At 45.2% G+C, this 576,716-nt stretch overlaps 3 protein-coding genes and 2 long non-coding RNA genes across 16 annotated transcripts in view; 2 read left to right on the forward strand and 3 right to left on the reverse strand.

The window, feature by feature from the left end:
- Positions 1–23,142: 23,142 nt before the first annotated feature.
- Positions 23,143–35,613, reverse strand: LOC138735567 (uncharacterized). Its single transcript, XR_011339779.1, has 3 exons — positions 35,401–35,613; positions 25,181–25,289; positions 23,143–23,795 (listed from the first exon to the last, which is right to left on the reverse strand). It is a non-coding gene; the product is annotated as an uncharacterized lncRNA (long non-coding RNA).
- A 165,909-nt stretch (positions 35,614–201,522) lies between these two features.
- Positions 201,523–216,098, reverse strand: mrpl14 (mitochondrial ribosomal protein L14). Its single transcript, XM_069887817.1, has 3 exons — positions 215,996–216,098; positions 205,136–205,310; positions 201,523–201,976 (listed from the first exon to the last, which is right to left on the reverse strand). Exons 2-3 carry the CDS (start codon positions 205,201–205,203, stop codon positions 201,610–201,612), a joined length of 435 nt encoding a protein of 144 aa, XP_069743918.1. The 5' UTR covers positions 205,204–205,310; positions 215,996–216,098; the 3' UTR covers positions 201,523–201,609.
- Positions 216,099–216,143: 45 nt separating this feature from the next.
- Positions 216,144–459,476, forward strand: LOC138737182 (CSC1-like protein 2). 9 transcript variants are annotated; one of them, XM_069887811.1, is made up of 27 exons: positions 216,144–216,484; positions 242,013–242,078; positions 267,273–267,367; positions 326,846–327,029; positions 330,542–330,621; positions 342,228–342,266; positions 348,048–348,138; positions 371,869–371,906; positions 373,969–374,111; positions 381,179–381,230; positions 383,563–383,671; positions 386,501–386,571; positions 387,949–388,029; positions 388,956–389,067; positions 398,222–398,355; positions 402,034–402,171; positions 403,915–404,068; positions 405,752–405,858; positions 410,336–410,422; positions 412,996–413,061; positions 422,577–422,739; positions 433,430–433,535; positions 441,865–442,032; positions 443,678–443,793; positions 446,807–446,866; positions 453,365–453,442; positions 456,227–459,476. In XM_069887811.1, the coding sequence occupies exons 4-27, from the start codon at positions 326,868–326,870 to the stop codon at positions 456,377–456,379; spliced, it is 2,508 nt and encodes an 835-aa protein (XP_069743912.1). In that variant the 5' UTR covers positions 216,144–216,484; positions 242,013–242,078; positions 267,273–267,367; positions 326,846–326,867; the 3' UTR covers positions 456,380–459,476. The 9 variants fall into 9 exon arrangements, with proteins under 9 accessions (XP_069743912.1, XP_069743910.1, XP_069743913.1 ...); XM_069887809.1 differs by lacking the exon at positions 267,273–267,367 and adding an exon at positions 304,130–304,258; XM_069887812.1 differs by lacking the exon at positions 267,273–267,367 and adding an exon at positions 323,357–323,420.
- Positions 459,477–487,906: 28,430 nt separating this feature from the next.
- LOC138737184 (CSC1-like protein 2) overlaps positions 487,907–576,716 on the reverse strand; it is a 94,897-nt gene continuing 6,087 nt past the window's right edge. For 2 of the 4 annotated variants that reach the window (XM_069887818.1, XM_069887820.1), the window contains exons 2-23: positions 575,553–575,679; positions 567,016–567,095; positions 563,272–563,350; positions 561,356–561,393; positions 560,512–560,654; positions 557,962–558,013; positions 553,350–553,458; positions 550,234–550,304; positions 549,552–549,632; positions 539,451–539,574; positions 527,638–527,771; positions 526,848–526,985; positions 518,823–518,976; positions 516,454–516,560; positions 513,366–513,452; positions 512,502–512,567; positions 510,143–510,305; positions 508,432–508,537; positions 507,399–507,566; positions 495,936–496,048; positions 493,088–493,150; positions 487,907–488,698 (exon numbers count right to left, since the gene is read on the reverse strand). In XM_069887818.1, the coding sequence (XP_069743919.1) occupies positions 488,495–488,698; positions 493,088–493,150; positions 495,936–496,048; positions 507,399–507,566; positions 508,432–508,537; positions 510,143–510,305; positions 512,502–512,567; positions 513,366–513,452; positions 516,454–516,560; positions 518,823–518,976; positions 526,848–526,985; positions 527,638–527,771; positions 539,451–539,574; positions 549,552–549,632; positions 550,234–550,304; positions 553,350–553,458; positions 557,962–558,013; positions 560,512–560,654; positions 561,356–561,393; positions 563,272–563,350; positions 567,016–567,095; positions 575,553–575,669 (2,397 nt within the window). In that variant the 5' untranslated portion in view covers positions 575,670–575,679 and the 3' untranslated portion in view covers positions 487,907–488,494. Of the gene's footprint in view, positions 488,699–493,087; positions 493,151–495,935; positions 496,049–507,398; positions 507,567–508,431; positions 508,538–510,142; positions 510,306–512,501; positions 512,568–513,365; positions 513,453–516,453; positions 516,561–518,822; positions 518,977–526,847; positions 526,986–527,637; positions 527,772–539,450; positions 539,575–549,551; positions 549,633–550,233; positions 550,305–553,349; positions 553,459–557,961; positions 558,014–560,511; positions 560,655–561,355; positions 561,394–563,271; positions 563,351–567,015; positions 567,096–573,169; positions 573,311–575,552; positions 576,142–576,716 lie in introns of those variants that run through there. The other 2 variants (XM_069887821.1, XM_069887819.1) reach the window with 2 other exon arrangements.
- The window catches only part of LOC138737185 (uncharacterized), a 17,324-nt gene continuing 3,301 nt past the window's right edge, over positions 562,694–576,716 (forward strand). The window contains exons 1-2 of the long non-coding RNA XR_011340823.1: positions 562,694–562,880; positions 572,078–572,308. This is a non-coding gene — a long non-coding RNA (uncharacterized lncRNA). The remainder of the gene's footprint in view (positions 562,881–572,077; positions 572,309–576,716) is intronic.

The raw sequence follows: 576,716 nt of genomic DNA on the forward strand, positions 1-576,716 counted from the left end.
GATACCAACTGGAAAAATGCAATTTGAAATGTATCCAATTTCAATTCCAAACTCCATTTTTTAATATATCCCAATAAAAATAAGTAAAGGGTTGAATGAAAGCTTAAATTTAAACAACCCCTCCAAAAATTCCAAAAGGGTTTCACCTCCTCACACAACCATACTGAATATAAAAACGACCCTGTCGGTTCCCCACATCGAAAACACATATCTGAAGAAGTGAATCCATACCTCTTCAACTTCTCAGGAGTTAAGTGAAGTTGATGGATAAAATTATAATGAACTAATTTATACTGTGCATTTACTAACTTAGTCGTACTGTCCTCACATATTGTCATCCAATCATGCTGAGAGATTGAAATGGACAGATCCTTCTCCCATTTCCCTCTCACTTTATAAATATCCAACTTTGGCATCTTATATTGCAATAAAGCATACATTGTCCTTGAGCTCTTGACGCCCCCAGCCCCAGTGGACCAAACCTCATCTATAATCCCTCACCATTTTGTGCACCTCTATCAGACCTCTAAGGTTCCTTTTATTGTCACGTAGTCACGCATTTAAAAGTTTTGTCTGCCGTTACGCAAACAAAATGCCCGGCGGCCCTAACCAGAGGAGGAAGAGAAGTGAAAGAGAGTCCTTTCAGAGACACCGGGTGCATGGATTTTCCTCCAGCACACCCCGCGGCCTCTGCGGCTGCACGGGCTCCATTTCAGACCATCGACCGCCCGGGCTCCGGATCCAAACCTCTGGTGCGGTCAGGAAGCCTTCAGCGCCCGAGGGCCTCAGCATCTCCTTTCGGCAATCCAGGGAATAATTCCTCCCAGCCCATTCACATTTTAAAATGACTTGTTTCCTCAGGGATAAAACAAAATGTCTCCGGAGGAATTTTTTTCCCCTCCCAATGTCTGAGAATGGAGAAGGAAGGAGTGTGCAGATTAGAATAAGGGAGAAGAAGGTTCTCCCGGTGATTGGATGGTTCTCCCTCCCCCCTACCCACTCCCAGCTCACCAAAAAGTCATGGGTCAGTGGATTAACAGGCTGCTACCAATGGTCCCTCGGGTTCAGGTGAGGGGTGGAATGTGGAGAGAGTTGTGGGGGATGCGGGACATTCTCCCCTGTGTCTGCATGGGTTTTCTCCGGGTGCTCTGGGTTCCTCCCACCCTTCAAAACATACCAGGGGTGGTAGATTAATTGGTGTATTGGGGCAGCACAGGTTCATGAGCTGAAAGGGCCCGTAGTGAGGAGTGGGATGGGTCTGTGAGCTGGCAGGGAATCTGTGGGTTGAATGGTCTCTTTGTATGTCATAAAGAGACATGGATATGTGGGGGGACCACGGCATAGCTATTAGCACTGTCTGTATGAATGTGCTGTATGGGCTGGCCCATCCCCTGAACCTGTGACTCCTCCCGTCAGCATCCCCATAAAGGCTATCACACCCAAACCCCTCCCTCAGAACCTGCCTTGGAACTGGGCCAGCAACGTGTGAAACATGCTGATGTTTTATCGCAATTAAAGCCTATTAATCACAGCTCTCAGTCTAATGTGGCTAATCAGTAGCGCAACAGGATATTTACATTACAGCACCCTACAGGCTCTTCGGCCCATGATGTTGTGCTAGTCCACAACAATCTAACCCTTTCCCATAACCCTCTATTTTTCTATCTTTCCCAATCTAAGAGTCTTGTAAATATCCATATATTACCAACCTCCAACATCATCCCCGCCAGTGCATTTTCTTCCTTCCTCACCTTAAAATAACATCCTCTTTTATTTGCAACTGTCACCCGGGGACAAAGGTGCTGGCTGTCCACCTTATCTATTTGTATACCTCTTTTTAATGTGGATAGTAACAGGCCATTTCGGCCCATGAGTCCACGCTGCCCAAAACTCTATCAAGTCTCTTCTCATCCTTCTTCATTCCACCTTGCCTCATATAATGTGTTCCCCAACCCTGGCAACATCCTGGTAAACACTTTCTGCGCCCTCATCCTTCTTATAATGAGGCGACATAAACAAAACGCAAGACTCCAAGTGGAGTCTAACCAGAGTGTTATGTCTTTGTGTAACTTGGGAGGCTTCTTAAATAACTTAGAGATGCAAGATTCAAATAACAGAAGAGACTTTACTTACTGACACCTTCCACCATCTCAGGAAATTGTTCACATATGCCCCACAGTGGTGCACTACAGTTACTGCAGTGAGAAGGGTGTAACCTTATCCTGACTATATAACACGGAGTTTTATAGAGCTGCAACATTACTTCACAGATCGAATTCAATCCTCCAACTAATGAAGGGCCAGCATACCGTACACCTTTGTAACCACCTAATCAACTTGCACAGCAGCTTTGAAGGATCCGTGGGCCTGGACCCCAAGATTATCTGTTCCCTCTGCACTGTTAAGAATCCTGCCATCGCAGGAAGCACTTTCATTTTGCCAAGGGAAGCAACACAGTTACAGGGCCAGCGACGCAAGTTCGAATCCGGTGCCATCTGTGAAGAGTTTGTATGACCTCCCCATGGCCTGTGGCTGCACCGGTTCCCTCCCACCCTCCAGACATGCACGGGGGTGGGTTGGTAGGTTAATGGACTAGCACGGGCTTCAACGGCTACAATTGGCTTCCGCTGTGTAGTTAATAAAATTACATTTCAGGATTGTAATTGAAGCTTATCCAGTCACGTCCTTATCTCTCCCACCTCTTGCCTATTCATTCTGTCTCCTTATCTGTTTTAAAGAATCTTCGGGCACTGGATAGACGGCTCTGAAGATGCCTTATTATACAACATTGCAGAAATTCTTCATTGGCAATGCTGGTTGTGAGATAGATTTGACATTTCCTGGTGTGACTGTTTAACCGCCTTTCTGCGGTAAATATTATAAACTGTTCATGTTTGAGCTAGTCACACACTACTGACAGCACCTTTATTCCTGGCTGAAATCACCAGCTCTGAAATAAAAAGGCCTTACGAAAAGTGGAGGGGTGGGTCAGTAAGTTTGCAGATGACACAAAGGTAGGCCATGCATCGTGTATAAAGGTTGCCGTAGGTTACAACAGGATGCAGAGTTGGGCGGAGAAGTGAGAGCTGGAGTTCAATCCGGATCAGTGTGCGGTGATGCATTTTAGAAGGTCAAACTTGAAGACGGAGCACATAGTTAATGGTAGGTTTCTGAACAGTGTGGAGGAACAGAGGAATTTGGGGCAGCCCGGTTGACGCGACACCTTTACAGCGCCAGCGATTGAGAACGGGATTCGAACCCCGTGCTGCCTGTAAGAACATAGAAGTAAGAAATAGGAGCAGTAGTCGGCCATCCGGCCCGTCAAGCCTGTTCCGCCATTCAATGAGATCATGGCTGATCTGATTTTGACTCAACTCCACCCACCTGCCTTTTCCCCATATCCCCAAATTCCTTTTTTATGTAAAAATCTATCTAACTGAACCTTAAATATGTTTAACAAAGTCGCCTTAACTGCTTCCTTGGGCAGAGAATTGCACAGATTCACTCGTCTCTGGGAAAAACAGTTTCTCCTCATCTCCGTCTTAAATCTACTCCCCTGAATCTTGAAGCTGGGTCCCCTACTTCTGATCTCACCTACCAGTGAAAACAATTTTCCTGCCTCTATCTTATCTATCCCTTCATAATTTTATATGTTTCGATAACATCTCCTCTCATTCTTCTGAATTCGAGTGAGTATCATCTCAGACGATTTAGTCTCTCCTCCTAGGTCAATCCCCTCATCTCTGGGATCAACCTGGTGAACCCCTTCTGGCTGGCCTCCAAGGCCAGTATATCCTTCCTCAAGTATGGAGACCAGAACTGCACACAGTACTCCAGGTGTGGCCTCACCAGGACCTTGTACAGTTGCAGCATGACCTCTCTGCTCTTGACTTCAATTCCTCTAGCGATGAAGGCCAACATTCCATTTGCCTTCTTAATAACCTGTTGTACCTGCAACCCAACTTCTTGCGATTCATGCACAAGCCCTCCCAAGTCCTTCTGTACTACAGGATGCTGCAGTTTTTCACCATTTAAATAATAATCTGCTCTTCTATTTTTCCTGCCAAAGTGGATGTCCTCACATTTACTAACATTGTACTCCATCTGCCAGACCTTTGCCCACTCACCTAACTTAACTATATCCTTCTTCAGTCTCTCCACATCCTCTGTACAATTTGCTTTTTCAATTCAGTATCATCCGCAAACTTGTCTACACGACACTCAGTCACCTCTTCCAAATCATCTCTCTAAATGGTGAACAGCTGCGGGCCCAGCACCGACCCCTGTGGCCCCCCACTTACCACTGTCAGCCAATCAGAAAACACCCATTTATCCTGACTCTCTGCCTCTTCTTTTTAGTGTAATTACATTCTGATCTCTATGTCCTTTCTAGTCAGAAAACCATATAACCATATAACAATTTACAGTATGGAAACAGGCCATATCGGCCCTTCTAGTCCACACCAATTTACGTGGAACTCCACTAGTCCTACCTACCCACTCCCTTGCCCATAACCCTCCAACCCCCTCACATCCATTTACTCATCTAACCTCCTCTTAAATGACAGAATTGACCCGGCCGCAACGACCTCTTCCGGAAGGTCATTCCACTCAGCCATCACTCTCTGAGTGAAGAAGTTTCCCCTCATGTTACTTCTAAACTTTTGCCCCCAACCCTTAACATGACCCCTCATTCCAATCTCACCTTCCCTCAAAGGGAAGAACTTATTGGTGCCTTTCTTTTTCGGGTCTTTGGATGTAACATTTGTGTAAAGGGGGAGGGTGGAAAATTGGACTCGATGGTGAAGCTTGTATACAATTGGAGAATGTAGCGTGTTTTTATTTATTATGGATTGTTGACACTGTTTGAGATTGAAAAGTTATAAATAAAATAATCAAAAGGATTAGTTATACTGTTGAGTCTTCTGTTTTGGTGCTTCATGCAAAAGGAACTGTCAGCTCAATAATGAAGACAACCTGCTGAGAGCTGGTCTCAGTTTGGCGCTGCCAATTTCCGAGTGGAAAGATGAGTCACTGACCGAGGTCCACAAGCATCTTCCATCTCTTGCTGTGTTCGATTGGCCTACGTTTCGGAGTGAGGGGGCAATGGCTTATTCCCTCCCGAATGAAAGGAACTCAGCGGGTCGACCAGTGTCAGTGGGAGAAAAGGATGGTCGATGTTTCGGACTGAAACCCTTTATGATGAGAGGGGAGAGGGGACAGAGCCAGGATCACCTGGGCTTACACATTATGAGAGTGAGCTCCTGCTTGTAAAAGCAGCAAGGATGTCGAACCAGACTTCATCGCCCATCTCCCCACTGCACTCTCAGTCTTGACGAAAGGTAGCAGCCTGAAATATCGACCGTTCTTTCTTCCCCTGCGGATGCTGCCCGACCCCACTGAGTTCCTCCAGAAGACTGTGCGTTTTCACTCCAGATTCCAGAGTCTGCAATTCCCCACCACCCCCCACCTCCCACCGTGGGTCACCATTTTCCATACAGGTGACCTCGCCGGGGGCCGGTTCCAGGTTGAGATCAGGTTCAAGTTCGTGGCCATGCGCCACCAAGGCGCAGCGATGGAGGCTATTCTGTGAGCTGACCAGCTAAACCCCAGGACAATACAAAGGTGCAGAGTTACAGAGAGAAATCGGACCCGGGTTGGCAGTGGTCGATTTGGGGGAGAGGGGGTTTAACGAGGTCCTCCTCAACCCACTAACACAGGTTGGTGATGGTCGAAGTGGGGGAGGAATTGGGGGAGGAGGGTTTTATAAAGGTTGTCCTCCTCGACTCCATGACCCAAGTTGGTGATGGTCCAAGTGGGGATGTGGGGGGGAGGTTTGATAATGCCCTCCTCGACCCACTGACCTGGGTTGGCGGTTCAAAGCAGGGGAAGATTTGAAGGGGAGGGGAGAGTTCAATTGAGGTGCAACCCACTTAACCAGTGGTTGAGGTGGAGGAGGAGGGGGTGTCAACACTGGTCAGATGTGCATCGCCAGAGCTGCCTCCGGTGTTCAGGTATGCTGTACCCAAATTCAGTGGGGGATGGGGGTGGAGGGAGCAGCAAGGGAAGGGCTGGAGAAGAAAACTTCTCCACATCTCAGATTTTTCTGATGCAATCCCACTGCAATATCCAACTGGCAGAACCCTGTGGAATCTGACACGCAATGTGCTTGCAGGAGGTGGTTGAATTCGACGCCCTTCCCCTTCAGCGTGAAGGGAAGGTGTAGGATTTCCACTTCATTCATCAATGGCACGTCTTTTACCACGAGTAATTACACACACAACCCTCCTCAACACCATCTAACCTCACCAAATACCTTGAGGCAAACCTTCAAGATTAGAACAGCTTATTTCCTCATTGTAAACTCCGAGTAGTTTGGGAGATTAAACCATTCAAGGTCACGTGTACCGTGATTCAGTGACAACACAGCACGTTGAAAACTGGGGCCAGTGCGCCAATGCACAAATATGCTGGAGGAACTCAAGGCAAGTTCATTGTCATCTGGTTGTACATGTACATCCTGACGATCCTCGGTGCAAAACATGCAGACACACAATTCAGACCTAGCACACGTACAGGCAAACAATGCAGATGCAGGATAAATGTTTAATCGATACAAATAAATATTGTTTTGTTAGTAAGAGTCTCGGGTGGTTAGTGTGACAGTTCCTCTGGTCGTTCAGCATTCTCCCTGCCCGCAGGAAGAAGCTGTTCCTCAGCCTGGTGGTGCTGGCTCTGATCCTCCTCGATCTCTTCCCTGACAGGAGCAGCTGAAAGATGCTGCATACAGGAGGGTGCTCAATGAATCCAGTAATTGCTGGGGGATCTCAGCAGGTCGAGCAGCAACACTTCGGGACAAGACCCGACATTTGGACCAGAACTAGTCCGGATGTGGGCCTCTCAGCGCAGAGCAGCGACTGTCCATTTCCCTCAACAGACGTGCTGGAGAAATTCAGCAGGTCACACCGCATCCACGGGAGGTAAAAGGGTGGCAAGGGTTTCGGGCCTGGGGCCTTCATCAAGGTCTGAGCAGAAAGCAGGCAGGCGCCTGAATTAAATGGCGGAGGTGGGTGAGATTTGGGGAAGAGAAGGGGGAGGAAGGAGCAAGGAGAGGAGCACAGGCTAACAGGTCAGAGGTGGGAGGGTAGAGAGAGAGAAAAAAAAAGAGTAGCGAGAATAAGATTGTTCTCTGAATGTAGAGAGAAGGGGGTGGGGAGCTGGAGAAAAGGAGTCGGAGGGATCGGGAAAGAGAGAGAAGAGAGGCCTAATGAAAACAGAAGTCTGTGTTTAATGCCATCTAGCTGGAGGGTGCTCAAATGGAATATTCGAACTATAGAACATTACAGCACAGAAACAGGCCCTTCGGCCCTTCTAGTCTGTGCCAAATTATTTTTCTGCCTAGTCCCACTGATCTGCACCCAGTCAGTGGCCCTCCATACCCGTCCCATCCATGTACCTACAATGTTAAAATTGACTCCTTATCACCACCTCAGCTGGCAGTTTGGTTCCACACTCCCATCAATCTCTGTGTGAAGAAGTACCCTCTAAACTTTTCCCCTTTTACACTTCACCCAAGTCCGCTGGTTTGTACCTCACCTAGTAAACACACAAAAATGCTGGAGGAACTCAGCCGGTCTCTTCAGCATCAAAGATCTATTGCTGACCTTTCGGGCCTGAGCCCTTCTGCAAGGAAAAATCTATATCAGAAGGTCTCAGAATTCAAACAGTGGATCTCACCTTCCCTCAGTAGAAAAAGTCCACCCACATTTACACTGTCTAGAACCCTCATAATTTTAAATACCTCTATGAAACCTCCGCTCATTCATCTCCACTCCAGGGAATAAAGTCTGAATCTGTTTAACCTTTCCCTGTAGCTCAGTTCCTGAAGTCCAGGGTGTTTGGAATTATAATGGTTGGCCACTGGGACGTCCTTTGTTTCCTATAAATACTGCATGGTGTTTCTCCAGCACTAATGTGTACAGGTAATTCTCCACTTATGATGGGGTTACATTCTGACATTCTCTTCGAAAAATCGTGTTGAAAAAGGGCAGTGGGATCAGTGTGAGGACTGACATGGGGCTGTGGGGAGAGAGCAGGGCAGTGGGATCAGTGTGGAGACCAACACGGGGCTGTGGGGAGAAAGCAAGGCAGTGGGATCAGTGTGGGGACTGACACAGAGATGTGGGAGAGAGAGCAGGGCAGTGGGATAAGTGTGAGGACCAACACTGGGATGTGGGGAGAAAGCAGGGCAGTGGGATCAGTGTGGGGACTAACACGGGGCTGTGGGGAGAAAGCAGGGCAGTGGGATCAGTGTGGGGACTGACATGGGGCTGTGGGAGAGAGCGGGGCAGTGGGATCAGTGTGGGGACCAACATGGGGCTGTGGGAGAGAGCGGGGAAGTGGGATCAGTGTGAGGACCAACACAGGGATGTGGGGAGAAAGCAGGGCAGTGGGATCAGTGTGGGGACCAACACGGTGCTGTGGGAGAGAGAGCAGGGTAGTGGGATCAGTGTGGGGACTGACACAGGGCTGTGGGAGAGAGCGGAGCAGTGGGATCAGTGCGGGGACCAACACAGGACTCTATGGAGAGAGTGGGACATAGGGATCAGTGGACAGAACACTACAGCGCTGCCGGGAGACACTGAACATCATAGCCTAGCAAAAATTCTAAGAGTAGTATGGATACAAACCATCGTAACTTCAAAAAACTGTAAGCCGGACCTATTGTAAGTCAGGGATTCACTAACAATTAGCAAACTTTCCTGTTGAATAAGGTTACTGATGAACTTTGTTTTGCGAGCTACTTCTGGCTGTCCAAGGGTAGATTTTTTAGCCATTAACACAACACTGTTACAGCGCCAGTTACCCGGGTTCGAATCCTACACTGTCTGTAAGGAGCTTGTATGTTCTCTCCATGTCTGCGTGGGTTTCCTCCGTGAGCTCCAGTTTTCTCCCACAAACGTACAGGGGCTGAAGGTTAATTGAGTGTAATTCGGTGGCATGGTCTCGTGGGCCGGAAGGGCCTGTTACCCTGCTGCATGGCTAAGTTTAAAGATGTTTTATTTAAATTTTTTAAAAATAAATTAATTTAAAATTTCCCACAGAAGTGTAATTGAACAGAATTATTTTTTCCTACGTGGCATAGGAGCAAAATTAGGCCATTCAGCCCATCGAGTCTGCTCCACCATTCTAATCATGCCTGATGTATTTTTCCTCTCAACCCCATTCTCCCCCCGCCCCCACTTCTCCCCATATCCATTAGTGGCCTTACTAACCAAGAAACTATCAATCTCCCAAATGACTTGGCCTCCACAGCCGTCTGTGGCAACGGATCCCACGGGATCCCCACCAACCAGCTGGAGAAAGTTCACCTCATCTCTGTTCTGAAAGGGATGTCTTTTCATTCTGCCCTCTGGTCCCTGACTCTCCCATGACCGGAAACATATCGAGAGGGCGTGGAGGAGATTGACCAGGATGTTGCTTGGATTGGGAAACAAGTCTTATGATGCAAGGTTAGCAGAGCTGGGACTTTTCTCTTTGGAGCGTAGGAGGATGAGAGGAGACCGGATAGAGGTCTGTAAGATTATGAGAGGCCTAGATAGGGTGGAAAACCAGGGCAGAATCAGCAAACACCAGAGGACATGTGTACAAATTGAAGGTAGGGAAGACATCAGTGGTGGTGCCTGGAATGCCTTTCCAGGGATGGTGGTGGAGGCTGAAACATTGGGGGGGATTTAAAAGACTGTTTGACAGGCACATGGATGAAAGAAAAAATACAGGGTTCCGTGATAGGAAGGGTTTTGTTTTAGTTGGAGTATATAGGTCTGCACAACATCGAGGGCTGAAGTGCCTGGACTGTGTGGTAGTATTCTTAGTTCTATGTTCTATCCTCTCCACCCAGCACTTTCAATTTTCGCTCCAGCTACGTCACCCCTTGTGGTGTTTCTCCACTCCCTACCTGCTTATGCAGTTCGTCAAGACTTTGTGTGAGCTAAAGACTTCTCTTGCTCTCCGTAAGCCAGGTAGTCACAGATAGTATTTTTAGCCACATTGCTGTGTGATGTTCCAAAGTAGAGGAGAGTAAGCAGTGATATAACATAATTGTGTGCACTCAGTACAGCGGGACTGACACCAGATCCCACAACACTGAGTAATTCACACCAAATTAACTCTTGAAATAACTACACCTCCTGCACTTGTGTTAGTTCTTTCAGACTGCATGGCAACGTTGATCAAAGAAACCCCTCAGCGTCATCACACCCGCAGGAAACGAGCTTTTACAACTTCCTCAACTGCCACACATGCACGCATGCACATACACACACACACACACACACACACATGCACATACACACACATACACACACACACGCATATGCACACATACATACACACACATACACACACATACATGCACATGCACATACACACACATGCGCGCACACACACACACACACACACACACACACACACACACAGAGGCAAGTGGGACCAATGTGGATGGGACATTTTGGTCGGAGTTAGACCGAAAAGTCTGTTTTTTCTCTGCTTGACTACCCTTCAAAGACTCCTGTCCCTCCCATCAGACACATTTTCTTCATATCCCAGTCCCATGCTCCTATCCTTGCCTACGTGTGTTACCCCTCAGGATAAGGATGAGGAGTTTATTATCATACACATTGCACAATGTACAAATGCGTCAAAATTTGTTCTTGCTGCAGCTAATCGGGCACTTGTAAAAGAGAAGCTGTGACAGTCAACTAAGTGAGCTAAATTAAAAGAGGTATTAAAAATGTGATCGACAAGAAATATTCACAGTAGTCCTCACGCACAAAAATAACAACTTTGCAATGGTGCCAGCTGTCCTCTTGTGGTGTTGGAGCAGTTCAGCGGAGGTTCAAGACCCTGACGGCTATTGGGAAGAAGCTGTTCTTGAACTGAGAGGTGTTGGTCTTCAGGCTTCCGGACCTTCTGCAGCGTGGGAAAATACTGCTGTGCCGTGATTGGCTGCTGCTGATTGGACACGCCTCCCGAGTCCGATCCTACCCATAACCCCTTGCATGTTCCCCTTTCTCTTTGCTTCAATCAGCCAATGAGGTTGTGGTAGTTCCTGTCTTTAGATAATGAAAGCCTGATAGTTTCACGATATCAGCCGTTTGTGATTATTGATGGTGCATCAATTTTATTAACTAAACTTTTCAAAAAATAAAGCATGGAACAGTACCTGAAACCTGAGAAGCTCGACGTCGACCCTCAGTCACCGGACGCCCTGAAAACATTCGAACTTTGGCTACTCTACTTCGAAGGATGCCATCACCACTACGGATGCTAACTGACTGAGACTACTCCTCTCACATGTTGGGCCCCCAAGTGTTCCCGATGATCAGCGATGCCAGCTCGCACCATGCAGCTATGGAGGCCCTCAAGGCCCAGTATCACAGGAAGGTTAATGAGGGCTATGCCAGGCAGCTCCTGGCCACCAGAAAACAGCGACCTGGTGAACCGAGTGCCGAGTACCTGCGGGCCTGCCGGATCCTCTGTAGGGCATGTGAATGTAAAGCCGTGTCATCTGCCCAGAATGCAGAGGACCTCATCAGAGATGTGTACGTGGCCGGTGTCCGCTCCAGGTACATACGACAACAGCTATTGGAGCAAAAGGTTCACAATCTGCAAAGGGCGGTTGAACTTACCGAAACATTGGACGCGGCCCTCCAGAACTCAGATAATTACTCGACTGCTTGGTCACTGCAGTCGCCGTTATCCTGGGATGGGGCATTGTCCCACCCTGTGAGTGACTGGACCCCTACACCGTCCCACTACTCTAGTGATCTGACCTCAGCCACCATTGTGGGAGATCCCTCCAAGTGCTACTTTTGTGGGAAACCACTGTTGTGCCGTGATTGGCTGCTGCCAGCTGGACACATCTCCAGAGACCGATCCTACCCATAACCCCTTGCATGTTCCCATTTCTCTTTGCTTTGATCAGCCAATAAGGTTGATGGTAGATCCTGTCATCAGTTAATAAAAGCCCTGATAGTTTCACATCAGCCTTTTGTAATTATTGATGGTGCATCATGCAGTGAAAAGAAGTTGTGACCAGGGTGATGGGGGGGGGGGGGGGGTGGAATGGTCCTTGATGATGTTGCCTGCCTTCCTGCGGTAGTGCCTCACATAGATGCCTGCAGCAGGTGGGAGGTCAAAGCCCGTGATGGACCAGGCCAGCTTTGACACTCACTGCAGCCTTCTGTTTACCTCAGCACTCAACTTTCCAAACAAGGATTCCAACTCCACCTCTCACCCTCTCCCTCCCAACTCCATCTATCCATCTTTCTCCACCCCTCTGCAGTCCACCTGTCACCTCGTGACCCTGTTTCTCCTGTCCGCGCCCTCCATTTATCCACCCTTTCCTCTCTCATACCCGATCCAGGGTCTCAATCCCAAATATCTATAAGATCCAGGATTCCTTCATGGACACGTACATAAATACACCCTGTTGGTTGACTTTTGATTGCCTGGGAGAGGACCCTCCGGTACAGCAGCCCCTCATAGAAGTGATCTCAGAATTGCTTCCCATGCCACATGCTGGGGAGCTTGGAAATAGGGGTATAAGGGCAGCTTAATTCATGCCTGGGGTCATGATGTGGGAGGGAGGGCTTCAGGTTTCTAGATCATTGAACTCTGTTCCAGGAAAGGTGGGATCTGTACCGACAGGACGGATTGCCTCTGAACTGGAAAGGGATTAATATCCTTATGGGTATGTTTGTTAGTCTTGTCCTGGTGGGTGGATTTGCAGGGGAAGGGGAACCAGAGATGGAGGAAGATGAAGGTCATGTGAGGACTCTGTGAATAGACAGAAATCAAAGGTTTGTACATGATAGAAATTTTCTCAGGTGTATCTATTTTAATGCAAGGAATATTCTTAGAAAGGATGAGGAGCTAAGAGCATGGATTGACATGTGGGATTACGACATTCTTGCTATTAGAGAGACGGATGCAGGAGGGACAGGACTGGTAGCTCAATGTTCTGGGGTTTAGTTGTTTCAGATGAGATAGAGGGGGAGGGATGAAAGGGGGAGGAGTGGCGTTGCTAGTCAGGGAAAATATCACAGCTGTGTGAAGTCAGGACAGCCCAGAGGTTTCGTCTACATAGGGTTGGAGCTGAGGAATGGGGAAGGTTGTATTATAGACCACCCAATAGTCAGAGAGAGTTGGAGGAGCCAATCTGTAGAGAGATAGCAGACCAATGTAAGAAACACAAAGTTATCAAGGTAGGAGATTTTAACTTGCTAAATATTAACTGGGACTCCCATACTGTGAAAGCCTGGATGACTTGGAGTGTGTCAAATGTGTTCAGGAAAGTTTATAAATCAATATATAGAGGTATCAACTAGAGAGGATCAGTACTGGATCTCCTATACAGTCCGGCTTTTGAGCCTTCTGTCCTCTGTCTGGTGCCACCTTCACCCGGACATTAATTTGTCCTCTATTTGGGGGTGTAGGCCTTCCACCCCCAAATGGAGGACAAAGTAAGGGGCAGAAAAGGCCCTTACCTATTAAGTGTGGCATCCCAGTGTCCGCAGGCCATGTGCAGCCAGCTGGAGCATGCGCGATGAGGGGCAAGCGTGACGGTGGCGCACAAAGATCGTGGCAGGTAAGCCTCTTTCCAGCCCACCCCTCAAAGAGGAGGGGGTAGATAGGGGAGGGGTGGTGTCGATATTGATATCAACCACTTTGGAGACCCATTAGACATATGAAGGAAATGCTATGGATGTTGTCTACATGGACTTTATTAACCTTCCACATGGGAGGTTATTTCGGAAGGTTCAGACACTGGGTATTCATGGAGAGATTGTAAAATGGATTTGAAATTGGCAGAATGGGAGAAGTCAGACAGTGGTAGTGGATAATTGCTCCTCAGATTGGAGGCCTGTGATTAGTGATGTGCCTCAGGGATCAGTGATGGGGCCATTGTTCTTTGTGGTCTATTTCATGATCTGGATGATAATGTAAAAAATTGGATCAGTAAGTTTGCAGGTGACACTATGATTGGAGGCATCGTGGACAGCGAGGAAGGTTTTCAAAGCTTGCAAAGGGATCTGGACCAACTGGGAGAATGGGCCAGTAAATGGCAGATGGCATTTAATGCAGACAAGTGTGAGGTCATGCATTTTAGAAGGGCAAACCAAGAAAGGGCGTACACGGTAAATGGTAGGGCACTGAGGAGCAAAGAGTCCTGGGGATACAGGTATATTGTTCGCTGAAGGTGGTGTCACAGGTGGGCAGGGTTTTAAAGAAAGCTTTTGGCAGTTAATATTTAGCAAGTTAAAATCTCCTACCTTGATAACTTTGTGTTTCTTACATCAGTCTGCTATCTCTCTGCAGATTGGCTCCTCCAACTCTCTCTGACTATTATAAATCAAAGTATTGATTATAGGAATTGAGATGTTATGTTGAAGTTGGTTAAGATATTAGTCAGGCCCAATTCGGAATATTGTGTGCAGTTCTGGTCACCGAACGACAGGAAGGATATCAATAAGATTGAAGGAATGCAGAGATTTACTAGGATGTTACCGGGTCTTCAGGAGTTGAGGTACAGGGAAAGGTTAAACAGGTTAGGTCTTGGAGTGAAGAAGAATGAGGGGAAATTTGATAGAGATTTACAAGATTTTGAGAAGTATAGACAGAGTGAATGTGAATAGGCTTTTTCCACTTAAATTGGGGGAGATAAATTCAAGAGGTTATAGTTTTAACCTGAAGGGGGAGAGGATGAAGGGGAACATTAGGGGGAAGTTCTTCACTCAGTGGGTGGTGGGAGTGTGGGACAAGCTGCCATCTGATGTGGTGAACATGAGCTTGATATGGAGGATTATGGAGCGGGAGCAGGTCAGTGGGACTAGAGGAATAGTGGTCAGCACAGACTATAAGAGCTGAATGGCCTGTTTTCTGTGCTGCAGCTTTCTATGGTTCTAAAAGAGTGTCCACTCAGAAACACCAAGCATCTGGGTTCCCACCACCTCCTCCAAAATGGCCGCCTCCTGCCGTCCCCATAACCTCCACAGCCGCACGGGCTCCTGAACAGTTTGATGGTCTCCCTCCTCACCCACCCTGATCCAATCAGGAAGCCATCAGCGCCCAAGGCCCCTCGGGAGCCCTGCTCTCCATTGGCACCCTCACAGCTCCCGGCTCTGATTCCTGGTTCCCCACGACCCAGTCTTCAGCATCCCTCTGGTGGGAGTCCCTTGTCCTTTGAGCCCCTTGCTGGTCCGTTGCCAAGATCTCCTCCACAATGGCACAATAGGGATTGGGGTGGCATTTTACCCCTTCTGATGCCGGTCCACTGCTTCCCCCCAAGACTCCTCAACCCCTCGTGCTCTGGGGGTGGGGGGGGGATCCGAGCATGGGTGCCACCATCTTCAGATTTCAGATTTATTGTCAGAGTACATACACGACATCACATATCACTCTGAGATTCTTTTTCCCACAGGCCAGGCAGAATCACCACTTGGTCATGCAAATAAAAACTGACTCAACGTAGGCATGTAAACAGATAATAAATGTGAACAAACTGACTGTGCAATACAGAGAGAACAAAAATCAATAAAATGCAAAATGTAAGAGTCCTTAAATGAGTCCCTGACTGAGTTTGTCGTTGAGGAGTCTGATGGTGGAGGGGGAGCAACTGTTCCTGAAGCTGGTGGTACGAGTCTTGTGGCACCTACACCTCTTTCCTGATGCCAGCAGCGAGAACAGAGTGTGTGCTGGGTGGGGTGGATCCTTGATGATTGCTGCTGCCCTCCGACAGCAGCTTCCCCATAGATGTACTCGATAGTGGGGAGGGTTTTACGTGTGATGTTCTGGGCCGTGCCCACTACCCTCTGGAAGACTTCACACTCAGGGGTATTGGTGTCCCCGTACCAGACCGTGATGCAGTCGGTCAGCATAGTTTCCTCTGCAGAAATTTACCAGGGTTTCCGATGTAACACTGAACCCCCGCAAACCCCGAGAAAGTAGAGGCGCTGACGTGCTTTATTCATGAGGTCATTAGTGTGTTGGGTCCAGGAAAGATCCTCTGAGACAGTGACTCCCAGGAACTCGAATTTGCTCACCCTCTCCAGCTCTGATCCCCCAATGATCGTATGAATCTGCTTTTCACTTCCTAAAATCAACAATCATCTCCTTGGTTTTGTTGACAATGGGTGCGAGGTGGCTGTTGATGCACCACTCAACCAAGTCTCCAATCTCCTTCGATCTTGGGCACGGACCCCCCACCCAGCGCCCACCCCTCTCCCACACCAGCGAGTTTACAGACGTTAAGTTCTACTCCCCCCCCCCACCGCAACCACAGGTGCAGCCTGAGCCTTTCATTCACCTCCTCCAGTCTCGGCCTGCTGCTTGAATCACCTGCTCAGGTGACTTGGCTGAGTCACCAAGGCTTTCAGTGAGGCGAGGCACAACCTGAACCGGACAGGCAGAAACCAGCCTCAGGAGATCAGAAGGGATTAAGAAAGAAAAAAATGCCACAACAATACCATGAAATAAATTCAAAGGAAAATAAATCCCACGCCCTTAATGGGCACGAACCAAAGATAGCAAGAGGGAAATGATGCCAAATCACAAGACATTCTTATTGAAGATCCAGCACCCCTGGGAAAGATGTAAAAATAAAATGGAAAGCACATAATCAGACCTTCAAAGGTACTTCATTCTTGTTGATTCAGTCTTGGTCTCAATGCCAGATTCCTTGATTCACTTCATCCAAATGTTGACCAATCTTCACCTTGAATATGCAGTATGACCCCCCCCCCACCCCCCCACCCCGCCCGTTATCTGGAATTCAAGCAACCGGCAAAAAAGAAAATCAAGGAAAATAGGTTAAAAGAAAAACTAACCTTAGCGGTTAGTTCCCCAATCGCGCAACAGGCAATCTCAAGAAACCGGAAAGTGCACCTATCCGGCATCTACTAATTCCCACGGATCAGTGGTCCCCAACCAGGGGGGCATGGCCACAGCGGGTGACCATGTGGGCCACGGAGACTTCCCAACTTACTGAGGTCGGTGGCAGTGGAGGGTGGGGGGGTTGCCTGAGGTCATGTCTCGGACCTCCCGGGTGACCTTGGCTGGAGTGGCAAAAGTCAAAGGCACGAAGCCAGATTGAAGTGGAGGCAGATCCCAGGTGTGCATTACCTACAACAGAACCAAGGAACCTCAGGAACAGGGCTCTCATTAAAGTGGCTTGAGCATTGATTTCGATTGGGAGTTTTTATGTTCAGTGTGGGCTTGCAGTGTATTTTGTTCTTTAAGAATGTTAACTAAGTTAAATAAAGGTGTGTTTCTTACAGGGCTGCCTTTGACTTTAAAATATGGCTCAGTCATTGCTTCTGGTGGGCCATGGCATGTTAGGCCGGAAACCAGGTGGGCCTTGGACCAAATAAGGTTGAGAACCACTGGCGTAGGTGCTGGATACCATGTGTTTTCCAGTATTTAATAACTCTATGGCTCCTTGGCATTCAGAATGCCACAATTCATAGCATTGAAGGTGCTGTCATGTCCATGTTCTACCCTTGTCAGTACCGAGCAAGTTTGCCTACCCAAACTCACCCCAAATGCCTGCCATCTTGGAGACGTTTTGCGAGGTGGTTGCTTGGAGGGGGGGATTTAAGGAAAGACAATGTTCAGAGAAGTGTGGAGAAAGAAAAGGCATAGAGATCAAGAGGGATAGGTTTAAAATGGTTTATGGAGAGCAAGATGGACTTTAGGAAAAGAGAGAAAGGTTTCCAGACAGAGAGGGATGATTGGGAAGTGAAATGGATTTGGGGAGTGTAGGCATCCACTCCCATCGACTGTTCTGCACCTGCTGCGATCACGTTGTCGCCACCGTATACGCTACTGTGCATGCACGAGTCCTCGCGAGGCGCGGCAATTGAAATGGAGCTTGGCTGGTAGCAGACGCCATTACAAGAAGCTCCCGGTGTAGATAGTGTTGTCTGAGTTTAACAGTAAACCGTTCGACGAGGATTACCACTTGCGTTGTCCGGTTACTCGGTGCAGCAACAAACGTGGTGTCAGAAGCGGGATGGCGTGCATCCCAAGCCCTGAAGCCTTCAAGTGAAAAGTGAGTATCCAAAACCACTCGTGCAACACGTTTGTAACTGTGCCATAATGGCGGATGGATTCAGAAGGCCTGACCCGCTTATGTTTGAGGGTAATATGGCCAAGAATTGGCATATATTCAAATGAGAATATGGCATTTTCATCGCGGCAGTACATACTGACGAGTCTACCCGAGTCAGAACATACATTTTACTAAATTTGGTGGGCCCTGAGGCCATCGAAAGGGAATGGTCATTCATATGTGGAGAATAGATGCATGAATGGGGCATCGTTATCGGCCCGGCTGAGTCAAGAGAGGACCCCAAGTGTTTAAAAAGAAAATTTCGAGAAACGTCCAATCCACTAAAGAACTTAATGATGGAAAGGCACAGATTTAATGCCAGAAACCAGAGGCCTGGTGAGTTGATTCACTCATATGTCAGCGATCTAAAAATCAGGGCAAAGATTTCGGAGCGCTCTGTGAAGAGCTGATTAAAGACAGGATGGTCTGCAGCATCCGTGATGAAGGCATGAGAAAGGCGTTGCTATGCGACAGTGAACTAACGCTCGCAAAGGCTACCTCCATGTGTCTGGCTGACGAAGCCATGGAGGAGAACAGCAGAAAGCTAGCCTCTCCGCTGCAGCAAGGCACGAGCGTAGATACAGTCCAGGCACGACATGCGACAGGCAGTGGCTGGAAGCCCGAAGAAGACAAAGCCAACTAAGCCCTGCTGCACCCTCACCCAGGAGTGCGGTAACTGCAGCAGCAAATATGTGGTAAGACGAGAGATGTGCCTGTCCTTCGGCCAACAATGCAGAGCCTGCTGGAAGTGGAACCACTTCACCAGATGCCGCAGAGCCAGTCAGCCTCTCACCCTGAGACCCAGATACAGAAGGACGATTAACCAGCTGGAACCCGAGCAAGGACAAACCAACTCGGACGACGAGTATTACATTTAATCTGCAGACGGCAGGAGACCCAACAAGAATCAGAAGGAACAAAGAAGCACTTGTAACAATGAAGATTAATGGTGAAGCGACACGTGAAGGTTGACCCAGGGGCCAAGTGCAACGTCATGTCACAAAGAACGTTCAACTGACTAAGGAAGTCAGAACAGATCATTCCGTGCACCAAGTCCATAAGCCTAGTGGCATACGGGGGCAGCAGAATCAGAACTGATGGCACAGTGCAACTGCGGTGCTACATACAAAGACGACTGCACATACTAATTTTTTTCGTAGTCCAAGAAGACGTCCTGCCTCTGCTGGGCCTGAGTGCAAACATGGACAAGGGACTTGTTTCATTTAGCAGAGAGGTACACCAAATAAGTCCGGCTGAGGATGACTTGACACAGAAATTTTTTCTGAGTACAGTGACCTTTTTACAGAGGAACTGAGGCAACATGCTCCATGCAGAAGTGAGGCCCCTGATCCGTCTGGCACACTGTATTCCAATAGCAATGAAAAGCAGGGTTAAGGCCGAGCTGGACAGGATGCAGGACCTGGGTGTGATTACCGAGCCCACCGAGTGGGTGTCTTCCTAAAAAAAAGATGGACAGGAGATGCGGATCTGCATCGACCCAAGAGACCTCTGTACTGCTTTAAAACCACTGCAATGCGTACCGTGGAGGAAGTTGCCATGCAGATGGCCGGCGTGACCGTTTTTCGGTCTTGGACACAAAGAATTCCTTCTGGCAAATCAAACTTGACTACAAGTCATCACTGCCGACCACATTCAGCACGAGTTTTGGCCAATACAGATTCCTGTGAATGCCATTTGGAATCAATTCAGCCAACGAGGCATTTCAAAGGTCATTTGCGGGGTACCCCTGCGCCATCATTGTTGATGACATACCTCGTAAGTGGCAAGGACTTGGAAGAACATGATGCAAATTTTAAAAAGGTTCTCAACAGAACCCAGAAGATAAATCTTAAACTCAAGTCCAGATTTTGGCTGAACCAGGTCAGTTATGTGGGCCATTTTTTCACCGGAGAATGCCTGCAGGCGGACCTTTTAAAGACCAAAGCAATCAGAGAAATGCTGGTGCCGACAGACATGACAGCGCTACAACGTTTCTTGGGCTTGGTCAACTACATGGGCAAGTTCATCCCGAACTTTAGTGATCTTACCGCTCCACTGAGGCAGCTGATGCACAAAGATGTGGAGTGGTCCTGGCACAAGCAGCAACAAAATGCATTAAAAAGGCATTTGTCGTGCCCACCTGTTCTATCTTACTAAGATGTATGAAGGCCAGTCACACTAACCTGTGATGCATCACAGTACGGTCTGGGTGCAGCGTGCCTGTAAGACGGAAAACCTGTAGCCTACACATCCAGATCACTCACCGACATGGAGACCAGGTACACCAAAATAGAAGAGTTGTTGGGAGTAGTTTTTGCCTTCTCAAAATTCAACAACTACATCTATGGTAGACCAGTGGCCATAGAGACTGACCACTTACCTCTGGGCACAATTCTGAGGAAGCCAATCCACGCAGCCCTTGCACAATAATAGAGGATGATGTTCAGGCTTCAGAAACACAACCTGACTTTGGTTTACAAGTGCGGAAAAGAAATGAATTTAGCTGACGCACTATCCCGAGCTCCCAGTAAATGCACGATCCAGAAAGATGAGGAAGAGGACGCGTTTGATGTAATGACAGTAAATGCATATCTCCTCCTCCCGGTTGGAGGAGCTGAGTGCATGGCCGAAGGTGCAACTATGAGGACCCTTGGCGCTTCTATCGAGGGCAGCCGGCCCGACAAGCAGTGCAGCCAACCGCCTGTAGGGCAACCCCACTTCCCATTCCTGGATGAATTACTCATCGATGACGGGCCTGAGAGCAGACGTCCGGAGTTCACTGCAAAACATCTATGTCAGCAACCAAACGCAGGGCTGGAGATGGTTTTTTGGCCGGGGATAACCAAAGACATAGGTCAGGAGGTACAAGCTTACTCGGTGTGCAACAGCACCAGGCCACACCAGTTGAAAGACCCGCTGCAGCTCCGCCCAGTGCCAGACCTCCCCTGGTCAACCTTGGCAACAGACATCTTCGAATGGCACCATCAGCAGGTACTTAGTACTTATCAATTCATGGCTTGAGATGGGCCTTTTACTTGACGCCACCTCATTGGAGGTCATTACCAAGTTGAAGAGGCACCCCACACTCTGCTATCGGACAATGGCACACAGTTTCCCAGTGGGAAATTCAGACGCTTTGCAGCCACATGGGATTTTGCTAGCAGCCCGGAGCACCCGTAGTCAAACGGATTGGCTGAAAGAGCCGTGAGGAGCGCGTGGAGAAGTCTCTCATGGAGAAGACTGATGTGTTCCTCAACCGGCTGAACCTAAGGCTGAACAATCCCTCGCGATGTCACGTTGGCCTCTCCGTTGCGGACTCATGTCCAGGTAGACGCCGATGACCCTGCTGGTGGCAAGGAGGCTCTTGGAGCCTCAGTTAAAGAGCCCACGAGAAATCAAGGCCCAACTGCTGAACAGGAGACTGACACAGAAAAAGTGCTGCAACAGAAACAGCCGGCAGCTCGAGCCATTAGCAGAAGGGCAAGTCATAAGGGATGCAGACTCCACAGGGCTACGACCACATGGACATAGTCGAAAGGAGCTGCCAGGAGTGCAGGTCATACCTGGTAAAATCAGAAGGAAGGATGTATCGGAGAAACCGTCGACACACCTTACCCGTAAGGGAGTCACCCCCATCCCGAACCATTCCTGATGAGACTGTAAACCAACATCTGGAATGTGAACCCAGGGTAGGCGGAGCTCCCGCGGGAAGAACCCATGGAACCAATGGCCGCACCCCTGAGGCCACGGATGGCATGTCCTCTCAGGCTGAAGCACCCCCAGGATCCACTTCCACCAGTGGGTACTACGAAACCCACCCTGGGTGTATTTGTAAGCCCAACCCAAAATATCGGGACTAAACTGGACTGGCTGTTCATTGCTGAATTGTAACGATTGTGGTGTCCAGTACCAGCATAGATTGTGGAGTGTGGGGGGTTGCTTAAGAAAGGGGATATTGACAGCCACCGTGTTGCCACAGCGCTACTAAGCATGAAAGAGTCCCCGCAAAGCGCGGCAGTTAAAAACGGAGCTTGGCTGATACCAGATGCCATTTCAAGAAGCGCCCATTGTAAAAAGAGTTCAGCAGTAAAGCGTTTGACTAAGGTTACCACTTGTGTTGTCTGGTTATAACAAACAGGGAGGAAGATGGAGAGTTTAAAGAGGGGGAGACAGACACAGTGAGGGAGAGGAGAGTGTGTGTGTGTGTGTGTGTGTGTGTGTGTGTGTGTGTGTGTGTGTGTGTGTGTGTGTGTGTGTGTGTGTGTGTGTGTGTGTGTGTGTGTGTGTGTGTGTGTAAGAGAGAGAGAGTGAGAGATTGGGATGGAGGAAAGGGAGGGGGGGGGGGCGGTTTTCAGAGAGAGTGTGTTTAGTTTAACCCTCAAAGCACAGCCCCGTCCGTGATCACCAGAGAATTACTGAGCTGTTGTGGGTGTTGAGTGCAGCTCTGGTTACCCAAGGGAAAGGTAATGTTAGGCTGGAAAGTTTGCAGAATGATTCACGAGAACATTACCAGCGCTGGTAGACTTGGATGGTAAGAGGCCAGGTCTTTTCTCCTTGGACCATTCTTACAGAGGATTACAAAATCCTGGGGACCATATACATAATCACGGCCTTTTATCCCGGGGGCAGGGAATCTAAGGTTAGAGAGCACTGATTTAAGGAGGGTGGGGGAAGATTTAAAAGGGACCTGAGGCGGCACCTTCTTCACACAGAGAGTGTGGGTGTGTGGAACGAGCTGCCGGAGGAAGAGATGGAGGTGTGGACAACTGTAAGGTTTAAAAGACAGGCAGACAGGTACATGAATAGGAAAGGGATGAACGGAGACACCTAACCCTAGCAAAGATGCCAATAAAAATGAAAAAATACAGAGAAGATTTATAGGATGTTGACCAGCCAACTTCCAGGGAACAGTGAAACAGGTTAGGAATTTTTTCACTGGAGCGTCAGAGAATGAGTCAAGTCAAGTCCCGTTTATTGTCATCTGATTTTACAAGTACAACCTGACAAAACAGCGTTCTCCGATCCTCAGTGCAAAACACGTAGACACACAGCCAGACATCACACACATGGAGACAAACAGTACATATGCAGGACAAGTGTCTCATCTATACAAATAAATCAATGAATATTGTTTGGTACAAATGGGAGTCTTGGGTGGTCAGTGAGAGCAGTTCCTTTGGTCATTCAGCATTCTCACTGCCCGTGGGAAGAAGCTGTTCCTCAGCCTGGTGGCGCTGGCTCTGATCCTCCTGTATCTCTTCCCCGACAGGAGCAGCTGAAAGATGCTGTGTTCAGGGTGGAAGGGGGTCCTGAACGACTTTGCACGCCCTCTTCAGTCAACGATTGCAGTAGATCATGTCAATGTGGGTGGGGGGGGTGGAGGGAGACTCCAGTGATCCTCTCTGCCACTCTTAAGGTCCTGTGGATTGACCTTTGATCCATTTCTTTGCAGTGACCGGACCACACTGTAATACAGCTGGCCAGGACACTCTCGATTGAGCTCCTGTAGAAGGTTGACGTGATGGTGACCTGTAGCATTGCCGGCTTCAGTCTTCTCAGGAAGTGCAATCGCTGTTGGGTCTTCCTGTCAAGTGAGGAGATGTTGAGTGTCCATGATAGGTCACTAGGGGGGATTTGAAAGAAGTATACAAAATTATGAAGGGTACCTAGGAGTAAATGGAAGCAGGTTATTTTCCACTGAGGTTAGTTGAGACAAGAACAAGAGGACATGGATTAAGGGCATTTGGGGAATATTAGGGGGAACTTCTTCACACAAAGTGTGGTGAGAGCGTGGAATGAGCTGTCAGGTGAAGTTGTGAATGCAAGCTCAATTTTGACATTTAAGAAAATGTCGGGCATGTACATGGAATTGTTCCGGTGCAGGTCAATGGGACTAAGCAAAATAATCAATCAGCACAGACCAGATGGGCAGAAGGGCCTGTTCTTGTGCTGGAGAGTTCTATGGTTTGAAATGGGACTCACTTGGTCAGTCAGGACAAGTTGGGCTGGAGGCCTCAATGACTCCGCCTCACCTCGGCCTGGCTCTGTACTGGGGGGAGGGGTGGCGAAGGATGAAGCAGTGTGTGAGAGCAGAGTAAAAACCTATAAAGATTCACTCAGGTTTACATCACCAGGTACAAAATGTTTATTTGTCAGCACTATGCGCTCGAGGGGATACAGCAAGCAGTTATGCACCAACCTGCTCTCCCTTCCTCTCCCAGTCCCAGCCTTGAGGTTGCACTAATTTTCGGGCTGACACAATACCTTGGCCCTGTGTCCCTGCATGTACAATGTACTGACATTGCTTCAGGTCTCAACACAACATCAGCTCCTCTGAGCTGTGCAATGCAGATCAAAAATAAACTCTGGCCTTGTCAGTGGCCTGATGCAATCTCGCCCTCTCCTCCCTCCCTCTCACCCTTTCTCCCCTTCCTTCCTTCTCACGCGTCCTCTCTTCCACTTCTTCACTCCCTATCTTTCCTTCCCTCCCTCTCCCTCCCTATCATTCTCTCCCTATCCTTCTTTCTCTCTCACTCTTCTCTCCCTCTCCCTCCCTATCTTTCTCTATCCCTCCCCCTCTCATCCTCTCACTCCCCTCTCCCTCCCTCTCTGGCTTCCTCCCTGTCTCTCAGTCTCCGTATCCCTCTCTCCCCTCCCTTTATCTCCTTTCTCTTTTGCTCCCTCCCTCTCACCCTATTTCTCTCTCTCCCTCTTCCTCTCCTTCCCTCCCTATCTCTCTCCCTATCTCTCTCACTCTCTTTCATTTTCCGTCCCAAACTCTCGCCCTTGTCTCCCCTCTCCCTCTTCCCATCCCTTATCCCTCATTCGGCCGATGAGCTAAACTCATTTGTCTGCATTTAGCTCTTATCTCTGAACATTTCCAATCCATATACCTGTCTAAATGTGTTTTAGATAGGGGACAGCACAGTTAGCATATTGCAGCGTCTTTACAGCAAAAGCGATCAGGACGAGGGTTCGAATCCCGCAACGTCTGTCAGGAGTTTGTACCTTCTCCCTGTGTCTCTGAGGGCTCGAGTTTCTTCCCCCATTCGAAATGTACCGGGGGTGCAGGTTAATCAGATGTAAATTGGGCGGCGTGGACTCGTGGGCTGAATGTCTAAATATTAAAAATTTTAATTTAAAACATTGAAATAGAACAAACCTTAATTGATTCTTCAGGGAGTTAATTCCATATCAGTGTGAAAGATTTGCCTGTCAGGTCCACTTTAAGCCTTTCCCCCTCACAGCGTGGAAACAGGCCTTTTGACCTGACGTGCCCGGCCAAACTGTACCACCCACTCTAGTCCCAACTGCCAGCATTTGACTCATTTGATCCTATCCATGGATCCGTCCAAATGTTTCTTAAACATTGCAATGGTACCTGCCTCTGGCAGCCCGTTCCACACACCCCCCACCCTCAGTGTAAAAACGATTATCCCCCAGGTTCCTGTTAAATCTCTCCGCACCCCCCCCCCCCAAACCTGTGTTCTCTGGTGACTAGTTCTGAGCAAAAGACTCTGCGATCCATTTCTCTCATGACCTTGAGATCTCTACGAGATCACCACTCATTCTCCTGCGCTCCAAGGAATGAAGCCCCGGCCTGCTCAACCTCTCTCTGTAGCACCATCTTCGTAAATCTTCTCCGCGCCCTCTTCAGCTCGACGGCTTCCTCCCTTGCAGCTCGGTGACCAAAACTGAACACAATCCTCCAAACGAGGCCTCGATTTCAATCTGTGGCTTCTTGCTTTAGACTGACCTACCGTGGGGGAAATGACTATGACCACTGTCTCACTCTACACTCCAGGGAAAAACTCCCAGCTTGATCCAGCCTCTCCTTATATAACACAAGCCCTGCAGCCCCGGAAAGATCATCTTCAGGATTCACATTACAGCGTGTTTACACATTAAATTTATTTTCAAACTGACATCAATTGGTGAGGCCAAATTTGGAATATTGTGTGCCGTTTTGGTCACCGAACTACAGGAAGGATATAAACAATATAGAGAGAGGGCAGAGGAGGTTTACAAGAATGTTGCCAGGGTTTCAGGGTTTGGGTTACAGGGAACAGTTGAGCAGGCTGGGACTTTATTCCCTGAGCATAGAAGATTGAGGGGTGATTTGATAGAGGTATTTAAAATTATAATGGGGATGGATAGAGTCAATGTGGATAGGCTTCTTCCATTGAGAGTGGGAGAGATTCAAACAAGAGGGCATGGATTGAGAGTAAAAGGGGAAAAGTTTAGGGGAAACATGAGGGGGAATTTCTTCATGCAGAGGGTGGTGGGGGTATGGAATGAACTTCCTGCAGTGGTGGTAGAAGTGAGATCAACATTAATATTCAAGGAACGGTTGGATAGGTATATGGACGGGAGAGGTGTGGAGGGTTATCGGCCGAATGTGGGTCAGTCGGACTATGTGGGAGAAGATGTTTGGCACGGACGAGTAGGGCTGAACTGGCCTGTTTCTGTGCTGTAAATGGTTATAGGGTTAAATCAATTATATTTTGATATCTTACAACTTCATTGTTAGTGTTTTAGCCCTCGATTCTACAAGTTTTAAGGGTCACCCCCTTGAGGAGTGATCTACATTGCTTGGGATTGTACTCGCTGGAATTCAGAAAGCTAAGAGGATCTCATATAAAAATTAAAATTGTTACAGGGATAAGATCGATACAGGAAACTTGTTTCCACAGGTGGGTGAGACTAGAGCTAGGGGAGGGAAACAAGGAAGTCCACAGATGCTGGGGTTGCGTGGAGTACACCAAAGTGCTGAAGAAACTCAGCAGGTCACACAGCGTCCATAGGAAGTGAAAGGTGTGACCGATTATGTTGTGTTTTATATTGTATATAGATATGTTTTGGGGAGATAAATTGGGGCAGGTTTTTTTTAGTGGAGGTCACATACAATGTGGTGCCTGCCACATTGACCACCGCCAGTGGGCTAATATCGCCTCCAACCGTGCATCTTGGTGCCTCACAGTTCGGCGGGCAGCAACCTCCTTTGAAGAAGACCGCAGAGCCCACCTCACTGACAAAAGACAAAGGAGCAAAAACCCAACACCCAACCCCAACCCACCAATTTTCCCTTGCAACTGCTGCAACCATGCCTGCCTGTCCCGCATCGGACTTGTCAGTCACCAACGAGCCTGCAGCTGACGTGGACATACCCCTCCATAAATCTTCATCCGCGAAGCCAAGCCAAAGAAGAAAAGAACATACAAACACTTTAAAACAGATCTCATTTAAAATACTGGAGCTCTGCTCATGCTAGATAGGTCGGCCCCAGAGTCTTTGCAAAAGTTTTGGAGAGTGCCCAAGAGACTTCCCTAATGGATTGTTGTTTAGAAAAGGGCAACAGATGAAAGAACTCGTCAGAGACACAGATTGTCTGGAGGGGAACTTGCTGTTCAAGGAGGGTCATGTGGTCTTGCAAGCATTGAAAATCAAACAGGCTTTTCTCTCTGAGAGAGAGAGTCAGAGATCAGTTTTACAGTTCTACAGTTTTACCGTCAGCAACAGCTGCTGGGACTGGAACAGGACAAGCTGGAAAGCTTGTGGAAAACCCCATTTGGAAGACGGGTTGTGAGTGCTTCGTTCAGCCTGGTCAAAGCCCTTGTGGTCAATACAAGAAGAGAGGACTGGCTGTCTAATGTTTCACTTGGAATAAGGGAAACAAAAAGGAACTCTGTGGTGACCTGAAAAAAAAGAGGTTGCCATCTTCGGCAAGACACTGAAGTAGTTGATTAAAAAAGGAATCAGTTGTGGCAAATCTCTCTCTGAAAACTGACAAGAACCTTCCTGAGCAGTAACCATTTACCTTTCAAGCACCAAAGCCTGGTGAACTTTATGTTAAATACTGTGCACAGTATAAGAATGGCCTGCAACCAGTAAACGTGGAGGATTGAGAAGTGAAAATGGACTGTGAACGAACGAACTTATCTAAACTTACACACACATTACATACACATGTGCTTAGAATTAGAAGGAGGTTAAGTTAATAGTAATAAGTTAAAATTTGATCCTGTTTTCATGTTTAAAAATCATTAAAAGCAAACTTTGTTAAGTAACCATTTATCTTGGTGAATATCTATTGCTTTTGTGTTTTGGGGTCCTCTGGGCTTGTAACAAAGGCAGTCGACGTTTCGGGCCTGCGCCCTTCTTCTTGAGTATCGAGTAGGTGGGGAGGAAGGGGAAGGGGATAACAGATAAGAGGTGTTTGGTGGACACAAGACAGGGGAACGGAGAGAGACTCTGACTCAATCCAGGATCACTGCCTCACAATTCTGGGGAGTCCACAAAGGACGGAGATGTTTGTCCCGGAGAGTGGCGAATCTCTGTAACTTTCTGCTCAAGGACACAGCAGAGGCTGCCTCATTGAATGAACTAGGCTTTCTCCACGCAGACCTAGCAGTTCCTTGACGTAGTCCTGATCTCAATGGAGTAAGGCAGATTGTGGGTTTCGATAAAGTGGAAGAACCTGGTGACTCCAGGGTGGCAGAGATCATAGTGGAGGATTTGCAAGTGGTCTACTTCTGTGCTGGCACGCGTTCTGTGGGATAGAGCACCTGGGGGCTCATTGAGTTTCCTGGGCCAGTACAAGATATCATAATTGAGAGTGGAATGTTCAATTCTTGTTGTTTTTGATTTTACCTCGCTGCTGGTTGTTGAACATGAAAGTCACTGCCTGTTGGTCAGTCAGCAAGGTAAACAGTTTGCCAGCTAGGTAGTGTCTCCATTGCCTTTCTGCCTTAACAATGGCTTGGGCCTTCTCCTCAACAGAGGAGTGCCAAATTTCAGGGCCTTGGAAGCCGTGGGTAAAGAAGGTGGCAGGTCTGCCCGTCTGGTTAAGAGTGGCAGCCAGGGCGAAGTCGGATGTATCAGTCTCCACCCTGAACAGGATGGATTCATCCATGGCATGCATCGTAGCCTTGGCAACATTTGCCTTGATATGGCTGAAAGCTGCATGGGCCTCTGGTGCCGGGAGGGGGCGAGCCTTGTCCGCCTAAGTGGAGACCCTCTGGGCATAGTAGGAAAGGAAGCCCAGAGACCTTTTCAGGGATTGAGGCTGTGGGGGAGGGGAAGTTCCAAAAGTGGGCTCGTGCGACCGGGGCCGGGGCCAACAACTCCATTCTCCATGACACAACCAAGGATGGGAAGCCAGTTATGTGAAATATGCATTTAGCCTTATTATATGTGAGGTTCAGGAGCTCGGCGGCTGGAGAAAGTTTTGGAGGTTGGCGTCATGGTCTGCAGGTCATGGCCACAAATAATGACGTTGTCCAGATGCGGAAATGTTGCCTGCACATCATACTGGTCTACAATTTGGTCCATCTCCCACTGGAAGACTGAAACTCCACTGGTGGCACCAAAGGGAGCCTTCAGGAAATGGTAGAGGTGGCTATCCGCTTCAAAACCAGTATATTGGTGGGCTTCCGGGTGGGTGGGGAGCTGGTGGTACGCTGACTTTAGGTCGATGGAGGAGAAAACCCGATATTGAGTGATTTGCTTTACCATATCGGATATGAGGGGAAGAGGGTACGTGTCCAGCTGCGTGTATCTGTTAATGGTCTGACCATCCTGTTTTTCTCCCCCTTCCTCACCACCACCACTTGGGCTCTCCAGGGGCTGGTCCTGGCTTCAATGATCCCCTCATTCAATAGCCACTGCACCTCCGACCTAATAAGGGCCCTTTATCGCCTACTTTTGGTGGCGATGGGTTTGCAGTCAGGGATGAGGTTGGTGAACAGTGGTGGGGGGTGGATCTTGAGGGTTGAGAGGCCGCAGCTCATGCTCCATGGGGAATCTTCGGGTTGCTGGCTGGAAACGGTTGGAGGAGAGGCCGGGGGTTTTTGCCAATGGAGTGCAGTGAGTGATTTAAGAACTGTTGGTTACATACCAGGGTGGGGGAAGGGGGGAGTTAGGGCCCATCGTTCTCTATCATCACAGTTTTAAGGTGGCATTGGAAGTCCAGTCCCTGTAGCACGGCAGTGCATAGCTGTGACATCACCAGGAGGTTATCTGTAATCTGTGCCCCACGCGGTCACTATGCAGTAGCCATGAACATCAGCCATATGAAACTTCGAGGCCAAGGAGACTTTATGACTCACTGGCCAGTGAGGTTCAGTGTTCTTGATCTTCATGTCCAATGGGGGCAGCATTTCTGATCTTCATGTCCAATGGGGCTCAGGGTCCCTGATCTTCATATCCAATAGGCTTCAGTGTTCTTGATCTACATATCCAATGGGGTTCAGTGTTCTTGATCTTCATGTCCATTGAGGTTCAATGTTCTTGATCTTCATGTCCAATGGGCATCAGGGTTCCTCATCTTCATGTCCAACTGAGATGAGGATTATAGATCTGCAAGTCCAGCAGGGATCAGGGTCCCCTATCCCCCAATGGGGGTCAGGGATCGAAATTCCAAAATCAAACAGGGTTAACTGCTCCAGATCTCCAAGTCCAATGGGGTGTGTGTGTGTTCTTGATCCCTTGGTCTAGCTGGGATCAGAGTTCTGGATATGGAACAGCATCAGAGTTAGGGTTACAGATCGCATGGACCTGCAGGAGCCAGGCTGAGACACGCGGATTTCAATGTTCTAGATTTATAGGATCAGAGAGTGCCATGGTTCCAGAACTCTGAGACCATCAGGAGGCAGGATTCCAAATCTCCAACACCCACAGGAGTTAGAGTTCTAGATCACACGCACCAGCAGGCAAACGTTTTCTGGATCCTTTGATCAGTTTCCTGTCTCATTGTAGTGAAGATTCCAGGTTTGAATTGAATTGAATTGTTTGTCTATTGCCCCGTGTACCGAGATACAATGAGACACTCAGTTGTGCGTGCTATCCAGGCTAGTCAGCCCATACGTAAGTACAACAGGGAGTGCAAATTAAAAGTGCCAAGTAAAGCATTTTGGAGGAACATGCCTAGAACTTGGTGCGAGGACCTCGAATGTGAGAAGCTGGAAGACAGCCCCAAATTTGTGAACTTAGGAGATGCTCCCATTGTCGATGTGATGCCAACGCATATGTGTGGAGAGAGCTTTTCTGAATCTCCACCTCCAGGTCCCATGGCTGTCCATGATGACACCGACTGTGAATGTGGGTGTGATCAAAGCAGTTACGAAGGAAAAAGTTATTTCAAGAACCACCAAGGTCATTATTAGAGATTTAAAGAAATATTTATAAGGCACTGGCATTGTATTGTGAGCAGTTCTGGGCTCCTCATTTAAGAAAGGATGTGTTGATGTTGGAGAGAGTCCAGAGGAGGTTCGCTAGGACAATTCTGGGAATGAAAGGGTTATCATGTGAGGAGAGTTTGACAGCTTTAGGCCTGTACTCATGGAATTTGGCTGAATGAGTGGGGATCTCATTGAAACATTTTGAACATTGAAAGGCATGGACAGAGTAGATGGAGAAAGGTTGTTTCCCAGGGTGGGAGGGTCTAGGACACAAGGGCACAACTTCAGGATTGATGGGTGACCACTTAGAACGGAGATGTGGAGGGATTTCTTCAGTCAGAGGGGGCATAATTTGTGGATTTTGTTTGCCACAGGGTGGTTGTGGAGGCCGGGTCATTTAAGGCAGAGATTGCTAGGTTCTTGATTAGCCAGGGCATCGAAGGATATGGGGAGACGGCCGAGCAGTGGGGCTGAGTGGGGAAATGGACCAGCTCATAATCAAATGGTGGGTCAGTCTCAATGGGCTGAATGGCCTGTTTCCTCTCCTATGTCCAATGGTCTCCTGGTTGAAGTGAATGTACCACTGCCCACAAAGATGCAGCGAACCCCATGATTGATACCACCACAATGGGGCCAAAAGACCAATGAGGTCCAATTTTCGGCGGAAAGAAACTGTTCTTGAATCTGGGGATCCACGCTTTCAGCCTCGTGTACCTTCTGCCTGCTTTGAAGGCGGGAGAAATGAGTGTGGCGGATCGGGGAGCATTCCCGAGACAGCAAGAGGTACAGATGGTGCTGATAGAGGCTAGGAGGGTTTTTGTCATGTCCTGAGCTGCGATCATAGCCCTCTGCCCTTTCTCACAGTCTTGGCAAGAGCAGTTCGCGTGCTGGGTGGCGAGGCTTCTGGAGAGGATTATTTCTGTGGCCCGTCTGTAACAGTTGGTAAGGAGCAAGTCGAAAGGATTTGCAGAAATTAGATATGAGAGTTCTCTGGGATCAGAGATATTTCAATTCCAAAAAGGTAGCTCTGAGATGATCTTCCTGGGACTCCAGGAGGAATCACAATGGGTTTTTTTAAATTTAGACATCCAGCGTGGTAACAGACCACTTCAGCCCATGAGTCCGTGCTGTCCAATTTACACCCCATTACCCTACACCAGTGGGTCTCAGCCTTTTTCTTTCCACTCACATCCCACTTTAAGACATCCCTGTGCCATCGGTGCTCTGTGATTTGTAAGGGATTGCTTAAGGTGGGATGTGAGTGGGAAGGGAAGGTTGAGAATCACTGCTCTAGACCCAGTTGTTACTGAAATATTTTGCTTGAGAAAAATTGTCATTGGCCCATTTCCTTTGGAGATCTGAAACCATGCACATAACGAGTCAATGAGGGATGATTAAAACAGTGGTTTTTAAACTTTTTCTTTCCACCCACATCCCACCTTAAACAATCCCTTACTAATCACCGAGCACCGATGGCATAGGGATTACTTAAAGAGAGATGTGAGGGGAAAGGAAAAGGTTGAGAATTACTGACCTACACTTAACAGTGGAAGGAAAGCAGGGCCCCCGGAAAAACTCACGCAGACACGTTGAGAACGTACCAACTCCTTACAGACAGCGCAGGATTCGAGCCCAGGTCCCAATCACTGGCGCTGTAACGGCGTTGTGCTAACCGTGCCGCCCAGCTGTAACCCAGGAACCTAGTTAGAGCATGGAATCGGGGAAGCAGGAGTTCAACAGGAAACCCTGCCGAAGCTGGGGTCGAGTGCAACGTGCTGGAGGAGCTCAACAGGCCACGCAGCAGAAGCAGGCGGGCACCTGACTGAAAAGGTCAGGGGGGAGAAGGAGAAAAGGAGCAGGGGGGAGGAGCACAGGCCAACAACTAAGAGGTCGTCGGTAGATACAGACGGCTGGTGACGAGTTGAGATTCGCTTGGGGTTCGGAAGGAAACGAGTCCAGACACAGGGAATGGATTTATTAACACAGCAGCCTCTTTTAAACTGCAGCTCCTGGGTGGGCCCTCCTGGGACCCTGGTGTGATTACTGGGCCAGCACCTTTTAAATCGCAGGGGGATCGATTCATTTAAGGGGCGATTTAAGGGGGGAATCCCACAATTCCCCCCCCAACTGCAATGGCGCGTCACGCACTCACCGGACGTACTGCTGGACGTCCGAATGCCAGCTGCTGGATGAAGCGGGTCGCCCATTTTCCTGTTCAACTCGCCTGTGGACGACTGGGGCACTAACCAGGCAAATTGCCCAATTAACCCCATTTTGAACAAACAGGCTGGCTACATAGAAGCAGATCAGGATCAATTAACAGCACAAAGCAAAGTAATTAGCAATTTACAAGCAGTTGGAACCTAAACCCAGCAGCATGTAATCAGAGCAGTTCCAGGAGAGAGGAGAGTGGAACGCAACCGGCTTCCAACCCCAGAATAAGCCCATAGAAAAAAAGGATTCCGACTACAGAGGGTACCCTACACGTGGGCAACCTTTAGGGGTATTCATGATCCCGTACCCCCGATCATTGGGAGCATGGCTTCAATGCCAGTATCGTCTTACCTTGGTTAGCTTACGGGGTTGCTCGTCCCTTACCTGCGGCCACGTGGCAAAGAGGAAGTGAATCTGAGATGCTGCAGTTTTATAACCTGCCCTGAGCTGAGAGGTAGGGGGCTGGCCAATGGGAGGGCGTGCCCTGGCTGCTGGGCTCACACCTGATTGGCAGGCTGGAGAGGTCTTGCCTCAATGTCGATGGGGAGCTGGATTTGGCTTCAGACATTATAGGAGATGGTTCCTCCCTATGTGACAGGTGGATAGGAGCTGAGAAATGGCAGCGAGGAGGGGGGCCAAAGGGTAGCACTCTGATGGGAGAGGGAATGGAAGGGGGATTGAGAGCTGGAGGAAAGGGGACAGAGGGATGAAGAAAGCCAGAGATTCGGGGGAAGGTCCTAACAGAAACTGGAGAAGTCGAAGTCAACACCGTCTGGTTGGAGAGGGCCCAGACGCTCCTCCGATTTGCGGGGGGGGGGGGGAGCCTCGATTTGGCGGGGCACGAGACCATGGACGGAAATGCTGGCGTAGGAAATGGGTGTGGCATTAAAATGGTTGGCCCCTAGAAGGTCCTTCCTGTTTCAGTGGACAGAGCAAAGGTGCTCAACCCAAGTCGAGCCGAGTCAAGTTTATTGTCATCTGACTGTACAAGTACAAGGCGACGAAACAGCGTCCTTCGGTCCTTGGTGCAAAACACACAGACACACAACCAGACGTAACACACATACAGACAAACAATACATATGTGGGACAAGTATTTCATCTATATAAATGAATATTGTTTTGTACAGGTACACAATCTTTTATCCGGACATCTAAAATCCGGAAAGCTCCAAAGACCAGCAATTTTTTCTCGGTGTTGGTATAGCGGAGGGAGACATAGAGAGAGACGGCAGCGTGACTAGGATGGGTGGGGGGAGGGGGGAGAGACGGCAGCGCGACTAGGTTGGGCATGGTTGAGGGGGGAGAGAGACGGCAGCGCGACTTGGGCAGGCAAGGGGGAGAGAGACGCCAGCGTGACTATCAGGGGGTGGATATGGCAGCACAATTTGGGTGGGCTTAAATCTGGGGCAGTTGGCTCTTGTTCTGAAATCCGGGAAAATTTGAATTTCAGAACTCACTGGGTTCCGGATAAAGGATTGTGTTACCTGTACAAATGAGAGTTTCGGGTGGTTAGTGGGAGCCGTTCCTTTGGTCGTTCAGCATTCTCCCTGCCCGTGGGAAGAAGCTGTTCCTCAGCCTGGTGGAGCTGGCTCTGATCCTCCTGGATCTCTTCACCGACGGGAGCAGCTGAAAGATGCTGTGTGCGGGTTCAATGATTTTGCACACCCTCTTCAGAGAACAATCCCAGTAGATCACATCAATGAGGGGGAGGGAGACTCCAGTGATCATCTCTGCCACTCTCAATGAAACCATATAGTCTATAGACCCTTTCATGCAGTCAAAAAACCCAAGGGTAAAGGCGGAGATTCTCCGCCCACACGTCGGGACACTTACCTCCATCAATGCGCCTTGGCCGACCCCCAGGTGCCTCTCGGGGGTGGGGAGGGAAGGATGCTCAGCCACCTAAACTGAATGTAACGCCGCTGCAAGCGGCTGGCCGGGGGTGATGGGGCTGATGACGTGTCAGCCTGAGACGCAGGAGCGGGAGTTTGAAAACGCCGACAGTTCACGCGCATACAAACGGTGTCGACTCGGCGGGAGGTGCCTCCCCTCCTCCATCGTCTCCAGAGGTTGGCACCACATAGCTTTGCAACACATTCCTGCTGTGCACACGTTCTAACTGAAAGTGGTGGAACTGTAATGCCGTGATGTTTATTATTTTACTGTTATACCACTTCCTTTATAAGAGCATACTGTTCCTTCTTTAAGATTGGGCATAATTCAAAGCCTGCCCAGCACCTTGAGGAAGTAAAGCAACCATTTATTTCGTTGTGGTTAGACCTGGATCTTGATTCATAAGGACAGGAGCGGGAGTCGGCAGTCCGGCCCATCGGGCCTGTTTCGTTCCGCCACTCAAAGGTACTACGGGCTGCACTGCACTGCATTGCATGGCTGATTTAGCTGTGGGCTCACCTCCCCCTGCCCGCCAGTTCCCCCAAATCCCAGATCCCCCCCCCAACATGCATCTCCCCGCACCATGGGCACTGCATTCAGCGCAGCGCTATCGCAGCGCAGCGCTATCGCAGCGCCAGCGACCCATGCTCGAATTCAATACTGTCTGTAAGGAGTTTGCACGTGCGTGCACGGGTTTCCTCGACGCCCTCCGGTTTCCTCTAAGCCATCAAAATGTACGGGGATTGGTGGTTAATTGGGGGTATTTTGGCAGCACGGGCGCATGGGGCTGGAAGGGCCTGTTGCCGTACTGCACCAAAATTACAGCACCAAAACAAGCCATTCAGCCCTTCTAGTCTGTGCTGAACAATTAATCTCCCTAGTTGTATGCATATTTCATGCCCATTGGGCAACTGTACCTGTGGCCCCTCCCACAGGCTCCTGAATAAAGGTAACTGTCTCACCACATCCTCCCCAGCTCAGGACAGTCAACCAGCATGGATAAGCTTCCATCCTATTGCCGATCAGTTCTACATAACTTCCAGTCTTTTGGAGTTATCAATGGTTCATCAATTTTGTTCGCAATAAATTTTGACGATGGAGCAGATCCTGAAGCCGGAGAAGTTGGAAATCGAGCCTCAATCACCAACTTTGAACTCTGGCTGCGTGGCTTCGGAGCGTTCCTGGAGGCATCATCTACCATCATCCGATCAGAGAACGACAAGCTGCAGGTACTACACTTTGGGTAGTGCCCCTGGTATACGCAATGATCATACCCAGAGGCAATGGACATCCTGAGAGGCCCAGTACCTGAGGAAGGTAAACTAAATCCATAGCCTCTTTTCCACTGGCATCCACTGGCAATACCCCGGGATAAGAAGCCGTTGTGACGTTTCCACTGGGGCACCCTCGACTGGGACACTAATTGCTTTTCCACTAAACCCCCTCATTGCCGGGGATCGGAGTGTTCTACCTTCCACTGGAAACGGGCAACTTTCCACTGTCCCTCTTCCACTGGTTTTGTCAGCAAACGCCAGGGATATAAGGGGTAGAGGCGGTGAATCCCCGGTGGGAAATGACGTCATTTCCCAGTTAATTCCTGGGACAGGGTGCCAGTGGAAAAGAGGCTTATGAGAGACACCTCTCATCCTTCTCATCTTTCTATGCTTCAAAAAGAAAAGTTGCAGCTCTGCTAACCTTACCTCATAAGATTTGTTTCCCAATCCGGGCAACATCCTGGTAAATCTTCTCTCCACCCTCTCCATAGCTTCCACATCCTTCCTATAACGAAGTGACCAGAACTCAACACAATAGTCTAAGTGTGGTCTCATCAGAGATTTGTAGAGTTGCAATGTGACCTTTCTACTCCTGAACTCAATCTCCCCATTAATGAATCCCAGCATCTCATAGACCTTCTTAACTATCTTATCAACCTGTGCAGCGATCTTGAGGGATGTATGGATTTAGACCCCAAGGTCCCTCTGTTCATCCACACTCTTAAGTAACTGGCCATTAACCCTGTCCTCAGCCTTCTGGTTTGTCCTTCCAAAGTGTATAACCTCACACTGATCTGGATTGAACAGTGCAGCACAGAGAGGAGTTCATTTAAAAAGCAGTGTCATCTTGAACCAATGTGAGGACCAGTTATGAGTCTGATAACAGCAGGAGAGGAACTGCCCTTGAAATTTTTTTTTTTACAAACACGGTAGAAGCCGTTTCTGCTGAGAAGATGACTGTGGTCTCCCTTTCCTCTGCCAACGATATCAGCCGGGAGCGGTGCTTGAAGAGGGCTCAGAGAATGCTCGAGGTCTCTTGCAATGCAGCCTGTAGTACCTTTGAGAAGCTACCTTCAAGGAAGAGGGTGAAACGCGAAAGTCCGCAGACACTGTGATCGTAGGAAAAGCCCGCCAAAATGCTAGAGTACAGCCAGTCTTTCCAGTGTCCATAGGAGACAAAGATCTATTGCCGACGTTTCGGGCCTGGTCCCTTCTTTAGGGAATAAGCAGAATGAGCTAGAAGCAGGCAATCTCCGAAAGGCTCAGAATTCAGACCGTGCCGGGTGGGGGGAAGGGATCCAGACCGACAAACCTCATCCCTTATCATATCCAATTATGTCGGTCTGGATCCCTTCCCCGCAGCCAGCACGGCCTGAATTCTGAGCCTTTCAGAGATTGCCTGCTTCTAGCTCATTAACCGTAGAACCACAGGATGTTACAGCACAGAAACCGGCCCCCTTCAGGCCCTTGTAACCATTTTACTTTGGGCAGGTCTTCCATCCCTCTCCTATCCATGTACCTGTCCAAATTCTTCTTCAAATCATTATTCTGCTTTCTCCCTGAAGAAGGGCCCAGGCCCAAAATGTCGGGCATAGATCTTTGTCTCCTATGGATGCTGAAAAGACCTTCCCCTCCTGCAACTCAGTGGGTTTTTTAATCAGGGAAGAGATACAGGACCAGCAGCTTCTTCCCACAAGACGTTTGTGGGAAGACGTGAGACGTTTGAACAACCTTATAAACCCATAAATTATCTTTTTATCTATTTAATTTGGATTGCCGTTAGTTCATAGGGTGTCTGTGGTGTGTGCACTGTGGGCTGGAGAGAAGCTGTTTTGTCGGGTTGTGCATATATAAATGTACGATAGTAAACTTGAAACCTGCACCCAATTAACCATGTTGGTCACAGGGGGGACAGCGGCAGGTTTGAACCCAGGTCGCTGGCAGTTCTGCACTTTTCAGGCTCGTGGACCTTCCGCCCGGTGGGGGGAGGGCACCTGGTGGGAGACGGTTGCTTCAGCTGTCCCCGAGACAGCAGCAGGGCACGGGCAGAGTCAGCGAGGCTAATGTCGCCTCAGAGCGGGGCTGCGGGTTGGACCGGCATCTGTCCGTGGAACCTGGGCTTTGGCACCAGGAAGCGCACGGGAAGGGAAGCCTTGTAGCATCCCGCCAAGACAGCTGATCGTTTGCCAGAAAGATTAAGGGGAAATTTAATAGTTTAGGGAAGTGTGTTTAACTTTTCTTGGACAATGGCCCAAGGTTTGTAAATTGTGCGGAAGTCAAACTTCAGATGAGACAGCTTGAATGTGGTCGGTTTTGGACATGTTTAAACACAGCTGGGGAGGAACCAGCAATCACCTTTATCCTGGAGTTCGGGGCCATTGTCCTCCACCTGAACTTGTCCTTATGGCCATCAAATTATCGGAATGTAGAGCAAGTAAGGGGGGAGAGAGAGAGGGAGACAGAGAGGAGAGAAGGAAGGTGGGGGGGGTAAGAGGGTGAGGGAAGGTGGGGGTAGGTTGAGGGAGGGTGATGGAAGGTGGGGGAAGGTAGGGGAGAGTGATGGAGGGTGAGGGAAGGTGAGGGGGTGAGGTATGTTGAGGGAGGATGGGAAGGTGGGGGTAGGTTGAGGGAGGGTGATGGAAGGTAGGGGAGGGTGGGAGAGGCTCGCGGCATCCACCTCCCACCACCCAGAGGAACTTCATCGAAGATGCTGGTCTGGGACGTCCTGCCACCTGGTACAAGCCCCTTCTATCCTTCCTCCAGATTCCAGCCTGTCAGGACTGCATCATTCCTCAATTACAGGTGCTCCTCAACTTTCGATGGCGTCACGTTCCAGAAAACCCATTGTAAGTCAATAAAAAATACCACACCGACCAATTTTTATTAGTAAATTTTGAATACCTTTATTCCAAGCTGCAAACCCTTGAATGTAGACAGCTGGAAGCACACAGGGCAAGAAGAATGCTTGATGGTGGGGATGCGAAATCGAAAGGATCACTACAGAGACTGTGGGCCAGCATCGCAAGAGAGCAGCGTTCCGCATACCACGAGCGCAGGGACAGATCGGAAATCGAAATTGAAAGCACGAACCATCGTAACTTCAGAAAATCGTAAGTGCTGCCCAATGAACCCTGAACGAGGTGGGGAAACGGAGCGCCCGCAGGAAACCCTCGCAGGTTCACGGGGAGAGCATGCAAACTGGTTGGGTGCACCGGTGCTTTAGGGTGGTGCGAGCTCGCAGGCTGGAAGGGCCCCACGTTACCACACTGAGATAAGCCCAAGGAAGTGAGCGATGGATCCATGAGCAACCCGGGAGAGTCGCTGCATAGGGGAGTGGCGCGAGGGTGGCGTGGACCACACAGGGTCAAGGTGGAAAAGCTGGAGGTTGCTCAGGAGATTAGGGTGTGCTGATTTGAACTGATGAACCCCCCCTGCAGGGAATCGGGGGGGGAGGTGGGGGTTAGCAGGCAGTCCTCTTCCATCTCCTCTTTCTCAGGACGCTGTAAACTTGGCCAGGTTTCAATTTCACCTGTTTGCAGAAGGCCTGGCTCTTTTATTTTATTTAGACCTACAGCATCCGTGCCGCCCAATTTACACCCCATTAACCTACGTTAGCACCAGTGATCGGGACCGGGATTCGAATCCCGCAGTGTGTGCAAGGAGTTTGTAGGTTCTCCCCATGTCTGCGTGGGTTTTCCCCGAGAGGGAGGGTTCCTCCTACTGTTTGAAATGCACTGGGGGTGTAGGTTAATGGGGTGTAAATTGAAGGGGATGAGGCCTGGGGTGGATCAGCCTCGACCAAGTGGAAGGAGGCGGTAGGTTAGAAGGACCAAGTGGCGATCTCCAGTTCCGACTTTTGTGTGGATTGGCCGTTACCAGCCTTCTCTTCTACATCCAACCTCTGAACCCACTTGCCGTCTCCTCTCCCCCAGCCTTCTTGACACTGTCAAGCTCGTGCAGAATCCCAGGAGCTCTAGTGCTGGATCTGATAGTGGGCGTTCTGAGTAAACTGGCAGTTCAATGGTTAAATAATTCCAAGTCCTGTTAGTTGCACCTTCTACCTCTCCCTCTCTTTCTCTCTCTTTCTCTGTCTCACACACACAATGTGAATATGTGATTCTAATTACATGGGTGAGGAAGTGCATCTGAGTGGAACGACAGATGCATGTTTCTGAACAGATGCAACTCTATCAGGGCACATGTGGGCACTCGTGTGTGTAAGCATTGTGTATATAAGAGTATAGGTGTGGCTGTGTGTGCGTGCAATACATGACAGTTATGTATGTGTGTGTGTGTGTGTGTGTGTGTGTGTGTGTGTGTGTGTGTGTGTGTGTGAATGCATGTATATGGGAAAGAGGTATGAGGGCATAGGAGGTGTGTGCATGTGAGTGTGTGCGTGTATGTGTGTATGTGTATGCACGCATCTGTGTATGTTTGTATGGGTGTATGTGTATGAGTGTGTATGTATGAGTGTGTTTGTGTGTTACACACTGGTCCAAAAGAGGGGGAGTGTGTGTGTGTGTGTGTGTGTGTGTGTATTAGTTTGTGTGTGTGGGTGTAACACACTGGCCCGAGAGAGAGAGAGAGAGAGAGAGAGAGAGAGAGAGAGAGAGAGAGAGAGAGAGAGAGTGTGTGTATGAGTACATATGTGAGTGTATGTGTGTGTGAGGGAGTACGTGAGTGTGTGTGTGTAAGGGAGTACGTGTGTGAGAGTGTGAGGGAGTACGTGAGTGTGTGTGTGTAAGGGAGTACGTGTGTGAGAGTGTGAGGGAGTACGTGAGTGTGTGTGTGTAAGGGAGTACGTGTGTGAGAGTGTGAGGGAGTGCGTGAGTGTGTATGTGTGAGGGAGTACGTGAGTGTGTGTGTGTAAGGGAGTACGTGTGTGAGAGTGTGAGAGAGTACGTGAGTGTGTGTGTGTAAGGGAGTAAGTGTGTGAGAGTGTGAGGGAGTACGTGAGTGTGTGTGTGTAAGGGAGTATGTGTGTGAGAGTGTGAGGGAGTGCGTGAGTGTGTATGTGTGAGGGAGTACGTGAGTGTGTGTGTGTAAGGGAGTACGTGTGTGAGAGTGTGAGGGAGTGCGTGAGTGTGTATGTGTGAGGGAGTACGTGAGTGTGTGTGTGTAAGGGAGTACGTGTGTGAGAGTGTGAGAGAGTGTGTGAGTGTGTGTGTAAGGGAGTACGTGTGTGAGAGTGTGAGAGAGTACGTGAGTGTGTGTGTGTAAGGGAGTACGTGTGTGAGAGTGCGAGGGAGTGCGTAAGTGTGTGTGTGTGAGGGAGTACGTGTGTGTGAGTGTGAGGGAGTACGTGAGTGTGTGTGTGTGTGTGTTTGTGTGTTTGAGTACGTATGTGAGTGTATGTGTGTGTGAGGGAGTACGTGAGTGTGTGTGTGTAAGGGAGTACGTGTGTGAGAGTGTGAGGGAGTACGTGAGTGTGTGTGTGTAAGGGAGTACGTGTGTGAGAGTGTGAGGGAGTACGTGAGTGTGTGTGTGTAAGGGAGTACGTGTGTGAGAGTGTGAGGGAGTGCGTGAGTGTGTATGTGTGAGGGAGTACGTGAGTGTGTGTGTGTAAGGGAGTACGTGTGTGAGAGTGTGAGAGAGTACGTGAGTGTGTGTGTGTAAGGGAGTAAGTGTGTGAGAGTGTGAGGGAGTACGTGAGTGTGTGTGTGTAAGGGAGTACGTGTGTGAGAGTGTGAGGGAGTGCGTGAGTGTGTATGTGTGAGGGAGTACGTGAGTGTGTGTGTGTAAGGGAGTACGTGTGTGAGAGTGTGAGGGAGTGCGTGAGTGTGTATGTGTGAGGGAGTACGTGAGTGTGTGTGTGTAAGGGAGTACGTGTGTGAGAGTGTGAGAGAGTGCGTGAGTGTGTGTGTAAGGGAGTACGTGTGTGAGAGTGTGAGAGAGTATGTGAGTGTGTGTGTGTAAGGGAGTACGTGTGTGAGAGTGCGAGGGAGTGCGTAAGTGTGTGTGTGAGGGAGTACGTGTGTGTGAGTGTGAGGGAGTACGTGAGTGTGTGTGTGTGTGTTTGTGTGTTTGAGTACGTATGTGAGTGTATGTGTGTGTGAGGGAGTACGTGAGTGTGTGTGTGTAAGGGAGTACGTGTGTGAGAGTGTGAGGGAGTACGTGAGTGTGTGTGTGTAAGGGAGTACGTGTGTGAGAGTGTGAGGGAGTACGTGAGTGTGTGTGTGTAAGGGAGTACGTGTGTGCGAGTGTGAGGTAGTGCGTGAGTGTGTATGTGTGAGGGAGTACGTGAGTGTGTGTGTGTAAGGGAGTACGTGTGTGAGAGTGTGAGAGAGTACATGAGTGTGTGTGTGTAAGGGAATACGTGTGTGAGAGTGTGAGGGAGTGCGTGAGTGTGTGTGTGTAAGGGAGTACGTGTGTGAGAGTGTGAGGGAGTGCGTGAGTGTGTGTGTGTAAGGGAGTACGTGTGTGAAAGTGTGAGGGAGTGCGTGAGTGTGTGTGTGTAAGGGAGTACGTGTGTGAGAGTGTGAGAGAGTATGTGAGTGTGTGTGTGTAAGGGAGTACGTGTGTGAGAGTGTGAGGTAGTGCGTGAGTGTGTATGTGTGAGGGAGTACGTGAGTGTGTGTGTGTAAGGGAGTACGTGTGTGAGAGTGTGAGAGAGTACATGAGTGTGTGTGTGTAAGGGAATACGTGTGTGAGAGTGTGAGGGAGTGCGTGAGTGTGTGTGTGTAAGGGAGTACGTGTGTGAGAGTGTGAGGGAGTGCGTGAGTGTGTGTGTGTAAGGGAGTACGTGTGTGAGAGTGTGAGGGAGTGTGTGAGTGTGTGTGTGTAAGGGAGTACGTGTGTGAGAGTGTGAGAGAGTATGTGAGTGCGTGTGTGAGGGAGTGCGTGAGTGTGTGTGTGTGTGTGAGGGAGTACGTGAGTGTGTGTGTGTGAGGGAGTGCGTGTGTGAGAGTGTGAGAGAGTACGTGAGTGTGTGTGTGTGAGGGAGTGCGTGTGTGAGAGTGTGAGGGAGTACGTGAGTGTGTGTGTGTGAGGGAGTATGTGAGTGTGTGTGTGTGAGAGAGTACGTGAGTGTGTGTGTGTGAGGGAGTACGTGAGTGTGTGTGTGTGAGGGAGTGTGTGTGTGTGTGTGTGTGAGAGAGAGTACGTGAGTGTGTGAGTGTGAGGGAGTACGTGAGTGTGTGTGTGTGAGGGAGTGAGTGTGTGAGAGTGTGAGGGAGTACGTGAGTGTGTGTGTGTGAGGGAGTACGTGAGTGTGTGTGTGTGAGGGAGTACGTGAGTATGTGTGTGTGAGTGAGTATGTGAGTGTGTGAGTGTGAGAGAGTACGTGAGTGTGTGTGTGTGAGAGAGTACGTGAGTGTGTGTGTGTGAGGGAGTGCGTGTGTGAGAGTGTGAGAGAGTACGTGAGTGTGTGTGTGTGAGGGAGTACGTGAGTGTGTGTGTGTGTGTGAGGGAGTGCGTGTGTGAGAGTGTGAGAGAGTACGTGAGTGTGTGTGTGTGAGGGAGTACGTGAGTGTGTGTGTGTGAGGGAGTGCGTGTGTGAGAGTGTGAGAGAGTACGTGAGTGTGTGTGTGTGAGGGAGTGCGTGTGTGAGAGTGTGAGAGAGTACGTGAGTGTGTGTGTGTGAGGGAGTACGTGAGTGTGTGTGTGTGAGGGAGTGTGTGTGTGAGAGTGTGAGAGAGTACGTGAGTGTGTGTGTGTGAGGGAGTGCGTGTGTGAGAGTGTGAGAGAGTACGTGAGTGTGTGTGTGTGAGGGAGTACGTGAGTGTGTGTGTGTGAGGGAGTGCGTGTGTGAGAGTGTGAGAGAGTACGTGAGTGTGTGTGTGTGAGGGAGTGTGTGAGTTCATGGTTACTGGTGCTACCCAGTGTCTGATGTAATCCCTCTGACAGATTTCAATGCAGCAGCTCCTTGGCTGGGCTCCAGGGGGTGTGTGCAGGCGGCCACAGTGATTGGCCCAGAACGAACCAGCCAAGTCATTACTGCTGAGCCTGGTGAATGCTTCCCCCGAGGCTCTCTGGGGAGAGGCAGGGAGTGCCTGACTTGGCAGCCTGCGCTGCCCCCTGCTGGCCACGGCCCGTGTGATTAACCCCTTCCTGTCCACATGTCCACAACACCAGCGCCTCTCAAGGACACGTCCTCAGTCCCCCTAACACGCTCCCCTGCGCACCCATGGCTGCAGGGCCAAATACCGTTCCAACTCCGCCTTACAACTTGCCGACAGCACCACAGTACCAGGCCAGTAATCGACGAGAAGGAATGCAGGAAAGAGACTTGGAGCACCTCAACGTGACACCAAGGGAACAGCCTCTCTTGTCAACATGAATAAGATGAAGAACGTGTCCTCAGGAGAGGGGGCATAGATGTCCAGGGATCGAGAGGAGTTCAGCGGGGTGACTGCCGATGGGTGCTTGCAGGGTCCATGTAGATCAGTGGCTGAAGGGCCAGTTTCTGTACCTATGACACTCCATGACTCAATTCTCAGAAAGCAAAAGCAGAACTAAGACCAGCTAACCAAATCTCATCGAATTATAGATCAGTTCGGCACAGAAACAGGCCCTTCTAGTCTGTGCCAAACTATTTCTCTGCCTCGTCCCACTGACCTGCACCCAGTCCATATCCTTCCCATCCATGTACCAGTCTTAAATGTCAAAATTGAGCCCACATTCACCCCCTCAACTGGCAGCTCGTTCCACACTCCCACCTCTCTCTGTGTGAAATTCCCCTGTCTGTCAGGATGGAGGCCAGTGACGAGCGGGGTGCCTCAGGGATTGGTGTTGGGCCCCTTGTTGTTCGTCATTTACATTAATGATTTGGATGATGAGGTGGTAAATTGGGTGAGTAAATATGTGGACGATACAAAAATAGGGGGAGTTGTGGATAGTGGGGATGGTTTTCGGGGACTGCAGAAGGATTTGAACTGCTTAGAAAAATGGGCTGAAAGGTGGCAGATGAAGTTTAATGTAGATAAGTGTGAGATGCTTCATTTTGGGAAGAATAATCAAAACAGGACATATACGGTGAAGGGGAGGGCGTTGAGGAATGCAGAGGAACAGAGAGATCTTGGAATAATGGTTCATTGTTCTTTGAAGGTGGATTCTCATGTGGATAGGGTGGTGAAGAAGGCTTTTGGTATGTTGGCCTTTATAAATCAAAGAATAGAATATAGGAGCTGGGAGGTGATGTTGAGACTGTTCAAGGCCAAATTTGGAATATTGTGTGGAGTTCTAGTCCCCAAATTATAGGAAGGATATCAATAAGGTAGAGAGGGTGCAGAGAAGATTTACTAAAATGTTGCCTGAATTGCAGTATCTAGAATACAGAGAAAGATTGAGTAGATTGTGTCTTTATTCATTGGAGGGTAGAAGGTTGAGAGGGGATTTGATAGAGGTATATAAAATTTTGAGGGAGTTAGATAGATTGGATGTGAATAGGTCTTCCCCTTGAGGGTAGGTGAGATTGGAACGAGGGGTCATAAGTTAAGGTTTAAGGGGCAAAACTTTAGAGGTAACATAAGAAGAAACTTCTTCACTCAGAGAGTGGTGGCTGAGTGTAATGACCTTCCGGAAGAGGTGGTTGCCACAGTGTCATTTAAGAAAAGTTGGATAGGTGCATGGATGTGAGGGGATTGGAGGGATAAGGGGAGGGAACAGGTAGATGGGACTAGAGGAGATCACTTAAATTGATGCAGATTAGAGGGGCCAAGATGGCCTGTTTCCATACTGTTGTTCGCCCTAAACTTCTTCCCTTTTACCCTTAAACAGTGTCCTCTAGTTTTTATTTCACTTGCCCTCAGTAGGAAAAGCCTGTTTCCATTCGTTCTATCTCTGCCCATCATCTTGAAACGATTGAAAATATCTCACATTAATAACTCATTGCTGGCCCTCACACTGCTTGTCCCTGAAGCCCTTTTGTTTTATTCCTTGTTCTACCAACCACAGGTTGACTTTCCTGGACACCAAAGAAAGTTTTTAACAGGAACACAGCAGAAACAAATAGAGAACATTAGTGCACAGGTCCTTCAGACCACGATGTTGTGCCCTCTCTCAAACCCATAACCCTCTTTTTTTCTTACATCTGTGTGCCTGTCTTAAAGTGCTTCAAATGTCCCTTTTGTATCAGCCCCCACTACCACCCACGGCAATGCATCAAGGCACCCACCACTCTCTAGGTAAAAAACTTACCCCTGACGTCTCCCCTAAACTTCCATCCTTTCACTTTGTACTTACGTCCTCTGGTGTTTGCTGATCCAGCCCTGAGAAACAGGCACTGGTTGTCCACCCTATCAATGCCTCTCATAATCTTGTAGACCTCTATTAAATCTTCTCTCATCCTTCTACACTCCAAAGAGAAAAGTCCCAGCTCTGCTAACCTTACCTCATAAGACTTGTTTTCCAATCCAGGCAACATCCTGGTGAATCTTATCTGCACCCTCTCCATAGCTTCCACATCCTTCCTATAATGAGGTGATCAGAACTGAACACAATACTCCGTGTGGTCTTACCAGAGATTTATTGGGCTGCAACATGACCTCATGGCTTCTGAACTCAATATCCTGACTAATAGTCAACACACCATACACCTCCTTAGCCACCCTGTCAACTTGTGTGACAACCTTGAGGAATCGATTGGCCTGAACCACAAGATCTCTCTGTTCCTCCACTGTTAGGAATCCCATGTTTTTACATACATTATCTACCTTGTTGTTTCATGATATTTAATCAATTAGTTTTCTATCATCGTTTTTACTTACAAGAACCTGTTGAATTGCAGCATGTAAGAGGACCCTTCCCATTCATTACATGGTATCTTTGACCCACTACCAGCAGGAAGGAGGTAAAAGACCTTCAAAATCAGGACTGCCTGGCTGAGGAATAACTTCTTCCCGCAGGGTGAAATATATTTCTATGTCTGTGTTTGATTATTATGATTGTGTGAGAAATATAGTGTGTGTGTGTGTGTGTGTGTGTGTGTGTGTGTGTGTGTGTGTGTGTGTGTGTGTGTGTGTGTGTGACACACTGGTCCATGTTTGTGTGTATGAGTGTGTGTGTGTGTGTGTGTATGAGTGTGTGTTCCTGTGTGCGTGTATGCGAGCATGCATGCATGCACGTGTATGTATGTGTGCATGTGTGTGTACATGTGTGTGCTTGTATGTGTGTGTGTGTTTACATGTGTGTGTATGTGTGTGTGCGCGCGCGTGTGTGACACACTGGTCCATGTGTGTGTATGAGTGTGCATGTGTGTGTACATGTGTGTGCTTGTATGTGTGTGTGTGTTTACATGTGTGTGTATGTGTGTGTGTGTGCGCGCGTGTGTGACACACTGGTCCATGTGTGTGTATGAGTGTGCATGTGTGTGCACATGTGTGTATGTGTGTGTGTGTTCCTGTGTGCGTGTGTGCAAGCGTGAAGCAATATGTGTGTATGTGTGTACTTGTGTGCATGTGCACACATGTGTGTGTCTGTGTGTGCTTAGATGTGTGTATGAGTGTGTGTGTTCCTGTGTGTGTGTGTATGCGGGCATGCATGCATGTGTGTGTACATATGTGTGTATGTGTGTGTACATGTTTGTGCTTGTATGTGTGTGTGTGTGTTTGCATGTGTGTGTGTATGTGTGTGTGTGCATGTGTGTGTATGTGTGTGTTCCTGTGTGTGTATACGATCGTGAAACAATATGTGTGTACGTGTGTGCATGTGCACACGTGTGTGTGTCTGTGTGTGCTTGTATGTGTGTATGATTGTGTGTGTTCCTGTGTGTGTGTATGTGAGCATGTGCTTGTACATATGTGTGCATGTGTGTGTACATGTGGGTGCTTGTATGTGTGAGTGCGTGTGTGTGTTTGCATATGTGCGTGTATGTGTGTGCGTGTGTGTGTTTGCATATGTGTGTATGTGTGTGTGTGTGTGTGTGTGTGTGTGCGTGTGCATGCACGTGTGCATGTGTGTTACACACTGGTCCATGTGTGTGTGTATGAGTGTGGTCCGGAGAAACGCTAATTCATCAGGTTGTACACATGAAATAAGATGACAATAAACTTGAACTTCAGTGAAACAGGAAAGTCAGCATGCCAGAGAAACTCAGCAGGTCACGCAGCACCTGTAGGAAGTAAACGGTCACCAGCATTTGGGTCCTGACCCCTTCACCAGGAATCGGGAAACAGGCAGACGTTTGAATTAAATGGTGGGAAGAGGGGAGAGGAGGACTCCTTAGTCTCCTTTCCTCCAGCTCCCAGCCCACCTTCCCTTCTGTCTCCACTCTGCCCTAGGCCCCTCTCCCCCATCACCACAGCTTTCCTCTTCTTCAGCCCCCACCAGTATCCACCTCTGACATTCCCCTGCCTATTCCTCCCTTCTCTCCTCCCCCCATCATTTCATTCAGCCGCCTTTTGGTCACACCTTGCCGAAGGTCCCAGGCCCGGTACGTTGGTTATCCTTTACTTCACATAGATAATGTGTGACCTTCCAAGTTTCTCCAGCACTGGAATCACAGTGACAGGAGACGTTCCTGTCTGACCAAGGAGTTTTCCCCAATTCCCAACCCCATGAGACTTTATTCCAGTCGTCATTGTGTTTGATTTATTTCGTACGCTCTCGATTGGTTGTGGATCCTTATGGTGCATTAGTAAAGGACCCTCCGCAAACGGTTCATGATCAGAGACGGAGGAATGGAGCCCCGGCTTTGGTTTAGGGTACGGGGGTCCCAGAGGTCTATCAGGGTAGAGCCTGGACAGAACATGTCCCCACCACCTCATTCCTGGAGCCCGCCCGCTGTGTGCTACGGGCGAGGCAGGGAAGCTGGCAGGGCATCGAAGGCATGCATTGTAGCATGTGATGTCAGTCCGGGTAGCGGCTGGGTCAGGGGGAGGGGGGAGAGAGAGGCACAGCACTCTGGGTCATGGTCTGTGGCCTCTGATCAGTGTGGTCAGTGATTGGTGTGGTGACCAATTAGATGGATCACTGGTCAGTGTGGTGACTGTTTGGTGGGATCATTGATCAGTGTGGTGACTGGTTGGTGCAATCACTGGTCAGTGCAGTGACTGGTTTGTGCAATCACTGGTCAGTGCATTGACTGGTTGGTAGGATCACTGGTCAGTGCGGTGATTGGTTGTGGGATCACTGGTCAGTGCAGTGATTGGTTGGTGGGATCACTGGTCAGTGCAGTAATTGGTTGGTGGGATCACTGGTCAATGCAGTGATAGTTGGTGGGATCAGTGGTCAGTGTGGTGACAGGTTGGTTGGATCACTGGTCAATGTGGTGACTTTTTGGTGGGATTACTGGTCAGTGCATTGACTGGATGGTGGAGTCACTTGTCAGTGTGGTGACCGATTGGTGGGATCACTGGTCATTGCGGTGACCAGTTGGTGGGAGTACTGCCCATTGCGGTGACTGTTTGGTGGGATCACTGGTCAGGGTGGTAACTGGTTGGTGGGATCACTGTTCAGTGTGGTGACTGGTTAGTGTGGTAGCTGGTAGGTGTGGTGACTGGTTGGTGGGCTCAATAGTTAGTGTGGTGATTGGTTGGTGGGTTCACTGGTTAGTGTGGTAACTGGTTGGTGGGATCATTGGTTAGTGTGGTGACTGGTTGGTGGGATCACTGGTCAGTGCAATGACTGGTTGGTAGTATCAATGGTTAGTGCGGTGACTGGTTGGTGGGCTCAATAGTTATGTGGTGATTGGTTGGTGGGATCACTGGTTAATGTGGTAACTGGTTGGTGGGATCACTGGTCAGGGCGGTAACTTGTTGATGGATCACTGGTTGATGGGATCACTGGTCAGTGCGGTGATTGATTGGTGGGAACACTGGTTAGTGCGGTGATAGTTGGTGGGATCAGTGGTCAGTGTGGTGACAGGTTGGTTGGATAATTGGCAGTGTGATGACCTGTTCGAGGGATTACTGCTCAGTGCATTGACTGGTTGGTGGGATCACTAGTCAGTGAAGTGACTGGTTGGTGGGATCACTGGTCAAGGCGGTAAATGGTTGGTGGGATGACTGGTCAGTGTGGTGACTGGTTAGTGTGGTAACTGGTCATTGCAGTGACTGGTTAGTGGGATCACTGGTCAGTGTGGTGACTGGTTGGTGCGATCACTGGTCAGTGCGGTGACTGGTTGATGGGATCACTGGTCAGTGCAGTGACTGGTTGGTGGGATCATTGGTCAGTGCAGTGACTGGTTGGTAAGATCACTGGTCAGTGTGGTGACTGGTTGGTGGATCACTGGTCAGTGCATTGTCTGGTTGGTGGGGTCACTGGTCAGTGTGGTGACCAGTTGTTGGGATCACTGGTCATTGCGGTGACATTGGTGGGATCACTGGTCAGTGCGGTGATAGTTGGTGGGATCACTGGTCAGTGTGTTGACTGGTTGGTGGGATCACTGGTCAATGCGGTGATAGTTGGTGGGATCAGTGGTCAGTGTGGTGACAGGTTGGTGGGATCACTGGTCAGTGTTGTGACAGGTTGGTTGGATAACTGGTCAGTGTGGTGACTGGTTGGTGGGATCACTAGTCAGTGAAGTGACTGGTTGGTGGGATCACTGGTTAGGGCGGTAAATGGTTGGTGGGATGACTGGTCAGTGTGGTGACTGGTTAGTGTAGTAACTGGTCATTGCAGTGACTGGTTAGTGGGATCACTGGTCATTGCGGTGACCAGATGGTGGGATCACTGGTCAGTGCAGTGACTGGTTGGTAGGATCACTGGTCAGTGCGGTGACTGGTTGGTAGGATCACTGGTCAGTGCAGTGACTGGTTAATTTTTGTGATAAAGGAGAGCAAGAACGAGAGTCAGAATGTGGAAGAAAGAATGCAGGGAATAGAGAGAAAGTGAATGAGAGGAAGAGAAAAACAAGAAAGAGTGAAGGTGAGAAATCAATGGAGAGAGGGGAGAGGAGTGATAGACAGTTGGGGAGAGAGAGAGGTGATGTGAGTCCACAGTAAAAGAAGATCATCATCTAAGGGGCAGAGACAGGGTGAGGGCAGGTGTAGCATGAGAGGGAGAGAGAGAAAGGGAGAATGGAGGAAGGAAATTAGGTGTAAAATGATGGAACAATAGAGAGAAGAGCCGGGTTCCAGGCATGTTTTGCAGCCTCCCATCTTGCTGCCAGGAGCAGACATGCATGGTGACCACTTCAGAGATGTGCCATGGGCTGGGGCTGGGTGAGGTTGGCTCTCCCTACAGGCCCATCCCTATGGACATTGCTTTGGGATCAAGGAGAGGTGATGGAGGGAGTGGAGGGAGGGTGAGAGCAGGTGCCTGGGGCAGTGACGGGTCAGGCTGCACTGCAGAGTCCACAGTGTAACACATCACAAAGGGATACTCCTCTGACAACTTGTCAAGGACGCAGACTGGTGCACAGGCACGTAGTATTCCACAAACGTGGCCGTCTGCACGTACGAACACACACACACACACACACACACACACACACACACACACACACACACACACACACACAGGCCCACACACACCTACACACACACACCCACTCACACACACATACACGCATACTCACACACACACACACACACACACACACAGACACACACAGACACACGCACACATACACTCAGGCATACATACACTCACACACACATGCTCAGACACACGCACAGACACTCACACACTCAGACACAAACACAGACACAGACCCACGCACACCTACACACACACACATATACACACACTCACTCTCACACACACATACACTCACACACACACTCACACACACTCACACACACTCACACACACACAGACACACATACACTCACACACACATACACAGACACACACGCACAGACACTCACACACAGACACGCGCACACCTACACACACATACACCCGCTCACACACAGATACACCCATACTCACACACACACACACATACATACACACATTCTCAAACACTCACACGCACACACGCAGACATTCACACACACCCACTCACACACACAGACACACCCTCTTACACACATCCTCTCAGACACATTCACACATACACGCACACACACATGCACATACACACTCACACACACACTCTCACACATATACACATACACTCACACACACACGCACTCATACACACACCCTGACACATGCACATGTACATACACATGCACGCCCATACGCAAACACACTCTCTCAAATGCACATATGCATATGCCCACACATATGTGTGCGTGTTCTATAGTACACACCCAGAGATCAGACATACACACAGATAATCACGTGTGTACACCTCAGTGATACACCTTGGCTGTACTTTGAAGATGATCCAAGGATCAGTGGTTTCTGGAGATGGCATCATACAGCCGAGCCCACGAGCCCAGGTGACTAGAACTGCTTCAGTTACTGTACTGGCATCCAGTACTGGGATTCCACATTTTGTCGAACCTCTCTAGGATCCAGCACTTCGAGGCAGCCGTGAAGAAGGCGCACCAATGCCTCTCCTTTCTAAGGAGTTTGAGCAGATTTGGCATGTCATCAGATGTTCTTCCAAACTTCTACAGGGGCTCTGTGGAAAGTACGGTGGCTCGCTGCATCACAACCTGGTTTGGGAACTCAAGTGCCCTTGAACACAGAAGGGTCCGGAAAATAGCAAAGCTTGCCCAGTCCATCACGGGCTCCAAACTCCCTTCCACTGCACACATCTAGGTAGCCAACATCATAAAGGACCCTGGTTACAACCTCTTCTCACTGCGACCTTCGGCCTGAAGACCAGCTCCCCTTGGTTCATTTTCTTTCCATTAATTAACATCTCCACACGACCCTCACCACGAAATACTCTGAGACCACCAAACGATCTGCAGGCATCATTGTAACATCACATTTTTCGAACTGTGGGTATTTTTAAAACCGTAAGATATTTGTTAGTGTGTTGAACATACCTGCAGGAGTCAAGGATGTCAGTGCCTCAGTGAATTGAACTTAGGGTTATGGCAGTAAGTTCTTCTATCCTGCAGGAACCTCGACCAAGGGCCGTAGTGATGGCAAAATTAAGCTGGGAAGGTAACACTGGACAAAAATTTTCAAAAGGCTTTGCTTCCTGAAAAAAATTGAGGATTATGGTAGACAACTTCAAGCTGAACGCAATGATAATTTCAGATTTGCTGCATCACGTAGGAAATCAGGAGAACGTGAACCAGCCCTAAACGAGGGGCCAGCAGTGGAGAGGGTCAACAAATGCTTGAGAGTTGACATCTCTGAGGACCCGTCCTGGAGCCTCCATCATGAAGAAGGCCCGCCAGCGGCTGTACTTTGTGAGGAGATTGAGAAGATTCAGTCTGTCACCGAAGACTCTCGTAAACTTCTACAGGTGGAGAGCATTCTGGCTGGTTGTATTATGGAAGCGCCAACTCTCAGCACAAGAATAAACTCCAGAGGGCCTGCAACATCACAGGCACCGGACTCCACTCCGTCGAGGACATCTGCATGAGGCCGTGTCTTAAAAAAGCAGCCTCTATCCTCAAAGACCCCCACCTCCCAGGGCAGACCCTCTTCACTCTGCTTCCATTGGGGGGGGGGGGGGGGGGCGAAATGGTACAGGAGCCTAAAGACAAGGACTCAGCGGCACAAGGACAACTTCTTCCCCACGGCCGTCAGATTCCTGAATGATCAATGAACCAAAGACACTGCCTTATTTGACTTTTCGTGTACTATTTTTATTTATTGTTATATGAATGTTTGTCCTGTGATGCTGCCACGAAACAACAGAGTTCATTACACTGTAGCGTGTACGCTACGTCAAGTGTGGAGTAGGAACTGGGGGAGTTCTTGGCTGCGTCGTGGTCGAAGACTGATTTATTGCGTTGCCATCTCACTCCCTGCCTCTGACAACAGGAGTGACGACATTGAAGCGCCGGCCTCCGACTAGCTGGCATTTCTGCCACTCCCCACTGTTACCCGCCGTGCGGGAGGTCACGTAGGACGACGGCCGTTGGTCCCTGTGGGGCCATCGCAATTGCCATATTCGCCAGCCATTTCGTGAGCCAGGTCACAACTCGGTTCGCGGGCCGCTGCACGACCCCAGCCCCCAGAACCGGTGATTGGAGTGTCCACGGGCACTTCAGGCAGCCTACCTCTTCATCACGGGGGCGGAGTCTCGGCTGGCTGGCTAATGTCTACATGTGCTGGTTTCAGGCAGTCGAGGGTGTAGATCTCCTCTTTGCTGGCAATGTCCAATACACACCCATTGTGCCTGATGGTCCCTCATATGGCTGCTGGAGGGGTGCCCAGTGCACTCTCCTTCACACGAAAACATATTCACAGGGGTGCAAGTCTTTGGGGATGAAGGATTTGAGCTGGCCATGTGGCAGGGACTGTGAAGGGGCTAGAGTACCCAGTCTTTCCCTCAGCTGTTTCAGTGCAACCATGGGGGTTTCTGGATCTTTGCTGGTAGCCAAGAACTCCCCCAGGATTACTAAGGGTGTGCCGTAGACCATTTCCGCTGCAGAGGCATTAAAGTCCTCTTTCGGCACGGTGCCCAGAAGGTCCCAAGGCAGTTCGTCCGCCCAGTTGGGTACCTCGAGCTGGGCCATCAAGGCTGCTTTTAAATGTCTGTGAAGCCACTCCTCCAAGCCATTGGCATGCAGGTGATATGCTGTGGTATGGTGGAGTCGGGTTCCCAACAGTTTGGCCAGCACTGCACAGAGTCCCGAGATAAACTGCGTTCCCCTGCCGGAGGTGAGATGTACCTGTATTCTGAACCTGGACACCCAGGTGTTGATTCGTGCCCTGGCACAGGCCTCCGTGGTTGTGTCGGCCATTAGAACTGCCTCCGGCCACCTCGTGGAGCGGTCAACCATAGTGAGGAGGTATCTCACCCCACGGGAAACCGGCAGCAGCCCCTCGATGTCGACCTGGACATGGTTGAACCTGTGCCACGCTGGCTCAAAGGTCTGGGGAGGTGCTTTAGTATGTTTGTACCTTGGACGCCTGGCAGAGCATGCAGGCCTTGGCCCAGTGACTGACCTGCTTGTGGAGCCCGTGCCAGACAACCCTGCTGGCCACCATCTTTACCGTCGCTCTGATGGCCAGATGCACCAGTTTGTGCACCACATCGAAGACCCGCCGTTTCCACACTGCCGGCACGATGGGGCGGGGTTTTCCGGTGGAGACGCAGAGGAGCTTCTGGTTGCCGAGGGTGATGACAACATCCTCCAGCCGCAGCCGGGAAGTGCCGTCCTGTACGCCGGGATCTCAGGGTCGTTGTGTTATGCCCTGGCTAGGGCTAAATAGTCTATGCCCTGGGATAGGGTGTGGATGAACTCAATGTCGGGACAGGAGAGTGCGTTGGCCACCATATTGCTCTTGCCAGTGATGTGTTGGATGTCCGTGGTGAATTCGGACACGTAGGAAAGGTAACTCTGCTGCCTGGCCAACCACAGGTCAGACACTTTGTGGAAGGCAAAAGTCAGTGATTTGTGCTCTGTGAAGACCTTCAATTGTCTGCCTTCCAGAAAGTATTGGAAGTGCCTGACAGCCAGTTACAGCGCCAATAGCTCCCGGTTAAAGGCGCTGTATTTAAGTTCAGATGGCCAGAGGTGCCTGCTAAAAAAAGACCAGAGGCTGCCATTGCAGCTGTTCGAGTACCCCCTCCAACAATTGTGCAGGAGGCATCCACCGTGAAGGCGGTTGGCATCTCCTGCCTGGGTTGAACCACAAGGGCGGGGTTGGCAAGAGCATCCTTCTCCTTCTGGAATGCCTCCAAGGCCTCTCCGTCCAAGGCAACATTCTCAAATAACCGACCATTAACCCTGTACTTAGCTGTCTGGTTAGTCCTTCCAAAATGCATCACCTCACTTATCTGGATTGAAATCCATCTGCCACTTTTCTACCCAACTCTATATCCTGTCTATATCATCTTGTAACCTTCGACAACCTTCAGCTCCATCCACAACTCCTCTAACCTTTGCGTCATCCGCTAACTTACTGACCCATCCTTCCGCCTCTTCATCTGCAGGGGTCCCAGAGTAGATCCTTGTGGAACTCCACTAATTTCTCCTCATCTCAGTTCTAAAAGGCTGACCCTCCATAGTGAGTCACCACACTTCCTCCTCCAGCATGGTCTTCCAACCCTGAGACAATGTCTCAGAAGGTAATCCCCCCAGGAAGACAGTGCGCTCAGTGTCTTGAACCCAATCAGACCCCTCTCCCCTTTGTTCACCTTAATCCAGTTCCCAGTCAATGGTGACTACAGAACAATGGGTCTGGATCCAAGCATATTGGGCACCAGGGTGCAAGGCAGTCAAGAGTTGCCTATTAGCTGCGGTAAAGATGAACATCTGCAGACGCCGGGGTCGTGAGATTACGGAGAAAGATTAAGGAGACTGAGACTTTTATTCATTGGAACGTAGGTGGATGAGGGGATTTGATAGAAGTATTTAAAATTATAAAGGGAATAGATAGACTAGACATAAATAGACTCCCCTGAGTGCAGGGGAGGTTGGAACAAGAGAGCATACATTAAGGGTAAGGGGGGGAAACTTTAGAAGAAATATTAGAGGATGCTTTTTCACTCAGCGAGTGATGGCAGAGTGGAATGATCTTCCAAATGAGATAGTTGCAGCAGGGTCCCTTCTGTCATTTAAGAGGTTGGATCTGTACATGGATGTGAGGGGGTTGGAGGGTTATGGGTGGAGAGCGGGAGGGGGGAGTTAGTGGAGTTGTTCAAGTGAACCGGCACGGACTCGAAGGGCCAACATGGCCTGTCAGCAGGTCACACAGCATCCAGAGGAAGTAAAGGGTGACCAACCCCTTCTGTGGAGGGAGAGGGGAGGGGGGAGGGGAAGGGAGGGTGAGGACAGGGAAGGGGTGGGGAGGAGAGGAGAATGGGGATGTGGAGAAGAGGAAAAAGGAGGGGAGGGGAGGGGGACCAGGGAAGTGGGAGAGGAGGTGCAGATGAGGGGGAAGGGGAAGGGAGGGGAGGAGAGGTGGAGGGGAAGAGAGAAGGGAGAGCAGAGAGGGGTGAGGACAGGGAGGGCAGGGGAGGAGAGGGATGGAGAAGGGAGGGGAGAGGGAAGGAGAGGAGGGGTGGGGAAAAGGGAATAGAGAGGCAGGGAGGGGGAGGAAAAGAGAGGGGGAGAGCGGACGAGAGGGTTGAGGATGGGGAGGGAAAGGGAGGAGAAGAGGGAGGAGAAGGGATAGGATGGGGAAGGGAGAGAGAAGGAGGGAACAGGAGAGGAGTGGCAGGGAGAGGCAGAAAGGGATGGGGAGGGGACAAGGGAAGGGAAGAAAGGGAGAGAGTAAGAAAGAAAGAAAGGACATGATTTGAGGTCAATGAAGGGACGAAAGGGACATAGTCCTCACGGATCAGAGTGGTCAGCTATGTGTGGAGCCTCGCAAAATGGGGGAGATTTTTTGCATCGGTATTTATGCAGGAAACTGGCATAGTGAAATAAGGATGGAAGAGAATCAAATAGAAGTGTCATGGAATGTGGAGTTTAAGGAGAAAGGTGCTTGCTGCCTTGAAATGAATAAAGGTAGACAAAACCCCTGGACTGGATATTTTCCCCCGCACCTTGAGGGAGACAAGTACTGAAATTGCAGGGCCTCTGGCAGATATATTTAAAACGACCTTAGTCACAGGGGAGGTGCCGGAGAATCGGAGGGTGGCTCATGTTGGCCCGCTCTTTAAGAAAGCCTCCAAGAGTAAACCAGGCAATTATAGACCAGTGAGCCTGACATCAGCAGTCTGTAAATTATTTGAAGGATTTCTGAGAGATAAGGATATATAGATATTTGGACTAAGGACAGTCAGCGTGGATTTGTGTGTGGTAGGTCGTGTAGAGTTTTTTGAGGAAGATGTCAAGAAGATGTTGTTCATATGGACTTCATTAAGGCCTTTGACAAGGTTCCACATGAGAGGTTGGTTCAGAAGGTTAGGGCACAGGTTGCAAACTGGATTCGAAATTGGCTTGGTGGAAGAAAACAGAGTAGTGGTGGATGGTTGCTTCTCAGTGGTCTGTGTTGAGTGGCGCGCCTCATTATTGTTTGTTATCTATATAAATAACCTCGATGACCACTTGGTGAGTTGGATCAGCAAGCTTGCTGATGACACGCAGGTAGGAGATGTCGTGGACTGTGAGGAAGACTTTCAAAGCTTGCAGAGGGATCTGGACCAGCTGGGAAATTGGGCCAGTAAATGGCTGATGGAATTTAATGCAGATAAGTGTGAGGTGTTGCACCTTGGAAAAGCGAATCAGGGTAGGACGTACACAGTAAATGATAGGCCACTGAGGAATGTGGAAGAGCAGAGAGATCTAGGAATACATGTATCTGGGAATTCCCTGAAGATGGTGTTGCATGTGGACAGGGTTGTAAAGAAAGCATTTGGCATCTTAGCCTTTATAAATCTAAGTTTTGAGTATAGAAGTTGGGATGTTATGTTGAAGTTATTCAAGTGATTGGTGAGGTCACACTTAGAATATTGTGTGCAGTTCTGGTCGGCCAGCAGCAGGAAAGATATCAATAAGATTGAAAGAGCGCAGAGAAGATTGACTCAGATGTTGCCAGGTCTTCAGGAGTTGAGTTTGTAACGGAGTCCAGAGGACCCCAAAAACCAGCAGAAATAGATATGCACCACAACAAAGGGTTACTTAAACCAAAGTAGTTTTTATTTATATTTGAACAAGATAACAGAATTAAAGTTTAACTTATTACTTAACCTACCTAGCCCATTTAATTTCCACCCCCCCCCCCCCCCCCAATACTAAGCGCAGGTGTGTGTAAGGTATATTCAAGATTAGAAAAGTTCTTTGGATCACAGTTCAATCTCACTGGTTGCAGGCAATTCTTGCTCTGTGCTCAGAAGTGAGCATTAACAAAGTTCACCAGGCTTTGGTGTGTAACAGGCAAATAGTTACCACTCAGGAGGATTCTTGCTGGTTTTCAGAGAGAGATTCCCTTTCCAGGACATCCGCACCTGATTCCTTTCCAATCAGTCTTGCTGACGAAACTTGCCCCCTTCAGGGTTCTCCAGATGATCTTCTTTCTTTCAGGTCACCTTTCAGACAACTAGTCTTCTCCTTTGACCAGGCAGCCTTCCAAACGTTTGCCAGCTTTGTCCTTCTGGAATTGATTTCTGTGTCTCTCCTCTCTGTTTCACTCCCTCCTTCTCTGGGAGCAAAACTGTTCTGAGTCTGCCTGCAAAAATCACATGCTCTCCCTGGCAAGCTCTATTCTGCAACTTTGTTGCTCTCTTTGCAAAAAGCACTCTGCAAAAGTCCTGCAAATATTCTGTGTTTTGAAATGTATGTGTGCAACCTGCTCTAACAATTCCTCCCAAACCACCTCTAAATACTCTGTTACAAGTTAGTGGGAAAGATTAAACAGGTTAGGACTATACACCTTGGATCAAAGAAGAATGAGGGGAGCCTTGATAGAAGTTCATTAGATTATGAGGGTATAGATGTGAGGAGGATGTTTCCACTTAGATTGGGGAGATAAATACAAGAGGTTGTAGCTTTAGGCTGAAAGGGGAGAAGCATAAGGGGAAGGTTTTTCACTCAGAGAGACGTAGGGGTGTGGAATGTGCTGCCATCTGATGTAGTGAATGGAGATTCAACCTTGTGTTTTAGAAATAAATTGGATAAATACATGGATAGGAGAAGTCTGGAGGATTATGGAATGAGAGCAGGACAGTGGGACTAGCTAGTTTTATTGGTCAGCTCAGACTGGAAGGGTCGAATGGCCTTTTTTTCTGTTCTGTAATGTTCTATGCTTCATGGTTCCTTATGGAATTTCCTTCCCAGATTAATCTACTTCTCTTTTTTTCTCTTCCCACGCAGTTGACAGGCGCATGGTGTGCCGGCTTTCGTCAGTTGGCAGATCAAGTTCAGAGCCGTGAGGGAATGCTGCAGCTCTATAAAACTCTGGTTAGACCCCACTTGGAGTTCGGGGCATCTCATTACAGGAAGGATGTGGATGTGCAGAGGGGATTCACCAGGATGTTGTCTGGACCAGAGGATGTCTTATGGAGCAAGGATCACAGAGTTCGGGCTTTTCTCTTTGGCGTGACAAAAGATAAGAGGTGACTTAACTGCGGTCTACAAGATCATGATGCTGAACCAAGCCATGAAAGACCCCAACAATGAAGACGCTGTTTACATCCGGTACCGCACGGATGGCAGTCTCTTCAATCTGAGGCGCCTGCCTGCTCACACCAAGACACAAGAGAAACTTGTCCGTGAACTACTCTTTGCAGATGATGCCGCTTTAGTTGCCCATTCAGAGCCAGCTCTTCAGCGCTTGACGTCCTGCTTTGCGGAAACTGCCAAAATGTTTGGCCTGGAAGTCAGCCTGAAGAAAACTGAGGTCCTCCATCAGCCAGCTCCCCACCATGACTACCAGCCCCCCCACATCTCCATCGGGCACACAAAACTCAAAACGGTCAACCAGTTTACCTATCTCGGCTGCACCATTTCATCAGATGCAAGGATCGACAATGAGATAGACAACAGACTCGCCAAGGCAAATAGCGCCTTTGGAAGACTACACAAAAGAGTCTGGAAAAACAACCAACTGAAAAACCTCACAAAGATAAGCGTATACAGAGCCGTTGTCATACCCACACTCCTGTTCGGCTCCGAATCATGGGTCCTCTACCGGCACCACCTACGGCTCCTAGAACGCTTCCACCAGCGTTGTCTCCGCTCCATCCTCAACATCCATTGGAGCGCTCACACCCCTAACGTCGAGGTACTCGAGATGGCAGAGGTCGACAGCATCGAGTCCACGCTGCTGAAGATCCAGCTGCGTTGGATGGGTCACGTCTCCAGAATGGAGGACCATCGCCTTCCCAAGATCGTATTATATGGCGAGCTCTCCACTGGCCACCGTGACAGAAGTGCACCAAAGAAAAGGTACAAGGACTGCCTAAAGAAATCTCTTGGTGCCTGCCACATTGACCACCGCCAGTGGGCTGATAACGCCTCAAACCGTGCATCTTGGCGCCTCACAGTTTGGCGGGCAGCAGCCTCCTTTGAAGAAGACCGCAGAGCCCACCTCACTGACAAAAGGCAAAGGAGGAAAAACCCAACACCCAACCCCAACCAACCAATTTTCCCTTGCAACCGCTGCAATCGTGTCTGCCTGTCCCGCATCGGACTGGTCAGCCACAAACGAGCCTGCAGCTGACGTGGACTTTTTACCCCCTCCATAAATCTTCGTCCGCGAAGCCAAGCCAAAGAAAAACAAGATCATGAGAGGCATGCGTGGGTTTTCCCCAGGGGCTCCGGTTTCCTCCTGCCATTCAAAACATACTGGGGGGGGGGGGGTGGTAGGTTAATGGGACATAAATTGGGCGGCACGGACTCGTGGGCCGAAAAGCCCACACTTTTTTCCTGAGGCAACTGTAGCAAACATCAGATGACATCTGTTTAAGGTGAGGGGAGGAAAGCTTTCAAGAGATGTCGGGGTACTTTTTTTTTTACACAGAGAGTGGTGGGTCACTGGAATGCATTGCAGGGGATGGTGGGGTGGGGGTGCTGGTTCAACAGGGACATTCAAAAAGCTCTGAAATGGGAACGTGGATGTAAGAAAAATAGAGGGTTATGGGTGCGAGGCAGGGAAGGGTTAAATTGTGCTGCATAACCTGGTGGGTTGGGTACTGTTAGGTCTGCTTTGTTCATGAATGAGTGAGACAAACACCAGGCTGAGTCGAAATCAGGGTTCTTTGTTCTTTATTACCGGATTGTAACACTTGCGACCAACCAGGTTAGTCGGAGAATGCATTCTGCCGTTATCAGCAAAATGGTGATTTTTTATACCCTTGGATATGTGCTTAGAACATCATCATATCATTACTTGTCCAATGACTAAAACTGTTGCTATCCTTTCCCTGCTAGCTTCCTGCCTCTCAATCCATCAATGTCTCTCTTATCTTGTAAGTACAAGGATGCATTCACATCTTGTTACTGCCCCGTACATTCCCATCTCATGATGTTTTACCTAACAGGAGTACAAGGACACCTCCCCTTCTTGTTACTGCCCTGTACAGGGTAACTCCCTACACATTCCCATCTCATGATGTTTTACCTTACAGTACTGTGTGGAATGTTCTGTGTTGTGATGAAAAGAGACTAGTAAATGGATGGTTGATAGTCAACAGAGTGGTCACTTTCCATGTCCACCTGACTCTATTAAATTAGTTAACTAATTAACCAATTAGTTAGGACATGGGAAGAAAGGACCTCTTTCCATGCCAGACCTCTCCATGACTATTAATCAGGTGATTAATTTGTTAATTAGAACATGGAACATTACAGCACCATAGAGGCACTTCAGCCCACGATGTGGTGTTGACTACCAAAAAAACACTAAACCCTCCCTACCTCGTAACCCTCTGTCTCAGGACAAGAATGAACTTCAGAGGGACATTAACTCGGCCTGCGATGGGGACCAGACCATCGAGGACATGGGCGGAGTCTTCAAAAAGCAACCTCTATCCTCTAAGACCCCCAGCACCTAGACCAGACCTTCTTCACTCTGCTACCATCGGGGAAAAGGTACAGAAGCCTAAAGACGAGCACTCAGCGGCACAAGGAGAACTTCTTCCCTGCTGCCATTAGATTGCTGAATAATTGATGAACCAAAGACGCTGCCTGACTTTTCGTCCACGATTATTGTTATTCTTTTTCTAGTAACGGTTAGAATATGAATGTTTACTCTACGACGCTGCCTCAAAACCCTGAATTTCGTGACTTGTTCATGACGATAAATTCTGATTCTGATTTTACCATGTGCCTGTCTGAGACCCTATCGTTCCAGCCTTCACCTTCGCCCAAAGAAATGCATTCTAGACACCCACAACTCTCTGTTAAGCAAAACATGCCCCTGACATCTCCCCTGAACTTTCCTCCCTTCACTGTGTATGTATATCCTCTGGTGTTTGCAATTCCTGCTCTGGGAAACAGGCGCTGGCTGTCCATTTTGTAATCTTGTAGACCTCTATTAAATTGCCTCTCATCCTCCTTTGGTCCAAAGAGAAAAGTCCCAGCTCTGCTAACCTTGCCTCACAAGGCACGTTCTCCAATCCAGGCACATCCCGGTACATCTCCTCTGCCCCCTCGCCATAGCTTCCACATCCTTCCTGTAATGAGGAGACCAGAACTGAACACAATATTTATTTATTAATGAATTAATTAAGAGATGGAAACAATGGGCCTCTCCCAGGCTGAGACACTCCATGACACTATTAATGAGTTAGGTGATTAATTAGTTAAGGGAGACCACTCGAAAACCTGGCCTCTGCCTGGGTAATTTAGCAATGGTCAATGTTTATGGTGTTCTGAGGACAGCTTGAGTGGTGATCCCATTGATTTATGGTCGAGAACATCTGTGGCCCATAAATCAGCAGGGGAGTCGAATGGCAAGGGATTGAAATGCCTTATCCTAACCTCTTGCCTCTGTTCGCAGTGGGTCTCCCGGTGAAAAGCAGCACCCCCCCTGCTCCCACCCCCACCACCACCAATCTCTCTGGGACGTAAATCACAGGACGACCTCTGTGCCATCAGATTACCCACTCCCTCTGAGGTACCAGGGCGTGATCTAGCGTGGAGGTGGCGGGGTGGGGATGGGGGGGTGGCGGGGGTGTGGGAGATTTCCCAGTCAGCTGAAGGCAAACATCCGGGGACAGCCATCTCCTCTTGCTCTGGGGATCTTCTATCTCTGTGGATGTCCAACAGCTGTTCAGACGTCAATCCCCTCAGCCGCTGACCCTGTGAATATTGTTCAATCTCCCTTGTTCTTCCGCCCTTTATATTCCTCCCCCCCCCCACCCCTGCCTTCCTCCTTCACAACAGGCGGCTTTTGTCTGGTTGGGGCTGGTCATGTGATGAGGAGCAGGTGGTTGCTAAGTCCAAAAGCTGAGAAAGATTCACTGACAGGATCCGGATCGAATCAATCCCAAGCAAAGGGTTTGCTTAGAACATGGAGTAGCACAGCACAGGAACAGGCCCTTTGGCCCACGTGTCTGTGATGCACATATCCAAATCAGGCTAAAACCCTGCCACTTGCACCGGATAGATACCACCAACCCCTTCATGCCCCTGACGAAGGGCTCACGCCCAGAATGTCATCCGTCTTTTACTTCCTATGGGTTCCGGGCGACCTGCTAAGTTCCTCTGGCACTCTTGTGCATCGCAAAGCTTTGTTTTGTGTGCTATCCAGCTCACTGAGCAAGTAGTGGAATAATAAACAAAATACATGAAGACCCCCTTGATGAAGGGCTCAAGCCCGAAACATCATTTATGTATTTTTACCTTTGCTCTAGAAAGGGCACTGTTTGACCAGCTGAGATTCTCCAGTATTGTGTCTTTACATGGTAACCAGTACCTTTGGATAATGGTAAATACTGGATAAGTGAATTTTCAGGTTGCTTGAGATTGCATGTTGTGTAATTTGGCAAAGTGATCACTGGGGGCATTTTTTTTTAACCCATGCAATTTTTTTTGGTTACTTGAGGCTTCCAGTTGCTTGGATTCCGGATAACAGGGATGTGGCTGTAAATAAGTGCAGGGAGATAGTGTTAGAGAGTCAAAAAGAGCAGAGGATGGGGCAAGGTGCAGTTAGAGACAGTGCAAGTCCATCATCTTTTACCAGTGCCAGGTCCATTGAAGAATAAGACAGGCTAAACATGTTCTAGGCCCAGTGACGCCTGCCGAGCGGGCCCCTTGCACAACCACAGCCTCAGTGAACCCACACAAGGCGGCGGGACCAGACGACATACCTGGTTGGGTGCTGAAGGCCAGTGCAGCCGTCAGATTATCGAGGACCCTTTACCACCACCGCACAGGATCTTTGACCCCGCTACCGTCAGGAAGAAGGCACGGGAGCATCAAAATCAGGACTGCCAGGCTGGGAAAGAGCTTCTTCCCACAGGCTGTGAGACTGATGTATCCTGTAATCAAGTAAATCATCCCCAAGTATTTATTGCAAATTATATTTCTATGTATACAGTATATGTGGTTATTATCAGTTGTGCATTATGCATGTGCGGCACGCTGAGGTAGCAGCGAGCAAGCCCGAAACTCGAAAGACTGTACAACAGGCTTTATTCCAGTAAAAGTCTGAACACCAGTTCATGCCTTGGTGGCTCCCCGTGCGACTGGCTCAGGAGGGGCCGGCTCAGGTCTATATTCAGGTCGGCTGATTGTCAGCCGGCCAGGTGGAGTCAGCCCCTTAGGTGGTCTTCCAGCAGGTACAGAGATCGCCCCCTGCAGTAGGCTGGTAGTCATAGCACCACCGCGTGTATGTGTGTGCACTGCAATCCAGAGGAACACTGTGCAGTCAGGTAATAACAAACCTGAGCGTGAACATGTACATTAAATTTCAACCAAGTGACTGACCTCAGTGATAGAGACCACAAAATTGCTGGGCCGTTGTCAAAGGTTAAATAGGAAAGTCTGCCAATGCTGGGGTGGGTGTCAAATGTAAAAACTCAGCAGGTCCCGCAGCGTCTACAAAGGGTAACCAACATCGCGGGTCCGAGAATAACAGGCAGGTGCCTTAATAAAAAGATGGTGGGGGAGGAGGAGAGGAGGAAAGGGGAGGGGGAAGAGCACAGGTCGGAGGTCAGGGGTGGAAGAGCGTAGGATGCTGAGAAGGGATGGGGGAAGGGAGCTGGAGGAAAGAGGGATGTGGAAAGAGAGAGAGACTCGGGGGAAATGAAAATGGGAGGGTCAATGTTAAAGGTGCCTGGCCAGGTCACCTGACTGTAAGATGGTGCTCCTATTTGCAGGCAGCCTCAGTTTGACAGGATACGAGGCCATGGAAAGACATGCCGGTGTGGGAATGGGGTGAGGAATTGAAATGTTTAGCCACAGTTACTGCTGTCGGCAGAGGGAAGATGTTGAATGAGGCGATCTCCCAGCCTGCGTCCAGTCTCCCCGATGTAGACGAGGCCTCAGCGGGGGCACCGGATGCAGCAGACGACCCCCCCACCCCCAGCAGATTCACAAGTTTCTTCATTTGGAAGGTCTGTTTGGGGCCCCAAGCAATGGTGAGGGAGGAGGTGTGTAGCATTTGCCAAAAAACGAACCCAGTTCACTCGGCTGCTTTAGAGAAAAGATGTGGCTTATTGTTGTGCGACTCCAGCCTGACACCCTGCCCCCAGTCTGATTGACTCTGCACCTACTCCCACAACCCCACAGTCTCTTGCAAGGTTAATTGGCAGTGTGCCCCTGACTTGTGAATGAGTCCAAGACTTGCCAACCGGTCGGTGCAAGTACGTTCCCTCTGTCAGCTCCTACCTCTCTCAGCTTGTAATCTCACTTTTAACTTCAAGTGTCAGAGAACAAGTTTTAAAACTGCCCCGTGAATCTTCCGAGAGAGACAGAGAGAAAGGGAAGGAAAGAAAAAGAGGGGGACAGAGGGAGAGAGCAGAGAATGGGAGAAGAAAGAGAGAGAAGTGATTCCTCGACCACACTGGGTCAATGAATGGAGGGGTATATTTCTGCCAGGACGACAGAGCTACATTTGTTACATGAGCAAGATTCTCAAAACTTTTAATGAATCCTGATCTTTAGGTTCCAATGTTGTGGAGGCTGCAGATGAGTTGTTTTCACATTGTTCTGAGCACCTCCATGTGTGTGTGTGTGTGTGTGTGTGTGTGTGTGTGTGTGTGTGTGTGTGTGTGTGTGTGTGTGTGTGTGTGTGTGTGTGTGTGAGTGAGAGAGTGTGTGTATGTGGGTGTGTGTGTGTGGGTGTGTGTGGGTATGTGTGTTTGTCTGTGTGTGGGTGGGAGTATGTGTGTGTACGTGGGTGTGCGTGTGTGTGACAGTGTGTATGTGAGTGTGTGTGTACGTGTGTATGTGAGTGTGTGTGTGTGTGTGTGTGTGTGTGTGTGTGTGTGTGTGTGTGTGTGTGTGTGTGTGTGCATGTGCATGTGCGCATTAAGCTCCCTGAGGCTGGGGCATCTGAGGGCCCAGGGATGAGGGCAGAGTTTGGAGGGGAAGAGGGAAAGAGGGGGATCATCCTGAACATGGTACCCCCAAATCCCCCACCCTGTCAATAACCCGTTTGCACCTCACCCACGGATGGGACCGCCTGAAATTGGGACTGAATCCCCAGTGTTTGACTCCCAGTCAGAACAGTCTGGAGTCAGGGCTTGTTAACTCCACCATCCGGAGTGTGCAGGGCACAGTCTGGCTCGCAGATCTCCCCAGAACGGGATCCGAGTGTTAGAAGCTGCACTCTGAAATGGACAGTATGCAGCTGGAGGTTTGAGCACTGCAGGAACAGGACCGTCTACAGCAGGCGTTTCAAGTTGCACCGTCTGTATCAAAGAGGGGATGTTTCAATGAGAAGTTGTAACTGCACTGTCGGTCTCAGAGAGAGGCCGATCTAGAACAGGAGATTTGAAGTCTGTCTATTTCAGAGTCCGCATCCACGAGAACAGGATTTGAGACATACGTTCTCTGACTCCGAGACAGGGTGGTCTAGAGCAGGAGGTCGGAACTGCACCGTCTATCTGAGTTGGGACGGTCTGGATGGAAAGTTTGGACATTGCACTTTCCCTCTCAGGGAAAGGACCGTCCAGAGTGGGAGATCCATTCCATCTGTCAGATGGACTGGAAAGACACCCTTTGCTTTCCCACTCCCTCACCCTGGGTGTGAAGGGTGCAATTAGGTTAAGGAATTGACAGCAGTATTCCCTGTCCTGCTGAACACACTTTGCTGTGGATCTACACAGGATTGCCCAGGAGAATCATTCTTGGCTCCAAACCCCACTGCCACAGCGCCAAATCACAGGACAGCCACATAAAGTACTAACATCTGTGTGAGATGAGAATGCTCGACACTAGTTGTCAATTGGAACTAAATTGTGTGGTTCCGATTTAGCCGAGATTAGTTTCTTGAATCCAGCCGTCCACAGGCAACCAATGCAGTTTTAATTCCCAGGTCAATAGAACTCTGCAGAATTACATTGTTGGAGTATAAATGTGTCTCATTAGAAAGTCGTGGCAGGATATTGAATGTGGGAAGATTTAATGGTGATAAATTTGGTGAGGAATTGTGAACTTGGTTTGTAATTTTCCTGAATTTTACACGAGTTCAGTGGATGAAAATTAACCCACCAATTGCAGCGACTACTCCATTAGAGCTACTAAATGAATACACATACACAGGACTCAAATTTGCTTCCTCCTTTTATGTCCCTCCCAGTCTGGCCCCCACAAGACTGGGAGTGAGGTCACCACGTGTCTGCCACTAATCTGCGAGGCTCATGTGTTTAAAGTAAACACAATGGGAGCCCCGTGTCCTCCAGAAAGAGGCACAATAGTCCAGTTTGACGTGACTCGGCTCACGGCGTCGCGTGCCCGTAGTTCCTCATGCAGGTGAGGGAGAAGCAGTCTGGCTCGCAGCACTACGCGCTAGCTCGGCCCCCTACACGGCCGCTCGGCCCACTACACTATAATGATTAACAATTCCACCACCACAGCAGTCAAGTTCATTCAGTAATGCTAGTTAACCAGCCCATCACTGGAAATGACCAGATTAACCCAGTAATGCTAGTTAGCCACCCCATCACTGGAAATGACCAGATTAACCCAGTAATGCTAGTTAGCCACCCCATCACTGGAAATGACCAGATTAGCCCAGTAATGCTGGTTAACAATCCCATCACTGAGGCAGAGAGACCCCAATCCCAGCAGGGGACTTCCCACCACCTCACAAACCAGTGCTATGAATCGTTGACCTAACGAGATGAAACCCAAGCAACGGTCAACATTTCAGCCCATGACCCTTTACCGAAACTGTGTCTCTGTGCCACAATAAAGGTTCTGATTCATAAGAACATTTGAAACAGGAGCAGGAGTCAGCCATCCAGCCTGTCGGCCCTGCTCTGCCATTTAATGAAACTATGGCTGATCTGACAGTGGGCTCATCTCCACCGACCTGCTTTTTCCCCATATCCCTTCATTCCCTTACGATATAAAAATCTATCCAATCTTGTCTTATGTATATTTATTGAGGTGGCCTCCACTATTTCAATGGGCAGCGAATTCCACAGATTCACCACCCTCTTGGAAAAGCAGTTCCTCTTCATCTCCGTCCTCTGAATCTTGAGCTGCCCCCTAGTTCTTGCCTCCCCCACCCATGTAAACAACTTGCCTATCTCTATCTTATCTATGCCTCTCATAACTTTATATGTCTCTATAAGATCCCCTTTCATTCTTCTAAATTCCAGCGAGTACAGTCCCAGATGAATCAATCCCCCTCTTTCTCTGGAATCTACCTGGTGAACCCCCTCTGGACTGCCTCCAAACCCTGTACATCCTTTCTCAAGTAAGGAGACTAGAAATGCAGTACCCCCGATGGGGCCTCACCAGTTCCTTGTACAGTTGCAGCATAACCTCCCTGCTCGAAAATTCCATCCTCCTCTCAATGAAGGCCAACATTCCATTTGTCCTCTTGATAACCTGCTGCACGTGCAAACCAACCTTTTGCGATTCATGCACAAGCCCACCCAAGTCCTCCTGCACGGCAGCCCACTGCAACCGCCTGCCATTTAATTAATAATCTGATCTTCCATTTTCCTTTCCAAAGTGGACAACCTCACATTGTACTCCATCTGCTAGACTCTTGCCCACTCACTTAACCTACCAATATCTCCCTGCAGTCTCTCTGCACAATTTGCTTTGCCACTCATTTTGAGTGTGTGCGTGTAGGGTGGGGGGGTGTGCATGGGTGTGTCTGTGCATGGGTGTGTGGGAGATGGGTGTCTGTGTGTGTGTGTGTGTGTGTGTGTGTGTGTGTGTGTGTGTGTGTGTGTGTGTGTGGGTACACACACAGCATTGTTCAGAGAGATGCTGTGGATTTTTTTTTAAATGTAGACATACAGCACTGTGACCGACCATTTCGGCCCACGAGTCCATGCCACCCAATTTACACCCCACTAACCTACACCCCCTGGTAAGTTTCAAAGGGTGTGAGGAAACTGGACCCCCCCGGGAAAAAGCCACGCAGACATGAGAAGAATGTACAAACTCCTTACTGACAGGATGGGATTCGAACCCTTGTCCCGATCACCGGTGCTGTGACAGCGCCGCACTACGCTGACCGTGCAACCATTTCCTCCCATTTTTCAAAACGTATGAGGCTTATAGTTTCACTCGGTTATTTTGGGCACATAGGATGATGGGCCGGAAAGGCCCTGTTACTGTGGTGTATGTCTAAATTTACATTTATTTGCCAAGACAGAAGAGATTTAAATTTAAATATTATAGATTATCATCTTATGTTAAATAAATATAATACATAAACATTCATTGTCGCAGGTGATTTTACAATAGGGCTGACAGATCTTTTGGTCGCCCGCAAACAAACCACGGAACAGGAACAACTTCTTCCCCTCCACCTTCAAATTTCTGAATGGACAATGCCTCACTTCCCTATCTTTTCCACTAATTTATGGCATTACTTGGTCCTTTAACACTGCCACATTCTGCGACAAGCTCATGACAATACCTTCTGATTCTGCTTCCATCCAGTCCTTTCAGTATTGGATAGGTTTCAATTGGGATCCCCATACCCCCATTCACTTTCACCCATTGTACAGTCCCGGAGCTATCAAACACTCCTCACGATAACCCGGTCACTCCAGGGGTCATTCCTCACAGATAACATTTTCATCTGTGACAGATTTTATATTATGTATACACATGTTTTTGGAAGATAAATTGTAGGGTTTTTAGTGTAGGTCACATAAAGATACAAACACTTCAAAACAGATCTCATTTTAAATGCAGAGCTCAGCTCAAGCCAGACAGTCCAGGCACCGGTTGCCTTTGCAAAAACTTTGAAGAATGCATATAAGGACTCCACAAGTAGGTACGAATTGAACATACTGTGGAGTAATGGATTATTGGTTTGGAAAGCAACAGATGAACGGACTCAGAAGATTAGGTCCAGAGTGTGTGTGTGTGTGTGTGTGTGTGTGTGTGTGTGTGTGTGTGTGTGTGTGTGTGTGTGTGTGTGTGTGTGTGTGTGTGTGTGTGTGTGTGTGTGTGTGTGTGTGTGTGAGAGAGAGAGAGAGAGAGAGAGAGAGGGAGATAAGTTCTACAGTTTTACAGTCAGCAGCAACAACTGGAACTGGAAAAGGACAAGCTGGCAAGCATGTGGAAAAAACCCATTTTGAAGACGGGGTTTTTAGTTCAGTCTGGTCAAAGCCCTTGTGCTCCATACAAGAGGAGATGACTGGCTGCATAATGTTTCACTTGGAATAAGGGAAACAAAAAGGAACTCTGTGGTGATCTGAAAGAAAGAGGTTATCATCTGGAAATCCCTGATGGGGCAAGTATCTTCACCAAGACACTGAAGTGGCTGATCGAAAGGGATCAGTTTGTGTCCAATGAGCAACAAATCTCTCTCTCTGAAAACCAACAATTTACCTTTCAAGCACCAAAGGCTGGTGAAGATTCATAAATGTTAAATTCTGTGCACAACACAAGAATTGCCTGATACATGCCTGAACTTGGAGGAGTGATAAGTGAGATTGGACTGTGAATCAAAGAACTTTTCTGAACTTACACACACTTAGAATGAGAAGGGTGTTAAGTTAATAGTGATAAGTTAAAGTTTGATCCAGTTTTCATGTTTAAAGATCATTAAAAGCAACTTTTATTTAAGTCACTATTTGTCTTGGTCAACATCTATTGCTGCTGGGTTTTGGGGTCCTCTGGGCCCACCACACATCTCAGGGATCATTCCAGTGAACCTCCTCTGTATCCTCTCCAATCCCAACACATCCTTCCTTCGATAAAGAGTCCAGAACTGCTCATAATAGTTTCAAGTTCCCCGTAGACAACTTGAACAAAGTCATAATCGTCACTGAAGTCATAACCATCCTTGAATTGTACAATGCCTCTTATCTCGAAGTGTTTCACTAACAATGCAGCAGATTCCAATGGAGGTCACGACTGAAGCTGGGTCTTTGTGGATGTTGTGACGGCAGTTCCCTCCCACGTCACTGTGTCTGCGGCAGCCGTCGCCCCAGTCACAACCTCTTCTCACTGCTCCCTTTGGCAGAAGGTTACAGAAGCCTGAAGAAAAGCTCCTCTCGGATCAAGAATGTTTCCCACCCATTCCCAGCACCCTACAGCTTAAACCCTCTTAAACCTCCCATACAAATTCAAGTTTATTGTCATCTGACTGTACCTGTATGACACACACACACACACACACGTGGCATGTGATAATAAAGATATAACATAACATAAATATGCATAAATATTTTGGAATAATTTCCAAGGTCCATAGGATACGGTTCATCAGTCTCACAGCCTGCGGGAAGAAGCTATTTCCCAGCCCGGCCATCCTGATTTTGATGCTCCGGTACCTCCTTCCTGATGGTCGTAGGTCAAAGATGCTGTTTGATGGATGGAAAGGGTCCTCAATAATTCTTTGAGCTCTATTTAGGCCACACTCCCAGGGAATGTCTTTAATCAAGAAAAGAGGATGGCAGTGACCTTCTCGTAGAGGGGAGGGAGATCCCACTGGCATTCACATAGAGGGGAGGGAGACCCCAGTGATCTTCCTCACTGTAACCATAAACTACTCACTCCGGGACCACCTTCAGCCTTCAATATGGCACTATTTTTTAAACTTTCACTAACTGCAACTGTGAATATTTGTCCATCTCATTATCTCTGTTTCTGTGTTTTGTGGTAATTTAATTTATACAATGTCATTGGTGGATTTTATGTACCTGTGCGTCTGCAGCACAAAACAGTCTTGATACATCTCTGCATTGTGTACTCGTCTGTATGACAATATATTCTCATCTGGAATCCACAGGACTATAAAAGTGGCAGAGAGGATGACTGGAGTCTCCCGCCCCCCACCCCCCCAACCCCCCATCACGTGATCTACTGCAATCATTGCCTGAAGAGGGCGTGAAAAATCATCGAGGATCCCTTCCACCCTGCACATGGCGTCTTTCAGCTGCTCCCATTGGGGAAGAGATCCAGGAGGATCAGAGCCAGCACCACCAGGCTGAGGAGCAGCTTCTTCCCACGGGCAGTGAGAACGCTGAATGACCAAAGGAACCACCCAAGACCCTCATGTATTTATTTATTTGTATAGATGAAACACTTGCCCTGAATATGTACTGTTTGTCTTTATGAGTGTTATGTCTGGGTGTGTGTCTGCGTGTTTTGCACCGAGGACCTGAGAACGCTGTTTCACTAGTGCAATCAGAGGGCAATCAACTCAACTTGCCTCATTTAGATTTTATGACAACACACCCAAAATGAAGCTCTTGCTGTATGGAGATGATATACCACCATCGACTGGTCAAAAACCAGGAAACTGGAGAGTTGGAAATCCAATAGCTATCTTCTTCCAGCAGATGGGCATCAAATTAAAACATTGATCAATGGACTCAAGGACAAATTGTCTTGTAGCATACTGGGAGTTCGTACATTCTCCCCGTGTCTGTGTGGGTTTTCCCCGAGGGAGCTGGTTTCCTCCCACCGTTCAAAACGTACCGGGGGTTGTGGGTTAATTGGGTGTAAATTGGGTGGCACGGACTCGTGGGCCAAAATGCTGTACGTCTAAATTTAAGTGAAACAATTTCGACCCCACAGAGATCATGAAAAGATTACAGCAGGATGTTGATTGGTTGGGCAAGTGGGCAGAGAAATGTAATACTGGGCAGGGAAACATAAGGCATTGCATTTTGGGACATATAATGTAGGAGAGTGTTGTGGAGCAGAGGGATCTTGGAGTACGGGACCAGAATGCCTTGCAAGTGGTGTCAAAAGGTGGGTAGGGTGGTCAAAAAAGCTTTCAGCACATTGGCCTCCATCGGTCAGAGTACTGAACATAGACATTAGTGGGTTACATTGCAGCAGTACAAGACGTTGGTGAGGCCGAGTTTGGAATATCATGTTCAGTTTTGGTCTCCGTGCTGCAGGCAAGCTGGAGAGGGTATGGAGAAGATTTAGGAGGATGTTGCCAGGACTCAGGGGGGTGGGGGGGGGGATAAGTGAGAGGGATAGGTTGAGCTATCTGGGAGCGCAGGAGGATGAGGGGTGCGCCAACTCATGGGAGGAACAGATCGGGTGAACACATAGTCTTTTGCCCAGAGTAGGGAGTCACCAACCGGAGAAGATAGAACATTCCAGCACAATATAGGCCTTTCAGCCCGCAGTAATGCCAACCTATGTAAACCTACTCAATCATCTAACCAGTGGTTCTCAACCTTTTTCCTTCCGCTCACATTCCACCTTAAGTAATCCTTAAGAGCCATTGGTGCTCTGTGATTAGTAAGGGATTGCTTAAGGTGGGATGTGGGTGGGGAAGGGAAGGTTGAGAATCACTGCTCTAAACCCGATTGTTACTGAAATATTTTGTTTGAGAAAAATTGTCATTGGATCATTTCTTTTGGAGTTCAGAAATCATGCACATAACGAGTCAATGAGGGACGATTAAAATAGTGGTTTTCAAACCTTTTTCTTTCCACAGCATTCCACCTTAAGCAATCCCTTACTAATCCCAGAGTACCGATGGCATAGGTGGTACATGAGTGGAAAGAAAAAGTTTGAAAACCACTGGTTTCGAGGGGTATGGGCCAAAAGCAAATAGGTGGAACTGGTGTGGGTGGGACATTTTGGTTGGTGTGGGCAACTTGGACTAAAGAGCCTGTTTCCACGCTAAGTGACACTATGTGTCCCCACCCCTCTCCTATTCTCTCCCATGTTTTGGAAATCAATTCGATTTTGAAATTCAAAATTCCTTTATTGTCATGTGATAAAACAGAACATTTAATATTACACGAAATTTCCTTCTTGCTGCCTTAAGGCCGACAAAGAGTTGACAATAATATCGCCCGGCACCCCTTTCAGTACAAGAAAAAGAGAAGCAAAAGGGAGTCCCTTCAGAGTCACCAAGTACCCGTGGGTTCGCCTCCAGTGCCCCCACTGCAGCCATGTGGACTCCCTTTTGATATGTCAGCAACCTGAGCTCCGGATCCAAATCTCTGACACGAGTGACATCTGAGGCCCTTCGGGAGACCTTCTCGCCCTCAGCGCTCTCCCACGTGTCAGTTCCAATGCCTGGCTCCCGAGAGCCAGCCTTCAAAAGCCAGCAAGCCCGTGTGGGTCCTTTGACCGCAGGTCGCCAGCAGCCTGCAGCGGGTGTGGAACCTTCCACCACAAGTCGCCAGCATTTAAGAAGATGTTATTGTTCTTACATTGAACATGGTACGTTCCGTTCAGACAGCGTGTCCCTTTCTGTGGGTTCCCTGGATTGGGAGCATCAGTGGCAGGCACTTAGCAAACTGGGTTCATTCACAGCTGAGGTGTTTCCAATTACGACATTATATTTCCAAAGTGGGAAATTTTGTTCTCAGCTAATTCAAACATACAGTGGCTTCAACGGAGCCAAATATGTGTGTCAGGTTCTCCAAAGAGTAACGGTGGGTTTAATGGGTCACGTTGCAAACTTGCTGCCAGAAAATGTATTCCTATTCATTCGCCCATGTGGAACTCTTCCAAGAGAGGACAACCCATCTCTGACCACATGCCCCTGGCACACAGCACTTCTTGGTGAAAGACAGAGGAATCAAAGGAGCTTCTATCGAGAGAAAGTAAGGTTTATTAGAGATCCGGTCAGAGTGAAAATGTTTGAGGTTTTTGCATTCAGCAATAAAGAAAGTTACTCAAGAAAGTGATGGCAGATACGAATCGAATGATCTTCACCCCAGAGGGCGGCGAACCTGTGGGATTCGATGCCACAGGCAGCTGTGGAAACCGTTGGGTAGAAAGCGGAGGTTGGCAGGGTTTGGGTTAGTGAGGGTGTCAAATGTTACAGGGAAAAGGCAGGAGAATGGGGTTGAGGGGAAAAATACACCAAGCATGATTGGAATGGGAGGAGTCACGTGATGGAGTAGTGGCCGGACGGTGAACTCCAGCCCTCTCCAGAAAAGTCGGGAAAAACAAGAGAAAACACAAAGGCACAGAAATAAAAGTTACAGAAAAGTGAGTATAAAGGTGGAAAGAAGATGGCAACAAAAAAAGAAAAGTCGAAAGCAACGGTAAGAAGAGAGGAAGAGAAGACAAAGGAGGAAAAAGGTGAAGGCCTTACCTGTCCGAAGAGGCCCGCTGCGGAGAGAGAAACCCGCTCCCTCAGGTCGGTAAATAATGGACTACAAAAATGGCTCGCAGAGCCGAGTAAAAGTGCGCAACCGCGCATGCGCGAAGTTTCGCGCATGCGCGATGCGAATGAAAAAAAACACACCGACGGGAGGGGGGACCAGCTAGGAGGTCGATCTCCACAGCCGGCAACGACAGCTGCAGAACACCTGCAGCAAGAAGAGACCACAGAAGACAATAGAAACAAGATAGAAGAGAAGGAAAGGGCAACAAAGAAACAACAGATGGCCAACCCAGAGGAAGAAGAAGAGGAAGAGTATGGTGAAATAGAAGAAGAAAAGAAAGGCAAGGTAAAGGATATACTTGCTCTTATTAGAGGATACATGGAATCATTTAAAGAATGGCAAACACAGGAATTTAAGGATTTAAGAAAAAGAATAAACAACACAGAAGAGAAAATAAATAAAATGGAGATGACCTTAACAGAAATGGGAAAGAAAATGGACAAGATGGAAGAGCGGGCAGTAGCAGCAGAAATGGAGGTAGAAGACTTAAAAAAGAAATTGGAGAAATCTAATAAAAAAACTAAAGAGACACAAGAACTACTAGCTCAAAAAATAGATACAATGGAAAACCATAACAGAAGAAATAACATAAAGATAGTGGGCCTTAAGGAAGATGAAGAAGGCAAGAATATGAGGGAGTTTATAAAAGAGTGGATCCCTAAGACCCTAGGATGTCCAGAACTACAGCAAGAATTGGAAATAGAAAGGGCACATAGAGTATTGGCCTCTAAACCACAACCACAACAAAAACCAAGATCTATTGTAGTAAAATTCCTAAGATATACTACAAGAGAAAAGGTACTGGAGAAGACAATGGAAAAAGTAAGAGAGGGCAACAAACCACTGGAGTATAAAGGGCAAAAAATCTTCATTTATCCAGATATAAGTTTTGAACTCCTAAAGAAGAGAAAAGAGTTCAATACAGCAAAGGCGATTTTATGGAAGAAAGGGTATAAATTTATACTAAAGCATCCAGCGGTATTGAAAATATTTATTCCAGGACAACAAAACAGACTATTCTCGGATCCAGAAGAAGCACGAAAATTTGCAGAACAATTACAAAAATAGACTGAGGGAGGAAGACGGGTAATGAGAGTTAAAATGATCACAATTGATATGTATGTGGGTAAAGACAAAAATAGACTGAGGGATGAAGACGGGTAATGAGAGTAAAAATGATCACGATTGATATGTATGCGGGTAAAGAGGTATAAGAGTGAATAGAGACAAGGAGCATACGTGAATGTATCTGTACTTAGAGGAAAATATAGATAGTATAGACAAGAATTAATAAGGGAAGGTAATGGAATAGAGAGAATAAGGAGGGAATTAAAAGAGTGACCTTTGTGACATATGAAAAGTGAAATCTTTTCTGGGGGAGGCGGGGTGGGGGGAAATAGCGGTCACTGCAAAATCAGTTGACGCTTGCGAGTGGATTCGCAAATCCAAATGGAGAGGGGAGATGTGGTTGTCCGACAAGGGATAAAGGACAACTCAGGAGGTGAATGGGAGATTGGGGATAAATAAGATAGAAATAGGAGAATAAGGAAAATGTTGGATGTTGTAGGAATGTTGTCTTATAAAGAGTTGAAAATAAGAAAACAGAAATGGAAAAGGAGGAAAGGTAATGATGGAAAAACGGAAAGAGAAGATAAACAAAATATAAAAGGGCTACGCTGAACTATATGTCTTTAAATATTAATGGAATTAATAACCAAATTAAAAGGAATAAACTACCAAATTTAAATGAATAAATGTATTCCATTAGAAAAAATAACATATTGGTTAAGAAATAATATTGAAATATTCGAACAAGTATAGGAGCCTTACATTAAATACAATAGCGAAAACCTACCGGGGACAAACATTACCTAAGTTGATGGAAGGAGAAGGAAAGAAAAGAATGGACTCAGTAGAATTTCTGGTGTAATTTTGTTGAATGACAACATTGTCTGACTGGATTAATGCAACCTAGATTGTATACCTAAAATGGATGAGAGGGGGGGTGGGGGGGTGGTTTGGGAGGAAAGGGGGGGGGAGAAAAAGTCACTGTATATGTGTGAAAAAGAAATTGTGTATATCATGGCTAATGTGATTTATGGTGTGAAAAATAAAAAAATTAATATAAAAAAAAAAGAAAAAAAAAAAAAAAGCATGATTGGAATGGTGGAGCGGACTTGACCTGCTGAATGGCCTAATTCAGCTCCAGTAGTAATATGGAGGCAGCACTCGAAGGGACCGCATTCACTTAGATGGTTGAGGAATGATGGGAGAGGCATAAAGAAAGTGTGGCCAGGGTGGGATGGGTCTTTTAACGTGTTGGCTGCTTTTCTGAGGCACGTGTGATGGAGGGGAGGGGTGTGTGATAGAAGGGAGGGGGTGTATGATGGAGTCAATGGAGGGGAGGGGGTGTGTGATGGAGGGGAGAGGGTGTGCGATGGAGGGGAGAAGGTGAATGATGGAGTCGATGGAGGGGAGGGGGATGTGTGATGGAGGGGAGAGGATGTGTGATGGAGGAGAGGAGTGTGTGACGGAATCAATGGAAGGGAGGGGTGTGTGATGGAGTCAATGGAGGGGAGGGGGTGTGTGATGGAGTTGATGGAGGGGAGGGGTGTGTGATGGAGTCAATGGAAGGGAAGGGTGTGTGATGGAGTCGATAGAGGTGAGAGGGTGTGTGATGGATTCAATGGAGGGGAGGGTTGTATGATGGAGGGGAAGGGGTGTGTGATGGAGGGGAGAGGGTGTGTGATGGAGGGGAGCAGGTGTGTGATGGAGGAGAGGGGGTGTGTGATGGAGTCGATGGAGGGGAGGGGGCTTGTGATGGAGTCATTGGAGAGGAGGGGGTGTATGATGGAGGGGAAGGGGTGTGTGATGGAGGGGAGAGGGTGTGTGATGGAGTCGATGGAGGGGAGGGGGCTTGTGATGGAGTCATTGGAGAGGAGGGGGTGTATGTTGGAGGGGAAGGGGTGTGTGATGGAGGGGAGAGGGTGTGTGATGGAGGAGAAGGGTGTGTGATGGAGTCAATGGAAGGGAGGGGTGTGTGATGGAGTCAATGGAGGGGAGGGGGTATGTGATGGAGTTGATGGAGGGGAGGGGTGTGTGATGGAGTCAGTGGAAGGGAGGGGTGTGTGATGGAGTCAATGGAGTTGAGGGGGTGTGTGATGGAGAGGAGGGGTGTGTGTGATAGAGTTGATGGAGAGGAGGGGATGTGTGATGGAGGGGAGGGGGTGTGTGATGGAGTCGATGGAGTTGAGGGGGTGTAAGATAAACTTAGCCTAGTTCACAACCCTCTACAGTTTCTTGCGGCCTTGGGTGGAGTAGTTCCTGCCCCACACAGTGATGCACCCTGGCAGGATACTTTTACTGGGGCACCAGTTGAAGGTGTCGAGGGATGTTGGTGACAAATGTCCTTAAGTTTCCAAGGAAGCAAAGACACTGGTGAATCAATGTGAGTGGACCTGGACAAGAAAGGTCAAACAGTGGCCACAAAAGGTTGCTGGGTGGTGAGGTGTGGCGTGCGAGGTGCTGGAATTGATGGGGCAATCAGCCCAAAGCAAGTGATGCAAGGTAACATTCACCGAGATCTTCTTGCCACGCAATTTTGGGACTGGGGAACAAGGAGAGGCTGAAGAAGCTGGGACCTTTCTCCCTGCAGTGTAGGAGGCTGAGGGGCATCTTTGAGAGGGGCATCGGCAAGGTCAATAGTCACTGTCCACTGTCTTCCTTCCAGGGAAAGACAGTCTAAAATTGTCTGAAACTGAAGGGGGCTGGTTTCGGGTGGGGGGGGGAGATTAGAAAAGTCCTGAGGGGAACTTTCACACAGAGGGACAGTGGAGCTGCCAGAGGTGGGGAGAGCTTTTTAAAATAGTGCCCTGTGACAGAGTATAACATTCCTAAATGTTTCTATGTGCAGGTATTCATTTTCTATTAGGACCCTTATGTCTGCTGTGTATGTAATAACTATGTGCTCCTTATTGTGTGTGCAACATGGTTTGGAGAAACGCTGTTTTGTCAGGTCATATATGCAGTTAGATGGTAATAAACTTGAGATTCCAGCATGTGTATTTGGGAAGGGCAAGCCAGTTGACTTAAGAGTGTGGACGACGAACAGAGGGACCTTGGGGTCCAAATCCATACATCCCTCAAGGTCGCCGCACAGGTTGATAGGATAGTTAAGAAGGCCTGTGGGAAAATAACAGGAGTGACCTTCACGGGCAACCCGGAGATGTATCTATTAGGAAACTTTATGGAAATAAGTGACAAACTGACCAACTATCAAACCTCGTTTATAAAAATGAGCACTGGCTGTAGCAAAAAAATGTATTGCAATCACTGGGAAGTCAGACTCCCCTATACTTAGACCATGATGGGCTGTGGAAATGAACAGCTGGATACCTACAGAAAAAAATCCCCAACTAACTTTTTTTTTAAAGACACTTTCGTAAAGGTCTGGCAGCCAAACCTGGACTACATGGGGGCCCAGATACAGTTATAAAGAGGAAAAAAGGAGATAAAAGTAACTATTATATGTACAAAAATGTAGTTTCCCAACTGTACTCTATATACTTAAAATACATGTAAGCTCTGTCGGTGACCGGATCTATATGTATGGTGGGTGGGGGGTGGGGGGGGGGGTGGACGACTGTTTTTTTTTGTTGTGTTTGTGAGAAGTTTAATATATTGTATATTTAAAATGTTACTATGTTTTAAAAAAAACCAAAGAAATAAAATATTCAAAGCAAAATGCCTATCGGATGCTGGTCTTCATTAAAAGGGGAATTGAGATCAGGAGTCAAGAGGACATGTTGCAACTCTACAAATCTCCGGTGAGACCACACTTAGAGTATTGTGTTCAGTTCTGGTCACCTCATTATAGGAATGATGTGGAAGCTAGAGAGAGGGGGCAGAGGAGATTTACCAGGATGTGGCCTGGATTGGGAAACAAGGTTAGCGAAGCTGCGACTTTTCTCTTTGGACCGTAGAAAGATGAGAGGAGACTTGATAGAGGTGACAAGATTAGGAGATGCATAGATAGAGTGAACTGTCAGCACCTGTTTCCCAGGGCAGGATCAGCAAACACCAGAGGACGTGTATACAAAGTGAAGAGAGGGAAGTTCAGGGGAGACATGAGGAATAAGTTTTTTTTACCCAGAGAGTGGTATGGTAGTGGAGGCTGGAACATTACTGGCAGCTAAGAGACTCTTAGACCAGCACATGGATGGAAGAAAAATAGAGGGTTATAGGGTTGGGTGTGTTTAGTACTTTTTTTTAAGGAGTATACGGGTCAGCCCAACATCGAGGGCCAAAGTGCCTGTACTGTGTCGTAGTGTTCTTTGTCCTATGCATTTTCCTGTGTGTCTTCACTGAGTAGGTGAAAGTATATGTAAAGTCAGACAACCATAAACATGAACATTTGGACAGGTTCAAGCTTAGGAAAGGTTTGGAGGGAGGGTCTGGCTGGGTCAGCATGGACAAGTTGGGACGAAGAGCATGCCTTGGCACTCCATGCCTCCGTGGGATGCTAACTGTCCTGCAGTGCATTTCCAGCAATTTCTTTGGATTCAGATTTTCACCATCCAAGATGGTGCCTGGATTGGAGAACCGTGTTTCATGAGGCAAGGTTAAGCAGAGCTGGGGTTTTTCACTTTGGAGCGTAGAAGGCTGAGAGGAGACTTAATAGAGGTCCCAGGGCAACAATTGCAAACACCAAGGACATCTGTTTAAGATGAGGGGAGGAGAGTTTAGGCGAGATTTCAGGGGTAAGTTTTATATATGGAGAGTGGGTGCTTGGAATGCATTGCCAGGGGTACAATTGGGTCATTTAAAATACTCTAAGGTAGGCACATGGATGTTATGGGGTGAGGTGTGGATAGATTAGATTGTTATGGAGTAGGTTTACATTGGTTAGCACAACATCAAGGGTCGAATGGCCTGTGCTGTGTTTTATGTTTCATGCTTCTCACGGCTGGGTCCTTCCCTTTTATTTCTCTCTCGCTCTGTTTCCATACTGTTAGCTCCTCCTTCAGATGGATCACCTTCAATCAATAGTCTTCCCTATCGTGCTCGCCTCCCCACTAATAAGCCTTTGTCTAAATCCCTTCCTCTTCCCTGAAACTTGATTTCTAATCTCCCTGTTCCGATCTCCCTGCCCCTGTTCCCTCTCCCTGGATGCTGCCTGACTGGCTGTGAATTTTCTGCTCTTCCTTCAGTTTTCCGACGGGAAATGGGAGATTTACTGGGATCAGCTGCAGGAAGGATTGTAACTTGACATTACTAGAAGAGGTGCACACTACCATTCAGCCCCTTGGAACAATGCTAGCTCACAACCGAGCAAGTTCTCCACCCCTTCATTATTTCTCTATACTCCTGAAACCCCCGCCTCTTCTATCCCTTTGCCACTTACCTGACAGAAGGACGTGGCAGCTTCAGAAAAAAGCGCAGAAGAGGTTCGCTCGGATATTGCCTGGTTTCGAGAGTAGGAGCAGTGGGAAGGGATCGGACAAACCTGGGCTGCCTTTGCAGAGGCTGAGAGGAGACCCGAATGGTGAGTATAAAGTCATGACAGGCATTGATAGGGTGGGCAGCGACAATCTCATCCCCAGGGTAAAAATGTCACCCTCTCGAGGCCGTGCATTTATGGCGAGGGGAAGGAACTTCTGAAAGATGCGCGGGGCAAATGTTTCCCCACACAGAAAGTAGTGGGTGCCTGGAACGAGTGGCCAGGAGTAGTGGCGGAGCAGGTACTATAGCAGTTATTATGAGGCTTATTGATAGACGCATGAAAGGGATGGAGGGAAGGGGGAGAGTCTTAGTTTGATTTGGCACAGACATGCGAGCAGAAGGGCCTGTTCATGTGCTGTTTTGTTTTGATTTATTTACCTCACCGTGGAAGCTCATTCTGGCCCAATTAACCTACCAACCCTATACATCTTAGGAACATCGGAGGAAACCGGAGCGCCATGAGTCGCGGGGAGAACTTAAAGACAGCACCAGATTCGAACCTGGGTCGCTGGCGCTGGAATAGCCTCAAGCTAACCATCCCCCTCCTCTTCTAACTGGACTAAGGGGTAATTTACCTCCTCCACATCTTTAGAAGGAGGGAGGAAACCAGAACCCGCAGAGGGGAGCCACACAGGGAGAACGTGAAGATAGCTCCTGAGGTTGGGGATGGGGGAGGAATCAAACTGGGGTCCCTGAAGCAGCAGCTCCACCAGGATGCCCATCAAACTCCAAGCCCCTCCCGTAAGCAGTTACCCCCTCCCCAGACCTGCCGAGACTCTCTGGGCAACCTTGGGAGGGCTTCCATTGGTCACAATGATTCCTTTTCTTTCTGGGGCATGGCCTGAATGGGTGACCTTCGACCCCGCTCCCTCACCTCGGGGAAGTGGACAGCCTTTAACCTGCTTCTGGGCCCTTTTGGTCAGTGACACGGGCTGCCTTCAGGTCCGTCAGTGAAGTGAATGAAAGAACATGTGACCTGCAACCAGAACCCAAACACACATCACACAGAAAATGTATTCCTGTCAAGCTATGAATGTATTTAGCCTGGTGGTTAAACCACTCAGAGAACTGAAATCCCACATTGTGTAATTAAACATAATATTAATTCTGGTCACTTATAGTCTGGCAGAGGTGTCCTGCCAAAGAATACTGGCAGCTTGTCAGATTAATACGGAAAAAGACTCTTTGGTATCAACTGTTTAAAAAGCAGTCCAGTGAGTAACATTCTTTGCACACTTTCTCTGCAATATTCAAGATCATATTCAAGATTCCTTTACTCTCACATAAAAAAATACACAAAATTTGTTCATTTTTTCTTGCTGTAAAGGCACACAGTGAGGCACCGCTAGAACAATGACTGCGCCATAGGAGAACGGGAAGCCACAGTGTCCCTTCAGAGACATCGAGTGTCCCTCGATTCGCTTCCTGTGCCCTGTAGCCTCGCACAACCTCCTGGTCCATTCCCCCCGAGTTCCAGGGTTCCCCACGAGCTGGTCTCCAGCAGCCTGCAGCCCGGTAGGAGTTCATTATCCGCGGAACCCATCACCGGTTCACTGCCGTGGTCTCCTCCCCGTGGGGTCCTCTCCCAGGCTTCTCCTTCTTGGGGAGGGGGGGTGGTGTGTGGAGTGGGTGGGGGGGAATCGAGTGCAATATACAAATGTGCTGGAGAAACCCACCAGGTCATGCAGCATCCATAGGAAGTGAAGGGTAACTAACGTTTCAGGCCTGGGCCCTTCCTCAATGAGTGAGGAAAAACCAGGCTGGCGTGGGGGGGGGGGGGGGGGGGAGGGGTTTGGGGAGCAGAGGAGGGAGGAAGGGCTGGGGAAGGTGCGCAGGCTAGTAGGCAAGAAGTCGTATGGGTCAGAGGGCAGAAAAAGCTAAGGGGGTGGGGGTAGTGGGCAGCTCTCTGAATGGACGGGGATGGGGATGGGGAGCTGGCGAAAGGAAGACAAGGCTCGGGGCAGGGATTTAATGAAAACTGGAAAAGCTGATGTTAATGCAGTCTGGTGGGAGAGTATGCAGAAGGAACATGAGGTTTCTCTAATTTGTGGTGACCAGAACTGCACCCAGGACCCCAGCGGATTGGCCAACGTTTTACAATGTATAATCTGCCGACTCTCCGAGAAACATAGGTGAAGGCCATTCAGCCCCTTGAGCCTGCACCACCATTCTATGCCATTGTGGTTGATCGAAGCACCCTGTTCTTCCTCTCTCTCCGCATCCCTCGATCCCTTTAGCCAAAAGGACCAGATCCAACTCCCTGCTGAATGTTTCTAATGAACTGGTCTCAACAACTTCCTGTGGCAGCGAGTTCCAGACGTTTGCAACTCTCCAATGAAAGCAGTTTCTCCTCATTTCAGTCCTAAATGGCCTTCTCCCTTCTCCTTAGACAGTGACCCCTGGTTCTGGACTTCCCCACATTTGGGACCATTCTTCCTGGATCAAACCTGCCTGGTCCTGCCAGAATTTTATGTTTCAATGAGAAGTCTATACATCAGAAGATCTGCCCTTTAAGTGCTCTTTTCAGAACATCTCAAGATGATGACGTTTTATTGACTTCAACTCAAAACCAGATTTTACCTTTTACTTTATTGTTAGCCAGTTGTGCAATGTTGATGAAATGGAAGGGCAATACTCCACCTACCCATACACACTTTTCTGCGGATTATCACCTTGACGTGGTGGGGAACCTTGTGTGGTCCTGAGATCCTGAGAGCGATGCCGTCTGGACCTATGCTCCTGGTGGGGCCACCCATGGCGGTCGGGTCGAGGGGGCGGTCCAATCCAACCAAGTCCTCAACAGTGGAACAAGCGGATGAAGTTACTCTGAACTCAACGGCTGGGAAGGCGGGCGAAGGCCGTAACAAGTCCATCGGCTCCATTCGTCGTGGTTTCCACCCCACTGGAATGAGATGGTTGATTTGTGAAGTACCGTGCGCTTCAAGCGCATGTTCAACAAATCCACGCATAGGTGCCTTCGCTCGGTGGATCAACAGACGAGGACTACAAGGGGCAGCCACGACGACGACGACACGCAGACAATGGTTAAATGATATTAGGTCTTGGTTAAATATTAGATATGCCATTAAACTTTCAAGTACTAATTTCGTGGAGATATGGGGCCCTTTCATGGTCCGTCACCACTTTCTATAGTTTGAGGGTAGCTTTAAGTTTCAATGCTGCTATTTCCAGGTTGTCCTCACTTGATCCCCCTCATGTTAGGTTTTTTCTCCAACCTTGTATAATGGGGAGACGGGGAGGGGTTTTGAGTTAACGCGGGGGTGTGGAGGGGTGGTGTCTGTTCTTTTTGTTGTAATTTGTATTTCAATATATAATCGTATCATTTAATTATTGCAAACTTCAATAAAAAAGAACCTGAAAAAGCTCTCTCCTGGATCCAGCAGATTGAGACAACACCAGCGCCATCAAAACCTCGACACGTGCAATGTGGGAAGCACACTGACTGGGGATTCGAGTGCCCCAGACCGCAGAAGGCTGCAGGAGGTAGCGAGCGTAGTCAAGCCCATCGCAGGCTCCCATCTGCCGTCCACTGCGGACATCCAGGTGCGGAAGGCAGCCAGCCCCATCAAGGACCCCCCAACACCCCTGGCTGCAACCTCTACTCACTGCTCCTTTCGGGCAGAAGGTACAGGAGCCTGAAGGCCAGCTCCTCTCGGTTCAGGAACAGTTTCTGCCCAACAGCCATCGGGCTCCTGACCTTTCCTACACTAATAATAAACTACTCTGATCCCACAGAAAGGATTGTCTGCATGATTTCTCTGGCACTGTGGCAAATAAATATTTATTATCTATATTTTGTATTTATTATCTCTTTTTAATTTAAATTAATGGATATGATTTTTCTACCCCCCACAAAGTACCTCTTCATCTTCAGCAAGTAAGAATTTCATAGAACCCAAAACATTCCAACCCAGTACAGGCCCTTCAGCCCACAATGTCATGCCGACCTGTGTAAACCTGCTCCACAACAATCTAACCCTTCCCTCCTCGCACCCACAGCCCTCTATTCCTCTTACATCCATGTGCCTGTCTAAGAGGCTAGAGACTATCCTGGATGTATCAGCCTCCACCGCCATTCCCGGCAATGCGTTCCTGGCACCCACCACTCCCCGTGTATAGATCTTACCTCTGCCATCTCCCTCAAGCTTTCCTCCACTTGCCTTAAGCAGATGTTCTCGGCTATTTGCTACTGTCAGCCTGGGGATGGGGGGGGATGGATGTTAGCGATCCACCCTGTCGGAGCCCCTCTCGTATATTCAGTCACCTCTCATCCATTGTTGTCCCAAAGAGAAAAGCTCCTCGCTCTGTCAACCTTACTATGTTCTCCCATCCAGGCAACATCCTGGTAAACCTCCTCTACACCCTCTCTAAAGCATCAACATCTGTCCTGTAATGACGCGACCAGAACTAAACGCAAAACTGCAAGTGTGAAATTTTCGGACATGTACACCATGTATATGACAATAAGCTTCTTATTATTAAGACACTTCTGAATTCCACTAAGTATAACATGCTCTAACACTCTTGCATTCAATGTCCAAACTAACATCAGAGCGTCTTCTCCACTTCATACGAGATGGCTCACAGGTAAGCACCGGGAGATCCAACCTGTTCCTGAGCGGTATCTCAGTCAGAGAAGCTGGTCAGTGCATCCCATTATACAACATTTCAATAGTTCACGCTCATTGCTACTAAGAGCAACTTCTCACAAATCATTCACTTGCTTAAGTCTAATTGTTCCTTGAAGTTCCCATGCAGGACATTGGTGAACATTCAACATAGTTCAATGAGATGAATTGGGTAAAAGGATCGGTTGTTGTTGGCATGAAGGCATGTTAGGGCCAAATGGTCTGTTCCCCGTGCTTAATGTTCTTTGTTCTGTAACTGGGATGCCATCCCAGGAACGAGGCAGATTCAGTGGTGCTTGGTACACACACCACCTTCTCAGATTGTTCTGCTCTCAGGGCAAACTTTGCTCAACTTCAGTTCCCCCTCTCCTCCATCCTTGCCCTCATCCTCTCCCTCCCCCCCTCTCTCTCTCCCCCCTCTCTCCCTCTCCCTCTCTCTTCCCCCCCTCTCTCTCCTCCTCTCACTCTCCCACCTCTCTACCCCCTCTCTCTCTCCCCCCTCTCACACTCTCTCCTCTCCCCCCCTCTCTCCTCCTCTCTCCCCTGTGAGTCTCTCTCTCCCCCCTCTCCTTCCCCTCTCTCTCCCCCTCTCCCTCTCTCTCCCCCTCTTCCCTCTCTCTCCCCCCTCTTCCCTCTCCCCCCTCTCTCATCCCTGTGTTACTCTCTCTCCCTCCCCTCTCCCTTTCCCCATCTCTCTCTCCTCCCTCTCTATCCCCCTCTCTCTCTTGCGCTCTCTCTATCCCCCTCTCTCGCCGTGTTTCTCTCTCTCTGTCTTCCACTCCTCCCCAGAAATGTTATCATGCAATAACAAAGTAAACCGTGTCCCTGAAACAGTTGAATGCCCGCTCAGTTTTGAATGATGAGGGGGCCTCCCTTCTAATCCGATTCTCAAGGAGGGGATTAGACAGCTCCAATGTGCAACAACTTCTGAATCCAATTAAAATTCTCACTGAACCCAGGAAATGAAGGCAAGTATTAACGAAACTCAAAACCATTCAGAGTTCACACAAAGGATCTGTACACTAAGGCTGATCAACCAGGCCAGATAACTTTGATCCACTGCATATATCTGTGGGCGATTGAAAACTTGGCTTTAATGGGTGACGCAGCTGATAGAGTGACTGCCTCTGGATTAAAGACATGGGTTCGATCCTGGCCTGGGGCCCTCTCTTAGAGTCAGAGTCGCACAGGGGGGAAACAGGCCCCTAGGCCCAACTTGCCCACACCAACCAAACTGTCCCACCTGCACGAGTCCCACCTGCCAGCGTTTGGCCCATATCCTTCTAAACCCAACCTATCCCTGTATCCATCCTTATTATTCTTAAGTATAGTACCTACCTCCACCACCTCCTCCGGCCGCCCGTTCCACACACCCAACGCTCTCTGTGTGAAGAAATTCCCCCTATACTTTTCCCATTCACCATCTGGTTTGTATCTTGCCTACCCTCAGTGGAAAAAGCCTACCTACATTTACCCTGTCTGTCCCCCTCATAATTTTAAACACCTCTATCAAATCTCCCCTCATTCTTCTTCGTTCCAGGTCCCAACCTGTTTAACCTTTCCCTGTAACTCAGTTCCTGGACGTCCTAGTAAATCTTCTCTGCTCTCTTTCAATCTTATCGATATCCTTCCTGTAGATCGGTGACCAAAACGACATGCAATACCCCAAGTTTGGCCTCACAAGTATCTTAATGAGCTCCCAATTTCTGTCCTCATTACAATGAACGATGAAGGCTAATGTGCCAAAAGCCTTTGTGGCCACCCAAATCTACCTTGTGATACCACGTTCAAGGTGCAGTGAACCTGTACTCCAGGATCCCTCTACTCTGCACAACCACCCCCCCCCCCCAAATCCCTCATATTCTGCCCACGATAGACCTCTAGGCAGGCAGAACTCACATTTCTCGGGGCTATCATTCTGCCTTATGCAGACTTTGCACATTCTCCCAGCATGGGGTTTCCCTGGGATGCTGTGGCTTGCCTCCACACCCCCAAAGGTTAACTGGCTGTCGTAAATTGTCCCAAGTTTGTGGGGCAGGATGAAGTCAATTTTGTGAAATATTACACCTGTTTTTATTACCTGACAAAGGAATGTTGAATCTCTTGAATCTAGTGAGTGGTGGCATCTGGGGAGTGTTGATGAGAATATGGGAATGAAAATAATGGAATTAATGTAGGATTAAATCAAGTGGTGGTTGAGGGTGGCATGGGTTCGATGGGCTGAAGGGCCTGTTAGCCTGCTGTATTTCTCTATGATCATATGGTGACCTAAGATGGTACTCCTAAGCTTGCTCACCACACCACCATTGTCGGGCAGAAGCCTGGAGGGAGTCCAGCCCAGGTTATCTACAGGGGTACAATGGCTCGGTGCCAGCACAGTGGAGATCAAGAACCTGGTTGGGTGGCGACAGAGCAATGACCTTGTTCACAATGTCTCCACCACTAAATGGCTGATTGTGGGACGCCAGAGGTGCCAAATACCTGTCTTCATTGGTGGGGCGGAGGGTGGAAGTGGTTAGTAACTTTAAGTTCCTGCAAGCCAGCGTATCGGAGCCAACACATTGAGGCAACTGTGTAGAAGGCACATCGACGCCTCTACTTTCTGAGGAGATTCAGCCCATCGCTGAATACTGTACCATGGGGAGGGCACCAGCAGGTTGCATCATGGCTTGAAAACTCGAGTGTCCATGAAGGCAGAAGTTTCTAACCCCTTTCAAACCGATCCAAGTCGATCACAGGCCTCCCATCCACTGCAGGCATCCCTGTGAGGTGCTGCCAACGTCATAAATGACACCCCACCCCACCCCATCACCTTGGTCACAACCTCTTCTCACTGCTCCCTTTGGGCAGAAGCCTAAAGACCAGCACCTCCAGGCTCAAGAGTAGTTTCCTTCCAACAGTTTCCTTGAACCTCCCCATTCCATCTCAGTCAGAACAATACTCCAGGACCAAAGATCTGTCAGCATATCACACCAACGTCATGCCTTTTTTAAACAAACTGCAACTGTGAAGATTTATCTATCCTTTTATATTTATTATTTTTTAGGGTGGTCATTTAATTTATACTTATTGGTTACTGACACATTTTTATACCTGTGCAGCCGCAACAAGCAAAAGGAATGTCAGTACATTTTGCGCACTGCACTTACGTGTATGACAATAAAATTTTACCTTGGCACTTTGAGGAAGGGCTTAGGCCCGAAACATCAGTAATGTGGCTTTACTTCCTATGTGCGCTGATTTCACAGGATCACTAAGTAAAGGGACAGATGTAGGCCATTCAGTCCAATGAGTCTGGAGGAACCACATTTCAGTGAACCTGCCCTGAAGGGGATGTGGAAGGTGCTGTAGGCAGGCGTGTGAGGGAACAGATTCGATGGGTCTCAAAAGCAAAGCCTCTGAACACAGTCTGACAGTAAATGACTATTTACAGAAGACGCACAGGGGAAGATTGCGCGCGCGCGCGCGCGCACACACACACACACACACACACACACACACACACACACACACACATACACAGGCACACACAACTCGCACTCACACACAGACACAACATGGACTCACACGCACACATAGGCACACATAACACGCACTCACACACACACAGGCACACACAACACGCACTCACACACACTCACACTCAGCACTGATCTACAGTACACAGTGTTGTTACATACAGTCAAGGAAAAGAAACAATATGGTACCCGCCATTCCTTGACTCAGAACAGGCATGGCTCTATGCTACTCGGGACACTAACTAAGGTGCTCCCAACCCTTTACTAGTGCACACTATCAAACTATTTCTTCAGTGCTATTCAACAGTACTCGGACTGGAGAGAAGCAGGGCGGTCCCTCGGAGATGGAAAAAAGAGAGAGAGGCAAGCACACGTTGCATCATTTATAGTACTGGAGGGAGTCCAGCCCAGGTTATCTACAGGAGTACAATAGCTCGGTGCCAGCAAGGTCTAATTGATTTCAAAGGCCATTGGTCCAAGGCCAAGTACAAAGGGACCAGTGGTCAGGTGTGCACTGATGGGTGGGGTGGAGCCAAACCTTGATTAGCAGGTGGTGTGTCTTCTGACCAGGTAACGGGCAGTGCTGTCCCATGACAGCCACGACCCTCCACAATACAGTCCTTTCAGTACATTCTCACTTTCTGTGAAGGGTCTATGAAGATGGAGGCTTTCAGCGTTTTATACATTCTCAATGCCTCGGGAAGTATTCGGACTATGTGCTGCTAAAGGGCCTATCTCATTGGCCTGGAGGCAAGGTGGCGAACTGGTGGCAACCTGAGTCTCCGCTGGTTGCAGAGATGTCTCCGCAATGTTTCCTGGAGACTAGCCAGGTCTCCAGGGAGTCGGGGGAAATTCAAACATGCTCGATTTTTTTGGAGACTTTTTCCAGTCTCCAGCAGGTCTTGGAGACACCTTCGCGACGTCTCCGCGATGTCACCATCAGTTGCGGCGACATTACAGAGACTCATTTTGCCCGCGACGTCTCCGTGATGTCTTCAAGACCTGCTGGAAACCAAGGAGACTGAGACGACATTGCGGCGACGTTGTGACAACGTCGCGGAGATGTCTCCCCAGTCGCGGACAAAATTAGTCTCCCCGACATTTCCACAGTTGTGGACAAAATTAGTCTCCACGATGTTGCCGCGACTGCCAGAGATGTCACGGAGACGTTGCCTCAACTGCTGGGCGAATTGGTTATCACCTTGTCTGGAGACGTCGCGGAGATGTCTCAGAGACATCTCGGACGTCGCCTTGGCGTCGCCTTGGTGAGAGCGCAAGTCATTTTTTGGTCACCCGAGTTGCCGCGACTAATCAGTCGCAGCAGTTGCGGCGACATCTCCGCCAATGAGATACCAAGGTAAGGATTGTATCCTGCCCATTGCCTTAATTGACCTGGCAAATCTTTGCTATGTTACCAGCCACCATGAATGTTAAATGTTTTAAATTTTAAATGTAATATTAAAAAAATTAAATTTAGACAAACTGCATGGTTACAGGCCATTTCCCACCACCCAATTTACACCCCATTAACTACAGCCCCCCTCCGGTATGTTTCAAATGGTGGGAGGAAACCGGAGTCCCCACAGTGAAAACACACACAGACACGGGGAGAACATGCAAACTCCTTACAGGCAGCATGGGATTAAAAACCCCGGTCCAGAACGCTGGTGCCGTAAAGGCATTGCGCTGACCGCGACGCCAACTGCGCCAGCCCATGTCTCAACTCAGACAAGGAGTGCTGGCAGTATCGCTGTGGGATAGAGAAGAGAGTTGCATATTAAGGTATTGCATATTTTATCGAGACGGCTCTTGGTTTGTAAACCAAGGTTTATTTGCTAGAGGAAAATGCTGAACAGGATTTTGGCGTCTGCAAGTCCCACCAAAGATTAAACCATGACTTTGATTAAATAGGAAACATTCTGACATTAGATGCATAGACTCACTACCCAAGTCTCTTAAAGAGGAAATGTCATCTAACCACAACAGCCCAGAAGTGTATTGTATCACATTGATTCAACACAAATTAAACTTGTTAATATAACTGAGTAAGTCGGTTAGTGGCTATGTTTGTAGGAAACCGACTGGGAGTGGAAACCAGCACGTTCTAGGCCTGGCATGAGTTATCCTGAAGAGTTCTGCTTGACAGTCTGGGGGCCTGGCTGGGTAGGGCCCAATTCTGAAAGTAACTTAGGAGGAACTGCAGAGAAAGTAGCTTTACTTTGGCTGTTTGAAGTTTGCAGATGATAAGTTTGAGGAGGGGCAGGTGAGGTCGAGGAAGCACTGAGTCAGCAGAAGGACTTAGACGGGTTAGGGGACTGGACAAGGAAAGGGCAGATGGCATGCAGTGAAGAGAAATACATCAACATGCACTTCAGTGGAAGGAATAAATGTGCCTGCTATTTTGTGAATGGGCAACGGGTTCAGAAATCAGAGTTCTTGAGCAAGACTCTCTTGGGCGAACTTGCAGGTGGAGTCGGTGGTAAGGAAGGCGAAGGCAATGCCAGGCATTCATTTTGAGAGGGGGGGAATACAAAGCAGAGATGTAACATTGAGGCGCTGGTCAAACCACACTTGAAGTACTGTGAGCAGGTTTGGGCTCCATATCTAAGGAAGGATGAGTTGGCAGTGGAGATGGTTCATGAGAATGGCCCCTGGAATGAAAGGGTTATTGTTTGAGGAACAACTCAGGGTTGTACTTGTTGAAATTTAGAAAAATGATGGGGGTCTTATTGGAACTCATTGAATATTGAAAGGCCGGGATAATGTGGGTGTGGAGAGGACGTTTCCTGTGGTGGGGAAAGACTGGAACCAGAGGGCACAGCCTCAGAATACAAAACAAAAACCTTCCCCTTTGAACAGAGACGAGGAGGAATTTCCTTACCCAGAGAGTGGTGAATCTGGGGAATTCATTGGATGGCTGTGGGGATATTTAAGATGGAGGTAGATACATTCTTGATCAGGATTGTGTGGAGAAGGCAGGAGAATGGGGTTGAAAAGGATAGTGAATCAGCCATGATGGAACGGTGGATTACATCAATGGGCCGAATGGCCTAATTCCACTCCTATCTCATGGACGTACAGACTTCTCTAAGGAGGGGGAGGGTATACCCAGTAGATAGTGAGAACCTCCTCCTGGAAGGGGTGCCAGGCATGAGGGGAGAGGGAGGAGGTTATGTGGTGGGAGAGCTTGCTGAAAGTCACTTGTCTATGCTCAAGTGCGAAGTGGAACCTTGGTCTACCATTGTCTGGTTGGGTCTGTGGACTGTGACGTGATGACTCGACTGCAGTGGTCAATTAAAGAAGATAGTAGAAGCCTTCAACAGAACCCAGGCAAAAAACGTCATTGTAGGTTAAACAAGAAAGTTTGCAGGTGCTGGGATTGTGGTTAATTCACGAAAATGCTGGAGAAACTCAGCAGGTCCCATTGCATTCATAACAGGCAAAGATGCATAACCAACATTTCGGGCCTGAAAGAGCAGGAGGGAAGAAGGGGAAGGAGGAGAAGGAAGAACACACTAACAGGTAGATACAGGTGGAAGGGTAGCACAGAAAAATGCTGAAAAGTGGGGAAGGGGAGGGAAGGAAAGGGGGTGTGGAGCTGGACGAATGATGTCCCTTTATTAAAGACCAGTGGAAGCATTTCCAACGTCAACTCCTATTTCGAGGCCCATCCAAGTGAAGCAACACTTCACTTGTGAATCTGCTTGGGCCATTGTTTTATATGGTGGTCTCCTCTGCATCGGAGAGACTAGGCCTGAGTGTCAATGTAGAGTAGACGAAGGAGATGATCATGGACTTCAGGAGGGCCAGGAATGGCCACCCTCCACTTCACCAGTTTCCTTGGAATCCACTTAACTAGTGACCTATCATAGATACTCTACATCTCTTCAATTGTCAGGAAGTCGAAACAATGACTGCACTTCCTGAGAAGACTAAAGCGGGCAACGCTACCGACAACTGTTATGTCAACCTTTTACAGGAGGAATATGGAGAGTGTCCTAGCCGGCTACATCACAGTGTAGAACACTTGCTGCAGAGAAATGGATCAGAGATTAATCCACAGGGCCATAGGAGTGACAGAGAGGATCACTGGAGTCTTCACCCCGCCCCCCCATGATGTGATCTACTAGGATCATTGACTGAAGAGGGCAGACAAAATCATTGAGGACCCCTTCGACCCTGCACACAGCATCTTCCCGCTCCTCCCATTGGGGAAAAGATCCAGGAGGATTAGAGCCAGTACCACCAGGCTGAGGAACAGCTACTTTCCCCGTGGGCAGCGAGAACACTGAATGACCAATGGAACTGCTCCCACTCAGGGTCCGAGATTCAAATATTTACGGAACAATATTTTATGTATTTATTTGTATAGATTAGATACTTGTCCTGCATATGTATTGTTTGTCTGTATGTGTGTTACGTCTGGTTGTGTGTCTGCGTGTTTTGCTCTGAGGACTGGAGAACACTGTTTCATCAAGTTGTACTTGTACAATCAGATGATAATAAACTTGATTGACTGGATGCAGACTGGGAGATGGTTTTGTTGAACATCTTTCCTCCTCATCGCCGTCCTAAATCTACTCCCCTGAATCTTGAGGCTAAGTCCTCTAATTCTAGTCTCCCCCCACCAATGGAGACACATCCCTACCTCTACATGTTTTTCATAATTTTATATGCTTCTATAAGATCTCCTCTCATTCTTCTAAATTCCAGTGAGTACAGTCCCAGATGACTCGATCTCCCCTCATAGACTAACCCCCTGATCCCTGGAATCACCCTGGTGAACCTCCTCTGTACATCCTCCAAAGCCAGTACGTCCTTCCTCAAGAATGGAGACCAGAACTGCGCGCAGTGCTCCAGGTGAGGCCTCACCAGGATCTTGTACAGTCATAGCAGAACCTCCCTGCTCCTCAACTCATCCCGCTCACAATGAAGACCAACAATCGATTTTCCTTCTTGATAGCCTGCTGCACCTGCAAACCAACCTGTCCATGGCGTCGTGCACTGCCAGGGTGAATCAATGCATCAATTGGAAGGGCAACACCTTACATTCTGTCTTGGCAGTCTACAACCAGGCAGCACCAATTTTGACTTCTCCGATTTTCGGTAACTCTTCCCCCCTCCCCCCCCGCCCCGCCTTCCCCTTTCCCTTCCACAAAAAATTCTCCTCATCTCTGTTCTAAAGGGGCGTCCTTTTATTCTGAGGCTGTGCCCCTTGGCTCTAAATTCTCCCACAACTAGAAACATTCACATGTCCACACTATTCAGGGTTGTGGATGTGGCTCAGTCCATCACATACTGCCCCCACCCCTTGCATCGACTCCATCCCACTGGCTCAGTAAAGGAGCCAACACATTAAAAGATCTGTTCCACCCCTGCCACACTTTCTCCACACCCCCACCCCTCCTCCCCCCAGCAGGAAGAAAATTCACAAATGTCAGATTCAAGGACAGTTTTTTTCCTCGCCAATATCAGCCTAATGAATGAAACCCAAAACAGTGATCTTGCCTTTGCTCTCTCCAGCTAATTTTCTGTAACTCTTGACTTTTGTCATCTTGTTCTGTGCCTTGCTTGTACTATGTACGACGTGCATCACTGGAGAGCTCAAAAACAACTTCCATCATTGCATTTTTAAATAAGGAACAGGAGTAGAAGTCAGTGCTCCAGCCCGACGAGCCTGTTCAGCCAGTCAGTGAGATCAAGGTGGGTCGGGCTGTGGACTCAACTCCACCAACCCTCCTGTTCCCCATAACCCTTAACTTCCCCACCTCTGCAAAAATCCAACTGTGTCTTAGATCCATTTAATGAGGCAGGCTCTCCTGCTTCCTTGAATCACAGATGCCACAGATTTACTGCTCTCTGAGAAAAGCAGCTCCTCCTCATCTCTGCCATAAATCTAAACCTTCAGGCCTGTGTCCCCTAGTTCTTGTCTCACTTACCAGTGGAAACAACTTTCCCTCCTCCACCTTATCTATCCATTTTATAATTATATATTCAACAAGATCCCCTCTCTTTCTTCTGAATTCCAGCGAGTCCAGTCCCAGGTGACTCAATCTCTCCTCACAGGCTAACCCCCCTCATCTCTGGAATCAACCTGTTGAACCTCCTCTGCGCCGCCTCCAAAAGCAGGGTCTTCTTCTTCAAGTCAGGAGACCAGAACTGAACTCCAGGTGTCCCCACACCAGTTCCCTGGACAGTCACAGCAGAACCTCCCTGCCCTTACATTCAATCTCTCCAGTAATGAAGGCCCATGACATATTTGCCTTCTTGAAGACCTGTTGTGCCTGCAAATCAACCTTTCACAGTTCATGATCAAGCATGCTCATCTCTCTCTATACAGCGCCAGCGATCGGGACCAGATCAGGGTTTGAATCCTGCTCTGTCTGTGAGGAGTTTGTACTTTTTCCCTGTGTCTGAGTGGGTTTTCTCCGGGGGCTCCAGTTTCCCTCCTTCCGTTCAATACCTACCAAGTTAATTGGGAGTAAATTGGGCGGCACAGACTTGTGGGGTGAAATGGCCTGTTACTGTGGATGACTTCACCTTTCCCAACATTGTACACCATCTGCCCTCTTACTGAACCTATCCATATCTCTCTGCTGACTGCAAAAATTACTTTCCAGCTCGATTTTTGTGCCATCAACAAACCTGGATATGCAAGCTGAAGGTACATAAGTTGAATGGTCGGTCACAAATTGAATTGGATTTGCCCTGTGAACAGCACCCACCTGGTCAAGTCTGCCGTCTTGTAACTGTAGCTGGACACAAAAGAGACTGCAGATGTCCCAAACCTCTCTGAGCCCCTGATACTGCTAAGGTGGTTTTGGCTTCCTGGAACATGTCCAACAGCAGAGTATACCCAGACAGGAAAGGAAGAAAATATAGCAGGCAGCAATGGTTCTTGTTAGAGACAAAATATTCTTTTCAATTTCCCGTCCCATTCCCATGCCAACATGTCTGTCTATGGTCCCGTGCACTGCCTAGCTGTGACCCACCTCACATCCCATCTGGGCCCTCTCCAACCAGATGGTATTCACATTGGCTTCTCCAGTTTCCACCCCCATCCCTCTCGCTTCACATCCCTCCGACTGTTTCCCTCCAGCTCTGCATTCACAGAGCCACCACCCTCCAACGATCAACTCCCATCTTTTCTCTTCTGCCCACCTTGTTGGCCTGGGCTCCTCCCCTGCCCCTTCTTACCTCCTCCCCCTGCCTTCTTATTGCATTTTGCTCATACCTAGACAAAGGCCTCAGGCCTATTGGATGGTACGTGACCTGCTGGGTTCCCCCAGCACTTTTGTGCATTTGCAGATATAATTTAAAGTTGCAAATATTTTTTTCAAAACTTTCCACCTTGCCCCGAGCATTCAATGAAGAAGGTGTTTCACCCACTTGCCTTCATCAGTCAGGACACTGAGAACAGGAGCAGGGACATCAGTGTGGAACACAGGACCTTGGGGTCCAAATCCATAGATCTCTCATGGTTACCACGCAGGTTGATAGGATAGTTAGGAAAGCCTATGGGATGCTGGGCTTCATTAGTCGGGGGATTGAGTTTGGGAGCCGTGAGGTGATGTGGCACTTCTATAAATCTCTGGTAGGTCCACACTTCAAACATTGTGTTCAGTTCTGGTTGTCTCATTAAAGGAAAGATGTAGAAGCTATGGAGAGGGTGCAGAGGAGATTTATCGGGACGTTGCCTGGATTGTAAAATAAGTCTTATGGCGCAAGATTAATAGAACTAAGGTTTTTCTCATTGGAGTGAAGAAGGATGAGAGGTGACTTAATTGAGTTCGACAAGATTATAAGGTGGACAGGCAGCATCTGTTTCCCAAGGTGGGAGTAACAAACACCAGAGGATGCCTGTACAAAGTGAAGGGAGGAAAGTTTAGGGAAGACATCAGGTAAATGTTTTTTTTACACAGAGATGTGGGGGCCTGGAATGCCTTGTTGGGGATGGTGGTGGAGGCTGGAACATTAGAGGCATTTAAAAGACTTTTAGGAACATGGATGGAAGACAAATAGAGGGTTATGGGCAGTGTTCCCTCTAAGCTGTGCGCGTGTACACCCGCACACACACTTTGTAACCAGCGCACAAAGGAAATTAAACTTGCACTCAAAAGGTTAGTGACCTAAAATAATGTAGTTGTAGCGGCCCACACCTCAGGCTGACACTGGAAATGGCCGACGAGCGCAGCGACCAGCGAAGCATTGTGTGGGCTGAAATGCCCATTTCAATAGGCCGCTGGAAGAGTGGTGAAACTGGCCCATCGTCACCAATGGGCCAATAAGGGGCCCGGGCATCTGAGGTAACCAATTAGCAGCCTGCCCGCTCAAACCACACCCCGGTGGTGACAGAGCTGCCCCTGAATAAACTCTGTGTCGAACACACTCTGCTGGTGTACGTGTCTTTCTTCTCCTGCGGATTCAAGCTACAGCCTTAGGGCTATAACCAAGGGCTGTAACCTGGCTGTAGCCTTAGCGATCTTGCTACATAGTTGTTAATAATTATACTTATTGAAAATAATCTCTGAGCTAACTGTTTCTGTTAACTAGTGAATTGATGGATGTTATTGCTATTAATTTCTTTAAACATAAACAAGAAAAACTCATTCATGTTTTTGAACAAAGTGGTTCAAAGTATAGAACAAAATCTTAACTAAATATGTTACTTTGTAGAATGCAATCATATATTAAAACATGCCAATACAGTTTTATTCGCCATGAGAGATAGGCTGTGGCAAAATGATCTTGAGACAATTTCAAGATTACATTTGCACAAGCATTCAGTGCGCACATACTGTTGTCACAGGAAAAGAATTGGCATGACCTAAGATTTTTACGCCTACTGACAACTAAAAATTAGAGGGAACATTGGTTATGAGGTAGTGAGTGTTTCGTTCTTTTTGTATGTATATGAGATGGCACAACGTCGTGGGCCGAAGGGCTGTAATGTTCTATATTACAATGGTACAAAACCCTTAAAACATTGGGTGCAGTTCTGGTCTCCCAGCGATAGGAAGCTGCCAAGAGTGTAGAAAGGATTCACAAGACTGTTGGCAGGAGAGGGAGCGCTTAAAATAGAATAGAGGCTGAATTGGCTGGGACTTTTCTCCCCCAGCCTAAAAGGTTAAGAGGGGGCCTTAGAGAGGTTTACAAATTTACATGGGGCGTAGATAAGGTAAACAGTCAAAGTCCTTTTCCCAGGGTAGGGGAATCTAAAACCGGAGGGCACAGATTTAAGGTGAGAGGTGATTTAGATTCAAGGTTATTTTATTGTCAAGTCAAGTTTATTGTCATGTGATTGTACAAGTACAACCTGATGAAACAGCATTCTCTGGTCCTCAGTACAAAACACACAGACATACAGCCAGACGTAACACACATACTGACAAACAATGCATATGCAGGACAATTGTTTCATCTATACAAATAAATAAATATTGTTTTGTACATATGAGAGTCTTGGTTGGTCAGTGTGAGCAGTTCCTTTGGTTGTTCACCATTCTCCCTGCCCGTGGGAAGAAGCTGTTCCCCAGCCTGGTGGCTCTGATCCTCCTGGATCTCTTCCCCAAGGGAGCAGCTAAAAGATGCTGTGTGCAGAGTGGAAGGGGTCCTGAATAATTTTCCATGTTCTCGTCAGACCCATTCTCTGTAGTGCGACTCATCGATGAGGCCGACTGTTATGCCGTCTGCAAACGTGATGACACTGTTGGAGCTGGATCTGGCGATGTAGTCGTGGGTCAGTAGCGTGAACAGGAGCGGGCTGAGTACACAGCTCTGAGGTGTGGCAGTGCCCACCATGACGATGTTCGATATTCTGCTACCAACCCAGACAAACTGTGCTGTTACTGTTAGGAAGTCCAGGATCCAGTCACAGATAGGGGTGTTGAGTCCCAGGCTCTGGGGAATGATCTAAGCAAAGCTTTGGACCCACTGCAATTCATCCACAACAGATGTAATTTCACCGGGTCTCCATTCAGCTCTGGATCACCTCAAAAACAGCATCTCATACATACAGTTACTCTTCATCGACTACAGCACAGCCTTCAACACCATCATTCTCTCAGTGCTGGTCAAGAAGCTACACACCCTGGGCCTCTGTACCCCTATCTGCAACTACCTACAAATTTGCCAATGACATCTCAGGCAGCAGTGAGGAAACGTAAAGGAGGGAGGCAGATCAGCTCGTTGAATGGAGCCACGACAACAACCTTGCGTTTCACGTCAGCAAAACCAAGGAGTTGATTGTGGACTTCAGGAGGAAGTCGGGGGAAACATGACCCAGTCCTCATCGAGGGCTCAGTAGTGGAGAGGGTCAAGAACTTCAAATGCCTGGGTGTCACCATCTCTGAGGATCTGTCCTGGAGCCTCCACGTTGATGAAATCACGAAGAAGGCTGGCCAGCAACTGAACTTTGTGAGGTGTTTGAGGAGATTCGGGACGGTCACTGAAGACTCTCGTAAACTTCTCCAGGTGTACAGTGGAGAGCATTGTTGCATCACTGCCTGGGATGGAAGCGCCAACTCTCAGGACAAGGAAAAACTCCAGAGAGTTGTTAACTCAGCCTGTGACATCCACTCCATCGAGGACATCCACATGAGGCGATGTCTTAAAAAAGCAGCCTCTATCCTCAAAGACCCCCACAACCCAGGCCATGCCCTCTTCACTCTGCTACCATCGGGGAAAAGATGAAGACTCAGCGGCACAAGGACAGCTTCTTCCCCATTGCCATCAGATTCCTGAATAATCAATGAACCAAAGGCCCGGCCTTACGTTTTGTGCACGATTATTTTTACTTTTTTATAGTAATGTTGTAAGCAGGTTTATAATATGAATGTTTGCTCTATGATATTGCTGCAAAACCCCGAATTTCATGACTTTTTCATGATGAGAAATTCTGATTCTGATTCCAAATTAAACGCCGAGCTGAAGGCAATGAACAGCAGCCTGGCGTATGAGGGTCGTTCTCCAGGTGGGTCAGGTCGGAGTGAAGCGACCAGGCTATAGCATCGTCTGTGGAACGGTTCCTTCTGTAGGTGAATTGAAATGGATCTAGTGTCCCTAGGGGGTGTACTTTGATGCATTCCATCACCAGACGCTCGAAGCATTTCGTAATGGTGGAGGTCAGTGCCACAGGGCAGCAGCCATTGAGGTTTGTCATGTAATAAAACGGAAATTGAGGTAGTACACAAAATTTTCTTCAGACTAGCACAAGGCCCAACCAAGATTCGCTATCAAAAGAAATCGCCCAGCGCCCCTAAAAGGAATCTGAGGGGGCACCTTCTTCACAACATAGGGTGGTGGGTGTGTGGAATGAGCTGCCAGAGGAAGTGACAATTGTCACTTGCAAAAGACATTTAGACAGTGCACGGTTACTGAAATGGTTCCAGGGAGGACAGGATTAACGTATGAGCAGTGTTTGCTGGCTCTGGGCGTGTGCTCACTGGAGTTTGGAAGGATGGGGGGGGGGGGTATCTCATCCAAACCTCCTGAATATTGAAAGGCCTGGATAGAGTGGATGTGGTGAAGATGTTTCCAGTGGTAGGAGTCTGGGACAAGAGGGCGCAGCCTCAGAATAAAAGGACGTCCTTTTAGAACAGAGATGGGGAGGGATTTCTTTACCCAGGGGGTGGTGAATCTGTTGCCAAAAACGGCTGTGGTGGCCGAGTCATTGAGTAGATTTAAAGCAGAGGTCAAAGGTTATGGGGAGAGGCAGGAGAATGGGGTTGAGAGGAAAAATAAATCAGCCATGGTTGAAATGATGGAGCAGATTTGATGGGCCAAATGGTCTAATTCTGCTCCTACTTATGATCTTGGGAAAGGTTGAGAGGGATATGAGCCAAACCACAAGCAAATAAGACCAGCTTGGCTGGCATGGACATTGAAGGGCTGAAGGGCCTGTTTCCGTGCTGCAGACCTTTTTGACTCCATGTTGAAGCTCCACTGTCATTGGGGAATGGGTGGGGGAGTGGGCATTGTTGGAGCCCTCTCCTCCCTTTAGCCGTTCACTCGTCCATCCTCACTCCCAGCTCTGAGAGAGCCGCCCTGGTTCTCTCCAACTCTGCCTGGAGGCCGCCAGCTGCTCCAAGCCTGCACTGGAGGAACAGTGGGTCGACCAGCCCCAAAATCAGCACCTCTAGGTTCAACCTGCTCCAACACCCCGTCCACCACAGATGATCATGTGAGGCACTGCCTCGAGAAGGCAGCCAACAACATAAAGGACCCCCGTCACCTTCTTCTCACTGCTCCCTTCAGGCCTGAAGACCATCACCTCTCCGTTCAATAACAGTTTCTGCCCAACAGCCATCAGGCTCCTGAAGCCCCCATTTTTACACTAATCAGGGACCATTCCAACACCATGGGGAATATTATTATTTATACCCTGCATTAAAAGTCACTTTTAATTAACTTCTATTAATTCACACTCATGGTTTCTCTTTAGAAAGGCAGCACGGTTTGTGATGAGGTTAGCGCAACTCTACTTTGACCCGGGTTCAAAGCCTGCGCTATCTGTAAGGAGTTTGTACGTTCTCCCTATGTCTCTGGTTTACTCCCACCCTTTAAAGTGTACATGGGTTGAAGGTTAATTGGGGGGCATGATATTGTGGGGCCAGAATAGCCTGTAAATGCGCTGTAGGTCTAATTTTCTTTTTAAAGTACCTGTTTGGCTGCAGTGACCTGGCGTGTGTGCACATTCTACCCTGTGTATGACAATAAACTCCTTTACAGTGTCAGCGATCGGGACCGGGATTCAAATCCTGTGCTGAGTGTGAGGAGTTTGTACGTTCTCTCTGTGTCTGCGTGGGTTTTCCGCACGGGGGGGGCTCCGGTTTCTTCTCGCCATTCAAGACATGCTGGGGGGTGGGGGGGGTTTGTAGGTCACTGGGGTGTCAATTGGGCAGCATGGGTCCATGGAAGAACCTATTACCGCGCGGCACGTCTAAATTTAAAATGTAAAAGTTGAAGATGTTTTGGGCTGGAACCCTTCCCCACCCTGCACCGGACACTGCTCGACCCGCTGAGCTCCCCCATCCCACCCCTCTCCCAGGCAGACTGCTCGCCGCCCCAGTGACTACAACCTTCGGCAGGCCTCCGGGGGTTAACATCACTTCTCCTGAATCACGCCTTACATCGAAGGCCCCAGGGCTTTGGTCTCGCTCCAGTCCGAAGAGCCTGCTCAGGCCAAATTGAGGGGGAAGAAAAAGTGAGGAAGCACCTCACCTCACTGCCACCAACATCCGATATTGGTTGGGTACAAAATATAGTGGCAAGGTACAAAAATAAACAGCCAGGATAAACAAGAACTGGATCTTGAGCTTGCAAATAAATCCATCTTCTAATTCAGACCTGGAAGCAGACATATATGCAAATATGTAAATAAATAATCTAAGTTAGTCATTCCTCCGTGTATACAAATGCACACATATACAGTCAGTGATCAGTTGTTGTCAGTGTAATAAATAAACAAGTGGACACACAGAATATTCTGAAAAACATCGGCCGCTCGTCAAGTGTTAGGTTATGGGAGAATGGATGGTTCTGGCTTCAATCCATAGGGAGTTGGGTTAGTTCACCTTCGCTTGGTGGTATCTTCCCAGCTAAAGTTAGCGCAGAACTGTATCAGGGAGGTTACACTGCCCTTCGCACGGCATCTGAAGGACCCAAAGCACTTCGTACTCCCGGTAAGGTCCCCCAGTGCCCCCTTGAGCACAGTGAAACTTTACCGTACCTCTCGCCTGCACCAGGGTTTAATGCCAAGCCCCGCAAAGGGGAGTTAAACATGAGAGTCTGCGGGCTTGAGTGTAACTCGCAGACGTGCCGGAGAGACTCAGCAGGTCACGGAGTGTCAGAGGGTAGCCAACGATTCAGGCCTGCCTGAATAAGAGGGAGTGGGGGGGAAGGAGGAGGGAGGGGCGGTGAAAGGGGCAGGGGAGGAGCATGGGCTAACCAGGTCAGAGGTGGTATAGGCAGGAGGGTAGAAGAGAAAACAGCTGACAGGGGGAAGGGGGAACGATCTCTGATGGATGGAAGGGAAGGGGGTGTGGAGAGCTGGAGGAAAGGGGATGGAGGGAGGGGAAAAGTGAGTGTGGGGAAGGAGCCTCCAGAGGAAGTGCTAAAGGTGAGTGGACAAGCCCATTCATGCACACAAATGCGTCGGGGAAACTCAGCAGGTCATGCCACATCCACAGGAAGTAAAGGGTCACCAACGATTTGACCTGATGAAAGGCCCAGGCCCGAACCGTTGGTGATCCTTTACTTCCTGTGCACGCTGCATGGTCTGCTACATTTCTCCAACAAGCTTGCATATTGCAAAGGTCCAAGAGGGACGTGGGGGACTAAGGGGGTGTGATAGATTCTATCACCAATGTGTATATGGTACAGATGGTCATGTAGGATGACTGTGATTGGCTGAAAGTGTAGCCACACCTACTGGCAGGTCTTAAAGGATTGCTCCTAGCCAGACCAGGTCATTCTGGACTGGTCGACCTACTTGTGATATGCTCCAGTCTTTTAGTTAATAAAAGCCTTGGTTTGGATCAACAAGCCTTTGATTCTTACAACGTGCTCCACAGGGGGAATCCCTGGAGACTGGGGATTTGGCAGTGGTGGGAGCAGGGGGGTGAAATTAAAATGGAGGATTGGTGCAGCACAGAAACGTGTGGGAGGAACTCAGCAGGTCAGGCAGTTGTTCTTTCACGGCCTGAGCCAATGAGGTTGATTAAATCAAAAATGTCATGAATCTACAGGTTCCTTACCTGTCCAAATTTTTCTTAAATGTCAAAATTGAGCCCACATTCACTACTTCACCTGACAGCTCGTTCCTCACCCCCACCACTCTCTGTGTGAAGATGTTCGCCCTAATGTTCCCTTTAAATAATTTCTCATCTGTGTGAAAGGAGACAGGGAATGGAGAGTCTTGGGGAGGGGGGGTGGGGGGAAGGGGGGTGTTTAACGAAAGCCAAATAAATTAATATCAATGCCATCTGGTTGTAGGGAGCCCAGTCGGAAGATGAGGTGTTGTTCCTCCAATTTATGGGTGGTGTCAGTCCAGCAATGCATGAGACCATGGACAGACATGCAGTGCCAAGCCAAGGCCACCCACAACTTGGAGGAACAAGACCTAATATTCCATGTAGGCACTCTCCAACCAGATGGCACTGACCTCGAATTTCCATTAACCCTTCCCGAGTCTCTCTCTTTCCCTCATCCCTCTGTCTCCTGATAACCCCTCCCCGTCTCTCTCTTTTCCTCAACCCTCTGTCTCCCTTTCTCCATCTCCCCACCCCTTCCCTTCCTTCTCCTACCAGAGCCCTCTCCCCATCACTTTTTTCTCTTCTACTCTGCCACCTGTATCCCCCTCTTCCCCGTTAGCCTGTGATCAATGTCCTGCCCCTTTCCCCCTCCTCTCCCCCTCCATCTGTTTATTCAGGTGCCTGCCTGTTTTTGCTTATACCTGATGTAGGGCCCAGCCCCAAAATGGTTAGTGACCCTTTTACTCCCCGTGGAGGCTGCGTGACCAGCTGAGTTTCTCCACCACGTTGCGCCCAGAGACCAAGATGGCGTGACTCAGTGACCCCTCTCCAAGGCGCTTTGGCCTGTCTAACTGCTGTCTCTTGGCCCACAGAGACTTCAGTGTTCATCCCTGGGAGAAAGACAGTCTCCACCCCGATGTCAGGACAGCAGAGAGCTTCAAGCTCCTTTTCAAGATGCCACGAAGCTCGGGGACAGGCATCACAGGGAATTCAGTGTCTCCTAGAACTGCGCTGACCACAAGTTGCTGGCACCAAGCACCTTTTCCCAGCAGACAACAAGCACCAATAAACAGCGAGGAGAGTGGTTGACCAGGCTGCCGTGTGGTGAGACCTCAGGCATGGTGCTTCCCTACACGATGTACACTGAGTGATGTTTCAAAGTGGAGCCAGCAGGAATAAATTCAGGAGAAGCCCCCCCCCCCCCCTTCATCTGGGGAGCACTGAGGCTGGGGAGCTCACTGTTGTGGAGAGTATCGGACATAATTGTAGCCCTAACCTGAAGCCTAAGCAGTGGAACTGGCAGTAAAGCTGCACAATGAATGCTGATCTGCTAAATAACTCCCATGACTCTACTATTTATTGAATAAATAAATGTAGACATACAGCAGGGTAACAGGCCCTTTTGGCCCTCAAGCCTGTGCCACCCAATTGCCCAACGACCTATGTTTTAAATGGTGGGAGGATTTTGGAAGCACCTGGAGGAAACCCATGCAGACATGAGGAGAACGTGCAAATTTCTTACAGACAGCCCCAGATTTGAACACCGGTCACTGACGCCATAACACTGTTATGCAAACTGCTGAGCTAACCATGCTGCCCTAATAATATTTGTTTTAAGTATGGCTATATAGTTTCTATGTGTATGTACTGTTCATCTGTACGTGTGTATTGTCTGTACGTGTGTATTGTCTGTACATGTATTGTCTGTACGTATGTATTGTCTGTACGTGTGTATTGTCTGTGCGTGTGTATTGTCCGTGCGTGTGTATTGTCCGTGCGTGTGTATTGTCCGTGCGTGTGTATTGTCCGTGCGTGTGTATTGTCTGTACGTGTGTATTGTCTGTGGACCGGAAAATGCTGTTTCATCAAGTTGTACTGGTACAATCAGAAGATAAATAAATTTGAACTTCAACTGCAGCTCTTGATGCAAGTGCGGTTCAGGGGGTTTAACTGGGCCTGTTGCCAAGGGGGGCTGGTAAACGAGCCAGGGTGAGGTGGAGGGGATTTGGAGACTGAATCACCTGCTCCTCCGCTGGACGAGGTCGCAGGGGAACGCAGGTCCAACCGCACCACAGACAAGGAAGCAAGGAAGCATTGTCTCTCTTGCGGAGTTCCCGACTCTAATGCCCTCCCATCCTGGGCAGGGTTAACGTGTGAGAGGACGGCAGTTTGCAGCCTTAGTCTGGGAGGGAGAGTGAGGTAGGGAGGAAGGAAGGGGAAGGGGGGGTGGGGAAGAGAGAGAGAGAGAGAGAGAGAGAGAGAGAGAGAGAGAGAGAGAGAGAGAGAGAGAGAGAGAGAGAATGGGGAGAGATGGGGGGTGGGAAAGAAAGACACAAGAACCCCATTGGTCCTGGGTCTAGGCTTGTATTTCCTGTATAGGACCCTAAAGAGAGCAAATCTTCTTTGCCCTCTGCTTTGATCCGCCTTCCCATCTGCATCCACCTAGAAGCATAGGGCCATAGAACACTACAGCAAGGAAACAGGCCCTCTAGTCCATCAAGTCTGTGCCGAACTATTATTCTGCCTGGTCCCACTGACCGGCATCTGAACCATATCCCTCCATACTTAATACAAAGGTTGAAGGAGTTGTGGATGGACCTGAAGGTGGTCGAAGGTTATAAGAAGATACAGACAGGATGCAGAGTTGGGCGGAAAAGTGGCAGATGGAGTTTAATCCGAATAAGTGTGAGGTGATCCATTTTGGAAGGTCAAACCAGAAGGTTGAGTACAGGGTTAATGGTCAGTTACTTAACTACATTGATGACCTGGGGGTCCAGATCCATATATCTCTCAAGACTGATAGGATAGTAGAGGATAGTTAAGAAGGCCTATGGGATACTGGGCTTCATTAATAAGGGATTGAGTTCAAGAGTAGAGCCATCATGTTGCAGCTTTACAAATCTCTGGTGAGACCACACTTAAGCGTATTATGTTCAGTTCTGGTCACCTCATTGAAGGATGGATGTGGAAGCTATGGAGTGGGTGCAGAAGAGATTCACCAGGACATGCCTGGATTGGAAAGTGTGTCTTACGAGGCAAGGTTAGCAGAGCTGGGATTTTTCTCTTTGGAGCGTAGAAGGATGAGAATAGACTTGATAGAGGTCTGCAAGATTATGAGAGGCATCGATTGGGTGGGCAGCCAGCACCTGTTTCCCAGGGCAGGATCAGCAAACACCAGAGGACATGTGTCCAAAGTGAAGGGAGGGAGGTTGAGGGGTGACATCGTTGGTACGTTTTACACAGAGTTGTGGGTGAGTGGAATATCTTGCCGGGGTTGGTGGTGGAGGCTGAAACATTAGGAGTATTTAAGAGACTCTTAAACATGGGAAAAAATAGGGGTAGCAAGTGTTTAGTATTTTTTTTGGTAGGAATATATAGGCCAGCACAACATAGTGGGCCAAAGGGCTTGAATTGTGCTGTAATGCTCTATATTCTATATTCCTCACATATCCAGATTTTTACAAAATGTCAAAATTGAACACATTACAGCTGGCAGCTCGTTCCACACTCCCACCACTCTCGACATGAAGAAGTTCCCCCTTATGTTCCCTTTAAACTTTTCTTTCACCCTTCTCCCATGCCCTCTAGCTCTTGTTTGATCCAACCTCAGGGTAAATGCAAGCAGGCTTTTTCCACTGTCTACGCCCCTCATAATTTTAAATGCCTCTATCAAATCTCCCCTCATTCTCAGCCACTCCAGTGTATAAAGCCCTCACCTGTATAACCTTTCCCTGTAGCTCAGCTCCTCTAGTCCCGGCAAACTGCACCTAAGACCTCTCTCTTCTCCTTCCTTCCCCCACCCATTTATTCAGGCACCTGCCCGTCTTTATCCTTCTTCCTGACGAAGGCCACAGGCAGGAACATGGGTGACCCTTTGACTTCCCATGGATGCTGCGTGACCTGCTTAGTTTCCCCACATAAGGTCTCGACCACAGCGTGTTTCTTTCAAGGCTCAGTGTGGCAGAGCACAGTGTGTTGGCAACATCCCTTTCCAAGTCAAGACAGAGTGGAGGAGAGGATCAAGTCAACTCGTCAAGTTTGTCATCCGATTGTAGCAGTACAACCCGATGACACAGTGTTCTCCAGACCCCACTGCAAAACACATACAAACGATACAGTTACACAGAACATATGTATATATATATTAAAATAAATATTATTAATAAATAGAAGAGTCACAGAGAGTTGTTTTCAACAGGCAATAAGCAATCTCACTGCCCGTAACAAGAACTTGTCAGGAAGGCGCAACAGCGACTGTATTTCCTGAGAAGACCAGCCACCATCCTGTCAACCTTCTACAGGAGCTCTATTGAGAGCGTCCTGGCCGGCTGCAGCGCAGTGTGGGTACAGCTGCTGCAGAGAAATGGATCGCAGGTCAATCCATAGGACCACAAGATTGGCAGAGAGGATCACTAGGGTCGATGTGATCTACCGGGATTGTTATGTGAAGGGGGTGGGCAAAATCATTGAGGACCTCTTCCACCCTGCACAAAGCATCTTTCAGCTGCTCCCGTCAGGAAAGAGATCCAGGAGTAGCAGAGCCAGCACCACCAGGCTGAGGAACAGCTTCTTCCTACGGGCAGTGAGAACACTGAACAACCAAAGGAACTGCTCACACTGACCATACGAGACCCTACTATTTATTAAACAATATTTATTCATTTTAAATCTGTATATTTGTCTTACATATCGTCAAGTTTATTGTCATGTGATTGTACAAGTGCAGCTCAACAAAACAGCGTTCTCAGGTCCTCGGTGCAAAACATGCAGACACACAACCAGACATAACACACCGACAGACAAACAATACAGATGCAAGGCAAGTATTTTACCTAAACAAATAAATAAATAAATGTTGCTTTCTGAATACGAGAGTCTAACATATTATTGTTTGTCGGTATGTGTGTTATGTCTGGTTGTGTGTCTGCGTGGTTTGCACTGAGGACCAGAGAACGCTGTTTCGTCGGGTTGTACTTGTACAATCACATGACAATAAACTTGAACTTGAGCTTACAACAGTCAGAGTGCCCTTCAGGACAGCCACAATGGGCCGCAAGGACTCTGCTCCTGCTTCCACTCTTCCGGGGATCTTGGGTTGGGGGGGGTGTGTCCATAGCTCCAAGAAATTGACCGCACAATTAGTTGGGGTAGGGGGAAGGTTGCCGGCACACTGGCCTTCATTGGTCAGGGCGTTGAGTAGAAAAGACATGTTGCAGCTATATAAAACTTCGGTTCGGTCGTACTTGGGAGGATTGTGTGCAGTATCAGTCGCCCCGTAAAAGGAAGGGTGTGGAGCATTTGGAGGGGGTGCCGAAGAGATTCACAACACGTTGCCTGGGACAGAGTGTATTAGCTATAAAGAGAGAGAATGTGGAACATAGGACATCACGGCATAATACAGGCCCTTCGGCCCATGATTTTGTGCTGACCTACATAAATCTACTCCACAATAATCCAACCCTTCCTTACGCGGCACCCAAAACCCTCTATTTTTCTTCCATCCGTGTGTCTGCCTAAGTGTCCTTTGAACGTCCCTATTGTGCCAGATGTTGTGCTGACCTACATTTTCCTTACAAAAAACTCTAAACCCTTCCTACCTCATAACTCTGTTTTTCTTCCATCCATGTGCCTGTCTAAGAGTGTCTTAAATGCCCCCTGCTGTTCCAGCCTCTACCACCATCCCAGCCAATGCATTCCAGGCACCCACCACCCTCTGCGTGAAAAACGTACCCCTAACGTCTCCCATAAACCTTTTTTTCCCTTCCCTTCCGGGGTTTTGCTATTCAGGCACCAGCTCTCACAATATTGTCGATCTCGATCGAGTCTCCTCTCCAAAGAGGAAAGTCCCAGCTCTACTAACCCTGCCTCATTTTCCCAATCCAACCTGGGCTGTTTCCTCTGCAGTCTCAGAGGCTGATGGGAGAGCAGAGAGAAAGTTATAAAAATATAAGAGGGCTCGTTAGTCTTTATTCCAGGGTGGAAATGTTCTCCAGACCCCATTGTAAAACACATACAAACGATATAGTTACACAGTACATATGTATATATATTAAAATAAATATTATTAATAAATAGAAGAGTCACAGAGAGTTGTTTTCTATTTAAGGTAGCTTTTAAGGTAAGGTGGGGGGGGTGCACGAAGTTGACAGGAGATTTACAACGGAAGGTTGATTTTGGATGTGGAGATTTCCTGGAACAGGCTGCCAGGGAAGGTGATGGAAGAAAGTACGATGTTACAGAGGCATTGCACAGACACATGAACAGGCTGGGAGTGAAAGGTCAATGGGATGAGTTTAGATTGGCATCCTGGCCAGGGCATGTTCCTGGACTCTGCTATTTTCTCACTCCAAACCCTTGACACTTCATTGATTCACTTGGCTGCCGACTATAATTACACCTGCTTCTCCCTCCAAAAATTGCATTCCTTGACCTCATTCGACATTTATACTGTGATCATAAAAGCAGATGGCCTGGATTGTTATTGGATCAGATCCCACCACAATTGAGGTCGTTCAGGATGTAGGCCGACAATCTTCTACTGCTTTTCTCTGCCCCCATTTCCAAAGGAAGAACTGGACAATTTTGTTCCTTCTTCTGGAGCACTTGGCATGTAGATTAGAGTAACAGAATCATATCAAGGCCAGTGACAGGCCATTCGACCCATCACGCCCACACCAGCCATGTCACGTATCGTATATACCAACAACAACTCTGCACTCTATGTCACCAAAACTTAGGAGCTGATTGTTGACTCCAGGAAGGGAAAACCAGAGGTTTACAATCATTGAGGGATCAGTGCTGGAGAGGGTGAGCACATTTAAGTTCTTGGGAGTCACTATCTTGGAGGATCCTTCCTGGACCCAATACGCCAATGGCATTGTGAAGAAAGCCCGTCAGTGCCTCTACTTCCTCAGGAATTTGTGGAGGTTTGGTCTGACACCAGAAACCCTGGCAAATTTCTACAGAGGTATGGTGGAAGGTGTGCTGAACAACTGCATTCATGGTCTGTTATGGGGTCACCAATACCCCTGAGTATTATGCCCATCAATAGGTAGTGGACACAGCCCAGGACATCACAGGCAAAACCCTCCCCACTATCGAGAACATCTGCAGTCAGAGAGCGGCAGCAATCATCAAGGATCCACACCACACACCACACACACTCTGTTCTCATTGCACCGTCAGGAAAGAGGTGTAGGTGCCATAAAACTCACACCCCCAGGTTCAGGAACAGCTGCTCCCTCTCCACCATCAGACTCCTCAATGACAAACTCAATCAGGGACTTATTTAAGTACTCTTATTTGTACACTTTATTAATTTTCTTTTTGTTCTCTCTGTATTGCACAGTCGGTTTGTTTACATTCATTGTCTGTTTACAGTTCCTTGTTTGTTTACATGTTTACGCTGTGTATTTTTTGCACTATAAACTAGTGGTGATTCTGCCGTGACTTCAAGAAAAAGAATCTCAGGGTTGTATGTGATGTCACGTATGTACTCTGACAATAAACCTGAAATCTGAATCTGCATCTGATATACACGCGTGATAGTTGAATTTTGTGGACCAATTTTTAGGGTAAAATTTAGGGGTTCGACTATTACTTTTGACCACAGTAAGTACCTGCATCATTCGGGGCATCAGGAGCTCAGATGGGCCAGGCGGGCGGCCAAGGTGAGGGCCCATGGCCAGGAAACCGGTTGAAATGGTCAGGGTGGATGGTGGGGTCTGAGGCCTAAGGCGGAATCCGGAGTCAAGGTGTCAGGAGATTGGATGGGCAGGTGGCCGGGGCCAAAAGTAAGGGGTAGACTTTTAGACGGCACTGACTATTGCGCGCATGTACATAGTAATACTAACAAACAGGAGCGGAAAACTGGGCTGAAAAGTGGCAAATGGAGTTTAATGCAGACAAATGCGAGGAGTTGCATTTTGGAAGGCAAACCAAGAAAGGATGTACACAGTAAGTGGTTGGGCACCGAGGAATGCGGTAGAACAGAGGGAACTGGGAATACAGGTACAGAATTCCCTGAAAGAGACCTTCTGGCATGTGGGGTTCATAAATCAAAGAATTGAGTACAGGAGGTGGGATGTTATGGTAAAGTTGTAGAAGACATTGGTGAGACCAAATTTGGAGTATTGTGTGCAGTTTTGGTCACCGGATTACTGGATAGATATCAATAAGATAGAAAGAGTGCAGAGAACATTTACTAGGATGTTGCCCAGACTTCAGGAATTGAGTTACAGGGAAAAGTTAAACAGGTTAGGACTTTATTCCCTGGAGCGTATAAGAATGAGGGGAGATTTGATAAAGATGTTTAAAATTATGAGGGGAATAGACAGAGTAAATATAGGTAGGCATTTTCCACTGAGGGTGGGTGAGACACAAACCAGAGGACATGGGTTAAGAGTGAAAGGGGAAAAGTTTAGGGGGAACATTTGGGGGAACTTCTTCACAGAGATAGTGGAGGGAGAGTGGAATGAGCTGAAGTGGTGAATGTGGGCTCAATTTTATTACAAGAGGAATTTAGACAGGTACATGGATGAGAGAGGTATGAAAAGCTATGAAATGGCTGCAGTGATTGGCATAGACTAGAAGGGCTGAAGGGCCTGTTTCTGCGCTGTAAGGTTCTTTGGTTCTGTGGAAGTGAGCCCAGGAATTGGGGGTTACCGGAGTTCGTTTGCATCACATAGCCATTAGCCACTGCAATCGAACCCTGCACCATGAAAGTCTGGGCTGCGTTTCCCAGTCACCTTGCCCTGTGGCACTTTGGTTGATTGAGCCTGCTACCTCCCTGCTTATAGGTCCAATCAACGAGGCTTGGGTGTCACTCTGGGCCCTTGGACTGAACTTGAGCTCAGTTCTCTGGCTCAGGGGTGAGGCAGGGGAGAGTCCAACATAATCATCCTGCTCCCAACACAAGATTCAAGGTGATTATGATTATTTTTCTCTTTGGAGCAAAGAAGGATGAGGTGGACGGCCAGCTCCCGTTTCCCAGGGGAGGAACAGCAAAGAAGGACGAGGTGGACAGCCAGCTCCTGTTTCCCAGGGGAGGAACAGCAAAGAAGGATGAGGTGGACGGCCAGCTCCTGTTTCCCAGGGGAGGAACAGCAAAGAAGGACGAGGTGGATGGCCAGCTCCTGTTTCCCAGGGGAGGAACAACAAAGAAGGACGACGTGGACGGCCAGCTCCTGTTTCTCAGGGGAGGAACAGCAAACACCAGAGGACTATGAACAAAGTGAAGGGAGGGAAATTTAGAGGAGACGTCAGGGGTAATGTTTTTACACAGAGAGTTGTAGGTGCCTGGAATGCCCTGCCAGGGGTGATGATGGAAACTGGTACAATAGGGGCATTTCGGAGACTCTTAGACAGATTAAAACATAGAGGGTTATGGTGTAAGGAGGGTCTCATTTTTTTTAAAAATTAGACATGTAGCACAGTAACAGGCCCTTCGGCCCACGAGCTCGTGTTGCCCAACTACACCCAATTAATCTACAACCCCCTGTACTTTACGAATGGTGGGAGTAAACTGGAGCCCCCGGGAAATCTCTCACAGATACGGGAAGAACCTCTTAGACAGCATGGGATTCGAAGTCACGCCAACCGTGCCGCCCTTTCTAGGTAATGTAGATCAGCACCTACAAATTACAGCCGCTGGTGAGCTTTCTTTGTGATTGCATGAACATGGAGGCTCTACGACAGATCCTCAGGAATGTTTACACCAGAAATTTTAAATTCTTGACCCTCTCCACCACTGAACCCTCGATGAGGACTGTTCCCCTGCCTTCTTCCTGAAGTCCACTCACATACCACCTTATGTAATCCCTATGCCATAGGTGCTCGGTAATTAGTCAGGGATTGCTTAGGGTGCTATGTGGGTGGAAAGAAAAAGTTTGAAAGCCACTGTGTTAATCGTTCCTCATTGACTCATTATGTGCACGGTTTCAGAACTCCAAAGAAAATGGGCCAATGACAAATTTTCTTAAGCAAAATATTTCACTAACAATTGGGTCTAGAGCAGTGATTCTCAACCTTCCTTTCCCACCCACATACCACCTTAAGCAATCCTTGACTAATCACAGAGCACCCATGGCATAAGGGTTACTTAAGGTGCATATGAGTGGAAAGAAAAGGTTGAGAACCACTGGTTGAGACAGACATAAGCCAAACACAGGAAGATGATATTAGCTCAAGTGGACATCTTGGTCGATGAAGACAAGTAGCACCAAAGGGCCTGTTGCCCTGCTAGTACACTCTACGACCAGTGTCTGTCACCAGACACCAGGGTGACTGATTTTCCTCTTACACCTGCTTGTGCACAGACTGCCTGCCAGGTTGGCTGTAGGACCCCTTGGTGGGGTCCTGACACTGATTTCAATCCAATTTTGCATGACGTACATGCACAATTTTCCAGATATTCAGGGCAATGCTGGCTATGTCATTGCTACATGGAGCATGGAACATTATAGAAAAGTGCAGGCTCTTCGGCCCACAATCCTATGCTGACCTTTGCAAACCTACTCCACAACAATCAAACCTTTCCCCACCTCACACCCAGAACCGTCCATTTCTCTTCCAGCCATGTGCCTGTGTAAGAATCTTTCCAATGTCCCTATTGTACCAGTCTCTCCACCACCACCCCCGGCCATGCATTCCAGGCACCCACCCCTCTGCATAACATTTTTCCATTCTTAGATGAAGGGCTCAAGCCCGAAACATTGGTTCTGTATCTTTATCTGGGCTACATAAAGGACACTCTTTAACCTGCTGAGTTTCTCCAGCGTCGTGTTTTACTTCTGCCGCAGTTTCCTCAGACTTTTGTGCTTTATTTCATGCATCTCAGTAACAGGACCTTCCAGCCCCGAGTCCATGCCACCAAAATACAACCCCTGTTCGTTTTGAAGGACGGGAGGAATCCAGAGTCACCGGAGGAATCCCACGCAGACATGTACAAACTTGAACCCGGCAGCTGACGCTGTAATGACCACCACACTGGCCCTGCAACCCACTTTCAGGGGCAATAAACCTACCCCTGATGTCCCCCACTAAACTTTCCTCCCCTCACCTTATACAGGTGTCCTCTGCTACTGTCGCCCTGGGAAAAAGGTGCTGGCTGTCCACCTCATAATCTATGGCCACCTCTCGGATGGTGAGTCCCTGACGGTATACTGAAAATCTGCATCAAGCAACTAGCTGGACATTTTCATCCTCTCAATGCTGCAGTCGAAGGTTCCCACCTGCTTCAAAAGGGCCTCAATCATCCTGGTACCCAAGAAGAGCGAGTGAGCTGGCCCAAACGACTATCGCCCAGTGACACTCACATCTAGTATGCTGAAATGTCGTGGCCAGAATTAACACAGACCCTAGTAAAGGTCGGGACCCACTGCTATTTACCTACTGCAACAATTGCTCCACAGCAGATGCAATCTCACTGGCTTTCTACTCAGCTCTGGGTCACCTGGACAACAGCAAGACATACATCAGGGTGCTTTACCTCAGCTTTCACCACCATCATCCCCTCAGTACTGGACTACAAAGCCTGGGAATATGCACACCCACAGCACCTGGATCCTTGACTTCCTCATCGGAAGACCAGTCCATACAGATCAGTAATGTGACAGATTATGTTGTGTTTGTATTGTATATAGAAATGTTTTTGGGAGATAAATTGGGGCAGGGTTTTTAGTGTAGATCACATGCAAACACTTTAAAACAGATCTTATTTAAAATACTGGAGCTCTGCTCATGCTAGACAGGCTGGCGCCAAGAGCCTTTGCAAAAGCTTTGGAGAGTGCCCAAGAGACTTCACTAATGGATTGTTGTTTACAAAAAGACAACAGATGAAAGAACTCGTCAGAGCCTCAGGCTGACTGGAGTGGAACTTGCTGTTCTAAGAAGGTCATGTGGTTTTGCAAGCAGAGAGAGTCAAATAGGTTTTCTTTCTGAGAGAGAGAGAGAGAGAGAGAGAGAGAGAGAGAGAGAGAGAGAGAGAGAGAGAGAGAGAGAGAGAGGGGGGGGGAAATTTAGTTCTGCAGTTTTACCGTCAGCAGCAGCAGCTGGGACTGGAACAGGACAAGCTGGCAAGCTTGTGGAAAATCCCATTTGGAAAATGGGTTGTGAGTGCTTAGTTCAGCCTGGTCAAAGCTCTTGTGGTTCATGCAAGAGGAGAGGACTGGCTGCCTAATGTTTCACTTGAAATAAGGGAAACAAAAAGGAACTCTTTGGTGACCTGAAAGAAAGAGGTTATCATCTGGAGGACCCTGAGGGGGCAAGTTTCTTTGACAAGACACTGAAGTGTCTGGGTGCCCAGTGAACAACAAGTTTATCTCTGAAAACTGACAAGAGCTTTTCTGAACTGTAAACATTTACCTTTCTAGCACCAAAGCCTGGTGAACTTCATAAATGTTAAATTCTGTGCACAGTATAAGAATTGCCTGCAACCAGTGAACTTGGAGGAATGAGAAGTGAGTTTGGACTGTGAATCAAAGTACTTTTCTGAACTTACATACACATTACACACACATGTGCTTAGAATTAGAAGGGGGTTAAGTTAGATTCGTTAAGTTAATAGTGATAATTTAAAGTTTGATCCTATTTTAATGTTTAAAGATAATTAAAAGCAGCTTTTGTTTAAGTAACCATTTGTCTAGGTGAATACCTATTGCTTCTGGGTTTTGGGGTCCTCTGGGCTCATAACAGTAATAACATCTCCTCCTCACTGACAACCAACACAAACACATCTCAAGGATGTGTACTTAGCCCACTGCTCATCCCTCTCTACAACCATGACTGTGTAGCCAGGCACAATACAAATGTCATCTACAAGTTTGCTGATGACATCACGGTTGTCGGCAGAATCACAGACAGCAATAAGGAAGGGTACAGGAGGGAGATAGTTCAGCTCATTGAGTGGTGTCACGACAACAACCTTGCGCTCAACATTAGTAAAAAAAAGGAATTGATTGTGGACTTCAGGAAGAGGAATTCAGGAGAACACGAACCAGTCCTCATCAAGGGGTGAGCAGTGGAGATGGTAAGAAACTTCAGATTCCTGGGTGTCAGCGTCTCTGAAGGTCCATCCTGGGGCCATGATATTGAAGCAATTATGAAGAAGGCTTGCCAAAGGCTACATTTCATTTGGAGTTTGAGGAGATTTGATAGGTCACCAAAGACGTTTGTAGGTGTACCGTGGAGAGCCTTCTGACCGGTTGCATCACTGTCTGGTATGAAGGCGCCAATGCATGGGACAGGAACAGGCTACAGAGAGCTGTAAACTTAGCCAGTGCCACGATGGGCATCGGTCTCCACTCCATTGAGGACATCTACAAGAAGAAGTGCAACAAGAAAGAACCCTCTATCCTCAAGGACCTCTAACAGCCAGGCCATGTCCTTATCTCACTGGGAAGGAGGACCAGGAACCTGAAGACAAATGCCCAACAGTACAAAACCAGCTTTTTCCCCTCCGCCATCGGATTTCTGAATGGACAATGAACCTCTGGACACGAGCTCACATTTTCTCTATTTTGCACTACTTTTTTTTAAAATTGTATTTATGCAATTGTAGTTTTATAAAATGATTTGCACAATATTGCTCCAAAGAGAAAACCCTAATGCTGCCAACCTTGCCTCATGGGAGCAGACCAGCAAGGACTCAGCAGCTAAAAGGCCCACGCAGGCTGCGGGCTGCAGGCAACCTGCGGTCGAAGGACTCGCACCATTCTGTGGGCTCACAGGAACCAAGGGTCAGAACTGGGATTAGGGAGGGGGCCAAGGGTTCCCAAAGGCACCGAGGACACTGAAGGGTTCCTGACCACGTTGGAGGTCTGGATCTGGAGCTCATGGCGGCTGATGGTTCGCACTGGAGTCTGTGCAGCTGCAAGGGGCCACGGGAGCGCTGGAGGGTCTCTCCCTTGCCTCTCTTTCTCCTATTGTTAGGGGCTCCGAGCAATGCTCACGGCAACTCTCTGTTTGTCTTAAGGCAGGCAGAGGTTGAAGTATATCATGCATAGTACATGTAGAGTACATGTACGATAGAGGTGTACATAATTATGATGGGGTAAATGCAAGTAGACCTTTTTCCACTGAGAGTAGGTGGGCATGGGTCAAGGTGGAACATTAGAGAGATTCTCTTCACGCAGAGAGTAGTGGGGGTGTGGAAAGAACAAGCTGCCAGTTGAACTGGGGAATGCAGCTCAATTTTAACATTTAAGAAAAATTTGGATTGGGAGAGATCTGGATTGGGTGCAGGTCAGTGGGACAAGACAGGATAATGGCTTGGCACAAACTAGAAGGGCTGAAGGGCCTGCTTCCTGTGCTATCTATGGTTTCTATTTTAGAATATTAATATGTGGCAATAAAAGGAACCTTTGGCGCATTTGAATCATCAGACACGTTGTCCAATCCAGGCAACATTCTGTGCACAGTGTAGTCCAGCCAGAGTTTTATGGAGGAGCCACGCTACCTCATGGCTCTGGAGTGGCAGGGCAAGTTCAGGTGTGTTGCAGCCGGGGTCTTGGCTGTCCCTCTGGACCTCTGGCAAATTGGTAAGGACAGTGCATTTTCATACATACAATGCGCAGATTCACTGAGAGGCTTAAGTGCTGCATGCTGATATACCAACAACAGAAGTACACATTAAATGTCACAACATGCCAAGGCAGGTAAAGAGAAAGTAAATATAAAAAGATAGATGGAAAATCAGTCACGGCTGCAGTGAATGGTGTGGTGAACTGTTGCACTCTCTGTAATCTGGCACCGCCCCATCCAGTGGCTGAAACCATGGCTCCTCCCTCTTGACCCTGTATAAAGGCTCCCTCCCCAGAAAGCCTGGGTCACAGCACAAGACAACCTTCAAGTTGATAGTAAATAAAAGCCTACAGTTCCCGAAACTCCAGTCTTTTGAGTTATTGACAGCGCATCAGGTGCACGATCAAAAGTGATGGTCCCATGATGCAGACAGATCTTTCCATGGTCCCCAGAAGTAGTTGACAATTCGGTCGTGTCCAAATACCTCACAGTTAGCACGGTTAAAGTATTCGGATCCCGCACTGTCTCCCCGTGTCTGCGTGGGTTCCCTCTAGGGGCTCTGTTTCCTCCCACCCTTCAAATATGTACTGGGAGTTGTAAGTTAAATGGGCAACTCAGAGACACGGGCCGAAAGGGTCAATTACCGTGCTGTGTGTCTAAATCATAGATTTTCAAGGTGGGATGTACATCCCACTGGTGGGGCGTGCGAATATTTTGGTGGGGCGTGGGGCTTAAGAATATTTTAGTGGGGCGTAGGAATATTTTTGGAAATAATTAAATAGTTGGTTTGAGCATTTGAGAATGTTTGTTACCGGCCTCAATGATAGATTTTGTGATTTTAAGGCAATCGATTTTCCCTCTTGGTTAACTCAGCCATTGTTGATGAACTCATCTGAAATTCCAGGGCAATACCAAGAGGAATGATCTGAGTTGCAACATGATGAATCTGTGAAAACTCTGTTCAAGGTGAAAGGAACCAGGATGTGGCTGTCTAATGAGATCAAAAAGAGACCCAAATTCAACTACTTTAGCAAGGGAACTAGTGATACATTTTCCATCGTCTTATTGAGTGGAATGTGGCTTCAGTGCCGTTAGTGATTTGCTACAAGCCAAGAGAAACCGACTGGAAATTACAAAATGTCGAGATTTTAGGTTAAAACTAACAAAATTAGTCCCTCGAATCAAAAAACAATCTGCACCCAGCATCAGGAGCAAGGTTCCCACAGAACTGACGACAGTTGTTGAATATGAAATGTGTTCCAGTGTATTCCCGACCTTCATTGCATTGAGATACACTTGCAGTAAATTATTTAATTAAAACTCCTTTTGAATATATAACCTTTTTTTCTGTTTATGGTGGGGTGTACGCTTTTTTTGAAAAATTAAAGTGGGGCCTGACCATCGGTTGAGGATAGAGATCTTGTCGCTGAGGAGGACTTTGCCATCTGAGCTGCGCAGCGGGCTTTGGACTTGGGGTGAGGGGCCGTACACAGCCTTTAGAGCTTTGTAAAAACCCCTGAAGTCGCCAATGTCCGCGCTGAGCTGGGTTCGCTTGGCGAGGCTAGTCCACCACTCATTTTGGATCTCCCGGAGTTTGCGCTGAAGATGGCTGCATGCGCGACGGAAGGCTTGTTTCTTCTCTGGCCAGGACGGCTTTGTAAGGTGAGCCTGGTGGGCAGCTCGCTTCTTTGCCAGCAGCTCCTGGATTTCCTCGCTGTTTGTGTCGAACCAGTCCTTGTTTTTCCAGGAGGAGAAGCCCAGTACCTCTTCAGTGGATTGCAGTATGGTAGTCTTCAGCTGATCCCAGAGGGTTTCAGGGGATGAGTCCGTGAGGCGGATTGCATCCTCGAGCTTTGCTTTGAGGTTTGCCTGGAAGTTTCCTCTCACTTCGTCTGACTGCAGGTTTCCAACATTGAACCTCTTTCTGGGGGCTTTCTGTTCCTGGGCTTTGGCTTGAAGTGAAGGTTGAGCTTGCAGCGAACCAGCCGGTGGTCAGTGTGGCATTCCGCGCTGGGCATGACCCTGGTGTGGAGCACATCTCGTTTGTCTCTTTCTCGCACCAGGACGTAGTCCAGGAGGTGCCAGTGTTTGGATCAGGGACGCATCCAGGTAGTCTTCAGGCTGTCCCTCTGCTGAATAAGGGTGTTTGTAATGACAAGCCGCTGTTCTGCGCAGAGCTCCAACAGGAGGCGCCCATTGTCGTTGCACTTGCCGACGCCATGCTTGCCCAGGATTCCTGGCCAGGTTTCTGAGTCTTTGCCGACGCGAGCGTTGAAATCGCTAAGGATGACAACCTTGTCGGCTGTAGGGGTGCGTTGAATGAGGTTGCGCAGGTCAGTGTAGAACTTGTCCTTTTCTGCTTGTTCCGCCTGGAGGGTTGGAGCATAGACACTGATGAGGGTGATGCGATGCTTGTTTTGAAGGGGGAGTCGCATGGACATGATCCGGTCCAAGTGCCCTGTCGGGAGGTTTTTGAGTTTGGAGGCAATGAAGTTCTTGACCATGAAGCCTACACCAGATAGGCGTCGTTCATCCGAAGGCTTGCCAGACCAGTAGAGTGTGTAGCCCGCGCCGCATTCTTGGAGGCTGCCTACATCTGCAAGGCGGACTTCATTGAGAGCGGCTATGTCGATGTCAAGTCTGAGGAGTTCATGTGCGATGAGGGCAGACTGACGTTCAGGTCGGTCAGCCTTGTCTAGCATGGTTCTGATGTTCCAGCATGCTAGCTTGAGTTTGTGAGCATCTTTTGAGGGGGAGGACGTGGAGGGGGAGGACGTGGAGGGGGAGGACGTGGACCTGTCCTCGGGCCTGCGCAAAGGAGCTTTTAGGTGGAGTGCAGTATGCGCAGAACTGGCCCTTTTCAGTGCCAACCGCTCAGTCCAAGATTCCGCCCTGCTCCAACTCCCTCAACAGCCCCTAAGGCTAGAGCTGGATGAGGTCCTCACCCGGGAAGAGACATATAAGGCAATTGAACAACTGAAAAGTGGCAAAGCTGCAGGTATGGATGGAATCCCCCCAGAGGTCTGGAAGGCTGGCGGCAAAACTCTGCATGTCAAACTGCATGAGTTTTTCAAGCTTTGTTGGGACCAAGGAAAACTGCCTCAGGACCTTCGTGATGCCATCATCATCACCCTGTACAAAAACAAAGGCGAGAAATCAGACTGCTCAAACTACAGGGGAATCACGCTGCTCTCCATTGCAGGCAAAATCTTCGCTAGGATTCTCCTAAATAGAATAATACCTAGTGTCGCTGAGAATGTTCTCCCAGAATCTCAGTGCGGCTTTCGCGCAAACAGAGGAACTACTGACATGGTCTTTGCCCTCAGACAGATCCAAGAAAAGTGCAGAGAACAAAACAAAGGACTCTACATCACCTTTGTTGACCTCACAAAAGCCTTTGACACCATGAGCAGGAAAGGGCTTTGGCAAATACTAGAGCGCCTCGGATGCCCCCCAAAGTTCCTCAACATGGTTATCCAACTGCACGAAAAGCAACAAGGTCAGGTCAGATACACCAATGAGCTCTCTGAACCCTTCTCCATTAACAATGGCATGAAGCAAGGCTGCGTTCTCGCACCAACCCTCTTTTCAATCTTCTTCAGCATGATGCTGAACCAAGCCATGAAAGACCCCAACAATGAAGACGCTGTTTACATCCGGTACCGCACGGATGGCAGTCTCTTCAATCTGAGGCGCATGCAAGCTCACACCAAGACACAAGAGCAACTTGTCCGTGAACTACTCTTTGCAGACGATGCCACTTTAGCTGCCCATTCAGAGCCAGCTCTTTAGCGCTTGACGTCCTGTTTTGCAGAAACTGCCAAAATGTTTGGCCTGGAAGTCAGCCTGAAGAAAACGGAGGTCCTCCATCAGCCAGCTCCCCACCATGACTACCAGCCCCCCCACATCTCCATCGGGCACACAAAACTCAAAACGGTCAACCAGTTTACCTCTCTCGGCTGCACCATTTCATCAGATGCAAGGATCGACAACGAGATAGACAACAGACTCGCCAAGGCAAATAGCGCCTTTGGAAGACTACACAAAAGAGTCTGAAAAACCTCACAAAGATAAGCGTATACAGAGCCATTGTCATACCCACACTCCTGTTCGGCTCTGAATCATGGGTCTTCTACCGGCATCACCTACGGCTCCTAGAACGCTTCCACCAGCGTTGTCTCCGCTCCATCCTCAACATTCATTGGAGCGACTTCATCCCTAACATCGAAGTACTCGAGATGGCAGAGGCCGACAGCATCGAGTCCACGCTGCTGAAGATCCAACTGCGTTGGGTAGGTCACGTCTCCAGAATGGAGGACCATCGCCTTCCCAAGATCATGTTATATGGCATGCTCTCCACTGGCCACCGTGACAGAGATGCACCAAAGAAGAGGTACAAGGACTGCCTAAAGAAATCTCTTGGTGCCTGCCACATTGACCACCGCCAGTGGGCTGATATCGCCTCAAACCGTGCATCTTGGCGCCTCACAGTTCGGCGGGCAGCAACTGTCATGAGAATGAATATGTATGAGATGTACCGAAAGTCACATGGTATGAGAGAGATAAGAGCACAAGCAGGAGAACAAAGGGAAACTGGAAAATAAAGACAACAGAGAAGTTTACCTGATAAACTTGTCACATTTCGGGCCACAAATGTGACATTGGCGACGAGGATGAAAGAAGCTTGAAGAAAATTAAAGACTAAACAAGATTACAGAGGTTTACAGACAACTTCAAGGTGATAAGAATTTTCTCTTTGACTCAGTACTTTTGGGGCTGGAATATTTCCTCATGGCTGGTGCAGACAGTGACTTTCTAACACATAGTGGAATTGCTCATTTTGACCCGACTGGTGATGCAAGCACTGTAAGTGTGAAGTGGAAGGCATGGCTGGAAGAATTTGAACCCTACGCCGACAGTCGTGGCCTATTTCTACATACCGGTACAGTTGAACAAAAAGCACAGAGAAGGGCGTTACTTCTTTTCACTGCTGGAGCTGCAGTTCGGGAAACATTTAAGACACTTTTGAATACTGGAAGAAAGGATGAGTACCGGAAAGCGGTAGATGCATTAAATGCACACTATGTAGTGACACCGAATGCTACATTTCAACGCCATTTGTTTAGGAGAATGAGACAAGAAGATGGCCAGACAATTGCTCAGTACGTGACGAGACTACGCCAGCTAGCTGTTGGATGCAATTATATGGCAGCTGATTTGGACAACCAATTATTGGATCAAGTCGTACAGCACTGCAGATCAGATAAACTCAGAAGACGTCTACTGGAAAGAGGGAGTGAGTTGGAACTCACTGATGCTTTAACCATTGCTGCTGCATTAGAGGCTGTTGAAGGGCAATTTTATACCATGACACTGAAAGACAACTCAAGCCAGCAAATTAAGAGGCTCTCACATCGCCATAACCAGCCAAGATATACGTCGACACAGGACGTGGAGTGTTATCGATGTGGAAACCGAGGTCACTTTGGAAAAGACCCATATTGCCCGGCCAAAGGCAAAGTTTGCAGAAAGTGTGGAGGTAAGGACCACTTTGCAAAGAAGTGCAAAAGCAAGTCCAATGCAGACCAGAAGAGGAAAAGTACAACTTCCAAAGGCAAAGCCTCGGGGAAAGGAAAGTATCCTGGAAAGAAAGATACCATTCACCAGATGATGATGATGATACCCAGGAGGAACAGAGTTGTTACCAATTTACGTTGAATGAAGTACATCATGAGAAGGTCCCAGTGATCATTGGTGGAGTGACAGTGCAGGTCATTGTAGACTCAGGCAGTGACAGTAATGTGATTGATCGACATTATGGGAGAAGTTGAAAAGGAAAAAGATCATCTGTACCTCAAAGAAGTGTTCCAAGAAACTGTATCCATACACAGCAACCAAGCCATTGCAGACCATTGGATGTTTTACTGCAACTGTTAAAGCTGGAGATAAGTACACCGAAGCAGAGTTTATGGTCATAGAAGAGAGGGGAGAACCATTGCTGAGTAGAAGCACAGCGCAAGACCTGGCAATACTTCATATTGGAGCTTGTGTCAATTCAATTCAGTCATACGAGGATATGAAGCAAGAATTCCCCGCAGTCTTCCAAGGAGTAGGAAAGCTGAAAGGTCGACAATTGAAGCTAGCGGTAGATGAAACGGTCAAACCCAAGGCACAACCAATACGCCGAACTCCGTTTGGACTTCGTGGGAAAGTCGAAGCCAAAATTAAAGAATTGATCGAACAAGACATTATTGAACCGGTGGAACATTCGACACAATGGGTCAGTCCCGTAGTGATTGTGCCCAAACCAAAGGGTGACATAAGACTATGTGTTGACATGAGAATGGCCAATGAAGCTATAATTAGAGAACAACACCCTATACTAACAGTGGAGGAAATACTTCAAGAACTAACTACCAGTAAGATATTCTCAAAAATTGATCTGAAATGGGGTTATCATCAATTAGAGCTGGATCCAGGTTCCCGAGATATAACAACATTTGTGACTCACTGTGGATTGTATCGTTACAAGAGACTATCATTTGGAATTAATGCAGCTTTGGAGATCTACCAGTATGAAATCCATCGAGTGATTCAATGCATTCCTGGAGTTGCCAACATTTCTGACGACATCATAGTCCATGCACCAACGAAGGAAGAGCATGACAAACGGTTGAGGCGTGTACTATCTGGACTACAGGAGGCAAGCCTTACCGTGAATGGAAACAAGTGCCAGTTCGGTGTGTCAGAAATGGACTTCATGGGACACAGACTTAGATGGGAAGGACTAAACCCTGCAGAGGCCAAGGTGAAAGCTATTGCAGAGGCACGTGCACCTTAGAACGCAACAGAGGTGAGGAGTTTCCTAGGATTGATCAATTTTTGTGCAAAGTTCATTCCTAATCTCGCTACAGTGGCAGAACCACTAAGGAAACTAACCAGGAAAGGTGTACCATTTCATTTTGGATCTGAGCAGAAGAAAGCGTTCACAGCGCTGAAGCAAAGCCTGACAGATGCAAAAACTCTTGGATATTACAATCCGGCGGCATCAACCAAAGTCATAGCGGATGCCAGCCCGGTTGGTTTAGGAGCCGTGTTGGTCCAGATGCATGATGGAGGACCAAGAATTATTGCCTATGCCAGCAGATCATTATCAGATATGGAAAGAAGATACTCTCAGACAGAGAAAGAAGCACTCAGACTTGTATGGGCCTGTGAGAGGTTCCATGCATATTTATACGGCATTGAATTTGAACTCATCACAGTTCATAAGCCATTAGAGGTGATCTATGCACCTAGATCCAAGCCATGTGCCAGAATAGAGAAATGGGTACTCAGACTACAACCCTACAAATATAAAGTAATCCACATTGCAGGGAAAGCAAACATTGCTGATCCGCTGTCCAGATTGGTGAAGGATGGATGTCCACAATCCAAGTCAGAATTGGGAACAGAAACAGAGAGCTTTGTACGCTTCGTAGCTATTCAGTCGACACCGAAAGCTGTGACTACGAAGGAAGTCGAGAGAGAATCCGAACGTGATCCAGAACTCAGGGAAGTAAGAGAATGCATACAGAGTGGACAATGGGACAAGAGTACTCACAAGGCTTACATTCCCATTAGAGATGAACTTTGTTGCATCGGACAGTGTGTATTAAGAGGTTGCAGATTGGTGATTCCGCAAAGATTGAGACCGAAGATCGTATCCTTAGCGCATGAAGGACACCTAGGTATTGTTGGTACCAAGCAAAACCTCAGGACCAAGGTATGGTGGCCAGGTTGTGATAAAGACGCAGAGAGATTTGTTAAAACTTGTCACGGATGTCAAATCACAAGTAGGAGTAATCCGCCAGAACCGATCCGGAGTACGCAACTTCCGACAGGACCATGGATCGACGTAGCTGTTGATTTTCTTGGACCTTTACCGACGGGTGAATCAATTATGGTAGTGATAGATTACTACAGCAGATACTATGAGTACGTGGTGTTGAAGTCCACAACCACTGAAAAAACAATACAAGCATTAGCAGAGATATTCGCAAGATATGGATTACCTGTTACATTATACTCTGACAATGGTCCACAATTCATTTCAGAGACATTTGCGGAATACATGAGGACCACAGGTAGCCACCATCATAAAGTAACTCCGAAATGGCCGCAAGCCAACGGAGAAGTAGAGAGACAAAATCAGTCCATTGAAAAACAATTGAGGATTGCACACGCAGAAGGACAAAATTGGCGAGAAGCATTGCTATCTTATGTGGCTGTCTATCGAGCAACGCCTCATGCAACCACTGGAAAAAGTCCTGCAGAAGCATTTTTTGGGAGAAAAATCCGCACAAAAATACCAGAAATAAAGGAAATCCGAGATGACCAGGAGATGAGGGACCACGATGCTGAAAAGAAAGGTGCAGCAAAGCTGTACACAGATTCGAAACGTGGAGCCAAGTACTCAGACATCATGCCAGGAGATAATGTTCTAGTGAGGCATGAAACTGGTGGTAAGCTAGACACACCTTATTACCATCAACCCTATACTGTCGTATCCAGAACTGGCAGTATGGTGACAGTCAAGTCTCCGACTGGAGTCCTGTATAAGAGAAATGTATCAGGTGTAAAAAGGTACCAGTCCAGAGATACATCGAACGAAGAGGTTGAAAGGCCAATACGAGATGCTGAAACTGAGAGACCTGATGATGTTCCAGAGGCAGTTACCAGCACTCCTGATGAAGTGACTAGAGCGCCAGAAACACCCGAAGCCGTGGCGAGCAGTATTTCCGACGCTGAGAGTGAACAACCGAGAAGCGACGACAATATTGCAGGCAGGCCGAAACGAAACCGGAAAGTGCCCAAACGATACGAAGACTTTGTGCCATAGTTTTAATAAGAACTTTGGGTCAGTATTTTAATCTTATATCATAAAGTGCATATATGAGTGCTGTAGGAAGTAAATTTTATGTAGTTGAGTTATAGTATTACCATTAGTTACGATGTTTGTATGTTTCCGAGGGATATTGGTAAGTGAAGGTAAAGTTTATTTCTGATTAAAGGAGGGATGTCATGAGAATGAATATATATGAGATGTACCGGAAGTCACGTGGTATGAGAAAGATAAGAGCACAAGCAGGAGAACAAAGGGAAACTGGAAAATAAAGACAACGGAGAAGTTTACCTGATAAACTTGTGTTTAATGTTTTATTAACTTCACATTTCGGGCCACAAATGTGACAGCAATCTCCTTTGAAGAAGACCGCAGAGCCCACCTCACTGACAAAAGACAAAGGAGGAAAAACCCAACACCCAACCCCAACCAACCAATTTTCCCCTGCAACCGCTGCAACCGTGTCTGCCTGTCCCGCATCGGACTTGTCAGCCACAAACGAGCCTGCAGCTAATGTGGACATTTTACCCCCTCCATAAATCTTCGTCCGCGAAGCCAAGCCAAAGAAGAAAGTGGGGCCTAGGGCAAAAAAGGTTGAGACCACTGGCCTAAATATAATTTTTTAATAAAAATGCAGCCAATCCATTAAAAGACTCATCCCACCCCTGGCCACCCTCTCTTCACTCCCCCTTCCCCTCCCCTCCCAGGTCAGGAAGAAGATTCACAAGTGCGAGCTCATACACCGCCAGTTCCTTTCCCGTTATTATCAAACTCCTGAATGAACCTGACCTGGTAAAACTACGCTGCCTTTGCTCCGTACCAACTAATCTCCATTGCTCTGCACTCCTGGGTTACTCGATGTGCTATGCATGAGATGTTGGACTGAGATGCTCGCAAAACAACTTTGATCACTTCATCTTGGTACACAATACCAGGGGGGGTAGGTTAATGGGGGTGTAAATTGGGCAGCATGGACGCGTGGATCTGTTACCGTGCTGTACTAGATTTAAATTTAAATTTAAGCAAACTTGCGCCCCACTTCATGGATGATCAAGATGAGCTTGATAACAATGACGAGTTTATTGTCATACACATTGTACAGGGCACATGGTCACGGAAATTCTTATTTGCTGTGGTTGAACAGGTACATGCAAGGAAAAGAACTAGAATTAGAAACAATTAAATTTAAAAAGACAATAAATGCGTTGAAGAGGTTGATGATAAATATTCACAGTTATCCTTCTAGAAAAAAAATTGGAAGCAATAGTGCAGACTTTTGTGGTGTCAGACCAGTCCCTAATTAGTGTGACGAGGGGAGATTGAAGAGACTGATGGCTGTTGGAAAGAAACTGATCTTAAACCTGGAGGTGCTGGTCTTCAGTACCTTCTCCCCGACAGTAGCAGTGAGAAGAGGTTGTGACCAGGGCGATGGTGGTCCTTGATAATGTTGGCTGCCTTAACGAGGCAGCGCCTCACATAGATGTCCTCAATAGATGGGAGCCCGGAGTCCGTAATGGACTCCACGGAGGCCGTGATGAGCCTGTGCTCATGGGTGAGACTGATGACGATTATTCCCACACCATGGAGCAGTGTCCTGAGGGCCCAGAGGGAAAAAAAAACGGTTGGTTTGCAGGTGCAGCAGGCTATCCAGAAGGCAAATGGAATGTTGGCCTTCATTGCGAGAGGGACTGAATTCAGGAGCAGGGAGGTTCTGCTATGACTGTACTGGCTTCCAGTGAGGCCGTACCTGGAGCATAGAAACGTATAAAATTATGAAAGGCAAAAACGAGATAGAGATAGGGAAGTTGTTTCCATTGGAGGGGAGTCCAGAATTAGGGGACGTAGCCTCAAGATTCAGAAGAGATGAGGAGGAACTGCTTTTCCCAGAGGGCGGTGAATCTGTGGAATTCGCTGCCCATTGAAGCAGTGGAGGGGACCTCAGTAAATATATTTAAGACAAGATGGGATAGATTTCTACAGAGTAAAGGTATTTAGGGATAAGGGGAAAAGGCAGATAGGTGGAGATGAGCCCATCATCACCAGCCACAATCTCATTGAATGGTGGAGAAGGCTCGACGGATGGCCTAATTCTGCTCCTATTTCTAATGTTCTTATGTTGATGTAACAATGGGGTGTGGTTCATTTGGCTTTGGACAAGTTCGTCTGGGCACAGTCTTAAAAATACGATATTAGTGGCATATTAAGGCAGCAGTGCAGTCCTTCCCAGCAGTTACTTGGCATTTTGCTCATGTCCACATGGACATTGTTGGACCACTTCCTGTTTCTGGAGGATACCATCACCTGTTTACAGTAATAGACAGGTTTACGCAGTGGCCCGAGGCCGTGCCTATGGTCGATGCTACTACAGACACTTGTGCTCGGCCGTTCCTCAGTTCCTGGTTGTCTCGTTTTGGTTTACTGGTGCATGTTACTTCGGATAGAGGACTACAATTTACTTCCTCGTTGTGGACGGCCTTGTCTCGATTACTCGTACAACAATTCATCATACGAATGCCTATCATCCCCAGGCTAATGGAATGGTGGAAAGGTTTCATCAACATCTCAAGTCAGCCTTGATGGCTCGGTTAGATGGCCCGAACTGAGCTGATGAGCTGCCCTGGGTATTACTGGGCATTATAACAAGTCCAAAGGAGGACCTCCAAGCTTCATCTGCGGAGCTCGTGTACAGCACACCGTTGGTGTTTCCAGGTGAGTTCGTCCCCTATCATTCCAACTCCATCAGTGGTCCAAAGGAAGTGTTGAGCAGGCTAAGGGAAACCATAGAAAAATTAACCCCAATACCACCATCTTCGCATGAAGAACACTCTTCTTTTGTGCCTGAAGACCTCAAAATCTGTGGATATATCTTCTTCCAAAGGGGAAAACTTGGTCAATCTTTGCAGACACCCTATGAAGGACCTTAGAGGATAGTCAGACAAACTAGGTCAACCTGTATTTTGGACATTGGAGGGAAGCCACAGTCATTGGCTTAAACCAATTCATGTAGACAAGTCTTCCCCACTGCAATAGTCAACATTCTGTCGTAGAGGTCGACCACCTAAAAGACAGACACACCTTTCTGCCAGTTCTGTGGGGGATGGAAGGGGTGTGTGCGAGCGCGCGCGTGTGTGTGTGTGTGTGTGTGTGTGTGTGTGTGTGTGTGTGTGTGTGTGCGTGCGTGCGTGCGTGCGTGCGTGCGTGTGTGCGTGCGTGCATGCATGCGTGCGTGTGTGTGTGTGCGCGAGCGTGTGCACTGTTGCTCAGAGAAACATTCTTCCTTCGGGTCATATGCATAGAGTTAGTTGACGATAACTAGACCGTGAAACTGGAGCCACCTCAAGGAAACCCATGGGAAGAAAAGATAGTGGTGGATTCAAGTGAAACGCGATCGGCTGCAGATGCTGCGATTGCAGTAAACGTACTGAATTGCTGGAGGAACTCAGCCGGTCTCTTCAGCGTCTATAGGAAATGAAAATATTTTGTCGATGTTCCGGGCCTGAGCCCTTCTTCAAAGGAAAACCGGAAAAGGCAGAAGCAGGAAATATCAGAAAGTCTCAGAATTCAAACAATGGGGGAGGAATCCAGACCAACAAAAGGTGTTAATTGAATACAATAAGGGACTAGGTAGAGTTTATCATGTCTGAGCGAAAGGAGACAGGGAATGAAGAGACAATGGGGGGAGGGGAAAGAAGTGGGTTTTGGTGGGGGGAGGATTTTAACAATGCCACGCATTGGAGGGAGCCCAGTCGGAAAATGAGGTGTTGTTCCTCCAATTTATGGGTGGTCTCAGTCCGGCAGCACACGAGACCACAGATAGACATGTCAATAAGGGAATGGGACGGAGAATTGAAATGGGTGGCCATGGGAAGACGCTATCGTGGCAGACAGAACCGAGATGCTCAACAATGCGATCTCCCAGTCCGCGTTCAGTCTCTCTGATGTAGAGACTGAACCCGGGTCACTGGCACACTAATTGCCACGCTAACCATACCGCCCGTCTCTAACTGTGGCAGTCCAAGTGCAGGTATATGGGATTACCATAGATGGCCCCTGATGCACAGCATTAATGCAGTAGGCTGAATGGCCTGTTTCTGTGCTCCAGGTTGCTATGACCGAATCCATTTTATTCTCCCCGCATTTCCATCAACTCCTTCCAGATCCCACACTCTTTGACGAGGGTGTAGAGGAGGTTTACCAGGATGTTTGCTGGATTGGAGAATCGAGGCTTTTCTCTTTGGAACGATGAAGGATGAGGGGTGGCTAGATGTATATAAGATTATGAGGGGATCAGATGGGGGGGGACAGGTAGCACCTTTCTCGGGGACAACAGCAAATCCTAGCGGACACCAGTTTAAAGTGAGTTTAATGGAGACGTCAGGGATACGTTTTTCACTCAGAGGCTGGTGGGTGCCTGGAATTCGTTGCCAAGAGTGGCATAATCCGTTGGAGGTAATAGGCAGTCAATGTTTTGGACCAGACTCTGCTTCGGGATGGGATCATCGGCTGGGTACTGCCTTCCACAGATGCTGCCTGAGCCATCGAGCTCCTCCAGCACTTTGTCCACTGCCGCAGAACCAGGATCTGTGCCACGTGAGGCCATATTCGGGCCGTTGTAGGCAATCGGTATATTTCAAGGCAACATAAAGGAGAGCCGCTAACTGTGTGCCTGGAGGTAGTGATGGGAATCAAAAGATTTAGCTTTGTGCCTTTTGGGCGCTATCCGTAGCCCCAATAATGACATAGACAGAGACTGAGGGGTACGATAGGCTTTATTGTACTAGAGACTGCTGGCCCGGGTCCAAGGCTAGGAATGAGCGGGAAGGAGAGGGGACTCAACCTTTATGGCCTGGGGTCACATGGGCAGGACTAAGGGAGGAGCCAAGGCAGGAGGACACACAGAGGGTGGACCAGCCAGTACATATAATCATATCATTACATTCACCCCCTCTTTTTAAAAAATGGAACCCACCAGAAAACAGACAGCAAAACTGGGGAGCTAACAGCAATGGCTATAACCATACAGTAAGAACAACAGCAGCGGTATTAACACTTATTACAAAGGGGCAGGGGAAGCAGATTAGAGGTTGAGCCGCATGGTCAGCCTCTTCTGTCTGCCGGACAGCCGTGGAACCGGCGTGTCCGTACGGCGCTCCTGCAGAGAGGGGACCGACGGGGGATTGTCCGCTGCAGGGACTGTCTGGGATGGGGTGCTGGCGGTGGACTCCCGGAGTGCTGGGGGGTCCTCCGCTGCTGCATGGGGGTAGATGCCTGGATGTCTGGCTCCAGGGTCATGCTCTGATGCAGAACGATCGGGTCCGCGGTGTGGTCAGTAACCGACAAGGCAGTCTCAGGGTCTCCGGCCCTTGCCAGGTTTCGTATTGGCACAGTGTCTTCGTGGCCATCCGGGTACCTCACAAATGCGTATTGAGGGTTTGCATGTGTGAGGTGCACCACTTCGACCAGTGGGTCCGTCCTATGGCCCCTGACGTGCTTCCAAAGCAGAACTGGCCCTGGGGTTGTCAGCCAGGGAGGGATGGAGGAACCATTCGCCAATCTCCTAAGGAAAGCAAAGAGGCGTTCATGCGGGGTGGTGTTAGTAGCGGTGCACAGTAACAACCGGATGGTATAGAGAGCTTAGGGCAGGACTTCCTGCCAGCAGGACACTGGCAAATATTTGGACCTAAGGGCTAGGAGCATTGCCTTCCAGATGGTGCTGTTCTCCCTTTCCACTTGGCCATTACCTCTGGGGTTATAGCTGGTGGTCCTGCTGGTGGCTATGCCTCTGGTCAGGAAGTACTGTTGCAGCTCCTCACTCATGAACGAGGTCCCCCGGTCACTATGAATATAGTCGGGGTACCCGAACAGAGTGAAGATAATGCTCAGGGCCTTGATGACCATAGCCGAGGTCATATCCAGACAGGGAATTGCAAAGGGGAACCTGGAGAATTTGTCCACCATCGTCAGGAAGTAGACATTCCTATTTGTGGTCGGGATGGGGCCCTTGAAATCGACGCTGAGTCATTCAAAAGGGCGAGTGGCCTTGATGAGGTATGCCTTTTCTGACCGGTAGAACTACGGCTTACACTTGGCGTAGATTTGACAGCGTCTGGTCGTGGACCGGACATCCTCTATGGAGTACGGTAAGTTTCGTGTCTTGAAAAAATAGTACAACCTCCTGACTCCAGGATCACACAGATTGTAGTGCAAGATCTGAAGATGGTCGAGATGCGTGCTGGCGCACGTCCCTCGGGATAGGGCATCCGGGGGGGGTTGTTGAGCTTACCCAGCCAGTACAAGATATCATAATTGTAGGTAGATAGTTCAATCCTCCATCTCAGAATCTTGTCGTTCTTGATTTTACCCCGTTGTTTGGCACTGAACATGAAGGCCACTGCCCTCTGGTCTGTCAGCAGGGTAAATCTTTTACCGGCCACATAATGCTGTCAGTGGCGCACTGTTTCAACGATAGCTTGAACCTCCTTCTCGACGGAGGAGTGCTGGAGTTCAGGAATGTGTGAGCTGCGGGAAAAAATGCTACCGGCCTTCCTGCCTGGTTTAATTTGGCGGCCAGTGCAACATCGGAGGAATCCCCACCTGAAAGGGGATGGTTTCATCCACGGCATGCATCGTGGCCTTACCGATGTCTCCTCAAATTTGGTCAAAAGCAGCCTGGGCCTCCGCCAATAATGGGAAGGTGGTCGTACGAATTAGGGGGTGGGCCTTATCATTGTAGTTGGGCACCTATTGTGCATAACATGAAAACAACCACAGGCACCTCTTAAGCGCCTTCAGGGAGTTTGGGACAGGGAGCTCCAGAAGTGGTCGCATGCGGTCAGGGTCAGGGGCAATGACACCATGTGCGATGACGCATCCAAGAAGGATGAACATGCATTTGTCCTTGTTGTACATCAAGTTGAAGGACTTGGCCGTACACAAGAACTTTGCAAGATTTGCGTCGTGGTCCTGCTGGTCATGGCTGAAGTTGGTGACATTGTCAAGGTAGGGGAACGTTGCCGTCACCTCATGCTCCTCCACCATCTGGTCCATTACTCTCTGAAAAGTAGTAACCCTGAAGAGCACCCGCAGGAAGTGGAAAAGTTTCCCGTCTGCCTCAAAATCCATATAGATTCAATCGGCCGGACTGAGGGGGAATTGATGGTAAGCCAACTTGAGGTCAATGGTCGAGGCATAATTAACAGTACAAAATCGTTATAACACTCGCCCCCACCGTCAGCGATGCTACTCAATACCCCCGGATACTGGTCTGTTGGTCTCTTGCAGCCATTGAAACCATCCCAGTCATGGGTCTCTGGACCACGTCAGGGTGCACAAAACTTTCCATTCTGCCACTATCGAATAGACAGTTCGTTTTATGCCCATTCACCTCGATCCGCATCATGAAGTTCGAGATCGGGTGAGGGCTGGCTTGGTTCAGAGTCACTGATGCCAGGATAGGCATCCCTTCATTGTCGTCGTCGGTGGGGAGGCCTTCTCAAGATAGCGACCTCCATGTTGACTGCGCAGTGGTCGATGAGGAAGAAGGTGGAAGTGGAGTCGTGGTGGTTGGAAGTGACATCATCAGGGCGGTAGGCCGAGGTGCTGAGATTGGGAGTGGAGGCCGACAAGATGGCGCTCCCCTTACTGCACACGCGGTCAGCGCCGGAAGCTCCTCTGGAACGCATGCCGCGCTGCTCCCAGACTCCGGTCGGGACCTGCAGACCTTCTGGTAATGGCCCCTCTTCCTGCAGCCCAAACATGTAGCTCCCTCATGGGGCAGAGGCATCTCAAATGCTTGGACTGCCCGCAGAAGTTGCATCTCGATGATGCAGTCGGCGTAATTGCAACTGCAGTCGGGTCGGTAACGCCCGATGCTGAGTCCCAGGCTGAAGGCCCTCGTGGTGGAACATACGGAGATGGCCCGCTTCTGCCCGCGATCGACACCATGTGGCACTGGGCCGAGTCTAAAGTCCTGATCAAGTCAATAGCCTTTTTGAGTGGGAGTGGGTCCTCCTCGAGGAGTCATTGCTGGATGTAATCCGACCTCAGGCCTGACATGTAGGCGTCTCCAATCAGTTCTTCCACGCACTGGGTTAGTGATATAGTGGCTGTGGCTCCCCCAAAAAGTCTTTTCCCAGTGTGACCAGGGATCGGACGAACTCTTCAGTGGACTGTTGTTTTCTGGATGCCAGCAGGTAACGGGAGTTGACCACATTCACTTTAGGCTTGTACAGCGCCCGTAGCTCAGCCATCGCCTCGTTGTAGGTCGCACTGACTTGGATGGTCAGGAGGCACGCTGGCCAACTCGTTCCTGAAGGATTTTTAACTTCTTCTCGTCGGAGTCGACCACCTCAGCAGCAGCGTCGAGGAAGTTATTGAAGCAGTTCATCCACTGCTCGAAGTGTACCGAAGCACCTGGGACTTGGGGGTCAACTTCTAGCCATTTTGGGCGCAGCAATTGCTCCATTACCGGAGACCTCCAAAATCTAGTACAATAAATTGTTGGGTGCTATCAATAGCCCCAATAATGACACAGACAAAAACTGAGGGGAATGATAGGCTTTATTGTACGAGAGACTGCTGACCCGAGTCCAAGGCTAGGAATGAGCAGAAAGGAGAGAGGACTCAACCTTTATGGCCTGGGGTCACAAGGGCAGGACTAATGGAGGAGCCAAGGCAGGAGGACACACGGAGGGCGGGCCAGCCAGTACATATAATCATATCACTACAGTGCCAATGCCTTTTGCTCCCAGGAGAGTGCAAATGGCCCAAGCAAAACAGAAATGGCTGGATCAAGTGGATGTGGAGAGGACGTTTCCAGTGGGGGAAGAGTCTTGGAGCAGAATCAGAATTGGGTTCATTGTCACGAACATGCGTCACTGGGTTTGGAGGCAGAGCAGAGGAGGTTCACCAGGTTGATTCCAGAAATGAGGGGGTTAGCGTTTGAGGGGAGATCAAGTCACCTGGGACTGGACTCGCTGGAATTTAGAAGAATGGGAGCTTATAGAAACGTATAAAATTATGAAAGACATGGATAAGATAGAGGTAGGGATGTGTTTCCATGGGTGGGAGAGACCAGAATTAGGGGACGGAGCCTCAAGATTCAGGGGAGTAGATTTAGGACAGAGATGAGGAGAAACTGCTTTTCCCAGAGAGAGGTGAATCTGTGGAATTTGCTGCCCATTGAAGCAGTGGAGGGGACCTCAGTAAATATATTTGACAAGGTTGGATAGATTTTTACACAGTAGAGGAATGAAAGGATATGGGGAGAAGGCAGGAAGGTGGAGATGAGCCTATCATCAGATCAGCCACGGTCTCATTGAATGGCGGACCAGGATCGACGGGCCAGATGGCCTCCTCTTGTGAGCAGCAGATAATCTTGGTGCAGCAAACGATTCACTGGAGGAACTCAGCGGGTTGAGAAGAAGAAAGAACGGGCCGCCACCCTTCATCCAGACTGAGATGGCAGAGGGGAGATGGACGGTGCAATGAGGACAGGGTGGGAGGGGGTGAACAGGGGGCCAGCGGGGGGAATTTCCTCCCATTCATTCTGCTCGCCCCGCCAAGTTCCTCCAGCAGGCTGGGTTCGGCCTGAAGTGCTTTCTACCCTTTTCTTCCACAAAATTCCGACCCAAAATTATTGCACAGAATCTCTGCCATTTCCCGATTCTCCACTCTCCACATTGGACGGCATGGTTGGCGTAGGGGTTAGCGCAATGCCTTTACGTCGCCAGCGAGCGGGAGCGGGGTTCAAATCCCGCGCTGTCTGTAAGGAGTTTGTACATTCCACCCAAGTCTGCGTGGGTTTCCCCCAGGGTTTCTGGTTTCCTCCCACCGTTCGAAACGTACCGGGGGTGTAGGTTAATGGGGTGTAAATTGGGCGGCACAGACCCATGGGCCGAAAGGGCCGGTTACTGAGCTGTAATTGTTATAGGGTTATATCATGGACCCGTGGGCCGAAAGGGCCGGTTACTGAGCTGTAATTATTATAGGGTTATATCACGGACCCGTGGGCCGAAAGGGCCGGTTACTGAGCTGTAATTGTTATAGGGTTATTTGTTTCCAGGCCATGTTTGGCCTGGAAGTCAGCCTGAAGAAAACTGAGGTCCTCCATCAGCCAGCTCCCCACCATGACTACCAGCCCCCCCACATCTCCATCGGGCACACAAAACTCAAAACGGTCAACCAGTTTACCTATCTCGGCTGCACCATTTCATCAGATGCAAGGATCGACAATGAGATAGACAACAGACTCGCCAAGGCAAATAGCGCCTTTGGAAGACTACACAAAAGAGTCTGGAAAATCAACCAACTGAAAAACCTCACAAAGATAAGCGTATACAGAGCCGTTGTCATACCCACACTCCTGTTCGGCTCCGAATCATGGGTCCTCTACCGGCACCACCTACGGCTCCTAGAACGCTTCCACCAGCGTTGTCTCCGCTCCATCCTCAACATCCATTGGAGCGCTTACACCCCAAGCGTCGAAGTACTCGAGATGGCAGAGGTCGACAGCATCGAGTCCACGCTGCTGAAGATCCAGCTGCGCTGGATGGGTCACGTCTCCAGAATGGAGGACCATCGCCTTCCCAAGATCGTGTTATATGGCGAGCTCTCCACTGGCCACCGTGACAGAGGTGCACCAAAGAAAAGGTACAAGGACTGCCTAAAGAAATCTCTTGGTGCCTGCCACATTGACCACCGCCAGTGGGCTGATAACGCCTCAAACCGTGCATCTTGGCGCCTCACAGTTTGGCGGGCAGCAACCTCCTTTGAAGAAGACCGCAGAGCCCACCTCACTGACAAAAGGCAAAGGAGGAAAAACCCAACACCCAACCCCAACCAACCAATTTTCCCTTGCAACCGCTGCAATCGTGTCTGCCTGTCCCGCATCGGACTTGTCAGCCACAAACGAGCCTGCAGCTGACGTGGACTTTTTACCCCCTCCATAAATCTTCGTCCGCGAAGCCAAGCCAAAGAAGATTTCATTATGATTTAAAAATTTAACATTTCATTTTTTAAAATCTACATTTAAATTTCATCCAGAAAGGGACTAACTATTTTCACTTGGAGAAAGGCCCCATTAAACAGGGCAGGGCACGATCTCTTGCTGAATTAAAACACACACACGTCTCTCCCCTCCTGGTGACCAAACTAGGTGAGCAGAGCTTCCACAGAGGACCACAGGCACTTAACAGCTTCCTGAGGAGCTCAGGTACACCGCCGGACCAGACAAGAATCCATTCAGCTGTGGCGGGGGACCAGGGGTCCAGTGGCAACGGAGGAGATGGCAGGAACCACCAATGCTCAGGGGACCGCCTCCAGCTAATACACAAAAGGACTTGGAGTAAGTCAGCAGGTCACGCAGCGCTCCATATGCAGCAAAAATAACATGCCCCACGGTTCGGGCCTGAGCCCTTAGCCAAGGTACCAGCAAACAGCAGGCAGGCACCCATATAACACAGTGAGAGGAGGAAAGGAGAAGAGGGAGGAAGGATCAGGGAGAAGAGCAGAAGAGGTGGTGGGGGAGTGGGGTAGTTCTCTAAATGGGAAGGAGAGAGAGACGGGGGGGAGATTACCAACAGAAACCAGAGAAGTTGCTATTACTGCCGTCCAGTTGGAGGGTGCCCAGACAAAGCATTAGGTGGTGTTCCTCCAATTTGGGGGTGGTCTCAGTTTGGCAGCGCAGGAGGGCGTGGACAGACATATCAGTGTGGAAATGGGATGGAGAATTAAAATGGTTGGCTACTGGGCAGGCGCTGGTCTGCACCCGGCCTCCCCGATGTGGAGGAGGCCGCAGCAGGGGCCCCGGATGCAGTAGACGACCCCTTCAGATTCACGATTGAAATGTCTCTTCACTTGGGGCCCAACGGTGATGAGGGTGGCGGTGCGGGCACAAGTGGTTCTCTTCGGTGTCTCTTTCTTCCTCTCAAAGGGGGCGCAGGTCCGTGCCCACAGAGGCAAGGAAGAGGAAGCAGATTTTGTGCGCCTGGCGGCCAATCGCTGACTTCCCTTTCTCCACGACCAGCAGTGCCAAGGTACCCCCACCCGCCGGGCGTCACTGCCGATTATGGACTGATGCTGCCCTCTGCTGTGGATCCTGGAACACTGCCTCTCATCCGACGTTGTACAAAGCCACCTCACTTCATGCTACCTCCCCACGTCGCCAGCCTTGGCTGCTCGCCAAAGGAGTCATAAGATTCAACAGCTGACAAAAGGAATATTCAACAAAGGGTATTTTTGCCCGCAGTCAAGTGGATGCTGTCACTAAAATGGCATCTTAAACGCTGGGCCCAGGCTTGTGCTGATGAACTACCATTTTTGTCAACGACAGAGAGTGCCTATGCGGTTGTAAAGAGGGCTTGTATTTCTCCAAATAAGAAATATGCGTGTTGCCATGGCCACAGATTCTGATCCAGAAAGCAGCCTTGGTGCAGTGATTAGAGAGGCTTCAGCCCCACCACTCCCTGTCTCGCACACTGCACAATGGAGACGTTCTGTTTCTAATCCCGTTGACACACACAACAATTCAATATTCCAGCCGTGTCGGGGGAGGGGGAGTGGGGAGAAAGCCGGCTTCTCGGAGGTGGGGCTGCCGGACCCCACCACCTCCACTCTCTCCCCCCCGACTACCCTCCCCACACAACACCCACCAGCCTCCTGCACACCTCCTCTCCTCCCCATCTGGATCCGTTGGATTCCGAGGGAGGGTCGGAAGGAGGAGGGAGTTGAAGCAAGCGGGCGGCACAGGACCAGGAGGGGGTGGGGGTTGGACATGGTGGTGTGTGGGGGGGGGAGGGGCCGGCTCCAGTGGGGGGCGAGGGTGGGGAGCTCCGGAAGAAGATGGGCAAATGCAGCGGGGCTGGCAGGAGACCTTGGAGGGACTGAATGGCCTCCTCCCCTGCTTAAAATGGACGACAAGGCATTTGGAGGATGGAGAGGCGGGCCATTTGGCTTCCCGTGTCGATTCTAACCCACGCCGCAGGTGGAAGGACAGCTTCTCCCCTGCCTCTGGAATGTGCCTCTCATGAGTGGAATGTTTTTAACCAAACGTTTTCTCTGTGACGCTACAAATTTCAGGAGATTTTGCACAGCCTGACGGATTTGTCCCATTTTACCTGGGGTAGTGGGAAGGCTTCTTCTGCAGCCAGTCTAACAAGGTGATTGCATCTGTACTGATAGAATAGTAGAAGAGCCAGAGCGAAGCCACGGTTACAGTGAACAAAGGGCTCAGGCCCAAAACGGTGGCTATATAAGGTATTATTACCTCCTGCGGGCGCTGCCTGACTCATTGCATTCGCCTGGTGTTTCTGTGCTTCTACGATAGTGAAAGGGAGATCGGTGATCACCGAGCAGGGACAACATGAGAGCACTGATGTGAGGCTCATTCAGTAGCCTGACAGCTGCGGGGTTGAAGCCTGTTAGTGCGCGCTCTCACGCTCTTGCGCCTTCTCCCCAGCAGGAGGAGGGAGAACAGAGCTTGTCTGGGGTGTGACAGTTCCTTCCGTGGGTTGGCTGCCCCTCGTGGGCAACAGGAAGATGTAGTTGACTTGCCTTAATAGCGCATATAAAGAAGCAACGATAAATCAGGCTACCTGTTTGTTAACCTATTTTATTGCCTTGAACGTGGAACAAACTTAGACGGCCATGCGTTCCTTTCCGATGCCTGAGGTGCTCAGTTTGTGACGTGGGTGTCTACTCCTTCTGCAAGCACCCTGCCCCACCCCCACCCCCTCTCCGTCCCTCGGCTTCTGAGTGAAGCCAAGGACATTTACAATATCTGCTCGCTGTGCAGAAATGGAAAAACGAGGCACAGACAGAGGGGAGGATGGTTTAATCAATGCCTTTAACGAGGGCAGCAGGCATTCACAGGTTCAGGCGTGGGGAAGAGGCCCCTGGTTAACGCCACTCAGGCAGCACTGCCTGCAGACGTCAAAGTCATAATGCCAGCCTCCTGTCTGAGTGACCTTGACCTGGATATGTAGAGATCCAAGGAGCAGCTGACAGGAGGTGGCAGAGAGCCCAGGGGACTAAATGACGAACAGAGTCTACAGAAGCCAACGTGCAGCCTGACATGTAGCTCAGGGAGGCTGCAGTTCCTGCAATGCTTGCAGGGGGGGAGAGAGAGGGAAGGAGGGAGAGGGAGGGGGGAGAGAGGGGAGAGGGAGAGAGAGGAGGGAGAGAGAGAGGGAGGGAAAGAGGGAGGGAGAGAGAGGGCATGAGAGGGAGAGTGGGAGAGAGGGTAGTCAGAGAGAGAGTGTGTGAGAGAGAGGGAAAGAGGGAGGGAGAGGGGGAGAGAGAGAGAGAGAGTGAGGGGGATAGAGAGGAGGGGAGAAAGAGAGAGAGAGAGGATAGCCTGCCTCTAATATGGTGTTGCCTGCTGAGCACCATTCATTATTCATGGTGGTCTCACTAATTATTCATCACCATCCCATTCATCTCTTTGCCAGCTGGACTGCGCTGCCAGAATTGTGTCTCGAAGCTCTGCGGCTGCCCTGTATTGCAGGGCCCAGGCGCACTGGAGGAGCTCAGTGGGTTGAGCAGCATTTGGAGGGACGTGACCGGAGGTCAGGGCGCCGGGCCCGAGTCTCTGGGGTCGGACGCAGCAGAAACGGGCCGTTCAGCTCATCACCACTCTGCTAGCCAGCTTTGATGCCATTTGGCTGCACTGCTTCTCCAAGCATCTGCCTGAGCACCCCTTAAACACAGAACATCATATAGTCCAGCTCAGTACAGCCCCTTCAGCCAACAATGTTGTGCCAGCCCATGTAAACCTACTCCTCCACCATCTAACCCTTCCCTCTCTCACACCCATCACCCTATCTTATTCTCACATCCATCTGCCTGCCTAAGTCTTTTGAATGCCCCTACTGTACCAACCTCCACCCCCACCCCCAGCAATGCGTTCCAGGGTCCCACCATTGTTGGCAGAGGAGGTTCTCCAGGTTCTCCAGCCTCTGATCGGAGTGTCGCAGGGACTATACTCACTGGAATTCAAATGAAATAGAAGGCTCGCCAGCGGCTATACTTTGTGAGGTGTCTGAGGAGATTTGGTATGTTATCATAAACTTCTCCAGGTGTACCGTGGAGAGTATTCTGGATGGCTGCCTGTTATGGAGATGCCAACTCTCAGGACAAGAATAATCTCCAGAGGGTCGTTAACTCAGCCTGCAATATCACAGGGACCAGACTTCACTCCATCGAGGACATCTACACGTCTTTACAAAACCAGCCTCTATCCTCAAAGACCCCCCCACCACCCAGGCCAGGTCCTCTTCACTCTGCTACCATCGGGGAAAAAGTAAAGACGAGCATTCAGCGGCACAAGGACAGCTTCTTCCCTGCTGCCATCAGATTCCTGAATGATCAATAAACCAAAGACACGGCCTTACTTTTTGCGCACGATTATTTTATATAGTAATGTTGAAAGATGGTTATAATATGAACATTTGTACTATGAAGCTGTGGTGCTATGACTACCAGCCTACTGCAGGGGGCGATCTCTGTACCTGCAGGAAGACTACCTAAGGGGCTGACTCCATCTGGCTGGCTGTCAATCAGCTGACCTGAATATAGACCTGAACCGGCCCCTCATGAGCCAGTCGCACGGGGAGCCACCAAGGCATGAAATGATGTTCAACCTTTTACTGAAATAAAGCCTGTTGTACAGACTTTCTGCTTGCTCGCTGTTACCTCAGCGCAACACAGAAGCTGCCGCAAAACACCGAATTTCATGACTTGTTCATGACAATAAATCCTGATTCCGATTATATAGTAAATCATTCCAAAATATTTCTATATACTTATATTTTTTTTAATTTAGAGTGACAGCAAATTTTGGTTCATCTATACTTTAAAATATAAATGTATTTTTTTAATTTTATGTTTAGACATACAGCACGGTAACGGGCCCTTAGAGCCCACAAGCCCGTGCCGCCCAATTACACCCAATTGACCTACAACCCCTGCACATTTTGAACAGAGGGAGCAAACTGGAGCCCCCGAGGGGAAACCCACGCAGGTGAGGGGTAGAACATTCAAGCTCCTTATAGACAGGGGCAGATTTGGACCTGGGTCGCTGGCTAGCGCTGTGAAAGAGTTGCGCCAATGGCTAGGCTAACCCATTTAAAATTGGATCTTTTTGTGGTTACCATGTGCTGGGTAGTGTGTGTGTGTGTGTGTGTGTGTGTGTGTGTGTGTGTGTGTGTGTGTGTGTGTGTGTGTGTGTGTGTGTGTGTGTGTGTGTGTGCGCGTGTTACAAACCTTGAATGGAAATGTCAAATTCTGAAAGGGATGGACAAGATCGAGGCAGGGAAGTGGTTTCCACTGGGTGGTGAGACTAGGACAAAGCATCACGATTTTGGGGGGATGGGGGGAGAGTAGATTTAGGACGGAGATGAGGAGGAAGGTCTTTTCCCAGAGAGCAGTGAATCTGTGGAATTCGCTGCCCAAGGAGCCGTCCTCATTAAATATATTTAAAATGCGGGAAGAAAGCTTTTTGCAGAATAGGTTATGGGGGAAAGGAGCTGAGTCCACAGCCGGATCAGCCAAGATCTCATCGAAGGACTCCTGCTCTGTGACAACATCACATTCTCCCACGTGGCTGGTGCTACGGCACTGGCTTGGCGTGAAACGCGAAAGTCTGCAGCTGCTGTGATTGTAGTAAAAGCGCACAGCAAAGGCTGGAGGAACTCGGCCGGTTTCGCAACGTCCACAGGAGGTAAGATGCATTCCCAAGGTTTCGGGCCTGAGCCCTTCCTCAAGGTGTAAGCAAAAGGCACAAGGAGGGAGAGAAAGGGGGAAGAATGGGAGGGGAAACCCACAGACAAAAGGTGTTAATTGGACATGATAGGAGGAAAGGTGAGAATTGATTTTGGCTCTGTGAATGAGGCAGAGGGAAAAGAGAAGAGAGAGATGTGCCTGGCAAGTGGAAGGCATTCAAAGGCGAGATTTTGATAGGTGTGGAGTTTGCTTGTTCCAACCAGGATTAAAGGCAAAATTAACAGGCAAAGGGGACCTTAGTTTTCAAGGGATTTTGCTGATATGATTGAGAAGAGAGAGGTGCATAACACATATAAGCAACAGGGAGCAAATCAGGTACTTAAATAGTATAGAAGATGTAAGAGTATACTAAAGAAGGAAATCAGGAAGCCAAAAAGAGGCGCGAGGGTCCTTTGGCAGATCATGTGAAGGTAAATCCAAAGGGTTTCTACAAGTATATTAAGATTAAAAGGATAACAAGGGACAAAATTGGTCCCCTAGACTTGATCAGAGTGATCGACTATGTGCGGAGCCTCACAAAATGGGGAAGATCTTAAACAGTTTTTTTTCATCAGTATTTACTCAGGAAACTGGTATAGTGAATACAGATGGAAGGGAAACAAACAGAAGGGTCATGAAAGATGTGGAGTTTAAGGAGGAGGAGGCGATTGCTGCTTTACAGTAAATAAAGGTAGACAAATTCCTTGGGCTGGATATGCTATTCCCTTGGACCTTAAGGAGGACAAGTGTTGAAATTGCAGAGGCCCTGATGGATATATTCAAAATAACTTTAGACACAGGAAAGGTTCCAGAGAATCAGAGAGTAGCTCATGTTGTCCGGCTGTTCTAAGAAAGGCTCCAAAAGTAAACCAAATTATAGGCCAGTGGTGAAGGTGATGTCACAGGTGGACAGGTTTTTAAAGAAAGCTTTTGGAACCTTGGCCTTTATAAATCAAAATATTGAGTTTAAGAGTTGGGATGTTGTCTTGAAGTTATTTAAGATATTGGTGAAGCCAAATTTGGAATATAGTGTGCAGTTCTGGTCGCTGAGCTACAGGTAGGATATCACTAAGATTGAAAGAGTGCAGAGAAGATTTACTAGGGCATTACTGGGTCTTCAGGAGTTGAGTTACAGTGAAAGATTAAATAGGTTAGGACTTTATTCCTTGGAACAAGAAAGAATATGGAGAGATTTGATAGAGGTTTACAAAATTATAGACAGAATAAATGTGAGTAAGCTCTTTTCACAGGACCATAAGAGCGGCAGAGAGGATCACTGGAGTCTCTTCCCCGCCCCCCGCCCACCCCCCAATATTGTCATGACCTACCAGGATCGTTGTCTGAAGAGGGCATGCAAAATTGTTGAGGACCCCCTTCCACCCCGCACGCACCATCTTTCAGCTGTTCCCATCGGGGAAGAAATACAGGAGTTTCAGAGCCAGTACCACCAGGCTGAGGAACAGCTTCTTCCCACGGGCAGTGAGAACACTGAGCGACCAAAGGAACTGCTCGCACTAACCGTCCGAGACTCACCTATTCACGAAATGTATTTATTTGTAGATGAAACACTTGTCCTGCATCTGTATTGTTTGTCTGAACGTGTGTTATGTCTGGTTGTGTGTCTGAGTGTTTGCCCTGAGGACCGAAGAATGCTGTTTAATCGGGCTGAACTTGTACAATCAGATGACAATAAACTTGACTCGAATCCTTTGGCTGCTGCAAGACCAACCGAGTTCCTCTGTGAATTTTATTCATGGCTTGGGAAGAGATTTTGAGAGAGCCATTATTTTTGCCCCTCCCCTCATGATCACTTTCACCCTGGGTTCAAAGAACTCCCCTCAAAGCTGACAGATACTGGCAACTGTCCAGCTCCGCCCCTGCTATCTTTGATTAGAGAGTAATTAATCATGGTGTGCTTTCTCTCGATTCACGCTGATCTTTGGAACACTTTGAGCCGAATGAATTCACTGGCTCTCAGCGCCACCTAAAGGGAGGAGAAAGAACAATGAGTCAGAATTCCAAACATTGGGAATAAGGCATCACAGAGACCTCGGGAATCCGGGGCAATGTATAAACGTGCTGGAGAAACTCAGCAGGTCACGCAGCGTCCACAGGCAGGGGAAAAAAACGATTAACCAACGTTTCGGGCCGGAGCCCCTTTATCAAGGTGCATGCGCCTTAATGAAAAAGTGGGGGGAGAGGGGGGGATTGTGGGAGAAAGAGGAGGGAGGAAGGGGCAAGGAGAGGAACACAGGGGATAACAGGTGGATCCAGGTGGGAGGGTGATGGGAGAGAGGATAGCTCTCTGATAGAGGTGTGGGGAGCTCGCAAGGAGGTAGAGGGATAGGAAAAGAGAGAGACTTGAGGGAGGCATTTAACAGAAATTGGAGGAGTCGATGTTCATGCCGTCAGGTTGGAGGGTGCCCAGACGGCATTTAGGATGTTCCTCCAATTGGCAGGTGATCTCCATTTGGCACGGAGAGCAGAGGGGGAGCTGGGAGTGGGATGCTCACAGTACTCACTGCAAAGACAGAAGATCATCTTCAGGGTGGGCACTCCTCGCAGAGATGACACTGTGGAGTGGCTCAGTGGAGTTCAACGGGGAAGTCGGCAGACACACAAGCATGCTGGAGAAACTCAGCAGGTCACACAGCCACAGGAAGTAAAAGGTCACCGACGTTGGTTACTCAGGAATTTGGGCTTCTTTTCCCTAGAAGAGAAGACCCCCAGGGCTTCGGGGGTATGAATAGGGCAGCTGGCCTACTGGTGCAGCGGGTTGAGCTGCTGACTCTCGCCAGGGTGCAGGGTTCGATCCCTATCTCTGGTGACACACCCAAATGTAGAGCAGGAGAAGGCTATTCAGCCCTTCAAGCCTGCTCCCCCATTTCAAGACGACAATTGTGGGGCAATCATGCCACTGTCCGTGTGGAGTTTGCACACTCTCCCCGTGACCGCGTGGGTTTCCTCCCGAAGGCGTGTTGCTGTTAATTGCACAGGGAATTGCGTGGGGGGGGAGGGTTAGGTGGGAGTTGATGGGAATGTGGGGCAAGAGTAGGTTACATCGGAAATGGGATTGTTCTGTGAGCTGGAATAGCTTCGAAGGGCTGAATGGCCTCCTATGAAATATTAAGATATTGAAAAGCTAAAGTATTTAATGACATCTGCACATAACAAGAACGTAAGAGACTGGAGCAAGAGTCAGCCATCTGGCCCATTGAGTTCAATGAGATCACCGCTGATCTGGCCATGGACTCAACTCCATCTCCCTGTCAGTCCTCTATAACCTTTAATTCCCCAGTTCTTCAAAAGTGTCATAAATACATTTAATGAGGCCACCTCTCCTACTTCCTTGGGCACTGATTTACTACTCTCTGCCAAGTTCCAAGTTCAAGTTTATTGTCATCTGACTGTGTATATACAACCTGACCAAACAGCATTTCTTCGTACCACATAGACGCATGCAAATCGCATCTAAAGATTTGATTCAAAATAAATATGTAGGTGTAAATATTTTGAGGTGATTTACTCGGTTATAGAATACCGCTCATCAAACCCAGCCCAGCCGGGCTGTCCTGATTTTGATGCTCCCACACCTGATGGCAGTGGGTCAAAGATCCTGTGTTGGTGGATGGAAAGGGTCCTCAGTAATTCTTTGAGGCCTATTTAAGCGACAGCCCCGGTGAATGTCGTCAATAGAGAAAAGGGAGTGATCTTCTCGGTCGTTTTGACGATCCTCTGGATTCCGGGCCGATGTTTTTACCGTGCCACACCATGACACAGCCAGACAGGACACTCTCAACGTTGACTAGAAATGTAAAAAAAAAACCTGTTGAAAAAGTTTCTGTTGGTTATTTTGAAAAGGAAAGACTTAAGGCCCTGAGGAAGGTCCCGCTCACAGGAGTCAGCAGGTCATGCAGCGTCCACAGGAAGTGAAAGGCTGCCGATATTTTGGGCCTGGGCCCTTCGTCAGGAATGCAGATTTCCCAGTGGAATGAGAAGGTGGGGGGAATTTTACTTTTAGATAACAGGCCTATGAGTCCGTGCCCACCCAATTACACCCAGTGCATTTTGAACGGTGAGAGGAAACTGAAGCCTTATTTAAGCGGCGAACATTGTCAGTTGGAGGAAAGGGAGGCCTTGGTGATCTTCTCGTCCATTTTGATGACCCTCTGCACTGAATTCTCGCTTGATGCTTTGCAGCTATTGTCCCGCACCGTGATATTGACAGAAAGGTTTTAGGGGGGGATCTGGGCCAAACGTGGCCAAGTGTCATTTGCTCAGGTAAGCAGCAAGGGGCGAGTTGGACCGAAGGGCCTCTTTCCTTGCTGTATGTGACTAGAATGGTGGCTTCAAGGGGGTCCAGCCTGGATAACTGAGTGGGACATGGCACAGGGAATACAGGGTGGAAACAAAGGTTAGGTAATTCGCTTTAGAAGGAAGAAAAGAGGCAAGATGGTGTGCTTTTTAAATAGGGAGCGATTAGTACAGAGAACATTACAGCACAGTGCAGACACTTCAGCCCACATTTTATGTACAGCAAGGTAGAAGCCAATTCTGGCCATTTACCATGTTGCCCAATTGCATCCAAATTAACCTATAAACCCCATAAGCTTTGGAGAGTAAGAGGAATCTGGAGGAAAACCAATGTACTTAGTTCTTTAAGGAATTAATCCAATAGAGTTAAATGTCATTTGGAGAAATATCAGATTATTGTTGGAGTACATACATGACATCACAGACAACCCTGAGATCCCTTTAATCTGTGGACGCAGTAGAATTACCACTAATAGTGTAAAAAATACACAGCGTAAACATGTAAACCCCCTCACTTTTGCCCGGATCGGCGGAGGCCCCGGTCCGGGCAGAAGCGAGGGGGAGGCGGTGGCCCCGGCCTCAGCAGAGCGAAGTAGGCGGAGGCCCCGGCCCCGGTCCGGGCAGTATGGTCCGACCTAGGAGGGGAGGCAGGCTCCTCCAGCACAGGTAAGAAACCTGCATAGGAGAAGTCCACTCCGATATAAAACTTATGACCCAAGGACCTCGCTGCCACGTCCCAGCTTGCTTGGCCACGGCACACGAACCATGGGTGTAAAGGGTGGGGCCAGTACTGCGCACACTGCATTCCACCTAAAAGCTCCTTTGCGCAGGCCCGAGGACATCTCAACGTCCTCCCCCTCCACGTCCTCCCCCTCAAAAGATGCTTACAAACTCAAGCTAGCATGCTGGAACATCAGAACCATGCTAGACAAGGCTGACAGCCACCGACCTGAACGTCGGTCTGCCCTCAACGCACATGAACTCCTCAGACTTGACATCGACATAGCCGCTCTCAGTGAAGTCCGCCTTGCAGATGTAGGCAGCCTCCAAGAACGCGGCACGGGATACACACTCTACTGGTCTGGCAAGCCTATGGATGGACAACGCCTATCTGGTGTAGGCTTCATGGTCAAGAACTCCATTGCCTCCAAACTCGAAAACCTCCCGACAGGCCACTCGGACCGGATCATGTCCATGCGACTCCCCCTTCGAAACAAGCGTCGCATCACCCTCATCAGTGTCTATGCTCCAACCCTCCAGGCGGAACAAGCAGAAAAGGACAAGTTCTACACTGATCTGCGCAACCTCATTCAACGCACCCCTACAGCCGACAAGGTTGTCATCCTTGGCGACTTCAACGCTCGCATCGGCAAAGACTCAGAAACCTGGCCAGAAATCCTGGGCAAGCACGGTGTCGGCAAGTGCAACGACAACGGGCGCCTCCTGTTGGAGCTCTGCGCAGAACAGCGGCTTGTCATTACAAACACCCTTATTCAGCAGAGGGACAGCCTGAAGACTACCTGGATGCATCCCCGATCCAAACACTGGCACCTCCTGGACTACGTCCTGGTGTGAGAAAGAGACAAACGAGATGTGCTCCACACCAGGGTCATGCCCAGCGCGGAATGCCACACTGACCACCGGCAGGTTCGCTGCAAGCTCAACCTTCACTTCAAGCCAAAGTCCAGGAACAGTAAAGCCCCCAGAAAGAGGTTCAATGTTGGAAACCTGCAGTCAGACGAAGTGAGAGGAATCTTCCAGGCAAACCTCAAAGCAAAGCTCGAGGATGCAATCCGCCTCACGGACTCGTCCCCTGAAACCCTCTGGGATCAGCTGAAGACTACCATACTGCAATCCACTGAAGAGGTACTGGGCTTCTCCTCCAGGAAAAACAAGGACTGGTTCGACGAAAACAACCAGGAAATCCAGGAGCTGCTGGCAAAGAAGCAAGCTGCCCACCAGGCTCACCTTACAAAGCCGTCCTGGCCAGAGAAGAAACAAGCCTTCTGTCACGCATGCAACCATCTTCAGCGCAAACTCCGGGAGATCCAAAATGAGTGGTGGACTAGCCTCGCCAAACGAACCCAGCTCAGCGCGGACATTGGCAAATTCAGGGGTTTTTAAGAGGCTCTAAAGGCTCTGTACGGCCCCTCACCTCAAGTCCAAAGCCCGCTGCGCAGCTCAGACGGCAAAGTCCTCCTCAGCGACAAGATCTCCATCCTCAACCGATGGTCAGAACACTTCCAATCTCTTTTCAGTGCCAACCGCTCAGTCCAAGAATCCGCCCTGCTCCAGCTCCCTCAACAGCCCCTAAGGCTAGAGCTGGATGAGGTCCTCACCCGGGAAGAGATATATAAGGCAATTGAACAACTGAAAAGTGGCAAAGCAGCAGGTATGGATGGAATCCACCCAGAGATCTGGAAGGCTGGCGGCAAAACTCTGAATGCCAAACTGCATGAGTTTTTCAAGCTCTGCTGGGACCAAGGAAAGCTGCCTCAGGACCTTCGTGATGCCATCATCATCACCCTGTACAAAAACAAAGGCGAGAAATCAGACTGCTCAAACTACAGGGGAATCACGCTGCTCTCCATTACAGGCAAAATCTTCGCTAGGATTCTCATAAATAGAATAATACCTAGTGTCGCCGAGAACGTTCTCCCAGAATCTCAGTGCGGCTTTCGCGCAAACAGAGGAACTACTGACATGGTCTTTGCCCTCAGACAGCTCCAAGAAAAGTGCAGAGAACAAAACAAAGGACTCTACATCACCTTTGTTGACCTCACCAAAGCCTTCAACACCGTGAGCAGGAAAGGGCTTTGGCAAATACTAGAGCGCCTCGGATGCTCCCCCAAGTTCCTCAACATGGTTATCCAACTGCACGAAAACCAACAAGGTCGGGTCAGATACAGCAATGAGCTCTCCGAACCCTTCTCCATTAATAATGGCATGAAGCAAGGCTGTGTTCTCGCACCAACCCTCTTTTCAATCTTCTTCAGCATGATGCTGAACCAAGCCATGAAAGACCTCAACAATGAAGACGGCGTTTACATCCGGTACCGCACGGATGGCAGTCTCTTCAATCTGAGGCGCCTGCAAGCTCACACCAAGACACAAGAGCAACCTGTCCGTGAACTACTCTTTGCAGACGATGCCGCATTAGTTGCCCATTCAGAGCCAGCTCTTTAGCGCTTGACGTCCTGTTTTGCAGAAACTGCCAAAATGTTTGGCCTGGAAGTCAGCCTGAAGAAAACTGAAGTCCTCCATCAGCCAGCTCCCCACCATGACTACCAGCTCCCCCACATCTCCATCGGGCACACAAAACTCAAAACGGTTAACCAGTTTACCTATCTCGTCTGCACTATTTCATCGGATGCAAGGATCGACAATGAGATAGACAACAGACTCGCCAAGGCAAATAGCACCTTTGGAAGACTACACAAAAGAGTCTGGAAAAACAACCAAACTGAAAAACCTCACAAAGATTAGCGTATACAGAGCCGTTGTCATACCCACACTCCTGTTCGGCTCCGAATCATGGGTCCTCTACCGGCATCACCTACGGCTCCTAGAACGCTTCCACCAGCATTGTCTCGGCTCCATCCTCAACATTCATTGGAGCGACTTCATCCCTAACATCGAAGTACTCGAGATGGCAGAGGCCGACAGCATCGAATCCACGCTGCTGAAGATCCAACTGCGCTGGGTAGGTCACGTCTCCAGAATGGAGGTCCATCGCCTTCTCAAGATCGTGTTATATGGCGAGCTCTCCACTGGCCACTGTGACAGAGGTGCACCAAAGAACACAAGGACTGCCTAAAGAAATCTCTTGGTGCCTGCCACATTGACCTCCACCAGTGGACTGATATCGCCTCAAACCGTGCATCTTGGCGCCTCACAGTTCGGCAGGCAGCGACCTCCTTTGAAGAAGACCGCAGAGCCCACCTCACTGACAAAAGACAAAGGAGGAAAAACCCAACACCCAACCCCAACCAACCAATTTTCCCCTGCAACCGTGTCTGCCTGTCCCGCATTGGACATGTCAGCCACAAACAAGCCTGTAGCTGACATGGACATTTATCCCTCCATAAATCTTCATCCGCGAAGCCAAGCCAAAGACGAAGAAACATGTAAACAAACAAAGAACTGTGAACAGATAACAAATGTAAACAAACTGCAATACAGAGAGAACAAATCAATAAAGTGCAAAGGAAGAGTCCTTAAATGAGTCCCTGATTGAGTTTGTGGCTGAGGAGTCTGACGGTGGAGGGGAGCAGCTACTGATGGTGTGAATCATATGGCACCTGCACTTCTTTCCTGATGGTAGCAGCGAGAACAGAGTGTGTGCTGGATGGTATGGGTCTTTGATGATTGCTGCTGCCCTCCGATGGGAGTGTTCCCTGGAGATGTTCTTGATGGTGGGTAGAGTTTTGCCTGTGATGTCCTGGGCTGTATCTACTATCTTCTGGAGGGCTTTATGCTCAGGGGTATTGGTGGCCCCATAATGCAGCCGGTCAGCACACTTTCCACCACACTGCTGTAGAAATTTCCCAAGGTTTCCGATGTCATATCAAACCTCCGCAAACTCCAATAGATGCTGACATGCCTTCTTCATGATGCCATTAGTGTGTTGGGTCCGAGATAGTGACTCCCAAGAACTTAAATTTTCTCACCCTCTCCACCCTAAATCCCCATTGATCACTGGATTGTACACCTCTGGCTTTCCCTTCCTGAAGTCAACAATCAGCTCCTTAGACATCGAGTGCGAGGTTGTTGTTCATGCCCAATTTGGCCACATTTTCAATCTCCCTCCTGAATGCTGATTCATCCCCTTCCTTTATACAACTCTCTACCATGGTATCGTCTGCAAATTTGCAGATGGTGTTATTGTCGTACCGAGCCACACAGTCATGGGTGTAAAGTGAGTAGAGCTGGGGGCTAAGAACCCAGCCCTATGGTGCTCCAATACTGATGGAGATTGTGGAGGAGATGTTCTTATATGATCAACAATCTTTTTCTACTTACACCCGTTAACCTAAATAATAGATGCTGAGAGTTTATTGTCAAATAAATAAGTACAATGTACAAATGTAATGAAATTGTTGCTTATAGCAGTTACACAGTTAACACATACTAACAAATAGGAGGCAAGCAAATTGGCACAATGGGCCATGAGAAACGTCCCCGCAGTTTCTAACCCACCAGAGGAAGGTAGCTCATGGGGAGGAGATGGGGGACAGGGGGGTGTAAGTGAAGGCAAGAGCAACCAAGGAGGGCTATGTGACTGAGCTCAGGGAGAGGGGTAGACGTGCCTTCCTCCAGAGACCTTGGCAAAGTGCACAGTGTCTCCAATACTCCCACTGCATTCTAAGTGCAACAATGTTTTTTTCCCCCCTGAAGAATGCATTGTGCAGAGAGAAAAAAAATCAAACCGCCTGTGCACCAGCACGTCCACACTCTGATGGGCCATCTACACGATGAGGCCACATGCAAGAACAGCAAAATCTAGGAACAGGCGCAGGAGCAAAGCCCCTCGCATTCAATCTATGCTGCCTTCATATTAGTTCCCTCTCAGGCAGTAGTTCTCCACCTTCTTCCCACTCACATCCCACTTTCAGTGATCCCTTACTAACCACAGAGCACTGATGGCATCCTATGCTATAGGTTCTCTGTTGGTTAGTAAGGAATTACTTAAGGTGGGATGTGAGTGGGAAGAAGAAGGTGGAGAACCACTGCTCTAAGACATTGGCACGACGTTGAAGAAAGTTCCCGAGAGGACTGAGGATGTTCAGCGCGACCCCCTGATCTCTCGACCACATCTACAGATGCACCATCAAAAGAAGATTTGCTTGATGCATCACCATGTGGGACAGGTCTGCCTAGGAGTGGAGGAAGCTGAAGAAGGTGGTGAATGCAGCTCAGAACATCAGGCAAACTTCTCTCCCCTCCACATGGTCTTCCACCTATCCCTCCCTCGGAGAGGCAGCCAACACACTAAAGGACCCATCGCACTCTCTTCTCCCTCCTCTGACCGGGGAGAAGGCTTTAAACCAGTGGTTCTCAACCCTTCTCTTTCCCCTCACATCTCACTTTAAGTAACCCCTCTGCCACCGGTGCTCTGTGATTAGTGAGGGATTGCTTAAGGTGGGATGTGAGTGGGCAGGGAAGATTGAGAACCACTGCTCCAGATCCAATAGTTACTGAAATATTTTGCTTGAGAAAAATTGGCATTGGACCATTTCCTTTGAGATCTGAAACCGTGCACATAATGAGTCAATGAGGTACGATTCAAACAATGGTTCTCAAACTTTTTCTTTCCACCCACATCCCACCTTAAGCAATCCCTTACTAATCACAGAGCATCAATGGTGTAGGGATTATTTAAACTGGATGTGAGTGGAAAGAAAAAGGTTGAGAACCACTGCTTTAAAGAGAGAGTATGCACCAGCAGGCTTAAAGACATTTCTGCCCTGCGGCCATCAGGCTCCTGAATGAACCCCACCACAGTGCTTGGTTCTAAATTGATCTTCTTTTTCATTGTAAACCTATCCTCCATAAATTGTGGTCTTTACACAGCTGTAGACAGAGATGAGGGAAAATAGTTTTTCCCAGAGAGTAGTGAATGTTTGGAATTCTCTAACCAGGGAAGTGGTTGAGGCTGCCTCATTAAACATATTTCAAATTTGGTTCGATAAATTTTTACATGATAGAGGAATTAGGGGATATGGGGAGAAGACAGGTAGGTGGAGTTAGGTCATAAATTAGATCAGCCATGATCGTATTGAATGGCGGAGCAGGCTCGATGGGCCATTTTTGGCCTACTCCTGTTCCTACTTCCTATGTTCCTATGTTCCTATTACAGACTGGAATCAAATCCAGGGGTTGAGGAGGTTTAGATATCAAATAATGGATATCTGGCAGTGAATACAGACTGGGATCTAATCTCAAGTCAAATTTATTGTCAGCTGATTGTACAAAACGATGAAACAGTGTTCTCCGGTCCTCAGTGCAAAACACACACAGACATAACATTAAATTTAAATTTAGACGTACAGCACGGTAACAGGCCATTTCAGCCCACAAGCACATGCTGCCCAATTTATACCCAATTAACCTACACCCCCAGTACATTTTGAACAGTGGGAGGAAACCAGAGGCCCCGGGCAAAACCCATGCAGATGCAGGGAGAACATGCTAATCTTTACAGACAGCGCAGAATTCGAACACCGGTCCCAATCACTGGCGCTGTAAAAACGTTGCACTAACCGCTATGCCAACTGTTTACAGACAAATCTATGTTTATTGATCAAACCTCCAAGCAGACTGATGGTTGTCCAACCACCCAAAAAACCTAAACACCGCAAAATTGAAACACCATGAGTGAGCTGTTGCCCTGAACTCCTCCATGGAAACTGTTGAGAATTCACCAGATGATATTACTGAGCTCTGGAACACTTTCAAAGAAATGACCTACAGCGCTGCCCAGGACACCTTGGGGAAGGTCAAGCGCAAGCATCAGGACTGGTTTGATGAGAACAACCAATTTGCATGAGACCTTCTAAGAGCTAAGGTAGTTCCACAACAAGCTCTTCTTCAACACCCAAACTCAAGTACCAAAAAACGTGCCTTTTTGAGTGTAAATCAACTTTGCAGAGGCAGCTCAGAGCTATGAAAAACCAGTGGTGAGCGAACAAGGCCAAGGAGATACAAGCCTCACTGACTGAAATGACTCAAGAAGCTTCCATGAAGCCACCAAGGTTGTGTATGGTCCATCAAAGCACAGCACCTCACAACTCCTGAGCAAAGACAGTACATCCATCTTCACTGAGAAGTCAGAGCACATAAAAAGATGGCAACAACACTCTTATGAGCTGTTGACTAGACCAGGAACCATCAGGAGTACACTGTTACGAGTCCCGAGGACCCCAAAACCCAGCAGCAACAGAAATTCACCAAGACAAATGGTTGCTTAAACAAAAGTTGCTTTGGAGGAGTCACGTGATGGAGTAGTGGCCGGTCAGGGAATACCAGTCCTCTCCGGAAAAGTTGAAAAAAAATCAACAAAACACAAAGGTACAAGAGTAAAAATTAAAACAAAGTAAAAATAAAGGTGAGAAGAAAATGGCAGTGAAGAGAGAAAAGTCGAAAACAACGGGAAAAAGAGAAGATGAAAGAACATCGGAAGAAGAAGGTGAAGGCCTTACCTGTCCGAGGAGGCCCGCCGTGGAGAGAGAAGCCCGCTCCCACAGGTCAGTGGAAGTCCCGGGCTCGGGACTACAAAAATGGCTCGCAGAGCCGAGTAAAAGTGCGCAACCCCGCATGCGCGACTCCTCACGCATGCACGATGCGCATTTAAAAAAACACATTGACGGGAGGGGGGAACAGCTGCGGAGTCGATCTCCACAGCTGAGAGAGACACCCGCAGCACAGCAGCAGGTGCAGAACACAGACAATAACGACAACAAGAAAGAAGAGGGTAAAAAGAAAACAAGGAAACAACAGATGGTCAATCCAGAGGAAGAAGAAGAAGAACAGAAAGAAGTGGAAGATGAAGAGAAAAGCAAGACAATGGATGTATCTTTTTTAAAGAATATATGGAATCAGTGAAAGAATGGCAATTACAAGAATTTAATGAGATAAAAAAAAAGAATTAAGAGTGCAGAAGAAAAAATGAATAAAATAGAAATGGTCATATCAGAGATAGGAAAAAGAGTGGATAATTTGGAAGAACGAGAAATAATCGTAGAAATGGAAGTAGAGGACTTAAAAGAGAAATTAGATGAATCTAATAAAAAAGTTAAAGAGGCACATGAGCTGTTAGCTCAGAAGATAGATATAATGGAAAACTATAATAGAAGAAATAATATAAAGATAATGGGCCTTAAGGAAGATGAAGAAGGCAAGAATATGAGAGAATTTATAAAAGATTGGATCCCCAGGGACCTAGGAAGACCAGAATTACAGGAAGAAATGGAAATAGAGAGGGCACATAGAACATTAGCCCCGAAACCACAACCGCAGCAAAAACCAAGATCCATTTTAGTAAAATTTTTAAGATATACAACAAGAGAAAATATATTGGAGAAAGCAGTGAAGAAAATAAGAGAAGACAAAAGCCACTGGAATACAAAGGTCAAAAAATCTTTCTATCCAGGCATAAGTTTTGAACTCCTGAAGAAGAGGAAGGAGTTCAATACAGCAAAAACGATTCTATGGAAAAAAGGATATAATTTTTTTTTTAATTTTTCACACCATAAACCACATTAACCATGATACATACTTTTTCCTTTTCAAATATATACAGTGCCATTTTCTCCCCCCCCACTCCCTCCTCCCATCCCACCCTCCCTACCTCCCCCCTCCCATCCATTTAAAGTACAAAATCTAGGATACATTAAACCAGTCAAACAATGTTGTCATTCAATAAAACTAAACAAGAAATTCCACTGAGTCAATTCTTTTCATTTCCTTCTCCTTTCGTTAATTTAGGTGGTAGATGTCCCCGGTAGGTTTTCGCTATTGTATTTAATGTAAGGCTCCCATATTTGTTCGAATATTTCAATATTATTTCTTAAACTATATGTTATTTTTTCTAATGGAATACATTTATTCATTTCTATATACCATTGTTGTATTTTCAAATTATCTTCCAATTTCAAGGTTGACATAATACATTTTTTTGCTACGGCTAGAGCTATCTTAACAAATCTTTTTTGTGCACCATCCAAATCAATTCCAAATTCTTTGTTTTTTATGTTACTTAGGAGGAAGATCTCTGGATTCTTTGGTATATTGTTTTCTGTAATTTTATTTAATATTTGGTTTAGATCTTCCCAACATTTTTCTACTTTCTCACATGTCCAGAATGAATTGTTGTTCCCATTTCGTTTTTACATCGAAAACATCTGTCAGACACTGTTGGGTCCCATTTATTTAACTTTTGAGGTGTAATGTATAGCCTGTGTATCCAGTTATATTGTATCATACGTAACCTCGTATTTATTGTATTTCTCATCGTTCCAGAGCATAACTTCTCCCATGTTTCCTTCTTTATCTTTATATTTAAATCTTGTTCCCATTTTTGTTTAGTTTTACCATTTGTTTCCTCATTCTCCTTTTCTTGCAGTTTAATATACATATTTGTTATAAATTTTTTGATTATCATTGTATCTGTAATCACATATTCAAAGTTACTTCCCTCTGGTAACCTCAGACTGCTTCCTAATTTGTCTTTCAAGTAGGATCTCAATTGGTAATATGCCAGCACTGTATCTTGAGTTATATTGTATTTATCTTTCATTTGTTCAAAGGATAATAATCTATTTCCTGAAAAACAATTTTCTATTCTTTTGATCCCTTTTTTCTCCCATTCTCTAAAGGAAAGGTTATCTACTGTAAAAGGGAGTAACTTATTTTGCGTCAATATTAGTTTTGGTAATTGATAATTTGTTTTATTTCTTTCTACATGAAACTTCTTCCAAATATTGAGTAGATGATGTAATACTGGAGAACTTCTATGTTGTACCAATTTTTCATCCCATTTATATAATATGTGTTCAGGTATCTTTTCCCCTATTTTATCTAATTCTAATCTGGTCCAATCTGGTTTTTCCCTTGTTTGATAAAAATCTGATATGTATCTTAATTGTGCGGCTCTATAATAATTTTTAAAGTTTGGCAGTTGTAAGCCTCCTTGTTTATACCATTCTGTTAATTTATCTAGTGCTATCCTTGGTTTCCCCCCTTTCCATAAAAATTTCCTTATTATTTTCTTTAACTCCTTGAAGAATTTCTCTGTCAGATGTATTGCCAATGCCTGAAATAGGTATAATATCCTTGGGAAAATGTTCATTTTAATACAGTTTATCCTTCCTAATAGTGTTAGTGGTAAATCTTTCCAATGCTCTAAATCGTCCTGTAATTTTTTCATTAGTGGATAATAATTGAGTTTATATAGTTGGCCAAGATTTTTATTAATTTGTATACCTAGGTATCTTATTGCTTGCATTTGCCATCTGAATGGTGATTCCTTCTTAAATTTTGAGAAATCCGCATTATTCATAGGCATAGCTTCACTTTTATTTACGTTGATCTTGTAACCCGACACTTCTCCATATTCCTTCAATTTCTTATATAATTCTTTTATTGATAGTTCTGGTTCTGTTAAGTATACTATAACATCATCCGCAAATAAACTGATTTTATATTCCTTGTCTTTTATTTTTATCCCTTTTATATTATTTTCTGTTCTTATCAATTCTGCTAGTGGTTCTATAGCTAACGCGAAGAATAAGGGTGATAGTGGGCATCCCTGCCGTGTTGACCTGCTTAAGTTAAATTGCTTTGATATATATCCATTTACTGTCACTTTTGCCAATGGTCCCTTATATAATGCTTTAATCCAATTAATATACTTCTCTGGTAAACTGAATTTTTGCAATACTTTGAATAAATAATTCCATTCTACTCTGTCAAAGGCCTTCTCTGCGACTAAAGCAACTGCTACTGTTGGCGCTTTACTCCCTTCTACTGCATGAATTAAAGGATTTTAGAGAATTCATTAAAAGACAAATTAAAATGTACTTTAAAATAAATACAGAATCAGTGAAAGATAAGTTTATACTATGGGCCGCAATGAAAACGTTCATTAGAGGGCAAATAATAAGTTATGTAACCAAGATGAAGAAGGACTACAATCAGGAAACAGAGAAGTTGGAAAGGGAAATAGTAAAATATAGAAAAAGAATTAGCAATGAAGGAAGATACAACGAAAAGGAGAGAATTGGCAGATAAAAAAATAAAATATGAAACACTACAAACATATAAGGTGGAGAAGAACATAATGAAGACAAAACAGAAATATTATGAACTAGGGGGAAAATGCATAAAATTCTAGCATGGCTGCTTAAGACAGATCAAGCTAAGAAAATGGTATTGGCATCAAGGAAAAAAGACAAACAAATCGCATATAATCCAACGGAGATTAATGAAAACTTCAGAGAATTCTATGAACAATTATACCAAACTGAAAATGAAGGGAAAGAAGACAAAATGGATGAATTTTTAACTAAAATTGAACTACCAAAATTACAAATAGAGGAACAAAATAAATTAACAGAACCATTTGAAATAGTAGAAATACAAGAGATAATAAAAAAAACTACCAAATAATAAAACACCGGGAGAGGATGGATTCCCAATAGAATTCTATAAAATATTTAAAGATTTATTAATTCCTCCCCTCCTGGAAGTAATCAACCAGATTGACAAAACACAAAGCTTACCAGATTCATGTAAAACAGCAATAATTACAGTAACACCAAAGCAAGGAAAAGATCCACTCGCACCAGCGTCATATAGACCAATATCATTACTTAACACAGATTATAAGATAGTGCTAAACTATTAGCAAACAAATTAGCAGATTATGTACCTAAAATAGTAAATCTAGACCAAACTGGATTTATTAAACAGACAATATTTGTAAATTTATTAACTTAATTCATACAGTAGAATGGAGTAAAGCGCCAACAGTAGCAGTTGCTTTAGATGCAGAGAAGGCCTTTGACAGAGTAGAATGGAATTATTTGTTCAAAGTATTGCAAAAATTCAGTTTACCAGAGAAGTATATTAATTGGATTAAAGCATTATATAAGGGGCCATTGGTGAAAGTGACAGTAAATGGATATATATCAAAGCAATTTAATTTAAGCAGATCAACAAGGCAGGGATGCCCACTATCACCCTTATTGTTCGCGTTAGCTATAGAACCACTAGCAGAATTGATAAGAACAGAAAATAATATAAAAGGGATAAAAATAAAAGACAAGGAATATAAAATCAGTTTATTTGCGGACGATGTTATAGTATACTTAACAGAACCAGAACTATCAATAAAAGAATTATATAAGAAATTGAAGGAATATGGAGAAGTGTCAGGTTACAAGATTAACGTAAATAAAAGTGAAGCAATGCCAATGAATAATGCGGATTTCTCAAAATTTAAGAAGGAATCACCATTCAGATGGCAAATGCAAGCAATAAGATACCTAGGTATACAAATAAATAAAAATCTCGGCCATCTATATAAACTCAATTATTATCCACTAATGAAAAAATTACAGGGCGATTTAGAGCATTGGAAAGATTTACCACTAACACTAATAGGAAGGATAAACTGTATTAAAATGAACATTTTCCCAAGGATACTATACCTATTTCAGGCATTGCCAATACACTTGTCAGAGAAATTCTTCAAGGAGTTAAAGAAAATAATAAGGAAATTTTTATGGAAAGGTGGGAAACCGAGGATAGCACTAGATAAATTAACAGAATGGTATAAACAAGCAGGCTTACAACTGCCAAACTTTAAAAATTATTATAGAGCCGCACAATTAAGATACCTATCAGATTTTTATCAAACAAGGGAAAAGCCAGATTGGACTAGATTAGAATTAGATAAAATAGGGGAAAAGATACCTGAACACATATTATATAAATGGGATGAAAAATTGGTACAACGTAGGAGTTCTCCAGTATTACATCATCTGCTCAATATTTGGAAGAAAATTCATGTAGAAAGGAATAAAACAAATTAACAATTACCAAAACTAATAATGACGCAAAATCAGTTACTCCCTTTTACAATAGATAACCTTTCCTTTAGAGAATGGGAGAAAAAAGGGATCAAAAGAATAGAAAATTGTTTTTCAGGAAATAGATTATTATCCTTTGAACAAATGAAAGATAAATATAACTCAAGATACAGTGTTGGCATATTACCAATTGAGATCCTACTTGAAGGACAAATTAGGAAGTAGTCTGAGGTTACCAGAGGGAAGTAACTTTGAATATGTGATTACAGATACAATGATAATCAAAATATTTATAACAAATATGTATATTAAACTGCAAGAAAAGGAGAATGAGGAAACAAATGGTAAAACTAAACAAAAATGGGAACAAGATTTAAATATAAAGATAAAGAAGGAAACATGGGAGAAGTTATGCTCTGGAACTATGAGAAATACAATAAATACGAGGTTACGTATGATACAATATAACTGGATACACAAGCTATACATTACACCTCAAAACTTAAATAAATGGGACCCAACAGTATCTGACAGATGTTTTCGTTGTAAAAAAGAAATGGGAACAACAATTCCTGCAATCTGGACATGTGAGAAAGTAGAAAAATTTTGGGAAAATCTAAATCAAATATTAAATAAAATTACAGAGAACAATATACCAAAAAACCCAGAGATCTTCCTCCTAAGTAACATAAAAAATAAATAATTTGGACTTGATTTGGATGGTGCACAAAAAAGATTTGTTAAGATAGCTCTAGCCGTAGCAAAAAAATGTATTATGTCAACCTGGAAATCGGAAGATAATTTGAGAATACAACAATGGTATATAGAAATTAATAAATGTATTCCATTAGAAAAAATAACATATAGTTTAAGAAATAATATTGAAATATTTGAACAAATATGGGAGCCATACATGAAACACAATAGAGAAAACCTACCGGGGACATCTACCACCTAAATTAACGAAAGGAGAAGGAAATGAAAAGAATTGACTCAGTGGAATTTCTTGTTTATTTTTATTGAATGACAACATTGTTTGACTGGTTTAATGTGTCTTAGATTTTGTACTTTAAATGAATGGGGCGGAGGTAGGGAGGGTGGGATGGGAGGAGGAAGGGGGGAGAAAATGACACTATATATTTGAAAAGGAAAATGTATGTATCTTGGTCAGTGTGGTTTATGGTATGAAAAATAAAAAATAAAAAAAAATAAAACAAAAGTTGCTTTTAATTATTTTTAAACATAAAAACAGGATCAAATTTATTACTATTAACTTAACCTAACTTAAACCCCTTCTAATTCTAAGCGCACGTGTATGTAGTGTGTATATGTTCAGGAAAGTGCTTTGGTTCATAGTCCAATCTCACTTCTCACTCCTCCAAGTTCACTGGTATCAGGCAATTCTTATACAGTGCACAGAATTGAACTTTTATGAATTTTCACCAAGTTCTGGTGCTTAAAGGTAAATGGTTACCGCTCAGGAAGGTTCTTGTTGGTTTCAGAGAGAAATTTCTTGGTCGTTTGACACAAACAAACTGATTTCCACTATTCAGTCACTTCAGTGTCTTGCCGATCAAACTTGCCCCATCATGGGTTTTACAAATGATAACCTCTTCTTCCAGGTCACCACAGAGTTCCACTTGTTTCCCTTATTTCAGGAGAAACACTGTAGCCAGCCACTTCCTCTTGTAAGGACTACAAGGGTTTTGAACAGGCTGAACTCAGAACACACAACCCATCTTCAAAATGGAGTTTTCCACAAGCCTGCCAGCTTGCCATGTTACAGCCTCCAAAAGCCACTGCAAAACCTCTCTCTCTCTCTCTCTCTCTCTCTCTCTCTCTCTCTCTCTCTCTCTATCTATCTATCTCTCTCTCTCTCTCTCTCTCTCTCTCATGTTAGGATTTTTTTTCCTCTCTGCTTGCAAAACCACATGACCCCTCTTAGAACAGCAAACTCCAACCAGACAGATTACAGCACCGGCATGTTTCTGATCCTGGCCACCTGTTGCTTTAAAGACAATAGTCCATTTACTCTGCAGCTTCAGTCCAATTAACACCTACTTGTGGAGTCTCCATAGGCCTTCTTCAAAGATTCTGAAAAGCCACTATGGATATGAAGTCTCTGCTTATGCAAAGCTCTTGCATTCAAATGAGATATCTTTTGTGAAGCTTTTGTTTGTGAAGTTACCTACACTAATCCCCCACAATATCTCTTTTAAAAAGATTTTTCTATATAATATAAAATATAATATACCCCGTACCAACATCCTTGACCCATGTTGTTTGAGCTGGATGCTCCCCCTACTCTTCACAAGGTCACCAAAGCCATCAAACAGCTGAAATCCAATAAAGCTCCAGGGCTTGACGGTGTTGCAGCTGTGATCTACCAGTATGGTGGTAACACACTGACATCATGCCTGTACCAGTTTTCATAAAGTTGTGGGGAGCTGCAGAACTACCACAAGACTTCAAACATGCATCATTGATGACCATTTACAAAAACAAGGGAGACAAGAGAGATTGCAATAATTATTGTGGTGTGGTGCTAGGCGCAGCTAAAGAAAGCACAGCTACCATGTTGAAGGTCGTTAATGATTGTTTTTTTTAATTTAGCGCACGCCCTTTAAGGGCAGTGCTGGCTCAGTTACCACGTGTGTGGTGACGTCATAATTGCTGCATGGGAGGCTTGAGTCAGGAAGAACCCCTGACAGCGTCATCTTCCCATGGCTGACCTGTCACGTGGCGATACACACGGGGCCGATTCGCCATAAATGAGTGCGCCGCCACACAACCCCACCAGAACTGGCTACGTATCCCGCCGCTTGGGCAGGCGGCCTCAGTGTTTAGGCACAGCCATCCGTACAGGCTGCGATAAGTCCAAAAGTTCTTCCTTCCCCCCCCCACGTCTAAAGTAAAAGTTCTGCAGGATCGTCAGAGGACCTTATACGGACCTTCATATGGGGACTGCAACAGTGCCGTCTGTGGTCCTCTCTGTACGAACACGAACTGTGCCAAGTCCAATTCCTTGGGGCGGTGAGACAGCCAGGTGCCGTGGCACAGTGGGGGTGGGGGGGCTAGGGAGGCAAGTTTTCTGCAGAGATCCGCCAGCAGGTTCACGTGCTCGGGTGCGGTGCTGGATTCTGGGCCTCTGGGCCGAAGAACTCGCCGGGCAAGGAGAGTGGCACACTGTATACCAGTTCCGCTGACGAGGCTTGCAGGTCCTCCTTGGATGCAGTCCTGATCTCGAGGAGGACCCAGGGCAGTTCGTTTGCCCAGTCCGGGCCAGTGAGTTGAGCCATGAGATGAAACCTCTCCACCAAACCATTGGATGGCGGGTGATAGGCTGTGATGTGGTGGAGTTTAGCCCCCAGGCGTCTCGCCAGCTGGGCCCAAAGTGCAGAGGTAAACTGGACACCCCTGTCACTGGTGATGTGTGCCAGAACACTGAATCGAGCGATCCACTGACTGACCAGGTTCCCAGCACACAACTCTGCGGAAGCCTCTCTGATAGGGATGGCCTCGGGCCATCTCGTAGCTCAGTCCACCACCGTAAGGAGGTAACATGCCTCTCTGGACACTGGTAAGGGACCAACGACATCAACGTGGATGTGCTGGAACCTCCGCACCGATGAGTCGAAGTGTTGGATCGGAGCCTGTGTGTGCCGGTGGACCTTGGAGGCCTGCCAGTTGGTGCAGTTTCTAGCCAACTCCACCACCTCTTTGAGCCCGTGCCACACAAACCGCTCCGCCACCATCTGCACAGACATCTTCAATGAGGGGTGAGCTAGGTCATGGACTAGGCTGAAGACCCTCGCTCTCCACTGCGGTGGGAATACCGGATGCGGTGGGCTGGTTGAGACGTCGCAGAGCAGCGTGTCCGGGCTGTTGGGCAACTGGATGTCCTTGAGGTCAAGGCCTTAGATGGCGGTCCGGAGGGCTTGTGTCTCTGCGTCATGCTGCTGGGCCTGGGCTAGCTGCGTATAGTCAAGGCCGGGTGCGAAAGTGTTGATGGTTGGGTGCAAGAGTGCGTCCGCTACCACATTGTCCTTACCCACTCTGTGCTGGATGTCGGTGGTGAACTCTGACACGTAAGAGAGGTGGTGCTGTTGCCTGGCTGATCACAGGTCCTTGGCCATCATGAGTGAGTGGGTGAGGGGCTTGTGGTCTGTGAAGACCATGAAGGGTCTGGCCTCCAGGAAGTAATGGAAATGGAGGATGGCCATGTACAGCGCCAGGAGTTTCCGATCGAAAGCGCTGTACTTGAGCTCACGGAGGGTGCAGCTGCTTACTGAAAAAGGTCAGTGGGTGCCATTCTCCATTAAGCCATTGCTCCAAAACTCCCCTGACCGCCGTGGCTGAGGCATCCACCAAGAGCACTGTGTGTACCTCCAGGCGTGGGTGCACCAGTTGCATTGCACTGGAGAGGGCCTCCTTTGTTGCCATAAATGCCCTGACTGCCTCTTCCGACCAGGATAAAGTTGCGAACAGTGGACGCATGGTACGGGGCGCCAGGGATAAAACGGAGGTAAAAGTTCACCATCCCCACAAACACCTACAGGCCTTTGAGGGTGGACGGGTTGGGGAAACGTTGGATGGCTGCCACCTTCTCTGGTGCCGCAGTGGCCCTAGCCGCCGAGATGGTGTGCCCCAGGAACTGCAGCGACTGCTTGCCGAATTGGCATTTGGCTGCATTGACCTGAGGCCAAAGTCCGCCAGCCGGGCAAACAGGGTGCAGAGATAGCCCTTGTGTTCTTCGTGGTTGCAGCTGGCGATGAGAATATCATCTAGGTAGATAAACACAAAGTCCAAATCCTTACCTACTGCGTCCATGAGGCGCTGAAAGGTCTGGGCCACATTCTTTAACCCGAAGGGCATCCGGAGGAATTAGAAAAGGCCGAAAGGGGTGATGATTACCTTCTTTCCCATGTCGTCGGTGTGCTCTGGAATTTGGTGATAGCCCCTCACCAGGTTGACTTTGGAAAAGACCTGCACGCCATGGAGGTTGGCCGAGAAGTTATGGATGTGAGGGACTGGGTACCTGACGGGGGTTGTTGTGTTGTTCAGCCGCTGGTAGTCTCCGCAGGGTCTCCAGTCCCTAGATGATTTGGGGAACACGTGTAGGGGTAATGCCCAGGTACTGTTGAGCGCCGGACGATCCCCAACTCTTGCAGCCTTGAAAATTCCTCCTTTACCTGTTGCAGCTTTTCGGGCGCCAGCCATCTGGGCTTGGCGTGCAATGGGGGGCCTTGCGTGGAGATTTGATGGAACACCCCATTCTGGGGCAAGGTGGCATTGAAGCATGGCTCCAAGATGGTGGAGAACTCTTGGAGTATACTCAAATACTCGGCCCTGGTGGCGGCCACGGCGGCGATCTCAGGTTTGCAGGCATCGCGGTGTCCAAGCGTACTGAGTGGAATGTATGGGCGTTGACCAGCCTCTTGCCCTTCATATCGACCACCAAGCCGTGAGCCCTTAGGAAGTTGGCCCCCAACAACACAGTGCCCACCGAGGCCAATACGAACCTCCAGTGGAATTTTTCTTTGACAATCTGAATCTGTGCTCTGCGGGTACCATAGGACTTGATGGTGGAGCCATTGGCTGCCCGTAGGGTTGGACCACGAGATCGGGTATGAGTCTCTAGAGCTGTGGGGGGTAGGATGCTCAGCTTGGCCCCTGTGTCCACCAGGAAATGCCGGCTGGTGGATTTATCGGTAACATGAAGGAGGCTGTTCATGTGGCCAGCTGTCACAGCCATGAACGGTGGCTGGCCTGGTCGTTTCCCTGGAAGCTGCAGGGTTGCCAGCACTTAAGGGCTTGTGCTCCCCAGTGCTGGTAATAAAAACACCAGGTGGAATGGCTCTCTCTGGCTTGTGCTTAGGGGCGGCTTGCAGTTGGTTGGTTCCTGGTTGTGAAACCTGGTTGAGGGCTGCCTCGTTCTCCCTCATCGTGTGCCAGAGGGCATCCACCCAGGCTGTGACTTCACATGGGTCTGCAAAATCTTCATCTGCCAGAAGCAGCTGGATATCCTCAGGCATCTGCTCATGGAAAATCTGGCGGAAGAGGAAACAAGGCTTATGATCCTCCGCCAGGGCCAGCATTTCGTCCATTAGTGCTGATGGGCTGCGGTCCCCAAGCCCATCCAGGTGCATGAGCCTGGAAGCCCGCTGCTGGGGGGTGAGGCTCAAGATCGCTCGCAGTTGGGGGACGCCATCAGAGAAGGTGTGGACACTGCAGAGAACAAGCTCAAAGAGCTCTGCCCATGCTGCCCCTCCAGGCCCCACCTGCCAAGTATGTGGCAAGCAGTGCCCGTCAAGGATCATCCTGTACACCCACTCCAGGACGCACATATCAAACCCCCCCAAACTGACTGAAGGGAACCATCATCCTAGGGATGGAAAACCAGAAGAAGGAGATAGAGACAAACAATACATATGCAGGACAAGTATTCATCTGTACAAATAAATAGATAGATATTGTTTCATGAATGTGAGAGCCTCGGGTGGTGAGTGTGAGTGGTTCCTTTGGTCGTTCAGCATCTCCCTGCCGTGGGAAGAAGCTGTTCCTCAGCCTGGTGGTGCTGGATCTGATCCTCCTGGATCTCTTCCCCGACGGGACCAGTTGAAAGATGTTGCGTACAGGGTGGAAGGGGGTCCTCAACGATTTTGTGCGCCACCTTCAGACAACGATCCCAGTAGGGAAGGAGAGGGAGATTCCAGTGATTCTCTCTGCCCCTCTTAGGGTGCTGTGAAACTAGGAGTTTATATGTTAAATAATGGATACATGGGAGTGAATGGAGTTCAAGGGTTTATATATCAAATAATAGATATGTGGGAATGATTATAGACTGGGATGTAATCCAAGGGTTCAGGGAGTAATGACAATAAACAATTCCAATGTGATCTATAAATTTGCTGATGACATCACAGTTGTCGGCAGAATCAGAGACGGCAACGAGGAAGTGTACAGGAGATCAGCTCGTTGAATGGTGTAATAACAACCACCTTGCGCTCAATGTCAGCAAAACCAAGGAGATGATTGCAGACTTCAGGAGGAAGTCAGGGGGACACGAGCCAGTCCTCATCGAGGGCTCAGTAGTGGAGAGGGTCAAGAACTTCAAATTCCTGGGTGTCCACATCTCCGAGGATCTGTCCTGGAGCCTCCATGTCAATGCAATCATGAAGACATGGCAGCAGTTATACTTTGAGGTGTTTGAGGAGATTCGGGAAGTCACCATTGACTCTCAAAAACATCTACAGGTGTAACTTGGAGAGCATTCTGGCTGGTTGTATCAGTATTTAGTGCAGAGGTGCCAAGGCAAGAATAAACTCGAGAGGGTTGTTAACTCAGCCTGCAACATCACAGGCACCAGACCACTCCATCGAGGACACCTGCAAGAGGCAGTGGCTCAGGAAAGCAGCCTCAAGGACCCCCACTACCCAGGCCAGGGCCTCTTCACTCTTCACTCTGCTACCATCGGACACTCAGTGGCACAAGCTCAGCTTCTTCCCAGCTACCATCAGATTCCTGAATAATCAATGAACCAAAGACACTGCCTGACTTTGACTTTTCATCCCTATTTTTATTTATTTTTGTAAGGTGGTTTATAGGAACATAGGAACATAGGAAGTAGGAACAGGAGTAGGCCAAAAATGGCCCAACGAGCCTGCTCCGCCATTCAATACGATCATGGCTGATCTAATTTATGACCTAACTCCACCTACCTGCCTTCTCCCCATATCCCCTAATTCCTCTATCATGTAAAAATTTATCTAACCGAATTTGAAATATGTTTAATGAGGCAGCCTCAACCTCTTCCCTGGTTAGGGAATTCCAAACATTCACTACTCTGGGAAAAACTATTTTTCCTCATCTCTGTCCTAAATCTACTCCCCCGAGTCTTGAGACTGTGTCCTCTCGTTTTAGTTTTCCCGGCCAGCTCAAAAAACTATCCTATCCATACCCTTCATAATCCTCTATGTTTCTATAAGATCTCCTCTCATTCTTCTGAACTCGAGCGAATACAATCCTAGACGATTTAATCTTTCATCATAAGTCAACCCCTTCATCCCAGGGATCAACCTAGTAAACCTCCTCTGGACCGTCTCCAAAGCCAGTGTATCCTTCCTCAAATATGGAGACCAGAACTGGACACAGTACTCCAGGTGCGGTCTCACCAGTACCTTATACAGTTGCAACATTACCTCCCTACTCCTGAATTCAATTCCTCTAGCGATGAAGGCCAACATTCCATCTGCCTTCTTAATAACCTGCTGCACCTGCAACCTACCTTTTTGCGATTCATGCACAAGCCCTCCCAAGTCCCTCTGCACAACAGCAGGCTGTAGTTTTTCACCCTTCAAATAATATTCAGCTCTTTTATTTTTCTTACCAAAGTGGATAACCTCACACTTACTAACATTGTACTCCATCTGCCAGACCTTTGCCCACTCATCCAGCTTAACTCTATCCCTCTGCAGACTCTCCACATCCTCATTACAATTTGCTCTTCCACTCAATTTGGTGTCATCCGCAAACTTGGCTACACCACATTTTGTCCCCTCCTCCAAGTCATCAATATAAATGATGAAGAGTTGTGGGGCTAACACTGACCCCTGCGGCACCCCACTTACCACTCTCTGCCAACCTGAAAAACTCCCACTTATCCCGACTCTCTGCCTCCTGTCAGACAACCAATTTTCAATCCAGGCCAATAGACTTCCCCAGACTCCACTTTCCTGTAACTTACTGAGAAGTCTCTTGTGCGGCACCTTTCTGGAAATCCAAATATACAACATCAACCTGTTCCCCTCTATCCACCGCACCCATTATATCCTCAAAGAATCCTAACAAGTTTGTCAAACAAGATCTTCCCTTTCTAAAACCATGCTGCGTCTGCCTGATTGAACCCTTACGTTCCAAAAGTTTCACTATTTCATCTTTAATGACGGCTTCAAGCATTTTCCCAACTACAGACGTCAAGCTAATTGGCCGATAATTTCCAGTCTTCTGCCTACATCCCTTCTTAAAAAGTGGCGTGACATTTGCTGTCTTCCAGTCTGCCGGGACCTGCCCAGAATCCAAGGAATTTTGGTCTATGACCACCAATGCATCAATTATAACTTCTGCCATTTCTTTCAGAACCCTTGGATGCATATCATCAGGACCAGGTGATTTGTCTGGCTTTAGTCCCATTAGTTTCTCCAACACTACTTCCTTTGTAACAACTATTTTATCAAGGCCCTCCCCAACATTCGCATCCTTAACTCCGCACTTGGGCATGCTGGACGTGTCTTCCACCGTGAAGACTGACACAAAATATTTGTTTAATGCCTCGGCCATTTCCTCATTTTTTGCCACCAGTTTTCCTTTCTCATCCTCCAAGTGTCCTATGTTAACTCTGGCCACCCTCTTCCATTTTATATCTTTATAAAATTTTTTGCTTTCTGTTTTTATATTTTGTGCCAATTTACTTTCATAATCCTTTTTCCCATTTCTTATTACCCGCTTTGTAACCCCTTGTTGTCTCTTAAAGTTTTCCCAATCTTCCAGTTTCCCACTGCTCTTTGCAGCTTTGTACACCTGCGCCTTCAATTTTATACTCTCCTTTATTTCCTTTGTTAACCACGGTTGATTTTTCCCTCCCTTGCTGCCCTTTTTCCTGACCGGAATATATTTTTGTTGAGCATTACAAAATATTTCTTTGAAAATCTTCCACTCTTCCTCAACTGTTTCATCAATCAGCCTGTGCTCCCAGTCCACTCTGCCCAATTCCTCCCTCATCCTATGGTAGTCACCCCTGTTTAAGCATAATATATTAGTTTTAGATCTAACTATTTCCCCTTCCATCTGAATGAGAAATTCAATCATACTATGATCGATATTTCCCAGATGGTCTCTGACTATTACATCATTTACTCTACCTATCTCATTGCACAACACTAGATCCAGGAGAGCATTTTCTCTTGTGGGTTCCTTAACATGCTGCTCAAGAAAGCTGTCGCGGATGCATTCTATGAAGTCCTCTTCCAGACTCCCAAGACCAACTTGATTTTCCCAATCTATGTGGAAGTTAAAGTGAGGCATGTAATAATGATACGGCAGTCGTCATGGGGGCATGACGACTACCGTATCATTATTACATGCCTCACTTATCTCTCTATTTATTTCCTGTGCCACTAAACTATTGTTGTTTGGTGGGCGATAGAAAACACCCACCAATAATTTTTTCCCTTTGTTATTCTTTATCTCTACGCAAATGGACTCAACATTATGCTCTTTAGATCTTATATCATTCCTCACTACTGCCTGGAGCTCATCTTTGATTAAGAGTGCAACTCCACCTCCCTTACCATCCTGTCTATCTCTTTGCACCACCTGATACCCTTGAAAGTTTAATTCCCATTTAGGATCACCTTGTAGCCATGTTTCCGTGATGGCGACCCAATCATAGGCATGGGTACCGATTTGCGCCTCAAGTTCACTAACCTTATTTCTAATACTGCGGGTGTTCAGATAAAGTGCCCTTATGCTCTTTGTCCTTTTAATATCTAGTGACTTCTGTAACCTTTTCTTTTGATTTTCCTACCCACTATTTTTCTTTGTAATTTTCTTAACACTATCATTGACCCGAAAACTCACTGCACCATCTGATTTTTTACTTTCTCCTCCCAACATTACTTTTCCTATTTTACTTTTTCTGGCCATTTCTTTATCTTCCCTACCCTTTTCCCTATCACTCTGGTTCCCATACCCCTACCAAATTAGTTTAAACCTTGCCCCACTGCTGTACCAAACTTACTTGCCAAAATGGTGACACCTTTTGGATTTAGGTGCAACCCGTCCCTCTTGTAAAGATCATGCCTTCCCCAAAAGAGATCCCAATGATCCAAGGAGCCAAATCCTTGCCTTGTACACCAGCCCCTCAGCCACACGTTCATTTTCCTTATCCTTACATTCTTTTCATCACTTGCATTTGGAACAGGTAGTAATCCCGAGATCACCACCCTAGCGTTCCTGTCTTTCAGCTTTCGTCCCAGCTCACTGTAATCCCTTATCATTTCCTCCTCCCTTTTCTTATCAATGTAATTTGTACCCACATGTACCAAGACATCAGGCTCCTCTCCCTCTCCTCTCAGAATATTTTGGACCCGATTTGTGATATCTCGTACCCTTGCACCAGGGAGGCAGCACACCATGCGGGTATACTTATTGGCTCACAGAACCTCCTGTCCTACCCCTGACAATGGAGTCCCCAATAACTACTGCATTTCTCCTTTTCCCTTTCTTTTGCACCACTCTGCCAGGCTCATTGCCATTGACCTGGTGCCCATGGCCATCTTCTGTCCAGTCATCTCCCTCAACAGAATCCAACACAACATAACTGTTGCTGAGTGGGATAGTCACTGGTGTGCTCTCCGTTTTTCTCGCTTTTTTCTTTCCCCCCCTGACGGTTTCCCACTTACCTGACACGGGTTCTGGAGTATTTATCGGCCTGAAAGTTGAGTCGATTAACTCCTCACTCTCCCTTACAAGCCACAGGTCATCAATCTGCAACTCCATATCCCTAATTCACTCCCTTAGTAACTGCATCTCGGTACACCTGGTGCAGATGTGGCCATTTGGGAGGGTGGAGGTCACCCATTGTTCCCACATCTGACACCCAGTACAGAGCACTAACCCTACTGGCATGACTCTGAATACGGAGGCAAATAACTCAGCTTACCTTTCGCCGAAGCCTGATAAGCCAAAGTCAGGAAGTCTCACTCCTTCAGCCACTCCTCGCTGGCCGCTCCCTCCCCTTTCACTCCTTTTATTGGCCCCTTGATCAATTAACCCTGTCACTTTCAGCAAGCTCCTCCTCCTCGACTCGCTTTCAGCCAGCTCCTCCTCCTTTGACTCACTTTCAGCAAGCTCCTCCTCGTCTGACTCACTGCCCGACTCTCTCCAAGCTCCTCCTCTGACTCCCAGCCGAACCAAGTAGCTCTCATGAATCACTCTCATGAATTGAGTATTCTCCAGGCGAACCCCCTCAAGCAACGTGGCTGAGTTACTAAGTACAGTTACTAAGATTTCAAGTCTTCGCTGATGTCATGGATGAAATGACTCCAGCACATACTGCCTAAAGGGCTGAGAATTGGAAGTGTTCACTGACCACAGACGGTAGTTCATGATACATGAATGTGATCCAAGTCTGGGTTGCCAGACACCAGAAGCTATTGATACAGGCCCTTGAGAGACATTTCTGTGGTAAGCTGCAGTGCTGAGTGCTCTAGTCAATTATTGCTTCCAGCACGAGTCCACGTCGTGCTACCTTTGGTTTAGTTCAACATATGGGAATACTTCAGCTGTTGGTGAATGGAAATATTAACATGATTGCATGTTAGAAGGTCAATGGGATCAACACCATATCCCAGAGATGTCCATGGAGTACAAAAATTTACAAGATTGTTCCTAGGCCTTGAAGAACTGAGTTATGGGGAAAGGTTAAACAGTTTAGGGCTTTATTGCCTGGAGTGCCAGAGAATGAGGGGGGATTTGATGGAGGTGTACAAAATGAGAGTGACTGCAAAGCACGTTTGTTTTCCAACTGAGGTTGGGTGAGGCGAGAACTAGAGGACATGGGTTTAAGGGTGAAAGGGGAAATGTTTAAAGGGAATTTCTTCACCCAGAGGGTGCCAGCTGAAGTGGTGAATGCAGGTTTGATTTTGACATTGAAGAAAAATCTGGATAGTTGCATGGATGGGAGGGGTATGGAGGGATATAGTCCAGATGCAGGTCAATGAATCTAGGCACAAGAATAGTAGTTTGGCACAGACTAGATGGGCTGAAGGGCCTGCTTCTTCTGTGCCGAATCATTCTTTTGCCTTATCTCATTGACCTGCACCCAGTCCATAGCCCTCCATATCCCTCTCATCCTCACAGTACCTGTCCAAATTCTTCTTAAATGTTAAAATTGAGCCTGCATTCACCACCTCAGCTGCAAGCTCTTTCCACACTCCCACCACTCTGTGTGAAGAAGATCCCCCTTATTTTCCCTTTAAACAGTTAGCGCAATGCCTTTATGGTGCCAGCAATCGGGACCGGGGGTTCGAATCCCGCGCTGTCTGTAAGGAGTTTGTACATTCTCCTGTGCCTGTGTGGGTTTTCCCTGGGGGCTCCAGTTTCCTCCCACTGTTCTAAACATACCGGGGGGGGGGGGGGGGGTGTAAGTTAATAGGGTGTAAATTGGGCAAAAATGGCCTGTTACCAACTTTTCCCCTTTCACCCTTAGCCCATGTCCTCTGGTTTGTATCTCACCCAATCTCAGTGGAAAAAGCCTACCTACATTTATCTCATAATTTTAAATACCTCTATCAAATCTCCCCTCATTCTACTACACTCCAGGGAATAAAGTCCTAACCTGTTTAACCTTTCCCTGTAGCACAGTTCCTGAAGTCCAGGCAACAGCCTCATAAATCTTTTCTGCCCTCATTCTATCTTATTGGTATCCTTCCTGTAGTTAGGTGACCAAAACCGCACACAATAACCATATATAACCACATGATAATTACAGTACCGAAACAGGTCATCTTGGCCCCTTTAGTCTGCACCAATTTAAGTGATCTCCTCTAGTCCCACCTACCTGCTCCCTGTCCATAACCCTCCAATCCCCTCACATCCATGCAATCATCCAACCTTCTCTTAAATGACCACATTGACCCTGGTGCAACCACCTCTTCCAGCAGGTCATTCCACTCAGCCACCGCTCTCTGAGTGAAGAAGCTTCCTCTTATGTTACCTCTAAAATTTTTCCCCCTAACTCTTAACTTATAGCCCCTTGTTCCAATCTCAAGGGGAAGAACCCATTCACATCCACTCTATCTATCCCCTCATAATTTTAAATATCTCTATCAAATCCCCCTCAACCTTCTATGCTCCAATGAATAAAGACCCAGTCTACTCAATCTTTCTTTGTATTCTAGATCCTGCGATCACCAAAGTCTTATACAACTTTACCATAACATCCCATCTCCGATACTTTGATTTATGAAGGCCAATATGCCAAAAGCTCTCTTTAAATTGTTGGAGAAACTCCGCAGGTTGGCCAGTCATGGGCAGAAATGGTGTGTCAATGCTTCGTGTACCAAAGGTAAAAATGGGAAGTTACGGTTATAAAGAAGCTGGAGGTGGGGCAGAGGTGATATTGGACAGAAAGAGTGAGATGTGGAGAGACAGATATAGAGAGATATAGAGGAAAAAGGAGAGAGATGACCAGGAAAGAAGAGGAGAGAAAGTAAGAGAGAGGAATTTAAAAAAGTAGAGAGATAGATAGGTGGAAGAGGAAATAGATGGGGAGAGGAAGTTCCCTAAAATTGGGTATATGTTAGAGTTTGAGGCTGTCCAGGAGGAACTTGATATGTTGCCCCTCAAGTTTACATTTGACCTCATCCTGGCAAAGGAGGAGGCTGAACACAGATATTCTTCAAGAGATCATTTAGTGCAAGGATTTGTCCCTGGATGGGCAATGTTGGTAAAGATCTTGTTAAAAAAAAATTAAGTCAGGTCGTCTCAAGGTTAAAGACAATGCAGAAGTTGGATGTTTTTAAGGAGTTTGTGATACCCTGATTTTATCATAGATAAACATAACATAACATAACAATTTACAGCACGGAAACAGGCCATTAGGCCCTTCTAGTCCGCACCGAACCAAACACCCCTCTCTAGTCCCACCTCCCTGCACAATGCCCATAACCCTCCATCTTCTTCTCATCCATATACCTGTCCAACCTTTTCTTAAATAATACAATTGACTCCGCTGCCACTATTTCTCCCGGAAGCTCATTCCATACGTCTACCACTCTCTGAGTAAAGAAGTTCCCCCTCATGTTACCTCCAAACCTCTGCCCCTTAATTCTTAACTCATGTCCTCTTGTTTTAATCTTTCCTCCTCTTAACGGAAATAGTCTATCCACATCCACTCTGTCTATCCCTTTCATAATCTTAAATACTTCTATCAAATTTAAATACCTTGGCAAAGTTGGATGGCACTGGCCTTCTTCAGTCCGAGTTTTGAGTATTTTACATAAATGTGCCTGAGAAACTCAGCAAGTCACACGGTGTTCTTTATGCAACAAAGATATATAACCTATGATTCGGGCCTGAGTTCTTCATCGAGGTACAAGCAAAAAGTAGACAGGTGCCCGAATAAAATGGTGGGGTGAGGGGCAGGAGGAGCACGGGCCCATAGGTAAAGGGTCATAGGTGGATATGGGAGGGCACAGGAGTCAAAGGCTGAGGTGATAGGAGGTGGGGGTAGCTCTCTGAATGGAGAAGGAAGGGAGTTGGACGAAAGGAAACAGAGGGATAGGAAGAGAGAGAGAGAGAGAGAGAGAGAGAGAGAGAGAGAGAGAGAGAGAGAGAGAGAGAGAGAGAGAGAGAGAGAGAGAGAGAGGGAAGTCGATGATAATGCCATCCGGTTGGAGAGTGCTCAGACGGAATATTAGGTGCTGATCCTCAATTTGCAGGTGGCCTCAGCTTGGCAGTGCATGAGGCCATAGAGAAATGTGTTGGTGTGGGAGTTTTTGGCCACTGGGAGGTCTCCGAATTTTAGCTCATTGTAGCATTGTGAGGTCATTTCACAGTTGTATAAGATGTTGGTGAGGCCCCATTTAGAGTATTATCTTCAGTTTTGGTCACCATGCCAAAGGAAATGGTGAGGAAGGTAGGAAATGTGAGAAGTACATGTTATGTTGGGAAGAGTATCAAGTTGGGTGGGTTCACAGAGAGACGAGTCTGGACACGTGTCACAATCACACATGACTTTAATTAATACACGGGGAGAGCTATTTCACTTAAGCGACGATATAGACATTCACCTCAGACTTCGGTTTGACTCCGACAATGGTAAACCTATACTTGACCTGCTCACACACTACAATCAGGGACTCTTGCACACTCCTGGTTCCCTGACAAACGGGATTGTGGCTCTCTGCAAGTACTGACCTATCACAGTACTAACGGTTCAGCTTCAGTGTAGTGCACACCTTATTCGCGACACAGCGATGTCCTCAGTAGTGACCTGCGTGGAGTTGTGTCCGGGGCTTGGACCACGAGGCAGTGAGAATTAATGTGCTGTGCATCGATGTTTAATACAGTGCTTCTAGCCAATAATGGCCCTAGGTGATTTAAATTAGCCAACGGCAAGGTGTGCACTAATAGGTGGCCGGAGTCCAACCTTGATTGACAGGTGATGTGACTTCTGAATAAGTTTCAGACAGTGACCACTGACAATAACATGCATTCCAGACAGGCAGGGAGGCCATGGTTCCTCCACACACAATACATAGGTGGAAAATCTCATGAAATGGTGCGAGAATAACAACCTGATGAGACAAGAGATGATTGGTGATTGTGGGTTTCAGGAGAACCTGAATGATGACATTCATCCTGAAGGATGACAATGCTCCACTACACATAGCTTGGTATTGGAGAGGGAACACCAAGTTCCTCAGAGTTCACTTAACAAGTAGCCTATCCTAGTCACATAACATCTCACTTGTCAAGAAGGCGTGACTGTGACTGTGCTTCCTGAGAAAACTGAAGTGGACAAGGCTATTGGCAACCATTATGTCAACCTTCTACAGGAGCTCTATTGAGAGCGTCCAGGCCGGCTGCATCACTGTGTGGTACAGCTGTTGCAGAGCTTCAGATCGGAGGACAATCCACAGGACCTGAAAGGATCACTTGGGTTTACACACCACCCCCCCAACACCAGCCTAATTAATGGGGTCATTGTTCAACAAACACTGGTAAAATCAGGGAGTGCCCCTCCCACCCTGCACGTAGCATTTTTCAACTGCTCCTGTCGGGGAAGAGATTCAAGAGGATCAGAGCCGGCACCAGCGGGCTGAGGAACAGCTTCTTCCCACGGGCAGTGCTGAATGACCTGCTAAAACAACTCTCTATGACTCTACTATTTATTAATAATATTTATTTTAATATATGTACGTACATACTGTGCATAAATATAGTTTGCCTGCATGTATGTTTTGCACTGGTCTGGACCAGAGAACACAGTTTCATCGGGTTGGTTCTGGTACCATTGGATGACAAATTTGAGCTGAACTGAACTGAAAGATGTTGTCAGAGGGGGGTGAAAAGGTGCAGAGAGGATGTTGACAGGACTCGGGGGACCTGAGTTATAGGAAGAGGTGGAGCAGGCCAGGGCTTTATTCCTTGGAGCGCAGGAGGATGAGGGGTGATCTCATGGAGGTGCACAAAAGCAGGAAAGGAACAGATTGGGAAAACGCAGAGTCTTTTGCTCAGAATCAGTAACCAGAGGACACAGGTTTAAAGTGGTGGGGGCGGGGGGGGGGGGGGTGGAGAGACTTAACAGGGACCTAAGGGGTAACCTTTTTACACAGAGGGCAATGGGTGTGCGAAACGGGTGGCCGGAGAAGGTGGTGGAGGCAGGTAATATTGCAATGTTTAAGAATAATAAGGATGGATACAGGGATAGAATTAGTTTAGAGGGGATATGGGCCAAACGCTGGAAGGTGGGACTAGTGCGGGTGGAAGAGTTTGGTCAGTGTGGGCAAGACAGGCCGAGGGGTCTGTTTCCCCGCTGTGCGGCTCTGACTCTAAGAGAGGGCCCCAGGCCAGGATGAAACCCACGTCTCTGACGTGGAGGCAGTCACTCTATGAGCTGCGTCACCCATTATAGCCAAGTTTTCAATCGCCCACAGGTATATGCAGTGGATCAAAGGTATCTGGTCGATCAGCCTTGGTGTACAGCTCCTTTGTGTGGACTCTGAATGATTTTGAGTTTCGTTAATACCTGCCTTGGTCGATGCAGGCAAGTTGGCCCAAGGGGCCTGTTTCCACGCTGTACGCCTCAATGACTTGGCTGTGGCACTATAGATAGTCAGGGTGGTGAAAAAGCCATTTGGCACACTTGCCTTTATCGGTCAGGGCAATGAATACAAGAATTGGAACATCATGTTACATCTATATTAGCCTAGCATAGCCATGATGTTGTGCTGACCTATACAAGCCCACTCATCAAACTAAACGTCCCCACCTCGCACCCATAATCCTCTATTTTTCTTACATCCATGTGCCTGTCTAAGAGTCTTCTAAATGTGCCAATTGTACCAGCCTCCACCACCACCCCTGGCAGTGCATTCCAATCACCCACTACTCTCGGTGTAAAAAAAAACTTATTTCTGACGACTCCCCTAAACTTCCAGCCCCTCACCTTCAACCGATGACCTCTGGCAACCCTGCCTGAAGGTAGCAGTGAGAAGAGATTGTGACCAGGGTGATGGGGATCCTTCCTTCTTGAGGCAGCATCTCACGTGGATGTCTCAGAGTGTAGACGTGGGGTTTGCTGGCAACCCTTTAATTCGGACGAATCATGAGTTCTCCAACTGATTGGCCCTCCCATAGAACAATACAAGTTTGAAAGAATGATTGAATGGTTTGCCCACTTGAAATGGAAATTAATGTAGAAATTTCAGCTCTCAAATGGTTGAAATTCTTTGAAATGTTCTGTGTCACAAGAGATTCAGAGGCTAAATGGTTGAAAATAGTCAAAGGCAAGATAAATGGCCTGCAGGGAAGTCAGGAAAATGGGGCAGACAATCTAATCATCCACGATCTAATGGAATGCTGGAAAAGAATTAATGGGCAGAATGGCCTACTTTGGCTCTTTCATCCGATGAAACTTATTTTCTGCAGCCAGTACCTCAATTTCAACAAAATTACTCAACGTCTGTCAGAATCAGATCAATATCAGAATTTATTGTCATGAACAAGTCACAAAATTTGTTGTCTTGTGGCAGCATCACAGGGCAAACCACTCTTATAAACCAGCTTACCACAATAAATAAAAATACTGCACGAAAAGTCAAAGTAAATCTTTGGTTCATTGATCATTCAGGAACCTGATGGCAGCAGCGAAGACAATAGACAATAGACAATAGGAGCTGGAGTAGGCCATTTGGCCCGTCGGGTCAGCACCGCCATTTTAGATCATGGCTGATCATTACCATTAGTACCCCTTTCCAGCCTTATCCCCATAACCCTTAACTCCATTACCCACAAGAGTCTTATCTAACTCTCTTTTGAACATAGTCAGCGAATCCGCCTCCTCCACCCTCTGTGGCAGAGCATTCCACAGATTCACACTTCTCTGGGTAAAAAAATGCTTTCTCATCTCCGTCCTAAAGGGCCTACCCTGTATTCTTAAACTATGCCCTCTAGTCCTCGTCTCCCCCATCATTGGGAACAAGTAATCAGACTTCACCCTGTCTATCCTCCTGATGATTTTGTATACCTCAATCATGTCCCCACTCATCCTTCTAAACTCCAATGGATACAAGTTCAGTTTTTCTAGCCTTGCTGCATATGACAACCCTGCCATCCCTGGAACTAACCTTGTAAATCTGCGCTGCACACCCTCTATAGCTAGTATGTCCTTCCTCAAGTTTGGAGACCAGAACTGGACGCAATACTCCAGGTGGGGTCTCACCAGGGCCCTGCATAACTGCAGAAGGGCGTCTCTGTTCCTATACTCCAATCCCCTCTTTATGAAAGCCAACATTCCATTTGCCTTCTTCACAGTTTTCTGAACCTGCATGCTAGCCTTCAGTGACCGGTGAACAAGTACACCCAGATCCATTTGCACTTCCCCACTCCCTAGCTTGTCTTCATTTAAATAATACTCAGCTTTCCTATTACTTCCCCCAAAATGAATAACCTCACATTTGTTCACATTGAAATTCATCTTCCATTTAGCCGCCCACTCCTCCAGCCTGTCCAAGTCCCTCTGCATTTTCCTGACATCCTCCTCACACCCCACACCACCACCCAGTTTAGTGTCATCTGCAAATTTGCTCATGTTATTCACAATCCCCTTATCCAAATCATCAACATAAACTACAAACAACTGAGGACCCAACACCGATCCCTGCGGCACTCCACTCGTCACATCCTGCCATTCTGAAAAAGACCCATTCACTCCAACCCTTTGTTTCCTATCTCTTAACCAATTTCCTATCCATGTCAGCACCTTACCTCCAATACCATGCTCCCTGATCTTGCCCACTAGACTCCCGTGCGGTACCTTATCAAAGGCTTCTGGAAGTCCAAATACACCACATCCACTGGCTCTCCCGAGTCCACCCTCTTTGTCACATCCTCAAAAAATTCCAGAAGGTTACTCAAGCATGACTTACCCTTAAGGAATCCATGCTGACTAGCCCTTATACTATTATTACTGACTAAGTGTTCTGCTAGTTCTCCTTTTATGATGGACTCCAATATCTTCCCCACCACTGATGTCAGGCTAACCGGTCTATAATTCCCCATTTTCTCCCTCCCTCCATTCTTAAAAAGCGGCACCACATCAGCCACTCTCCAATCTTCAGGGACCTCCCCGGAATCTATGGAACTTTGGAAAATGTCGACCAGTGCCTCCACAATTTCCATAGCCACCTCTTTAAGCACCCTAGGATGCAGCCCATCAGGCCCTGGGGATTTATCAGCCCTCAGTCCCAACAATTTACTCATAACCCCCTGCTTCTGGATCCGGATATCCATTAGATCCTGAGTGCTCGTCTTCAAGCTCCTGTACCTTTCTCCTGATGGTAGCAGAGCGAAGAGGGCATGGCCTGGATGGTGGGGTGTCTTTGAGGATAGGGGCTGCTTCCTTAAGAAACCACCTCATGTAGATGTCCTTGATGAAGTCTGGTGCCTGTGATGTGGCAGGCCGAGTTAACAACCCTCTAAAGTTTATTCTTGTCCTGAACAGTGATGCAACCAGCCAAGAAACACCTGTAGTTTTCAAGCGTCTCCCCATACACCTCACATACACCTTCTTTGTGATTGCATCGATATGGAGACTTCAGGACAGATCCTCGGAGAGGGTGACACCCGGAAATTTGAGGTTCTTGATCCTCTCCACTACTGAGCCCTGGATGAGGACTGGGTCGTGTACCCCCAATCATCTCCTTGATTTTGCTGACGTTGAGCACAAGGTTGTCGTCATAACACCACTCAATGAGCTGATCCATCTCCCTCCTGAACCCTTCCTCATTGCCATTTGTGATTCTGCCGACAACTGTGGTGTCATGGGCAAACTTGTAGATGGCATTGGAATTGTGTCTGGCTACTACCCAAAGGGCAACCAAAAACTCCTGTATCTACGCCAATGAAACATCACTCTTTTTGAATGGAAAAGGTGAATATTTATTTATTTTTTCTGCCCATAGCAATATTGTGCTAATCTAATGTGCTGTATATGCTGGTGTATAGGATAACTCTGTATAGGACAACCTGAATTTCTACCTAAAATGTCGGTTTTGAGTGATACCTTTTGTATGTGATGAAACCCCCTCACCCCCGCCAAAATAAAATCTGGCAATTACCGCTGATCAGTGGATGTTGTTAAAAGTCAATCACAATATTTTAATACTAAATTACCCTGTAAATATTTAAATTTTATTAGCGTATTTTAAAATAAACCACTGTAACAGGATGTTTAAAGCCCATACAGAGCCGACAGCAGTTGGACTGGGCAGATGGACCCCACGGGGGAGCACCGAGACTTCATTGACAACTAACAGGACACGTGCAAGATTTGACTTACTCAGACCGTGGTTTGCTCTGCTTAACGGGCAATGTCCCTCAATGCGGGTGCAGGGCTTACTTACAAAATCTTTGGAGTATTTTCACCTCTTCTGCAAAATGACAGAGTTGAAAATTGTGAGCTTCCTTTCTTTTTGCTGTCGCCATTTGCATGGAGGTGAGCAAAGAAGGTGGTGGAGTAACCTGACTGGGGCACTTGCATGGGAGTCAGCCGGGTTGTCAATGCGAGGAAGATGGTGGATGTGCCTAGGGCCTGACCGGGTCACCTGTGTGGGGGGGTGAGTCAGATTGTCAACATGATGAGGTGGGCCTAGGGCCTGACTGGCGGGAAGATGTTAGCTGTGAAGGTCCGGATTTTATACTTGGCGTATAAGACGACCCCTGATTTCTGAGGTGACATTTTTAAGTTGGGTTGTCCTATAAGCCGGCATGTACTGTATATTGTTTTATTTGGTGTATCTTGCATACTTGTGTGGCTGTAGCAAGGAAGGATTTAGGTGTATCTGTCCACTGTACTCATGTATATGACAATAAACCTACCTACTCCTACTATATCCCTGTGGTGACACGTAAACCTGGGCTGATGGAGCGATGTGTTAATGAAGCCATGGAACTGTGAAGAAAGCAATAAAGTTACGAGGGTAGGTGAAATACAAGCCAGAGGACATGGGTTAAGGGGGAAAAGGGGCTTTCCCCCCAGGACCAGTGCAGAGTATCACACATTATCCTTTCCCCGGGACTGGGGATGAGTGTGTCTCACATCATCCTTTACCCACATACCTCAACCCCGTATTATGTGATTTGAATTATTCTCAACCAGCGACCTACTTTTGCAATAGATGTATTTTGAAACAATCCACATGAATTGCTCTTGCAGATTACAGATATCTCTGCAGATTGTGTGCATGAAAGGTGTCACGTCTTATACTTTCCTTCCTGTTGCTGAAGATTTATTTGATTTGTTAACCTTTGTATTGTAACAATATTCGTGAGCTGTTTGTGAGGAAGTCACATGGCTTGGCAACAGCAAGTGGAGTGAAATTTAGAGAGTATCAGACTTTGCACAGTGATAAATAGTGGTGTGAGCTGTCCCTATTGTCTGAGTGGCCGTCGGGAGTGATGTAAAGGTGATTAATCACACATCGTCAATGACGAAGGACAACCCATGTGGGTGACCCCTTTGACACACCAAGCAGCTATTGGTAGTAGATCTGGGCAGTGCACTGCACCTGTTATCGCCCTGCCACCTAGGTTGTTTGATTTTCCAATGAAGGTTGAAGAGCTGGCATGCGTGGCACAAGCTGCTTCTCAGAGGGCCTTGACTGGACTGGTGGGAGGGTGCGAGCTGTGAGCCCTGATCTCTTTCTCCATCACCGAGCCAACCCCCAGAACAAAAGGCAAACTGTGCACTTCCTCGGGTGCAAGGTCCCAGAGGTCTCGTGACTTTAACTTGGGTTCTGGAGGAGGGGTGCTGAGGTGGAGATGGCAGGTAGACCATAAGACTAAGGAGCAGAACTCAGCCCATCGAATCTGCTGTGAATTGATTCAAGACATTGCACGCCCCTCCCCTCCATCACACACCCCCTTCCATTGACTCCATCACACCCCCTCCCCTCCATCGACTTCATCACACAGCCCCCTCCGACCATCAACTCCATCATACACCCCCTCCCCTCCATCAACGCCATCACACACCCCCCCCCTCTACTCCACGGGTGCATGTGACATTTACACAGGTGTATGGGTCGAAGAGGTTCTGAGGGCTATGGGCCATACCCAAGCGAACGAGACTACTTTGGATTGACCTTGGTTAGCATGAACAAGTAGGGACAAAAGGCCTGTTTCTACACTGTAAAATTCCATGACTGTTTCCTTTCAGTGTGAAGGTAGGAGGGGGTGTGTATTCTGCCAGGCACATGTGGAGTTGTACCAGCAGATGGAAGATGGGAGGCTTCCAATTATGTCAAATGTGGAGCGCGTGACAGATCTGTTGCACACTGTGCTGGACTGTCTCCAGAACCTGGAATCTCCAGTGCTTTACTTTAACAGCATTTTGGTGCCCACTAGTGGCTTTTGATTGAAACAACATTCCCCCACATACTGTATAGCTCCAGTAATACAGAGATGGAAACAGGCCCTTCAGCCCACAAAGCCTGTGCTGACCTTCCACAGAATCATTCGTGGAAAAGGACTTGAGACTGCGTCACCACTGGTCATGGGATCTCAGTACCCAACTCCCGCTCCCTCTCCACACCCCTTGATCCCTTTAGCCATTAGAGCCAACTCCCTGTTGAATACATCGAATGAACTGGCTTCCAACAACTTTCTGTGGCAGAGAATTGACAACTCTCTGAGTGAAAAGGTTTCTCCTCATCTCAGTCCAACATGGCTCCTCCATTCTCCTTCAACTGTGACCCTTTGTTCTGGACTTCCCGAACAATGGGCGACATCCTTCCTACATCTAACCTATCTGGTCCTGTCAGAATTTTAAACATCTCAAGGAGATCTCCTCTCAACCTCCCACAATCCAAGGAGTGTAACCCTGGTCCATCCGGTCTTTCTTCATCCATCTGTCCTGTCATCCCAGGGATCAGTCTGGTAAACCTTCGCTGCCCTCTCTCAATAGAAAGGACGTTCTTCCTGAAATCAGGAGACCAATCTGCATGGAATCCTCAATGTGTTAGCTCACTAAGCCCCTGTATAACTGCAGTAAGACCTCCCTGTTTCTCACAGTTAATGCCAACATGCCATTAGCTTTCTCCATTTACACTCTCACCCTATCCTCACCTGTTTTATTCTCCCCACTTCTCCATCAAGGCATCCCCAAATCCTACTCACTTGGAACCATTTACCAAAGCCGATTGGCTCAGCCACCCACACATTTCTTTGTGGGAAATCAGGCAATCATAGGGGAAAAACTCTGGTGAAGACCACTCTTGGAAGTGCTGCATTCAGTTCTGGTTGCCTTATTGCAGGAAGGATGTCGATGCATTGGAGAGATTTACCAGGATGTTGCCTGGATTGGAGAACGTGTCTTATGAGGCGAGGTTGAAAGATCTAGGGCCTTTTGCCTTGGAGCAAAGGATGAGAGGTGACTTAATAGCAGTATATAAAATTATAAGGGTCTGAGAAAGGCCAGCACTTTTTTCCCAGGACAAAAATAGCAAATACCAGAGGACATCTGTTTAAGGTGAGGGGAGGAAAGTTTAGTGGAGACATCAGAGGTAAGTTTTTTTTAAACAGAGTGGTGGGTACCTGGAATGCATTGCCAGGAGTCATGATGGAAGTTGGTACAATAGGGACATTCAAAGTCTCACATGGATACAAGAAAAATAGAGGGTCATGGGTATGAAGTAGGGAAGGGTTGGATTGCTATGGAGTATATTTACATAGGTCAGCACAACATGATGGGCTGAAGGGCCTGAACCGTGCTGTAGTGTTGACATTCAAGAAAAATTTACACAGGTACATAGGAGAGGGCATGAAGGGATCTAGACTGGGTGCAGGTCAGTGGGATTGGGCAGAAAAATAGTTTGGCGCTGACTAGAAGGGCCAAGTGGCCTATTTCTGTGCTGTAGTCTTCATGGTTCTATGTTCTATGCCCCAGATAATGGTAATGTTGGAGCAGATGTGCTGATGTCATTCATCCAAGATTTCTCTTGTTTCCTGGATTGTGGGAGGAAATCTGTTTTTTTTTTAAACACAGCGACAAATTCGTCCCACATCCTAAAGACATGCGGGCCTGTAGGTTAATTGTAAATGGGGTGAAACACAAAAGTCTGCAGACCCTGTGATTGTAGTAAAAACACAGAAGTGCTGGGGGATCTCAGCCGGCCTTGCAGCGTCCATGGGACGTAAAGGTATAGAACCGACCTTTGGGGCCCCGAGTTCTTCCAGGGAAGAATGGGCAGGGAGAGGAGTACAGACCAACAGACAAAAAGTATTAATTGGATATGGATGGGACATAGGAGAAAGGTGAGAAACAATTGGCTCTGTGAAAGCTGAGCTGGGGGAAAGGAGACAGAGATGTGAGAGAAAGGGAGAGAGAGAACTGGAGGAAAGGAGATATAGGAATAGATGGGGGGGTGGGAGCAATGGAAACTGGAGGTCGGTGTTAATGCCATCTCGTTGGAGGGTGCCCAGACTGAAAATGAGGTGGTGTTCCTCCAATTTGCAGGTGGTTTCAGTCTGGCAGTGAATGAGACCGTGGACAGATGTCAGCAATGGAATAGGGTGTGGAGTTGAAATGGGTGTGTGGTAAACCACTGTTTGTATACTTAACTGTCTGGGTATGTCCATTGGCTGACTGTACCACAGACTCCTGAATAAAGGTGACTGTTCCAAAGACCCCGCCCAGTTCAGGACAGTCGACCAGCATGGACGTACCTCCATTCTATTGTGAATAAAAGCCTATCATTCTACATAATTTCCAGTCTTTTGGAGTTATTGATGATGCATCAATTTTATTCACAATACATTTTGACCATGGAGCAGATCCTGAAGCTGGAGAGGTTGGAAATTGGCCCTCAATCACCTGAAGCCTTCACCAACTTCGAATTCTGGCTGCGTTGCTTCGAAGCGCTCCTGCAGACATCATCTGCCATCATTCTATCAGAGAACGACAAGCTGCAATGACTACATTCCCTGATGTACTCAATGATCACGGGCACCGCATCACACCCGGAGACAATGGACATTCTGAAAGGGCATTCTGAGGAAGGTAAACAAAGTCTACACCAGACACTTCCTGGTCACCCAAAAACAGTGACTCAGGGAATCGAGCACTGAGTATCTCCAGGCCCTACAAACTCTCAGACGGGCCTGTGACTGCAAGGCCGTGATGGATGTGGAGAACCTGATTAGAGATGCGTATGTCACAGGCATCAGGTCAAACTACATCTATCAGAGACTGTTGGAGCAAGGTGAGCTCAATTTGTGGAGGGCAATTGAAATGGAAGGCACACTGGAGGTGTCCCTCCAGAATGTGGAAGCCTACTTGGCCATGCAGCTGCCTCGTGGTTGCCCTGAGCGCCGCCATCTTGGGTCGCGCTGCCACCGGCACGGCCGCCAGCGACCCAACCAGGGCCACTGTACTCTATGAACACCTGTGGCCTGAGCAAGCACCCGAGGAAATGCTGCCCAGTGAAAGATGCCGTCTGCTCCTACTGCGGGAAGAAAGGGCATTACACGAAAGTGTGTAAGTCTAAGTCACCCCAACCCAGCAGCTCTGTGTGAGGATGGCGGGGGCTGCCATCTTCGACACCCGCACTGCTGTGTATGAGCCATGGAGGTGCCATCTTGCGATGAACTTTCCACTGCAGTTACAGACAGCGACCCAACACTGGCCTCTATCACGTTGGATCAAGGAAGTCCTCACCAACTCACCAAATCGATGTTGGATATCTAGGTAAACAACCACGTGATGAGCTGCCTATTCAATAGTGGAAGTGCGGAAATTTTCATCCATCTGGACACTGTTCAGCGCTACTCCCTCACGGTTAGGCCAGTGAGTCATAAAGTCTCGTTGGCCTCGAAGTTTCATATGGCTGATGTCCATGACTACTGCATAGTGACCGCGTGGGGCACAGATTACAGATAACCTCCTGGTGATGTCACAGCTATGCATTGCCTTGCTACAGGGACTGGACTTCCAATGCCACCTTAAAACTGTGATGATAGAGAACGATGGGCCCTAACTCCCCCCTCCCCGGCACTGGCCTCTATCACGTTGGATCAAGGAAGTCCTCACCAACTCACCAAATCGATGTTGGATATCTAGGTAAACAACCACGTGATGAGCTGCCTATTCAATAGTGGAAGTGCGGAAATTTTCATCCATCTGGACACTGTTCAGCGCTACTCCCTCACGGTTAGGCCAGTGAGTCATAAAGTCTCGTTGGCCTCGAAGTTTCATATGGCTGATGTCCATGACTACTGCATAGTGACCGCGTGGGGCACAGATTACAGATAACCTCCTGGTGATGTCACAGCTATGCATTGCCTTGCTACAGGGACTGGACTTCCAATGCCACCTTAAAACTGTGATGATAGAGAACGATGGGCCCTAACTCCCCCCTCCCCGGTCTGTAACCAACAGTTCTTAAATCACTCACTGCACTCCATCGGCAAAACCCCCCGGCCTCTCCTCCCACCGTTTCCAGCCAGCAACCCGAAGATTCCCCATGGAGCATGACCTGCGGCCTCTCAACCCTCAAGATCCACCCCCCACCACTGTTCACTAACCTCATCCCTGACTGCAAACCCATCGCCACCAAAAGAAGGTGATACAGTGCCGGGGACAGGGCCCTTATTAGGTCGAAGGTGCAGCGGCTACTGAATGAGGGGATCATTGAAGCCAGTACCAGCCCCTGTAGAGCCCAAGTGGAGGTGGTGAGGAAGGGGGAGAAAAACAGGTTAGTCACACCATTAACAGATACACGCAGCTGGACACGTACGCTCTTCCCCACATATCCGATATGGTAAAGCAAATCACTCAATATCAGGTTTTCTCCACCATCGACCTAAAGTCAGTGTACCACCAGCTCTCCACCCACCCGGAAGCCCATCAATACACTGGTTTTGAATAGGACAGCCGCCTCTACCATTTCCTGAAGGCTCCCTTCGGCGTCACCAGTGGAGTTTCAGTCTTCCAGTGGGAGATGGACCAAATTGTAGACCAGTTTGAGGTGCAGGCAACATTTCCATATCTGGACAACATCACTATTTGTGGCCATGACCTGCAGAACCATGACACCAACCTCCAAAGATTTCTCCAGCCGCCAAACTCCTTAACCTCACATATAAAGCTAAATGCATATTTCGCACAACTGGCTTCCCGTCCTTGGCTGTGTTGTGGAGAAAAGAGTTGATGGCCCCGACATGAGCCAACTTTTGGAACTCCCCCTCCCCCACAGCGTCAAATCCCTGAAAAGGTGCCTGGGCTTACTTTTCTACTATGCCCAGTGGGTCCCCAATTATGCAGACAAGGCTTGCCCCCTCTTTAAATCTACCTCCTTGCTCCCGGCACCAGAGGCTCGTGCAGCTTTCAGCCACATCAAGGCAGACGTTGCCAAGGCTATGATGCACCCTGTGGATGAATCCATCCCGTTCCAGGTGGAAACCGATACATCCGACTTCGCTCTGGCTGCTACACTTTACCCATGCCCTCCATGGCCCTGAAATTCAGCACTTCTCTGTTGAGAAGGAGGCCCAAGGCATTGTCAAGGCAGAAGGGCACTGGAGACACTACCTAGCCAGCAAACTATTTACCTTGCTGACTGACCAAAGGGCGGCAGCTTTCATGTTCAACAGCCAGCAGTGAGGTAAAAAAATAATATTACAATATTTGAACAAATATGGGAGCCATACATGAAACACAATAGAGAAAACCTACCGGGTACATCTACCACCTAAAATGACAGAAGGAGAAGGAAATTAAAAGAATTGACTCAGTGGAATTTCTTGTTTATTTTTATTGAGTGACAACATTGTTTGACGGGTTTAATGTATCTTAGATTCTGTACTTTAAATGAATGGGAGGGGAGGTAGGGAGGGTGGGATGGGAAGAGGGGGGGAGAAGAAAACGACACTGTATATATTTGAAAAGAAAAATGTATGTATCATGATCAATGTGGTTTATAGTGTGAAAAATAAAAAAAAAATTTTAAAAATGACAAGAATTGATCTTTCCACACTCAATATGATATCTTGTACTGGCCCAGGAAACTCAATGAGCCCCCAGATGCTCTATCCCACAGAACGCGTGCCAGCACAGAAGTAGACCACTTGCAAACCTCCACAATGATCTCTGCCACCCTGGAATCATTCTTCCATTTTATCGAAACCCACAATCTGCTTTACTCCATCAAGGAGATCAGGACTATGTCCAGGAACTGCCAGGTCTGCGCGAGTGCAAACAACACTTCTATTGCACCTGATAAAGACCACCCGCCCCTTCAAACGCCTGAGCATCGATTTCAAAGGACCCCTCCCTTCCTCTGACCACAACATGTATTTCCTCAACATCATCGATGAGTTCTCATGTTTCCCATTCGCCATCCCTTGCCCGGACACGAGAACTGCCACAGTCATCAAAGCCCTATGCAATCTCTTCACTCTGTTTAGGTTCCCCTATTATATCCATAGCGACTGGGGGCACTCTTTTATGAATGATGAGCTGCGCCAGTACCCGCTGGCCAGAGGCATCGCCACAAGCAGAACCACCAGCTACAACCTCTGAGCAAACAGGTAGGTGGAAAGGGAGAACACCACCATCTGGAAGGCCATCCTCCTACCTCTGCAGTTGAGAGGCCTTCCAGTCTCCCACTGGTAAGATGTCCTCCGCGAGGCATTCCACTCGATCAGATGACTCCTATGTACCGCCACCAAGCCACTCCAGGTGAAAGAATGTTTTCCTTCCATAGAAAGTCTGTGACAGGGACCACGCAGCCGGCATGGCTGACATCCCCAGGGCCGCTCCTACTCGGGAAGCACGTGAGGAACCATAGGTCGAAAGGGTCCACCTCCTCTACGCCAACCCCCAATACACCTTTCTGCCGCATCCTGATGAGCACGAGAACACGGTCTCTGTTAGGGACCTGGCACCCTTAGGGGTTCCAGACACCGTTACCAATCACCCCGCACCACCCTCAATATCTTCACCCATGATGCACCAGGGCTAATATTATCTATTTGAATTATCTTTTTTACACCATCTACTCTTGACTGAACCTTCCTTATTTGGAGGATTACATTACAACAACCATATTTACTTGACATTTTATTCTGGTTAAACCCCTTTCCGAAGGGTTTCATTGGTACTGTTTATACTCATGTTAAATTTGAGATCAGTCCCCATGGATAAGATTCAACAAACACAGGAATTGGGACTTCAACTAACATCATCTCCTGTAACATGGGGAAGAATGACTAGTAAACACATCATCATTCTTTAATACAGTTTAAATTAGTTCATAGAGCTTGTATGTCTAAAGATAAACTAGCTCGCATCTTTCCTAATACGAGCTCTACATGTGATAGATGCAAACTGTTGTGGCTTCATATGTTTTGGTCATATGTGTTAGAAACATATTAGAAATATATTTCTAAAACTCTATCAATGATACTGGTTATTCAGTTACAATCTCACCCCTTGACTGGTCTTTTGGAATTACACATGTAGGTTGTTTTTCTACTTCTGCAGATCGAGTTATAGCTTTTTCTACACTATTAGCTGGAAGAGCCATTTTACTTCAATGGAAAGACTCAGATTCTCCTAAATTATTTTTATGACTTTATCACGTTACACGTCTTTCTCAAATTTAGAAAAAAATCAGAAGTCGTAATTTAGATACAACGTTTAAATTTGAATAAACACGGAAACCATTTATTGATGACTTTCATGGGATATAACTTGTGTTATTCTATGAATTAACTCTTCCTTTGCAGATGTAATATAATTCTTGCTGTTTTTGTTATATGCAGGTGTGGACTGGAGATATGTTTTAAACTATTCCACAGATTCTCAGGATAGGCCGCTCAGTTATTTTTATTTTATTTTATTATGTATTTTTTTAGTAGATTAGTTGTTTTTTTAATATAGATTATAATTATTTATTTATTTCTGTTTTCTTTGTTAGGAGAATTATTTCTAATAGGTTGTGGCGGACCCTTGTAGCCCCCTTGGGGCGCCTCAGAAAATGAAGGACAAACGTGACGATCCGGCAGGCTGCACGAGCCCCGCGGCGCTGCCCTCCAATTGGCCACTAAAGGAGCCTATCTAGGAAAGCGGATCGCAAGTGCACCAATCAGCGCTGAGGGGGCTTTGACCACACCCCTCAGCTTGAGAGTAAAAGCAGGCCTGTGAGCCCAATGAAGCTCAGTGTTAACTACACCCAACTGGGGTTTGTGTTGTTCTTTCTGGGGAACAGCCTGCTCCTTCCAAGCTAACCTGCATACAGCTATAACTTCTCCTGTGCTATAGGCTCTGCAGAGCCATAGCTCATAGCAGCTACCTACGAGGCCATATTTCCACTCTTTGGAATTTACATATGATCCTCATACTATGTAGACTTGGACAGACTGTTATTAATTGTGTTATTTCTATTCTCCCTAAGGTGTGTATATTATGAAATGTTAATAAAAAGATTGAAAAAGAAAGAAAGAAAAAGAATTAAATGTGCACCCACCACTGTACAGCCAAAGACCGTTCCCAACTCAATCCTCAAACTTGCCGACAACATCACAGTAGGGGGCTGGGTATCAAATAATGATGAGACAGAATACAGAAGAGTGAAAGTCTTGTGGCATGGTGCCAAGATAACTAAGGTCCACATAATAATACATTAAAAATGTAATATACATATCACACTCCAACCTTTGTCTGCCATAAGGCAAAGAGTTGCCATGAGCATTGCCCGGCACCTTTAATAGGAGAAAGAGAAGTGAAAGAGAGTCCCTTCACAGACACAGAGTGTCCGTGGATTCACCTCCCACAGCCGCACAGACACCTATTCAAATTTTCGGCATCCTGAGCTCTGGATCCAGACCTCCAATACGATCAGTTCCTAAAGCCTTTTGGGAGCCCTTCTTGCCCTCAGCACCCTCTCAAATTCCAGTTCCAATCATTGGTTCCCATGAGCCAGTCTCCAGCAGCCCGCAGCCTGTGTGGGCCTTTCGACTGCGTCGCCGGTAGCCTGCAGTCTCCGAGTCCTTGGACCGTGTTGCCTCACTACCCGCAGCCTGTGTGGGACCTTCAGCTGATGTGCCCTTCGCCGATCCATTGCTATGGTCACCATTCTATTGGGTCATCTCCGATGCTTCTACTTCTCAATGGTGGGTGTTCTCATTTCTGGTGCCCTGCGCCAGTCTGCTGCTCCCCTAGAGTCTGAAACCACTCTCTCTTCACCAATTAGACAAAAGAGCATTCAGGAGAGGGTGCAAAGACCACAGCCCTGTCCACATCAATAGTCCTAACGTGGAAAGAATAGATCGCTTCAAGTTCTTAGGAATAAATATTTCCAGTGTCCTGACCTGTAACAAACATGCTGATGTGACAGTCAAGAAAATGCACCAACATCTCTACTAAGGTAGTTTGGCACATCCCACCACCCCCCCCCCCCACCCCCCGTCCCCTCAACCACTTCCACAGGGGCACCATCAAAAGCAGACTGGGTGGGACAGTGTGGAACAGGAGCTGCTCTACTCCAGGTCAGAACACAGCCAACAATCTAGAACCCTCTTCACTGTCCAAGGTATTCTGTGAAAAATAAACAAACTTAAAATAGACCTACTGGGCATGCACTGAATTTCTAATAAACCAGAGGATATCTCATCAGTATGCAAAGTCAGAAAATGTCAGGTGGCACATTCCACTTTTAATGAATGTCATGTGATCCACGAGAGGACAAAGCTGAGGGCTGGAGATAAAAATTGAAAGCAGCCTCTGACAAAAGTCTTGAAAGCTGATAATTCCACATTTCATGAGAGGGAAAACATCAGCCAAAGTGCAGTGGTGAATATTCTCTCAATTCAGAGCCGAAACATAGTTGTGAACTTGGCTTTGAAGACATCTATATCAGGCGCTACCTCAAGAAGGCAGCCAATGTCATAAAGGACCCTCATTACCCTGGTCACAACCATTTCTCTCTGCTCTCTTTGGGCAGAAGGTCCAGAACCCTGAAGACCACCACCTCTAGGTTCAAGAATAGTCAGTTTCCAATAGCTATCAGGCTCTTGAACCTGCCCTTGTTACACCAATTAGGGACTGGTCCAACACCGCAAAAAGGAGTCTCTTGTACTATTATAACTTTTTTTCTTGCACTATGGTAGGTGCAGATATCTTTTGTATTTATTATGTTAAATTTAATTTATACTATTTTAAATTTTTTAATTTTTTAAAAATTTAGACATACATACAGCACGGTAACAGGCCCTTTCAGTCCACAAGCCCGTGCCGCCAAATTACGCCCAATTGACCTAGAATGCCTGGTACATTGTTTTAAGGGTGGGAGGAAACCAGAGCCCCTGGGGAAAACCCACGTAGATACAGAGAGAACATACAAACTCCTAACAGAGAGAGCGGAATTCGAACCCTGGTCCTAATTGCTGGTGCTGTAACAGCATTTCACTAACTGCTAAGCTAACTGTGCTGCTTCGGTTGTCTTTACTTACTGTTACGGGTTATATTAGTATGGCTATAGATAAATGTGTCTTTGAAAGAGATAGATTGTGGGGGGTTTAGTGTAGGTCACTTCACAAACAGAGTAACACTTCACAAAAGAGATCTCATTTAAAATAAAAGAGCTTTGCTGAAGCTAGATGTTGATGTTCCAGTTTGGTTTGCAGAAGCCATGAAGAATGCTGATCTATTGTTTATGGGCAATAAAGTCCAGGCTCAGAAATACTGGTAAGATCTTTCAAAGATTGGGATTGGAGCCTTGGGAGAGGTTTTTAGTTTTCACAAGCAAAGACAGGAAAAAAAAACAAACAGGATTCTTCTCTGAGTGAGAGAGAGGGAGAGAGCGAGAGAGAGAGAGAGAGAAGGGAGTTTTACAGTAGCAGTTGAGGCTGAAAAATGGCAAGCTGGCAGGCTTGTTGAAAACCCCATTTTGAAGACGGGTTGTGAGTTCTGAGTTAAGCCTGTTCAAAATCCTTGTGGCCCTTACAAGAGGAGATGGCTGGCTGGAGTGTTTCTCCTGAAATAAGGGAAACAGGAGGAATTCTGTGGTGACCTGGAAGAAGAGTAGTTTATCATTTGGAAACTCATGATGGGGCAAGTTTCTTCGGCAAGACACTGAAGTGACTGATTGGTGGAAATCAGTTTGTTTGTGTCCAACAAGGAACAAATTTCTCTATGAAACCAACAAGAACTTTTCTGAGCTGTAGCCATTTAACTTTAAACACCAGAGCCTGGTGAAGATTCATAAATGTTAAATTCTGTCCACAGTATAAGAATTGCCTGATACCGGTAAACTGGAGAAGTGAATGACTGAATTGTGAAACAAAGAACACGTGCACTTAGAATTAAAAGAGAGTTAAGTTATGTTAAGTTAATAGTAATGTTAAAGTTTGATCTTGTTATTATGTTTAAAGAAAATTAAAAGCAACTTCTGTTTAAGTAACTATTGTCTTGGTGAATTTCTAATGCTGCTGGGTTTTGGAGTCCTCTGGACTTGTAACATTACAAAGTACTTGTTCAGCTGCAGCAAGTAAGAATTTCAGTGCGTAAGTACATTGTACACTGCATATGTTTATATTCATTATCTGTTTGCAGTTTTTTATTTGTTTATATGTATACGCTATGTACAGTCTTTTTGCATTTTCTATGTGTTATTGGTAACTCTGGCCTGGCCTTCATGAAAAAAGAACTCAAGATTGCACGCATGTACTCTGACAATAAATCTGAAATCAGAAACCCATTATCATCAGGAGTCTGCTGTGGGTGACTGCATCAGCGTGTGCTATAGTCACCGAGTCATTCAGCACGGAAACAGTCCCTTCCACCCAATTTTTTCTTCTTTGGCTTGGCTTTGCGGACAAAGATTTATGGAGGGGTATATCCACGTCTGCTGCAGGCTCGTTGGTGACTGACAAGTCCGATGCGGGACAGGCAGGCACGGTTGCAGCAGTTGCAAGGGAAAATTGCTTGGTTGGGGTTGTCTACCCAAACTAACTCGTCCCATTTGAGAGAGAAAGTTTGAGACTGAAGTAGGGTTCTCTGGCAATTCCCTCCCTTGTATGAAGCTTCCAAGAAGTAGCAAATTTATCTCATATTACCTACTTTCTTTCATTCTCTCACCATCCTTCTGAATAACACAAGAAACAGGAGCCAGCCCTCTGGCCCATCGAGCCTGCTCTGACAGTCCAGGAGATCGAGACTGATCTGCCCATGGACTCACTTGCCCTCCTGAGAACACCCACTGTTGAGAAGTAGAAGCATCAGAGATGACCCAATAGAATGATGACCATAGCAACGGATAGGCGAAGGGTACAATTCTGTACCTTTGCAAGAAAGAACACTGTACGACCCCTCCAAGATGCTATGACACCCCCCCAAGATGCTATGACCTCCCCTGAGATGCTATGACCCCCCAAAATGCTATGACCCCCCCTGAGATGCTATGACCCCCCCCTGAGATGCTATGACCCCCCCTGAGATGCTATGACTCCCCCTGAGATGCTATGACCTCCTTGAGATCCTATGACCCCCCCTAAAATGCTATGACCTCCTTGAGATGCTATGACCCCCCCCCACTGAGATGCTATGACCCACCCCGAGATGCTATGACCCCCCCTGAGATGCTCCAGCACTTCAGTGTATTGAACTACAATCACAGCCAGTCAAATGTGACAAAGCATTCGATCTGGGAGGTTAAGCCCCATGAACTGTTAGAAGTGAGAAGGAGCAAATACCACAAAATGCTAGCTGAAACATTCAGGGCTATTTATACACCCCTTGGTGTCGTCACACCTGACACATAGACTGTCTTTAGGCACTCCGCTGGGGTTTGCAGCCGCATTGGTGTGTGTCTGGAACAGGAGCAGACCCGGCACACCTGCTGTGTAAGGCAGCTGCAGCGCTGATTCTTGCCAGACACTTGCCCTCCCTGCAGCTTTCACAGAGTGGCAGGTGCCTGGAATGCACTGTCGGGGCAGTGGTGGAGGCTGGTACAATAGGGACATTCAAAAGACTCTTAGACGGCCACATGGATGCAAGAAAAGTTATGGGTGTGAGATAGGATCAGATTGTTGAGCAGGTTTATGTAGGTTAGCACATTGTAGGCTAAAGTCCCTTTACTGTGTGGTAAAGTTCCATATTCTATGCACCCATCCCCGATCCTCCGTACCTTTCTACAGCTTTCACAACTAGCTTCAGTGATTCACAGGTCTGCAGGTACCCTGAGCTGCCATCCCAGAGGCATTCCCTGAACACCCACAGGGCCCATGAAGTTGTGTATTTATTACACGGCACTTGGGTTAACCAATTCCTGCTTGTCTTATTGTTATCTCCCTTTCCTCTATTGACAACTCACCAGTAGCGTTACTTAAATAGGGTTCAAAGAATTATAGAAGACCCTTTCTGCCCAGCATACATACAGTACCTTTGGCCCACTACCATCAGGAAGGAAGTACAGGAGCATCAAAATCAGGACTGTCTTGAAACTGTTTATCTTTAATGTGGGTGTATTAGTTAGGCATTGTAAGAGTGAGTCTCAGGCAACCGGAAAATTTGCACATCTGGCATCCGCAATCTCTGTAGATGTCAGATTCCAGGGGTTTTCACTGTATTTTCAATTTAATAATACAACACAGTAGAAGCTTATTCCAGCCATTGAAACCCACGTCGCCCAATTACACCCAATCAATCTACCAATCAAGAAACCAGTGGACCCAGAGGAAAAAATGTATAAACTCCTTACAGATGGCGGCAGATTTGAACCAGAGTCTCTGGCGCTATAATAGCATCATGCAAACCCTGCCACCCATCAGGGAGAGGGTTCAAGGGTGACTCAAAGACCATTTCTTCACTGTAGCCCCCCACAGGCTGGTGAATGAATAGGCAGTAAGAACATTAATAACTTTTAATACACAAATGGAAATTGAACCAATTTTGGAAAAGGAGACATTCAAAGTGAGAGCATCTGTGACTCCCAATCAGACAAATTTCTGAGCAATTGCTAGTACTTTTGAATATTCACCACCCAGTCGCCGCAGGCTGCTGGGGATGGGCACCTTGATGCGTGTCCCCGTGGGGTTTCCGTTGTCTTCGATGAGCACCACGTTGTTGGAGTCGAATCTGGGTGTCATCCGAGGACCAGGCATTTTGTGACCCACAATCAATGCCTTCTTCTTCTGCCCTTTGATGGCCAGCAAGATTTTGTCCCCTACTTTGCCTATGCCATTCTTGGTGTACACGTGGATGCATTTGGGCGGCCTGTGGTAGGGAGTGTTGCCGAGGGAACTGTTGTCCACCACCCGTACCCTGGTCATTTTCTGTACGGCCACACAGACTGGCGAGGAACTAAAGTGAGAACAGAGTGGTTTTAAACAATAAATAAAGAAGAAAGCACACAATCAGGGTTGAAGCCCTCCCTCCACTACCTCACTGCTCCTGCTTGCACTTCCTCACAGTAATTCAAGTGCCCAGGAATGGAGAAGGCAGCAGCTCATCCATCACAGGCTTCGACTTCCCATCCATTTTAGACATCTACATGAGGTGTTGCCCCAAGAAGGCAGATATCATAAAGGATCTCCATTACCCTGGACACAATCTCTACTTGCTGTTACCTTTGGGAAGGTTCAAAAGGCTGAAGACAAGCACCTAATCTTCAAGAACAGTGTTTCCACTGGCCATGAGGCTCTTGAATCTACCTTTAGTACACTACTCCGACACCACAGAAAGGCCTCCCTGCACTATTGTAATGCCACTTTATTTTTCTTGCAGCAAGAAAGAAATTTCAGTGATATGGATTGAATAGGGGCCTGTGTGGTTGCAGAGGCTGTGGGAGCGCTGGAGGCGAATCCATGGACACTCGGTGTCTCTGAAGGGACTTTCTTTTGCTTCTCTTTCTCTCTTACTGAAAGGGGTGCCAGGCAATACTAACGGCAACACGCTATCTGCCTTAAGGGCCTATCTCACTGGCCTGCTGGCAACTCGAGTCCCTGCGACGTCTCCTGGAGATTAGCCAGGACTCCAGGGATTTTCCGGAAAATTGAACATGCTCGATTTTTCTGGAGACTTTTTCCAGTCTCCAGCAGGTCTCCGTGACATCTCCGCGGCGTCGCCGGGACCTCTCTGCAACGTCTCCGCGACGTCACCGCAACCTGCTGGAGACCAAGGAGACTGAGGAGAGGTCGCAGCAACGCCGCAGAGAGGTTGCGGAGACGTCTCCCCAGTCGTGGACAACATTAGTCGCTCCGACTAATGGAGACGTCCCCCTGGCGTCGCCTTGGTGAGAACCCAAACCGTGCTTTGGTCGCCCAAGTTGCCGCGACTGATGAGTCGCGGCGACGTCTCCACCAATGAGATACTACCTTTTATGGCAGGCAGAAGGAAATTTTGTGTAATATTACATTTTCTGTATTATTAGAGGACAAAGGAATCTTGAATATGTACAGTGTACAATGTATATGACAATAAACCTATTACAGTAAAACCCATAGTATCTGACACTTCCAGAGATTGGTAGATGCTGGATAATCAAGTTTTCTGGTTGCTTGAGACTGCGTGTTGCGTGAATGGAGAACTGAAAGTGAGGAGCACCAGTTTTAAGCTTCCATATTTTTTACCAATTTAACTTCCGCAATTCTTTTTGCCAATTGTTTGAGGTTGCTAGATACTTGAATTCCGGATAACAGGGATTTTACTGTAATGTCATTATGGGTGCTTAATGGCAGAATAATTTCAACAGACAAATGTGAAGTGGGAGAGAAGGTGGGCTGGGGAAGAGCTATTAAAGTCATCCATGAGATGGTAGGCAAATTGGTCCCGCTCTTGACCTACTGAGCGGAGAACAGAAGAGTTGATGGGAATGTGGGGAGAATAATAAGGGTTAGTTATAGGATTCATGCAAAAGATACTACATTCAGTAGTAATTTATTGGTCAGTGTTAGCAGACAAAATAATTGGGGGTTCAAGTCCCACTCTGGAGATTTAAGTACACAAATAAATAGACTGAATTGAATAATGAGGCACACAAAAAGCTTTGTTTTACATTCAATCCAAACAAGTCGATTTATACTTAAAAACATCATGCAGTGCAGAAGGTACTCCATGAGATTTCACCACACAAGATAATTTGGGTGCAACCATTTGGATGAATGAGAAGTGAAGGGTGTGGTGTTACAAAGTGTAGGGATTAGGGGAAAGTACTGTTGAAACAGCAGCAAGGGCATAATCTTTTTCCAATGAGCAGTCCATTTCAGAGTCTGATAACAGCTGGAGACAAACAGGCCTTGAATCTGGCTGATTCTACCACAGAGGATAGCAGCCTTCAGAGAAATGCTCAGCTGAGGCCCAGGATGAATGTTGGAGGAGGATTGCCCAATGCTGTTGTGATCAGGACTGAAGTCTCCTTGTGACTACACCAGTTCTCCCTTTCTTTGGTGCTCCATTTCATCCCACATCTAACAGATTTACCGGAAGGTTAAATGACCCCTTTGGCGTTTATGTGACTGGAAAATCAGGGGTAACTTACAAAAGCAAATTATAGCAAAATAAATTCTATTAAATTAAATTTAAATATACAGCGTGGTAACAAGTCCTTCCGGCACACGTGCCCATGCCATCAAATACACCAATTGAACTATAAAGCCCATACATTTTTGGAAGGTGGGAGGCAAAACGGAGCACCCAGAGGAAAATAAACAAACTCCTTGTAGACAGTGCCAGATTCAAATCTGGGTTACTGGCGCTGTAATAGCATTGCACTAACCACACCGCCACAAGAGGAAGATGGGGATGAATGAGAATGCTCCAAGACAGCATATACTTAATGGCCAAATGTCCTCCTATGTTGTAAGTACATAACTGGAACAATACTTGCAAGATTAAAATGATTGTCACAAGAAACTGAATATTTACCATTTAATTTTTCTCTGACATTAATTTTTTTTTCTATTGAAGTTAGGTGAGATAAAAACTAGAGAACATGGGTTAAGAGTGAAAGGGGAAAAGTTTAAAGGGAACATTAGGGAGAACTTTTTTTTATATAAATGCAGAGTGGAGTGTGGAATGTGCTACCAGTGAATGCAGGCTCCATTTTCAAATTTAAGAAAAATCTGGACAGGCACATGGATGAGAGGAATATGGTTTATGTGCAGATAAGTGGAAAAAGGCAGAAAAATAGCGTAGACTAGAAGGGCCAAATGGCCTGTTTCTGCGCTGTAGTGCTTTTTTTTGCATGTTAATTCTACTTAAATAGCGTGTTTGATATACTGAGAAACTGAAGCAAGCAATGAACGTTTTACATCTGTATATTTTACTTGTGTATGTGACAGACTCTCATTCATCCAAATGGTTGCACCCAAATTATCTTGTGTGGTGAAATCTCTTGGGTGAAATAAGGGCCCTGTCGACTGGGAAATCCAAGCAGAAATAATAGTCTAAGTGGAAAACTAAAAAAAGAGTCTATAAGCTATTGCCAAGAACCCCTGAAGCTTTAGTTAAATCGTACAGTACCTGAACATTCGGCTCATTGCTTCTGCTGTACGAATCAAAGGCACAAAGCCCTTTGTGAACAGTGCCATTGGAAACTCCAAGACAAAAACAATTACAATCCGAAAATTCTGCAGAGGGTGGAAATCCACGTTATAAGTCAGAAAATACTGGGAATGCTCAGGAGGCCAGGCAGCACCTGAGGAGAGAGAAAAATAAAATTTTAGCACAATGAATGCGCTCAGAGGTGTTTCATTGTTTCAGCAAAGACCTTGCACATAGACTTAATCCAGCCATTCTCAATGAGGGGTACAGAGTAAATGTAACTAGGCTTTTTCCACTGAGGGTAGGTGAGATACAAAGCAGAGGACATGGATTAAGGGTGAAAGGGGAAAAGTTTAGGGAGAACCTCTTCACTCAGAGAGCATTGGGAGTGTGAAATGAGCTGCCAGCTGAAGTAATGAATTTTAACATTTAAGAAAAATTTGGACAGGTACATGGATGGGAGGGGCATGGAGGCCTATGGACTGGGTGCAGGACAGTGGATCTAGACAGAATAATACTTCAGCACAGACTAGAAGGGCTAAAGAGGCCTGTTTTCTGTGCTGTAATGTTTTATGACTATGGTCCCCTTAGGACTCTACTCAGAGTTTATGAGCCCCATTCCCTGTGAAGCAGTCAAATTTAGTTGATTTCTTCTGTACTTCTCTCCTCCCAACTACATAAAAATATTTTATAATTTCAGTCCGTGGACCCTATTAAATGTGCCCCCATTGAAAATGACTGGACTAAAGAGCAGCAACAAAGCTTTCTCCAGCCACATTCCTTCAGGGCTGAGAACAACTAGATCGTTGGCCAATCTTACACACCTCCTGCACCATTAATGAGCTTGGTGCTAATTCAAAGAGTTTTCAGCATTCCACTGTAGTCAGGCCATTCAGCAGTTTTAGGCAATAGTCATTTGTTAAAACTATCCTCTGCAACTTTGGAGAGGGGGCAGAGGAGATTTACCAGGATGTTGCCCGGGATTGGAGAATGTGTTATGAAGCAAGGTTGACAGAGCTAGGGCTTTTCTCCTTTGAGCAAAGAACGATAAGAAATGACAATGGAAGTGCACGAGTTTATGAGGGTCTGAGATATGGTGGACAGTCAGTAGCTTTGTCCTCGGGCAACAGTAGCAAATAGCTATTCGATGTCTGTTTAAGGTGAGTGGAGGAAAGTTTAGGGGAGAAGTTTTCTTTTATACAGAGTGTTATGGGTGCCTGGAATGTGTTGCCTGGGGTGATGGTGAAGACTGGTACAAAAGAGACATTCAAAAGACTCTTAGACAGGCACATGAATGCAGGAAAAATACAGGGTTATGGGTGTGAGGGAGGAAAGGGTTACATTGTTATTGAGTAGGTTTACAGAGGTCAGCACCTTATTACAGGTTAAAGGGCTTGTACTGTACTATGAAACCCTGTCCAGGACTAGGCATGGACAGCAAGGAGTCCAACTCCTGGAACAAATCACGAAGAAGGCTTGCCAGCAGCTTGACTAAAAAAACTCCAGAGGGTTGTTAACTCGCCTTGTGACATCACAGGCACCAGTCTTCACTCTATTGAGAACATCCACAATCCTCAAGAATTCTGGCCACCCAGGCCATGCCCTTTTAACTCTGCTACTATCGAGAATAAAGGTACAGGAGCCTGAAGACAAGCAGTTCACATGGAGAGTGAATTCAAGGAAAGCATCCACCCTGGTCAAAGTACCTGGCCAAGTATTAAAAATCTGTGCTGACCAACTTACAGATATCTTCAACATCTCACTCCGACAGGGCATGGTATCCACCTGTTTCAAACCAGTCAATCATACCAGTGTCCAAGAAGAGCGTAGTAACCTGCCATAAAGATTATCAAACAGTAGCACTACCATCAACAGTGATAAAGTGTTTTGAAAGGTTGGTGTTGAAACATATCAGCTCCTGTCTGAGCGGCAACAGATCTACAGGGATGTCATTTCACGGGCTCTGCACAAAGCCCTGGAACACCTAGACAGTAAAAATCCATTCATCAGGATGCTCCTTATCGATTACAGTTTGGCATTTCACACCCATTATCCCCTCAAAATTGATCAATAAACTCCAAGACCTGGAACTCAACACCGATCATGGATTTCTTCACCTCTAGACACAATCAGTTGGGATTGGCAAGAACATGTCCCCCAAAATCTCCATCAGTACTGGAGCACTGTGTTCTTAGCCCCCTGCTCTACTCACTTTACACCTATGACTGTGTAGCTCAGTACGGTAATAACACCATCTACAAATTTGCTGACAATACCACAGTAGTGGATTGTATAAAGAAAGATGATGAGTTAGCATACAGGAGGGAGATTGAAAACTTGGCTGAATGGTGGACCAACAACAACCTTGACCTCAATGCCACCAAAACTAAGGAGCTGATTGTTGACTTCAGAAAGGGAAAACCAGAGGTGTACAATCCAGTGATCATTGGGGGATCTAGGGTGGAGAGGGTGAGCAAACTTAAGTTTTTGGGCGTCACTATCTCAGAGGATCTTTCCTGACCCAACACACTAATGGCACTGTGAAGAAAGCATGTCAGCGCCTCTACTTCCTCAGGAGTTGCAGAGGCTTGGTATTACATCAGAAACCCTAGCAAATTGGAGTCACGTGATGGAGTAGTGGCCGGACGGTGAACTCCAGCCCTCTCCAGAAAAGTCGGGAAAAACAAGAGAAAATACAAAGGCACAGAAATACAAGTTAAAGAAAAGTGAGTATAAAGGTGGAAAGAAGATGGAGACAAAAGGAGAAAAATCAAAATCAACGGAAAGAAGAGAGGAAGAGAAGACAACGGAGGAAAAAGGTGAAGGCCTTACCTGTCCGAAGAGGCCCGCTGTGGAGAGAGGGCCCCACTACCTCAGGTCGGTAGAAAAAGAACTACAACAATGGCTCACAGAGCCGAGTAAAAGTGCGCAACCGCGCATGCAAAAAAACACACCGACGGGAGGGGCGACCAGCTGGGGAGTCGATCTCCACAGCCGGCAACGACAGCTGCAGAACACCTGCAGCAAGAAGAGACCACAGAAGACAATGGAAACAAGAAAGAAGAGGAGGAAAGGGCAGCAAAGAAACAACAGATGGCCAACCCAGAGGAAGAAGAAGAGGAAGAGTACAGTGAAATAGATAAAGGGAAAGGCAAGGTAAAGGATATACTTTCTCTTGTTAGAGGATACATGGAGTCATTTAAAGAATGGCAAACACAGGAATTCAATGATTTAAGAAGAAGAATAAACAACACAGAAGAGAAAATAAATAAAATGGATATGACCTTAACAGAAATGGGGAAAAAAATGGACAAGATGGAAGAACGGGCAATAGCAGCAGAAATGGAGGTAGAAGACTTAAAAAAGAAATTGGAGGAATCTAATAAAAAAACTAAAGAGACACAAGAATTACTAGCCCAAAAAATAGATATAATGGAAAATTATAACAGAAGAAATAACATAAAGATAGTGGGCCTTAAGGAAGATGAAGAAGGCAAGAATATGAGGGAGTTTATAAAAGAATGGATCCCTAAGGCCCTAGGATGTCCAGAACTACAGCAAGAAATGGAAATAGAAAGGGCACATAGAGCATTGGCCCCTAAACCACAACCACAACAAAAACCAAGATCTATTGTAGTAAAATTCCTAAGATATACTACAAGAGAAAAGGTACTGGAGAAGACAATGGAAAAAGTAAGAGAGGGCAACAAACCACTGGAGTATAAAGGGCAAAAAATCTTCATTTATCCAGATATAAGCTTTGAACTCCTAAAGAAGAGAAAAGAGTTCAATACAGCAAAAGCGATTTTATGGAAGAAAGGATATAAATTTACACTGAAGCATCCTGCGGTATTGAAAATATTTATTCCAGGACAACAAAACAGACTATTCTCGGATCCAGAAGAAGCACGAAAATTTGCAGAACAATTACAAAAATAGACTGAGGGATGAAGACGGGTAATGAGAGCAAAAATGATCACGATTGATATGTATGCGGGTAAAGAGGTATAAGAGTGAATAGAGACAATGGGCATATGTGAAAGTATCTGTAATTAGAGGAAAACATAGAGAGTATAGACAAGAATTAATAAGAGAAGGTAATGGAATAGAGAGAATAAGGAGGGAATTAAAAGAGTGACCTTTGTGACATATAAAAAGCGAAATCTTTTCTGGGGGGGGCTGGGTGGGGGAAAAGAGCGGTCACTGCAAAATCAGTTGACGCTTGCGAGTGGATGCGCAAATCCAAATGGAGAGGGGAGATGTGGTTGTCCGACAAGGGATAAAGGGCAACTCAGGAGGGGAAGGGGAGATGGGGGATAAAGAAGATAGAAATAGGAGAATAAGGAAAATGTTGGATGTTGTAGGAATGTTGTCTGGTAAAGAGTTGAAAATAAGAAAACAGAAATGGAAAAGGAGGAAAGGTAATGATGGAAAAACGGAAAGAGAAGATAAACAAAATATAAAATGGCTACGCTGAACTATATGACTCTAAATATTAATGGAATACATAACCAAATTAAAAGGAAGAAACTACTAAATTTACTGAAAAAGGAAAAAATAGATATAGCATTTGTCCAAGAAACACACTTAACTGAATTGGAGCACAAGAAATTAAAGAGAGATTGGGTAGGACATGTAACAGCAGCATCGTATAATTCAAAAGCAAGAGGAGTGGCTATATTAATTAGCAAAAATGTGCCATTTAAAATAGAAGAGGAAATAATAGATCCAGCAGGGAGATATGTTATGATAAAATGTCAGATATATTCAGAGCTTTGGAATCTACTTAATATATATTCACCTAACGAAGAAGATCAAAAGATTATGCAAGATATCTTTTTGAAGGTAGCTAATACGCAAGGGAACATACTAATAGGAGGGGATTTCAATCTGAATTTGGATCCAAATATGGATAAAACGGGGAAAAAAATTAACAGGAAGAACAAAGTAACCAAATTTATAATTAAATCAATGCAAGAAATGAAACTTGTGGACATATGGAGGAAACAAAACCCAAAAGAAAAGGAATACTCATACTACTCGACTAGACATAAAACATACTCAAGGATAGACCTATTCCTGTTATCAGCCCACATTCAAGGGAGAGTTAGGAAAACGGAATATAAAGCTAGACTATTATCGGACCACTCACCCCTGTTATTGGCAATAGAGCTAGAGGACATCCCTCCAAGAATGTATAGATGGAGATTAAACCCCATGCTACTTAAAAGACAGGATTTTAGAGAATGTATTGAAAAACAATTAAAAATGTACTTTGAAGTAAATACGGAATCAGTGGAAGATAAGTTTATACTATGGGACGCAATGAAAGCATTCATTAGAGGGCAAATAATAAGTTATGCAACCAAGATGAAGAAGGACTATAATCAGGAAACAGAGCAGTTGGAAAGGGAAATAATAAACATAGAAAAAAAATTAGCAATAAAGGAAGATACAACCAAAAGAAGAGAATTGGCGGATAAAAAAATAAAATATGAAACATTACAAACATATAAGGTGGAGAAGAATATAATGAAGACAAAACAGAAATATTATGAACTAGGTGAAAAAACACACAAAATCTTAGCATGGCAGCTTAAGACAGAGCAAACTAAGAAAATGGTATTGGCAACAAGGAAAAAAGACAAACAAATTACATATAATCCAAAAGAAATTAAGGAAAACTTCAGAGAATTCTATGAACAATTATACCGAACCGAAAACGAAGGGAAAGAAGGGAAAATAGATGAATTTTTGACTAAAATTGAACTACCAAAACTACAAATAGAGGAACAAAATAAATTAACAGAACCATTTGGAACAGTAGAAATACAAGAGATAATAAAAAATTTACCAAATAATAAGACACCAGGAGAGGATGGACTCCCAATAGAATTCTACAAAACATTTAAAGACCTAATAATACCGCCCCTCCTGGATGTAATCAACCAGATTGATGAGACACAAAACTTACCAGATTCATGTAAAACAGCAATAATTACAGTGATACTAAAACAAGGGAAAGATCCACTCTCACCAGCGTCATATAGACCAATATCTCTGCTAAACACAGATTATAAGATAATAGCTAAACTATTAGCGAACAGATTAGCAGAACAGGTACCGAAAATGGTAAATTTAGACCAAACTGGATTTATCAAAAAAAGACGCACAACAGACAATATTTGTAAATTTATTAACTTAATTCATGCAGTAGAAGGAAATAAAGCACCGGCAGTAGCAGTTGCTTTAGACGCAGAGAAGGCCTTCGACAGAGTAGAATGGAATTACTTGTTCAAAGTATTGCAAAAATTCAGTTTACCGAAGAAGTATATTAATTGGATTAAAGCATTATATAAGGGACCGTTAGCGAAAGTGACAGTAAATGGACATGTATCAAAGCAATTTAACTTAAGCAGGTCAACGCGGCAGGGATGCCCACTATCACCATTATTGTTTGCGCTAGCTATAGAACCACTAGCAGAATCGATAAGAAGAGATAATAATATAAAAGGAATAAAAATAAAAGACAGGGAATATAAAATCAGTCTGTTTGCGGATGATGTGATAGTGTACTTAACAGAACCAGAACTATCAATAAAAGAACTATATAAGAAATTGAAGGAATATGGAGAAGTGTCGGGATACAAGATAAACGTAAATAAAAGTGAAGCAATGCCTATGAATAACGCGGATTTCTCAAAATTTAAGGAGGAATCCCCATTCAGATGGCAAACGCAGGCAATAAGATACCTAGGTGTGCAAATAAACAAAAATCTAGGCCAATTATATAAACTCAATTACAATCCACTAATGAAAAAATTACAGGACGATTTAGAGCATTGGAAAGAGCTACCACTAACACTGATAGGAAGGATAAACTGTATTAAAATGAACATTTTTCCAAGGATACTATACTTATTTCAGGCATTGCCAATACAACTGACAGAAAAATTCTTCAAAGAGTTAAAGAAAATAATAAGGAGATTTTTATGGAAAGGGGGGAAACCGAGGATAGCACTAGATAAATTAACAGAATGGTATAAACAAGGAGGCTTACAATTGCCAAACTTCAAAAATTATTATAGAGCCGCACAATTAAGGTACCTATCAGATTTTTATCAAACAAGGGAAAAACCAGACTGGACGAGACTAGAATTAGATAAAATAGGGGAAAAGATACCTGAACACATATTATATAAATGGGACGAAAAATTGGTACAACATAGAACTTCTCCAGTATTACACCATCTCCTCAATATATGGAAGAAGATTCATGTAGAAAGAAATAAAATAAATTACCAAATACCAAAACTAATATTGACGCAAAATAAGCTACTCCCTTTTACAATAGACAACCTTGCCTTTAGAAAATGGGAAAAAAAAGGGATTAAAAGAATAGAAAATTGTTTTTCAGGAAGTAGATTCTTATCCTTTGAACAAATGAGAGATAAGTACAATATAACTGGAGATACAGCGCTGGCATATTACCAACTGAGATCCTACTTGAAAGATAAATTAGGAAGCAACTTGAGTTTACCAGAGGGAAGTAACCTTGAATATGTGATTACAGATACAATGTTAATCAAAAGATTTATAAAAAATATGTATATTAAACTGCAAGAAAAGGAGAATGAGGAAACAAATGGTAAAACTAAACAAAAATGGGAACAAGATTTAAATATAAAGATAAAAAAGGAAACATGGGAGAAGTTATGCTCTGGAACGATGAGAAATACAATAAATACGAGGCTGCGTATGATACAATATAATTGGTTACACAGACTATACATTACACCGCAAAAGTTAAATAAATGGGACCCAACAGTATCTGATAGATGTTTTCGATGTAAAAAAGAAAGGGGAACAACAATTCATGCAATCTGGACATGTGAGAGAGTAGAAAAATTTTGGGATGATCTCAATCAGATATTAAATAAAATAACAGAAAACAATATACCAAAGAATCCAGAGATCTTTCTCCTAAGTAACATAAAAAATAAAGAATTTGGAATTGACTTGGAAGATGCACAAAAAAGATTTGTCAAGATAGCCCTAGCCGTAGCAAAAAAATGTATTATGTCAACCTGGAAATTGGAAGATAATTTGAAAATACAACAATGGTATATAGAAATGAATAAATGTATTCCATTAGAAAAAATAACATATAGTTTAAGAAATAATATTGAAATATTCGAACAAGTATGGGAGCCTTACATTAAATACAATAGCGAAAACCTACCGGGAACAAACATTACCTAAGTTGATGGAAGGAGAAGAAAAGAAAAGAATGGACTCAGTAGAATTTCTGGTGTATTTTTGTTGAATGACAACATTGTCTAACTGAATTAATGCAACCTAGATTGTATACCTAAAATGGATGAGAGGGGGGGGGTGGGGGGTGGCTTGGGAGGAGGGAGGGGGGAGGGAGAAAAAGTCACTGTAAATGTGTGGAAAAGAAAAAGTGTATATCATGGCTATTGTGATTTATGGTGTGAAAAATAAAAAATTAAAAAAAAAAAAAAAGATAGTTGTGAATTTGTGGAACTCCCACCCACAGGAAGTTGTTGAGGCCAATTTGTTAGATGCATTCAAAATGAAGTTGGATCTGGCCCTCTTGGCCAAAGGGATCAAGGAGTTTGGAGAGAAAGAAGGAATAAGTTACTGAAATTGTGTTATCATGAATGTATTGAATGGCGGTACAGGTTTGAAGGATTGAGTGGCCTACACATGCACCTGTATTCTAATAGGTGAAAATAGAAGAATTAAATGTGGCATTTAAACAGCAAAAAAAAAAAAAAAAAAGAAACCCTAGCAAATTTCTACAGAGGTGTGATGGAAAGTGTGCTGACCGGCTGCATCACTTTCTGGTATGGGGCCAGCTCTGCAAAACGTAGTGGATACAGCCCAGGACATCACAGGCAAAACCCTCCCCACTATTGAGAACATCTACAGGGAACGCTGTCATCAAAGATCCACACCACCCACCACATGCTCCATTCTCACTGCTGCTATCAGGAAAGAGGTGTAGGTGCCACAAGATTCGTACCCCCAGGTTCTGGAACAGCTGTTCCCCCTCCACCATCAGACTCCCCAACAACAAACTCAACCAGGGGCTCATTTAAGGATTGTTATTTTGGCATTTTATTGGTTTTTCCTCCCTCTTTGTATTGCAGTTTGTTGACATTTTTTTATTTATGTACATTGTGTACATTTTTTTTGTGCTATCAACAAGTGGTAATTCTGCCTCGCCCGCATAAAAAAGGAATCTTAGGGTCATATGTGATGTCATGTAATGTACTCTGACAATAAATCTGAATTGCCTGCCACCACACGGTGAAGCAATCAAGCATCATCTACAAGGGTGACACTCACACAGATCTGCTCGACGAACAACAAATCGAATGCTATATTTGCATCATGAGTAATGAAATATCAGATCACAATAAACATGATTTAATTAATAAAACACTTGATTTCTTTCTTTCTTTCTTTGTAATAAAAGGCCTAAATCTTTTTTCAGAAATGTTTCATTGTAAAAATGAACTGCCTTGCCCTGCAACAAAGATCAAAGTGCCTCAGTAACTGCAACTTTGATCTTCCTTCCTTTTCGACAGGCCCAAACATGAATTCATTAAAACACTTCAGGGGTTTGAGATATTCATGGTGCCAGAGTAAGGTTAAAGGATGGAGGGAGGACTTCAAATGACAAGAGGATGGAGGGCCATGGTGAAGTGCTGAGAGAGGATGGTGCTGGAGAGGGGATTGCAGGATACTGGAGATGGGGTAGGGGGTGTTAACCGGGTGGCGGGAGTGAGAAAGAAGGGAGGTGAGGGGAGGGGGAGAGGGCGGCGAGAGAAAGGGTGGTGAGAGGGATGTGAAGGGTAGTGGAGGGGGGAATGATGCTGGGGGTGGGAAGGTTGGCGAGGAGGGGGGGGGGGGAAGTGATGCCAAGGGATGTGAAGGGTGGTGAGTGATGCTGGGGATGGTATAGGGTGGTGAGTTATGCTAGGGGTTGGGGGGGTGAAGGGTGGTGCGGGGGGGGGTGGTGGGAGTTGGAGTGAAGTACCGGTATAGGTGCCTGGGCTGCCCCGATCAGGAGGCCGAGGTCACGGTGTATTGAATGGCGCATCCCCGCGAGAGCAGCCGTGCGGCCGCCCCTCCCTGTGTTCCCCCGCCCCTCCCTGTGTTCCCCCGCCCCTCCCTGTGTTCCCCCGCCCCTCCCTGTGTTCCCCCGCCCCTCCCTGTGTTCCCCCGCCCCTCCCTGTGTTCCCCCGCCCCTCCCTGTGTTCCCCCGCCCCTCCCTGTGTTCCCCCGCCCCTCCCTGTGTTCCCCCGCCCCTCCCTGTGTTCCCCCGCCCCTCCCTGTGTTCCCCCGCCCCTCCCTGTGCTCCCCCGCCCCTCCCTGTGCTCCCCCGCCCCTCCCTGTGCTCCCCCGCCCCTCCCTGTGTTCCCCCGCCCCTCCCTGTGTTCCCCCGCCCCTCCCTGTGTTCCCCCGCCCCTCCCTGTGCTCCCCCGCCCCTCCCTGTGCTCCCCCGCCCCTCCCTGTGCTCCCCCGCCCCTCCCTGTGCTCCCCCGCCCCTCCCTGTGCTCCCCCGCCCCTCCCTGTGTTCCCCCGCCCCTCCCTGTGCTCCCCCGCCCCTCCCTGTGTTCCCCCGCCCCTCCCTGTGTTCCCCCGCCCCTCCCTGTGTTCCCCCGCCCCTCCCTGTGCTCCCCCGCCCCTCCCTGTGCTCCCCCGCCCCTCCCTGTGCTCCCCCGCCCCTCCCTGTGCTCCCCCGCCCCTCCCTGTGCTCCCCCGCCCCTCCCTGTGCTCCCCCGCATTGCCCCCATCCCCAATTACCGTGCGCGCTGGAAGGAATGATGGCGGCCCCCACGCCGCGCCTGCTCCGCTGTACGTCATGACGCACAAACCCTGCGTGGTATCCCTAGCAACACCCCCCAACTGCCTTTCTTTTCTGGGAAAAGTTTGTTGATTTTAATACCCCTCCCCCAATATCCTGGCCTGATCTGAACAAATAATAAATATTATCATTTGCCTGGGGGGGGGGGGGGAAAGGAGGAATGTTCGGAGGTGACGTCATGGCCTGGCAGGGTCAGGTGGAACCATGACGCCATGCGGCGGCCGTGACGTCAGCGTGTCCAGGCGGGGTGAGCACGTCGGTGCGGCTTCTCCCCCGCCCACCCCCCCCCCCCCCCGCCGTCGATGGCGTCGGTTTGTTTGATCCTCGCCCATCGAGGAGCGTCGGAGTTTGACGCCGAGCGCCCGTAATCATTCCTCCTGACTGCTGGTTTCTGGAGCCCGGGGTCGGGTGGCGAGCCGGTTGCTAAGGTAGGAGGCCGGCGTTGTCAGGGTCCCTGGGACGGCTGTCAATCAGGGGCGCAGTGGGGCACGTGGGCATCGTGGCGGAGGGGAGCGCCGGCGTTCGAGTCCCCCGAATGCACAAGGGGAAACTCGGGGAAAGCCCCCCTCCCCCCCCACCATTTCCCCCCCCCACCATTCCCCCCCCACCATTCTCCCCCCCCCACCATTCCCACCATCCCATGTATGAATTTGATAAAAAATGGAGCCGCTGTTTATCTTGAAATCAATTCCCAATGTTCCCCGACAGTCGGTCAGTGGGACTAGGCGCAGACTCGAGGGGCCGAAGGGGCCTGTGGCTGTGCTGTGATGGTCTCGGGTGAAGTGAAAGGGAATCATCACAGTGTATAAGTCACGAATCTTGCAACACCATCCGAGTGCATGCGTTTCCAGCAACCAACCACCTTCCAACACTCAATAAAATGAGGGCAGAAAATAAATAACCCACGGTTCGGGCTTGAGGGAAAATGCGCCCACACCTTGATGAAAGGCTCAAGCCCGAATTGTGGGCCGTGCATTTTTTCCCCCCTCTCTCTCTCTCTCTCTCTCTTTGTCCTATTCGACCTGCCGAGTTTCTCCAGCTTTGCGTTTTTACTTCAACCACGGTGGCTGCAGGCGTTCGTGCTTTTTTTTTATCCCCAAGAGACATGGAGTCAGGCAGAGGCTGTGGTTCATCTTAAAGATGAAACGCGTGAAGTCCCACCACAGGGCTGCGAGTAGATCCGGCTCAGTTCCCTTTGCTCAGTCTTACCCTTGAGCGTGGGGTGGGGGAAGGACGCGGCGTGCTCCTTGTGGCGAGGACACACGGCTTCTCCACCTGTCAACCCGAATCCAAGCCACCGGCAGCGTTTTCACCCTCTTCAAGTCTGTGGATCGCCACTTGTCTTTTCCGCGATAAGCCCGTCTGAAATGTAGGTTCACGAAAGGTCTCATTCCTAGTAATAAATAATTGACATCCCAGCCGGCGGAACTGACCACATCCCGTCCTCAAAATGCTTGATCGTCGTCTGGGCGATTCCCCTCTTCTGCTGGCCTCGGGGTTAAATCAGAAGCGGCAAGTGGGAACTAAAAGGAGTCTTGTCGAAGGAATTGGGAAGGGAGGGGAAACGAAAATCCTGTTGGACGTTGGTTTTTGGATACTGTTTTGTTACTGATTTGTCAACACTGTCATTTTTCTTATTATCATCTTCAATCCGCATTGACCACTTCAGCCTAGATGTTGTGCGGACCAATCTAGTCCTACCAAAAATAAAATATCTAAACCCTCCCTATCTCATATTTTCCTTCCATCCATGTGCCTAAGAGTCTCTGAAATGCCTCCACCAGGTGCCCACAACTCTCTGGGCTTTTAAAAAAAAACTTAACCCTGATGTCTCCCCTAAAAGTTCCTCCCTTCACTTTATAGAGATTTAATTTTTTTTTCGATTTAAATAATTTAGACGTACAGCATGGTAACAGGCCACAAGCCCGTGCCACCCAATTAACCTACACCTCCGGTACATTTCGAACAGTGGGAGGAAACTGGAGCCCCAGAAAAAAACCTATGCAGACATGGAGAGAACGTACCAACTCCTTACACACAGCGCGGGATGTCCCTGATGTCTGCTATTCTCACTCTGGGGATAAGACTCTGTGCTTCTCAGAATCTTGTAGATCTTGTAATAGCTTTAAATATGGATAAACACTGGAAGTGCAATCGAATCTCTTCAGCACAGGATGAACACCGATAATGGCACAACTAGGCCTGTTCTCTTGCAAGAGCCAACCCATGCCAGTGCAGGCTGTAGGTGGCCAATAGAGCTGTCATCCAACATCTCAACTTGGGACTTTTTTTGTCCTGTGCATTTGAAGGCCACATCTTGCATGTGCTTTCCCTTTGGGTAATCAACAACCTAAGTGTGTTGTGTAAACCCTGAAGGGGGTAGAAGGTGAGAATTTTTGGGCGGGGGGGGTGATGAGTCCCAATATACATGGCAGAGAGAAGGAAGGTGCATCAATTTAAACATTTTATTGTTTATTCTAATAGAACATATTGTTCACTTGGGGCAGGAAGGGGCTTTTACTAGAAATTGTGTTAATGTTTCTTGGGATGTGTTAATTTTGACATGCTTGTTGTGAATTACTGCATTCAACTCTGACTAATCAAATAGTGATTTGGATTTTCCAGTCATTAATGTGTGCAAGTGTGAAGTTATTTTCAGATTTATTGCCAGAGTACATACATGACATCACATCCAACCGAGATTCCTGTGGGCAAGGCAGAATTATCACTTATTGGTACTGCAAAAAGACTGTACACGGTCTTTTATTTAATTTGTTTAAAAAGTTAGCATTCTTAATGTCCAAACACATCAAACTTTGCAAAAATACCATGGCTAATGGGATTTGACCTCAACCTGTTCCCATTTATCCTTGGTACTTTTCACCCTTTTGGTTATCAATTATTTATCTACCTTTAATATGAGCAGTATACAAACTTGCTGGAGAAACTCAGCAAGGTCAAGTAGCATACTTAGGAAGTAAAAGGCAACCAATGTTTCAAGTCTGATCCCTTTGTTGAAAATGTCTAGAAAGGGTCTTTATAATTCTTAGCAACGGTCCCGTAAATGACATCAGGAGAGGAAAGGGAGATCCCAGCAATCTTCTTGGCTATTTTAATGATCCTCTGTATAAATCTTTTGTCCAATGCTTTGCAGCTATCACACCACACCATGATGCAGCCAGATAGGACACTCTCAATTGTGCTCCTGTCAAAAGTTGGCTTCCTCAACCTCTCTAAGAAGTGTAGATGGTGCTGTGCCTTCCTGACTAATGTGATGTGGGTCTAGGATAGGTTGTCCTTTATATGCACACCAAGGAACTTTGAGCTCTCCACGGCAGAACAATTGATGGGCTATGGAGAACGCTTGACCACCTTCTCCTGAAGTCCACAATCATCTTCTGTTCATCTGAGGAATGGAAATCTTGGAGTTGGTCTGGACATTGACAGAAATTAGTTGTGACCAAGGATTTGGTTTAAAATTTGCATTTGCTGCTTCAGAACTGGATACATGTTCAAACTCATTTGTACCAAAGTGATTTGCATTTATGTATCAACTTTTTTTTCAAAGTACTTCCCATGGAAATAATTGGTTGAAGATATGTTCATATATGAACAAATATAGCATTTTTTCATCCTTCAGAACCTTAAAGGAATAGTTTTAATTTTTGGTGGTATTGAAAAGAATTTTGCTATGGTCTCTGGTAAACCGCTTAACGATGTACAATTGAGCCAGGGCCACTAATTGAAAGTATCTTTTACTTTCACTCTCTCCCTCGACCCAATCTTGGGACCTGAGTAGCCTTTGGTAAGTATTTGAAGCAGCTGTTTTTTTTAAACAGGAGGCAACTAAACTCTGGATACTACTCTGCAGCCTGCAGATTACATTGCTGATTACATGTGGGTTGAACCTGGTAATTTAGCAGGACCGTGTTAGGTAAAAACATCATGAGCTGGGAGTCACCCAGTGCTGGGCCGTAACAAGATGCAGTTGTGACCTTGTACTCTCAAGATAAGAGTGGGGATGACAAATTGATGTGCAGGAGGCTAGCAGAGAGGGACAGCAACAGTTTATTCATTGGACAATGTCATGGTATGATAATTTACTAAGTACATATCCTAAGGTATATAAAAAACACCACTTGCTGATAACGGCAGAATGCGCCTTCTCCAACTAACACTGTTAGTTGCAAGTGTTACAATCCGGCAATAAAGAACAAAGAACCTTGATTTCGACTCAGTCTGGTGTTCGACTCACTCATTCATGAACAAAGCAGACCTAACAACCGTACCGAGTCGTTGTGTGGTGTGAAACATCCCCTACCTGGCAGGGCAAGTTAAATTCAACTGGGCTCTTACACTTGGTGGGGTCAAGTGTCAGAGCCCAGCCAAGTTAACTCACTGATTGCCTTCTGGCAGTGTGAAAGCACAACCTGCTCTCGCATTGTCACTGGTGGAGGCGGACCCCCCCCCCCCCCCTTAAAATGCCAGGTTGCCAATTCACCAGGTAAATCATGTTATAGTGGGAAAGGGTCCTGAGTGCAGCATGCTGGTAAATTTTTCCACTTCCTAGCAGGGTTGGCAGTGTGAAAGTATTGCCAACACTAACTCCTTTCTCACTGCCAACCATCCTAGTAAACAGGAAAATTTGCAGGGCAAGCTGACCCCGGGAGCCTTTCACAATGCACCATTATTTGCAGGTAATTCTGCAACTTAGTATTTTAAGGGGCATCCCATCTCCAGCAATGGCAGTGCGAGAGCAGGTTGTGTTTTCACACTGCCAGAAGGCTATCAGTGCGATTGGTGAGGGCGATTGGTGATTAACTTGGCCGGACTCTGACACTTGCTCTCTCCATGCATCAGAGCCCAGCTGAAATCTACTCGGCCTGCCTGGTTATGTCATTTCACACTGCACAATTAAACCCGTGATATTGGCAGGTTAAGCTCCGATGTAATCGGCAGTGTGAAAGAGGCTACTCTGCAGCCCCCACAGCATGTTGTTTCTTGTGTGTGTTTTCTCCTTATTCAACAGAAACTTCCTGAGACATTGAGAATGAACAAATGCATCTTGTAAGCAGCTGCTACGGCCGGAGAGGTTCTGCTCAAAGAAGAGACTGACACTACAGGAGTGAATTTATTATGCTGGCACCTCTGCTCATAAAGGGCTCAGGAGCCCATCTCTGACATCATCACTCCACCCGTCTGGTGGCATTACGACCCACTTCCTGGGAGTGGTTGTTTAGTGCTATCTTAAGAGTGGCCAATCAGTGAGCCCCTCTCATCCCCGGGTGTAGCTGTTTCCCTAGATCTACCCGATTGGCTGCTGCTGGCTAGCCTATCGGAGTGGGACACTGCAGCCACGTGCTTCGAAGAGCGTAGACCAGACCATCTTGGCCGGTGGTGTAGGCCACAGGCTCCCGGTGTCGGGTTGCAGCTTCTGGCATGGCGCGTTCGGCGGCCCACTACAATCTAAATAAATGTTTCTGTTGTCAGTTCTTTCCAGCCTGATGTTGGGACTTGCATTCAGCTAAAAACATTGTTCTTTCCCTGCTTAATAATAGATGCAGAGAGTGAAGACTTTTTGTGCTCTAACATTTAGTATTGTTGCTGGGTACAACTAGAGTCGTCCAGTAGAAATTGCCTGAATAAGCAACAGTGTGGAAATAGCATATTATTTGCAAAATATTAATTTCAGAGTGGGTAGTACGAATTTCATGCTGAGTTTCTCCGCACTTGTGTGTACTACCTGCATATTAGAGGAATACCTAATACTCCGTCTTGAGACTCTTCAACATCAACATCCAGTTTCTGTTAGGCCTGCTCCCCATCTCTCCTTTCCCTATTCCTCTTCTTTCCTTCAGCTCCACGCCCCCTTCTCTCTCCATTCAGAGCTGTCCCCTCCCCCCATCACTTCTCATCTTTTATTCCTCTTCTGCCATCCCACCCATGACATCCTGCCTGTTGGCTTCTGCACCTCCCCCTGCCCCATCTACCCTCCTCTCCTCCCCCCCCCACCTTTTTATTCAGACACCTGCCTGCTTTTTTGCTCATACCTTGATGAAGGGTTCAGGCCCAAAACATTGATTATCCCTTTGTTTCCTACAAACACTGCGTGAGGTTCTCCAGCACTTTTGCTTACTGTGTACCAGTTTCAAGACCTTGTTAACATCACTAAGGATACAGTTGTGTCATTGTGCATCATGTTAATTTAATTAATTCTTCAAATGCCATGAACGCTTTATCTTACTATCTGGTGGGAATTTTTGTGAGCAATGTGTACACATCTCGGATATTTTTCATATCACTAAAATTCCAGGTTTGCAATTTAGTAAGAAGATCTGTCTCATTCAAAGTTGCTTGCTTTTTATGCAGACGCTGAACATTGTCATTTTCTTTTTGGTGGTTTCTGACAATTTACTGCAGTTTCATCTGTGGTTCACTGGATGACATTTGCCCCTGAGTCAGAACATTATAGGTTCACCTTTGATTTCAGGGATAGGAGCTCCAGTTTAGTTTGACACCGTGTTGACAGAATTCGAGTTACACTGCCATCAGTGCTACCATCTCAATCAGTCTAAATTTAGGCTTTTCCTGTCCCCTTGTGGTGGGTGATTTTAGACCTGTGCATTTTCACATTCTTGTTTTACTATCTTCACGTGAACGCCACATCAAAGAGCGATATTCTTAGCTACCATGTACTTGTGTGGTTTCCTTGAAGACACAAGAGCAACTTGTCCGTGAACTACTCTTTGCAGACGATGGCGCTTTAGTTGCCCATTCAGAGCCAGCTCTTCAGCGCTTGACGTCCTGTTTTGCGGAAACTGCCAAAATATTTGGCCTGGAAGTCAGCCTGAAGAAAACTGAGGTCCTCCATCAGCCAGCTCCCCACCATGACTACCAGCCCCCCCACATCTCCATCGGGCACACAAAACTCAAAATGGTCAACTAGTTTACCTATCTCGGGTGCACCATTTCATCAGATGCAAGGATCGACAACGAGATAGACAACAGACTCGCCAAGGCAAATAGCGCCTTTGGAAGACCGTTGTCATACCCACACTCCTGTTCGGTTCCGAATCATGGGTCCTCTACCGGCATCACCTACGGCTCCTAGAACGCTTCCACCAGCATTGTCTCCGCTCCATCCTCAACATTCATTGGAGCGACTTCATCCCTAACATTGAAGTACTCGAGATGGCAGAGGCCGACAGCATTGAATCCACGCTGTTGAAGATCCAACTGCGCTGGGTAGGTCACGTCTCCAGAATGGAGGACCATCGCCTTCCCAAGATCGTGTTATATGGCGAGCTCTCCACTGGCCATCGTGTCAGAGGTGCACCAAAGAAGAGGTACAAGGACTGCCTAAAGAAATCTCTTGGTGCCTGCCACATTGACCACCGCCAGTGGGCTGATCTCGCCTCAAACCGTGCATCTTGGCGCCTCATAGTTCGGCGGGCAGCAACCTCCTTTGAAGAAGACCGCAGTGCCCACCTCACTGACAAAAGACAAAGGAGGAAAAACCCAACCAACCAATTTTCCCTTGCAACCGCTGAAACTGTGCCTGCCTGTCCTGCATCGGACTTGTCAGCCACAAACGAGCCTGCAGAAGACGTGGACATTTACCCCTCCATAAATCTTCGTCCGCGAAGCCAAGCCAAAGAAGAATGAAAATTTTTCATTGATCTTCTATCTAAATTTTCTGACCCATTTTGTGTTTACTACATTTCTCCTAAAATCTTTGACCTGGCACATGTTGAAGAACGTGATCAAGGTCATAAAAGATCATTGCATGTCAAGCAGCATCTGCGAAGGCAAAGGGGACGACTGCCTAATACAAGTAAATAAGAAAATCTGCAGATGCTGGAGCCCAGTGAAGCACATGAAGATGCTGGAGAAGATCAGAATGTTGCAAAACATCCCTAGAAAGTCAAATGCAATCAGCGTTTTGGGCCTGAGTCTCTTGAGGATAGGCTCTGGGTCGTAACATCAATGGCCGTTTACTTTCTAAGCGTGCTGCATTCCAGCATTTGCCAAGTTTATCCAAAAGGGTCTCACTTTAGGGCAGGGCCAAGTAGAATGTGTAAAATAAAGTACCTATCTCCTGGCCACATCTAAAACACTGATCTGATTATCTGATTACAATCTATTTAACTTCTGTGGCATGCAATATAATTGATGTAAAAAAAATTATATTGAACTAATCTGTATCTAACATTTATATGTCTGTCATTCTATGACATAACTCTGACCAATTTTGTTCATCAATGTTAATATTTAAGTCTGTCTCCCATTGCTGCCTGAACCATGTATCCCCTTAGGAATCCCTTTCTGCAATAAAGTGTATATAGCTGAAATAAATTTTTTTATATGAATATTGCAAATTAGCATTTTGGGTATAATTTCAGTAATAACATTGTTGGACCCAGTTTATCCCTTAAATAAGCCCTTAATTGACAATAACAGAGAAGTGTATTATCTTGTATCCCATATTTACTTTTTATTGTGCAAATGACATTCTATTTCTTCCTTCGTAACAATCTTCTATATATCTAATTCCTTTCTGAGACCAAATGTTTAAAAATCACCAAATTTTAACTATTATAAAACAGCTCAAATTAGGTCTCTCACTTCATTTTTTTATGTGAGAAAAGCCAGCATGGATTAAAATAGAAATTGATAAAATAGGGAAAGAATACTGAAAGATTTTGTATATAAATGGGAATTGGGGAGAAGGAAGCATCTTTGTTGAAACATTTAATTAATAAGGTAAACAATGACATTGGAACAAGGAGGGTTGTCCTGCCGAAAATGCCTTTGATATAGAATTGACTTATTCCATTCTCAATGGATAATCAAGATTATTTCTGTGGAAAGTACTCTTTCCATTGTCAGTTGAAAATGTGATTGTGCTACAGTCCCTTTGATTTCCCTTCTATTTGCTGTTTTATTGCAACTACTGATTTTTTTTTCGATAGTCATGATACCCAAAATGCCAGTAAAATCTCTTCCTATTCAAAATTTGGTTGTTCCACTCTACTCAGGTGAAGAGTTGAGCCTGTCTGAATCTTATTTACTTGAACCAGTTATCAGAAGATTTCATGTCATCTGTGGAATCTGCCTTAATTTTCTTTTGTCATCTACATACAGTTTTGGCTGTTCAGTATATATGCAGCCTTGTGTTTCAGATTTGCACCTTTTTACCTTGAGTACACCTCGTGCTGTTTCCGGCATACCCTTCTGCACTTATCCATCCTTGATCATTATCGCACAGTACAGGCCCTTTGGCCCATGATGTTGAGCCGACCGATATAAACCTACTCAACAATCTAACTCTTCCCTCCCTCACACCCATAACCTTCTATCTCACCCTCCAGTCTTCCTGCCCCTCACCCACGTCTAACTGTGCAAAGATTTCTGCTCAGGCTGCTGCATTTACATCCCCAAGCTTCTTGTATTTCCTGGGAAGCATTTGATCATGCCCTGGGAATTTTATCGACCTGTGTGACTTCTCCAGCACCTTCTCTAACTTAGACTCTCTTCAAGGCATCCCCAAGTTCCCAAGCCTCTATTTCAACCTTTACAAAGGTATGAGGGGCATAGATAAGATGAATGCTCCCAGTCTCTTTCCCCAGAGTAGGGGAATCTAAAACCTACGGGCATGAGATTAAGGTGAGAGGAAAATAAATTGCATAAAGGGCCTGAGGAGCGTGAAATTTTACATACTGAGAGTGGCGGGTGTGCAGAACGAGTTATCAGAGGAAATATAAAAGTGGGTACATTACAACTTGAGAGTTGAGAGATTTATAGAAGAAAGATCGAGAGGGATACAGTCAAATGCAGGCAAATGTGGTTAGTACCTTGCTCAACAGAACAAGTTTGGCCTGTTTATTTACTGTATAATGATGCAAATTTGCTGCCACGTTTCCTACATTGCAGTGGTGATGGCACTCAAGTCCTTCATTGTAAAGTCCTCTCTAGCCACAAAGGTGCTCAAGAAATGTGTTTTTTAGAATACTTGAGCTGGCACTCTGAGAGGTTTGATTTCATACATCAATACATCCCTCATATTGAAGATGTTTAGAAAGGGAATCCAATATTTAGACTTTGCAATTAAAGGATTGTATGAGGAATGGTGGAGCAATTCAAATTGGGCTGAGGCAACTTTCTAGTACCTTGGCTCTCTCTTTAAAGTTCTTTATGGAAAGCATTTATAGAAATGACAAGGCACAACCGTCAGATTTTTGGTCTTTGGTGCAGGCTGTATGTCTTGTTACTTTTCCATCAGAAGATGATGGATTCAAGTTCTACCCCAGAGAACAGAACACGTGATCTGTCCAGACATTCCAATTTTCTGGCAAGGTTTCTTCTTCCCTTGAGACATTAAACTTAGACTCCATTGTTCCCATGTGCTGGCTTAAAATACACCAACTGTTGGTGGAGAAATGGAATTCCCCAGATGACAGAGCCAAGAGAGATTCCATCACCAAAGTGCAGAAATGACTAATTCCTACTTCAATGTTTTGTCAGAGGTGTGTTGGATTCACCACATCAGGGGTTCTAATGAAAGTAGCTATAAAGTGAAGTGGGGCATCTTAAGATTGTGATGTGTGTGTGTGTGTGTGTGTGTGTGTGTGTGTGTGTGTGTGTGTGTGTGAGAGTGACAAAGACAATGGAATAAAATGAAATTATACAAGAAATGTATTATCACAACCAAACAATTTTTGATGAGCTGAACATCACCTATGTCTTTGAGAAGAAGAACCAAACAACGCCTACTAGAATCCATGACAAGGCTGAGGGCCCTGTGATATTTGTCTCTGAGAGCAATGTCAGAACGTCATTCAAGAGGGTGCACCCTCGCAAGGCGTCAGGCCCGGACGGCAGACTGAAAATGTGCGCCAACCAGCTAGCCAGAGTGTTCATGGACATTTTCAATCTCTCATTGTGGCAGTCAGAGGGTTCCACCTGCTTCAAAAGGGAGCCAATCCACCTGGTGCCCAAGAAGAATAATGTGAGCAGCCTCCATGATTACCGCCCAGGAGCACTAACTTCTACTGTGATGAAATGCTTTGAAAGGTTGGTCATGGCCAGAATTAACACGTTCCTAAGCAAAGATCTGGACCCACTGTAATTCGCCTATCGTCACAATCGCTCCACAGTCGATACAATATCGCTGGCTCTCTAATCAGCTATGGATCACCTCGAAAACAGCAATTCATAATACGGCTGCTCTTCACCGACTACAGCTCGGCCTTCATTACCGTTACTCCCTTAGAGCTGGTCAAGAAGCTACAAACTTTAGGCCTCTGTACCCCACTCTGCAACTAGATCCTTGACTTTCTCATTGGAAGACCACAGCCAGTATGAATTGGAAACAACTTTTCCTCACTGATTATCAACATAGGCGCACCCCAAGAATGCATGCTTAGCCCACTGCTCTAGACGTTATGCATCCATAACTGTATGGCCAGGCACAATTCCAGTGCCATCAACAAGTTTCCCAATGACACCTTTTGCAAGAGTGGGCCTTGGTGGCCACCATTTTGTATTTGACTTCAGCCTAGTTTAGAGTGAACAGGACAGAAAGACTTATGTGTTCTATGCTTTATACTTGTGTAATCAAATTTTTTGGACCACATTTTGGGACAAAAAAAGTGGAGTGTCGATTTTTACATGAGTCACACGTTTGACCTCATGAGGACCTGCGTTGTTCAAGGCATCAGGAGCTCAGCTGGCAAGTTCCTGGTCGAGGTGTCGATAGCTCAGATTGGTGCGTGCTGGGCCGAGGATCCGTGGTCTGGAATTTAGATGGGTGAGCGTCAGAGGAAGGATCCAGTCAGGAGTTCAGATGGGCTGGCGTGAGGGCAAAGATCCATGGTCTGGACTTCAGGTGGATGGGTGCCAGGGCGAGGATCCACGGTCTAAAGTTTGGATAGGCTGGCGTCAGGGCGAGGATCCATGGTCTGAAGTTCAGATGGGTGGGTGCTAGGTTTAGAGTAAGAGGAAAGAGATTAAAGAGGGAAATGAGCTTCAAGTTTTTCACTCTGAGTAGTATGTACCTGGAATGAGTTCTCATAAGAACGTATAGAAGTTGGTACAGTTTTGACATTCAAAAGATATTTTGACAGATAATGGATAGGAAAGGTTTACAAACGCTCTGATAGCTCAGTGGACAGTAAATCAGGGGTCGTGAGTTCATTCCTCGCTGGGGCCTCATTTCTCTGAGGGGTGCTGAACAAAGTGGCGACTCTGTCTTCCTTACGATAGACAAAGTAAAAGAATTTCATGTATGTTGTATTCTAGATGTAGTGTTACGTGACAATAATGGAACTTTTACGCTAATATGGACCAAATGCAGGCAAGTGGGACTAGCCCACATGACAACTTGGTCAGCATGGATGAGTTGGGCCAAAGGGCTTGTTTCATACTCCAAGATTCTACATGATAAAACATAACATGGTAATCAAATGCATATGAAGAACTTAATTTATTGATTCCAAAGGTTTGCTATTAAGTCTAAAGGTGCATGTTTTTGTAAATTTGTTGTTGAGGCTTATTTTGTGCTTTTAGTTTTAATTTTTCAAAATAAATCCATTCAAAATAAACTTTATTTGCATATTCCTGACTTTTGTCAATTCCCTTTGGTTCTTAATATTTTTAGCAATTAAGATAAAAATTAGTTTGGGGCTATTCCTTTAATTTTGGTATCCTCAGCATATGTGAGAATTAATTGACTTCTGGGTACATATGAGGTTAGTGTGGTATTTGCCAAAGAGAGAGACTAATTGAATGATGTGCATTGAGTGCTGTTACTGTCTTGTAAGGAGCAAGCAAATTCTGGGTCAGACATTTCGGCCAAATTAATCAGCTAAACTCAATTGTCCGCTAATTAAATTCAGTACTCTAATGTCTGGACTGACGGTAATTTGTTTTTTTTTAATTTTGAGCAACCAAAAGAAGAATGCAGCACTTGAAAGAGTTTTTCAAGCTGTCCAGCCTAACACTTATTCTACTCTTTCCCAGTAATATTTGTCTCAGTAATATATTATAATTAAAGAATATGAGGGGAAAGGAGAGAAGATTCAAGGGATTGAGTAAAATGGCATCTGTAAGACTTTGGTTTGGAAATTGCAACATAAAAAGAATAGATTTTAAAATGTTTTCTCTTGGTTGAAAGGGCAGGTAAGAGCTCATTACTGTAAAAACCAGAGGTAGTACACAGCAACTACAGTCAATCTTCTGATCATTTGGATAAAGAAACCTTTTCGGGGTAAGGGTGATATCTTCAAATGTTGGCATTGCAGCTTGCATTGGGCTGGTCAGCTAACTGCTAGTTGAAGCCAATGAGACCAGTGAGGTGCAGGGTTTGTTAGAGGTTTGGACTGCCAAACTCTGGGGTGATGAGGGTTCCCTTAGCAGCAGGTGTTTTTTCTGCTTTGTGTGGAGCTGGCTAACAGCAGACCTCGTGAAAGGAATGACAGGAAGATTCTGTGGATATATTCTTAAACATTGGAGTCTTCAAATGTGGATAATTCTAGGTGAGAGGTCGGTTATTTGAGGCTGAGATTAAAAATTTATTTTGAGACCGTTGTGTCTTTGAAATATTTTTTTCTGTGCTCTGTAGGTGCTCAGATTGACACTGATGGAGCTCAGAATATAACTGAGGAATATTTTTGACTGAGACAGTGGAGCTGCAGTTAAAGTTCAGGCAAATCTCACCAATTATATTGGCTTAAAGGTCTTTGAGGCATCACTATCTCCCCCCCACCCCACCACATGTTATTGTGTACACGTCTTGGTGTCTCACTGGGGAGTAGGTCTCACATTACTTCTTGGCTCCAGCTGTGTGATCTTGTAAGTTTGTTTATTATCATCTGATTGTACGTGTATAAACTGACAAAACAGCATTTCTCCAGACAATGGTGCACACACAAAAACTCAGTGTCTTGCTGATTAAACTTGCCCCATTAGGGTTCTCCAGATGATAACCTCTTTCTTTCTCCGTTTCTCCAGACAATGGTGCACACACAAAAACTCACGTCTTGATGATGAAACTTGCCCCATTAGGGTTCTCCAGATGATAACCTCTTTCTTTCTGCGTTTCTCCAGACAATGGTGCACTCACAAAAACTCACAGTGTCTCGCTGATTAAACTTGCCCCATTAGGGTTCTCCAGATGATAACCTCTTTCTTTCTGCGTTTCTCCAGACAATGGTGCACACACAAAAACTCACAGTGTCTTGCTGATTAAACTTGCCCCATTAGGGTTCTCCAGATGATAACCTCTTTCTTTCTGCGTTTCTCCAGACAATGGTGCACACACAAAAACTCACAGTGTCTTGCTGATTAAACTTGCCCCATTAGGGTTCTCCAGATGATAACCTCTTTCTTTCTGCGTTTCTCCAGACAATGGTGCACACACAAAAACTCACAGTGTCTTGCTGATTAAACTTGCCCCATTAGGGTTCTCCAGATGATAACCTCTTTCTTTCTGCGTTTCTCCAGACAATGGTGCACACACAAAAACTCACGTCTTGATGATGAAACTTGCCCCATTAGGGTTCTCCAGATGATAACCTCTTTCTTTCTGCGTTTCTCCAGACAATGGTGCACACACAAAAACTCACAGTGTCTTGCTGATTAAATTTTCCCCATTAGGGTTCTCCAGATGATAACCTCTTTCTTTCTCCGTTTCTCCAGACAATGGTGCACACACAAAAACTCACGTCTTGATGACGAAACTTGCCCCATTATGGTTCTCCAGATGATAACCTCTTTCTTTCTGCGTTTCTCCAGACAATGATGCACACACAAAAAGGTACTTTGTAATTTAATGCTATTGGATTTTTTTTACAATGCAGAAAGAGATGCTAAGTATTGTTACGAGCCCAAAGGACCCCAAAACCCAGCAGCTATCGATATTCACCAAGACAAGTAGTTACTTAAACAAAAGTTGTTTTTAATTATATTTAAACATGAAAACAGAATCAAACTTTAACTTATCACTATCAACTTAACCAACCCAACTTAATCCCCTTCTAATTCTCAGCACACATATAACCATATAACGATCAATTTTAAAAACATTCTTTGGTTCACAGTTCAATCTCACTTCTCATTCTTCCAAGTTCACTGGTTGCAGGCAATTCTTATACCGTGCACAAAATTTAACATGTATAAAGTTCACCAGGCTTTGGTGCTCCTAAGGTAAATGTTTACCGCTCAGGAAGGTTCTTGTAGGTTTGCAGAGAAAGATATGTTGTTCCAGGATTTCCACAACTGAGGTACCATTAGTCACCTCAATGTCTTGCTGATGAAACTTGCCCCATCAGGGTTCTCCAGATGATGACCTCTTCCTTTCAGGCTCCACAGAGTTCCTTTCTGTTTCCCTTATTCCAAGAGAAACATCAGACAGATAGTCAAAGACTCCCTTCTGTCTCTCTCTCTATCTATCTGAGATTCAAAACCGTCAGCAGCATGTCCTTCTCTCTCTAACTTGCAAAACTCCCTCCTTCTCCAGCAAACAACAGGAGTTAGTCTTCTGCTCCATCTGTTGTTTTAGGTAAACAAGAACCTCTCAATGACCTCTGAGTGAGCACTTTGCAGAGAGGTCAAAAGCCTTGCAAAAAGGTCCAAAACAGACAACCTGGCTCTTCCAAGACAATAGTCCATTCATTTCATGATATCATTTCAATTAGCACCTACTTGTGAAATGTGGATACCATTCCTCACAGTTCCTCTTCAAAGTACTGGGGATATGAATTCCCCAATGTTTCAAATAAGATATTTTAAAGTGTGTGCATGTATGTAATCTTCTCTAATTTTACCAATTTATCTCCAAAAAACATTCCCAAATATTCCATCACAGTATGAAAGATGGATGATATTCATAGTTACAACAGGGCAAGAAAAGAGGTGGTATTTCCACAGTCTTTTTGGTGGTTCTAGTGTACATTAGAGTAGTGATGGGAGGTTCAAGAGCCTGATAGCAATTGGATAAAAACTAATCTTGACATAAAGGTGCTGGACTTTATGCTTCTGTACCTTCTCCTCCAAAGATAGCAGCAAGAAGAGGTAGTCACCAGGGAGATGTGCATACCTTATGATGTTGGCTGCCACCTTGAAGGCAGTGCCTCACAGAAATCTTCAATGGATGGGAGGTCAGTGTCTGTGAAGGGCATGGCTTGGTTCACCGCTGCAGCTTTCTGCTTCCCTAGGCACTCTTGATAGAACAAACCAGGCTGTGATGCAACCAGTCAGTACACTTTCCACAGTATACCTGTAGGTGTTTGATGGAGTATTAGACAATAGGTCTAATCTTGTTAGATTACTTAGAAAGAATAGGCATTGGTGTGCTGCCTTCACATTTGCCTTGATAAGATAGCTGCAGGAGAGGTCCTCCATTATGTAGACTTCCAGGAACTTGAAGGTACTAACCTTCTTTGCCTTTGTTCCATCAATGCGGACAGGTTGTCCTCAGCCTCCCCTTCCTAATATCCACAATAAGCTCCTTTGTCTTGCTGATGTTGAGATCAACATTGTTGTTCACCCAATCAGATTTTTCATATCCGTCTTATATTCTGACATCATTTCCATTTATAAATTGCTTTGGTTATAGATTAAAGTAATGACAAGCAAAAGCTCAAGGCTTGGCTTGCAGACTCAGCGAGGATCTCTTGCAAAGCAGTCATAGTGCACGGAACAAGCCTTTCAGCCCAATTCATCCAAGTTTCTGCTGGCGTTCTGGGCTAGTTCCATTTGCCTGCATTTAGTCCAAGTCCTTCTACTTCCTTCAGATTTCATATTAATTGTCAGAGTACATGCATGACATCACATACAACCCTGAGATTCCTTTTCCTGCAGGCGTGACAGAATTACCACTTATTGGTAGTGCCAAAAAATTGCAACATACGTATGGAAACAAATAAAGAAATGTACACAAACTGTTGCAGCGTGTGCACTACTGTGGTGCGGAAAGAAGACACTCCTGAGGAGTCGAAGTTGAAAACTGATTTATTGCGCTGGCGGCTCTGCTTATATTCACTCCTCGCTGCTGACGTCGGGAGTAACGGCACGGCAGCGCTGATCTCAGACTGGGTGGAGTTTCTGCCATTACTCGCTGTTTCCTGCCATGTGGGTGGTCACCTGGAACGAAGGTCATTTGCTCCCACGGGGTCTGCATGGTCGCCGTATTCATCGGCCATTTTGTGTACCGTGTCGCATCCTGGTTAGCGGGCTACTACACTGTGCATACAGAGAGGGGAATAAAAAACAATCAAAGGGCAAAGGTAAGTGTCCTTAAGTGAGTCTCTGAATTGTTGAGGAGTCTGATGGTGGAGGGATATCAGCTGTTCCTGAACCTGGTGACTTGAGTCTTATGGCACCTTTTCCTCTTTCCTGATGGCAGCAGCAGCGAGAAGAGTGTGGTGTGGATCCTTGACGATTGCTGCTATTCTCCATCAAGGTTTGACGCTCAAGTGTCCCCATGATGCAGCCTATCAGCACACTTTCCACCGCACATCTGTAGAAATTCTCCATGGTTTCCAATGTCATACCAAACTTCCGCAAATTCCTGAGGAAGTAGAGGCGCTGACAGGCTTTCTTCTCAATGCTATTAGTGTGTTGGGTCCAGGAAAGATCCTCTGAGATGGTGACTCCCAAAAAACTTACATTTGCTTACCCTCTCTTTCTCTATCTACATATCTTCCCAAATGTCTTTCTTTCTGACAGTTCGTTCCAGATACTGAGTACCTTCTCAGAGGTTTCCCATTGAGTCCCTCTTAACTCCCTTCCTGTTGTAGATTTATCTACCCTTGGAAAAAGACAGCATCCACCTTATCCATTGCCTCTCACGATATTGTAAAACTCTAAGGCTCATGATTTTTGTGACTCTCTAGAAGCCTCCTATACTCCAGGAAATAAAGGTCACTGTTCGTCCATCCTCTGCCTTTAATTCAAGCCCTCCAATCCCAGCCATATCCCGATGAATCTTATCTGCCCCCTCCCAAATGCTGTCACCCAGTCTGCATTTGGCTTCCCCGATGAGTAGGAGTCTACAACAAGAACAGCCAGCCCCTTCACTTAGCCTGATCCTCCTATCCATGTCCAATTATCATCTTTTGCCTATGGTCTATGCTCCTCCTCCTGCCCTTTCTTCCCTCCCCCCCCCCAGCCTTTTTATTCAAATGCCTGCCTGCAGGAAAGGCTACCAGCCCCCATTGTGCCAATTTTCCACAAGAGCTTTATTGAAAGCATCCTGGCTGGCTGGATCAGTGTGGCATGGTTGCTGTAAAGCAGTGGTTTTCAAACTTTTCTTTCCATTCACATACCACCTTAAGTAATCCCTGCCTATGCCATAGGTGCTCTTTGATTAGTAACAGATTACTGTACTTAAGGTGGTATGTGAGTGGAAAGAAAAGTTTCCTAATTGACTCTTTACATGCATGTTTTCATAACTCCAAAGGAAATGGCTAATGACAATTTTTCTAAAGCAAAATACTGCAGTAACAATTGGACCTAGACCAGTGGTTCACATACAGCCTTTAGTAATCCCTTACTAATCACAGAGCATCTCTGAAGTAGAAAAAAACAGTTTGCAAACCTCTGCTGTAAAGCATTGGATCAGAGGTTAATCCACAGGAACATATGAGCGACAGAGAAGATCACTGGGGTCTTCCTCCACCACTCCCCCCTCCAGTCCCCCAATTGATATGATCTACGGGGATCATTGTCTGAAAAGGGCACTCAAAATTGTTGAGGACCCCTACCACCCCGCATACAGCATTTTTCAGCTGCTCCCATTGGGGAAGAGATACAAGAGGATCAGAGCCAGATTCACCAGGCTGAGGAACATCTTCTTCCACGGGCAGTGAGAATTAAACAATATTTACTTATTTTTAGATATGTGTAGTTGTCCTGCATATGTATTGCTTGTCGGGATGGATGCTATGTCTGGTTGTGTGTTTGCATGTTTTGCATTGAAGATCGGAGAACACCGTTTCACCAGGTTGTACTTGTACAATCAGATGTTAAATGAACTTTTCACTCATACCTTGAAGAAGAGCTCAGGCCTGAACCTCCTATGGATGTTTTGTGACCTACTGAGTTCCATCAATATTTTTGTGTTTTTACTACAATCACAGCATTTGCAGATTTTCATGTTTCACACCTCCCTCTCCATTGGGTATTGCCTGGTCTACTGAGACCCTCCAGCTCCTCTCTTTGTTCCAGATTCCAGCATCTGCTGTTTCTTTGTGTCTCCCAAAATTATGGATTTTGTCTTTCTGGGTATTGGAGAATATTCTATCTTGTCCACCCTGCGTCGTGGGACTGTGACAGATTTGTTTGGGATTTGGATTTATTATTGTTATCAGATGACAATGAATCCAAATTGATTTATAGAATGGTAGTTCCCAGCTGTGCTCTTGGGTAAAGGTTGGAAAGGTGGAAGAGAAAAAGAGAATGAGCCATTAATACTTTAAATAGATACATAGAAGTTAAAAAGGAAGAATTGCTGGAGGAACTCAGCAGTACGGACTGCGTCCATAGATAGAAATGGTCAGTGAAAGTTTTGGGTTGAAACCCTTTATCAAGATTAATGTACAGTTGGTGGAATTGCATATATATGTGGGGAAAGAAACTGGGGGGAGAGTCCCAGAGGTGGTAGGGCAGAAGATTTGAGAGGTAAAATGACAGATAGAGGAAGAAAGCATTCAGAAGGGGTAAGGGAAAGAAAAGTGAAAGAAATAATAAATACACCAGTAGATAAAGAAATGGAAATAGTGAAATCAAATGGGAGTAAGGGTCTGGAATCTGGAACAAAGAACTGGAGGGTCTCAGCAGGCCAGACAACACCCATGGAGTGAGAATTGTAAAACAGGCTAAAATCAGAAAAATCGTTTAAGGCTGAATATGGTGTGTTTTCCTCAAGTTTGTGCTGAGTCTCACCCTGACAATAGATGAGGCAAACGTCAGAAATGTCACTGTCAGAATGAGTTGAAATGGATGGCTACTGGAAGCTCAAATTTAGACTTACCGGTCGGTAGGTGTTTTAATAATAATAATAACATGACAATTACAGCACGGAAACAGGCCATTAGGCCCTTCTAGTCCGCACCGAACCAAACACCCCTCTCTAGTCCCACCTCCCTGCACGATCCCCATCACCCTCCATCTTCTTCTCATCCATATACCTGTCCAACCTTTTCTTAAATAATACAATTGACTCCGCCGCCACTATTTCTCCCGGAAGATCATTCCACACGGCTACCACTCTCTGAGTAAAGAAGTTCCCCCTCATGTTACCTCTAAACTTCTGCCCCTTAATTCTTAACTCATGTCCTCTTGTTTTAATCTTTCCTCCTCTTAACGGAAATAGTCTATCCACATCCATTCTGTCTATCCCTTTCATAATCTTAAATACTTCTATCAAATCCCCTCTCAACCTTCTACGCTCCAAAGAATAAAGACCCAATCTGTCCAATCTCTCCCCATACTCCAGATGCTTAAACCCAGGCAACATTCTGGTAAACCTTCTCTGCACTCTCTCCACTCTGTTTATATCCTTCCTATAATTAGGCGACCAGAACTGCACACAGAATCCAAATTAGGCCGCACCAATGTCTTATACAATCTCAACATCACCTCCCAACTCCTATATTCCATGCAATGATTGATAAAGGCCAGCATACTAAAAGCCTTCTTCACCACCCTATTCACGTGAGTTTCTACCTTCAGGGAACGATGTACCGTTACTCCTAAATCTTTCTGCTCTTCTATATTCCTCAATGCTCTCCCATTTACCACATATGTCCTATTCTGATTCTTCTTACCAAAATGAAGCACCTCACACTTATCAGCATTAAATTCCATCTGCCATTTTTCAGCCCACTTTTCTAAGCAGCCCAAATCCCTCTGCAATCCTTGAAAACCTTCTTCATTATCCACTATTCCACCTATCTTAGTATCGTCTGCATATTTACTAATCCAATTCACCACCCCATCATCTAGATCATTAATGTATATAACAAACAACAATGGGCCCAATACAGATCCTTGAGGCACACCACTGGTCACCGGCCTCCAACCTGACAGACAATTATCCACTACCACTCTCTGGCCTCTCCCTTTCAGCCAATGTTCAATCCATTTGACTATCTTAAAATTTATACCTAAAGACTGCACCTTCCTAACTAACCTTCCATGTGGTACCTTATCGAAGGCCTTACTGAAGTCCATATAGACAACATCCACTGCGCTACCCTCATCCACATTCCTAGACACCTCTTCAAAAAAATTCAATCAGATTGGTCAAACATGACCTTCCTCCCACAAATCCATGTTGAGTGCTCCTGATCAGACCCTGTCTATCCAGATGCCAAAGTTTAAATTTAAGCTTTGCATAATGAAATTATCCTCCATTTCTTTGGCTTGGCTTCGCGGGCGAAGATTTATGGAGGGGTATGTCCACGTCTGCTGCAGGCTCATTGGTGACTGACAAGTCCGATGTGGGACAGGTAGGCACGGTTGCAGCAGTTGCAAGGGAAAATTGGTTGGTTGGGTGTTGGGTTTTTCCTCCTTTGTCTTTTGTCAGTGAGGTGGGCTCTGCAGTCTTCTTCAAAGGAGGTTGCTGCCCGCCGATCTGTGAGGTGCCAAGATGCACAGTTGGAGGCGAGATCAGCCCACTGGCAGTGGTCAATGTGGCAGGCACCAAGAGATTTCTTTAAGCAGTCCTTGTACCTCTTCTTTGGTGCACCTCTGTCTCGGTGGCCAGTGGAGAGCTTGCCATAGAACACGATCTTGGGAAGGCAATGGTCCTCCATTCTGGAGACGTGACCCACTCAGCACAGTTGGGTCTTCAGCAGCATGGATTCGATGCTTGCAGACTCTGCCAGCTCGAGTACTTCGATGTTGGTGATGAAGTCATTCCAATGAATGTTGAGGATGGAGCGGAGACAGCGCTGATGGAAGTGTTCTAGGAGCCGTAGGTGATGCCGGTAGAGGACCCATGATTCGGAGCTGAACAGGAGCATGGGTATGACAACGGCTCTGTACATGCTGATCTTTGTGTGTTTCTTTAGGTGGTTGTTTTTCCAGACTCTTGTATAGTATTCCAAAGGCGCTATTTGCCTTGGCGAGTCTGTTGTATATCTCTTTGTCGATCCTTGCATCAGATAAAATGGTGCAGCTGAGGTAGGTAAACTGGTTGACCGTTTTGAGTTCTGTGTGCCCGATGGAGATGTTGGGGGGGCTGGTAGTCATGGTGGGGAGCTGGCTGATGGAGGACCTCAGTTTTCTTCAGACTGACTTCCAGGCCAAACATTTTGGCAGTTTCCGCAAAACAGGACGTCATGCGCTGGAGAGCTGGCTCTGAATGGGCAATGAAAGCAGTGTCTTGGTGTGAGCTTGCAGGCGCCTCAGATTGAAGAGACTGCCATCCATGCGGTACTGGATGTAAACAGCGTCTTCATTGTTGAGGTCTTTCATGGTTTGTTTCAGCATCATGCTGAAGAAGATAGTAAAGAGGGTTGGTGCGAGGACGCAGCCTTGCTTCACGCCATTGTCAATGGAGAAGGATTCGGAGAGCTCATTGCTGTATCTGACCCGACCTTGTTGGTTTTCGTGCAGTTGAATAACCATGTTGAGGAACATGGGGGGGCATCCGAGGCGCTCTAATATTTTCCAATGCCCTTTCCTGCTCACGGTGTCAAAGGCTTTGGTGAGGTCAACAAAGGTGGTGTCCTCCATTTAGCACCCCGTAAATAACCTTTTTCAACTTATTTTTAGTAAGTACTCTTGGAATGTCTCAGTAAAGAAAATCTTAACTTTTGCATATTGTCAGATGATCGATTAAGAGGATTTGATAAGGTGAGAAAGACAGTGGATGGTCATTAATGATGCTCTTGCACTTTTCTACAAACTCCTCTGTGCCTTTCAATGAGTTCACACTATTTTAGAAGGTAGTTCTTTAGCTATTGGAACAAAAGGTTGAGAAAGATCATGACAGATGGCAGAGTGACTCCTTTAGTCTCAAAAACAAATTTCCTTGATCAGCATTACAGCACTTGACATCCATGGCATGTCCTTCCTAGAACTGAGATTAAGATTTTTACCTGAAGTTCCTCCAGCATTTTAGGAGTTCTCTATTATTCCATCCCAGTTGACAATGTCAAAGATTTGTATTTAAAGGTGAGAAAGGTTTATGATTGATTCTTCTTGACTTGCTGGATGGGTCAGTAATGTCCATGTGCACCTGAGTGGGTGGTTTACAGGGACTTGCAGCCATGATGAAGAGGCACGTACTGACTTTCCCTGTGGCAGGAAGGTCCATTGATAATAACCAGTCAGATGGGCCAAGGTCTCAATTATAGCATTTCTGCATGTTTCATCTTTCCAGTTGATGAAGCACCTATACACATGTGCAAGTTTTAAATCTAACTTGAAGGGGTTTAATAGCTTTTGCTTCTGGTATTTTTGCTGAAAATCTGAGACATTGGCACAATTTGTTTTTTGACATCCAGCACGGTAACCGGCCTTTCAGACCCATGAACCCGTGCCCTCCTCCCAAATGCCCCAGCTCACCTACAATCCCCGTGCATTTTGAAGGGTGGGAGGAAACCGGAGAAAACACACACTCACTCAATATACAACCTCCTCAATAACTGCACTGGATTCAAAGCCAAGTCGCTGCCACTGTATTAGGTGCCACCTTAACCATGTCACCCAATAAAGTAGCTGGAAATTCAATTGCCCATTGAGACTGTACAAATGATTTAAAAACTATTAATTAGAAGGGGGGGGTTGGAAAAATTACTGAAAAATATAATATATTGGACAGAATTTTTAAAAACTACAGTCACAGCACATTAATTGTTTACACTACTCTTGGTGCATCTTTTCCTCATCTAAGGTATTACCTAAAATGGATGAGGGGGGGGTGGGGGGGTGGCTTGGGAGGAGGGAGGGGGGGGGGAGAAAAAGTCACTGTATATGTGTGAAAAAGAAAAAGTGTATATCATGGCTAATGTGATTTATGGTGTGAAAAATAAAAAATTTAAAAAAAAAGGTGGTATTTAAATGCAGGGTGATTTAACTTCAAAATTATAAATTCCTATGCATGTTTGAATAGTCAGATTTTATTGTGGTCATTTTGAACAGCATAGACAAGTGGGCCAAAGGGACTGTTTCCACACTGTATGATTCTGTAGGCATAAGCTGGATACACCCTGTTAATGTAACTTATTACTCAATGATTTGACTATTTGGTTATATGAGTGTTGTATGTTTTTGGTTACAAACCAGTTTGCCATTCATCAACAGATTGTGAAAGCACTGTTTTGGGCCTTTCCCTACCTTGTTCAGCCTGTTCCTTTAGCTAACTCGATAATTGCTCATGGCACGTTGGCATAATTTGTGAATTTGTATGCAGTTCTGTTGGGAACAGGATTTGTTGACTCTCATGTCTGTCTGTCCAGTTGTAAAGGTCCAGCTTGGCAGGAGATTGAGTAACTATCAATGTAATTTCCAGTGGACAAAGCATAAAATTCATCTGAGTTTAGCAATAGTGTCCACAAGACAACCAGGGAAGGAGGTGTCAGAGCAGCTTAAAACACCAGCAAGCAGCCAACTGCAAACTCCCTTGAGGTTTCACCCATTTGCATTGAACAGACAACAAACATCTCCTGACATTTTTCCTGAAGATGGAGCGGGTTAGTGAGGGTGAGGAAAGGGGAGCAGAGGTTGGTGGCTGAAAAGAGTGGAGAGTTGGAGGGAAAGGGAGTGAGGGATGCCAGGGACGGAAGGGCTGCTATTTGATTGCAAGTGAAGTTGGGGGAAGATTGAAAGGATAGAGAGATGGAGAGAAGATTTTGAGGAGGAAATCATGGGTAAGTGGCATTGCAAAAGGGGTTGAGAAGGAAGGTGTGTTTATGTGTGTGTGTTCAGCCAGACACATGTTTGTGTTAATTACTATTTTCTCCAGCTCCCTTCAACCCCTTTGCAGTTGCATGACAAATTTTATCTGTCTTGCCCACGAGAGCTAATGTGGAACAGCATTGTTGCACTGGCATCTTTCTACTCCTCCACAATAAAGTGTGGAGCTTGGAATGTCGAGAATCGAAGATGTGACTTGGTGAAAGCATCCTTTGAAACCTGATATAGCAATGGCTGTAGTACTGTATTTCCCATTTCCAAGATCCTGCCTAAGTCACAATAGGCTAGGTTGACCAGAACTGCTCTAATGCCTTCAACTTGACTCCATTGTGTAGTACTGATAAACCAGCATGGCACTTTCTCTTGCACAATTACTCAAGGTCAAGGGTTTTATCAGCACCCTGGATACCTCCCGTACAAATGTGCTGAACTGTTCGGTTCTGGTGGTTGCACATCCTTTGCTAACAAATACAGTATTCCTCGATCTGTTTGAGAGGTGTCTGGCGATGATGCAGCAGACACATATTGCCAAGTAATGCAGTAAAATCTATGGGGATTTGTAGATGCCGGATAGTATATCTTCCGGTTGCTTGAGACTTGGTCTGACAATGCCTAACTAATACACCTGATTTAAGAATAAACACATTAAAACACAAAAATACTACACTGTACTTAAACTGAACAAACTTCACTTGTATGAATATATAAACCTTAAAACATTTTACTTTATTTTCAGTCACATTCTTTGAAAACATTTAACTGTCACTGCATCTGCAGTTTTCTATTCCTCCGCGAAGCTACCTGAAAGACGAACAATAATTATAATGTTAATTAACCCCCCTACCTCCCCCCCCCCCCCCCCCGCCCCAAGTTTACAGACAAAGCCTTAATAATATACTGATAAAGATAGGCTCTTGCTAAGCAGGGATAACAAGACACTTTAAGAGATTTACCTCACAGTGAAGGGCATCAACTAGCTCTTCATCCTGGGCGACGCCATTTTATTCAAACACAATTTTATTCAAACAGCTGCAACAGGAAAAGCACGACCAAGGCACTCCACTGGCTGAATATTTGCTCCCATCTTCACCAAAGGTATGTGTTACTTCAGAGAAGAATTATTTTTACAGTTTGAAAATTGTGTGTTTTATTATCTATTTTAAAATTAAAAATTTATTTTCCTTTTTTTGCCGGTTGCTCGAGGCTGCCAATTACTTGAATTCCAGATAAAAGGGGTTTTGCTCTATAGGTAATCCCCGACTTATGACCCTAAAGGGGACTGAAGAATTGGTTGCATCTCAAAATGGATGTGTCGGAATTGTGCGTGTGGAATTCCAAAGACTTAAAGCAAACTTTTTTATTATATCTTTTTTTCATTATATTTTTGACTTAAAGCCTCCTGAATTTGTCAATCAACCTTGGTGAATCCTTCCATATTTTGGACTATGATCACCTTGTTAGTTGGCGTTCCAAGATCCCGGGGCTTGCCTGGCCATCTTGTTTCCTGTGTACATGCGCGAGTCTTTGGTTGGCACATGGGTGAGCCTTCGGTGGATTTGCGTATTGGAATTTTTTTTGGCGCATGCACCAGAGTTGAGCGCCCTGACGATATTAAAATTGCATCCTTAACTCTTGTGCATGTGATATGATCCCAGAGGACCCCAAAAGCAGCAGCAATAGAAATGGTTACTTAAATAAAAGTTGCTTTTAATTATCTTTAAACATGAAAACAGGATCAAACTTTAACTTGTTATTATTAACCTAACTTAACCCCCTTCTAATTCTAAGCGCACGTGTATGTAATGTATGTGCAAGTTCAGAAAAGTGCTTTGATTCACAGTCCAATCTCACTTCTCACTCCAAGTTTACTGGTATCAAGCAATTCTTGTACTGTGCACAGATTTTAACATTTATGAGGTTCACCAGGCTTTGGTGCTTGAAAGGTAAATGGTTACCGCTCAGGAAGGTTCTTGTTGGTTTTCAGAGAAAGATTTGTTGTTCATTGGATACCCACAACTGATTCCTTCTGATCAGCCACTTCAATGTCTTGCTGAAGAAACTTGCCCCAACAGGGTTTTCCAGATGATAACCTCTTTCTTTCAGGTCATCACAGAGTTCCTTTTTGTTTTTCTTATTCCAAGTGAAACATACAGCCAGCCATCTCTTCTTGTATGGGCGACAAGGGCTTTGACCAGGCTGAGCTCTCAACCCATCTTCAAAATGGGGTATTTCCACAAGCTTCCCAGCTTGTCCTGTTCCAGTCCCAGCTGCTGCTGCTGAACTATAGAACTGAATTCCCTCTCTCTCTACCCCCCCCCCCGAGAAATCAACGTGACGCTCTTAAAAACAGCATTCTGCACTCAGACAGACTGTGGCACCAGACCTAATCTTCTGAGTTTGTTCATCTTTTGATTTCCAAAACAATAATCCATTACTCCACATCGTGTCCAATTAACACCTACTTGTGAAGTCCTTATAGGCATTCTTCAAAGTTTTTGCAAAGGCCCTCAAAGCCTGGACTGTCTGACTTGAGCAGAGCTCTGGCATTTTAAATGAGATATTTTGAAGTGTTTGTATCTGTGTGTGACCTAACTAAAAAACCTGCCACAATTTATTCCTTTAAAACATATCTCTGTACAATACAAAATATAATATAATCTGTCACACATGCATCAACTGACTCCAATGTGCAACCACATATTGGAGTTTGGCACATGCGCAAGCCTTCAGTGGGTTCAGGTATTGCAGTTCCATTGGCACATGTACAAGAGTTAAGCACCATGACGATATTGAAATTGTATCTTTAACTCTTGCGTGGTAGGTTCACGTATTAGAGTTCGGTTGGTGCTTGCGAGATAGTTATGTCACTGACAATATTGAATTCACACCCTTATCTCTCACACATAAGCCAACCGAACATCAATATGCGAATCCACCACACATGCGCCTACCTAAGACTTGTGCATTCGCACAGGAATCAAGATGGCTGCGTCCAGCCCCTGGGCTCCAGAATGCCGACTAACAAGCTAAGTATACATATTTTGGCTAATAAGTGCTCTGTATCCCTGATATAGTGTGTGAAATACAACATAAACCACATACATTTTAATATATCTTTTAAAAATTCCATCATATGTACGGATGATCGTAAGTTGCGTATATCACAAGTCGGGACTACCTGTATGTCAAACAAGATTGTAAATTTGGTGACAAAAATAATAAGCAAGTTGTCAATGTTCCCACCAAAATAAATATCTTGGAAAAAGGTTTGAGCTTGCCAACACCTGCCATTTCTCCTCCCAACCCCCCTACTGATGATTTGTTGGGTTTTCTAAAGGTGGTCAGCAAAAGGAAGAAGATTATTCTAAGTAGTCTGTAGTGTTTAAAAAAAAAAGTCAAGAGCCATCTAACCATCTGGACCAGACTTTCTGTACCTTTTTTAAAGCCATGGCCCTCTTAGGACTCTGCTCAGAGTTTTTAGGCCTCCTTCCCTGTGAAGCAGTCAAGTTCAGTTGGTTTCTTCCATTCTTCTCTCCTACAGACCTACATTTTTTTAAAAAACAAAAAATATTTTATGATATCAGTCCATGTCCACTTTAAATATGCTGTGGCCCTGTGGGAGAGGGGGGGAAGAAGAATGCCCCCTATTGAGACGACACTATTTTCAAAATATAGTGACGTCCAATACAGAACTGGAATCTTCACATTTCCGTTTCCTCCTTTCCTGCTTCAATGCTTACACAAGGTGAATTGATCCATCTTAATCTAAGGAAATTTGATTACATTGCTGTTTCTAAGCAGCAGTGTTGTATGTTGATGAATTGTCTTGTGCTAAGGCAGTGACGCATGCTGATTCCACCAGCTTTAGCAGATCTCGTATACCTTGCCTTGCTGGTCTGGTGGTCTCGGGTTGCAATTGATGCAGCCCATCTCTTCTCATTCTGTCCATATGATGTAGGTGCACCATGAGGCCATTCAGCCCATCAAGTCTGCTCTGCCATTCAAATCATAGCCCACGTATCTTTCCTCTTAACTCCATTCTTCTGCTTTCTCCCTAATGATATGTAGGAGCAGAATTCAGCTGCACTATAATTGGGCGAAAAGTTTTTAGTGAAGATTGCTCAATGAAGATCAGAAAAATTAGCTATTTTTAAAAAATCTTTGCTTCTTAGGTTCTTAAAACAAAACCATAGAGGGGCTGCAGGTGACCTAAAATATCCAAAATGAGTTGATTGAAAACCAATTTACCTATAATGACAACAATATGATACTGTTAAAATGACCAAATCCTCCACCCCGCCCCCCCACTCCAGAATTCCTCCTCCAAGCCTCTCTTCCACTATATTCAGACCCAGGTCTGAATATGGGGGCTGATCTTGCTGACTTGAGACATTTGAGCTGCACAGTTAGCGTCGTGGTTAGGGCAACGCTTTTGCAGCACCTGCAACTTGGGTTTGAATCTGGCGCTGCCTGTAAGGAGCAGATTGTACCTTCTCCCACCCTCCAACATGTACGGGGTTGTCGGTTGATTGGAGTATTTGGGCAGCACAGCCTTGTGGGCTGGAAGGGCCTGTTACCCTGCTGTGTGTCTAAATTAAATTCCAGTTTTCAATGACCAGGTCTGACCAATGGCCAGGTAAGGTGGAGACATGAGCAATCTGAAGAAAAAGCTATAAACTGGTTTTGCATTAAAATAGCTGTTTCAAGATTGAAGCAATTTGTAAGTAGTTAATTAAGACACTTTATTTTTAATTATTCACAAAGGAATTTGCTTTCCAATTTCCTACCTCATTTCTATCTTTAAGCTGCTCCTTGTAATCGATGTGGTTCCCCCAATCTCCCGTCAATTCTAACCTGTGGCAGTTCTCCTGCGTACATTCTAGAGAGGTTCAGCAAGACCATTTTGCCACTCGACTCTTAAATCTCACTGTCACATTTGCTAACAATACAAGTCTTAGAATAATTTCAAACTATTAACCACTGCATTTTCAGCCCCCAAGTGTATATTCACGGTTTTCAAAATAAAATTGCCTGCTTTTTTAAAAATCTCTTAAAAACGTTACATTTCTAATTTTTTGCCTCATCTTCACATTAATGCTGACATAGGTGCTTTCGATTTCTACATTGCATTAGAAAGACGACAAACACCATGTAGCACTCTTCTAAAGTGTCTAAAGTCCTAAAGTGCCCAGGGGGAAGAAGATTTGCACTGTATTGTCATGGGATGGAATGCAGTATATCCTCATGCCTCTCGAGTTTCATTGCCTCTGTCACTCAAATAGATGAGTGAAAAATATCCCATCGCATTCCTGATGCACCTTGGGGTTGGTGGAAAGGTGTCAAGATCATCATCATTTGCTGCTGGATACTTAGGTTCTGATAGCCATGGTAATTATGTGGTGATCCAGTTGAATTTTAGTCAGAGATGACCCACAGCATCTTGATGGCATTGCCATTGCCTGTTAAGTATTTGTGGTGGGAGTTTTGTGGAAATAGTCAATGCCTGACATTTGAATGGTCAGTATTTCTGGCTGCTCGACCTGAGTTTCTCTAGTAGAATTTTTTTTTTGGCTCCAAATTTAAGCATCTGAATTTTGTGTATCCCCGTGGCGTGACATCAGAAACACTGGCAAATTTCTACAGATATGGAAAGTGTGCTGACCAGCTGCATCATGGTCTGATATGGGGACACCAATGCCCCCGAGCAAAAAAACAAAAAGCCCTGCAAAAAGGTAGAGGACACCGCCCAGGACATCATGGGTAAAAACCCTCCCCGCCATTGATAACATAGGAAGAAGATAGGAGCAGGAGTAAGTCATTCAACCGTGGATAACAAGGGAAATTAGAGACAGCATTGGGTCCAAAGAGAGAGCATATCAATTGGCCAAAAAAAGTACCACAACCGAAGACTGGGAACAGTTCAAGATGCAGCAAAGGGGGACAAAGGGATTAATCAAGAGGGCAAAAATAAATTACGAAAGTAAGCTTGCGGCAAATATAAAAACCAACTGCAAAAGCTTTTATAGATACGTCAAGAGGAAAAGATTGGTGAAATCCAGAGTAGGTCCCTTGCAGTCAGAATCAGGGAAATATATAATGTGGAATAAGGAAATGGCAGACCAATTAAATTCTTACTTTAGTTCTGTTTTCACATGGGTACTGATCCTGAGTCTATCGAGTTCTGGAAAATAATTCTTAAAGCATCTGCTATCTGAATGGCCACTTCCTTGAGTACCGTAGGATGTAGATTATCAGGCCCTTGGGATTTATCTGCCTTCAATCCCATCAATTTCCCCAAGACCATGTCCTTAGAGATACTGATTTCTTTCGGTTCCTCCCTTGCATTAGTCTCTATGTTTCCCAACATCCTTGGGAGGTTATTTGTATCCTCTCTTGTAAAAACACAACTAAAGTAAGAATTTAATTGGTCTGCCATTTCCTTATTCCCCATTATATATTCCCCTGATTCCGACTGCAAAGGACCTACTCTGGATTTCACCAATCTTTTCCTCTTGACATATTTATAAAAGCTTTTGCAGTTGGTTTTTATATTTGCCGCAAGCTTACTTACGTAATTTATTTTTGCCCTCTTGATTAATCCCTTTGTCCCCCTTTGCTGCATCTTGAACTGTTCCCAGTCTTTGGATTTGGTACTTTTTTTGGCCAATTGATATGCTCTCTCTTTGGACGTAATGCTGTCTCTAATTTCCCTTGTTATCCACGGTTGAGTCAACTTTTTTGGTTTATTTCTATGCCAAACCGGTATAAACGATTTCTGCAATTCTTCCATTAGATCTGTGAATGCTTTCCATTGTCTATCCACCATTAACCCCCCCACCCATAAACACCACCCAATCAATCTTACTCAATTCCGGTCTCTTTGGCTTGGCTTCGCGGACGAAGATTTATGGAGGGGTAATGTCCACGTCAACTGCAGGCTCGTTTGTGGCTGACAAGTCCGATGCGGGACAGGCAGACACGGTTGCAGCAGTTGCAGGGGAAAATTTGTTGGTTGGGGTTGGGTTTTTCCTCCTTTGCCTTTTGTCAGTGAGGTGGGCTCTGCGGTCTTCTTCAAAGGAGGTTGCTGCCCGCTGAACTGTGAGGCGCCAAGATGCACGGTTTGAGGCGTTATCAGCCCACTGGCGGTGGTCAATGTGGCAGGCACCAAGAGATTTCTTTAGGCAGTCCTTGTACCTCTTCTTTAGTGCACTTCTGTCACGGTGGCCAGTGGAGAGCTCGCCATATAACACGATCTTGGGAAGGCGATGGACCTCCATTCTGTAGATGTGACCTGCCCAGCGCAGTTGGATCTTCAGCAGCGTGGATTCGATGCTGTCGGCATCTGCCATCTCGAGTACTTCGATGTTAGGGATGAAGTCGCTCCAATGAATGTTGAGGATGGAGCGGAGACAACGCTGGTGGAAGCGTTCTAGGAGCAGTAGGTGATGCCGGTAGAGGACCCATGATTCGGAGCTGAACAGGAACCATCATAATTCCCTTTATTTAAATTCAGGACCTTAGTCTAGGTTTTAATTACTTCACTCTCCATCTCGAGTGAGAATTCGATCATATTGTGATCGCTCCTACCCAAAGGGCCTCTGTAATGGAAGATTTAAACCGTGTTTTTTACTTTTGCAGCTTTTGCTTCTACAAGGCTGAGAACCTGCTTGTTTTTTAGACTCAGCAGACATAAGCTAAATTCCACCAAGGGGCCAGAGATGCAGTTATCTGACGAAAGGACATCTGTGTATCAAGAACATTTAATCTTCCTGCTTGTTTTGGTCACAGATTGTCAGAGGCCTAGCCTGATGCAAAATAAACCATTGTAGTCAAAGTGATAAGCTGAAAATTGTTATTCAATTGAAGCCTAGCATGCTAGCTTGCTCGCTTATCTTTCTTGCTGTGCTGGGAATAGGTGCTTGGGTAAGCAGTTTTTGGGTAATATAAGCCATGGTCCCGCTGCTGAAGTTTGAGACTCTCCGAGAGGTGGCAACATCTCTCAGCAAGAAGGAGAACTTCTAGAGTCCAGCCAACATCCCGGTCGGGGGAGGTGGAGAAGCTGCTACCGGCACCCTGACAAGTGTGCAGTCGTTGCCTCGCTTCGGCAGTTGGGACCAGTCCAAGCGTTGATAAGTATAGTTGGGAAGGGCTTGCATATTGTAGTTTGAAATCAGCTTTTGAATTTGTAATAAACATTTGTATAAACTGAACTGTTCTCGGTGTGTATGTCTATTTTCTTTCGGTAGCTCAAACACTGTGACCAATCTAAAACGAACAAAATGAGAAGTATAAGTTTACCCAAGACAGCCTCGTACAACAAGATTGCTGATTAGCCCTTTTTCATTGCATAATACCCAGTCTAAAATGGCCTGCTCCCGAGTTGGTTCCTTGACATGTTGGTCTAGATAACCGTCCCTTAAACAATCAAGGAATTCCTCCTCCTCTGTATTTTTACCAATTTGACTAGTCCAATCTATATGTAAATTAAAGTCTCCCATGACGACAGCTGTTCCCTTATTGCACGCTTCTCTAATTTCTCTTTTTATGCCTTCCCTCACCTCTACATTACTATTTGGAGACCTATATACCACCCCCACTAATGTTTTCCGCCCCTTGCTATTCCTCAGTTCTACCCATATAGATTCCGCATCTTCCGAGTTAATATCCTTCCTGTCAATCATGTTGGTCCCTTCTCTCACCATCAATGCTACCCCACCCCCTTTTCTTTCTTGCCAATCCCTCCTAAATATTGTGTACCCCGGTATGTTAAGTTCCCTGGTTTGCCCACCTTGCAGCCATGTTTCTGTAATCCCAATCAAATTGTATTTGTTTGTCTCAATTTCCACAGCCAATTCATCTACCTTGTTCCGAATGCTTCTTGCATTAAGATATAAAGCTTTCAAATTTGCTTTTTTCACCCTCCTTGCTCTTTCTGATTTTTTACTTTCACTGCCTAACCTAACTTTTCCTGTTTTATCTTTCCTGTCCTTTGCCCTATCATACAGGTTCCCCATCTATGGGGAACACTGTTGTTGGAGACCAGCAGCAATCAAGGATCCACACCACCCAACACATACTCTGTTCTCACTGTTGCCATCAGGAAAGACTTGTAGGTGCCACAAGACTCGCACCACCAGGTTCAGGAACAACTGCTATCCCTCCACCACCAGACTCCTCCGCAACAAACTCAACCAGGGACTCATTAAGGACTCTTGTGCACTTTATTGATATTTTTTCTATCTGTATTGCACAGTCAGTTTGTTTCATTTTTTTTTGCATGTGTATGCTGAGTCAATGTTCTTTTTGCACTACCAATAAGTGGCAATTCTGCCGTGCCCGCAGGAAAAAGAATCTCAGGGTTGTATGTGATGTCGTGGATGTACTCTGACAATAAATCCGAATCTGACCTTGCGAAGTTCAAATTCATTATCCAAGTACATACATGGCATTACATACATCCCTGAGATTCTTTATCCTGCAGGCCAGCTAGAGTTTCTACTTATTGGCAATGTAAACTGCCCTCAAAAAAAATATGTATACAAAAGAGAAAATATGAATAAAGGAAGAAATGTAAACTGCAAATACAGATTAAGAAGTTAATGTCCAGTAATAAATGATGTTCATAGTCAAGAGTCCCCGATTGAGTTTGTTGTTGAGGAGTCTGATGGTGGAGGGGGAGCAGCTGTAGAACAGTGTGTGTTCTGGGTGGTACGAATCCTTGATGGTTGCTGCTGCTCTCAATAGCAGTGCTCTCCATAGATTTTCTTGATGGTGGGGAGGGTTTTGTCTATGATGTCCTGGGCTGTGTCCACTACCCTTTTCCAGGGCTTTCTGCCCCCTTATCAGCCCCCTTATCTGCCCCCTTATCAGGCCTCGATGCAGTTGGTCAGCACTCTTTTCATTACACCTCTGTAGAGGTCTGCCAAGGTTTCCGATGGCATACCGAATATCTGCAATCTCCTGAGGAAGTAGAGACGCTGACATGCTTTCTTCATAATGGCATTAGTATGTTGGGTCCAGGAAAGGCTTCATCACTCTGGATGAGTGAAGAATATCCCATTGTATTCCTGATGCTCCTTGGGGTTGGTGGAAAGGCTTTAAGGTGTCAAGATCATTGCTATTTGCTGAAGTAGAACATGAAAATCTGTGGACACAAAGCAAGAGAAAGTCAGCAGGTCAAGCAGTGTCCTTTATATAGCAAAGGTAAAAATACATAACTGACATTTTGGACTTGAGCCCTTCGTCGAAGAACGGAAAAATGTCGGCAGGCATCAGAACAAAAAAGTAGAGGGGGAAGGGGTGGTCACAAAGGCAGGAGGTGATAGGTGGAGAAGGAAGGGAGGGGACAGCAGCGATCAATGAGGAAGGATGGCTCGGTGAACTGGGAAGGGGTGAGGGGAAAGAAGGGAGCAGGTCAGCAGAAACTGGAAAAGTCGATGTTAATAATATCTGGCTTGAGGGATTGTTATTTGCTGCTGGATACCCAGGCTATGGTAATTATGTGGCTGATCGAGTTGAATTTTAGTCAGTGGTGACCTGCAAATCTTGATGGTATTACAATTGCCTGTCGAATGTTTGTGGTGGGAGTTTTATGGAAACTGTCATTGCCTGGCACTGGAATGGTCAATATTCCTGGCCAGAAACCTGCTGCTAAACTTGGTGGGTTTCTGTATTTTCTTTTGCTCCAAATTCCAACATCTGCTTTTGTAAAGAATTATATATTTTTTTAACTGCTTTCCCGACATGAGCTGTTTCATTTGCTGTTAAGTTTGTGACAGAAACTTTCTAGTAAGATGCCCGAGTCATTTGGCAGAAAAAATGAAAATATCCGTGCTCATGAATTTTTCAATATTTTATTTTGGTTTTCATAGACTTGTAAAGCAATTCAAACAACCAATACTATCTTTTCCAACATTCATATTGTTATGAGCCCAGAGGACCCCAAAACCCAGCAGCAATAGATATTCACTACGACAAATGTTTACTTAAACAAAAGTTGCTTTTAATTATCTTTAAACTTTAACTTATCATTATTGACTGAACTAACTTAACTTAACCCCCTTCTAATTCTAAACGCATGTGTGTGTAAGTTCAGAAAAGTTCTTTGGTTCACAGTCCAATCTCACTTCTCATTCCTCCAAGTTCACTGGTTGCAGACAATTCTTATACTATGCACAGAATTTAACATTTATAAAGTTCATCAGGCTTTGGTGCTCGAGGTAAATGGTTACCGCTCAGGAAAGTTCTTGACAGTTTTCAGAAAGAGATTTATTGTTCCAGGACATCCACAACTGATTCCTTTTTAATCAGCCACTCTTGCTGACAAAACCTGCCCCTTCAGAGTTCTCCAGATGATAACCTCTTTCTTTCAGGGCACCACAGAGTTCCTTTTTGTTTCCCTTATTCTAAGTGAAACATTAGAGAGCCAGTCCTCTCCTCTTGCATGAACCACAAGGGCTTTGACCAGGCTGTCTTCCAGTTGGGCTTGCCAGCTTGTCCTGTTCCAGTCCCAGCTACTTCTGCTGGCTGTAACACTGTATGTGATCTCTGCTTCTCTCTCTCTCTCTCTCTCTCTCTCTCTCATACTGAGAGAAAGCGCATTCTCTTTCATCTGTTGCCTTTGGTAAACTACAATCCATTAGTGAAGACTTTTGAGCACTCTTCAAAGCTCTTGCAAAAGGTGAGAGAAGCCACTATGTCTAGCATTGGGCAGAGCTCCAGTATTTCAAATAAGATCTGTTTTAAAGTGTTTGTATGTGACCTACTGCAACAAACCTTTCCCAATTTATCTCCAAAAAATATTTCTATATACTCTGTCACAATATAATGTATAGTCTGTATTTATTCCCTCCCTTTCCCCCCAAATATAATCATAAAATTATACAAATACTAGTGGGGTTCACAGTCCCTACTGAAACGTAAGGGGGGAAAGAAACAACCTAGTTAACTAAATAATAAAGGAAAGGAATAAAAAGAATGAACTAAAAAAAACTGAATAAATGTATGTCGCCTGCGCCATGTCCCACTTCCTTAATTCCACTCTTTTCCCTGCTGGGACAGATTTTTATAGTGTCCATATTTCGAAAGGAGGAGGAACTAGCCAATCTGCGTGCCCATGTATTTCAAATAGGGATACTACACTTTAACAAATATGTCATGTTTCCTCCTTAGATTGTGGATGATTTTCTCCAAGGGAATGCAATCCAGCATTTCCATATGCCATCGTGCGGTATTTAACTGGAAGTCAGACTTTTCCTGGTTACTGGTTACTGACAAGGCGAACTTCACGAATTGCATTTGATATTTGGACAGTCTAAAACTCACGTCCCCAATATCTCCCAGAAGGTACATCTCCTGAGTTCTCGTGAAATCTTAGCTATCAATGATGGAAAGCAAGCAGGAGGTTCTGCCCATATTAGGCTGACATCAGAAATGTTCAAGCCTCACTCGAGGATATAATTTAAATTTAGACATGCAACACGGTAACAGGCCATTTTGGCCCCCAAGCCTGTGCCACCCAATTAGCCTACACCTCCAGTATGTTTCCAATAGTGGGAGGAAACCCCAGCCCCCGGAGAAAACCCATGCAGACACGGGGAGAACATACAAACTTCTTACAGATAGTGCAGGATTTGAACCCCTGTCTCAATCGCTGGCGCTGAAAGAACATCGTGCTAACTTCTAAGCTAACCTTGCCGCCCTCGTATACTGACAGAGCACTGCATGTTCAGATGGATGGTCCAATGTATCCATTTGCTTGTTCAGGAGCATATAACTTCCTTGCACTACCAAATGACCAATTCTGGCCCTTGCTTGGCAATTTCTAATTATCGAAAGTGATGTATGGAGTGATGTGGGGAAAATCTCATGAAAATGAGATAATCAAAGAAGACATGAACAGACCAATGATCCCAAGATCATAATATCATGAACACCTCATCAATAATTAAATGCTACAGTGACAAATGCAGTATTTGTTGTGCATAGCTGTTAAGCCTTTTGTTTAGTGTTGAACAACAACAGTGGCTGTTTTGGCTTAAGAAAGTGCATGTTCCTTTTTAGGGGATCCTGTTTAGTGCATATTGCCTATGTAGTGTTTAATAATTGGTGAAACGTGACCTTTCGATTGGTTTCTTCATTTATTCTTTATCTATCTTTATTTTTCATGATTTTTTTTCACCATCTCCCACAACTTGAGCTTTCATGCATCACTTTTTCTAATTAGAAGTTGCATCTGGAACATTTAAAGCAAATGGCACTAGTTAGAGTGTATATTTTAGGGAAAAGAAACCCTTGAGATAATTGTACATTGTAAGAGTTAAAATGACTTGCAAACATATTTTTGCCAGTTTCTAGCAGCTAGAAGTTGCAAGCAGTCTGCAGAAGATTGTTGATATTCTTTTGAGTGTCTCTATAGTAACAGCCTTACAGTCAAGTTTAAAAGCTGTGTTGGGAAAGAGATTTAAATATACAAATTCGAGGTATGGTCAAAATTATGTTATGAGAGTGTAACTAACACAATTACTGTTAGATACCAAATGGTATAATTCAATTTTTTACATCAATTATATTATACTCCACATAAATTCAAACTGCTCAGATCAGTGTTTTAGGTGTAATAAAGAGGTCGGAACTTTCTTACATGGAAAATTTTGGGAAGATGAGAATATTTTATTGGGACAAATCTTGAAGATACAAGTCCCGAAAGATCCAAGAATATTTTTGCTAGGTGATATACATAATTTAAAGATAGATGTTTACCAAAGGAAGTTTCTAAGTGTAGCAATAGCAGTAGCAAAGAAATGTATTGCAGTAACGTGGAAATTGGACAATAGTGTAGGGTTGAATAAATGGCAAATGGAATTACATACCTTTAGAGAAAATAACGTATAATTTACAAAATCAACCAGAATAATTTTATAAGATTTGGAAGCCATATATGGATCTCATTGGCAAAAGTTCATCCACACTGACTGCTACTCCCACTCCGATTTACCTTGGCTCACTTAGAGGTTCAAGATAATATTTATAAATTTGAAATTTAATTAATTAATGAATGATATATGAACAATTCAGATAGGCTTTTTTCTTTATTTTCCTACTTTTTTGGGGAGGGTGGTGGGGGAGAAAATATAAAATTATGTATCATTTTGCATCAGTTTATGACCTTGTATGATTATGGATAAATAAATACGTTATGCTATTGATGCAAATGAAAAAATATTTTTTAAAAAAAGGTTAAAAGTTCTGTTTTTTTACCATCTTAGAAAAACAATTTTAGTTTTGAATTTGTTTTTCTGCTGTTAATGATCCAGATAATTTCTTTGATTGTGTAATTTTGAAAGTATTAATGTATTAATAGTTTATTGTCCATTTAGTAATTGTTTTAAGTATAGTTTACTGTTTCAAGAGTCCAAATAATCAGTGGAAAAGTCGATGCTACTTTGGAATGACCTTACATTAACGAGTCAAAACAAACGACGTCTGCATGCTGCTCAAGCAATTATAAAGTTCGCAATATACAAGATGGTGCTTTCTATTCCCTGAGACAAAGCAATTGCTCTTCAGAGTCTAGGATCTGCTTTTTTATGGATTTCAAGAGAATTTAGTAGATAATGTTGAAAAATCGCATTGCTTCTGGTTGGTCCTTCAGTACTGAGTATTCTTGGGACATGTTGACTGTGCTAATATCTGTTAAGAATATTATTCAAAAGGTGTCACCACAGATTATTTAATACTGTTCATGCAAATTGTATTTATTACACAACACATTTTCTGCTGCTTGCCTGCAGTCTATGTCCGTGTCGTTTTACTGCTCCCAAGCTTGATTTTTGTCATGACTCCCTCAGTCATTGAGATTGGGTTCATTGGTTTCTAATGTTGGCAATAGTTCCAATTTCTTGAATCTCTGCATTCAGGTTTTCTGGTGCCCAAGGCAAGCAGACACGATGGTGATATCCTGTCTTTTATCGAATGTTCTTGTTTGCTGCTTCTGCCCAGGCAACATCAATGCTGTCACCAGTTTTGTCAGCTAATTTTTTTTTTAAACTTTATTTGTTCGTTTAAAAAACAAATAATATATGACATATGCAGCAATTAAACATGAACATGAATGTTTTTTTAATATATATAGAAAAAAAAAGAAAAGAACCCCTCCTCAGCCAACTCTTCCAAGGAGAGCCATAAAAAAAAGAAAGAATATTTAAAAAGTTAAATATACATATTAAAATCTAATCAATATAAATTGAAATGTAAATATTCTGAGTATATCAGCCATTTATTAATAAAAAAATTATAATTATCACGCGAAACATATGTAATTTTTTCCATTATTAAACAATATTTCATCTCATTATGCCATCTATTAAAATCAATCATATTTATATCTTTCCACGTACTAGCAATACATTTTTTCGCTGCGGATAAAGCTGAATGTACAAAAGCAAGCTGGAATTTATCTAATCCCGAACCTTTCAGAGGTTGCAAACTACCCAATAAAAATACTGTTGGATCTAAAACTATTTTAATCTTATACAGGTATTCTAAAAATGATTGAATTTTCTTCCAAAAAGATTGCATATGTATACATGACCAAACAGCATGAAAAAAAGTTCCAACTGTATCTAAAACACATCTAAAACACAAATCTGATTCATTAAAACCATATTTTTTAAATTTTTCAGGTGTCAAATATAATTGATGTAAAAAAAATTGTAATTAATCATTATGAATCTCGTTACACTATCATAACAGATATCTAACCAATCATCCTTGGAAAAAATAAAACCAGTATCCGCTTCCCATTTAATTTTAGATCTATCCCAACCCTTTTTATCCATACCATCATGTAATATTTGATACATAAGTGAAATATAACCCTTCTCTGGTACCTCCATAAGAAAAGTCTCAAATTTAGTCATTTTAGGTAAAATCATATCTCTCTCAAACATACATTTTACCAAAAATTGAATTTGATAATAAAGAAATAAAGAATTCTTATCAATACCAAAATCTTCCCTCATCTGATTAAAAGATAAAAACTTACCCTCTTTAAAACAATCTCCCAAATTTTTCACATCTTTAAATCTCTAATGCAATAAACTTTGATTATGTATTGAAAAAGAAATGTTGATTATTATACAACGGAGTCAAAGCCAATAATTTACCCCTAGAGCCTATCATTTTATTTTTCTTTATCCATAACTTCATTAAATGTTTTAGTATAGGCATATTATATTGTTGTAACAAACTTATATTCCACCTAAGCAAAAATCTGGGAAATTATTTGCCAAGTCATTAACACTAAACTGTAGAGCACAGGCACTAAGAAGCCTAATGTTTTAAAATTACTTTTTTTTTAAAGAGTTCGAGCAGCGCTTACAAAATAGGAATGCTGTGTAACTTTTATCATGTTACTTTGACCTTGCTGCCCTTGACCTTCCAGAATAGCTTGCGCCCATGGCCTGCAATATTGTCCATTCCATTAACCTTGAACCCACTTTAAATGCCTTCTCCTTTCCCAGTCTGGATGGAAGACTAACAGCAATGTATTTTGTGGCTGATCTGGTCATGGACTTGACTCCACTTGCCATCTTGTTCTCCATAACCCTTGTGTCCTGATTATTCAAAAATATACCTGCATCTTGAAATGCATTTAATGAAGCAGGCCCACTTCTTAATTGGCCCAATAATTCCACAGATTCACCGGGTGAAATTATCCTCCTCAATCTTGGGCACTAATTAGTGGCATTTGCGTGTCCTCCCTCAGATGGCCCAATCTTCCAGTTGCATCCCAAAGGCATGCTGGAAATGGCTGCCAAACCTTAATCCTTCATTTAGGTTAATGGTGAATAAAATTCGAGGAATGAGAGAAAATAAGTTGACCCTGGGTACTGAAGTGGGCCCAGTGGGCTGAAACGCATTGATCAGTTTAAGTTGCATCCTCTGGAATTGCTCGCCATAAACATTTATTAAATATATTTTTCTTTTGAAACAAATTAAAGTTTTAATTTAATTTTAAAATTTTATTTACAGCACAGTAGAATCCAATTCAGCCATTTAAACCCAGGCTGCCCAATTAGACCAAAATTAACCTACAACCCTGTACCTTTTGGAGGCACGTGGGGAAAACCCATGTAGACATGGGGAGATGTTCTTTGGCTTGGCTTCGCGGATGAAGATTTATGGAGGGGGTAAATGTCCACGTCAGCTGCAGGCTCGATTGTGGCTGACAAGTCCGATGCGGGACAGGCAGACACGATTGCAGCAAAAAATTGGTTGGTTGGGGTTGGGTGTTGGGTTTTTCCTCCTTAAAGACCGGACCGGATTCGAACCCTGGCCACTAGCACTGTAATAGCATCATGCTAACTGCTACACTAATGATGCCTCCCAATTTACATTTGGGAGTCGGATGCTGTGTGGTTTAGTCACTTCCACAGCATAAGAGATCACCTTCAATGCAAGGCAACTGATGCCTTGCTGACAAGTCTTCACAAGTCCCACAAGTGGTCATGAATGAACTGATTAATATTTTTGGCAGTGGGTGCTTCACTTCAGATAAAGGTTTCAATAAGCATCAAAGGTAGGGGATTTTCAGTGCACATAACATGCCATTCTTGCCAGAGCTCTGCTAAATGTTAGAATTCTGTCATTCTGAGTATATAACCCAGAAGTGTGTGTGAGATTATGATTCATTAAAGGGCGTAGATGTCGGATTTGCAAATCTAACTTGTTGTTATATTCGGAAGTGTTTTAGACATGCATTCACCATGGTAACGGGCCCTTTGGGCCCATGAGCCTGTTGACCTTCAACCCCTTAATTTTGAAGGGTGAGAGGAAACTGGAGCACCTGGTGGAAACCCATCCCACGAGGAGAACGTGCAAACTCCTTGATGACAGTCCCAGATTCGAACCTAGGCTGCTGGTGCTCCACTAACCATAAACCAACCCTTACTGGAAAAACTCAGGATTGCTTTGGATTCAAACATCATGTATAGTTGAAATAGTGGAACAATCTTAATTTTCTATCATAGGCTTCTGATGCCAAATGCATTTTAGTTTGTTGGGGATTACCTAGGTGAGGGAAGAAGGTAGGGAGTATGTTTCTGTTTTAAGATACAATGAAAATAGAGGCCATAGCTAAGAGTGGCTGCCTTCTGTCTGTTTGCCACTCTTGAGTCAGGGCAAGATATTAAGCCAAGAAAGCCCATTGGGAGAAATATTTTCAGAGGAGGTACAGAGACTGAGAGGGCGCACAGCGTGCGGAAGAATTGCATATCTTTACATGCTTAAAGTTGGCCATCATTTCCCACTTCTAACCATGGCAGTGCCTCTTGGAATGTTATAGCCCACAGTACAGGCCTTGGCCCACAATGTTGTGCCAACCTACTCCACAATCATCTAACCCTTCCCTCCCTCACAGTCCAAAACTTCTTCCCCATTTTTCTTACATCCATGTGCCTATCTGATAGCCTCCTAAATGTCCCTGTTGTGTTAACCTCAACCACTATCTCTGGCGGTGCACCACTCCAGGTACGCACCACTCTGTGTTTGTTGGGGGGGGGGGGGGAGAGGGAGGAGAAAGACCTCTGACATCTCCCCTAAGCTTACCTCTACTCACCTTAAACCAATATCCTTTGTTATTGGTAATTGTCATCCAAGGAAAAAGGTGCTGGCTGTCCACCCGATCTATGCCCCTCATAATCTTATACACCTCTATTAAGTCACCTCTCATCCTGTCGCTCCAAAGAGAAAAGCCGTAGCTCACTCATCCTTTCCTGACAAGACATTCTCCAAAGAATGAAAGTTGCAGATATCTGAATATAAATGAACAAGGCTGCACCCAATGTCACCCACCATTGGTAAAATGCTTTTCGCTTCATAAAAGCAAAGCATGCTGGGAATTCTGTGGATCAAACAGATACTGTGGAAAGAGCAGATTTAAACCTTTTCTGCGAGAGGTTATTGGTAAACAGTCCATGTAAACATTGCCAAACAACCCTGCCATTGTGAGCTATTGGTAATTTTGTTCAACTTGAGTATCTAAAAAAAAATTGCTGTTAAGCACTTTTGTGTCCCAGTATGAACATTAGTCTTCACACCAGTCCATTACCTTCATTACCACTCACTTCCAGATTTGAAAGGAGAAGTAATTCAAATGCTCAAACAGCCACACGTAATTATGTCATGCAATCCTGGAACAGGAAGTCATTCATAAATGTATTTCATTAACTTAATCTACAGGCTGTGGGTGTTGTTGGCAAGGCCATGATTTGTTTGCTCTTCCCAACTGTGTTGGAGTCCCTTCCCTTAAAAAAAAATTGTGAGTCAATTTAAATCTTATAATAAAATAAGTTGGAGGGATATGGCATGTGAGGCATCATCCCTGGGGAAAAATTTTTCCGGTCAGGACTTTTTCCAAGACCAAGGTGGGAAGAAGAGTTATCAAGCATAAAGGTGGGGGGGGAGTTGTTGTCGAAGGGCACAGGAGGGTTTATATTAGACTAACAAGGTCAGAGAGGAGATGGAGAAACAAGGAGATGACTGAGGGTGGTGAGGATGGAATTTGGAGAAAAAAATGATGAAAAGTGAAATGAGTGCTGGTGTAAAATTCAGAGTTCGTGTCCGAGTTCCCTTAGTGGAATTTGAAATTGAAACTCCAGGTCAGAGGAGATGCAGTCACCCCTTTTCCTCCCAGCCAGAACAAGGATAGATTTCCCTTTATTCACAGAATGACTGTTGACACAATGCTATTACAGCACCAGAGACCCAAGTTCAAACCCGGTGCTTGTCTGTAAGGAGTTAGTATGTTTCTTCCCCCCACCCCTGTGACTATGGAGATTTTCTCTGGTTTCCTCTCACATTCCAAAGACTTGTGGGTTAGTTAGTTTATTGGTCACAAGAGACTGTTCTGAATCTTTAAATTCTTGTCTTCCAGGCCCTCTTTGCTCTTAACCAAAGAATTACCAAAGTAGGTAATTTGTACTTTGCTCTTCTACTCTTGCATCCTTCATCTCTCTCCGTAGTAGTTTTCTCACTTTCACATTTGCGTGGAGGATGTTGGATCCGAAATATTGTCTGCTTCTCGCTCCTTGCTATGAAGCTGTTTGGCCTACTGAAAGCTTCTGTTGTTTTCTGTGGGTTTTTTTGACTGAACATATGCCTTGAACCAATATCTATACAAACGTTTCCATCAAGTATTTGAAAAGCAATGAAGAGCAGTCTTTTGGCTTTTTCTCTTGGGAAATTCTGCTGATATTTCTGCTGTCACGTGTTTATGTACAGAGAAGTATTTTGTTTTGAGTATGCACATAATCTTGTTTCATCTGAATAATTTTCTGATGTGAGCTTCCATACATTTTTTTTCCTTTGCCTTATCTGCCCTCATTCTTCTCAACCCTTCTAGAATTTGCTGTCCAATTTCTGACATAAAATACTTCAGATATTGCTGACAATTTTTTCTCCAGATTTTACCATCTTATCAGAGCATAGATGCTACCAAGGTTGAAATAAGGGTCAGACTGAGTTTTTCCATGAGGAAATATACCTTATAGAGGTGATTAACATTTTGAGGCATATATAGAGTAAATGCAAATAGACTTTTTCCATTGAGGTTGGGTCAGACGAAGAAGAAATGCGTTAAGGTGAGATGTTCAGGGGAACCTCCATCCAGAGAGTGGTGCGAGTGTAGAACAAGTTGCCAGCTAAAGTGGTGAATGTGGGATCAAGTTTGACTTCTAAGAAAATGTTGAGAGGTCCAGGGATGGGAGGAGTATGGAGGGCTATGGTCTGAGTGCAGATCAATGGGACCAGGCAGAATAATAGTTTGGCACGAACCAGATGGGCCGAAGGGTCTGTTTCTGTGCTGTAGTGTTCTATAACAGCATGGATGAAATGAGTTTTCCCATGGTAGCAGCATAACTGTTTTGCTTTTGCAATCGTCAACCACAAATTTTGTACAGCTGTGCACCAGAGACATGAGCGCACAGACTCCATACTGAAGGGTGCTTCACTAAAAGCAGTATTGTTAAATTGCTAGCCACAGTCAAGTTTTTTTTTTAATTTTTTTATTTTTCACACCATAAACCACATTGATCAAGATACATACATTTTCCTTTTCAGATATATACAGTGTCATTTTCTCCCCCCCCCTCTCCTCCCATCCCACCCTCCCTACCTCCCCCCCATTCATTTAAAGTACAAAATCTAAGATACATTAAACCAGTCAAACAATGTTGTCATTCAATAAAAATAAACAAGAAATTCCACTGAGTCAATTCTTTTCATTCCCTTCTCCTTTCGTTATTTTAGGTGGTAGATGTCCCCGGTAGGTTTTCTCTATTGTGTTTCATGTATGGCTCCCATATTTGTTCAAATATTTCAATATTATTTCTTAAATTATATGTTATTTTTTCTAATGGAATACATTTATTCATTTCTATATACCATTGTTGTATTCTCAAATTATCTTCCAATTTCCAGGTTGACATGATACATTTTTTTGCTACAGCTAGAGCTATCCTAACAAATCTTTTTTGTGCACCATCCAAATCAAGTCCAAATTCTTTGTTTTTTATGTTACTTAGGAGGAAGATCTCTGGTTTTTTTGGTATATTGTTTTCTGTAATTTTATTTAATATCTGGTTTAGATCTTCCCAAAATTTTTCTACTTTCTCACATGTCCAGATTGCATGAATTGTTGTTCCCATTTCTTTTTTACAACGAAAACATGTGTCAGATACTGTTGGGTCCCATTTATTTAACTTTTGAGGTGTAATGTATAGCCTGTGTATCCAGTTATATTGTATCATACGTAACCTCGTGTTTATTGTATTTCTCATTGTTCCAGAACATAACTTCTCCCATGTTTCCTTTTTTATCTTTATATTTAAATCTTGTTCCCATTTTTGTTTAGTTTTACCATTTGTTTCCTCATTCTCCTTTTCTTGCAGTTTAATATACATATTTGTTATAAATATTTTAATTATCATTCTATCTGTAATCACATATTCAAAGTTACTTCCCTCTGGTAACCTCAGAATGCTTCCTAATTTGTCCTTCAAGTAGGATCTCAGTTGGTAATATGCCAGCACTGTATCTTGAGGGAGAGCAGCGGTGGCCCCGGCCCCGGTCCGGGCGAAGGGTAGACGGCGGCGGCCCCGATACGGGCAGGAGCAAGGGGGAGACGGCGGCCCCAGTCCGGGCACAGGGAGAGCAGCGGCGGCCCCGGCCCCGGTCCGGGCGAAGGGTAGACGGCGGCGGCCCCGATCCGGGCAGGAGCAAGGGGGAGACGACGGCCCCAGTCCGGGCACAGGGAGAGCAGCGGCGGCCCCGGCCCCGGTCCGGGCGAAGGGTAGACGGCGGCGGCCCCGATACGGGCAGGAGCAAGGGGGAGACGGCGGCCCCAGTCCGGGCACAGGGAGAGCAGCAGCGGCCCCGGCCCCGGTCCGGGCGAAGGGTAGACGGCGGCGGCCCCGATACGGGCAGGAGCAAGGGGGAGACGGCGGCCCCGGCCTCGGTCGAGTGAGGCAGACGGAGGCCCCGGTCCGGGCAGTATGGACCGACCTAGGAGGGGAGGCATGCCCCTCCAGCCCGGGTAAGAAACCTGCATAGGAGAAGGCCACTCTGATATAAAACCTACGACCCAAGGACCTCGCTGCCACGTCCCAGCTTGCTTGGCCACGGCACACGAACCATGGGTGTAAAGGGTGGGGCCAGTACTGCGCGCACTGCACTCCACCTAAAAGCTCCTTTGCGCAGGCCCGAGGACAGGTCCACGTCCTCCCCCTCCACGTCCTCCCCCTCCACGTCCTCCCCCTCCACGTCCTCCCCCTCAAAAGATGCTCACAAACTCAAGCTAGCATGCTGGAACATCAGAACCATGCTAGATAAGACTGACAGCCATCGACCTGAACGTCGGTCTGCCCTCATTGCACATGAACTCCTCAGACTTGACATCGACATAGCCGCTCTCAGTGAAGTCCGCCTGGCAGATGTAGGCAGCTTCCAAGAACGCGGCGCGGGCTACACACACTACTGGTCTGGCAAGCCTTCGGATGAACGACGCCTATCTGGTGTAGGCTTCATGGTCAAGAGCTTCATTGCCTCCAAACTCGAAAACCTTCCGACAGGCCTCTCGGACCGAATCATGTCCATGCGACTCCCACTTCAAAACAAGCGTCACATCACCCTCATCAGTGTCTATGCTCCAACCCTCCAGGCGGAACCAGCAGAAAAGAACAAGTTCTACACCGACCTGCGCAACCTCATCCAACGTACCCCTACAGCCGACAAGGTTGTCATCCTGGGCGACTTCAACGCTCGTGTCGGCAAAGACTCAGAAACCTGGCCAGGAATCCTGGGCAAGCATGGCGTCGGCAAGTGCAACGACAATGGGCGCCTCCTGTTGGAGCTCTGCGCAGAACAGCGGCTTGTCATTACAAACACCCTTTTTCAGCAGAGGGACAGCCTGAAGACCACCTGGATGCATCCCCGATCCAAACACTGGCACCTCCTGGACTACATCCTGGTGCGAGAAAGTGACAAACAAGATGTGCTCCACACCAGGGTCATGCCTAGCACGGAATGCCACACTGACCACCGGCTGGTTCGCTGCAAGCTCAACCTTCACTTCAAGCCAAAGCCCAGGAACAATAAAGCCCCCAGAAAGAGGTTCAATGTTGGAAAACTGCAGTCAGACGAAGCGAGAGGAAACTTCCAGGCAAACCTCAAAGCAAAGCTCGACGTTGCAACCCGCCTCACGGACCCGTCCCCTGAAACCCTCTGGGATCAGTTGAAGACTACCATACTGCAATCCACTGAAGAGGTACTGGGCTTCTCCTCCAGGAAAAACAAGGACTGGTTTGACGAAAACAGCCAGGAAATCCAGGAGCTGCTGGCAAAGAAGCGAGCTGCCCACCAGGCTCACCTTACAAAGCCGTCCTGTCCAGAGAAGAAACAAGCCTTCCGTCGCGCATGCAGCCATCTTCAGCGCAAACTCCGGGAGATCCAAAATGAGTGGTGGACTAGCCTCGCCAAACGAACACAGCTCAGCGCGGACATTGGCGACTTCAGGGGTTTCTACGAGGCTCTAAAGGCTGTGTACGGCCCCTCACCCCAAGTCCAAAGCCCGCTGCGCAGCTCAGACGGCAAAGTCCTCCTCAGCGACAAGATCTCCATCCTCAACCGATGGTCAGAACACTTCCAATCTCTTTTCAGTACCAACCGCTCAGTCCAAGATTCCGCCCTGCTCCAGCTCCCTCAACAGCCCCTAAGGCTAGAGCTGGATGAGGTTCCCACCCTGGATGAGACATATAAGGCAATCGAACAACTGAAAAGTGGCAAAGCAGCAGGTATGGATGGAATCCCCCCAGAAGTCTGGAAGGCTGGCGGCAAAACTCTGCATGCCAAACTGCATGAGTTTTTCAAGCTTTGTTGGGACCAAGGTAAACTGCCTCAGGATCTTCGTGATGCCACCATCATCACCCTGTACAAAAACAAAGGCGAGAAATCAGACTGCTCAAACTACAGGGGAATCACGTTGCTCTCCATTGCAGGCAAAATCTTCGCTAGGATTCTACTAAATAGAATAATACCTAGTGTCGCTGAGAATATTCTCCCAGAATCACAGTGCGGCTTTCGCACTAACAGAGGAACCACTGACATGGTCTTTGCCCTCAGACAGCTCCAAGAAAAGTGTAGAGAACAAAACAAAGGACTCTACATCACCTTTGTTGACCTCACCAAAGCCTTTGACACCGTGAGCAGGAAAGGGCTTTGGCAAATACTAGAGCGCATCGGATGTCCCCCAAAGTTCCTCAACATGATTATCCAACTGCACGAAAACCAACAAGGTCGGGTCAGATACAGCAATGAGCTCTCTGAACCCTTCTCCATTAACAATGGCGTGAAGCAAGGCTGTGTTCTCGCACCAACCCTCTTTTCAATCTTCTTCAGCATGATGCTGAACCAAGCCATGAAAGACCCCAACAATGAAGACGCTGTTTACATCCGGTACCGCACGGATGGCAGTCTCTTCAATCTGAGGCGCCTGCAAGCTCACACCAAGACACAAGAGAAACTTGTCCGTGAACTACTCTTTGCAGATGATGCCGCTTTAGTTGCCCATTCAGAGCCAGCTCTTCAGCGCTTGACGTCCTGCTTTGCGGAAACTGCCAAAATGTTTGGCCTGGAAGTCAGCCTGAAGAAAACTGAGGTCCTCCATCAGCCAGCTCCCCACCATGACTACCAGCCCCCCCACATCTCCATCGGGCACACAAAACTTAAAACGGTCAACCAGTTTACCTATCTCGGCTGCACCATTTCATCAGATGCAAGGATCGACAATGAGATAGACAACAGACTCGCCAAGGCAAATAGCGCCTTTGGAAGACTACACAAAAGAGTCTGGAAAAACAACCAACTGAAAAACCTCACAAAGATAAGCGTATACAGAGCCGTTGTCATACCCACACTCCTGTTCGGCTCCGAATCATGGGTCCTCTACCGGCACCACCTACGGCTCCTAGAACGCTTCCACCAGCGTTGTCTCCGCTCCATCCTCAACATCCATTGGAGCGCTCACACCCCTAACGTCGAGGTACTCGAGATGGCAGAGGTCGACAGCATCGAGTCCACGCTGCTGAAGATCCAGCTGCGCTGGATGGGTCACGTCTCCAGAATGGAGGACCATCGCCTTCCCAAGATCGTGTTATATGGCGAGCTCTCCACTGGCCACCGTGACAGAGGTGCACCAAAGAAAAGGTACAAGGACTGCCTAAAGAAATCTCTTGGTGTCTGCCACATTGACCACCGCCAGTGGGCTGATAACGCCTCAAACCGTGCATCTTGGCGCCTCACAGTTTGGCGGGCAGCAGCCTCCTTTGAAGAAGACCGCAGAGCCCACCTCACTGACAAAAGGCAAAGGAGGAAAAACCCAACACCCAACCCCAACCAACCAATTTTCCCTTGCAACCGCTGCAATCGTGTCTGCCTGTCCCGCATCGGACTGGTCAGCCACAAACGAGCCTGCAGCTGACGTGGACTTTTTTTACCCCCTCCATAAATCTTCGTCCGCGAAGCCAAGCCAAAGAAAAGATCTTGAGTTATATTATATTTATCCTTCATTTGTTCAAAGGATAATAATCTATTTCCTGAAAAACAATTTTCTATTCTTTTGATCCCTTTTTTCTCCCATTCTCTAAAGGAAAGATTATCTATTGTAAAAGGGAGTAACTGATTTTGCGTCAGTTATAGTTTTGGTAATTGGTAATTTGTTTTATTCTTTTCTAGATGAATCTTCTTCCAAATATTGAGCAGATGATGTAATACTGGAGAACTCCTACGTTGTACCAATTTTTCATCCCATTTATATAATATGTGTTCAGGTATCTTTTCCCCTATTTTATCTAGTTCTAATCTAATCCAATCTGGCTTTTCCCTTGTTTGATAAAAATCTGATAGGTATCTTAATTGTGTGGCTCTATAATAATTTTTAAAGCTTGGCAGTTGTAAGCCTCCTTGTTTATACCATTCTGTTAATTTATCTAGTGCTATCCTCGGTTTCCCCCCTTTCCATAAAAATTTCCTTATTATTTTCTTTAACTCCTTGAAGAATTTCTCTGTCAAGTGTATTGGCAATGCCTGAAATAGGTATTGTATCCTTGGGAAAATGTTCATTTTAATACAGTTTATCATTCCTATTAGTGTTGGTGGTAAATCTTTCCAATGCTCTAAATCGTCCTGTAATTTTTTCATTAGTGAATAATAATTGAGTTTATATAGATGGCCGAGATTTTTATTTATTTGTATACCTAGGTATCTTATTGCTTGCATTTGCCATCTGAATGGTGATTCCTTCTTAAATTTTGAGAAATCCGCATTATTCATTGGCATTGCTTCACTTTTATTTACGTTAATCTTGTAACCTGACACTTCTCCATATTCCTTCAATTTCTTATATAATTCTTTTATTGATAATTCTGGTTCTGTTAAGTACACTATAACATCATCTGCAAATAAACTGATTTTATATTCCTTGTCTTTTATTTTTATCCCTTTTATATTATTTTCTGTTCTTATCAATTCTGCTAATGGTTCTATAGCTAACGCGAACAATAAGGGTGATAGTGGGCATCCCTGCCTTGTTGATCTGCTTAAATTAAATTGCTTTGATATATATCCATTTACTGTCACTTTCGCCAATGGCCCCTTATATAATGCTTTAATCCAATTAATATACTTCTCTGGTAAACTGAATTTTTGCAATACTTTGAATAAATAATTCCATTCTACTCTGTCAAAGGCCTTCTCTGCATCTAAAGCAACTGCTACTGTTGGCGCTTTACTCCCTTCTCCTGCATGAATTAAGTTAATAAATTTACAAATATTGTCTGTTGTGCGTTTTTTTTTTAATAAATCCAGTTTGGTCTAGATTTACCATTTTAGGTACATAATCTGCTAATCTGTTTGCTAATAGTTTAGCTATTATCTTATAATCTGTGTTAAGTAATGATATTGGTCTATATGACGCTTGTGCGAGTGGATCTTTCGCTTGCTTTGGTATTACTGTAATTATTGCTGTTTTACATGAATCTGGTAAGCTTTGTTATTTGTCAATCTGGTTGATTACTTCCAGGAGGGGAGGAATTAATAAATCTTTAAATGTTTTATAGAATTCTATTGGGAATCCATCCTCTCCTGGTGTTTTATTATTTGGTAGTTTTTTTATTATCTCTTGTATTTCTACTATTTCAAATGGCTCTGTTAATTTATTTTGTTCCTCTATTTGTAATTTTGGTAGTTCAATTTTAGTTAAAAATTCATCTATTTTGTCTTCTTTCCCTTCGTTTTCTGTTTGGTATAATTGTTCATAGAATTCTCTAAAGTTTTCCTTGATCTCCTTTGGATTATATGTGATTTGTTTGTCTTTTTTCCTTGATGCCAATACCATTCTCTTAGTTTGTTCTGTCTTAAGCTGCCATGCTAGAATTTTGTGCGTTTTTTCCCCTAGTTCATAATATTCTGTTTTGTCTTCATTATGTTCTTCTCCACCTTAAATGTTAGCCACAGTCAAGTTTATGATATTCTGTAGAAGAATTTTCTGGTACTTTGTCAACTTTTAGCTTTTCTACATTCCCAAGACTAGTGATTGGCTCCAAGATGCTTTGATGGGTTCTGCAACAGGGCAAGTCTTCCTTTTCAACAGATTTGTATTTTCTCAAGTTCACCAAAGAGCAGTTGATTGAATGGAGAATAATAATTGAACATTTGAACTTTGATTCAGAAAGTATTTCAGCATTTAATCCTCTGAAATATTGGACAATTGATTTGTAGTTGTCATTAAAAGCACACAGGGAATAGATAATTAGATGAAAACTTTGCTACACCTTGAGCGCTGTTACATTCAGGAAGATTTGCATATTATGGACATCTTTTGTGCTTATTTGCATAGATTTGCAAGGGGCTGATGAGAATGTGAGGGAGTAACATCTACTCTTTCCATATGTACTTGTCTAAATGTCAAGTTTTGTAGGCCATTTTTAACATTAAATTTATAGGGTCGACTATTACATGGATACTACTTTTGACTGCGGTAAGTACCTGCATCATTTGATGTGCTCAGGGCTCTGATGGCTGGGCGGCTAGGATCGGGTGGTAAGTTCGCAGTCGTGGCATTTGGAGCTCCAGTGGGCAAGCAGCCTGGGCCAAAAATAAGGGGGTCAGCTTTTACATATGACATATGGAAAATGCCAGATATTTGGGCCAAAAAAAGGGTGGTCTACTTTTACACAGATATATATTGTAGATTAGAATCTTCTATTCCATCAAGATTGATGCCACATATTTGGACTCAAGATTCAAGTTTCCTTTATTGTCATGTAATGATACTGTGACAGATAATGTGTTTGGGTTGTACATAGATATGTTTTTGGGAGATAAATTGGGGCAGGTTTTTTAGTGTAGGTCACTTACAAACACTTTAAAACAGATTTTATTTAAGATACTGGAGCTCTGCTCATGCTAGACATGTCGGCCCCAGAGCCTTTGCAAAAGCTTTGGAGAGTGCCCAAGTGACTTCACTAATGTCGTTTACAGAAAGGCAACAGATGAAATAACCTGTCGGAGCTGTAGACTGTCTGCGGAGGAATGCTGGCTCCTGTGGACTGTGGCCTAGTCCCGCCCACGCTGCCTTAACGTCATTTGCAGCGCGTTGAGGCTGAGAAGCCTCCTGAAGCCATCACCCAAAAGGGATGGGTGAGAGGCTGGAGACAAAATCGTAGCTGTTCTTAAGACCACGAAGGAAAGCTGAGAATGACTAGATAGGAAGACGGGCGGGACAGATTTGGACGAGTTCATTGAGAAATAAAAATACGAGCCCTACTCTGCACCCACCCTTTTCCTAGAGGAAGTAACAATTACGTTTTTTTTTAACCCTTGAACATCGAAGTGAGTCTGGCTCCAATCAGGCACAGCCTGGGCTGTCAGCCCTCCTACTCCAGCCCGGAGCAGCGGCCCAGGCCTGAGAGATGAACTCTTCTATTCTGACGAGGAGACCTTTCCTCTTGCCCCCAGTACATGCCACTTACTTACCATATACCAAGGAAAGTGGGTGAAATTGAGTATTTAACATCAGGTCATATTTCCCGCATGCACGTGTTTTAACCTCTGCGAGAAAGCGGTGGCTGTTCCAATCTTGTGTCCATGTGTTCCGTGGGGAGCAGCGACCCACTTATCTCCTAATGGCAAGGAAAGCGGAAGGTTGAATCTTGTGAAAAATTACAAATTTAATTCTGACATGCGATCAAGAAGCACCTGACTCCCTTTGGGCGCAGAATGTATTATTGTGGCCAAGTTTTTTGTTTTAACTACACTTCCATTAAATACTAATGCGTTAAAATTAAAGCTTTAAAGTAATAATAAAGTAAAAACCAACTCACGGAAACCTTGATTATCTTTGATCTTTTAACAGTTCCACTGATATCGTTAACCCTTTCTGATGCAGTTAATTCAAAGTCAGATTGTGGACCCGCTGTTTCCTGCACAGAAAAAAAAATCTGGAAATAGAGTGAAAACATATTTATAATCAATAGGTGTCGCTTTTCATGTTGCCAAAGTTGTGCTTCCATTTAGAATATTGACCTTGCTTTCGATGCCAAGAGTGTTTCGGGCTCAAACCCTGACAGGGAGCTGGCAGGGAAAGCTGTTATTCATTAGGTAATTGCTTAGGAGACACAAGGTGCTCCTGCTGGGGCAAACTGTTAAATGGAGCGGGTGCCGTGAATCCCCGCAATTTGTATGTGGTTGTGAATGAATTGATATCATGGCTCGACAAGAGCTCAGTGGGAGAGCTGAGAGCAAATGCAAAGAGAATAGTTGGACATCAAGAGGCACCAGGCTTTGGATCCCGTCTTGACCTCACGTGCCTCTCGTATTCACTGCAGTATAATACAGGCCCGAGTCGATGGCTGATGATGTCATTGCGATGAAAGAAAGAAAAAAGAAAGAGGAGATCAACCATAGCAAAATTCATCAGTTAATTACCATGATTTGGAGTAGCACCACTACTGTGCGGTGAGGAGATTCAAAAATTCAACCCCATATAATCCAAATACGGGCTCTAAGTTTTACGATAAAAAAATTATCACGCAAATTGTATGTTATCTTCTCCATTGGAAATACAAGACCTCAACTCCATATGCCATCTCTGAATACTCAAATCGGTCTCATTCTTCCAAGTAATTGCAAAACATTTTCTAACTACAGCTAATGCCAATCTCAAAAATGCAATTTGAAATCTATTTAATTTTAATTCTAAACTCAACCTCTTAATATTACCCAACAAAAATACTAAAGGATCTAATGAAAATTTCACTTTCAGAATAACTTTTAAAAATTCCTTAAATCTTTTCTAAAAAGATTTTACTGTCTCACATGACCAAGTAGAGTGTAAAAAAAAACCTACATCCTGAGGACATCTAAAACATAAATCCGAAGAATTTCAATCGCCTTAATTTTTCCGAAGTTAAAGATAATTGATGAATAAAATTATTATGAACTAATCGATACCTTACATTTACAGTTTTAGTCATACTAACCCTACATAAATTCATCCAATTATCCTGAAAAATAAGTAGACCTAAATCTTTCTCCCATTTCAAACTATATTTATGTAAATCAAACTAAAGCATTTTATTCTGTAATAAAGCATACATCTCAGTAAGTAAAATTTCTTACCACCGTCAGTAGGTAAAATTTCATACTTAGACCATCTAGGTAATTGTAAAATATGCCTAAAATTATCCAATAATAAAGCTTTAATTTGATGATAAGAAAAAAGAGTATTTGAAGATGTATCATATTTCTCTTTTTGAAAAGAAATAAAATATCCTGCTTCATAACAATCTTACACAAATTTAATACTCTTTTGATCCCATAACTTAAGATGATTATTAAGTGTGAAGGGGAAGAGCTTATTTTGATACAAAGGAGTTTTACCTGAAATCTTACCTTGAGTACCTATAACTACATATTTTTATACCATAAATACATTAAATATTTCAAAACAGGTAAATTGTAACAACTCAATATTTTAGGATTCCATCTACAGGTACACAATCCTTTATCCGGAACCCTTGGGGGATAGTGTGTTTTGAATTTCGGATTTTTCCGGATCTCGGAAAGCCAGATTTAAGCCCACCCGAATTGTGCTGCAGTATCCAACCCCACCCCTTTCCAATCGCGCTGCTGGTTCTCTTCACCCCCCCCCCATCCCGTCCGCCCCACCCTCTCCCGGCCTACTCGTGCTGCCGGTCACCCCCCTCGCCTGGCCGACACGCGCTGCCGGTCTCTCTCCCCCCTCGCCCGGCTGACTCGCGCTGCCAGTCTCTCCCCCCTCGCCCGGCCGACTCGCGCTGCCAGTCTCTCACCCCACTTGCCAGATTTTGGATGTCCGGATGAAGGATTGTGTACCTGTATAAATAAACTGATTCATCATCTTCTCACCAATTTGAGATAATTCAATATTAGCCCAAAGGTTTATCTTTATCAAACATCCTATTAATAAATTTCAATTGTGCTGCATCATAATAATTTTGAAAGTTATGGAATTGCAGACCTCCTTTATCCAACTTTTTCATATTTCCAAGTTAATTTTTGTAAAGAAATCTTACCATTTATCCTTCCATAAAAAGTTCCTCACCAAAGCATTTAAGAATCTTACAGGGAATAGATTGAAATAAATATTGAATTTGATGAAAAAATATTAATTTTAATACAATTAAATCTTCCTATTAACATAATCGGTAAATCTTTCCATTGATTCAAATCATGTTTAATTTTAGACAATAATGGCAAATAATTTAATTCATATAAATGACTATAATTACAATCTACCTTAACACCTAAATACTTGATCTGATCTGACCATTTGAATTTCACAATATGCCTACAAGAAGAATGATCCATTTCAGCTAATGACATAATCTCGCTCTTTTCCCAGTTAATTTTATAACCTGATATCTCGCCATACTGTTCCAATCTGTCATGTAAACACCTCTAAAGAATTCTGAGGTTCTGTTAAATATATCAAAACATCACCTGCAAAGAAATTAATTTTAAATTCATCAGATTTCGCCTTAATACCTTTAATATTACTACCTTCTCTAATTATCTGAACCAAAGGTTCAATAACTAATGCAAATAGAGCTGGTGACAAAGGACAGCCTTGTCTAGTTGATCTGGTCAACCTAAAAAGGTACAACTCTAGCAACCAATTATAAAAAAGACAAATTTAAATCTCTCAAACTTAAAATAAAAAAACTTTAATAAAGGCCTTTTTTGCATCCAACAAAATAACCATTGGTAGGTTGGATCCTTCCCAAGAAATGTTAATTAAAGAAATCAACTTCACAATATTATCTGCAGAATAACGATTTTGAATAAAACCCGCCTGATCTAAATAAATTAAATCTGGTAAATATTTAGCCAACCTATTAGCTAGAACCTTTGCTACAATTTTATAATCAACACTTAATAATGAAATTGGTCTTTAAGACCCAGCTTTCAATGGGTCCCCATCTTTCTTAAGAATAACTGTTATAATTGCTTGAGAAAAAGAATCCGGAAAAGAATGAACCTCTGTCGCCTGTTTCAATACATCCATCAATAATGGAATTTATCGATCCTGAATTTTTTTATAAAATTCAGAAGTAAAGCCATCATCTCCTGCATCTATTACTTATTTAGCAGTAAAAAAAAAGTATCCAAATCTTTAATATCCTTACCACTCAAAAAAGGTATATCCAAATCAGATTTTAAAAATATCAATATTGACCTCATTCCTCCACTACTTCAGAAGTATACAATTTTCATAAAATTTTCTAAACAGATCATTAATCTCCGAGTTTTGTATGTAATTATTGATTCATCCCTAATAGCATTTATTGTTCTAGAAACTTGTTCTGTTTTTAACTGCCAAGCTAATACTTTGAGCTTTCCCTTAATTCATAATATCTTTGTCTAGTTCTCTGTAATAACTTCTCAAACTTATGTTTGTAACGAATTATATCGTAACTTCATATTAGTTAATGCATTTTCTTAACTTCTGTTGAATTTTGCTGTAAATCTTTTTCTAATATCTTTATCTCTTTAATTTAATTACATCAGCTACATGTTTCTTAATTTTAGTGGTAAAACTAATAAGTTGTCCACTCAAATATGCTTTTAATGCATCCCATAAAACAAATTTACTTTTAACTGAACCACATTTGTTTTCAAAAAGAACTGTACTTGATCTCATAAAATTACAAAATACTACATTTTTCAATAACAGAGAATTAAATCTCCATCGATATATACAGGTACACGATCCTTTATCTGGAACCCTTGGGGGACAGTGGGTTCCAAATTTCGGATTTTTACAGATTTCGGCTGCTGTACCCACCCCCCAGCCGCCTCCCCCAACCGCTGATCCCTCGTCCGCCCAGCAGTCTTCCCCCGACCGCCAGTCCCTGGGCTGCCCAGCCGCCTCCCCCAATCGCAGTCCCTCGGTTGTTTCCCTCAACTGCCCGGAAGTCTCCCCTGACTGCCAGTCCCTCAGCCGCCTGGCCTCCACCCTCAACCGCGGTCCCTCAGCTGTCTCCCCTGACCGCCGGTCCCTCAGCTGCCCGGCAGTCTCCCTCAGCCACCTTCCCTGACCGCCTCCCCCAACCGCCAGAGCTAACCGGATTTTAGATGTCCAGATAAAGGATCATGTATTAATAACAAAGAATGATGAGACCAAATCCTACTACTCTTACATTCAGCCTTCAATACACGACCTTGCAGTTGTGTGCTGATACCAAAAGTAAATCCATCCTAGAATAAGAATCATGTCGAAATGAATAACACAAAAAATCTTTCTCTTTAGGATTTAGCCTCCTCCATATATCTACTAAATTCATATCTTTCATTAACACCTTTAGCTGTTTAGCCATTTTAGTCCTAACTACTGTTTTTGGAGATTTATCTAATAATGGATCCAAACACCAATTACTAAACACCACCTACTATAATGTTTTCATATGCTTGATTTAAGTTAAGAAAAGAATCCAACATAAATTTCTCATTCTCTATATTAGGAGCATATATATTCATTAAAGTCCAAGACTCAGAAAAAAAAATTACATTTAACAATCAAAAGTCGACCAACTGATTCCAATTTAAAAGATAACTTTTTAATTAATTAAAATAGCTACTCATCTTGCTTTTGCTATAACTTGTCCAACCCAATCTCTTTTCAATTTCTGATGTTCCTTCTCAATCAAATGTGTTTCTTGCAAAAAAGCAACATCAACCTTTAATTTTTTAATTTACACCAATACTCTTTTTCTCTTAATCAGATTATTAAGCCTGTTAACATTAAAAGTAGCAAAATTTAAATTAGCCATCGTTTCAGTTCATTTCAAAAACCACCTTTACCACGTTAGTGTGCAGTGTTGTCATAGGTTACATCAGGGTAGAAACAGGAGGCAGAGTTGGGTGGAGAAGTGGCCAATGAAGTACAATCCGGAAAGTGTGAAGTTATGCACTTTGGAAGGTTGATCATGAAGGAAGAGTGCATGATTAATGGTAGTTCGTAGAAACTGCTGGATCTTGAGATCCATGTCCGTAGTCTAAAGGTTGGACAAGTTGATAGGGTGATTAAGAAAGCATATGGTGTGCTGGACTTTAAAGAGCCACGAGGTATGTGACAGCTCTATAAAACTCTGGTTAGACCACACAGAATATTGCATTTAGTTCTAGTTGCCTCTTTACAGGAAGGATGTAGAAGTGTTGGGGTTCAGAGGAGATATACTGGGATATTGCTAGATTAAAGAAACATATCACAGTTGACTAAACTAAGGCTTTTCTCTTTGGAGTGATGAAGGATGAGAGGAAACTTAGTAGGAGTAAAAACACAATCCTGGAGAAACTCAGCAGGTCAGACAGTGTACTTTATATATCACACATAAAGATACATAACCAACGTTTCGTGCTTGTGCCCGAACCAAATGATAGAGGGAGGGGCATGGACCAAAAGCAGGAGGTAATAGATGGATAAGGGAGGGAGGGCACAACAGCTAGGGGGAGGAGGAATGGCTCTGAATAGAGAGAGATGAGGGTATGAGTGCTGCTGTGCGAAGAATTCAGGCATAAAGTACATAGACTGTACAAACAGGCTTTAATCTGCTTAAACGTACACACAAGGTCTCTGTACCTTCCTGACTCCACGTGCTCAACTAACTACCAAAGGGGCTGGCACGAGTCTTTATAGGGGCTGGTGATTGACAGTGGGTAGGTGGGGCCAGCCTCCCAGTTTGCCTTCCTGCAGGTACAGTGATTGCTCCCTGCAGTAGGTCAATAGGAGGGTGGCCAATGTAGTGGTTGTATTACCACAGGGGGTGAGGAACTAAGAGAAAGGAGTCAAAGAGAAAGGGAAGGGAGGGAGAATGGAGAATAGGTTAGCAGAATCCGGTTGGAGAATACCCAGATGGAAAATCAAGTGATGTTCTGTAGTGGGCTGAGTGGTGCAGTGGGCTGAACCGTTGCTCATGCGGCTCACCAAGGTGCCGTGCAGTGCCACGGGCCAGGTCACTGCTCACCTGGCCGGGAGACCGTGCATAGTGGTGCGGACTGGGTCACGCCACCTGGAGACTGGGGCACCCACCTTCAAGAAGGCCAGGGGCTCCCGTCATTTTTATTTAAAGAAACAAGCCCCACAGGTGAGTGGCAGGCACAGGGTGATGTCAATTCTGGTTCTGAGCTGGGAGGGGTTTAAAAGTGGAGGCAAATTCAAATAATTTTTTTTTTTGCTGACTCATACTGTGTCTGGTGTATTCATTTAGTAGCTCTACTGGAGTAGTCAGTACTGTTCCTCCAATTTACAGGTGATCTTGGTGGGACAGTACATGAGGCCATGGACAGACATGCGAGTATGGGAGAGGGGCGCAGAATTGAAATGGTTGGCCACTGGGAGATCCCTGTCACTAATGTTGACAGAGCGAAAGTGCTCAGTGAATTAATTGCCCAGTCTCTCCAGTGTAGAGAAGGCCATAAAGGAGTAATAAGATTGTGAGGGAGATAGGATAGACAGCTAGCACCTTTTTCCCAGGACCACAATAGCAAATACCAGAGTACGTCTGTTTAAGGTAATTGAAGGAATGTTTAGTAGAGATGTCAGAGATGAGTTTCATTTGCCAGAGGTAATGATGGAGGCTGGTACAATAATGACATATAAAAAACTCTTAGACATGTGAATGTAAGGTTATGGGTTTGGTGTGGGGAAGGATTAGATTGTTGTGGAGTAGATTTGCATAGGTTGGCACAACATTGTGGGCAGAAGGACCTGTAGTTAATGTTCTATGTTCACCTCCAATCCACTCACTCCTCACTTTAACCTACGCTGTCAAGTACCTAGTACTTTGAAAGTGGCATCACAGATAGATAGGGTGGTTACAAGGGTATCGACACATTGGTCTTCATCAGTAAGCGTAATGAGTTTTGAAGTTGGAAGGTCATGTTGCAATTGTAGAAGATGTTGGTGAGTCCCATTTGTAGTATTGTCCAGTTTTGGTCACCTTGATGCAGGAAAGATATTGTCAAACTGGACTAAGAGCGCAGAGATTTACAAGGATGTTGCAGGGACTCGAGTTTGGGGGGGGGATGTGGGGGAGAGGTTGAGAAGGCCAGGGCTTTATTCTTTGAGGATGATCTCAGTTGTACAACATCATGAGAGGAATAGATTTGGTGAAGACACACTATTTTATCCAGAGTAGGGGAATCAGTAACGTTGGACACAGGCTAAAGGTGAGATTTGGTGAAGACACACCATTCTATCCAGAGTAGGGGAATCGGAAACGATGGACACAGGCTATGGGTGAGATTTGGTGAAGACACACTATTCTATCCGGAGTAGGGGAATCGGTAACGATGGACACAGACTAAAGGTGAGATTTGGTGAAGACACACTATTCTATCCAGAGTAGGGGAATCGGTAACGATGGACACAGGCAAAAGGTGAGATTTGGTGAAGACACACTATTCTATCCGGAGTAGGGGAATCGGTAACGATGGACACAGGCTATAGGTGAGATTTGGTGAAGACACACTATTCTGTCCAGAGTAGGGGAATCGGTCACGATGGACACAGGCTAAAGGTGAGATTTGGTGAAGACACACTATTCTATCCAGAGTAGGGGAATCGGTAACGATGGACACAGACTAAAGGTGAGATTTGGTGAAGACACGCTATTCTATCCAGAGTAGGGGAATCGGTAACGATGGACACAGACTAAAGGTGAGATTTGGTGAAGACACACTATTCTATCCAGAGTAGGGGAATCGGTAACGATAGACACAGGCAAAAGGTGAGATTTGGTGAAGACACACTATTCTATCCGGAGTAGGGGAATCGGTAACGATGGACACAGGCTATAGGTGAGATTTGGTGAAGACACACTATTCTATCCAGAGTAGGGGAATCGGTAACGATGGACACAGGCAAAAGGTGAGATTTGGTGAAGACACACTATTCTATCCGGAGTAGGGGAATCGGTAACGATGGACACAGGCAAAAGGTGAGATTTGGTGAAGACACACTATTCTATCCAGAGTAGGGGAATCGGTCACGATGGACACAGGCTAAAGGTGAGATTTGGTGAAGACACACTATTCTATCCAGAGTAGGGGAATCGGTCACGATGGACACAGGCTAAAGGTGAGATTTGGTGAAGACACACTATTCTATTCAGAGTAGGGGAATCAGTCACGATGGACACAGGCTAAAGGTGAGATTTGGTGAAGACACACTATTGTATCCAGAGTAGGGGAATCGGTAGCGATGGACACTGGCTAAAGGTGAGATTTAATAGGAATCTGAAGGGTGATTTTTTTTTTTAAACATGGAGGGTGGTGGGAATATGGAGGAACAGGTTAAGGCAGAAGCTGTTGTAATGTTCAAGATATAATTGGATAAAATCATGGATAGGCTAGGCATCAAGTGGGACTCATGTGGATGGGACATAATTGTGAGTGTGGGCAAGTTGGGCTGAAGAGCCTGTTTCCACGCTGTGTACTTCTGTAACAGTATCCTTTATTCTACAGTAAAGCTCCAATAATGAGCGCACCTTGGATTTTGATGTTGGAACATGAGCTAATCGATAGTTTTGATTCTGCATCTATTGTTTTAGATGTTGGAATGAATTGTGATAAACTTTACAGTGAACCGAGCAAGTTCAAAGAAAAGGGAGGGAACCAGCCCCAGAGAGTAGGGAGGAAGTGTGGTAAATGGTTAATTGGGATTTCTGAGCAGTTTACCAGAGCTTTAGTAGAATCCTAGCGAAGATTTTGCCTGCAATGGAGAGCAACGTGATTCCCCTGTAGTTTGAGCAGTCTGATTTCTTGCCTTTGTTTTTGTACAGGGTGATGATGGTGGCATCACGAAGATCCTGAGGCAGTTTACCTTGGTCCCAACAAAGCTTGAAAAACTCATGCAGTTTGGCATGCAGAGTTTTGCCGCCAGCCTTCCAGACTTCTGGGGGGATTCCATCCATACCTGCTGCTTTGCCACTTTTCAGTTGTTCGATTGCCTTATATGTCTCATCCAGGGTGGGAACCTCATCCAGCTCTAGCCTTAGGGGCTGTTGAGGGAGCTGGAGCAGGGCGGAATCTTGGACTGAGCGGTTGGCACTGAAAAGAGATTGGAAGTGTTCTGACCATCGGTTGAGGATGGAGATCTTGTCGCTGAGGAGGACTTTCTATACTAAATAGAATAATACCTAGTGTCGCCGAGAATATTCTCCCAGAATCACAGTGCGGCTTTCGCGCAAACAGAGGAACCACTGACATGGTCTTTGCCCTCAGACAGCTCCAAGAAAAGTGCAGAGAACAAAACAAAGGACTCTACATCACCTTTGTTGACCTCACCAAAGCCTTCGACACCGTGAGCAGGAAAGGGCTTTGGCAAATACTAGAGCGCATCGGATGTCCCCCAAAGTTCCTCAACGTGATTCTCCAACTGCACGAAAACCAACAAGGTCGGGTCAGATACAGCAATGAGCTCTCTGAACCCTTCTCCATTAACAATGGCGTGAAGCAAGGCTGTGTTCTGGCACCAACCCTCTTTTCAATTCTTCAGCATGATGCTGAACCAAGCCATGAAAGACCCCAACAATGAAGACGCTGTTTACATCCGGTACCGCACGGATGGCAGTCTCTTCAATCTGAGGCGCCTGCAAGCTCACACCAAGACACAAGAGAAACTTGTCCGTGAACTACTCTTTGCAGATGATGCCGCTTTAGTTGCCCATTCAGAGCCAGCTCTTCAGCGCTTGACGTCCTGCTTTGCGGAAACTGCCAAAATGTTTGGCCTGGAAGTCAGCCTGAAGAAAACTGAGGTCCTCCATCAGCCAGCTCCCCACCATGACTACCAGCCCCCCCACATCTCCATCGGGCACACAAAACTCAAAACGGTCAACCAGTTTACCTATCTCGGCTGCACCATTTCATCAGATGCAAGGATCGACAATGAGATAGACAACAGACTCGCCAAGGCAAATAGCGCCTTTGGAAGACTACACAAAAGAGTCTGGAAAAACAACCAACTGAAAAACCTCACAAAGATAAGCGTATACAGAGCCGTTGTCATACCCACACTCCTGTTCGGCTCCGAATCATGGGTCCTCTACCGGCACCACCTACGGCTCCTAGAACGCTTCCACCAGCGTTGTCTCCGCTCCATCCTCAACATCCATTGGAGCGCTTACACCCCTAACGTCGAAGTACTCGAGATGGCAGAGGTCGACAGCATCGAGTCCACGCTGCTGAAGATCCAGCTGCGCTGGATGGGTCACGTCTCCAGAATGGAGGACCATCGCCTTCCCAAGATCGTGTTATATGGCGAGCTCTCCACTGGCCACCGTGACAGAGGTGCACCAAAGAAAAGGTACAAGGACTGCCTAAAGAAATCTCTTGGTGTCTGCCACATTGACCACCGCCAGTGGGCTGATAACGCCTCAAACCGTGCATCTTGGCGCCTCACAGTTTGGCGGGCAGCAACCTCCTTTGAAGAAGACCGCAGAGCCCACCTCACTGACAAAAGGCAAAGGAGGAAAAACCCAACACCCAACCCCAACCAACCAATTTTCCCTTGCAACCGCTGCAATCGTGTCTGCCTGTCCCGCATCAGACTTGTCAGCCACAAACGAGCCTGCAGCTGACGTGGACTTTTTACCCCCTCCATAAATCTTCGTCCGCGAAGCCAAGCCAAAGAAGAAAAGACCAGAGCTTTACTGAATGTTGCTCCTCATTCTCCCGATATTCATTTCATCTCTCATTAAACTGTTTCTGCTCAATCTACCAGGCTGTTTATGTCCAGCTACAATTCACAGTTCTGTCAGGTTTAGTGCCAAGTAAAAATTTAGAAACTGTAGCTAAATGTAAATTGGTGCTGTGGAGTTGATGATTTGTAGAAAATGGGGAATACGTATATCAACTGAAAATAATAACATTGGCAGATATGAAATAAATTATGATATCAAAAGATCATCGAAATAGTTTGAAGTTATTCAGATTTTCAATTTTCAAACAGAAGCAGAATATTATTACCAACTTTAAATGAATAAAACTACATAATTTAAAAAAATGTCAGCTCTAAGAACAGGAAAATGGGAGTGTATGGCTTTTTTGAGCCACATGTGGTTGACAGTGGTCTCCTGCTTAAAGTGGATTTGTTCTCAAATCCAAGCTTGGTGATATAAAACTGTATGGAAAAGCAAATTGTGCAGAGGATTTGGAGAGTCTGCAGAGAAATATTGCTAGGATAAATGAGAAGGCAGGTGGAGTACAGTATTGGTAGATGTAAAAGAAGAAACAAGATCAGATTATTTAAATGGTGAAAGATCACAGCATGCTGTTGTGCAGAGGGACTTGGGAGGGCTTGTACATGAATGGCAAAAGGTTGGTTTGCAGGTGCAGCAGGCATGGGGATTGAATTAAAGAGCAGGAAGGTCCTGCTGTAACTACACACCTGGAATACTGTTTGCAGCTCTGGTCTGCTTAGGAAAGGAGAGGATGATTCCAGAGATGAGGCTGTTAGCCTTTGAGGAGAGATTGAATTGCTGGAATTCAAAGAATGAGAAGGGGCCTTATGGAAGCATTTTAATGGATACACCAGATAGAGGCAAGAAAGTGAAGTTAGAACTAGGAAACAAAGCCTCAAGATTGAGGGGGGGGGGGTGGGGTGGGGGAGAGAGAGAGATTTAGGACAGAGATGAGGAGGAACTGCTTCTCCCAGAGGATGGTGGATCTGTGGAATTCTCTGCCCAAAGAAGCAGGAGAGGTTGCCTCATTAAATATTTAAGGCACAGTTAAATAGATTTTTACATTGTTGGGAATTAAGGGTTATTGTGGGGGGGGGGGTGGTGAAGGAGGTTAAGTGGAGCAGATCAACCATGGCATATCAGGGTCAACAGCCTGGATAGCTGACTCCTATCCCCATTTATGTTCTTTAACTTAGCACAGTGGATTTGTTTGAGATTCAGTTCAAACGTGATGAATCCAATTTTCCTTTAATTGCAAACACTGCCATGGATACTAATTCAAGGTGCATCTGGTTTTGAATGAACCATTCTTTTTACTGCAGTCTGTAACCTTTCTTTGTCTTTGGGGTTGGGTGAGGGGGGTGGAATTGGTTAAGGAACAATGATTTGATCAGTGGGTTAAACCTCATTCATTAAAGGTCATCTTTTAAAAATCTTATTGAGAATTGGGTTCAATTTTCTTATCTTCTGATTGTACATGTGGAACCCAACAGAACAGTATCTCTCCAGTCCATGGTGCACACAATGCGCAGCACATCACATAAACAATAAAAATAAATATATCAAAATATTTGAGATTATTTACACGGTTGCAGGATACCATTAATTAAATCAAAACACAAACTGGTAAAGATGAAGATCAGCAATGATCAGAGATCCTGATATCATGTTTTTTTTATAAAGAGCAATAACTACAGCCCCTTTTGCACTGGCACATTGTCCCACGAATTAACGTGGAATTAACTGGGACGGTCCAGTGGAAAAAGAAAACTGTCAGCACGTTGGCATCAAATTTAGTCATTTCATGCTGGGATTGACCACCTCTACCCCTACTCATATCCCCGGCGTCAGCTGACGCCAGCATGCCGATTAAACCGGTGAAAATAGGACAGCAGAAAGTCACCCGTTTCCAGTTGAAGGTAGAACACACCAATCCTCAATGATGAAAAAAGCCACACGGATGCTGGAGAAACTCAGCAGGTCAAACAGTGCCCTTATGTACTCCCCCAGATCCCCAAGGATGCGTGTCTTCAGTGGAACAGCAGTCAGGGTCCCAGTTACAGGTGACCCAGTGGAAACAGCACAAATGGCTTCCTATTCCAGGACACTGCATTGCCAATTAACTGGGATGCCAGTGGAAAACTGGCTAAAGACTAGTGTGTCCCAGGTGATTGTGAGCTGTGGAGCTATTTTACAGAATATACGATATGAATCAAGATCCAGTGATAGAGAATGTTTTGTGAGCAGTCCAGTTCGACACTTCACATATATATATATGATAGCACAAGAAAGACACTGCACAGAAGTGCAGAGTTTCAGAGATGAATCAGTTGGTACAGAGAAAATACAACATTATTTTACTATTTTGTGCTTTATTCATGTCTGATAACAGTGGGCAGGAAAAAAACTCCTTGAATCTACTGGTGAACGATCTCACACACTTGTGAATCTTCTTGACCGGGGTGGGGGAAGGGGGGGGGGGGGTGAAAAGAATGTGACCAGGGTCAGGTGATTCCTTTAAAACGTTGGATGCTTTTCCAAGGCAGCAGGAGTTATAGATGGAGGGAAGGGGGAGTTGTATGATAGACTCTGTCATGTTCACAACCCACTACTATTTTCAAACTAACTTCCAAACCCCTTATATTAAAATTATTTCAATAGCTTTCTCTATCCAGATAGGGCATTGCACGTTGGTCTGGTGTGAGGTTAGTCAGTAATTTTTAGTGCTCCTGTTGCCATGAAGCTAAGGAACAATCATGGTCCAATCAATGGAAGACGAGGAGCAACATGAAGTATGCAAAAGTGAGGTGGTGAATCTGCACTGGACTTGCATACATGCTGACATTTGTGCTAGAGATCGAGTTGAGTCATCCCACAACCAGTGATCACACTAATTTTCTACAGTCCCGTCACCTGCTGCCGTGAATAGTAGGGAACAGTTGCATCACAGGAGGAAGGAGCTCAATGAACATCACACTTCACTGCTAAGTAGACTGCTAACACACTTGTTCTTCAGGCAGAAATGCTGAATGGATGATTTATTTCAGCCTCCCGAGGTTCCAACCATCCACAGGAGCCAGTCATCAGCCAGTTTGATTTGCTGTATAAACTGATTTTAATGATAAAAGACCATGGGCCCTGACAGTATCCTGACTTAGGTGATGATTGCTTGTGTATTCCAGAACTCATTGCACCTACCCCTAAGTTGCTCCAATGCTGGCATTCATTTGGAAAGAAAAAGTTATCTCTGTCAACAAAAAATTCATAGCCAATTATTGATGCCACAGCTGATTCTAAATATCATTGAATCAAACTTTTACAGGTGCACTGTGGAAAGTGCACCAGTGGCATCACAGCCTGGTTTAGTCATTCAGGAATGCAGAAGGTAGCAGACCTAGCTAAGTCCATCATGGGCTCTGACCTCCCATCCATTGCAGGCATTTGTGTGAGGTGTTGCCTCAAGAAGGCAGCCAACATCATAAAGGACCCCCTGTCACCCTGGTCATACCCCCTTCTCACTGCTCCCTTTGAGCTAAAGGTACAGAAGCCTGAAGACAGCACCTCTTGGTTCAAGAACAGTTTCTTTCCAACAAGCTATATCAGGCTCTTGAACTTTCCTGCACTAAATCATAGTTTACTCTGACACCACGAATAGAACTGTCTGTGGTATTGTAACATAACTTTTGTTTTCCTGCATAATGGTAACTGAAGATTATCTCTTCAAGGTGTTGCTTTTTTAATGGTCCCTGTTCGGCTGCAGCAAGGACGAATTTAAATGCATATGTACATTATACATTGTATATGGCAATAATTATTACTCAACAAAGCAAAGATGATAATATCCTTCTCACAGTTACTCAGTTTGGATTGTACCCAGACTGTTTAACCCCAGACCTCATTACAATTTTGGATCAATTGCAAACAAAAGTACAGTTTGGAAATGTGCATTTCTGGCTGCCCAATTACAGTAAGGATGCTTTTAAGCTGGAAAAGATGCAGAAAAGATTCACAAGGATGTGGGTGGGACTGGAGGGCTTGAGTTTTAAAGAGAGGTTGGATATTTGGAGCAGGTCTCCCTGGAGTGTAGGAGGCTGAGAGTTATTTAAATTCATGATGGGCACAGTCTTTTGCCCAGGGTCTTCTAAAAGTTGAAGGCTTAATTAAGGTGATGGGGAAAGACTTCAAAGCCCCTGAGAGGCAACTACTTCATTTATGGAACGAGCTGCCAGAGGAAAGATTTTGAGGAATATGGGCTAGACGCTAGTAAATGGTAGACCACGAACATGTTTGCGGTGGGTGGAAGGGAGTGAAAGGGTGAAGAATGGCATTGCTTGTCAGGGAAAATATCACAGCTGTGCTCAAGCAGGCCAGACCGGAGGCTCGTCTACTGACACTATATGGGTGGAGCTGATGAACGGGAAAGGTATGACCACCCAATAGTCAGCAAGAATTTGAGGAGCAAATCTGTAGAGATAGCAGACAGCAGGAAACACAATGTTAAGATAGGAGATTTTAACTTTCCACATATTGACTGGGTCTTCCGTACTGTAAAAGGGCTGGATGGCTTGAACTTTGTCACAGTGTTCACGGAAGTTTTCTAAATCAATATGTAGAGGTACCATCTTGAGAGAGTGCAATACTGGATCTCCTATTAAGGAATGTGATCGGTGTATGATTAGGGGAACATTTTGGGTCTAATGCCATTAGTTTCAAGTTAATGCTAGAGAAGGATAGGTCTGGGCCTCGGGTTGAGATTCTCAAGTGGAGAAAGGCCGATTTTGAGGAAACGAGAAAGAATCTAGAACGTGTGGATTGGGATAAATGGTTTTCAGATAAGGATGCGCGAGGTAAGTGGAGGACCTTCAGAGGTAACATTTGGAGAGTAGAGTTTGTATATCCTGATAGGATTAAAGGCAGAATTATCAGGCATAGGAAACCTTGGTTTTTGAGGGATAGTGGGAATCTGGATTGGAAGAAGAGAGAGATGCCCAGCAGGTTTTGGCAACACAGAGCAATTGAGGTACTTAAGGGGTATTAAAAATGCAAGAAAAACCTCAAGAAATAAATAAAAGGCAAATACTTTGCAACTGTCTTCACCAAGGAGGATATAGGTTATGGTCAGTTAGGGGGTAATGGTCATGCGGTGTCAAGAGACTTGCGGAACTTTCCTGGGGAAGTAGGGGATCTAATGGATATCCGGATCCAGAAACAGGAGGTTGTGAGTAAATTGTTGGGACTGAGGGCTGATAAATCCCCAGGGCCTGATGGGCTGCATCCCAGGGTGCTTAAAGAAGTTGCTATGGAAATTGTGGAAGCACTGGTCGACATTTTCCAAAGTTCCATAGATTCGGGGGAGGTCCCTGAGGATTGGAGAGTGGCTGATGTAGTGCCGATTTTTAAGAAGGGAGGGAGGGAGAAAACGGGAAATTATAGACCGGTCAGCCTGACGTCAGTGGTGGGGAAGATATTGGAGTCTATCATAAAAGGAGTAATAGCAGAACACTTAGGCAGAAATAATAGTATAAGGGCTAGTCAGCATGGATTCCTTAAGGGTAAGTCATGCTTGACTAACCTTCTGGAATTTTTCGAGGATGTGACAAAGAGGGTGGACTTGGGAGAGCCTGTGGATGTGGTGTATTTGGACTTCCAGAAGGCCTTTGATAAGGTACCGCATGGGAGACTAGTGGGCAAGATCAGGGAGCATGGTATTGGAGGTAAGGTGCTGACGTGGATAGGAAATTGGTTAAGAAATAGGAAACAAAGGGTTGGGGGTAAGCGGGTCTTTTTCAGGATGGCAGGATGTGACGAGTGGAGTGCCGCAGGGATCGGTATTGGGTCCTCAGTTGTTTGTAATTTATGTAAATGATTTGGATGAGGGGATTATTAATAATTTGAGCAAATTTGCAGATGACACGAAACTGGGTGGCGGTGTGGGGTCTGAGGAGGATGTCAGGAAAATGTAGAGGGACTTGGACAGGTTGGGGGAGTGGGGTGCTGAATGGAAGATGACGTTCAATGTAAGCAAATGTGAGGTTATCCATTTTGGGGGGAATAATAGGAAAGCTGAGTATTATTTAAATGGAGTCAAGCTTGGGAGTGGGGAGGAGCAAATGGATCTGGGAGTACTTGTTCACCGGTCACTGAAGACTAGCATGCAGGTTCAGAAAGCTGTGAAGAAGGCTAATAGCATGTTGGCTTTCATAAAGAGGGGATTGGAGTATAGGAACAGAGACGCCCTTCTGCATTTGTACAGGGCCCTGGTGAGACCCCACCTGGAGTATTGCGTCCAGTTCTGGTCTGCAATTTTGAGGAAGGACATACTAGCTATAGAGGGTGTGCAGCGTAGATTTACAAGGTTAGTTCCAGGGATGGCAGGGTTGACATATGCTGAAAGGCTAGAAAAACTGGACTTGTATCCGATGGAGTTTAGAAGGATGAGGGGGGACATGATTGAGGTATACAAAATCATCATGGGGATAGACAGGGTGAAGTCAGATTACTTGTTCCCAATGATGGGGGAGACGAGGACTAGAGGGCATAGTTTAAGAATACAGGGTAGGCCCTTTAGGACGGAGATGAGAAAACATTTTTTTACCCAGAGAAGTGTGAATCTGTGGAATGCTCTGCCACAGAGGGTGGTAGAGGCAGATTCGCTGATTATGTTCAAAAGAGAGTTAGATAAGACTCTAGTGGGCAAAGGAGTTAAGGGTTATCGGGATAAGGCTGGAAAGGGGTACTGATGGTAGTGATCAGCCATGATCTGTAAAATGGCGGTGCTGGCTCGACGGGCCGAAGGGCCTACTCCAGCTCCTATTGTCTATTGTCTAAAAGAAGATACGAGGTTCCTTTGGCAGACAACATGAAGGAAAATCCTAAGGTTTCTCAGGGAATGTTGAGCAAAAGATAGTAATGGACAAAATTTATCCCCTCAAAGATCAGACTTGTTGGTTTTGTATGGAGCCAAAAGAGATGGGGGACGTCTTAAATTTTTTTTATATATCAGTATTCACTCATGAAACTGGCAAAGTCGTGAGAAGCAAGGAAAACAAACAGTGAGGTCATGGAACCAATACAGATAAAAGAGTAGGAAGTGCTTGCTGTCTTAAAGCAAATAAGAATGGATAAATCCCCAAGGCCTGACAAGATATTCCCTCGGACCTTGAGGGAGGCTAGTATAGAAATTGCAAGATCTCACCTGGGAGGTTAGTCAGGAAGTTTCAGACGCTAGGTATTTATGGTGAAGTAGTGAACTGGATTCGACAATGGCTGGACAGGAGAAGCCAGAGAGTAGTGGTGGATAATTTCTTCACAGTCTGGAGGCCTGTGACTAGTGGTGTGCCTCATGAATCAGTGCTGGGACAATTGTTGTTAGTCATCTATATCAATGATCTAAGATTGGAGGCATTCTGGACAGCGAATAAAGTTTTCAAAGCTTGCAGTGGGACCTGGACGGTAAATGGTAGGGCACTGAGGAGTGAAGGAGAACAGAGGGATTTGGGAATACAGATACGTAATTCCCTGAAAGTGATGTCACAGGTGGAGAGGGTTGTAAAGAGAGCTTTTGGCATGTTGGCCTTCATAAATCAGTGTTGAGTACAGGAGTTGGGATGTTATGGTAAAGTTGTACAAGACATTGGTGAGGCCAAATTTGGAGTATTGTGTGCATTCTTCGCCACCTAACTACAGGAAAGATCTCAATAAGATAGAAAGAGTTCAGAGAAGATTTACTCGGATGTTGGCTCAATTTCAGGAACTGAGTTGCAGGGAAAGGTTAAACAGGTTAGGACTTCATTCCCTGGAGTGTAGAAAAATGAGAGATTTGAAAGAGGTATTTAGAATTCTGAGGAGGATAGACAGAATATATAGGTAGGTATTTTTTTTCCCCACTGAGGGCGGGTGAGATAAAAATCAGAGGGTGTGGGTTAAGGGTGAAAGGGGAAACGTTTGTGGGGAACATGAGGGGGCCTTTCTTCACACAGTAGTGGGAGCATTGAATGAGCTGCCATCCAAAGAGGTGAATGCTGGCTCAATTTTAACATTTAAAAATTTGGACAGGTACATGGATAGGAGTATTATGGAGGACTATGGACTGGGTGCAGGTCAGTGGAACTAAGCAGCAAAATAGTTCACCACAGACTACAAGGACCAAATGGTCTGTTCTCCGGTGTAATGTTCTATGGTTCTAACTAGATTAGCATGAACAAGTTGGGCTCAAGGGTATCTCTGTCCTGGATTTGAATTCCAAAGGCTATTTGAAAGCATTTTCAAGTCATTTTCGTTAGAGAAGTGTTTAATCTAATGTAGCATAGGAAAATCCCAGCAAAGTTGTAATAAATGAGAATCGGTTACAACTCTTTGCAGGGTCCAGTCATAACTAGCAGAAAGTTAGTTGCCGCCATCTTTAGCCAGAAGTGGTGAACAGGCACACAAGAACAGCAAACTCGTGTCTCTGAAAGTTGCTGGGGCTCCTCACCTGACGGTGTCTTGCTGAAGGGCTTCAGCGATCTAAGGTTGTGACTCACCCCCTTAAGGCAATTAAAAATAATTGTCCATATCCTTGAGTGAGTTGAAACTTTCTAGACCTTGTACAAGTGTTTTTAATTCTTCAAAACTCATTTTCATTTTAGATGGTCACTCCCTTCCTCCTGAAACTGCCCTTAGTCCTAACTAGTCAAACCTTCATTTTATTTTCAGAAAGAAAAATCCTGATTCTAAACTTGCTACCAATAGACATTGGACCTTAATTTGCAGATTAAAGCCTCGGTTCTTGATGACTCTAAAATGGTAAATGTATTCTCGATTTCAGAATAAATCAAGATTAGTTCCATATCTTGGAAAGCTGCAAAATACAGGCATAAAGGATCAAAGCTGACAACAAGAAAACTGATTACCTGTATGTGGGTACAAAGGCATTGTTTTAAATATTTTGGATTTTTCCTGATTCCTAGCAGTCTCTGCTTCAGAGAAGTTTGTGGCAAATGTAATATTTGATTTGATGTTTGCAAAATAGTTGGGTCTTTATTGCAACATATGCAATCTGCATCTTAGCTTATTAATGTGTTGAATTTTTTTAAATAATCACTTAAAAACCAATGAAAGACTTTTGAGTTCCATGAACACGAAGAGTAGAATTGGAGTCTGGCACTTGCTGGTATTTCGGTCTTGATCTTTGAATGATAATTATATTTTAGCTCGTGAGAAGAGAAGTGAGGCTTTCATTACCGGTATAATGTGAATGTTAATTAAAGCTGCTATAAATAACATCTTGTAGGCGATCAGTTCAAGAAGGCCTGTGTTAGCCTATAGAAATTGCTGCCCAACTAGCCCTGTGACTACAATCCTTTATTTTAGCTGCACCCACTAATTTTAGAAGAAAATAAGGCACGTCCTCTGACTTGATAATTGTATTGACTTAATAAACATTCAGTTTAAAAAAACTTCTGCCTTTTTGTCCACAGTTTGAAATTCTGGCATGGATTTTTAATGTGCCCTTTCTGTGGTATTATTTGTAAGGTTTGGCCAGTTATAGTACAGGTACACAATCCTTTATCCGGAACCCCTGGGGGACAGACAGTGTGTTCTGAATTTCTGATTTTTCCGGATTTCAGAATAAAAGCCAGATTTAATCCCACCCGAATTGTGCTGCCGTATCCACCCCCGTCCAGTCGCGCTGGCGTCTCTCTCCCTCTCACCCTCCTGAGTCGCGCTGCCAGCCCTCTCTCTCCTCCCCCCGCCCAACCTAGTCGTGCTGCTCTCTCTCTCTCTCCACTGTACCAGCAGCAGGAAAAAAATGCTGGTTTTTGGAGCTTTCCAGATTTTAGATGTCCGGATAAAGGATTGTGTACCTGTATTTTGAATTAATCTATGATTTTTGTTGCATCTTTGAATGTAAGCCTGAATTTTTCTTAATTATTCATTCATGGGATTGGAGCTCATTGAGGGTGACTGCTATGTCTGAAATTCTGGTGACCACCACCTTTGAACAGCTGCAATTTATTTGGTGAAGGTTCTCATTCAATGTTGCTCAAGAGTGAGTTTCAGGATTAGCCCCAGCAACAAAGGACTGGAAATAGGAGATTAGCAGGCAGCACATTTATCTTAGTGGCTAGTGCAAAGCAATGACAGTGACCCGATTTCGAATTTGGCGTTTTCTATAAGGAGTTTGTACATTCTCCCTGTGTCTGCACAGGTTTGCTCCCGTGTGCTCCAGTTTCCTCCCATCCTCCAAGAAACAGATGAGTATTGTAGGTCAATTAGGTGTTATTGTGCGGCACGGCCTCAGGAGTGGAATGGCCTGTTAGCAACCTGTATGTCTATATCTACAGTTACAGTGCCCTCCATAATATTTGGAACAAAGACTCATTTTCTTTATTTGCCCCTGTGCTCCACAGTTTTAAATTTGTAATCAGACAATTCACATATGGTTAAAGGGCACATTCCAGATTTTATTAAAGGTTATTTGTAGACATTTGGGTTTGACCATGTAAAAATGATAGCATGTTTTACACATAGTTCCCCCATTTCACGGCACCATAAATATTTGGGAAATTTGGCTTCACATGTGTTAGGTATGTTTCATCGCTTCATTAGTGCAGGTATAAGAGAACTAGGCATGCTTCTAAGCTTTTGATCACCTTTGGCATGTGTAGTTGCCATTTTTCAACATGAGGACCAGAGTTGAGCCAAATGAAAGTCAAAGAAACCATCATGAGGCTTAAAAAAAAGAATAAACCTTGGGATTACCAAAATCAACTGTTTGGAGCATCAATAAGATAAAAGAGTGCACTGGTGAGCTCAGTAGTTGCAAAGGGTATGAAAGACCAAGAAAGACCCTCCACTGCTGTTAACACAAGAATTCTCATCAAAATGATGAAAAATTCCCAAAGGCCTGTATGACAGATCAGAAACACTCTTCAAGAGGCAGGTGTGAATGTGACAATGACCATGTCCACAGAAGACTTCATGAACAGAAATAAAGAGGCTACACTGCAAGGTGACTGGTCGGCCACAGAAACAGAGTGGCCAGATTACAGTTTGCCAGGAAGTGTTTGAAAGAACCTGCAGAGTTCTGGAAAAAGGTCTTCTGAACAGTTTAATCTACATCAGAGTGATGGCAAGAGCAAAATATGAAAGCATAAAGGAACTGTCCAAGCACGAAAGCATACCACCTCATTTGTGAATCATGGTGGTGGGAATGTTATGGCCTGGGCATGTATGGCTGCCACAGGCACTGGCACCCCTATCTTCATTGATGTAACTGATGGCAGTAACTAAATGAAATCTAAGGTGTTTAGAAACATCTGCTGAAGTTCGAGCAAATGCCTCCGAACTTATTGGATGGTATTAGGAACAGAACAAGTTCGGCGGGCCTGAGAAGTAACAAATCCGAACACAGATTAGGGACAGAGAATCTTTATTAACATACTGGGGAGATCATGTTAAAGGGGGGGGGGGGGGGGTCTTTACTCACACACAGCAGATACAGCTAAACAATGACTACTTGATACAACTAACTGATATTAAATCATGGGGTTCCCACATTCAGATGCATAGATAAATAATAAATCATGGTTCCCATGCTCAGACGCAAATAAGTCATGGTTCCCTTGTTTAAGTGGGTAGATTAAACAAACAGTATAAGTGTAAAATAGTTCAAAACAGCATAAAAATCCATCACCCTGAATGGCGCGCACCTTACACGAATTTTTCCAGTATTGTCCACGTCTCCCACCACCCAGAGTGGTGCTGGGATTAGACCCTCGAGGCCAAGCCTGAGAGCTGCTCAACGTGATGACCTTTTGTACTGCAGCTAGAGAGGCTGACCCCGTATGGACAGGAGCCAGCAGTGAGGTGTTTACTTTCAAAGTAGCCAATAGTAAGGCATGTGCTCACCTGTGGATAGGGCTGTGCCTTAATTGACAGGTGAAGTGACTTCCAGCCAGGTGAGAAGTCAAGTGACCCTCCCATTACAGGCAGTGCTTCATGCTTCATCTTACAGCAAGACAGTGTTTTTTAGACAGTAATGTTGGAAAAATCTGTGGAAAAATTTAACATAAATTAATATAATTACTCCCCTGTGGTTGTTTCCACTGCAAGCCTAAAGTTCCTGTGCGCATTAGTCCCAGTGCTTTTACATGGAGCCATGTGGCCTGAATCATCAGCTGGACATCGAATTCATGAGGTGAGTTTTGCGGTGCAATTTAGACTGCAGGCTTCCCCTGAAAAATAGTAGGGGTCCTGCAGGATAAATCGCTGTACAGAAATTGACTAAAATTTTCTGCATTTTCCTATTTAGACTGCCCACGTAACAGCAAATTTCATTGATTGTGCCATTATATTCCTGCAGTCTAAAAACCCTAAATGATTCCAAACATACTGCTAAAGCAACAAAGGAATTTTTCAAAGCTAAAGAAACTGGAAAATTCTTGAATGGCCAATTCAGTCTCCCCAATCTCACTCCAATTGAGCAGGCCTTAAACATGGTGACGAGAAAACATAATGGAAAAAATCCCCCAAAACAAGGAGCAGCTGAAGATGGCTGAAGTAGAGTCCTGCACAACATCACCAGAGAAGATACTCAGCACTTGGTGCTGTCCAATGAATCACGGACTTCAAGCAGTCATTGCTTGCAAGGGACATGCAACGAAATACTAAACATGACTACTTTAACAGACATACCATTGTTCTGTCCCAAATATTATGATGCTCTAAAATGAGGGGACTAGATTTCAAAAGTACTGTAATTTCTCCACAAACCAAAATGTATACAAATAACCTTGAATAAAATCTGGCACGTGCACTTTAATTACATGTGAATTGTTTGATTACAAATATAAAACTATGGAGCATAGGACAAATAAAGGGGAGGAAAAGTGTATTTATCCCAAACATTAGGGAGGACACTGTCTAAATTATTATTCTGTTCTTGGGAAAATTCACCTAAATTTCAGGAAAAAAATGTGCCCCCTAAATTACTCCCCTGTGGAGTGTTAATTTCATCCTGACCTGGTAAATTTAGATTGTACTTTCTTTCCATGATGAATCTTTAAGATGTATGTAAAATTGTGAGAATTGTAGACAGGGTGAATGATCATATACTTTTCTGGGAGGGGTGTCTAAAATTAGAGAGCATAGATTTAATATGAGGGGGGACTAGAGGAACTCCTTCAGAGGGTGGTGGGTGTAGGGAGCAAGCTGTCAGAGGAAGTGGTAGAGGCAGATACAACTACAACATTTAACATGCATTTGGACAGGTACATTGATGGTAAAGGGATTTAAATTTTATTTTTTCAAATTTAGACATACAGCATGTTTTTGACCAATGAGCTGTACCACCCATTTACACCCAATTGACTCTTGGAATGTTTTGAACGCTGAGAGGAAACTGGAGCACCCAGAGGAAACCCACGCAGACACGGGGAGAATGAACAAAACTCCTTTTTGTCAATGCTGGATTTGAACCCTGGCCCCAAATCTGGCACTGTAACAGTGTTGCACTAGCTGTTGCGCTAACCATGATGCCCTCATGGACTGAATGCAGTCAAGTAGGTCATTAGACGTGCAGATAACTTGGTCATCACAGATGTTGGGCTAAAAGGCTTGTTTTCATGCTGCAAAACTCTGATTCCGTGTAGCGCCCAGAAATGTTTTAAGCGTTAAAGTTGTATTCTGTTACACTTTTTTTTAATGCCAAGGATGGACCTCCAGTGCAGTCTATTTGCAGTTTGCACATTCTCCCTGTGGCTAGGTGGATTTCCCCAGTGCTCTGGTTTCCTCCCACATTCAAAGACTGTAAATATAAGTGACTGGTAGAAGCTGGAGGAGATGGGGAGTCAATGGGGAGAATGGCAGAGAGTAAGATTAGTGTGGTTTTTTTAAACAAAAGATGCTCCACTTTCAGCATGCATTCTCTTGCGGACCCCTTTTTTCTAAAGAAACTGCTTCCTCTATCTTTTACTCTGTTCTGCACCTGACTTAAAATCTGCTACAAGGCCAATGTATTGGTTTCTCTAGCCCTTGTTATAATGCTCTCTATCCTTGAGTCCAAATACACACATGTACCTACCCCACTTCAGGAAAAAAGAGTTCTGCTCATTATGTGTATCTGTGCACTGCTGCAATGAAATAGTGCAGTTATCCATGTAGGTATGTACAGAGACTGCATGGGATGGCTTGTGTTTGGTTGGGCAAACAAAGGTGCACCTGAACTATCATGGTGAATGCCTGCTCCCTGAGTCGACACGTTGCCCAGATCCTGTGATCTCCCTCATCACGGCCTGTTAATTGTGATAGAAACATAGAAGATAGGAGCAGGAGTAGGTCATTCGACCCATCGAGCCTGCTCCGCCATTCAACGAGATCATGGCTGATCTTAAAGTTCAGTACCCCGTCCCCGCCTTCTCTCCGTAATCTTTAATACCCTTATACTGAAGAAATAGATCTAATTCCCTCTTAAATATATTTAATGAACCTGCCTCTACTGCCTTCTGTGGCAATGAATTCCACAGATTCACCACCCTCTGGGTAAAGAAATTCTTCCTCATCTCAGTCCTAAATGGTTTGCCTATTATCCTCAAACCATGGCCCCGGGTTTGGGATTTTCCCACCATTGGAAACATCCCATCTGCATCCATTCTGTCCAGTCCTGCCAGAATTTTATAGGTCTCTATGAGATCGCCTCTCAATCTTCTAAACTTCAGCGAGTACAATCCCAATTTGCGCAATCTTTCCTCCTAAGTCATTCCTGCCATTGCAGGTATCAGCCTGGTGAATCGCCTCTGCACTCCCTCCATTGCAAGAACATCCTTCCTTAGATAAGGTGACCAAAACTGCACACAATACTCCAGGTAGGGTCTCACCAAGGCCCTGTACAGCTGCAGTAAGGTATCCTTGTTCCTATACTCAAACCCTCTTGATATGAAGGCCAACATACCATTTGCCTTTGATGGAAGCTACTGTTTCTCAGGAGGACAAGATGAAAACCCTAGGATCCAGGTGATCTGGTGCAGCCGATGCCAGTCCTTGGCAAAGGCCTGGACTCACTGTGTTGCCAGGAGACACACCAGAATTCCCAGGCAGCACTCACCACAAAATCACAGAAGAGTTTCATTGCATTCGGTGTACCAGAAGAGGCTAAAGCTTCTCTCACTAATATAATCCCATATTAACCCTATTCAGCACTAATTCCAGGTATGCACTCATTCCTGGGAATGCATCCTGTCTGCTTAATAAGGCAATCCATGTGGCATCCAACCAATTCTCCATAGCTATCATTTGCATTTTTTATATTCAGATCAGTTGAGATAATGTCCCTTTAAATTGATCTTTGCATCTGTACGTGAAGATTTGTGGGCTCCAATACGGCTTGCCAAACCGTAATTACTATATGCAGCCTAATAATTTAGACAATGTCCAACCCATTGCTTTTTATGTGCAGAAGTGCCATTAGGTATTAAGGTTGTTTGGATTTCCAGCAGCGGCAGAGTTTGAGTCTGTCAATTGCAGCATTGTTTACCAGTCTCCTCAATCATCTCATCATGCCAGCATCTCCAGACAGACCAGCTGTGTGAGAATCCTTCCCACCCTCTGTCAGCTGGTACTGCCATTTATCTAAAATTGTTCTTGGTCTGCATTCTATCACAGACTCCTTGTTCTCTCCTCTTGACTCCACTGCAGCTCAGATTGTGCTCAATTTCTCTTTTCCACATGAAATATCATGGACCTAAACTGTTCATCTGTTTCTATCCACAGATACTAACTGATCTGCTGAATATTTTCAACAATTTATTACAGCAAAATCCCTGGTATCTGGCACCTTTGGGGATTGGTATATTCCGCTTGCTTAAGACTTACTCTTCCAATGCCTAAGTAAAACTTATCCGCTGCCTCATGATCCGCTGATTTCTGCTCACCAGACAAGTCTAATATATGGATTTTTTTTTTTGCCAGTTGTTTGAGGCTGCCGGTTACTTGAATTCCAGAAACAAGGGGTTTTTACAGTATTTGGAGGCTTATGACCAGTGACAACGCCCCTTGGTGTTGGATCTACTGTTTGTTTTCTGTGTTAATCATTTGAATGGCATTGTAGTTCACGTGATTAGAAAATTTACAGATGATACTAAAATTGGCAGTGAGTGGGCAGTGTAAAAGGAGACCCAAGTTTACAGCAGGATGTAAATCAATTGGGAACATAGGCCAGGCAGTGGCAAATGGAATTTAACTCTAAGTAAGAGGTGGGGGACTTGAGCAAATCAAACCAGGCCTTGTAACTGCAAACTAGAGCCCTGGACATTGATGGAGAAGAGAGACCTAGGAGTACTGGCACATAGATCCTTGATAGTGACCATTCACACAGGGTGGTGAAGAAGGTATTTGGCACGCTCGCCTTCATTAGGTGAGGTATTGAGTGCAAAAGTTGGGACCTGATGATTCAGCTGTACAAGATGTTGGTGAGACCAACAAGGGCAGCGATAGGTTTGAAATCTGCCCTCTTTGTAAGGAGTTTGTACGTTCTCCTTATGTCTGTGTGGGTTCCCCCCCACCATTGAAAACATACCGGGGATAGTAGGTCACTTGGGTGTAATTGAGCAGCACAGACTCGTAAGCTGAAAGGCTCTGTTATTGTGCTGTATGTTTAAATTAAGACCACACCTAGAGTACTGTGTGCAGTTCTGGTCACCCAGCTGTAGGAAGGACATCAATAAGTTGGACTGAGTGATTTATGGTGTGAAAAATAAAAAATTTAAAATAAAAAATAAAAAAAAAAAGTTGGACTGAGTGCAGATAAGATTCAGTGGGACATGGCTGGGTCTGATAGTTTGAGTTATTGGGAGAGGTTGGATCAGCTGGGTCTTTACCTGTATACAATAGTGAAGAGGTCAGGAATAGATCATTTGGGCAAATGGAACTTTGAGGCATTTTGAGACTGAGTGAGGTGATTCAATCACTGGATCTGGCTGTTTAATTTTTTTTTCTGTTCCTTGGTTGTGTTTAAATGTGAACCAACTAGTTTTTGAGTGAAACACCAAGTCTGCAGACATTGTGATTGTAGTGAAAACACAAATGCTGGAGGAACTCAGCCTGTCCGTACAAAGCTAAAGATTTATAACCAACATTCAAGGTAACCAACTAGTTTTTGGCACAAATTTTGTGCTATTCCTCACCAAGTTGGATCAAGAATAAACTTTTTTTTTGCCCAGAACTAAAATATAACTTGGGTGTTGGGGTATGCATAACTGGCAACGGAGGTGGAGGGCAGGTGCAGCAGGATCTTGTAAGAAACTATTAGATCAGTACATGGAGCTGAGAAAAACGGAGGGTTATGCAGCAGGGAAATTCTAGGCAGTTGGTTGAGTAGGTTATTTTGTCAGCACGAACCAGTCTGTGGCCGAAGGGCCTGTGCTGAGCTGTAGATTTCTGTGTAACTGAAATATAATTAAAATGTGGAAATTCAGATGAAAGAACTCTTTGTGACTTCTTGTCTAAATCACTGATTTTAAAAGTATTTCCTAATTAAAGCATACTGCTACCATTCAAAGGCCATTACTTAGTTAAATGGCTTAACCCAGCTATAATTGGAACGGTTTGCTTCTCACTACATTGTGGTATTTCTTTTCAATGTTATGAATTAGTGGTCACTGCTGCTTCTGGGCCACAATTGCACTTTAAAGTCTGAGGTTTGTGTTTTTTTTTAAATTGGGATCTCTCTCTTCACTGAGGTACAAATGGGGCAAGTACATGTGGGCTTTAATATTTTCCCCACCGGATCTGGGTGGTTGACGGAACAGTGGCAGTGTGGCCAAGGAACTGGTATGGAGGCAGAAGTAGGGGATTGTGGTGAATAGAATCAAAATTTATTGTCTTGACCATGTCATGAAATTTGTTGTTTTGCAGTGTATAAAATCACAATAAATTACATTTTTAAAAATAAATAAATTAGCACTGAAGAGAAAGTGAGTTAGTGTATGTTTCACTGTCCATTCAGAAATCTGATGGCAGAAGAGAAAAAAAGTTGTCTTTGTGCCACTTGGTATTTGTCTTCAGGGTCCTGTACTTCCTTACTGAATTGGGTATGGCCTAGGAGGTGAGGGTCCTTGAGGATAGAGGTTGCTTTCTTGTGATACCACCCCTTGTAGATGTCCTCAATGAAGTGGAGACTGATGCCTGTGATGACATTAGCTGAGTTCACAACTCTCTAGTTTTTTTTTCCTGTCTTGTGCATTGGCAACTCCATACCAGAGAGCGATGCACCAGTCAGAATGCTCTCCACATTACACCTGTAGAAATTCGCAAAGAGTTTTTGGAGACAAGCAAATCTCCTTGAACTCCTCACTAAAGTATAGCTGCCGGCATCGTGATTGCATCGGCATGGAGGTGGCAGGGTAGGTCTTCAGAAATGTTGACGCCCAGGAATTTGAAGTTCTTGACTCTTTCCACTGCTGACCCCTCAGTGAGGGCTGGTTTGTGTTCTGATTTCCCTTCCGGAAGTCCACTCCACCGTCAGTTCCTTAGGTTTGCTAATGTTGAGTGTAAGGTTGTTGTGACACCACTCAACCAGCTGATCTATCTATCTATCTTCCTTATTGCGATCTGTGATTCAGCTGATAACTGTAGATGGCTTTTGTTTTGTGCATAGTGTTACAAGCCCAGAGGACCCCAAAACCCAGCAGCAATAGATATTCACCAAGACAAAGGGTTACTTAAACAAAAGTTGCTTTTAATTATCTCTAAACATGAAAACAGAATCACACTTTAACTTAACTAACCTAACTTAACCCCCTTCTAATTCTAAGCTCACGTGTGTGTAAGTTCTTTGGTTCACAGTCCAATCTCACTTCTCATTCCTCCAAGTTCACTGGTTGCAGGCAATTCTTATACTGTGCACAGAATTTAACATTTATAAAGTTTACCAGGATTTGGTGCTTGAAAGTTAAATGGTTACAGTTCAGGAAGATTCTTGTTGGTTTTCAGAGAGAGATTTGTTGTTCCAGGACATCCACAACTGATGTACTTCTATCAGTCATTCCAGTGTCTTACTGATGAAAAACTTGCCCCTTCAGGGTTCTCCAGATGATAACCTCTTTCTTTCAGGTCACAACAGAGTGTCTTTTTGTTTCTCTTATTCCAAGTGAAACATTAGACAGCCAGTCCTCTCCTCTTGCATGAATCACAAGGGGTTTGACCAGGCTGTCTTCCAAATGGAGCTTTCCACAAGCTTGCCAGCTTGTCCTGTTCTAGTCCCAGCTACTTCTGCTGGCTGTAACACTGTAGAAGAAGTCCCTCTCTCTCTTAGAGATAAAGCCTGTTTGACTCTCTCTGCTTGCAAAACCACATGACCCTCTTCGAACAACAAGTTCTCTTCCAACAAGATCTTTCATTGGTTGCCTTTTGTAAACAACAAGTGTTTGTATGTAACCTACTCTTACAACCTTTTCCCAATTTATCTCCCCAAAAACATAGCTCTATATTCTGTCACAATAGCCACACAGTCATGCGCACAGAGTGAGTAGAGCAGTGGGCGAAGCACACATCCTTGAGGTAGGCCTGTGTTGATTGTCAGTGAGATTGCTTCCGATTCATCCTGACTGTGGTCTCCCGATGTGAAAGTCGTGGACCCAGTTGCAGAGGGGAGTACAGAGGTCCAGGTTTCGACTCTTGTTGACTCGTACTGAGGGTCTGATGGTGTTGAAACTTAGCTATAGTCTAGTTGTTTTTTAAAATTGATGATTGCAAGATTTCAAATTTTACCGTTGATGCAAACAGAGCAATAATTGTAAGTCACGGGGACAGTAACTGGCATCAAGAGGATTGAGCCAAGCTGGTGAAAGGGGGAGATGCAAAGCCAGATGACATTTACTACAGGACTGTGTAAAGTGATTTGTTTTGATAAAATAAAGCAAGTTGGTGTAAATTGAATAGGACACCATTGTAGAGCTCGTCGAAAGAACCAAAGACTTGTTGATCCAAACCAAGGCTTTTATTAGCAAAAGACAGGAGCTCTTCACAGGTGGCCGACCAGTCCGGAATGACCCGACCTGGCTAGGGACACAACCCTTTAAGGCCCAGACAATAGGCGTGGCTTAGCTCTCAGCCAATTGCTGTAAGCACAGTCTAGATACAGTAACTATATACACTATGTACATTGTACTATCACAACCATAGAAACAGTGAAAGTTCACGAGGAATGGAGAGACATCGGGGTATAGGTACGTGGTTTCCCGACAGTGATCACTTAGGAAGACAGGGAGGTGAAGGTGTTTGGGGCACTTGCCTTTATCGGTCAGATCATTGGGGCGTCAGGTTACAGCTGTACAGGATGTTGACATAGCTACCAATATTATGTGCCATTCTGATCACCTTTGATGCAAGATAGGTTGCAAAAAAAAGAATCACGAAGATTTTCTATTTTGCCAGTACTTGTGCTTGAGTTATAAGGAAAGATGTAGGAGGCTCGGGTGATATTGTAGAGGTGAACAAAATGAAGAGACATGGGTAGTGAACGTTCATAGTTTTCCCAGGATAGATGATTTTATAAGTCGAGGGCATAGGTTTAAGTTAGAGGGGAGAGATTTAAGAGGGGAGTTGAGGGGCAACTTTTTTTGCTGAGGTGAATCTGTATCTGAAATGAACTGCCAGAGGAAACTAGAAGCGAGGGCAGTTACAATGTTCAAAAGACATTTAAACATGTATGGATAGTGTTATGAACCATGCGTAACGAGCATAAATAGACAATGAATCCAACAGTGTTTCGTTTTAAAACACTAATTTTATTTCTTGTTCTTAAACTATGTCTTAACTCTTAAACCATCCTTTGCACTAAATCTATCCCCAACTATGCGCAGGTGTGTGTGTGTGTGTGTGTGTGTGTCTGGGATATACCCAAACCATTACTGTCCAGGCCAAAATCTAGAAAGTTACTTCAAAATTCAGTCTTTTAAATTCAGCGTTGAATTGTAGGTCTTTGAAATTTGATGCCCAGAATTAATGAACTGATGGGAAGACTGGAGTTGTGGCTGCTACGGGCTCTCAAATTCTCCTCGCATTGCTTTTGAAGAAATGCCCGTCCACATAAGCTGTGGTCACAACACTTCTAGTCCTTTTTTAGGCAAGCTTCGAACTGGGCGGCCTCCACGAAGCTCCCAAGACCCTGGGAGCTTCACTGTTAGTCACAATCAAAATGAAGCACTTTGCTTCCCAAAAGACCCTCCTGGCACAGGTCAATCCACCGAAAAGGCCCAGTCATTCACAGAGCATGCTTTGCTCTGAATTCCACAAAAATGGCTGGCCACAAGAGCTGCTTCAAAAAGTTTTCTCTTCAGTCAAAATGGTTTTTCCTTGTAAAATCACAACGTCTTTGCAAATGTATCAAATCTGGAACAGACTGTGACAAACCTTCCCTCAGTTCTTATATTATATCGAATTGTCGCTGGGCTGTGACTTGTGATGGGAAAAATGTTGAATGTTAACTGTGACCATTTAGTCCCTCCTGTCTATACTATCACTTACAGTAGGCCTTTTCAGGTGCGCCTTGAGGGTGGCAGCAAGAGTCGATCTTAACTTGCGGACTCACCTTTCAGGTGGCAGCCCTAAAAAGTGGCAGCTTTACCTGGTTCACCTGAAAGGGCCTATTCATATCCAGAGGCGCCTAGTAGCACCCTCTGGATCTGATGGAGACAGGGCAACTGGTGCCACAGCACCACCATCTTAAATATGTGCAGGTGGAACTGCTCTGTTTCCCACAATAGTTCCAGCTGTGTGAGGGATTATGGGTAGCAAAGACCGCCATTGCTATGCCGTATTTTGAGCTGCAGAGAGCAACCCTGGTGCAGGAGCGAACAGCCAGGCTGTGACAGCCCGCACCGGTCTCTCCCCATTGGCTACCCCTGCCCTGACATCCCAGTGGGGCGGTGGGGGTCTGTCAGGCAGCGGGGAGTTGGGTCGTGGGCTGATAGTCATCAGTCCGCCCCCAGGGGGCAGCCGCTTACAGTGGCTGCACACTCAGGTACCTTGGTGGAGCCCAGTGCTCCGCTGATTATCCCTCCCCGAGGAGGGTTGGCGTCAGCGCCTCGGAGGCACTTCTGCCGTATTCAGGTGAGTACTTCTTTAGCCCCAAGGGGAAGATTATGTGGCTTTACACTGGGGTGTTCAGGCTTCCTGAAAGAGCCTAGTGATAAATCCATTTTACTAAACCGGGAGCTCATAATAATAGGAAAGGCTTTGGAAGGATATGAATACTGATTCAAAGGCCCGTGACTCTGACTTCAAATTTCTAGCATCTTCTGTCTTTTCAATGGCTATATTGTGTTGTAACAGCAATCCTTCATTAAATGCACCTCATTAAAGACTGAAGGGGCACATCTGGAAATGATACAAGAATCGTAGAATTAAAGATGTTTATGGCACAGAAAAAAAGCCACGTATTACCAATCCTGGACATAAAAGGTAAGAAACAACCTGACCCTGTTTCCCAGCTCTTGATCCTGAACCTTTGGGGTTAAAGAACGTTCAAAACGTACTGGAGGTTGTAGATCAGTTGGATGTATTTGGACAGCACGAGCTCATGAGATGAAAAGGCCTGTTACTGTGTAGTATGTCTAAATTTAAAGCAGATGAACTGCTCATCCAAAGTTAAATGCTGGAAACACTAAAGCGGCAGGTGAACACAAGTACTTGTGAGGGTATGGACCTGTTACTTGGGACATCTACTGCAGTTAAATTCACATGATTGGCTGGAATGAATTTCAGTCTCTTTCAACACAGCTAAAAACAGGAGTTGCTTTTCGGGAGACTGATACAGCAGGTTCTGAAAATGGACCTTGGACATTATCAAATGTAAATCTTATAATTATCATTGATTTAAAAAGAGATTCCATTCTGTCTGTAACCAGCGAAAGCAGCACATTGGTGCAGCAGGTAGCGCTGCTGCCTCACAGCTCCAGTGACCTGGGTCCAGTCTTGACCTATGGTGCTGTCTGGATTTTGCATGTTTTCCCTTGGATAGTCAATGTTGTTCCCCATGTCTCAAAGATGTGCTGATGGGTTAGTTGTTCAAATCCAAGTTCTATGACATGTTACCAAGATGCAATGATAGAGGTTGTTTTGCAAGGAGATACGTCATACCCAGCACAACAAGTAAGGCAGGCTACAAAAATGTGGAGCTGCAGATTGAGAGATCAGTTGTTGCAGAGCAAAGGCAAAATAATTTTATTGTGAGGTTCACACAGGAATCTGATCATGGTGAGAAGAAATGAACCTTAAATCTGGAAATGAATGATCTCACACTCTTGCGTGTTCTTCCATATAGGAGGGGAGTGAAAAGAAATGTGGCTGGAGTGGATGTGTTTTTCTGGGGTACTGGGAGTTATAGATTGTAGGAGCCACAAAAATACTTTGTGGAGTTGATGCAATTTATTAAAAACACGATGCTGGAGAAACTTATCAGGTCAAACAGTGTCCTTTATATAGCAAAGATACATAACCAGCGTTACAAGCTTGAGCCCTTCATCAAGGTATTACATCAGGGGTTCCCAACCTTTTTGTTCCTCTGTACCCCTTGGACATTTATACCCCGTGTACCCCTAAAAATTAAGGATTAAAAAAAACACAACATTGTGCAAACTGACTGCAGATTACAACACCATGTATTGTTCAGTAGCGGTTATTCTCTCAGACCCAATGTACCCCCTGAAAGTGCAAATGTACCACTGGGGGTTCATGTACCCCAGGTTGGGAACCCTTGTATTACATCATCATACTTTAATGAAGGGCTCAAGCCCAAAACATTGTTCTGTATCTTCATCTTATATAAAGGACACGGTTTGACCTGCTGAGTTTCTCCAGCGTTGTGTTTTTATTCAACCATGGTATCTGCAGACTTTCCTGTTTTACTTTGGGCAATTTATTAAAACTGGTGCGCTTCAGGAGACCAGTGAAAGCTGATCTCCTGAGCGTGATGTTGATGCAGGTTTAATACTCTCAGTGGACACAAATTACAGAAACTTGATGAACTTAGTTTTAAGGTTTTGATTTACAGAATGTGAGTTACAAAGTTCTAAATACTGGCAAGATAGGAGTTGATTACAGAATAGGATGCTTATTGGTCTATAAATTTTAGTTAACCATGGCTCCAAGTCTTTGTTAAAGTGGATATGTATTGTGATTGTAACTGACGTAGCGACTCTGTTACAGCGCCAGCAACCTGGGTTCGATCCGGCTCTGTCTGTTGAGTTTGTACATTCGTCCCGTGTCTGTGTGGGTTTCTTTCCACCTTTCAAAACATACGTGGGGTTGTAGGTTAAATGGGTGTAATTGGGCAGTGTTGGACAGAAGGGCCTGTTACCTTGCTGTATGTCTAAATTTTAAAATGTAATTTTAAAAATCAAATTTCCTATTACAGCAAACGGTGTACGCTCTAACATAATTAACTGAGTCCCTGAATCTTGGGTGTCATTACTGCTATATTCCACTCTATCCTTGGACCTTTCTTCAGTTCCATGCTACTTCATTAGAACCATCTGCATCCTTCTTTACAGTGAGAGCCACTGTAAATTACCCTTGTTTTGGATGAGTGATAGGAGAATTGGATGTAATTAATTGACACAAGGAAGAATGATTTGCTGGGAAATGGATTCCCCTAGTACAAGACATTGGTGAGGCCAAATTTGGAGTACTGTGTACAGTTTTGGTCACCAAATTATAGGAAAGATATAAACAAAAGAGAGACAGTGCAGAGAAGGTTCACGAGAATGTTGACAGGATTTCAGGGTCTGAGTTACAGGGAAAGGTTGTGCAGACTGGGGCTTTTTTCTCTGGAGCGTAGAAGATTGAGAGGGGACTTGATAGAGGTGTTTAAGGTTTTAAAAGGGACAGACAGAGTAAACGTGGATAGGCTTTTTCAATTAAGAGTGGGGGAAATTCAAACTAGAGGGCATGGTTTAAGATTGAAGGGGGAAAATTATAAGGGGAACATGAGGGGAAATTTCTTTACGCAAAGGGTGGTGGGGATATGGAATAAGCTTCCGCCAGACGTGGTCGAGGCAGGATCATTGGTTACATTTAAGGAAAGACTGGATCGTTACATGGATAGGAGAGGACTGGAGGGGTATGGACCGGGTGCTGGTCAGTGGGACTAGGAGGGTGGGGATTTGCTACGGCATGGACTAGTAGGGCCGAACTGGCCTGTTCTGTGCTGTAAGTGGTTATATGGAGAGCTGGCTCACCTCAGTAAGCCAAATAGCAATATTTGGGTCACGAAGAAAATTTGAGAAATATGATGGCATTAACATGTACCTTAAATTTATCCACTTAATAGAAAGGGGTTAATTTATCTGGGACATCGAGATCTGTCCTCATTCTTGTTTTGACACAAGGACATGATAGTATTGATAGCACTTCAATCAAAGATTTTGCTTCCTGAATACTTTTGGATGCATTTTATGGATTTTGGGCTGCTGATCACAAAAATTACCTTAAAACTTTCCTATCACATATCATGTTTTAGATATATACCCATGTTTGTTATTTCCTGTCATATTTTAAGTCTGCTAGTATATTGCCCCCAAAGCAAGCCGTTTTGGTCGGTCCAAGTATGCCCAGGCATGCACTCAGTACAGGTGCTATGCAAATGTTGTCTTGGGCCAAGGCAAGCTTAATCAGGATAGATGTAAACCGGCTATAAAATAGAAGCTCACATATACAGATGTTGTGCATTACATTAATTATAGATTGAACATGATGCACGTGCATTTCAGGCAATGGGATAGTGAGTGTACTTAACCATGGCATTTATTGTCTTCAAGAAGATTCAATACAGCAGAAATGTCTCGTCTGTCACATCAGCTGCGATACATTCTGTTACATTTCTGGCAAGTTACATTTAATGCCAAATTCAATAGAAATTAATTTAATATTTCTCCAACTTCCTACATGATACAGAAAATCTGAAATTATCTTTGTGTTCAACTTGAAGTTGTCAATCATAATTCCCATTTTCTTTCTGGAAGCAAGCCTATTGGAAAAAAAATGCTGTCCAGTGTAATGAGTGTCATACACATACATAAATACAACGCATGTGTGCCGAAATTCTTATTTGTTACAGCCAAACAGGTAGAGTTTTTAAAAATACTCGAACTCCAACAGTATATTAAATTAGTGTGGAAAGCATTAAATAACAACTGACAAAAGACAAAGGAGGAAAACCCAACACCCAACGAACCAATTTTCCCTTGCAACCGCTGCAAATGTGTCTGCCTGTCCAGCATCGGACTTGTCAGCCACAAACAAGCCTGTAGCTGACGTGGACATTACCCCTCCATAAATCTTCGTCCGCGAAGCCAAGCCAAAGAAAAGAAGTTAGTGCAAGAAGGAAAAAAGTGATGTTTCAATAGTGGAGACAGGTCTTTTTGTTGTACTGGGGTAGTTTATGATCGGGGTAGTGTGGGGAGGTTCAAAAGTCTGATGGCTTTGGGGGGGGGAGCTGTTCTTGACCACAGAAGTTCTGGGCATTCCAGCAAATGCTTACGATTGGCCATTCTACAATCCTGCTTCCCACTGGTGAGTCAGAATGATAATTTTGTTGCTGAGTCGTGACTTGCTGAGCAAAAGTCCAGTGTGATGGTGAAAGATGCTATTTTTTTTTTAATTTTTATTTTTTCACACCATAAACCACATTAACCATGATACATACTTTTTCCTTTTCAAATATATACATTGCCATTTTCTCCCCCCCCCCTCCTACCATCCCACCCTCCCTACCTCCCCCTCCCTTTAAAGTACAAAATCTAGGATACATTAAACCAGTCAAACAATGTTGTCATTCAATAAAAATAAACAAGAAATTCCACTGAGTCAATTCTTTTCATTTCCTTCTCCTTTCATTAATTTAGGTAGTGAATGACCCCGGTAGGTTTTCTCTATTGTGTTTCATGTAAGGCTCCCATATTTGTTCAAATATTTCAATATTATTTATTAAACTATATGTTATTTTTTCTAATGGAATACATTTATTCATTTCTATATACCATTGTTGTATTTTCAAATTATCTTCCAATTTCCAGGTTGACATCATACATTTTTTTGCTACGGCTAGAGCTATCTTAACAAATCTTTTTTGTGCATCCTCCAAATCAATTCCAAATTCTTTGTTTTTTTATGTTACTCAGGAGGAAAATCTCTGGATTCTTTGGTATATTGTTTTCTGTAATTTTATTTAATATCTGGTTTAGATCTTCCCAAAATTTTTCTACTTTCTCACATGTCCAGATTGCATGAATTGTTGTTCCCATTTATTTATCTATTTATTTTTTTATTTTTTTATTTATTTTTAACATCGAAAACATCTATCAGATACTGTTGGGTCCCATTTATTTAACTTTTGAGGTGTAATGTATAGCCTGTGTATCCAGTTATATTGTATCATACGTAACCTCGTATTTATTGTATTTCTCATCATTCCAGAGCATAACTTCTCCCATGTTTCCTTTTTTATCTTTATATTTAAATCTTGTTCCCATTTTTGTTTAGTTTTACCATTTGTTTCCTCATTCTCCTTTTCTTGCAGTTTAATATACATATTTGTTATAAATATTTTAATTATCATTCTATCTGTAATCACATATTCAAAGTTACTTCCCTCTGGTAACCTCAGACTGCTTCCTAATTTGTCCTTCAAGTAGGATCTCAATTGGTAATATGCCAGCACTGAATCTTGAGTTATATTGTATTTATCTTTCATTTGTTCAAAGGATAATAATCTATTTCCTGAAAAACAATTTTCTATTCTTTTGATCCCTTTTTTCTCCCATTCTCTAAAGGAAAGGTTATCTATTGTAAAAGGGAGTAACTTATTTTGCGTCAATATTAGTTTTGGTAATTGATAATTTGTTTTATTCTTTTCTACATGAATCTTCTTCCAAATATTGAGTAGATTATGCAATACTGGAGAACTTCTATGTTGTACCAATTTTTCATCCCATTTATATAATATGTGTTCAGGTATCTTTTCCCCTATTTTATCTAATTCTAATCTCGTCCAATCTGGCTTTTCCCTAGTTTGATAAAAATCTGATAGGTATCTTAATTGTGCGGCTCTATAATAATTTTTAAAGCTTGGCAGTTGTAAGCCTCCTTGTTTATACCATTCTGTTAATTTATCTAGTGCTATCCTCGGTTTCCCCCCTTTCCATAAAAATGTCCTTATTATTTTCTTTAACTCCTTGAAGAATTTCTCTGTCAGACGTATTGCCAATGCCTGAATAGGTATAATATCCTTGGGAAAATGTTCATTTTAATACAGTTTATCCTTCCTATTAGTGTTAGTGGTAAATCTTTCCAATGCTCTAAATCGTCCTGTAATTTTTTCATTAGTGGATAATAATTGAGTTTATATAGTTGGCCGAGATTTTTATTAATTTGTATACCTAGGTATCTTATTGCTTGCATTTGCCATCTGAATGGTGATTCCTTCTTAAATTTTGAGAAATCTGCATTATTCATTGGCATTGCTTCACTTTTATTTACGTTAATCTTGTAACCCGACACTTCTCCATATTCCTTCAATTTCTTATATAATTATTTTATTGATAGTTCTGGTTCTGTTAAGTATACTATAACATCATCCGCAAATAAACTGATTTTATATTCCTTGTCTTTTATTTTTATCCCTTTTATATTATTTTCTGTTCTTATCAATTCTGCTAGTGGTTCTATAGCTAACGCGAACAATAAGGGTGATAGTGGGCATCCCTGCCGTGTTGACCTGCTTAAGTTAAATTGCTTTGATATATCCATTTACTGTCACTTTCGCCAATGGTCCCTTATATAATGCTTTAATCCAATTAATATACTTCTCTGGTAAACTGAATTTTTGCAATACTTTGGAATTATTTATCATTCTACTCTGTCAAAGGCCTTCTCTGCGTCTAAAGCAACTGCTACTGTTGGTGCTTTACTCCCTTCTACTACATGAATTAAGTTAATAAATTTACAAATATTGTCTGTTGTGCGTCTTTTTTTAATAAATCCAGTTTGGTCTAGATTTACAATTTTCGGTACATACTCTGCTAATCTGTTTGCTAATAGTTTAGCTATTATCTTATAATCTGTGTTAAGTAATGATATTGGTCTATATGACACTGGTGCAAGTGGATCTTTCCCTTGCTTTAGTATTACTGTAATTATTGCTGTTTTACATGAATCTGGTAAGCTTTGTGTTTTGTCAATCTGGTTGATTACTTCCAGGAGGGGAGGAATTAATAAATCTTTAAATGTTTTATAGAATTCTATTGGTAATCCATCCTCTACTGGTGTTTTATTATTTGGTATTTTTTTTTAATTATCTTTTGTATTTCTACTATTTCAAATGGTTCTGTTAATCTATTTTGTTCCTCTATTTGTAATTTTGGTAGTTCAATTTTAGTTAGAAATTCACCTATTTTCCCTTCTTTCCCTTAGTTTTCAGTTTGGTATAATTGTTCATAGAATTCTCTGAAGTTTTCCTTGATCTCCTTTGGATTATATGTGATTTGTTTGTCTTTTTTCCTTGATGCCAATACCATTTTCTTAGCTTGTTCTGTCTTAAGCTGCCATGCTAGAATTTTGTGTGTTTTTTCCCCTAGTTCATAATATTTCTGTTTTGTCTTCATTATATTCTTCTCCACCTTATATGTTTGTAGTATTTCATATTTTATTTTTTATCTGCCAATTCTCTTCTTTTAGTTGTATCTTCCTTCATTGCTAATTCTTTTTCTATATTTACTATTTCCCTTTCCAACTGCTGTTTCCTGATTATAGTCCTTCTTCATCTTGGTTACATAACGTATTATTTGCCCTCTAATGAATGCTTTCATTGCATTCCATAGTATAAACTTATCTTTCACTGATTCCGTATTTATTTCAAAATACATTTTAATTTGTCTTTCAATTAATTCTCTAAAATCCTGTCTTTTAAGTAGCATGGAGTTTAATCTCCATCTATACATTCTTGGAGGGATGTCCTCTAACTTTATTGTCAATATTAAAGGTGAATGGTCCGATAATATTCTAGCTTTATATTCTGTTTTTCTTACTCTATCTTGCATACGAGCTGATAACAAAAATAGGTCTATTTTTGAGTATGTTTTATGTCTAGCCGAGTAATATGAATATTCCTTTTCATTTGGTTGTTGTTTCCTCCATATATCCAAAAGTTGCATTTCTTCCATCGATTTAATTGTAAATTTGGTTACTTTGTTCTTTCTGTTAATTTTTTTCCCAGTTTTGTCCATATTTGAATCCAAATTCAGGTTGAAATTCCCTCCTATTAATATGTTCCCTTGCATATCAGCTATCTTCAAAAAAATATCTTGCATAAACTTTTGATCTTCGTTAGGTGAATATACATTGAGTAGATTCCAAAACTCCGAATATATCTGACATTTTATCATTACATATCTCCCTGCTGGATCTATTATTTCCTCTTCTATTTTAATTGGCAAATTTTTACTAATTTATATAGCTACTCCTCTTGCTTTTGAATTATACGACGCTTCTGTTACGTGTCCTACCCAATCTCTCTTTAATTTCTTGTGCTCCAATTCAGTTAAATGTGTTTCTTGCACAAATGCTATATCAATTTTTTCTTTTTTCAGTAAATTTAGCAGTTTCTTCCTTTTAATCTGGTTATGTATTCCATTAATATTTAAAGTCATAGTTCAGCGTAGCCATTTTATACTTTTTTTATCTTCCCTTTCCATTTCTCCATCATCACCTTTCCTTGTTATCCATTTCTGCTTTCTTGTTTTGAACACTTTATAAGACAACATTTCTAAAACATCAAACATTTTCCTTATTCTCCTATTTAAAATTTCTTTAACCCCATTTTCCCCTCCCCCTCCTGAGTTGTCCTTTATCCCTTGTCGGACAACCACATCTCCCCTCTCCATTTGGATTTGCGAATTCACTCGCAAATGTCAGCTGATTTTGCAGTGACCGTAACTCCTCCCCACCCATCCCCCCCCAAGATTTCAATTTTCATATGTAACAAAGGTCACTCTTTTAATTTCCTCCTTATTCCCTCTATTCCATTTCCCTCCCTTATTAATTCTTGTCTATTCTCTATATATTTTCCTCTAAATACAGATACATTCATGTATGGACACTATATATATACACACACATATAACCCTTTACACATACATATAGATCGTGGTCATTTTTACTCTTGTTACATGTCTTCATCTCTCTGCTTGTTTTGTAGTTGTTCTGCAAATTTCCTTGCTTCCTCTGGATCCGAGAATAGTCTGTTTTGTTGCCCTGAAATAATTATTTTAAGTACCGCTGGGTACCTTAACATAAACTTATATCCTTTTTTCCATAAGATCGTTTTCGCTGTATTGAACTCCTTCCTCTTCTTCAGGAGTTCAAAACTTGTGTCTGGATAGAAAAAAATTTTTTGACCTTTATATTCCAGTGGCTTTTTGTCCTCTCTTATTTTCTTCATTGTTTTCTCCAATATATTTTCTCTTGTTGTATATCTTAGGAATTTTACTAAAATGGATCTTGGTTTTTGCTGTGGTTGTGGTTTCGGGGCTAAAGTTCTATGTGCCCTCTCTATTTCCATTTCTTCCTGTAATTTTGGTCTTCCTAGGACCCTGGGGATCCAATCTTTTATAAATTCTCTCATATTCTTGCCTTCTTCACCTTCCTTAAGGCCCACTATCTTTATATTATTTCTTCTATTATAGTTTTCTATTATATCTATCTTCTGAGCTAACAGCTCATGTGCCTCTAACTTTTTTTTTAATTAGATTCTTCTAATTTCTCTTTTAAGTCTTCTACTTCCATATCTACAAATGTTTCTCGTTTTTCCATATTTTCCACTCTTTTTGCCAACTCTGATATGGCCATTTCCATTTTATTCATTTTTTCTTCTCCATTCTTAATTCTTCTTTTTATCTCATTAAATTCTTGTAATTGCCATTCTTTCACTGATTCCATATATTCTTTAAAAAAGATACATCCATTGTCTTGCTTTTCTCTTCTTCTTCCACTTCTTTCTGTTCTTCTTCTTCTTCTTCCTCTGGGTTGACCATCTGTTGTTTCCTTGTTTTCTTTTTACCCTCTTCTTTCTTGTTCTCGTTATTGTCTGTGTTCTGCACCTCTTGCTGTGCTGCAGGTGTCTCTCTCAGCTGTGGAGAACGACTCCGCAGCTGTTCCCCCCTCCCGTCAGTGTTTTTTTTCATGCGCATGTGCAGTTGCGCACTTTTACTCGGCTCTGCGAGCCATTTTTGTAGTCCCGAGCCCGGGACTTCCACTGACCTGTGGGAGCGGGCTTCTCTCTCCGCGACGGGCCTCTTCCTACAGGTAAGGCCTTCACCTTCTTCTTCCGACGTCTTTCCTTCTTCCCGTTATTTTTGGTTTTTCTTTCTTCGCTGCCATTTTCTTCACACTTTTACTTTCACTTTGTTTTGGTTTTTAAGTTTGTGCCTTTGCTTTTTCTCGATCTTTTTTAACTTTTCTGGAGAGGGCTGGAGTTCCCCTACCGGCCACTAATCCATCACATGACTCCTCCGATGCTACTTTTGAAGCATCATTCTACTTCCACCCCATGAAAAAAAAGCATTATTGCATAGCATAGCCTGAAAGTACAGATATTAGTAGAATGTGCAATTCAGTGATAACAGTCTGCGCATTCGATTAGGTACAGTACATCAGGATTTCTTGTTTGTGCGAGTAGCTTTCATTTAATGTTTCATGAACATGACAACCTGCATCTTTTTATTGTTGTCCACTCATCCTGACCTTGGTCATTGAGATCACTTAGAGTAGGGCCTGAATAAATGTTACTATCAAGTTCCTTGAAGTGAATCTTTTTTTTTGTTAAGGGATGTTCTATTAGGTTTGTGAGAGCTTGAACTCATTTACAAGCAGCGACTAAGAATGAGGTGAATCAAAGTGTGAGAATGTCAGATAGTATTAAAGAGTGGAGTAGCATATTGGGGAAAAAAAATCAAGTCTTCTTGTTGATATCTTGGGCAGTCTCTTGAGCTCTAAGATAACTGACTTCCACTTTGGTTTCGTAGGTTCTGAGGTAGCTAATGTGACAGCTGCAGAAACTTCCACAGATGGGGAACTTTGAAAAGTCATGCACTCCAGCCCTCAGCCTGGGCTTATGGATCCCAGTACAATTATAAATCCTCCTCCAGTTTGAATGGCTGTGGAGTTGTGGAGTATTGTGTGGAGTCTTGGACACCCAACTACAGGAAAGATATCAATAAGATCGAAAGAGTACAGAAGAGGTTTACTGGGATGTTGCCCAGACTTCAGAAACTGAGTTACAGGGGAAGGTTTACAGGTTAGGACTTTATTCCCTGGAGTGTAGAAGAATGAGGGGGGAGATTTGATAGAGGTATTTAAAATTATTGTGTATAGACAGTAAATGTACCCTTTTCCACAGAGGGTAAATGAGATGCAAACTAGAGGGCATGGGTCAATGTTGAAAGAGGATCATTTCTTTACACAGAGTGGTGGGAGAATGGTACAACCTGGCAGCTGAGGTAGTGAATGGGGGCTCAATTTTAACATTTAAGAAGAATTTGGACAGGTACATGGATAGGAGGGATATAGGCCATGGACTGGGTACAGGTCAGTGGGACTAGGCAAAACAACAGTTCAGCACAAAGGGCCTGTTTCTGTGCTGTAATGCTCCCAGGCAACGGTCAGGATGTTGCATTTTCTCACAAATACGTGGGGCACCCAGAGTGGGGCACCCGGAGATGAAAGCACTAGCAGGCACACGTGGGAAATGCAGTAAAATCAAAAAGTCTGATGAATGGTGAGGATTGTGTGCTGACTATCACTGATTTAGAATGGGGGGGGGGGGGCGCAAAGAGGCAGAACCTATCATGGAAGATATGTGTCTCAAAGCCACATAATGATGAAGTTAAAACTGAAAATACTGCACACTTGTCCGACTAAATCTGTAGTGAGAAAAGAAGTTGACATTTCAGATTGAATCGTGCAGTGTAAAAAAAATCTGATATTTTTGAGGAGAAAGGATAGAATCCATTTGATTAGAGTTGAATGAAAGGGGTATTCATTGAGCCTCACTGTGGGGGAAATTGTAGACATGAGGAATGTTAACTTATTCCACTTATTATTTGGCTAATTAGAACTAACATGTTCTTGACTTTTGACTATGGTGGTCAACTAGAACTGAAATGTCACTGGATCTGGAGATCACAGGGCAATAAAGAGGGATCATTGTATTGAGAAATACAAGGATTAATCTGAAGTTGGGTCTCTAAACTGGAAGACTGACTTCAGTACTTGAGGATTTTGTTAGAGGAAAATGGAGCCAAGGATGTCAGGAAAATTTTGTACCGTAACAAACAATAGAGGCAATACAACCTCCCCGTGCAGTAATTTGTTTATGACCAACTCTGTTCATACATTAGATTCCTGCATCCCTTGATTCCTCCAATACTGAGAAATCCATCCCAATTTTGAAACCACTCAATGACCTAGAGTTTCATAGTTGTCTGTGGTGGCAAATTCCAAAGATTCACCATCCTTGGGGAGAAGAAGTTTTCCAGCATCCTCCAAGAAAGTATTGCTATTTGGAACATCATTTCTGATCTTTTATTATGCTTTTTTTTTTTTAATTTTGGTCCTAAATAAGGATGCCTGCTATTTCTAGGCTCCAGTCAATGGGGGGAAAAAAAAGTTCTGGTATCTATTCTGACCTGCACTCTCAAGAATTCTATAGATGAGATTTTGCCTACCTCTCATATGACAGACCTGCCATGCTGGCAGCCACTCAAATAGATTGAGTCAGAGCTAGGGATTTTCCCTGGAGTGAAGAACGATGAGAAGTGACTTAATAGATGTGTATATAAGCTTATGAGGGGCTTGAATAGGGTGGACAGCCAGCACTTTTTTCCCCAGGGTTGCAATAGCAAATGCCAGAGGACATCAATTTAATGTCAGTGCAAGGAAGTTTAGGGGACATGTCAAAGGTAAGTTTTTTTTAAATAAAGAGAGTTGTGGATGCCTGCAATGCATTGCCAGGGGTGGTGGTGCAGCTTGTATAATAGGGACATTCAAAAAATTCTTAGGCACATGGATGTAAGACAAATAGAAAGTTATGGATGTGAGATAGAGAATAATTGAATTGTTATGAAGTAGGTTTACATAGGCCAGTAGAACATTGTGGGCTGAAGGGCCTGTGCTGTGTTGGAATGTTGTATGTTGTAGTGTCTAAAAAAGGAATAGCAGGTAACAATTCTGCATACATCTTACCAGAATGTGCCTCAGTCCAATCCTCAGATGAAGGAAACTGGGACACATGGGGCAATGCCTAAGGCCTATATCTATGACCTTTTCAGTTGACATTTTTGCCAGTTGAAGGCAATTTAGATTTGAGGATATTATGTGCTGCATTGCATAATTTTATTGCGTCTTTATTATCATGTATTAAAATAGAATCTGTTTAAGGGTGTAGTGTAGTGATTAAGTGCAGAGCATTACAGGTAAAAAGAATTAATCTCCCTTTTGTAGTAGTCCAAACATGTTTTAGTGAAGGTATTGTTGGAGAGTGAATAATTAACAAAGCTGGATAAATGTGGAATGCTATTGGAGATATCTTAATCACATGGCTTCTACTACATTTTCAGATGGAACTAATGGTCTGTGTGGATATATAATTAAAACCCAACCAAGGCCAGCCAAATTATTTAATTTTTCCACACCCGACTTCATGGTTCAAAAATTAGAAAAAGTCTTGCTTTGCTATTAAGCAAGAACAGATAACAAGTGGATAAAGAACTGATCCAATCTAGTCAAGGCCTTAAAGATCTGTCCTGAACATAAATATTTTGTTGCAGACACCTGGCCTGACCTAAACTTAGAAGTCAGATCCAGGTCAGGAAACTGGGCTACAGATAGAATGAATGTACAGTGTATATTTAAGATAGCAGATATATATAACCATTTTTTTGAGGGTATAAGGAGTTGACTGCAATGAAGAATAATTGAAGATGGCTACTCTGTTGTAGTTTCTCATTTCACCAGGAAAATTCAATCTTTTAAGTTATTGATACTTTGAATATTTTATTTTAAAAATTTTCCATTCATGTAGTAATGATAATTAATGCAATAATAGATTTCAAAAAGTTGCATACATGATGGTTTTTCACCCCATCCCAAAAAAACCCTCCCACCAAACCTCCCCCCTCAAAAGATAATATACATGCTATAAATCTATGTTATAAAAAAGAAAGAATTTTTGGATTGCATAAAGAAGCATCGTCCAGCACACATCTCCAAATTCTTCATAGCTACTCAGAAGAGAATTTATATCCATATAACAGCCATATACCAGTTTATGACATGGAAACAGGCCATCTCGGCCCTTCAAGTCCACACTGGTTCACTCAAACAACTCCGCGAGCTTTCCCCCCCCCCCCCCGCCTAGTCTCCGCCCATAACCCTCAAACCCCCTCTTATCCATGTATATATCCAGCCTCCACTTAAATGAAAGAATAGATTCTGCCTCAGCTATTTCCTCTGGAAGATTATTCCATTCAGCCACCTCTCTCTGAGTGAAGAAACATCTTCTAATGTTTCTCCTAAAATTTTGCCCCCTTACTCTCAACTTGTGTCCTCTTGTTTCAACCTCCCCTGCTCTCAGGGGGAAGAATCTACTTGTACCTAGTCTATCTATTCCCTTCATAATTTCAAACATCTCTATCAAATCCCCTCTCAACCATCTACATTCCACTGAATAAATCCTATCCTCTTCATTCTTTCTCTGTACTCTAGGTATTTTAAGCCAGGCAACATCCTTGTAAATCTTCTCTGCACCCTCTCCACCTTATCTACATCTTCCTATAATTTGGAGGCCAGAACTGAACACAATACTCCAAACCTGGCCTCACCAACGCCTTAAACAGTCGCATCACTTCCCAGCTCTTATACTCTATGCTATGATTTACGAAGGCTAACATACTAAATGCCTTCTTAACCACCCTGTCAACATGGGAATCCACCTTCAAGGAAAGCTGCACCGTAACTCCAAGATCTTTGTTTTTGTCCATTCCCCAATGTCCTCCCCTTTACTACACATGTCCTATTTTAATTATTTTTTCCGAAATAAAGCACCTCACACTTCTCTACATTAAATTTCATCTGCCATCTTTCAGCCCAACTCTCCAGACAAACCAAGTCCCTCTGTAATCCCTGAAAACCTTCCTCGCTATCCACCACATCCCCTATTTTCATATCGTCTGCTTATTTACTTACCCAGTTAACCACCATCATCCAAATCATTAATGCAAATTATGAACAGCAGGGGACATAGCACCGATTCTTGAGGCACACCACTCGTTACAGGCTTCCATCCTAACAAGACAGTTAGGATGGACCTCTGAACACATCTTACTATTTCTCCATTAATCCCTAGTGACTGAACCTTCCTTACTAATCTTTCATGTGGAACCTTATCAAAAACTTTACTAAAATCCAGATAGACTACATCAACTGCCCTACCATCATCCACCTTTGACACTTCTTCGAAAAACTCAACAAGGTTCGTCAAACATGACTTCCCCTTCACAAATCTATGCTGGGTGCTCCTGATCAATCCCTGCCTATCCAGATATTTATACACACCATCTCTAAGAATACTCTCTACAACTTTCCCTACCACCAAAGTCAAGCTTACAGGCCTATAATTATTTGGCCGTCACCTCATGCCTTTTTTAAGCAACAGAACTACATTAGGAACCCTCGAATCCCGCGGCACCACATCCTCCTCCAGTGATCGTTGAAAAATCACTGACAATGCCTCCACTATTTGCTCCTTGACCTCCCTTAACATCCTGGGGAAAATCTCATCAAGACCAGGAGACTTACCTACTTTTACTGACTCTAGAAGCTCCAAAACCCTCTCTTTACTAATCCCCATCTTTTCCATAATTAAGCCATTTTCCTCTTATTTTACATAGTCCAATGTCCTTTTCATTTGTGAACACAGATGAGAAAAAATTGTTTAATATCTCTCCCATCTGATACGGTTCCTCACACATTTCACCGCTCTCATTTTCCAGCAGTCCTATCCTTAACCCTTCTTTTAGTATTCACATTTACCTTAACAGCTATTGACACCTCATACCTTCTTTTTGCCTTTCTAATTTCCTTCAGGTATTTTCTACAATCTATCTAATAATCATACATCTTATAACCATATAACAATTACAGCACAGAAACAGGCCAATTTGGCCCTTCTAGTCCACACTGATCCAAGTACCCTCCTCTAATCCCACTTACTAGCACTCTGCCCATATCCCTTCATCCCCCTCCCATCTATATACTTATCCAACTCTTTCTTAAATGACAAAATTGACCCTGCCTCCACCACTTTTCCCAGAAATCCATTCCACACAGTAACCACTCTCTGAGTAAAATTCCCCCTCATGTTACTCCTAAACCTTTGTCCGTCAACTCTCAACCCATTTTTTGCTACTTAAATTTAGTAAATGCCCCCTCTTATCCCGAACCAACTTCCTTATTTTTCTCAGAAAACCACGGTTCCCTTAGGCTTTTGGCCTTGCCTTTCGATCTGAATGGCACGTAAATATCCTGTACTCTCATCATCTCTTCTTTAAATACCCTCCTAATCTCCTTGACATCCTTTCCAGAAAAAAGATCAGCCCATACAATTTTCTCATTTCTTCTAATCTGGCCTTCCCCCACTCAAAGACCTTCAACCTCAGACCTGACCTATCCCTTTCCATATTTAAGTTGAAGCTAATGGACCCATGATCACTGTCCAAAGTTCTCATCAACGCACACTTCCGTCACCTGCCCTATTTTGTTTCCTAACAATAGATCTAACATTGCCTCCCCTTTAGTAGGCACCTCAACATACTGCTGTAAAAAAAAAGCAATCCTGAACACACTGTACAAAGACTAACCCATCCTGCCCTCTCACTGATTGTGTTTCTCAATCAATGTTAGGAAAATTGAAATCCCCAACTATCACAACTCTATTTCTACTACACATCTCAGCTATTTCCCTGCACATTTGCTCTTCCAGTTCCCTATCCTCTTTTGGCGGCCTATAATATATCCCTATATTTGTAGCCTCACCTTTCTTACTTTTTTTTTTAAGTTCAAACCACAGAGCCTCGTGCGATGAGTCCTCCAGTCTATCTTGCCTCAGCACCACTGTAATATCTTCCCTGACAAGCAACGCCACACCTCCCCCCCACCCCATACCCCACCAGTTCTGTCACATCTAAAGCAGCGAAATCACAGAATATTTAACTGCCAGTCATGACCTTCCTTCAACCATGTCTCACTAATTGCTATCACATCACAAGGCCACATGTCAATCCACACCATTAGTTCATCCACCTTGTTTACCACACTCCTTGCATTGAAATAAATACATCACAGAGACCTTCCACATTTAACTTTCTGCCTCTCACCCTCTCTACAATTGTTACTTTGGCCTGCTGCTGTTTCATCTCCAGATTGTGTGAAAAAGCCTTTTTTCTTTGCCTAAAGACTCTATCTTGCTCTCCTCCCTGAGATGAACCCTTATCCCCAACCTCACTAGTTTAAAGCCCTAGCAAACACCCTGCCTGGAGACTGGTACCTCTGGGATTTAGATGCAACTCATCCTTACAGTACAAGTCCCATCTCCCCCAGAAACAGTTCCAGTGGTCCAAGAACTTAAAACCCTGTCTTTTACTCTACCCCTTCAGCCACACATTCAATCTCCACCTGACTATTTTTCCCCTCACTATCGCATGGCACAGGAAGTCATCCAGAGATTACACCCTTAGTGGTCCTTCTTCTGAGCTCCCTGCCCAACTCATTCATTTTGCAGGACCACTCCTTCCTTCCGACCAGTGTCATTGGTACCGACGTGAACCACAACCTCCAGCTCTTTCCCTTCCCCCTTTAGGATGTTCTGGACTCGAGTAGCTACATCCCGGACTCTGGCACCAAGGAGGCAAGCCACCATCCGATTTTCTTTATCTCGTCCACAAAATCATCTGTCTGTCTGCCTCACCAGCAAGTCCTCTATAACTATCACCCTATTCTTCCTATTACTTCCTTTCTGGGCTACAGAGGCTGACCCTACACCTCTGCCTACCTTAGGCTGACTATCCCCCTTCCTCAGTACTTAAGGAGGAGTATCAATTTCTGAGGATTTCAGGCTCAGATGCTCTCTCTGGAGCCTGACCCTCTTTCTTCTTCCTAACAGTAACCCACTGCCCCTCCTACCGTGGGCCAGGTGTGACCATCTAACTATAATGCCTATCTATGACAGCCTCGCTCTCCCTGACCAAAGTGAGGTCTTCAAGCTGCAGCTCAAGTTCCCTGACTCAGTCCCTTAGACACTGCAGCTCAATATACTTTGTACACACATGGACATCCAGGAGGTTAGAAGACTCCATGACTTCCCACATATGACAAAGGGAGCAGAAAACTGCCCTCACACTCATCCTTCCTCCTCCTTCTTCTTCTACCTTACCAGTGTAAATATAAAAAGATATATATTAAACTAAATGTGACCATCTTACCTCAATTTAGATATGGTCGTCCTCAGCCTCTGCTCACTGAATCCTAATGAGCTGAAGCCCCACTCCTTAACTGGGCCACTCCCTGGGCCTCCCCTCTTATTTATTGGCCCACTAACCAATTGACCTATTAACCAATTAATTAATTAGACCTGGCCCAGTAAATGCCCTTGGAATAATATCTCTTACCTGCTCACCTCTTCCTTCCTCTACTCCCTCGAGTGTTTGATCAGGCCCCAGTCAGTGCCTTTTTATAGGCCATACCTTCCTGGCAGCCTCGCTCCTCGCTCCTCTAACGGTCGCCTCTGACTCCCTCTCCTCCCGATTTAATCAACAGGTGCCTCGGTAAGTGCCTTAAAAAAGACTCCTTACCTTCCCTCCTCTTTACACCTTACTTCCTTCCCCTCCCAACTTTACTTTAGGCCCAGTAAATGCCCTTAGAATAATATCTCTTACCTGCTCACCTCTTCCTTCCTCTGTTCCCTCAAGTGTTTGATCAGGCCCCTGTCAGTGCCTTTTTAAAGGCATAGATACATAGAAGGGATATCATTTCAAATTTAATCCCATTATTTGGGTGCACAGGTACCAAATTTGCATAAACATTGAATACTTATTTAGTCATTGACACTTTGATCAGATTTCTTCAGCTGAATTTCTGCCGATATTGCAGGCAAATTCTGGGACTACACCAGAATGCCAACTTGGTCGGCATGGATGAGTTGGGCTGAAGGGCCTGTTCCATTCCTCTATGATCCTGGACTTGATGAGAATCTACTTTAAGGGTAACCAAAGGCACAGCTGATTGCATTGTTTCTAAGGGCATAATTAAGTAATTTAGCCACACAGTCCTTTCAAATTGCCCTTATGATTGCAAGTAAGCAAACAATTGTACTGCCCCTTTATGTTCTTGTGTGAATTTGATTCTTTTAATAGCAGGGTGTGCTTTGAACTGTGCATTTTACTCTCTGTGCAGACAATGCTTTGCCACAATGCTGTTCACAGCCAGAAATCCATCCTCAATCATTGAGCAGAAACAGGTGGGTTTCCGATTTGTCCAAACCACACAGCACTGATGCTGAAAGGAGAAGACACAGAGCTGAAGTCTAAACATGCGCCCACTGCATCTGGGCTCTGATGATCAGGGACTCAATGCTGGTGTACATTGCGCGACCCAAAACTTCCAGTCTGGCCAGCGGATGCCAAGGATGGGACAGAGAGCATGCATTTGGAATTTGTCCGGTTTGATGTGACGTCAGTACAGGGTCCAGGTCTCACATCCATATAGGAGAGAAGAGATGACCACAGCTCGAATCCATACTGTACTTTGAATTTTTCAGTTTAGCTGGATTAGTAGATAAGAGTGATAACACACCATGGTGTGTTGATACGGAGAGTGTGTTTCCTCCTATGGGAGAATCTAGAACTAGGGATCATTATTGGAAAAATGAGTTTCACGTTTAAGATGAGGTGAGCCGTCACGTAGTCAATGTCCACCTTCTGCCTGTTTGTACTGCCTGTCTAAATGCCTCTTAAACATAATCATTTTGATTATATTTCCTTCTACCACCTCCCCTGCCTGCAAGCTCGAGGCACCTATCGCTTTTTTTAAAAAGTCTTGCAAATCTCTTTACATTATATTCTAATGAAACTGTTCTGTAGGAGGCCCTTCTAGCCCATGCTGTCCAATTAGACACAATTAATTGACTGACCCCATACATTTTGAAGAGTGGGAAGAAACGGGAGCACCCGAGAAACCCACGCAGATCACTGGGGAGAATGTACAAACTCCTTCCAGACAGCGGCGTGATGTAGTCTTGGTGGGCTAACCGACATGCGAATTTGTGCCACTCATTTTAAACATTTCCTCTCTAACTTCAATCTCTGCCCACTACTTTTTGACATTTCCACACAAGGAAAAAACCCCATCTGTACCTTTCATCATTTTATAACATTCTGTCAGATTTCCTCTCTGCCCAAGAGAACAAACAAACGATGCAAGCTTGTCCAGCTTCTCCTTTTGGCTAATTCTCTCTGATGCAGGCATTCTCCCAGTGTCATGGATGCTCTCTGATTAGTAGGGGATTACTTAAGGTGGGATGTGGGTGGAAAGAAAAGGTTGAGAAACACTGGTATTCACAATGTTACTAAGGCCCTTGCAATTTATATGTCCAACCAGAATTTGACTTGCCAAAGTGCATTACTGCACCCCTTCCTGGATTAAATTGTTTCTGTCACCACTCTACCCTTCCTTTCCCACCATATTTTTATGCCTTCTGCAAACTTCTTAAATCAGACCTCCTGCCTTCACATCCAAGTGCAAACAAGGGTCCAGCCCTTACCTCTGCAGTGAACCACTAGCTACAGACTTGCAGTCAGAAGAACACACATCCGCTACGACCCTCTGCCTCCTATCACCAAGTCAATTTTGAATCCAGTGAATTTGTTGCCCAGAGTTTATTCATGAAGAATAGCATGTGTTCCATTCTCTTGGATGTTGAAGCTGAAGGAGTAATTTAATGAGTGTTTAAGATGATTAAAGGATTTAACAGTATTGACGTGAACTAGTTTCTCTAATGCTGGATAAGAAATAGCGACATAAAGTTTATGCACACGTCAGCACATTTGAAGTATGTGGCACAAAAGAGGCATCGATAGCATGGACATGAAGTTGGCTGGGTTACAGACAACAAAGTCATGGTGTCTACTTTTGAACCAATGGAAGGTGAATAGTGATGTCTCCCAGGAACTGGTGCTATAGTCTTTGCATTTTGTTATTGATCCATTATAATGATCTGGGAAGTGCAAGCCACAATTTCTAAATTTGTGGAAAGCTCAAAACATGGCAATATTTTGAAGTGAAAGGAGAAGAGATTTTTTTTTTAATTGAGATCGTAAGATATAGGAGCAGAAGTAGGCCATTTGGCCCATCGCTCCGCCATTCCATCATGAGCTGATCCATCAACTTTCCCAGTTTTATTAGCTTCCTCTTCTATTTATTCCCATGTCTCCTCGAGCTCTGTCTCTCTTTCCTTTTCCCTAAATCCTTTCCTCCAGCTCTGTATTAACGAAGCCAAACGCCCCACTCCCCCCCCTCCCCATCAATTCTCACCTTTTGTCTCCTGCCTTCCTATATGTCCAATTGGTCTTACAGTCTTGTAAGATATAGGAGCAGAAATGGACTATTCAGCCTATCAAGATTGCTCCACCATTTCATCATAAGCTGATCCATTCTCCCACAGCCCCACTCCTCTGCCTTCTCCCCATAGCCTTTGATACCCTGACTATTCAGATACCTGTGGAGACTTGGCCTCCACAACTGTCCGTGAATGTATGTCTCCGTGCGTATGATGTCATCACGTATAGTGTGCTGTAGAAAACCATTTTTAGATTAGTAATAAAGAATGAATGAAGCCCAGAAGATAAAACTAAATGTTTTTTTCTCATTAGTAAACCATGGCAGTCAAGAACATTTTAGAACATAGAAACCTACAGCTCAGTACCCTACTCGAATTTCCCTACTGCATAACCCTTGATTTTTATCAGTTCCATGTCCCTATCTAATATTCTCTAAAAAAGATCCCATTGTCCATGCCTCCATCTTTGTTGCCAGCACCACATTTTGTTCACCCAAGTTGTATTTTTAGTTGTAGGCAAAAAAAAGTTAATTCTTGTTCCAACCTAGTGAGGAATTTTACAGGATTTATGTCAAAACTACTTGGTTCACTTTTAAACACAACCAAAGTCCCAGGGAACAGGAAAAACTAAGTAGCCAGCTGCAGTGTTTAAATCATCTAACTTCAGTCCAAAATGCCTCAAAGTTTAATTTACCTAAACGACCTTATCCCTGACCTCATTTTTTTGGATGATTGTAGGTGATGAGCTTGTTCGTGATGAATGGATGCCTATCAGTGAGCTCATTTTGTCCCCTTCTAAAGCAATTCCACCTTTTGCCCTACCTGCTATATTGTCGAGAGAGAGGTGTCTGGTTGTTCATCTGGCCAGTGACACATGGGCACATGTGTGTCCATTCAGTTTAGGGAAGAGTCTTCATTCACAGAAGGGGGAAAAAAGTGAAATGCAGTAAAATCCCTGCTTTCCGGCGCCTATGGGGATGGTTAGGTACCAGATAAGTGAATTTTCCATTTGTTTGAGATTGCAAACTAACGGCAAGGCACGCCAATTTTAAAATTCCACATTTTTGACTTGTTTATTTTCCCTTTTTTTTGGCAGGTTGCTTGACCTGCCAGTTGCTTGAATTCTGGATAACGGGGGTTTTACTGTATCTTCATCCAGCCCAATTACTACTTGGGTTCTAACATTTAACAAAAGGACTTCGTTTGATAATTTGGATGAAGAAGTGAATTTGTAGCCAAAGATATATAGACCTGCCTGCTTTGTGCTTTTACTGGTTTATTCATACCTAACTATTGAAAATATTTAGTTCTTTCTCTTTTCTTTTCAGCTAAAATAATGAAGAAATAAAGATGACCTCTAATTTTGAGTCGGCCATTAGCTCCAGCGTGACCGTTAATTCTAATTCAACTAAGGAGTACTGCTACAGTGCTCGAATAAGAAGTACTGTGCTGCAGGGCTTGCCCTTCGGAGGCGTTCCTACTGTGCTTGCACTAGATTTTATGTGCTTTTTGGTACGTATGCATTTTCAGATAGTATTCATCAACAATTCAATAGATTTTATTAAAATCCTTTCCAAACATATTGCTCATATCTGTGGTTGATACCCAACAATTTCCTTTCAAGGAAGCTGTGAGGATAATTGCCACAAACGCTACAATCATGGGCCAGTACTAGTTTTGCATGATCATTCCCTGAGGGTTGAGGCCACTGTAGTAACTTTGGACTCGTCCACCGTTGAGACTGGAGTGCCTGACATGGTGGGTGGGTGGGTAAGTCATGAGGTGGTGTGTTTCTTTTTGAGCTGGGGTGTCAGTACCATCCTACGTGCTCTTCCTCCCACGAGGTGGTGGTGATCCAGGGATTTCCAGGAGTTAGTGAGGAAATTGCAGTTGTCTGGGGTGGTGGGGTGGAAGTGGGGGGCGCTCTTTGAGAGTACCCTTGAACCTGTTCCTCTGTCCATCTGTTAATCTCTTCCCATGAGATTTCAAGAATCTGCAGTTGAGCATTTTGTGCAGACACTGTTGGTGATGTCTTTCCAGTGTTGTGGTAGGTGGGCAGATCATGAATTTTAGGCCTAAAATGAGGTCCTTATCTTTAAACACTTGGCCAACTGACCCACTTTAAATTAAAGAGAGTTGTATTATCAGGATGTGCCTTCACACAAGTGAATCCTGAGTTTGGCACATTAGGTCCCGCATCGGACTTCTCAGCCACAAACGAGCCTGCAGCTGACGTGGACATTTACCCCTCCATAAATCTTCGTCCGCGAAGCCAAGCCAAAGAAAAAGAAAGAAAGAATCATTGAGAGTCTAGACGATCATTCCAGTTCTAGTATCTTTTTAATTGACGTAATATAAACTCCCAGGGCTTCTTCCTCGTCTAACAAACTCCTGCTTTCAGGAGTTTTTTTCTTTGCGTGTACAGAATCCTTGAACCCTATACCCTGCAACATGAGGACTGCAGCAGATAGCCCAGGCAGCTCACTACCACCACCTGAAGGGCAATTAAGAATTGACAAGTGCTCGCTTTGCCAACAGCAGCCATGTCTCATGAATAAATTTATAAATAAAATTGTGCACTGACGGAGAATTCCATTCAGTGTTGGCCACTGCATGGCAAGTAGGATGTGCTTGCATTAAAAGGTGTACAAAGGGGATGGACACGGAAAAGAATGGAGAATTTTATATGCGCAGATGGATCTGATCGAGTTGAAGTGCAGAAAATTGAAGGGGCCTAATTTCCATTGGGATCAGAGCATAGATACAGTAAAATTCCTGGTATCCGGCACCTATGGGAATTGGTAGGTCCTGGATAAGTGTATTTTCCAGTTGCTTAAGACTTACTCTTCCAATGCCTAACTAATACACCTGCATTAAAAATAAACAGTTTAAAAGGCAAAAATCTTCTACTGTACTTGCATTTGCATGATATATAAACTTTAAAGCATTTTGCTTTATTTTCAATCACATTCTTTGAAACCATTTAACCATCACTTCAGGTTCCTCCCCCTCCAACAAGCTGCCTGAAAGATAAACAATAACATTATAGATAATTACCATTCCCCCCCCCCCCACCCCCCCAAATCCTGTAAATTTGCAGATAAAACCTCTGACCAGAGCAACTCTTGCCAAGCAGGAATAGGGAGACCTTTTAAGAGAGTTACCCCAACCGCGAGCAGCGTCAACCAGCTCTTCATCCTGGATGATGCCATTGCTGTTTCACACAACTTTATTCAAACAGCATTTACTTTTACAATTTAAACTTTCTTTTTTGCCTATTATTTTATTCTCATTTATTTAAATTTTTTAATATTTTTCCTTGAATTTTGCCAATTGATGCGGTTGCTGGTTGTTCGAATTCTGTATAGCAGAGGTTTTACTGTATAAAATAAATGCAATTGGTTGTAATACTTATTATTAAGTACTAAGTACTTATTACTAAGTACCTGCCTCAATCTAATTTCTGCGGAGCATGGGAATGGATGAAATCTGGGGGAGGGTGGCCATGGTGTTTGGATGGACGTGGTAAAAGCGAAGTAGGAGGAAGGTTCAGAGGTAGCTTGCTACTTAGATATTGGCAGAACATACCAAATTCAAACATGGGTTGTGCTGTCTAATGCAAGGAAACTTTTGACAACTACCATTATATATTGAGTTCCAATAGGATAAGAATGCCTTTATATTTTGCACTCTAACTCACAATGGAAAGGGTCTGTTTCTGTGCTGTTGGAGTCTATAAAGCTGTGTAGCAACTACCTTCAGGGTGATCCTGGTAAAATTCTGGCAGTCAGTCTAATACCTTTCCCTTCTTTGCTGCCCATTTTTACTACTGTGCTGTTTTACTCCCACTTCTATTGTCTTCCTCCAAGATTATGCCGACAGAAATTTGTGTCAAATTTTAAAAGGGCCAATCTGCAATCCAGGAGAAGGAAGAAAAATAATCCGTACTCAAATTTCGCATCTAATTTTAATTCAGTGGCTCCAATGCTAAGCCTTCTTATGTGGCTGTTCAGGATATCAGCTAAATTCAAATAGAATAAGTCTATCTAACAAATGAAATGAGCTAATAGAATAAATTCATTCATTAACTGATGCTTAAAGCCATTAGGCTTCATAAATCTAGTTATGGGTTAAGTAATATTTATACTGGACATAAACTTCATGCTGTTCCTCAGCAAAGGCTTGAACACTGAGGCTTGCACAAGTACAGTGTAAATTTAGTCCATTTAAAAGGAACATTTTTACAGAGAGGGGCAAGAGAGGGGGATTGGTCTAAGTTTGGCAAATAATTTGTGACAAAGAAATTAAAATGTATAAAAATGGTAATTTTGTGAAGCATTGGGGACATTGTTGGACCTGGGAGAGAACACACAATAAAGAAAAGTTTGGAAATCTCTTGCAGCAATATTAATATTAAACCATAACAGAATCCTGGCAAGATTATTGTAAGTAAAATGATATCATAAAAATCAGACATACAATAGGCTCTTCATCCCAATGTGTCATTGCCAACCCAAGTTTGCATTCTGGCCTAATCCCATTTGGTTAGAAGAGTGGAATCGCAAAGGGAACCATCCCCGCAAAATGTTGAAAGGGAAAGAGAGAGTGAGATGTATCTTGTGGAATCTTTGAAGGTGTCAGAAATTGTGAAGTGTAATCTGTTGAATACAGAGGCTGGTGGGAGTAAGGTGAGGAGTAGGGGATCTCCATCCTTGTTCTGCCCTGGAGAGGAGAGGGGCAAGAGCAGAACAAATCGATGAGATGAAAATGACCTTACCAACATCCTTAAAAATTATCTTGACCATTCCTTGCATCCTGGACAGCCACGGGGAAATGGAGTTGACAAATAATGCTTTGACTATATAACGTTAGGGGCTTCTCCATTCTGCCAAGATGTGTATGCCTTTATATCGATGTCAGAATAAATCACCAAATTGAGGCAATCACTGGTCATTGAAAGTCAGATACACAATAAATACATTTTGAATATTAGCTATGTTTTCATCTTTCTTGCTTTATTTTAGGCACTCTTGTTTGTGTTCTCCATTTTGCGGAAAGTGGCCTGGGATTATGGGCGGCTTGCATTGGTTTCAGACGCTGACAGGTAACAGCACAATGTAGTTGTCTGTTAATTTTTTTGTGACTGTTGGCATGTTGAAGGATGACTGTGCTTTCTTACATGTGTGCTCCAGGTTATCGCTCATCTGCGGATTGTGTGCATGTTTGTGTGAAAGCGGTATGGTGGGGGGGGGGGGGGGGGGAGTGGTGGGGAGGGTGGGTGATCTGATTTCATTTTAGAATAAACTAAGTTTTTGTGCAGCAATAGATTCTCCACATCAAACCCAAATCCATTATCATTTTAAAAGGAAATAGTCTAACCCCCCCTTCATCAATCAAATTGTTCATTGCTTGCGTGACGTGTTGTTTTTAGCCCTGGTTCGATAGGGAATCTGGGGCACTCCAAAGATTGTTGGGTTGTTTAGTGAAGTGCGAGAAATTGAAATGCAGATGGTATCTGGCCAGTGGTCTATGCCAAGTATTTTTTCATTGCTTCTTGAGATATAGGCCACCATTCTCATCAGCATCCTGGAATAATACCAGACAAAAGATTAACAATGTACAATTCATTCCATTAAAATCATTCCCTCCCCTTTATGTCTTTAGATAATTATCTTTCATTCTTCCAGTTATTAATCCAGCCATTGGAACCAGCTTTTCCACATCTGAACACCAATGGAAAGAGTAGGTTAGAAGATGAAATCCAAACAGTTGGAACACTTAGTAAATCTCTAAAATTGTGCTCAGTATTGTTACCTAGACGCTAGTTTGTGAATCATCTTGTGCCTTTCACATTCTGTCTTTCCCACACCCCTGCCCCGCCCACCACAAACAAGTTTTCAAAGTCTGTACCTGTTGTCATTCTGATTTGTCAGTCTTGGAATATGATCTCAATGCCCACATTAACCTCCCGTCTACTCTGTCTGCTTTATCACTGTTCCAAATGCAATTGTACAAAGGCCTGTTTCTCTTTTTACTTGTACCTTAAGGAAGGGCTCAGGCCTGATATGTCGGTAATAAATCTTCACCTCCTCTGGGCTCCGTGAGACTGGCCGAGTTCCTCAAGAATCTCTGTTTTTAATAAAATCACAGTGTCTGCCGACGTAGTGTTTCACACCCATTGCAGTTTCCACCTGGTAGCTCATGACCGACCGACGCCACTTCCTGAGACTTGTGCAACTTGCTCTTCTTTCTTCTTATCGCTTAAGCTCAGATACTCTGGTTCAGGAAATGTCACATTCTACAGGTTGGAGAACATTCCCTCTTTCTCCTTTGCCTCCCAGCTTCTTGCCATCCTTTGTCCCAGCCGTCGCTAATTAAAAATAGTTCTTAAATTCTGGTGATTTTATTTTGTTGCTGAGGGTGAGATGGGGAGGGAACGGATCAGGGAAGTTGAAGAAGCAGAACAGCTTGTGATAGGTTGAAATGAACACAAGAGACCTCGGTATTCATTGCTTCAGCCAAGATGCCTTGGAGCTCATCACATCAAAGTACTGAAATCCTTTTCCACACATCATCGGGATGAATTACAACTTCCAACTTGTGCTTATAACATTGCCTCTGCAGATGGATGGTGCATCCTAACTTGTTGAGCTTTTGCTTATAAAATGACCACTGTCTCACTTTTCTGACCCACCTCCCCCTATCCGGCTAATTTAAATGTTCTTTCTAAAATAAATCCCTAATTGTTGCACTTCCAAACCCTTTGATATCTACTTTATTTGGTGTCTTCAAATTGTCATTACATGTTGATTGCCAGGAGAATGGGCCATTAGTTCAAGCATAAATATTGCCTCATCAGTCTATACTAAATGAATTAAACTGAGCATGCCAGAAGTCAGAGCAGTTATTTTGCAAAATTTGCTTTTAATCCTTTGGACACCAGCCATTTTTATCCTTTCATAATATATACTCTGAACTGGGTCCATGGGGAAACTACTGTACAAACCAGCTGGTGGTAGAGTAGAAAACTAGTCCCGGAAAATGGGGTCATGGAGCATATGCGCTTATTGGTAGTCCCTGGAAACAGGGACACAGGGTCCCTACAGTGAAATAAATTTAATCTATTTTAGTCACTACAAACATTAATAAAGAGATGATGAAATTGTTGGGTGAAGAAACAAGTATTTTATGTAGCTTAGTGGTTCTCAACCTTTTTCTTTCCACTCACATAGCGCTTTAAGTAATCCCTATGCCATCGGTGCTCTGATTAGTAAGGGATTGCTTAAAATGGTATATAGGTGGAAAGAAAAAGTTTGAAAACCATTGTTTTAATCATCCCTCATTGACTCGTTATGTGTACGGTTTCAGAACTCCAAAGGAAATGGGCCAATGACTGTTTTTCTCAAGCAAAATACTTCAGTAACATTTGGGTCTGGAGCAGTGATTCTCAACCTTCCCTTCCCATTCACATCCCACCTAAAGCAATCCCTTACTGATCACAGAGCACCGATGGCATAGAGATTACTTAAAGTGGGATGTGAGTGGAAAGAAAAAGGTTGAGAACCACTGATCTAGCTTCTGTATCATTTTACTTTTGCCATTTTGTCTTACTAAAGGTAAAGGTTCCATTATTGTCACGAAATTCTACATTTAGAATCTAAAATACATTAAATTCTTTAGTTTCAAATTCTTTGAAATAATGCTGCTGTAATTTAACGCAAACACTCCTTCCTGGTCCAACCATGTTGCTGTCGCTTTGGTCAAGATGCTGTAATACGCCAATCCCTCAACTTCCTTTGAAGTCTGAAGAAATTCAGCATGCCCCAAATATTTCCAACTTTTATATGTGCACCATATAAAGTATCCTATCAAATTACATCAGTGCTTGGAATGGGAACTGGCTCTGCCCAGGACTGCAAGAAATTAGAGATATTTGTGAACACAGTTCAGGCAATCTTGAAACCTGCCCCCCGCCATCGACTCCATCAACATTATTTAGGGAACGCAGTCAACCCCTCCTATCCCAGGCACATGTTCTTCTTTCCCCCCTCCCTTTCAAGAATGAGCTTGAAAACACGCACCACCTGATTCAAGGGCAGTTTCTTACCCATTGTTATCAGACAAACAGATTTTTTAAATTAGACATACGGCACATTAAAAGGCACTTCTGGCCAATAAGCCCATGCCGCACAAATACAACCTACTGCCCCCGAAGGTGGAAGCAGTCAGAAGCATCTGGGGAAAATCCATGCAGATACAGGGAGAACGAACAAACTCCTTGCAGATAGCCTCAGATTTGCAAACTGTGCCACCAAGCAGACCCTTTGTTAGTTAAATGATTCTGCCCTTGCACTGTTTTAACTGAATGTATTCTCTGCAGCACTGTGCTTTTTTTTGTTTTATTTTTCACTGTCTCTGCTACTTAAGTATGAGTTGACCCAACTTGATAACGTGCAAAATGAAGTTCTACACTGTACAACAGATGATGGTTCAATTTGCATAGATTCACACTTTACTTTCCAATTACCTCTATCCCATCCCCACTATTCCAAATTATGTTGTCGATGGATCATAAAAATTGATATCTTTTAATATACAGCTTGTTGAAATTAAAATGAATTTGTAGACCCTATTGAGATCATAAATCCTAATCTGATATCCCTATGAAGCAGCCCACCAAGCTAAGCAGTTATAACATTCTAATCTCTATTCCTGTGCTACAATTGCTTGATATGTGTTTTGAATAGTACCCTATGCAGGTACATATAATCTTTTATCCAAAATTCTGAAAATCCAAACCTCTGAAAACTGAACAATTTTTTTCATGGATGTCGTCTGCACACCAAAGCTCTGGCACCTGACGTGACCCACCTTGCCCAGCGCCATGTCTCAGTGCTCCTACCAGTCAGACATGCCAGGAGGCCAAGGTCCCCATTTCTACCCAGGAGTCTGAGGTGACTTCTTCGATGCAGATGGCCACCAGTCCCCAAAGCCTCCCAACCACCGCTGCCGGTTCCTGACTACGGTCCCCGCTCCTGCCTGGGAGCCCAAGATGACTTCTTCGATGCCAGTGGTCCCTGACCCCTCCTAAACTCGCCGATCCCCGAATACGATCCCCACTCCTGCCCAGGAGCCCGATGACACTGGATGAAGTCTTTAAAAAGACTCCAACCTGAAGACGATGGTCACCATATTTTCAGGTGTTTAGCTTAGTTTGAGCCAGTTTATGTTTGAATTTTTACATGTTTTACTTAAAAATAAAAAAATACACTAGTAATTTTATGGTCCATCTTTCTCACTTCATTTACCCCCACTCCCCCTGTCCAGAGATTCTTCTCGTTGGAGTGTGTCCTTGTTTTGTGCAAATCTGAAATCAGTGCAATTACTTAAAGTAACACAATTACTATTATAACCATCTAACAATTACAGCACAGAATCAGCCCAATTTAGCCCTTCTAGTCCATGCCGAACACCTTCTCCCACCTAGTGCTATTGACCAGCACCCAGCCATAGCCCTCCACATTTCCTTATCTAACATTTCCTTAAATATTAAAATCGAACCTGCATCTACCACTTCGGATGGAAGCTCATTCCACACTCCCACCACCCTCTGAGGAAGAAATTCCCCCTCATGTTTCCCCTGAACTTTTCCCCCTTCAATCTCAATCCATGTCCTCTTGTTTGAATCTCCCCCACACTCAGTGGAAAAACCCTGTCCACCTTGACTCTATCTGTCCCCCTCATAATTTTAAATCTTTATCAAATCACCCCCTCAATCTTCTATGTACCAAGGAATAAAGTCCCAGCCTGCTCAACTTTTCCCTGTAACTCAAACCCTGAAACCCCGGCAACATTCTCGTAAACCTCCTCTGCCCTCTCTTCTGTTTATATTCTTCCTATAATTCAGTGACCAAAACGGCTCACAGTATTCCAAATTTGGCCTCACCAATGCCTTATGCAACTTCAATGTGACATCCCAACCCCTGTATTCAATAATTCTATTATCGAAAAATTCCAAAAAGTGTCAGGCCCAAGGGTTTTAGATAAAAAGATCATGTACCTGTACTTACGTATGGATTGTAACAGTATTAATCAATAACAGATATGACCAATCTCTTAATGTTGACACTCTCTGAACTGTCTGTCTGCTTTGCAGCAGTTCTCCAGAACATCTAATGAGAAGTCAATGAATGGAAAGAGACAGTTCAACACCAGAAGTGTTTCAGTCATTTACTGTATACAATAGTGAAGAGGTCAGGAATAGATCGTGAGGGCAAATGGAACTTTGAGACTGACTGAGGTGATTCAATCACTGGATCTGGCTGTTTAATTTTTTTTTCTGTTCCTTGGTTGTGTTTAAATGTGAACCAACTAGTTTTTGAGTGAAACACCAAGTCTGCAGATGCTGTGATTGTAGTGAAAACACAAATGCTGGAGGAACTCAGCCTGTCCATACAAAGCTAAAGATTTATAACCAACATTCAGGGTAACCAACTAGTTTTTGGCACAAATTTTGTGCTATTCCTCACCAAGTTGGATCAAGAATAAACTTTTTTTTTGCCCAGAACTAAAATATAACTTGGGTGTTGGGGTATGCATAACTGGCAACGGAGATGGAGGGCAGGTGCAGCAGGATCTTGTAAGAAACTATTAGATCAGTACATGGAGCTGAGAAAAACGGAGGGTTATGCAGCAGGGAAATTCTAGGCAATTGGTTGAGTAGGTTATTTTGTCAGCACGAACTAGTCTGTGGCCGAAGGGCCCGTGCTGAGCTGTAGATTTCTGTGTAACTGAAATATAATTAAAATGTGGAAATTCAGATGAAAGAACTCTTTGTGACTTCTTTCCTAAATCACTGATTTTAAAAGTATTTCCTAATTAAAGCATACTGCTACCATTCAAAGGCCATCTCTTGGCTTAACCCAGTTATTTCACTGCTGGTTCTGGGCCTTCTGACAGTTTGGTCCATAGTTGCACTTTAAAGTCGGAGATTTGTTAAAATTGGGATCTCTAACTTCACTGAAGTACAAATGGGGCAAGAACATAGGGGCTTTTATATTTCTAACCCCCCCCCCTCCCCAGATCTGGGGGGGTTGATGGAATAGTGGCAGTGTGGCCAAGGAACTGGTAAGGAGGCAGAAGTAGGGGATCATGGTGAATAGAATCAGAATTTCAAAATAAGGATTTATTGTTGTGAACCTGTCACGAAATTTGTTGTTTTGCAGCGACATTACAGGTACAAGATCACAATAAATTACATTTTAAAAAATATAATTAGCCCTGAAGAAGAGAAAGTGAGTTAGTCTCTGTGTTTCATTGTCTTTACTACATTCCAAGATGGGGTTCTAACAAGCACGCTTAGATATCAACGTGGCTCAACTTCTTCACGGACACGTAATGGCACTATAACTAACAGAATGGAGAGACCTAGGGAATCAAGGACGTGTTTTCCTGACAGTGATCATTTAGGTAGACAGGAAGGTGAAGGGGTTTGACGCGCTTGCCTTTATCAGTCAGGGCATTGGGGATGGAGCTGGGGCGGCAGGTTACAGCTGTACAGGACATTGATACAGCTACCTTTGGAATATTGTGCCATTCTAATCACCGTGGATGCAAGAAAGGTTACAATGGAAAGATTCACAAGGATGTTCTAGGTTGCCAGTACTTGTGCTCGGGTTGTAAGGAGCGACGAGATAGACTAGAATTTTTTTTTTTCTCTCTGGAGTGTTGGAAGCTGAGAGTGGTTTATACAAAAGTGGATAAGGTGAACACTCATCATCTTTTCTCCAGTGCCGGGCAGTCTAGAGGGCATAAGTTTAAGGTGAGAGTGGAAAGGCACCTGAGGCACAACATTTTTGCACAGAAGGTGGCTCATCTATAGAATGAGCTGCCAGAGAAAGTTGTAAAAGTGGGTAAAATTATGATGCATAAAAGACTCTTAGACAATTTCTTGGGCAGGCTGGGGGGAATTTAGCGAGATAAGAGCTGAATGCTGGCAAATGGAACAAGCTCAGAGAGGCATCTTGGGAGTAGTCCTGGGTAACTGGCACCCTTAACTCGTGGGTTACCCACCAGCATAAATGACCAATTCTTTAAAGTCTCGATTAAAAAAAACTCTGTCATGCTTAATTAAACTTTCCATTGATCTCTTTCCCCCCACCCCTTAGGATGATTAAGTTGAAAGTGTGGCGACACACCATTAGGCAGGCGAACCGGCCCCGCTTGTAATCCACGCGGCGGGGCAGCCGGCCAAAATATCACCGTCAGGGGTTTCCCCTTCTCAGCACAGGGCTCAGAAGCCCACACTCCGGGACCACGTGACGCCCGGGTGAGACGTCAGTGCCCCCCAGCGCCGTTCTCAGCCAGGTCTGGGCTGGGAGTATAAGTCCAGCCCAGCAACCTGCAATAAATCAGTTCTGCTCACTGAGCTCAACCCGTCTGGTCGTGTGTTCTTTCAGTAGCAGTGAAGCTGCCGCTACAAAAGAATCTTTTTCTTGCAAGCTTTTAAGATCCCAAAGAGATTACTGTCCTATTCAAGCTCGAAATGCTGGAGCTTATAATTAAATACAGTGCAGGTTCATTTCCCATCTTTGAGCCGTGAAATGAATTTAGTCATCAGTAAAACTTTGATTTTTATCTTCTTTAAAACTCTTCTGGTAACTCCTGTTTCTCTTTCCTGTTGATTTCTTCTTGAAGTATAGGTTCAAAGCTGTTATTCAGTTGTCCAAAAGCACTGCATTAATTTGACTTGTAATCAGATATTTATTGCTTGAGTGTTCTGGAATTTGTTTTTGGCTTCTAAGGTTAGAGTGGACATCAGGGACACTCTAATAGGCTAATTGCTGAGTAATCTATGCAGAATGAAGTAATATTTGTGTTTTCATTATGAAATGGTGTCTTTGGGCTTTAAAAATATAAAAAGGTGAGCATGTTCTCCATTCTACCTCCTCCTGGCCCTACTGACAATATAACTGCACAGGCAGATCGGAGAATGCAGTGACTGTAGCATTAAACAATGTTTTGATTCTTGTTCTGGGTAGAGATTGGAAATATGATATGAACATCTATTGATTGGGAAATTGTCCAGTGCATCATTGCATAAAAAAGGCGACACATGGTGGTGAAGGAGAGGATTGGCACTTTTTCCTTTATGGTCAGGGCACTAAGGACAAGAGTTGGGACATGTTACAGCTGCAGCTGGAGAATTCTGTGCAGTTCCACCCAGCTGGAATAGGTGCAGAAAAGATTCACAGGGATGTTGCTGGGACCTGTGGGATTGGTGGCTGGATAGGCTGGGACTTTTCTCTGAGCACAGGAGGCTAAGGTGGGGGGGGGGGGGGGGTCGGGTCTTGTAAAGGTTTCCAAAATTGAGGGTCACAGATGAAATAAATGGTCATGGTCTTTTTGCCAGGATAAGGGAATCTAAAACTAGAAGGCATGGATTTAAGGTGAGAAGCGAAAGATTCACAAGGAACCTGAGGTATCATCTTCATGCAGGATGGTGGGTGTGTGGAATGAGCCGTCAAAGGAAGTGATAGAAGCAGGGACCATTGTAACATTTAAAAGACACTTAGATAGGTACATGGATATGAAAGGTTTCGCAAGATATAGTCTGAACACATGCAACTGGGACGAGCTTGGTTGGCATGGATGAGTTGTTCTGAAGGGTCTGTTTTGTACTGGAAAACTCTTGACATGAACACTTCCAGAAGAGCAGCTAAGATTCATGCAAATCACAACAAGCTTCAATATATATTTGCACACGAGGGGCAGGTTGAAATGCTGATGCAAATCATATGATGTACTCATTCCTTGCAGATAATGCTTGTCTCCTTTCTAAATTATCTGGAGAAAGGATAAACTACCTGTGCAGCTTCCCTGGGTTGTCACTTGGTTGGGCTTTGAGGGCATTTACCTTGGAGCTTGCATTTTGCATGTAGATTAAATGGGATATACTTGATTCAAATTGCTCTCTTTTAATTTCTACAAGATCTATATCATTTCATTTTAAGTGTCAGTCATACAAGAGATTTGATTAAAATGGGAACTGTGTGAAGATTTGTATAATTATGGTGCATTATATTTCACCTAATATAGCTGTTACACCTGCTGTTCAAAATTCAAAAACAACTTGGTTTGGAGAATTTTCTATTACCTCCTCGTGTTTTTGAAGAACGGGGTGCGGGAACAGACCCCTCCAGCCCATGTGTCTGTGCTGAGCATGAAGCCTAAATGAAACTAAAGCTGTTTGCGCTTGATGGATGTCTCTCTATTCCCTGCAAATCCAGTGTCTATCTGGAAGCCTCTTAAACACTACTTAGTATCTGCTTTCACCACGACTTCAGGAAGCTTGTTCCAGGCACCCAACCAACAGTCTTTTGTTTTAATTGCCCTACAGATCTCCCTTAAACTTCCTCACCTTAAACCTTGTCAGGCTTCACCCTGGAGAAAACTTTCTGATTATCCACCCCATCCACACCTCTCATGACCTTGTAAATTTTATTGTCCTTTCCACCTCTGAATAAAGACTGGTAAGAGCCCAGATTCACACCTTCTGCTGCCTGTCATCTTTCTACATGCTGGATTTCTATTCAGCTGAGAGAATTCATTTTACAACACAAACAAGGCCCTTCTGCCCAACTGGTCCCTGGAGATAAAAATGTTTGACTGAGCTCATTCCATTTGCTCTATTTGGGCCCTAACACTGAACCTTTTCCTAACCTTGTGCTTGTCTAAATACATTTTAAACATTATAATTGTCTCCTCTTCTGCTCTTCTTAGGATTGTGGCATCTAATTCCATTTCTCTTCCCATTCACTTATCCAATTGAAATACATTATCCCAGCTCCTGTTCTCAATGCCTTGACTGGTGTAGGCCATATATTGTAAATTATCTCTTCGCAACTTCTACACACTCTATATAAAGTTTGTATCAGTCATCCCAAACTACTGTATATACTTGTGTAATAGTCGACCCCTCCCTCTCTTTTTGGCCCAAAAGTCACATATTTTCCATGAGACGAGTAAAAGTCAAAACCTACCCCCCCCCCCCCAAATCTTTTGGCCCCAACCACCTGGTCCGTCTGCGAAACTGCCTCAGCCCCACCCCCCACCCCCGGCCTATCCAAGCTCCCGACGCCATAGACTCTCTCCTAGGCCCTGGTCGCCAGCCGTCCAAGCTCCCAACACCCTGAACCTGAACACTCAGTCACAGCCATCCAAGCTCCCAGTGCCTTGAACGATGCAGGTACTTATTGCAGCTGTATAAGTGAATCCCCACCCCACTCCCCCAAATTTGATCCAAAAATTGGTCCAAAATACTCAATTACACAAGTATATACGATATCTCTAATCCTCACCCCACAGCCATGTGACCTTGACCTGATCAGAATCTGAATTTATTGTTGTGGACAAGTCATGAAATTTGGTGTTGAACTCTCCCTTTCATTAGGTATATTTTTATAACTTTACAAGGGAAAGAGCATTTTGGTTTAAGATTGACAAGAAATTTATATTTTTTTGATGAATCAGATGTTCAAATAATTTGTTCTTTGTGTTAAATTTTTATTTAACTGCTACATTTATTTGGGATTTGAATTTAGTTGCGTGGAATTCCGAGGTGGTAATTTTTTTAATATTTCAATTTCTGACCGAATTGTTCAGAGACACTTTTAGGATATTTGAGCAGGTAAGTAGTCATCTTCTCAGTGCTTTAATTTTTAAACAATAACTGTAAGGGGTCAGCACGTTTCACTTTGGTTAACTCATTGCGTTGAGGCAGCAGCTGGTGGAACCAATGTACGTACAAGGCTAAATAGCTGATTCCGGTCTTGTGTTACTTCACTTTATGAAACTCAACAGCAAAACTTCTGAAGCAAGTGCTGGGCATAGAATCTTTATTTTACTCCTCTCACTCTCCCTGAATCAGCTCTGGCAAAGTGCTTTGGAGCATGTGCTTTTTAAAATTTTATTTATTAGTTTAAAACCACACAATAAAAATACATAATTAAAGATCATTCAGGAACAGTACAAATTCATGTGGTATATAAAAGAAAAATAAGAATCCCACTCCTCCCATATACCACCCCACTCCCCCCCTCTCTCCCCCTACAAAAGAAGAGTAAGAACGGGACAGGGGTGCCTATTACTTTAAAATCTCTTATACAGAGTCCTTAAGGAGAAGAAAATGTCATGGCTTCATTTAAATATTAACACCCATATTCTGTAAATAAGGGTCATATCTTCTAAAATGTGTAATATTTGTCTCTTAAATCATAAGTAATTTTTTTCAAGTGGTGTACAACTCCAGACTTCAACATGCTATCTTTCTATACCCAGATTCGTATCAGACTTCCAAGTTATGGCAATACATTTTCTTGCTATTGCTAAGCAATTGAACAAACCTCTTTTGATACATATTCAATTTCAACTTTGATTCAATATTCTTAATATCACTCAATAAAAATAACATTGGATCCTGTGTTATCATCTCATTTCTAATTGGGGCTGATGTAGGGACACATTCACGGAAATTGTTTTATTCTGAGTGTTTTTATGGAACCAGACAGTTTCTCAAGACCTACTCTCAATTTTGCCCAAACTCTCATTAATGATAGACTATTTCCATGGACTTTATTGGCGCCTCTGCATACCATTAATTTAGAATTTTCTTTGAAAGGTATTTTGAAAGCTTTTCTCTTACATTTTTAGAAAGAGGCATGGAAAGCATCCAGCAGAAGAGCGGGAATAGTATGTTTTGAAGTTTATTTTTCCATTTTGGTTTTCTCTCCCTCGATCTGTGATAGCATTTTAACAAACTTTTTAATTCACATTCTCTGGGTTGAATTACTACTAATGTTTTTTTTTCAGTATGGGTCTGGTGATGGTTAATATTCCTTTGCCAAGTGTATTGTATGGATTCTATATTCTTTAATATAGCCTAGTCTCTATCAGTGCTTGCTGTCTACTGCCCATGTGAGAAGCTGCAGAAGGTTTACCCCAGACCCCCAAATCTAAATATAACTAGCATTGGAATACATCAAATATAACACAATGGGAGGAAATTCTTGCTAATCTCGAATGGAAGATGCAGAGCTGGGCAAGTCCCACTAATCACATTCGTGATAGCTCTGTAAGTAATCTGAAAAATACTTTGCAGACAAGGAAAGAATTATTAATTAAACAGCCGGAGGTTTCCTGCAGCAGGTGGGTTTTGAAGAGATTCTCTCAAAGGCCAGTGATTTAGAAGTGAGCCATAGGAGAAAGGCAGAGGTGAGGATTATTCTAACAGCAAAATGCTTGTTGAGGTGTGAGTGTACAGAGGAGCAGAGTATTCAGGAGTTGAGGGTAGAATACTGATGGGAGATTGCAGAACTGGTTAGTTCAACCCAGCTCGAAAGGTACAGCTGAGGTTTTTACAATTAATATCAAGAAGGAGACGGGAGCAAATGGTGGTCAATGTGTCATTTAAGTCTAGAGGGGTGAGCAGGGGAAGGATGCATGTGGCAAAATAGAGCATAAGGATTATTTGGTTTATTCATTGATACATTGCTGTGAAGCATTCGGAATTTGGGGATAGGAGAAATGAAGTTGGGTTATTTAAGAGCCTTCAAGTAAAGTGAAAGGCAGAAGATGGAATATGGAAAGGTAGGCTTCAGAAGGAAGGGTGAGAGGTTAATTGACTGGACCATAGAGATGGGCCTTGTGGGGAAAAGCGAGTTGGAGGGAAGTGGTGGAAGAAAGAGAAACGAGAGGGAACAACGACTGCTGGTGAGGCACAGCAGTTTTAGTGCTGTTGCAGACAGGGCCCTAGAAACGCCTATTCAATCATTGTGCTTGTTTTTTTTTCCCCATTTTATTAAATAATCCTGGCTTTGTATGGTAAACAGTCAAGCTTCTCACAAGGTGCATATATTGCATGGTCTCCTGATATTGAGGCATGTTCACTTGAGCTTCCTGCAGTTTAACAAGGGTAGATGGATTTGCCAAGTTCATTCATATCTGGTTGATTAATTATGTTCAATGAGCCAAGTTAATTATATATTTTTTTTAATTTAGAGATACAGCACAGTAGCAGGCCCTTCTGGCCCACGAGCTGCCCAAATACGCCAATTGATGCATGATTTTGGATGGTGGGAACACACTAGAGAGCACCTAGAGGAAACCCACGCAGATACGAGAAGAGTGTACAAACTCCTTACTTTCAGCCCTGGCTTCGAACCCAGATGGCTGGCAGTATAATAGCATTGTGTGAATCGCTATGCAAACCGTTTGGATCATTTAATCTTCTGGCTCAATACTTCAGCAGTAATATGAGGCCACTCACCCTCATTTAATGTTTAAGACTTTGGTTCTACTAGGGAGATTGGTGCCCTTGTCAGCTCTTCATTTAGATTGCGTGCTGAATATAGCCTAATATCCAGGCTAGCATTTTAGTACTGGAGGTGCCATCTCTCAGCTGATGAAACTGATAACACACTGGAGAGTGCAGATGCCGGAATTTGGAGCCACAAACTGCTGGAGGAACTCAGCAGGTCGAGCAGCATCTATGTACTGACGTAAGGTTCTGAAACATTAACCACTCTTTCTCTCCCACTGATGCTGCTCAACCTGCTGAGTTCCTCCGGCCGATTGTTGCTAATTAAACTGATAGTCAGTCTAACATTGTCAATGGATGTCAAATGCCACTTTCAAATGAGAGCAGAACTTTCCAGGAACTGTGCTTGATATTTATCCCTCAACCAATGTCATGTGAGAACTTCTTTCCTGATTTTAAACTAGGTGTTTGCAACATCCTACTGTGTATATAAAAAAAAATTTAAAAAAAAAAAAAAATTGTTATAGAATCATGCCCCTTCAGTCCATCTAGTCTACGCCATTATTATTCTGCCTAATCCCACTGACCTGCACCCAGACCATCACCCTCTGTGTTCCTGTCCAAATTTTTCGTAAATGTCAAAATGGAGCCCACCTTCAGCTGGCAGCTCATTCCACACTCTCCCCGCTCTCTGCATGAAGTTCTCCCCTTTAAACATTTCCCCTTTCACCTTTAACCCATGACCGCTAGTTCTTGTCTCACACAACCTCAGTGGAAAAAGCCTGTTCCAAATTCTGTTCAGATGCCTACATTTTCAAGGAAGCAAATAATTGGTTACACATTGCTTTAGATAATCTTATAATCGAGAGATTCTGTATAAATGTGTCTCAATAATCAAACCATGGCCCACGTTCCTTCACATTTAACATCAGAATCATGCACCAGCAGTTTTGTATCTGCTCTTACTTCACTTAGGAGGAGCGATACTCCATAATATCCACATCATTTTGAGGAGGTATGCACAAACCTTTTTCCAATTGGCCTCCAGTCATTCATTGTAAGCTATAAGACTCTGGAGGGTGAACTGAGATTCATTTTGGAGCATTAGCTTTCCTTAAAATACCTTTTAGTGTTCTGAAGGTGGACCTGACTTTACAGTTCTTCTAATATCAATCACATTTCAAATATAGGTAGGCAGCTTGCTTTACTCGTTCCTATTAGAATTCCTGCTTCCCTAAGGTCCTGGCAGTTTCATATGACAGTTCTTGCAAAGTTATTCCATCAAAATGGATTCTTTTAACTTGTTTGAAATGCCTTAGTAAGTTGTGACTGATGCAGTTAGTGGAACACTATTAGAGTGCCGGTGGCCCGGGTTCAAATCCGGCACTCTCCGTGAGGAATTTGTGCATTCTCACCATGCCCGGGTTCAAATCCGGTGCTCTCCGTGAGGAATTTGTGCATTCTCACCATGCCCGGGTTCAAATCCGGCGCTCTCCGTGAGGAATTTGTGCATTCTCACCATGCCCAGGTTCAAATCCGGCGCTCTCCGTGAGGAATTTGTGCATTTTCATCATGCCCGGGTTCAAATCCGGCGCTCTCCGTGAGGAATTTGTGCATTCTCACCATGCCCGGGTTCAAATCCGGCGCTCTCCGTGAGGAATTTGTGCATTCTCACCATGCCCGGGTTCAAATCCGGCGCTCTCCGTGAGGAATTTGTGCATTCTCATCATGCCCGGGTTCAAATCCGGAGCTCTCCGTGAGGAATTTGTGCATTCTCATCATGCCCGGGTTCAAATCCGGCGCTCTCCAGGAATTTGTGCATTCTCACCATGCCCAGGTTCAAATCCGGCGCTCTCCGTGAGGAATTTGTGCATTCTCACCATGCCCGGGTTCAAATCCGGCGCTCTCCGTGAGGAATTTGTGCATTCTCACCATGCCCGGGTTCAAATCCGGCGCTCTCCGTGAGGAATTTGTGCATTCTCATCATGCCCGGGTTCAAATCCGGCGCTCTCCGTGAGGAATTTGTGCATTCTCACCATGCCCGGGTTCAAATTCGGCGCTTTCCGTGAGGAATTTGTGCATTCTCATCATGCCCGGGTTCAAATCCGGCGCTCTCCAGGAATTTGTGCATTCTCACCATGCCCGGGTTCAAATCCGGCGCTCTCCGTGAGGAATTTGTGCATTCTCATCATGCCCGGGTTCAAATCCGGCGCTCTCCGTGAGGAATTTGTGCATTCTCACCATGCCCGGGTTCAAATCCGGCGCTCTCCGTGAGGAATTTGTGCATTCTCACCATGCCCGGGTTCAAATCCGGCGCTCTCCGTGAGGAATTTGTGCATTCTCATCATGCCCGGGTTCAAATCCGGTGCTCTCCGTGAGGAATTTGTGCATTCTCACCATGCCCGGGTTCAAATCCGGCGCTTTCCGTGAGGAATTTGTGCATTCTCATCATGCCCGGGTTCAAATCCGGCGCTCTCCGTGAGGAATTTGTGCATTCTCATCATGCCCGGGTTCAAATCCGGCGCTCTCCGTGAGGAATTTGTGCATTCTCACCATGCCCGGGTTCAAATCCGGCGCTCTCCGTGAGGAATTTGTGCATTCTCATCATGCCCGGGTTCAAATCCGGCGCTCTCCGTGAGGAATTTGTGCATTCTCATCATGCCCGGGTTCAAATCCGGCGCTCTCCGTGAGGAATTTGTGCATTCTCATCATGCCTGACTTCTCCAGTTTCCTCTCGCCCTCCAAAAGCGTACAGGGTTAGCTGGTTAATTGGTTACACTTGTGCATTTGGGCAGTGCTGGCTGGAGGGGCCTGTTGCCATGCGGCATCTCTAAATTACATTGAAGAAAGAAAAGCCCTAGTACTGGTTCCTATAAGCGTGATTTTTTTTTGTTTAAAAAAAAAAAGATTACTATAGTGTCTTCATTTATGAAGGTTCACATTGGCCTCCTGATGCCTCAAAGTACAGCCCATGAAGTGAATTTAAACTGCACCTACACCTTTAATGCAGGGAAATGGTCCACAGCAAGATTCCACTAACAGTAGAGTTCAATATAATTGGCCCGCCTGTTTCTAGCAGTTTTGATTAAAGAGCGGCACGGTTGCTGTAGTGCCATTACAGGCCCAGCAACTGAGGTTCGGATCCAGCGCTGCCTGTTAGGTGTTTGTACGTTCTCCCCATATGTGCATGGGTTTTTTCCAGGTGCTCTGGTTTCCTCCAAAAATGTATCTGGGTGTGGGGGGGCAGGTTAATTGGAGTTTTTAGGCAGCGCAGGCCCAGTTGGCCTGTTACGTGCTGTGTGTCTAAATTTAAATTTAATTTAAAAAGCATTGGAATAAAGAATCACCTGAACGATCACCTCTGCTCTGACGGTCCTTTGGCACTGCACGGAAAAATTCTAAGGTCCAGGACTTGAAAGGGCCTAAAATCCTGCAAGTTTTAAAGCTTCAAGTGCTAACTCAGATCTAAAATTTAAAAATTCACTATTAATTGGACAGCCTTAGTCAGAGAGACCCACTGAAATTAAATTGTTCCGTCTATGGGGATAGAAATATTCTGCAAGAAATCTGTTTGGGAATTAGCAAGTTTGATGACTATTAGATTTGTAGCAAATTCTTCCAACTTTAGAAGGGTATAAGATAGTAGATTTTAGAATGCTGCTTGTTATCTTGTTGGAAGCACCAGTTGAACATCACCTTTTCTTTCCATTTTCTCAGCTGATAACGATTTGCAAAGGACCGTGACTCTTGGAATCTTGACCATTAACCTCTTTGCAAGTTGCATATGTTGCCAGCAGATGAACTGCTGGATTTGGTGGTGGTGATTGGTGACGTGATATCAACATTTAGGTGCCATTATTTCAAGTGTCAGCATGCCCCATGTATCCTTTAATATCTGAGCCAGCTAATGAAGAGAAGACGGCAACAATTTTTGCTGCTGTTCCTCTTCTCATTGCAGTTGAGATAGCAGAACAATAGAGTTTTCATTGCCCGAAAACAGTTCAATATGGAAGCTAAATGAGTAACACCATTCTCATTTCCGTCAAATTTGAGTTTCGTGTTTTGAGGAAGCGCAAGATGAAAGAACGACGCTTTCAATGCAGTGTAATGATCACATAGGCCTGCTGCACTGTTTTAATGCCACTGAGCCCAGTTTCGGTGCATTTGGCAGAGTGAACCTGTGCTGATGACAGCTCTTTTGTTTCATCCTTCAGCGTGGCTTCAGCTCTGCACTCAGACAACCACGACAGATACGAGCGTCTGACTTCAGTGTCAAGCTCAGTTGACTATGATCAGAGGGACAAGGTGAGTAACTTTGCCTTTTCTCTTTCTTAGAGTATATTAACATGAAATGCTCTTTCATTTAAACAGGTACTCCCCAACTCATGACCTGCTCAACTTTCGTCCATCCGCACATACGACCAATTTTTTAAAAAAATATGTTTATGTGCAATTTAATGCCCGGCGCACCGTCGCATTCTGTCGTCGCGCTAGAAAGATGCCAAGCAAGAGGAAAAACCTATCCCTTGCGGATAGATTCTCTCATTCCACCGTTTCCACAATTTTAAAGGATAAAGAGAAAATACGTGAGGCTGTAAAAAGGTTCTGCAGGTCTGAAGAGCCATTTTGATTCCTGTGCACATTAGAGTTCGGTTGGCGCTTGCACAAGAGCTGAGGGCGCGAATTCAATATCATCAGGGCACTTAACAAGCAATTGGCATTCACCAACCAAACTCAAATACATGAACCCACCGTGCATGCGCCAACCAAAGGCTCGCGCATGCGCTCAGGAATCAAGATGGCTGCACCCAGCTTATGGACCCTGGGACACCCACTAACAAAGTAAGCAAGCTCATTTTGGCTCCTAAGTGCCCTATATCCCTGTTATAGTTTGTCAAATACAACATTTGATTAAAAAGTTCGCTTTAAGACTTCGACACTACACACTCATGGGCAAAATTCCGACGTGTCCATTCCGAGATGCGACCGATCCTTCGATCCCAGTTACAGTCATAAGTTGGGGAGTACCTGTACTGCAAAGGTTTACTCCTAGTGGCCATAATTTGGCTGAGGACCCTTCGATCTTAATTAAGTGATTGAAATTTGAAAAAGGCCAAAATTAGTTCGGTTTGCTTATATCCAGATTTGGTTGTGATGGGTGCAACAATAGCAAATACCAGAGGACATCAATTTAAGGTGAGCGGAGGAAAGTTTATGGAAAGTTTTTATTTTACACAGATGTGTAAATGCTGGGAATGTTGGTGGAGGCTGGTACAGCAGGGACATTCAAAAGACTCTTAGATGGGCACACGGATGCCCAATAATAGAAGGTTATTAGCTTATGAACAGGTACTGTATAAACAAGAAAAAATACATTAATTGAATTTCAGAGATAAAAAAATACAAAATAAACAGATAATGTTCACAGTTGTCCAGACAGTCCAGATTAGTGTAACAAGGGGAGATTCTGATCGCTGTTTGACAGAAACTGTTCTTCAACCTTGAGGTGGTGGTCTTCAGGTTTCTTTACCTTCTGCCTGAAAGTAGCAGTGACAATAGACAATAGAATACTTTGTAGTCAGGTTGATGGTGATAGCTGCCTTCTTGATAGATGTGAGATCTGAGCCTATAATGGACCTGGCTATGTTGTTGCCATCTGTATTCTTGGGTAGTCGAATTCCTAAACCAGGTTGTGATACAGCCAGTCCATATACTTTCCACAGTACACCTGCAGAAGTTTGAGAGAGTATTCAACAACATGCCAATTCTCCTCAAATTCCTTGGTAAGTAGAGGTGTTGGTGTGCCTTCTTCACGGTTGTCTCAATGTGCTGACTTCAGAAGAGGTCTTCTGAAAAAAGGACTAAATAAATAGCAAAGGCTTATAAAGTATTAAAGAGGAGTGATCTTGGTGTGAAAGTCCAAAGATCCTTTCTCTTTGAAAATTTTATTTGAGTTATATTACAAAGAAAGAAAATACAAAGATATATTTAAAAAAGAAAAAAACACAAAATATGAAAAATATTTTGAAAAATATGAAAAATAATGATATCCACCCCCTCCCTCCCTCTACTAGCTACACTATCTTAACTCTCTCCCCCACCCCTCAGAGTCTTACAAAAAATTATACATTTAAAATTAATTAATCGACGTGCCAACTCTTTACATAACTTTTAAAGACCAACAGCCATACAATCCAAATATAAACTCCACATTTTAACAAAAAAATTTATTTCACAAATTGTTATTTTTTCCAAATATAAACATGATTGCAGTTCATTATGCCATCTTTGTATATTCAATTCCACATCAATTTTCCAAGAGATCGCTATACATTTTCTTGCAAACGCTAACCCTAACTGCAAAAATGCAAGCCAATCCCAAAGTAACAGCATTCATGTAACCCAATAAACACATTATTGGATCCATTTGCAAATCGATTGTAAATAAATCTCTCAAAAATTTAATAACTTTTTCCCAAAAGGATTTAACTTTCTTACATGTCCATCATACACAATGCATAAAAGTGCCTGTCTTTTCTCCACATTTAAAACATAAATCTGTTAAACTAAATCCATATTTCTTCAACTTCTCTGGAGTCAAATATAATTGATGAATATAATTATAATTAACCATACTATATCTCACATTAATTAATTTTGTAACACTATCAATATACATATTTGACCATTTCTCCCAAGACAATTCAATATCTAAATCTTGCTCCCATTTACTCTTCTGTCCTATATAGCCCAACTTTATCCATCTTTCCTTGCAACAACCTATACATATCTGATAAAAATCCTTTTGTTTCCTTGTCAACCATTAAAATCTCAAACTTAGATTGACTTGGTAAAATTAAATCCTTACCAAATTGTGTTTGCAAAAAATCTCGAACTTGATAATAAGCAAAAATAGAAGTTGCAGAAATACCAAATTTCTCTTGTAGTCTAGTAAATGTAGAAAATTTACCCGCCTAAAAACAATCTTGTATAATACTAATTCCTTTCAGTTCCCAATTTTTAAAATAAGGATTATTTAAAGAAAACGGAATTAGTTTATTCCGATACAACGGTGATTTAATCAAAATTTCCCCTTTAGAGCCCATAAATTGATCCTGCTTATACCAAATATCCAATATATGTCTTAATACTGGTAACTTATATTTTTGTAACAATAAAGGATTCCATTTATCAATAAATTGACTCATTTCTTTTTCAGAAATTTGATTCAATTCAACTTTAGCCCAGACAGGTGGTTGTTGAACATCAAACAACCTATTAATGAATTTCAACTGTGCCGCTTCATAATAGTTTTGAAAATGTGGTAATTGAAGTCCTCCCCATTCATATCGCCACATTAATTTATGTATAGAAACCCTAGACAATTTACCCTTCCATAAAAATAACTGAATTACTTTATTTAATTCTTTTTTTTATTAATTTTGGTTATCACACATGGAATAGATTGAAAAAGATATATACAAGGATAAATATTCATTTTTATACAATTTACTCTCCCATTAAAGTTAATGGCAAATCTTTCCATTTCTGTTAATCATTTTTAATCTTATTCAACAAAGGTATATAATTCAAAATATATAAGTCATGATATTCTTTATTAACTATAACTCCTAAATATTTAATTTTATTGGACCATCTAAATAATCTACAATCTAAATAATCCTCATCTGATATCGGCAATATTTCACTCTTCTCCCAGTTAACCTTATAACCTGACAATATACCAAACTGATTCAATAATTTTTGCTTCACCCTCAAAGATTCTTTAGGATATGTTAAATATATTAAAACATCATCAGCAAACAAATTAATCTTAGACTCTTGTTCACCTACTTTGATACCTTTAATATCCAAATTTTGCCTAATAGCTTGAGCTAAAGGTTCTATTATCAAAGCAAACAATGCTGGTGAAAGAGGACAACCTTGTCTAGTTGATCGAGATAATGTAAAAGCCAATGAAATCAGACCATTCGTCCTTATTTGTGCTGTAGAACTAGTATATAAAGCTTTAACCCAGGTAGTAAAGAGCGGTCCAAATTGAAATTTTTCTAAAGTCTTAAATAAAAATTTCCACTCAACCCTATCAAAAGCCTTTTCGGCATTCCACGCCACTATCATTGGTTGATTAGCTTGTTGTCTAGCAGCATTAATTATAGAAATCAATTTCGTGACATTATCAACTCAATATTGACCTTTTATAAATCCAGTTTGGTCAACGTTTACTAATTTTGGCAAAATAATTAGCCAATCTATTAGCTAATACTTTCATAACAATTTTATAATCTATATTTAATAACGATATTGGTCGGTAAGAAGACACTTTTAATAGATCTCTATCTTTCTTTGGAATAACAGTAATCAACGCGCTCGAAAACGATTCTGGAAATGAACCCATCTCAGTTGCTTGTTTCAAAACTTCCATATAAACCGGAAACAGCAAGTCATGAAATTCTTTATAAAATTCTGTTGTAAACCCATCTTCACCCGGGGACTTTCCTCCCGGCATTGATTGCAGTGCTTCCTTTAATTCCAATTCTGTAATAGGACTATCTAAGTCATTAATATCCTTTCCAGTCAATGATGGCAAATTTAAATTAGCCAAAAACAAATCAATTTGCTCAGTCTACTTTCGGCTGTGTAAAATTTCATTATAAAATCTAAAAAATTCCTCATTAATTTCCTGAGGTTTATGTAATCTCAGAATCTTTCCTAATTGCATTCATCGTTCTTGATCCTTGTTCCGCTTTTTAATTGCCAAGCCAAAACCTTATGTGCTCTTTCACCTAACTCATAATAATGCTGTTTCGATCTTTGAATCATTTTTTCATATTTATATGATTGCAAAATATTATATCGTAATTTTAACTTAGATAAATGTATCTTATTATCTTCAGTAGAATTTTTCTGAAATTCTTTTTCTAACCTTTCAATTTCTTTTTCCAAATTCTGACTTTCAATCAAATATTGTTTTTTTTAATTCTAGCTGTATAACTAATGATCTGACCTCTCAAATATCCTTTTAATGCATCCCATAAAACAAATTTACTCTCAACTGAATCCTGATTTGTTTGTAAATAAAAAGTAATTTGTTCCCTAATCTATTTAATAAATTCTGGTCTTTTTCATAACATCTCATTAAATCTCCAACAATAAGTATTTCCTTCCTTCTCGGTATGTAAACAAGAAGCCAACAACAACGGATGGTCAGAAAATGTTCTAGTTTTTTACTCTACTTGTGTAAATCTACCTTGCAATGGAGCTGAAACTAAAAATAAATAAATTCTAGAAAATGAATTATGCTGAGCAGAATAAAAATAATAATCTTTTTCAGTAGGATTCAATTTTCTCCATATTTCTACCAAATTTAAATCCTTCATTACCTCAATAATTCTCTTTGCCATTTTAGTTCTCTTTAAAGTCTTTGGAGATTTATCCAACAAAGGATCTAAACAACAATTAAAGTCCCCGCCCACTAAAATATTTCCATTCGATTGGTTCAAATTTTAAAAAGTATCTGTAATAAATACTTCATCATCCTCATTTGACGCATAAACATTCATCAAGGTCCAAGCTTCCGAAAAAAAATTGCAATTCACCACCAAAATCCTTCCAGCATTATCAAAAAAAGAATTCAAAATAAACGGTACTTTCTTATTTACCAAAATGGCTACTCCTCTTGCCTTAAAATTAAAAGATGAAGCAATCACATGTCCTACCCAATCTCTTTTCAATTTTAAATGTTCCTTCTCAGTTAAATGAGTTTCTTGCAAAAATGCTATATCCACCCTCAACTTTTTGATATAATCCAATACACGTTTCCGTTTTATCAGGTGATTTAACCCCTTAAACGTCGCAAAATTCAAATTGTTCATTATCACCTATAGAGTGGCCCTTAACAAAATTTACTCTTACAATTAAAACCGGCTCCCCCTCTGAAACTAATAAAAATCCCCAAAAGGAAGGGAAAAAAAACAAAAACTCCCCCCTCCTCACTAACCCAACAACCAGAAATACAAACACAAAAATTCCCCACCCACCCCCCAAACTGCAAAGCAGTAACCCCCCTTAGGTGTGGTTGATACCACTAGTGGCAGATGATTTCAAATTCAGCGGGTCATCTGCCTCTCCCTGGCGAGACTTCTAAAAGAAAATAGAAAAAAATCATAAAGTCCAGACTGCTTTATAATATCTTCCGCCACATCAATCAGCTGTAGCATCGCCATCTTCTGCTGTTCGCTCTCATTTCCATTCTTGACTTGAGGAACATTGATTGCTGGCTTCTTGAAAAGATCAAAACTCAGCTTATTATCTGGTAAAGAATTAGCTACGGTGAAGAGCTTGAGCTTTCTCAGAAAATTGAAATGGAGATGGCCCGTAAAACACTTTCAGAACAGCAGGATATCTAAATGTCGACCTGTAACCCTTCTTCCACAACACCGAATTGGCTTGATTAAACTCCTTACGCTGCTGTATAACCTCCTAACTTAAATCCGCGTAAAAGAAAACTCTACTACCTTGAACCATTATTGGATTCTGATCAACTCAGGCTTTCTGCACCGCAAGACGCAAATCGTCTCCCGATCTTGATATCTTAAACATCAATAGATTGATATCTTAAACTGCTCTTGGAGGTTGCCCTGGAAAAGGTTTTCTTCTTAACGCTCAGTGAGCCTTATCCAATTCCAATCCATGAGGAAACGCTTCCACCCCTAATATTTCTGGAATCCATTTACGAAAAAATTTCGCAGGATCTTGACCTTCAACATCCTCTGGAGTCCAATTATCTTTACATTATTCCTTCGACTTTGATTTTCCAAAGAATCAATTTTTTGCATTAACAAATTCTTTTGCTTATCCCACCCAGATACTGATTCTTCCACTTGATCCATTCTGTTATCCACATTCTTGCATCTTTCCACCGCAATCCAACATTTATGAAGATCTTCTTTCATAGCTGCAATTTCTCCACACACATCTGATATTTTACTTTTCACATCCACCAATTGTTCATCAACATTATGAAAGCCAGCAGTTATATAAGTCATAATATTTTCATTCTTTTTGTTAACTCCTCAAACATTGTAACCACATCAGGTCCAGGTGAAGAATTAGAAGTAGGTGAAGTAACAGATTTAAAAGAAGAAGCCATTTTTGTAGTTCTGGGCCTACCTTCCATTGCTTCAGCTGCCATCAATAACAACTCTTGGTCTTCTTCATCCAGATATTAAATTTGTTCTTCTTCATCATCTTCAGATACCACACTATATCCTCTCTAGTCGCAATGCTGCGCATTTGAACCCTATCCAACGTTGGGCCGAAATTGTCAGCTTGACATGGAGCAGGTCCCCCGCCCCCACAGCACAAAATGCCACGGAAATGCCACGTCGGGCACATGCTCATTGGGCCCATTGCATAGTAGCGGGCACTCGCAGGCACGTCAGCGCGCACTGAAGCGCTGCCCTGTGCAACCCCGTTCGGCTCATCCCCCCCCGCCACGCTGACAGCGCTGCTTCCACAGGTGTCTTGGTTGACGTGGGCGCCATCTTTGATCGGTCGGATCCCCGGAGATGTCGATCTTCTTTCAAGTTGATCCAGAGACATCGTCTGTGGCTTGAGTTCCATACTTAATTGATCCTTGTGCTGCTTCTTGCTTGGTAGACCCAGATTTTTCACTTTTTCCAACAACTTTAATAACTAATTTCTTCTGCTTCTGACCTTTTCCTTTTTTCATTTCTTGCAGCCTCAGCACTTAATAATACATCTAATGAACTTTTTAACTTTTAAACAATTTATATAACTCTAGTATTAATTAATCCTCCTAGAGAGAGACAGAACCCATGTCTTGGTTCTACGCCATCTTGCCATGCCCCCAAGTCCAAAGATCCTTGAAGAAATTAGCTAAGACAGATAGGGTAGTAAAAAAGGCATATGGCATACATGCCTAGGAAGCAGTAATTATACCGGAGATGGTTCAGAGGAGATTCATTAGGATGTTGCCTTGGGTAGAGATACTAGGTAGGTTGGGTTTTCTCCTTGGAAAAGAGGAGGTTGAGACAAGACCTGGATAGAGGGAAACAAACCTGAGGGGCACAGATGAGAGAAAACTGCTCCATAGCTGAGATCCAAAACCAGACAGCATAAGTTTATGGCAAAGGGTAAGAGGTTTAGAGGGTATCTGAGGAAGATTTTCTTTTCACCCAGAGGATGGTTGGAATCTGGAACACACTGTTGAGGTGATGGTGGAGGCAGTGGCATCACCAAGGTGCAGAAGGCTATGCGCTAAGTGGTGATAAATAGGATTTTTTTAAAACTCAGTGGTAGGCATGGATATGGCAACAGAATGGCCTGTTTCTGTGTCATGACTCTGACTCAATGTGATTGGTTATTTCCCCCCCCCCCCCGTTCCAGGAAGATTCAAGGCAAGATTCAAGAGCTGTTAGATGTTCTTTTTGCAACACAATTCAAAAACATTAATTACAGTTTTCTTTTCTAACCATAATAGAGGTGTGTGTCTGGGTCATTGAACTCCATTTATTTAATTCAAGGACAAAATACTTGATTCTTTTTATAGATCTACAAAGGTGACAAAGTGTACCATCTACAGTCACATTTTGTTTTCCAAGAGTACAAAGACTAATCTTGTATTATGGAGGGATCTTGTGATTCATTCCTAAATATTTGGTGGAATGGTTCAAGGAAGGAACAGTAAAGGAGCCAGAGCATCTGTCAAATTTACTTCAAATTTACTTTATTCAATAATGGATGTACTGAAAATGTTTGAGGGTTGTGCAGGCCACCTTGTTGAGTATTTGAAAGAAAGTGGATAAATTTTTGAATGATCAGATGTCTGTTTTTAGGCTGGACAGTTCGGCTTTTGAGGACTCTGTCCAGCACCACCTGACGTTCATTTGTCCTGCTTTTGGGGGCATATGGCCATATGCCCCTAAATGAAGGAAAGGGATGGGGCACTTACCTGCCAAATGCAGCGACAGTGGCATCCCGGAGTCCGTAGGCCGTGCACAGCTATGCCGACTGGCGCATGCACAATGAATCTGAGAGCTGGAGTTGGCTGGCGCATGTGTAGTTGGTTATTTTACTGGGGCCGGTTGGCGTGTGTGGGGTTGGATCGCAGGTGGGAGGGGAATTTGAGAACATTTCGCACAGAGCGCAGGCTCGTAGTTCTGGCATGATCTTTGAGAGCACTGGTTCAGTCAACAATGTGCAGTAGTGGCATGGTGGGCTTTGATCTTTGAAGGAGGGTGAGTGAGGCTCCATGTATTTTGTCGGCCATTACATAAATTTACATTACGTTAATGCAGTGGAGAGTTGGAGACAGAGTGGTTGACTTTTTGTTCTTTATTTATTCTGTACGAATGCTTGTATTGTATGTAATGTGCAGAATGATAAATTATTGAATAGAAAGAAGGGCTCTGGCTGGCAGATAATCGCTGATTTATGTTGAAATAACTAGGTTTTTGCTGGATTTATAAAGGCCAAAAAAAGTTTCATGTTAGAATTTGTAAAGATCATCTGTTTATATTTGTTGTTTTTTGCAGTACAGTTTAGATGTTATTTTAAAAAAATTTGAAACACTGTGTGTGTATCAGGCATGGCTGTGTGGCCTCCTCCCACTTTCTTAATATTTTTAGATTGAAAACTGTCTTAAATATTGGGGTTAGAATTTTTTATCACCTACCTACCTTCATGCGCCATCTAAAGTTTCAATTCTTTGACGAGGCTTGAAGTTTCTTGTACACAAGCCTCCATTTGTCATTATCCAAACACTGAAGATTTTATAGTGGTCAACACTAGGATCACTAGTTTACTTCCTGAATGATCATGAATCTATTGGCATGTACAGTACGTTATACCATGTGCATCAAAATTCTTACTTGCTGCAACTGGAAAAACCACTACAATTGAATTAAAAAGGGGTGAATACAAAAGATAATAAATATTTACTGTTATTCTAGTGCAAAGAATTACTTGGTAATAGTGCAGCTGTCCTTTTGTTGTGTTATTGTGAGTTTGTAGTCTTGGGCTCTGCAGTGGCCATGTTGATATAATGTTCAGGTTGTGCAGACCCCTACATTATCAACTTGAAACGGCTTCCCACGAGCATTGAGACAGTTGAACGACTGATGAACAGCTCAGACAAACCCTCCGTGACTCTGCCATTTGTTGAACGATAATGATTCATTTGCTTTAATTTTTGTATGTATATACTGTGCATATGTATTGTTTTTCTGTACGCGAGTTATGTCTGTATCTGTGTTTGCCCACTGTTTCGTCACGTTGTACTTGTACAATCGGATGACGAACTTGGAAGGAGGGATATAATTTATATGGGAATCGGGACTGCTGTTAAACACTCACTGCTGCAGGTTCTGGTGCAATGGAGAGCTAGAGACCTCGATCGTTCTTATTGCAGGGGGGGGGGGGGAGATAGCACGATGGATCCATTTAAACTGCCCATCCTAATGATGTGAAGGAGAGTGATAAGGCATTTCTAAAGGGCAGCCCTTCTCAACAGGGGTCCGACAGCACCACCCTCCCCCTCGGAGCCACAGCACATTTAAGTAAACGCCTTTCTTTCTTTTCACCCCGTGTAACTTCGTCGCAACAATAACTTACCCAGTTTACACACAGTTATAGAATACACTCGTTTTCTTCAGCACAAAATGGAGTTGATTCTCCTAAATCCCTTCAGACCCAGCGCTGAATTCTTCATCTCCCCAAACACTACCCAACCAAACCCCAACGGGCCTTTTCATTGGCTCTCCACGGCACGAGTGATCCTGACCCTCCTCCTGCATCGGAGACCCATCCCATGCATGCAGTCTTCTTAACTAACTAGTGCATGCATGCAATTACTCACTGGATACGTCATCAGCGGCGACTGGCGCTGCTTCCGACGCAGGTAAGTTTGCGACCACGACAATATCAATTTTATTTTGTGTAGTCAGTATGGAAGAAACCAAATCTTGACTGCTTCACAGGGAACAGGCCCCATAAACATTGAGTGAAGTCCTGGGGGGGTGGGGGGGGGGGGGTCAGCCAAAAAAAAAATAGTTGAGAATAGCTGGTATAAATGTGTTAGCACAGACTTGGTGACCTTAAGGGCCTGTTTCTGTTCCAATTCTGTCACTCTATGAGCAATTCTTACAACATTCTTGGATAGTGTAACTGTATTCTGATTTATTTCAACTTTTTATTGCTGCTTATTCTATCCTTTCAAGGTTTGCAAAGATGTATTCCACTGCTGGGAAAGATATTGTTCTTCCTAGCATTTGCCAAGTTGTTGTTTCATTGGTGTGTGCCGTGTTTTTTTTCTGTTTAGCTTGCCTTGACATAGCATTAATTTGTTATTGGTAGCATTGAACATTTTATCAATTCTCCAAGCCTATTTTCAATAGCATTTTAAGGCAAAAGTGCTGTGCTGGCAGATGAGCTTATTTTCCTCTAGACCGCACATGTCAAACTCTGGCCCGCGGGCCAAATTTGGCCCTCGATATAATTATATTTGGCCTGCAAGATCATTTCAAAAATGTATTAGAGGTGGCCCGCCCTGCAGCGAGAGCCGATGCTGTTTTTTGGTAATGTCACCCCCACCATCCTCCCCCTTCATTGCACATCCTTCCCCATTGTAACACGAGAAGTCTGTCGATGTCATCAGCCGGCAAGCCGGTTGGAAGGCTCCCCGCACAACCAGTCACTTCTCCCACCTGTCGAGCGGTGCGGCAGATGGGCAAGCACCTGTGATTTCCTGTCGGCGCGACGGGCATGGCAGGCTGCGCACGGCCCCCGGGCAGCGCGAGCCTCGCGCGACTGGCACCGGATGGCCCTTCCACAGCGCGAGCGCACTTCTCTCGGTCGCCACGGCCTTCAGCGCTTGCACCCGCGCGGACCCCAGGGATGGCTGGTTCGGCCCTGCACGTGAAGAGAGAGATGGTGGCTGTCCGCAAAGGCTGATCGGCAGCGGGCTGGGCCTGAGTGGGTGGGTAAGCAGGGGTGGGCAGAGGGTGTAGGTGAGGAGTAATGGGCAGGGGAAGTTATGGTGGTGCGAGGGGCAGTTAGAGGGAGGGATGAGTAGAAGGAGGGGTGGATAGGGAAGAGGTAAAAGGGGAGGGGCAGGGCAAGTAGGGGAGGGGTGATTAGAGGGTGAGAGACGGGTAGAGGGAGGAACAGGTTGAGGTGAGAGGCAGTAGAGGGGCGTGTATAGGATGGGGTGGGTAGAGGCAGAGCGAGTGGAGTGAGGGGTGAGTAGAGGTTGGGTAAAGGACTGGTCAGGTAGAGAGATGGTGGGTTGAGGGTGAATAGAGGCCTGGAGCCTGAGGAGTTAGCAGGAAATGCTGAGTCCTGATGCAGGCCAAAATGGACACAGTCTGTGAATGCTGACTACATCTCCACAGGGACCAAATAGGTTTCCCTCAGGTCAAGCAAAGGGTGAACTTGAGCTACCTACTCCTGACCTGTAACATTATCCTCCTAAAGTTATATCCTAAAGTTTAACATTACGTATATTGAAAGAAGAGAAAACATGCAGATGTTGTTGAAAATTTTCAATAAATATTTAGTTCGGCCCTCGACTTAGTCCAAGTTTTTAATTTTGGCCCTCCGTGAATTTGAGTTTGACACCCCTGCTCTAGACATTTCCTCTTCGCAGCTCTGAAATTTCTGCAGGTGTATATTCTTTTCCTTTTTATAAGTTTATAGTTTTAGGGGCACTGATCTAGGTTGTGGGGTATCAAGGGTTATAGGGAGAGGGCAAGAGAGTGGTGCTGAGTGGAAGAATGGATCTGCTCATGATGAAATGATGGAGCAGACTTGATGGGCTGAATGGCCTGCTTCTGCTCCTTTATCTTATGGTCTTACGATCTCTTTGTTGTGTCTGGGGACCTGACAAAATTTGAAATTTAGACAGGTCCGTGCTCCCCGGATACACTAATTAACCTAGGATCTCCGTACATTTTGAAGGGTGGGAGGAAACCAGAGCACCTGGAGGAAACCAACGCTGACACGGGGAGAATGTGCAACTCCTTACTGGGAGAAAACCGTGCTTACCGCTATGCAACTAGATTGTGTTTAGCCGCTTGGCGCTCTTTACCTTGTCTCGTTACTAACGAGAGTGTTGGAGTGGCTGAAACCAGTCATTGCTCACTGTAATTTGCAGTGAGCTCAATTGAATGGTCGCTGCATACCACCAAGTGAAGGCTAAGATCTTATCCTAGGGAGAGTGGGAGGTTAAAATACTTTAAGAAACACTGATATCCTATGACAGAAACCTTGTCATTTTCTCGCATTCGCAACCAAATGTTCTGACGTTCGATGTGTTAAGAGTTGCCTTAGTAAAATAATAGAACGTAGCGGGCAATTTGTTGTTTTCTGAGTGTGGAGAATCAGTCTCTGCCACTAAACAAAAAGTGATTCGTTATGGGCCAAGGAAGATGTAGCGTGTGTCCCCACTGACCACAAAATCAACTGGACCAGACCAATAAATACCAATCACAGGCAATGAGAAGCTGGAAGGACTCAGCAGGTCAGGCAGCGTCCATGGGGTAGAAATGGTCAGCTGGTATTTCGGGTGGGGACACTTTCTTAGACTAGATCTATCTAACCTCGATGAAGTGTCCCCACCTGAAACCTTGACTGACCATTCCCACCCTTAAATGCCATCTCATCTGCTGAGTCCCTCTCATTGTTTGCTCAAAATCCTTGCACTAGAGCATCCATTCTCAATGGGGGGAGGGGGGTGCTACAGCCCATTTAAGTCAAAGCCTTGTTTTCTTTACACCTCACAAAAAAAAACACAAATTATTTTTTGCATGTAATCGGTAGGGAGAAGTGCAGAAGAAACCAAAACTTGACTGCTTCACAGGGTATGGGGCCCATAAACTTTGAGCAGAGTTCTAGGGGGAATCAGAGCTGAAAAATGGTTGAAAATGGCTGATTTAGCTGTTTCATCTCTGGAGTTTAATATACCTGTCACTATGTTAGAAGGGGGAGCTGCTAGATTCAGCTGAGAATGAGCTCGGGGGTGAATCTGAGAATACAGTAAAAGCAGGAACAAAAATGTTAATACTGTTTTAAAATAAGGCCGATCTTCCTCCTTCTGTCCTTGCTCATATGTTGCCTCCCATATCTTGAGCTCTTGGCTTGCGAGGTGACCTTTTGTCAGCCAACTTTAAGACAATGAAGCAAAATTTTTAATATATAGCATCTGCTAATTATATTTTCTCTTTGATCTGGTTGCCACTGAAGTACTGGGGATGGGGGTGGAAGGGAGTGTGTAGATAGGAGGAGGGAGGGTGCGAGATTTCATCATTCATAAATCCCTCTGCATGAAGCCACAATGGTGGATTACACCAGATAGTAAGAGTGTAAATGACACAGTGTCATTTTACAGAGCATTGTAAATGACAACAAAATGACGTCTGGAGGCCTGACACCTATGTTCTAAGGCAGAGCAGGAAATGTAGCCAGAGATGCTTACCAGGTCCGACTGCACTTGTGGAAAGGATGTCAGGTTGAAGACTCTTCATTGGACCCTTCCTCTTTGTCCTGATGCAGAAGGACTCTTCAGCTCAAAAGATGAGGTGCTGAGTGTTCCCACCATGTACTGCTCTTATTTTAGATTTACCGCAGATGTTTGTTTCTCATGACTTTCCAACAGTTTTATTATTACCTTGATAATAGATTCTAACAATTTTCCGTCAGCAGACATTAGGCTATATTTTCACACCTGTTTTTAGATTTATATTTAGAGTTACAGCACGTAACATGCCCTTTTGGCCCATGCTGCGCAAATATGCCATGTGATCAATTAACTTACAACCACTCCCTCCCCATTCGTCTTTGAAGCATAGAACATTACAGCACAGTACAGGCCCTTCGGTGCTCGATGTGGTGATGACCCATATATTCCTTTTTTTTTAAAAAGTACTTAACCCTCCCTACCATGTAACCCACCATTTTTCTTTCATCTATGTGCCTGTCTAAGAGTGTCTTAAATGTCCCTAATGTTTCTACCTCCACCACCATCCCTGCCAAGGTATTTCAGGCACCCACATCTCTCTGTAATCTTGTAGGCCTCTATCAAGTTTCCTCTCATCCTTTGATGGCAGCGTTTACCAAAATAGGTTCTGGGGAAGAAATAGGTAGTAATAACTATATCTAGAAATCTTCCTTCTTCTTTCTCTTTGGCTTGGCTTCGCGGACGAAGATTTATGGAGGGGGTAAAAAGTCCACGTCAGCTGCAGGCTCGTTTGTGGCTGACCAGTCCGATGCGGGACAGGCAGACACGATTGCAGCGGTTGCAAGGGAAAATTGGTTGGTTGGGGTTGGGTGTTGGGTTTTTCCTCCTTTGCCTTTTGTCAATGAGGTGGGCTCTGCGGTCTTCTTCAAAGGAGGTTGCTGCCCGCCAAACTGTGAGGCGCCAAGATGCACGGTTTGAGGCGATATCAGCCCACTGGCGGTGGTCAATGTGGCAGGCACCAAGAGATTTCTTTAGGCAGTCCTTGTACCTTTTCTTTGGTGCACCTCTGTCACGGTGGCCAGTGGAGAGCTCGCCATATAACACGATCTTGGGAAGGCGATGGTCTTCCATTCTGGAGACGTGACCCACCCAGCGCAGCTGGATCTTCAGCAGCGTGGACTCGATGCTGTCGACCTCTGCCATCTCGAGTACTTCGACGTTAGGGATGAAAGCGCTCCAATGGATGTTGAGGATGGAGCGGAGACAACGCTGGTGGAAGCGTTCTAGGAGCCGTAGGTGGTGCCGGTAGAGGACCCATGATTCGGATGGGTCATCATGATTCGGATCTAGAAATATAACAAAACAAAATGACGTCTTGAGGCCTGACATCAGCAGTGCAGACGTCAAGCCTCAAGATGCCATTTTCAACCAATGAGACTTGGATTTCTTTTGGCGCGAGGCTGGCCACATTTCTCTAATTTAAACTGAAAGATATTCTACGTCTGCAGTGCAGCAGGAATGGGTTTTGCTGACTCTCTGGTTTTCGTGTTCCCCTTCCTCCCTCTCGCTCCCCCTCCCTGCTGAGGTTGGTTTGGAAACTGGTGATGGACTTGGTGTTGGTTGGGATTGGGACCTGCTTCGATAGAGATGTCGGGGGCTACGGTATGTTTGCAGTCAGGGTCACTGGCAGAGGCGATGGTAGCATATGATCGACAGGGACAGGGGTTAGCAATGGAATTGTTGGAAGTTCGGCCCTCTGGGCAACCAGGGCCAGGATCCATACCCACCTCTGAGGCATTAGGAACTTCAACTGCGGGCAGCTGAGGCCAAGGAGGATACTCACATCAGAGGTGTTGGGAGATCTGGCCTGTCGGCTTCTGGAAGGTTGGTGATATTTATATATGCAATTTGGTTAATATTTCAGTTGAAACAAAATAATTAAATTCTGAAGAAATGTGATTTTGTAAGCACTTCCTCAGATTACTTACTGTTTAAGAAAAATAATTTAAATTAGACTCAACCATGCTTGAATTGGAAGTTGAAACCATTCTACTTCTGGTCAGCTTCCAATTTGTAACTACAGGATTCCGTGATTTCCAAATGCTCCCCAAAAGGTTTCTCGAGCTAAAAATTTTGTGAATCTCTTCTACGCCTTCAATCGTGGGAGGAAATTAGAGTACCCGGAGGAAATCCACACAGAAACTGGGAGAACGTATGAACTCCTTACAGACAGCAGTGATTCGAACCCTGGCTGCTAGCATTGTAATAGTGTGGTACTGACCATGCTGCAACAATTTTTCTTGTTTTCAACCTCTGCAACATTTTAATTTGTTGTCAAGGTCAAATTGGACCAAAAGGGGTGGAGAGGAAATTATCTAAGTGATGGAAAGAAAGGCAAGAAAAGTTCACTTTTTAAAATTTTAATAAGATCTTTTGAGACCTCGGCTGTAACTGAGATTTCGCAATTGAATTTGTTCCATTTCAGAACTGGAAAGGGTCATTGCCGTTGTAAAATCATAAATTATTTCATCAAAGTGGTCCTGTCCTTGTTAAATACAATTAACAATGAGACTTGTACAATTATAAAGCCAGCAGCTTGAGATGATTCACATCCAAGGGACAACTCGTCCTCCCCTAATTTGATCGATGATTTAATTATTGATAAGTGAGCATCATGAAGCTCAATTATATTGTCAGCTAACCCTGAGTTCTGCTTCTGCAGCTGAATTTTGAATGCCTCATCCAAGGACAGGCCATGACCTTGGATTTTGCTGATCAACGACAAGAATCAGTTTGGTAGGATTGTTATTAAACAAGAAACTTTGCAGATGCTGGGCTTGAGTGCAATATATAAATGTGCTGTGGAAACTTAGCACATCATTGCAGCAAATCCATAGGAAGTAAATGGTAACCAACATTTCTGGCCCGGACCCTTCATCAGCTTCGAGAGCTACACTCCACGCTTATCACTACCCCCCCCCACCCCGCCCCAACCTGTGACCTCTTGTGCTCCTCCCTCTCTTCCTCCCCCCCACCTTTTTATTCAGGTGCCTCCCCACTCTTGCTTATACCTGATGAAGGACCCAGACCCAGGTCCAAAAGACGAGTTACCCTTCCTCTGGATGTTCGTGACCTTCTGAGTTTCTCCAGCATATTCGTGTGTTGCTTTCGACCCCGGCATCTGCAGATCTCCCAGAATTGATTACAGGGGAGGGGAAGCGGAAGTAAAGGGGTGGTCAATGCAGTGGGAGGGGAAAAATCAATGGCTGTCTGACCAAGGGTCCAGGCCCGAAACATTGGTTACTCTTCCTGTGACCTGCTGAGCATCTCCAGTGATTGCCAAGCTTGACAAAGTGTATTTTCTGCCCATGTGAAAATCATTATTTAAATAAGAGCACTTTTCAACTTTTGATCGGAAATTCACGTGAAAAGTTTAAATATATGGTCTGGGCTGTCTGAATTCTTGGACTATTGATGTCCCTGGCATTTCTTATTTCTCACTGACTGCACTAAGGAATGGCACTGGTGACCCACTTTGAACTTGTGCAGCCCTTGCAGGGAGTGAAAAGGAACAACAATCCCAGAGTTGCTGCTTGTGGTTCGAGGAAGGATGGGTGCTTCTCATTTCCTTTTCACATTTTGTGTGCAAAATAGCAGGATTATAACTAGAGTCTGTGTGCCTTGGCAACCTTTTATGTTTTGCCGAATCATTCAACAAAGTTTTGAAGTTCAAACATCGTAAGCCATTTGAAATGACCTGCATGTGCACAGATTAAAGCATGCAGCCAGAACTGACACTAATTTTTGCAGCCATTCCTAATCTTACAAGTTCCCACAAGGTGCTTTAATGAGGGAAATATGACAATCTCTTTGCAGTTCCTCAGTGCTGAGCTGCAGTGAGCTATAGTGCCAGCCTATAAATGAGCCACTCATTTCTGTCAAATTCATCAGAAAGCCTAAAATACTGATGTCAAGTGTTTGAATCCAGTGCTGTCTTGTAAGGTGCTTGTACGTTCTCTCTGTGTCTGTGCAGGATTTCCCAGCTGCTCCAGTTTCCTACATCCACCAAAATGTACAGGGTTCTGGGTTAATATAGGTGTTATTGGGTGGTAAAGGTTTAAATGGCTGGAATTGGTTTCTACTGTGCTATATATAAAAAATGTTGGGAAATGAAATTGCTCGGCATGGTTTTGATGCTACATTATAACATAATGGTGGGTGGATGATTCATCTCTACTTCAAAGATACCTACCATCTCTGAATCCTGTCACAAGCCCATTCAATTCACTCCGAGGTTTCAAATTTAAAAAAATCTGAGAGCGCTGGACACAGCTGCAACAGCACCTGGGGCACCAAGACAGTGCAGCAATTAGTGCCGCTGTCTCACATCTCCAAGGACGCAGGTTCACTGCTGGCCACGGATCCTCTCTGAAGAGTTTACACATTCTCCTTGTGACCATGCAAGTTTCCCTGGGTTACTTTCCTCTTCCCAGGGATAATTCATTAGTTCCTAACAAGTAAAGGTGAGTGGCAAAGAGAATTAACAAGGGAGTTCAATACACAGATGTGCTGGAGAAACTCAGCAGGTCGCGCAGCATCGATAGAAAGTAAAGGGTCACCAACATTTCCAGGCCTGGGGCCTTGGTCAGGTACAACCAAATGCAGACAGAAGTGCATAAATAAAAAGGAGGGTGGAGTGCAGGCTAACAGGTCATAGATGAATGCAAGGAGGAAGGTAGAAAAACTGAGAAGTGGGCCGGAGGGTAGATCTCTGATAGGAGCGGATAAGGACGGGACTGGGGAGCTAAAGAAAAGGAGACTTGGTAGGAAAGAGACACGGAGGAGAGGGTGAACAGAAACTGGAGAAGTCTTTGTTCATGTCGTCTGGTTGGAGAGTGCCCAGGGGGTGTTCCTCTAATTTGTGGATTGCCTCCATTTGGCAGAGCATGATGCCACAGACATTTCGGAGGGGGAGTTGTCGGATGCCTGAAAGTGATGACGTACAGAGCAACGTCGATAATGTTCTAATCCCTGATAATGACTGAATTTGAGGGGTTGGGGGAGGAAACAATGTAAAAGACGTAGAGGATGTTTTCCTCCAGCAGATAAAGTAGAGAACAGGGTCATGGTGCTAGAAACACTAATGGATTGAAGGTGAAGGGGTGCACGCAGAGTGGTGAGTGCCTGAAATGGGCTGCCAGAGTCATGGTAGAAGTCGATGCAAGAGCAGTATTTAAGAGGCTCCTCGGCAGGAGAATGTGCAGGAGGATGAATCATGTGGACTGCACGGTTAGTGCAATGCTATTACAGTACCAGCAACCTGGGTTCGAATCCACCATTGTCTGTAAGAACTTTGTATGTTTTCCCTGTGTCTGTGAGGGTTTTCTCCCACCCTTCAAATCTGACTAATAAGGTTAGAGAGGTGGAAGAGGAAAACTATGGGAAGGATCCTTTGGAGAAGGTGAAGAGGAGATTTACCAGGATGTGGCCTGGATTAGAGAATATGCCTTGAGGCAAGGTTAACAGAGCTAGAGCTTTTTTTTTCTCCTTTGGAGAGAAGAAGGATGAGATGTGATTTAATAGAGGTCTACAAGATTATGACCAGAACACAGCCTTGATTCACGCCATTGTTAATGGAGAAGGGTTCAGAGAGCTCATTGCTGTATCTGACCCGACCTTGTTGGTTTTCGTGCAGTTGGATAATCATGTTGAGGAACTTTGGGGGACATCCGATGCGCTCTAGTATTTGCCAAAGCCCTTTCCTGCTCACGGTGTCGAAGGCTTTGGTGAGGTCAACAAAGGTGATGTAGAGTCCTTTGTTTGGTTCTCTGCATTTTTCTTGGAGCTGTCTGAGGGCAAAGACCATGTCAGTAGTTCCTCTGTTTGCGCGAAAGCCGCACTGTGATTCTGGGAGAATATTCTCGGCGACACTAGGTATTATTCTATTTAGTAGAATCCTAGCGAAGATTTTGCCTGCAATGGAGAGCAACGTGATTCCCCTGTAGTTTGAGCAGTCTGATTTCTCGCCTTTGTTTTTGTACAGGGTGATGATGGTGGCATCACGAAGATCCTGAGGCAGTTTACCTTGGTCCCAACAAAGCTTGAAAAACTCATGCAGTTTGGCATGCAGAGTTTTGCCGCCAGCCTTCCAGACTTCTGGGGGGATTCCATCCATACCTGCTGCTTTGCCACTTTTCAGTTGTTCGATTGCCTTATATGTCTCATCCAGGGTGGGAACCTCATCCAGCTCTAGCCTTAGGGGCTGTTGAGGGAGCTGGAGCAGGGCGGAATCTTGGACTGAGCGGTTGGCACTGAAAAGAGATTGGAAGTGTTCTGACCATCGGTTGAGGATGGAGATCTTGTCGCTGAGGAGGACTTTGCCGTCTGAGCTGCGCAGCGGGCTTTGGGCTTGGGGTGAGGGGCCGTACACCAACCCTCTTTTCAATCTTCTTCAGCATGATGCTGAACCAAGCCATGAAAGACCCCAACAATGAAGACGCTGTTTACATCCGGTACCGCACGGATGGCAGTCTCTTCAATCTGAGGCGCCTGCAAGCTCACACCAAGACACAAGAGAAACTTGTGCGTGAACTACTCTTTGCAGACGATGCCGCTTTAGTTGCCCATTCAGAGCCAGCTCTTCAGCGCTTGACGTCCTGCTTTGCGGAAACTGCCAAAATGTTTGGCCTGGAAGTCAGCCTGAAGAAAACTGAGGTCCTCCATCAGCCAGCTCCCCACCATGATTACCAGCCCCCCCACATCTCCATCGGGCACACAAAACTCAAAACGGTCAACCAGTTTACCTATCTCGGCTGCACCATTTCATCAGATGCAAGGATCGACAATGAGATAGACAACAGACTCACCAAGGCAAATAGCGCCTTTGGAAGACTACACAAAAGAGTCTGGAAAAACAACCAACTGAAAAACCTCACAAAGATAACCGTATACAGAGCCGTTGTCATACCCACACTCCTGTTCGGCTCCGAATCATGGGTCCTCTACCGGCACCACCTACGGCTCCTAGAACGCTTCCACCAGCGTTGTCTCCGCTCCATCCTCAACATCCATTGGAGCGCTTACACCCCAAGCGTCGAAGTACTCGAGATGGCAGAGGTCGACAGCATCGAGTCCACGCTGCTGAAGATCCAGCTGCGCTGGATGGGTCACGTCTCCAGAATGGAGGACCATCGCCTTCCCAAGATCCTGTTATATGGCGAGCTCTCCACTGGCCACCGTGACAGAGGTGCACCAAAGAAAAGGTACAAGGACTGCCTAAAGAAATCCCTTGGTGCCTGCCACATTGACCACCGCCAGTGGGCTGATATCGCCTCAAACCGTGCATCTTGGCGCCTCACAGTTTGGCGGGCAGCAACCTCCTTTGAAGAAGACCGCAGAGCCTACCTCACTGACAAAAGGCAAAGGAGGAAAAACCCAACACCCAACCCCAACCCACCAATTTTCCCCTGCAACCGCTGCAATCGTGTCTGCCTGTCCCGCATCGGACTTGTCAGCCACAAACGAGCCTGCAGCTGACGTGGACTTTTTACCCCCTCCATAAATCTTCGTCCGCGAAGCCAAGCCAAAGAAAGAAGACAAGATTATGAGAGGCATATATATGGTGCAAAGCTAGCACCCTTCTGCTGGGGTGACAATTCTGTATCAGAATCAGAATTTATTGTTATGAACAAGTCATGAAATTCAGTGTTTCGCGGCAGCGTCACAGTGCAAACGTTCATATTGTAGCCATCTTACAAAGTTACTATAATTTTTTTTTAATAGTAGTGCACGCAAAGTAAGGCAGTGTCTTTGGTTCATCGATCATTCAGGAATCTGATGGCAGTGGAGAAGAAGCTGCCCTTGTGCCGCTGAGTGATTGTCTTTAGGCTTCTGTACCTTTTTCCAGATGGTAGCAGAATGAAGATGGCTTGGTCTGGATGGTAGGAGACCTTGAGAATAGAAGCTGCTTTCTTAAGACACTGCCTCTTGAAGATGTCCTCAATGGAGCGAAGTCTGGCTCCCGTGATGCCGCAGGACGAGTTAACAACCCTCTAGAGTTTTTTTTCTTGACCTGAGTGTTGGCACTTCTGTACCAGACAGTGATGCCATCAGCCAGAATGCTCTCCACAGTACACCCGAAGAAGTTTTGAGAATCTTCAGTGACATAATGAACCACCTCATAAAGTCTAGCCGCTGGTGAGCCTTCTTCGTGATTGCATCAACATGGAGGCTCCAGGGCAGATCCTCTGAGATGTTAACACACAGGAATTTGAATTTCTTGACCCTCTCCACTGCTGACCTCTCAATGAGGACTGGTTCACGATCTCCTGACTTCGTCCTGAAGTCCACAATCGGCTCCATGTTTCCACGCCACTGAGAACCAAGGGCATCTGGAAAGTTGAAAAGGCAATTAGCAATATGGAAGATAAACCGCAATATCAGTGACACTTCAGTGAGAATTAAATCCTGATTTTTATTTTGTCGCTCTATGCCCTATTTCCAAAAATGGTTAATGTTCATTCAGGTAAATTGGACATTTTTCTCTTGATTGCATTGATTCGACTCAATTGCAAACGTGTCTTCCCAGGGCACAGTTAAAGTTTCCCACCATCAGACTGATGGTCACTGGCAGTCAACCGTGAAATTCTTCTCCTATGAGATGGTGACTGAATTTATTACCTCGCTGCCAATTAAAGGTCAGGATGGAAAAGGGATGGATGTCACGCTGAAGTTCCAACAGCTTTGCGAAGCATAGCAGGAAGAGTTGTCACTTTCTTTCCCGGCAAATCTTATCACGTGCCTCCCAAAATGTGGTGAGCCTTGGTCAAGCCTTCCATTCTAGATTGTTACTTATGGAAATAATGAAGCATTTGACATGATCCATCTGTGCAAGAAAGGGTTTACACACTGACCCTGACTAGATGAAGTTGTTCTTACCAAATGCTTCTAATTGACCTTCCACTAATTTTATCTCAAAGTCGCCTCTTGTAGGGGTCCTGCATATCTGTCCTTACACAACTGATTATTAAGTTTGTGCACAAGGTGTTTAGACTACTGTTTTGTTATAACCGCACTTCTGTAGAATGGAAGTATCAGGTTGGGTTCTTTATGCATTTTGAGTTGGAAAACGAGCATTCAGTATTTTTAAGTATTAAGCCATGTCGATTTTATTGCAAGGTTTGCAAAAGTTGCTGCATGGAAAGCACCATGTCCATGCTGGTGTGTATGCCACATCACATCTCATGTTTCATTGTGTCCTTCAATCTCTAGATTCTTACTCAAGTTTACATGCATGTACATTTTCACCTCAACCTCCCATGTAATAGTTCTGTCTTCCCTAGTTGTTGACTTCAATGTTGTCACATCACCTCTCAATCTGCTCCAACCATTGGGTAACTTTGTATCAGTGCCTTCAGAAGCCACATCCATCTTCTCATCATAACCATTAGAAAGGAAGCATCTCCGTTACTTGGTTATGGGTCACACAGTGGTAAATTGCTGCACCATTGCCATTCTAACATCCTAATATTTATTTACAGGAATTCTGTTCATGGTTGACTGCTATCTTTAGAATAAAGTGAGTATTCTGATTTTTAAATAAAATCCATAATTTATATTGATTTATTTTCAAAATTGTGAAAGCCAAGTACTGTAGTTATTGAATCGTCTCACGAACTGGATTCTTGCTGCTATTAACATGAGAACTTTGCTGTATCATTAAAAATGATGATGGCATTGAGAAAATCCCTTGCTAATGCTATATTCTTATTTGATACCTAGCCATAATGGCGTAATATTTATGATGGTTGTATAGTAGAGTTTTAATCAACACAAGATAGCAGTGATTGAATCAGTAAACCCATTGTACAATCCGTGTTGGGATTTGCATCACCTTCTGTCAAATCGCCACCAGCGTCCTTTCCCGTTGTTGCAAAATTAGGGATAAGGCGGTTTTTTTTGAGATCGGAGGCCTGTAACCAATGGAATGATGCGGGGATTGGTGCTGGGTTCATTGTTGTTTGTCACTTTTACTAACTATTTGGATGAGAAAGTAGGTGGCACCAAACTGATAGTACAGAGAGAGAGTGAAGGAGGAATAATATTAATAAGATTGAAACGGTGCCGGGAAAATTCACAAGGATGTTGCTGGAACTTGAGCTGAGTTACTGGGGATAGACTGAGTAAATGTAGGTAAGCTTTTTCCACTGAGGAAAGGTGAGACACAAACCAGAGGACATGGGTTAACGGTGAAAAGGAAAAATTTAGGGGAGAATATGAGGGGGAACTTCACACAGTGGAACGAGCTACCAGCTGAAATGGTGGATGCGGGCTCAATTTTAACATTTAAGAAAAATTTGGACGTACATAGATGGGAGGGGTGTGGAGGGATATTGTCCATGCATGTCAGTGGGATGAGACAGAATAATAGTTCAATGCAGACTGGATAGGCCCAAGGGCCTGTTTTGGTTCTGTGGTTTTCGGTTATATCAGATTACAGCAGGATCTGGATTAGCTAGGAACAAGGGCTGAAGGATGGTGGATGGAATTTAACTTGGACAAGTGCAAGGTTTTGCATTGTGGGAAGTTAAACCAAGAGACAGAGTGAATGGAAAAGGCATGGAGAGTGTTGCAGAGAAGACAAAGGGGCACAGATCGATGGAGATGAAGAAACCTCTTGGCCTGCTTGCCTTCATCAGTCAGGACATTGAGTACGAGAATTGGGATATCATGTCACAACAGTGCAAGGCATTGGTGAGACTACATATGGAGTATTGTATGTATTTCTGAAACCTGGTGATGGAAAGGATGCCATTTTGCAGGAAAGGGTGCAGAGTGATTAATCAGGGACAAGCAGGCTTGACTTGGGAGGCTGAAGTTTTTTCTTTGAATGATGTGAGGTTGAGGGGATCTTTGTAGTTTATGATGTCTTGAGGGGCATAGATAAGGTGAATGGTCACAGTCTTCCCTAGGGTAGGTGAGTCTAAAACTAGAGGGTACAGATTTGAGGAGAAAGGAAAGATTTAAATAAGACTAAGGGGCAGCTTTTTCATGCAGAGGTTGATGGGTATGCAGACTGAGCTGCCAGAAATGGAGGTGGGTACAATTACCACAGTTGAAAGACATTTGGACGTTTTTGTTCTAGGTCTCAAAGCATTCCCATCTGTGCCACATCCCTGTCACATGTACATCTATCCTCCACTTAATCTCTTGCTATCCAATTTATGAGAGTTGGTTACCAGCAAGTCTCTGGGAGGCACAAGGAAACTGGAGCACAGGGTTAACCAAAGGGGAATCATACCAAGTGCACACCTGAGATCTTGGTTGAACCCATGTGGAAATCTCACTCTGACTGCTTTCCTCACTGATGCATTCAAAGTTCTGAGCTGAGTTGTTATCGCTTGTCATTCTGTTGGCTATATCTGTGTAAAACCTCTTTAAAAGGGAAATCCTAAATATACCAAGAATGCTGAGTCCTTCCTGAACTGTAGTTAATTTATTTGGTGCTTGATGTCGAATGTTTATAGCCCCCTTTAATTTGACAGTGTCTGAGGAGGAAATAGAATATAAAATCTGATGCATTTTATAAGTGGGATTGGGGCAGGTGTCACCCATGACCTCTCTATTTCCACTTCTCTCAGGGATGAAGAGATCAGGGAGAAGTGTGGTGAGGATGCCGTCCATTACTTGTCCTTCCAGCGTCACATCGTCGGACTCCTGGTGGTCATTGGCGTTCTCTCTGTGGGTATAGTCTTGCCCGTGAACTTCTCGGGAGACTTGCTTGGTAAGTTTTGCATAACAGCAATGTCGGACTTCAAAGCCAAAGCACAGAAACAGGCCTTTTGGCCCACCACATCCATGCTGACCATTGGGCCTATCTATACTAATTCCTCTTTTGCCTGCGTTAATTTCATATTCCTCCTTGTCCTGTGCTTTCAAGTACCTGTATAGATGTTGTTACTGTTCCTGTTTCCTCTCTCTCTTCTGCCAGTTCATCCCTGATAACTCCTGTCTATAAATTTTACACCTCAGATCCCTTTAAACTTCCTCACCTTACACTTGTGCTCTTGGCTATAAGATGCCCTGTCATGGAAAGCAGACTCTGCACACTTGCCCTCTCTAAGCAATTTGTAATTTTATATTCGGTGAAACCTCCATTATCCAGAATTCAAGCAACCAACAAAAAATTGTGTAAGATAAATAGGTAAAAAATATGGAAGTTTTAAATTGCCTCACCGTTAGTTCGCCAATCACACAACAGTCTCAAGCAACTGGAAAATTCACCTATCTGGCATCTACCAATCCCCATAGGTGCTGGATATCAGGAGCTTTACTGCACATCTATCATGTCGCCTCTTGAGGAACAGACCCAGACAGGTTGATGTTAGCAAGGTTAACAGAGCGAGAGTTCTTCTCTTTGAAGCAATGAGAGATGTATCAGACTATGAGGGGCTTAGCTAGACAGGACAGCAACACCTTTTTTTACCTGGGGCAACAATAGCAAATACCAGAGGACATCTATTTAAGGGGGGTGGGGGGTTAGGAAAGTTAGGGGGAGATGTCAGAGGTAAGTTTTAGAGTGGTGGGTGCCTGGAATACGTTGCCAGGGGATAGACACATAGAATGCTACAGCATAGAAAACAGGCCATTTGGCCCTTCTAGTTTGTGCTGACCATTATTCCACTAGTCCCATTGACCTGCTCCCATTCCATAAACCTCCAGTCCTCTCCCATCCATGTATCTATCCAATTTATTTTTAAAACTTAAGATCAAGCCTGCATTCACCATATCAGGTAGCAGCTCATTCCACACTCCCACCCCTCTGAGTGAAGAATTTTCCCCTAATGTTCCCCCTAAACTTTTCCCCTTTTAGCTTAAAACTGAAATTTAAAAAAACTCTCGTATTTATCTCCCCCAATCTGTGGAAAGAGCCTTCTCACATCCGCTCTATTATATCACATAATCTTGTAAACCTCTATCAAATTGCCCCCTCATTCTTCTTCGCTCCAAGGAATAAAGTCCAAACCTGTTTAACTTTTCCCTGTAACTCAACTCCTGAAGACGTGGCCACATCCTAGTAAATCTTCTCTGCACTCTTTCAATCTTTTTGATATCCTTCCTGTAGTTTGGTGACCAGAACTGCACACAATACTCCAAATTTGGCCTCACCAAAATCTTAAGCAACTTCAATATAACATCCTCCTATATTTAATACTTTGATTTATAAAGGCTAAGATGCCAAAAGCTTTCTTTACAACCCTGTCCACCTGCAACGCAACCTTCAGGGAACAATGTATCTGTATTCCCAGATCTCCTTGCTCCTTGGCACCCTAGCACTTACTGTGTATATCCTACCTTTGTTTGCTCTTCCAAAATGCAACACCTGACACTTGTTGCATAATTCGTCAGCCATTTTTTGTCCCATTCTCCCAGTTGGCCCAGATCCCTCTGGAAGCTTTGAAAATCTTCCTCACTGTCCACTACACCTCCTGTCTTTGTGTTATCAGCAAACTTACTGATCCAATTTACCACGTTATCATCCAGATCATTGATATAGACATCAAGCAACAATGGTCCCAGCACAGATCCCTGAGGAACACCATTAGTCACAGGCCTCCAGGCTGAGAAGCAACCATATAACCATATAACCACTTACAGCACAGAACAGGCCAGTTCGGTCCTACTAGTCCATGCCGTAACAAATCCCCACCCTCCTAGTCCTACTGACCAGCACCCGGTCTATACCCCTCCAGTCTTCTCCTCTCCATGTAACCATCCACTCTATCCTTAAATGTAACCAATGATCCCGCCTCAACTACGTCTGCCGGAAGCTCATTCCACATCCCTACCACCCCTCATGTTCCCTTTATAATTTTCCCCCTTCAATCTTAAACCATGCCCTCTAGTTTGAATCTCCCCCACTCTTAATTGAAAAAGCCTATCCACATTTACTCTGTCTGTCCCTTTTAAAATCTTAAACACCTCTATTAAGCCCCCCCTCAATATTCTACGCTCCAGAGAAAAAAGCCCTAGTCTGCACAACCTTTCCCTGTAACTCAAACCTTGAAATCCTGTCAACATTCTCGTGAACCTTCTCTGTACTCTCTCTATTTTGTTTATATCTTTCCTATAATTTGGTGACCAAAACTATACACAGTACTCCAAATTTGGCCTCACCAATGCCTTGTACAATTTCATCATAACCTCCCTACTCTTGAATTCAATACTTCGATTTATGAAGGCCAACATTCCAAATGCCTTCTTCACCACACCATCTACCTGAGTATCAGCCTTGAGGGTACTATTTACCATCACTCCTAAATCCCTTTGTTGCTCTACACATCTCAATAGCCTACCATTTAATGCATATGACCTATTTAGATTTGCCATTTTTCCAAAATGTAACACCTCACACTTATCTAAATTCCATCAGCCATTTCTCAGCCCACACCTCCAGCCTTCCCAAATCACCTTTTAATCTACGGTAATCTTCCTCACTGTCCACAACACCACCAATCTTTGTATCATCCGCAAACTTGCTTATCCAATTCTCCACCCCTACTTCCAGATCGTTAATATGTATAACAAACAATAGTGGACCCGGGACCGATCCCTGAGGAACTCCACTAGTCACTGGCCTCCAATTGGACAAACAATTTTCCACCACTACTCTCTGACTCCTCCCATCCAACCATTGCTGAATCCATTGCACTACCTCCTTATTTATACCTATTGCCTCCAGCTTTTTTCCTAACCTCCTGAGGGGAACTTTGTCAAAAGCTTTACTAAAGTCTAAATAGACAACATCCACAGCTTTCCCTTCATCAACCTTTTTTGAAACCCCCTCGAAAAACTCAATCAGGTTTGTCAAGCATGATCTACCATCCACTACCACTCTCTGTTTTCTCCAACACAGGCAATTTCAAGTCGAGTTTATAACCTCTCCATGGATACCTAGTTTCTTACCATAAATGCAAGAAAATTGGAGGGCTATGGTGTGAGGTTGGAAAAAAATTACAGTAGATTTTTGTAGAGTAGGTTTACATCGATCAGCAGAGTGGTGGGCTGAATGTTCTATGACTGTCTTATCCAATCTCTCCTGATAACTCAAGCACTCCATTCCAGGCCAAATCCTTGAGAATTTTTTCTGCACCCTTCACTAACTTTCTAATATCATTACTGTCATGTGTCAACCAAAAGGGCACACAAGTTTATCCTAACCATCCTTTTGTGAGACTAACGTGATGTCCCAACTTTCGTACTTGAGGCCTCAGCCGATGAAGGCAAGCATGCCACGTGCTGTTTTCACTGCCCTGGCTTGCCTCTTTCAGCAAACTATGTGCTTGTAGCCCAAGGACTCTCTGTTCAACAACACCACCCAGGGCCCTACCATTGACTCTGTATGTCATACAGAGCCAAAAAAATTGTACAGTGTATATTTACATGAAAATTATTATTTTCTACAGCTTTTTAAACAAAAACAACTAAAGGCCACTACATACTACGTAATGCAATTAAGAAGTAATAAATATGTACAGTTATCTTGGTGTGGGGGAAAAAAAGTGACAAAGCAAGAATTCCACATCCCAAACTGCATCCCTTTACACTTGTCTGAGTTAATTCCATCTACTGTTTCCTTTGCTCACTTTCCCAGTTGGTCAATAACCTATTACAACCATAAACGGCCTTTTTCATTGACTGTACACCAATTTTGTTGCCATCCACACAGTCATGTTCAACTTCATTATCATCTGACTGTACATCTGACAAAACAGCTTTTCTCAGATCCATGATGCACACACTTTGACACATAATTTATGGTAGATAATAATCACATATTTAAAGATATAATTTAAAATGCATTAATACATATATGTGTGTGTTACCAGATTCTGTCAGTCTCATGGTCTGCAGGAAGAAACTATGTTCCAGCCAGGCAGTCCTGATGTTGATGCTCCTGTACCTCTTTCTTGATGGTAGTGCGTGAAAGATACTGTGATCCTTTGAGTCTTATTTAAGCATCAATCCCAGTAAATGTCAATAGAGGAAAGAGAGACGCCAGTGATCTTCCCCTGTACTCTAGAATGACTTCTAGTCATTCACTTTCAAATCATTAATCTTGACGATTGAACAATAAAGGGCCCAGCACCATTCCCTTCACCACACCACTGCTCAAAGGCCTCTGATCCATAGGCAACCCTCCACTACCACGGAGTTAAACAAAGTCTATAGATGCTGGGATCGAGTGACATACACAAATGGGCTGGAGAAACTCAACAGGTCACATAGCATCCATTGGAAACAAAGGATAACAAACATTTCGGGCCTGGCCCTTGGTCACGGAGAAGCAAAAACAGGCTGGTGCCTCAACTATCTCCCTCTGCTTCCCCACACCAAGCAAATTCTGTATTCATTCAGCCAACTTTCACTGGATCGTAGGTGCCTTAAACTTGCAGGCCAGGCTACCATGCAGGACCTTGTCAAAAAATCTTGTGGAATATTGACCTGATGATGAATGCATTGCTTTAGGTTGTCACAGCACAGCTGTGGAATGCAGCAATTTTATCCAAAATCATGTGGAAGGTTTTTCCTTTGAACTATGCATGAATTGGAGCAAAACAGCATTGTTCTTCTCCATCATTGGGCCATAATGGATGGGCGATTTATGGGGTTGGAAGCATGTCCCTTAATTGAGGAAGGGGTATCTTTGTCTGGAAAAGCCATTTGTGAAATGGGCAATCAATGTCAGGAAGATGGCTCCTTGGCTTTTGAAAAGTGTGATTTATGCCAGGCCCAGAATGCCAGACTGCCAAGACCCAGGAGTCTTCATCTGAATTAGCATCAAATAAAATCAAGGGAATTGACCATTCCATCACTAATGCTCACTCGATCATTCTGTTTTCGCTTGAATTTCTGTACGCCTATTATTAAGATGGAGACTTGAGAATAAAAAAACAGATGTGGGAGTAGGCAACACAGCCATCACACTACAGAAATAGGCCCTTCTAATCTGTGCCGAACTATTAATTTCCTAATGCAACTGACCTGCATCATCCATACCCCTCCCATGCTTGTACCTGTCCAAGGTTTATGTAAGATTTAAAATTGAGTTCGCGTTCACCACTTCACCTGACAGCTTGTTCCACACTCCCCACCACTCTCTGTGTGAAGAACTTCCCCCAAATGTTTCCCTTAAATTTTACCTCTTTCACCCTTAACCCATATCCTTGGGTTTCTGTCTCACCTAACCCTCAGTGGAAAAAAGCCTACTTGTATTTACTTTATCTAAACCCTTATAATTTTGTATGCATTTACCAAATTTCCCCTCATCCTTCTACACTCCAGGGAATAAAGTCCTAATCTGTTTAACCTTTCCCTATATCCCAGTTCCTCGAGTCCTGGCAACATCCTGGGAGATCTTTTCTGCACTTCTTCAATCTTACGGATACATTTCCTGTAGTTAGGTAACCAAAATTGCACACAATACTCCACACCAATGTCTAATACAATTTGACCATAAACACCAAACTCCTCTAGAACACAGAACACTCTAACACAGTACAGGCCCTTTGGCCCTCAGTGTATATAGACCTACCAAAATGCAGGTTACACTGAACAGCATCCAGTCCGGAATATGCATGATATGGTTGTTGTACAGTGTACATATTCTCCAAAACATTCTCTTACTGCATCTGAACAAGTAATTTGTAAGAAAAAAAAGAATTAAATTCAATAGATAATTAATACATAAACAGATCACCCTTTATCGTATAGCTATGACTTGGAAAACTGAGATTGATGTGGGGTTACAGAGGTGGCATCTGGAACTGAGGTCATGTATTCCTTTGGGAGAAAATAATTTAGGTGATAACTTTTTCTTTTAAAGCATTGAGCCCTTATTTGGATTATATGGGGTTAAAATGTTGAATTCCCTGGAGCTCATCATGGTGGTGTTACTCTGATCCATGGCGGTCTATTCTGTTTTTGATGGTTTAAATCTCCTGCTTTCTTCCTTTTTTGGGGGTGGGGGGGCGGAGGGGGGGAGAAGGTTTTCATTTGTACATTCAAAATTTTAAATAAAGTATTAAAAAAAAAGATAGACAATGAGTACACGGTTAAAGTTCAATAATAAAACTGGCATTAGTTCACATCATCCTCATTGTGGGGTTGGACTTTTTAAAAATTTCCGACCCACAAACCCATGTCACCCAATGAACCTACCAATCCCGAACGTCGTTGGAACGTGGGAGGAAACCGGAGCACCCAGAGAAAGCCCACGCAGGTGTCGGGGAGTACAGACAAGTTCCTTTCAGGCAGTGCCGGATTCGAACCTGAGTCACTGGCGCTGCATTAACTGGCCACTGGTGTAGTATGAGGAGTATCAAAAGCCTGATGAACGTGATAATCGATGAAAGTAAGATAACCAAACTGTAAAATGAAACATAAAGTGCAGCAGAAGTGCCTGAACTAATTGGTTTTGTTTGGGTGATGAGAGGGTGCAGACTTTATCAAAATTGATTGATATGGTCTGAAATGGTATACCAACAACACTATTGCAGAGCCAGGGACCGGGGTTTGTAGCCGGCACTTTCTGTAAGGAGTTTTGTGTTCTCCCCATGTCTGCGTGAGTTTCCTCTAGTGCTCTGGTTTCTCCTGCCCTTCAAAACCATACAGGGGTTGTCAGCTAATTGGGCGGCATGGGCTCATGGGTTGAAAGGGCCTCTTCTCGTGCTTAATGTATGACTAAATTTAACGCCTCTTATAGATGGTGCAGCAACGGCGAATCCCTTCTCTATCATGAATGTTCTAATGATGACATTAGTCTAAACAGCAAAATTCTGACTCTTTCAGAAAATAACGCCTACTGTTTTGGCCGAACGACGATAGCGAATCTGAAGTCTGGGTAAGCATCACAGACCTAATGCTCCAATTCGCATCCATAACCGTGTTCATTTAAGAGTCGCAAAGCAACTTCCAAGGCTGTTTGGTTGCGTCAAATTTTGCCTTTTATGCAGGAGTTTTACTGCTATTGATTAAGGATGAGCGCCCATACTGTATTTCTCTACTACTTTGCCTCACTCTTTGAAGGCTGGGAGTGTTGAGTTTATAATGCATAAAAGTTCTGGAGAAACCTGGCAGGTCATGCAGCATCTATCGGAAGTCAAGGTTTCTCCAGTAGTTTTGTTTATTGCACTCAACCCTAGCATCTGCAGTCTTTCTTGGTTTAACTTGAGTTTGTAATGCGTGAACCATGCAAATTCTTTGGGGAAACCTAGACTTGCCTTGATTTCTGCCAGTCCACCTTTAAACAGTTTGCTTGGTAGTGAATGAGGGCAACCAAAATACAAAGGTTATTAAACGCCAATATTATTGCAGTGTTTGTCTTGTTATCATGAACACACGGGGAAGGAAAACTTGCCTCTGTACAGCTCCAGAATTTTCAAGGCTTTGCCACAAGCAGGTTTTCTTGACTGGCAGAAATCAAGGCGAGTATATAACAGCCATTCCATTCTGACCGACCGTCGGATCTCAAAATGAATGCAAGTCAGAGGTATGTTAGCATGGCATGTAGAAGTCGTATACCTGAACAACATTCTTTGTGGTTTAATACAATAATGGTTTAATCCAGCACGAAAATTCATGAGATTTTTTTGAATACTGGACGTTTACCGAATGGCAACTGAGAGCGAGAAATGAGAGAGATGCTGTGATGTACACAATGCCAGGATATTGTCTGACAGTCACTATGTACACACAAAGCTGTATGACCAAGCGTAATTTTGATATTTGCATATATTTTTTTAATTTATATAATTTTTTGGTTGTGTGTACGGATGGGCATGGGTCGTAAGTCGGGAAGAGGCTGTACTTGTATCAATCAACTTTATGGTGACAACGCCTTTAAAAAAAATCAACGAAGCCAATGTGAAAAGTAGCATGAGAAATTTTTAAACGGGTGTGGAAAACTCACCAGTGCTCCCCTTTTCTCTTTCGTTCAAATTCACAGGAGCCCAAAAAGCCATGGGAATGGGGCCTGTTGAATTGAATGTTGATCGATCAGGATTTCAAACAATTGATAATGATATTGAGTTTATTGTGTTGAACATTTAACAATGTTGCGATACACTGAAATTCTCACTTGCTACAGTCAATCAGGTAGTTTATCTACTAAAAAAAACAACTGCATTGATTTTAAGACAATAAATACAAAAAAAGATAATGAATATTCATTGTTATTTTAGTGCATTGGGTCCAGGAAAGGTCCTCTGCAATAGACACTCCCAGGAATTTAAATTTCCTCACCCTCTCTACCTCTGATTTACCCCTTTGTTCACTGGGTCATAAACCTCTGGTATCCCCCTCTTGAAGTCCACAATCAACTCTTTGGTTCTGGTGACATTGAGTGCAAGGTTGTTGTTGGTGCACCATTCAGCCAAGTTTTCCATCCCCCTCCAGCATGCTGACTCTGTGCCCCCCCCACCCTCCCCCACAACCCACTACTGTGGTATTGTCAGTAAATTTTCAGTGTTGTTGTAATAATGAGCTGCACAGTCATTGTTGTAAAGTGAGTGGAGTGGGGGGGGCCTAAAAATACTAGCGCTATTGTGTAATTAAACAATAAAGTCTGTAACTGCTGAGGTCGAGTGCACTGAAGAAACTCAACAGGTCACATGGCATAACCTGCTGAGTTTCTCCAGAGCATTTATGTATTGCACCTACTTTATGTGTCAGCTCTCATCACAGATTTCACATTCAGCATGGATCAGAGCTAAACTGCAGGGTGAAGCGAAAGTTGTGGGAGAAGCAGTAGTTTCTATGGGAACTGCAAAGCAATTGTTCAATTTTAAATGAAATAATACGTCACTCTACACCATGACGTGAAGGTGAGAATGTGGATGAAAGGATTTGCTGGATTCACACTTTCGGGGATTATAGATTTTTGTTTTTATATATTTAGACAAACAGCACAGTAATGGCCCTTTCAGCCCATGAGCCCTTGCTCCCCAATTACACCCAAATGACCTACAACCCCAGTACATTTTCAATGGTGGGAGGAAACTGGAGTCCCTGGAGGAAACTCACGCAGACATGGGGAGAACAGACAAGCTCCTGACAGCACAGGATTCAAACCCCGGTGCTGTAACAGCGACACTCACCGTACCAACCACTGTCTTTGATTATAGTTTAAGCCATATTGTATGGGATCCCTTTAATCTATTCCTATTTGTTTAAAGGAATAACCTGCTATGGCTCCATACAGTTTTCTCCTTCCTGTACCTGCTTCTCACTGTCTATAGCATGAGGCGACATACTTCAAAAATGCACTATAGAGAAGATGATTTGGTAAGTATGTAATGAAATATCCTTCAATCCACTGGCCTTTGCAATGATGGTCACAATTTGCTAGTTGACTTGTATCTGGGTTGTCAGATTCTGTGATTGTTAGTTTCTCAAGTACATTCACAGGTCAATATCTGTAATTGAGTTTTCATTCATCAACAGAAGTAATTGCCTGGCTGTGACAGAATCCAGTGCAAACCAAAAACAACTCCGGCTAATCCCGAGTTGGAAAAGGCAGAATGCATTAACAGGTTGGGAAGGGTACAAGAGAAAATTGTCAAGCAATATCTGTGGAATCATAAATGGGATTTCTTTTCTCAAGGAAATTGGAAAAAATAGAGGTCAAATTATGAATTAATGTGCTTCCTCGAGGCAGAAAATAGATATTCTTTGAAATAGAAATCTACAGCACAGAACAGGTCCTGTGCCGACCCAATAGCCTACTCTTAACAACCCAGAATTTCCTGACTGCATAACCCTCCATTTTCCTCAGTTCTGTGTATCTATCTAATCTCCTCTTAACAGATCCTATTGTACCTGCCTCTACCACCATTGCTGGCAGTGCATTCCATGCACCCACTACATTCAATGTGGAAAAACTTACATCCCTCCTGTACTTATTCCCAAGCACCTTAAAACTACGCCCCTCGTGTTAGCCATTTCAGTCCTGGGGAAAAGTCTCTGGCTATCCACTAGGATCAATGCCTATCATCATCTTGTGGAGCGATGTTGATCAGTGGGAAAAGGTGTGTGTGTTGTGTGTTGTGTGTTGTGTGTTGTGTGTTGTGTGTTGTGTGTTGTGTGTTGTGTGTTGTGTGTTGTGTGTTGTGTGTGTGTGTGTGTGGTCAGGAGCAGGCCCTGCTCTGTAACTAGATGCATGACATCATAACTTACTCTTACACTACAGACCATTACCCAAGGAGTACTTGACAGCTCCCAACAGATCAATCCCATTTTCTTGCAGCCCTGCAACTTGCTCTCCCATGTACCTTTGATTGGACGGATACATGGATCGGATGGGTTCAGAGGGATATGGGCCAAATGCAGCCAAGTGGGACATTTTAGTACTGTGGGCAATTTGGAAAGCCCTGCCTGATTTTTTTTTTGCCAACTCCCAACACTTAGCTTAATTGGCTACTGTGAATTAACCCCCATCAGTCCAGGCGATGTGAGAGGAAACCAGTGGAAGCCTATATTCACAGGGAGGATAAACCAGCTCCACGCTGCACCCAAAATCAGAATCTTGTAGGATTCGTCCCCCAAGCGTCTTGGCACCTTACTTTTATGCCTGATGTGACCTCTCCAGACACAGTCCTGCCCAACCACATCTCCAAATCTTTCCAGTAGCCTCACACCCCAACACGATGATGGTAAAATGCAGAAACTTGGTTGTTCCCCACAAATAAATCTGTCAGGAGGCAGACAGAATTCTTCTTAAGCCTCGATAGTTTACTTCATCAAATAAACAAGGCACGACTCTGAAAGTGTGATCCACAACAGCTCCTGGAGTGGCATGCAGAGGTGCTTCAATACTCAGTGCCTATAGCACTTCATTTGCCTTTCAGCCCCCTCTCACTGCACCAGCCAGTGATATATAGGGCAGAGCATCGAACAGTACAGTGAAGCACCACAACAGGTCCTTTGGCCCATGTATCTGTGCCAAACACGATATCCAAATTAAATTAAAATCTTGCCGTCTAGGCATCCATATCCCTACATCGCCATCATATTTGTGTGTCTGTCCAGAAGTCTCTTAAATGCTACTATTGTATCTGCATCCATCACTAATCCAGGTACACTCCACTGTGTGGAAAAAGAAATACCCTGTACGTCTCCTTTAAACTTCCTCCTCATACCTTAAAGGATGTGTGTTTAGCACTTTTACCCTGGGGAATAGATTCTGACTGTGCAATCTTTCAATGCCTCACTTAATTTTATAAATTTGGGGGGGATGGGCTTGTGGGCCTTGAACGTCAAAATTAAACCTCTATCAGGTCTCCCCTCAGCCACCAATCCTCCAGAGGGAATAAAAACAAGTTTGTGTAACCTATCCTCGTATCGTATACCCTCTAAACCAGGCATAACCATGGTAAACCTCCTCTGTATCCTTTCCAAGGCCTTCCCATCCTTCCTGTAATGGGATGACCAGAATTGTGCACAATATTCTAAGGGTGCCCTGATCAAGTTGTTACGTAGCTACAACATGGGTTCCTTATTTTAATACAGAATGCCCTATCTAATGAAGCCAAGCATACCACCCCATCTCCTTGTTTAGTCACTCTCAAGGAGCTATGGACCTCTACCAACCCCCCCTCCACCCCCCCCCCCCAACTTTTCCTTCAGATCCTACTGCACGTCAATGCTTTTAAGAATGCTAGTGGTAACTCTCTATGTTCCCCATAAGTTTGATCTCCCAAAGTGTAACATCTCACACTTTTCTGGATTAAACTCCATCTGCCATTTCCCTGCCCATATCTAACCAATCTATATCCTTCTGTGCTTTCTAATAGCCCTCTATTGTCAAATTGGGTGATCCAGTTTGACACAGATCCACAAAGGCAGTCTGCATGGGGCAGCGTTCGAAATGCTCCTCTGAGCGGGGACAGTAAGCAACTTGGGGAGGAATTCCAGTGATTCTTTTGAAGAATTCAGCTTATACGATTAGCCCGAGAAAAGAAAACCATAATTTGGCATTCGCCATTAGAGTTGGAGATGCTCTGCCACATCTAAATTGGAAGTCAGATCACTGATTGAAGTTAGGATTTAAACTGCTGTTGGAATCTATTGTTGAGCTGAAAAGTTGACACATCTTTCACAATCATATCTTTATAGGTAAAACGCACTTTATTTATAAATGGATTATCAAAATATGCTGAACCGGAAAAGATAAAACAGCATTTTCAGTGAGTACAATTTCAGCTGCTCAACTATGCTTAAGTGATAGTTAACCATATAACCATTTACGGAGCAGAAACAGGCCATGTTGGCCTTTCGAGTCCGCACCAGTTCACTGATTTTGTGTGTGATAAGTATAGTTGGGAAGGGCTTGCGTATTGTAGTTTGAAATCAGCTTTTGAATTTGTAATAAACATTTGTATAAACTGAACTGCTCTCGGTGTGTGTGAGTCTATTTTCTTTCGGTAGCTCAAACACTGTGACCAATCTAAAATGAACAAAATGAGAGGTATAAGTTTACCCAAGACAGCAGTACAGGATTTACATGGATGTATGGCTCTATCTTCATTGCCTTGATGTCGTGCACACAGATCAAACTGACTTGAAAGGAATATTTGTTCCGGTTGTATGCAATGACACAGTTCATTTATTCTGCTCGACACTGTTCACTTCCTGCACTACTGTGCCATGAAAGGTGTATCACTGAGAGCAGTTTCTTCTATAGTGTGTACACTTTTACTTCTGTTCAGTTTCCCTATTTTCTCTGCTGATATCGACTGTAACTCACAATGCATACGGTGGTTTTCTTTCTTCTTTCACTCCAGTGCATAGCAGAACTGGCTGTTTCTTCCACTCCTGGTACCATGTGATGTTTCTTTTATTACAATAAAGAAACTTTGAAATATTTTTATTGATAATCTTTCAGACATCAACAGCACTGCCCACATCCATGCCCCTTTTCAACATCAAAAAGCAAAGGTTGATTATTCTTGTGTTTACTTGTCACAAAATGCCTAATTCAGTGAACCATAGAACATTACAGCCAGAAACAGTTCCCTTCAGCCCTTCTAGTCTGTGCTGAACCATTTTTATGCCTAGACCCACTGATCTGCACCCAGTCTATAGCCCTCCATACCTCTCCCATCCATGGAGCTGCCCAAATTTTTCTTAAACGTTAAAATTGATTTTAAGCAGAGCAGCTCCTTCCTATGCCGGAATGAATCTGGCATTAGGAAGTTGTTGAGGGACTGAAAGACGAGCCGAATTTCCTGGAGATATTTATTCCTAAGAACTTGACTCTTTCGACTTCAGCTCCATTCATGTGGACAGAGATGGAACTCCTGATATCCATGATCATTAGTGGCCTTAAATCCATTCTGGGTCTCCATTACTGGTTTATAACTCTCCTTATAAGTGCTGATTTTTTCTGATTGGTCCATTCTAAAAGCAACCCATATCAAATGGAAAATAATAGGAAGCTGCCGAGTTTACTTTTGTCCATAAATCAGGAGTTAAGTTAATGATAGTTGGTTTGAATTTTAAAACTATGTAGTGCCTACTCTATGATTGTCACTTTGGGTGAATTGATACTGTGTTCATTACAGGGAAGCATACCCAGATTGCCCTGTTTATGAAGCCCGACTCTGCTATAATGTGGCCAAGTTGATGTACCTCAGTGCAGAGCGGTAAGTAACTTCTCCTCTTTCTCTGGCAATAGAACAGTAATTGATGCTCTGCTTCACTGATAGATTGGTTCTTGATTAGCCAGGGCATCAAAGGTTTTGGGGAGAAAAATGGGGAAAGTTGATCAGCTCGTGGTTAAATGGTGGGGCAGACTCAAGGGGCTGAATGGCCTATTTCTGCACCAAAGGTCTTGGGGTCTTTACTATCCTGCCAATTACTTTTTGGTAATTCAAGCTATAGAACTGCTTTCCAAAAATATTTGAACATTTCTGCTCCATTACCATGCACTGGACCCGACAATTTCAATTCATCTGCCTGCAACCTCTCATCATTGTTAGACCATGGTGCATTGGAGCCTTGCTTAGTGCTTGGGATGCATTCCATAGAGTGAGGGCATGAGTGGATTCAGTGCTAAAAGGGGTTATGGTAGCATGGAACATAGAGAGGTTATAGATGGCGCTGTCGTGGTGAGGACCTGGTGCAAGCCCCATCAGTTGGTGGTTATGCAAAAAATGTACTGTCAGTTATGCGGACAGGTCCTTGGTGGTACTGGATTAACTTATGATTAAGGTAGTACATGGAGGTTTGAGAGCATTATAGCTGTGGGGGAACAAATAAGCATTCGTAATCCTAAAAGTTCTGGACTCCAGGTGACTGTAACTTCCGCCTGAAGGTAGCAGCAAGAATGTGGCCAGGCTCATGGGAGTCCTTGAGGCAGTACCACATGTGGATATCTTTAATGGACAGGAGGCCAGTGTGCCCGTACTGGCCTTGGTTATGCCTGCCACCTCTGTGCTCTTGGGCGTACCAAGTTTGCCCTTCCTGCTGTACCTGTGCCCTGCGTGCGCGTGCGGTGCGTGTGATCCTTGTGATTTGCGTGTGACCTCCACTTTGTTCACCCTATGTTTGTTCCAATGCTGCACTTTAGGCGAAAAGCTGAGCGCAGCCGTGTGTACTACTCCAAAGAGGAAACACCAGTTATGATTTATCCTAAGCCCTGCGGTCAACTGTGCTGTTGTGTTGTCAAAGGCTGTGAGCAGGTAGGTGAACTAATTTTGACAAGGAGACTGATTCTCATGGAACAATGGACCTAGCACCGATTCCTGAGGCACAACATAAGTCACAGACCTCCATTCAGAGTCAATCCTCTACTACCACTCTCTGACTTCTCCCATAATCCATTTTACTACCTCATCATAGATACTGAGGAACTGAACCTTCCTGACCAACCTCTCATGTAGGACCTTGTCAAAGGCCTTATAATTTTTTTAAATTTAGACGTACAGCAAGGTAACAGGCTCTACCCACGCCCCCCCCCCCCCACCCCCATTATACCCAATTAACCTACAACCCTGGTACATTTTGAACGATGGAAGGAAACTGGAGCACCTGGAGGAAACCAACACAGACACAGGGAGAATATACAAACTCTTTACAGACACTGCCAAATTCAGACCTGGGTTAAACACGACCTACCACACATTAAGCCATATTAACAATCCCTAATTAGTCCTTGTCTAGCCAAGTGCTTGTATATCTGGTCGCTTCAAGATTCCTTTATTGTCATGACAGTGCTACACTACACGGAATTTGCTTTCGTCTGCTGTAAGGCATACAGATCCGCCATCGGCAGAAATTGCCTGAAGTCCCTCGAGTATAAGGGAAAGAGAACCAAAAGAAAGTCCCCCAGAGTCACCAAGTGTCTGTGGATTTGCCTCCAGCGCTACCATAGTTCCTATAGACACAGAGTCAAGTCCAAACCATCCGCAAGCTCCAAACCTCTGATACAATTAGGAAACCTTCTCTAACCTCTCGCATCACAGTTCCAATGCCTGATATGACTTCAACCAGTCTTGAGCCAGTCTCCAGCAGTCAGCTGCCTGGTGTGAACCCCTTGACTGCCATCCCCTGCAGACTGTGCGGTTCCTCACTCGGGTCGTCGCCAACAGTCCACCACCTGTGTGCTCTTCAGCTGTAGAACACCTCTGCCTTTCCTTTACCAACAGGGGGTGTGCGAGTCCTCTGCTTTCTGAAAGTCTGCAACCCCTCGTGGCTACTGCTGATCATGAGCTCCGCCACCTTGGGCGCCGTGCCTGAGGTTGCTGAATTTTTAAATAAGACCTCCATTGACAGCAGTCAGTCTGGGAGGCTGGACCCCATGGAAGTGTTGTGTCTCCGCTCCCTGCTTTCAACACATTAGCGGCATCTCTGCCATTATAGCAGCTCCAAAAGGGCTGCCATTTTCCATCATCTTGGGACAATTTGCCCACGATTGATGTCAAGCTAACCAGCCTATAATTTCCTGTATTATTCAGTCTTTTTTAGACAACAGAACAAAGTTGGCTATCCCCTAGCACCTCACCCGAGGCCAAGGACATTTTAAATCCCCTACAGTTTCTGCACGAGTCTCCCTCAAGGTTCACAGGAATATCTTATCATGCCATAGAGGTTTATCCACCCTTATTTGCCTCAAGACAACAAGCACCTCATCCTCTAATCTGAATATGGTTCATGACCTCCTTTTCAACCTGCTCCACCTCACCTTAAACACATCCTCAAGTGTATGATGCTTTTACCCCGGGGAGGGGGGGGGCGGGGGGAAGATTCTGACTGTCCACCCTATCCATACCTCTCATGGTTTTATAAACTTCTATCAGGTCTCCCCTCAGCCTCCAACGCTCCAGAGAAAACTAGCCTGTCCAACCTCGCTAAATGGTTTTGTATAGCTACAACTTAATGAATTTTGAGCTGGTGAATTTTCCATGGAGTCTGAGTCATATCAGTTAATGAGCTGGTACAATTTACACTTACAAAGCAGACACAGCCTCCAATAATTTGAATCAGGCAAATCCAGCGGCTACTCTGTAAAATGACCTTTCTCTCCAAAAGCTTCCAGAAGAGACTGTTCTGCTGTGCATCAGCCGAGATTGCGAACTTGTCATCCTTATCTGGAAGAGTTAACAGCCTGAACTTACTGTCCAGTGATCTCTGTTGGAGAGTGTGGGCACTTTTTCCCATTGTGCCAACTCAGGATAAAAGTCTATTTCTACCATACGTTCCACTTCCTCAGATTGCCCCACTTTGCAAGTGCAGATTCACAGAGCCACAGAAATGGATCCTCTGCCCCACCATGTCCATACTGACAATCAGATGTTCATCTACTCTAATCCCGTTTTCAGCTCTTGGTCCATTGCCCACTGTGCTTTGCTGATCAATTGTGAGAGTTTCATCCTCCTCTCTTCCCTCAGATTATAATCAGCCCATCGGTCCAACTTGTCCATACCAGCCAAGTTGTCTCCCCGAGCTAGTCGCATTTACCCATATCCTCTAAATCATCCATTCTCAATGGGGGCCTAAATACATTTAATGGGGGGGAGTCCATGGACTGAAATCATTGTAGTTGGTAGGAAGGAGGTACAGAAGAAACCAACTAAACTTGACCTGCTTCACAGGGAAGGGGCCAGTAAACTTTGAGCAAAATCCTGAGTGGGGCTATAGCCAAAAAGAGATTGTGAATGGCTGCTCTAAACCTTTTCCTTTCCTTGTGCTTGTCTAAATTCCTTTTAAACATTATAATTGTGCCCTCTTCTGCTTCTCTCGGTATCTAATTCTAGTTCTCTTCCCACTCACCTCTCTGCCCTTCCACTGTACTAATTAAGGAAAAGAATGTTGAGCCAGATGAAGTGAAGAAATATGGTAAGGAGGTTATGGATAATATAAGAATTATATAAGAATTAATGAGGAGGTAGTGTTGGCTATATTGAAAAAGATCAAGGTGGATAAATCTCCAGGTCCTGACAAAATATTCCCTAGGACCCTGAGGGAAGTTAGTGAACAAATAGTGGGGGTATTGACAAAAATATTTAAAATGTCACTGGCCATGGGGGAAGTGCCAGAGAACTGGAGGGTGGCTCAGATTGTTCTGCTGTTCAAAAAAGGATCCAAAAGTAAACCTGGTAATTATAGGCCTGTAAGTCTTGCGTCAGTGGTGGGTAAATTAATCAAAAATATTCTTAGAGATGGTATTTACAACTATTTGGAAAGACAGGGATTGATTTGGAGTAGTTAGCATGGTTTTGTACGTGGTAGATTGTGTCTAACAAATCTTGTAGAGTTTTTCGAGAAGGTTACTTCAAAGGATGTTGTCTATTTGGACTTTAGTAAGGCTTTTGGTAAGATTCCCCATAAGAGGTTAGTAAGGAAGGTGGAACCATTTGGGATTAATGATGAAGTAGTGAAATTGATTCAGCAATGGTTGGATGGGAGATGCCAGAGAGTAGTGGTGGAAAATTGTTTGTCGAATTGGAGGCCGGTGTTGAGTGCCTCATGGAACAGTACTGGGTCCACTGCTGTTTGTCATTTATATTAACGGTGTAGATGATAGGGTAGCAAACTTGATTAGTAAATTTGCAGATGATACAAAGGTTGGTGTTGTTGTGGATGGAGAGGAAGATTATCAAAGCTTACAGGGCAGTTAGAAGAGTGAGCTGAAAGATGGCAGATGGAGTTTAATACTGATAGATGTGAGGTGCTACATTTTGGTAGAGCTAATTAAAATAGGACGTAAATGTTAAATGGTAGACAATTGAGGAGTGCAGTGGAACAAAGGGTTTTAGGAGTCATGGTACATAATTCCCTGAAAGTTGAATCACATGTGGATAGGGTGGTGAAGAAGGCATTTAGTATGTTGGCTTTCATAAATCAGAGTACAGAATATGGGAGTTGGGATGTTGTGTTGAAATTGTATAAGGCATTGGTGAGGCCAAATTTGGAATATTGTGTGCGATTTTGGTCGCCGAATTAAAAAAAGAATATAAACAGTATAGAGAAAGTGCGGAGCAGGTTTACGAGAATGTTGCAGGGTTTTCAGCGTTTGAGTTACAGGGAAAGGTTGATCAGGTTGGGACTTTATTCCCTGGAGTGTAGAAGATTGAGGGGTGATTTGATAGAGGTATTCAAAATTATGAGGGGGACAGATAGAGTCAATGTGGATTGGCTTTTTCCACTGAGAGTGGGGGAGATTCAAACAAGAGGGCATGGATTGAGAGTAAAAGGGGAAAAGTTTAGGGGAAGCACGAGGGAGAATTTCTTCATGCAGAAGGTGGTGGGGGTATGGAATGATCAATTGTGAGAGTTTCATCCTCCTCTCTTCCCTCAGATTACAATCAGCCCAGTGGTGGTAGAAGCGAGATTGATATTAATATTCAAGGATAGGTTGAATAAGGTATATGGACGGGAGAGGTATGGCGGGTTATGGGCCTAATGCGGGTCAGTGGGAGAAGATGTTCGACATGGACTAGTTGGGCTGAACTGGCCTGTTTATGTACTGTAAATGGTTATACTGTGTGAGGTCAAATAACTGAAATTAATTTTTTTATTATGCACAAATATTTAGAAGTTGTAAGTGGAAGTGGGGAGAAGAGAGAGGGATAGATTGAGCAGAAATGTAGCTTAATAGTGCTGTTTCAGTTGAAGTCATTAGGACATTTTAATAGTTTATGGTTTTGAGGTGGTAATGACCATGCTGAATGGTCAGACTGCTGTTCAATCCTAGATCACCTCTCCCATCTATTCCAGAATTGCTGTCTTGGCTCAATTATTTATTGCATTATGTTCATTCAATCCAAACATAGATTTCCTGTGCCTCCTGATAGCTCCAGTCTCTCCTTATAACTTGAGCACTCCAATCCAGGAAAAAATCTTGTAATTTTTTTCTCCACCCTTTCCAGCTTCCTTCCTAAAGCTATGTGACCAAAACTTCACACAGATAACCCCCTCTGTCTAAACCTGTACATATGTGAACTTGTACAATCGTAATATATTGACCCAACTCCTGTTTTCAGTGCCGTGATTGATGTAGGCCATATAGTGTCAATTATTTTATAAAATCTGATCTCATTGCAACTTCTACATGCTCTATATAAAGTTTGTATCCAGTCATCCCAAACTATCTCTGATTCTTGCCCCACAGCCACATGATCTGTTCAACTCCCCCTTTCAGTCAGTGTATTTTTATTCGCTTTAGAAGGGAAAGAACATTTTGGTGGAAAGTTGGCAAGACATTGAACATCTGATTCATCAAAAAAAAATTATTTTTTCTTTGTGTTAAACCTTTATTTAATTGCTGCATTTATATTAGATTTGAATTTAGGTGTACGGAATTCTAGGGTGGTGATTCCTAAGGGGGCCATAGCCAAAAAAGGGTTGAGAATGACTACAAACCTTTCCCATCCTTGTTCTAAGCACCTGCCCTTTCGTTTTGGATTCCTCTGCTCTGGCGAAAAGTTTTGTATAACCTACCCTATTTATGCCCCTCATAATTCTGTGCACCTCCATCACTTCCTCCTCCTCCGCTCTGAGTAAAACAAAGGCAGCCCACTCAGCGTTCCTTGGATGGAGCATTTCAGTTTGAGGAAGTATCCTAGTGAATTTCCTCTGCTCTCTCTCCAGTGCAATCACAAGTGTGCGCAAGGCAGTTGAGGAACATGAGCTAATATGCATCTGGCACATCATGTGACGATCAATATTGCATGATGGCCAAAGACAATGTATGCTCTATTTAAGGGTTGTTAGGGACCTTTTACATCCAACCGAGAGGGCAGATCTAAAGAGCATAATGTTGAGTCCATTTGGGTAGAGATAAAGAATAACAAAGGGAAAAAATTATTGGTGGGTGTTATCTATCGCCCACCAAATAACAATAGTTTAGTGGCACAGGAAATAAATAGAGAGATAAGTGAGGCATGTAATAATGATACGGCAGTCGTCATGGGGGACTTTAACTTCCACATAGATTGGGAAAATCAAGTTGGTTGTGGGAGTCTAGAAGAGGACTTCATAGAATGCATCCACGATAGCTTTCTTGAGCAGCATGTTAAGGAACCCACAAGAGAAAATGCTCTCCTGGGTCTAGTGTTGTGCAATGAGATAAGTAGAGTTAATGATGTAATAGTCAGAGACCATCTGGGAATTAGCGATCATAGTATGATTGAATTTCTCATTCAGATGGAAGGGGAAGAGTTAGATCTAAAACTAATATATTATGCTTCAACAGGGGTGACTCCCAAAGGATGAGGGAGGAATTGGGCAGAGTGGACTGGGAGCACAGGCTAATTGATGAAACAGTTGAGGAACAGTGGAAGATTTTCAAAGAAATATTTTGTAATGCTCAAGAAAAATATATTCTGGTCAGGAAAAAGGGCAGCAAGGGAGGGAAAAATCAACCGTGGTTAACAAAGGAAATGAAGGACAGTATAAAATTGAAGGCGCAGGTGTACAAAGCTGCAAAGAGCAGTGGGAAACTGGAAGATTGGGAAAACTTTAAGAGATAACAAGGGGTTACAAAGCGGGTAATAAGAAATGGGAAAAAGGATTATGAAAGTAAATTGGCACAAAATATAAAAACAGAAAGCAAAAAATTTTATAAAGATATAAAACAGAAGAGGGTGGCCAGAGTTAACATAGGACCCTTGGAGGATGAGAAAGGAAAACTGGTGGCAAAAAATGAGGAAATGGCCGAGGCATTAAACAAATATTTTGTGTCAGTCTTCACGGTGGAAGACACGTCCAGCATGCCCAAGTGCGGAGTTAAGGATGCGAATGTTGGGGAGGGCCTTGATAAAATAGTTGTTACAAAGGAAGTAGTGTTGGAGAAACTAATGGGACTAAAGCCAGACAAATCACCTGGTCCTGATGATATGCATCCAAGGGTTCTGAAAGAAATGGCAGAAGTTATAGTTGATGCATTGGTGGTCATAGACCAAAATTCCTTGGATTCTGGGCAGGTCCCGGCAGACTGGAAGACAGCAAATGTCACGCCACTTTTTAAGAAGGGATGTAGGCAGAAGACTGGAAATTATCGGCCAATTAGCTTGATGTCTGTAGTTGGGAAAATGCTTGAAGCCGTCATTAAAGATGAAATAGTGAAACTTTCGGAATGTAAGGGTTCAATCAGGCAGACACAGCATGGTTTTAGAAAGGGAAGATCTTGTTTGACAAACTTGTTAGGATTCTTTGAGGATATAATGGGTGCGGTGGATAGAGGGGAACAGGTTGATGTTGTATATTTGGATTTCCAGAAAGGTGCCGCACAAGAGACTTATCAGTAAGTTACAGGAAAGTGGAGTCTGGGGAAGTCTATTGGCCTGGATTGAAAATTGGTTGTCTGACAGGAGGCAGAGAGTCGGGATAAGTGGGAGTTTTTCAGGTTGGCAGAGAGTGGTAAGTGGGGTGCCGCAGGGGTCAGTGTTAGGCCCACACCTGTTCATCATTTACATTGATGACTTGGAGGAGGGGACAAAATGTGATGTAGCCAAGTTTGCGGATGACACCAAATTGAGTGGAAGAGCAAATTGTAATGAGGATGTGGAGAGTCTGCAGAGGGATAGAGTTAAGCTGGATGAGTGGGCAAAGGTCTGGCAGATGGAGTACAATGTTAGTAAGTGTGAGGTTATCCACTTTGGCAAGAAAAATAAAAGAGCTGAATATTATTTAAAGGGTGAAAAACTATAGCATGCTGTTGTGCAGAGGGACTTGGGAGGGCTTGTGCATGAATCGCAAAAAGGTAGGTTGCAGGTGCAGCAGGTTATTAAGAAGGCAAATGGAATGTTGGCCTTCATCACAAGAGGAATTGAATTCAGGAGTAGAGAGGTCATGTTGCAACTGTACAAGGTACTGGTGAGACCGCACCTGGAGTACTGTGTCCAGTTCTGGTCTCCATATTTGAGGAAGGATATACTGGCTTTGGAGATGGTCCAGAGGAGGTTTACTAGGTTGATCCCTGGGATGAAGGGGTTGACTTATGATGAAAGATTAAATCGTCTAGGATTGTATTCGCTCGAGTTCAGAAGAATGAGAGGAGATCTTATAGAAACATTTAGGATTATGAAGGGTATGGATAGGATAGATGTAGGAAGCTTTTTTGAGCTGGCCGGGAAAACTAAAACGAGAGGACACAGTCTCAAGATTTGGGGGAGTAGATTTAGGACAGAGATGAGGAAAAATACTTTTTCCCAGAGAGTAGTGAATGTTTGGAATTCTCTAACCAGGGAAGTGGTTGAGGCTGCCTCATTAAACATATTTAAAATTCGGTTAGATACATTTTTACATGATAGAGGAATTAGGGGATAAGGGGAGAAGGCAGGTAGGTGGAGTTAGGTCATAAATTAGATCAGCCATGATCATATTGAATGGCGGAGCAGGCTCGATGGGCCATTTGTGGCCTACTCCTGTTCCTACTTCCTATGTTCCTATGGCAGCTGGGCTACGATTCAACATGTATATCAGCCTGGGTTTTGAGCAACCTGGTTTGAGCAGCGTGGAATAGTTGGCAGTCCCTGGACTCATACGGTCAGTCTGTGCTGTGAATAAGTTTAAAAGTGAGTCGTAGGAGGGGGCACTACTTGGCTCCATTGCACATAACCCACGTTTCTCAAGATGAATTACGATGTGTTTGTACAACACATTCTCAATTTCCCTTATCGATGATGTCTGTGGAAGAGAAGTCCCTTTCTGGTTCTTTTTTTTTGAATATTATTAGAAGATAAAGTTATAGCCACAGTTACAAAATTAAAACGTTAACAACGATCCAAAAATACTACATGGTTACGTAGGAAAAAAAACTACAAAGACTACTAAAAACCCTACAAGAATTCCTAATCCACCCCACCCCCCAATCTTAAAATCTACTCCCCCTAAAAAAAAGGAAGAATGTAAGGAGAATAACTTAAATCATTCCATCACTTACAATGTGGAGTGCCATTCTCAAATTTTCAATTTCAAACAATCCAAATATGGGCTCCAAATCTTCCTAAAGACATAATATTTATCCCGTATATTATGTTATTTTCTCCCACGTCATACAGGATCTCGTTTCTGAATGCCATCTTTGTAAATTAAGTTCCATCTGATCTTTCCGCGATACATTTCCTCGCTACTGCCAACGCTAATCGTAAAAGTGCGATTTGGAATTTATCTAATTGATCAACCAAAACCATTTCAGTAAATTCCCCAATTAGAAAAATCTTTGGATCTAAATTAAATTGTAATTTCAGGATCCCTTGCTGGTTCTTAATACCAATTAATTTTGTTATTTGTGTGTGAGTGCAAGGGGCAGCAAACCCACATTGAACAAAGTATGCACCTCTCCAGTGGAAATCTTCTACCACACTAACGACAAGCTTTTTCTCCCTGCAGGAAAATGCAGTGGAATACTACTCCAAACTAGAACAGAAACTGAAGAAAGAGTACATGAAAGAGAAGGAGAACGTGTACGAGAAGCCACTGGGCATGGCTTTTGTGACGTTCCAAGATGAAGCAGCAGCAGCGCGGTGAGTCATCCTCCCAAACGCCAGCACTCGTGGGTGGGCTCGGCCTAAAGCAAGGGGATAGAACATCGAAATCTGCAGCACAGTACAGGCCCTTCTGCCCATAGTGTTGCGCCGGCCTAATAACCTACTGTAACTACTGCCCAGAATTTCCCAGCTGCATAATCCTCTATCAGCTCCATGTACCTATCTGCATGGGTTTCTTCTGGATTCTCATGTTTCATGCCACTGTTCTAAAACATACTGGGGGCGTAGGTCATTTGGGCGTAATTGGACGGCACGGGCTCATGTTGCCTTGCTGTATGGCTGTATTTACATTTTTTAAACCATCCCATTGTACTAGGCTCCTTCACCGATGCCAGCACTACGTTCCAGGCAACCACCACTGTGTGGAAGAACATACCTCTTGCATCCCCCCGTACTTGCACCCAAGCACCTCAAGACTATGTCCCCTTGTATTAGCCGTTTCAGCCCTTGCGAAAAAGCCTCTGGCCAGCCACACAATCAGTGCCCCTCATTTTGTAAACCTCTATCAGGTCTCCCCTCATCCTCCGTCGCTCCAAGGAGAAAAGATCAAGTTCACTTGCTCTCCAATCCAGGAAACATCCTCTTCTATACCCTCTGCTTCTTTCAAATGTTAGAAAAACTAGATTTAATTTTCCATCTGCTGCCAGTCAACAAATGCTGTATTTTTGTGACTCAGACTTGGGTGTGCGGGGCAGAATTTCAAAGTTTGCACATGCCATGCCATGCAAGTTGATAGGTTGGTTAAGAAGGGATATGGTGTATTGGCCTTCGTTAATCAGGGGATTAAGTTCAAGAGCAGTGAGGTAATGTTGCAGCTCTATCAACCACACTTACAGTATTAAGTTCACTTCTGGTCGACTCATTATAGGATGAAAGTAGATGCTTTGGGGAGGGTGCACAGGAGATTTACCAGGATGTTGTCTGGATTCGAGGGCTTTTTGGAGTGACAAAGGATGAGATGTGGACAGTCAGCCCCTTTTTCCCAGGCAACAGCAACCAGGTGAATAGAGGAAAGTTTCGGAGAGACTTTAAGTTTTTTTAATTGGAGAGCGGTGGGTGTCTGGAATGCATTGCCAGGGGTGATGGTGGAGGCTGGTACAATAGAGACTTTCAGAAGATTCTAAGACAGCCACATTGATGTAAGAAAAATAGAGAGTTATGGGTGTGAGGAGGGGAAGGATGAGATTGTTGTGAGTAGGTTTCCATAGGTCAGCATGACACGAAGAAGGGCCTGTACTGTGGGTTAATGTTCTACATGTCATCAGGAAAGTGATCATGACTTTAAGCTAAGGAGTAGAAATAAGGCTATTCTGCCCATTGAAGTCTTCCCTGCCATTCAATCATGAGCTGAATTATTTTACCCCTCAGCCCCACTCCCCATAACCTTTGATGCCCTGGCTAATCAAGAACCCATCAATCTCTGCCTTAAAGATTCAACAGATTTAACACCCTCTGGCTAAAGAAGTGGACGCCCTTCAGTCCTGAAGTTGTGCCCTTTTGTGCTGGACTTTCCCACCATGGGAAACAACCTTTCTACATCTACCTTGATCATGCATTTCAACATTCAAAATGTTTCAATAAGGACTCCTCCCCCCCCCCCCCCCACCCCCGCCTTTCATTCTCCAAATTCCAATAAGTGTAGACCAAAACCTCATGGGTTAACTTTTGCATTCCCAGAATCATCCTTCTGAACCTTCTCCAACGTCAACACAGTCTCTCTTAAATGAGAAGCCAAAAACTGCTCACAATACTCCAAGTGAGTTCTTGCCGTGCCTTAAAGCCTCAACATCACATCACCTCCCTGCTCTTGTGTTCTATTCCTCTTGAAATGAATGCCAGCATCGCATTTGCCTTCTTCACTACCAACTCTACCTACAAGTTTACCTTCAGAGTATCCTGCATGAGGACTCCCAGGTGCCTTTACACCTGGGAATTTTAAATATTTTCCCCATTTAGAAAATAGTTTGCCCTTACCACAGTGCCTCACCATACACTTTCCGACTTTGTATTTCCTTCTGCAGCCTCCCTGTTTCCTCAACACCACCTGCTCCTCCAGCTATCATTTGCAAACTTGGCCACAAAACCATCATCTAAATCATTGATAGACAACATAAAAAGAACCATTTCTAAAACCAACCCCTGTGGAACACCTCTAATAACTGGCAGCCAATCAGAATATGATCCCTGTATTCCAACTCTCTGCTTTCTGCCAATCAACCAATGCTGTACCCATGCTCACATTTCCAGTTTTACTATGGTACCTGGAGTACTGTGTCCAGTTCTGGTCTCCATATTTGAGGAAGGATACACTGGCTTTGGAGACGGTCCAGAGGAGGTTTACTAGGTTGATCCCTGGGATGAAGGGGTTGACTTATGATGAAAGATTAAATCGTCTAGGATTGTATTCGCTCGAGTTCAGAAGAATGAGAGATCTTACAGAAACATATAGGATTATGAAGGGTATGGATAGGATAGATGTAGGAAGGTTTTTTGAGCTGGCCGGGAAAACTAAAACGAGAGGACACTGTCTCAAGATTCGGGGGAGTAGATTTAGGACAGAGATGAGGAAAAATACTTTTTCCCAGAGAGTAGTGAATGTTTGGAATTCTCTAACCAGGGAAGTGGTTGAGGCTGCCTCATTAAACATATTTAAAATTCGGTTAGATACATTTTTACATGATAGAGGAATTAGGGGATATGGGGAGAAGGCAGGTAGGTGGAGTTAGGTCATAAATTAGATCAGCCATGATTGTATTGAATGGCGGAGCAGGCTCGATGGGCCATTTTTGGCCTACTCCTGTTCCTACTTCCTATGTTTCTATGTTAAGTAGCCTCATGTTCAGCTCCTTGTCAAAGGCCTTCTGAAAATCTAAATGCACACTATCCACTACATTTCCCTTATCCAGCATGGTTGCCATCACCTCAAAGAATTCCAATAGATTTGTCAGGCAAGATTTTCCCCTAAGGAAAACATGCTGGCTTTGGCCTATCTTGTCATATGCTTCTAAGTATTCCTTAACCTCATCTCATCAGACTCAACATCTTCCAAACCACTGACATCAGGCTAATAGCCCTTTCTGCTGCCTCCCTCCCTTCTTGAATAATGGGGTGATGTTTTCAATTTTCCTGTCCTCCAGGCCAATGCCAGAATCTATTCATTCCTGAAAGATCATCACCAATTGCTCCACAATATCTACTGTTACCTTCAGAACACATCTTGTCTGGGAGACTTATCCTGGGGTTCTCATTTTCCTGATCAGTGCATATCAAGCTAAATGAGCGTTTAATGATGGCTTTCAAAATCGTGAATAAATAACAGGAAGTGGTATCAACTGACTGTAGTTCAGTACACAAGAAACTTAGCAGGTCACACAGCATCTGCAGAAAGCAAATATGGCCGAAGGTTTGGGCCCGAACCCTTCCTCGAGTGTGCTAAAAGTCAGACAGTCATCTGACCAAGTAAGTGGGGAATAGTAAAGAGCAAGGTGGAAGGAGGAAGTATCTGAACATTTGCTCGCTTGTGCCACCTCTGGATCTTGGGTTCCAAAAGTGATCAGCTCTCATTCTTACCGCCATGGAACATCGATCTAATTTCTTCACCTGCTGATTGATGGTTGGGAGACTCAGTTTTGTTTTCAAACTTGATTCCCACAGGGTTCTCAGAGACTTCAACGCTTGCAAGTGTCAGGGCTGCTTGTTCAGGGGAGAGCCACAGCAGTCTTCAAACAGTGAGTTTCTTCATGCATCAAACTGGACTGTCAGCTACGCACCTGATCCCCATAACATTTACTGGTAAGCTCCTGCTTTCCTTTAACCAAATGTTCCTACTTGTAATCAGTCCTCATGTTCAAGTTTATTGTCACAAGTATCGAAAATGCCATGATAGAGGTTGTTTTGCAAGCAGTCCAGTAGCCATCTCCAACATAGTACAAGTGAAACACATGACCAAAGTACAGAGTTACAGAGAGAGATCAGTTGGTATGGAGTAAAGGCAACCTAGTTTTAATATTTTGCGATTCTGATAACGGCGGGAAAGAAACGGTCCTTTAATCTGGTGGTGCATCTTTCTGATCGGAAGGTGAGTGAAGAGAGCAGGATGGGTCTTTTAATGTGTTGGATGCTTTTCCGAGGCAGCAGGAGTTGTTCATGGCAGGGAGGAAGATTTAAATTAAAATTTAAATGTAGACGTGCAGCGTGGTAACAAGCCCTTTCGGCCCATGAGCCTGTCCGCCCAATTGACCTACAACTCCCAGTACATTTTGAGCAGTGGGAGGAAACCCACGCAGACACAGGAAAAAGGTACAAACTCCATAAAGACAGCGCCGGACTTGAACCTCAATCACTGGCGCTGTAACGATGTTGCACTAACTACCATGCTAACCATACCAAGGTGTGTATGATGGAACACGTGGAGTAATACAATCCTGAATTGTACATCAAAGTTCAGCACTCAGCCGGTCAGGCCAGATCTGTAGGAAAGAGAAACATTTAACATTACAGGTTGAGGATCCCTCATCAGATATAACCTCTTGGTGCCCAGTCACATGCATTCAAAGAATTGGCATGCTCTATTTTTTTTTTTACCTTATTTTACGATAAGAAGACTTTGGTTGAAACCAAGCAAATCCCTTGTGGCTGTTGCCTTGGAGAACATTGTCTAACAACTGAGAATACGAGCTGCATCCAACCCTAAGTAATTACGTGGTAGGACTTTTGGATCTTCCGTGGGAAGTTCCTACAATTGTGGTGGGACCAGAAGTTTAGCAGTTTGGGATTCCCCGGGTGAGGATCACATGAAATGGGATCCAGCAAGCCAGACACTGGGTAGAGATGTTGGTATTTGAATTGTTGAAATTCCTCCTGCCTCCATTATATTTGGAATATTGTGTCCAACTGGGAAGATTGTGTTTGTTTCTGGTCACCTCACAACAGAAAGGATGTGGATGCTGTAGAGAGGATGAAGAGGAGATTTACAAGGATGCTGCCTGGATTGGAGACCATGCTTTATGAGGATAGGTTGAGTGAGCTTCATCTTTTGGAGGTACAAGGTGAGGGGTGACCGGCCGGATAGAGGTGGATGGCCAGAGGCTTTTCCCCGGAGCAAAAATGGTTAACACGAGAGGGCATCGTTTTATGGTGCTTGGGAGCAAGTACAGGAGGGATGCAATTTCTTTACGTGGAGAGTGGAGGTGCATGGAATGCACTGCCGGCAATGGTGGTCGAGTTAGAGATATTAGGAACTTTGAAAACACTATTAGGTATGTGGATCTGAGGAAATTCTCAGCAGTTATTTTAGTAGGTTATGTAGTCTGCACCACGCTGTGGTTCAAAGGGCCTGGACTATGCTTTACATTTCCATGTATTGGGCTTGATACCAAAACCAGCTTGTCCGTGGCTTCTCTTACCTTGCTAAAGTGCAGATGATACACCATGTGGTGGCATGTCATGGGGATAAGTCCTATCCAACATTCTTGCTATTCCTGGATGTCTACCCTTGATGGAATCATGGGAAATGGAACATTTTTCTTTACACAGGGAACACTTGTCACTAAGAGGAGTCTCATGGTGGATACGCTGCTTCGTCATCAACTGTATCCTCTTCATTCTACTTTTCTTCTTGACCACCCCGGCTATTATCATAAGTACAATGGACAAGTTCAATGTTACAAAGCCCGTGGAATATTTAAATGTGAGTTTCACTGTTTGAATACTTAGTTCCATCATCCCCTCACCACTGAGAGGAAAATTCATAAGACTGCAAGTAGAAGCATAAGTAGACCATTCCGCCCCTCATCCTCGCTCTCCCATTTCCGAACATCATCAGAATTTATTGTCATGAACGTGCCATTAAATGAATTGTTTTGTGCCATCATTACAATGAAAACATTACTGTAAAATTACATTTAAAAATAAATGAGTTGCAAAAGTGAGGTAGGGTCTGTGGTTCATTGTCCATTCAGAAATTTAATGGCAGAGGGGAAGAAGCTGTCCTTATGCCACTGGGTGTTCGTCTTCACGCTCCTGTACCTGCTTCCCAAAAGTAGCAGAGAGAAGAGGTTATGGCCTGGGTGGTGAGGGTCATTGGCTGACATTTTAGCCTGGGAAACATTTTCCTGCATTAATCCCATAACATGGTTCTCACAAAAGAATCCCAAAATCTATAAAGTTCAGAGACCTGGTCTCCACCACAATCTGAGAGGGTGAAAAATGTCTTCTCACCTGTACCCTGAATAGCAGATCATTAATTCCAGTGAGCATTGCAAAGGTAGTTGTCAGTCACTTGATCGGAAAGAACAAGAATAGAACATCTTGCCCCCACCCCACCCCCCCCACCAGTTTAATGATTGACCTCATCACCCACATGTCTATTCAAGGTTTCATGCCCACTCTTGTTAAAGCAGGTAACCCAAACAGAGGACCTTGTGACGTTTCAAAAAAGAACCCTGCCTTCACAATTAGAAAGATCCAGGAATCTACAAATGACTAACTAGATACCCCTTTTGGATCTGCTACTTGTTCAGCTGCTTTTTGTATGGTTTCACTGAATCATCCCTACTGTACATGTGAGGAACTAACATTGGGTAGTAAAAAATTTACAAAAAGACATGCATCTGTTTACAAATGACGCTGCCCACATCTTTACAGTTCATTCTCTAGCCTTCCTGAAACATTTCCCTGTCACAAAGCAAGAATTTAGTTCAAACCTCTCATGCCATAAAAACTGCAATTTTTCTGAGCCAAAAGTCGAGATGAAACAAATCCATCTTGGTAACTAACCACAATTCTTTTTCAGTTATAAATGTTTAAAAAATCTTCCCTGCCACCAAAAAATAGAGGGGCTAGAACATTCGAGCCAACCAAAAGGTATACAGTTGGTCCAGGCAGTTGCGTACAAAGGTCTGTTGAAACGATGAAGTCATTATTGAGTACCTTCCTATTGCAATTCCTGCAACAACTGTGTCCAGCAAGCAGCTGTCCATCAAATGACTCACCTTCTCGCCATGATGCAGGAAAGGCTTATCCAGATGTGGTCGTCACGAATGACTGTGTCGTGCTGCTCTCCTTAGCGGGGACATGACTTGAGCGGTGCGGTTGAGGGGTTAGCATCCAAATTTGCACTTTACAAAACAATTAACAGTGCCAAATAATGGTCTTATTAATTCCAAGTATCAAATCTACTTATTTTTCTCTTTTCTGTTCTTCTTTTGGGGTTTCTCAGCTGGGAGAGGGGCATTTAGCCATTAAGAAGTGAATAATGGATTTACATTTTTTTCTATTTGTATAATTTTGTTAGTGACTACATGTATGGACAAAAAATATAAAAATAAAATCGACTTTACCGAACGTTCTTTTCCATTCTTGTCTTTGCCAGAACCCCATCATTACGCAGTTTTTCCCAACCCTCCTGCTGTGGAGTTTCTCTGCCCTTCTCCCAACCATAGTTTACTATTCGGGATTTTTTGAAGCACATTGGACAAGGTATTTTTATTCACATCTATTTCTGCTTTGAGGCTCATTGATTTCCTTTGCTTGTTTGCACGTGAAACTTGCATACTTTTGAAACTGGTTTAAATATTTTGAATGTGGGATTTAATCCATTTATGGGTAAAAGAATGCTTTCTTATAATGTTAGATGCCAGTACCCAGCGAATAAAATGTTCTTGAGGTTTGCGATCAGTGACACCATCCTCTCAGAACTTAAATTTAAATTCCAGGTACTTGTTTTGTAGGAATAGTTTTGTGATGTGTATTTTTAAGTGTCCTAACCATCAACCCTCAACATATGTGGTGCGCTGTTAGACAGAATCAGACACACACACAAAGGTAAAGGCTTTAATCCACAAAAACTTTCACAGAGCCAGGCCGACTATTGCTGCAGCAACTCTGAGTGAGGCCTCGAGAGGCGGCACAGACTTGCATCCCGGAGGGTGATTGACACGTGACCGGGTGGGGCTTGATCCCTTCAGGCCGACTGATTGACAGCTGGCCAGGTGTTGTCCTGTCCCCTAACACTCCTGCAGGTACAGAGGTTGCCCCCTGCAGTGGGCCGGTGGTGTACCACCACAATAAATATCAATAGTCTGGGCCAGCTGTTCAGTTAGGTACTCTTAGAACCAGACAACCATGGAATATTGGTTAGCAGAGCTGGGGCTGAGAGGTGACTTAATGGAGGCAGAGATAAGGTAGACAGCCAGCACCTTTTTACCAGGGTAAAAACACCAGAGGACATCTGAACAAGGTGAGGGGAGGCTGGTATAATAGGGTTCATTTAAAAGACAGGCACATGAATGCAAGAAAAATAGAGGGTTATGGGTGTGATGTAGGGACGGGTTAGTTTATTGAGTAGGTTTACATAGGTCAGCACAACATCTTGGGCCGAAAGGCCTGTACTGTGCTGTAATGTTCCAGGCACATCAGAGTACAATCTGTTTAGGCCACAATGTTGAGAAAGGTTTTTTTTTTTGGGTGAAATAAAATAACATGTGGATATTTCTGTTTGGAGCAAAGAAACCGTTTGGAGACAATCTGATTTAATAATATTGCACAGTCCAGTACAATTCTATTCTCTCTAAAGATGCTTTTACTGCAGTTCTAGAACATGATGGAAAATAACTATTCTATCAAGTACAGAGCTCTGAAATTAATTGTCATAAATCGCTGCAGCTCAGAAATAGGCCATTTGGCCCATCTAGTGTGTATCAAGCTATTATTCTGCCTAGTCCTATTGAACTCCATATTGCTGCCGTTCCTGTACCTTTCCAAATTTTTCTTAAATGTCAAAATCAAGCCCACATTCACCACTTCAGCTGGCAGGTCTATGTGAAGAAATTCCCCCAAATGTTCTCCATATACATTTCACCTTTAACCCATGTCCGCTAGTTCTGGACTCACCTACTCTCAGTGGTAAAAGCCTGCTTGCATTTAATCATATGTTTGTCGAAAGGCAAGAGAGTCACCATCAGCCTTACAGGCAGTACGTAGAACAGTGCAGGCCCTTCAGCCCAAGATCTATGTAAACCTACTGCACCACACCTACCCTTCCATCCCTCAGCCCATAACCCTCTATATTTCTTGCATCTGTGTTCCAATTAAATGTGCCAGCCTCCATCACCACCCCTGGCAATGCAATCCAACAACCACCACTCTCTATAAAAATAAAAACTAACTTGCCTCTAATGTCTTTCCTAAACTTTCCTCCACTTGCTTTCAACAGATAACCTCTGTTGTCTTCCCAGAAAAATTCTGGAAAAAAACTGCTGATGCCGGAATTTTGTGTCAACCAAGAGAAACTGGAAATACTCAATGGGTCAGGCAGCATCTTTGGGTAGAAAGGGTTAGGCACCATTCGGCTCGGGACCTTTTCTCCGTGCTGCCCAACCCACCAAGTCCTCCAGCTCCACTTAAAGGGAAGTCAGTTTGGGTACCTACTTTAAAATTGTCATCCTTTCTGCTCCTCGCTTTGAATGAGATCGAGTCCAAAATGGACCAACTCCATTGTTTCTGAAAAGAAAGAGACAATTAACTAAAACGGAGCTACCCTCTCCCTCTATCACTTCTCAGCTTTTTCTCTTCCACCCATGTTAACCTGTGCTCCTCTACTCCCCTTTCCACCTTTTTATTCAGATGCCTGCCTGTTCTTTTCCTTGGACTCAACAAGCAGCCCAGACCCTACGGACGCTGGGTGACCTGCTTAGTTTCTCCAGCCTGTTCGTGTATTGCTCTCGACCCCAGCATCTGCTGACTTTCCTGTTTCAATCCTTAGCTTCTCTCTGACTTGGATGATGAAATTTGCCATAATGTGGCTCTGGATTTAATTTGGGAATATTGAACCGTGACGGATTAGGAATGGAAATAAATTGGTTTAGGAGATGAGGGAATATGTCAGTCAGAAAGATCACATTCGGACCCAAAATGAATCATACCAAAACCTAAGCAGTTACTTACAATACTTTGGGGACGGAAGTGGTTACTTGATGGATTCTATCCAGATAAAAGGAGTGATTGCATTTAATGGCTTTTTAAAATCGTAGAATCCTGCAGCAGAGAAACTGCCTAATTCGTCCACTCAAACCTGTGAGGACCCTTCCACATCAACCCCGTCGTCCGACACTTGGTCTTTAGCCCTCACTGTCTTAAGTCATTGAAGTGTTCATCTAGACTCCTATGAAATGCTGGCAGTGGCCCAGTTTAAACCATTCTCTCAGCAGTGTATTCCAAGTATTCACTGCTCTCTGGGTGAAGAAGGTCTCCCTCATATCCCCTCTTGACCCTACGTCCTCTAGTTTTATATACCTCTGATATGGGGAAATGTTTCCTGCAGTCTATCTGAATTTTTTTTCCCCTTCGTATTCCTGAACCATGTCCCCTCTCAACCTGCTCTACTCCAGGGAGAAAAGACCCACCCTCTCCAGACTCTCCTCATCTCTCTTCATCCCAGGCAACATCCTGGCGAATCTTCTCTGCATCCTCTCCAGCGCCGTGATATCCTTCCTCTTCCTTGCTGACCAGAGTTGCATGCAATACTCCTCCTGAGGTCCAGCCAACGATTTTTTTAAAAGTCAGAGCATAATCTCCGTACTGCATTCAATCCCTCAACTGCAGAAGACAAATATCCAGTATGTCTTCCTGACCATGTCTTCCTCTGTTGCCACCTTCAAGGTTCTCTGCTATGACCCTCTATCTTTATTGTGATTTTGGATCTGGTTTGCCACCATGACCTGGATCCCATATCCTTCTGAACCTTGTCAAAGGATTTACTAAATGTGCATTGTGGGCAGTGTTCCAATTGTACAGGAAGGATCTGACAGAGAGGGTTCCTCTCACCATCAGCAAAGTCTGTTCCTGGTCTCTCTCCCATTCTTTGCATCCACCAACTTGCACCTCCTCCCAACTTGGTCTATGTGCTGCCCCATGAGGAACACATGCAAGGTCACAGAGACTTTGAGTGTCCCCTTGGAGATGTACACGTTGACTGAAGTAGGCGAGAGAGTTGGCAAGGATAGATTGTGGCTTTTTCTTTCCAGAGATAAAACTTTGTAAATGCTAAGCCTTTTCATGATTTAATAGAACCAATGAAAGAGCCGTGTTTTATTTGCATTTAAAATCACAGTCGTTTTCTGAGCAGCAGTGAGGTAAATTAATCTGCTCTGCTGCTGAACAATCTGCTGGAGGGACTCAGCAGGTTGGAGAGCATCCATGGGAGAAAAAGACTGGTGGGCATTTCAGCTTGAAATGTCAACCATTCTGTCTCTCCCATGGATGCTGCTCGACCTGCTGGGTTCCCCCAGCCGATTGTGTTTAGCTTCAGTTTTCAGTGTCAACAGTCTGCTGTGTCTCTGATCTGGTGTTGGTCAAGTCTCCTCTTGGTCCTCAGGATAACATACCTGGTTTTTGTGTGCCAATCAATGTCAGTCAGAATCTTTTTTGCTGCAGGGTAAAAATGTTACATGGTAGTGGATGTGTGGTTTAAGGTGGGAAGGGGAAAGTTGAATGGAAATGCACAAGCAATTTTTTTCTTAATCTGGAGAATGATGGGTACCTGGAATGGGCTGCCAGAGGGAGTGGTGGTTTAAAAAGTAATGGTAGCATTTAAGAAGCTTGCAAGGAATAGGGGGATATTTAGAATGTGCAAGCAGCTGAGTTGTAGCTTAATTTGCATCCTATTCGGAGCAGACATTGTGGGTTGAAGGGCCCTGTGCTGTCTCTGTTCAGCCCAAGATGTCTGTGCCGACCATAATCCCAACTTACACTGCCTGCACATGAACCATATCCCTCCATCCCTTTTTGGCTCGGAGAACGTCTTATTCAAAAGGTAACCCTTGCACTGCTCCCTTACTTTCATCAGTCAGTCTGTATTACATGTGCTTCTGCGGGCATCACTTGAACCCTCGATACTTTGAGATGTGGAAGTCCACAAGTTTGATGCAAGGTTTAATCCCTGCTCCATCTCTTCCAGGTCAGGGGAAAATCGAACGACAATGCACAAATGCTACACCTTCCTTATCTTTATGGTCTTAATTCTGCCATCATTGGGTCTCAGCAGGTGAGTTGGCCGGGTTTAAAAGTAAAGATGATCCCATGTGCATGCTCCATGAATTCAACCAGTGCAGAGACACTAGTGCTAAAAATACAGTATAAAGACAGGTACCAAATAATAGGAAGTGATTGGATGTGTTGGGTATAGTATCATTGCTTTAGTAAAATGGTGTCAGAATCATTTACCCAGATGTCAGGGCATGCAAAAGCCAACACTTCAAATACTCCGTCACTTTGTATACTTTGATGTTGAGTGCCAACACTTCAACGTTCAATGGATCAGAAACCTCAAGCTCTAAACACATGGACATTAGGAAAGTGAGACTGATGGACCATGTACCTGTCTTAGGTGGGACGTGTATCAGAGGACACTGACGTGTATCAGAGGACCTCTCCAGGAACCCACACATCGAGGCAACCTTGAAGAAGCCTCACCAATGCCTTTGCTTTCTAAGCATGTTGTTGAATACTCTGTTGAACTTCCACTAGTGTACTGTTGCTTGGTTTGGAAACTCGAGTGACTAGGAACGCAGAGAGTTGCAGAAAGTGGTGAACCTAGCCAGGTCCATCACAGGCTCTGAACTCCCATCCATTGAAAATATCAATGTGAGGCAATGCCTCAAGAACATTGGCAACATCACAGGGGATCCCATCACTCCATACACAATCTCTCCTCTTCCGTACCTTCAAGAACTACTTTATCCAACAACTCTGAAGCCATTGAGCCTTCCCCTACTATCCTTTTCATAAACTACTCCAGGACCAAAGACCTGTCTAAACTATTATAACATTTCCTTTTTTCACTAATTGCAACTGTATTTATCTTAATATATTTATTTTTTTCCTCTTATATGCTGATTTAGTTTATTGTTCATGAATTTTACATACCTGAATAGCAAACAAGAAGAATTTTTGTGTATTGGTAATTTATACTTGTGCATTTGACAATAATCTCTCACATCTATGATGTCATTCTTTTTAAATGTGTTGCCAACTTCTACGTAGAATATAGAACATTACAGCACAGTACAGGCCCTTCTGCTCACGATGTTGTGGCGACCAGTCTAAACCTACTCCACAATAATCTCATCCTTCCCTACCGAATTTCTGGCCTCGAGTGTTCCCCATTAGTCCAGCAAAAGATTGGAATGTGAATGTGTATATTGTGCATCTAACCCTTGAGCGCTCTTTCCCCTGCAGTGGACAAGAATACTTCAAATATTTCATTGTCCTGATGGCTTTCATGCACTATATGATGAGATTGGAATCTGATTCCATTTGTAAAACTTTCCACAGCAACTATCCTAGCTTAGCCTCATGTTTATAGAATCATAGCACAGTTCAGGCCCTTTGGCCCTCAATGCTGTGCCAACCTATATATCCCTTCCTTTAAAAAAGGTACTAAACCCACCCTACCCCGTAACCCTCTATTTTTTTCTCTGTGCCTGTAGAACAGTCTCTTAAATGCCCCTTAATGTTTCAGCCTCCACCACCATCCTGGCAAGGCATTCCAGGCACCCCCATACCTCTCTGCATTAAAAAAAACTTACCCTGCTATCTCCCCTAAATTTCCCTCCCTTAACTTTGTACGCATGTCCTCTGGTGTTTGCTGATCCTGCCCTGGGAAACAGGCACTGGCTGCCAACTCTCTCTATGCCTCTCATAATCTTGAAGACCTCTATCAAGTTTCCTCTCAACCTTCTATGCTCCAAAGAGAAAAGTTCCAGCCCTAATCTTGCCTCATAGGACTTGTTTTCCAATCCAGGCAATATATTTTTTTAATTTTAAATTAAATTTATTTACAACATGGTAAAAGCCAATTTCCGCCATTGGAGCCCAAGCCACCCTATTAATCTACCAATGCTGGGCGTTTTTTGAGGGTGGGATAAAACTGAAGCACCCGGAGAAAACCCATGCAGGTTACGGGGAGAATGTACAAACTCCTTGTAGACAGCAATGAATTTGAACCCAGATCACTGCCTCTGTAATAACATTGCTTAAACCATTACACTCACTCTTCCCTTTACCCTTTGTTTCCTTTTCCCTAGCTCTACTTCCACAGAGCCCCAAACAATCCACCCCCCTCCCCCAGTCAATTCTCACCTTTCCTCTCTCCTGTGTTTGATCCATATCCAATTAACACCTTTTGTCTGTTGGTCTGTACTCCTCCCATGCCCATTCTTCCCTCCCCAGCCTTTGGATTCAGGTGCCAGCCTGCTTTTTACTCATACCTTGAAGGGCTCAGGCCCAAAATGTGCAATCCTATGGATGTGCAAAACCTGCTGAGTTCCTTCAGCATTCCCCTGATTTTTATGTCCCCTTCAGAAATTGTGTTACGGTCTGAAGCAGGAACAGTTTGCTTAATCTTAACTTTTCCTAAAACAGTCATTGTGATCAAACAAGGGCTCCTGAAACCAATTTTCTGAGAGTGGAGTGGAAGAAAACGGATAGGACATTAAAGGTAAAGGCAGCTACTCTTGCTGTAGTAGAGTAATTACTCAGCAAATCCAGTGCAAATGGATTTGCGGTAAGCCAGAATGTAAACTATGCGTAAACTAAGTCTGCTTATTTCTGTTTCAGTCTGGACCTGTTTTTCCGTTGGCTCTTTGACAGGAAGTTCCTGGAAGAAGCCACCGTACGGTTTGAGTGAGTATCTGACTATAAAGCTCTTCTATCAACTGATGTGAAGGGAATCTTTCCAAGTTTCCTGAATGTCCTGTTTTGATCTGGCAGGAAGGTTTATTGAGAAGGAGTGGGTGGATGTTCCGTTGTTGGCCGGGTTCCCATGGCAGTTGGGGTGGGGGTTAACAGGTGCCCTAGTCTTCAATTATTTAACCTTTGGTGCCTTCTGTTACCTGTCAGGCTTTCTGTGATCCATGTAAAGCTGGGTTGGGAGTTAGGATAACACTTTAAATGCTGCGCCAACAAATTAACAATTGATGATGAGTTTATTATAATAAACATCATGTGATGGACGTCCCCACTGAAAGTGGCTGCTCATTCTTTGTTCATTAAAGTCAAGATGGCAAATTTGAATTGCGTTTCAGGCTAGCCACTGACCTTTTTTGCCCACATGTACCAAGGCTCTCTGAGAGCTTGTTTTGCAAGCAGTCCAGCTGGTCAGCCCATACATAGTACCGGATGAACCTCTTCCCTCCTTTTGGTATGGAAAGAAGCAAGAAGGATGAAATTTCAGTTGGTCAACCAAAGAACGGAGAAAATGCAAGCAGGGGCAGGGCATCTGGCCTACTTTGCCATGGATTTCCTGACCACGGGCTCACCTCTACCTCCCTGTCTTTTCCTCATAACCCTTGCTTCCGCTACTGTACAAAAAACCATCCATCTCTGTCTTAAATATATTTCATGAGGCAGTCTCTACTGTTTCCTTCGGCTCACAGATTCACTCCTCCACAAAAAGCACTCGTTCTTCATCTCTGTCCTAAATCTCCTCTTCCTGAACCTTGAGGCTCTGTCCCTCCGTTCCAGTAGAACCTCTTTCTATTTTGCCTATCTATTTCAAAATGTTATCTGTCAATCTGTACTACATTCATCAAGGGGGGAAATGAGTTACAGTACACCTCCAATTATCCAAAATCCTCATTTATCTGAATTTTTTTTTGGACCCGGAAGTGACGTCTGTTTAGCTCCAAAAAATCAGAAATCCTCATTTATCTGAAAATTTTTGAAGCCAAATGATTTATTTTGTTCAGGATGGTTTTTTTTTTGGTGAAAATTAAACATTATTTCTTGCTTTAAAACCCTTCCCTTTTGTTTGTTGTTGTTTAAACACTGTTACAAGTGATTTTCTGTTGCTATTGGGGCTGTTTTTTAAAAAATGACCAGTTCTCCGAAAAAGTCGTTGATCCGAAATAGGCCCGGTCCTGACTGTTTTGGATAATCGGAGTTGTACTGTACTTTCAGATCATTAACTTTATCCAATCTCTGCACACTCTGAAAGGTCATCAATTCAAACAGTCCTCTGTTCCTTCTTCCCCAGATACTGCCTGGCCTGCTGAGTATTTCTGTGTTCTGTTGCACTGTTGAGGGCTCCTATTTACAATCCTCATTCACAGGCATGCAAGAGAGAATTTGGACAAGATGTGTCTGGAATTGAGTGGTGACTTTAAAAATAGAGCAGTTTCATGGACGCGCGATTCTGACAGTGGAGCCAAAGTCAAATGATTTACAAAGGAGGATGAAGTAAAGTTCATTTAGTGCAGTTAGAATTGCATGGAGTTGGAACTTTGAGGACATGAGCTGACGGTCTCTCAGAATAAAGTTCAATTTAAATTGGTATACTTTTCAAAGAATGGTTAGAAAGAGATGGTTTTTTTTGGTTCAATGTTTTAACTTCCACAGGTGTGAACAAAAAATATATTTCCATCATCTCTTGTGAAAATGGGCGTCCTGAACATGAGGGTATAGAGGGATATGGGGGTGAAGTTGGGAAGGTTTAGATTGTTGAGTAGGCTTAGAGGCTCCGATAGCTCAGTGGCTAGAGCATTGGTCTTATAAATCAGGGGTCGTGAGTTCCTTCCTTAATGGAGCCTAATTTCTGTGAGCAACACTGGACAAAGTGGCAACTCTGTCTAGACCAAAAGTTAAAGAATTTCATGCATGTTACATTCTAAATGTAGTGTTACATGGCAATAATGGAACCTTTAACCTTTACCTTTTATAGATCGGCATAACATCATGGGCCGAAGGGCCTATTACTGTGTTGCAATGTCCTATTCCTTACCCAGTGAAGGGCTTTTGGACAGAAATAGAATAATTAGAAAGGTAGCTAGCAGATACAACAGGAGAAACTTACTTGGCTCTCCTCCCTTCCTCTTGCAAAATGTATTGGAGTGCCCACTAGTAGTCCCAAATGGTGTCTGTGGTTGTGAAAGGAAGGGGGATGGAGATAACCTGGAGAATGTTGCCTCAAACATAGAACATTACCGCACTTTACAGGCCCTTCGGCCCACGATCAAAATATGATCTGGTTTTGACTTTTCAGCTGATGGCATGACCCTAAGAGATGCAGGGGAAGTAGAAAACTTAGCAAAGCCTATGGTCATTTAATGTAATACACACTCATGCTAGGGAAACTCAGCAGGTCACGTGGCATCCATAGGAAGTAAAAGGTAACCACCATTTCAGGTCTGAACCTTTCATCAGGTATCAGCAAAACCTGGCCAGTCGGTATCTGAGTGAAATAGCGAGGAGAGGAGGGTGCATTGGAGGAGCAGGTTTACACAGGTGTGATAGTACAAATCTATCACCAATGTACATGGTGTATATAGTTACTGTATCTAGACTGTGCTTACAGCGATTGGCTGAGAGCTAAGCCACACCTATTGTCTGGGCCTTAAAGGGTTGTGTCCCTAGCCAGGTCGGATCATTCCGGACTGGTCGGCCACCTGTGAAGAGCTCTGGTCTTTTGCTAATAAAAGCCTTGGTTTGGATCAACAAGTCTTTGGTTCTTTCGACGAGCTCTACAATTTTATTAGCAAAAGAATTTTTTTTTGAAAGGGATGGAGCGTTTTACTCAGCCAGAAAAACTTGATATCGACCCACAGTCAGCTACAGCCTTCAAAGCCTTTAACTTCTGGCTGCTGAACTTTGAAAACTTCCTGAGATTCATTCAGATAGAGGAGGATAACCAGCGTCTAACAGCATTGCTGTCTATGGTGTCCTTGAGAGTCTACGAGAACATCCAGGATGAGACCACTTACACCGCAGCCATAAAGGTACTGAAAGGACTGTATGATCAACCGGTGAACAGAGTTCATGCCCGGCTCGTGCTTGCGTTGAGGAAGCAACAGCCCGGTGAGTCCAGCAGGGCATATTTACAAGTATTAAAGGCATTGGGCAAGGACTGTAACTGTGTGGACAAAACTGCTGCCGAGATCACAAATGATCTCGTCCGGGATGCCTATGTGGCCGGGCTCAGATCGAATGAAGTGAGGCTGCGCTTGCTCGAACAAGGGGTAGAAAAACTAGAGGACGTGGCCCGGATTGCAATCACAATGGAGGATGCAGCCTTAAAGTCCACCGAGCTCTCTAGGGACTGGACCCCTCGTTCTGATGTGAGTAGAGTGCCCTTCTACCCTACCCCTGACGGCCTGTCGGCTGCTGCTACCCTGCCCCCTGCGAACCCAAAATGTTATTTCTGCGGGAGGGACAAGCACAGCAGGTCCCAGTGCCCAGCAAGAAAAGCCAGGTGCCAGAAGTGCCTTAAAAACGGCCACTTTGGTGCAGTCTGTAGGTCTAAAATGGCCGCCGGCAAACACAGTGCCTTGTGTGAAGCCCAATCGCCGCTATCCCATTCAAACTCTTCTTCCCCAGAGCTCTCGTCCAATGAGAGCGAGCGCTCCCCTGCACGGCAACGCCTGACATCACGGAGACGCCGAACCCGGAAGGGGCAACCCACCCTCGCAACCATGGTGATGGCCCGCCTCTCGCCCCCGTGCGGAACACTCGACACTACCGCCGCTGCTGCCGCCACCACAGACACCCCCGGGGCCGACGCTACCGCCGCCGCTGCTGCCGCCACCACGTACACCCCCGGGGCCGACGCTACTGCCGCTGCTGCCGCCGCCACAGCCATCCCCGGGGCCGACGCTACCGCCGCTGCTGCCGCCGAATGGGCGGCTATATCAATTTCTCAGGGTACCATTCGGGGTCACGAATGGTGTCGCGGTCTTCCAGCGGGAAATGGACAGGATGGTGGACCAGAACGGGCTAACCGCTACCTTCCCGTATCTGGACAATATCACCATCTGCGGCCACGACGTGCAGGACCACGACGCCAACCTAGACAAATTTCTTCAAACTGCCCGTCAGCTAAACCTGACTTACAATTTGGACAAGTGTGTCTTCCGGACCACACGACTCGCTATTCTAGGTTGTGTGGTGGAGAACGGGATAGTCATGCCAGATCCTGACCGCATGCGTCCCCTAATGGACTTACCCCCCCCCCCCCCCCCACATACCCAGAAAGCTCTCAAACGATGCCTGGGTCTTTTCTCGTATTACGCCCAATGGGTTCCACACTAGGCCGACAAGGCGCGTCCTCTTATCAAGACCACCTCTTTTCCCCTCTCGACCGAAGCCACAGTGGCTTTCGATCGAATGAAATCTGACATCGCTGCTGCGACGCTGCACGCGATCGATGAGTCTGTCCCGTTTTAAGTCGAGAGCGATGCATCCGACTTCGCCCTGGCAGCCACCTTGAACCAGGCTGGTCGGCCTGTAGCCTTCTTCTCCAGAACCCTCCAGGGTCTGGAGAGTAGACACTCCTCGATCGAGAAGGAGGCCCAGGCCATAGTTGAAGCGGTGCGTCATTGGAGACATTACCTCGCTGGGAGGCGCTTTACACTGTTGACTGATCAACGCGCGGTCTCCTTCATGTTCAGCAACACCCAGCGTGGTAAGATAAAAAATGACAAAATCGCCAGATGGAGAATCGAACTCTCCACCTTTAACTATGACATCCTGTACCGGCCTGGTAAGCTCAACGACCCGCCTGACGCGCTCTCCAGAGGGACGTGCGCCAGCATACAGATGGACAGACTACGGAAACTCCATGAGGCGCTCTGCCATCCAGGGGTCACTAGGTTTGCTCACTTTGTCAAGGCGCGCAACTTACCCTACACAGTCGAGGAGATCAGCTCCATGACCCGAGCCTGTTTGGTGTGCGCTGAATGCAAGCCCCACTTCTTCCGTCCGGATAACTCCCACGTTATCAAAGCCACCCGCCCCTTCGAGCGTCTTAGCGTAGACTTTAAGGGGCCCCTACCGTCGACCAACCGTAATACCTACATCCTTACGGCCATCGACGAGTACTCCCGCTTCCCATTCACTGTGGCCTGCCCAGACACCACTGCCACCTCAGTGATACAGGCCCTTCACAGTATTTTCACCATCTTCGGGTACCCCAATTCCATCCACAGTGATAGGGGGTCCTCATTCATGAGTGCAGAGCTGCAACAGTACCTTCTGGAGTGTGGTATTGCTTCAAGCAGGACCACGAGCTATAACCCACGCGGTAACGGCCAGGTCGAGAGGGAGAATGCCACCATATGGAGAGCGGTTACACTGGCTCTCCGGTCTAAAGGTCTCCCCACCTCTCACTGGCAGGAGGTTCTCACTAGTGCCTTACACTCCATCCGCTCCCTCCTATGTACTGCAACAAATGCCACCCCCCACGAAAGGATGTTCCTTTTCCCGAGGAAATCCGAATCAGGAACCACTGTACTGGCATGGCTCACCGTCCCTGGCCCCGTCCTTTTGCGACGCCACGTCCGGCACTCAAAGAACGACCCCTTGGTCGACCAAGTGACTCTACTCCACGCAAACCCACATTACGCCTACGTTGAGTTCCCAGACGGGCGGGAGGACACTGTTTCGGTGCGGGACCTAGCTCAAGACGCGGTAGACCCAGCAAACCCCCCAACTCCTTATTCTCCAGGCCCCGTGCCGCAACAGAAGGACCAACAGCACCCCAATGACCCGGGCCACCCTGCCGACAACACGACTGGGGAATTGAGCGACGGAGCAGTCGCACCCGACGAGCCCGCTGGCGACACCACTCCAGCGACCCCAATCCCAGCACCACGGCGGTCACGCCGGATGGGCAGACCCCCTGACCGCTACAGTCCTTGACCTACCCCTTCCTTTCATTCTCTCCCTCGTTTTTGTTTTTTTTTCCCAGGGTCAATTCTCCAAGAAGGGGTGAATGTGATAGTACAGATCTATCACCAATGTACATAGTGTATATAGTTACAGTATCTAGACTGTGCTTACAGCGATTGGCTGAGAGCTAAGCCACACCTATTGTCTGGGCCTTAAAGGGTTGTGTCCCTAGCCAGGTCGGATCATTCCGGACTGGTCGGCCACCTGTGAAGAGCTCCGGTCTTTTGCTAATAAAAGCCTTGGTTTGGATCAACAAGTCTTTGGTTCTTTCGACGAGCTCTACAACAGGTAAGAATGCATGTGGGTGAATGCAGCTGGGAGAGGAGATTTTTAAAAAAGCAGGAGGGAAGGGGAGTGAATGAGGAGCTGGGAAAAGGAGACGGAGCTGGGGAAGGAGAGACTCAGGGAAGGGGGTTAATGGAAATTGCAGAAGCCAATGTTCATGCCTTCTGGTTGGAGAGTGCCCAGAAGGAATATTAATGTCATGGAACTAGATGATGACCTCTTTAGCAGCGGAACACTCAGGCCCTGTGCTGAAGAGATATGAATATTTAAGTATATTGGAGATTCTGTTGAAACTTAAACTTGCCAAAAACCTTTCTTGTCGTCATTTGTGTTTGGCCTACATTTTGAAAGGCTTTTGGATATGGTAAAACTAGTGCATTTGGTTCAAAAAATTAATTGAAATCATGATTTGGCTGGGATGTATGTCCTGTACCTTGCAGTGACAATGTTCTGGACTGGAAACATGGCAACAATTTGAATATGTCCAAATTCTTCTTGAATCCTGCTGAGAGGAGCTCATTACATTGAGACTAACAGAGTTTGTAAATGAGGGTTTAGATCAAAGGAAGCTCAAATATGGACCATGACCTGTTTCATGTACACTTCTACACTAAAAATATGTACATTGACACTAAAAATATTGCCTTATTCTTTGGCTTCGCGGAAGAAGATTTATGGAGGGGTAAATGTCCACATCAGCTGCAGGCTCGTTTGTGGCTGACAAGTCCGATGCGGGACAGGCAGACACGGTTGCAGGGGGAAAATTGGTGGGTTGGGTGTTGGGTTTTTCCTCCTTTGTCTTTTGTCACTGAGGTGGGCTCTGCGGTCTTCTTCAAAGGAGGTTGTTGCCCGCCGAACTGTGAGGCACCAAGATGCACGGTTTGAGGCTCTTCAATCTGAGGCGCCTGAAAGCTCACACCAAGACACAAGAGCAACTTGTCCGTGAACTACTCTTTGCAGACGATGCCGCTTTAGTTGCCCATTCAGAGCCAGCTCTTCAGCGCTTGACGTCCTGTTTTGCGGAAACTGCCAAAATGTTTGGCCTGGAAGTCAGCCTGAAGAAAACTGAGGTCCTCCATCAGCCAGCTCCCCGCCATGACTACCAGCCCCCCCACATCTCCATCGGGCACACAAAACTCAAAACAGTCAACCAGTTTACCTATCTCGGCTGCACCATTTCATCGGATGCAAGGAAGACTACACAAAAGAGTCTGGAAAAACAACCAACTGAAAAACAGCACCAAAAAAAAAAAAATTGCCTTATTACCTTCTGCTTTTCTTCCCCAATCTTCAACCACAATAGTCTGGGTGAGGGACCGGAGGGCTACTGACAATAAATGACCAGTTTTCATTTAGATTAGGGCAGTATAGTCAGCGTAGCGGCTAGCGCAACGCTATTACTGCGCCAACGATCGGAACTTTGGGTTCAAATCCCGCGCTGTGTCCAAGGAGTTTTTATGTTCTCCCTGTGTCTGTGTGGGTTTTCCCCGGATGCTCCAGTTTCCAAATCGAACTGGGGTTGTAGTTCAATTGGGCAGCTCAGACTCGTGGGCCGAAAGAGCCTGTATTCATGCTGTATGTCAAATTTATTTTTAATGTATAGTAATTTAAATTCCACTGTTGCGCCTTCACATGGTAAACCCAGCCTAGGGTGACCCAAAAGAAATCGGTTGGCCTCTTTTCCACCATGTCTTCTTGTGGCGAGGACGATGCCACTGGCTGATCCACAGGTACGTGTCCCTGACCAGGTGTTCTCGGGATGATCTCTGTCGTTGGTTAAACAGTGAGTGGGTACAACTTGCAACAAACACTGCTTTGTTTGAAGAGGGAAGGAAGCAAACTAAAGCAATGCTTCTCTGTAAAATCGGGAATTTCTCAGCAAAACATACTGCATGTAGAGGAAGATTTAGAGGTGATGTCACAGGTAAGTGTTTTAGACTGGGAATGTTGGGTGGCTGGAATGCATTGCCAGGGGTGCTGGAGGAGACTGGTATAATGGGGACATTCATTTGACTCTTAGATAACTACATGAATGTGGTCGCCATTGGAACATAGAACATTCCAGCACTGTGCAAGGCCTTCAGCCACGAGGCTGTGCTGACTTATGTAAATCTACTCCATGACAATCTAACCCTTTCCTTCCTTGCACCCAGAATCCTATTTTTCTTTCATCCATGTGCATATCTAAGAGTTTTTTGTATGTCCCGATTGTACCAGCCCCCACCACCACTGACATGGATCAGCTCATGATCGAATGGTGGGGAGAATTAGATAGGCTGAATAGCGTATTTCTGCTACTATGGACATCTTTCTTCCACGTTAAACAGATGTCCTCTGATATCTGCCACTGTCAACCTCAAATGTGGTACCTGTCCCAGATCACAAATGAGTACTTATAATATTTCCGTCCCTACCCCCCAGCTCCAGCGGCCAGGCTACAATCCTGACTTCGGGTGCTATATGTGAAGAGTTTGCAGGTTCTCCTTGTGACCAAGTGGGTTTCGTCCTGGGTGGTTCTGGTTTCTTTCCTCATCCTGAGGTACACAGTGTTGCCTGTAATGTATAGGTGAATGGTAGAACCTTGGTTTGGAGTTGTTGGGGTTAGATTGCAGGGGCAGCTTTCATGAGTTAACATTGTCTTGATGGGTTAAAGTGGCATCTTTTGTAAGAAACGGTTAGCACACCAATAGCTCTCTGCTATTACAACAACAGCAATCCAGTATATAAACTAGGACTGCCAGGTTGAGAAATAGCTTCTTCCCACAGGTAATGAGACTGTTGAACAACTGTAGAAACACAAAAATTAATGTTATATACATTTATTTTGAATTGCTATATCTAGATGACATTTGTGTGTGACCTATGGTCCAGAGATGCTCTGTTTTGTCAGATTGTATATGTATGCGGTACAATCAGATGACAATAAACTTGAACTTGGTAACAGGCCCTTCCAGCCCACATTTACTAACCCAATACATCTTTGGACTGTGGAACGAAACCAAGTCTTAGAAGAGTACTTGTGCAGACGCTGGGAGAATTTACAAATTCCTTACGGACAGCGTTGGATTTACACCCAGGTCTCTGGTGCTATAATAGCGTTCCGCTAGCCATTGTGCAAACCGCTACACTCTATTCCCGAGCAGTGATCTTTAACTGACCACCGTATGATGTGCTTTGTTTGTTTTCTGTTTTAGGTGTGTTTTTCTCCCTGATAATGGAGCTTTTTTTGTCAACTACGTTATTGCTTCGGCCTTCATTGGGAATGCCATGGACTTGTTGCGTATACCAGGCCTGCTGATGTACATGATTCGTCTCTCCTTGGCCAAGTCTGCAGCAGAGAGGAAAAATGTCAAACGCGTAGGTCTCATTCATTTTTCTTACCCCATCCCCAGCCTCCCGGCCTTCTCTTCTCCCCCTCTCTCCTCTCCCAAGCTGCTGCTCTTAATAATAGTTGCATCTCCATGGAAAGAGTGGTCCACATTCGAAGATTTCTCTCCCACAAGTATGTTTAAGGAGTGGTTAAGCAAACTTGGTCAGCATTGCTTTCCTTTTTACATTTTTATTGGTTTTTATAAGAAATACAATGAAGAAAAAGGTACAAACTGAAAATACAGTATCACATACTGTATTCAAACGGTAGAAACATGATCCCCCTCCACTGCACTGTGTACGAATTTTTAAAAATCAAAAATATCATATAAAACCTTCCCACCTAACCTACTCTTAACCATATAACCACTTACAGCACAGAACAAGCCAGTTCGGCCCTACTAGTCCATGCCGTAACAAATTCCCACCCTCCTAGTCCCACTGACCAGCACCTGGTCCATACCCCTCCAGTCCTTTCCTATCCATGTAACGATCCAGTCTTTCCTTAAATGTAACCAATGATCCCGCCTCGACCACGTCTGTCGGAAGCTTATTCCACATCCCTACCACCCTTTGCATAAAGAAATTTCCCCTCATGTTCCCTTTATAATTTTCCCCCTTCAATCTTAAACCATGCCCTCTAGTTTGAATCTCCCCCACTCTTAATTGAAAAAGCCTATCCACATTTACTCTGTCCCTTTTAAAATCTTAAACACCTCTATTAAGTCCCCCCTCAATCTTCTACGCTCCAGAGAAAAAAGCCCTAGTCTGCACAACCTTTCCCTGTAACTCAAACCTTGAAATCCTGTCAACATTCTCATGAACCTTCTCTGTACTTTCTCTATTTTGTTTATATCTTTCCTATAATTTGGTGACCAAAACTGTACACAGTACTCCAAATTTGGCCGCACCAATGCCTTGTACAATTTCATCATAACCTCCCTACTCTGAATTCAATACTCCGATTTATGAAGGCCAACATTCCAAATGCCTTCTTCACCACACCATCTACCTGAGTATCAGCCTTGAGGGTACTATTTACCACAATGCCTAAATCCCTTTGTTGCTCTGCACATCTCAATAGCCTACCATTTAATGCACATGACCTATTTAGATTTGCCTTTCCAAAATGTAACACCTCACACTTATCTGTATTAAATTCCATCAGCCATTTCTCAGCCCACACCTCCAGCCTTCCTAAATCACCTTTTAATCTACAGTAATCTTCCTCACTGTCCACAACACCACCAATCTTTGTATCATCCGCAAACTTGCTTATCCAATTCTCCACGCCTACTTCCAGATCGTTAATATATATAACAAACAATAGTGGACCCAGGACCGATCCCTGAGGAACTCCACTAGTCACCGGCCTCCAATTGGACAAACAATTTTCCACCACTACTCTCTGACATCTCCCATTCAACCATGGCTGAATCCATTGCACTACCTCCTTATTTATGCCTAATGCCTCCACCTTTTTTCCTAACCTCCTGTGGGGAACTTTGTCAAAAGCTTTACTAAAGTCTAAATAGACAACATCCACAGCTTTCCCTTCATCAACCTTTTTTGTAAACCCCCTCGAAAAATTCAATCAGGTTTGTCAAGCATGATCTACCCTTGACAAAACCATGCTGATTACTCCCTATCAATCCCTGTACCTCTAAATATTTGTAAATACCATCCCTCAGAACGCTTTCCATCAACTTACCCACCACAGACGTCAGACTCACGGGTCTATAATTCCCAGGTTTACATTTGGACCCTTTCTTAAACAGCGGAACCACATGCGTCACCCTCCAATCCTTTGGCACTACCCCCGTGATCAGTGACATCCTAAATATCTCTGTTAATGGCCCCACTATCTGTCCACAAGCCTCCCTGAGTGTCCTTGGGAATATTTTGTCCGGTCCCGGAGATTTATCCACCTTTATCTATTTTCAACACAGCCATCACTACCTCCTCAGTTATCCTTTTATGCTTCATTACCTTCCCACTATTTTTCTTTTCTTCAACTGGTTCAATATTTTTTTTCCCTAGTGAATGCCGAGGCAAAGAAATCATTCAAAATTTCCCCCATTTCCTCTGACTTCTCTCTCAGCCTACCCTCGCTATCTACAAGGGGTCAAATTTTATCCCTCACTAATCTTTTAATGTACCTATAGAAACCCTTTGGATTTATTTTTACTCTGTCTGCCAAAGCCTCTTCGTGCCTTTTTTTGGCCTTTCTAATTTCTTTCTTAAGATTCCTTCTACACTCCTTGTAGTCCTCCTTCAAACTCTCAGCTCCCTGCTCTTTATACCTCTTCTACACCTCCCTTTTTCTCCTAACCAAATTTCCAATATTCCTCAAAAATCAAGCCTCCCTATGACTTCCAGCCTTTCCATTGATCCTCACTGGGACATATCTACTCTGTACCCGCAAAATTTCTTTTTTGAATATCCTCCATTTTTCATTTACATCCTTACCTGAAAATATCCTGTCCCACTCAATACTCCCCAAGTCCCTTCTTATTCTTACAAAATTTAATTTAAAAAAACTAACAAAAAACAGCTGAGCATCTTATCCTGAGGGTTACATATATTTTGTAGTTTTTGGTTCCTACCGTAAATCAGTAAAACAAAGGTAACACTACAATGTCATCTGGAAGAGTAAATACAGCTAATCACATTAAAAACATTTACATCATATGAAAATAAGACATAAAAGGTCCCCATGTATCTTCAAATTTCACCGATGAATCAATTTTTTTCTAAACTTAAACAAGACATAATATGAGAGAACCATTGAAAGACTGTTGGAGGTCTGGAGTCTTTCCATTTGAATAGGATGGCTCTTCTAGCCAACAATGTAGAGAAGGCCACGAACCCGTTGCACGAGTACAGACAAACTCCCTATGTCTCAATAACCCCGAAAAGAGCAGTTAATGGATTGGGTCGTAGCTCCACCTGGAGTATAGTTGAAAAGATGTCAAAAATTTATTTCCAATAGTTTTCTAAGGATGAACAAGACTAAAACATAGGTGTCAATGTAGCAATTTCAGATTTGCATCTGTCACAAATAGGGTTAATATTAGAAAAAATACTAGCCAATTTAGCTTTGGACATGTGAATATGATGCACCACTTTGAATTGGATTAACGAATGTCAGGCACATATTGAAGAGATATTCACCAGTTTAAGAATCTTGTCCCATAGATCCTTCAATAAGGGTCTTGCAAGTTCCAATCCCCAAGCCTTTTTAATCTTATTGTGAAGTACTGGACGTAATTTTAATAATCTATCATATATAATTCCAATTAATCCTTTCTGAGAAGGATTCAATTGAAAAATATTATCAACTAGATCTGGTGGATATACAAATGGAAAATCCAGTAATATGGCATTTAAGAAATTTCTAATCTGTAAATATCTAAAAAAAGAGTATTTGGTAAATCATATTTACTTGCCAGCTGTTCAAAAGGCATTAAACAACTTTCCTTAAATAAACTTGCAAAATAAACAATACCTTTGATTTTTCCATCTAGAGAAGGATTGATGGTCGATAAAAGTAATTAAGAGAGATAACAGTAGATAAAACAAAGTTTTTAAATTTAAAAAATGTTCTAAATTGGAACCAGATTCACAATGTTTGTTTGAGTATTGATCAGATGTATCCTTATTGGTCTTGGAAAAACTAAATGGAAAAGAGGTAGCTAATAAGGAGGCCACTGAATACTGCAGTATAGATTTCAATTCTAAATATGTCCATAATAGACAATCCAATTTGTCAGAATAAAAAATCCAAAAAGTTAGGTAACAAATATTAGCTGCCAAGTAATAAAATCTAAAATTGAGTAAGGCCATACTTCCATCTTTTTTCTATTTTGTCAGCAAGTCTATCCATGCAAGTTGGAATTCAACTCATAGGTACAAGTAACCTGAAGCCAAATACTGGGTAGGTCTAGATCAATGGTTCTCAACCTTTTTCTTTCCACTCACATTCCACTTTAAGTAATCCCTAGGCCATTGGTGCTCTGTGATTAGTAAGGGATTGCTTAAGGTGGGATGTGAGTGGGAAAGGGAAGGTTGAGAACCACTGCTCCAGACCCAATTGTTACTGAAATATTTTGCTTGAGAAAAATTGTCATTGGCCCATTTCCTTTGGAGTTCTGAAACCCTGCACATAACGAGTCAATGAGGGACGATTAAAACGGTGGTTCTCAACCTTTTTTTCCACTCACATACCACTTTAAGGAATCCCTATGCCATCGGTGCTCTGTGATTAGTAGGGGATTACCTAAGGTGGTATGTGAGTGAAAAGAAAATGTTGGAAAACCACTGCTCTAGATTGAACAACATTACCAATTAGCTGCATCATTTTAGATTGTATACTCCAAGCCCTCCCTCCACATTTGGATATTCCCTCTAATCTCTGAGTTTCAAGGGGGAAAGTGCACATTCCATTCCAGGTCAACAGATGTTTTGTTAATACCCGGTACCTTGGTCTGGAAACTTTTCAATGTAGTAATGAGCCTCAATTGGCCAAGGGGAATATTTGCCGGCTTGTTTCACGTTTGTCTGTTTTGGTTTAATTTACCATAATCTCTTTCCCCCTCCCCCACCCAAATTATATTTTTTCAAAAATTGGGAACACATCAAGTCAAATAAATGAAGAGCCGAACGAGCCCACTCTTTTCCTCGAGCCCCCGCTGCTGGTGATCAAAATCCTACCTGATCTGATTGCAGCCTCAGCCAGTATTCCTGCTGACCTTTAGTAACTTTTCAATTTCAATTTACTTACAGTTCTGGCCATTGAAACCCGTGCTGCCCAATTAACCTGTCAGCACTGCACGCTTTTGGTGCAGAAAACCCACGCGGGTCACAGGGAAAACATATAAACTCCTCACAGACCCCAGAGGATTCGAACCTGAGTTGCTGGCAGTGCAATAGCTTTGTGTACTCTATGCCAGTCCCCTTGTTTCACCCGCTTGTCGATCAAGAATCTTTCTAGAATATTCATTCACTGTGTTTGCACTGCCTTTTGAGGAAAACATTTCTCAAGACTCTTGACTCTCAGTGACAAACAGCAAGTCTCGTTCTGGATTCTCCTACTGGTAGACCACTCCCAGTCAAGTCTACTCATGATCTTGTATGTTTCATGGAAGTTGCTTTTCACTGATCTAAACCAGTGAAATATGACCCTAGCCCAACCAATCTCAACGGGGGACACAACATATTGAAGTAAAAGCATTGTTTTCTTTTCATCTCGTATAACAATTTTTTTTTGTATTTTATGTCGTCAGTGGGAGAGAAATATGGAAGATACCAAAACTTGACTGCTTCACAGCGAAGCAGCCCATAAACTGGGCAGAGTCTTAAGGTGGCCATAGCCGAGATAAGGTTGAGAATGGCTGCCTTTCAAAACTCTCACAACACAAAACCTGTCTGTTCCTGGGATTATCCACTAATCCTTCTCAGAACAACATGTTCATATTCTCCTTAAATAAAGCAGATTACAATGCACAGTATTTCAGATGCGGTCTCACCAACATTAAAATGAAGTACAAAGTCCCTACTATTCAATTACGCTAGTAATAAAGAGAAATGCAGAAGAATGGGGTTGAAATGAAAAATACATCAGCCATGTTTGGAATGGTGGAGCAGACTTGATGAGCTGAATGGCCTAATTCTGCCCCTATAGCTAATGGTAATCTACTCGACCGTTCTGACTCTGACCCGCAGACCTTCGAGCAATTGACAGGGGTTTATATCTGATATTTCCCTACTTTTGAGGAAATTGCCTTTCCCTCAGCATCAAGTGCAGGATTTAGACTTGGACACAGTTCAGGTATGCTACCTCAAGGCCTTTGTCATGTTATTATGCATTTTGTGAGATTCTTGGGTACAGTGAAGTACATTGAACAGCTCTTAAATTCACAAATTATTTAGTCTTAGTGTAACATTTGGGCCTTCATTTTAAAATCCATTTGGTAAATGGATTTAGTTGCACACCAGATGCTTGCCTGTTCAATCAGCTGGGTTGGGCTGAATTGACCAGTCTTGGTAACAGTGTCGTCACCAGATCCACTAGCCACTCACAAAGCCATTGAAGCTTTGCTGGGGTTTGTTTTGGTCACTGGTCTGTCTACTGAGATTACACTGAAGTCAAAGAGATAAAAAATGTTGGGGACAAATGCAATAGACAAACGTGCTGGAGAAACTCAGCAGATCACGCAGCATCCAAGGGAGTAAAGGGTACTCACTGTTTCGAGCTGACAAGTGGCCCAGGGCAGATACATTGGTGGCCCTTTACTTCCTTGGACGTTGCTGAGTTTCTCCCAACGTGATTGTGAATTAAGTTCATGTTTAAAATTGGGATGACCTGTCTGCTAGCCTTGAATAGAACTGATTCAGATGTGCCCATACCTTATAGACCAGCATAACCAAGGGTCCTTCAGCAATGGTTCTCATAGTCCCAAGACCTCTCAGCCCCAAGGCAATACAGAGTCTGGAAGGTTCACTCTTGGCACCACTTTCCCCAGCTGCAGGAGAGACATTACTTACCACGTGCATCGAGCTGAGGTGAAGACAGTCCCTGCTGTTATCCGGGGCTGCAGGAAGCCGGCCTCTGCTGGGTTCATTGCCAATTGACTTTACACATATAGCCAGGTGAAACCGCTTTGCTCCTGGCCACGGTGCACACACAATAAACAGCACATAATAACCACGTAGATACATAAAGATATGATTTAATAAATAAATATTTTGGGAGGATGTACTCAGTTACTGGATATGGTTCATCAACCTCACAGCCTGCAGGAAGAAGCTATTTCCCAACCTGGCAGTCCTAATTTTGATATTCCTGTATCTCCTTCCTGATGGTATTGGGTCAAAGATCCTATGTGCTGGATGGAAAGGGTTCTCAATAATTCTTTGAGTCCTATTTAAGCAAGGTTAATTAAGGTTAGCGCAACGCCTTTACGGCACCGGTGGTTGGGACCAGAGTTCAAATCCCACACGTTGTCTGTAAAAAGTTTGTACTTTCTCTCCATGTCTGCATGGGTTTTCTCCCACTGTTCAAAACGTACAGGAGGTGTAGGTTAATTGGGTGTAATTGGTGGCATGGACTCGTGGGCCGAAATGGCTGTCCATCAGCCAACCTGAGCCAGTCACACGGGGAGACACCAAGGCTTGAACAGAAATAAAGCCTGTTGTTCAGTCTTTTGAGTCTTGTGCTTGCTTGCTGCTGCCTCTATGCCCCGCACACACATGCTGTATGTCTAAGTTGTTTAAAAAATAATAATTTAAATGTCGATAATAGATGAAAGGAAGATCCCAGTGATCTTCTCAGCTGTTCTCGGCCTTCCAGTCTGATGCTTTCAGCTGCCATACCACTCGATGCAGCCAGACAGGACACTCAATTGTGCTCCTGTATAAAAAATATCTGAGAGCATTTTTCAGCGTCACAGAGAAGGAAGACTCCGTGCACCTTTCTGCCACATGAGCCAGCACATAAACCCCATATTCTTTCTCTCCCTCATCTATTTACCCCACCCACCATCCTTCACTCCCTCTTTAATATTTTTTTAAAATTTAAAACATACAGCACGAGTCCGTGCAACCCCAGTTTACACCCGATTAACCTACACCCCCGGGAAAAACCCACGCAGATAGAGGGAGAAAGTACATACTCCTTATGGACGATGCTGGATTCGAACCCTGGTCCCAATTGCTGGTGCTGCAATAGCGTTGCACCGACCGTGCCGCCTGCCCTCCCCCTTGATAAACGCAACATCTTCCTTCAATCCTGAACATTTGGGTTCAGCAAACCTATCCAATAAATGATCATGTAATGCATCCAGGACTTTGGAAGACTGCTATTAGACGTGGAATAAGGCTGGGAAGCGGCGTAATAGAAGATGCATCTCGAACAAATGTAAGGATATTTGATTTTGATACTGCAGCAATAATTAAGAATCAATATTAATAAATATATCATCCAAACCATTTTCTGTTTTTTGTTGAGATTTGCAGTCCTAGTGTTTTTATTTGATTAGTTAAAAGGTTTTTCACTCCTGTTATCTGATTAGAGTCTTAAGACTTGATTGCCTGGCCATTAGCCTGTGACCTCACTATTGCCTGATGCCTGTTTGTAGTGCATCTTTGTGCCCAGCAAGCCCCCCATGCCATCCCGACAGTAGCCTGCGATGCTCTCTGCCTGTTCATTGCTTGGGGTTCCAATGAAGTAAGAGCGAGGAAGTGGAGAGCAGCCAGCAGCAGAAAATATGAAAAGAATGGAGGCAGGAAAAAGGCAAGAACAGACAAGTAAGAATGGGGTCCAAGGTGAGAACGAGGAAAAAGTGTTGAAAGGCAATAATAATGCATCAAAAAAGTTGAAAGAGCTGATGTATATAAACTTTTCCACAAGTAACCTGGTGCGCATGTTGGATCAGTGTTCAGTGATGCTCTCAAGACCTGTTTATCCATAATGGAGAGGTGAGAGTCTAGCATCTGGCTTTAGAGCGGTGGTTCTCAACCACTTTCTTTCCACTCACATACCACCTTAAGTAATCCCTATGCCATCAGTGCTCTGTGATGAGTGAGGGATTGCTTAAGGTGGTATGTGGGTGGAAAGAAAAAGTTTGAAAACCTCTGTTTTAATCATCCCTCATTGACTCGTCATGTGCACGGTTTCAGATCTCCAAAGGAAATGGGCCAATGACAATTTTTCTCAAGCAAAATATTTCAGTAACAATTGGGTCTAGAGCAGTGGTTCTCAACCTTCCCTTCCCCCTCACCTACCACCTTCAGCAATCCCTTCCTAATCACAGAGCACCGATGGCCTAGGGATTACTTAAAGTGGGATGTGAGTGAGAGAAAAAAGGTTGAGAACCCCTACTTTAGAATTTTAGAAGAATTATACAGTCCGAGTCTTGTTTCATCCTTGAATTGTTGTGCCTGTAATGACAAAATACGTTACATCTGTACACCCAGTGTCACAGTTGAAATGCACCAAATTTGTTGTCAAATGTAATGCCTTGTATTCTGTTCACACCAGAAGTAAGAAAAGTCTTAATTTGTTTTTAAATGGGCCTATCTGCTCATAATATACATCATCCATTGCATATCAAATAATTTCAGGTACCCATTTGGATTCCCCTTCTGTGTGCCTCTGATACCTGAGAACCTCAGACTGGAAACCTCTGAGCTCCCCTTCTTCCTGAGCCCCTCAAAAAAAAGCAGAATCAATTTATCTTAAATAGAGAACCGCTGACTCTGTGCTGGCTGAGCTTTAAATAGATTTCTCAGCTCATATTTATGAAGCATCTTCAATTGCAAAGTGCCTGTTAAATGCAGTGTTACATTTTGTGTTTCCTTGAAATTGCCTATAATGTTGTGGGATTCTGGTTTGGGCAAAGTGAACGTTTCCAATTTAAACAACAAGTATTAGCATCAAACGAAACCAGATCTCTAACTGAGGGCAGGTGGTTATTTTCTGTTATTGAAATGGTGTACTTCAGTCACAGGAGAATATCCCCTGCTGGAACCATTGGTGGATGTCCTATGCAATTTGTTCATGTCCCTCTTATGAGAGGGCCGACTCACACTGAGGCCCATTCATGCTGGTAGAAGACTAGTTTTGTGTGCAGTTCTGGTCACCCCATTCTCTGATGGATGTGGAGGCTTTGGAAGAGGTTGCAGAGATTTACCATGATGTTGCCTGGATTAGAGGGTACGAGCTCATAAAAAGAGGTTGGACAAGTTGGGGTTGTTTTCTCTGGACACCTGATGGAATTGAGAAGCATTGACAGGGTGGACAGTCAGAGTCTTTCAACCAGGTTAGAAATATGCAGGGTATGTATTTTTATTTACATTGAGTGGTAGGTGCCTTGAACAGGCTGTCAGGAGTAGTCATGGAAGTGGATACAGTAGTAGTGTTTAAAGGCTTCTAGACAGACACTTGAATATGCAGGGAATTGATGAATACATATCGTCTGGAAGCAGCAGAGTTTTAATTTAATTTAGCCATCATGTTTGACAGACAAAAAGGGCCTGTTCCTGTCCTATATTTTGCAAAAGGCTGTAGCTAAATCAGAGATTTCTGCTGTGAAAACACGATGGATTATCCAGTTAATATTCCCTGTTCTCATATGCTCCTGTTTTTTTGTCACATTGTAGAGCATTGTTTATTAATTTGGTGAACTGGCTTAAGAGTTAGAGCTCCATAATGTGAGCTAAGCTTGATTAAGTTGCACCCAGAAGGCTTCCCTTTGCTCCTTCATCTGCAGCTTATCACACCAGTCTATTTGGTTTGGAACTCGAAAGCACTTCTGTTTAGTTTGATGCAATTTTAAAACCCTAAAGTTAAACTGCCCTTCATGCCATCCAGACCGTGTCAATCAAATTCTCAATCAAGCTTAAATCCCATTGACATCAGTTGGTCCACAGACTTCCCTGCCTTGGTGATTCAAGTGCTTGAATTTGTGCACGTCTCTGCCCCCCGTCCACCTCCTCCCACCCCCACCCCCCCCCCCCCCCCCACAACAGCAGTATGTTCCAAATCAACCACATTGTGGATAACCAAAATTCTTCCTTGTATCTCGTTTAACCTGCTTGCTCCTTGCCGTGAACCTGCGCCATGCGGAAATGTTTACTCCTGTCTGCCCCTCTTAATTTTGTATATGTATTCTTCCAGCATCAAGCATACGAGTTTCAATTTGGAGCGGCTTATGGATGGATGATGTGTGTCTTCACTGTGGTCATGACCTACAGCATCACGTGTCCCATTATAGTTCCATTTGGTAAGTGTTTCAGGAATGAGATGGGTGCAGCCCCTTCTGCAAGTACCGGCCAGTTCCCTCAATGTTGTTGAGACTGCACTTGGAATATTATGCTCAGTTCTGGCCACCTGGCCACAGAAAAGATCTCATTGAGCTAGAAAGGGTGCAGGCCCTGATCATGTCGGAGGTTTGGATCTGGAGTTTAGGATGTCAATGGATCGAACCGGGGTCTGGGAGACTGTGGGAGGTGCTGGATGTGAATCCACAGACACTCAGTCTCTCTGAAGGGACGTGTTTCTCTTTCTCTTACAATGCTCATGGCAACTTTGTGCCTTATGGCAGGCAAAAGGAAATTTTGTGTAATATTACATTTTTTTTTATTATTACACAACAATCAAAGGAATATTGTAGCCGTTCATAAGAATGCTACTCCAACTGAAGAGAGGCTGGATAGATTGGGACTCCTGCCTGGACCTCTAGAGGCTGGGTGATCATATCGAAGCTGATAGCATAGTACAGGCCCTCCAGCCCACGATGTTGTGCCGTCCTTTGTAAACCTACCTCTTCTTCTGTAACCTCAGCTTTTTTCGCTTCTACTCTTCCACTTGTATTCATCTCTTCCTCCCCCATTCTTTCCCCCTCCCCCCACACTTTTTTTATTCAGGCATCCTCCTGGATTTTTCCTCATTCCTGACGAATGGCCAGGCCAGAAATAGCCTGCACGGATCATCTCCCACAACCAGCGCTCCCATTGTGGTCTCCTCTACATCAGAGAGACTGGGCGCAGATTGGGGAGATTGCTTTGTCGGGCACCTCAGCTCTGTGCACCACAAGATCTCCCAGTGGCCACCCATTTCAGTTCCCATCCCCTCCCTTGCCGACATGTCTGTCTGTGGTCTCATGCACTGCCAGACTGAGACTACCCACAAATTGGAGGATCAGTCGCTCATATTCCATCAGGGTACCCTGTAATCGGATGGCATTAACATAGACTTCTTCGGATTCTGTTAAAATACCCCTGTTGTGTTCTCTCTCTCTCCAATTGGCAGCTTTTATTGGACTGTACTCCTTATGCCAGTCTTCAGTCTGTATTTCCTGTTTTTTTGATCATTTCTTGAAGAATGGCTTAGGCCCGACACATTGGTAATATATCTTTACCTCCTATCAACGCTGTGAGACCGACTGGCTGAGCTCCTCCAGGATTTCGGTGTGTACACTACATTTTCAGCATCTGCAGACTTTTGTGCTTCTCGACGTTGTTATAGTTTTACACACGGTTTGCAGTGACCTCTCCTGGAGGATTACCATCAGTGCAGTGAACCAATTATATTTTTAATCAATCCTACTTGGTTTGTTCCCTGGGATCGCTGCTGTAAATGAATTGATTTACAGTGAATCAAAATATCTCAAGGGAGTGGATGCAAACCGTAATGTGTATTGCGTTCAGTCAATTAGCGGCCATTATTTAATTAAAACATTAGATGGTGAGGGCAAGGGATTAATCAATGGAAGTTGCTGAGCCAAGTATGATACCCAACCTGTTGGCGAGCTGTGCCCAGAGCGCAAATGTAAACTGGGCGCCACGATTGCTGGTGAGGTGACCCGGGACGCCGAACCGGGCGACCGAACCATGCAACAGTGCTCAGGAGCAGGAGTCGGTGGAGATGTCTGGCATCGGGATCACCTCAGGCCAGCGAGTGGTGCAGTCCACCACCGTAAACAGGTAACATTGCCCCAGGAAATGGGTAAGGGCCCGACGATGTCCATGTGAATGTGGCTGAACTGTTCCCAGACGTGCTTGAACTCCTGAACGGGTGCCCTGGTGTGCCTGTGCACCTTTGACGTCTGGCAATGGATGCATGTTCTGGCCCAGCCCGCAATCTGCTTCTGCAGCCCATGCCATATGAACCATTCTGCAACTATCCAGACCGTGGACCTGATGGATGGATATGAAAGGTTGTGGATGTGGATGTGATGGAAGGCCTGCCTGCGCCGCTGCTGGGGAACCACTGGCTGCAGGGTGCCCAAGGAGATATCGCACAGGATGATGCCTTCGCCACTCGGAGTCGGGAGGTCTCGGAATCGCAGGCCCGTGATGGCGGTCTTAAAGGCCCTCGTCTCCTCATCAGATTTCTGGTCCCGGCTGAGCTGGTCAAGTCGAGGCCGGACGTCAGCACGCAGATGGCCGGTCGCGAGAGTGCATCGTCAACCACATTGTCCTTCCCTACCTTGTGCCGAATGTCGATGGTAAACTCCAACACAAAGGAGAGGTGACACTGCTGGCGGGCCAACCAGGGATCCTTCGCCATCGTGAGCGCCTGGGTGAAGGGTTTGTGGTCGGTGAAAATGGTAAAAGTCCTCCCCTCCAAAAAATAGCGAAAATGCTGCACTGCCAGGTACATGCCCAGTAACTCGCGGTCGAAGGCACTATACTTGCATTCTGGCAGGCGGAGCAGGCGGCTGAAGAATGCCAGTAGCTTCCAATGTCCATTCACCTGCTGTTCCAGGACGGCACCGACGGCTGCGGCAGAGGCATCGACAGAGAGTGTGCAGGTGGGCGAGCATGGCGGTCTTCGCGAGGGCGTCCTTGGTGGCCTCGAATGCCGTGCAGGCTTCTGGGTTCCAAGCAAGCGTCTTGTGTCTGCCTGCGATGAGGGCGAACAGCGACTGCATGATGCGCACAGCATCTGGGATGAAGCGGTTGTAAAAGTTGACCATACCCGCGAACTCCTGTAGCCCTTTGAGGCTCTCCGGGCGTGGGAACTCCCTGATAGCGGCGACCTTCGCAGCAGCGGGCCTGGCTCCTTTGGCTGTGATGGTATGGCCCAGGAACTGCATGGACTTTTTCCCAAACTGGCACTTGGCCGGGTTGATGGTAAGGCCGAAGTCGGCCAGCCGGGAGGAAAGGGCATGTAGGTGGGCCTTGTGTTGAGCCCAGTCTTTGCTGGCGACGAGGATGTCGTCCAAATAAATAAAGACGAAATCCAAGTCCCTGCCCAGAGAGTCCATGAGGCGCTGGAAGGTCTGACCGGCGTTCTTGAGCCCGAACGGCATGCGCAGGAATTCGAACAAGCCAAAGGAGTTGATGATGGCCATCTTGGGTATGTCCTCAGGTTGCACTGGGATCTGGTGATATCCGCGCACCAGGTCAACCTTGGAGAAGACCCTCACACCGTGCAGGTTGGCCATAAAGTCTTGGATGTGAGGGATGGGGGTAACGGTCAGGAGCGGCTGCCTCGTTGAGCCATCGATAGTCTCCGCAGGGATGCCAGCCACTGGAGGCTTTCAAGACCAGGTGGAGCAGCGAGGCCCACGGGCTGTCGGACCGCCGAATGATCCCCAGCTCCAACAGGTGCGAAAACTCTTCCTTCGCTACCTGGAGCTTGTCAGGCGGGAGCCGGCGTTCCTTGGCGTGAACCGGTGGGCCCTGGGTGGGGATGTGGTGGAACACCCCGTGGCGCAGTGAGGCAGCGGAGAACTGTGGCTTGAGGAGTGTTGGGAACTCGTCCAGGATTCGCTGGAACTCGTCTCTGGGCGTGCTGTTCGTGGCCACCTGTGGTTTGTTAGGTAAAAACATCATGAGCTGGGAATGTAGAGGGAGTCACCCAGTGCTGGGCTGTAACAAGATGCAGTTGTGACCTTGTACTCTCAAGATAAATTGATGTGCAGGAGGCTAGCAGAGAGGGACAGCAACAGTTTATTCATTGGACAATGTCATGGTATGATAATTTACTAAGTACGTATCCTAAGGTATATAAAAAACACCACTTGCTGATAACGGCAGAATGCGCCTTCTCCAACTAACACTGTTAGTTGCAAGTGTTACAATCCGGCAATAAAGAACAAAGAACCTTGATTTCGACTTAGTCTGGTGTTTGACTCACTCATTCATGAACAAAGCAGACCTAACAGGTTGTACGAGGAGGTAGTCTGCACCCAGGATGGCAGTCGGTAGGAACGAGATGGTGAAACTCCACGCGAAATTCCATTGGCCGATCTGGAAGTGGACTGTTTTGTCTACATACATCCGGATTGCTATTGTGTTGGCCACACAGAGGAGAGGTCCACGAGGTCGGTTCCTGGACCGACGGCCATGGCGGGGATAACGCTGATCTGGGCTCCATTGTCAACAAGGAGTCCCGCAGGTAGAGGAGGCTGTGTCCTTGGCCAGCCACCACAGCCATTAACAACGGCCGGCCTGGTCGTTTCCCTGGAACGAGCAGGACTGACGACATTTCCGAGCCTTGGCTCCCCAGCGATGGTGGTAGAAGCAGAGGCCTGAAGCGGGGCCGGTTCGCCTGCCTAGTGGTGAGCCGCCACACTGTATTATAACCAAAGTTTTGGGCCTAAGCCCTTATCAAGTTCTAACATCGAATATTGAAGAGCTTCTGCCCAAAACATTGGTTATATATCTTTATCTCCTATAAACGCTGTGGGACTTGCTGAGTTTCTCCAGCACTTTTGTGTATTTACTACATTCACATCATCTGCAGACTCTACTGTTTCACTCTGTACTCAGTGCAAGGAACTGGTCAGGACTCCTAAGGGTGCTCCACTTCTGGAAAGTGTGCAGGTGAGCAAAGGACATTGCCCAGTTATGATGCACCCTGGTTCACTCGGGGAGACGCGTCTTGGTTGACCCATGGTGTGCTCACTTGTTGAGGTTCACCAGAATGTGACCTAGATGTTTAAGTCTTATTAGAATATAGAACATCACAGTACAGTATAGGCCTTTCAGCCCACAATGTTGTGCCGACCCATACATACCTACTCCACCATCAATCTAATCCTTCCCTCCTCAGCCCAAAACCTATGTGCCATTAAATGTCCCTATTGTACCAGCCTCCACCACCATTCCCAGCAATGCATTCCACAAATTCACCACTCTTTGTAAAAAGAAAGTTGACATTTCCCATGCACTTTCATCCTTAAACAGATGTCCTCTAGTATTAGCTATTCAAGAAATGAGGGACAGCAAGAAGGAAATTATAGACCGGTTATCCTGACGTCAGTGGTTGGGAAGCTGTTGGAGTCGATTGTCAAGGATGAGGTTATGGAATACATAGAGGCACATGACAAGAGGGGCCATGGTTTCCTCAAGGGAAAATCTTACTTGACAAACCTTTTTTTTTAAATTTAGACATACAGCATGGTAGGAGGCCATTTCGCCCCTCAAGTCTGTGCTGCCAGGTTTACACATTTACACCCCCAGTATGTTTAGAACGGTGGGAGGAAACTGGAGCCCCCGGGGGAAAACAACCCATTAGAATTCTTTGACAGAAGTGACAAGCATGCTGAATAAAGGAGATGCAGTGGATGTTGCGTAGAGTATTTGGATTTTCAGCAGGCCTTTGACAAGGTGCTGCACATGAGGTTACTTAACACGATAAAAGCCCATGATACAACAGGAAACACTAGCATGGGACGATTGGCAGGAAACAGAGTAGGAATGCATGGTTGGCTGCCAGTTATTAGTGGCGCTTCACAGGGGTCGGTGTTGGGGCCGCTTCTTTTTATGTTGTATATTAATGATTTAGATTATGGGATGAATGGCTTTGCAGATGATACGAAGGTAGTTGGAGGAGTAAGCTGCGGAAGGACTTGGATGAAGAGAATGGACAGAGAAATGCCAAATAAAATAACAATGTCAGAAAGTGTACAGTCACACACTTTTGTGGAAGAAATAAATGGGCAGACTTTTTTCTAACTGGGGAGAAAATTGGACATTTCCAGATGCAAAGGGCCCTGGGAGACCTTGTAAAGGAAAGACTGAAGGTAAACTTCCCGCTTGAATCAGCAGTGAAGAAGGCAAATGTAATGCTGGCATTCATTTCAAAAGGAATAGAATATAGGGACAGGGATGTGTTGAGGGAGAGATTGATAGGTTCTTGATTAGCCAGGGCATCAAAGGCTAGGGGAGAAGGCCGGGTTGTGGGAAAATGGATCAGCTCATGATTGATTGGTGGGGCAGACCCGATGGGGTGAATAGACTATTTCTGCTCCTATGTCTCATGGTCTATTGCCACCATAGGCTGGCCACTCCATACCTTTCATAATCTTGTACAAGTTTTCCAATGTTTTCATCAACTCCCTGCCCCCACCCCCAATTCTACCACCCACCAAATGCACCGTGGATGATTTTCACAGCCAATGAACTTGTCGCGGTCACATACTTACCTTCGTGGGGAGGAGGTGAGTGAGTGTCAGGATCACCCATGAGCCAATGAGAAGGTCAGAGGAGTTTAGCTGGGTGGTGTTTGGGTGTTGAAGAATGCAATGATGTGTCTAGTGAATAATAAAAGAAAGTCAACTTCATGGTGTCCTCAAGAAACGAGAGAGTGTATTCTTTTAGTTTGTAAGCTGTGGTAAATCAGTGCCGATACAAACCTATCAACCTGCACATTTGTGGGATGTGGACCCTGGAGAAATCCGCATAGTATTGCAGTAACTTTCTGAATGTTCTTTTCAGAATCTGACCACATTACCGACACTTGCAGAGACTAACAAAGGGCAGATCGTCATTGAGAAGTAGATTTATTGTCATATAACTGACATGAAGTTTCAGCCAGATTCTGTCCTATCTATAAATAAAGCCATAAGCAAGCCATGCCTTAAAATTCAATTTGGGGTGCTGTAACTATATTTTTTAAATGGCAGCGCTGCCATTGACCACGCATTGAAATGCCAGTTGAATTCTCTGAATTGTCCGGGCACAACTTCAGGTGTCCATTTAGAACAGAGATGCAGAGGAATTTCTTAAACCAGAGGGCGGTGAATCTGTGGAATTTGTTGCCACAGGGAGTCATTGGGTGTATTTAATTCAGCGATTAGGCCTTCTCATAGTCAGCCTCCTCATGGAGGTCAGCTAAATCCCAAATGAAAAGGTTTTTCTTATCTTTTCATACAGGCCCAGAAAAGCCTGCTCCAATGTCTCCTTTCAACGTGGACGTGGCTGGGGCATCGATGTGGTGTTCAGGAGGTGCGGCTACTGATACTATGATGCCATACATACACGCCGAGCAATGGCTGACTTTGTTATCCATAATCCCCCACTCAGCTGGAACTGCTCTGTGTTTCCCAGAATGGTGACAGCTGTATGGGGGATTATGAGTAGGGTAAATGGCCATTGCTCTTCTGCGTATTGAGCCGCTGGCGCCGATGAGCAACCCTGAAGGTTGAGGCAGCCCAGTAAGGTGCCGGAGGCCAGAACGGCTGGCGGGGCTGTCACAGTCAGCCCCGGCTGCCCTCGATGGCCTGTCTCCCGCTGCCCTGATGGCACTCCCCCCATCAGCCGCCCCTGCCCTGAGAAGGTCATGGAGGGAGAGGGATGAGTGAGTGGGATAGAGAAAAGTGAGGTGGGTTATGAGCTGACTGCGTAACCGCAACATCATCAGTCCACCCCTATTCAGCCGCTTGCAGCGGCAGTACATTATTATGCGTGGTGCAGCACTCCACTCCGCCGCTGACACTACTTCAGAGTTGGCACCTTGGAGCTGGCCAGTGACAATTCATGAAGGTAATTTTACCAACGTGAGGGCTGCCTTTACATTCAGATTTTTTTGCTTTATGAAATGGCCTATTGATAGTTTCTTAATTAGGCAGACCATTGATGGAGAGAAGGCTGGGTAGGGGGGCTGAGTGGGTGAATGGATCAGCTCATGATTAAATGGCGGGCCAGACCCGAAGGGCTGAAGAGCCTATTTATGCTCCTTTTTCTTACGGTGTCGTGATTTTGGGGGTGGGGGCACAATTTTCCAATGTGCAGGATAATTTGTATGCAAGAAAAACATTCCTCCTCCTTTAAAAACTAAACAACAATGCCCTGCTCACCAGAATGGTTATTTTGCATCTGGATCACTGCTGTTGTGTTCCAAATCCCACACTGCTTGAAGGACCAGCTGTTCAAATGAAAAGTGTAAGCAGGAACCTTTGTGCTGAAGGGCAAGAACATTCTGAGATGGTAACAACTTCCTTTGGAGCAAAGAGTTCGTCATGAAAGTGCTGGAACGCCAAGAAGAGCACACGCTGGAGATCGTTCAACATGTTATATATTGTCCAGGAGTTAAAACTGCCAGTCCCTCTTCACAGCTTTCATCCGCTGATGCAGAGTTCCAGCTCAAAATATCAACTGTCCTTTCTCTCCCATGGATGCTTCTCGACCCGCTGAGTTCCTCCAGCAGCTTGTGTTTTTTTCTGCTCCAGGTTCCAGTACCTACAGTCTCTTGTCTGTCCCTCCCTTTAATATTGCCTCATGGTGAAAAGAAACTTAAAAACATTTTGTAAAAGGCCCAACGCAACCCAAGTTTATGTCCCACCAACTAATGGAACTTTTTTTTTGCTTTGCTCTCAGGTTTAATGTACATGCTCTTGAAACACCTGGTGGATCGTTATAACCTGTACTACGCGTACCTGCCTGCAAAACTGGATAAGAAGATCCACTCTGGTGCCGTGAATCAGGTGGTGGCTGCGCCCATCCTCTGCCTGCTCTGCCTGCTCTTCTTCTCCACTGTAAGAACAGGTGAGATCATTTCCATGGACTTGGAGCATTGAGCACAAGTCCAGTTATCCCCATATTGACTTAAATATCAATTAGAAGTCAGAAACCAAAGTGAAGAATCCATAAAAACTGCAACATAATTGATTACTATAGTTTTTTAAGTTAAAATGAAAATATAAAATATCAAGGACACAAATTTAAATCATACAAATGACTTTCATTTATACATGTAATTAAAGCCACATCTGAAATCCGAGCAAGAACAAGAGTGACACAGTGGGGCAGCAAGTTCTGGTCCAGGGACCTGGGTCTGGTTCCATCTGTTTGCATGTTCTCTCTGTGACCTTGTGGGCTTCCATTTTCCTCCCACATCCCAATGGCATGTGGATCGGCAGATTAACTAGCCACTGTTAAATGCTTCAAACGTAGCTGGATGGAGTTGATGGAAGTGTGGGGAGGATGAAGAACCGAGTTACAAGGAAAGGTTAAATAGGTGAGGACTTTATTCCCTGGAGTGCCGGAGAATGAGGGCAGATTTGATCAAGGTATACACAATGACAAAGGTATAGATGACGCAAATGCAAGCAGGCCTTTTTCCACTGAGGTTGAGTGAGACAAAAATGAGAGGACATGGGTTCAGGCTACAGCAGTTAGCTTAACGCCTACGATCGGGACCGGACTGGAGTTCGAATCCTGCACAGTCTATAAGGAGTTTGTATGTTCTTCCCGTGTCTGCGTGGATTTTCCTTGGGGGGCTCTGTTTTCCTTCCACCATTCAAAATGTACCTAGGGGTGGGGGGGTAGGTTATTGGAGTGTAAATTGGGCAACATGAACTTATGGGCTAAAATGGCCTGTTACTGTGCTGTATGTCTAAATCTTTTAAAAAGGGTGTTTAAGAGAAAAATCAGGCGGAACTCCACACAGTGAGTGGTGGGAATGTGGAATGGGCTGTCAGTGGAAGTGATTATTAGACATTCACCGTATATGATGGAATATAGGATGATTGCATATAGGATTGCCCTAGATTTTCCACCTAAAATGTCGGTTTTGAGCTATGCTTAGTTGTATAGGTTGACCCCGCCCCCACCCCAAGTCTGGCACTTACCACTGACCAGTCACAATATTTTAATACCAAATTACCCTGTAATGGTTTTAATTGTTTAAGCATATTTTAAAAATAAACCACCATCAGTTCCCGTTACAGGCTGTTTAAAGCCTGTATAGAGCCGATGGCAGTCGGACTGGGCAGATGGACCCCACAAGGGAGTGCTGAGACTTTGCTAGACACGTGCAGGTTTGCCCCGCTGAACTAACAATGCCCCTTGATGCGCGTGCATTCTTTTTTCTGTCACTATTTGCGTGGAGGTGAGTCAGGTAATCAGCATGAGAAAGGTGTGTCGAGACTCTAACCAGGACACTTGTGTGGAGATTAACTTTACTGTTTAAACTGAGAATTACATCAGTAAGGGTCTCCTTATGACCCAAACATAGGCTGGTGCCTGAATAAAATGGTGGGGAGGGAGAGGAAGGGGCAAGGGGAAGAGAACAGGTAAGAAGTCATGGGTGGATTTGGGTGGGAGAATAGAAAAGCTGATAGGTGATAGGATATTAGGACGTCGGTGTTGAAAATGTCACTAAATAACCTTAAGTATTTCTTTCTTTCAGGATTCTTAGCTGCTACATCCATGTTTACATTTGTTGTGTTGGTAGTCACCATCATTATCTGCCTCTCTCATGTCTGTTTTGGCCACTTCAAATACCTCAGTGCACACAACTACAAGGTAAGCGACTTTTTATCCAGTATATCCTGTATGCTTGGGGGTAACTCTTACTAATGATACCAGAGGCTGCAGATTCTCGTCTTGGAACAAAGACTACCTACTGGAGGAACTCAATGGGTCAAGCAGCATCAGTGGAAGAAAAATAATTCAAAGTTCAAATTTATTGTCCGAGTACGTCCATGACAACACGTACAACCCTGAGATTCTTGTTCCTGCAGGCCAGGCAGAATTTCTAATTACCGGTAACTGTAAACTACACTAGAAGAAAAAAATGTAAACAAACTGTGGAAATTCAGAAATATAAATATTCAATAATAAATAATGAGCAAAATGAGAGTCCTTAAATAAGTTTCTGAGTTTGTTGTTGAGGGATGGCAACTATTCCTGAACCTGGAGGTACAAGTACTGTGGTAGCTTGAGCTCCTTCCTGACGGTAGCAGTGAGAACAGAGCATGTCCTGGGTGGTGTGGATCTTTGATGATTGCTCCTGCTCTCCAACGGCGGTGTTCCATGGAGACATTTCTCAGTGGTTGGGAGAGTTTTGCCTGTGAAGTGCTGGGCTGTGTCCACTCCATTTGCAGGGATTTCCACTCAAGGGTATTGGTACCCCACACCAGACTGTGAAGCAGCCAGTCAGAACACTGTCCACTGCACATCTGTTGAAGTTTGCCATGGTTTCTGATAACATACCAAACCTCCGCAAACTCTAAGGAGGAAGAGGTGCTGACGTGCTTTCTTCACCATGCCATTGGTGTGATGGGTCCAGGAGAGATCCTCCGAGAAGGGTGACTCCTGGGAATTTAAAGTTGCTGACCCCCGCCACCAATGATCTCTGTCAAGATTTCAGGTTGAAACCCTTCATCGGATGTTGGTGAACGATTTCAACCTGAAAAAGTCTGTCATTTCCTTCTTTCTCCATTCCCCTCCCCCACTGATGGAGCTCAGCCCATGGAGTTCCTCCAACGTTGTTTTTTGACCCACTATTTCAGCTGCCGATCTGACCAGTTCCTTTAAGGTCTCTGCACAAACACTCACTGTAGGGGGTAAAACAGGAGAATTTCAATTCTGCACAAAATTTTGTGATGGTCGCAAACTGCTTGGATTATGATGTATGTGTGGTGTATATACACACCAGCAGCATGTCGTCAACTTGGTGACCTTAAGGCAGACTTGCCTCAGCAACAGAATAATGCAATATGTGCAGTTTAAACCTGTTTGTCACGATGAAACACTGTTGCAGTTAGCCAAGGAAGATGCTGGTTTTCCCCTTCTACTCTGCCACACATCATCCTGGCATTAATGCCCAGGCAATGGCTCTACTAAAATTGACATCCTTCCACATTTCAAGAATCCTCCTAGGTAATAAATCCTCCAGTTTCTCCAAGGAGGAAGTCAAAGGAAATTGGGTATTCTTCCATTTATTAAGATTCTTTCTTTGCCTGAAATCATTGTTTCGTCTGTGTTGGTGAGGGCTTCTGGCCGATTGACCTGTGACCGTCATCACATGCTTGTCTGTACATGAGCATAGTTTTGTGGATCACTGTTCCGGCCACTCTGCCCTGGATGTGCTAATGCTACTCAGGCCTGAATTGGGACCTGCTAATTTAGCTGGGTTCAAGCCTGCAGTGTGTGGCTTAGGGTCACCCTTCCATAGAGAGACATCCACTGCCCAAGTATTCAGGGAGCTTTTTAATTTTATAGATAGAGCACACTAACAGGCCCATGAGTCCATGCTGCCCAAATATACAAATTAACCTGCAAATCACGTTCATTTTGGGAGGGAACCAGAGCACCCGAAGGAAATCCATGCAGGTCGCGGGGAGAACGGGCAAACTCCTTATAGACAGCGCCACCTGAATTTGCTTTTAAAATTTATTGTTTTGCCACTCCTGGTGTATATATGTACAAAATTAGTATACACACCAAGATATGTATCTCTCTATATATCTAGCTCCAGCTTTGCACCTTGAGAGACAACAATATATAGATAAAGAGATTTAGAGATGTGTATGTTTGCATATGTATAAATAAATATAGAGATGTATGCATTTATTCAGTAGCAACACGTATGACTTTAGTTAGACCCCATTTGGAATATTGTTTTTGTTTTCATTTCTGGTCACCTCACTGCCGGAAGAGAGGGTGCAGAAAAGCTTTACAAAGATGCTGCCTGGATTGGATAGGTTGAGTGAACTTCATCCTCTCTCCTTGGAACAATGAGAGGTGACCTGATAGAGGTATACAAGATGATGAGAGGCATTGACTGTGCAGATGGCCAGGGCTGAAATGGCTATTGTGAGCAGATGTAGTTTTAAAGTGCTTGGGAGAAAGTACGGGGAGGGGGGGGCGGGAGGGTGATGTAAGAGGTAAGTTCTTCAGACAGAGGGTGGGTGCATGGAATATGCAGCCGGCAATGATGCTGGAGGCTGGTACAATAGGATCTTTGAAGAGACCTAGTGCATGGAACTGAGAAAAATGAAAGGTTTTGCTGTAGGGAAATTCTAGGCAGTTGTTAGAGTAGGGCTAACAACTAATGAAAGACCTGGGCCCTGCTGTCAATTCCTATGTAGAAATTAAATATACAGAGAGAAATAGAGATACAGACATTCCTTTGGTTGATTTCTTTGTTTCAAGTAATAAAACTGCTACCCCAATCTTTCCTTCCTGTGATCAATCTGTCTGCCTTCCGGTACACCAACGTGTCTGATCCCCAAAACTGAGGGTGCTCCAAATCTGCATTCACCTGAGGCAGGTTGTGACATGATGTCTTTCTGCCAATTAGCTTTGACCCCACTTTCCACTGAGTCATGATATCTGGAGTGGGAACACTGATTTTGTCTGTTTTCCCACAAGGGACCACTGAGGATAATGCTGGAGCCAGGAATGAAATCAGTTGAAGCTATTTTAATGGAGGAGGGATTCAAATCTCTTGGGGCCAATAGTAAGATGACCCTTGCCAGATCTTTCTTTTTTTACACTTGCAGAGAATATAACATGCCTTGTTGATTTTCAGCAAGCCTCCACTCCAGCCGATGCAATAAGCACAGAGGACGAATCCTATTACAGGACACTGGTAACTCTCACCATGGAGTGTGTGGGAATTAACCCTGACTAATTTCACCAAATCATTCTTGCAGATAACGGTGACGTGTAATGATCAAATTGGAAGCCTTCACTTGATTTTTGCATGCTGGGTCTTCTTTTCCTGTCCTTTCATTGTAGCACTCCTCCCAGCAAGGAATTCAAGGTGGGCAGTGGGAATGCTCCTTCTGTTTTGTTGCCATCAGATCTTCTCAAAACCAAGCTAACATGAGTTTAGTTGAGCTGCATGTATGCAGCCTACAAGCACTGGTAGTTCAGTTTATGAAACCCCAGGCACATTTAATTCCCACCCATGGAAAATAATGCCAGAGTAGGCTATTTTCCCCTTCAAGCCTGCTCCACCATTCAACGTTGATCCTTTTTCTCAATACCTGCACCATCCCCATTCACTATCTCCAACGCTTTGACTTCCATTGCCCTTCTGTAATAGGTTTATCACTCATTGAAGGAATTTCTACTCCTCCTAGTCTTAAGTTATAGTTGTCCAACATAGAAACAGGCCCTTCGACCCACCAAATCTGTTTTGGCCACCATGCCTAACTATACTAATCCCACTTGCATGTCTTACTAGCCGTGCCCTTCACTCTTTCAAGGTTATGCTGGCCCCGAATTCTTCTTGTCTTTCTTTTCAACCTCACGTTTTCCCATTGTTCCCTTTTCTTGGAATTAGTCACAACACTTGAGAGTTCAAAGTTTGCCTTCCTCCAGTGTTGAGACTTTATCTCAAGCACCAGCCCTGTCTTGCTCCATGATGGTCTTGAAACTATTAGAATTATGGTCACTGGTCCCAAAGTGCTCCAGGCCAATAACATTGACCACTTGCCCAGCCTCATTTCCGGAGAAGAATTTGTGTGTAATTGCTTCTCCACTATTGTTTCAGAAAACGTTTTGAGGCACACATGAGAAATTCTGCCCCATCTCCTCCCTTGGTTCTAAAGCAGTCCCAGTCAATATTAGGCAAATTTTTAAACAGGTTACAAACCTATTTCCCTGAATATATACTCGAATTTGTGCTGACCTTTGGAGAGCCAAATGTTTGATCCCTTCAAAGTGATATCCCTCACTTCCCCCCCGCCCCCTCTTGTTTCCATGTTCTATGCATATGGCTTCACTAAACATTTCCCCTGGGATACTTTCTATTGACGCGAAATTACCTTCGTCCTTGCCTCCACTTCCATCACTCCAGAAGCCTCGGTATGCTGGAACATAGATGCTAGTCCTACCTCAACCATTTTTCTGGAATAGAACCATGCTCTGCTTTCATCTGCCTTCACTGTAAGGCTTCTTGCAGAGTACGGAATATAAAAAAAGTTGGGAGGTCATGTTTTAGACGTTGGTGAGGCCCCCAGGCAGTCCCTAGGTTACAAACATCCATCTTACGGACAATCTGTACTAACAAATTGTTCGCCAATTCACGGAAGTGCTTAATGTTATCTTCCGGTATGCAAGACATTGATGGACCAAGAGCAAGTCTTAACTTTCATTCGTGATTTTTTTTCCCCTTTTTTTGCATAGAAAAGTAAAATACATACTATAAACTCAGTGTTTATACTATAAACTATGACTAACTGATGCTAAATAAGATCTGTTCCAACTTACCTACAAATTTGACAAAGACAGACTCAGGAACGGAACTCGTTCGTAACCTGGGGACTGCCTGTGCTGTGTTCGGTTTTACTCACCATGCTATAGTAAAGATATTGTCAAGCTGAAGAGGGTGCAGAGAAAATTTGTTAGGGTATGGCCAGGGCTTTGTTTGTGGAGGGCGGGGGGGTCGAGCAGGGCCTGAACTACAGGGAAAGGTTGAACAGGTTGGGCCTATATTCCTTGGAGTGCAGCAGGAGGATGAGGAATGATCTCAAGAGAAGTGTACAAAATCGTGAGAGGAATAGATGGGGTGAATGCTCAGAGCCTTCTGCCTAGAGTAGAGGAATCAGTAAAAGAAGACATGGGTTAAAGGTGAGAGGAGAAAGATTTAACAGGAACCTGAAGGGTAACTTTTTTAACAATGGGTAATAGATGTGTGGAATGGGCTGCCAGAGGAAGTGGTTGATGCACATATTAATGGTGAAGAACAAATTGGACAGACACCTGGATAAGATGGGTTTAGAGGGATATGGGCCCAATGCAGGCAAGTGGGACTGGATTGGGTGGAACATTTTGGTCGGCATAGGAAGGTTAGACTGAAGGTGTGACTCTAAAGTAAATGCTATTCAGCCCATTGGATCTTCCACACTCCCTAGTCTACCCTCTGGACACTGCCTTTAATTGCTCCTGTCTTAAACTAATGAGTCCCTGTTTTACTGGGGTAACTATCCTTCCTTCTTTCACAAATCCCCGCAGAATTTTTATACGTTTGCTTGGTTTTCTCCTCTTGTTCCTCTGGACCTGTATGAATCCAGGCTGCGTCGACATGGCCTTTCCTTGTATGGCAATCCTCACATCCCCTGGTGATCCTTTGCTCCACTCCCTGTGTGACTAAGACATCCTTTCTCAGCTAAGGAGACAAAACCGGCTCCTGATACTCCATGCAAGTGTTCTCGTACCCTCACCCTGTCGCTGCGAAATTTAACGTTCAAATTTATTGTTAAGGGAGTACATACATCGCATCATGTGCAACCCTGAGGTTCTAGCTGTAAGGCCAGGATACCACTTGACTTCACTGCTTGACGCAGCTGAATGTTTGTTCTTGGTGTAGGTAAGAGCACAGTGTGATCGAACCATAGAAAGCTGCAGCACAGAAGCAGACCCTTTGGCCCTTCTAGTCCGTTTCAAATTATTTTTCTGCCTAGTCCCACTGTTCTGCACCTGCGTCATATCTGTTCATACTGTCCCATTCACATACCCGTCCAAATTTTCCTTAAATATCAAAATAGAGCCGCAATCACCATTTCATCTGTAAGCTCGTTCCACCCTCTCTCTCTGTGTGAAGTTCCTCCAATATTCCCCTTAAACTTTGCCCCTTTCACCCTTAACCCTTGTCCTCTGGTTTTTATCTCACCCAACCTCAGTGGAAAAAGCCTGTATGTATTTAGTCTTTCTATACCCCTCCTAATTCTACATACCTCCATCAAATCCCTTCATTCTTCTCTACTCCAAGGAATAAAGTCCTAACCTGTTTAACCTTTCCCTGTAATTCAGTTACTGAAGTCCAGGCAACATCCTCCTAATCTTCTCTGCACTCTTTCTACCTTATTGATATTTTTCGTGTAGATCAGTGACTAAAACAGCACACATTGCTCCAAATTTCACCTCACCAATGTCTTATACAACTGTACCATAACATCCCAACTCCTGTACTCCATACTTTGATTTATGAAGGCCATTATCCCATAAGCTTTCTTTACAAACCCATCTACCTATGACGCCACTTTCAAAAAGTCTGCCAATCACCATGTTTCACAAAATATAGAAGAATAAGTAGCCCTATTGGTCCATCAAAACTGCTCTGCCATTCCAATCATGAGCTGATCTATCCACCCACTCAACCCTGCTCCCCTACTTTCTCCCTGTAATCCTTGACCCCTGTTTTGTCAGAGGTTCATTGGGGAAAATCAATTAAAAACCACCTAAAATACTAAAAGATATTTAATCCTTTTACAGGTTGAGTATCCCTTATCCAAAATGCATGGGACCAGAAGTGTTTCAGATTTTGGAACAGTATTTAAAAAATGCACTCATTCACTCAGACTTAAAGATGCATTCACATCACAGTACAATTATTTACATATGCACAATTAACTGAAGTAGACATATATCGAAAAATCTTCACTCAATAATGCACTATGTCCCATTCTCTGATCAGAATTTCTGAACTCTGTTACGTATTACCTTATGGGACCATGGGCAAAAAAAGTTTCGGATTTTGGATAATTTTGGGTATTTGGATAAGGGATACTGTACCTGTATAAGATTTGAACCCTTCAGCGTAGGTCGCTATGCAGTCACAAATTCTGAACATGCCCAACTTTGCTTGGGCTGCATTTTGTTCTGACTGTCACAAAAGGCTTGCATGTGTTTATCTCTGTTAGATATTTGTCACTCGCTGCTAGGGGATATGCCACCAAGGGAATTAAGTTGCAGATCAGCCATGATTGGTTAACCAGTCTGCAAGATCAAGGAGCTGTGGTCCACTTCTGATTCTGCATCCTTAAAATCCACATTGACAACATTTTTTATTGAGTCCCCAATAGCCAACACAGTGGAAATTTAGACCCCTGCCCATTTCTCTTCTAAATTAGTTTGTCAGTCACTGAGCTATTTGTCAGTGCCTGCCCAGTGTGTTCAGAATGCTGCAATACCAGAGCTCATTGCAGACATGGACATGGGTTTAAAAGGTGAAAGGAAGGCAAATGGCTGTATGTTCTGCACTCTGTCCTACCAAACATAGCCATTTTTAAGATAAACAGAAATTAGCTGGGGTCATATCTGAACAAGAGGAAGGCGATTTGTGTTTGTTAATTTTTTTTTTAATTTAGACATACAGCACAGTAACAGGCCATTCAGCCCACAAGCCCGTGCCACCTAATTTACACCCCATTATCCTACACCCCCAGTACATTTTGAACGGTGGGAGGAAACTGGAGCCCCTGGGGGAAAACCCATGCAGACATGGGAAGAACGTACAAACTCCTTAAAACAGCATGGGATTCAAACACTGGTCACAGTCGCTGGCGCTGTAAAGGCGTTGGGCTAACCGCTACGCCAACCGTGCCGCCCAATGTGACCTGGAATACGACTCAGACAAATCTCCATCCTGCTACCTTCATTGATTCTCTTTACTTTGTCAGAATGTCATGACATATTCTCCAATCCAAGCAACATCCTGGTAAATCCCCTCTGCACCCTCTCCATAACATCAACATTCTCCAGTAATGATGCAGCCAGAACTGAGCATTGTAACTCTGGGGGGAGGTGGGAGTCTGCACTGCCATTGCAGGGAAGTGGGTTTTACCTATTCCATCTTTGTCAAGCATGAAAACGATGGAGTGAATGTCCTCCAGTGATGCTTGTGTTCATTGTTTTTATTACATGCAAGGAGGCCATTTGGCCTATCGAGTCTATCTGGTTCTTGGAGTAATCCCACTCCATCCATTTCCCTCAAAACTGCTCTTGTTCCGTGCCCATTAATCCCACGTTCTCCTCTTCATTCTCTCCCCCACCCTCCTTTGATTCTTGTACCATCCATTATCAATGAGGCCAATTGACCCAATAACCAGCGCATCCTTGGGATGTGGGAGAAAGCCAGATCACCTGAGGGAAACCCACGCAGTCACCAGCAAACACACAAACTCCACGCTGACATTGCCTGAGGTGGGCATTGCTCCTGCATCTCTGGCACTTTGAGGCACCAGTGTTCAATTCTGCACCACCAGGTCACCCCATTATCCACTCATTATCTCACACTGTGGTCAGAACACAAGGACCACAAAGCTTCAGAATGCAACTCCAAACCAGAGGGTAGGAAGTAAATGTGACCCAGCCGTGTTGTTGGAACTCTGGCCAAGATGTCGGTGAAAGCAATTTGTTGGTCTCCAATAGTATCCAACAGCAATGACTGAAATTGGAGGAGCATCAACTAATATTCCATCTGGGCACCTTCCAACCTGATAGGATTAACATCGACTTCTCCAGTTTCCAATAGCCCACCATACCACCCCCCCCCCCCCAAATCTTTCCCTAGTTCTCCTTTCCTCTAGCATGTTCTCACCCTCTCTTCTCTTTTCGGTCTGTCCCCTTTCCCCAGCTGTGCTCTCACAGAGACAACCCTGCCTCCCCCAGCCAACTCTCACCTTTCCTCTCCTGCCTTCTTATCAAATCTAATCCACACCTTCTGTCTGTTGGTCACCCCCCCCCCCCTTTCTTCCCTTTTCACCAGCCTTTAATGTAGAGCCCCTTCCTGCTTTTTACTCATACCTTGAAACCTCAGGCCCAAAACGTCGATAATATATCTTCGAATGAATGTTGCGAGACCTGTTGAATTCCCCGCCAGCTGCAGACTTTCGTATTTTACTCAAATATTTCCTCCACGTTAATAGAACATGATAAAGAATTGGTAGCTTGTACAGCCCCTTGAATTGGTTGTTGCAATTGAATAAGGTCCATATCACTTGATTTCTTTATTGTTAATCTCATTCATGAAAATCTTCAGTGATTGACCAACCACTACTCTGAGTTCTTTAAATAACTTCTTATCCAAAATCATACTCCACCTTCTGCAATTAACCCACTGGGTATGTTCATGTCTAAATTCACTCTGAATCAACAGGGACATGAGAGGATCTATGGCTATTCTGCTTGAATTTTCTTCAGGGGAACGAAGGGCATTCAACTGAATATTCATGGATCAGCATACAAGATATGATCCTGTGATTGGGAGGAACACACTTTCGCTGAGGCCTCGGTTTGATTAGCCTTTGCTCAGTTTAGTTGGGTAGAAAAACCTGACGGATGTCGATCTCACTTTCAGATTGATCGCAGCGAGGTAGACGGGGCTGTTGAAGCAAACGGACAGCGGGAAGGCACTTCATCCCCATCGAAGGTTACGGTAAGTGGTTCTTTCATCTGATGGCTTTGTGTCGCCTGCTGCCCCGTGGCATTGCTCTCCCCCTCCTTCAGCTCCGAAGGTGTCCATTCTTATCTACTCAGTCAAGTTCATTTGTCAGCTCTTCCTTCTGAAATGGCAGTGGGTTCATGCTCAAAATCTCGCCGATTATCACAATACACCGTGTGCATTTCTGTGTTTCAGTGAGAGTGCATCAGGACCCCAGATGGTTGCGCAGTATTATCCAGGTGTCCACTTCATCAGAACGATGAAGAGATCCCGCCAGAAACATAGACAATTCGGGTTTTTTTTAAACCTCCTCCCACTGATGCTGCTGAGCTCCTCCAGCAGATTGTGTGCCACTCTTTAGGTAGTTATGGGCACTGATTTGAGGATCGCCTAACACTGCAGTCACCACGTCAGAAGCGACGATACCTACCCATTTTCCGGTTTATTACCGCAATCACGGCACAAGAAAGACCGCACAGGAGATTTTCATTTCTAGATACATAGAGGTTGACCGGCCTGGATAGTGCGCAAAAGGAAGTTTTCCCACTCTATTTTGGCATGCACAACGCATTCATCTTGGCGTTCTAAAACAAAAAAAGTTTCAGAGTGAATTGTATACATCTGAGCAGATACCAGCAGGATTTTCTGGAGTGATGTGAAATGGGAGAAAATGGGGATTGCCCCATTTGATTTTTGATTTTTTAGACTCTAAAACAGTTGAACAAATTTCTTGACCTCCTCTTCTTCCCTTCTCTACACAGACCCAAGTAAAATAATGTTGCCCTTGCTTCATACAAACCGATCCCTCACTATAACCCCATGCAGCTCTGTATTTTATTCTGCTGTACTTCTATATGGATAGACTTGCTAGACAGCACACAAAATAAACCTCTTTACTGCACCTTGTCACGCAAGACCATGAAGAACTTACTCTGACAGAGACCACACTGCTTTTTCCATCTCTCTCTCTGAAAGCACTATCTGAAAACCTGGTCAAGGAAATCTGCAAACCCGAGACTAAATACAAGCACCGTCACTCTGAGCACTGGTGCACCTTAGGGTTGTGTGCTCTTCCTGCTCCAGTTCACACTGCTGATCCACGACTGCATCACCAGGTGCAGCTCCAACAGTGTCACCGTTTAAAGATGACACAGTCGTCGGCCTCGTCAGCAACAACAAAGAGTCACCCTGCAGAGAAGAGGTGGAAAATCTCGTGAGATGGTGCGAGAGGAACAACCTGAGCCTCAACGTGGACAAGACGGAGATGATCGTGGACTTCAAGAGGACCAGGAACGACCACCCTCCACTACACATCAACAACTCTGTAGTAGAGAGAGTGGAGAGCACCACATTCCTTGGAGTTCACTTAACTAATGACCTCGTAGCAGCCCGTACACAGGCCAGCCCGCGAAATGGCCGACGAACACAGCAACCGGCTGTCATCCCAGGTGACCTCCTGACGGTGGGAAGATGGGGAACTGGCGAGAATGCAGGTCCATCCAAGGCCGGTGTTCCAATGACACGTGACCCTGACATCAGCGTCTGGGTCCGCTGTAAGCACGACAGTCAGAGAAATAAACCAGTCTAATATTCCAAGGCTTGGGTGTGTGTGTTGTTCTTCTCCACGCTTGCATAGCATGAACACTACAACCTATTGTAGACACACATCTCCTCCCCTGTCAGGAAAGTGCAGCAGTGTCTGCACTTTCTGAGAAGATTAAAGCAGGCAAGGCTATCAGCCACCATTATGTCAACCTACTCTATTGAGAGCGTCCTGGCCAGCTGCATCACAGTGTGGGTACGGTTGCTGCAGAGAAACAAGACTACAAGAGTGGCAGAGAGGATCACTGGAGTCTCCCTTCCCCTCCCCCCAACCCCCCCCCCACATATCAATGTGATCTACCAGGATCGTTGTCTGAAGAGGGCATGCCAAATCATTGAGGACCCCTTCCACCCTGCACACAGCATCTTTCAGCTGCTCCTGTCAGGGAAGAGATCCAGGAGGATCAGAGCCAGCTCCACCAGGCTGAGGAACAGCTTCTTCCCACGGGCAGTGAGATGCTGAACCACCAAAGGAACTGCTCCCACTAACCACCCGAGACTCTACTCTTCATGAAACAATATTTATATATTTATTTGTACTGATAAAATCAGCATGCCTTGCACTGAGGACCGGAGAATGCTGTTTCATTGAGTTGTACTTGTACAATCAGTTGACAATAAACTTGACTTGACCTTGGGCTTGCCTTTGGATTTGACTTTGGACTAGACCAGACTAAATGCAGTCAGATCTACCCATCCCACTCCCTCCCGTGCAACGTGCATCCACCCGGATGAATTTGCACAACCTGCCTTCCACAGTCACACTTGCCACTTTACAAAGGGAGGCATAGGGTTCCCAGACTTGCACCCTGTTCCTTTCTTTTTAAAATATTTTGTATTGAGTCTGACATATAAGCATAAATACAGAATTGATAATTACATTCATTTGTATACAAGTAAGCACGCACAAATAAAAGCTAATGGGGAAAAAAGGAGGTAGATAAAACTACATCAATAATTACTTATAAAACCTCAAAAACATTTAATTGAAATGATCTCTGCGACCATGTTAATCCCATTTGTTGGAATAATGTATAATATAAAGGAAGAAAAACTAAATCTAATCTATCCCCTCCCTCTAATCAAGGGGACTTGCATCCTGTCCCAGGGGGTGGGGGGGTGGGGGTGGTTTGCTGCATCAGTTCAGTACTAACCCGCTAATTCTCCTGTTCCCAGAGGTACATTGCCCAGGTTCTGCAGGATCCTCAGTCAGAGCCCACCGGAGAAGATGATGAGCTAACGTCGCAGAAGAGCACCAGGGAGGTGATAAGCGAAGGGGAGTTCCAGTCCTGCGAAGACCGTCTGATTGAAAATGAGGTTCATCATTAGTGGGAAATGAAGAGGAGCTTTCTTTTTTTCCAAAAAACAAACCACAAACATAAGTGCACATTTAGGACCAGGAACCAGAGCGTCACAGATTCACTAACTCCAGACTGCAATTATTAGTTGCTGGTCCGGGGTGATCTAGACCAGTACAATGCAAATTTGCTAAACTTGTATTTGTTTTGCTGATGGACAGTGCACTGCCAAGCTAGAAAAATTAATGGGTGAACCTGGAAGGAGAGAAAATAACTAATCATCCTTTAACCTGTCTAACCAAATATTAGCCACTACGTCCATCTCTATTAGCAGCTGAAAGTTTTTTACTGCATCTCTAACATTAGTCCAAGAAAACATTTCTGTCACCAGAATGGGAAATGAGCAATCAATCCTGGTTATATAAGCACATGTATGTGTTAGGATAGGGGGGTGGGGGGGGGGGGGGGGTGTGTGTGCATGTGTGCAAGGGTGATTGAGAGAGAGAGAGAGAAGGGAAGATGTTTTTAATCCTCTAAAGTGAAAGAGAATCGTAAATTCGATTTTCTGGATGAAGAAAATGAGCGTTCATTAACATTGTAAGAATATTTGTTCATGTGTGTTTAAGCTTGCAGAGTTTTTTTTTAAAGTGCAGTGTATTTTGTTGCCGTAGCCCATGCAAATTTAAGATAGCAGAGTATTAATCCAACATGTCCATGGTTCATGATTGGATGTTTCCTGCCCTTTAATTTAAAAAAAATTCATAAAAACTGCAAGGAAATATGACTACCGTGTACATCTGGAGAACAGTTGTGAAGCAAGATGGGCACCAAAGAGGGAAGACCACAGGCTGGAAGAAAAGGAGCTGCATTGGATCTGTTTCATCAAACGGTGGCTTCTGAGGTTCACTCTGAAGACCCTGAGCTGAAATTCCCAGCATGCTCTGCTTCCCAAAGCGTTCTCTCTCCCTTGAAGGTTTCACTCTCGCGCAGAGGCCACCCTTGGTCAAAGGTTGGACACATTGATCGTGAATACATTCCCTGCTCAAGTGGCTGGTCATTTGGTGGGGGGGCGGGGGTGAAATGCAGTGGTTAAATACTCCTTTGTTTACGCAGGGTGTTTAAATCAAACCAGTTAAACAACCTGAACAGAAAATGATACAGTATTCCCAAATCTGCAGTGAGCAGACATTTTAAATCATTTGTTTTGGATAGAGCCAGCTGAGGAATTCATTGGAATAATCGTGCATTGAGCCTGCTCACAGAACTTGTGGAACAAGTGAAGGTGAATGCCTTTTGTACTGTCTCCCACCCTTCTACCACACTGAACATGAGAGGCAGAGGTGTTATCCTACAGCACCCAGATTGAATTGCTGCAGACTGAAGTTTATTGTGGTCTTGACCATAGAGGATGCACTTGTTAATAATGAAAGGATTGACACCTTGAATCACCATTATCAATCAACAGGGATGATAAAGTTCCAACTAAAGAGCACTTAGAATCCAAACAGAATTATTTGTCTGTTTCTTCTCTCGACAATGACTACATTGCCCATACAAGTAAGGACCCCAAGACGATTAATTTGACCAACCACCCCTGGATCTGCATCCATCCCGGATTTGGCGGTGATTTATCGAAGTCTCCGTCTTCTGTCTCTCAATTTCTTTACTCTTTCAGCAGGTAGAAAGAGTGAGCAAATGCAAGCCAGTGTTGGGGATGGGGGAATATGACACATCACACTGGAAACCGTGCTGCTCCTTTATTCCAGGACATGCTGCCACTCACCAGTTGCACAACTAGCCTGTTCACACTTCGCTTGTGGTTCGGTCTTGAAAGAAGTAAGCGCGGTCTTGGCCCAAGGCGTCTTTAGAAAGTCGGGTGGGTCAAGAATTACATTTCTTCATGGCGCTGGCACAGTGTTTGGGGTCAAAGAGGGTGGTTGTCTTCACAGTCAATGATTCGTGTCAGTTCCAGACGTTGCTTTTTCATGATGACCGAAAGGCAGCGATCCCCAAGATAACTTGGATGGTGGATTGCCTTGAATGTTGATAGAATCCTAATGAAGTGCTTTCCGGAGAACCAGGCACTCCATGCCTTCTCGATAAGAAAACTGCAGTGAATCAATCCGTCTGCAAAACCACGGAACTGTCACTTGTGCACAGCTTGTGGGACTTCCAGCCGCATTGACCCTGTGAGACCCAAGGCACACTGCGCTGCTTTTGAAAGATCATTCTCCTGCTGCACCAAGTTCAAAATAATGGGAATTATTGGAGCAGGGTTTGCTCCGTTACAGCCCGACATTGCGTGGGCAATAACACCAACTAAAATACCCTTCCCTGCACCCAAAAATGAGCACCCTGAGTTTGGGAATGTATTGATTCAGTATCATTGGGATGAGCATCCAAAAAACATGATGGGCTGGAATGGCCACCCCATGATTAATTTCTCTTCACACATGTGAGCGTCCACACGCGTGAGTGCCACATGGGTCTTTAAATTGTGTTGGGGTAACATGCTTGGATGGGGTTTAGATGAATATAGCTGAATGTACTAAAGTGCAAGTATTGTACATATAATATAGATCGGTGAATTGCTTTAGTGTGCCCTGTGGTCAGTGATGTCAGCAAATCATGAATTATCATTTTGAAACTGTCTGTTAATGTATAGTCACGTGTAAGAATGTGTAGAAATCCTCAAAATATACTCCTTCCCCATGCATTGTTTTTGGTTATTGAACACTCAGTGAAGTGGCCAGAATTTGAATCAAAATCTCCACAAGGTTCCCCGTCAGATACAATTGCCTTCTCGCGAGTTGTTTTAGAATAACGGGCTCGGCTGGAAGTCGAGTGTGCAAGGAATGATGTTGGTCTAACCTGCAGATATTTAAAGAATTGGGCTGATGCTAACATGGAAATAGATCTCACTGGGAAATTTGGGATTATCCAAATGAGCTCCCGGGACCTTTTACCCAATGCATACTAGACCTGACTTTAAATCCTTAATAAGTAATCCAAGTGCAAAACAATACAATCCTCTGCATCTGCTTCCAAACTGTAGAAACAATTGCAGCTCACTGAAAGTTTATTGTATGTTCTTGTATGTGATAAAAGAAGCTGGTGTTCTACTCTGATCTTTGTCGATGGTATTGCCTTTCGTTTTCCGGGGAGTCGAATGATTTTCTAGTGACCATGTGTCCATTGTGAATGAAGTGAATGATGCTTATAAACCACAAAAAAAAATAACTCCCATTGATTACTGCAGTTTGTTCTTGACTAACTCGCAATTCCCGTTTAGTTTGGTGTATCCAAACTAACATATGGAAAAGAATGACGATAATTTAATGCTTAAAATACTGCAGGGTTAATCCAGCCAAGATAGAAGAAGTTGGGGTGACAGGGTTATTGAAGCGGTTAGTCCGACACCAATGATCCGGGTTAGAATCTGGCATTGTCGGTAAGGAGTTTGTACGTTCTCCCTGTGATTGCGTGAGTTTCTTCTGGGTGCTCCAGTTTCCTCCCACCCTCCCAAAATGTACAGGGTTTGTAGGGCAATTGGGCAGCATGGGGCTGGTGAACCAGAAGGGCCTGTTACTGTGCTGTATCTAAAAATGTTTAAAATTAAAATCTGCAGTATAACCATGGACACTTCACGGTGTTGTCCTGACCTAATAACCTTCTCTAACAGCTGCCTAGAATTTTCCAGCTGATTGTAAATGATCTTATTGTACCTGCCTCAACCACCTTTGCTGATCACAAAATAAAGAAACAAAGTAGGCCATTCAGCCCATCAAGTCTGCTCCAGCATGAGCTAAATCATTTTCCCATCTAGTTTCAATTTCCGGCCTTTTTCCCATATCCCTTGATACCCTGACTAATGAGATACTTATCAATCTCTTCCTTAAACTCCCCTAATGATGGGGCCTCCACAGCTGTATGTGGCAATGAATTCCACAAATCCACGACCCTCTGGCTAAAGAAATTTCTCCTCATCTCTGTTTTAAATGGGTACCTTCTAGTTCTAAGACTGTGCCCTCGTGTCCTGGATTCACCACTAAGGGAAACATCTTATTCACATCTACTCTGTCCAAACCTTTCAGCATTCATAATGTTTCTATGAGATCCCCTTTCAATTTCTTCTGTACACCAATGAATACCGTCCAAGAGCCAATGTGTTAGCCCTTGTATTCCGGGAATCATCCTTGTAAATCTTTTCTATGCTCTCTCCATCATCAGTACATTCCTTTTAAGATAAGGGGCCCAAAACTGCACACAATTCCCCCAATGAGGTCCCACTGATGCCCCATGGAATCTCATCAACACCTCTTTACTCTTATAGGCGATACCTCTTGAAATGAATGCCAACATAGCATTCGCTTTCTTTACTGCCGATCCAACCTGGTGGTTCACCTTTAGCGTACCCTTTGCACTTCCGAATTTTGAATTTTCTCCCCATTCAAATAATAATCTGCCTGTTTATTTCCTCTTCCAAAATGTAAAACTGTATATTTCTCAACATTGTATCTCATTGGCCATTTCTTTGCCCGCCCTCCTAAACTGTCTGAGTCTCTCTGCAACTTTTTGGTTTCTTCAACACTTCCTGCTCCTCCACCAATCTTGGTGTCATCTGCAAACTGGCCACAAAACCATTCAATCCACAATCTAAATCATCAATATACATTGTAAACAGAAGCGGCCCCAACAAAGACCCCTGCGGAACACCACTAGTAACCGGCAGCCAACCAGAACTGGATCTCTTTACTCCCACCCTTTGCTTCCTGCCTGTCAGCCAATGCTCCACCCAATCTAATATCTTTTTCCTCTAATTCCATGGGCTCTCATTAAGCAGCCTCTTATGTGGCACCTTATAAAAGGCCTTTTGAAAATCCAAATATACAACATCCACAGCCTCTCCCTTGTCCATCCTACTTTAGGTTTTCTCAAAAAATTCAGTAGGTTGGTCAGGCAGGATCTTCCCTTCATGGTTTGGGCCTATCATGTCATGCACCTCGAGGTATTTTATAACCTCGTCCTTGAGGATCAACTCCGATAAATTTCCAACTGCCAATGTCAGACTAATAGGCCTGTAATTTATTTTTTTCTGCCTCTCTCCTTTCTTAAACATTGGAACTGCATTTCCAACCTTCCAACCCTCCAGAACCATGCTAGGGTCTATTGATTTCTGGAAAAGCATTTCCAATGCCTCCACAATTTCCAAAGCCGCCACCTTCAGAACCTGTGGGTGAACCTCAACTGGTCCGAGATGAAGACCAGTTCTACCCTTAGTCCATTCAGTTTACTAAACACAATCTCTCTACTAATCCTTAATTCTATTCCCTGAGACCCCTGACTATCAGGTGTCTTGCTATTGTCTTCCTCAGTGAAGACTGACACAAAATATTCATTTAGTTCCTCTGTCATCTCTTTGTTGCCCATTATAATTTCTCCAGCAACATTTTCAATTGGTCCTGTATCTCCCCGTGTCTCTCTTTTACTCTTCATATATTTTTTAAAAACTCAGTGTCCTTTTGTAAGTTATTTTCCAACTTTCTTTCATAATTCAACTTTTCTTTCCGAATGTCTTTCTTTGTCCCTTTCTGTAAGTTTTTAAGTTTCCCAATCCTCTGTTTCCCCACTAAGTTTGCTTCCTTGTCTGCCCTTCCTTTTGCTTTCATTTTAACCATAACCTCTCTTGTTACCCACATTTGTGCCATGTTTCAGTTCATAATTTTCTATTTTCTTGGAATATATCTATCCTGCACTTTCTTTATTTCTTGTAGAAATATCAGCCACTTTTTCTCTGCCGTCCCTCCATCTCACTTTCCAGTCAATTTGGGCCAGTTCCTCTCTCATCCCACTGTAATTTCCTCTGTTCCACTGAAATATTGACATGCCTGATAACAGATTTTTCTTTCCAAATTAGATCACTACTTCCTAAGGGTTCCTGAATCACCTCAGGTTCATTACACATCATCCAGTCCAAAACTGCTGATCCCCTGGTGGGCTTATCGACAAGCTACTCCAAAAGGCATTCCATGAACTAACTCTCTTGCGATCCAGGACCTTCCTGACTTTCCCAATCCACTTTCATGTTAAAATCCCCCATCATTATTTTGACATTTTCCTTCTGACACACTTTTTCTATTTCCATCTGTAACTCATAGTCCACTTCCCAGCTACTGTTTGGGGACCTGTATACAACTGCTATTAGGGTCCTCTTACCTTTACCATTTCTTAACTCAACCCAGGTGTATCCCATCCTTTTTATATAGGTCATACCTCCCATAAATAGATCCCAATGATCCAGGAACTTGAAACCCTGTCCCCTGCACCAGTCCCTTAGTCATCTGTCTCATTTTGCTATCTTGCCTGGCACAGGCAGCAATCCTGAGATCACGAGCCTGGAGGTCCTGTTCTTCAACTTTCTTCCCAACATCCTATAATCTTCCCTTCAGGACCTCCCCCTCTTTCTGTCTACGTCATTGGTACCAACATGTACCAAGACCTCTGGCTGCTCGCCCTCTCCACTCAGAATACTCTGGACCCAATCCAAGACATCCCGTACCCTGACACACCATCTGGATATCCCTATCATACTCGCAGAATCTCTTGCTCAAGATTTCGCCTCGAAGAATTCCCTTCAAAATATCATTTGAGATGAACATCTCAAGATTAACACGCCCAAGGTGGCAGCGCCTGTGCTCGGCAGTGGGGTTGCAGACTCCGGGGGGGTGGGGGACAGCGGACACCAGAAACTGGGAGAACTCCACCCTTCCCCCTTGCTGAGGCCTCAGGCACTGAAAGCTTTCTGATCATATCGGAGGTTTGGATCCGGACCTCGGGTTACTGATGAATTGAGCAGGAGTCTGAGGGGCTGTGGGAACAATGGAGGCAAATCCACGGGCACTCGGTGACTCTGGTCCTCGTAGAAAAATGGCAACTACAGACTCCAAAGGTGATCAAAAGCTGTGAAGCAGCCGAGCTCTCTTCTGTACCTTAACTGTATAAGGTACTGGTGAGACCGCTCCTGGAGTACTGTGTCCAGTTCTGGTCTCCGTATTTGAGGAAGGATATACTGGCTTTGGAGACGGTCCAGAGGGGTATACTAGGTTGATCCCTGGGATGAAGGGGTTGACTTATGATGAAAGATTAAATCGTCTAGGATTGTATTCGCTCGAGTTCAGAAGAATGAGAGGAGATCTTATAGAAACATAGGATTATGAAGAGTATGGATAGGATAGATGTAGGAAGGTTTTTTGAGCTGGCCGGGGAAACTAAAATGAGAGGACGCAGTCTCAAGATTCGGGGGAGTAGATTTAGGACAGAGATGAGGAAAAATAGTTTTTCCCAGAGAGTAGTGAATGTTTGGAATTTTCTATCCAAGGAAGTGGTTGAGGCTGCCTCATTAAACATATTTAAAATTCGGTTAGATAAATTTTTACATGATAGAGGAATTAGGGGATATGGGGAGAAGGCAGGTAGGTGGAGTTAGGTCATAAATTAGATCAGCCATGATCGTATTGAATGGCGGAGCAGGCTCGATGGGCCATTTTTGGCCTACTCCTGTACCTACTTCCTATGTTCCTCCCTGCACCAATGAAGCAATTAAACATACCAGATAATTCACTAACACCTGTGAAGTCAAATGTCCCAAACATTATGGTGCCCTGAAATGAGGGGGCGATGTATAAAAAGTGCTGTAATTTCTACATGGTCAAAACAAAATGTATATAAGTAACTTTGAATAACATTATGAGTGTGCGCTTTAATTTTGTGTGAATTGTTTGATTATAAATGGAAGCCTGTGGAGCACAGGGGAAAATAAAGGAAAAATAGTGTCTTTATCCCAAACATTTGGAGGGCACTGTAATCCACTGAAAGTGGTGTAGAAAACAGGAACAAGCTATTCAGCCCTTCATACCATCATGACTGTTCATACTTGGTCAGTGCCCTATCTCTGTTTCCTCTCCACACCCCTTGATCCTTCAGCCAAAAGGCCCACATCCATTCCCCCCCCCCCCCCCATTGAATATACCGAATGTTCATTCTTCAACAACTTCCTGCAGGAGGGAGTTCCACAAGTCCACAACCCTCTGAGTGAAGGCATTTGGGGATGCAAGGTAACATTGCAGCTCTATTGAAAAGTTTGGAGAGACCCCACTTGGCACATTGCATTCAGTTCTAGTCACCTTGTTGCAACAAGGATGTTGGAGCTTTGGAGAGGATGCAGAGGGGATTTAGCAGGATGGAGCGTGGATTGGAGAACTTGTCTTGTGAGGCAAGGCTAACAGTGAGGGCTGTTCTCTTTGGAGTGATGGGGGGGATGTCCTGAAGTGGGTTTTCAACAGGACCTGGAATTGTACCTTCTGGGAGATATTGTAGAAATACAGTTTAGACTTGTCCAAACCCTAAATTCAGTTTGTGAAGGTCACCCTGTTGGTAAAAAGTGTACAGCAGTTGTGTTCCCCTGGAGAAGATTCCGTGCATCTTCAGGAAGTGTGGCCAGCTGAATCTGAAGCACACAGGGGTGCAGATGTGAGCTATGTCCATCTTCCCCCCACCACCACCACCAAACTTTTTTGAGCTTTGAGTAATGGGGGGGGGGAACCATCCCACTAGGCATATAAAGGAGAGGGTGAATGGGAGGGCGGGTCATAGACGACGTGTTTTAGTTTTTATTCTCATTTTCATTGTTAACCCCCTACCTTTTAATGTTCATTTAATACTTGGGGGGTCCTGAGGCAGGTTGCTTGGGAGAAGGGAGGGAGGGAATAAGGGAAGGGAGAGGGGAAATGCTGGACTCTGTGAATTAAAATTGATCATGTATAGAAATACTCTCAACATTGAATTGCTTTATTATAATGTTATATATTGTATATTGTTTTCTCTTTAGTGATTTTAAAGACAGTTTAGTTATAACTGAATTTTAACTGAAGAGTTAAATTTCCTTTAAAGGGGAAGGTGTGGCAGGGTATGTTTTTGGGAGATAAATTGGGAAAGGTTTTTCTAGAGTTGGTCGCATACAAACACTTTAAAACAGATCTTATTTGAAATACTGGAGCTCTGCCCATGTTAGACATAATGGCACCACAGCTTTTGCAAGAGCTTTGAGGAGTGCTCAAGAGACTTCACTAATGGATTGTTGTTTACCAAAAGCAACAGATGAAAGCTTGTCGGAGCCGCTGCTGTCTGGAGGGGAATTTGCTGTTGTAAAAGGGTCATGTGGTTTTGCAAGCAGAGAAAGTCAACAGGCTTTGAGAGAGAGAGAGAGAGAGAGAGACACACACACACACACAGATCACTTGACAGTGTTACAGCCAGCAGAAGTAGCTGGGACTGGAACAGGATAAGCTAGCAAACCTGTTTGGAAGCCCTTGTGGTTCATGCAAGAGGAGAGAACTGGCTGTCTAATGCTTCACTTGGAATAAGGGAAACAAAAAGGATCCCTGTGGTGACCTGAAAAAAAGAGGTTATCATCTGGAGAACCCTGAGGGGGCAAGTTTCTTCGGCAAGACACTGGAGTGGTTGATGGAAGTACATCAGTTGTGGATGTCCAGAAACAACAAATATCTCTCTGAAAACTGACAAGAACCTTCCTGAGTGGTAACCATTTACCTTTCAAGCACCAAAGCCTGTTGAACTTTATAAATGTTCAATTCTGTGCACAGTATAAGAATGGCCTGCAACCAGTGAACTTGGAGGAATGAGAAGTGAGATTGGACTGTGAACCAAAGAACTTTTCTGAACTTACACCCACTTTACATACACGTGCACTAAGAATTAGAAGGGGGTTAAGTTAGGTTAGTTAAGTCCATAGTGATAAGTTAAAGTGTGATTCTATTTTCATGTTTAAGGATAATTAAAAGCAACTTTTGTTTAAGTAACCATTTGTCTTGGTGAATATCTGTTGCTGCTGGGTTTTGGGGTTCTCTGGGCTCGTAACATTTCATGGGGGATCATCCTTTTGGATTGCAAATTGGAGTTTTTGTGATTTATTCGTTAATTTTTTTCAAGTTAATTTAAAGCTTGTGCGTGGAAAAACAGCAGCAATGGATATTGATAATTTTTTTGTCACAAACATCACCTGCAGAGCAAGAGAAAAGAGGAACTGATGGCATTAAAACTGACTAGTCTAGAATTGGACGTGGAAAATACAAATCCAGAGGATTATAGTGAAATATTATTATAAGTGAGTGAAAATTGGTTGAGAAAGACTTGGATAATTTTCCAGAGGATAGATGTGTTGAATTGCAATTGGAATTGGAGAAATAGAGGGTGGAAGAAGAAAGAGAAAAACAAAGGCTGAAAACGGAGGAAATATGAGTTAGAGGGAGGGAGATGAAATACAAAGAGAATATGACTTGGAAAAGATTGAAAGGGACAGACAGTTTCAATTACAGAAGTTAAAAATTGAGAGGGAGTAAAGTAAGAGGATTGAGGCTGTAACTCCTGGGGAGAGGTTTTTGGCGAGTAGAGAGGTAAATCTAGTGCCTACTTTCAGCTTTTTGAAAAGGTTGCTGAGGGCTCAAAATGGCCAAAAGAAAAATGGTCTTTAATGCTCCAAAGTGTATTGAGGGGAAAAGCACAAGTTGCATCCTCAGAGCTGGACTGCAGTGCAGGTGGTAAATTATGATCCTGTTAAACAAGCAGGTATTGAAAGCTAATGAGTTGGTTCCAGAAGCATATAGGCAAAAATTTAGGAGTTTGCTGAAAACATGGAATCAATCTTATATTGATTTTGCTCCAAAGAAATCTGTGTTTTGACTGGTGGGGCACCTCAAAAGGAATAAAAAATGATTTTGACAGATTGAGAGAATTAATATTAATAGAGGAAATGAAAAGGTGTGTCCAAAGGATGAGGGAGAAGTGGGGACGTGGCTAGATTAGCAGACAAATTTGCTCTGATTCACAAAAGTACATTCTAGAATAATAGGCATTTTCTGAGAGTTCATGTGGAACAGAATAATAAGCCTGTTCATAAGGTTAATATGGAGCAGTATTGTAAGCCTGAAATTAAGTCTGGTGGTAATGTAAAGAGAAAAGATAGTTGGAAAGGACAGAACTTCTGGATTTGTATGTCATTTTTGGAAAAAACCTGGACATGTTATTGTGAATTGTCTAGTGTTGAAAAAGAAACGAGAAAAGGAGTTTTACCAGTAGCATATATTCAACAGTGAAATTTAAGGATGTTCCAAACCTGGTAAGGATGTCATGGATGCTTTCAAACCTTTTGTGTCCAGAGGGCTTGGTTTCAGTAAAGGAGGGAGAATCACAGGTTCCAGTTAAAATTCTTAGAGATACTGAGGCCGCTCAGTCACTGTTGTTGGAGAATGTTTTAACTCTGGATCAGAAGACTGGCATCACATGTCCTTTTACCGCAGCCTGACAAACACAAGAAGCAGAAAGAGCACCTCCCTGGAAAAAGCACCATGTGCAACAAGTGTTCGTCGAAGTTTCGTTTTTAAGTCAACTCTATAGCTACTTAAAATCTTGGACATTTTATGAGTGTACAATGGCCAAAATGTATTAAAAATGCTTGGGTTATTATGTCTGATACATGCCCGTCCCTCTTTTACCTTTTTTTCTGGAGAATAGCAGTTTACTTGAAGGAAACACTCTGGGCCACATGAGCCTGAGCAACGTATTTGAGAAACTGATTTAAAGAGCAGGAGCAGCAAATTGACGGAGAAATCTGGTGCAAATGATCCAGGCAGCTGGTTACTGATTTTGAAGGACGTCGTTACTAAGGTAACCATCGTTGGTCTACAAAGCCCAGGGGCATCGGTTTAATTGATACCTCCGCGCCCAAGTTCTTGATATTAACAAAGCAGAAGTCTACTTTGTTTCTATTACTTGTATTTTATTTTTGTGGATGCATGTTAAAAAGAATCCATCTTGTAAAAGAACAAGTTTAGACCCGTGTGATAGTACCGATTCTATCACCAATGTGTCTATGTACAGATGGTAGTGTAGGATGACTGTGATTGGCTGGGAGCGTAACCACGCCTAGATTCTATCACCAATGTGTCTATGTACAGATGGTAGTGTAGGATGACTGTGATTGGCTGAGAGCGTAACCACGCCTAGATTCTATCACCAATGTGTCTATGTACAGATGGTAGTGTAGGATGACTGTGATTGGCTGAGAGCGTAACCACGCCTAGATTCTATCACCAATGTGTCTATGTACAGATGGTAGTGTAGGATGACTGTGATTGGCTGAGAGCGTAACCACACCTACTGGCAGGCCTTAAAGGGTTGCTCCTAGCCAGACCAGGTCATTCTGGACTGGTCGACCTACTTGTGATATGCTCCAGTCTTCTAGTTAATAAAAGCCTTGGTTTGGATCAACAAGTCTTTGGTTCTTTCGACGCGCTCTACAACTTGTGACCTGTTTTTTTTAACCTCACGTTGAGTGAAGCAAATGGTGCATGTGTATGTGTGTTTTTGTTCTGGAAACCAGCTTGGATGTTGGGTGCCAGATATTGTAAATATTTACGCTGTTACTACAGGTATTTCTAAATTGGTCACACCAAGATTTGGGTCCTGGTGAAGGAAATCTTATGATTATTTTTTTCCTGCTTTAAAACTATCTCAAAGTCAAAAATAAGGTAACAAGGGCCTGTCTGATTCTACTCGTTCTACCAATCTCCTCCATCATCACGAGTTCCTTTTTGTTTCTCTTATTCCAAGTGAAACATTAGATAGCCAGTCCTCGTGGGAGTCACGTGATGGAGTAGTGGCCGGACGGTGAACTCCAGCCCTCTCCAGAAAAGTCGGGAAAAACAAGAGAAAATACAAAGGCACAGAAATACAAGTTAAAGAAAAGTGAATATAAAGGTGGAAAGAAGATGGAGACAAAAGGAGAAAAATCAAAATCAACGGAAAGAAGAGAGGAAGAGAAGACAACGGAGGAAAAAGGTGAAGGCCTTACCTGTCCGAAGAGGCCCGCTGTGGAGAGAAGACCCCACTACCTCAGGTCGGTAGAAAGAGAACTACAACAATGGCTCACAGAGCCGAGTAAAAGTGCGCAACCGCGCATGCGCGACTCCTCGCGCATGCGCGATGCGCATACAAAAAAACACACCGACGGGAGGGGGGACCAGCTGGGGAGTCGATCTCCACAGACGGCAACGACAGCTGCAGAACACCTGCAGCAAGAAGAGACCACAGAAGACAATAGAAACAAGAAAGAAGAGGAGGAAAGGGCAACAAAGAAACAACAGATGGTCAACCTAGAGGAAGAAGAAGAGGAAGAGGAAGAGTACAGGGAAATAGAAGAAGAAAAGATAGGCAAGGTAAAGGAGGTACTTGCTCTTGTTAGAGGATACATGGAGTCATTTAAAGAATGGCAAACACAGGAATTCAATGATTTAAGAAGAAGAATAAACAACACAGAAAAGAAAATAAATAAAATGGATATGACCTTAACAGAAATGGGGAAAAAAATGGACAAGATGGAAGAACGGGCAATAGCAGCAGAAATGGAGGTAGAAGACTTAAAAAAGAAATTGGAGGAATCTAATAAAAAAACTAAAGAGACACAAGAATTACTAGCCCAAAAAATAGATATAATGGAAAATTATAACAGAAGAAATAACATAAAGATAGTGGGCCTTAAGGAAGATGTAGAAGGCAAGAATATGAGGGAGTTTATAAAAGAATGGATCCCAAAGGCCCTAGGATGTCCAGAACTACAGCAAGAAATGGAAATAGAAAGGGCACATAGAGCATTGGCCCCTAAACCACAACCACAACAAAAACCAAGATCTATTGTAGTAAAATTCCTAAGATATACTACAAGAGAAAAGGTACTGGAGAAGACAATGGAAAAAGTAAGAGAGGGCAACAAACCACTGGAGTATAAAGGGCAAAAAATCTTCATCTATCCAGATATAAGCTTTGAACTCCTAAAGAAGAGAAAAGAGTTCAATGCAGCAAAAGCGATTTTATGGAAGAAAGGATATAAATTTACACTGAAGCATCCTGCGGTATTGAAAATATTTATTCCAGGACAACAAAACAGACTATTCTCGGATCCAGAAGAAGCACGAAAATTTGCAGAACAATTACAAAAATAGACTGAGGGATGAAGACGGGTAATGAGAGCAAAAATTATCACGATTGATATGTATGTGGGTAAAGACAAAAATAGACTGAGGGATGAAGACGGGTAAGGAGGGTAAAAATGACCACGATTGATATGTATGCGGGTAAAGAGGTATAAGAGTGAATAGAGACAATGGGCATATGTGAAAGTATCTGTAATTAGAGGAAAACATAGAAAGTATAGACAAGAATTAATAAGGGAAGGTAATAGAATAGAGAGAATAAGGAGGGAACTAAAAGAGTGACCTTTGTGACATATAAAAAACGAAATCTTTTCTGGGGGGGGCTGGGTGGGGGGAAAAGAGCGGTCACTGCAAAATCAGTTGACGCTTGCGAGTGGATTCGCAAATCCAAATGGAGAGGGGAGATGTGGTTGTCCGACAAGGGATAAAGGGCAACTCAGGAGGGGAAGGGGAGATTGGGGATAAAAAAGATAGAAATAGGAGAATAAGGAAAATGTTGGATGTTGTAGGAATGTTGTCTGGTAAAGAGTTGAAAATAAGAAAACAGAAATGGAAAAGGAGGAAAGGTAATGATGGAAAAACGGAAAGAGAAGATAAACAAAATATAAAATGGCTACGCTGAACTATATGACTCTAAATATTAATGGAATACATAACCAAATTAAAAGGAAGAAACTACTAAATTTACTGAAAAAGGAAAAAATAGATATAGCATTTGTCCAAGAAACACATTTAACTGAATTGGAGCACAAGAAATTAAAGAGAGATTGGGTAGGACATGTAACAGCAGCATCGTATAATTCAAAAGCAAGAGGAGTGGCTATATTAATTAGCAAAAATGTGCCATTTAAAATAGAAGAGGAAATAATAGATCCAGCAGGGAGATATGTTATGATAAAATGTCAGATATATTCAGAGCCTTGGAATCTACTTAATATATATTCACCTAACGAAGAAGATCAAAAGTTTATGCAAGATATCTTTTTGAAGGTAGCTAATACGCAAGGGAACATACTAATAGGAGGGGATTTCAATCTGAATTTGGATCCAAATATGGATAAAACGGGGAAAAAAATTAACAGGAAGAACAAAGTAACCAAATTTATAATTAAATCAATGCAAGAAATGAAACTTGTGGACATATGGAGGAAACAAAACCCAAAAGAAAAGGAATACTCATACTACTCGACTAGACATAAAACATACTCAAGGATAGACCTATTCCTGTTATCAGCCCACATACAAGGGAGAGTTAGGAAAACGGAATATAAAGCTAGACTATTATCGGACCACTCACCCCTGTTATTGGCAATAGAGCTAGAAGACATCCCTCCAAGAATGTATAGATGGAGATTAAACCCCATGCTACTTAAAAGACAGGATTTTAGAGAATTTATTGAAAAACAATTAAAAATGTACTTTGAAGTAAATACGGAATCAGTGGAAGATAAGTTTATACTATGGGACGCAATGAAAGCATTCATTAGAGGGCAAATAATAAGTTATGCAACCAAGATGAAGAAGGACTATAATCAGGAAACAGAGCAGTTGGAAAGGGAAATAATAAACATAGAAAAAAAATTAGCAATAAAGGAAGATACAACCAAAAGAAGAGAATTGGCGGATAAAAAAATAAAATATGAAACATTACAAACATATAAGGTGGAGAAGAATATAATGAAGACAAAACAGAAATATTATGAACTAGGGGAAAAAACACACAAAATACTAGCATGGCAGCTTAAGACAGAGCAAACTAAGAAAATGGTCTTGGCAACAAGGAAAAAAGACAAACAAATTACATATAATCCAAAAGAAATTAAGGAAAACTTCAGAGAATTCTATGAACAATTATACCGAACCGAAAACGAAGGGAAAGAAGGGAAAATAGATGAATTTTTGACTAAAATTGAACTACCAAAACTACAAATAGAGGAACAAAATAAATTAACAGAACCATTTGGAACAGTAGAAATACAAGAGATAATAAAAAATTTACCAAATAATAAGACACCAGGAGAGGATGGACTCCCAATAGAATTCTACAAAACATTTAAAGACCTAATAATACCGCCCCTCCTGGATGTAATCAACCAGATTGATGAGACACAAAACTTACCAGATTCATGTAAAACAGCAATAATTACAGTGATACTAAAACAAGGGAAAGATCCACTCTCACCAGCGTCATATAGACCAATATCTTTGCTAAACACAGATTATAAGATAATAGCTAAACTATTAGCGAACAGATTAGCAGAACAGGTACCGAAAATGGTAAATTTAGACCAAACTGGATTTATCAAAAAAAGACGCACAACAGACAATATTTGTAAATTTATTAACTTAATTCATGCAGTAGAAGGAAATAAAGCACCGGCAGTAGCAGTTGCTTTAGACGCAGAGAAGGCCTTCGACAGAGTAGAATGGAATTACTTGTTCAAAGTATTGCAAAAATTCAGTTTACCGGAGAAGTATATTAATTGGATTAAAGCATTATATAAGGGACCGTTAGCGAAAGTGACAGTAAATGGACATGTATCAAAGCAATTTAACTTAAGCAGGTCAACGCGGCAGGGATGCCCACTATCACCATTATTGTTTGCGCTAGCTATAGAACCACTAGCAGAATCGATAAGAAGAGATAATAATATAAAAGGAATAAAAATAAAAGACAGGGAATATAAAATCAGTCTGTTTGCGGATGATGTGATAGTGTACTTAACAGAACCAGAACTATCAATAAAAGAACTATATAAGAAATTGAAGGAATATGGAGAAGTGTCGGGATACAAGATAAACGTAAATAAAAGTGAAGCAATGCCTATGAATAACGCGGATTTCTCAAAATTTAAGGAGGAATCCCCATTCAGATGGCAAACGCAGGCAATAAGATACCTAGGTGTGCAAATAAACAAAAATCTAGGCCAATTATATAAACTCAATTACAATCCACTAATGAAAAAATTACAGGACGATTTAGAGCATTGGAAAGAGCTACCACTAACACTGATAGGAAGGATAAACTGTATTAAAATGAACATTTTTCCAAGGATACTATACTTATTTCAGGCATTGCCAATACAACTGACAGAAAAATTCTTCAAAGAGTTAAAGAAAATAATAAGGAGATTTTTATGGAGAGGGGGGAAACCGAGGATAGCACTAGACAAATTAACAGAATGGTATAAACAAGGAGGCTTACAATTGCCAAACTTCAAAAATTATTATAGAGCCGCACAATTAAGGTACCTATCAGATTTTTATCAAACAAGGGAAAAACCAGACTGGACGAGACTAGAATTAGATAAAATAGGGGAAAAGATACCTGAACACATATTATATAAATGGGACGAAAAATTGGTACAACATAGAACTTCTCCAGTATTACACCATCTCCTCAATATATGGAAGAAGATTCATGTAGAAAGAAATAAAATAAATTACCAAATACCAAAACTAATATTGACGCAAAATAAGCTACTCCCTTTTACAATAGACAACCTTGCCTTTAGAAAATGGGAAAAAAAAGGGATTAAAAGAATAGAAAATTGTTTTTCAGGAAGTAGATTCTTATCCTTTGAACAAATGAGAGATAAGTACAATATAACGGGAGATACAGCGCTGGCATATTACCAACTGAGATCCTACTTGAAAGATAAATTAGGAAGCAACTTGAGTTTACCAGAGGGAAGTAACCTTGAATATGTGATTACAGATACAATGTTAATCAAAAGATTTATAAAAAATATGTATATTAAACTGCAAGAAAAGGAAAATGAGGAAACAAATGGTAAAACTAAACAAAAATGGGAACAAGATTTAAATATAAAGATAAAAAAGGAAACATGGGAGAAGTTATGCTCTGGAACGATGAGAAATACAATAAATACGAGGCTGCGTATGATACAATATAATTGGTTACACAGACTATACATTACACCGCAAAAGTTAAATAAATGGGACCCAACAGTATCTGATAGATGTTTTCGATGTAAAAAAGAAAGGGGAACAACAATTCATGCAATCTGGACATGTGAGAGAGTAGAAAAATTTTGGGATGATCTCAATCAGATATTAAATAAAATAACAGAAAACAATATACCAAAGAATCCAGAGATCTTTCTCCTAAGTAACATAAAAAATAAAGAATTTGGAATTGACTTGGAGGATGCACAAAAAAGATTTGTTAAGATAGCCCTAGCTGTAGCAAAAAAATGTATTATGTCAACCTGGAAATTGGAAGATAATTTGAAAATACAACAATGGTATATAGAAATGAATAAATGTATTCCATTAGAAAAAATAACATATAGTTTAAGAAATAATATTGAAATATTCGAACAAGTATGGGAGCCTTACATTAAATACAATAGCGAAAACCTACCGGGAACAAACATTACCTAAGTTGATGGAAGGAGAAGAGAAGAAAAGAATGGACTCAGTAGAATTTCTGGTGTATTTTTGTTGAATGACAACATTGTCTAACTGAATTAATGCAACCTAGATTGTATAACTAAAATGGATGAGAGGGGGGGGGGATGGGGGGGTGGCTTGGGAGGAGGGAGGGGGGAGGGAGAAAAAGTCACTGTAAATGTGTGGAAAAGAAAAAGTGTATATCATGGCTATTGTGATTTATGGTGTGAAAAATAAAAAATTAAAAAAAAAAAAAAAAAAAAAAAAAAAAAAAAAAAAAAAAGAGATAGCCAGTCCTCTCCACTTGCATGAACCACAAGAGCTTTGACCAGGCCGTCTTCCAAATGGGGCTTTCCACAAGCTTGCCAGCTTGTCCTGTTCCAAGCCCAGCTGCTGTGACTGCCTGTAACACTGTAGGAGTGATCTCTCTGTCTCTCTCTCTCTCTCACTCAGAGAAAGTGTTTGACTCTCTCTGCTTGAAAAACCACATGACCCTCTTAGAACAGCAAGTGTTCTTCCAGATACTCTGTGGCTTCAACAAGATCTTTCATCTCTTGCCTTTTTAAACAACAATCCATTAGTGAAGTCTCTTAAGCACTCTCCAAACCCCTTGCAAAAGCTGTGGAGCTGATATGTCTAGCATTAGCAGAGCTCCAGTACTCCAAATAAGATGTTTTAAAGCGTTTATATGTAACCTACTCTAACAAACCTTTCCCAATTTATCTCCCAAAAACATATCTATATAATCTGTCACACAAATTGAGAAGATGCAAATGTCAGATAAGCAGGAAATTGCTGACCTTGACGATGACCAAGTTAACAGAGACCAGGAAGCAGCCGCCTTTACTTGAAGATGATAATGATGGCTATTCAAAAATTGTTTTTTTCCTCTCTGGGGAGGCGGGGAATTTTTCCTTCTCCTTCCCTCGCTATACACCACCTCGTGGCGAGAGTGCTTCCCGCACAATTGAGGGTGGTAGTACTAGTCTTTTTTTTTGACAGAACTTTTTTTTGGGGGGGGAAGGTTTTGTATTTTTTTTCTCTTTATTTTTCTTGGAGATTCCAGGTGTAGTTAAGGATTTTGAGATGTGGGAGGTCCAAGAAGAGAGGCAGAGGGGAGTTATGAAGTTTTTGAATTTAGTATAATGGCAAATAGAAAAACTTTGAATTTTTAAAGTTATAATGTTAATGGGCTTAATAGTCAGATAAAAAGAAAGAGGACTTTAGCTTATTTGAAGAAATTAGAGTTGATATTGTTTTTACAGGAAACCCATCTACCTGAGTAGGAACATCAAAAATTGAAAAAAGATTGGGTTGGACAAGTGGTAGCTTCAACTTTTAACTCTAAAGCAAGGGATGTGGTAATTTTATTTAAGAAAACATTACCTGTTGAGAGGAGTCACGTGATGGAGTAGTGGCCGGACGGTGAACTCCAGCCCTCTCCAGAAAAGTCGGGAAAAACAAGAGAAAATACAAAGGTACAGAAATACAAGTTAAAGAAAAGTGAGTATAAAGGTGGAAAGAAGATGGAGACAAAAGAAGAAAAATCAAAATCAATGGTAAGAAGAGAGGAAGAGAAGACAACGGAGGAAAAAGGTGAAGGCCTTACCTGTCCGAAGAAGCCCGCTGTGGAGAGAGGAGCCCACTACCTCAGGTCGGTAGAAAAAGAACTACATCAATGGCTCACAGAGCCGAGTAAAAGTGCGCGATGCGCATGAAAAAAAACACACCGACGGGAGGGGGGACCAGCTGGGGAGTCGATCTCCACAGCCGGCAACGACAGCTGCAGAACACCTGCAGCAAGAAGAGACCACAGAAAACAATGAAAACAAGAAAGAAGAGAAGGAAAGGGCAACAAAGAAACAACAGATGGCCAACCCAGAGGAAGAAGAAGAGGAAGAATACAGTGAAATAGATAAAGGGAAAGGCAAGGTAAAGGATATACTTGCTCTTGTTAGAGGATACATGGAGTCATTTAAAGAATGGCAAACACAGGAATTCAATGATTTAAGAAGAAGAATAAACAACACAGAAGAGAAAGTGAATAAAATAGATATGACCTTAACAGAAATGGGGAAAAAAATGGACAAGATGGAAGAACGGGCAGTAGCAGCAGAAATGGAGGTAGAAAACTTAAAAAAGAAATTGGAGGAATCTAATAAAAAAACTAAAGAGACACAATAACTACTAGCTCAAAAAATAGATATAATGGAAAATTATAACAGAAGAAATAACATAAAGATAGTGGGCCTTAAGGAAGATGAAGAAGGCAAGAATATGAGGGAGTTTATAAAAGAATGGATCCCTAAGACCCTAGGATGTCCAGAACTACAGCAAGAAATGGAAATAGAAAGGGCACATAGAGCATTGGCCCCTAAACCACAACCACAACAAAAACCAAGATCTATTGTAGTAAAATTCCTAAGATATACTACAAGAGAAAAAGTACTGGAGAAGACAATGGAAAAAGTAAGAGAGGGCAACAAACCACTGGAGTATAAAGGGCAAAAAATCTTCATTTATCCAGATATAAGTTTTGAACTCCTAAAGAAGAGAAAAGAGTTCAATACAGCAAAGGCGATTTTATGGAAGAAAGGGTATAAATTTACACTGAAGCATCCTGCGGTATTGAAAATATTTATTCCAGGACAACAAAACAGACTGTTCTCGGATCCAGAAGAAGCACGAAAATTTGCAGAACAATTACAAAAATAGACTGAGGGATGAAGACGGGTAATGAGAGTAAAAATGATCACGATTGATATGTATGTGGGTAAAGACAAAAATAGACTGAGGGATGAAGACAGGTAATGAGGGTAAAAATGACCACGATGGGCATACGTGAAAGTATCTGTAATTAGAGGAAAACATAGATAGTATAGACAAGAATTAATAAGGGAAGGTAATGGAATAGAGAGAATAAGGAGGGAATTAAAAGAGTGACCTTTGTGACATATGAAAAGTGAAATCTTTTCTGGGGGGGGGCTGGGTGGGGGAAAAGAGCGGTCACTGCAAAATCATTTGACGCTTGCGAGTGGATTCGCAAATCCAAATGGAGAGGGGAGATGTGGTTGTCCGACAAGGGATAAAGGACAACTCAGGAGGGGAAGGGGAGATTGGGGATAAAGAAGATAGAAATAGGAGAATAAGGAAAATGTTGGATGTTGTAGGAATGTTGTCTGGTAAAGAGTTGAAAATAAGAAAACAGAAATGGAAAAGGAGGAAAGGTAATGATGGAAAAACGGAAAGAGAAGATAAACAAAATATAAAATGGCTACGCTGAACTATGTGACTTTAAATATTAATGGAATACATAACCAAATTAAAAGGAAGAAACTACTAAATTTACTGAAAAAGGAAAAAATAGATATAGCATTTGTCCAAGAAACACACTTAACTGAATTGGAGCACAAGAAATTAAAGAGAGATTGGGTAGAACATGTAACAGCAGCATCGTATAATTCAAAAGCAAGAGGAGTGGCTATATTAATTAGCAAAAATGTGCCATTTAAAATAGAAGAGGAAATAATAGATCCAGCAGGGAGATATGTTATGATAAAATGTCAGATATATTCGGAGCTTTGGAATCTACTTAATATATATTCACCTAACGAAGAAGATCAAAAGTTTATGCAAGATATCTTTTTGAAGGTAGCTAATACGCAAGGGAACATACTAATAGGAGGGGATTTCAATCTGAATTTGGATCCAAATATGGATAAAACGGGGAAAAAAATTAACAGGAAGAACAAAGTAACCAAATTTATAATTAAATCAATGCAAGAAATGAAACTTGTGGACATATGGAGGAAACAAAACCCAAAAGAAAAGGAATACTCATACTACTCAACTAGACATAAAACATACTCAAGAATAGACCTATTTTTGTTATCAGCTAGTATGCAGGATAGAGTAAGAAAAACAGAATATAAAGCGAGAATGCTATCGGACCATTCACCCTTAATACTGACAGTAAAGCTAGAGGACATCCCTCCAAGAATGTATAGATGGAGATTAAACCCCATGCTACTTAAAAGACAGGATTTTAGAGAATTTATTGAAAAACAATTAAAAATGTACTTTGAAGTAAATACCGAATCAGTGGAAGATAAGTTTATACAATGGGACGCAATGAAAGCATTCATTAAGTTTTGCAACCAAGATGAAGAAGGACTATAATCAGGAAACAGAGCAGTTGGAAAGGGAAATAGTAAACATAGAAAAAAAATTAGCAATAAAGGAAGATACAACCAAAAGAAGAGAATTGGCGGATAAAAAAATAAAATATGAAACATTACAAACATATAAGGTGGAGAAGAATATAATGAAGACAAAACAGAAATATTATGAACTAGGTGAAAAAACACACAAAATCTTAGCATGGCAGCTTAAGACAGAGCAAACTAAGAAAATGGTATTGGCAACAAGGAAAAAAGACAAACAAATTACATATAATCCAAAAGAAATTAAGGAAAACTTCAGAGAATTCTATGAACAATTATACCGAACTGAAAACGAAGGGAAAGAAGGGAAAATAGATGAATTTTTGACTAAAATTGAACTACCAAAACTACAAATAGAGGAACAAAATAAATTAACAGAACCATTTGGAACAGTAGAAATACAAGAGATAATAAAAAAATTACCAAATAATAAGACACCAGGAGAGGATGGACTCCCAATAGAATTCTACAAAACATTTAAAGATCTATTAATACCGCCCCTCCTGGATGTAATCAACCAGATTGATGAGACACAAAACTTACCAGATTCATGTAAAACAGCAATAATTACAGTGATACTAAAACAAGGGGAAGATCCACTCTCACCAGCGTCATATAGACCAATATCTCTGCTAAACACAGATTATAAGATAATAACTAAACTATTAGCAAACAGATTAGCAGAACAGGTACCGAAAATGGTAAATTTAGACCAAACTGGATTTATCAGAAAAAGACGCACAACAGACAATATTTGTAAATTTATTAACTTAATTCATGCAGTAGAAGGAAATAAAGCACCTGCAGTAGCAGTTGCTTTAGACACAGAGAAGGCCTTCGATAGAGTAGAATGGAATTACTTGTTCAAAGTATTGCAAAAATTCAGTTTACCGGAGAAGTATATTAATTGGATTAAAGCATTATATAAGGGACCGTTAGCGAAAGTGACAGTAAATGGACATGTATCAAAGCAATTAACTTAAGCAGGTCAACGCGGCAGGGATGCCCACTATCACCATTATTGTTTGCGCTAGCTATAGAACCACTAGCAGAATCGATAAGAATAGATAATAATATAAAAGGAATAAAAATAAAAGACAGGGAATATAAAATCAGTCTATTTGCGGATGATGTGATAGTGTACTTAACAGAACCAGAACTATCAATAAAAGAACTATATAAGAAATTGAAGGAATATGGAGAAGTGTCGGGATACAAGATAAACGTAAATAAAAGTGAAGCAATGCCTATGAATAACGCGGATTTCTCAAAATTTAAGAAGGAATCCCCATTCAGATGGCAAATGCAGGCAATAAGATACCTAGGTTTACAAATAAACAAAAATCTAGGCCAATTATATAAACTCAATTACAATCCACTAATGAAAAAATTACAGGACGATTTAGAGCATTGGAAAGAGCTACCACTAACACTGATAGGAAGGATAAACTGTATTAAAATGAACATTTTTCCAAGGATACTATACTTATTTCAGGCATTGCCAATACAACTGACAGAAAAATTCTTCAAAGAGTTAAAGAAAATAATAAGGAAATTTTTATGGAGAGGGGGGAAACCGAGGATAGCACTAGATAAATTAACAGAATGGTATAAACAAGGAGGCTTACAATTGCCAAACTTCAAAAATTACTATAGAGCCGCACAATTAAGGTACCTATCAGATTTTTATCAAACAAGGGAAAAACCAGACTGGACGAGATTAGAATTAGATAAAATAGGGGAAAAGATACCTGAACACATATTATATAAATGAGACGGAAAATTGGTACAACATAGAACTTCTCCAGTATTACACCATCTCCTCAATATATGGAAGAAGATTCATGTAGAAAGAAATAAAACAAATTATCAATTACCAAAGCTAATATTGATGCAAAATAAGATACTCCCTTTTACAATAGACTACCTTTCCTTTAGAAAATGGGAAAAAAAAGGGATTAAAAGAATAGAAAATTGTTTTTCAGGAAGTAGATTCTTATCCTTTGAACAAATGAGAGATAAGTACAATATAACTGGAGATACAGCGCTGGCATATTACCAACTGAGATCCTACTTGAAAGATAAATTAGGAAGCAATTTGAGTTTACCAGAGGGAAGTAACCTTGAATATGTGATTACAGATACAATGTTAATCAAAAGATTTATAACAAATATGTATATTAAACTGCAAGAAAAGGAGAATGAGAAAACAAATGGTAAAACTAAACAAAAATGGGAACAAGATTTAAATATAAAGATAAAAAAGGAAACATGGGAGAAATTATGTTCTGGAACGATGAGAAATACAATAAATACGAGGCTGCATATGATACAATATAATTGGTTACACAGACTATACATTATACTGCAAAAGTTAAATAAATGGGACCCAACAGTATCTGATAGATGTTTTCGATGTAAAAAAGAAAGGGGAACAACAATTCATGCAATCTGGACATGGTGAGAGAGTAGAAAAATTTTGGGATGATCTCAATCAGATATTAAATAAAATAACAGAAAACAATATACCAAAGAATCCAGAGATCTTTCTCCTAAGTAACATAAAAAATAAAGAATTTGGAATTGACTTGGAAGATGCACAAAAAAGATTTGTTAAGATAGCCCTAGCCGTAGCAAAAAAATGTATTATGTCAACCTGGAAATTGGAAGATAATTTGAAAATACAACAATGGTATATAGAAATGAATAAATGTATTCCATTAGAAAAAATAACATATAGTTTAAGAAATAATATTGAAATATTCGAACAAGTATGGGAGCCTTACATTAAATACAATAGCGAAAACCTACCAGGGACAAACATTACCTAAGTTGATGGAAGGAGAAGGAAAGAAAAGAATGGACTCTGTAGAATTTCTGGTGTATTTTTGTTGAATGACAACATTGTCTGACTGAATTAATGCAACCTAGATTGTATACCTAAAATGGATGAGAGGTGAGGGGGGTGGGGGGGTGGCTTGGGAGGAGGGAGAAAAAGTCACTGTAAATGTGTGAAAAAGAAAAATGTATATCATGGCTATTGTGATTTATGGTGTGAAAAATAAAAAATTTAAAAAAAAAAGAAAACATTACCTGTTAAAATTCAAAAGTGATTACCGATCCTGCGGGAAGGTTTGTATCAGTAAATTGTCAAATTTATTCTGAGAATTGGACTTTGATGAATATTTATGCACCAAATGTAGACGATGAAGGATTATCAGGGATACTTTTATGTACTTAGCTAAGAAAAAATATTGGTCGGAGGGGATTTTAATTGCTGGATGGATCCAGTTTTGGATAAAACAATTAAATCAGGTACTTGAGCTAAAGCAGCAAAGGCAACTTTGAATGTAATGAAAGATTTGAATTTAATAGATATTTGAAGGAGATTAAATCCTACAGAAAGGGGCTATTCTTTTCATTCTCACAGACACGATTCTTATTCTGGGATAGATTTTTTATTTTTAATTTCGGCACAATTGCAAGGAAATGTTAAGATTGTAGATTACAAGGCTAGAATTTCTCGGATCATTCGCCACTTTTAATGATTTTTTTTCCACGAACAAATGGTTTATGGATGGTGATTAAATTCTACATTGTTAAAAAGGACAGATTTTTGTGATTTTATTAAAAAAAACATTCAGGTGGTTTTAGAATTCTAATTCAGTTGTTGACAAATTTATTGCATGAGATGCATTAAAGGTGTATTTGAGAGAACAGATAATAAGTTTTACATTGAAAATGTGAAAGGTTGATCAGTTACAAAAGGGAACTACAGGATTTGGAAAAGGAATTACAGATGAGAAAAGAAAGAAAATTAATAAAGAAAAATTTTCGTTTTAATATGTATAGAAATGAAAAATTAATTCATAGAACTAAGCAAAGATATTATGAATTAGGAGAAGGGGCTCATAAATATTTAGTTTGGCAGTTAAAAACAGCAATCGTCTAGAATAATTAATGCTGTCAGGAAAAATTCAGATGATTACTTATAATCCTAGAGAAATTAATGATGTATTTAAGGTTTTTTATTCCGATTTGTATGGATCAGAATTTACTGGAGATGAAGTTAAGATTGATAAAATTTTATTTCAGATAAATTTGTCTAGTTTGACACATCAAAATCAGAGAAATTTAGATGCTCCTTTTACAATAAGAGAAATTAATGAAGTGCTTAGTTCATTATCATATGGTAAATTTCCAGGAGAAGGTGGCTTTCCATCTGAATTTTATAAGAAATTTAAGGATCTTTTAATAACTCCATTTGTGGAGGTGTTAAAACAAGCAGCGGAGTCCCATTCTTTACCCAAACCTTTTTCAACAGCAATAATTACAGTTATACCAAAGAAAAATAAAGACTTGTTGAATTCTGCATCTTATTATCCAATATCTTTATTAAATGTAGATTATAAAGTGGCTGCAAAAAATTAGCAAATAGATTAACTAAATATTTACCTAATTTAATTCATAAGGATCGAACAGGATTTATTAAAAAATGAAATTCAGCTGATAATATTGCAAAATTAATTAGTTTAATTCAAAAAGAGGTGTTCGTATTGTAGCAGTAACTTTGGATGTGGAAAAAGCCTTTGATGGATTAGAATTGAATTTTTTGTTTAAAGTGTTGGAGAGGTTTGGTTTTGGTTCTATATTTATAAATTGGGTTAAAGCTTTATATAAAAATCCTTTAGCAAAAGCCATCACTAGTGGACAAATATCTGCCTCTTTTCCATTAACTAGATCAAGTCGACAAGGCTGTGTTTATTTTAGCAATTGAACCTTTAACTGATCTTATTAGACAGGATCTTAAGTTTAAAGGAATTAAGGTGAACTAGGAGGAGTGTGGATCTGGGAATACAGATACAGGTGGATGGGGTTGTAAAGAGAGCTTTTGGCATTTTGAAGAGTGAAGAAAGGTTTAGGGTGAACTTCTTCACCCAGAGATTGGTGGGACTGTGTAATGAGCTGCATTTAAATTAACGTGGACAGGTACATGGATGGAGAGGCTATGGACTGGGTGCAAGTCAATGGGACCAGGCAGAAAAAAAATGTTTGGCACAGAGTAGAAGGGCCAAAGGGCCTTGCTGGAAAAGGGAACAATGCACAAGATTCTGGAGGGAATAAGAAGGTAAGTCAGCAATAGACGATTGACGTTTCAGGCCAAAAACCCTTCGTCCAAAACCTTTTCTGATGTGCCCAAAACGTCGATTGTCTATTGCCTTTCACAATGCTCCCTGACCCGTGGAGTAATGATGGCCCTTCTCAAATGAAGACTCTCATTTTTTAATGAAATCAAATCCAGGCTCAGCAGAACCAGTACAAGGGCCTTTCTTTCTTCTAATTAATTTGGATACACAGCACGGTCACAGGACCTTCTGGCCCACCAACCCCTGCCGACCAAATACACCCTTGTGACCAATTACCTACTGGTTGTTTGTTTTGAAGCGTGGGAGGAAACCGGAGGACTCAGAGAGACACAGGGAAACATACAAACTCCTGACATACAGTGCCAGACTCAAACCCAGGTCACTGGCACTTTAACAGCATTGTGCTGACCAGGCTGAGTGGTTTTTTTTTTTGCTCTCCGTGTCATGAAACTAAATGCAGTTTCAGTCCTGCTCAGTTCTGCTGGGAACATATTCCAGTTACTTGGATCGGGGAAACTGTTCAATTTCCAGGAAACCTGGTGGCGATGAAAAAAAGACCCTTCTGCTATGGGCTGTGGAAGCGGAGCACATGGTTTCCGAGCTGCATTTGTTTGCACTGCAGTATCTGTTCGCTGCTGTGTATTGACCACAAGGAACAGGTCATACATCGGCGAAAGGTCACACCACGGTGGATGGGTGATACCTCCGGTGACAAGTCGCACCACTGGTGAAGTATCAAGCCGCTGGTGAAGGGTCACACCACTCTGGTGACATGGCTGGCGACAGGTCCCACCACTGGCAGAATGTTGATGTCACCCAGGAAGTAAATGGTCAGGGTGGCGGATGACAGCAAGGTTGGTGGTGTAACGGACAGTGGAGCAGGTTGGCTGAGGATATAACAAGATCTGGATCAAATGGGGAATTGGGTCACAGTTTCCCAGTAGTGAACTGGATTCAGCAATGGCTGGATGGGAGAAGCCAGAGAGTAGTGGTGGATGATTACTTCTCAGACTGGAGGCCTGTGACTAGTGGTCAGTGGGATCAGTGCTGGGACCATTGTTGTTTGTTCTATATCAATGATCTGGATGATAATGTGGAAAATTGGATCAGCAAGTTTTCAGATGACACTAAGATTGGAGGTGTTGTGGACAGTGAGGGAGGCTTTCTAAACTTGCAGAGGGATTTGGACCAGTTGGAAAGATAGGCCAGAAAGTGGCAAATGGTATTTAATGCAGACAAGAGTGAGGTGTTGTACTTTGGAAGCTCAAACCAAGGTAGGACTTAAACAGTAAATGATAGGAGTGTGGATCTGGGAATATAGATACAGGTGGATGGGGTTGTAAAGAGAGCTTTTGGCATATTTGCCATCATAAATCAAAGTATTGAGTCTAGGAGTTGGGATGTTATGTTAAAGTTGTATAAAACATTGATGAGGCCTAACTTGGGGCATTGTGTTTGGTCACTTAACTACAGGAAATGTATCAATAAGACAAAAAGAGGGCAGAGAAGATTAACTAGGATGTGGCCAGGACTTCAGGGACTGAATTACAAGGAAAGGTTAAACAGATTAAGACTTTATTCCCTGGAGCATAGAAGAATGAGGGGAGATTTGATAGAGGTATTGAAAATTATGAGGGGGACAGACAGAGTAAATATAGATAGGGGTTTTCCACTAAGGGTGGGTGAGATACAAATCAGAGGACATGGGTGAAGGCTGAAAGGGGAAAAGTTTAGGGGGAGATCATGAGGGGGACTTGTTCACACAGAGAGTGGAGGGAGTGTGGAGCGAGCTTCCAGCTGAAGTGGTGAATGTGGGCTCAATTTTAACATTTAAGATGAATTTGGACAAGTACATGGATGGGAGATGCAGGTCAGTGAGACAAGGCAAAAAAAAATGGTTCATCACAGACTAGAAGGCCTGAAGGGGCCTGTTTCTGTGCTGTAGTATTCTATGGAAAGGCAGATGGGATTGAACATGGGACACATGTCATTAATTTGAAATTTAAACAGGGGTAGGGCTTGCACCGTAAATGGCAGGGACTTGGTGAGTGTCCTTAACTGAGGTCCCAGTACCTAGTTCTTTGAAACTGCAGACGCAGGTGGACAGGGTGGTGAAGAAGACGTTCGGTGCACTTGCCTTCATCTCTCAGGGCCCTCAGGACAGGAGCAGGGACGTCGCACACGACGATAGCGAGGCCACACAGTACACAGTTGTGGTCTGCCTTTCGAGTGTCATCGCGTTAGTAAGGTTGCAGACCAATTGACAGGGACGTTACTGGGACTGGAGAGTCTGAGTTAGGAGAGCCAGGGCAGGCTGGGTCTTTTCTCACCTGAGTGCAGGAGGCTGAGGGGACACCTTCATGGAGGTTTATAAAATCATGAGGTTCATGGAGAAGGTGAATGGTCACATGGTAGGGGAGTTCAAATCTAGAGGGCAGATTTAAGGTGAGAGGGGAGAGATTTAAAGGGAGGTGGGGGGGGGGGGGAGGTCGAGTGCATAGAACCAAAGTCCCGATGAAGTGGTAGAAGTGGGTACAATTGAAATGATTAAATACATTTTAATTACTTTATATACTCTTATAAAAGTAGATTTCATGTAAAAATCAGCCCTCTATTTTGGGCCAAAAAAAATCTGGAATTTTTGGTATATCTCATGTAAAAGTCGACCCGTGTCTCTCACCCCGGCCCTGGTTGTTTGCAGGCCGGAGCTCCCAACGCCCTCGATGCAGATTCCCCACCTGGTCCCAGCCACCTGTAGCCTGGAGCTCCCGACGCCACTGATGATCTAGATACCTACTCCAGCCCTGACCACCCCTATTCCACCACCCACGCCATTCCCGCATTGACCTCCGTCTCCGCAAGGTTGACACCTTGGATACCCCTGCTGTTGGATCCCGCAGGCTTATCCCCTCCACCACCACTCCTTACCCTTCTCTATCCCCACCCACTTCTCGCTACTCAACCACCCCCCCCATCTCCTCTTTTGAGCTCATCACCTTTTTTCCCTTCACTCAGTGTCTGCAGACCTCCATGTTTTGTTTCAGTTTTTGTTGTTTTGTAGGACGTGTGTTTCAATCCATAAACTATTTCTACTTCAGTTCATTACGTTTTTGTCCTTTTTTGTTTGTGGATCATTTGGACGTCTGCTACTGGTACGCTCTTCTTTTAGACATACAGCACTGTAACACGAGCCCGTGCCGCCCAATTAAGCTGCAACCCGGTACGGAGGTGGGGGGAGGAAACCGGAGCACTCGGAGGGAACCCACACAGACCATGGGGAGAAGGTATAAACAGTGTCGGGTTCAAACCCGGGTCACTGGCACTGTAACCACGTCATGCTAACCCACTACGCTGACTGCGCGCACCCCAATGCTGACCACATGTGCCCCAATGCTGACCGCGCGTGCCCAACACTGACTGTACAGCAGTGTTCTAATATGAATTTCAGCCCCTCAAAAAGTCATATAATAGTCGACATTAAAAAATGGTCTACAAAATTTGACTTTTACATGAGAATGTAATTAATTCTTCAAAATATTTAATCCATCTAAAAAGACATTTAGACTGGTGTGTGGATAGGAAAGGGTCCGAGAGATATGGACAAAATGCAGGTAAATGGGACCAGGTAGCACTGACAAGTTGGGCTGAATGGCCTGGTCCTACTCTCTGACGCCTCCATCAAATGAAATACTGACGCAGACAAATATTGACACCAATTTAGTTGCATGTATATTGTTTGGAAGAGGAGCTGATCAATGCTTCATGTTTAACCCTTTGTGACTCGTAAGGTTGCTTCCCCTCGCCCACAGCATTCACCGAACTCGACCGTCAACCCTTACATTTGTGTTGTCCAGATAACCCAGAGTCATGCCCAAAGTTCATCAAAGAGCAGAATTCCCCCCTTGGCCATTCCGTTTGAGGTTAAGGGAGTGAGCAAGGATTTACCATTGGTGCAGGGGCAACACTCGCTCACCTGCTCATAGACTCCGCAGCAGTCGGAAAGTGAGTAACATTGTGAAATCCTTTCTCGTAACGTAGTGCCCTTCCCAAATGATCCAAGGATGTCGATAACAGTGTTAATCCTCAACCAGCGGTAAAATAAAAGTTGAAATATTTATAATCCTATATTTTTTAAAGAGAGGAAAAAAATGAGCGCCAAACATTCTCTCTGTGCTTGTGTTGGTCGCTGGTGATGTCAGTGAGCTGGTCTGTACCCTGTGCCCAGTGTTGTACGGTGGGCAGTTCAGTTTGGTTCAATTACAGAACCAGGGCTCATAGGAGGGGGGAGGTTTGTTTAGATCTTGCTCTCTCCAGTGTTCACCAGATAGATCCGGTCATGATCAACATTGTCCAGAGGAGCGATATCGTCTGGTGATGTAGAACTCTCGTCTTCCATGTGCGGACTGGTCCTCCCCAAGGCTCCGTACGACGGGTGGTTCTCTGGGTCAAGGTGGCTTTTCTCCGTCTGGCTTGCTCGCAGCACCTTTGGGACGTAGGCCTGGTTTGGAACAGAACGTGGGCGAGAAAGATCAAGGGTCAGGATGTCCGCAACTGGAAGGCGTGGTAGCAGAATCGGGCTGTTTAGCCCATTGTGTCTGCCCTACCATTCTGTCATGGCTAAATGACTGTCCTTTTCAGCCCCCTGCCCCCCGTAACAATAGATTCCCTTCCTAATCAAGAGCCATTTCAGTCCTGCAGCCCACCCCCATGCTGACATGTCCGTCTGTGACCTCCAGTACTGCCAGACCAGGCCCGACTGTAAATTGGAGGAGCAACACCTACTAACTTCTCCGTCTGGGCCCTCTCCAGCAGGAATGGCATTAACATCAACTTCTCCGGTTTCTGCCAGCCCACTCCCCGTTCTCCCTCCCATCCCTCTGTCTTCTTTCCCCCAGCCTCTCTACCCCCTTCCCTCTCCATTCACAGAGCCATACCCCCTCCCCCTGTTTGCTGGTGTGCCCTCCCTCCTTTATCCACCCATTACCTCCTGCCTTGGGGGCCTTCCTCCATTTTATTCAGGCAGCTGCCCACATTTTGCTCACATCTTGATGAAGGGCTCAAGCCATAAACGTTGGTTATATATCTCTATATTTGCTACATAGAGTGCACTGACCTCTCGAGTTTCTCCAGCATTGTCAAAACCATCTTAACCACCTCCATCTTAAATATACCCAAAGTCTTGGTCTCCAGAGATTCACCACCCTCTGGGAAGAGAAATTCCTCCTCATCTCTCCTCTCAAGGGATGTTTTTGTGTTCTGGGGCTGCACCTTCTGGTCCCAGAAGGCCCCACTACAGCAAATCTTCTCTTAAGGAGAAGTTACCCCCTTCTTCATTATCCTGAGCTGCCTTGCATGCAGACAATTTCCGTTGCACTCCCGAGACTTGGGACATCAATGGAAACAAGTTCTGATGAAGGGTTCCGAGCTGAAACATCGACTGCTCTTTCCCTCTCACTGCTGCGGGACCCACTGAGTTCCACAACGGCGACGACCCCTTTATTTCTGCTTCCCCTCCCCTCTTCGTAATTTGTTCCGGGAGATCAGCAAGATACTGGGGTCCAGTGCACAAGCGCGCTGGAGAAACTCAGCAGGTCACACAATATCCATAGGAAGGAAAGGATTTCGGGCCTGGGTCCTTTGTCAAAAACAGGCAGGGGCCTTTTGGGGGGGGGAGGGGGGGTGGGTGGAGAGGAGGGAAGGAAGGGGCAGGGGAGGAGCACAGGCTGACAGGCCAGAGATGGATAAGTGGGAGGGTGGAAGAGAAATGCTGAGAGGTGATGAGGGAATGGGGCAGAGAGCTAAGAAGGGGAGCTCTCTGATAAGAGAGGGAAGAGAAGGGGGGTGGGGAGCTGGAGAAATAAAGCGGAGAGATGGGGAAACTGTGGTTGGAGAGTGCACAGACGGAATACTTGTTTCCCCCAATTTGTGGGTTTCCTCAGTTTGACAGGGCACAGGGCCGTGGACAGACATGACAGAGTGGGAATCTGTGCCAAATTAAAATGGTTGGCCACTGGGAGGTCCTTGCTATTACAGCAGACAGAGCAAAGGTGCTCAATGCAATGACCTCCCAGTCCACGTCCAGTCGCTCCACTGTAAAGGAGACCAGAATGGGAGCACCGGATGCAGTAGATAACCCCTGCAGATTCACAAGTAAATTTAACTTAGACACACAGCACCTTAACAGGCCCTTCCGGCCCACAAGCCCATGTCACCCCATTACTCACAGAAAGTTGGGTAGCTGGTACAACAGGTTATTAAGAAGGCAAATGGAATGTTGGCCTTCATTGCTAGAGGAATTGAAGTCAAGAGCAGGGAGGTCATGCTCCAACTGTACAAGGTCCTGGTGAGGCCGCACATGGAGAATTGTGTGCAGTTCTGGTCTCCCTACTTGGAGGCCGTCCAGAGGGGGTTAATCCCGGCGATGAGGGGGTTGACCTATAAGGAGAGACTAAATTGCCTGGGATTATACTCACTCAAATTCAGAAGAATGAGAGGAGATGTTACAGAAACATCTAAAATGATGACAGAGATAAATAAAACGGAGGCAGGAAAATTGTTTTCACTGGTGGGTAAGACCAGAACTAGGGGACACAGCCTCAAGATTCAGGGGAGTAGATTTAAGACAGAGATGAGGAAAAACTATTTTTCCCAAGAGACGAGTGAACCTGTGGAATTCTCTGCCCAGGGAAGCAGTTGAGGCAACTTCATTAAACGTGTTTAAGGTTCAGTTAGATCTTTACATATGAAAGGAATTAAGGGATGGGGGAAAAGGCAGATGGATGGAGTTGAGCCAATGACCCAGATCAGCCATGATCTCATTGAACGGCGGAGCAGGCTCGACGGACAAGATGGCCGACTCCTGCCCCTTTTCTTACGTTCTAACCCCCATATGTCCTGAATGAACCAGGGGAGAACGTGCAAACTCCTCACAGCACTGGATTCAAGCCTGGGTCGCTGCCGCTGTAATAGCATTGAGCTAACCGCTATGTGTAGCTTCACTTGGAACAACTGTTTGGGTCCCAGGGTCTTGGCAGCTCACCCTCTCGACATCATCCATCCAACAAGACGTGGAAGAAAGGGCGTTGCCACGGATAACCCGAAGCATTCGGCCACTGGCTCTTGATTACCCCTCCCGTTGCCACCACTTCTCAGATGCCAGCACTGGAGCCCTTTCAGAGCTCGCTGAAGTACTGCCATTGAGGACCCCCTTCCATCTTTCAGCTGCTCCCATAGGGGAAAAGATCCAGGAGGATCAGAGCCAGCACCACCAGGTTGAGGAACAGCTCCTTCCCGCGGGCAGGGAGAATGCTGAACCACCAAAGGAACGGCTCCCACTAATCATCTTAGACCCTCATATTCATGAAACGACATTTATTTGTATATTTGAATACCTGTCCTGCGTATGTATGTGTGTCATGTCTGGCTGTGTGTCTGCATGTTTTGCACCGACGACCAGAGAACGGTGTTTCGTCGGGTTGCACTTGTACAATCAGATGACAATAAACTTGACGAGGTTTCGCTTCAGATTTCACCACCTGCAGTGGTGAATTAAATGGTAGGCTATTGAATGGTAGGTTATTGAGATGTACTCAGGTAGATGGTGTGGTGAAGAAAGCATTTGGAATGTTGGCCTTCATAAATCGGAGTATTGAATTCAAGAGTAGGGAGGTTATGATGAAATTGTACAAGGCATTGGTGAGGCCAAATTTGGAGTACTGTGTACAGTTTTGGTCACCAAATTATAGGAAAGATTTCAACAAAATAGAGAGAGTACAGAGAAGGTTCACGAGAATGTTGACAGGATTTCAAGGATTGAGTTACAGGGAAAGGTTGTGCAGACTGGGGCTTTTTTCTCTGGAGCGGAGAAGATTGAGGGGGGACTTGATAGAGGTGTTTAAGATTTTAAAAGGGACAGACAGAGTAAACGTGGATAGGCTTTTTCTATTAAGAGTGGGGAAGATTCAAACTAGAGGGCATGGTTTAAGATTGAAGGGGGAAAATTATAAGGGGAACATGAGGGGAAATTTCTTTATGCAAAGGATGGTAGGGATGTGGAATGAGCTTCCGGCAGACGTGGTCGAGGTGGGATCATTGGTTACATTTAAGGAAAGACTGGATAGTTACATGGAGAGGAGAGGACTGGAGGGGTATGGACCAGGTGTTGGTCAATGGGACGAGGAGGGTGGGGATTTGTTACGGCATGGACTAGTAGGGCCAAACTGGCCTGTTCTGTGCTGTAAGCGGTTATATGGTTATATGTGAGTTCCCACCAACCTCCACATAGAATAAAGTTCCTTCTCTGTCCCTTCTACCCTGAATCCCCAAGTTTTGGATTTCCCCCACACCCCTCACTCTGGGAGATGGAGGACAAGACCCTTCTCTTTATTACGATTCTGTACATCTCCAGAGCATCAGCCTTCAACGCACCGGTGGGAGAAATGCCCCATCCTATACATCCAGTCCAAGAGACATCCTAATGAATTAGTTTGGCCCCCCCTTTTCCAGCCTTCCTGTAGCTGGGTGTCTGCAAACAATCTGACCGTGATCTTGGTCATTGGGAGGATGAATCTCGTCCCGGCTACACAGAATGCTGGATGAACTCAGGAGGGCAGCATTCACCAAAGGCCAATAGATGGTCAACGTTTTGGGTCCAAGATCTGCAGCCCCTCCCATTTCCCTGAATTACGGGGGGACCTCGCTTCAGTTTCCCCAGGTTACGGGGTAGGATCACTCCCATTTCTCTGGGTTACGGGGAGGCATCCCCTCCACGTTCCCCAGGTTACGGAGGACCCCTCTCATTTCCCCAGATTATGGAGGACCGCTTTGGCCTGTTTCCATCTCAGCCAGCCACCTGCCTGTTGTACGCTGTCAGTGACATGCTACTTACTCTGGACTGCCATGCCCGAGCCGTATCTTCCGTTCCCGTCTCTTCAGGCAGCAGTTTCATTGCCTGTTGGTGCAAAGGAACAGACACCATTCATTCGCAGCTACCTCTCAGTGATGGCCTGTGGGACCATGGGACAAGTCCGACAACTCTTTCTGCACCCCGTCCCAACCTCCATCAACATTTCCAGTTACCGTGGCAACCCCTCATCTCCACGCTGTGGAGATGTAAACTACAGAGAAGCTCCTTCAGGTCAGCTCCTCACCAACCAAGCTGGTTGATTTGTCATGTTACACCCTGTTCAGAGAGAAGGGTTCTTCTGCAAATGTTCTTCTAACATTCATACAGCATGTGAAGAGCACAATTTACAGGAACTATTAGCACGAGAGCACAGCTGTGGGTTCTTTTAGGAGCCTGATGGCTGCGGGGAAGGTTCTGTTGATGTGAGCTCTCCCATTTCGCCCCAATGGGAGGAGGGAGAAGAGTGTGTTCAAGGTGTGACAGGTCCTTCAATTAGTTACTCAGACTAAACACAAAAGTCTACAGGCGCTGTGACTGTCGTAAAGACACACAAATACTGGAGGAACTCGGTCGGTATTGAAGCGATCGTAGATGGTAAAATTTCTTTTTCTTTTCTTTGGCTTGGCTTCGCGGACAAAGATTTATGGTAAATAGATATGATAAATAGATATTTATGATATATGATAAATAGATATAAATAGATATGATAAATAGATAAATAGAAATTTATGATAAATAGATGGTAAAATAAAATACAGTATATTACCGACGTTTCAGGCCTGAGCCCTTTCTCAAGGTAAGAGATACCTTAAGGAAGGACTCAGGCCTGAAACGTTGGTAAATTTTAAATTAAATTAAATTTAGACGTACAGCACGGTAACAGGCCAATTCAGCCCACGAGTCCGTGCCGCCCAATTTAATCTACACTGCTGGTACATTTCGAATGGTGGGAAGAAACTGGAGCCCCCAAGGGAAACCCACGCAGATACAGGGTGAACGTACAAACTCCTTACAGATAGTGCGGGATTCGAATCCCGATCACTGGCGCTGTAAAGGCGTTGCACCCAACCATGCCATCTGATTTATTTATATGTCATAGGAGGTGATATATCTTTACCGCCTATGGACGCTGCGAAACCTGGTGAGTTCATCCAGCATCTCTGTGTTATTCAGTCTCGTCCGATTTGCCTGTATCTAGTCTGTATCCTGCTGAGAATTTCTTATCCATGTATCTGTCCAAATCTGTTTTCAACGTTATAATTGTAACTGCTTCCGTCGTCTGCTCTGGACTACCCTGGGAGGGCTAAAGGTGCCCCTCAGACCCCTGGTGCTGGATCTGGAGGTAGTCTTACTGATGAATTTTCACAGGGATGCATCTCAAAGTTGAAAACTGACAGTGACAGCAGGATCCAGATCACTCGGGAAGGTGGGCCAAGGAGTGGCAGATGGAATTTAATGGACAAGAGGGAGGTGTTGCACTTCGCTGAGTCAAACCAGGCCAGGACGTGCACGGTGAATGGTGGGGTCCTGGAGAGTGTTGTGCAGCAGAGAGACTGAGGAGTCCAGGTGCATCGTGCCCTGAGAGCGGAGACTCAGGTGGACAGGCTGGTGAAGGACCAGACTGGCCTTCCATGGGCACGGTACTGAGTACAAAAGTTGGGACCTCATGATCCAGCCACACAAGGGGTTGGTGAGACCACCCTGGGTGTCCTACATGCAGTCTGGTCGCCCAGCTATAGGAAGGACATCATTAAGTTGGGAGGGGTGCAGAGAGGATTCACCGGGGTCCGTGACTGGGGGAATTTTGTTACAAGGAGAGGTTGGAGAGGCTGGGTTTTTATTCCCTGGAGCGAAGGAGGCTGAGAGGCGGTTATTAAACCATGAGGGCCATGGATAAATTGAATGCTCACAGTCTTTTCCTCTGAACATAGATCACTACAGCAGAGTACAGGCCTTCGGCCCTCAAGATTGTGCTGACCTATATATTCCTTACTAAAATGTACTAAACCCTCCCTACCCCCTATTTCTTACCCATCCATGGGCCTGTCTCTCTTAAATGCCCCTAATGTTTCAGCCTCCACCACCATCACTGGGTAGATGGTTCTGGAACTAGAGGGCATAAGTTTGGGAGTTAGGGGGGAGATTTCAGAGGGTCCTGAGGGGTAATGTTTTCACTCAGAGGGTGATCTGTTTCTGGAGTGAGCTTTCAGAAGAATTAGGATGGACAGGAAGGATTGAGAGAGATGGGGACCAAATGCAAGGACGGGGGTCTGTCCCAGAATGCCCCACAAGTGAGTTGGGTCTGTCGCCTTCGCATACTTACCTGCACCGGGAGCGTTGCCGACGATGTAAGCAATGCGACACGCGGGGTAATAGTGCGCATGCATGGGTGCATTGAGCATCGGTGTATGGGCGATGGATATCGGACGCAAGGGGAGGAGAGGTAGAGTGTCAGGATCACCCCTGTGGCAGTGGGTCAGTGAGAAGGTCTGAGTTCAGCTGGGTGGTGTTTGGGGAGTTGAAGAATGCAATGTTGTGTCGAGTGAATAAGAAAGAAAATCGACTTCATGGTGCATCGAAAGAGCGTATTCCTTATTTGTTTGTGAGCTGTGGTAAATCGTGTCGTTACAGACGAAAGGGCCAGTTCCACCGCTCATAGTTCTGTTTCTCACTGCACCCGATATAAAGTGACGTTGAACTTGAATGTGAGTCCGTGCTGACCTGGCACCAGTAGGCCTGACCCAGGTCCTCGACCCTGCAACCTACCCATCACACCTTGGCGGAGAAGCCCACCCTCCCCTTCCCTCCCCCTCCCCACCTCTTGGCTTACCATGGTGTTGATGGTGAAGTACTTGAAGTAGTCGGAGCAGCCGAGGATAATGCAGACGATGACGGCGAGGAACAGCACAGTGAAGGTGAAGATGGACGTGGGTGCCGTCAGACCTGGAGAGGGCAGGACAGAGGGTAGGATCGTAAACCAGCACACCCAACTCCATGGCCAGCACTACCAATCGTTACCCAGAGGGTCACAGCACGGAAACAGGCCCTTCGGCCCCATTTGTCCATGCATGCTGACCAAAGTGTCCACTGACAACAGCCCCGTCTGCCTGCGTTCGACATCCCTGTCCGTGTACCATTGGACCCATGGATGCTCTAGAGCACCTATTCTCAACATTTTATTGGCTATGGGCCAATAAACCCCTGCTCACAGTTTATGGGCCCCCCTTCCCAATGAAGCAGTCAGGTTTAGTTGGTTTCTTCTGTACTTTTCCCTTCTCAGTTACTGTGTATACACATGTAATTTGTATTCTGTGGACCAATCTTTAGGGTAAAATTTAGGGGTTCGACTATTACACACAATACTATTGACCATGGTAAGTACTTGTGTTGTTCAAGGCGACTGGAGCTGGGATGGTAAGTCCATGGTCAGAGTGCCGGGAGCTCAGACAGGCAGGTGGGTAATCAGGATTGGGTGTTGTCAGTGGTCAGGGAGGCGGGAGTTCAGACAGGTGGCTGGGACTGGGTAGTAAGTCTGCGATCGAGTGTTGGGAGCTTGGATGGGTGAGTGGGTGGTCGAGACTGGGTGGTAAGTCTGTGGTTGGGTGTTGGGAGCACGGATGGGTGAGGGTGAGTGGTCAGGAGCAGGTGGTAAGTCCAGTGGTCAGGGCGCTGGGAGCTTGGAAGGGCGGGTGAGTGGTCGGGACTGGGTGGTAAGTCCAGGGTCGGGTGTTGGGAGCTCGGATGGGCGGGTGAATGGTCAGGAGCAGGTGATAAGTCCGTGGTCAGGGCGCTGAGAGCTTGGAAGGGCGGGTGGGTGGTTGGGACTGGGTGGTAAGTCCAGGGTCGGGTTTTGGGAGCTCGGATAGGCGACTGGGTGGCTGGGACTGGGTGGTAAGTCCGTGGTCGGGTGTTAGGAGCTTGAACAGGTGGGTGGGTGGCCAGGATCGAGTGGTAAGTCCATGGACGGAACGTCAGGAGCTTGGGCGGGCAAGTGGGTGGCTGGGACCCACTCCACCCCCCCCCAAAATGTGCTGTGGCCCCGAGAGTGGTCGTCTAGTCACCACTGAGAATGGCTGCTCTAAGGCCCTAGGTAAAAGCCTTGTTTTCTTTTCAACTTGTGTGACATCAATATTTCTTATGTAGTTGGTAGGAGAGATGTGTGGTAGAAACCAAAATGTGCTGCTTCACAGGGAAGGGGGCCCATAAACTTTAGCAGAGACCTAAGGAGGTGGGGTGGGGGAGGGGGGGTGGCAGCAGAAAGAAGGTGGGGAATGTCTGCTCCAAGGCATCCCTGTCCATTTACCATTGGACCCATGTCTTTTCAGCATTCAGATTTCACTCAGAATTGGGAGTTGGGGGGGGGGAGAATTTCACTCCCAATTATCCCCCCCTCTCCCCAGGTGCCTGCCTGCTTTTTGCTCAAACCTAGATGAAGAAGGCACACCCGAAACATTGGTTACCCTATAGTCCGATAGACGCTGTGTGACGTGCTGAGTTTCTACAGCACTTTTGTGTTCTGCCCTTTTAAACCTTATCCCCTCTTCAATCGCTGCATCTGCTGTCTTTACTGCTTCATTCTAACTGCTTCCATAGTCTACTTGGACTAACTTCAGATCCCGGGGTCTACTGATGGGACCAGCTGGAGGCGGGACTACTGATGGGACCAGCTGGAGGCGGGACTACTGATGGGACCAGCTGGAGGCGGGACTACTGATGGGACCAGCTGGAGGTGGGACTACTGATGGGACAGACTGGAGGTGGGACTATTGATGGGACCAGCTGGAGGTGGGACTACTGATGGGACGAGCTGGAGGTGGGTCTACTGATGGGACGGACTGGAGGCGGGACTACTGATGGGACGGACTGGAGGCGGGACTACTGATGGGACGGACTGGAGGCGGGACTACTGATGGGACGGACTGGAGGCGGGACTACTGATGGGACGGACTGGAGGCGGGACTACTGATGGGACGAGCTGGAGGTGGGTCTACTGATGGGACGGACTGGAGGCGGGACTACTGATGGGACGGACTGGAGGTGGGACTACTGATGGGGAGGCGGGACTACTGATGGGACGGACTGGAGGCGGGACTACTGATGGGACGGACTGGAGGCGGGACTACTGATGGGACGGACTGGAGGCGGGACTACTGATGGGACGGACTGGAGGTGGGACTACTGATGGGGAGGCGGGACTACTGATGGGACGGACTGGAGGCGGGACTACTGATGGGACGGACTGGAGGCGGGACTACTGATGGGACGGACTGGAGGCGGGACTACTGATGGGACGGACTGGAGGCGGGTCTACTGATGGGACGGACTGGAGGCGGGACTACTGATGGGACGGACTGGAGGCGGGACTACTGATGGGACGGACTGGAGGCGGGACTACTGATGGGACGGACTGGAGGCGGGTCTACTGATGGGACGGACTGGAGGCGGGTCTACTGATGGGACGGACTGGAGGCGGGACTACTGATGGGACGGACTGGAGGCGGGACTACTGATGGGACGGACTGGAGGCGGGACTACTGATGGGACGGACTGGAGGCGGGACTACTGATGGGACGGACTGGAGGCGGGACTACTGATGGGACGGACTGGAGGCGGGACTACTGATGGGACGGACTGGAGGCGGGTCTACTGATGGGACGGACTGGAGGCGGGACTACTGATGGGACGGACTGGAGGCGGGACTACTGATGGGACGGACTGGAGGTGGGACTACTGATGGGACGGACTGGAGGTGGGACTACTGATGGGACGGACTGGAGGCGGGACTACTGATGGGACGGACTGGAGGTGGGACTACTGATGGGGAGGCGGGACTACTAATGGGACGGACTGGAGGCGGGACTACTGATGGGACGGACTGGAGGTGGAACTACTGATGGGACCAGCTGGAGGCGGGACTACTGATGGGACAGACTGGAGGTGGGACTACTGATGGGACGGACTGGAGGCGGGACTACTGATGGGACAGACTGGAGGTGGGACTACTGATGGGACGGACTGGAGGTGGGACTACTGATGGGACGGACTGGAGGTGGGACTACTGATGGGACGGACTGGAGGTGGGACTACTGATGGGACGGACTGGAGGCGGGACTACTGATGGGACGGACTGGAGGTGGAACTACTGATGGGACCAGCTGGAGGCGGGACTACTGATGGGACGGACTGGAGGTGGAACTACTGATGGGATCAGCTGGAGGCGTGACTACTGATGGGACGGACTGGAGGTGGGACTACTGATGGGACGGACTGGAGGTGGGACTACTGATGGGACGGACTGGAGGCGGGACTACTGATGGGACGGACTGGAGGCGGGACTACTGATGGGACAGACTGGAGGTGGGACTACTGATGGGACGGACTGGAGGCGGGACTACTGATGGGACGGACTGGAGGCGGGACTACTGATGGGACGGACTGGAGGTGGGACTACTGATGGGACGGACTGGAGGCGGGACTACTGATGGGACGGACTGGAGGCGGGACTACTGATGGGACAGACTGGAGGCGGGTCTACTGATGGGACGGACTGGAGGCGGGTCTACTGATGGGACAGACTGGAGGCGGGACTACTGATGGGACGGACTGGAGGCGGGACTACTGATGGGACAGACTGGAGGTGGGACTACTGATGGGACGGACTGGAGGTGGGACTACTGATGGGACAGACTGGAGGTGGGTCTACTGATGGGACGGACTGGAGGCGGGTCTACTGATGGGACGGACTGGAGGCGGGACTACTGATGGGACGGACTGGAGGCGGGACTACTGATGGGACGGACTGGAGGCGGGACTACTGATGGGACGGACTGGAGGCGGGACTACTGATGGGACGGACTGGAGGCGGGACTACTGATGGGACGGACTGGAGGCGGGTCTACTGATGGGACGGACTGGAGGCGGGTCTACTGATGGGACGGACTGGAGGCGGGACTACTGATGGGACGGACTGGAGGCGGGACTACTGATGGGACGGACTGGAGGCGGGACTACTGATGGGACGGACTGGAGGCGGGACTACTGATGGGACGGACTGGAGGCGGGACTACTGATGGGACGGACTGGAGGCGGGACTACTGATGGGACGGACTGGAGGCGGGACTACTGATGGGACGGACTGGAGGCGGGACTACTGATGGGACGGACTGGAGGCGGGACTACTGATGGGACGGACTGGAGGCGGGACTACTGATGGGACGGACTGGAGGCGGGACTACTGATGGGACGAGCTGGAGGCGGGACTACTGATGGGACGAGCTGGAGGCGGGACTACTGATGGGACGAGCTGGAGGCGGGACTACTGATGGGACGGACTGGAGGCGGGTCTACTGATGGGACGGACTGGAGGCGGGACTACTGATGGGACGGACTGGAGGCGGGACTACTGATGGGACGGACTGGAGGCGGGACTACTGATGGGACGGACTGGAGGCGGGACTACTGATGGGACGGACTGGAGGCGGGACTACTGATGGGACGGACTGGAGGCGGGACTACTGATGGGACCAGCTGGAGGCGGGACTACTGATGGGACGGACTGGAGGCGGGACTACTGATGGGACGGACTGGAGGCGGGACTACTGATGGGACGGACTGGAGGCGGGTCTACTGATGGGACGGACTGGAGGCAGGACTACTGATGGGACGGACTGGAGGCGGGACTACTGATGGGACCAGCTGGAGGCGGGACTACTGATGGGACCAGCTGGAGGCGGGACTACTGATGGGACCAGCTGGAGGCGGGACTACTGATGGGACCAGCTGGAGGCGGGACTACTGATGGGACGGACTGGTGGCGGGACTACTGATGGGACGGACTGGAGGCGGGACTACTGATGGGACGGACTGGAGGCGGGACTACTGATGGGACGGACTGGAGGCGGGTCTACTGATGGGACGGACTGGAGGCGGGACTACTGATGGGACGGACTGGAGGCGGGACTACTGATGGGACGGACTGGAGGCGGGACTACTGATGGGACGGACTGGAGGCGGGACTACTGATGGGACGGACTGGAGGCGGGACTACTGATGGGACGGACTGGAGGCGGGTCTACTGATGGGACGGACTGGAGGCGGGACTACTGATGGGACGGACTGGAGGCGGGACTACTGATGGGACGGACTGGAGGCGGGACTACTGATGGGACGGACTGGAGGCGGGACTACTGATGGGACGGACTGGAGGCGGGTCTACTGATGGGACGGACTGGAGGCGGGACTACTGATGGGACGGACTGGAGGCGGGACTACTGATGGGACGGACTGGAGGCGGGACTACTGATGGGACGGACTGGAGGCGGGTCTACTGATGGGACGGACTGGAGGCGGGACTACTGATGGGACGGACTGGAGGTGGGACTACTGATGGGACGGACTGGAGGCGGGACTACTGATGGGACGGACTGGAGGCGGGACTACTGATGGGACGGACTGGAGGCGGGACTACTGATGGGACGGACTGGAGGCGGGTCTACTGATGGGACGGACTGGAGGCGGGTCTACTGATGGGACGGACTGGAGGCGGGACTACTGATGGGACGGACTGGAGGCGGGACTACTGATGGGACGGACTGGAGGCGGGACTACTGATGGGACGGACTGGAGGCGGGTCTACTGATGGGACGGACTGGAGGCGGGACTACTGATGGGACGGACTGGAGGCGGGACTACTGATGGGACGGACTGGAGGCGGGACTACTGATGGGACGGACTGGAGGCGGGTCTACTGATGGGACGGACTGGAGGCGGGACTACTAATGGGACGGACTGGAGGCGGGACTACTGATGGGACGGACTGGAGGTGGGACTACTGATGGGACGGACTGGAGGCGGGACTACTGATGGGACGGACTGGAGGCGGGACTACTGATGGGACGGACTGGAGGCGGGTCTACTGATGGGACGGACTGGAGGCGGGTCTACTGATGGGACGGACTGGAGGCGGGACTACTGATGGGACGGACTGGAGGCGGGACTACTGATGGGACGGACTGGAGGCGGGACTACTGATGGGACGGACTGGAGGCGGGACTACTGATGGGACGGACTGGAGGCGGGACTACTGATGGGACGGACTGGAGGCGGGACTACTGATGGGACGGACTGGAGGCGGGACTACTGATGGGACGGACTGGAGGCGGGACTACTGATGGGACGGACTGGAGGCGGGACTACTGATGGGACGGACTGGAGGCGGGACTACTGATGGGACGGACTGGAGGCGGGACTACTGATGGGACGGACTGGAGGCGGGACTACTGATGGGACGAGCTGGAGGTGGGACTACTGATGGGACGAGCTGGAGGCCAGCTGGAGGCGGGACTACTGATGGGACAGACTGGAGGCGGGACTACTGATGGGACGAGCTGGAGGCGGGACTACTGATGGGACGGACTGGAGGCGGGACTACTGATGGGACGGACTGGAGGCGGGACTACTGATGGGACGGACTGGAGGCGGGACTACTGATGGGACGAGCTGGAGGCGGGACTACTGATGGGACGGACTGGAGGCGGGACTACTGATGGGACGGACTGGAGGCGGGACTACTGATGGGACCAGCTGGAGGCGGGACTACTGATGGGACCAGCTGGAGGCGGGACTACTGATGGGACGGACTGGAGGCGGGACTACTGATGGGACGGACTGGTGGCGGGACTACTGATGGGACGGACTGGAGGCGGGACTACTGATGGGACGGACTGGAGGCGGGACTACTGATGGGACGAGCTGGAGGCGGGACTACTGATGGGACGAGCTGGAGGCGGGACTACTGATGGGACGACTGATGGGACGGACTGGAGGCGGGACTACTGATGGGACGGACTGGAGGCGGGACTACTGATGGGACGGACTGGTGGCGGGACTACTGATGGGACGGACTGGAGGCGGGACTACTGATGGGACGGACTGGAGGCGGGACTACTGATGGGACGGGCTGGAGGCGGGACTACTGATGGGACGAGCTGGAGGCGGGACTACTTATGGGACGAGCTGGAGGCGGGACTACTGATGGGACGAGCTGGAGGCGGGACTACTGATGGGACGGACTGGAGGCGGGACTACTGATGGGACGGACTGGAGGTGGGACTACTGATGGGACGGACTGGAGGCGGGTCTACTGATGGGACGGACTGGAGGCAGGACTACTGATGGGACGGACTGGAGGCGGGTCTACTGATGGGACGGACTGGAGGCGGGACTACTGATGGGACGGACTGGAGGCGGGACTACTGATGGGACGGACTGGAGGCGGGACTACTGATGGGACGGACTGGAGGCGGGACTACTGATGGGACGGACTGGAGGCGGGACTACTGATGGGACGGACTGGAGGCGGGACTACTGATGGGACCAGCTGGAGGCGGGACTACTGATGGGACGGACTGGAGGCGGGACTACTGATGGGACGGACTGGAGGCGGGACTACTGATGGGACGGACTGGAGGCGGGTCTACTGATGGGACGGACTGGAGGCGGGACTACTGATGGGACGGACTGGAGGCGGGACTACTGATGGGACCAGCTGGAGGCGGGACTACTGATGGGACCAGCTGGAGGCGGGACTACTGATGGGACCAGCTGGAGGCGGGACTACTGATGGGACGGACTGGTGGCGGGACTACTGATGGGACGGACTGGAGGCGGGACTACTGATGGGACGGACTGGAGGCGGGACTACTGATGGGACGGACTGGAGGCGGGACTACTGATGGGACGGACTGGAGGCGGGACTACTGATGGGACGGACTGGAGGCGGGACTACTGATGGGACGGACTGGAGGCGGGACTACTGATGGGACGGACTGGAGGCGGGACTACTGATGGGACGAGCTGGAGGTGGGACTACTGATGGGACGAGCTGGAGGCCAGCTGGAGGCGGGACTACTGATGGGACAGACTGGAGGCGGGACTACTGATGGGACAAGCTGGAGGCGGGACTACTGATGGGACGGACTGGAGGCGGGACTACTGATGGGACGGACTGGAGGCGGGACTACTGATGGGACGAGCTGGAGGCGGGACTACTGATGGGACGGACTGGAGGCGGGACTACTGATGGGACGGACTGGAGGCGGGACTACTGATGGGACGAGCTGGAGGCGGGACTACTGATGGGACCAGCTGGAGGCGGGACTACTGATGGGACCAGCTGGAGGCGGGACTACTGATGGGACCAGCTGGAGGCGGGACTACTGATGGGACGGACTGGAGGCGGGACTACTGATGGGACGGACTGGAGGCGGGACTACTGATGGGACGGACTGGTGGCGGGACTACTGATGGGACGGACTGGAGGCGGGACTACTGATGGGACGGACTGGAGGCGGGACTACTGATGGGATGAGCTGGAGGCGGGACTACTGATGGGACGAGCTGGAGGCGGGACTACTGATGGGACGACTGATGGGACGGACTGGAGGCGGGACTACTGATGGGACGGACTGGAGGCGGGACTACTGATGGGACGGACTGGTGGCGGGACTACTGATGGGACGGACTGGAGGCGGGACTACTGATGGGACGGACTGGAGGCGGGACTACTGATGGGACGAGCTGGAGGCGGGACTACTGATGGGACGAGCTGGAGGCGGGACTACTGATGGGACGGACTGGAGGCGGGACTACTGATGGGACGGACTGGAGGCGGGTCTACTGATGGGACGGACTGGAGGCAGGACTACTGATGGGACGGACTGGAGGCGGGACTACTGATGGGACGGACTGGAGGCGGGACTACTGATGGGACGGACTGGAGGCGGGACTACTGATGGGACGGACTGGAGGCGGGACTACTGATGGGACGGACTGGAGGCGGGACTACTGATGGGACGGACTGGAGGCGGGACTACTGATGGGACGGACTGGAGGCGGGACTACTGATGGGACGGACTGGAGGCGGGACTACTGATGGGACGGACTGGAGGCGGGACTACTGATGGGACGGACTGGAGGCGGGACTACTGATGGGACGGACTGGAGGCGGGACTACTGATGGGACGGACTGGAGGCGGGACTACTGATGGGACGGACTGGAGGCGGGACTACTGATGGGACGGACTGGAGGCGGGACTACTGATGGGACGGACTGGAGGCGGGACTACTGATGGGACGGACTGGAGGCGGGACTACTGATGGGACGGACTGGAGGCGGGACTACTGATGGGACGGACTGGAGGCGGGACTACTGATGGGACGGACTGGAGGCGGGACTACTGATGGGACGGACTGGAGGCGGGACTACTGATGGGACGGACTGGAGGCGGGACTACTGATGGGACGGACTGGAGGCGGGACTACTGATGGGACGGACTGGAGGCGGAACTACTGATGGGACGGACTGGAGGCGGGACTACTGATGGGACGGACTGGAGGCGGGACTACTGATGGGACGGACTGGAGGCGGGACTACTGATGGGACGGACTGGAGGCGGGACTACTGATGGGACCAGCTGGAGGCGGGACTACTGATGGGACCAGCTGGAGGCGGGACTACTGATGGGACGGACTGGAGGCGGAACTACTGATGGGACGGACTGGAGGCGGGACTACTGATGGGACGGACTGGAGGCGGGACTACTGATGGGACGGACTGGAGGCGGGACTACTGATTGGACGGACTGGAGGCGGGACTACTGATTGGACGGACTGGAGGCGGGACTACTGATTGGACGGACTGGAGGCGGGACTACTGATTGGACGGACTGGAGGTGAGTCTGTGGATGGGTCTACTGTTTGATTCATGGAGGAGAATCTCTGGTTGAGAACTGATGGTGAGGATGTATTGAGGATCAATTGGGATGGTGGGCCAAGGAGTGGAATTTAACTCTGACAAGTGGAAGGTGCTGTACTTTGACAAGGTTGGGTTGGCATGGTTAGTGCGATGCTATTACAGTCAGGTTCAAATCCGGCGCTGTCTGTAAGCCCTTCTTGCATCTGCGTGGGTTTCCCCCAGGTTCTCCGATTACCTCCCACCCTTTAAAACGTACCGGGGGACATCCACTTGTTCCCCACCTCACACCCATAACCCTCCATTTTTCTTCCATCTGTGTACAAATCTAAGAGTCTTTGAATGTCCCTATTGTTCCAACCTCCACCATCCTGCTTCACCATTCATTCTGATCATTTGACCTCAGTACCCTATCCCTGCTCTCTCTCCATGCCCCTTGAACCCTTTAGCCAACAGGACCACTTCCTAAGGAACTGACCGCAACGACTTTCTGTGACAGGGAGTTGCACAAGACCACAAGTCTCTGGGTGAAGAAGTTTCTCCTCATCCCAATCTGAAATGGTTTCCCGTAGAACATTAATGGGACAGTTTGGCCTAGCGGTTACCACAATGCGTTCACAGCACCGGTGATCGGAACCAGACCGGGGTTCAAATCCCGTGCTGTCTGTAAGGAGTTTGTACGTTCTCCCCGTGTCTGCGTAGGTTTTCCCCCGGGGTCTCCAGTTTCCTCCCACTCTTTGAAACGTACCGATGTTTGTAGGTTAATGGGGTGTAAATTGGACAGCACGCACTCATTGGCCAAAATGGCCTGTTACCGTGCTGTATGTCTAAATTTTGAAATTAACATTTTTAATTTAAAATTGTTTAATTATATCACAAAAAAGGCCCTTCAGCCTATCTAATCCGTGCTATTATTCGGCCTGGTCCCACTGACCTGGATCCAGTCCATATCCTTCCTTACCCATCCCATCCATGTACGTGTCCATATTTTTCTTCAATGTTAAATTAGAGCCACTTCAGCTGACAGCTCGTCCCACCCTCCCAGCCCTTGTTTTTCTACACTCCGGGGAATAAAGTCCTGACCTGTTTAACCTCTCCCTGTAACTCTGATGCTCAAGACCTAACCACATCCTTGTAAATCAGCCCACAATGTTGTACTAACCTCCAAACACCTACCACAAAAAAACTAAACCTTCCCTACCTCATAACTCTTTCTATATACCACATAACTTTGTATACCTTCTCCTTGGACTGTGGCCCATTGTTCAGGACTTTCCCAACATTTGGAACGTTCTTTCTGCATCTAACCTGTCCGGTCTTGGAAGATTTTACACCTTGATATGATCCCCTCTCATCCACCTAAATTCCAGTGAGTGTAATCTCAGTCTCTCCAGTTGCCCTTCATCCGTCAGTCCTGCCATCCCAGGGGTCTGTTTGGTGAATTGTATGTCTAATTGAAGCAGGACAAAGTTAACGGGTACCGATCACAGTCATGGAGTCCTGCAGCATGGAAGCAGGCCCTTGATGGCCCAATGAACTTACCTCCTCGGAGGATGGAGAAGAAGAGGAGCCAGATGAGGCAGATGATGGGGGCAGTGGCCGCCTGTTTCACCACGGCGGTGTGCAGCCTCTGGTTGAGTTTGGCAGGCAGGTAGGTGTAGTAGAGGTTGTACCGGTCCACCAGGTACCGCAGCAGGATGTAGATCAGGCCTGGTGTGGTGTAAAGGAGAGAGCTGGTCCAGGTGGGAACAGTGGTAACTGGACTCACGCTCAGCGGCACCTTCATCGCGCATGTCCACGTGCGCATGTGTTTTTCCCTCCCCCACTGCATGCGCCTGCCACCCAGATCCCAGCAGTGACAAGACTACAGTGTTCACTGTCACCCACTTTGGGACATCCCAAGGCCAGGAGAGGGACTGGAGGAATGCGATGTTGAAGAGGGAGGCCAGAATTTGGTTGGTGGGGGCGGGGGGGGGGGGGGGTTCCTTCTAGAAACATATACAAATTATGAAAGGGGTAGAGGAGAGACAGGGAAGATGTTTCCTACTGGTGAGAGAAACCAAGACTTGGGGACAAGATTCGGGGGAGCATGGTTAGCTTAACACTATTACAGCACCAGTGACCTGGGTTCGATTCCAGGTCTATCTATAAGGAGCATGTATGTTCTCCCCGTGTCTGCGTGGGTTTCTTCCCACCCTTCAAAGACATACAGGGTTTGTAGGTTCATTGACGTACGTGCTTGGCACAGGCTCATGGGCCAGAAGGGCCTATTATCGTCCTGTGTTTCTAAACGTTAAAAACAAACTGAGGAGGAACTGCTTCTCTGGTGAATCTGTGGAGTTCTCTGCCCAAGGAGGCAGCTGAGGCTGCCTCATTGAATGTATTTAAGACGGAGGTATAAAGGAATCTGGAGAACAGGTGGAGTTGAGTCCATCACCAGATCAGCTGTGATCTCATTGAATGGCGGAGCAGGCTCGATGGGCCGGATGGCCGACTCCTGCCCCCGTTCCTTGTGCCCTGATGCAATCGCGATGCTGAACGGTGCAGGCCGTGGCGGCGGGCGCGGGGTCCTTACCGAAAGGGACGATGATAGGACAGGTGATGCTGTATGCCACCACTACAGTGAAAATGCACAGGATCCAGGCGTAGTTCAGCCCATACTCAAACGGATAGGCTTCGTGCTGCGGGGCAAGGGAAAGGCGTCACAGTCTTTTCCCCCAGGGGAGTCCAACGGCACAGGCCTGGGGCGAGGGAGTGGGGTGAAGACGCAAAGAGGATCTGAGAGGCCAGGTTCGTTATGCCAAGGGCGGTGGGCATGTGGAACGAGCTTCCAGAGGAACAAATAAAAGATATTTAGAGAGGTAAGGGTGACACGTGGACCATACACAGGTAAATGAGACTGATACACACCTTGAGTGAAACATGTGCTGCGATTGTAGTAAAAACACAGTGAAATCTGGGGGAACTCGGCCGGTCTTTAAGCATCCAGAGGAGACGAAGGTATATTGCCAACGTGTCGGGCCTGAGCCCTTCGTCAAGGAATAAGAAGATTGAGCAAAAGCCAGGAAATCTTTAGTGGTGCAGGGGGCGGGGTCCAGACCAACAAAGAGGTGAGAATTGATGACGTCTGTGTGAGAGGAGAGAGCGCTTTCAGGTGCTCGGACGCAGATAATGCTCCGGCAGACGCGGCTGGAAGAGAGCAGCTGGGACATTCAGGCCGCGGAGAAGACCCCTTTCTGTCACCTGAACTGTCACCGGCTGAAGGAGAGCTGCGTCTGAGTGAACGCCGGTTCCTGCGAACTGTGCCGTAGTCCCACTGCTGCTTTCAGGTGCAACGGGGGGTTCTCGGAGCCGGAGATTATACCTACAAGGAGGAGGGTTAGGTAAGGGCTCCTCATGGCCGGGTTCTCCACTTTCAGGTGGCCACACGACAGCCGTGCATAGGGGTAGAATAGGCGGCTTTACACCGGGGTATTCTGGCCACCTGAAAGTGCCTAGAGAGACCCCTTGGTCAGTATAGACTGGTTGGGCCATCACGGTGATATGCTTGCTCACTGTGCTGGCTGTTCCCTAGTCCCCTGCGTACTTCCTGCAGCTTTTAGCTGAACTGTCCAGCAGTTCCCTCTTTGGTCTGCAGAGGGTGCAGTGGTTCGCCAAGATCTGGCCTGGATTGGGGAGCGAGTGTGATCTTCGGAGTGAGGAAGGATGAGAGGTGACTTAATGGAGGTCTACAAGGTTATGAGGGGCTTAGATGGGGGTGGACGGCCAGTACCTATTTCCCAAGGTAACAACAGTGAACACCAGAGAACATCTGGTGAGGACAGGTTAGGGGAGATTTCAGAAGGTAGTTTTTTTTAAAGAGAGTAGTGAGTGCCTGGAATGCATTGCCTGGGGTCATTTAAGTGACTCTTGGACGGGCACACAGATGCAAGTTGAGGGTTCTGGGTGTGATGTAAGGAAGGAGTAGACTGTTGTGGAATAGGGGTACAAGGGAGCAACTCAGGCTAATAAGCAAGAGGTCAACGTTTCTGATCTGGGCCCGTCGTCAGGAATAGGCATCGCCTCGTGCTGAAGCGAGGATCATTCAAGAGTCTGATAACAGCAGGAGAAAACACTGGAATAGGTTGGCACAACATTGTGGGCTGAAGGGCCTGTTACTGCCCAGTAACATTCTGCTAAATCCAACTGCTGGGGGAACTCAACAGCCATGGAGGGGAGTGGACAGTGGGCGATGAAGCAAGAGCCTGCTTCAGGAAGGAGAGGCTCGACACGAGACTGGCACTAACCTGCCGGACCACCTTCCTCTCGGCCGCAGACTTGGCCATCAGCATGTTGAAGGTGTAGAGCAGAAGCCCAGGCAGACGCAGGAGAGCCATGGCGTTGCCGATGAAGGCCGCCGCAATGACGTAGTTCACAAAGAAGGCACCCTGATTGGGGAGGAACACGCACCTGGGAACAGGGAGAGGGTGGCAGTCAAGTGAGCTTGTATGCCCTCCCTGCGCCCGCATGGGGTGCTGCGACCCCTCGTCCCCTTCTGACTCCCGCTGCCCCCAACCTGTCCCACCCTGGTCACACCCTCCTCTCCCCCATTCTCCCATCAAGTAGGTTTCCAAGCCTGAGAATACCAACCTCCAGATTCCAGGACACTGCAGTATGAAAGCACTAGAAACCCTGGCAAATTTCTACAGAGGTGTGGTGGAAAGTGTGCTGACCGGCTGCATCACCATCTGGTATAGGAACACCCTGCAAAGGGTGGTGGATACATCACAGGGAAAACTCTCCCCACTATTGAGAACATCTATGGGCAACATCTGTCGGAGAGCAGCGGCAATCATCAAAGACCCTCACCACCCAGCACATGCTCTGTTCTCGCTGCTGCCATCAGGAAAGAGGTGTAGGTGCCACAAGACTCGCTCCATCAGGTTCAGGAACAGCTGCTCCCCCTGCACCATCAGACTCCTCAACGACAAACTCAGGGACACATTTAAGGACCCTTGTGCTCTTAATTGATTTTTTTTCTCTCTATTGCACAGTTTGTTTACAGTTATTTACTTGTTTGCATGTGCAATCAGTTCTTTTTTTGCCTCACCCGCAGGGAAAGGAATCTCAGGATTGTATGTGTTCTCATGTATGTACTCTAACAACAAATCTGAAACCTGAACTCAGCTCAGGCCCAAAACCTCGGTAGTCTATCTTTCCCTCCTGTGGACACTGCGAGACCGGCTGAGTTGTTCCAGCATCTTTCCATTTTTACTGCAATCACAGTGTCTGCAGACTTTCATGTTTCACTCCAGATTCTGGGGCTCAAGCCCAAAACGTCAGTGACCCTTTGCTTCCCCTGGACACTGCATGACCTCCTGAGTTTCTCCAGCACGTTTGTGTGTTGCACTTGACCTCAGCGCCTGCGAACTTTCTTGTTTGACCCCAGATTCAAGGACAGGTTATATTTTTACGTCTTTCCTGCTGTTGAACAAACTTCTCTTCAGCACAAGATGATGCCTGCACCTGACGAAAGGCCCAGGTCCGAAACATTGGCCTGTGCTGCCTCCCCGGCCCCTCCTCTCCCCTCTGGCCAACTTTTCATTCAAGTGCCTGCCGTTTTTTCCAGAATCCAGACGATGGGCCCAGGTCACCCTTTACCCCCTACGGATGTTGCATGACCTGCTGAGTTCCTCCAGCTCGATCCCGACCTCTGCAGACTATCTTGTTTAACTATACTTAAAGGCTTCATTGTAATCCTCTACTGGGCAGAGGTTGACTTGCCTGGATAACAAGCAAAGCTTTCTGACTCGATCACAGTGTCCGTGACACCAAACGATTCAATTGCGAGCCGTCCCCGCCTTGCCATTCATAAATTTCCTCAAACTAACCCCTCGCCCCAGGCAGAGGACTAGCAAGGGTCTCAGCAGCTGACGAACCCTCACAGGCTGCTGGGGGGTGGACCTGCACGGGCTGCTAGACACTGGCTCGCAGTGACCAGGGGTGTTGGAGCGGGGATCCGAGATGGCACTAAGGGCAAGAAGAGGCTCCGGAACGACCTTGGGTGCTGAAGGTTTCCTGGTCGTGTCGGAGGCTTGGACCTGGAGCTCAGATGACCGATAGTTGGAATGGGAGTTTGTGCGGCTGCAGCCGGAGCACTGGAGGCAAATCCACGGACACTTAGTGACTCTGAAGGGACTCCCTTTTGTACCTCTCGTACTGTAAGGGGCGCCCATGGTGCTGCTCTGTCTGCCCTGCAACAGGCAGATGTTGCCATGTATGTTACATTTTTAATGAATTATTCTGCGATAATAAAAGGAGCCTCAAACCTTCGTCCATGTGTGCTCACCAATCTAGTCAGTCCCAGGACACCTTTCCCCAGGTGTATGTACCCACCTCCCCCCTCGAAACTCATCCTTCAAGATGAGCACAGCAGATGTCCGGCTTCCTGCAGACAAGCGCACGGTTCACCCACCAGCTTCCACCTACTAATGTGCCAATGTCACCGGCGACCAGGACCCTTGGAGCACTTCCTACCCAATGACCCATACTTCGAGTGCCTCCGTGTGTCCTCCACCAACCCACCACGTGCAAGCAAGACCCCCTCGGCCTATTCTCTTTGCTCTCCCCGCATCACGTGGGTGTATGCCGAGGCAGGCTACTCACTCAAATCTGATCTTGCCTTCCTCCAGGAATTTCTTGTCGAAAAGCCAACGAAAGAAGACATCCAAACTGCAAAGGAAAATGTGGGAGGCAGAGAGAGTGAAGGTGTCTTCTGTTGGGGGGAGGGGGGAATCGGTAACAAATGGACATGGGTTTGGAGGGGGAGGGGAATCAGTAACTAGAGAACATGAGTTTGGGTGGGAAGAGAGTGGGGCATCTTCTGTCGGGGGAGGGTAGCTGGAGGACATGGGTTTGGGGGGAGGGAGGGGGGCATCTGTCAGGGGGAGGGGAATCGGTAGCTGGAGGACATGGGTTTGGGGGGAGGGGAATCGGTAAGTAGAGGATGTGGTTTTAGCGGGAGGGAGGGGGCATCTTCTGTCAGAGGGAAGGAAATCGATAACCAGAGGACATGGGTTTAGGGGAGGGAGGGGGGCATCTTCTGTCGGGGGAATAGAATCAGTTACAAGATGACATGGGTTTAGCGGGGTGGAGGAGAGGGAGTAGTGTGTGTTCTGTCGGGAGTCGGGGAGATTGGTAACAGGAGCACACAGGTGTTGGGGAAGGAGGGAGAGAGTGGAGTAGTCTTCGGTCTCGAATGGGTGAATCAGTAACCAGAGGTCACAGGTTTAATGTGTGGGGGACTTTTTTTACCCAGAGGGTGGTAGGCGTATGGAACGGACTGCCGAAGAGGTGGGTGAGGCAGATACTACAGCAGCGTTCAAGAAACATTTGGATGGGTAGACGGATAAGATGGGTTTGATTCCATTAAGGTCCAAATGCTGGACTGGCCAGCATAGGCAGGTTGGGCCAAAGGGCCTGTTTCCACCCCATATGTCTTTGGGGCTTCATCGTCAGCATAGCAGATACCTTGTGAGACCCAACGAGGGCAGGATGAGCACCATTATAATGAGGAAGGTGTAGAGCTTGTGCATTGTGAGGCGGTTCTCCGCAGACCTGTGAAAGATGATGAATTTAAAGCAGGTGTCACACTCCGTGAAACAGACCTTCAGCCCAACGTCCCTACTGACCCAGTCGGCATCATAGGCTAGTTTCCATTTGCACCCCCCCCCCCCCATTTAGTGCGTACTCTTCTGAATCTTTCCAGTCCAAGTCATCTCTCCAAATGGGTCATTCAAGATACAGACCACCCCCTACCCCCTAAGTGAAAAAAAGTTGTCCCTCAGGTCCCCTCCTTAAACCTCTAATTCTAGACTCCCCTACCCTGGGGGAGCAGCATTCACCCTATCCTTGGAGTTAAACAAGAGAGTCTGCAGATGGCAGAGGTCGTGTACAATACACAAGTGTGCTGGAGAAACTCAGCAGGTCATGCATTTTACTTCGCTCCCTTCTACCCTCCCATCTTTATCCACCACCTTCCCGTCAGCCTCCACCCTTCCTGATGAGAATGAGGGGAGATCTGACACAGATCTTTAAAATTATGAGGGGGGGCAGGTCGAGTAAATGTAGATAGGCTTTTTTTCCCCCACTGAAGGTGGGTGAGACAGAAACCGGAGGACCTGGGTTCAGAGTGAAAGAGGAGGGGGAGCTCCTTCACACAGAGAGGGGTGGGGCTGTGGAACAAGCTGCCCACTGCAGTGGTGAATGTTGGCTCAATTTCTCTTTATCAATATTTTTGTTAGCATTGAAATTTCACATCCAAACATACAGATATATGTTAAAATTCAAAAGGATACATTAAACTTATATCATTTGATCCAAGATTCCCCACATTTTAATCAAACATATTATATTGTTACTGATATTTTATTATTAAGGAGGAAAGGAAAATCTAAACCCATGACCAGGAAAGAAGCTGCTTGGCTGTGATAGTACAAATTCTATCACCAATGTGTATATGTACATATCTTGGCCTCCGATGTTCCCGAGAAAACATCTGGGGTGGTTCTGAAATTAACCAAAATAAGCGTTACAGGTGGGTAGGATTGTGAAGAGAACTTTTGGCATATTGACCTTCATAGATCAAAGTATTGAGTAGAGGAGTTAGGATGTTATGATGAGGCCAAGTTTGGAGAATTGTGTGCAGTTTTGGTCACCGGGCTGCGGGAGGGATGTCAGTGGGATAAAGAGAGTGAGGTGAAGATTTACTAGAATGTTGCCTGGACTTCAGGAGCTGAGTTACAAGGAAAGGTAAAACAGGGTTTATTCCCTGGAGTGTAGAGGAGTGAGGGGAGATTTGATAGAGATATTTGAAGTTGTGAGGGGGTTAGACAGAGTGAATGTAGATAGGCTTTTTTCACTGAGGGTGCAGGTCGGTGGGACTAGAGGAGAGAACTTAGTTCGGCATGGACTAGAAGGGCCAAGTGGCCTGTTTCTGTGCTGTAATTGTTATATGGTTATATATGTACAGATTGTAGTGTAGAATGACTGTGATTGGCTGAGAGTGTAGCCACACCTACTGGCAGGTCTTAAAGGATGGCTCCTAACCAGACCAGGTCATTCTGGACTGGTCGACCTACATGTGATACGTTCCAGTCTTTTAGTTAATAAAAGCCTTGGTTTGGATCAACAAGTCTTTGGTTCGGCCAAAAAAAGAGATAACGTTTTTATCAGTCAACTATTAGTCAACATTTCGAAGATAGATCAACAGTTTAGAAAGTAATTGAAAAAGGGTCCCCCGACAGAGTTTGAAAATATACATTCCAATAGGAAATTGAGCATCGAATCTTCTCCAACTTTAAACATGACGTCACGTGGCCACTGGGAGTGAGTAGGCGGGGTAACACCCCTCCCTCTGACCAACATTGCCCACCTGGCCAGAATAGAAATAAAAGCTAATATATGTAGCCCAGATGTCATTAACGTGTCATCACTCTCTCTAACAATACCAAATAAAGCAGTTGGGTGGGGGTTAGGTTTAAACTTAACTTCAAAAAGTGCAGAAAAAGTTTGAAATACTTTTAGAGTTTAAGAAGGATTTGAACAGGTGCATGGATGGGAGGGGCATGGATCGGGTGCAGGTTAATGGGGATAAAAAGAGTTTGGCCCAGGCTGGAAGGGCTGAAGGGGCCTGTTTCTGTGGTGTATTGTTCTATGACGAACTCAGCAGGTCACCCTTTACTTCCCATGGACGTGGCATGACCTGAGTTTCTCCACCACATTTGGGTGCTGCCCCTTATCCTTTCCCTCTTGGTTTTTATAAACCTCTCAGCCTTCTCCGTGCCTGGGAATGAAGACCCAGCCTCTTCACACAACCTGAGCCCTCAAATCTCCTGAACGTCCTCCTGCACCCTTTCAGGACCAGATTTCGGATCGGGAGCCAATCCCTGAGGAATTGTGGGCTCCTCGTCATTGGTTGGTGACCACCCTTCAGCCAAGGAGGGTTTTGTGACCCGTCTGGCCTGCCCGTGCACCATTCTGAAACAGTGACTAGTGCAGGTGGTCACAGAGGACTCTCGCCTCCACCAGGAATGCATAGCCTCAAAAAAGGGCTCTCCTACCCCTGACGCAGTGAGCGCCAGGAGCTTGCACTCATCCGAAAATCAATGTCACCTTTGGCTAGCTTTCTCTTGGATAGATCAGTCCCAAATCTTTTGGCAAAACCTATTTTCTCAAGTGCCTGCGAACTAAAATTAAGCCGTGAGGGGCGAGTTCGCTGACAAAGTGAATGGTCTCACCCTACGTTTCACAGATGTCTCCGTTTCCTCATTCAAAATTTGACTAAAGGTCAGGAGGTCCAATCCTAGAGACAAGGGTTCAAATGCGATCAGTGCAAATCGCTTCATCAGAACTGGGGAAAAGAGATTAAAGACATTGAGGGACCATGTAAAAACTCAACCAATTCCCATGAAGGACATCTGCCATCCAAAAGCTGGTGCGATACAGAAATAACCTGGAGAAACCCAACATGCCATCGCCCCCTCCAGACCTACCTCTAGGCCTTTTCACACTACAGGCTTTCAGGTGCTTCAGTAAGGAGTGAATGGCCTCCTCTTACCTTGTCCAGTGTCCCACGATGATGGAGGAGTAACGAACAATGGTGGGCAACAGGGCGGAGAAGGTCCACAGCAGGAGCGTGGGGAAGAACTGGTTGACAATGGGGTTCTGTGGACAATGGACAGACAGGGTAAGAATTTCACACAGAATCACAGTTATGTATCATAGTTATGTAATTAACAAGAACAACCACAGATGCCGGGGTCGAGCGCAGTATACAAATGCATTGGAGAAACTCAGCAGGTCACGCTGCATCCGTGGGGAGTGAAGGGTGACCAACGTTTCATGCCTGGGCCCTTCATCAGGAACATGGATAAAAGATTAAGACTGAATAAAGAGGTGGTGGGGGGTGGAAGAAGGGAGAGGGGGAGGAAGGAGGGAGGGAAGGAGAGGAGGGAAGGAGGAGACTAGGAGGAAAGGGAGGAGAAGAGAAAGAGGGGAGGACAGGAGAGAAGAAAGGGAGGTGGTGGGGAGGGGGCAGAGGGCTAAGAAGGGTAGCTCTCTGATAGGAGAAGGAAGGGAGGACAGTGGGGGAAGAGAAAGGGAGAACTAAAGAGATGGGATGGGGATTAACAGAAAGTGGAGAAGCAGACATTAATGCTGTCTGGTTAGTGGGTGCCCAGACAGAATACAAGGTGTTGCACCTTGAATTTGCGACTGGCCTCGGTTTGGCAGTGCACGAGGCCATGGTCAGACGTGTCAGTGGGGAATGGGGTGTGGAATTGAAGTGTTTGGCCACTGGGAGTTCCTTGCTGTTGCAGTGTAGAGAGCAAAGGTGCTTAACGAAACAATCTCCCAGTCTGTGTCTGATATAATGCAGCCAAAATTCCCATCTGGGCCAGTCCCAGTGGGTGTATGGAATGCATTGTCGGGGTGGTGGTTGAGGCTGGTACAATAGGGACATTCAAAAGATTCTTTGGCAGGCACATGAATGTAAATATAGAGGGTTATGGTGTGAGAAAGGCAAGGGTTAGATTGAGTAGGCTCACGTGGGTTGGCAGAACATCGTAGGCCAAAGGGCTTGGACTGCACACAGACCATCACGTACACCAACCTCAAGAAAGCACGCTTAGTGCAACGCTGTTACAACATTCAGTGACCCAGGTTCTGTCTGTAAGAAGTTTGCATGTTCTCCCCTCAATTGGTTGTCATGGGTTTTGTGGGCCAGAAGGGCCTTCTACCGTGCTGTATCGTTAAAGAATATATATTTAAGGACCCCTCCCACCCTGGTCACATGCCCTCGTCCACCCTCCCTTCAGGCCGAAGACGGGCGAGGTTGAAAACATCAACGCCCAGATTCAAGGACAGATTCTTTACTGCTGTAGCCTCCCATTAGTACAAGATGCCTCTCACCGGTTAACATTTCCTCTTTAACACACTACCCTGCACTGTTTTATTCTAACACTATGTTGTAATTCCTGCACTCCCTGCTATACTACGTAGATGTTGACTTGCCTGGATAGCATGCAAAAAGGAGCTTTACACTTTATCACAGGACAATAAACTACACAACGATGTCTTAATACTCCTTCGATCTGAACTCCTCTGTAACACTATACTAGGGACTTTTGTTTTACTTAAGTTGGCCTACCTGAAAAACATGCAAAACAAAGCTTCTCAATGTATCTCTGTACATGTGTCAAGAAACATTTCAATTAGATGGTACCACAAAGTGGTTTCTGTGGGGTCTGCTCCCTCCAGGACACCCCCTCCCCAGCACCTTCCCCGGTGTCAGCAGGAGGTGCCACCCTTCCACCCACACCTCCTCCCTCAGGGCCCCAAATGGTCCTTTCAAGTGAGGCAACACTTCACTTGTATATCCACGGGAGTGATCCATTGTTCCCGTGGTAGCCTTCTCTATGTCGGAAAGTCTGGACGCAGACTGGGAGATCGCTTCGCTGAGCCCCTTCACTCTGTCTGCTTCAGTGACGGGGATCTCCCAGCGGCCGACCACTTCAAACCGTACCCCACTCCCATATCTATCCATGGCTTTGTACTATCCCACCAAGACCACCCGTAAATTGGAGGAGCAGCCCTTGATTTTCTGTCTGAGCTCTCTCCAACTGGATGGCGTTAACACCGACTTTTCCGGTGTCTGCTAACCTATTCTCCGCTCTTCCTCCCTTCTTTCCTCTAGCTCTCCACCCCCTTCCCTCTCCATTCACAGAGCCATCCTCCCTCCCCCGCTTGCTGGTGGGCCCTCCCCTCCCTTATCCACCTATTACCTCCGGCCTTTGGGTCCATGCTCCTCCCCCAGCACCTCTTCCCCTTCCCATTTTGTTCGGGCACCTGCCGATATTTTTCCATAGCTTGATGAAGAGCTCAAGCCCGAAACGCTGGTTGTACAGCAAGGAGAAGAGGGCTACTTACGTTGAGGTAGTAGATGGGCTGGGTGATGTTCAGCTGGTCGATGGTGGAGAGCACAATGGAAGGTGTGGTGAGGAAGAAAAGCAAGATGAAGACCAGGAAGTTGATGAAGACGAAGCGAATCCACCAGTGGGCATCCTGGACGGAGAGATTGCCCCTGTCGAGGGATGATGGACAAAGGGTTAAATCTGGAACCATGGTCAGGTGCCCCATCAGTCACAGTTACGAATCTCCTCCCCTGCCGCCCCAACCTCTCCCCCTCATACTGCCGGATCCAGATCAGTCACTGATCAATGGTGATCCCCAGCACAGAACACTACAGAGCAGGACAGGGCCTTCAGCCCATCTGTCTATGCCAAGCATGATGCCGATCTTGCAGTTGATAAGATGTCCCTCCATTTCCTTCATATTCACATGTATTTATCTAAAGTTGAGGTGAGATGTCAGAGGTAGGTTTTTGCACTGAGAGTGGTGGGTGCCTGAAATGCATTCCCAGAGGTGGTGGTGAGGCTCTTAATTTAATGCAGACAAGTGTGAGGTGTTGCATTTTGCAGGGACATACACGATGAATGGTCGGGCACTGAGGAGTGGGGTAGAACAGAGGGATCTGGGAATACAGATACATAATTCCCTGAAAGTGGCGTCACAGGTGGATAGGGTTGTACAGAGAGCTTTTGGCATATTGGCCTCCATAAGTCAAAATATTGAGTAAAGGAGTTGGGATGTGATGTTAAAGTTGTGTAAGACACTGCTGAGGTCAAATTTGGAGCATTGTGTGCAGTTTTGGTCACCTAACGATAGATAAGATATCAATAAGGCAGAAAGAGTGCAGATAAGATTTACTAGGATGTTGCCCAGACATCGGGAACTGAGTTACAGGGAAAGGTTAAAAACGTTAGGATTTTATGCCTTGGAGCTTAGAAAAGGGGAGATTTGATGGAGGTATTTAACATTATGAGGGGGACAGACAGAGTAAATGTAGATAGGCTTTTTTTCCACTGAGGATGGATGAGATACAAACGAGAGGGCATGGGTTAAGAGTGAAAGGGGATAAATTTAGGGGAAACATCACACAGAGAGTGGTGACAGTGTGGAATGAGCTTCCAGTGAATGCGGGCTCAATTTTTACATTTAAATGGAATTTGGACAGGTACATGGATGGGAGAGGTATGGAGGGCTATGGATGGGTGCAGGTCAGTGGGACTAGGGAGAAAAATGGTTCAGCACAGACTAGAAGGGCTGAAGGGTCCTTTTCTGTGCTATAGTGTTCTATGATTCTCAGACAGGCTCATGGATGTAAGAAAAGTAGAGGGATATGGGTGTGAGGGAGGGGAGGGTTGTGGAGTTTCACCAGCACTTTTGTGTATTCCACTCTGCCTGCTTCCTTTCAATCCCATTTCCCTGTCCACTACCTCCTCCCCCCACCCATCCCAAATCATCGGCACCACTCCTACCTCCTCAACTGCAGTTAAACAACCAATGCAGCCGCTCCTTGTTTCCTCGCAAAAGGAAAAGAGGCCATTCAGTCTATCGGGCCCATGCCAGCTCGCTGAGCCAACCCTCTCCCCACAAACCATTCTGCCCCAAGCCTTCACACTGAAGCTACTTAACCCACCCACCCGCACTTGTTCGGGCCATGGGGGTAACCGTGGCAACGATTTGAAGGGGGGGAGGGAAACCTATGCAGTCACGGAGAGAGTGCGAACTCCACACAGGCAAAGCCCTGAGGGTCGGGATCAAACCTGGGTCCCTGGACCTGTGAGACAGGGCTCTTCCCGCTGCGCCACCGTGTGGCCCGGGACAGAAGCGCATGCGCTGGGGTGCCAGTGGGCAGTTCCTCGCCTCTCAGAGGTGTCGGTCAGCCAGCTTAGAGCACAGGAGCGGCCCCTTCAGCCCAACTGTGGGATGCTCTCTTGCTATTCCCCACCTGTAACCCCTGCTGCTCTCAAACTCTACAACCACGTATTCACAAAGACACAATTCCATCCACAGACCTTCAGCCCAAGATGCCGATTTATGCTGATCCTATTTACCCACATTTGCCCCATATACCTCCAAACCTTTCCAATCCGCTTACCTGTCTGTATGCTATTAACCACTGTCACTGTCCCCACCTCCACCACTAAGTCTATCTCCACACACCCACCAGCCCCTGCAAAGAATGTGCTCCTCAGGTCTCCTTTAAATCTTTCCCCTCTCTTAATCCTTAAGGGCATAGAAGCAGATATAGGCTAAAGGTAAAGTTAACGTAATACTGCACTTAGAATGTATCATACATGATATTCTCTACTGTAAGCCACTTTGTCCAGTGCCCCTCACAGAGACCTACAGCTCCTGGGGTCCATTGGTGGTCTCCCCTCCAAGTACTGAGCCTGCTTAGCTTCCGAGATCAGACAATCCCAGGCGTATTCAGGCTCTTAGTGCTATTCAGCCCATTGACGCTCCCCTACCCTGGGAATAAGGTTGCAAGCATTCACTTTATTCATGGCCTTTGTGCTTTTGTAAACCCCTCCCAGGTCACCCCTCCACCTCCTTCGCTCCACGGAAACCAATCGCAGCCTCTGGACACCTCAAGACCAAGAACACCCTTGTGGATGTTTTGGAATGGGTATAGCGGAGCTTCATCGTGCTGGTACATGGTAGAGTGATTGGACAAACTTTCTCTGGAGTGTCGTGGGGGGGAGGGGAGAGCTGACTGAAGTTTGCAAAACCCTGCTGAGGGAGGGCAGTCACAGTCCGCTCCCCGGGCCAAACCCATCGCTCACTGGAGAACGTGTGTTTAGGTGAGAGGGAGGTTTAAGGGAGATGTGCGGGGCAGATATTTCACACAGGGGCTGCCAGGCATGGTGGTGGAAGCAGATTATACAATAGTGATGTTTAAGAAGCTGAACAGGAAGAGTGGACGTTGTTGAAGGGTGGAGGAGAGTGTAGGACGGTCGATGGGGTCTGACCGACTCAGGAAAGAAGTGAAGGGCATAGTGGGGAATGGATGTGGAAAGGATGGGCTTCTCAAGGTTTATACTAGGACGTGCATGGATTAGAGAGTACAAGTTATGAGAGATGATCAGGCAAACCATAGAATACTACAGCACAGAAACAGGCCCTTCAGCCCTTCTAGGCTGTGCCAAGCTATTATTCTGCCTAGTCCCACTGACCTGCACCCATCCATATCCCTCCATACCCCTCCCATCCATGTATCTGCCCAAATTCTTCTTCAGCCAAATTCGAGCCTGCATCCACCACTTCATCTGACAGCTCGCTCCACACTCCCACCACTCTCTGTGTGAAGAAATTCCTCCTAATATTCCCCACTAAAGTTTTTCCCTTTCACCCTTAACCCAAGTCCCTCTGGTTTGTGTCTCACCTACCATATAACCATATAACAATTACAGCACAGAAACAAGCCATTTGGCCCTTCTAGTCCATAAGTTCTCTCCTCTAGTCCCACCTAAATGCACCTCAGTGAAAAAAGCCTATCTACGTTAACCCCCTCATAATTTTAAATACCTCATTCTTCTACACTCCAGGGAATAAACCCTGTTTAACCTTTCCTTGTAACTCAGCTCCTGAAGTCCAGGCAACATTCTAGTAAATCTCTGCGCTCTTTCTATCTTATTGATATCTTTCCTGTAGCTCAGCGACCAAAACTGCACACAATACTCCAAATTTGGCCTCATCATAACATCGTAATTCCTCTACTCAATACTTTGATCTATGAAGGTCAATATGCCAAAAGTTCTCTTCACAACCCTACCCATCTGTAACGCCACTTTTGGTTGATTTCAGAACAACCACAGATGTTTTCTCGGGAACATCGGAGGCCGAGAGGATGCCTGACAGAGCTCTATGAAATCTTGAGAGGAATTGAAAGGGTGGACAGTCAGTCTCTTTTTCCTGAGGCAAAAGCATAGACCCTTTAGGATGTGTGTTTAAGGTGAGAGGGAGGAGGGACAGGTGAGTGGAGGGTGCCTGGAACGGGCTGCCAGGAGTAGTGGTGGAACGAGGTACAATAGTGTTGTTCAAGAAGCCTTTGGACAGACACGCAAATATGCAGGGATATCCATCAGGTGCAGGCTGCAGGGCTTTTAGTTTGATGTGGATATCAGGTAGGCTGACGGGCCAGTTACTGTTCCACGTTCTGTATCAGAATCAGGATTTGTTGTCATGAACAAGTCGTGAAATTTGGTGTTTTGCGGCAGCGTCACAGTGTAAATATTCATATTTTAACCATCTTACGACACTCCTATAAATAAATAAAAAATAATCGTGCACGAAAAGTAAGGCAGTGTCTTTGGTTCATTGATTATTCAGGAATCTGATGGCAGTGGGGAAGAAGCTGTCCTTGTGCCGCTGAGGGCTCGTCTTTAGGCTCCTGTACCTTTTCCCTGATGGTAGCAGAGTGAAGAGGGTCTGGCCTGGGTGGTGGGGTATTTGAGGATAGAGGCTGCTTTTTTAAGACACTGCCTCATGTACATGTCCTCAATGGGGTAAAGTCTGGTACCTGTGATGTCGCAGGCTGAGTTAACAGCCCTCTGGTGCCTCCAAACCAGGCAGTGATGCAACCAACCAGAATGCTCTCCACGGTCCACCTGTAGAAGTTTACGAGATTCTTTGGTGACCGTACCGAATCTCCTCACAAAGTATAGCTGCTGACGAGCCTTTTTGTTTAAATCAACATGGAGGCTCCAGGGCAGATCCTCAGAGATATTAACACCCAGGAATTTGAAGCTCTTGACCCTCTCCACTACTGAGCCCTCGATCAGGACTGGGTCATGTTTCCCCCGACTTCTTCCTGAAGTCCACAATCATCTCCTTGGTTTTGCTGATATTGAGCACAAGGTTGTCGTTACACCACTCAACGAGCTGCTCTATCTCCCTCCTGTACACTTCCTCGTTGCCGTCTGTGATTCTACTGACAACTGTGGTGTCATCAACAAACTTGTAGATGGCTTTGGAATTGTGCTTGGACACAGTCATGGGTATATAATGAGTAGAGCAGTGGGCTAAGCACGCATCCTTGGGATCCATCTGTGTTTTTTTTTTTTTTTTTTTTTTTTTTTTTTTTTTTTTTTTTTTTTTATTATTTTTCACACCATAAATCACATTAGCCATGATATACACTATTTCTTTTCACACATATACAGTGACTTTTTCTCCCCCCCCCTTTCCACCCAAACCACCCCCCCACCCCCCCCCCTCATCCATTTTAGGTATACAATCTAGGTTGCATTAATCCAGTCAGACAATGTTGTCATTCAACAAAATTACACCAGAAATTCTACTGAGTCCATTCTTTTCTTTCCTTCTCCTTCCATCAACTTAGGTAATGTTTGTCCCCGGTAGGTTTTCGCTATTGTATTTAATGTAAGGCTCCTATACTTGTTCGAATATTTCAATATTATTTCTTAACCAATATGTTATTTTTTTCTAATGGAATACATTTATTCATTTAAATTTGGTAGTTTCTTCCTTTTAATTTGGTTATGTATTCCATTAATATTTAAAGACATATAGTTCAGCGTAGCCCTTTTATATTTTGTTTATCTTCTCTTTCCGTTTTTCCATCATTACCTTTCCTCCTTTTCCATTTCTGTTTTCTTATTTTCAACTCTTCATAAGACAACATTCCTACAACATCTAACATTTTCCTTATTCTCCTATTTCTATCTTATTTATCCCCAATCTCCCCTTCACCTCCTGAGTTGTCCTTTATCCCTTGTCGGACAACCACATCTCCCCTCTCCATTTGGATTTGCGAATCCACTCGCAAGCGTCAACTGATTGTGCAGTGACCGCTATTTCCCCCCACCCCGCCTCCCCCAGAAAAGATTTCACTTTTCATATGTCACAAAGGTCCCTCTTTTAATTCCCTCCTTATTCTCTCTATTCCATTACCTTCCCTTATTAATTCTTGTCTATACTATCTATATTTTCCTCTAAGTACAGATACATTCATGTATGCTCATTGTCTCTATTCACTCTTATACCTCTTTACCTGCATACATATCAATCGTGATCATTTTTACTCTCATTACCCGTCTTCATCCCTCAGTCTATTTTTGTCTTTACCCACATACATATCAGTCGTGATCATTTTAACTCTCATTACCCGTCTTCCTCCCTCAGTCTATTTTTGTAATTGTTCTGCAAATTTTCGTGCTTCTTCTGGATCCGAGAATAGTCTGTTTTGCTGTCCTGGAATAAATATTTTCAATACCGCTGGATGCTTTAGTATAAATTTATACCCTTTCTTCCATAAAATCGCCTTTGCTGTATTGAACTCTTTTCTCTTCTTTAGGAGTTCAAAACTTATATCTGGATAAATGAAGATTTTTTGCCCTTTATACTCCAGTGGTTTGTTGCCCTCTTTTACTTTTTCCATTGTCTTCTCCAGTACCTTTTCTCTTGTAGTATATCTTAGGAATTTTACTACAATAGATCTTGGTTTTTGTTGTGGTTGTGGTTTAGAGGCCAATACTCTATGTGCCCTTTCTATTTCCATTTCATGCTGTAGTTCTGGACATCCTAGGGTCTTAGGGATCCACTCTTTTATAAACTCCCTCATATTCTTGCCTTCTTCATCTTCCTTAAGGCCCACTATCTTTATGTTATTTCTTCTGTTATGGTTTTCCATTGTATCTATTTTTTGAGCTAGTAGTTCTTGTGTCTCTTTAGTTTTTTTATTAGATTTCTCCAATTTCTTTTTTAAGTCTTCTACCTCCATTTCTGCTGCTACTGCCCGCTCTTCCATCTTGTCCATTTTTTTTCCCATTTCTGTTAAGGTCATCTCCATTTTAATTATTTTCTCCTCTGTGTTGTTTATTCTTTTTCTTAAATCCTTAAATTCCTGTGTTTGCCATTCTTTAAATGATTCCATGTATCCTCTAATAAGAGCAAGTATATCCTTTACCTTGCCTCTCTTTTCTTCTTCTATTTCACCATACTCTTCCTCTTCTTCTTCCTCTGGGTTGACCATCTGTTGTTTCTTTGTTGCCCTTTCCTCCTCTTCTATCTTGTTTCTATTGTCTTCTGTGGTCTCTTCTTGCTGCAGGTGTTCTGCAGCTGTCGTTGCCGGCTGTGGAGATCGACTCCCCAGCTGGTCCCCCCTCCCGTCGGTGTGTTTTTTTTCATTCGCATCGCGCATGCGCGAAGTTTCGCGCATGCGCGGTTGCGCACTTTTGTTCGGCTCTGCGAGCCATTTTTGTAGTCCATTATTTACCGACCTGAGGGAGCGGGTTTCTCTCTCCGCAGCGGGCCTCTTCGGACAGGTAAGGCCTTCACCTTTTTCCTCCTTTGTCTTCTCTTCCTCTCTTCTTACCGTTGCTTTCGACTTTTCTTTTTTTGTCGCCATCTTCTTTCCACCTTTATACTCACTTTTCTGTAACTTTTATTTCTGTGCCTTTGTGTTTTCTCTTGTTTTTCCCGACTTTTCTGGAGAGGGCTGGAGTTCACCGTCCGGCCACTACTCCATCACGTGACTCCTCCTCCGGGATCCATCTGTGTTGATGATCAGTGAGGAGGAGACTTTGTTTCCAATTCGTACTGACTGTAGTCTTTTGATGAGAAAATCAAGAATCCAGTTGCAGAGGGGAGTGCAGAGGCCCAGAGTTGTAGCTTCTTGACCAGCACTGAGGGAATAATGGTGTTGAAGGCTGAGCTGTACTCGATGAAGAGCAGCTGTATGTATGAGATGCTGTTTTCGAGGTGATCCAGAGCTGGGTGGAGAGCCAGCATTGCATCTGTCGTGGGTGGCATGGTGGGCTTAGCGGTCAGCTCAATGCCATTACAGCGCCAGTGATCGGGACCGGGGTTCGGATCCGGCGCTGTCTGTAAGGAGTTTGTATGTTCTCCTCCTATCTGCTTGGATATTCCCCAGGGCCTCCAGTTTCCTCCCACCCTTCAAGACGTAGCAGGGATTGTAGGTCAATTGGGTGTATTTGGGCAGCATGGGTTGTGGGCCAGAAGGCCTGTTACTGTGTTGCATGTCTATAATTTTCTGCGGCCTCTCTAGTTTAACCACATCCTTACCAGTAGACGTTTTGGGGAGCTGGTGCATAGATGACATTCCACTTGGATACTTCGAGGCTCTGGCTGTGGGTCGAAGGCTGGCTATTGGCCCAACAGTTGCAGCCATGGCACTGGAGGTTGTTGAAGTCCCTGAAGACTCTGGGGAGAGAACAAGCAGAGGCATCGTTCCATTGAGCTCAGACTATCCCACAAACCCGCCCTTCACCTCCATCAACTTCACTCTTATGACGCTTAAAGAAAAACTTGGACGGACTCACGGATAAGATGGGTGAGTCCGGGGATGTGGGCCAAACGTAGGCAGGTGGGACTAGTGTGGGTGGGACAATCTGGTCAGCGTGGGGAAAGTCCGGCCCATTTCCACGCATTGTGTGGGGCAGTATCAGGGAGTACAGAGGCAAATGGCCGAGAAGATCACTGGAGTCTCCCTTTCCTCTGTGGACAGCATTCGCCGGGAGCGTTACTTAAATGGGGCTCAAAGAATTAGTGAGGGCCCTTTCCATCCAGCAACACAGTATCTTTGACCCACTACATTCAGGAAGGAGGTAGAGAAGCATCAGAATCAGGCCTGCCAGGCTGGGGAATAGTTTCTTCCCACAGGCTGTGAGGTGTCCTGTCACCGGGTAAATCACCCCACAGTATTTATGTTACATTCTATATTTATGTCTATATGTGCTGTGTACACTGCAATCCGGAAAAACTGTTTCATTAGTTAGGTTTTTGTATAGACATATGATAATAAACTTGAACTTGTGACTAAGTTAGCCAGCTGTTGGCTAGATCCCAGACTCACAACGTTGCCATGGTTTCATCCTGAAAGGTGACAAAGGCCAATCCAAGTGACTTCCTTCCTGCCACGTCTCTCTCCTGGATAAACTTGTCGTGCAATTCATTCTCCAGTCTGGTGTAATACTCCACTGCATCTACCTGTTGATAGAACAAACACGGAACATTACAGAATACAGTGGAGGCCCTTCAGCCCACGATGTTGTGCTGACCTAAACTAAACCTTCCCTCCCTCACACCTGTAACCCTCTATTTTTCTCACATCCACATGCCTGTCTGAGATTTTGTTTTTAAATGCCCCTATTGTACCAGCCTCCTCCACCATCCCGGCAATGCCTTCCAGGCACCCACCACCCTTGGCGATCCACTCCAGGCACCCACCACTCCCTGTGTTAAAAAAAAATGGGACGTCAGTCGCAGGTCTTGACCTGTAGAGCATGGAAGAACTGTTGATACTGGGCAATGCTCCAGATTTTAGTGTCATAATCTGGTTCTCAGGAAGCTGCCAGCCTTTAGAGACTATGTTAACCTCATTGGCTGAGAATGAGATTTAGTGAACTGATGCATGACTTGGACTGTAAACTTATTTCAACACGAGTTTTAGAAGAAGCTCCAAATTTCCTGCTGATTCTCTTCCGAGTGGTTTTGTTTATCACGTGAATGAAATGTGCGCATTAATGAGCTCTATCGGCCCAGGTAATGAGAATTTCAAGTCAAGTTTATTGTCATCTGATTGTACAAGTACGAAACAGCGTTCTCTGGTCCTCAGTGCAAGACACGCAGACACACAACCAGACATAACACACGTACAGACAAACAATACATATGCAGGACAAGTATTCAAATATTCAAATAAATATTGTTTCATGAATATGAGAGTCTCAGGTGGTTAGTGTGAGCAGTTCCTTTGGTCGTTCAGAATTCTCCCTTCCCGTGGGAAGAAGCTGTTCCTCAGCCAGGTGGGGCTGGCTCTGATCCTCCTGCATCTCTTCCCCGACAGGAGCAGCTGAAAGATGCTGTTTGCAGGGTGGAAGGGGTCCTCAATGATTTTGTGCGCCCTCTTCAGACAATGATCCTGGTAGATTACATCAATGGGGAGTGGGGGGTAGTGGGGGGGGGAGGGAGACTCCAGTTATCCTCTCTGCCACTCTTATGGCCCTGTGTGGACTGATCTCCGATCCATCTCTGCTGTAGCCGTAACACACTGTGATGCTGCCGGCCAGGACACTCTCCACAGAGTTCCTATAGAAGTTCGATAAGATGGTGGTCAGTAGCTTTGGCTGCGATAGATCACTAGTTAAGTGAACTGCAAGGAACGTGATGCTCTCCACTCTTCTCTACTACAGAGTTGTTGATGTGTGGTTGAGGGTGGTCGTTCCTGGACCTTCTGAAGTCCACGATCATCTCCGTCTTGTCCACGTTGAGACTCAGGTTGTTCCTCTCGCACCATTTCACGAGATCTTCCACCTCTTCTCTGTGCTGCGACTCTTCGCTGTTGTTATATACATAAGTGCCACGTGCAGACCCCTGAAACTTGAGGCAGCCACACACCAACCACAATAGTGTACACTAAATTACCATAACATGCCGAGACCAAAAAAGAGACAACAAATATACAAAGGACCGATAGATATATTGTCAGTTAGTTGAAGATAAAAAATGTGATCAGGCAGACAGATCTGTTTGTGCTCCCGGACTAGTAAGAGGAGGTTCAAGAGGCTGATTAAATTTAACAGGCCCTTCCAGCCCATGAGCCCGTGCCTCCCATTAACCTACAACACCCGTACATTTTGAAGGGTGGGAGGAAACCCTCTCAGACATGGAGAGAATTTAAAAATCCTTAGAGACCCCGCCAGATATGAACCCGGGTCAACGGCGCTGTACTAACGTTGTGCACACCTCTATACTAACCGTGACACTGATGGGCAGTTGAACCTGGAGGTGCCGGACTTCTGGCTGAAGGGAACAGTGAGAAGAGGTGGTGACCAGAGTGATGGGGGAGTCCTTTCTAATGCTGGCTGCCTTCCTGCAATGGATAGGAGGTCGGAGCCCATGGCAGACACCACTTCCTGCAGGTTTCTGACAGGATTGTCCCACCAAAAGAGACTAAATCGTTTGGCCCTGAACTCCTTGGAACTTATTCAAACATAGAAGGTCCTAAGTGGGATGGACACTATAGATGTTGATGTTGTGGGGGGGAGGGGCCGGAGAGTCACGGATAAGGAGACATGGCTACAGGAAATGGAACATGTGTAGCCATTAATACACTGTGACAACAAGGACCAGATTAGAGGCTGGGGAAGTCTGCAGGCGCTGGGGTCGAATGCAATACGCAAACGTGCTCGAGAAACTCAGCAGATCACACAGCGTCCATGGGAAATAAAGGGTGACCGGGGGACGTGGCAAGATGGCGTAGAAGAAAGATGTGTATTCCACCTTTCCCCAGCTGAATTACTAAATACCCAGTTTTAAAAAAGCATAAAAGTGGTTAAAAATAATATTTACAGTTGTTTAAATAACAGTGATTTATTATGGCAACTAATGTGAAAAAATCTAAACTTCAACTTCAGAAAAAATTACCATACAAAAGTGCAGAAGAATTGAGGCCAACCTGCATAGCTGAATCTATGGAATCTCGTTGGGAGCCTCCAAACCTCAGAGGACTCCAGCATGTTCGAGTTTAATTAAACACAATGAAATATAGTCCATATATTCAACCCAATGATTCCAAGCCCAACGACTGCTCTGGATCTTCAACATCTTGCCTCCGCAAGATGGCACCAACACTTTGGTGAGTTCAGCTGTTGCTGACCCGCGTTCACGTGAAGTCGTGAGCGCGGGCGGCATGGCTGATAAGAGGACCCGCGAACCAACCCGCGACCTTGCTGGGCAGCTCGGGGATGCACAGTTCAGCGTCAGGGGACGCTCCTGCACGTCTGGCAACTTTGCCTGGCTTGCGTGGGGCATCCCGGGTCCGAGAATTGCTGGACAAAGTATGAGGTGTGGGGGAGCCCGAACGCCAACGTCCTGAAGAGGTTGGGGTGCCAGCGTCAGGTGTCCAGACCTGCAGCCATTCAGCTAAAGAATTTACAATGACTGAGGAAGAAGAGGAACTTACTTTATTGGAATTTGTCCTGGAGGAGGAGCCTGTAGTTAAAGGAGGCAGACCTCAAAAAGTGGAGGTGGAATCTGGAATGGATTCAGTGTTCACTGTTTTTGGAAGGGATTGCTTGTCAAATGGACAATAGATCAAAACAAATATCAACTCAGATGAATCAAGAATTTATGGAGATGAAAATAAAAATGAATACTTTGTGTGATGAAATGTCAACTATGAAACAGGAAATGACTGTAGTTAAGAGTGATATTAAAATCAGTTGATACTGTGCAAGATAATTTTGAGTGTCAAAATCAGGTGGAATGCAATAAAGAAAAAATGGAAAAAGTGGAAGGTTCTTTTGTAAACTGGGGGATTCAAAGAAGAGATTTATTGAAGAAGATTGATTCATTGGAAAATCAAAGCTGAAGGAATAATGTGAAAATAGTTGGTCTTCCAGAGGACATTGAAGGTTCCAATCCTATAAACTTTTTTAAGCATTGGATCCCAGAGGTGCTGGGTAAAGAGATTTTTCCTGAAGGCTTGGAATTGGATCAGGCTCATAAGAGCTCTGAGAAGAAAACCACTTCAGGACAAACACTGAGAGCAATCTTGGTTCATTATTTAAAATACCAAGACAGAGAAATGATTCTACGTATGGGGGTACAGAAAGCACGGCAGAATCGATCTCCATTAATGGTTCAAAATAACAGAGAGTTCTTTTATAACGATTTGAGCCAAGAGGTTATTAGAAGATGATGAGAATTTAATACGGCTAAAGATGTTTTGTGGCGAAAGGGCTACAAGTTTGCTTTTCGTTATCCTGCAATTTTAAAGGTTTTTTATGGAAATTTTCAATCTCAATTCTTTGAGAATGATCGTGATGCTTTGGTTTTTGCTAATTCTTTGCCGGAACTGCAAAGAAATGGGCATTTTCCCCGTTGTCTCCTAAGAGGAGGGTAAATGGAAATGGAAATGGGTATGGAAAGTATGGAAAGAAAGAAGAGTTGACACAAAGTCTTCCTTGATGTTGAAGATTCAGAGCAGTCGTTGGGCTTGGAATCATTGGGTTGAATATATGGACTATATTTCATTGTGTTTAATTAAATAATAAATATGTTTCTGGCTGGGGGGGGGGGATGACACTGAAAACTTTGATAGTCATCTGCCGCTAGTGGGTTTACCACACCCAGATTTTTAGGCTATTACTACCTTTGGGTGGTTTATTTTTGTGTTCCTATGTTTTTTTTTTATTGTTTTTTTGAGGGGGGGTTCTTTCCCTTTTTTTTGAAGAATTATAGAGGGGAGCATTATTTTATAGTGTGTAAATATATTAGTAGTTAAAAAGACTGCTCAAACTACAGGGGAATCACGCTGCTCTCCATTGCAGGCAAAATCTTCGCTAGGATTCTCCTAAATAGAATAATACCTAGTGTCGCCGAGAATGTTCTCCCAGAATCACAGTGCGGCTTTCGCGCAAACAGAGGAACCACTGACATGGTCTTTGCCCTCAGACAGCTCCAAGAAAAGTGCAGAGAACAAAACAAAGGACTCTACATCACCTTTGTTGACCTCACCAAAGCCTTCGACACCGTGAGCAGGAAAGGGCTTTGGCAAATACTAGAGCGCCTCGGATGCCCCCCAAAGTTCCTCAACATGGTTATCCAACTGCACAAAAACCAACAAGGTCGGGTCAGATACAGCAATGAGCTCTCTGGACCCTTCTCCATTAACAATGGCGTGAAGCAAGGCTGCGTTCTCGCACCAACCCTCTTTTCAATCTTCTTCAGCATGATGCTGAAACAAGCCATGAAAGACCTCAACAATGAAGACGCTGTTTACATCCGGTACCGCACAGATGGCAGTCTCTTCAATCTGAGGCGCCTGCAAGCTCACACCAAGACACAAGAGAAACTTGTCCGTGAACTACTCTTTGCAGACGATGCCGCTTTAGTTGCCCATTCAGAGCCAGCTCTCCAGCGCATGGCATCCTGTTTTGTGGAAACTGCCAAAATGTTTGGCCTGGAAGTTAGCCTGAAGAAAACTGAGATCCTCCATCAGCCAGCTCCCCACCATACCAGCCCCCCCAGATCTCCATCGGGCACACAAAACTCAAAACGGTCAACCAGTTTACCTACCTCGGCTGCACCATTTCATCGGATGCAAGGATCGACAACGAGATAGACAACAGACTCGCCAAGGCAAATAGCACCTTTGGAAGACTACACAAGAGTCTGGAAAAACAACCACCTGAAGAAACGCACAAAGATCAGCGTGTACAGAGCCGTTGTCATACCCACACTCCTGTTCGGCTCCGAATCATGGGTCCTCTACCGGCATCACCTACGGCTCCTAGAATGCTTCCATCAGTGCTGTCTCTGCTCCATCCTCAACATTCATTGGAGTGACTTCATCACCAACATCAAAGTACTCGAGCTGACAGAGTTCGCAAGCATCGAATCCATGCTGCTGAAGACCCAACTGCGCTGGGTGGGTCATGTCTCCAGAATGGAAGACCATCGCCTTCCCAAGATCATGTTCTATGGCGAGCCCTCCACTGGCCACCGAGACAGAGGGGCACCAAAGAAGAGGTACAAGGACTACTTAAAGAAATCTCTTGGTGCCTGCCACATTGACCACCGCCAGTGGGCTGATAACGCCTCCAACCGTGCATCTTGGCGCCTCACAGTTCGGCGGGCAGCAACCTCCTTTGAAGAAGACCGCAGAGCCCACCTCACTGACAAAAGACAAAGGAGGAAAAACCCAACACCCAACCCCAACCCACCAATTTTCCCTTGCAACCGCTGCAACCGTGCCTGCCTGTCCCGCATCGGACTTGTCAGTCACCAACGAGCCTGCTGCAAACGTGGACATACCCCTCCATAAATCTTCGTCCGCGAAGCCAAGCCAAAGAGAGAAATATATTAGTAGTTAAAAAGATGTCTAAATTGAATTTTGCAACTTTTAATGTTCAGGAATTAAATAATCCAATTAAGAGAAAGAGAATATTGGCTTATACTAAAAAAAATGAAAATTGACATTGCTTTTCTACAACACATTTGAATGAAAAATAACATTTGAAATTGAAAAGAGATTGGGTTGGTCATGTTTTTTCTTCTTTTAATTCTAAGGCAAGAGGAGTAGCGATTTTGATTCATAAAAATTTACCATTTGAATTGGAATCTTCAGAGGGGTACACTGGCAGAGTTTTAAGAGTGAACTGTAAATTTTTTGCTGAATCTTGGACTTTGCTGAATTTTTATGCCCCTAATATAGACAATGACCGGTTTATTTCAGAAGCTTTTTTACTGTTAACTAAAGCTAATGAAAGTATCTTACTGGGTGGTGATTTTCATTGTGTTCTGGACCCTTCATTAGACAGAAATCCAAAAAGTATACGGAAATCAAAGATGCCAACATAAATCAATGCGTTAATGAAAGATTTAAATTTGGTGGATATTTGGAGAAAAGTTAATCCTGCAGAGAAAAATTTTTCTTTTCACTCTTCACGACATGATTTGTTTTCTAGAATTGATTTATTTTTGGTATCAGCACATTTACAAGGTAGAATATAAAAGTAGACTTAATCAGATCATTCATTATTACTTTTTTCTTGTGAAAGTTTGAGGTAGTACGTCCGTCGTTTAGATGGAGGTTTAATGCAATGTTATTGAAAAAATCAGAGTTTGTTACTTTTGTTAAAGAGCATATCTCTTTATTTTTGACCGAGAATGTTAATTCTGTGGATAGTCATTTTGGGATGATTTAAAAGCTTATTTGAGGGGGAAGATTATTAGTTATTCTTCGAAAGTTAAGAAACAATATATGGCAGAAAGTTTAGAGTTAGAAAATCAGATTGCTGAGTTGGAGAAAGATTTTCAGGAAGGGGTAACAGAAGATTTTAAAAAAAGCCACATCAGCGAGGTTGAAATTACGTTATAATACTTTACAAATTTATCAGTTTGAGTGCTTAATTAATCAATCTAAACAACGTTATTATGAGTTGGGGGAAAGAGCTCATAAGGTACTTGCTTAGCAATTGAAAGCTGCAGACATCTCGGACTATTAATGCTGTTAAGAAGAATTCAAAAGTTACTTATAAACCTCAGGAAATTAACGACCAGTTTTATTCATTTTATCTAAAATTATTTACTTCTGAGGGAAAACAGGATAATGGTTCTATTGATTCTTACTTATCTAAATTAAAGTTATCGGTATTAGATGGGAATGAGGGTCAGGAATTGGAATCTTCATTTACGGATTTTGAAATTAAGGAAGCTATTCAGGAAATGTCTAATAGAAAGTCCCAGGGGATGATGGATTCCCTGTGGAATTTTATAAATGTTTTTATGATGATTTCTCTAATGTATTTGGAGAAGTGTTGAATCAAGTTACTGAAGATCAGAAGTTACCAGAATCATGTTCAAGTGCTTCAATAACTGTTATTCCAAAAAAAGATAGATCCATTAAAAGTGTCTTCATATAGACCTATTTCTTTGTTAAATGGAGATTATAAAATTACAGTGAAAGTATTAGCTAATAGACTTACTAAATATTTACCCAAATTGGTACATATTGATCAAACAGGTTTTATTAAGAATAGAAATGAATCAGACAATATATTTCGATTAATTACTTTGGTCAACGCATACCGAAAGCAACCTTTAGATGCAGAAAAAGCTTTTGATAGGTTGAGTGGGATTTTTTTTATTTAAAGTGTTAGAGAAATTTAAATTCAGCCCTTTTTTTATTGGTTGGTTTAAGGCTTTATATACGAACCCGATTGCTAGGGTGGTGACAAATGGACAGATTTCTTCACCATTTAAATTGACTTGTTCAACTTGACAGGCCTGCCCATTGTCACCAGCCTTATTTGCATTGGCTATTGAACCGTTAGCTCAGGCTATTAGACAAAATGAAGAAATTAGAGGGATGAGGGTTAAGAACTTATTTGTGGACGAGGTGTTGGTATACTTGACGGAACCAGAATGATCGTTGAAACATTGCAAGAGTGTTTGTCGAAATTTGGAGAATTATTGGGATATAAAGTTAATTGAAATAAAAGTGAGATTTTATCAGTTGGAGTGGGAGATTAATCTGAATTTAAAACTATTACAAAATTAAGGTGGACAAGTAAAATTAAATATTTAGGTGTGTTTATGGATACTAATTATCAATCATTATATCAATTAAATTATGTACCTATATTAAGACGGATTAAAGCAGATTTGATTAAGTGGAAAGATCTTCCATTAACTTTGATTGGTCAAGTTAATTGTATTAAAATTAATATTTTTCCTCGAATTCAATATTTATTTCAGTCAATACCTTGTTTACTTCTAAAGGGTTTTTTTCAAGATATGAATAAAGCAGTGCGAGAGTTTTTATGGAAAGGTAAATTAGCTCGAGTGGCATTGCATAGACTTACATGGAAGTATGCATTGGGCGGACTACAGTTACCACATTTTCAAAACTATTATGAAGCGGCCCAGTTGAAGTTTGTTAGTAGATTGATGGATTTAGATCAGCCTCCTAGCTGGGCTAAAGTGGAGATGGTGTGTATTTCTAGGGTTGAGATACATGAATTTATATTTCATTAGAATTTGATTTTATTACAGCAATATATGCCGATATTGAAACATTTGTTAAAGATTTGGATTTTAAAAAACAAGGTGTTAGGGTAGAAAGATAAATTATCAATTCTAACTCCAATCAGGTTATCCCTTTTTCAATGTTTAATAATCATTTAAAGATTTGGCATTCTAAAGGTATAAAGACAATACAAAATTGTTTTGAGGAGGGGCAATTTCTTTATTTTAATCAATTGAGAGGAAAATTTGATATACCTGCAAATTCTTTGTTTGCACATTATCAACTTAGGGCTTTGATAAAAGATAATTATGCTAGAGAGATGATTTTACCTACTTTGTCGAGATTTGAATCTTTGATTTCCTCTATACTGAAAAAGTGTTATATTTCAGTTATGTATAATTTGTTACAAGATAGTATGAATAAGTCAGATTGGGAGAAATCTAAACTTAAATGGGAAAGTGATTTAGTATTTATTTTTCCCGAAAATGATTGGGTCAATATGTGTCAATATGTGATTTAGTATTTATTTTTCCCGAAAATGATTGGGTCAATATGTGTCAGGACAATGTAATTAAATTGACTAATGTAAGATATGGAATGGTTAATTATAATTTTTTACATCAATTATATTTGACCCTGGAAAAGCTAAAAAAAAATATGGGTTTAGTAATTCGGATTCTTGTTTTAGATGTGGCTCATGTATTGGAACTTTTCTACAGGCCACTTGGACTTGTGTTAAAGTTCAATCATTTTGGCAAGGAATTAAAGTCGTTTTGGAAAAATTATATAATTTTATATTACCGTTAGATCCAACGATTTTTTTTGTTGGGAAATTTGTATTCGTTAAGGAGAATGGGATTGGACAAAATTCAAATTGCTTTTGTATGTTTGGTGTTATCAGTAGCGTGTAAATGTGTTGCTAGTATCTGGGAAGATGAATCTGAGATTAATATATTACGCTGGCACAATGAATTGAAAGCATGTGTTGTTATGGAAAAAATTATGTATAATTTACATGATAATTCTTCTTCTTTTGTTAGTAAGTGGTCTCCGTATTTGAAATATATGCATTTAGATATACTTTGAAATGTTATTAACATTTATATTTTCTTTTTATATATATATATATATATATATATATATATAAAATCTATATTTTTTTTGCTCCCCTTAAGGGAGTTGGCTGAAGAGGTGGGAGGGTGGGGTGGGTGGTTTTTTTTGTAATTTGTTTTGTCTTGTTTTTTATATATATATTTTTGTTAAATCTTTTTTTGATTATTACTAGACTGTATGCCATGATTTTCTATCTTTTAAATAAAGTTTGAAAAAAAAGGGTGACCAATGTTTCGGGTCATTCACCTGATGAAGGGTGCAGGCCCAGAACGTTGGTTACCGGTTTCCTCCTATGGGCTTTGCTGAGTTTGTACTGCAGAGATGTGTGGAAAGTAGCTCGCCTCCTGACTTCCCATAACATGTCCAAGGTTCAAGTCAGGAGTGCAACAAAACAGTCTCCACTTGTGTAGATGGGTGCAGCTTTCAACAACACTCAGGGGGCATTAAGAATCAGTGTGTGGAATTACGATGATGTGGCCGTTCCAGATACTTGGCTGATGCAAGTGTGAAAGAATAAGTTTAATGAAAATGCTCAACGAAGGGTAATGGATTAGGCGAGAAAATACAGCAGCTGCTTCTGATATGGTGGGAACGTAATTGGTTTCCTAACATGACCTTCTTTGTGCCATGGTGAGATAGTACCTGACTCCACAGAATGTCAATATGCCTTGAGTTAAGGTCACTCTGACATTTCCCAGACATCACAGGGTAATGTTTATTGTAAACACAAAATTGCCACGTGCGGGTAACTCATGTGAAACTTGTGTGAACCTTTTGCAGACCCAAAAGATGTATAAAAGTACGATCAACAGTCCGATGCTTTGAGTGGGGGTTCAGTGTAGAGAACAAGTTACTAAACCCATTCCTCATCACTCCTTTCTCTGGTGTGCGTTGTTTTCTGCTGTTTGTTTTATTACCGTGCAGTCTGACTTTAACACAAGTTCAGTGGTTTTAATTGTTCACAAGGGATAGGGAGGGAGGAAGAAGGTCGGGTGGAAGCATTGGTAATCAGGGATAGTATCGCAACTGCAGAAAGGGAGGACGCTGTGGAGGGATCAGTCCACTGAGTCAGTGTGGGTGGAAGACAGCAACCAGAAGCAAGCACCCTCTTGGGAGTTGTCTATAGGCCCCTAAGTAGCCCTCGGGATGCCGAGGTGCAGATAAGTAGGCAGATTTTGGGAATAACAGGACTGTTGTTCAACTTCCCTAATAGTGACTGGCAGGAGAGATCGATGGAGCAGAATTTGTCGGGTGTGTCCAGGAAGGATTCTTGACACAGTGTGTGGACTGGCCGATGAGAGGAGAGGCCGTTCTGGATCTGGGGAGCCAACCTGGTCCCGGTGGGGGGAAGCATGTCGGTGACAGGGCAGGAGTGGACAAAATGGTACATTATTTAATTAGGGAAGGGCTAATTACGCTGGGATGAGACAGGAACTGTGGAGAGTAGATCGGGAGCAGATGTTCTTAGGCAATAAGGACAGAAGTTATGAGGAGGATTTTTTGGGGTCCACTTGTGCAGGGTTCTGGATGGATGTGTCCCACTGAGGCAGGGAATGATGGTTGACAAAAGAGATGAGGCAACTCATTAAGAGGAAGAAGGAATCATACAGAAGGCAGAAAGGGCTCATGAGAATTCTAAGAAAGGACAGGGGATCTAGAAGGGAGCACGAGAAGGTCTTGGCAGGTAGGGTTAAGGAAACCCTAAGAGGGAGGGGAGGGCGACCAATGGAGGTGAGTAGGGCTACAGCAGGGGATTGAGGTCAAGCTGAGAAGGACAATGTGACTCGGAGGGTACAGCTCCGCAAAGATCACTGTCCTCCACCCCACCCAAAGTCAGGGCTTCCACCCACCCCTCCCCCTGCACACAACCCACACCTCTCCTGCCCTTGCCATCACCCACCCACCTCTCCTTCCTGTGTGGCCACCCCTTCCCCCCCACCCCACTCCCCACCTCTACCCCTTGCAGAGCCCACCCCACCCTTGCCTTCACCCCTCAGACCCAGGACCTTGCTCCACACCTGCTCGCATCCACTGAAGCTGCAGCAACAGAAATGGCCACAGGGTTTCGGGTTGATGGAGACGCTCCTGCCGCTGTCCTGGAGCAGGGCACTGTAGTACTCCCGGCTGCGGCCCGCCTTGATCCTGCGGAGACCAGGGGTGAGAGGGAAAGGCGGAGGTGAGAGTGCGGAGACCAGGATGGGGGGGGGGGGGTGGGGCGGGGGGGTGGTGTGTGCAGGTTGGATCCAACACCCTGCCAGTTGGAGGGTGGGCTCAAACACTGGGAGACAAGAGATTGGGGGTAAAATTGATAAGGAGGAAGGCTTTCAAAGCTTGCAGAGGGATCTGGACCAGCAGGAAAAATGGCAGATGGAGTTTAATGTAGACATGTGAGGTGTTGCAGATTAGGAGGACAAATCAAGGTAGGATATACACAGTAAATGGTCAGGCACTGAGGTGTGCGGTAGAACAGAGGGATCTGGGAATACAGATACATAATTCCCTGAATGTGGCGTACAGGTGGACAGGGTTTGAAAGAGAGCTTCGGCATATTTGTGAGAGGTATTTATAATTATGAGGGGTATAGATAGAGTAAATGCCAACAGCTTTTTCCACTGAGGTTGTGTGAGACAAAAAAATAGAAGACATGGTTTAAGGGTGAAATGTTTAAACCAGTGGTTCTCAATCTTTTTCTTTCCATTCACATCCCACTTTAAGTAATCCCTCTGCCATCGGTGCTCTGTGATTAGTAAGGGATTGCTTAAGGTGGGATGTGAGTGGGAAGGAAAGGTTGAGAATCACTGCTCTAGACCCAGTTGTTACTGAAATATTCTGCTTGAGAAAAATTGTCATTGGTCCATTTCCTTTGGAGTCATGAAACCGTGCACATAACGAGTCAATGAGGTACGATTAAAACAGTGGTTCTCAAACCTTTTCTTTCCACTCACATCCCTCCTTAAGCAATCCTTTACTAGTCACAGAGCACCGATGGCATAGAGAATACTTAAAATGGGATGTGAGTGGAAAGAAAAAGGTTGAGAACCACTTAGTTAAAGGGAACGTGAGGGGGAACTTTTTCATGCAGGGAGAGGGGACGGGCTGTCAGTGCAAGAAACGGATGAGTTAAAAGATGCTGAATCACAGTGCCAAAGTCCCAGGTTGGATTGTGACCCTGGGTGCTGTCTGGGCGGAGTTTGCATGCTCTCCCCTATGACCACATGGGTTCCCCACCCCGCTGCTCCTGTTTCTTCCCACATCCCAAAGTCGTGCAGGTTGGCGGGTTAACCGCCACTGTAAATGGTGTGTGGGCGAGGGGGAGAATCTGGTGGGGGAAGAGGGAAGAGTTGGTGGCATTATGGATAAAATACGTTAGAGGAAATGAGTGGTGAGTGCGACTGCTCTGTGAGCCAGTATAGGTTCAATAGGTTGAATCGCCTCCTTCGGAAAGACAGAGAACATAGAGTGGTAGATTCATACAGCACAGGAACAGGCCGTTCGGCCCACAAGGTATGTACTGAGCATCATGCTCATTGAAACTCAAGAACTGCAGGTGCTGGAATCCTGAGTCAACAATAAGAAGCTGGAGGAACACAGCAGGTCATGCAGCCTCTGTGGGGAAAAATGGTGAGTCAATGAATTCATGCTGGGACCCCTTGCCTATACTAAACTAATAGAACCTAACCCCATCTCCCTGCCCCTGTGTGTGTCATTCCCTGCCTATCCAAGAGTTCTTAAACATTGATATTGAATCTACTCTGACATTATAGTCTTATTTAATGAGTCAGACATTAAATTCTCCAGCTTTTCCCCAGGCCGACAATAGCAAATACCAGAGAACATCTGTTCAAGGTGAGGAAAGTTTATGGGAGACATCAGGGGTAAGTTTTTACACAGAGAGTGGTGGGTGCCTGGAATGGTGGTGGAGACTGGTACCATATTCACAGGATGTCGGAGTAGACGTTGGCCCATCAAGTGAGCTCCACCATTCTAATCAGGAACTAACCCATCCTCCCACTCAGCCCCACTCCCCAGCTTTCTCCCCGTAACCCTTGATGTCCTGACTAATCAGATACCTGTCAGTCTCTGACTTAAATACGCCCAACAACCTCACTTCCACAGCCGCCTGTGGCAACAGACCCTCTGACTAAAGAAACGTTTCTGCATCCCTGCTTTAAATTGACGCCCTTTATCCTGAATTTGTGCCTACACCTTTCAATGAGGTTCCGCACGTTAGGCTGATAAATAAGATGAAGGTTCGTGGAATGGCAGAGACGCGATTAGACTGGATAGAAAATTGGCTGATAGGCAGAAAGCAAAGGGTTGAAATTAAGGGATCTCGTTCAGGTTGGCTGCCTGTAACAAGCGGTGTTCCGCAGGGGTCGGTCTTGGGGCCACTGCTGTTTACAATTTATATGAACAACTTGGATTGTAAAATGAATGGTTTTGTGGCCAAATTTGCGGATGACACTGAGATAGGTGGCGGAGCAGGAAGTGTAGAAGAAACTGTAAATTTGCAGAGGGAATAGAGACAGATTGCGAGACTGGATAAAAATATGGCAGATGAAGTATAATGTTGAGAAGTGTTTGGTTCTATATTTTGACAGTGGAAATAAAAGGCAGAGCATTATCTGGATGGGGAGAAAATTCAATCCTCTGAGGTGCAGAGAGACCTGGGTGTCCTGGGGGAGAGTCATCTAAAAGTTAATGCCCAGGTGGGATTGGTGGTGAAGAAGGCGAATGCTATGCTAGCATTCATTTCAAGAGGTACAGTGTATAAGAGTAGAGAGGTGTTAATGAGACTCTATGGGGCACTGGTGAGACCCCATCTAGAGTTCTGTGTACAGTTTTGGACCCCCTATCTTAGAAAGGATGTGATGTTGTTGGAGAGGGTGCAGAGGAGATTTACCAGGATGATTCCTGGAATGCAGGGGCTGGCATATGGGGAGCGTTTGACAGCTCTTGAGTTGTATTCATTGGAGTAGAGGAGAGTGAGGGGGGATCTCAGAGAGACATTTTGAATAATGAAAGATTTTGACAGAGTGAATGTTGGATGTTTCCCTTGATGGTTGATTCGAGGACAAGGGGTCATAGTCTTAAAACTAGAAGTTATCCAATTAGAACAGAGCGGAGGAAGAACTTCTTTAGTCAGAGGGTCATGGATCTGTGGAACTCACTGCCACACAAAGCCAGAACCCTGGGAGTATTTAAACAGGAAATGGATAAGCATCTCATTAATCAGGGTATCAACGGCTAAGGGGAAAAGGCTGGAAATTGGAACTAGGTGTGAGGATAGTTCAGCTTAGTGTAGAGTCATGGAACAGACTCGATGGGCCTAATGGCCTGCTTCTGCTCCTTTAACGTGAACTTGAAAACAGGCCATTTGGCCCTTCTAGTCTGTGCTGATCATTATTCTGGTAGTCCCATTAACCTGCACCCAGTCCATAACCCTCCAGACCTCTCCCATCCATGTATCTATCCAATTTATTCTTAAAACTTAGGAGTGAGTCCACATTCACCATATCAAATGGCAGCTTGTTCCACACTCCCACCACTCTCTGGGAGAAAAGTTCCCCCAGACCTTTTTCTTTCACTATAAAGCCATGTCCTCTCATATTTATCTCTCCTAATCTAAGTGGAAAGAGCCTACTTGAATTTACTCTGTCTACCCCCCTCATAGTTTTGTAAACCACTACCAAATCTCCCCTCATTCTACCCTCCAAGGAATAAAGACCTAACCTGTTAAATCTTTCCCTGTAACTCAATTCCTGGAGACCCTGCAACATCCTAGTAAATATTTTCCGCATTCTTTCAATCTACTGATATCCTTCCTGTAGTTTGATGACCAGAACCATACACAATGCTCCAAATTTGGCTTCACCAATGTCTTGTACAACCTCACCATAACATCCCAACTCCTGTACTTAGAGTTATGAGGGCCAAGATGCAAAAGTTTTCTTTCCAACTCCGTCCACTTGTGACGCCACATTCAGGGAACAATGTATCTGTATTCCTAGATCCTTTTGTTCCTCCGCACTCTTCAGAGCGCTACCATTTACTGAGGATGTCCTACCTTGGTTTGTCCTTCCAAAATGCAACACTTCACACTTGTCTGCATTAAATTCCATCTGCCATTTTCTGGCCCATTTTTCCAGTTGGTCCAGATCCCTCTGCAAGCTTTGAAACTCTTCCTTGCTGTCCACAACGCCTCTAATCTTAGTATCATCCACAAATTTGCTGATCCAATTTACCACATTATCATCCAGATCATTGATGTAGATAATAAACAACAATGGTGCCAACACTGATCCCTGAGGCCCACCACTCATTACAGGCCTCCATTTTGAGATGCAATCTTCCACTACCACTCTGTTGTCTTCTCCCATTCAGCCAATTTTAAATCCAGTTTACAACCTCTCCATGGATACCTCATGTCTGAACTAACCTCCCATGTGGGACCTTATCAAAGACCTTAATAAAGTCCATGTCGACAACATCCACAGCCTTTCCTTCATCTACTTTCTTGGTAACCTCCTCAAAAAACTCTATAAGATTCAACTGCGCATGCGCGAGGAATTGCACATGCACAATGCGCACACTAAGGAAAAGGAAAACTCCGACGGAAGGGCGGCCCAGCTGTGGAGTGAACTTACACAGCGTGACCAGCTGAGAGATGCCCAACAGCAGGGCTCTCAGCTGGAAGAAGAGGAAAGAGACAGCAAAGGGAGTGATAAGAAAGAAGAGCAGCAGCAGGAGGCCCAACAGATAACTAGCCCAGAAGAAGAGGACCAACAGCAAGAAGCCATGCAAAAAAACACCCAGCAAAGTGAGGCAAGCAGCTCAACAAGAAAGTCAGAAGAGACACAGATACAAGGAAGAGAAGTAGAAGACACAAACACAGATACAGACACAGAAGAAGAGGAAGAAGAAGACCAAGATCTGCACAGAGGAACAGAAGGTAAAATAGATGGACAGAATATAGATTTTAAAAATTTTCAAGAACAAATGAGAGCACTAAAAGAATGGTTGACATTAGAATTTAGTGAATTGAAATAAAAATGAAAAATACAGAAGAAAAAGTGAGTAGAATAGAGCTGGTCATAACAGATGTAGGGAAAAGATTAGAAAATGTGGAAGAACGAGAAACGTCTGTAGAAATGGAAGTGAACGACTTGAGAAGAAAATTGGAAGAAAGTGATAAAAAAAAGTTAAAGAAACACAAGAGTGGATAGCTCAGAAGATGGATATAATAGAAAACTATAGTAGGCGATACAACATAAAGATAGTGGGCCTAAAGGAAGATGAAGAAAGCACAGATATGAAAGAATTTATAAAAGAATGGATCCCAAAGGTCCTGGGAATGACAGAAATACAGGAAGGAATGGAAATAGAAAGGGCACACAGAACATTAGCCCCGAAACCACAACCACAAAAAAAAACAAGATCCATTTTAGTAAAATTCCTGAGATACACAAGAGAAAATATACTGGAGAAGGCAATGAAAAAAATTAGAGAAGACCAAAAAACCATTGGAATACAAGGGTCAAAAATTTTTTTTAACCCAGACATAAGTTTTGAACTCTTAAAGAAGAGGAAGGAGTTTAATACAGCAAAATCAATCTTATGGAAAAAAAGGCTATAAATTAAGACATCCAGCGATGCTTAAAATATTTATCCCGGGGGAGCAAAACAGATTATTCTCAGATCCAGAGAAAGCACGAGAATTTGCAGAAAGCCCGCAGGACAGAAAGAGAGATGAAGAGATGTAACAAGAACAAAGAACAACGACAAACTACATTTAAAGAAGTAAAAATAATGTATAAGTAAGAACTAAAGGAGGGAAGAAAAGGGGAGTAAGGGAGAGGGAAAAAAAGAGGGTGAGCTTTGTTAAATGTGAAGATAAAAGTCTTTTCTGGAGGGGGTTGGGTGGGAGAGAATAACAGTCACTGCAAAATCAGTTGACGTTTGCGAGCGGGTTCGCAATCCAAATGGAGAGGGAAGTTGTGGTTGCTCGGCAAGGGATAAGGGGCAACTCAGAGAGGGGGGGACACTTGGGGTTAAGGAAATTTTAGATGTGGGAGTTGTTGAAGTATTTTATGTTTTAGAAGTGTTGTCATACATTTGAGTTCAAAAAGAGAAAACTGAGATGAAAATGGGGAAAAGGGGAAAGGTGGTGGTGAGGAAGTGGAAATGAGGTGTAAACAGAGTATGAGATAGCGATGTTGAATTATATGACTATAAATATTAATGGAATACATAACCAAATTAAAAGCAAGAGGCTGTTAAATTTACTGAAGAAAGAAAAAATTGATATCGCATTCGTGCAGGAAACGCATCTAACTGAAGTGGAACACAAGAAATTAAGGAGGGACTGGGTAGGGCACGTAACGGCAGCATCATGTAATTCAAAAGCCAGAGGTGTAGCTATATTAATCAATAAAAATTTACCAATCAAAATAGAGGAGGAAATAATAGATCCAGCAGGGAGGTATGTAATGATAAAGTGTCAGATATATGCAGAATTCTGGAATTTGCTCAATATATATGCACCTAATGAAGAGGATCAAAAGTTTATGCAAGATATTTTTTTGAAGATTGTAGATACGCAGGGGAACATATTGATAGGAGGGGATTTTAACCTTAATTTGGACCCAAAGTTGGATAAAACTGGACAAAAGACAAGCAAAATTTATGGTTAAATCAATGCAGAAAATGCAACTTTTGGATATATGGAGGAGGCAGCACCCAAGGGAGAAGGAATATTATTCAAGTAGGCATAAAACATACCCAAGGATTGACCTGTTCCTGTTGTCAGCCCATATTCAAGGGAGAGTTAGAAAAACTGAATATAAAGCTAGATTGTTATCGGATCACTCACCCCTGTTATTAGCAATAGAACTGGAGGACATCGCACCAAGAACATATAGATGGAGATTAAACTCCATGCTACTTAAAAGATAGGAATTTAGAAAGTTAATTGAACGCCAAATTAAAATATACTTTGAAATAAATACAGAATCAGTGAAAGACAAATTTATATTATGGGATGCAATAAAAGCCTTCATTAGAGGGCAGATAATAAGTTATGTAACTAAGATGAAAAAGGACTACAATCGAGAAATAGTACAGTTGGAAAGGGAGATAGTAAGTACAGAAAAGGAACTAGCAACAAGGGATGATATATCAAAAAGAAGAGAATTGGCGGACAAAAAAACCCCCAAAACATTACAAACGTATAAGGTGGAGAAGAACATAATAAAAATAAAGCAAAAGTATTACGAACTGGGAGAAAAATCACATAAAATACTAGCCTGGCAACTTATAACAGAACAAGCTAAAAGAACTGTATTGGCATCAAGGAAAAAGGACAAACAAATTGCATATAATCCAATAGAAATTAATGAAAACTTTAAGGAATTCTATGAACAATTATACCAAACTGAGAACGATGGGAAAGAAGACAAAATAGAAGAGTTTTTAGCTAAAATTGAACTGCCGAAATTGCAAGAAGAAGAACAAAACAAATTGATAAAACCATTTGAAATAGAGGAAATACAGGATATATTAAAAAAGCTGCCGAACAATAAAACGCCTGGAGAGGATGGACTCCCAATAGAATTCTATAAAACATTTAAAGAGTTATTAATTCCTCCTCTCCTGGAAGTAATGAACCAGATAGAAGAAACACAAAACTTGCCAGATTCATGTAAAACACCAATAATTACAGAAATACCAAAGACGGGGAAAGATCCACTAACACCAGCATCGGAAAGACCAATATCTCTACTCAACTCAGATTATAAGATAATAGCAAAACTATTAGCAAACAGATTGGCCGACTGTGCACCAAAAATAGTAAAACAAGATCAAACTGGATTTATTAAGACGAACAGCAGATAATGTCTCTAAGTTCATTAATTTAATTCATGTAGTTCAAGGAAATAAGACACCAACAGTGGCTGTTGCTTTAGACGCAGAAAAAGACTTTGACAGGGTAGAATGGAATTATTTATTCAAAGTATTACAGAGATTCAACCTACTAGAAAAATATATTAATTGGATTAAAGCATTATATAAGGGACCATTGGTGAAGTTGACAGTAAATGGATATATATCGAACCAATTTAAATTAAGTAGGTCAACTAGACAGGGGTGTCCATTATCCCCCCTCATTGTTCGCTTTAGCAATAGAACCATTGGCAGAACTGATAAGAACAGAAAATAAAATAAAAGGGATAAAAATAAAGGAGCATAAAATCAGTTTATTTGCAGATGACATCATAGTATACTTAACAGAACCAGAAATATCCATAAAAGAACTACATAAGGAATATGGAGAAATATCGGGGTACAAGATTAACGCAAATAAAAGTGAAGCGATGCCAATGAGTAATGCGGATTACACAGAGTTTAAAAAAGAATCACCATTTAAATGGCAAACATAAGCAATCCGATACCTAGGTATTAGATTAGATAATTATTTAGGCCATCTATACAAATTAAATTATCAGCCATTAATGAAGAAATTGCTGGATGACTTAGAACATCGGAAAGAATTGCCACTAACATTGATAGGAAGGGTAAATTGCATTAAAATGAATGTGTTCCCAAGGATACAATACTTACTTAAATTGTTACCAATTCCCTTTAATGAACTAAAGAGAATAATAAGGAAATTCTTATGGAAAGGTGGGGGGGGGGAACTGAGGATCACGTTAGATAAATTAACAGAGTGGTACAAACAAGGTGGTTTGCAGCTACCAAACTTTAAAAATTATTATAGAGCAGCACAAAAAAACTCTACAAGATTCATTAAACACGACCCACCATGCACAAAGCCATGCCGACTATCCTTAACCAGCCCTTGGCTGTCCAAATACTTGTATATCCAATCTCTCAGAACACCTTCCAATAACTTACCCAGAGTCCCCTACAGTGGGAAACATTCTTGCCACATCTACTCTGTCCAGGCCTCTCACCATTCAAAATGCCTCCAAGGTCCCCCTCACTCTTCCGTACTCCAACAAGAACAGTCCAAGAGCCAACAGTCGTTCCTCATATGCTAACCCTTTCATTCCTGGTATCATTCCAGTAAATCTCTGAACCCTCTCTAACATCTGCATGTCTATTCTCAAATATGGCACACACCCACAACTGTACATAGAACTCCAAGTGAGGTCTCACCAGTGCCATACTCAACATTACATCCCCACTCATGTATGCTGGCCGTCGAGATTCAAATGCCAACATTGCATTTGCCTTGTTCACCACCAACTCAACCAGGAGGTTAACCTTTAGTCCAGTGGTTCTCAACCTTTTTCTTTCCACTCACATCCCACTTTAAGTATTCCCTATGCCGTCGGTGCTCTGTGATTAGTAAGGGATTGCTTAAGGTGGGATGTGAGTGGGAAGGGAAGGTTGAGAATCACTGCTCTAGACCCAATTGTTACTGAAATATTTTGCTTCAGAAAAATTGTCATTGGCCCATTTCCTTTCGAGATCTGAAACCGTGCACATAACGAGTCATTGAGGGACGATTAAAACAGGGGTTTTTCAAATGTTTTCGTTCCACCCACATCCCACCTTAAGCAATCCCTTCCTAATCACAGAGCACCGATGGCATAGGGAATACTTAAAGTTGGATGTGCGTGGAAAGAAAAAGGTTGAGAACCACTGGTTTAGGGAATCCTGCACAAGGACTCCCAAGTCCCTTTGCACCTTGGAATTTTGAATTTTCTCCCCTCCTAAATAATAGTTTGCCCATCTACTTCTTCTACCAAAGGGTATGACCATAATTTTCCAACATTGTGTTTCAAATAGGGACATTTAAGACTTGGACAGGCACATTGTTGAAAGATAAATAGAGGGTTATGGGTGTGAGGTAGGGAAGTATTAGAATGCCATGGTGTAGGTTTAACATATATAGGTTTACCGTATATAGGTCACCACAACATTGTAGGCTACGTTGTGCATTCTATGTTGTGCATTCTTTCCCTCTCCTGAGAAGATAATTACTGATACTCGACAGAACCTTCAAAGAGAGACCCCCTGCCCCTGACCTGCAGAGTGCTCTGTCACACCAACATGGTCAAAGCCCCTCGTTAGTAATACGTTAAACATCTTACCTCTTGGCGTCGAGCTCCATCAGCCTCTCCACATCGTAGCACAGTTGCACCTCCAGAACTGTGCACATTGGGTAGGCCTCACTGACAAAGGGAAATGAGAGTCACAAGCACTGCCGAGGACAGTGGGAAATGGCCGGAGTGGCTCCGGGAGTGGCTCTGAGTAGCGTCGCCATGCAGCTGAGCATTATCTGACTCCCGCGTGGTCACAGGTCCCACTACAATGCAGATAGCCAGTGTGTGGTGTCCTTCCAGTCAGAAGGATTCTTCTCCAGGGGTTAGTCACAGAGTGGACTCACTTTGGTCTGATCCCATCACACACTCCCAGGTCAGGGACAGAGGGATTAGAGAGGTTGAAGCTCCCTCTCCACACGATCCCGTCGCACACTCCCAGGTCAGGGACAGAGGGATTAGAGAGGTTGAAGTTCCCTCTCCACACGATCCCGTCGCACACTCCCAGTCAGGGACGGAGGGACCTGTCACACACTCCCAGTCAGAGACGGAGGGTCCTGTCACACGCTCCCAGGCCAGGGATGAAGGGATTAGAGACTGTTCCCCTTAATGCAGACATCACCATTCCTGGAAAGCAGAGAATAGCTTCCTCAGGAACCTCTCCTGTGGTGACAGCCAGTGAGTACACTAGAAGGGATGGTATATACATTGGGAACTCCCCACCCCTACCTACCTGAAGTGTTTAGCGATGATCTCCTCAGTGGCCATTCTGGGTATCCTCATTACAAATAAAGTGCAATTCACCTAGGAAGACAGGCGCAAGGTCAGACCTGGACCAAGACCCAGTGTATATGTGCGTTGTGTCAGAGGACAGGGCCTGCAGTGCCACTGGATAGGGCTCTGAAGAGTACGGTGGAACAGAGGGATCTGGGAATAGGTAAATCCTTGAATGTGGCCTCACAGGTGGACAGGGTTGTAAAGAAAGCTTTTGGCATATTGGCCTTCATCAATCAAAGTATTGAGTATAGGAGTTTGGATGTTATGGTAAAGTACAAAAAAACATAGAAACATAGAAGATAGGAGCAAGAGTAGGTCATTCGACCCTTCGAGCCTGCTCCGCCATTCAACGAGATCATGGCTGATCTTAAAGTTCAGTACCCCGTCCCCGCCTTCTCTCCGTAACCTTTAATACCCTTATACTGAAGAAATACATCTAATTCCCTCTTAAATAGATTTAATGAACCTGCCTCTACTGCCCTCTGTGGCAATGAATTCCACAGATTCACCACCCTCTGGGTATAGAAATTCCTCCTCATCTCGGTCCTAAATGGTTTGCCTATTATCCTCAAACCATGGCCCCAGGTTCTGGATTTTCCCATCATTTGAAACATCCCATCTACATCCATTCTGTCCAGTCCTGCCAGAATTTTATATGTCTCTATGAGATTCCCTCTCAATCTTCTAAACTCCAGCAAGTACAATCCCAATTTGCGCAATCTTTCCTCAAGTCATTCCTGCCATTCCAGGTATCAGCCTGGTGAATCGCCTCTGCACTCCCTCCATTGCAAGAACATCCTTCCTTAGATAAGGTGTCCAAAATTGCACACAATACTCCAGGTGGGGTCTCACCAAGGCCCTGTACAGCTGCAGTAAGGTATCCTTGTTCCTTTATTCAAACCCTCTTGATATGAAGGCCAACATACCATTTGCCTTTTTAACCGCCTGCTGTACCTGCATGCTCGCCTTCAGAGACTAGTGTACAAGTACCCCTAGGTCTCTCTGCATTTCCCCATCTCTTAATCTATTGCCATTCAAATAGTAATCTGCCCTCCAGTTTGTATTACCAAAGTGGATAACCTCACATTTATCCACATTGTAGTGCATTTGCCATGGATCTGTCCAGTCCCTCAATTTATCCAAATCACACTGGAGCTTCCTGACCCCCTCTTCCGTGCACACAACCCCTCCTAGCTTAGTGTCATCTGCAAATTTGGAGATATTACATCCAATCCCCTCATCCAGATCATTAATATAAATTGTGAACAGCTGGGGTCCCAGTACAGATCCCTGTGGTACCCCACTGGTCACCGCCTGCCACTCAGAAAACGAGCCATTTATCCCAACTCTCTGTCTTCTACCTGCCAGCCAGTTCTCAATCCACATCAATACTTTTCCCCCAATCCCATGAGCCTTGATTTTGTAAGCCAGTCGTTTACAAGACATTGGTGAAGCCAAATTCGGAGTGATGTGTGCAGTTTTGGTCGCCTAATATAGGAAAGACATCGATATGATGGAAAAAGTGCAGAGGGGATTCATTAGGATGTTGCTGGGATTTTGAGGAACTGAGTGACAGTTTAGGACTTCATTCCCTGGAGATTTGATAGAGGTCAACAAAATAATGAGGAGTATAGTAAAGCAGGCTTTTTCCAGTGAGGTTGGGTGAGACAAGAACAAAAGGACATGGGTTAAAGGTGGAAGGGGAGAAGATGAGGGGTAACATTTTCACACAGAGAGGAGTGGGAGTGTGGAACGAGCTGCTGGGTTGTGCTAAATGCGGGCTCAAGTTTGACATTTAAGAAAAAAAAAATGAGGGAGGGTGGGACATGCTCCGGGTGCAGGTCAGCGTGACTCAGAAGAATAGTTCGGCACAGACTCGATGGGCCGAAGGGCCTGTTTCTGTGCTGTAGGATCCACCTGTTCTATGGGATCCACCTGTTTGATCAGCAGCCCCTTTTCACCAGGGTGGGGTGGTGTAGGGAGGGGGGGGGAGAGGTCCCACTCCTCTTGGCACAGGCTTCATTGGTGCAAGGTGTTCCAAGTCACCACGGGGCATAATGGGGGGGTGAGGGGGAGGTTTGGATGGGGATGGTGGGGGGAAGGAAAGAGTCAAGGACCAGAGGACACAGCCTCAGAATTAAAGGAAGTCCCTTTTGAACAGAAATAGGGTGGAGACCTCTATTAAGGTTTCCACCCATCTCCTGCTCTTGCAGACCCCTATTCTCACTTCTCATCCTTCTTTGCTCCAAGGAGAAAAGCCTAAACTCTGCTAACCTTGCCTCAGAAGTTACGATTCCAGTCCAGTTAACATCCTGGTAAATCTCCTCTGCACCTTCTCTAAAACTTCCACATCCTTCCTGTAATGAGGCAACCAGAACTGAACACAGTGTGAGCTCACCAAAGCTGCAATATTACCTCACGGTTCTTGAACTCAATTCCCTGACTAGTGTAGGCCAACAATACTATAATTACTCTATCAACCTGCGTGGCAACCTGGAGAGATCAAGTTCAAGTTTATTTATCATCCGATTGCCCAAGTGCAACCAAACGAAATTGCATTCTCCAGTCCTCGGTGCAAAACAACCACACATGACACACACATACCTGTACGAACAAGTGATACATATGCAAATATACATACATAAAAATGTATAAAAGATAATAGATCTATAGATTTGGACCCCAAAGACCCTCTGTTCTTCCACACAGTTGGGAATGCTGCCATTATCCTTCAGATTTGACCTTCCAAAATTCACACCTATTTGGTTGGACAATGCGCACTTGAAGCTCTGTCTATGGCACTGGCACTCTCTCCTCCATGTGTTGCCCACTGACCCTAGGCCCAGGATGGTATGAACTCAGAATCCTCCCCTCCCCTTTCCCGCTAGACCGCTGTTTCCTTCCCCCACCACTGCATGGCTGCCGGATGGCATCAGACCCGCTTGCGGCGCTGGTAGACGGGTCAACGCCGCCACTCCCACGAGGTGTACAAAGTGCAGAACGGGGGAGGGTGGCCAGAAAGTGAGCTCTCGGGAGAACAAAGGCCAGAAAAGGCGGAGCGTCAAGCCTTACCACATCATCCTCTCTGTACTGCATGGAAGAGGTGTGGTGCCTCAGGACGAGGAGAGTGAGCATGAGGTAGACAACTGCAAAAACGGTGTGAACCCAGAGGATGTCATTCCTACAATACAAAACAGGCCCCCAGATTTGTCAAAACACCGAGATCCAAGTTTAAACTAAGGAGATTTCCCCATCACTCTTCAATAGGCAGCATCAAACTCGGTGTGAACAGAGCTGGCAAAAGACCTGGGGCCTACAGATAGGAGTACAGGCAACAGGCCTGAACAAACAGATAAGAGTACTGGCATCAGGCCAGGGCCTACAGATCGCACCAGGGCAGGCAGACAGGAGTGCTGAACTATTGAACACAGCAACAGCACAGAAACAGGCCTTTCAGCCCTTCTGGACAGTGCTATTATTCTGCCTCATCCCACTGACCTGCCTCCAGACTGTCTCCCCCTATACCCCTCCCATCATGTACCTATCCAAAATTGAGTCTACATTTGTCACTTCAGCTGGCAGCTCATTCCACACTCCCATTCACTCTCTGTGTGAAGAAATTCCCCCCAAACTTCTCCCCTTACCCTTAACCCAGGTCCTCTGGTTTGTAGCTCACCTACCCTCAGTGGAAAAAGTCTACCTACATTTACTCTGTCTGTCCCCCTCATAATTTTAGATACCTCTCTCAAATCTCCCCTCATTCATCTACGCTCCAGGGAATAAAGTCCCAACCTGTTTAATTTTTCCCTGTAACTCAGTTCCTGAAGTCCAGGCCACATCCTAGAAAATCTTCTTTGCACTCTTTCTGTCTTATTGATAGATTTCCTGTGTTTAGGTGACAAAATCTGTACACAGTACTCCATATTTGGCCTCACCAATGTCTTCTACAATTTCACCGTGACCTCCTAACTCTTTTGATCTATCAGGGCCAATATGTCAAAAGCTCTCTTTACAACCCTATCTACCTGTGATGCCACTTTCAGGGAATTATGTATCTGTATTCCCAGATCCCGCTGTTCTACCACACTCCTCAGTCCCCGACCGTTTATTGTATATGTCCTACCCTGCTTTCTTCTTCCAAAGTGCAACACCTCATAATTGTCTGCATTAAATTCCATCGGCCACTTTTCATCCCATTTTTCCAACTGATCCAGATCTCTCTGCAAGCTTTGAAAACCACCCTCACTGTCCACAACGCCTCCAATCTTAGTGTCATCTGCAAACTTGCTAATCCAATTTACCATATTATCAACCAGATCATTGATATAGATGACAAACAGCAATGGTCCCAGCACCGATCCCTGAGGCACACCTCTAGTCACAGGCCTCCAGTCTGACAAGCAATCATCCACCACTAATAGTCTCTCGCTTCTCCTGCCCAGTCATTGTCGAATCCAGTTCACGACTTCACCATGAATATCCAGCGTCTGAACCTTCCTGTGGGACCTTGTAGACAACATCCACAGCCTTTCTTCCATCATCTTCCCTAGTAACATCCTTGAAAAACTACAAACTCAACTGACCACACACAAAACCACGTTGACTCTCCAGAATCAGGTTCTGGCTATCCAAATAATTGTATATCCAATCTCTGAGAACACCTTCCAAAAATGTATCTACTACTAACGTCAGGCTCACTGGCCTATAATTTCCAGGGTTATTTTTGGAGCCTTTTTTAAGCCACGGAACAATGTGAGCTACCCTCCAATCCTCTGGCACCCCACCCGTGGCTAAGGACATTTTAAATATTTCTGCCAGAGCCCCTGCAATTTCTACATCAACATCCACCAAGGTCTGAGAGACCCCAGGGGATTTATCCACCCTTATTTGCTTTAAGGCAGTAAGCACCTCCGCCTCTTTAATCTCTATAGGTTCCATGACCTCACTGCTTATTTTATTCATTTCTATCGACTCTGTGCCAGTTTCCTGAGTAAATAATGATGCAAAAATACACATCTCTTCTGGCTCCATACATTGCCGACCACTCTGATCGTCGAGGGGTCCAAATTTGTCCCTTGCTATCCTTTTGTTCTTGATATACCTGTCCTGATACTTTCCCTGAGATTTTTCTTGCATTTTTCTGTACCCCTCATTTGCTCCATGTTGCCCAAACCTGTTATACACCTCTCTCTTCTTCTTAACCAGATCCCTAATATCCCTCAAACCAAGGTTCCCTATGCCTGGTAACCTAGCCTTTGATCCTGACAGGAACATACAAACTCTGTGCTCTCAAAAGTTCACCTTTGAAGATCTTCTATTTAACTCGCATGTTCTTGCCCCAAAAACAACCTTGCCCAATGAGAACTTTTCTCAGTTCCTCAAAATTGGCCTTTCTCCAATCAACCTGAGGCCCAGACCAATCCTTCAATTATCTTGAAAATGGTGGCATTCTGATCACTGGATCTAAAATGTTCCCCTACACCTGTCCTGTCTCATCCCCTAATAGGAGATCCAGAACTGTACTCTCTCTAGTTGGTATCTCTAAATATTGATTTACAAAACTTTCCTGAATTCATTTCAAAGCTCCAAGCCATTCAGCCCTTTTACAGTATGGGAGTCCCAACCAATATATGGAAAGTTGAAATCCCCTGCTATCACAACCTTATGTTTCCTGCAACTGCCCACTATCTCTCTACAGATTTGTTTCTTCAATTCTTGCTCAACCCCATGAGTGTGGTCATTCCTTTCCCGTTCCTCAGCTCCACCCATATAGACGAGTTCTCTAGTCTGTCTTGTCTGAGCACAGCTGTGATATTTTCCCTGATGAGCAATGCCAATCCTCCATCTTTCATGCCCCCCAAACTCCCGTTCTATTACGTCTGAAACAACAGAACCCCAGAAGATTGAGCTGCCCCTCCTGCAACCAAGGTTCACTAATGGGCACAGTGTCAGAATTCACAACCTAAGCTCATCTGGCTTTCCCCCAATACTTCTTGCATTGGAATAGATACACCTGAGAACATTATTTCCACCACACACACTTTGATTTTTGCCTTTATATGCAATTTTCACATCATCTTTTCCCTCCTCCACTCCTCTATCTGCTCTGGCACTCTGCTTCCCAACCCCCCTGCTAATCTAGTTTAACCCCCCCCCCCCCTCCCGCCACCAGAGCAGCACTAGCAAACCTTTCTGCAAGGATATTAGTCCCCTTCCAGTTCAGATGCAAACCGTCCCATCAGAACAGGTCCAACCTTCCCTGGAAGAGAGTCCAATGAACCTGAAGTCCTCCCTCCTGCTCCATGTCTTTAGCCACATGTTAAGCTGCTTTATCCTCCTACTTCTAATCTCACTAGTACGTGGCACAGATAACAATCCTGAGATCACTACCCTACAGGTCCTGTCCTTCAACCTATCGCCTAGCTCCTCGAACTTTCCTTGCAGGACCTCATCACCCTTTCCACCCACATCTGGACCATGACATCTAGCTGCTCACCCTCCCTCCTGAGAATGCCACAAACTCGATCTGATATACCTTGGACCCTGGCACCAGGGAGGCAACATACATTCGGGAATCTCGATCCCTTCCACCGAACCTCCAATCTGTCCCCCGAACTAAAATCCCCTGTAACTAAAACCCGCCTCTTCTCCTCCCTTCCTTTCTTAGCCACCAGACCAGACACCTTGCCAGATGGGTGAATTTTGTGGCTTGTCCCGCCCCTGCCCCCCCCACCCCCCGGTACATCATTCCTCCAACAGTATCCAAAATGGTATACTTGTTATTGAGGGGCCGGCCACAGGGGTGCCCTACACTCCCTGGCTGTCTGCTTTCCTCTCCTGACTGTCACCCATCTACCCTCCTCCTACCTCCTAGGTGTGATAGTGTCCCAGTAACTCCAGTCTATCACCCCCTCTGCCTCCCGAATGATCTGGAGTTCATCCAACTCCAGCTCCAATCCCTTAACTCGGCTTGTCAGGAGCTGCAGCTGGATGCACTTCTCGCTGATGAAGTCGTCAGGGATACTGCTGGCTTCCCTGACGACCCACATTCTGCAGAGGAGCATCCCCTGCCTTGGCTACCATTCTCACTGTGACTAGAGGAACAAAATGTATGATACTGTATCTAAAACCTGCCATTACCTGTGCCCTTTTTGTTCCTTGAGTCAGGTGGCCCTCTTACTTTAACTCCTACTATCCCTCACCTCTTACCCATTCTCAAGTAGAGCTTTTACACTCTGACTCAGTCCACTCTGACAATGACCATTCCCTTCTCCTCTTCTCTCTCTCTCTCTCTCCTCCTCCAACTCCAGCTCCAATTCCTGAACTCAGCTTGTCAGGAGCTGCAGCTGGATGTACTTCTCGCTGATGATGTCATCAGGGATACTGCTGGCTTCCCTGACAACACACACTCTGCAAGAGGCTGCACTGTCTATGAAATGGAGAGAAAGAAATAAGAAAAAAAAACATGACCCCTTGCAGAATCATTTTGTTCCTCGACAGGGCTGTCCTTACCTCGCCTTTTCTCACCGAAGATTCTGAGCCAAAGCCTCCATTCCCTTCTCTAACTCTCGCCCTTGCACAATGGCCTGTCCGCACGTACCTCTCAGCTGTTCAAACAGTCCTGCTCTCGCGCATTCTCATTCCAACTAACCAGCACAGGACCTGGGGCCCTTGGGGTACTTACTTGATTTTTATGTTTCCAATTGTTGTTCTCCCAAAACTTGCAGGGTCGTTTTCTGTAGATCAAGGGAAAAAGAGATAAGACTTTAAAGGAACAAAGCCATGCATTTGACCTGTAAACAGCATCTGCTCAACCGAACCATCGATTCATGGAAAACAGGCCATCTCGTTGCACATTCTTCCAAAGAGCCATTTACTCCTTTGGGAATATTATTTCTTTTGTATTTATTGTTTCTTTTAATTTAATTGAACTAGTTTAACATTAGCAGAGTGGTGAGCACATCGCTGTTACAGTGCCAGTTCGAATCCCGCGCTGTCTGTAAGTACGTTCTCCATGTATCTGTGTTTCCTCCGAGGTGCTCCAGTTTCCTCCCTTCAAAAGCGTACTGGGGGTTGTCTGTCAAATGGGGGTAATTGGGCAGAGAGGGTTTGTGGGCTGAAAGGGCCTGTTACCATGCTGTGCATTCTACATTTAAATTGAAAGCTTGGGGGAGATGTCAGAGGCACTTTTTTTTAATGTGAACTCAGAGAGTGGTGGGTGCTTGGAATGCATTGCCGCGGTGTTGGTGGAGGCTAGTATAACAGAGACATTTAGAACATAGAAATCTACAGCACAGCCCAGGCCCATCAGCCCACTGTGTCCTGCTGACCCAATAACCTACTCTAACAACTGCCTAGAATCTCCGTACTGCATAACCCTCCAATTTTCCTCAGGTCCGTGACCCTGTCTCATCATCTCTTAACAGACCCTATTGTCCCCGCCCCCACCTCCGTTGCTGGCAGGGCATTCCATGGCCCCATCACTCTGCGCAAAGAACTTACCCTGTACTTACCCTCCCAAGCATCTTAAAACTATAACCCCTGGTGTCAGCCCTTTCAGCCCTATGGGGAAAAGCCTCCGGCCGTCCACACAATCAATGCCTCTCATCGTCTATTAGGTCACCCCTCACCCTCCGTCACTCCAAGGAGAAAAGGCTGAGTTTACTCAACCTGCCCTCATACGACCCACTCTCCAATTCAGGCAGCATCCTTGTAAATCTCCTCTGCACCCTCTCTATACCAACTACATTCTTCCTGTGGTGAGGGAAGTGTACATGTTATTCAAAGTGGGGTCGAACCAAGGTCTTATACAGCTGTAACATTACTTTGTGACTCTCAGTCAGGAATGTGGATGCTAAAAAATGAGGATTTTGGGTGCGAGGAAGGGAATAGATTGTTGTGGAGTAGGTTTATATACAGTAGGTCAGCGCAACATCATGGGCTGAAGGGCCTTTATTGTGCTGTAATGTTCTATGTAACAAGCAAGAATTTCAGTATGTGCATTGTACCGTGTGCATGACAATAAACTCAACATCATTACTCTCATCCCACCCACAGCAAACCCACGAGGTCACAAGGGAACATCGGCCAACTCCACACAAGCAACAGCTGGGGATCGAACCCCAGTCCCCAGATCTGTGAAGCAGCAGCTCTACTTGCTGTGCCACTCGGACTGGGAGGCAAGCTGTTCGTCACCGGAAGCAAATGCTCCACGCCCTACCTGGGACGTAGGAAGATCCCTCGGGTTGTTGAGATACAAAACAGTGGGGAGGCACTTCTGACACTGCAGCCTGCTCCCCCCCCCCGCCCCACCCCGCCCCGGTATTACTCTTGAACGATCGTCCACATCAGGAGCTAGGGTGTTTCAACACCTTTACGTTTGTCCAAAACGGTCAAATATAGTGAGAAGAGTTCTTCTGTGAATAGGCAAACCATAATGAAACAGAAGAATTAGGCCATTCAGCCCATCAAGTTTGCTCTACTATTCCATCATGGTGATCTACCAGGTCGTCTCTAACATCATTCAGTCGTGAAGAGAACACAATTTACAGAGTGTAGGATTACAATGAACAGGAAGATCAATCAGCGCCAAGCAAGGGCAGCATGGGAGCAGCGAGGTGGGGTTCATTCAGGAGCCTGATGGCTGTGGGGAAGGAGCAGCTTTTAAGCCTGATGGTGCACGATTTCACACAATTGAGACTCCCCCCCCCCCACTTCAACCCCCGCGACAGGGTGGCACAGTTAGCATGGTGGATAGAGCAATGCTGTTGCAGTGCTAGCGATCGGGTTTCAAATCCGGCGCTGTCAGTAAGGAGTTTGGACGTGCTCCCCGGGTCTGCGTGGGTTTTCCCGGGGTCTCCTGTTTCCTCCAAACCTTCAAAATGTACCAGGGCTTGTAGGTCAATCAGGTGTAATTGGGCTCATGGGCCGAAAGGGCTGGTTACAGTGTTGTATTCCTAAATTTATATTAAAATTTTAAATAAATGTATATAAGAGTGTGTCTGGGGCGATTTGGGTCTTTCAGTGTGTTGTCGGTCTTTCCCAGGCAGCGGGAGATGTCGATGGAGTTCACGAAGGGGAGGGCTGTTTGCGTGACGCATGAATGTCAGGGATTACCTGTTAGACTGCTCTCAGAAGAACCTTCTCAAATGTGACAACTGGAGCTAGACCTTGATGTGGCTGGAAATGCACAGCAGGATCCCGCGGGAGAGGGGCGAGACGAATTTCCACCTACCCAGCAAGCTACCAGAGAGGTTGACAGGAAGGATGATGCCCACAGACATGATGCTCATCAGGGTCAGGAGGAGGATGAGGTGCCGTTGGAAGGAGAGGTAATGCAAGGCGTCATCTCCGCACTGCTCCTGCAGTTCCCAGTCCCTGCGGAGGAAGCCAGGCATGTTGGGGGGGAAGGGGGTCTGGGCATCGCCAGTCGAACGCTACCCTTCCCCCCACCCCACTCTCCTGCCCTAGTTCCCACCAGACCTGTCACCAACCACTGGGGACCTCTCCGCCATGGGTGCCTCCACTTTCTCCCCCTCACCACCCTACTTCAAACCCCCCCCCCCCATCTCACCTCCTACCTGCTCAGCACCCAGCCAGTCACAAGACCCAGCAGTGTATTCAGACAACAACACTGAGTCTTTTGCTTAGAGTAGGGGAATCAGAAACTAGAGAATGTTCAGTAGGTTTAAGGTGACGGGGAAGAGATTTAGAGCTTTAACAAACCTGGGGGGGGGGGCAGAGGGAGAAAGGGGGGTGGGTGCTGAAGGGTGAAAAGGGGTGCCACAGGGAGAAAAGGTGGGTGCCAGTGGGAGAAGAGGGGTGCTGGAGGGAGAAAGGCCAGAGGAAGAAAAGGAGTGGGTGGGAGAAAGGGGGGAACCCATCCTCCATTGGAGACCCCTCTCCACACCCCACACCCCACACCCCTTCACCTATCTCCACCCCTTCACTACCCTCCCACCCTCTCCCCCAGCCCAGCCCACCCCATGCTCTCCCCCCACCCCCACCCCATGCGCTCCCAGGTGCCCATTCTTGCCCCATCCTGAGCAGCAGGAGTTCCTGGTGAGTGAGATGCTCACTTCATGGTGAAGGTGTTCATTATCCACGAGCTGATGCCCTGTGAAGACAGGCAGAGTCAGTCAACGTCTACTGGACTCCTCTTTGACAGCTCAGCGAGGAACCACCCCCCCCCCCCCCCACCCTCCCAGGGTGTAACCAAATCACCAAAAACCATCACCAACCCCCCCCAACCCCCCATGCCATGACACCCCTCAGCTCCCAACCCCACTGTGCCTCACTGCAGTAGTGACAGTGAGTCTTGCCATCCTTCCAAAGGCTACTGAAGTTCAGTATCCCATCCACCCAGAGGGGGTGTGAGAAAGGAGGGAAGGAGTCGAGAGAGGTGTGGGGAAAAACTCAAAAACTGGAGAAATTCAGCAGGTCAAACAGTGTCCTTTATGTAGCAAAGGTAAAAACACAGAACCAAAGTTTCAGGCTTCAGCCCTTCATCAAGGTGTGAGAGAATCCCAAACAAAAAGGTGGGGGGGTAGGGATGGCAAAGGCAGGAGGTGATCGGTGGAGAAGCGAGGGCGGGGACAGCAGCAATCGAGGGGAGGAGGGATGTTCGCTGAGCACCTTCGCTCCGTCCGCACCAGTGACCTCTCAGTAGACAACCATTTCAGGTCTGTGTCACACTCCCACACTCACATGTACTGTCCCACCAAGACCACCCGCTAATTGGAGGACCAACACCGTCTGGGCCCTCTCCAACCAGTTGGCATTAACATCGACTTCTCCATTTTCTGCTGGCCTGCTCCCCTCTTCCCCTCTCCCTTCCCTTCCCCTTTCCAATTCTCCCCCCACTTTCCCCTCCACCCACCCAGCCTGATCCCTGCTGTCCCCTTCTTCCAACTCCAACCTCCCAGCCTGATCCTTGCTGTCCCCTCCCTTCCCCCTCCACCCATCCGGCCTGCTCCCTGCTGTCCCCTCCCTTCCACCTCCACCTAACCGGCCTGCTCCCTGCTGTCCCCTCCCTTCCCCCTCCACCCACCTGGCCTGCTCCCTGCTGTCCCCCTCCCTCCCCCCTCCACCCACGTGGTCTGATCCCTGCTGTCCTCTCCCTTCCCCTTTCACCCACCCGGCCTGCTCCCTGCTGTCCCCTCCCTTCCCCCTCCACCCAACCGGCCTGCTCCCTGCTATCCCTCCCTTCCCCCTCCACCCACCCAGCCTGATCCCTGCTGTCCCCTCCCTCTCTTCTCTGCCTATCACCTCCTGCCTTTGCCACCACCCCTTCCCCTCTACTCTTGTGCTCGGACAGTTGCCAACATTTTCCCAGACCTTGATGAAGGGCTGAAGCCTGAACTGTTGATTTTGTATCTTTATCTTTGCTACATGAAGGTCACTGTTTGACATGCTGAGTTTCTCCAGCATCGTATGTTTTCACTTCAACCACAGTGTCTGCAGAGTTTCATGATTTACTTCCCATCGATAAGTTAGTCAGGAAGGTTGTTTCCACCGGAAGGTGAGATCTCGAGGACAGAGCCTCAAGATTCGGGGAGTAGACTTAAAACAGAGATGAGGAAGAACTGCTTTTCCCAGAGAGAGGTGAGTCTGTGGAATACACTGCCCATAAGAGGGTGAGTTTGGGTGATCTGTGCGTACATGTTTGTGTTGATGTACGGGTATACGTGTGCCCATGGAAGCTGAGGAGGGGGCCCATTTAAAAAAAATATTTAAAACACTTGGAGAGATTCTCAAATAGTCGGGATATTAAGGGTTATGGTGACAGCCATGGTCTTCCTGGGGGAGAGATTGGAGGGAGGAACCAGCAAGAGAGGGAGCGTTGGCGGGGAGGGGGGGAGCTGAGACGAGGAGAGAGGAAGAAGAGCCAGCCCCCATCCCCCCCATCACAGAGCAGGAGGTGGCTGCAGGGGCAAGCTGCGAGGGAAGGGTCCCGGTGAGGAGGGGGGAGTGGGAGATGGATCTTGCTACTTACGACATCTTTTATGAGGCGCTCGTTGGATCTGGAGAAAGAGGAGATTCGTCTGTAGGTGTTGGGACCGTCTGTGGCCTCGCTGCAAGGGGAAAGGGCTCAAGGTCAACATGTTCCTTTGCGGGAGGAGTCACGCGATGGAGTAGTGGCCGGACGGTGAACTCCAGCCCTCTCCAGAAAAGTCGGGAAAAACAAGAGAAAACACAAAGGCACAGAAATAAAAGTTACAGAAAAGTGAGTATAAAGGTGGAAAGAAGATGGCGACAAAAAAAGAAAAGTCGAAAGCAACGGTAAGAAGAGAGGAAGAGAAGACAAAGGAGGGAAAAGGTGAAGGCCTTACCTGTCCGAAGAGGCCCGCTGCGGAGAGAGAAACCCGCTCCCTCAGGTCGGTAAATAATGGACTACAAAAATGGCTCGCAGAGCCGAACAAAAGTGCGCAACCGCGCATGCGAATGAAAAAAAACACACCGACGGGAGGGGGGACCAGCTGGGGAGTCGATCTCCACAGCCGGCAACGACAGCTGCAGAACACCTGCAGCAAGAAGAGACCACAGAAGACAATAGAAACAAGATAGAAGAGGAGGAAAGGGCACCAAAGAAACAACAGATGGTCAACCCAGAGGAAGAAGAAGAGGAAGAGTATGGTGAAATAGAAGAAGAAAAGAGAGGCAAGGTAAAGGATATACTTGCTCTTATTAGAGGATACATGGAATCATTTAAAGAATGGCAAACACAGGAATTTAAGGATTTAAGAAAAAGAATAAACAACACAGAGGAGAAAATAATTAAAATGGAGATGACCTTAACAGAAATGGGAAAAAAAATGGACAAGATGGAAGAGCGGGCAGTAGCAGCAGAAATGGAGGTAGAAGACTTAAAAAAGAAATTGGAGAAATCTAATAAAAAAACTAAAGAGACACAAGAACTACTAGCTCAAAAAATAGATACAATGGAAAACCATAACAGAAGAAATAACATAAAGATAGTGGGCCTTAAGGAAGATGAAGAAGGCAAGAATATGAGGGAGTTTATAAAAGAGTGGATCCCTAAGACCCTAGGATGTCCAGAACTACAGCATGAAATGGAAATAGAAAGGGCACATAGAGTATTGGCCTCTAAACCACAACCACAACAAAAACCAAGATCTATTGTAGTAAAATTCCTAAGATATACTACAAGAGAAAAGGTACTGGAGAAGACAATGGAAAAAGTAAGAGAGGGCAACAAACCACTGGAGTATAAAGGGCAAAAAATCTTCATTTATCCAGATATAAGTTTTGAACTCCTAAAGAAGAGAAAAGAGTTCAATACAGCAAAGGCGATTTTATGGAAGAAAGGGTATAAATTTATACTAAAGCATCCAGCGGTATTGAAAATATTTATTCCAGGACAACAAAACAGACTATTCGCGGATCCAGAAGAAGCACGAAAATTTGCAGAACAATTACAAAAATAGACTGAGGGAGGAAGACGGGTAATGAGAGTTAAAATGATCACGACTGATATGTATGTGGGTAAAGACAAAAATAGACTGAGGGATGAAGACGGGTAATGAGAGTAAAAATGATCACGATTGAGATGTATGCAGGTAAAGAGGTATAAGAGTGAATAGAGACAATGAGCATACATGAATGTATCTGTACTTAGAGGAAAATATGGATAGTATAGACAAGAATTAATAAGGGAAGGTAATGGAATAGAGAGAATAAGGAGGGAATTAAAAGAGGGACCTTTGTGACATATGAAAAGTGAAATCTTTTCTGGGGGAGGCGGGGTGGGGGGAAATAGCGGTCACTGCAAAATCAGTTGACGCTTGCGAGTGGATTCGCAAATCCAAATGGAGAGGGGAGATGTGGTTGTCCGACAAGGGATAAAGGACAACTCAGGAGGTGAAGGGGAGATTGGGGATAAATAAGATAGAAATAGGAGAATAAGGAAAATGTTAGATGTTGTAGGAATGTTGTCTTATAAAGAGTTGAAAATAAGAAAACAGAAATGGAAAAGGAGGAAAGGTAATGATGGAAAAACGGAAAGAGAAGATAAACAAAATATAAAAGGGCTACGCTGAACTATATGTCTTTAAATATTAATGGAATACATAACCAAATTAAAAGGAAGAAACTACCAAATTTAAATGAATAAATGTATTCCATTAGAAAAAATAACATATTGGTTAAGAAATAACATTGAAATATTCGAACAAGTATAGGAGCCTTACATTAAATACAATAGCGAAAACCTACCGGGGACAAACATTACCTAAGTTGATGGAAGGAGAAGGAAAGAAAAGAATGGACTCAGTAGAATTTCTGGTGTAATTTTGTTGAATGACAACATTGTCTGACTGGCTTAATGCAACCTAGATTGTATACCTAAAATGGATGAGAGGGGGGGGGTGGGGGGTTGGTTTGGGAGGAAAGGGGGGGGGGAGAAAAAGTCACTGTATATATGTGAAAAGAAATAGTGTATATCATGGCTAATGTGATTTATGGTGTGAAAAATAAAAAAATTTAAAAAAAAAAAAAAAAAAAAAAAAAAAAACATGTTCCTTTGCTCACAACGGGGCTCTGAGACCTCGCTCCCATCTTCCCCGCTCCCCCTGCTGAAGGGATGGGTGGTGGGGTGGGGTCAGTCCCACTGCAAAGATTCCCTTAAATTTGCAGGGCAGGAGTCGTGCTTTGTCCACACGTGTACACATACACACACATGTACACAAATACACATAGATGCACACACATGTAGGCACACACTCACACATGAATGTATGTGTACATGCAGAAACACATTGACATAGATGCATGCACATGTGCATACATATACAACACAAGCACATGTGCAGAGATGCATACACATACTCTAAAACATACACTTGCTGGAACATACACGCATGCACACCCACACTCAAAAGAACGATCATACCTGCACAAGCTCGCATGGGTACACACACATGAACTTCTCTCTCTCACACACACACACGCACAAAAAAAATCTTGCTCTCACACACATGCACGATCTTGCTCTCACACATGCACATGATCTTACTCACACACAGACACATTTTCTCTCATGCACACATGCTTTCTCTCAAGCGCACACACTGGTTGCTGTCAATCATGTGATGATTCCCTGGAGATTCTGCCTCCTAATGACCCCCTCCCTCCCCATCCAAATTTCAGTCAATGGTCAGTGCTGTTCGAGCTCGATCGGGAATGCTCCAGTTTGAAGTCACCCTTCAGCACCTCTGGACAGGGGTCCCTGTGACTACGGTGGTGGGGGGGAGTCACGTTCCCAACCAAGGGTGCAAAGGGAGGACCTGCATCCAGATGTTTTGTCAGGTTACAGCCAGAGGACCTGAGCTGGCGGAACATGAAAAGCGGGAACTACAGGACAGGCAGTATCTTTGGGAAAGAGAAAGAAGGGTCGATCTTTCATCCAGAACCCTTGATCAGGGTGGGGGATTTGTTGGCTAGGAAAGAGGGTCTCACAGCTTCAATGATCCCTGTTCAACCTCCTGTGCTGCCTGTGTGGAGTTTGCACATTCTGTTTGCAACTAGGCAGGTTCCCCGCCAACCCAGGGTGCATCAGTTTCCTCCTTCATCCCAATGGCGTCTGTTGACCAAACTTGCGAAGCCACGTGTTTAGTGACAGAAGTTAATGCGTTTCCCTCAAGATTTAGACACTGACGGCACCCAATTTGGCCAAACGATCGCCACGAATGGAGAGGGAACTGGGTGAGGGGAGAACTACCTGGCGTTGTCGGAGACGAGAGCGATCCGCCCATAGTCCCAGGCTGCCTTCCTCAGGATGGAGAACACCAGGATGAGGAGCTGCAGGAGAGAACAAGAGTCAGCGCAGGTCACACCCACCAATGGGGACATGTGCACATTGCACAATCACAAATACCACACAGGCACCCTGCTCTCACTCACGCACACTCGCTCACTCGCACACACGCTCGTGCACCCTCCCTTCTGAACGCACTCACACTCGCACACTTACACACACACTCACACGCTCATGCAACCTCCCTCCTGTGTGCACTCACACCCACTCACATACTAACTCACACACGCACTGACGCTACACTCACTCAAATACACTTTCACATAGACATACACTCACAATCTCACTCACTCACGCTCTCTCCTCACACACACAATCTCACTCGCTATGCACACCCACACATCAGTGCAGACACACTTGTATGCACAAATACGACACCGAGGTATGTTGCACGCACAACCACACAATGTACCACAACCTGCAGGAATTTTCAGATAAGATTACACTGTGAAGAATAAAACTGAAACCGACAAGAACAGTGGGGGGGGGCGGGGATGTAGAGTGGAAAGAGGCAGACCTGGGGGGAGCAGAAGGGTCTCTCCCTTACCCCCTCTGCCTCCTTTCCTCCAGTTGGCCACCCTTTCCCTCCCTTCTCAGGCCCGAAACGGCAACTGCCTTTGGCTTGCCCTGGACGCTGCATGACCTGCTGAGTTTCTCCAGCATGTCAGCATTCTGCACCAGGCCCTGGCATCTGCAGATTGCCTTGTTTACATTCACAGGAAAAGACCAAAAAAAACCTTCGGCCTATCGTGACTGTGCTGACCTCAATGTCAACTTAAACTAATCCCAAGTGCCTGCACATGGTCCATATCCCTCCATTTCCTGCCAGTTCATGTGTCTGTCTAAATCAGTGGTTTTCAGCCTTTTCCTTTCCCCTCACGTCCCACGTTAAGTAACCCCTCTGCCATCGGTGCTCTGTGATTAGTAAGGGGTTGCTTAACGTGATATGTGAGTGGGAAGGGAGGGTTGAGAATCACTGCCCCAGACCCAATTGTTACTGAAATATTTTGTTTGAGTAAAATTGTCATTGGCCCATTTCCTTTCGAGATCTGAAACCGTGCACATAACGAGTCAGTGAGGGACGATTAAAACAGTGGTTTTCAAACTTTTTCTTCCCACCCACATCCCACCTTAAGCAATCCTTTACTCACCACAGAGCACCGATGGCGGTGCTTTTCAAACGGTCCCCCTAAACTCACATTCCACCTTAAGCCCCACCATAAATCCAAGGCCTCATGCGCTGCCAAACAGAGGTTATCCACAAACTGGATATCCCGTCCGAACGCTCTCCAACCAGATAGGACAAGCGTCCACTTCTCTGATTTCCCCTCCCTCTTCCCCTATCCCTCTGCCTCCTATCCTCTAACTCCCCATCCCATTCCCTTCCCTCTCCATTTACAGCTACCCCTATCATTTCTACCCTCCCACCTTTCATCACCTGTGCTCCTCCCCTTGTCCCTCCCTCCTCTTCACTCCCCCACCCCCCCCCCAACCTTTTATTCAGGCACCTCCACAGGTTTTCCGTCCAGATTCCTGACGTAGGGCCCGGGCCCGAAACGGTGGTCAACCTTCAGCCGCATGACTTGCTGAGTTTCTCCGGCGCATTTGTGTACTGCACTCGACCCCATCATTGGCAGACTTTCCGGGGTGGGGTGGGTGTGGGGGAGAAGGAATGCCTAATTGCCTCAGGTTTCCAAGAGATAGAGTGGGGTACTGAGAGGAATGATCCGCCGCGAGTGATGGAACAGGACTAGGGGCTGAATGGCCACACGGTGCTCCACTTTCCCATGTCTGTACGGGGGTGACGTGAAGAACATTAACCCACAAACGCACCCTCAGTATCTCTGAGAAGCACTACATGATTTCCAGTGGTTCCAGAAAAACCAGTTTCCACTCACTTCAGGTTAGCACAATGCTGTTACAGAGCTCGTAACTGGGGTTCGAATCCCATGCTCTGTAAAGTGTTTATACGTTCTCCCCGTGACTGCGTAGATTTCCCCCGGGGGCTCTGGTTTCCTCCCACCCTTCAAAGCGTGCAGGGAGGTGGTTTGTAGGTCAATAGGATGTAATTGGGTGGCGCGGACTCATTGGCCAAAATGCCTAAATTTAAAATTTAACCTTCACCTGTTAAAGAACAAAAGGTTGCATTTGACTAAAGGTAAAGTTGCTCTGATGTGCAATCAACCCGGCTGGTGGTAGGTCTTTTGAATGGACTACTTGTGCTTGAATTATATTACAGACGCATGCTATAAATGTAATCACTGATATGTAGTAGAGTTTACTGTCAGTGCAACAGGGCTCCGACCTCCCATCCATCGCAGGCCTCGACATGCAGCAGCCAACATCATCATGGACCCCCCCCCCCCTCCCATCACTCTGGTCGCACCCTTTTCTCACTGCCACCGTCGGGCAGAAGGTACAGGAGCCTGAAGGCCAGCACCTCTACGATAGAACACGACAAAGCAGACTCTTCTAGTCTGTGTCAAACTATTAAACAGCCTTGTCCCACTGAACTGCACCCAGTCCCTATCCCTCCATGCGCCTCCCATCCACGTACTTGTCATAAAGTGTTAAAATTGAGCCCACATTCACCACTTCAGCTGGCAGCTCATTCCACACCCCCCCCCCCCCCCACCTCTCTGTGTGAAGAAGTTTCCCCTTTCACCCCTGTCCTCTGGTCTCTATCTCACCTACCCTCAATGGAAAAAGCCGACCTACATTTACTCTATCCCTTTGTAATTTTGTTCACCTCTACCAAATCTCCCCTCATTCTTCTGCCCTCCAGGGAATAGTCATAACCATTCCCTGTAAGGAGTTTGTATGTTCTCCCCGTGGACTCAGTTCCTCAAGTCCCAATGACATCCTGATAAATCTTCTCAGCACTTTCAATCTTATCGAATCCTCTAGTAATTTTTTTTAGACCTACAGCGCAGTAGGGGGAGCTGGCTGATGGAGGACCTCAGTTTTCTTCAGGCTGACTTCCAGGCCAAACATTTTGGCAGTTTCCGCAAAGCAGGACGTCAAGCGCTGAAGAGCTGGCTCTGAATGGGCAACTAAAGCGGCATCGTCTGCAAAGAGTAGTTCACGGACAAGTTTCTCTTGTGTCTTGGTGTGAGCTTGCAGGCGCCTCAGATTGAAGAGACTGCCATCCGTGCGGTACCGGATGTAAACAGCGTCTTCATTGTTGGGGTCTTTCATGGCTTGGTTCAGCATCATGCTGAAGAAGATTGAAAAGAGGGTTGGTGCGAGAACACAGCCTTGCTTCACGCCATTGTTAATGGAGAAGGTTTCAGAGAGCTCATTGCTGTATCTGACCCGACCTTGTTGGTTTTCGTGCAGTTGGATAATCATGTTGAGGAACTTTGGGGGACATCCGATGCGCTCTAGTATTTGCCAAAGCCCTTTCCTGCTCACAGTATCGAAGGCTTTGGTGAGGTCAACAAAGGTGATGTAGAGTCCTTTGTTTTGTTCTCAGCCAGCTCCCCACCATGACTACCAGCCCCCCCACATCTCCATCGGGCACACAAAACTCAAAACGGTCAACCAGTTTACCTATCTCGGCTGCACCATTTCATCAGATGCAAGGATCGACAATGAGATAGACAACAGACTCGCCAAGGCAAATAGCGCCTTTGGAAGACTACACAAAAGAGTCTGGAAAAACAACCAACTGAAAAACCTCACAAAGATAAGCGTATACAGAGCCGTTGTCATAACCACACTCCTGTTCGGCTCCGAATCATGGGTCCTCTACCGGCACCACCTACGGCTCCTAGAACGCTTCCACCAGCGTTGTCTCCGCTCCATCCTCAACATCCATTGGAGCGCTCACACCCCTAACGTCGAGGTACTCGAGATGGCAGAGGTCGACAGCATCGAGTCCACGCTGCTGAAGATCCAGCTGCGCTGGATGGGTCACGTCTCCAGAATGGAGGACCATCGCCTTCCCAAGATCGTATTATATGGCGAGCTCTCCACTGGCCACCGTGACAGAGGTGCACCAAAGAAAAGGTACAAGGACTGCCTAAAGAAATCTCTTGGTGCCTGCCACATTGACCACCGCCAGTGGGCTGAAAACGCCTCAAACCGTGCATCTTGGCGCCTCACAGTTTGGCGGGCAGCAGCCTCCTTTGAAGAAGACCGCAGAGCCCACCTCACTGACAAAAGGCAAAGGAGGAAAAACCCAACACCCAACCCCAACCAACCAATTTTCCCTTGCAACCGCTGCAATCGTGTCTGCCTGTCCCGCATCGGACTGGTCAGCCACAAACGAGCCTGCAGCTGACGTGGACTTTTTACCCCCTCCATAAATCTTCGTCCGCGAAGCCAAGCCAAAGAAAGAAACAGCGCAGTAACAGGCCATTTAGGACCATGAGCCCATGCCGCCCAATTTAACCTCCCACCCCCCCCCCCGGTACATTTCAAACAGTGAAAGGAAACTGAAGCCTCCGGGGAAAACCTGCGCAGACACGGGGAGAATGTACAAAATCCTTACAGACAGCACAGGATTCGAACCCTAGTCCTGATAGCTGGCGCTGTAAAGGTATTGCAATAACCACTAGGCCAACATTGCTGCCCCCTAGTCATCCTCTCGGTTCAACAACAGTTTTTTCCAACTATCAGTCCCGTGAATCTCCCCTCATTCCTCTAGTGATACAGGACATACAGCATAATAACACAGTACGACACAAAGTTGTGCTGACCTGCATAAACCTGCTCCACTACCTCATTGCCTCGATTACTATTACATCTGTATCCCTGTCTCAGAGTCTTTTGAATGTCCCTATTGAACTAGCCTCCCCCACCATCCCCCGGCAATGCAATCCATGCACCTGCCACTCTCTGTGTTATAAAACTTACCTTAGATCTCTCTCAAAAAAAAGGATCTGCATTATTGTAACGCTACTTTTTTTTCTCTCTTCCATTGTGGTAACTGAATTTTTTTTAATCTATACCCCCCTTTCAGGTGCTCGGACGCAGATAATGCTCCGGCAGACGCGGATGGGGGGGGTGCAGCTGGGATATTCAGGTAGCCGTGGAGAAGACACCTTTCTGTCACCTGAACGTGCTGGCTGAAGGAGAGCCGCGTCCGAGCAAATGCCGGCTCCTGCGGACTGTGACCGTAGTCCCACTGCTGCTTTCAGGCGCAACAGAGGATTCTCGGAGCCGGAGATTATACCTACAGGAGGAGGGTTAGGTAAGTGCTCCTCCTGGCCGGGTTCTCCACTTTCAGGTGGCCACCCGACAGCCGCATTGGGGTAGAATAGGTGGCTTTACAGTCAGGTATTGTGGCCACCTGAAAGTGCCATCTTTTGCAATTTTAATCTTGTTTTAATTTAATATTCACAGTTAGAGTTATTTTTTTAAACATAGTACCAATTTGGCTGCAGCAAAGTAAGAACGTTGGTACCTATGTACATTAATGCACCTTAAACTCATTACCAAATCAAGATAATAAGTACTTGGGTTTAAACCGTCCGCAGACGCCACACAGACACGAGCTGGAGAAACTCAGCAGGTCACGCAGCGTCCATGGGAAGGGCCGCTGACGTTTCGGGCCTGGGCCCTTTGTCGATTTCAAGGCTGCTGATTAGCTTTGATTGCTCGTTACAGCGGTGTTCCATGCTGCTTTCTGCAGCTTTAGTTATCGGGGGTATCGGAGCCAGCGCCATCAGGCTGAGGAGAACAGCTTCTCCCCACGGGCAGGGAGAATGGTGAAGGGGGGAACTGCTTACGCCCACCATCCAAGACCCTCTTATTTATGAAACAATATTTATTTGTTTGTTTAGATGAATACTTGCCGTGCATATGTATTGTTTGTCTGTACGTACGTGTGTTATGCCTGTTTGTGTGTCTGCGTATTTTGCACTGAGGACCAGAGAATGCTGTCTCAACGCCCTGCAATAAACTTGACTGATAGATTTTGTGTATCACAGATTTTCCTGTTTCAACTTGCAGCTGCCACTATCTGTCTACGAGGAACATTTACACGCATCCCCATTTCATTCTTTCAGGAAACAACAGCAAAAAAATGTGGGCTCTAATAACCTGGGCGCACCTGCTTTGCAGAGCTGGGTGTGACAGGAGATGGGAAATTAGAGGCCGTATTCAGGACTTTGCACCTTTCCTGAATATCTTGCTGGGTGGGGTCCTTCATTGTGCCCTGGGTACATCAATTGGCCCACATCTGGAGTGGATCCTTAATGCAAAAGGCAATGAGAAACAAAACCAGTCAGATATCATCGTCAGCCCTGGTCTGAGCAGAAGGGACAAATGGCCTCCTCAGTTATGAGAAGGGATGATTTTCCCTGCAAGCGTAGGAGGCTGAGGGGCAGAGGTGGAGGCTGGAACAATAGGGACATTTAAAAGACTCTTAGACAGGGACATGGATGTAAAAAAGAGGGTTTTGGGTGTGAGGAGGGGGGAAGGGTAAGATTGCTGTGGAGTCGGTCAGCGCAACATCGTGGGCTGAAGGGCCTGTAGTAATGTTTGAAATAACCCACTCCAATCCGGTTCCACTTGCACCTGGACCCACTTTCCTCTCAACCCCCTCGCCCCCCCGACTTCTCTCTCCACCTTTCCCACCTGCATTTATCCGATACCCTTCCCCACTGCTATCTCCCCCCCCATCTCGTCCCAGTCTCGACAAAGTGTGTCCAAACCTGAAATGTTGACTGGATCCATGGATACACGAGGACGTCTGGAGCAGGAGTTGGCCATTCAGCCCGTCAGGCCTGCTCTACCATTCGATGGCTGATCTGGCCGTGGACTCAGCTCCACCTACCAACCCCGTTCCCCGTGACCTTTAGTTCCCCTATTCTTCAAAAGTCAACATGCATCTTAAATGTATTTAATGAGGCAGCTTCTACCGTTTCCTTGGGCAGAGAACTCCACAGATTCACCGTTCACTGGGAAAAGCAGTCCTAAATCTACTCCTCCAACTTGAGGCCATGTTCACTTGTTCTGGTCTCACCTTCCTGTGGAAACAGTTTCTCTGCCTCTATCTTATCAATCCTTTTCAGAATTTTATGCTGCTATCAGATCCCCTCTCATTCTTCTAAATTCCAGTGAGTACAGTCCCAGATGACCCATCTCTCCTCATAGGCTGTATCCCTGGCCAATCAGCAATCTCCTTTTATGAAGAGCCACACCCCACTGTCCAGCAACCAGCCAATCAGGTGTGTGCCTGCCCACAAGCCTGAGCACCCACTGGCCCCAGTCACTGGCCCCTGCTCTACAGGGCGGGAAAGTCCCTGCTCGGCGGAGTAGGGGCCAACCAATGACAGTGCAAGCTCAGGCTGTGGGCAGGCACGCATCTGATTGGCCGGTTACTGGACAAAGGGTGTGGTCCTCGATAACAGGAGATTGCTGATTGGCCACCAGTACAGCCTATGAGGAGAGACGGCAATGCTCCAGCTCCCTGCCCAGATCGTGGCCGCTACGTGGACGCTATCCGTGAGGACCACAGATAACGGAGCACTGTGCTCCCTAAGGCTAGCCAGGGTATCCCAGTACATGGAGATACAGTCCTCTGTATTCCCTGGGGTGGGAGGCTGTGAAATCCCCATGGGTAGCCCTAACGCGAGGGCACATTTTCCCTCAGAGGGTCTAACACTCAGGGAATCCTCTCCTCTTGCCTCCCACTGCACTTGAGCCCCTTTCTTCCCCGACAGGTCCCACGGTCGGGTGCAAGTCAGCACGAGTGTGTGAGTGAGTGCAACGGGAGAGCCGTTGCCCTGTTCTATTGTTTGACTGGTTATCTAACAGATCATTGGTGATTGTGATTTGAATCTTGAAGCCTGCTTCCTGCTGCACCCCCAAACCCTTCAATACAATAAGTAGACTAACCCCACCCCTTCATCTCTGGAATTAACCTGGTGAACCTCCTCCAAAGCCAATGGATCCTTCCTCAAGTGAGGAAACCAGAACTGCGCGCAGTGCTCCAGATGCAGCCTTGCCAGTACTTCGTACAGTTGCAGCAGAACCACCGCCCCCCCACCCCCCGCTCCTAACTCAATCCCTCCAGCAATGAAGTCCAACGTGGCAGCATGGTAGCGGTCAGCGCAACTCTATTAGTGACCCGGGTTCGAATCCGCTGCGGTCTGTAAGGAGTTGGCACGTTCTCCCCGTGTCTGTGTGGGTTTCCTCCAGGTTCCTCCCACTGTTCAAAACGAACCAGAATTTTAGCTGAATTGAGGCATTTGAGCAGCACGGACTCGTGGAGCGGAAGGGCCATGTTTTCATGCTGTATCTCTACAATTTTTTTTTAGCTTTAAATTCCATTGGCCTTCTTGATTGGGGCCCTCCACCTGCTCCTGGTTTGCTCCCAGATTTCATATTCAAGTTTCCACCCTCCTACCAGCCTGGAGCTTCAGGAGTCCCCTCCCCTTTCCCCACCCTCGCTGGGTTACCTGCCCCCCTTGCCCATGCCCGCTGCTTACCCAGAAGATGATGAAATAGAGGAGGAGCACGGTGGGAATGCCTCCAAAGCTGTTGCCCCGCTGCTCCTCCGACTTCCCCAGTGGATTGTAGCAACCGGTGCTGTTGAACGCCACCATGTTGGATCTTCTGTGGGGGGTGAGCACGAAGGTTTATTTAGAAGAGGAGCCTGGGAACGAAGTCGATTCTATCTTCCGAGCCTGCCCAAGAGACAATCTTGACGGATTTGATCAGCGAGCAGGAAGACGGACACTGCCACACCCCTTCACCGGTGAGGTGCTGCTAGGGGTGCCTGTCGAGTAATTGGGCAGGGTTCGGGGATGCTTTCACTCAGAAGCAGAGGAGATTTAACGGAGGCCTTCGAAATGGGGGCTTCTGATAAACCAAACGTATCCTCTCTGAGAGGGCTGGGGAACTGACAGAGGGAGGTCTGGGTTCACCTGCGGCGAACCCGAGAGGGGAAGAGGGGGCAGGGGGACATTCCCCACACCCTGCAGATGGAGTGCCCGAAGGAGAGGTGGGAGGGGATCTCCAGGGGTCTGGAAAAAGGCTTAAAAAGGACCAAATGTGCAGGCCCATGGGGAGAGGTGTGGGCAGGAGGGGGCGAGCCGCAGGCACGATGACCTGAGCGCCTCCCTTTGTGAGGTAAGGTTCCGCAGTTCTGGGTTCTCGGCTGGGTGAAGTGAGCAAACTTTGGCCTTCCCCGATGGGGGGTGAGGGAGGAACTCAAAGGTTCCTCATCACCTGGTGTGGGGGGGATGTGGAGTGAGGTGGGGTGGGGTGGGATTGGACTGGATAGGGTGGAAATGGGTGGAGAGGAATGGGGTGGGACGGGAACTAGATGGGGCTGTGATGGGACTAGATGAGAACTGGATGGGGTCTTAGATGGGGCAGGCCGGGGACTAGACAGGGCAGGGACAGGGACTAGACAGAACTGGGACTAGATGGGCTGGGATGGGACTGGAACTAGACGAGTTGGGACAGGGACTAACCGGGGCAGGGACTAGCTGGGGTGGGGACTAGACAGGTTGGGACGGGTACTAGATGGGACTGGGACTAGATGGGGCAGGATGGGCACTAGACAGGATGGAACACGGGTGGATGGGGGACAGGGATTAGGTGGGCTGTGACCCAAACAGCCTGGATCCAGACAGGCCAGGACAGGG

This window comes from Narcine bancroftii, chromosome 6 (genome assembly GCF_036971445.1).
Source record: "Narcine bancroftii isolate sNarBan1 chromosome 6, sNarBan1.hap1, whole genome shotgun sequence".
NCBI classification, from domain to species: Eukaryota; Metazoa; Chordata; class Chondrichthyes; order Torpediniformes; family Narcinidae; genus Narcine; species Narcine bancroftii.

Excerpts from the sequence above, each read along its gene's own strand:
- mrpl14 (XM_069887817.1), bottom strand. The coding sequence starts at position 205,203 with ATGGCACTGTTCACAAAGGGCTTTGTGCCTTTGATTCGTACAGCAGAA. Across the intron at positions 201,977-205,135 it reads GCAATGAGCCGAATGTTCAG|TTCCTCGCCAGTCTGTGTGG; the intron begins GTACTGTACGAT and ends TTCTCACTTTAG.
- LOC138737182 (XM_069887811.1), top strand. The coding sequence starts at position 326,868 with ATGACCTCTAATTTTGAGTCGGCCATTAGCTCCAGCGTGACCGTTAAT. Across the intron at positions 383,672-386,500 it reads ACTATAGAGAAGATGATTTG|GTAAAACGCACTTTATTTAT; the intron begins GTAAGTATGTAA and ends ATATCTTTATAG. Across the intron at positions 413,062-422,576 it reads GAAGCCACCGTACGGTTTGA|GTGTGTTTTTCTCCCTGATA; the intron begins GTGAGTATCTGA and ends TTTCTGTTTTAG.